At 39.2% G+C, this 505,082-nt stretch overlaps 4 protein-coding genes, 1 long non-coding RNA gene and 2 pseudogenes across 20 annotated transcripts in view; 4 read left to right on the top strand and 3 right to left on the bottom strand.

The window, feature by feature from the left end:
- Window positions 1-6,037: 6,037 nt before the first annotated feature.
- Window positions 6,038-16,756, top strand: KCNV2 (potassium voltage-gated channel modifier subfamily V member 2). Its single transcript, XM_017642859.3, is given in 3 exon segments — window positions 6,038-7,506; window positions 16,040-16,265; window positions 16,268-16,756. Coding segments are annotated over 3 exon segments (1,797 nt in total). The 5' UTR covers window positions 6,038-6,066; the 3' UTR covers window positions 16,399-16,756.
- Window positions 16,757-66,370: 49,614 nt separating this feature from the next.
- Window positions 66,371-113,807, bottom strand: PUM3 (pumilio RNA binding family member 3). Of its 3 annotated transcripts, none has more exons than XM_017651870.3 (18): window positions 113,674-113,806; window positions 109,628-109,719; window positions 108,327-108,545; window positions 105,462-105,597; window positions 104,783-104,858; window positions 102,691-102,784; window positions 102,366-102,432; window positions 101,033-101,207; window positions 99,953-100,056; window positions 98,925-99,003; window positions 90,774-90,872; window positions 90,167-90,220; window positions 88,404-88,484; window positions 75,169-75,311; window positions 74,278-74,500; window positions 72,530-72,614; window positions 70,184-70,274; window positions 66,371-66,658 (listed from the first exon to the last, which is right to left on the bottom strand). In XM_017651870.3, exons 2-18 carry the CDS (start codon window positions 109,710-109,712, stop codon window positions 66,526-66,528), a joined length of 1,944 nt encoding a protein of 647 aa, XP_017507359.3. In that variant the 5' UTR covers window positions 109,713-109,719; window positions 113,674-113,806; the 3' UTR covers window positions 66,371-66,525. The 3 variants fall into 3 exon arrangements, with proteins under 3 accessions (XP_017507359.3, XP_017507360.3, XP_073084697.1); XM_017651871.3 differs by lacking the exon at window positions 113,674-113,806 and adding an exon at window positions 113,397-113,637; XM_073228596.1 differs by lacking the exon at window positions 88,404-88,484 and having other exon boundaries at window positions 113,674-113,807.
- Window positions 113,808-118,325: 4,518 nt separating this feature from the next.
- On the top strand, window positions 118,326-151,306 carry LOC140845039 (uncharacterized). The gene is made up of 4 exons (XR_012123664.1): window positions 118,326-118,504; window positions 120,490-120,539; window positions 125,909-125,983; window positions 151,135-151,306. It is a non-coding gene; the product is annotated as an uncharacterized lncRNA (long non-coding RNA).
- A 14,433-nt stretch (window positions 151,307-165,739) lies between these two features.
- Window positions 165,740-447,002, bottom strand: LOC108396514 (histone-arginine methyltransferase CARM1-like). 7 transcript variants are annotated; one of them, XM_073228592.1, is made up of 13 exons: window positions 446,494-446,986; window positions 332,259-332,384; window positions 280,390-280,496; window positions 279,436-279,540; window positions 255,095-255,205; window positions 208,140-208,317; window positions 203,303-203,393; window positions 190,083-190,164; window positions 188,766-188,851; window positions 186,238-186,327; window positions 184,149-184,286; window positions 171,744-171,833; window positions 165,740-166,373 (listed from the first exon to the last, which is right to left on the bottom strand). In XM_073228592.1, the coding sequence occupies exons 1-13, from the start codon at window positions 446,885-446,887 to the stop codon at window positions 166,364-166,366; spliced, it is 1,608 nt and encodes a 535-aa protein (XP_073084693.1). In that variant the 5' UTR covers window positions 446,888-446,986; the 3' UTR covers window positions 165,740-166,363. The 7 variants fall into 7 exon arrangements, with proteins under 7 accessions (XP_073084693.1, XP_073084694.1, XP_073084690.1 ...); XM_073228593.1 differs by lacking the exon at window positions 165,740-166,373 and having other exon boundaries at window positions 171,740-171,833; window positions 446,494-446,988; XM_073228589.1 differs by lacking the exons at window positions 165,740-166,373; window positions 171,744-171,833 and adding an exon at window positions 173,404-174,975 and having other exon boundaries at window positions 446,494-446,992.
- LOC108396224 (small ribosomal subunit protein uS2-like) lies at window positions 321,633-325,876 on the top strand (annotated as a pseudogene).
- Window positions 447,003-460,452: 13,450 nt separating the features above from the next.
- LOC118972500 (succinate dehydrogenase cytochrome b560 subunit, mitochondrial pseudogene) lies at window positions 460,453-460,928 on the top strand (annotated as a pseudogene).
- Window positions 460,929-476,540: 15,612 nt separating this feature from the next.
- RFX3 (regulatory factor X3) overlaps window positions 476,541-505,082 on the bottom strand; it is a 317,106-nt gene continuing 288,564 nt past the window's right edge. For 5 of the 8 annotated variants that reach the window (XM_073228583.1, XM_073228580.1, XM_073228582.1 and 2 more), the window contains 3 exons: window positions 488,482-488,544; window positions 487,500-487,542; window positions 476,541-483,494 (listed from right to left, as the gene is read on the bottom strand). In XM_073228583.1, the coding sequence (XP_073084684.1) occupies window positions 483,256-483,494; window positions 487,500-487,542; window positions 488,482-488,544 (345 nt within the window). In that variant the 3' untranslated portion in view covers window positions 476,541-483,255. The other 3 variants (XM_073228586.1, XM_073228584.1, XM_073228587.1) reach the window with 3 other exon arrangements.

The following is a 505,082-nucleotide window of genomic DNA, read 5'->3' as shown; positions in this document are numbered from 1 at the left end:
TGTAATCAGGAATCAGGGAAGGAGGTAGCTGGACGAGGGAGAGATGACTACCTTTTGATGGGTAGTATATGTCAGGACTTGGATAGAGGCAGACCAATTGAAGCTAAAGTAGAGGGGAATATTCTCTTTTTATATTAATAAGAAATCCTCTAGCAACCCATTTTACAGATGAGAAAACTGACAGGAATTTTCTCAGCTTTGAAACCAGAATGCAAAATCCAGTCTCTTTCAGTGTCAGTGTTATTTCTATTGTAACATGCTGCCTAGCTCTCTCTGCCACCAAAGCAAAGCAGGTGGGACTCCCCACCGCTGTTCCACAAAGATCACTAGTTTCTTTTCCATTCAAAGTAGGGCTTGGGACTATGTCAGGACAGAGCAATAAATACTTGTTAACTTTTTTATTTTTGAGATAATTATAGATTTACATGCAGTTGTAAGAGCTAACAAAGAGAGATCTTGCATATCCTTTCAATATATATGTATTTTTTAATCTGCTACCTGCTGGACACTCTACTTGGTTCCAGGGCCACAGAGACAAGATTTTTTGTTTACCCTTGAAAACTTCAGAGGCTGTTGGGGAGTACAGAAGTGAATAATTAATACAGAGTTGGTTAAAACAATAATGTAATGCCATTTTCATCTCTCAATTGGCAAAAAACAGTAATAGTAATGACATTCTAGCTAAGCTACTGTGAAGGAGACACTCATATTTTATCAGTAAGACTGTAAAGTGAGGCAAATTGGAAAGCAGATTGGCAAAATGCATCGACTATGTCAACCTTTTGGCTAGCATTGTTTGAGTGTGTGCTATATTCCAGACACTGGGCTAGATCCTGGGGATGAAGTGGGGAACAAAGCAGACACTGTCCACCCTTCTGGAACAAGTCTTGTCTTGTTTACTGTAGGCAGGTAAGTGTTTGTAAGAAGTGCTATGATAGGCAAAGTAAAGCTGTTAGAGAAGGGCATGTGAGAGGGGCTGGATTCAGCCTCAGCTGTGAGGGAAGGCTGTCCTCAAGGACAGGGCGAGAGGAGTTAACATGCCATCCATGAATGATGAGCAGGGGGTGGCCAGAGGAAGAGAAGGCAACTGGGTGGTGGAGAGTGTCCTAAATACAAGGGACAGCAGGAACCGCACGTGTGATGGCTCCGAGCTAGACAGAATGGCCTAAATACATGTGGCGAAACTACCTCAGAAATAACCCAGAATACAAAAACACAAAAACAAAATCCTTTCAAACATAAAGATTTGTATCACATCATTACTTATAACAGCAGGATATTGAAAAATATTTATTTCAACAAAAGAGATTTGGTTCAGTTATAGATAGCACATCCACAATATGGAATATTTTGTAGCCATCGAATAGAATGGCTACAAAGTATTTTATTAATATCAAAAATGCTTATGTGAAAATGTGGAATAAAAAAGGTAGTTTTTATATCCAATATGACCACAGCCATGTAAATGTGTGTGTGTGTATAATTAAATGGAAGGATGCAGGTTAAAATATTAATAGTGAGTGTCTTTGGATGGTAAGATGGTAGGTAGTTTTTATGTTATGCTATTTTATAGCATGCTGATTAGTCCAGAGCAAAACTCAGCTCCACTGTTTACTTTCTGTGCAACCCTGGGCAAATCACTTAACTGCTCTGTGTCTCAGTTTCCTCAGCTGTAAAAGAAGAATAGCACCTACATGAGAGGTTGTTGTAAGCATTAACACAGTACAGTATTTAGGCATTTACTATTATTATTGTATTATTAGTGTTCTACTCTATTTTTTTATTTTTCCACAAAGCACTTACATAGCTTTTACAATGAAAATTTTTCCCATATGCAGTTCCTGCTGTCCCTTGTATTTTGGACTCTCTTTCTCCTAACAGCTGAGACTGAATTCAGCCCCTCTCACATGCGCTTCTCTAACAGATTTACTTTATGGATTACTTTTGAGGTAGTCTGCCACAAGTATTTAGCCCATTCTCTGTTTAAAGTAAGTGCCTCGTATTCTAAGATGGTGGTGTGTGCTGCCCTAAGTGAGAACACTAAGACGGGACAGCTAACCTATGCTGGGGAAACACAGAGAACAGCCAGAAGAGGGTCAGTGAAAGAGGAGGAGGATGTGTGCACTGACTTTTGAAGAATAAGGATTTAGGGAGACGAAAGGCAGAAGGAAATTCAAGACAAAGGAATAATCAGGCAAATACTTAGCATTCTAGTCATTTCAAGGCTGAAGTGCGCTTGAAGATCAGTCCACCTGAGTTTCCACCCATGGAGGTCTCCCTCTGCATTCTCACACCCATTCAGGGAGAAAGCACTCATCACTACCACTATACAAAGCCATCCCACTGTGGGGCAGTTCTCTGTGTTAGAAAATGGTTCCTTGTACAGATGCTCATCTCCCATTGCCTTTGCAATTGTAAAGGCCAAGCAAAACCTAAGAGCAAAATCCAAGCAACAGGCTCACACCAGCAGATGCATGTGGGGTGTAAGAGACAGTTAAGTGTGGTCCGTCATGGCACTGTTCCTCATCTACGGCATGGCTGCAGTGGTTGGGCTTAGGTTTGAGATGTCTCACAAACGTTACTAACTCTATTGTTTTTTATTACAAACCCCAAGAGAGTGTTGAAAGTTTATGTAAGAAGTAGTTTAGGATTGCAGTGAAAAGAGAGGAAATTAAAAATATGAAAATAGTAATTTTACTTCTCATAAGTAATTGATTTGAAGAAAAAAAGTGAATTTATGTAACACGTGAAAACTATTGTTGACAGTATTCAGCACAATACAAAGAAGAGATGGAATTGGAAAACAGTTAAGTATGTACCTAGAGAAACAACATTAATACAGTACGCCAACAGGAGCACACTAAAAATACGTTAAAGCACTTAAAGGACAGGCCTGGTTAGTGACTTTATCCTAACTGGAAGGGTTGAGGCCTTTTGGAAATTAAACAGTATCAGTGAATGTTATACTAACAGGTACAGACCCTGTAGCAACTGTTATCTGTCCCAGCAATTTTGCAGTATAAAAAAACTGAACTACATGATAAAGATAGAGCCACAAATTGGGGACGAAAAGGTGTATTATTCATTTAATGTGTTGAGACATCTACATAGATAAAAACCTGGAAAATGAAGTTGGGTCCCATTTCACTCTTTACATCAAAACCAGTCCCCAGTGGATCAAATCCTTGAGTGTGAGAAATAAATCTGTAAGAAGATGAGGACTTTCCTAATAAAACATAGTACCAAGAAATGTTTTTTAACTGGGACAAATCTCACCAAACTCCGAAAAATAATTATTTGCAGTCCATTATTGCAAAGGGCTTTTGTCATAATACATAAAGCTCTCCTACCAATTAGTAAGAAAAATACCAACAACTCAATGGAAAGAAGAAAAAAACAATTAACCACACAAAAAGCTGTTCAATTACATTCAGCATAAGAGAAATACAAGTTAAAATTAACCCACACATTACTTTTCACCTATAAAATAGGCAGAGCCCAAGAAGTATGATGGGGAATTGTAAATTGGTAAAATATTTATGAGAGAAACTTGGCATTTCAATGAAAATTTCAAATGTGCAGTCTTTGACCTGGCAATTCCACCTCTAACAATTTATCCTTGGCTTATCTTTTTTTTTCTTAAAATCTTTTAGTATGGAGAAATTCAAACACATAGTAGGATAGTATAATGAACCTCTACGTATCCACCACTCAGTTCAACAATTACTGACTCATAGCCCATCCTGTTTCAACACTACTCTCACTCACTTTCTCTCTCATATTATCATAAAGCAAATCCCAAACATCTTATCATTCCATCCACAAACATTTCAGTATGTCTCTAAAAGATATAGAACCTTTCTTTTAACACTACGAGGCAATTATCACAACTAAAAGTATTCATGAGCATCTAAATCTCATCAAATGAGATTTGTAATTGTCTCAAGAATGTTTTAAGTTTTTTTTGTTTGAATCAGGATCCAAATAAGGCCCACATATTTCTATCAGATAAATCATTATTTTATATAACATTAATCATGGCAAGATATCATTTTCAGCCTCCTCCCTAGGAATCTGTCCTGTTTGGTCAGGTTGCTTTGCAACCCCTCATACAGCTTGTTCATGTGTAAAGAAATGTATGTCTAAGGCTCTTCAGCACACCACTGTTTATAAGGGCAAACAGAAAAAACCTGCATTTCCATCACTATTGGACCACCAGGTGGCTGTTTTCAAAATGAGGCAGATATGTATGTTCAGATATGAAAACTCCTCTAGCATATATGTATATAAAAGCATAGTGTACAATGCACTATAATTTGTGTTAATAATAGCTATTCAGATGTTAGATGGAGATAGGTATTTGCCTGGTTATGTTTAGAATCTCTCTGGGAGGATAATCAGAAAGTACTAACAGTGGGTGCCTCCTCTGAAACTTCACCCAATAACTGAAAATTTTGGTTGGGAGAGAGATAAACTTTCTACTGTAATGCAACTTTGTACGTTTTGAATGTTTGTCATAAACATGTACTAGCTATTCAAAATATACTGAATTAAAAAACCCTGCTCAAAACAAATCCCTTTCTTTCTTTCTCTGCTACCCCTGTGTTTTTTACTCATTCCTTTTTGCTTACATATTTATATCACATATAAAACCATGAGCAACTTGAGAATATGAAGGTCTCTATTGAGTTTTCACCTCTAGCATCTAAGAGTCAAAAAATAAAAGTGATGTCTTGGACAGAGCTAAAGGATATCATGCTCAGTGAAATAAGCCAGGCAGAGAAAGACAAGTACCAAATGATTTCCCTCATTTGTGGAGTATAACAACAAAGCAAAACTAAAGGAACAAAACAGCAGCAGCCTCACAGCCTCCAAGAAGGACTAGCAGTTACCAAAGGGGAGGGGGTGGAAAGGGTAGATGGGGAGGGAGGAAGAAGGGAATTAAGGGGCACTACAATTCACAGTCACAATATAGGCAGGTCACGGGGAAGGCAGTACAGCACAGAGAAGACAAGTAGTGACTCTATAGCATCTTACTATGCTGATAGTGACGTCAGTGGAGGGGAAGGGGACTTGGTGATATGGGTGAATGCAGTGACCACATTGTTGTTGTTCATGTGAACCCTTCATGAGATTGTATATCAATGATACTTCAATTTTTAAAAAGTGATGTCTTAAAAAAAAAAAAAAAAAAAAAGTGATGTCTTGCACAGTGATGAAGACCCTTTCTTTGGAAGGAAGTCTGGGTGCCTTTACAAAGAGGGTCTAAGCAAGCCTACCCTCCAGCTGTGGAATTCCATCTGGACATACATCCTTACCCTTTAAGAGAAGGGAGAGACAGGCAGAGACAAAGAGAGATGGAAACTGAGACTGACTTAAATATCAGACTGGACTTCAATGCAGTGCTAGGGAGAATCCACATGAAGAAAATGCTATTATGTGAATGGATGGGAAGGAGATCATTTAAGACTATATACTTGATAAAAGAGCTAGGCTGAGAGGAAAACTAGTCCACTTTAAGCTGTTTCTGTCCCTGTTAATGGTGGGTTTACCTAGGGCAGAGGCAGCAATTTCAGCAGTTAAGACACAGGCATCATATTTTATAGCTAATTCAGTTGATTTCATTCAGCACAGGTACAGTGAACATTTCTTAAGGGCAAGTGTAAGAGTTAGCCAACATCTTATTAGCAATAATCTCCACCACCTTCTGATTGTCTACAGATTTAGGACCACATAATCATTCTCTAGGTCACGTAGTAGAGAGAGAAGGGGAGGAAATGGGCTAAGAGGCTCTAAATCCCTCCTAACACTTGCTTTGTTCCTGTCAGCAAGCTTACAGCGGGCCACAGCCATCTGCAGGTATGCTCAGACCCCACAGGCTGGGCGGGCTGTGCAGGGCCCGAAGAGGGGCTGCTCTGGGGGCACGGCCTGGGCTGCTGGGTCTGCTGGTCCAGGCTGGTCTCCTCCAGACCGTGCAAGGTACTGATCCGCCTCCCAAGGCCACGAGCAGGCCAGGGACCCCACCACAGCTGGGAAGGAAAGGCAAGCGGGCCACTTCGCGCAGCCATGCTGAGGCAGAGCCAGAAGAGGTGGTCTCAGAGCTGCAAGCCCTGGAACACCGCGGAGAGTGAGGACACGCTCCAGGCAGCGAGCAGCCGGCACCGCAGGAGCGTTTGCTCGGTGGGCGCCTGGTCTGCCTCCCAGGCCAGCATCCCGCCGTGGACCGAGGGCAGCTATAATTACTATATCGACGAGGACGAGGATGGCGGGAAGGAGGAGGAGGAGGAGGAGGAGGAGGAGGAGGAGGAGGAGGAGGAGGAGTGGAAGGCCCACCCAGCCGTGGAGGATCAGCTGCCGGAGGAGGCCACCACCGTACGGCCTGAGAGCAGCTCCGACCCACCTGCCACGTCATCCACGCTGAACGTGAACGTGGGCGGCTACAGCTACCGCCTGGACTACTGCGAGCTGGCCTGCCACCCCAAGACGCGCCTGGGCCGCCTGGCCACCTCCGCCAGCCGCAGCCGCCAGCTGGGCCTCTGCGACGACTATGAGGCACAGACAGATGAATACTTCTTCGACCGTGACCCTGCGGTTTTCCAGCTCATCTACAACTTCTACGTGTCAGGGGTGCTGCTGGTGCACAACGAGCTGTGCCCGCGCAACTTCCTGGAGGAGCTGGGCTACTGGGGCGTGCGGCTCAAGTACACGCCGCGCTGCTGCCGCATCTGCTTCGAGGAGCGGCGCGACGAGCTGAGCGAGCAGCTCAAGATTCAACACGAGCTGCGCGCCCAGGCGCAGGTGGAGGAGACCGAGGACCTCTTCCACGACATGCGTTTCTACAGGCCACTGCGGCGCCACCTCTGGAACCTCATGGAGAAGCCCTTCTCCTCCGTGGCCGCCAAGGCCATGGGGGTGGCCTCCAGCCTCTTTGTGCTAATCTCTGTCGTGGCACTGGTGCTCAACACGGTGGAGGAGATGCAGCAGCAGGCTGAGCAGGGCGCGGGGGGCGGCGACCCACGGCGCATCCTGGAGCACGTAGAGATGCTGTGCATCGCCTTCTTCACGCTTGAGTTCCTGCTGCGCCTCGCCTCCATGCCTAACCTGCGGCACTTCATGCGCAGCGCACTCAACCTGGTGGACCTGGTAGCCATCCTGCCGTTCTACCTGCAGCTGCTGCTCGAGTGCCTCATGGGTGAGGACCAGCAGCACAGCAAGGGCTCGCCGCACGAGCACGACCTGGAAGCCGTGGGCCGCGTGGGCAAGGTGGGCCAGGTGCTGCGCCTCATGCGCCTCATGCGCATATTCCGCATCCTCAAGCTGGCGCGCCACTCCACGGGCCTGCGCGCCTTCGGCTTCACGCTGCGCCAGTGCTCCGAACAGGTGGGCTGCCTGCTGCTCTTCATCGCCATGGGCATCTTCGCCTTCTCCGCAGCTGTCTATTCCGTGGAGCATGACATGCCCAGCACCAACTTCACCAGCATCCCCCACTCCTGGTGGTGGGCCGCGGTGAGCAGCACAGCCCCTGGGCCTTCTCACCCTCTTCTCCAGCCTGGCAGACACTGATGATCCTCCCTTTCCTGGGTTATCAGCTGTCTACCTTGCTTTGCTCCCTGCCTTGTTTAATGGCCACTGCTCTCTCCATCCTAGGCTGCCTCCAGCTAACAAAACCGGGGCTGGATGTCAGAAGGTTAGAAAGACATAGTTCAGTAAGTAACTGAATTTGACTTGATCGTAGGAATTTCCAAATCTAGATGTATTCTTCAAACCCTTGACTGGTGTTTAGGATTGGCAGGATTTAATTCACTGTTCAAGTTATGTGGGAGTTTGGTCGTCGTTATTGACCACATATTGAACACATATTGGCCTAAGTGGTTTACCTCATTTCAGCACACAACCCTGTGCAGTGGGGTGATCACTATTTTTTAAAAAAGGACAAACTGACTGTTACCCAGGGGAGGAAGTCAGACTTGGCTGAACAGTGTCAATCCTAACTGCAGTCACACTGGTTCTAGATCAGAGTGTGGAAAGAAGCATCTAAAACTGAAACTTGAGCCAATGTCACTGTAATTCTTTCAGGAGCTGGTATCATTGCCCCACTTTAATGGCTTAGAGGAATTGAGGAGCAGAGGGTTTGAGCATAAACACACAGCTAAAGGTGGCAGAGGGTTGAAATCCATGCCCTCTCCACATCTTTTAAGCTCTGGTTCTGCATGCTTTGCCCAATTTGCACAGTTAATTAGTTACTGTTGTCATTGTTTTCTTTGGTATTTGCCCTTTTTATAATGATCTGTGTTATTTACTCAAATATCTGTATCTCTGGTCTGCTAGACTAAATCCCTAGAAAATCTCTGAATCTCTGACTGGGTCCTTTCAGGCCAATGAATAAGTTGACATATGTGCATAGGAAAAAACAGGGCATATGGCTTCCTTGGGTCTTTTTTCTTAAGCAGCTTATTGTAATGCCTTTAAAGACAGTAAGCAAACATAAGCACTTTTTCCCATGTTAAAGAGATATTTTTAACATTAATATTGGGCATGTTAGAACCCCCAGTCTGATGTGAACTTCTGAGGTGAACCAACCCAAGGTTGCTAACAACACAGTATAGTGGGATGGAGGATTTAGTTTCTAGTCCCAGATCTGCTAATAATTAAATGTGACCCTAAATAATTAACTGTGCAACCTTACCCCCTTACTCCCTGTCCTTAGTTTCTTAGTCTCTAAAAGGGGAGGAATCAGAGGTCAGCAATTCAATGAGTCTTCCTTCCCTGAAAAGTGGAGCAATTGTATGCATAACAGGATTTGTGAGTTTTCTTCAGGGACGATACAATGTTGGGTTCCTCTGAGTAGCTAGCCAAATGCCACTCCTCTGATCACACTCCAGATGTCAAAAGGTCATCCCTATAGTAGATAAACTGTGTACAGTTGGAGCTGATGGAGGATGATTTGTCCCCAGCAAATGACATTTACTTTGGAGGTAAGTAGAGCATGAAAGGAAAAGCACAAATCCTCATGCTGGTGATGTAATACCAAGCTTTTTATACTAAAATTATTTTATTCAAAATCAGTGTTTTCCATAAATTTTACAGCAAAATGGAATCACCATTCAATTTTACAAACCTTACCGATTATTGCTTTACCCATATGAGTTTTCTTCTGTGGCCATTATCTCTATCAGGCACTATTTTCACAGGCCAAAATTTGCACATTTCAACCTTTACCATTTACCAACATTAACTTTTATCAGTGGCCTTCATCCATTTTATTCTATGAGATTTATACTAGTAAATATCACAGTGAATTAAAGACTGATAACTTGTATTTGTTTCTAACCTAATCTATGAAAACGACAGGAACAATTCCCTTTGAACATCTGAGAACTGCTCTATTCCCTAGGGCCGATACATTTTTAACACATTTCTTCTCTATATTTCTAATGACATTGCATATTATATACTAAGGGTCTATTTTCTCAATAGAACAAAGAGAAAAGAAGACTGTCAAAATAATGCAGACAGAATGCTATTTCCTTATGTAGATCTAAGTATAAAGATACAAAACATTTGTTATCCACAAAAAAACCCAGTTTTTCATTCATTGAGCAAGAATTTTTTGAGTACCTGCAGTGTGCCAAGTAGCACTGTAAATCCTGGGGATACCAAGTGATAGAGAAGAAAAAACAGCGACGTTCTTTCCCTCATGGAGCTTATTTTCTAATGGAAAAGATAAAAATTTCAGATACTGGTATGTCTTGCACAGGATAATAGGATAGAGAATAACCTTGGTGGCTGCATCTGCCTTACATGGGATGGTCAGAGAAGCCTACTTGGATGATATTAAGCTAAAATCTGAACAATGAGAAGAAACGCATGGCTTAACAGACATGAGAACCTGAGCAGAATCTTAAAGGAAACTCTGATCCGTTGATCTCCCAAGCATTTTACTGATCATACTTCTCATAATTTAAAAAAATTTGAGTATACATCCATGATAAATGTGTAGTTATTCATAAATTATAAGTCATTTACTGCATAATAATAATGTACCACACACTCCCCCAAAACTCAATGGCTGAAAATGTCAAGGATTTATTTGGCTCATGAGTTTGCAAGTCAGCAATTTAGGCTGCTTTCAACTAGAAGGTTCTTCCCATTTGGGCTGGTGGCAGTTACTCGCCAGTCTGATGGTCAGCTGGCTTACAGCTGAGGAAGGGGGAGACTAGGCCTCATGTTCTTCATCCTCCAGCAGGCATATATTCATGACTGTGGCAAAGGGCAAGAGATAAAGAAAGCAAGCCCAGTCATGCAAGCACTGTCCAAGCTTCTCTCCATGTCCTTTGCTCAACCCATGGGCCAAAACAAGTCACAAGGCCAAACTCAGAGTCAACAAGCAGAGCAGGTTAGCCCACTGGAGGAAAGCACTGCAAAGCTCTATGGCAAAGAGTTTGGAGACAGGAAAATATGAAGAATTAGGCCCACTAATACTATCATTTCATGGCAGTAAGATATTACTGCTCAAATATATTACACATGTCAGAAAACATACACTCACACTGAAAATTTAAAGGTGAGGTAACGAAAAACAGGACTGATATTTCCCTGCATCACTCTAGTCCTTTGTTCCTTGTGGTGTATTCACCAATGTTAGAGGCAGATTCTCTAAGCCACTCTTCCATGTGTTTTCAGTTCTTTCAGACAACCCCCAAAATCTGACTTGCTTTTAATAATCTTCCTCTGTCTATGCCAAGATCCTATAACCTTTCTCTATAATTCAACTCAGGATTTTAAGAGGACTACAGTAATTTTCATTATTGTGAATTCTCCTACAGCTGCAACACAAATCCCTCATGGGAACTCATGTCTACAAAGTTCATGCATTAGGATGTAAAAGAGACACATCCTACACATATGTCAAATGGAGGCTACTTGTAAGCACTCATGTAATAGGAACCATATGTAAAATGCTAGCTTGTAGTACACCCACAACAAATTGAAGCTAACGTATCTGTCTAGTTGATAGTCTTTATCACATGGAAGTATAACCTTTGCTTCCAGAGTCATCTTGGTGAAAATAAGACAAAAACAATTCCTTCTCTCCTAGAGAAGAGAGAGCGACTGTAAGACATAAAATGGCCAACTGTTGTACCTTGGGACAGCTTTTGAGTGTTCAGATAAACAGCTCCACGCCTGGAGTCATGCAGCCATGCTGGGGCTCTCCTGGTTGCCTGGGTGTGGGAAATGCATGGCACAGCCCGGAGAACAATGAGCTCTGTGACAAGGATGTAAACATCGGCCGACATGTCACTTTGTTTTTAAGTAGGAAAGGGCAATTGGACTGTACAACAGACCATTTCCTTCTGAGATTTCCAGAGCAACTTTAAGCTGTGGAAACCAAACAAAGCTATGTTGTGAACTCATTCCTTCAAAACCTAATAAAAACTCTCCAAATAAAAAATTTATCTCTACCTGAGGCATCAGATAATTGTGCCCCCAGAGATCTTGCTCCTGTCTTTGTTTTCTTAAAGTATGTTATCATTTTCTTGCAAATAGATGGCACTTAGAAGATCACTGAGATTTATTTTTATTTTTCATTGATTGATTTCTTGCTTCGGGAAGACCCATTTGGAAGGTAAATCAGTCAAAGTACAGTCAGGAAAACAAGAAAAAAAAAGTAGATATTTTAAACAGAAGGAACTTGATACAGGGATATGGACACATAGGTTTTAGAAGGCAGGAAGAGCAAAAAGGGGAAGCTGAGATAACCCAAAGATTGGTTACTGGAGGAAATTACTGTTAGCCCTTAAATTGGAGAAGGGCCCTTGAACTGAATCAGAAAAGGTAGAATTACTGGGACCTAGGAGTACCGAGGAGTCACCGTATAGCTCTCACAGGGCCCCTAAGATGACACCATGAGGCTGGTGTCTGGTGTGCTGAAAGATGCCTACGCCATAGCTCTCTGCTGTTATTAGAGGGTGATGACAGAAGCCAGAAGCAGGGACAGAGACCCCGATCACCTGATCCCACCTTTCAATGTCCCAACAGTGTCTCTCATTGGCTGAACATAACCAGAAGACAACGGGCAAGGGAATCTGGGAAAGGTGGCTTGCAGACTCCCAGCAGGAGAATTACAGATAAGAGTACAGAAGGGTGTGAGAGACAATGGATAAATGCCTGGCACAGAAGGCATTAAAGCTGTCCTAGCTCCTTCAGAAACAGCATAGCAGTTGTAAGTGGAACAAAGGAGGTGAGGCACTTCTATGACCTTTGATCTTGTGGACTCTTGATTTGGGGGTGACCCTTTTCTCTCTTTAAACTGTACTCCTGTTGGCCAGTGTGCCTTGAGTGGGACAAGATAGAACTGTGGAGGGCAGGGAGAAGTACCAGGTGAGCCGAGGATGCAGAGGACATTGTCATTATTGTGTAGTATTAGACCCCGAATTTGCCTTAGCTTGTGTACGTCTCCTCCTTATTGTACAGTTTACAAATGTGCCAGAGCTTTAATATACAGGGGGCACTGGTTGTTCTCCTTGAGGTGGTCACCCAGGGCCTCAGCCTAATAGTGCTTCCACTGATCAAAACATTCTCTGAATTCCACTGAGGAATTATCTTCAGAGCCTGTGACATTGCTTCTTTGTTTGGTGCTGAACCTTTACCTTTTTGAGGGTAAGTTAAATATTTTTAAATAGTCAAGACCCTTGAGTTTAAGACTGGCGCCTAGAGTTAACCCTTAAGGCAAATGAGACCACTTGTTTCACGGTCGTGCCACTGAATCTTCCGTGCAGAGTATAATCCAAAAAGGAATTCCTAAAATATTCATAGCAAAAACAGCATGGGCAGGCTAAGAATATCCTTTGAAGCTAAATCCTTTAAATGACAACATGCATTGAGGTATGTACTCATTTTGGCCAGAAAACATTGGTTTTTGCTAATTAGTCAAACTCTTTGGGGGCACAGAAGGGGTGTTAATTTTTTTCAAAAGATCAGTTTTATTCCCTGGGATAATTCCTAAAGGCACAGATCATTGGGTACCAAGATTTAATCTATGCCTAGCTCATTCTGAAGGAAAACAAACATTACTTGTTGAAGGGGAAATTCAAGTATAGTCATTCTAAAGTTTCAGAAAAAAGTGGATGTTTGTCCTCCTCGTTATGTTGAGGCAGGCCAGGATTTGCTGATTAGTGTGTGAGCTGCTGGGGGAAGGTTACATTCTGGCTTTTGAGACCCAAAGGCTAGAGAAAATAAGTAAGTTTTCAACAGAAGGGTAAGTTTCCAGTTTACAGAGTGGCTGAGCCAGCCATTAAGATGGATTGCAGATATTTTGGTCACATTTCCAAACTCAACTCCTGCTAATGAGAGAACACATTCTGTGAGGTCATGTGGGTCAGTCTGGGGCCTTTCATTTTTAATGCTCATCCAGGGAGAAATGGTTTGGCCTGTACACCACAGAGAAAAAACTCTCCAAAGCCAGGGAATCCTGAGTTCCTCTCATAGCAAGAACCAGATGACTGGTTGAGGCAAATCGTCCACAAAACAGACAATGCATAAATTAGCTCTGCATTTGGAACAAATTATTTGGGGCCAGTGATAGAGAGCCTCCTAGCAGAAGAGACTTTCCTCTAATAATAGAGATCCAAGATATACAAGAATATTTAGACCGTATTATGCACATCAAATATTTAATCTTCCTTAAGCCAAGTCTCTTTGCTTTTGACTTTCCACTAAAAGTTCAGAAAAAAGAAAAAGAAAAAATGAAATAGGGCTGGGAATGCAGCGAAGCCACTGTGGGGATTGATGAGAAGTTTAAAATTGACAATCTCAATGATTTGCCTTCCTCTGTACCCTCCTCACACTAGCCCCTCCCCCCACCCTGCACCCTTCAGGGGCTGGTTTACCCCAAAGTCTTTGCTTTAACCTTTCCCAGATACTTCCTGTTCTAAAACTACTCCTTCCTGTCACTCAGCCCTCATCCAGACTCCTTTCAGGCCTCCTCCAGGGAAGGTAAACTGACTAAACATTTACACCCGGGGTATGAGGTTAGCGGCGTATGAAAGCTATTGCCCAGGTCCACACACCCGGACAGAGAGATCTCACTCGGTCTCTGTTTCTGTGGGGGTGGCCAGGGATAAGAAACACATACACACAAACACAAGCATACCTTAAAACTAACACACAGTCTCACTTTATCACTACCTCTCCTCACCGTGAGGCCCAGAAGAGAGAAAAGGCAGTTCTCCATGGAGCCAGAGTGTGCCCCACCTGTCTCACTCCCAGCACATTTGGCAGGAGCCAGGGAGCAGCCTGTTTGCACAGCCCTCGGTCTAAGAAGCATGAGAACTAATGTTACTGCCCACAACCTGTGCCAGGCGCTGCAATCCCCTTAACAACTCTATGAAGTAGGCACTGTTATGCTCCCCAAATTTCAAAAGTAGAAACAGAGGCAGAGTGAATTTAGGGACTTGCCCAATTCCCACAGCTGGTAAGTGGGTTCAGAGCCATGGGGCCTCAGCCTAGTCTACCCCATCCTGCCTCTCTTAGACGCTTACTTTCTTTCATCCACTGTGGGAAGGGGCGGTCCATCCCTCAGCTGGTCATTCACCAGAGGTGGAACCCTGAGAGGTGGGGTGCCACCGGTCCCAAAGAGGAAGGGCAGGCTTCTCTTACAGAAAGGGTGTTCTGCTCGCCATGTTCCTGTCTGTTGGGCTGGATGTAGCTGCAGTTCTTATGAGCTCTCCCAGATTTGCCCAGCTGATGCCTTTCTTCATTTCATTCTTATCAATCATGCTCATTCTAAGGTCAAACTAACCCTTAGCTCATAAAAAAAACAATAAATTTACATTTCTAAGCTAAGGCCATTTTGGTAGGGGTCACCAGGGTGGCGTTATATGTTTTACTACATTTGCCATTTGCCAGAAAATTGCGGAAATGCAAATTGATAAAGCAAACAGTGCCCCCTGGAGGTGTGCAATGTACAATTTTTCAACTGTAAGCAATAGCCCTGCCTATGAGGCTTCTAGTAATTTAGCCAATAATCTGGGGACCAAAGGGAGTCTTAGTACATGAGGCATAAACAACAGGCCCCCAGAGATTTTCCTGGGTTTTCTCCAGCTATGCTGACTGATAACTAGTCCCATGGGTATCTGCATTTTAAAACAGAAGCTTGTTAACCTAAATAAATCTCTAATTAGTGGAATTTAAAGCAGTGTGACAAGAGTGATGGGAAGAATTTCATGCAGGATGAACATATTTTTGGTGGGTGACGTCTTACAAAAAAGTCTCTTTATAAAGTAATGAGAGTACGTTTCTCCAGACATTTGTAATCAAAACACCTTCACGTAAAATATCTCATTTGAACTACACAATAACTCTGAGAAGTAGTATAAGTGTCTCCATTTTAAAGATGAGAGGACAAGGGAGGTGGTTGCTTTATGCCTTTTGTGTGCATAATACTGTGTTAAGTGATTTATATTCATTCTTATTTAGACTTCATGAGACTCCTGAGTTAGGTATTAATCCTGTTTTAGATGAAGGAACCAAGGTTTAGAGATTCTGAATGTGCCCGAGGACAGTCCGCTGGTCAGTCAGGACTGGAACTCAGGTCTCACTGGTTCTGAGCCTGAGCTCTTCCCGGTATGTACATCATGTAAGCTATCCCAGGAACCCTGGCCCTAAAGCTGGCCCCAGCTGAGGGGAGGCAGAGACCAGTATTTATTGAGTTCATTGTGTACCGGGAACTTTACACATTACTTCATATGCTCTTCACAGCAACGGTCTCTCTCCTCCATACTGTATGTAAGAAAACTTATAAGCCATAGTGAGGATTTAAACCCACATCCTTCAGCTCCAAAGCTTGTGTTCCTTCCATGACATGGGTCCTGCTAGGCAAACATTCTGATAGCTCCCACAGCTGGCTCCGTGGGGACCTGTTACACAACCCACGTGGTGCACCTTTGGGGCAGCCGAGGACACTTCCCTGCCTGGTTCTCTCCCTTCCTTCTCCTCCCTCAGCACTAATGGTCCCATCCTGCTCTCCTTCCTTACACAGGTGAGCATCTCCACTGTGGGCTACGGAGACATGTACCCAGAGACCCACCTGGGGAGGATTTTTGCCTTCCTCTGCATTGCTTTTGGGATTATCCTCAATGGGATGCCGATTTCCATCCTCTACAACAAGTTCTCTGACTACTACAACAAGCTCAAGGCCTATGAGTACACCGCCATACGCAGGGAGAGGGGAAAGGTGAACTTTGTGCAGAGAGCCAGGAAGAAGATGGCTGTTTGGCTAGAAGCAACCCACAACCCACCCCAAGACAAGAGAATGAATATTTCATAGGACCTGTGGTTGGTAAATCCCATGAACTTCAATGTTTTGTCCTTTCCCTGCCAATCTTAGGATTACACTGATATTGAAAACTCTGTGAGAGGAGCACATCTTAGATTTCTCTAGTAGCATCTCCTGGCCTTCAATAAATATTTTTGGACTTCAGTTGACTTGAGGAGAATATCCTTACATAAGAAAAAAATCCCTGATTTTCTGAGAGAAGGAATGTTGCAGCAGGAACTACAGAAGCTTTGTAGTTAGACCAACCTCAGTCAGAAGCCCAGACTGGCTGGCCATATAATTTAGAGAAGTTGCTTTAACTCTCTGAGCCTCCGTTTCTTCTGTAAAGCACAGGTAACAAGACCTACCTTGCAATGTGAGTGTGGGGATTGGAGATATTTTTAAGTGCCCAATAAATGGTAGCCTTTAAAATGGTCTGAGTAGGTGATGCCAAGTAGCATCTCTAGACTGGTGGCTCTTGACACATTGAGATTTTGTCACCTCCTCGCTTCCTACTCCTACCCTAGGACATTTGGCAAAGTCTAGTCACCATTAAGAGGGAGAATGAGAGGGCCTTCTGGGATGTGGTAGGGAGAGGCCTGGATGCTGCACAGGATAGCCCCATAAAAAGAATTATCTGACCCAAAACGTCAATAACTCCAAAGCTGAGAAACCTAAACCATCCTAAGTTAGACCTAATGTGGCAGCGTCAGACTAGACCTGTGAAACAGTGTGCTGACCCCACCTACTCCACAGGAGCCCCTACATGTCCTCCCCTCTCGCATCTCCTTCCCTCGCCATTACAGGAATAAACAAAAATAAAAACAGTTGTCCTTTTTGACAACTGTCTAGGCCTGGAACAGAACAAAAGGGATTAAACTGACATGCCCTTTGCTTTGGGCTCCATCTGTGGGCCAGAAATCCAGTTCCCACAAGAACTGTCTTAGCACACGACTGGACCTACACTTGTCAAAATAACTGCAGTTGTTTTGTGTGTTCTTACAATGACAGGCACTGTGGGTTGTTATTTTATATGTAACTAGATTTAATCCTTTATACATCCTTAGACATGGTTTTATATTCCTTTATTTAGGAAGAAACAGAGGCGCAGAGAGGTTAAGTAATTCGGCCCAGTTGGCACAATCAGTAAACGGTAGGACTGGGCTTCAAGCCCAGGAGTGTCTGATCCCTTAGGTTCTTGTTCAGAGTCTAAATTTGTGCTTCTCAAACTGCATCAGCATCGCACAGAGGGCTTCTGACACATAGGCTGCTGGCCCCACCCCACAGTGTCTGAGTCAGTAGGCTGTGGGGGAGACAAGAAGATTTGCCTTTCTACTAAGTACCAGGCTCCTGATGCTGTTGGTCCAGGTAGCACATTTTGAGAACCACAGGTCTAAATCAATTCACAAAAGACCCCAAATAGCCAAAACAATCTTGAGTACCTTGTCAGGTTCAAAGTGAGTGATCACCATAGAACCTACTTCAAGGGCTGTTAAAGGATTAAATGAAACAGAGTTGGTTCTGTGCCTGGTGCACACAAGGCTTGTGAAATGTTCGATTTAACTCCCTTCTGTCAGTCTCATTCTTTGGGAGACAGAGCACAACTGTCTGAGCTGAGGTGGCCAGGGAGATTGGGAAAGGGGGCCGCTGACACTTACCAGGTCCCTCCCAGAGACCCGGGGGGAGTTTGTCTTCCTCACCATCGCCCAGCAGCCCCCACCCCTCTCAAAGGGAGTCTTCAGCTGAGCAGGTCTGAGTCATCCTCTCTGGGCCTTGAGCAGAAGGAGGGGAGAGGGGCACTGGTTCTTCCTATTCCCTGTGCCCTTAACAGCTCCAGCAGATGCACTTCCTCAGCAAACCTCTTCCCTGGAGACCTCAGAAGTGGGAAGGGGGTACCATACACTCTAATTTCAAATACTACAAACTTACAGTAATCAAAACAGTATGATACTGGCATGAAAATGGATCAATAGAATAGAGAACCAGAAATAAACCCACACCTATATAGTCAACTAATATATAACAGAAGAGGCAAGAATATACAATGGGGAGAAGACAGTCTCTTCAAAAATGGCGTTGGGAAAACTGGACAGCTATATGCAAAAGACGAAAGTAGATCATTGTTTTATACCATACACAAAAATAAACTCAAAATGGATGAAGGATCTAAATATAAGCCATGAGACCATAAAACTTCTGGAAGAAAACAGGTATACACTCTTCAACATTAGCATTAGTAATTTTTTTCTGATTATGTCTCCTTGGGCAAAGAAAACAAAAGTAAAAATAAACAAGTGGGACTTCATCAAACTTAAATGCTCCTGCACAGCAAAGAAAGCCATCAACAAAATGAAAATGTAACCTACTGAATGGGAGAAGATACATCCAACAAAAGGCTTGTATCCAAAATATATGACTCAACTCCAAAAAAACAAATGATCTGATTAAAAAATAGATAGAGGACCTGAATATACATTTGTCCAAAGACTCACAGATGGCCAGCATACATATGGGAAGACGCTCAACATCAGGGATATGCAAATGAAAACCACAATGAGATATCACCTCATACCAGTCAGAGTGGCTAATATCAACAAGACAAGAAACAAGTGTTAGCAAGGATGTGAAAAAAAGGGAACCCTTGGACAGTGCTGGTGGAAATGTAAATTGGTGCAGCCATTAGGGAAAGCAGTATGGAGGTTTCTCAAAAAACTAAAAACAGAATTGCCATGTGACCCAGTAATTCTACTTCTGGGAATTTACTCAAAGAAAAATAACTAACTTGAAAAGATACATGCACTCCTATGTTTATCACAGGATTACTCACAACAATGGCCAAAATATGGAGGCAACCTAAGTGTCCACCCACAGATGAATGGATAGAGATGGCACATATATAAAATGAAACATTACTCAGCCACAAAAATAATGAAATCTTGCCACTTGTGACAACATCAATGGACCTAGATAGATGGTATTATGCTAAGTTAAGTCAGAGAAAGAGAAATACCATGTGATTTCACTTACATGTGGAATCTTAAAGAAGAAACCAAAACTGATATAGACTCATTAATGCAGAGAACAGACTGGTGGTTGCCATAGGGGAAGGGGATGGGGAGATGTGTGAAAAAGATGAAGGGGGAAAAAATTAGAATGTTAGATATCTCGATATGGGTGGCTATATGAGTGAATACACATAGAAATTCATCAAGCTGTACACTAAAATTTGTGCATTTTATATGTACCTCAGTAAAAAAAATCACTCTGCCCCTCCCACAAGGAGCTATGAATCTGAAACAGGGTGCAGCTGGGAAAACCAGATCTACATCTCCCTCCCTCTTACTCCTAATGTATCCTGAAATGACCTGGCATCTGAAGGGTGGACAGAAACCACACTATTGTAAAGTTGCTAAGTAAAATATAAGATGAACAGGTAAATTAGAATTTAACATAAATAACACAATTTTTAGCTAGAAGTATGTCCCAAATATTGCATGATACATGCTTCTAACTAAAAAATCATCTTTTGGTTTTCTGCAATTCAAATTTAAGTGAGCATCCTGTATTTTCATTTACTAAATCTGGCACCTCTATGCTATTGCTTTTGAGAGACAAAGGTTCGTCATATGGATGGAAATTACTCCCAAGTCCTAAAACCCCACAAAATAACAGGATCCTCAGCCAAAGGAGACTTCTCTCCTTTCTTGCCAAAGAAGAGGGGGAGAGATTTTGAATCAAGCTCCTTGCCAAAAACAATCATGAAAACAAGAGTTACAACATGCAGGAGGTCTGGAGCACAGCTTATGTAACCAAGTGCACACTCAGTCCAGCAGCAGCCCCTTCCAGTCTGCCTCCACACTTCCCACTTCCAAGGTCTCCAGGGAAGGGGTTTGCTGAGGACGCGCAGCTGCTGGAGCAGTTAAGAGCTATAGGAAAGGCTAGTGCCCCTCTCCCCTCCCTCTGCTCAAGGCCCAGAGAGGATGACTCGAGACCCCTTTCCCAATCTCCCTGGCCACATCAGCTCAGACAGTTGGGCTCTGTCTCCCAAAGAATGAGACTGACAGAAGGGAGTTAAATAGAACATTTGACAGGCACAGAACCAACTCTGTTTCATTTAATCCTTTAACAGCCCTTGAAGTAGGTTTCAAGGTGCTCACTTACAGAGGCTTAGCCACATTGAACTTCATACGATTTTGGATCTAGACTTGAAACATGGCTCTGCCATTTACCATGAGATTGAATGATGTGAAATTGCCATTTTCATAGAAAATGGTTGAATATTGGCAATTTCATATGTCATAACCCAATAGTTGTGTGACCAATTTCTCTGAGCCTCAGTTTCAGCATCGTTAAAATGTAAATAATAGTGTCTCCCTTAGGGTTGTGCTGGTGACAGCACACTGGTACTTGGTAAGAACTAAATAAGTGTGGAATGCAATTGTCATCATCATTAATACACAGCTGATCCTTGAATGATGCAGGGGTTAGAGTCTTAGACCCCCTCAAACACTCAAAAATCCACACGTAACTTTTGACTCCCCAAACAATTAACTATTAATAGCTTACTGTTGATCAGAAGCCTTCCTGATAATATAAACAGTCAACACATATTTTGTATATGTATCATATAATGTATTTTATAATAAGCTAGAGAAAGAAAAATGCTTTTTCAAATTGTCACAAATCTCCAAAAAAATTTTCCAACATATTTACTGAAAAAATCCATTCATAATGGACCCATGTACTTCAAGCCCACATTGTTCAAGGGTCAACTGTATTTTGCTGGCTGCACAGGAAAACCTTAAAAGCCCAGTCACCTGTCATTGCAGAGAGGGTCCTGTGGGTGAAGACAGTGTTTGAATCCTGTTGCCAGGCCCTACCCTCCCCATCCCCGGCCAGGCACAAAGATCTGGGCCCATCTGCCCACTGGGATGTTGCATACTGATGGGCATGTTGTGCCCTAATACCATACAGCTGTGTGTGACCGTTGAGCACTTGAAATTGCAGCTAGTGTGATTCAGGAACTAAACTTTTCATTTTATTTCATTTTAATTAATCTCATTTAAAATTTAAATGGCCCATTTGGTCACAGGCTACCTATTGGGCAATGCACTTGTAGGCCTTTCTTCTGCCCTCAAGGGGGCATCTGCTCTGAGATGGGGTGGGGATGGGGTGTTTGACTTTTGGTCAGGGAATGGGACTGACAAAGAAGAAAACATGACAGTCGCCCAGTTCCGGCCCAGAAGCTGGCCAGGTTTCCAGAACAACACAGAGCACTGGAAGCAGAAGCTGTGGATCTGACTGCTGAGCTGGAATGGCCTCCTTTGTTAGAGAGGAAAGAAGGTAAAATCTTCCAAAGCAAGCACTACCCACAAAGAGCACAAAAAGGGTCATCTCCTTGTGCAAGTGGATCCCAACCTTCACCCTGAGGGACTTCTGGGCTCCCTTCCTTGTGCCATTCCAAGGAGTAGGTTCTCACCTACAGACAACAGCAAAATGTTTCCAAAGATTCCAGGTCCAGAAAGTAGGTTTTAATTTTGCTGAGTTTCAAATTCCCTTCTCCCAGGTGCTGACCCCCCAAATCAGGATGAATGTGATTCCCTCTACCTCAGCACTCCCTATTCCCTCCCTGTTCAACTCTGCTGACACATCTTCAAAACTCATGCGAATGCCCCTATGTGTATTCATTTACATGTCTGTTTTTGTATACCAGGCCCTCTCCGTTTGCCCTAGAGCCATGATTCACCCTTCTCTGCCCTGCATGTCCAAGGGTTCTGTGTCCCATCTCTATACCACCCCACTCCCTTGTCCTCTGGAAGAATAACAACAGATGAGAGAACATTCTAGGCTTTTACTCCCCACCCTCTTCCTGTGTGCTGGCTGTCTAGGCAGCAACAGAGTTCATACCCCCATGGCTCAGGTGAGCAGCCCTCTTACTTGGCTGCAGCTCTCACAGGTTCTCGTAACACCTCCCGTCTCATTGTCCCTTGAGCCTATGAGTGGTATAATGGCATCTTGTCGCTAATCATTGAGGATCTCACCACCCCTTCTTAGTTTCCTTAATCCTGCCTACAGCTCTATAGATAGAATATTAAAATCTCTTTGAATAAACCCATTGAGTGTGCCTTCTCTTTCCCATTAGGATCCTGAGTAATACATCATGTCTACCTTAAGAAAAATGTATTGCTCGTGTTCCCCAAATCACCACCAAAAAGATGAGCATGCTTCTCTGAGGATTCATGCCTCCCCATCAGAGCACCCCAGACTGAGAAAACAGCCCTTAGATTTTCAGACCAGGAGCAGAGCTAGTTCTCAGTTTTTGGAGGGCAGTGATGATTGGCACCCTCAAGTGTCAATAAATGACTGCTCCTTCCTGTAGAAGGCTGGCTCTGTTCTCCTTAGGAGCAGTTTCCAGTGACTCAGTCTGTTGAGTTCCTCCCCCCAGCTGCTTCCCATATACATTAATGGATTTTCACAACTACATGATGAAACAGGAACAAAAGTTTTGGTGCCCTCTGAGGACACCAAGAAATCATCTTGGCCAGGCTTCTACCATCACTCAGGTAAGGTTTTATTATCCTTGTAAATGATGATATAACTGAAACCCAGAGAAGTTAAGAAAAATGCCCAGAGATGGCAAACATCTGTTTCCCATGCTGACACCCAGCCCCCTTCCTATGCCCAGAGCAGACATCCTTAATCAATCACATTACTCTTTCTCTTTGGAGAGAAAGAAGGCTTCTCATCACAGTTCTCTAGCAGCCAACACAAATCTGTCAGAGTTGACACTCAAGACCTGTTTGCCATCCTGGCATGTGCTCAGACTTTAAAATTAAGTGGGTCTAAAAAGTCAGTTTCTATGGCCTCTTAGGGTACTGTTCTTTTTGAAGGATTTCCCTGTAAACCCAGAAAACCTGTGCAGACTATCCTTAAGCTACCCTCAATATTATCAAGTCTTTGCAAGTGAACCTCCCTAATTAACACTTTCTAAATTATAATACGGAGATTATTAACACCTACTTGGGAGGGTGAGCTGATACATGAACGCAAAGTACCTCGCACAGGATCTCTTGAGTGATGTTCAGTTCGTGTTGGTCTTACATTCACTCTCCAGAGCACCTCAGAGCCACTGTCACTGGACGTCCACAGATACTGTAGCTCTCTTGGAATATGTGCATGGGAGAGTGGATTTGTCCACTATATTCAAGTTATATGTGGCCAAGTGGCTTCTTTCGACAAACAAATGTGAGCAAAAGAGACATGTACTGGGCAGAAGCCTTTAGTCGCTTCTTCTCTATACTAGTCCTCCTTGTTTTCTGTCTTGAAAACTGTGGAAACAGATGTCAAAGTGGAGCATCTATCCACCATGGTGATGTGTCAGTAATAAGCAGAACCCTAGGCTGACTTCCACTGGATATACTGAGATTTTGGAGATGTTTCTTTCTATAGCCATAACCTAATCCATCTTGGTGAGTAGTTCTTTTTGTATCACGGTTCCAGGGGAGCTGAAACTTCTCCATCTCACAACAGAGAATTGACTTGAAATATTCATGTCTTAAATGTTCATGTAACCAGAAGTAATTTTCTCATTCGTCTACACAGTGCTAGATAATAAGGCTACTTTAAATGTATCATGCACCCATTATGTTCCAAGCATTGTTCTGGGCACTCCTATGAGCTAATGTGCACACTTAGCACAATGTCTGACATACAGTAAATACCTAAATTCATGATAATTACCATCTTTGCTGTTGTCATTAGTATCCATTATTTCAGTCTTCGGGACAACCCAATGAGGCAGGGACTGTTACCTCTATTTGACAGAAGAGGAAATTAGGGCATACAGCAGTTAACTAGTATGACAAGATTTCAGAGGTAGAAAATATGCAGCCAGGATTTGATTTCAAGTATGCCTGAAGCCAAAGTCCTGGTTCTGCGCACACCGCCCCACATGCTGCCCAGCAAGGACTGCCAGACTCCGTTGGGTGCACTTTCTGGACACCTCTGCTTCCTCTTCGTGGGGTGAGAGCTCCGCCATCGGAAACTCCCCTCTGGTTCTTCCACTTGCAGCTGTTGCAGACTAATTCATTGAGGGAGCAAAACTGGCCTCCCCTAGGCCAACTCATCCATGGAATTGAAAACCTGACATTCAGGAAGATGACTGTTTTTCTACCAACTTCAAAATTCACTGTCAAGAGGGACTTCTCCCTCCCTCTTCTTTCCAACTTCTTCAAAATCTCTAGGCTGTCGTTTATTTCTATTTTAGAAGTAGCACAGGGCAAGGGGCCAGCCACAAGTTTGCCCTGTCCCGCCCACCCCTCTAGAGCTGCAGAGGCCAAGCAGGGAGGATGAGGGCGAACCCAGCTCACAGAGACCCACCAACCAACCTCCACTCATGTCTTCCTCCAGGCCATTTATTTCATTAAAGTGCAGGATGCTCCAGGGAACCCCGGGAAAGGGGACAATTTCATTTTTCCCATACCTTGGAAATTAAAATTCTTTCCAAAAAATAATTTGCTTTGTTCTTTGAGAAAGCCAAGGACAGGAGAAAAGGGGTCAAGGAGTGAGAGGTAAGAAAATGAGAGGCAGAGACCAAGGGAGGGAGGGAAAGAAAACAGCTACCAAGAAGAGGGGAAGAGAGGAACATTAAGATAGGAAGGCAGGAGAGAGAAAGAAGAGTGGGAACAGAATATAATAGCAATGAAATTGGCTCATGCCTTCATGAGATCAGCAATCCATCTGAATTTCCATCTTCTCAAAATTTAAATTGGTACTATATTGTCAATCACCCATATCTGGGGTATTTTATGACACTTCTTCCCTAGACTCTCACCCATACCCTAAGGAGAACCACTAAACTCAATGGCTCCCATGGTCTAGTTCATAACTGTGGTCCATCTTGAAAGGACACAGAGGAGTGGAGAGGAAGAACTTTCTAGTCCAACTGACCTGGGTTCAAAATGCAACCCTAGCCCATTTTTTTTTTCATTCAACAAATATTTACTGATAACCATACATGTGCCAACACTGTTCTAGGTCTGGGGTTACAGTGAACAAAATTCCCTGCCCTCATAAAGCTTCCATCAGAGGCAGTTAAAAAAAAAAGGGAAATAAGTAGTATCTTGGTTGTAAGTACAGTGAAGACAATCCATTGGAAGTAACCATACTGAGGGGAGGGGCACTTTTAAAGAAGACAACCATGGTGAAGGATGGTATCAGAGCAAAGTCTTGAGGAACTGAGGAGTTAACCCTGCAGGTACCTGGGAAAAGAGCAAATGCCCTGGGGTGAGCACACACTAGTGAGGTCATATGAAACAATGAAAAAGCAGAAGGATCAATGGATTGTAGGTCCAGGTGCAATAAAAGAATTTTTGACGTTTAGACACTAGAGTGAACTGGGAAAACAGATGGTGATGAACAAAAAGTGGGCCATTTGAAACTGACTTTAGGGAGTGGGGGCAGGTCCCTGAATGACATGTGCTAGAGTAAAAGCATGGAGCAAATGTCTGAACTAAGGTAGGAGATACAACAATGAGAGGAGAGGAGGTGAAGGGCTCAGACACACGGTACTGGAAGTTTCCTCTCTGCAGATATTAACGTCACCCAGAACTAGAGAGGAGTGGTGTTGGAGAGGGTGATGGCAGGCCAGGCCCTAGTCCTCAAGGAATTAGAGGGAGAGCCTGAAGGTCAGTAAAGGATTGTGAGAAGGGCCGGCTGGGATCTGAAGACTTGCAATTCAGATTTGGTTTGGAGGAGTTTGGGAGGAGGGAGGCAGAATGATCTGGAAGCAGCAATAAGAAGCAAAGAGGGCACATATGTAATTCCAGGTTCAACAGGTAAGGGCTGTTGAATAGGAAACTACCACCCCTTGAGAGGATGCAGGGAAACAGGGCCCTCAGGGGAGAACCAGCTGGCAGTGAGGGGCATTATCGTTTCACTGGGGAAATACAGCTGGTATTTAGTGTGCAGATGGACCAGAAAGGCTATGTGTTCTACATGGCACAGAACAGTCCCACAAAATGAAGAGCTGTGCATCCAGAAGTGCCTCCACTGCAAAACATGTAATACTGTCAGGGAGAGAAAGCACTCAACAGTCAAATGAAAGGTTCAGGGCATAGGAGGAATGACAGACTCTACTTCCAAGGGCCACAGTGGAAGGGTTGTAGCATTTGGGGAGGGTAGGAGTTGGGGTCAGAAAAAGTGGTGTCAGAATGAAAGTTTGGTGCAGAGGGGGTCCTAAGCTTCGTATGGTGACTCTCATAAGCGTGTATGAGGAGGCAGTGAGAGGGTCCTGCTGATCTAAGGGCAGGTGGTGGTGGTAAAGCTATGAATACTATGAATACAGAAGGTGGAAGGGACATGCAGTCCTGGGTCCACCTTGCACCCCTAACAAGGGCATGTCACTTGACTCCTGCCTATGCCTTCTGTCTTTGGGCAAGTTAATCTTGCTGAGCCAGTTTTATAATCCACAAAGTGTCCCAATAATACCTATCTCACAGAGTTGTTGCATGACTTAAAATTAGACAACATCCAGAAAACATCTAGAAGACAGAGTCCAGCATGTGATAGGCGCCCATCGCTATCAGGGCTACAGCCTGTGCCTCAGGTTACACATATCTGAGTTCAAATGCTGACTCTGTCTCTAATTGTACACCTAGGGCTAGCCATTTAACCACTCTGAACCTCACTTTCTTGTATGTAAGATTGGGGAAATAAGAACAGGTACATTGGGCTCTTGCAAGGGATAAATGGAAGGATGATGTAATGAGTTAATAAGTTTTGCTTTTGTCTCCTTGCTGGAAGAGACTCAGAAGCGTAAGAAAGTAAGTTTCTCCTCCCTACCCCTCAGTTTCCTAAATGAATTACAGGCCGCCAGGCACTGGGCTCCCTCGTCCCAGAAAGAATTAGGAATTTCTTGAAGAAGTTTTCAGAGCTGCTACTCAGGACTTTGTTTGGGGAGGTCAGAGCACATCAAGGGGTAGGTGGGGATCACATGGACCTGAAAGGCAACAGAAACTAGAGTTTGGGGTATGAGTGGCCCAAACCCAGCAGGAGAGAGGGGAATTTCCTGAAATGGAATTTCAGGGTCCAGCAAGGTAAGTGCAGAGGTCCAGACGGCATCCTAAGATAGACTCTTCACTTCTCTCTTTCCCTCTGCCACGTTGGCGGTGCTCCCGCAGCCTGGAAGTCAAGGGCACCACGCTGTGTGTCCAGCAAGCATGTTGCAGTTCTTCCCATTTTGTTCTTGGCTCAGAGTACAGCGGTTCACCTGCTTCAGACGCAGTCGGATTGCTTGGAGTCAAGGTCATCCTTCACACAGGCTACTCTGGAGGCTGCTTCACCCTCTCGGCATGGTGCTGCTGCCTGGCCAGACAGTGTGCATCTGGCCAGACAGGTCACCTTGCGTTCGGTGTGTCCTGCTTCAGTTTACCCTCAGTCCAGCCTCCAAATTTCAAACACTCGCTATCCACTCATTCCTTGGTGATGTAGGGCCAATCATTCAGGTAAAACTCACTGAGGGTTAGTTTTTTCCTCTTGTAAAGTGTAATAATTCCTGTGGCATAGCATGGTTGTGACTCATATGGATAACGGGCATGGCAATTAGTAGGTGCTAAATGAATGGCAGAGGTGGTAGTGGTACACCTAGTACTACTGGTATTAATACTAGTGCAACCCAGGTAACAGATTAACTCCTGGCTGGCTCAGATGTGATTGGTCCCACAGTCCTGAGAATGGCCTTCTGCTCCCAGCTTTGCCAGAGGTTGCCTTGGGACACTGGGTTAATGTTCCAACTCTCTGCCTTTGTTTATCTGTCTGTCAAATGGGGTAGTCCCAGACACTTTAGAAAATGCTCTTGCAACTGGACAGATCCTCAGAGAATATCTGGTCCAATCCTCTCTCCTCTGCACCCCATTTTACAGAGGCAAAATTTGAAGCCATGAATTACCTAATTCATGCAATGAATACAGATAAATCCATGCAAAAAAAAAAGTTTTAAAAAATGGGATACTGTATGAGAAGTTCTGTGAAAAATGTGAAGTATTTGTATGGACAAATTGTGGTAGCCAGCCTGCAGGATGGCCTCCAATGGCCCCACACCCTTGTGTAGTGCCTTCCCACATTGTACCAGGACTGATCTGTGTGATAAGATAGGGTGTGACGTATGTATAATCTCCCTCCTGAGATTAGGTAACAAAAGACTGCAGCTTCTGTCCTGGGCTCTCTCTGAAATACCTGCTCTAGAGGAAGGCAGCTGCCATGTTGTGAGCACACTCAGGAAGTCACAGAAAGGCCCCTATAGTGAGGTATCCAAGTCAATAGCTAGAAAAGAGCTGAGTCCTACTAACCACTGCCTGCAGGGGTGAGCAGATCCACCAGCCCAAGAGGACTGCAAGCCCAGGGGACAACCAGACAGCAACCTCATGAGAGACCTGAAGCCAGAACCACCTGGTAGAATCTTGCCTGGTTTTCCACCCCGCAGAAACTATGAGCTCATACATATGTGCAGTCTCAAGCTGTTATGTTTTGGGTAATTTTTTATGCAGCAATAGATTTCTAATACATAAACACAGACCATCATCATTCTCCGCAGAGCATCTAACATGTGCCGGCCCTGTGCACCCCAAAGAATAGGTAGCAAAGACTCAAGACAGAAAGCCCAGCTAGGAAGTAGGACAGCCCTAGGCTGAGGCCTTGCTTGGAATGGTCCCATGGAAGGAGGAAGGAGACACTGATGGGGAGGACACAGAACCATCTGAGAGCCTGTCAAGGCCAAGCCACAGTTTCCTCCTGAAAGGGAGATCACGAGGCCCGTGTGGGCCCGCCTGGATGTGTGTGGAAGAGAGCGGCATGTATGAACATCACAACGGGGCAGAGATGTCTTCCACACGGCCCTTAGAAGGAAGCAAATTCTAAAAGGTCTACCAACAACAGGCAGGAAAAACACACCTCCTGTGGTGTAGGGCCTTTAGCTGCTCCAGGAAAAGTCTGGCTGCTTCTGTGAACTCAGTTTGAGTCCTGACTACATCACGCATGGTGACATCAAGCTAGTTACGTGCCCATCCACAAAATCTGTTCTGCTCACTCAAAAGGACGTGGTAAAGGTTAGAGGAGAAAACGCTCTGCAAAGTATAAAACATGGAGTATGATGATGAGAATAAAGTGAGGTCTTGTATTTAAAGCTTGTGAAATAGTGCCTGGCTCACAGTGTAAGGTTAACAAAAGGTTGAATTTTTTCTTTTTTTTTAACCAGAGTTGATAGACTCACCTCTGGTAAAAAGAGAAAAAAGTAAAACGATGGCAGGAGTGTTACCTGCCTTCTGGTGGGGGCCCAGTCATTGCATTCCTCCCAGGAATTCCCCCCCAATGCCCTGAAACACCCTCACGCCCCTCTACCCCATTCTCATCTGGTGGGCACTCGTGGCCTCTCTGCAGCTCTGCTGACAAACAGGCAGGATTTGGATCACAAAGTGGGGAGCAACAGGTGGGGAAGGTTTGACAACTTCCTCTGCCCGGGATCCTAGGAGCTGTGACCCCCTGAAGGCTTGAGATGGAGAGATACGGAATGGGAAGACTGAAAGGACAGGAAAAGAAACACAAAGTTTCCTTTTCTCCTTCTGCCTACACCCTGAGCACAGATTTCAACCTCCAATTCTGGGATTAATGGGACAAGGCAGCACACATCTGCACACAGGCATGCTTCTCATATAAGCGCCCAAGCTGAGGTGTGGTACAGGTTGAATTGTGTTCCCCCAGAAGCATTTGAAGTCCTCACTCCCTGCATCTGTGAGTGTGATATGGGATCTTTGCAGAAGATCACATTAAGGTGAGGTCATTAGGGTGGGCCCTACTCCAAAAGGATGGTGTCCATTTAAAAGGGAGAAGTTTGGACACAGATACACAGAGCAAACGCCATGCAAAGATGATGGCAAGGCTGCAGTGAAGCTTCTACAAGCCAAGGAATGCTGACTGCCAATAAGCCACCTGAAACTAGAGGAAGTGCATGGAACAGAGCCCTCCCTGAGCCTTCAGAAGCAATCAACTATTCTTGATCTCTGACTTCCAGCTGGAGAGCCGGGAACCATAAATTGTTGTTTAAGCCACCCAGTTTATGGTACATTGTTAGAGCAGCCCAGAGAACTAATACAAGGTCGGGCGTCATCAGCACAAAACCACACGGGGTCAGACAGAGCTGATTTGAACCTCTGCACGTACCAGCAGCATGACCTTGGGCCATTTATTTTCCCTGCTGAGCGTCAGGTTCTTTATCTGTAAAAGTGGAAAATTCCATATTGTTGGCTATTAAAGTAACAAATGCAAACCATCCAGGGACAGACAGTTACCTCAAATTCCTTCACTTCTCTAAACCACTGCACCACCCCTCACGAGGGAAACAGAAGGACCAGCTTCCCGCAGGGCTGAGGATACCAGATGCTATGAAGGCAAAAGGCCTTAAGACCTGGTGTATTAGATTTTTGTGGCCCTGATGGTCCTGTGGATCAACTGTCTCCTAGCTCATTCAGATTGCTGGCCAAGTGCAGTGCCTTTCCGTTGGAGGACTAAGGTTCCTGACTTCTTCCTGGCTGTTGGCCAGAGATCACTCTCAGCTCCTCAAAATCTGTGATCTGTTTTTACTGACCCTACATCTGATACGAAATGTGTGGGCTTTTCTGTATCAAGAAATTCTCCAGTTCTCTGCAGACACCAAGTGGGTGTCCTATGAATTAATTCAATTCTGAACTAACTGCCCAGAGTTAGTGTAGACTCGGCAGTTAAGGGCTCAGTCCCACAAGATGCATCTTACAAGTCCAGGACACTTATAATTGACTGATTGGCTATAAATGCTTCTGGTTGACTGGCTATAAAGTCAAGGGGTTTCTACGATGCCTTCCTCAGGTTTGAGAAGTTGCTCTAACAGCTCATGGCACTCAAGGAAACACCTATGTTTACCAGTTTATTAGAAAGGATACCAATAAACAGCCAGATAAAGAGGTGTTTAAGGCAAGGTCCTATCCAGGAGCTTCTGTGCTTACGGAGTTGGGGTCCACTCCCTTCTCAGCATGTGGATGTGTTCACCAACCATGATGCGCTCTCATTGCATAGGAACGGCTCGTCAAATCACTGGCCAGTGGTGATCGACTCAACCTCCAGCCCTTCTATGGGCCTGGAGGGTGGGGGTGAGGGTAGAGCTGAGAGTTCCAACTCTTTAACCACCTGGTCCGTTCGTGGGGCTACAGCCCTCATCCTGATGTGCCAGGAGTCACCTCATTAGTATAAACCCAGGTGTGTTTGAGAGGGACTTATGATTAACAGAAGACACTCTTCTCACCCCTATCAGGAAAGTATAAGGGTTTAGGAGCTCTGTGCTAGGAACCAGAGATGCAAACCAAGTATACATATTTTTTATTATATCAAAAGGCCACTCACAGATACTTCCACACCTCCTCCCTTTCAGCAATAGAAAACTACCCTACCATCAAATCCTTCTCATGCTTTGAATTTTTCTGTTTTCTGCTACTAGCTGGAGAAACCTGCTTTTAAAGAGCTCATCGGATTAGATTAAGCCCAACTGCATAATCTCCCATGTCACATAACATAACTGATCACAGAAGTAACACCAGGGTTTGAAGGTCATAGGCACCATTTTTGCGTTCTGCCTACCACACCAGATTCTGATCTTGGCTCTGCCATTGAGTGGATGAATAACTTTGGACAAGTCCCTTTTGGACCACAAATTTCCTTTAATGTTCTATAACTCTCCTCATAATCAAATCACATTATCTTAACTTATATAGGACATGTGTCCTGCTTGAGGGTTACAAAGAAGTTTAAAAGAAACCTTTGCTCTGAGAGAAGTTTTGCAACCTAAATGCATTGTTGTTCACCCTATAATGTGAATTAGAGACATCTGGGATATCTGAAAATACTCATGCTGGGGCCCAATCAAGGATTCTGATTCCCAGAAACTCTGATTGCTGGAAGGGATAGAGGAGAAAATGCCCTTCCCTGTTATAGGAGCATAAACAGAGATAAGAGTCTTCTGTTCACACTTAGAAAAGTCTTTCAAGGATGGAATGGATAGGGCTGAGGTCAAGTGTGCTTTTTAGCACAAGACATCTCTATACTTTTGTATGTTTGCTTCTCAGGGTGTCCCTAGGTGTGAGTTGGGGATCCAGGTTAGTAGATGCATTTCTAAGGGGCCCAAAGAGTGTGTTCTGGACACACAGTTCTCTGGAGTACGCCTGCCTCATTTCAAAGCTCAAGTCTAGGCTGTCTTCAAGAAAAATGAATGGAATGTATTTTTTTTGCCTAATCATCTCCATGTATGTGTGTGTGCGTGTATGTGTGTGTGTAGCAATGATATAAAATTTCTCTCATTTGATAACAATTGTACAGTGAACAGTTGACTATATTCTCCACCCAGTTGTTGATGTACAGAATTTTGCACTGCAGATTTTAAGTCCATACGACTTAAATATATTAGGAAAACCTGTGAAAATTTTTGTAGTGCTCAGAAAGATTGAGTGTCCTTTCAAAAGAATGCTAGGTATTTAGACAAACTTTGCAGGGTTATCTGATTCTGCAGAGATCTGCACCTTTCATAGTCTGACTATTTTGCAATTCTGTAGAGAGAGAAGTTAACTTCTGCAGGTGTAACAGAATGCACATAATTCTTGTTAATATAAATACAAAAACTTTTAGATGAAGATGCAATGAATTAATACCTTATGGGTATTGCAGTTTTGTATTTTTTGGCTAATTTTTATAACATTCTATGAAGGATAAAGAAGTCAGGTCCCCCCCTTCCTTTTCTTCAAAGAAAGAAATACATTTATTTATATATCCCCCTTCAAAGAAAGGGAAGAGTCAGCCTAGGGATATAGGGCCAGGTAAATAGTCTTAAGTGGGAAAATGCTAATTAATTTGAATTAATTAATTCCTCTTCTCTTTCACCCCACAAGTGGCACCTGGGGTTACAGGAAGTTCATATGGCATCATGGCATGGAAAATGGGGTACGGTGGACATCTGGCCCCTGATTGTCTCTCTGCTGGTACCCTTCACTGAGAAGCTCATCCATCTGTACTTTGTTCTTCATCAACTAACCTAAGGAATCCACCATTCAGGTGCCCTTGTCCTTGAAAGATGCTGCTTCTGGTGGATACAGGCTGCTCTGTGCCTTCCTCCTGCCCACCACAAGAATTTTGGCTGCTCTCTGGCCCTCACAGCCACAATGGAGATCAGCTCTGGGCTACGCTCTCAGGCCCTTCTTGCCCCAACATGCTGCTGTGTCCATTCTGCTATGCCCAATGCCCTCATACCTGGGCTCCTGTGAGACACTTAAAGTCTCCCTCAAATAAACCATTAGCAACAGAGACACAAAATTCCTCTGTCCTCAGAGCTTATCAGTTACCTGAGGGTTTACATTTTCCTCAAACTGCCCACTAGGATGTGTCTTCCTTGTCCTCTAGGAGAAAGGTTGCCCTCTTCTGCAAAAACTCTCAGCAGTGGCTCAGCCTTACCCGCTCATTCAATCCTCTCAAGAATCATCCCCAGATGAGAATTTCTTTCAGCCTCTGCTTGGCAGAACCCCTGGTCTTGCACCATCATGCATTTCCCCACTGACACACACTGAATATTCTGAGCCCTCTGGACCTGGCGTCAGCTTCCTCATTTTTATTAGAAAAAGTATAGAGAGAAATAGAAAGAATAATAAAATGAAAATCTGCATACCTTCTGCCAAGATTCAACACCAATTAACATTTCCTATATTTTAGGATGCTCTCTGTATTTTTTTTACCGTTTAAAAATTTAGGTTTACAGAAAATTTGGCAGAAAGTATAAGAGGTTCTCTATACAGCCCTCTTCCCACACCTACTCCCACCCAGTCCCTCCTATTAATAACTTACATTGGTGTGACACATTTATTACAACTGATGAACTGATACTGATACATTATTAACTCAAGTCCATCCTTCACATTAGATTTCATCCTTTGTGTTGTACATTCTATGGGACTTGACAAAAGTATGATGTCCTGTGTCTGACATTACAGTATCATACAGAAGAGATTCAAGGCCCTAAAATTCCTGTGTTCCACTTACTTGTCTCTATGCAATCCCCTATCCATCAAACTCTTGGCAAACACTCACCTTTTTACTTTCTTATTTTGCCTTTATAAAACATCATATAGTTGGAACATACAGTATGTAACCTTTTCAGACTGGCTTCTTTCATTTCAATGTCCCTGTCTTTTCATGGCTTGATAGCTCATTTCTCTTTGTTGATGAATAATACACTATATATGGATAGGCCTCATTCATTCACCTACTGAAGGACATTTTGGTTGCTCCAGCATTTGACAATTATGAGTAAGTTGCTATAAACATTTGTGTATAGGTTTTCATGTGGCCATAAGTTTTTAACTAGTTTAGGTAAACACTTAGGAGTGTGATTGCTGAATGCTAAGACTGTTTAGCTTTTTAAGAAACTGCTAAGCTTTTGCAAAGTGGTTGTATCATTTTGCATTCCCACCAGCACTGAATGAGTTCCTATTGTTTCACAGACTCGCCAGCATTTCGTGTTGTCAGTGTTTTGGATTTCAGCTATTCAATAGGTATGTAGTGGCATCTTGTTCTAATTTGCTTTTCCCTAATGACATGTATGATGTGGGCTTCTTTTGTGTGCTTATTTGCCATCTGTATGTCGTATTTGGCAAGGTGTCTGTTCAAATCTTTTGCTCACTTTTTAATTCAGTTGCTTTCTTACTGTTGAGCTTTAAGAGTTAGTTCTTTGAATATTATAGAGATAAGTCCTTCATCAGATACAAGTTTTGCAAATATTTTCTCCCAGTTTGTAAGACAAAACCACACTGATAGAGGATAGAAGGCTTCGGGGTCAGAGACAGGACGTTAACCCTCATGGCACAGCAAGCTGCACCAGCTCCTCATTCATGCTGGTTTCTCTTGCCCTCCGTTCCCATGGGGGTAACACAGAGCAGCCTGCATAGGTACTGCATACATAGGGGGTTTGTATCACGTTAAGGAACCTGGGTTTAGGAAGCCCAAATCTTTTATAATAGGATGCAAGGAAATCTGCTGACTTTTACCCCAGAGGGAGACATTATTTATATTATATATTATAAAAACATTTTTTCTTTGACTTAAAGACACTCTTCCAAGTCTGTCTGTTAATCAGACACTGAAGATTGGAACAAAAGCTGTTAGTGTCTTTGTTCACAAGATATGCAGAAATCCAAGAGACCCATAAAGAACTGTCTGTCTCCCCAGTCACAACACACCTCTAAATATTTCAGTACGCACACTCTAAAAATAAAGAAATTCTCATGTATAATTACTCTATCATAAATAAGAAATTTGACAATGATTTCATATCACACAATTCTAATTCATTAATATCCAGCCATACATATTAAAATTTCTCTAATTATCCCAATAACCTGTTTCATGGTTTAATAAAACAACCCAAAACAGCATCCTATCAAGATTAACTATTGTATTTGGTTCTGTTGTCTCTATAGTCTCTTTTTCTCTATCACAGCCCCTTCTCCTTTATTGTTTCTCATGAGAAAATGAGATATCCCATATTCTGAATTTGTCTGATAGCTATCGTTTAACCTGTTCCTCTTTCTCATGTATTTATGATAAATTAGAAAGTGAGTCTAGAGACTAGATTCAGATTAAACCATTTTGGCAAATACACTTTTACAGGTGATGTTTATTTTAAATACAATGAGAGATGAAGTATCAGGAGGCACATAATGTCAGGCTGTCTTGCTACTAGTGATATTAAGTTTGATTATTTGAGCAAGATGACAAGTGCATGATCTTTTCTTCAAAGGTACCATCTTCTCCTTGAAATTTGGAAGAAACATGAGATAATCCTTCTGGCATCAAGCAAAGGGCTTATTCCCCAACGGGCTCTGACATCCTCTGATGATTTTTCCCTGAGTTAATTATTACAGAGGTATGGCTTTGCTACTAATCACGAAAATGACACTTTTAAAATTAAAAGAAAGGGAGAATGAAAATGAAAAAAAGCAAAAAAGGAAGATGGAACAAATCTTGCTTCCTGTAAAAATGTAAGTCTCTTAAAAACTGATAGCTGTGCCTTTCAAGAACTCATTTGGAACACTGAATCAAGAATATTACTCTGTTCTTAAAGGTCTGTACCATCCACCTGGCCCTGGGGCAGTGTGTCTTGGCTTCATCCCAGCAGTGGAAAGACTATAGAACAAGGAGGAACTTTGAGAAGGAAAAATACATCAGAGAATATTTCAAATATTAACCAGCTATGTGTAAAGAGCAACCTTCCAAATGGTAGAGGCAGAAAATCATCAATGGATACTAACATTAGTGGGCAAAGGTTTGAGGAGAAACATAATATTTACATAGTCTCCACATTCATTTCCCCAAATTACTTATTAATTTAAAAAGGACAAGAAGCTTTGAAGTTGAGAAAGCAGGCCCTCCTTACCCAAGTGATCAAAGTTACCATTACCAATAACAGGGCAAACTGAAGGCAGGTGGCTCCTGATACACCTGGGGCACACCACTACTGCCATGGTAGTCCTGCTCAAAACGCCGCGGATTCAATCAGGAAAACCCAAGTTGAGGGATGTGCTGGAATAACTCTTCTGTGCTCTTCAAAAATGTTAAGGTCAAGATTGGCAAAGAAATGCTGAAGAACTATTCCAGATTAAAGGAGACTGAACAGGTGTAACAACTAAGTGCAGTATGTGATTCTGAACTAGACCCCAGGCCAGAAACAAAGAAGTTATACTGTTCTACATTACTGGCACAATTGACAAAATTCGAATGTGGACTGTGGGTTACAAAGGAGTATTATATCCATGTTAAATTTCCTGATTTTGACAATTGTACTCTAATTATGTGGGAAAATGTCTTTGTCTAAGGAAAGATACACAGAAGCATTTAGGGATAAAGGGACCTATGTCCAACTTACTTACAAATAGTTTCAAAATACACATGTACATAAATTTAGGGAAAGCATGAGAACATGGGACAAATATAAACTGGTTAACTCTGGGTGAAGAGTATACAAATGATTCTTGCAACTTTCCAGTCAGTTTCAAATTACATTCCCTGACCCACCAAAATGAAACTACTCTTGTTTCTTTCATTTTCCTTACTCTCTGCTCTAAAATTCAGGAAAATGAGAACTGGTTCTAGAGATAGGTCACATGGTTATAACCTTCACATTGCATCAGAATTTGTTGGGTTACCTTAGGCTAGATCCTTTCTCTAGGCCTCTGATGTTTTATCTGCCTAAACGTAAAGTAGGCCTCTAAGACCGAATTCCAGGACAAGCTGTCAAATGGAAAGGCTTGGCTTTTTTAATTTACCTACTGGGACTTTACTGCTCACACTTCCAGATGTGGCCTTCCTCTCCAAGTCTCCCTCCGTTTCTTCAGCTGCCTGAGGCTCTCAGAGTAGATTAGGTCAGTTGCTCCTGAGTTTCTCAAGATGCTTGTTTCCACGGTATTAAGAGGGCCAGCTTTGCACCCTCACTGGCCTGATATGCCAGAATGCCTGGGACTTGGGGGTCAAAGAGAGGTAGGAGGTAGTGGTTGGTTGCTAGAGGGAGCAACTGACTTCAAAGCAGCTCTGGGTGGGGTAAGGGGAACTGCTGCTCCCATCTCAGAGCGTCTAGGTGGATTTCATTCGGGGGCATTTCTTGACAGAACCAGGCTGAGGGTGTCTCTAATTTCCTCCTTATTTATACTCAGCCTCCTAAAGTTTAACACCACTAACCATGGCTATAATACTGTTGAGCTAGAGAAAAAAAAAGAACAAGCCTTTAATCACTCTCTCCTCTTTCCCATTCTGAGTTTTTACTACTAGAAAAAAAAAAGTTGTAAACATATGGAGTCTGAAAATTTAGCACAAATAGTTAAAAATTTATTTGAATAGGAATGGAAACACCCAAACCACAGCAATATGTCACATAGTCTTCTGGTCCTGTGCACGTACCACCCTGAGGACACTCAGGGATAAAGTTCAAATCATTAAATGTTCACATGATAGGCCACTTTTTGATGATTCAAGGGAGCAGGAAAAAAAGGCCTCAAAGTTTCTTTTATATGTTTGGGGTAGTGATAATTTGGACAAAAGAAACCATACACTTAACTTCACAGAATAGAAAAGAAAGGGCTACAGCCTAGACGGTGATACTGACCTACTGGAATCCCATCTGTGAAGGCAGGCTTTTGGGTTAAGAGAGCAGACTGAAACTGAATCACAAATATTCCCTCTCCAAGTAAACTTAATAAATAGGCAAAAAAGTGGGCTAACCCAAACCAAAAATCAATGCATAACAAACAAATCAACAGCAAACAGGATAACGCAATAAACTTTATAAATCGGGAGCCAAGAACCTAAAGACAAAATGCCATCATGTGGAAGAGTTCAGAAAGGCCCAACTTTTAACCTAACCCCTGCTATTCCAAAAGCTGTTACAATTCCCTGAGAATTTCCATTTGGAATCATCCTATTATAAAAGATCTGGAGAGAAGCAAAGGAGTGGTGTGTTAGTTTCCTACTACTGATGATAAATTACCACAAATTTAGTGGCTGAAAAAAACACAAGTGTATTATCCTGCAGTGCTCAAGATTGGGAGTCTAAAATAGGTTTCACTGGGCTAAAATAAAAGCAAGGGATTCCCAGTACTGAGACTCTTCTGGACACTGTACAGGAGGCTCCATTTCCTCAGCTTACATAGATGAGTAACTGCTCATAAATTACTCATCTATTCACTTATATAAGAGCCCCAAAATGAGATGACATGAAAAAGATTATAAGCATCAAGAATAAGACAAAAAATACATTAGGAACCAAACCAACTACAGAACTAATAAACCAAGTAGGAGTATCAAGGTCCTGAACAGACAACACTGAAAATCAGGGGAAAGACATGAGCCAATCACAGTGAGTACTTATTAAAAAAAGAAGGATATTAAATCAATTCTAGAGAAGCTAATGATATCAATACAGACAAAGGTGACCGAACAGTAATTGGGTTCATTTCCTGAAATGGAAAAACCAATACATGGAATAGATGTATAAAAAAGGTAACATAATAAATAAAACTGAATCTTCACATCAGTGGGGCACACTGTAATTACAGAAATTCTAGATATAGCAAGCTTAAACTATCGAACATCAAAAACAAAGAATGCAAGCATGAAGGCAGAAAAACAAATCACTTACAGAGGTTGAAATTCAACTTGGTTCCAGGCATCTCTGCAGTACAAATTTAATAAAGGAAGACAGGGAAGCAGTTTTTACAAATTTTTTGGGAAAAGAAAGCATGACCAAATGCCAGAATATTGTTTAAGTATAAAGGCAATAAACAAAGACCTTAACATATGAAGTAACTCAGGGAATAGAGTAAGTGCATCCAGGTAATTAAAAATGAACTCAGGAGTGAAGATGCAATAACAAAACGACTAAAGAATGGAGCTAATACCAAACAGCCATAGGGATGATCACAGACAGAATGTGAATGTTATATAGCTAGTCACCAAATACATACATACATTCATACAAACATATATACATAAACCAACAAACAGAAATAAGCAGTTTGGACAAGGGGAGATGGAAGGAAGTAGGGGTATTCAAATCTTACGTTTCCTAACAGGGAAGCAATCGACACTGCTCAAAGTGGACACATAAACCTAGACACCTCTGAATTCTTAATATTTCTCATAGGTTTTAAAACTAAAATGACTTCTCATATATATTTGCTCTTGTAGTTAATAAAATTCTTTTTTAATTGTTCTTATTCTGCTGATAGTTTAGATAAACTTAATTGTTTTCATGTAAAAACAACAGGTATAACCATGACATTGTTTCTTAATAAGTGTTGGTACCACTTTATCTGCCTTGTCCTCAAATGGTGTATGTTGACAGGAAAGTATTAAAGTAATAACAGTGATGGGTATTTCTGGGTGATTATTCATTTATCTTTGTACTTCTCTGAATTATTAAGCATATGTCATTTTTACTAAAACATCAGAATTGTTTTCTTTTAAAGAGAAGAAAAGCCTGGAAATAAAAGGGCGAAATGATTAAACTTAGAAGCCTGGAAAAGGCCAAATGGTTTATCTGGGTGGTAGCACGGTGGATACTTTATGCTTTAAATTTTAACATACATTTTTATTTTTTTAAAAATGAGAGATCAGGGGGATCACGGGAAGATGGCGGCATGAGTAGTTCAGAGGAAATCTCCTCCCCAAAACATATATATTAGTGAAAATACAATAAATACAACTATTCCTAAAAGAGACACCAGTGGATGCAGTACAACAGCCAGGATACATCTACATCTGTGAGAACTCAGCATCACATGAAGAGGGTAAGATACAAGCTGCAGCCATGCAGGACCCAAACGCTCCCCCACCCCAAAACCCGGCAGGAAGAAAGGAGTCAGAACTTGGAGGGAGGGAAAGCCCAGGACTGCTAAACAACCAGCTCTAGAAATCCACACCCGGAACACAGACACAAGGTGCACAGGATGCTGGATATTAAAGAAACGGAAAAGCAAAACCTGTGGGCAGGTACCTGCAACCGGCGCCCCTGAGACAAAAGAAAAGCAAGTGTTTCTGCAAGTCTTAAAGAGATAGGGACCCCATAGCTGGAAGAAGTTGTCCCGGCAGCTGGGAATACCGGGGAAACTTAGGCACCCTAAACGGAGGCAGTGCAGCTCTGAAGCCCCTGGACTAGGCAGCCTGCCAGTTGTTCCTCCAACTGGCGCGGACCCTGACACACGGGCCCAGTAGCAGGAGAGTGGGAGCATGTGCCAGGGGCAGAAGCGCTAGAAGGAACTGAGAGCAGATCCATGCGCGGCAGCACTAGCCCACAGCAGCGCAACCGAACAGCCCGGGTGTGGCTCACGCACACCGGAGGCAGTGAAGCCAGAGCCCGGTAGAAGCCTGCATGGAAAAGCCCTGCAGGCACCAGCAGCGGAGGCAGAGGGAGCAGGCGCGCTCCCAGAAGCCGACCAGAATCCCAGCCCAATGCACAGCTGCCCAGGCCAGACCCAAAGGCTGCTGCTGCCACACAGCCGCCCAGCAGGGTCGCCGCTAGCACGGAGGAGTGCACCTGGCATGCCTGCCACTCCCTGCAGGGGTCCTCCGCACTGCTCTGACGGACACCCCACCCACAGCAGCTTAGGAGATTAACCCGGTGGCTGCTCCAGAAGTGCAGGTAGCTGTCACAGGCAGCGGAGAAGCGTTAGGCATCCAGCAAGCAGGAAAAGCCTTTCTTCTCCCAGCTGACACACCTGCAACCTGCCTACAGTCACTGCAATCACCATGAAAAGGCAAAAAAATCTGGTCCAGACCAAGATAGTTACACCTGAGAAAGGATCAGCAGAGGCAGACCTAACCAGTCACCCTGAAAAAGAATTCAAAATAAAAATCATAAACATGCTGACAGAGCTGCAGAGAAATATGCAAGAGCTAAGGGATCAAGTCCAGAGGGAGATTACAGAAGTCCGGAGGGAGACCACAGATGTCTGGAGGGAGATTACAGAAGTGAAACAAACTCTGGAAGGGTTTATAAGCAGAAAGGATAAGATGCAAGAGGCCATTGATGGAACAGAAACCAGAGAACAGGAACGCACAGAAGCTGATGGAGAGAGAGATAAAAGGATCTCCAGGAATGAAACAATATTAAGAGAACTGTATGACCAATCCAGAAGGAACAATATCTGCATTATAGGGGTACACCAGAGGAAGAAGAGAGAGAAAAAGGGATAGAAAGTGTCTCTGAAGAAATAACTGCTGAACTTCCCCAAACTGGGGGAGGAAACAGTTGCTCAGACTACGGAGGCACACAGAACTCCTGGGAGACAGGATCCAAAGAGGTCAACACCAAGACACATAATAATTAAAAGGGCAATGATCAAGGACAGGGACAGAGCATTAAAGGCAGCCAGAGAGAGTAAAAAGGTCACCTACAAAAGAAAACCCATCAGGCTATCATCAGACTTCTCAACAGAAACCTTACAGGCCAGAAGAGAATGGCATGATATATTTAATGCAAAGAAACAGAAGGGCCTTGAACCAAGGATACTGTATCCAGCATGATTATCATTTAAATATGAAGGAGGAATTAAACAATTCCAAGACAAGCAAAAGTTGAGGGTATTTTATTCCCACAAACCACCTCTACAGGGCATCTTAGAGGGACTGCTCTAGATGAGAGCACTCCTAAAAAGAGCACAGAATAAAACACCCAACATATGAAGAATGGAGGAGGAGGAAAAAGAAGGGAAAGAAATAATCATCAGACTGTGTTTATAACAGCTCAATAAGCGAGTGAGGTCAGACAATAAGGTAGTAAACAAGCTAACCTTGAACCTTTGGTTACCACAAATCTAAAGCCTGCAATGGCAATAAGTACATATCTTTCAATAATCACCCTAAATGTAAATGGACTGAATGCACCAATCAAAAGACACAGAGTAATAGAATGGATAAAAAATCAAGACCCATCTATATGCTGCTTACAAGACACTCACCTCAAACCCAAAGACATGCACAGACTCAAAGTCAAGGGATGGAAAATGATATTTTATGCAAACAACAGAGAGAAAAAAGCAGGTGTTGCAATACTAGTATCAGACAAAATACGCTTCAAAATAAAGTAACAAGAGATAAAGAAGGACATTACATAATGACAAAGGGCTCAGTCCAACAAGAGGATATAACCATTATAAACATATATGCACCCAATACAGGAGCACCAATATACGTGAAACAAATACTAACAAAATTAAAGGAGGAAATAGAATGCAATGCGTTCATTTTGGGAGACTTTAACACACCACTCACTCCAAAGGACAGATCCACTGGACAGAAAATAAGTAAGGACACACAGGCACTGAACAACACGCTAGAACAGATGGACCTAATAGACATCTATAGAACTCTACATCCAAAAGCAATAGGATACACATTCTTCTCAAGTGCACATGGAACATTCTCCACAATAGACCACATACTAGGCCACAAAAAGAACCTCAGTAAATTCCAAAAGACTGAAATCCTACCAACCAACTTTTCAGACCACAGAGGTATAAAACTAGAAATAAACTGTACAAAGAAAGCAAAACGGCTCACAAACACATGGAGGTTTAACAACATGCTCCTAAATAATCAATGGATCAATGACCAAATTAAAATGGAGATCCAGCAATATATGGAAACAAATGACAACAATAACACAAAGCCCCAACTTCTGTGGGACGCAACAAAAGCAGTCTTAAGAGGAAAGTATACAGCAATCCAGGCATATTTAAAGAAGGAAGAACAATCCCAAATGAATAGTCTAATGTCACAATTATCAGAATAGGAAAAAGAAGAACAAATGACGCCTAAGGTCAGCAGATGGAGGGACATAATACAGATCAGAGAAGAAATAAATAAAATTGAGAAGAATAAAACAATAGCAAAAATCAATGAAACCAAGAGCTGGTTCTTCGAGAAAATAAGCAAAATAGATAAGGCTCTAGCCAGACTTATTAAGAGAAAAAGAGGGTCAACACACATCAACAGAATTAGAAACAAGAAAGGAAAAGTCACAACGGACCCCACAGAAATACAAAGAATTATTAGAGAATACTATGAAAACCTATATGCTAACAAGCTGGAAAACCTAGAAGAAATGGACAACTTCTTGGAAAAATATAACCTTCCAAGACTGACCCAGAAAGAAAACAGAAAATCTAAACAGACCAATTACCAGCAACGAAATTGAATCGGTAACCAAAAAACTACCCAACAACAAAACCCCCAGGCCAGAGGGATTTACCTCAGAATTTTATCAAACATACAGAGAAGACATAACACCCATTCTCCTTAAAGTTTTCCAAAAAATAGAAGAGGAGGGAATACTCCCAAACTCATTCTATGAGGCCAACATCACTCTAATACCAAACCAGGCAAAGACACCACAAAAAAAGAAAACTACAGACCAATATATTCCTGATGAACATAGATGCAAAAATACTCAACAAAATATTAGCAAACTGAATTCAAAAATACATCAAGAGGATCATACACCATGACCAAGTGGGATTCATACCAGGGATGCAAGGATGGTACAACATTTGAAAATCCATCAACATTATCCCCCACATCAACAAAAAGAAGGACAAAAACTACATGATCATCTCCATAGATGCTGAAAAAGCATTCAACAAAATTCAACATCCATTCATGATAAAAACTCTCAACAAAATGGGCACAGAGGGCAAGTGCCTCAACATAATAAAGGCCATATATGATAAACCCACAGCTAACATCATACTGAACAGTGAAAGGCTGAAAGCTTTTCCTCTGAGATTGGGAACAAGACAGGGATGCCCGCTCTCCCCACTGTTATTCAACGTGGTACTGGAGGTCCTAGCCACGGCAATCAGACAAAACAAAGAAATACAAGGAATCCAGATTGGTAAAGAAGTCAAACTGTCACTATTTGCAGATGACATGACATTGTACATAAAAAACCCTAAAGACCCCACTGCAAAACTACTAGAACTAATACCGGAATTCAGCAAAGTTGCAGGATACAAAATCAACACACAGAAATCTGTAGCTTTTCTATACGCTAACAATGAACTAATAGAAAGAGAAATCAGGAAAACAATTCCATTCACAATAGCATCAAAAAGAATAAAATACCTAGGAATAAACCTAACCAAGAAAGTGAAAGACCTATACCCTGAAAACTACAAGACACTCTTAAGAGAAATTAAAGAGGTCACTAACAAATGGAAACTCATCCCATGCTCCTGGCTAGGAAGAATTAATACCGTGAAAATGGCCATCCTGCCCAAAGCAATATACAGATTCGATGCAATCCCTAACAAATTACCAACAGCATTCTTCAATAAACTGGAACAAATAGTTCAAAAATTCATATGGAACCATCAAAGACCCGAATAGCCAACGCAATCCTGAGAAGAATAAAGTAGGGGGGATCTTGCTCCCCAACTTCAAGTTCTACTACAAAGCCACAGTAATCAAGACAATTTGGTACTGGCACAAGAACAGAGCCACAGACCAGTGGAACAGAATAGAAACTCCAGACATTAACCCAAACATGTATGGCCAATTAATATTTGATAAAGGAGCCATGGACAAACAATGGGGAAATGACAGTCTCTTCAACAGATGGTGCTGGCAAAACTGGACAGCTACATGTAAGAGAATGAAACTGGATCAATGTCTAATCCCATACACAAAAGTCAACTCCAAATGGATTAAAGACCTGAATGTAAGTCATGAAACCATAAAACTCTTAGAAAAAAACATAGGCAAAAATCTCATGGACATAAACATGAATGACTTCATGAACATATCTCCCCGGGCAAGGGAAACAAAGGCAAAAATGAACAAGTGGGACTACATCAAGCTAAAAAGCTTCTGTACAGCAAAGGACATCATCATTAGAACAAGAAGATATCCTACAGTATGGGAGAACATATTCATAAATGACAGATCCGATAAAGGATTGACATTCAAAATATATAAAGAGCTCACATACCTCAACAAAGAAAAAGCAAATTAATCCAATTAAAAAATGGGCAGAGGAGCTGAACAGACAGTTCTCTAAAGAAGAAATACAGATGGCCAACAGACACATGAAAAGATGCTTCACATCGCTAATCATCAGAGAAATGCAAATTAAAACCACAATGAGATATCACCTCACACCAGTAAGGATCGCCATCATCAAAAAGACAAATAAAAACAAATGTTGGCGAGGTTGTGGAGAAAGAGGAACCCTCCTACACTGCTGGTGGGAATGTAAACTAGTTCAACCATTGTGGAAAGCAGTATGGAGGTTCCTCAGAATGCTCAAAATAGAAATACCACTTGACCCAGGAATTCCACTTCTAGGAATTTACCCTAAGAATGGAGCACTCCAGTTTGAAAAAGACAGATGCACCCCCATGTTTATCGCTGCACTGTTTACAATAGCCAAGATATGGAAGCAACCTAAATGTCCATCAGTAGATGAATGGATAAAGAAGATGTGGTACATATACACAATGGAATATTATGCAGCCATAAGAAAAAAACAGATCCTACCATTTGCAACAACATGGATGGAGCTCGAGGGTATTATGCTCAGTGAAATAAGCCAGGTGGAGAAAGACAAGTACCAAATGATCTCACTCATATGTGGAGTATAAGAACAAAGGAAAACTGAAGGAACAAAACAGCAGCATAATCACAGAACCCAAGAATGGACTAATAGTTACCAAAGGTAAAGGGACTGGGGAAGATGGGTGGGAAGGGAGGGATAAGGGCGGGGAAAAGAAAGAGGGCCTTACGATTAGCATGTATAGTGCGTGGGGGACACAGGGAGGGCTGTGCAACACAGAGAAGACAAGCAGTGATTTTACAGCATCTTACTACGCAGATGGACAGTGACTGTGAAGGGGTATGTGGGGGGGACTTGGTGAAGGGGGGAACCTAGTAAACATAATGTTCTTTCTGTAATTGTAGATTAATCATACCAAAATAAAAATAATTTTAAAAAAATAAGAGATCAGGTTGAGGTTAATGAAAAGATTTGGGGCCCAGTTTAGACACTGTTCCTGGCATTTTCCAAAGGAAAAGGTCTTGACCTTTAGACTCACTTTCAAACAGGGGTACCCTTTTGGCATCTGTAGGACACCATTAGCTGTTCAGTGTCATGCACCTCACCACCTTTGCCTTGATTTTAGGCTCACAAAACAACTTTCTGATCACATATTGGCTTTTTTTTTGTGTTTTTACTGGAAAGAGAACAAGAGACCCATAGATGCTAATGCCCACGGGCAGAGACCGTTGGTATGGTGTACTGCTGTATTCACAACACCTGGTGCATAGCAGCCACTTGATGAATATTAAGTGGCTGAGCAAGCTTTGATCTGCTTGACAGCTATACATTGATGATACAAATCAGGAAGCTGACATTCTGGTTTACGCACTGGGCTCTGTAAGCCTGGTTACAAGTCAGAGAGATCAACCACCCTCTGGTGATGACAGAATTATGATTCAGAGTTTACAAAGCTGACAATCCATGAACTTGCATGACATCATCAAAATCATGCCTCCCTAGGGCCCAAAGTTGGCCATAAGCTGGCTTCCTTCTACAGCTTTTCCACCTTGCCTCACTTCTCAAACTGTTAGGGCACCAAATGTTGTGTCGACATTTTTGAACTTTTTTTATTTGATTGAGTAATTTATTTTGGTAACTTTTTTGCTACAACTTATTTTTGCTAATGTAGGAGACTCTTAGGATGAAAAGATAATTTGTACCACTCTTTCCTTCTTCTAAAGTAGGAACACCAAATATTTGTTTCTTCTTGATTATTGCTCTTTGTTTTTGTTAGTTTTGATTCTTTTGACTCAGTGGGTTATGACTTTGGTATTTCAGGATCAAAACCAAGAATTATCAGAAGACTCAACTATATAGTTTTTTACTTGGAAGTTGAGGGGGTAGGATTATGCCGAGACCCAGAGGAGGAACATGCTTTGAGTTAAAGAGGTGGAAAAGACTTAGTCTGGTGGGCAACATTCTCTCTCTTCCCTGGGAAGAGAGTAAGAATCCTGTGTCTCCAGAAGTCACGACCTGCACTCAGAGTCCCTGGTGGGGGGCATCTGGGGACACTACAGCACGTGGGCTGTATGCACGGTAGCTCAGATGCAGCATTCCGGACTAGAGTGGAGGGCTGCTGAGAGCGAGCTTCCACGGAGAGGAGTGCCCATCCGAGGGTGGAGCACCACTGGCAAGGATGGTGACCACCACGCACCGAGGACCCTGCTCCTCCCATAGCCCGGCACAAGGTGGTCAAGGATTCCCGTGTCCTCGTGCATTGGAGGCCACACAGCACTAATAATAACTGACGTTAGACTTATCTACTCTGATGACAGGCTTAATCTGGCTAGGAAAAATTTTTTCTTACAGTGTTGTTCAAATTTATTTCCACTATGTGGGAAGTATCTATGCCTGTGAACAAGAGCCAGAAGGGTGTGCTAATTTGGTATGCTTATAGATGGTTTTCCTCTCTCCAGATTTGCTTTAATGTTCTGGTACTTTTTAAATGGTGGTGGTCTATCTAGCAAAATTATATATGTTGGTGAAGATCTGATGACAGATCCGCAGCCAATGAGTTCAGAGGCGCTGAAGTGCCTTCAATTGGAGGGGGGGTGATGGGGGTATGCACACACTCATTCCATGCCATATAATTTTTGATAATCACTTGTTTTCCTAAAGTTATTCACAAAATAATACTCACACATAATCAATGACTTTCAAATTACTTTGCTTTAACTTGTAAATCCCTTGTAAACCCTATTTCCACCAGTCTTTACTTCAAATTGGTAAGGAATTATGACATAGGCCAGGCCCTAATCTGGCACCTCTCCCTTCCTTGAGACTTAATGAGTTACCAGTGAATTCTAAACAAACTTTTTAGACAGCCCACTAAAAAGGGCAGCAATTAATTTTATCAGTTGTAAATTACCAACAAGAAAACAAGCCGGCACTTTTCCTCTCTCCTCAGCACCAGAAATGGAGAGAAAAGTTTGTTTAAAAGTGATAGCAAGCAGCTAATTGCAGTGCTTATCAGTGGAAACTGTTCCATTTAGGCTTGTCTGAAGTAAAAACAATTCCACCAGCCCTAAAGCTCCTTTGCTCTGTTTAGTTGAGTGCCTTCCCTAGTAGCCACATCAACTAAAGAGCAAACAGACATTAGAGTTGGCAAATTGATAAGTCTTGTTTCTCCTTCCATGGTGATGCTGAGTCAGCAAACTAAGATGGTGATAGTGAGTGAATGGTTATGTTGATTCCACAAACCTGATTTCATTTCACGATAAATCTTGGTAATGTTACTTGTCACCTGTGTTATACTCAATTCACACTTCCACGTACATCATTTCATTTCATTCTGAACATAACTGTGAGATATGGGCAGGGCAAACATTACTATTTTTACCTATTGGATAAGAAAAGCAAAGCACAGGGGTTAAGGAGGCTTGTCCAAGGTCACAGAGTCAGCAAGTAGCCAATGTGAACCAGAAGCCAAGAATGACTCCCTTCTGAATGCTCTAGCCCTTACGCCCTATTGCTTCTTATCTGGCAACTGACAGAATTGTTTGCACAGGTCTCGCTTTCATGGCCTTTTCCCCAAGGACAGCTGGAATAAGGATTTGGGAAGTGAAGACGTAGCTGTACAGATGATGTCCAGGGGCAGGATTTGAGCCCTGAAGGATATGACAAGGCCATGCAAATAATGGGTCCCAGACCAGGGCTGTGGGTGTATCACCATTACCAGGGGACAGGAAGAAAGCATTTGCCAACTTATGATTTCTAATCTGAGAAAGTTTCTTAAACTGAAAGATGAAAGCAATAAATAAAAATGACTAGGTTAAAAGGGCATTAATTCTCACGGGGAAACCACAGAGAAGGGGTTTGGTGGTAGTGTTTATGACCTGGGAGGTCTTTATACTGATGCACAGAAAAGTAGGGCTGATCATGGAATTTTAGCCAAGAAGAGACCTATAGTCCTAGAAGTTCAAGAACAATTTGTGGGTTGAGGATAGCACCTAAAGTATGACGAACGGAAAGTGGAACTATCCCAAAGAAATCCCTAGTAGAAGGAAAATGAAGTCAGTCACATTAAACGTTGGGAGGGGATAGTGTTAGTTGTAAATCCAGAGACCTGAAATAGACAGTGAAGAGCGTCTGGGTGAAGCAAAATTAGAGAAAACCCAAAATTCTGCCAGTGGGAGTATGCTTCTCATGAAAAAGCCTACAGCAAACAGTATTAAGAGGGGCACAAATCTCAAGATTGGAGAACAGATTAGAAAAGAACTCCAGTTTCTTCACATAAGGCAGGTCTCTAGACCCATAAGAAATAGCAGATCTGTTGGAAGGAAAATAGATGTTGGCACAATTACAAATTGAAAATGACAAAGATTAGACAAAATTCCAACTCTAATCATTTCTGATTTCTCCCATGGCACATACCCAAAATAATCTGTGGAAGTGAAGAAAGACTGGACACAGGCAACCTTCAAGTTTCCAACTGGGAAAAGGGACAGATCCACAAACAACAAACCACTGGCAAGCAATAAAAACCCTAGCGCAGAGCATTTAGCAGGTGGTTTGCTATTCAGAATGCAAAGGAGTGATACTCAGGAGGCAGCATGGGTCCTTACAAGCAAGCCATGGCAAGGTGACTTCATTTCTCATGGCGACTGGATTGATGGAGAAAGGGATGCAAGCATGTAGAAGACTTGCCATCAGCAAAGTCTCTGACATTCTCTCATGATATCAAAGTGGAAATATGGGCTGAATGCTAGTAAAAAGAGTTTTATTTGTAGCTTGTTGGACTCACCCAGTGTTGACTGATGTACACATGTCCACTTGGGCAACAGAGGAAAATTCTCTAGCTGACTTCTGAGCTTGATCCTTGGTTGAATCTTGATCAAAATCTTGATTAATAACTTGAGTAAAGAAGCAGTAGTGTGAAGCTAGCTTTTAAGAGCTGATGGTTGAATTTACAGAAAATTTGTGAGCAGACTGACATCATGTTGTTAGCTTGTAACTGGTCATGGTACGGTATTTAGACTAAGCATTTAGCATTTAGAAATCAGACCTTTTCTTTTCCTCTCCACAAGAACAAGCTGTTCAACATTTATTACCATGCCACTGATTAGAAAACAGGTATATCAGAACTCTTTTGACTAAAGATAAAGTTGGTGTAAGCAAACAAAAACTCCCAGCAATTTCAAATAACTGAAAAGTCCAGGTTAGAGGTGGCTTCAGGCAGAGTTGGAAACTGGACTCAAATGATGTCACAGACTCAGTCTCTCCTACTCCATTCTTCTCAATTCTGCTTCCCTCTGTCTTGGCTTCATTCCATAGTAATTCAATGCTCTTCTTATCAGCAATGCAACCCCAATGGGAAGAGAGCCCCCTTTCCCAATAAACAAAAGATCCAATCTTTTTGGTGAGGGAAACAGACTGTTCTGATTGTTCAGTCTGGGTGATGTTCCCACCTCTGGGTATACAGACTGAGAATGCAGAAGTGGCTGGCCAAAGAAATATGACTCAGTTACCAGGAGACAGGGAGATGGATGCTGAACATCCATCCAAGGAACATGTGTCCAGCAGGTGCATTTACTCGCTCTGTGAAAATGTAGAGGAATTGTAATTTGGCTAAAAATGGGTAATTGCAGGATGACTGAAATAATAGGTATAGAATGTTAAATCAGGAGATGTAAGACCTATGCTTTAATTGCTTAACCATTCTTGGAGTATTGTATTCAGTTCTTGGCACTGTGCTTTACAAGGGACATTAATTATCCATGAGAAGGGTAACAAATTTGTCCTAAAACCGTATATGCAGAACAATGTATGAAATGATTGAAGAAACCAGAGAATGTCTGCTTTCAAACAAAGATTTAGCACACAGAATCTTTGTCTTCAAATATTGAAAGACCTTTTCTAACAGTGTCCTCCATGAGACTCCAGAGGGTACAGTCATAGGACCAGATGTCAGATTTGGCTCAACCTAAACTACTAGCCATGAAAGCTGCCCAACAATTGAATGGGTTGACTCTAAAACCAGGGAATTCTTTGACACCCAGAAATGTTCAACCAGAGTTGGCTTAGGATGTTGCATAGTGAAACAGTACTTTACATGAAAATTAGTCTCTAAAGTCAGTAAGGCAAAAGCCCCATATAGCCAAAATCATCTGGAAAATTACCTATAAAGTATGGTAATATAGATAATTGGTTTGTGCATGTCAAATAAATATATAAATATGTATTTAATAATGCACGATATGATAAAGAATGTAATCTTTTAAACACTGGCATCACAAAACCCTGTGAGAAGTGTATGGGGACCAAGTAAAGCAACCACTGATTCAAGTCTCCCATTTCACATTCACTTTGGGGCACACTCTGATGGAGTGTAATAGTGGGGGCATTGTTGACAGCACCTCACTCATCTCTCCCTCTACTCTACACGCAAACTTAAGTGAGTCATCCTGTTGTATGTGAAAAATTGGACTGGCCTTTGCCCCTGGTTCCTGGGAGACTCTAAATCTTTGGAATTTCCCACATATTCAGAATGTCTTTGTTATTCATGAGGCTCTCGGATCTCACCTGGGTTTCTGCTAAGACATGACAGGACTGAGGATGGGGCCTCAAAGATTATGTGATTAGAGAGAGTTTGGACTTTGGGCTAATCCTTTAGGGAGGGAAAGGGGACTGGAGATTAATTTACATCACATGGCCCATGATTCTATCATGCCCACATAATAAAACCCCAGTAAAAGCTCCAGACATCCAGCTCAGTGAGACTTCCTGACTGGTGAGCACTGGGAGGTACTGAGATGGTGGGGTGCACTGACTGCACTGGGAGCAAGCAAGCAAGCTTTGTGTCCCCGCTGCCACCCCACCCCCCACATACACCTTGCCCTGTGCATCCCTTCATTTGGTTAGTCCTAATTTTTATCCTTTGTAATAAACCATAGTTGGAAACACAGTGCTTTTCTGAATTTTGTTAATCAGTCTAGTGAATTATTGAAACTGAGGGGGTTGTGAGCACCTCTGAATTTGTAGCCAGTGGCGGTCAGAAATACAGGTGGCCTGGGGACTCCAAAAGTTTGGCTGGCATCTGAAGGAAGGGCAATCTTGTTGGGCACCATGCCCTTAAACCCATGGGGTCTGATACTGAGTGATTAACATCATAATTATACAGCACACCAGCCCATATCAAAGCAATCCTAACTTAGAGACATGGGATGTGATTGCACAGTCATGTGACTTAAACATTTTTTAGAGACCAAACAAAATTAACACTTTCACTGTGGTCCATAGAAAAGTCATTAGGTAATTGTCTTTACTATCTGCCTTTATAAAATTTATGTTTAAGATGCAACCTGAGAGTCTTTAGCTCATGTGATTTCACTTTACCAACCCATGTTATCATAAAGCAGCTAAGGTCCAGTGATGGAACATTTTGTCCACTGTGAGGTCAGGCCAGTCAGGGAGAGAAGGCCACCCCTCTTTCCAAATCCGGTTTGACCCAGAGACACTAACACCGTGATAACAGGGTGAGCACGTGCACAGCTCATGGCTTACCAATTGGCAAGACTTCTTGCTTTTTTCTTTCAGGGAAATATGAATCAAAAATACCTACTGCCAGCTTTATGGACATTTAGGGAGAGGAGAAATCCACTTGTGAGCTCTTTCAGGGCCACAAGGACAATGTCTTATTTTCCCAGTCCCTCCAGCCAGACGCTAACAACAGCAGTATTCATCCTCAACACATCTATTCAAATCCTAAGATGCCCTCAGAGATGTTGCCCTACTCCCTTGGCAGTGAAGGGCATGGAATGAATTCCCAGAGCATAACTGGGATCAAGGAGACAAGTTACAGGGGTTCCTTCTCACTGAGTATAAGGGCTTTCTGAGTGCGGAAAGCTTCTCAGGAGATTGAGAATGACTCCGTTACCAGCACAGCTTAAGCTTGAGGGCCACAGCCACATCTCAGGCACAAGTGCACAAGGAGATACGCACACCCAGTAAGGGGCGAGGACGCCAGATGACATCTAAGTCCCTGCAGCCTCTGGTTTTAAGGTTCTAGTCCAGCTATAGGTTCAAGGTAAAACCAGGGAAAATAGTCCCACGTAAGGAAACTTTTCAGCTGTGTCACAGATATTGCTCAACAATAAATCCCAGTAGAGTACTGCCTGCATGTTATTTAGGGCAGTTAAGGGAGATTTTTGGAACTACTTCAATGCCATTTAAATTCATTACCTAATGCTAATTAAAATAATCTGTTTGCTGTCACCAAGGAAAATCTTGTTAGGGATTCTGATGAATTGCAGCAAGCTCTGTCACTGAGGTGGGAGCAGATGCGTGCTTACAGCACCACGTGTCCTGAGTCACTGACAACTCAGGGCGAGAATTAACCTGGCAGTGTACCCGGCCTTCAGGCAGACTGAGGGCCAGTCAGACATGAAGAGCATTCAGCTGGAGAGCAGAAGACCTGCCTCTGCCCCTGTTTGTCATCTTGGGGCAGTTGCTTCACCTCTCTGAGTTGGTTTAGATTAGTGGTTTTCAACCTAGGATGCACATTAGAATTGCCAAGGGAACTTCGAACAGTCCTCACACCAATTAAATCAGAATCCATGAAGATGGACCCACGCATCAGAATTTTAAAGTTGCTCGGTGATTCCAGTGTCTAGATGAGCTTGATTACTACTGCATTTCATTTGTGGTTTCTAAGGCTCCCTCCAGCCCTGTCCCCATGCCCCTCCCCATTTCTAGACCAGCTGAGTAGAGGGAAATCACTGGCTTAGTTCATCTCTCTCTTGCAGACACTGGTTACTGAGTCTGACTCAACTGAATTCCACATAAATATCAGGTAACCACTGTTAAATCATGCTCCATATCTTATTTTCATATATGCCAGGCACATATTAGGGGCTCAGTACTCATTTGATGAATGAAAGGTGCAGAGGCCAAAATCTCAATTTGCGATTCACCCTTTCTGCTTAGCTTTGAAAAGCTTTTTCATCATTTTGCTGCTCTTTATCATTTAGCAGAACAGGAAGAATTAATTCCTTAAGTTAAATAATGTACTAGACTTGTCTTTAATAACAGAACAGCCACAAACAATTGTGGCTTAAACAAGAGTTTCTTTCTCTAACACGTAACACCTTAGCTTTCAAAACATAGCACCATCATCATCACCTGGGAACTTGTTAAAAATAAAGACTTTTGCGCTCCAAACCATGCCTGAGTCAGAAACTTTGTTGAGGGAAGAGGGCATGGATGTTTTAATAAGCCCTCCAGGTGACTTGAGAACTCTGTCTTTATAAAAGAATTTGAGAGCTGGCCAACCAAGGCTAATATAGCAATTCCATGGGGTCATCAGGGACCCAGACTCCCTTCTGCTTACTTCATGACTAGGTAAAGTCTTACGCACATGACCCAGTATGGCTGCTGGAATTCCAGCCATAACACCTAAGTTCAAAGGAGTATGAGAAAAGACCAGATAATGGCAGTCACTTTCCTTTAATGTGATTTCTGAATACACTTCCTCTCACAACTCACTGGCAAGAAGACTTTTTATGAAGAAGTCTTTTAGTTGCGTACGGGCCACCAGTGAAAACTGAGGTTCTGTTTCTGAGGTTTTGAGACAGGAAACTAGTTGTTTCTGCCTTAACTAATCACTCAGTTAATAGTAATAAATAGTAATAAGTAAAACTAACTTATGGGTGCTTTCTGTGTATTCAGGCACTAAGTTAAAATACATATTGATGGTTATCTTAACCACAATTCTATGGGGAATTGTTAATCTTCTTGTAGATGCAAAAACATGGGGTTGGTTACTGGTTAATGTCACATAACTAGGAAGAATTTCAACCAAGGCAGTTTTATCTACAGTGTGCATTCTTAGCTTCAAAGCTATGCTACTTTGATGATAAAAGTGGTGGAGGTGAAAGAGGAGTAATAACTAGTGTTTTGTATCTACTCCTCATTAGCAGAAATAATAAAACATTGGTTTAATAAACTGGTTAACATTTAATCAAGTTGAGCTTGTAAGCAATCCCAGCTCCCTCCAAAATGTCTGGTTCATTCTTTCTAAGACTGCTTTTTCAGTTCATTAGGACAGATCTACAGTGGAGTTTGCATTAAGAAGCCAGGCCTTATTCAAGGGAGGATCCAGGGTTTGTGGGGCCGGAAGTTTACACAATTTTAGATCTCCCCTTAAGAAAAAAATATTTAAATTATGAATACAAAACTAGGCTGCAGGCTTTGGAATGCCCAGCAAGCCAGGGGCCCTGATGCTTAAGCCTCGCTGGCTTTACAGGAAATCTGCTTCCAGCCTAATGCTCCCCTCTGGTGCTGCTTGCTCACTGCTTGACACACTGAGGACACAGGGCAGGTGATGACACTTAGGCCATCACTGACTATTTCATCTAGAAGGGACACTGGAGATGACATTGACCAGTTGTTTTCGTGTTTTTCAGCAGAGCCCTCTTAACAAAAGGAACCTTACTCTGAATCTGACCACATATCACATACGTAGGTAGGGCTCCTCTGGTTGGACGAAGAGCCCCACCTGCTCTGACCCTACTTCCCACCACATTCTAGTTCCCAAGTCATCTCAGGTCTTCAAGGATCCCATCTAAAATCCACCTGATCTATTCCCAAGCACCTCTTCTTCTGAAGGACAGAACTCAGGCCTAGAAAGGTCAATAGCTCAGTCTCAGGGTACTACAACTCCATCTGTCCACAGTTTCACTCTACCTTAAAAATCCTTTGAATCCTAGGCCAGTCCTCAGAACCCTTTTGCCAAGCTGCCTCTCACTTCACCCCAAATGCAGAATTTGTTGAACTACAGAATCAAAGCACACCTCTGTATCACCTACTTCTGCGGTGAGTAAGAACATCCCTCTCCCACCGCAGCCCTGGTGGAGGAGGGCAGGGTACTTCTGCTTAAGTTACTGGTGGTTATTTCCCTTAACTGCTGGGACTCTGCCTGCTTGGCGCACTCCGCACCTCTGGCCAAGCTGCCTTAAGAAACTTGACACTTGTAACATGAAGTAGCTCATTTTCATTGAAGTATTACTGGACCTTCTGCCCATTTAAGTCTTGCCATAAACTTCTCATTGTGTTGCCTGCTTTTTCTTTCACAGCTTTTCTTGGTTCAAACAATTCTCAAGTAAGTTACATATGGTAGTATTACTCAACTTATATCTACTCAGAAGACCTAAGGGGAATTCTTCCATTAGGTCCTTCCTTCCCTCAATTACCAAAAATCTCCTTTAAAAATTTCAAACTGGTGAGAAATCTTAGGGGATTTATATTTTACTATTGTTTTAAAAGAAATTAAACAAAATGCATCTAACATAAGAGCTTTACACAGAATAGTCGTATCATGACCAGTTAACAAAACATTAAGTGGAAATACCAGTATCCCCCACATTTTGATGTTTTAAGCCCCTTCACTTTTACAAAAGACCTATGTTAGTATCTCTTTCACTAACTGAAAGAAATCAAAGATTTTTACTTTTATGAAGGTGAAAAGCAAAAATAGCCTTCTGAGTTTGTTTTGCTGCAAACCCTGATAAAGACAGGATGAACCCTGAGCAGTGGGTCACTCCATGAAGCTCCTTCCCTGGGAACTACATTCAGCATCAAGCAGCCGTAGCTTTGCACTGTGTCTATCTTTATGTAGATTTATTCTGAGCATCCTTTGGCAAGATGTGTCCTAAGGTATCAGAAAAGCTTGAGAGGTTATTTTTAACTGCTCTTTGGGTCTTCATTTCCTCTTGAAGGCTCCCATGTCACGTAGAACTTATATTAAATAATTTGTATGCTTTTCTGTTATTAATCTGAAAAGTCCCTTTTGTTACAGGAACTCCGGCTTAGAAATGTAGCTTACAAGAATTTAGAAGGGGAGAGGGAAACTTTTTTCTTCCTCTAATACATATACATTATTGTGTGTATATTCAATGAAAGACTGATAGAATAAGATTATAAAATTAGATCGACACGGGTTAATGTTCTGCACTGCAATAGAACTGTAATCTGTGAGTTGTCTCTACTTTGGACAGAAATTGTTTGCAACTTATTTATATTCTACATATTATGATAAACCTTTCCCAAGTCCAGGCCTTAACTAATAGATGACATGTCACATAAAGTTACATCCCCCTAGAAAAGTCAGTCTTCTGGTTTTGTAGACAGAGCTCTACCATGTCTTTGCAGCAAATCGTTTTGCCTTATTTATAGGCTTTGAATATTTTTCCTTAATGGTGTTTTGTTTTTATCTGTATACTGCAACCCTGTGATTTGAAACCAAACAAGGCAAATATCTACCTGGGGAATCTACAAACACCTGCAAAGTTTTGCAAGGCACCTTTCACAAACACCACCTCATCTGATTCTAATCCTAAACCTCTGAGATTTTTCAGGTATTATCTCTACTTTTACAGGTAAGAAAACAAAGGTTCATAAAAACTGAGACTTACCTGCATTCCTGGTCGAAACTGGGGCCAAGCCTCAAAGCCAGATCTGAAAATAACCCCCATATGCTTTTCATGGTGGTAATGCACTCACAACCCTTCACATTTGTAGGGAATCTTTGTTTTAAAAGGGCCTTGTAAATTAAGGAAACACAAGGCAGGTGACTCATTTTCTAGAGAACCAAACTGCAGAACAAGATCACCTGCCCAGCAAATGGCAAAACCCACACAGGGTCCAAATTGCCCAGTCACACCCAAGGCCCTTTCCTTTGCAGAACAATCACCTGAGTTAGCCCATGTTGTCCCCTGGTGCTGACCCACACTCTCATCTCTGGATGCCAGGACTACTACCCAAATTGAACCCTCTTCCCCCAGCTTTTCTGCTCTAGCTAGGTTAACTGGCCCAGGTAAGTGATCTCAAATGATGGCTTGCTCCTTCCTCAAGGAAACAAACTCCTTTTCCAACCTGTCTAAGCTGTCAGCCTACCTGAGTGAGCTGGGAGACTTGGAAGGCGGGTGTTAATTACTGGCAGCAGCTAAGGTGCTGTTCCTACCAGGGTTACTAGCATTTTTAAAAGAGCCTATTTAGGCTCAAGTGCTTTCACCTCTGCTTCCTAACCTGTGCTCAGCAGGGATTACTAAGGGCAGGCAAACCTGTTACTGCAGCACAAGCTACAAAAGGAATGATGGCTCACACCCTGGACTACTTTTCAAATGTATGCAGCTGATGGTTTAAATTGTAAAATACTTATCTGAAAGGGTAATAATTGATGAAAGTTTCTGTGGATAAAATAAGAGTTCCTGTGGCCAGGATACTCACCTGGCCCTGGTTGGCTAGCTCACTACACACAGGTGGGCAATACGTTGCTATTGACTATATAAGGAGCTCCGCCCAGTGCTCTGGGCAACGTGGTGGCAGGGCTGCAAGGCTGCAGGAGAGCAGAGCAGAAGCTCGAGTAGTGGCAGCACCGAGGACAGAGGCCCAGAGGATGCCTGTGCGGACAGAGGGACCCAGAGGCAAAGACTGGCTTGCTACATGCAGACTTGCTCTGAGAGGATGGGATTTTAATGTGTGACCTGCCAAGGTGGAAATAAAGTTGGGTATAACCCTTTCACCCCAAGAACGTTCTTCTGTCATTTCTTTGGCCACACTGAATCCATAGCAAACTTGCCCAGGGCTGAAACCAATTGGCAAGACAGTTTCTATGCAATTTTTTTAGCCAATATATACTCAAAAAGTACAAGTGTAATTTTGCATTTTGGGGAAAGGATTGCCCAAATGTCTTGATAAAAATCTCAAAGATGGAGCTTTGATTTCCAAGATATGACCTTCACAGTTGTAACAGCTGCCCTTCCAGCAAACCCCAAATCCCACGGTTCTATGTGCTTCTATGGAAGCCTGCCCCTAAGTGTGAGACCCTATCTGTGTGTTGAGTCCAGTTCTACATCTTCACATACATAAACTTATTTAAGCCTCACCATGACCCAAAGTGTGCATTATGTTCTTTTTACAAAAGAGGAAACAGAGGCAGACAGCTCACATAACTTGCCTAAGGATGGCCAGCTAACAGATCCAGGCTGCAAACCATGTGGTTCTGGGCCAGTGACTTTAGCCACCATTCTATAATGGCTCGAATTTTACCTGATTTTCATTTTCCAAAGGTGTGTGATTTGTGTGCAAACATACAGGCGAAAACACCTTATCTAGACCCTGCTCACCTCTAGGAGTCCAGAGAGAAACATTTTGAAAGGGGTAAAAGGTCAACTACAGAAAAGCAAAGCAAGCTTATGCAGAAAGAGAGGAAAACACAGAATCCTTAATTTTACCTACCACAACGTGCCTTGACTCTAAGCCCCAAAGTTGTTTCATGTATCACTGAGAAAAAAAGCTGCCTGTTAAAAATGACCATGCATGATTGTGACTCAAAGATATACTCTTCCAGATTTGTTAAAATTGGGGGTGGGGGTAGGGAAGGAGTATTTTCAGAATTGTTGAAATACAGTGATATGCAGGCTGGCATCCTAGGGGAGGGGAGAACGTCTTTCATGATTTCTCTTACAGAAGCCCCAGACTCTACTAAATGCACTGGTTTTGACCCCATGCCAGATTCTGACTTGATGCTATAGATGAATACCCATCAACTAATCATTGTGGCCGAGGGAATAGTGTTGTGATTGGTCACATGCACCTGGTGGAGGCAGACCATGATGGGTTCATCCCACCAAAATACAACTTCGAAATGTGGGAGGAGGGCAACCCTCAAAGAGGTGCCAGCCAAACAGAAATGCATGTCCCCCAGGTTATCATTCCAAGCAGACACAGTGGATTCCAAGAGATTTGTGTTTAGAACTAAGGTACTAAGCAATATAGATGGGATACATAGTTGATTTGGCAAGAAAAATAAAATCCAAGACTTGTCCTTTCCCCCAAAAGAACGTTCTTGCTATTACACAGGTCTTTAAGAACTGTTTATGCTTTCACTGCTTACTTATTCAATGTAATAGCAGCAAGTCAACCTTTACTGGAAGTGTATCAATAAGAATTTGAGTTTTAAGTGTAAGAGGATTTCTATCTAAAAGGAGGTCTGTTTTCATGTATCTGGAGGTCATTTAAAATATCTAAATGATTCATAGTGCTTAATTATAGTCATCAAGAGTACAAAAAGCTGGATGATTCTCATAACCTTATTGGATTCCTATCACCTTCCACTCAAGTAGTCCTCATACATTAGGCACAACTAAGAGCTTATTATTTCCCCCTACGATAAAATTAATTCCCCTAAGACAAGAGAGTAATGGACCAAAATTTCTCATTACCATGTTTCTGTGGCTCTCTCTGTCCACTTAAATTCAGCAATGGGCATAAGTCCATGTTTAAAAACTGGATAAAACATTTTAATGAAAGATCCCAGACACTATTCCTTTTAAGGGATGGTAATATCTTTGAAGGCAGTTTTGGGTACAAACAGGTATATGGCAATCAGTTTCTATCTGCATACTTTGGAATGCAGAGCAGCCATTTAGCTATTATTCATAAAAGACATGCAGTACAAAGAACACACTGCATCTCCTGGTTGAACTGTTCACTTAAAAACTTTAAGAATTCATGTAGGAAAAAGGTTAGGGAATTTGAAACACTTTAGTGGTGGTGATTTTAAATTTAGATAAGGAAATATGGTTTATCAGCTTGTTAGGGCAGCCATAACAAATACCACAGATGGGGTGGCTTAAACAATGGAAATTTCTCTCTTCACAGTTCAGAGGCTAGGAGTTCAGGATGAAGGTGAGCAGGCTTGGTTTCATTCGGAGGTCTCTTACTGGGCTTGCAGATGGCTGTCTTCTCTGTCCTCACATAGTCTTCTATTTATGGGTATGGGTCCTACTCTAAGGACAAAGTCATACTGGATAGGGCTCACCCATACGACTTAGTTTTACCTTAGCTACCTCTTATAAGGCTGTCTCCAAACACAGCACATTCGGGAACACTACGTTAGGATTGCAACACACAAACGTGAGGGGTCATAATTCAGCCTGTAACAGATGGAGATGATTATAAACTCAGTTTCTTTAGGTTCAGCAAGAGCAAGAGCAGAAGTGAGAAAAAAGCTTAAATGGCTGATTTTTGTTTTAGCTGATTAGTTTGGGTATACAAGTATTTAATGGTTAGGAGCTAAGTATTCACTGCTGCTGTGTTTGAGAACTTGTGCTCTCTTAGCCATTATTCAAAAAATACATACACCATCTCTGTAAGACTTACTCTTAAAGGTGATTAATCTGCTATAATTAAGAGGTAACCTTTTCAAAATATCATGGAAAATAGTAACAGAAGTGCCATCTCTTATTTTAAAGAGTCAAGCCATTGAATCTGGGCATGCAGAAAGCCATTTCCTCCAAGGGCTCTTTCCATTAAGTGAATGCACATTACTCCAGGCTTAAAGAGAAATGGGGTTCTCCTTCCTTCCTTCGAGGCATCATCTGATCGCTGGTAAAATAATGGATTGATGCAATCTGAAAACTGCAAAAAGCTGAATTTTAAAATTAAAGACATTCTCAAATCACAAAACTCTTCCATGGAAAACAAATTCTTCATTCAGTCAGATGGGTTATTTCAGTTTGGTTAAAACCATGGGTAGATTTCTGCTAAGAATAAAAATGACATTAACTCGTAAGAACAAACTAAATGAGACAGAAGTCATTGGTGCATGAGTGATAGCAACATCTGGGAGAACAGGAAGCAGCAGGAAAGGCGGCAGGGCTGAGGAAACTGATCACCAAGTGAGTGCAGAGGGACAAGGTCATTCTTACCGTGATGTACTGAAAATACCAGCAATTAGAGATGTTAGGTAAGGGGGAAAGTAGGTGAAGCCTGGGATGGAAAATAGGGGCACTGGCCAAAACTGGTTTGCTACCACTCAACACCTTGGCAGAAGGCTGAATAGTTTATTCTGTAGACTCATGTTGGTTCAGTTTCTCAGGTGGGTCCAAGTACAAGAAAGTATGAGGAAGAGACCCGGTACTGAAAGCAGATGGGCTCATGAAAATCTACATACCAAGTGCTGAGCAACCAGAATATTGGCTGCCAGGTGGATTTCTCTCCACAGACACTGAATGGCTCCAGACAAAAGGCCTACAGATCCTGACATCTAGAGATTCCAGTACCAAATGGCAGTATGTACACCTGTGTAATGAACTGTCAATAGCAGATCAGGATGGGCCTGCCCTTCCTGATTAGATTTGAGTGTCTTACACACATAGGGAGAGCCAAAGATCTCTTCAGGAAAGCCTCAAGAGAAGAGACCAAATAAATAAAAAAAGCACAACAGAAGAGAGACAAAGCAAAATAAAACAAAACAAACATAAAAGACAACATCCCCAGATTTAAGAGAGATTTTTACCCAAGAAACAAAAAGACACTTCAGTGGAGGGCTGGCAGAAAAGCAGAGGAAATATCTTATCCCTTTCTTGGAAAAACAAAAAGCTGAAGAACTTAAAAAGAAAATTAGAGGACCAAAACAGCATCCAAAATCTTAAGTCATTCCAAAAAAAAAAAAGAGTAGATAAAACAGAAGTGGAAAAAAAATGAGAGAAATAATATAAATACAACTCCCAGAACAGGTTTTCACTTTTCTGACTAAAACAGCTCAACAAGTTCCCAGCATACAAGTCACATGACTGTGAAAGGTAACAGGATTAAAAAGTTGTGACCTTTCAGAGAAGCTCTGTCCTCCTCCGAAAAAGGCCACATACTCAAGATTGAGAATAGGATGGCATTGAACTTCCATAACAACTATGTAAGCCTAAAAAAATCCTGACCAATGCCTTCAAGATTATAATGCAAATTTAATTTCAAATTAGAATTCTATATCCAGCTAAACTAGTTACCTGGGTATGAAAGGGTATGAAGAAAGACATTCTGACAAAAATTTAACCTCATCTGCATTTCTTCTCAGGAAGCTACTAGAGATTGTGCCCCATTCCAAAGAGGTTGTTAAGCAAGAAAAAGTAGGGGAATCCTAGAAATAGCTCTCCATAGGAGAGTGCGGGGAAGGCTGAAGATGATGATGGTGATTATACAGTGGTTCCTCAGGATGTCCACAAAGCCAGCTGGCTCCAAAGAGACGTCTCCAAGAGAAAGTGGACATGCTAGCTGACTCGATGTGTTGGACAATGTGGAAATTAGTATTCAGATAGGTTTGCACACTTTTTTTTTTGGCTGCAAGTTTCGGAAGTTCCAATTCAAAATGGCTTAAATGATAAATGGGAGTTTATTCTCTCACACAGCCAGAAGTCCAGAAGTAGGGAAGCTCCAGGAGTTGATTTATGCAGCAGCTCAACTTTCCACCTTTTCTCAGTCGTCCTTGGCATGCTTCTGGTCTCCCCTCATGGCTTCAAGATATTGCAACAGCCCTTAATTATCTGATCTGCACATATCAAAGTTAATGGGCAGGAGAGGGACCCTCTTTGTGGGTGAATGATCTAAGAAACCTTTCCAAGGAATGCCACTTTTTCTTCTAAGGTTCATCAACCAGGCTCCTTCTTAAATTCATCACTGACTTAAGGAATGGACCCCGAGGATTAGTTCACACCAGTGCTCTTCTGCACAAGACACACAGGGAATGTTTGCATGGCCCAGTGGAGTAACAACAAAAGCTGTTAAAATCTCTGGACTTCTATGACTCACTCAATGCACACTGGATAGGAAATTCTCAATCAGACAATCAGGATACTAGGGCCAGGGGGAAAGGAGCGGACACCAGAATAACATGGGAGCCTTACCAAGCAGGAGAATGGTACCTGTTAGAGAAGAGCTAAAGCAATTCTGATTAAAAGTTTGGAAAAATTAGTAATAGGAATGTAGAAAAGTAAACAAATGAAAATAAATGAGGCAATTATCAGTTCCAGCAAAAATAAAATGGTATAGGAAATGTAATGACTGTTTACTACCTAATTCAGTATTTAACAGCTTAGGTCAGTGTAATCACGTAAACCCTGAGCACTGATTTGTGAAAAATGATGCAATACTATTGGCAAGAGAGAGAACAGAAGAAGGGGAACAGTGGTGGCTGAAAAGTCTTAATCTGTATTTTTCCAGAATAGGATGTCAAAAGAAAATGCCTACAACTGACAGATCAAAAACACCTCCCCCACCCCAAACTATGTATTTCAAAACAGCAGAGCTTAAGAGAACTGGAATTAGTTACCTCTGGGGAGGGCAATGCAGGGGTAAGGAGGAGGGGTCAGAGGAAGAAGTGTTGTTTTTGTTATACTCTTAACTTTTAAAATTATGTCCATTATTTTATTTTTTTAGTCTCATAGAGGGAACAGATAGCAGGGTTCTCCCCGCCCCTTGCTTTTCTGAATGGAAAGCACAAACCCACAATGTATTAGTCAAACAAAATTGAGTTCTGATGTTGCCTTTTCCCCATTCACCTCCTCACCCCATCCCCAGCTCCCCCAACTATCCCACTTTCTCCCTTAGACCTGGCTATTCATGATGAGTGGCAAGTATAGACTCTTTTGCCGTTTGGGCAAGGGTCAATGCTCTCGGCAGGAGAGGGTGGCAGGTGGAATCCTGGTAGCTTGTACACTGGGAGTAGTCTTCGTACCCTACAGTCTGGTCAGGAAAGGCAAAGCAATTCTCCAGCAGGTGTAGTTGCTGTGACAGACCACAGTGGGTGTCCTGTTACAGCAGGCCACTTGCAGAAAGCACCAAGGCCTGCTCTCAAAGGCATTCACAGATTCACAGACAGGGCTGCTGAGCCTGACTGCTCTACCAGTCTGCCAAGCTTTTCTGTTGCTAAAGGCCAAGCACAGTTTTAAAATTCAAATATCCTATCTGCACTTCAATTGAAAATTTTGCATTGCTTACAAATTTGCATCTCCTTCCTTCTAACTCAAAGTCTGTAGGCTTCAACTTTAGGGACAGTCATAGGGGAGGAAGTCTCATCACAGACCTCATCATTTACCTGGAAGGCCCAGAACCAAAGTCAGGGAGATTTCCCTAGCAACCTTGACTATAATGTGATCCCAATTCACCTAGCACAACTGCTCCTAGAGCCTTAACTTGCTCGAGTGGCTTTAAAACAAAATCTAACTCGGTCTCCAAGGCAGCTGGGAATGTGGCCGCCCTTGGTACAGAGTATCCTTCCTCCCTGTACCCATCAAGGCCCTAAGACTCCCTGAAGGTCAGTTTAAAACTATTAATTTCCATCTGACTGCTCCCACCAGAGACTCTGTGGCTCTTCTTTTCCACAAACTGCTGTCTTCAAGGTCCTCTGAAGTGCCACCTCCTTGTGAAGCCTTCTCCAACTACTGCTCACAACAATGTGTTCTCCTCTGAAACAACTCATCAAACTACTTCCTACATATTAGGTTGGTCCCACTGTGTATGACTGCTAAACCTCTTACTACTCAGTATGATAAGAGGAGATGGTTAGATAAAAAAAAGACTATTTTTAGAAACTACTTTATAAATAGATTCAATGTAAAGAAGAAACATATACAGAGTACCCAAATTACCAGCAAGGTGGACCCCAGCCCTTCTCTTCTGCACTGGAGAAACAAAATGGGAAAAATGATTTCATCTTGTTCTTAACTGTTTCCACCTATGAAGTCAGTTTTTCAAGTAGTGCTTCTATTCCTTTGCTGGTGCTTTTGTTTTTTTCCAAGGTGGGAATCAGGCCTTTCAGTCCAGTTTTGACTTTGTTTGCAACTTGTTGATTGGAACTCTGGAGAAGGCTGAAGAGAGAAGACAAAAATTACTAGATAAAATAGTAAATTTCATAAAAATTCCTAGATCATCTGCAAATACTATCTGTACCCACAGTATTAAAACTTCACTGACTTCTGCGACATCTTGTAACTATAAAATATAACTATACATATATATGTAACCATAAAAACATTCATTGGATTGTGATACTCTATATCCTAAAATCACATAAATAAAAACTGTTTTGTAATCTTGCTGATAGAGTCACTGAAGCAAATAGAAAAGCAACTCTGTTCCATACAAATTCAGTCCTTCCTTCACTTTGATTATCTTAGGAATAATACCCTACCTTAAAATTATTTACCACGCCTATTCTACCTTTTCCTCACTTAGATCATCTCAAGAGCAGGGACCTCATGCTTTATTCCTTTATTCCATGGCACCAATGTACAGAGCAGATGGCCAAGAAGTGCTCACTGCGTGACGGAATGACCCTGACTGAATGGGCACACACAGGAAAGTTAGGGGGCAGGGGTGGGGTGGTGAAAGGTGTGCAGTTAATGGCCATCTCACTGAACTCTGAAGCTAAACTTTAACTTGGAGCTAATCTGCCTAGATTTGAAACCTGCCTCCACCACTCAGTCACTGAACAACCTAGGGCTTAGGCTACTTAAATTTTCTGAGACTCAGTTTTCTGATCTGTAGAATGGGTCAACAACAGAAACCACTTTCTACCTCACAGGGTTGCTTTTTGAGGGGAAAATGGTCTTGTACCTTAAGCACCTAGTCAGAGTCTGATACTTAATAAGCAATTAATAAACGTGAGCCATTAAATAATATACGGTCAGCTCTGCTATCTGACATCTTGCTAGCATGCTCTACCCTCACAAGTGAACGGGACCCCTGGAGGCTAGTAACAAGGCCCCTTTCTCTTTCAACAGGGGCTGGGACACAGGCACTTAACCATAGAATACCAGGCTGAATTTCTTGGTCTCCCCTAACTTTTTCAGGGGCTGACCTCTAACCTCTAACATTTAGAGGCTGACCTCTGAAACACATACTAGAAAGGGACTACTTGGCATTTTCTAGAGTCCCTGGTCCCAGTAGCTTCTATCATGTCAATAAAGGCAGGTAAGTTAGCAGCACGAAGGAGCATTCTGCCATTTGTGGGCAAAAAGCCACCTGCAAAGCTGAAAAAGTTGCAGAGTAACTTTCAACAGATTTGTGACTCCTGAGCAGGTTTTTCAATTTTATACACCTTGGCTAAGCACACAGTCACATAACACATAATAGTGATAAAAGTATTTATTGAATACATGTATTGGACATAATTATAAGCATTTTATATGCATCACATCTTCAGTTTTCCTAACAACCCAGGATTATTATTAATGTAACTTTACAACCAAGAAAATTAAGTCTCGGAAAAGCTAAACAATTTTCCCAAGGCTACAGAGTGAGCTGGAACTGTAACCTGGCAGTTTATCTAGAGCCCATCTTTTAAATGCTAGAGAATTCTGCTCCCTTGAATTATTTTTCAGATGGCATAAAGTCTGATTTTTTTTCACCCCAAGTGCTTTTTCACTTACTGTAAAAAAAGATTAAAAAATAAACTGCACAAATTTTGAGTAAAATATGAACAGAAAATTTTACCAAACAGGTCAAGCACATGACAGTATTCTAAAATCAAACAAAAACAATTATTGTATTAATCAATTACTAGGTTATCTATATGGTTCAACCTCCCTTTAGAACATCAAATATTTTCTGTACTTCTGTTCCAATTCTAAGTGGTATCCAGTAATAAACTTATAATATCCTTCTTATGTTTGGAATCCACCCAAGGGGAGCTCTGATTGATAAGCAATCTTTACAAATTAATTTCACGGCATCATTGACATTTTCAGTTAATTGAGTGTAATGAAAGAATGCATCAGTAGGTGTTAAGACTGCAAATGCCTGGTAAAAAAATTCATATCAAAAAAGTTCATGTTTCAGTTAATGGATTCTGGCTGTTTAACATCAACTGGAAAATTAACTAATTTTAATAAGAAATGAACAAAATGATCTTTATCACCCATGTGCTTAGAGATGCTGAATCACCTAATAAAATGAATGCTCATATGGGATGTGTATATTTGTGAGTATATGTGTACAAATCACTTATTGAATAAACACAACATTTGCAAACAATACAGATTAAATTGCACTGCATATTGTATGCAAAATACTGTGGGAAATTCAAACAAAGAATGGTATCTGCTTTTCAAATTAGTAATAGCAGGGGAAAAAAAAGCAATAGTAATTGCTTCAAAACATACAAATCTATTTTTAAATGAATGCTGTTAATAGAAGGGTTTCATCTGGGGAAAGAATGCATGGAAATTTCTGTGACCAATAAATTATAAACTAAACATAACTATGCCCAGAGAACAATATACAAGTCAAGCATTTGCATCAATTCACAAATCATCTGTTTTCTGTCATTTTAATTAGAAATAAATGATTAGCATGTAGACTTCAATAGTAACTGCTTCTAGAATCCTTTTAGAACAGTTGAAACTAAAGAAAGAAAATTACATGAAAAGTTGGTCATGATTCAAAAAGCAGTGTTTCATAGGGACAAGAATAATTCATCAAAAAAGAATATAATTACATTTGGTCAAAACCATAAATTGGTGAAACAATCAAATGATACAAACACCGTATGGTCTCTCTTATATGTGGAATCTAAAAAAAACCCAAAAACAAAAAACCGAGCTCAAAGAACAGACTGGTGACTGCCAAAGGTGGGGTAGGCTGGGAGTATGTGTGTGTGTTGAGAAATGGGTGAAAGGCGTTCAAAAGGTAAAAATTAATGAAATTTTAAAAAGCAAGGAAAAAAACCAAAACAAAAAATATGCTCTCCTTCAGACACCTATTTGTCAGGGTGGCATAAATGTGTTGTTACAGACTTATGGGAATGAAAACCAGGTTAGTTGTTATATTAGCTGAACTACTGACTTATTTCGTAATGTAAATTTTTGGTCAAACAAACACTATATGCCAATAGGTGAACAAGTTGCTATCAACTTTTTTTGACCTTTGTAATTAACAATGGTGAAAATAATGCTACAGAAAACATGACATAAGTCCTACCAATTATATAATTTACAAAGATTGGATGTGAGGGGCTCTATAATCTGGAGGGGAAAAAAGAAGAGGCAGTGAAAGGGATCTCTATAAATTAGTCAGACACAGATGGCTTTCTTGAAAGAAAAACATTTTTGGTCAAAACCATAAATGTGGTGAAACAATCACAAGATACCTTATGAAAGTCTTAATTTTATGGTCCTTGACATCCAAAAGAGGGCAGATGAAAAAAAATTCAAAAGACTGAAAGAGTGACATTTGCTTTCTATGTGGTTTACTTGTCTAGACCATGAGTAACCAGAGGACACCAAGACTATCAGAAACAAATACTACAACTGAGCAATAAGGGTGAAGGAGTGTCTTTTGAATGTAGGTACTCAGGAGGACCATGGGCAGAGAAGGGCATACATTACACATACCTTGAAAGAACAATGGCACCTCGGTTTACACTAGCCCAGGACTTCAGGTTCTTCATACCAACATGGTCTACAAGTGTTTTTGCAAAACAACCTGTAAAATATACTGAAATTTAGTGAACATAATACACTAATATTTAAACTCCCAATCTCTTTACTGCCTTTACATCTGCCAATAAAAACCTAAGATTTCTCACCCCATCTCAACACTAGAAACTCCAGCTCAGGTTTATGCTTTTATAAATGCAGCTATTTCTTTCAACTCCTAATCCTAAGCTATGTTTAGCAGTAATTACTCATAAGAAAAATGAATTCTTATAAAATGCTCACTTGGTCATATCTGCATTTCTTCATACTATTTAATGATTTAATTCTGACCTGAAAAGTATTCAGGAAGTAAATGTTTGACAGTAGCACCTCATGTTTGGTAGAAATCAACTTTTCCCTCATGGAAAATGCTCATTCAGAAGGCTCCATGAATACAACTAGTGGTCAAATGATGGATCTGGCTGACGCCTGGCAATTTCTCTCTACAAAGCCAGACATTCACATATCAAAAGCACCACTCATTTTTTTGTTATTAAATTATGTTTGATTCTCAAGGTTTTAGTATATGATTCCCTGTGCCATCTAAATGTACTGATTCTTGGACAAACGAGAAATTCTGAAGGCCAGAATTTAGTGCAGATGGAGGTAGGGATAACCTATCTTGAAGGCAAACACCTGGGTAGAAATCATGTATAATTCATTCAAAGATACCCAAATATAAGGACCCTTTAAAAGCTAAGAGGCCTATGGCTATTTAGCTTTTCATGGCATATGCTAAGAAGGGACAGAGATCAGCTCATCAGGCAGATGGTGTTTTCCAAAGGTGACCACAACATTTCCTGTCCTGGGCACTCTTGTAGAATATGTTCCCTATTCCTGAGATGGAACAATGTCTTCCTTAGAATTTGGGTGGGTCCTTGTGATTAGCTTAACCAAGGGAGTATGGTAAAAGTGATGTTAACTTCTGAGGCTCAATCATCAAAGTACCAAGTACCTGCTTTGTTCTCTTAAAATCCAACCACATGCTGTGAGGAAGACCAAGCAGCCTTGGGAGCTGCTGGGGCTGTTGGCCTCAGCTGCTGCCAGTCATTGTGGAAGTGGATACTCCAACCCAGAGCTGAGAGCCCTGGATGACTGAGTAGAAACAAGCTCCACCAACCCTGATCAAATGATTATTGTCTTGAAAACTACTAATTTTTGAGATATCTTATTACACCTTATTACATAGCAACAGATAACCAAAACAGTTAGCCACATTCACTTGGTGCTACCTGAGTATGATAAACATATCAGGTCCAAACAAGCATGTTTTAGGGATGTGCGTGCAGTTTAATTAAGAGAAAAATCACTAGAAAATTCTTTAGACTTTAGAAGCCAGACATCTTTTCTGATGTATAAAAGCTCAACTATGCACCAACTTTTTAATGATGAAAAAGATGACTCAGTATTTTTTCTTAGAAGATTACCACAAGGAGAACTTTTTTTTTATAAAAAATGTATAGTGAAACATAGCTCCAAGTCTCTATTATTCGAGTGAGAAGTGACAGCACTATCGCTATACTGATTGCCTCACTAGCCATTAGAACTGTACCTTGCTTAAAGGCGTGAATTCACACACTTTTTTTCAGACACAGTAATAGAAAAGCCAAACAAGTTTAACTCAGTGGGGGAAAAAAATCTCTTTATTGGCTAAAATACCAGATGGGGTTTGAATTTGAGCGGAGACAGGACTAAAGAGGGGAATGGCATGCAACTCTTCAATTAGATCAAAGATGCTATCCTCCTATTGAAAGCCAAATTTCTACAGAACAGCTGTTAAGGCTTAGGAAAACCAGAAAGAGACAAGGCTCACTCGTTGGTCACATACATTTCAATGCCAAATAGAAACCAGTTCAAAATCCTCTAATGAGGATAATTTTCTTTTGCTTAGCCTTTCTTCAAAACTAGAGATAAATATCATGCTTTTGAATGGGGTAATGAAACTCAAAAATCCCCCCCTCCATCCTCATGGAACGGAATGGCATTTTAGGGCATTGGCCAAGCCCGGTTACAAGTCTCAAGTAGCAGAGGAGGGAGGGGACAGAGTGAGAATAGGAAAGAGAAAAGTTAAAGGATTCAAGGACACAAATCTCTAGCATTTATACCAAAGCATTATTTGTAACCACTAAATCATTTCGTATTCATAGACATCATTTTCCAACAGTTTCATTTGAACATAAATGGTCAGTATAAAGCTCAGGGAGGCCAGGAATTACTGAAATACCACATAAGTACAAAAAAAGGCCCAGTCTCACAGCCTACCTTGCCCATTTCCTTCCACCACTTTATCTTGCTCGATCAGCCACTTCAGAACCAGATGCCCTGCTGGATGTTCAGCAACGTGAAGCTACAAGGGGTCAAAGAGATGTTAAAAAAATTGTTTTCACTCATGCCTTGGCCTATAATCCATTCTGTAGTACCACATACAGATAAGGACTCAGCCAAGTTGTTAAGATCCACAAGGCTTAAGAGACCTTTACCTAGGATGATCATTATACGTGGGGGGACCAGATTTCTCTGCCAAACCCTACACTGAAATGAAAATAGTTATTCAAGACAGCAGTTCAGACTCAGCTTCATGAGTTCCAATTTGAATAGCACCACCACAATGCTTGTCTGAGGAGCATGCTAACCACTTTTCAGATTCCAATATGTAGTTCTGAGGTACAAATAAATCCAGGGGACAGAGCACTACAGCAGAAACATTAATACCTAATGCTGAATAATGTTTAAATATATGACTACATAAAGGGTATAATCTGATGTGCAAGCCAAGAAGTCTTTCCACTCCATTTTAGTCTTTTTCAAGAGGCTTATCTGTTGTTACAATAGCACCTAAGATCTCTCCTTATCAGGCATGGGAGACAATGGGCTCAATCTTCTTACAGAGAAAACATCCCTTACACATCACCTTCCCAATTTAATATGATCTGCTCTATGCGAGCAGGGCCAGGGCTGCTCTCAGATCCACAGCCCATTTCTCTTTTCTTACCTCATACATCATTAAACAGAAGGCTCCTTATACACACCTATTCCTCAGGAGCTTACAACCTAGTGTGGGACAAAGGCCCCACATGCTCTGGCTTCTGCCTTCCTCTTCCCTCACTCATTTCCAACCCCTTAAGCCTGTTTTCACACAAACTGAGCCCTTTCTTTCCTTCAGACTGCTGCATATGCTATTCCCTCTACTTAGAATCTTTCTACTGTTCTTCATCGAGCTACTAATCCTATGGGTCTCAGCATAGCTCTCACTGCCTCCAGACGCCTTCCTGGGGAAGGCTGGCTTCCATTCTTATATCATCTCATAGAACCCATAGTTTTCTTTCATAGAGTTTATCTCAATAATAAATAAATGTCTGTATATGTGTATATAAATATTGTCTCTACCAGAATGATAAGCTTTTTTGGAGGTGGAGTGGGGAACACAGTATTGACCACTGCGTAATATTAGGTACATGAATCAATGAACTGAAGAAGATGCAAGGTAGAGTAACTTGAGGCCCAACTAATGGAGCCAGGAGCTATCAGAAAGAGCAATGGCTTTTTAATGATAGGGAATTTGGGAAGACTTCATTGAGAAGGATTCTGGGGAACTTGAAGGGTCAGTATGGCTTTCTACAGGGAGAGTACAGGAAACAGGGAGGCATGGGAGTACTCTAGACTGAGGGAAGAAGCATGTACAAGTGTAGAGAGGTTCAAAATCCACAGCAAATTCAGCGTAGAACTAGGCATAGAATATACTGGAAAGGCAGTCTAGGGCCATTCATGGACAACAGAGAGGCACATTAAGAGGACTGTTTTTTACTCTAGGTAACATGCAGTCATAGCAAGTTTTTGAGAAAGACAGCGATTTAATGGCATTCTATTTTGAATTCAGTTTTCAAATGCATTGCTGGTATTAGGGGAGTTGAAGTAATTAGCATTAAGTTTCTCTTCATAGCAATGTTCTCAGCAACTGGAGTTTTTGCATGCACTGCAACTTTCCCACCTATCTTGTAAGAGCACATTACCTCTCCATCCTTGCCACCAGGATGCAGCTCTCCTGCTGCCAAGCTGGCGATGGCATTCATGGCAGGCTGAACGTCTCCAGTGGCAGCTCCCAGAATGTCACTCACTAACACACAGGTGGACTTATCCAGCACTACTTCTTGGGCATGTCCTTGCAGGTAGCTTAACAAAGCTGGAGAGATGGACTCTAAGAGCTCTCGTCGGCGAATCTCTGTATCTTTCTTACTGTTGAACATGTTAAATGGGGTATTAAGGTAAGATAAATGGCAAAGGAAATATGGTGAGCTTATTATCACAAAAACCCCTAAGGGCTTGTAGCAGTCTGTGTCATAGTGTATTGTAACTGTCTGTCTTTCGATTGTATATATAGGCAATCATCATTGAGAAGGTGGGGTATCACTCTTTTACTTTCGTGCCCCCAGCTTCTGAATAGTGCCTGGCACAAAACAAGCACTTAAAAAATGAAGCTGGCCTATGTATTGCAAAAAAAACCCTGAACCAATCTAAAAAACAAACAAGAAAATACCTTATAAGACAACATACATTTAGACTCCTTTACGGACTCTACTCTCTCTCTGTAGAGTACTTAACTATGCGATACCAGGAGCTTTATAAACAGAGCAAGGCCCAAACCACCATCTGAGTGCCTACCATATGCCAGGTGCTCAGAGGCATTGTTCTGGCAAGATGCTTCTATTTCCTTTTCAAGATAAAAACTGTAAGAGTCTGCCAATTACAGGTTTAAAAACGGGACTCACCTTTTGAGCCTGAGATAGAGAGGAAGCATGAGAAAGAGTGTGCATATGTGAGCAGTTTTTGAAAAGCACAGCTACTCAAATTTAATAAACAGAGTGGAGGGAATAAAGGAATCAAGGCATTCTACTTGTTCTCACCTGTGTGCGTTTCCATCTCCTTTTTGCAGAACTTCAATTATTTCTCGGACTGTATGTGCAGGATCTCTGGGGCTCAGTAAATACAACAGGACCTTCCTCCCATATTTGTCATTTACTATGTTAGGCAGGGAACTAATAATTTCCTGTAAAATTACAGAAACAAAAAAATGAATCTAAATGCTTAAAATGAAGTATGCCTGGAATCTGGATAGTAAAGGATACGTATCTAACTATTTTTCCTAACATACCTAATGGAAAACGTGGAGCTAATGCTGAAATCACCTTCTTAGAGAACAAAGAGATTTACACATAGAACATAGAACTGATTTTCTACTGGCAATGGCATTAGTGAACAATCCATTTATACAACTAACTGGTCAAGCTCAAGGACTCAAAAAATAATTTAAAGGAATTATCTGCTTTTATTATAACCAATATTTCTTAGTCCACTGTTCATAGGAACATCACTTGCTGGGGTCACTGAGCTGATACAGTTAATTTGCAGCTGCACTTAAATATATCATCAGCACCAATGAAGAACATTCTTATTAGAATTTCCCCTCTGAGATGTATGTAAAGGGAGATAAAGAAACTTTGTTCAGTAGAACAAGTGAATAAAGGCTTTTAAAGCTAGGTTGCTTATTCATGGCAAATGAAGGCTGTTTAAGTATCACATTGACAACAAAAAGGGGGAAGGGAAAGAAATGTAGAAAGACCCTACAAAGCAGTTACAAATAATCACTCTCTGACATCTCCCACCAACTTATGGAGAACAGTGAACTCCTTTTCTAGTTGTCTGAATTTAAGTAACAAAGGCAATATCATCCCCACCCCAACTAAGCTCCTGTGTAAATGGGCTGATCTTTTTAGACAGAAAAGTCACTGTTTAAAAATTTCTTTATTCTTAATAGGGAATATGCAACAGAAAATCTTCTGTTTTTTTACCCCACAAATATTCCTATTTCTTGTAATAAGCCAAGGAGATATTCAAAGACACACATGTTTATGCAGCAGAGATTCTGCAGAACTGGCTGGACCCATGGAAAATTCAGCCCATCTCCTCAGGTTTACAGATGAGTATCCCTCAAGGGGAGAGGTGACTTGCCAGAGGACACACAGCAGCGGTTACAGGGCTCTGACTAGTGATGGTCCCCTGACTCCACCCTGCATCTCCTTGAAAAAAAAACATACACCCTCTCTTAAGTGAAGGAATTCTCCATGAGATGATATTCTCAGATCTGCTAGTCTCTTAAGTCACTACTTACTACAATGAGATTAGTAATTTTTATGCAAGGGACCAAACTAGGAATTCAATCAGTCATCAACAAAGAGATCATGCTACAAGGAAATTCATGACCTCTACAACTCCAGATCCCGAACACCACATTTCTCTTTCTAAAATCCCAAGCTTCCCTCATTTTCTACATAAAAATATACTGTGTGCTTTCCATAATTACTAATAGCAGCTGACACTTGTTAAGTGCTTACTAGGAACCAGACCCTAAGCTGACAGCAGTAGGTCCATCATCTTAAAAAATTCTTCACACCACCTAATGTAGTACCTACAGTTACTTTCATTTTACAGGTAAGAAGCCCAAGGTTTAGACAAATAAAGTGACTCACAGTAGATAAAGTCACTCATCCAGGAAATGGCAGAGCCAAGACATGATCAAGGTTTCCATGATTCTAAACCCCCATTGTGCTCTCCTGTTTTTGAGGAAGTTAAGGTCATGTATAGTTTTTCCCATATAAGATAAAGGTTTTCAGAGAATAGGTGCAATAAATAGATCTAACCACCTCAAAATGAATTACAAACTTCGACCATCCAGGGAAAATGAACTTAAAATTTCAGTAACAAAGGGTAAGACAAAGAAAAATATACCTACCTTCTCTTGCAGGAGATAGCTCTTTTGTGATTTCAAGATAAACATGCCCCAAAATGGATTCAATATATGCATTTTTGGTAATGAAGCATTTATTGACACAAATAGAGGCTACATTTGGTGTGGCTTTTCCTATTTAAGGTTTAACTAACTCATAAAAGAAGACAGATGCTTTAACTTGTTGAAGGAAGGGAGTGAGAATGTTACATACCATTGGCCAATTTCTGCAATCATTAAAAAAAACTCACAACTCTGCTGTCTGTCTTCTGGGTTATAATACCTTTAAAACACTTGCATTTTTGGAAAAAACCAAAAAATTGGGGTGTATGCAATAAAGAACTTTAAATGGCTGGTATTCATTTTTAGTTTTTATTTCTGGTGTAAGGAGTAAAAGGGTGAAGGATGTAAGGAGGAAAAGCATGAGGTCACAATACTTAACTTTCTCTGTAGACTGTTCACTTTAGGACTAGCACAACATATATGGCCTGGACAGAAATGGCTTCACCTTAACATGAGAACCTAGGACTTACCAGTTACACATAAAATCCATGCACAAATAGTATTCAAGGACAAGTCCTAAATTCATTGAGCTTTTACAGCTTTTTAGTTTTTAACTTAAGGAATTTAAAATCTAAAAGTATTCACTTAAAAATGTGATAGATAGCATTGATTCTCACCACCTAACTCTTGTTCCAGTGTTCCTATCACCAAAAACATTTCACCTTAAGAAAAAATACAAGGCACCAGAAGGAGCGCTGCTGTATTACAGAGTACTAATTTCTTTCTCTTAAACCTGGGCTACAGGGAAAGAGGAGAGAAATTTCTAGATGATCACTTGGAGAAAGAATACTAATGAGTACAATAACATGCAGAAATAGGTACGAGGCAGTTTTGCTACAGGTGGTTTTGTGCTGAATTTGAGCTTTGGATTCAAGCTGTACAGCCTGTGGCAAGTCCTCAAACTTCTCTATATATCAACTCCCTTCTCTGTCAAAGGAAATGATCACCTGCCTACTTCTAAGCCACTTTCAGGAGAAAATCAGAAAATTCATACTGCAAGCTGAAAACTGCTAGACAGTAATTATTTTCATATTTACAACACACCTCTCAACATACAGCATCTTAACTAGGGAGATTAAATAAAGGTAGTGGAATGCTGAGTTTGGCATCCTCAAAAGAGATAGAACCCCAATGACGAAGGTTCATTTTTAAATGTTTCTGACCTAACTTTCCCTCTTACAAGAATTAAATAGAGAAAATCACAAGGCCAATTTGTTGTAACTTCTTCTTTTCATGCTTTATTCTTAACAGAAGTAAAGTGCCAGAAGAAAAGAAGAACAAAAGACCTCCCCCTTCTGAGGACATGTACGTCCAGCTCCGACAACCTCATTGTGCTGGACCCTTGTCAGATTCTCTGGCGTTCATGTTTTGCCAAGCACCTTTTAAAAAGGAGAGGTAAAGGTCAAAATAAAGGGCATGTAATGAAGGTAGGATCAGCTCATATGTGCATTTTCCGTAGAAGAAAGAAATGCAAAAAGCATCATGCATTACTGAGAACTGAGCCTATGGCACACACACTTCTGTTGTAGGTTGTGTGTGGGAACAAAAAGAAATGCAGACTGGCCTTAACCTTAAAGGGCTAAAATCCAGAGCAAGGGGCAAGAGAAACTTAATACAAAGTTAAAAATAAAAGATGTAAATAATGGATAATGACATAAGTGTAGAAGGAAGATTACTAGATGGTTGACTCTAGTCTCCTGAGTGATTTTATCCAAAAGTACTTTTTTGCTGCATTCAAAATATTGGGAGATGTAGTTTAAAAAGAAAATACAATGCATTTATATTATATAAAAAAATAAATACAATTTTGGTTTTGTAAGATACAGACTTGTAGACTGGCTGCACAATGATGTGATGTACTTAAAACTAATGAACTACACATTAAAATGGTTAAGACGGTAAATTTTATATGTACATTGCCACATTTAAAAAGGAAAAAAAAAAAAGGAAAATCTATCATCATGAAGCTCACATTCCTAGAAGCTGGAAGCTACCACCGTAGCCAGGGCCTTACTCTCTCCTTTCCCCACAGCCCACCTCCCACTCATTCACCTGCCTGGTCAGTGGAGGTTTCTGGGATTCTGAGCTCTGAGTCAGATCATGATTAACTGCTAAATGAACGGTGGCAAAGACAAACTACAGGAGTTGGGAGGATGGGGAGATCAGGTCTGGCTGGGAAATCAAAGAACACTATCTGGAGAATGAACCTGAGCTTGGTCTTAAAAGAGAAAAGCAGGAGTGTTTATAAGGCTATGACTGCAACCAAACACTGCAGGAAATATCCAGTTACTCTGAACAGTATGCTTAGCAACACTAAGCTTTCTTGGCTATTTTTAAAAGTACTGCATAATGTCACAGGTTTTGTAGTGGCTGGGTAGGAAATACAATGTGTATTACCATATGTGCAGAGTATCTGGCAACCCAGCAATCCTGCTAAGTAAATGCCTTAGAGAAACAAGAAGCCAGTAAGAACATTCATAGTATTACTGGGAATAGCAAAAAAAAAAAAAAAAAAAGAATGATCAGTTTTTAAAACTGTAAATGATCTAAATGTCCAGCAACAGAAAAATGGAAAAATAAATTGCAGTATACTCATAGTAGAAAATTATTTGGCACTGAAAAAAAAGAGTTAGAAAGGGGTGGGCAAGCCATAACCTGGGGTCAAATCCATCCTGAAGCCTGTTTCTCTGTATCTTATAAGACTGGTGTTTAGATTTTTAAAGGCCTGTTGAAAACCAAAACTAAAACCAAAGAAGAATAGGTGACAAAGGGAGCCAAGATGGCGGCATGAGTAGAGCAGCGGAAATCTCCTCCCAAACCATATATATTTTTGAAAATACAACAAATACAACTATTCCTAAAAGAGAGACCAGAAGACACAGGACAACAGCCAGACTACACCTACACCTGCAAGAACCCAGTGCCTTGTGAACGGGGTAAGATACAAGCTGTGGCCCAGCAGGACCCCAGTGCCTCTCACCCCAGCTCCCGGCGGAAGGAGAGGAGTTGGAGCCAGGAGGGAGAGGGAGCCCAGGACTGCTGAACACCCAGCCCTAGCCAACCGCACCAAGAGTGCAGACACAAAGTGTGTGGTATGCTGGATACTAGGGAAACAGGACAGTAAGACTGGTGAGTGCGTCCCCGCAGCCGGTGCCCCTGGGACAAAAGAAAAGCGAGTGCCCTTTGAAAATCTTAAAGGGACAGGGACCCCACAGCTGGAAGGAAGAGCCCCGGAACAATCAGTCCAGTAACTGGGACTCCCGGAGAACTCCAGACGCTCCAACCGCCTGGGAGGCAGCGCAGCTTGGAAGCCCCTCATGGTGATAAACAGCCACCCGCCTGTTCCCCCTCCAGTGAGACTCCACCATAGCGGCAGCGGCCACACCTACAGCAACCAGGCAGAGCTTATTCCACAGTGGCTGGGCAAGAATCAGACACCCTGTCTGCGTGCAGCTGCCCAGGACAAGCTGCTAGAGGTCGCTGTTCTCCCAGGAGAGGAAGGCCACAAACTAGCAAGAAGGAACGTTCTCCCAGCCGACACACGCACCAGCTCCCCACAACTGCCTCTATCGCCATGAAAAGGCAGAGGAATTTGATCCAGACCAAAATCTCAGAGTCAACCCCTGAGAAGGAGATAGACCTAACCAATCTTCCTGAAAAAGGATTCAAAATAAAGGTCATAACCATGCTGATGGATCTTCAGAGAAATATGCAAGAGCTAAGGGATAAAGTCCAGAAGGAGACTACAGAAATGAAACAATCTCTGGAAGAACTTAAGAGCACATTGGATGAGGTGCAAGAGGCCATTAATGGAATAGAAATTAAAGAACAGGAACACAGAGGAGCTGACACAGAGAGAGATAAAAGGATCTCCAGGAATGAAACAATATTAAGAGAACTGTGTGACCAATCCAAAAGGAACAATATCCGTATTATAGGAGTACCAGAAGAAGAAGAGAGAGAAAAAGGGATAGAAAGTGTATTTGAAGAAATAATTGCTGAAAACTTCCCTAAACTGGGGGAGGAAATAATCGCTCAGACCACAGAAGTACACAGAACTCCCAACAGAAGGGACCCAAGGAGGACAACACCAAGACACATAATAATTAAAATGGCAAAGATCAAGGACAAGGACAGTTTTAAAGGCAGCTAGAGAGAGGAAAAAGGTCACCTACAAAGGAAAAACCATCAGACTTCTCAACAGAAACCTTACAGGCCAGAAGAGAACGGCATGATATATTTAATGCAATGAAACAGAAGGGCCTTGAACCAAGAATACTGTATCCAGCATGATTCTCATTTAAATATGAAGGATGGATTAAAAAATTTCCAGACAAGCAAAAGTTGAGGGAACTTGCCTCCCACAAACCACCTCTACAAGGTATTTTAGAGGGACTGCTCTAGATGGGAGCACTCCTAAGACTAAACAGATGTCGCCAGAGAAAATAAAATCACAGCAAAGAAAGCAGACCAACCAAATACTAACTAAAGGCAAAAAATAAAATCAACTACTTACAAAAGCAGTTAAAGGAAACACAAAAGAGCAAAGAATAAAACAACCAACACACAAAGAATGGGGGAGGAAGAATAAGAAGGGCAAGAAATAAAGAATCACCAGACAGTTTATAATAGCACAATAAGCAAACTAAGTTAGACAGTAAGATACTAAAGAACCTAACCTTGAACCTTTGGTAACCACAATTCTAAAGCATGCAATGGCCATAAATACATATCTTTCAATAATCACCCTAAATGTAAATGGACTGAATGCACCAATCAAAAGACACAGAGTAATAGAATGGATAAAAAATCAAGACCCATCTATATGCTGCTTACAAGACACTCACCTCAAACCCAAAGACATGCACAGACTCAAAGTCAAGGGATGGAAAATGATATTTTATGCAAACAACAGAGAGAAAAAAGCAGGTGTTGCAATACTAGTATCAGACAAAATACGCCTCAAAATAAAGTAACAAGAGATAAAGAAGGACATTACATAATGACAAAGGGCTCAGTCCAACAAGAGGATATAACCATTATAAACATATATGCACCCAATACAGGAGCACCAATATACATGAAACATACTAACAGAATTAAAGGAGGAAATAGAATGTAATGCATTCATTTTGGGAGACTTTAACACACGACTCACCCCAAAGGACAGATCCACTGGACAGAAAATAAGTAAGGACACGGAGGCACTGAAAAACACGCTAGAACAGATGGACCTAACAGACATCTATAGAACTCTACATCCAAAAGCAACAGGATACACATTCTTCTCAAGTGCACATGGAACATTCTCCACAATAGACCACATACTAGGCCACAAAAAGAGCCTCAGTAAATTCAAAAAGATTGAAATTCTACCAACCAACTTCTCAGACCACAGAGGTATAAAACTAGAACTAAATTGTACAAAGAAAGCAAAAAGGCAGACAAACACATAGAGCCTTAACAACATGCTCCTAAATAATCAATGGATCAATGACCAAATAAAAACAGAGATCATGCAATATATGGAAACAAATGACAACAACAACACAAAGCCCCATGTTCTGTGGGACGCAGCAAAAGCAGTCTTAGATGAAAGTATATAGCAATCCAGGCATACTTAAAGAAGGAAGAACAATACCAAATGAATAGTCTAGTGTCACAATTATTGAAATTGGAAAAAGAAGAACAAATGAGGCCTAAAGTCAGCAGAAGGAGGGACATAATAAAGATCAGAGAAGAAATAAATAAAATTGAGAAGAATAAAACAATAGAAAAAATCAATGAAACCACGAGCTGGTTCTTTGAGAAAATAAACAAAATAGATAAACCTCTAGCCAAACTTATTAAGAGAAAAAGAGAATCGACACACATCAACAGAATCAGAAATGAGAAAAGAAAAAATCATGACGGACCCCACAGAAATACAAAGAATTATTAGGCAAAGAAATTGAAGCGGTAATCATAAAACTACCCAAGAACAAAACACCCGGGCCAGATGGATTTACCTCGGACTTTTATCAGACATACATAGAAGACATAATACCCATTCTCCTTAAAGTTTTCCAAAAAATAGAAGAGGAGGGAATACTCCCAAACTCATTCTATGAAACCAACATCACCCTAATACCAACACCAGGCAAAGACCCCACCAAAAAAGAAAACTACAGACCAATATCCCTGATGAACATAGATGCAAAAATACTCAACAAAATATTAGCAAACCGAATTCAAAAATATATCAAAAGGATCATACACCATGACCAAGTGGGATTCATCCCAGGGATGCAAGGATGGTACAGTATTTGAAAATCCATCAACATCATCCACCACATCAACAAAAAGGACAAAAACCACATGATCATCTCCATAGATGCTGAAAAAGCATTCAACAAAATTCAACATCCATTCATGATAAAAACTCTCAACAAAATGGGCACAGAGGGCAAGTGCCTCAACATAATAAAGGCCATATATGATAAACCCACAGCTAACGTCATACTGAACAGTGAAAGGCTGAAAGCTTTTCCTCTGAGATTGGGAACAAGACAGGGATGCCCACTCTCCCCCTGTTACTCAACGTGGTACTGGAGGTCCTAGCCACGGCAATCGGACAAAACAAAGAAATACAAGGAATCCAGATTGGTAATGAAGAAGTCAAACTGTCACTATTTGCAGATGACATGATATTGTACATAAAAAACCCTAAAGACTCCACTGCAAAACTACCAGAACTGACATCGGAATTCAGCAAAGTTGCAGGATACAAAATTAACACACAGAAATCAGTGGCTTTCCTATACACTAACAATGAACTAATAGAAAGAGAAAACAGGAAGACAAGCATCAAGAAACAGCATCAAAAAGAATAAAATACCTAGGAATAAACCTAACCAAGGAAGTGAAAGACCTATACCCTGAAAACTACAAGACACTCTTAAGAGAAATTAAAGAGGTCACTAACAAATGGAAACTTATCCCATGCTCCTGGTTAGGAAGAATTAATATCGTGAAAATGGCCATCCTGCCCAAAGCAATATGCAGACTCGATGCAATCCCTATCAAATTACCAACAGCATTCTTCAATGAACTGGAAGAAATAGTTCAAAAATTCATATGGAACCATCAAAGACCCCGAATAGTCAATGCAATCCTGAAAAGGAAGAATAAAGTGGGGGGGTTCTTGCTCACCAACTTCAAGCTCTACTACAAAGCCACAGTAATCAAGACAATTTGGTACTGGCAGAAGAACAGAGCCACAGACCAGTGGAACAGAATAGAGACTCCACACATTAACCCAAACATGTATGGCCAATTAATATTTGATAAAGGAGCCATGGACATACAATGGGGAAATGACAGTCTCTTCAACAGATGGTGCTGGCAAAACTGGACAGCTACATGTAAGAGAATGAAACTGGATCAATGTCTAACCCCATACACAAAAGTCAACTCCAAATGGATCAAAGACCTGAATGTAAGTCATGAAACCATAAAACTCTTAGGAAAAAACATAGGCAAAAATCTCATGGACATAAACATGAGTGACTTCATGAACATATCTCCCCAGGCAAGGGAAACAAAGGCAAAAATGAACAAGTGGAACTATATCAAGCTAAAAAGCTTCTGTACAGCAAAGGACATCCTTAAATAGAACAAAAAGGTATCCTACAGTATGGGAGAACATATTCATAAATGACAGATCTGATAAAGGATTGACATCCAAAATATATAAAGAGCTCACATGCCTCAACAAACAAAAAGCAAATTAATCCAATTAAAAATGGGCAGAGGAGCTGAACAGACAGTTCTCTAAAGAAGAAATACAGATGGCCACCAGACACATGAAAAGATGCTCCACATCGCTAATCATCAGAGAAATGCAAATTAAAACCACAATGAGATATCACCTCACACCAGTAAGGATGGCTACCATCCAAAAGACAAACAAAAAACAAATGTTGGTGAGGTTATGGAGAAAGGGGAACCCTCCTACACTGCTGGAGAGAATGTAAATTAGTTCAACCACTATGGAAAGCAGTATGAAAGTTCCTCCAGAAGCTCAAAATAGAAATACCATTTGACCCAGGAATTCCACTTTTAGGAATTTACTCTAAGAATGCAGCAGCCCAATTTGAAAAAGACAGATGCACCCCCATGTTTATCACAGCACTATTTACAATAGCTAAGAAATGGAAGCAACCTAAGTGTCCACCAGTAGATGAATGGATAAAGATGTGGTACATATAAATAATGGAATATTATTCAGCCATAAGAAGAAAACAAATCCTACCATTTGCAACAACATGGATGGAGCTAGACAGTATTATGCTCAGTAATATAAGCCAGGCGGAGAAAGACAAGTACCAAATGATTTCACTCATATGTGCAGTATTAGAAGAAAGAATAACTGAAGGAACAAAACAGCAGCAGACTCACAGAACCCAAGAATGGATTAACAGTTACCAAAGGGAAAGGGACTAGAGAGTATGGGTGGGAAGGGAGTGATAAGGGTAGGGAAAAAGAAAGGGGGCATTACGATTAGCATGTATTATGTGGGGCGGGGGCATGGGGAGGGCTGTGCAACACAGAGAAGACAAGTAGTGATTCTACAACATCTTACTACACTGATGGACAGTGACTGTCATGGGGTTTGTGGGTGGGACTTGGTGAATGGGGTCCCTAGTAAACATAATGGTCTTCATGTAATTGTAGATTAATGATAACAAACAAAAGAATACGTGACAGAAATTATACATGGCCCACAAAGCCTAAAATAATCACAATCTGGCCCTCTATAAGAAAGGCTTGTGACCCTGATTCATGAATCTCATAAACATAATGCCAAAAGAAAAAAGCAAGTTGCTGGGATAACCTCCAAAAAACATCATTTACACAGAACTTGTAAACATGTAAAACAGTCCTATATACATCTACTCATAGAGAAAGGATAAGGAAATGCATGATAATAACAAGTATAAAATTCTTAACACTAGGTAAGGGGGTAGGCAGTCAGGGACAGGCGTACAAAGGCCTTGAACTGTATGTGTCATGTTTTACTTGTTTGTCAGATGTTGGGAGGCTGATGTTCATTGTATGATTCTTTATACCTTTCTGTATATTTTAATGAAAACATATATATGAAAGAACACATCAGCATTTATTCACTCTCCAACAGCAACTGGTCAGTGTACTTACTTCCTTTTCAGTTAAACACTGCTGTCAAAGCAGCTGCACCATACTAACAATCCAGGATCAAATGGACCGAATTTTATAAGCATGTTTATTTTGAAAAGTAAGGTAGAAAACAGTCTGTATCCATTTTGAAAGGGGATGGCTCAGCTGACCTGGCTGCAATTTCAACCTGACATTTCAGGAAGTCTGGTTATCCTGAGCAGAATGCTTAGCAACACTAAGCTTTCTTGGGTATTTTTTAAAAGCAGTGCATATTGCAACAGGTTTTGCAGTGGACAGGTGGGAAAAATTCAAGAGCAATTAACATTCCAGAATTTTATCACTAGCAATATAGTTTAATGATACACAGAACCTGCTGAGCATTTGTCAGTTAGAGGCAAGAGATCAACAAATCAGGTCATTCTCAGGGAAAGTTGCCCTAAGTATGAGAAAGTCATTAGGAATGTGGGTTAAATAATTGTGGGAATCAAAGTGATAAGCACAAAGAATTAAAGTTGTTTCAATAGCAACTTTAGGTGGGATAGATGTTTGGAAAAAATTAATCTAGCTAACACTTGTGGCACATCTTAAGGAAGTTTGGTTTCTCTTGAAATTTGCTTGGAACAGTTATGCAAATTTTAGTTGTCATGAAAATATTAAACAAAAGCAAACTTTCAATAGCCCAGCCTGTTTCCATTCTCATGAAACAACTTTATTCACTAGTCAATCTATGGCCTCATATCTGTCACCAGAATGAAAAATGATCACTGACTGGAGTCAAAAGGGTAATAAAATCACAAGGGACATGTCAAAATATTCAGTTTGTGACATGAAAGTCCTGGCAATTTGTTTCTTCCCACAATCCTATCCCAAAGAAAGTCATCACAATCTTTAAACAGTCAGGGGAAAGTTAGAAAATGACAGCAAGGGCATGAGAAATTCCTACCCTGGGACCTAGAGCTGGCAACTAAGAAAACAAATCTCCTTCCCCTCCACTAGCTAACACACTTTTTCTACTATATGCGGCTCCACCGGTCCCCACAGGTTACAGAAAGGCCAGAGCACCACCATGTGCCAGGAGGTAGTCTCTTTGCAGACATTCATATCCTTCTCCTCGCAGTTGATGTGAAAGTAGCTTTTGTCACCAAGAGTCCTCCAAGGTACCCATCCATGTGCACCAAACAGGAAGGTTTGTGTACTTTTCAGATGAATAACCAATATCTATACAGATTATGTGGCTTTTTAAATATTTCCAAGTTTGATAACTGCTACCAGCATTGAAATTTCTCATCCCTAACCCCTGCAGTTCTCTATCATCCCCAACAGAACTTGCACACTCAGAGGGAAGAGCAAAGAGCATCACAGATTCTGAAGTCAGAAAAAGGAACACTCACTGCAGAATAAAGGAAATTATTTTAGAATGCATTTTTACTTTGAAGCAGTTTTTCCAAGAGGATGGCACAGTTTTCCTGAAGGCAAATCTGGACGTAAATAAACTGCATTCAGTTACTATCACTTTATGGTCATACCAGGCTAAAAGGAAATGCTAAAATGTAAAAAGCTAGTATTTTAATTTTAATAATTATCTTTAATCTCACTGTACAAAATCTTTCAAGAAAGCTCTAAGAAGTATCACAATTGAGTGAGTTTTGTCGGTTTTTCTTCTCCAGCTCAATCCACATCAGATGTATTGATAAGTAGGATAACTGTACAGAGGTAGCTGCTCCAAAGGGAAGAAGAGAAAGGTCACAGATATCTTCTTCTCGATATGAGTTCCTGAATCACTGAAGAATTGATTAGGTAAAGCAATTTCTGATCAGATCTAAACACTGCAATGATAATTTTTCATTTAGTATGTCATATGGTCTAAAAAGCCATGTTATCCTCCAGTCTTTTGCATATTTGAAATATATTAATTATTAACATCAAGTTACAAAATTATGGTTCATACAGGTTAATGCATACCCCCAAAATAGACTTCATTGAGGCAATAAATAACAAAATACTGGTAGAAAGCACATTTTGAAATCTTTATGCATGCATGTGAAAAATCAGATTTACACACCCACAAATGATCTATCAATTTAACTTAAATTCAAGGCCATCAGAATTACTTACTGATATGATTATCTGCTTCACAAGCTTAGTATCATCAATACAATCAAATGCTGCCAGTAAAACCAAATGGGAGTATTGGCCCTGTAAGAATTGGAAGCCAGGAAAGGTTAAAAAAATAAATAGCTTCCTCCCTTTTATTCCACCCATGAGTCACTTTATAAAGGTTACCAATCTGAGAACTGTCCAACATAATATAAATAGGATGGATAAAAGCTATTCAGAGGAACTTCCTCTCTTATCAGGACCTAGTTACTTATTCTAAATTGATTGAAAAAAAAAAAAAAAGGAACAGAAAAATGTATTCTTCAATATCCAATAGTCAAGACTCATTTTTTTTAGCTAACCAGGATACAACACTTCTTAAACACAGGTATCCTGTTAATGAATAGCTACTGGAAAGTCACTCAAAAATGAAAAAGGATATAAAACATGTAAGACTATAGAGTTCAATCATGAAGAAGAAAACATATAAACTCAAAATATAATTATATATACATACACACAAAAAAATATACATGATACATGCACAAAGAAAATACTGGAAGGAAGAACTCTGTAATGTAATAGTCATCTCTGCATTTAAGTATCACAAATGATTTTCCATGTTCCTTTGTACATTGTCCAATTTCTTTAAAGTAATCCTATATAATTAGAATGGAAATACTAAAGAAAAGTAAATTAAATGAACTAATAAGATAACATTGAATTGTTAATCTCTTGTTACCATCACAATGCCTTACTGGAATTAGATTCTCAAAAAAAAAAAAAAATTACAGTTGAAATGACTAAACTATAAAATTAATCTAGTTTTATTACTTAAGAATGTCTTACTATTAATACCTTTTATAACTTTTTACTAATGTTCTATTTCTATTCATTTTTAATTTAAAATATTCAAATTAAAATGTTATATAGAAGATTTACTTAATGATGAATAATGAATCATAAAATATTCTCATACTCTGGAAACAATTCAGTAGAGAATCTTCTTTCATTTTGTTACAAAAAAGTTAGCTGCCTTCCAAGTGGTTATATACTCATTTCCTAGTCTACAACCCTAAAAAAGACAAGTATGTATACAATCATATAGCACTAATTTATCTGTGTTTGAATTAGCATTTACAATATTAAGTATTCACCAGATGCTAGTAGTTCTCATTGGATTTTTTCACAGGAAAAAGTTATTGATACCACTAATTTTAGTTCACCAGTAAATAAACTATAAAACAGTATGTAAAATAACTAAAAAATTTTTAAATGCTTATTACTATTTATATTCTAAAAATACTATGGAAAGCTATTTAATACTTAAATACATAGAAATATTATTTTTTGAGGCAATTAATCCCTCAGAAAAAACTTTTTGTATCCTCTAATTTCAGCTATTACACCATCTCCAAAGGGTTATAGAGAACTATACAGCTTGACAACTACAATTTTCTTCGACCACATTAAAATTTATTCTTGGCAGTTATTTCCATGTTTAGTAAATGATTGGCCAAATTCATTAAGGAAGCTAGTTAAACAACAGGTTTTCAAAAATATCTAATGGAAATGGAAAATTGTCACAATACAACATTAAATGAAAATAGAAATTTCACTTTACGTAAATTTAGACATATAAAAAAAGACATGCATTTGCATAGATAAGGACTGGATAATTTTCTTGGTAATTCTCTACATTTTAAAAATTTTCTATCATAGCCATGATTACAATTAGTATTAAAAATAATTAAAAGAATAGGTAATTTTATTATACTTACATTAGCCACGTTTTCAACGTAACTCTTCATTGTTTTCACAATCACTTTCCTGTCCTTAAAAATGAAATTTGTCTCAATTAACTTTGGGTTAAAAAGGTCTTTCATAGTCAAAAATTTTACATCATATTAAATTTTCAGTGGAGTGGCATACTTTTCATTAGTAGAAAGAGTTATGCAGCCAGAACAAAAAAAATTGCAGTATACTATATAGAGAAGTCCTTCTGGAGCTATTATAATTTAGGCTTGTATATGACAATCCATTGAGACATAAATACAGAACCATAAAATTACTAGCTGCAAGGCAATCTTAGTGAAACTAACTCCTTTTACATTGATAACTAACAGATCCCTCTTCCATTGTATGACCTGACTTCAAAAGCTTAAGAGTCTAGCATAGAGATGGCATTCAATACACATTTACTGAATAGAAATTAAATATCTATTAATTTTTAAAGTGCCAAATACAACTGTCTTTTAAATGCAACTCTCACAATTCCTGAGTCCCTGTGGCACAACTCTGTAAAAAAAAAGTTTATGCACCACTGGCAAAGATCAAAGGTGAGGGAAAGTCTAAAGGAAGGAGGTGGGGCCTGGCTGACAGACTTACCTTGGGTGTGCCATGCCACAGGCAGTGCATGGCCACTCGAGCGCCATCATGTGTGTGTGCCAGGTAGACCACCGCTTCCCGGATAGCTTCAATCATTTCCTGGGGGACAAATGTCATCAGGATTTTATTCTTACTGTCTTAAAAGTGTCTACTGGGAAGCAGTAGTGCACAGACAGTGAAAGAAAGTACAGGTAGCAAACAACTTACATTTTAATTTTGTAGAAGGGCACACAGAAACACAACCTTTTTCTAGAAACATTCTTTTCCATCAAGAGCAGCAAATACTACTGGCAGGCAATTTCTATTAACCTTAGTTTAACTAACGTCTATTCAAAAAAAGCATGTAATGTCTAGTATATTCTAGATTTTTCAAGAGAAAGAAGTCTAGGAGGTATCTGTTTTTAAGAGAAAAGCCAGATAAAATAAATGAAATGCTCTTCCATAAAAGAGACATGTACATAAGCCAAGAATGAAAACACGAATTTTGGCTGAAAGTTTCTCTTTTTTAGTTTATCACTGGGTCACTTCAACAAATCACATTAATAATTCATCATAAAAACGTTAACAGTACTTCCCTAAGAAAAATCAATCTCTATATTAGATGAGGCCCTCACTTATTAATGACCCTCTAGTAAAAACCCAACCATTAATTTCTAACAACATAGTTTAGCTTATTTTTAATCTTTCTTTTTCATTGTCAATTTATATAATTTCTTAATTATATTTTGGAAGTCTACCATATAAATGCAAACAGCTACAGGGCCCTGTGTAGTCCACTCCAAATTGAAAAATTCACATTAAATAAATAAGTATAAAGTCTCCTGCCAAGGGAAAGGCAGGTACCTATTTTCATCATTAAGGAATAAGCAATTTCAACTTTAACTATCTTACTTTCCTTTTCCCAAGCTCATTAACACAGCTTTCCACTTACATACCTATACTTACAAATCTCTTCAAAGCTATCCAGGTAGAGAGTTAAACATACATTCCAATTACACTTTCAGTATTCCCAAAGTTTTTTTTTTTTAAGTCTCTCTTTTGAAAATGCCCCAGGGCCAGAAAAGATTTGTCTCATTACTTTATATTCACACTCTAAGTTCCCAGTGCTTTTTTTTTGCTATTACTAAAACACATTCAACACTAAAACAATAAAAGATTTTCCACCACTGAATATATTTAGTTGATCATTTTCTCAGTACTGAAAATACAGTCCTGCCTCAGTACAGCTAGAATTGTTCGATGCTGCACTCTGCAGGAGAGAAATACCCAAAAGAGAAGCAGCAGCTGCTATGGGCACTGAACTGCAAGCTTATGTGGGCAGCTTCTTAAAAATTATATGTCAATTTTGAGAGTCAAAATTTCTATGTATATTTAATGTGGCATATTAAGAGGAATTCTCATTATTTTGGTTGTTTTTTTGCTATCATTAATGTACAATTACATGAACAACATTATGGTCACTAGATTCCCCCTATTATTAAGACCCCACCAGATACCCCTTTACAGTCACTGTCCATCAGCATAGTAAGATGCTATAAAATCACTACTTGTCTTCTCTGTTATACTGCCTTCCCTGTGTCCCCCCCTACACTATACATCCTAATCATAATGACCCTTTTTGCCCCTTATCCCTCCCTTCCCACCCATCCTCCTCAGTCCCTTTCCCTTTGGTAACTGTTAGTCCATTCTTGGGTTCTGTGAGTCTGCTGCTGTTTTGTTCCTTCAGTCTTTGCTTTGTTCTTATACTCCACAGAGTGAAATCATTTGATATATCTCTTTCTCTGCCTGACTTACCTCACTGAGCATAATACCCTCTAGCTCCATCCAGTTTGTCGCAAATGGTAGGATTTGTTTTCTTCTTATGGCTGAATACTCCATTATGTATATGTACCACATCTTCTTTACCCATTCATCTACTGATGGACATTTAGGTTGTTTCCATTTCTGGGCTATTGTAAATTGTGCTGCAATACACATAGGGGTGTATATGTCTTTTTCAAACTGGGCTCCTGCATTCTTAGAGTAAATTCTTAGGACTGGAATTCCTGGGTCAAATGGAATTTCTGTTTTTAGTTTTTTGAGGAACCTCCATACTGCTTTCCACAATGGTTGAACTAGTTTACATTCCCACCAGCAGTGTAGGAGGGTTCCCCTTTTTCCACATCCTCGCAGCATTTGTTGTTGTTTGTCTTTTGGATGTTGGCTATCCAAACTGGTGTGAGGTGATATCTCATTGTGGTTTTAATTTGCATTTCTGATGATTAGCGATGTAGAGCATCTTTTCATGTGCCTGTTGGCCTTCTGAATTTCTTCTTTGGAGAACTGTCTGTTCAGCTCCTCTGCCCATTTTTTAATTGGCTTATTTGCTTTTTGTTTGTTGAGGTATGTGAGCTCTTTATATAATTTGGATGTCAACCTTTTGTCAGATCTGTCATTTATGAATATATTCTCCCATACAGAAGGATGTCTTTTTGTTCTACTGATGGTGTCCTTTGCTGTACAGAAGCTTTTTAGTTTGATACAGTCTCAGTTGTTCATTTTTGTTTTGTTTCCCTTGCCGGAGAGATAAGTTCATTAAGAAGTTGCTCATGTTTATGTACAAAAGATTTTGGCCTATGTTGTCTTCTAAGAGTTTTATGGTTTTATGACCTACATTTAGATCTTTGATCCATTTTGAACTTACTTTTGTATATGGGGTTAGACAATATCCAGTTTCATTCTCTTACATGTAGTTGTTCAGTTTTGCCAACACCAGCTGTTGAAGACACTTCATTTCCCCATTGTATATCCATGGCTTTTTTATCATATATTAATTGACCATATATGCACAGGTTTATATCTGGGCTCTCTAGTCTGTTCCATTGGTCTGTGGGTCTGTTCTTGTGCCAGTACCAAATTGTCTTGATTACTGTGGCTTTGTAGTAGAGCTTGAAGTTGGGGAGCATAACTCCTCCAGCTTTATTCTTCCTTCTCATGATTGCTTTGGCTATTCAGAGTCTTTTGTGGTTCCATATGAATTTTAGAACTATTTGCTCTAGTTCTTTTAAGAATGCTCTTGGTATTCTGACAGGGATTGCACTGAATCTGTAGATTGCTTTAGGCAGGATGGCCATTTTGACAATATTAATTCTTCCTATCCATGAGCATGGGATGTATTTCCATTTACTGGTTTCTTCATTAATTTCTCTCATGAGTGTCTTGTAGTTTTCAGAGTATAAATCTTTCACTTCCTTGGTTAGGTTTATTCCTAGGTATTTTATTCTTTTTGATACAATTGTGAATACAATTGTTTTCCTGATTTCTCTTTCTGCTAGTTCATCGTTAGTGTATAGGAATGCAACAGATTTCTGTGTACTAATTTTGTATCCCACAACTTTGCTGAATTCGAATATTAGATCTGGTAGTTTTGAAGAGGATTCCTTAGGGTTTTTTATGTACAATATTACATAATCTGCAAACAGGGACAGTTTGACTCTTTCCTTGCCAACCTGAATGCCTTTTATTTATTTGTGTTGTCTGATTGCCATGGCTAGGACCTCCAGTACTATGTTGAATAAAAGCGGGGAGAGTAGGCATCCTTGTCTTGTTCCCAATCTTACAGGAAAAGCTTTCAGCTTCTCACTGTTAAGTATAATGTTGGCTGTGGGTTTGTCATATATGGCCTTTGTTATGTTGAGATACTTGCCCTCTATACCCATTTTGTTGAAAGTTTTATCATGAATGGATGTTGAATTTTGTTGAATGCTTTTTCAGCATCAATGGAGATGATTATTTGGTTTTTGTCCCTCTCTTTGTTGATGTAGTAGATGATGCTGAAGGATTTTTGAATGTTGTACCATCCTTGCATCCCTGGGATGAATCCCACTTGATCATGATGGATGATCTTTTTGATGTATTTTTGAATTCGGTTTGCTAATATTTTGTTGAGTATTTCTGCATTTATGTTCATCAGGGATACTGGTCTGTTATTTTCTTTTTTTGTGGTGTCTTTACCTGGTTTTGGTATCAGAGTGATGTTGGTCTCATAGAATGAGTTTGGGAGTATTCCCTCCTCTTTTACTTTTTGGAAAACTTTAAGAAGGATGGGAATTAGGTCTTCACTAAATGTTTGATAAAACTCAGCAGTGAAACCATCTGGTCCAGAAGTTTTGTTCTTAGGTACTCTTTTGATTACCAATTCAATTTCTTTGCTGATAATTGGTCTATTCAGATTTTCTGTTTCTTCCTGGGTCAGCCTTGGAAGGTTGTATTTTTCTAGAAAGTTGTCCATTTCTTCTAGGTTATCCAGTTTGTTAACATACAATTTTTCATAGTATTCTCTCATAGCTTTTTGTATTTCTGTGGTATCCGTAATGATTTTTCCTTTCTCATTTCTGATTCTGTTTATGTGTGTAGACTCTCTTTTTTTCTTGATAAGTTTGGCTAGGGGTTTATCTATTTTGTTTATTTTCTTAAAGAACCACTTCCTGCTTTCATTGATTCTATTCTTTTATTCTTCTCAATTTTATTTACTTCTTTTATTTTTATTATGTCCCTCCTTCTACTGACTTTGGGCCTCATTTGTTCTTCCTTTTCTAGTTTCATTAATTGTGAGTTTGGACTGTTCATTTGGGATTGTTCTTGTTTCCTGAGATAGGCCTGTATTGCAATATATTTCCTCTTAGCATGGCCTTCACTGCATCCCACAGATTTTTGTGGTGTTGAATTGTTGTCATTTGTCTCCACGTATTGCTTGACCTCTGTTTTTACTTGGTCATTGATCCATTGATTATTTAGAAGCATGTTATTAAGCCTCCATGTGTTTGTGGGCTTTTTCACTTTCTTTGTGTAATTTATTTCTAGTTTAATCCCTTTGTTATCTGAGAAGCTCACTGGTACAATTTCAATCTTTTTTAATTTACTGAGGTTCTTTTTGTGGCCTAGTATATGATCTATTCTTGAAAACATTCCATGTACACTTGAGAAGAATGTGTATCCTACTGCTTTTGGATGGAGTGTTCTATAGATGTCCATTAGGTCCATCTGTTCTAATATGTTGTTCAGTGCCTCTTTCTCCTTACTTGTTTTCTGTCTGGTTGATCTCTCCTTCTACGATCTCCTAAAATGAATGCATTGCATTTTATTTTCCCCTTTAATTCTGTTAGTATTTGTTTCACATATGTAGGTGATCCTGTGTTGGGTGCATAGATATTTATAATAGTTATATCCTTTTGTTGGACTGATCCTTTTGTCATTATGTAATGTCCTTCTTTGTCTCTTGTTGCTTTGTTTTGAAGTCTATTTTGTCTGATATGGGTACTACAGCTCCTGCTTTTTTTTCTGTATTAGTTGCATGAAATATCTTTTTCCATCCCTTAACTTTCAGTCTGTGTAAATCTCTGGGTTTGAAGTGAGTCTCTTGTAGGCAGCATATAGATGGATCTTGTTTTTTTATCCATTCAGTGACTCTATGTCTTTTGATTGGTGCATTCAGACCATTTACATTTAGGGTGATTATTGATAGGTATGTACTTATTGCCATTGCAGGCTTTAGATTCATGATAACCAAAGGTTCTAGGGTAATTCCCTTACTATCTAACAGTCTAACTTAACTCACTTTGTATGCTATTACAAACACAATCTAAAGGTCTTCTTTCTCCTTTTTCTTCCTCTTCCATTCTTTGTATGTTATGAATCATATTCTGTACTCTTTGTCTATCCCTTGGGTGACATCTATTTAGCCTTAGGGATACTTCCACCTATAGGAGTCCCTCCAAAATACACTGTAGAGGTGGTTTGTGGGGGTAAATTCTCTCAACTTTTGCTTATCTGAAAATTGTTTAATCCCTCCTCCAAATTTAAATGATAACCTTGCCAGGTAGAATACTCTTGGTTCAAGTCCCTCCTGTTTCATTGCATTAAATATATCTTGCCACTCCCTTCTGGCCTGTAAGGTATCTGTTGAGAAATCTGATGATAGCCTGATTGGTTTTCCTTTGTATGTGATCTTTTTTCTCTCTCTCTCTAGCTGCTTTTAATAATCTGTCCTTATCCTTGATCTTTGCCATTTTAATTATTATATGTCTTGATGTTGTCTTTCTTGGGTCCCTTTTGTTGGGAGATCCATGTACCTCCATGGCTTGAGAGACTATATCCTTCCCCAAATTGAGGTCAGCAATCACCTCCTCAATGACGCTATCTATCCCTTTTTCTCTCTTCTTCTTTTGGTACCCCTATAAAGTGAATATTGTTCTGTTTGGACTGGTCACACAGTTCTCTCAGTATTCTTTCATTCTTATAGATTCTTTTTTCTTTCTGTGCCTTAGCTTCTTTATATTCCTCTTCTCTAATTTCTATTCCATTTACCGTCTCATCTACTACATCTAATCTGCTTTTAAATCCCTCCATTGTATGTTTCATTTCATATATGGAATTTCTTAATGATTGAATCTCTGTCTTAAATTTGTTCCTGAGTTCTTGAATATTTTTCTATACCTCCATAAGCATGTTTATGATTTTTACTTTAAACTCTCTTTTAGGAAGACTGCTGAGTTCATTTTCATTTGGCCCTTTGTCTGCAGTTTGTGAGATTTTGGTCTGAACCAGGTTCTTTTGATGTTTCATATTTCTATGTGGTGCCCTCCAGTGCCCAGAAGCTCTAGTATCTGCAGTTGCTCAGCCCCTAGAGTGAGGTTGGGGTCATAGGGGAGCGGAGCTGGTGCCTGGGGGGAGGAAAGATCTGTTTCCTGATTCCTGTCTATGGGGTCTGTCTCCGGTGTCAGAGCCAGTGGGCCAAGCACACAGGTATAAGCCTCTGTGCTTTGCATCTCTAGCTGTTGTAGGCGGGGCCTCCCTCTGGCTGGCCTGATGCCAGCACAGTGACTGCAGGTTTATGAGCAGGTGTTGGCAGGCTAGGAGGAAGGCGCAGCAGGCTGCGTGTCACAGTGGGGGGCCTCAGAGCTGAGCAGCCAGCCAGGGGAATGGAGCACCTGAAGCTCCTCAAAGTTCCCAACCTGCAGGCAGAGTGCACTCAGATAACCTTGTCTAGCTCTCCCTTCTCCTGTGCAGCAAACTCCATGCAAAACCTGCCCCTTCAGCAGCCCTCTCGCTCCTAGAAAGCCTCTCAGACTGCCTCCCTTTCCCTTGTCCCAGAGCAACCGGGTGTGGATCCTGTCCTCCACAATGGCCTGTATCTCAGTCTCTCAAGCACTCTGCCTGTCCCAGCTCCCCAACCTCCAGAGCACCACACAATGTAGGTTCCTACTCACAAAGGAGATCTCCAGGGCTAGGTCTTCAGCAGTTCCAGGCCTCCACCCCCTCCTTGCTCCATTTCTCTTCCTCCTTCCAGTGAGCTGGGGTGGAGGAAGGGCTTGGGTCCTGCCAGATCAAGGCTTTGATACGTTGACCTGTTTCGTGAGGTCTGCTCTGTAAGGTCTGTATGCAGTCTGGTTCAGCCCTCTTTCCTGTTGCTGTTTCAGGGTTAGTTGTATTAATTAACTATATTTTCGTACTATTTGTGGTTTTGGGAGGATTCTCTGTCTCACCTCTCATGCCACCATCTTGAATCTGCTCTATTCTATTTATTTTTAATATTTAGAATGACGACAAATGGACAATGAGTTCACTGTATGATGAGGCAAGCAAAGTTCTGGGGACTAAATGAGAAATTCTCATTAGTATTCCCATCATTTAGTTGAATGGCAGTGCTATTTACCTTCACTCTCTGTTCCTTACCCTTCTATGATTAAGGTTCAGTTTTTCATGGTCCATTTAGTCTTATATAAGTGTCCTCCCCTAACCTTTTAATATCAACATAATTCTTTTTCTGCACTGGCTCAAGTGAATTTCAAACTACCTGAAACTGAATATCCCTCCATTTGTTCAGTTAATTTTCAGTATGGTTAGCTAGAGGATAATCTCTAGATTATCATTAAAATATAAAAATTCAATGGAATTGATAAAACTATGGTCAATTGGTCAATTCTATTGTCTTCTGACAAAGCTCTAAAGAGAATTAGCAGTCTCATTCAAAGGAAGTTTAGTGCATTATTTTCTCTAAAAAAGGAAGTAACTTTCAAATTTCCAAAAGATAATGTACATCAAAGCAGTGTTTCACATTTAACATGGGTCTTTCTCTAAATTTTGGTTTAAAAACTAAAACCAAGAACTTACGGATCTTAGCTTTGGGGGTGCATATGTGAAATAGTCCAAGAATACTTTATGTACCAATGAGTGCTTAATCACAGCTTCCCTGAAAACAGAAAAAAAGAATACATCAGATCTTGCACTACAGAAGCACAGATATTTCTAATCTCAGCTGTTCTGAAATAGTCAAAGCAAGTGAAATGGTTTCAGCAAATGTAGTTTTTCGTAAGACAATATTAAAATGAAAAAAAATATTCTAGTGCCATCTACAACCAAAACTAGAGTACAAATTTCTAGTATGTAGTCAGCAAAGAGAAATCATCGGTCAAAATACATTAAACTCTCTTAAACAAGGTAAGGGCATCTATACTCCTCACTCAACAAGGGATACATGATTAGAAATCCGTAAGTAGACCTATTTTTTTAAAGCTTGTTTTCTTTCTGTAAAGCACCCTTCACAATGCATCTGTTTCATAAAATAAGTTTAGCAAAATTAAACCTGAACAGATCAAAACAGTATCAGCAACTCCAACAATACCTAGTCGATATAAGCCTCCAAGTGTGACACTTGATGAATTCAGGTGTACAGTGGTGCCTGACGACCAGAATCAAAAACTGCAAGCTCACCTGGAGCACCTAAGTAGATGGCAAAAACATGCTGTCTTTATGGGCAGAGCACTGTCCAGAGTGCTTTAGAAATAGTAACCCATTTAATCTTCACAGATTAAAGGTATGTATTTTTATTATCCTAACTTTATAGGTATGGAAACTGAGGCATAGAGAGGGTAAGTTGCCCAAAGTCACACTGTTGGTGTGGTGGGGGATTAAGATTTCAGCCTGGCCCAGCGCCTGTGCCTTACCCACTCCATCATGGTACAAAGGCCAAGAAGGCCACATGCCCAGGTTTCTACACTCTTACACTCCAATTTTAGTAACACTCCAATTTAAAAAACAGACTATATTTGGAAAACTATCCACCTTTCCTATGCAAGAAGATACAAAACTTTGTTCCTTCAAATGCCGTTTGTTAAGAAAAAAAAAAAAAACTTACTTACTTTTGGGCCATTGGAGTTAGAATCTGTTTCATTTCATCCATAATAAGCTCTAGTTTTTCTGGCTGTACTTCTAATACTTTGTCCAGAGTCGGGTGATCTGCTGACTGCAACAACAAAAAAATCAAACCCCTCTAAATCTAATCAAGTTTCTTCAACTTCAAAATGGAGAAACTCAATTACATTTTAAATAAAAAGCATAAATTTCGAATTTCCCACATCTATATAATGAAAGCCCTGTTGTATATACAGCCATAAGAAATCCCGGATTATCTGATTCTCAGTCTGTACACCCACCAACGTACTTAAAAAGCCAGGCTAAACGACCAACCACCTCACCCAGCCAACGCCTAATAGTAAGATCAAGCAATCAGTTCATGAATTCTTGCCACCATGTGTTCTGTAATTATCTGGATATTCCTCAAGCGACTATTACACAAAAGAAATAGAGCACTGAGTTCAACCCCAAAACTAGACCTGACTAGTGGAGGCAACCCAGGAATTAATTCATATCCCTGGAGATACATGGGTGAATTTATATCCCCCAGTCTGAAATAGATTCTTTAACTATTCTAGTCTCATTATCAGCATTTTTCAGCTTCTATCCCCATACTAAATACAAGGTTGGGCCTCTCCTCTTCCTCTCTGGTTACAACCTGGAGAAGGGTAATCCATACACATGAAGAAACACAGGAGAAGGCAGCAACAGGGAGGCTGACAGACATTAGCCAGAGCTGGTTGGGGGGTGGTCACAAAGCTTCGCTAACTATTAAGAGTCTTCTACCTTGTCTATCAGATTGCGGGACAGAAGTACTGAACAGTACACAGAGCATGTGGGAGGGAGTAACAACAGTCGTTTAATTTAATGGGAATTTAAAGATAGCACTCTGGGAGAAAGAGAAATCTAAGTATAATCACTTGCTCACTACACCAGAGACAAGATTATCCAAAAGAATAAAGGGTACAAGATGGTGCCTTAAAGGACCAGCCAAAGTAAAAATACATTCTGAAAACAGAGCACTGGAAGGAAAGGAACAGCACATGGGAAAAGCAAATGCTGGAAAAAACGTCATGGAATGTCACCTTGTAAAGCTGAAATGTGTTCCCATAGAGTTCCTCTGCCAGCATGTTCCTCTGTTCCAAAATGGCTTTGTCATTGTATGCGTACTCCACGATGGCTGATGCTTCTGAGTGCCGGAGCATCTTCCGCACGTGGCCTTTAAAACTTCTCATTATCTCTGCAATCTGTGGTTTACTCCTGAAGTCAGTGCGATCATGGGGAAAAATAAATGATAGAGGGACAAAGCCAGGTGGCAACCAAACTTAACTTAATTCTCCTGAAATCAACTCATCTAAGTGTGGGGAGGTCCACCAAAGGGAAACGCTTGGAGAAGGGAAATCACGCTGCCTTGTATTCTTACCTTAAGCACTCTACATTACTAGGTAAGCCTGGCTTTGCTTACTAGCTGAAAGACCCTGAGCTAGTCACTGAATCTTTCCATGCCTCAGCTTCTTCAGTCCTAAGACAGAGTAAGGCTGATTACGAGGAGAGAGCATTAGATGAGTGAGGATGCACAGAGAGCTGTGACTGGCACATGGTGCCCAATACATGTCAGGTCCCCTTACTCAACTGCTCAGCTTGGAAAATGTAGGGGAGGAGAAAAGGAGAAGGTAAAAGTCAAAGATACAGGGAAAAATGAATAAAACATATTCCAAGATTCTCTTTTGAAAGAGGACAATCACAAATATTTATATTACATCCTAAAAAAACTGAGCAACTGATAATTACAGCCAAAAATACACTTTTTGGAGTTTTGTCAACAGAAACTTTTTGTTGTTGGTTAGAATATTTTGGCACATGATTATACTAAAAAGAGAAATCAGGACAAGTATCAATCCACCAGTTTAGGAAGTTCTCCCATCTTGACACTTCCTAACTTCCTAACCCTGTCTAGTCCACTCACCTGCCCCTCCCAATCCTTTACCTTCTAAATACTGGTAACTAATTACACATTAATCATTCCACTTTTCTACTTCCATGGCTTCAAGATCTCCACCTAAGAATGGTGAAGGCGGTACCATTGTTTTACATTAATTTCAATAATTGTTTTAAGAACACACCACGTGGAAACATTATAGGTATCTGCTTAGGGCTGTTATTAAGATTCCAGACTTATAACTGACACTTGTACTCAACCAGTATCTGCACCTTTGAAAAACTAATGAAAATGTATTTTATAAATAAAACAACTAGGACTCTCTTGTTCCCTCCTGGCGTGAGCTGGGAGCTCTCTCCTCTCACTTTATTTCTAAAAAAAAAGCCTGTACCTTGCTCTCCTAAAAAAACATAATTAATTAATTAATTAATTAATTAATAAACAAACAAACAAATAAATAAATAAATAAAACAACTCACCCGTACATGAGAAATTTCTTGACAATATTTCTGGAATATTTAGCTTTACTTAATTCAACCAAATCATCTGAAAAACAAAATACATTACAATGATGTGATAACCTCACCGCAGTCCTCCAGAAACAAAGGAAACAACTACATAAATACATAATACTGGGAACACAAATAACTCTCTATCTCAGGCAAAGAATAAATAAAAACAAAAAAGGTCCTGTAGGATATACTGCTTTCTCTCAACAGGATTATTTTCCAGAACAGTACTTCAAGAGAAAACCAGTGACTTATTACAAATGACTACAATTAGTCTTCAATATATAAGAAATACCTTGAAGTTCTTCAAAAGCCTGTTTTCTCTGTTCTTCATTACCATACTGAATATAACACTGGATCACACGAGTTGAATCATGTGCAAATGCAATCTGTAGGAAAGACAGTTTGGGCCTTTAAACTAATTTTTTATTATATTATCTATGTTTTACTGCTACCTCTTTTAGAATTCCTTATTTAAGAAAAGGTAGGGTTCTTCATGAATAAAATCAAGCCTAGGTTACTTGGGAGTAGAAGTACTTGTTTTAATTGCACCAAACGACATTCTGAAACAGGGATGGATTTAAGCATTTTGAGTGATTCCTATCATTATAAGTAAGACCAAACCAAATCAAATCAAGTCTGTCCAATAATTACATTACTATATTTCTGTCTCTGAAAGCTACTTTTCCTAAAGAAGAATTTTCCAATTCAAACATTCTATTATTTTATGATTTTTTAATATAAATGATCTAAGAATGTTTGGCTTTGGCACCCAAAGGTATAAATGTAGGACAGATCTGTAAGTCTTGAAACAGAAGTAAATATATCTATACACACATTGGCAGTTATCAGCTACTCCCTTCATTTCTCACACTTTTATTATACACCCGAACATATATCCAGTTATATTTCTAGAAAAGTTGTGTTTCAAATCTAATTCTCCAACTCATCCCCACTCACAACTACTGGATGGATGATTAGAGCCTCACTGTAGGACACACTGATCAATTTTCTGTAGCAATAACCACAAATAATCAGTCATGCAGTATTATTTTTTTACTATGCTACAGTACCAGTCTACTTTCACAGCTTTCTATTTGTTGCTCAGTCTCTCTTTGAAGTTTTTTAATTCTAACAAATCAGAAGATGAAGGTACACCTCCCTCAAAGTCATGGATTTTGGAAGAATTCCCTTAAGTGAGCTCTGTATAGACATTTTTGATAAAACTTAAAAAAAATTTTTTAACAAGACTGTTCTCATGCATGCATTGACTACCTACTATAAAACCAATATCCATGCTTTAAATTTTTTCTCATTTAGATCTCAAAGAAACCTGAAGAGTGGGCTGTTATTTCCACTTTACAAATGAGAAAAGTAAGTTTATGAGAAACTAAGGAACTTGCTGTCCCTGTGACTCTGGGGATGAAACTTAACTTCTCAGAGACCCAGACGCATCAAATGGCCGACAGGAATTGATGACATTAACTTAAAGGACATAAGCACATAGCACAATTGCTAGCACACAGTATACAATCAATAAATAGGTTATTCTTGTCCAAAGACACACGTATTTTAAGCAGCAAAGATTTGAACACCAGACTAATTCCCAAGCCTACAACATGCAATAATAACCTAAGGGTAGATGGGAAAGGATCTTGAGTGTAAAATATTTAGATTGAGGATAACAGACTACTGCTAAAGCTGAGGAGTGGTTCTACCCTAAGAAGATCTTGTTCTATTCGTAAGAAAGCAGCAGCTGCAAACTTCCTATTTCAAGACATTCCCTCAAATGGCAACACAGCATCTGGTTAGACCCATGTGCAAGGTTTGGGCAAGGTTGGCCCTCTGTGATCCCCAAGGCTACTGGGTCTGTTGTATTAAAAGTGAACAATCACTGTTTATTGAAATACACAAGAGTCAACAGAAATTTATTATACAACAGGATTCAATAGTAATAATGAAAATGAGTTTAGAACTCCCAAATCTATGATATTTAAAGACCTTTGCATGATGTTTGTAAAGAGAAGCAATCATCTGTTTATATAACTTATACAACAAAAAAGCCAGCAATTTAGAACATACAGAAGTATATGGAGTTCAGAGCAAGACATTCTAACAAATTCTACTGAACTAATAAATTCCTTAAGATAACTTTTAAGTAAATGATTTAAAAAAGACACAGCCAAATTTGATAGTCTTTTTATAATTTCCCCAGCAGTAAATCCCTATTAAATTTTTTATGCAGTCAGTAGTATAAAAGGTTTTAGAAATTCATGGCCAAATCCATTTAAAACAACAATTTCACCTGTTATGATGGTCAACTACCCTGTACTGAGAGTGAGTCAGTTCCAATTGTTAAAAGTGTACTGTAAGTATGCTCTACTTACAGTTTTAATTTTTCCTTGGATCAACTTCTGTAAATCACTCATCAACTTCACTCTTTTTTCTTTGTCACAGTCTTTTCTATACATGAAAAGAAAAGAGGGAGCAAACATAGTTGAAGTAAAGATACTGTTTAACCACAAGAAACTAGAAACCATACCAGTGTATGCTCACCCAGTTTAGCATGATTTTCTCTTCAAAAGCAGCAAACCTCTGACATTAAAATTACTATTCCAGGGCAGCCAGAGAAAAGTAATTTTCTCAAAAGCAGAAACTCATCTTACAAGGTGTAATTTTATGCATCAATCTAAATCTTAACAGCCAGAACTTCAAAAGTAAGGAAAATAATAAAAGAAGTCCAAGATACCAAATACTTAAGTATCAAAACCTAGCCAATAAAAAAAAAACTGTCTTTCCATTTTCTCAGAAATCTCTCACAGAATGTCAAATCCATTTTAGCTGTCATATACTTTCATAAATACACCTGACACCATCCTAATTCCACACGTTTCTACAGTGGGAAGACATCCAAATACTAATGCCTCAGCTGGAATGTTCAGAGCACTCTCTAAATAATCCAAGGGCCAGGTCATTTACTTTAGGACAACTCACTATTTACACAGCACACTGCTACTCTTCCACCAACTCAAAGACACTAATAAAGATGCTGCTAGGTAGCATTACCTTCTTAAGATCTCCCAAATCTGCTTTGCCCGAACAACAATGTCATAGTTGGTTTTATCACTGAGTTGTCGGCTCTGCTTTAGTTCTTTCTTCCTCTTTTTGAAGTCGTCCCATTTGGGTTTCTTGGCTGCTGAGTCTAGTCATTAGAGAAATTATTTTCAATTACATTATCATTCTGAGTGCCATATACAAGTACAAATTAGGTACATAGGGCAATCACTAGTCAGGATCAATACTCATTGTGGAAACTAGAAGGGGGAACTCATCATTCCCTAGAAACTTATATTTTATTGTACTTTCTGAGCAGTTTATACATTTTAAATTTGGTTGAAACCAACCATTTTCATTCACTGAACAGCTGTATATTGATTCTTAACAGGATACTTATTAAGAAGAAAAAAGAAAAGTAAAAGGATTGCAAAAGCAACTGAAAAATGTTAAAGCTTTTTTTTCAGTTGTAAATAAAAATTCTAATTTAGAACATTACAATCATTTACCACTGGACTTTGGATATAATCAGTTCTTAATGAAAACAAAAATTAGTCCCCCAAAAACCAGGAAAAATAAAAGTATTAAAAAATTCACTATTCTGAGTTCTGCTAATATAAGTCATTTAATTATCAAAACCCTACCAGGCAGGTACTATTATTCTTTCTCCTTTCACCCTGGAGACACAATGGCACCAAGTAGTTAAGTTCAGTGTGTGAAGTCACACAACTGCTAAGTGGTAGAGCCAGGATTCAAACAGACAGAGGCCTCTCAAACAATCCTCTGCATCCTCTCGACAATGCATAGTCATGACTGGACATCAAAATTTCTAACTGCTTTACAGAATAATGCTCTAAAAGTCAAGGGTTTTTCTATTAGTGTTCTTTTGTTCTCAAAATCTAAGTACCTTACCAAATTGAATCAAAGAAGACCAATGAGGCCAAAGAATAACTTAATAAAATGGGTATTATTTACATGAGTACCCTGCAAAGAGCTCTTTGGAGAATTATGTTTTATTAAATATCTCCCTTTTTCTGATTAGAAATATACTCAGTATAAAGAACTTAGAAAATGCAAAAACCCAAAATCTTCCAATGATTCCCAAACCTAGATATAACTGTTAGCATTTATTTCCTTCTTGACATTTTTCTATAAATGTTTTATATTAATCTTTAAAAATTCAGAATTTTACTGCCTCACTTAAACATTGTACTTTAACCATTCTTCCATGAAACTAAATTATTTCTCAAGAATATAATTTTTAATGGCTACATAATTTACGACAGTGTATTTATTCCTTTTACTGTTTACTTATTTATTTCCTGCCTGGTAATTGAGTATTATAGTAAACAGAGGTCACATTTACAATTAACATTAGGGCATCATGCACTATACAACAGAGGACAATAGCTGACCCACAGCTCACTTAATTCTACAAACATTTGGGCATCTTTGACATATGCCATGCTAGGTTGCAGTAGATATACTTTGGTGATGGCTAGTATCTAATCCCCCTCAGTTGCTAGTATAAAAATATGAGAATAAAACTAGAGTTCCATTATCAGATGTCAGGAATGTATCTCCTATAGGAAAGGGAACCAGGGCTACAGCATGACAGGATCTTAATGTGAAAATGTGTGTGTCTAAAATTCATGTGCTAAGAACTGCAGTAGGAAAAAGGTTTAAGACCTATTAGAGAGGTTAGGAAAGAGAAGTTGAAAGAGAAAATACAGAGGGTAAGGACGGTATAGAGAAGAATGGAAAGAAAAAGGGATAAAACACTGGCACTGGAACATCAAAGGATCTTGCAGGCCTAATAAGAAATTATGACATTTCCTTTCCTTCCTCTCTCCTCTCCTCATCTTAAAGGCTGCTGTCCCTCTAGTGAGAGGCCCTAGGCTAGGTGACTGGACTGAGAGGGCCCCATGGCAGTGGACTCAGCTGGCAGCAAGGAACAGTATTAGCATATGTCATGTTGGAGAAAAAAAGAATTGAAAGACACTGGAAAATGATGTGCACTGATGCTGCTGAGAATGTGCATGTGGGTTAACCTGGCACGTGCCTGTTTGAGACTGCAGGATAGTGCACAAGAGGGCACACTGTACAATGACAGCAAAGTTTTGGTTGCAAACAGCCTCTCCAGTATCATGATGAAGAGATTAGCAGTTTGTTTCAATTGACAAACAGGATCCCTGCCTTCACTTCAAATCAGTTGGCAACTTGTCCTGAGCCGACTCACGTCAAACCTGCCATGTGTACAACACCCCTTATCAGGAATTGCCAACCAGATCTGTGCCACCTGACAGGTTAACTATATTAGGCAGGCCTAAGCTCTGGGAAGGGTCTTCACGTCTTATTTTCACCAAGGCATCCTTAGCCCATGGCAGGTATTTAGTTGAACACACTGATTCCTTAAGGACAGCTTCTATGTTGACTAGTTTGGGCCTATAGCCTTACTGGTTGTTAATTCTTTTTCTTCCCCATCTCCTGGCAAAGTGCATAAAAAACATATATTTATTTGTTGAATAAATGAATAAATAGATTTAAAAACTTTAGCCTACAGAAAGGGATGTTGTAGAGGTTCCAATATGACGCCATTACAGCTTAGCACAGCTAGGGTAATTCAGCAAGGGCCTAGAAAATAAGGAACTCTAAGTATCAGAGGACATTTGACCAGGGAAGATGCTTTCTGTTGTTTTCTTAATCCCACCTATACCACCTGCCTCCCCACCCCCTACCAGTAAATGCCACTGCTAAGGAAGAGAATGGGAGGTCTCCAACAGACTTCTAGGATCCCTGTGCACGACAGCTCAGGCGTTAAGAGTTTAGGCAGGGAAGGGCTTCCACAAAAACTAGCCTGAAGGTATCAGCACTTACCATCACTTTTACTGTCTAGCTGGAATTTTCTCTTCCTCTTGAATTTGTTTGCCTGCTGGAGTTTGTTCTTTGGTATTTTATCCCCTTGCTGCTTATTCTTGAACTGCTTTACACCTTTTTTCCCAGGTTTTGTGATACTTTTCTCAAAGTTCTTAGAGGTGATTTTAGGTCCACTTTCCTTAACAACTTTTCTTGGGAATGTCTTTGAAGAATGAGAATCTAGTAACAATAATAAATATAAGTTCAGTGATCCTGGGCCTATATCTCTTTTATTCACTGGGTCATATCTGTTGTAGAAAATCACATTCTTTAGTGAAACATACTTTGTCTTACTCTCAAATATGGATCAGAGTAGGACTTTTAAAAAAAAATCAAAATAAAACTTTAGAACTTTCTGATTATAAAACTGTAATACAGGTTCATTACAGAAAACCTAAAAAGTAGAAAAACACACAATAAATCTACCCATAAATCTAGGGATAACCACTATTGTCAGTTAGGTGTATTTCTGTTTTAAGTATATAGTAGAGATGAGATATTATTTATATGCATCTTTATATTCTACATTAATGACTCCTTGTCACTGAAATTTTTACATATAATTTTAAAAAGTTCAGTAACATATAAGTCTAAGAATAAAATGAATGCTTTACATTTAGAAACTGTATCATATAGACAAATTAAGGATGTTAACAAATTTCCAGTTTTGAAAAAGTGTATTCAAAGGCTATAATAAAATCATTTAATAAAAATCTTTGGTTAAAAAGCTTGCAAATTAAGTACCTAACAAATGAGATGAAAACTGTTATACTTATGCCCTAAGCCTGCTACCAGAAAAAAACTGCTGCTTAGCAAAAAAACCATTTACACAGTCCCTGACTTTTCTATTTTGCAACACTGACACCTGATGGAATAATAAGGACATCAGAATTAGAAATCCTGATGACACTTTTCGTTTGGTTTACCAGTAGCACGTATTAATCAACCACAACTTATCAAACCTTAAAATAAAATGTTGGGGTGTGACTAAAATGAGGCAACACCACAACGAGCTGAGATAAGAGCCTTTCATGAGGATAGCTTCCCCCAACTATACTGGCAATTTCTTTAACGTCTTGGTGTCACATGGAACACGCAAACTCTTATCTAATAACTCCTACCTTTTCCTGCTATTTTAATCCTAATCCTACCAAATACAGACTGGAATCTGCTACATGACCTCTCATTCCACCAACCTCTCCCTCCAATTAGAAGAGCTAAAACAACCGCATGGAAAGCATGTTTTGGTATAACTATCTTACCATTGTTTTTATGAAATCTGTTTTTCTCTTGTGGTGTCTTTGTACCCTTTCCTGTGAATTTCTTTTTCCCTTTAACTTCCATCATAGCAACTCTGGAAGACAAAAACAAACCCCAAGAAGGATCACTGCATTGCTCTTGGCAGTTAAGAGTCATTAGGCAGTCAGGGACATACTTAGTCCCTGAGCTGCACAGAGACAGGACAAATCACCTGGGCACAATAGGCGCACCCCACTCAAATCCAGGACATGTACAATCACTGTTTCTAACACTTCAAAATTGAACATAAACAAGGTATAAGCACAAAAACTAAGAAAACACACACACTTTGAAGTGTGCAATGTATCTGAAAAGCAGCCCTCCAGCAGCAGGTACCAGCTAGAAGTAGATCACATCACACAGGACACAGGGGTCAGTGTGTGTGTTTCTTGTACCGTGGGAAGCCCTTGTTATGAGAAACTGACAATATATCATCTGATTTCTTGGTTTCTATCCTAAAACGCCAGGAACAAATACTTGGTTGCACTTAACCGTATATTCAAATATAATAAAAAGAAGATAAGAGATTATATAAAAGTTCCTGTTATACACCCAATGTAGCTAAAACAGAAACTAACTTAAAATGTTTGTTATTATCTTAGAGGCAAACAGTAGTTCTCAGTGACCTCCAAAATAAGATTATGTTGACATATTTATTATTTTATTTAAGGGAAATCTGCTTAATAGGCCATTTCTGGGTACAGAGATCCCCATGGTGGACAGTGGACACTATAGACAAGGCCTCACCTACCCAAGGGTACTGAAAAGAGCAGTATATATCAGGAGCAAAAGTCACTTGGCTATTTCCTTACCTTTCAAAATTGTATAATTAACTCATTTCTAAATGTCTAAAGTTGACCCTCTCAAGTAGAGGTTAGGGATCCTTAGATAATACCAGGTATTTCTAAACAAGAATTTCCCATTGATGAATAACTAATTTCTCAAGATACCAGCAGATATAAGAGGAAAAAAGCCTTAAGAGATGAAATGTACATACTTTGGAAATGGTTAAATCAACATAATTAACCCAGTTTCTTTAAGGATAGCCTTTTCAGATCCTTTTAATTTGCTAATTTGAACCACTAGTCACCAAGCACAGGATAAAGTGTGCAGGATTTTTTACCTTGAGTTGTTCCACTTATTGGAATGCCAAAAGGGTCCAGCAGGGTTCCAAAGAACTCTCTGGAAAATGCAACTCTAGTCTAGGCCTCACTATTGATTCGGAAAAATGGATGGCCCCTGAATTACTCAGCTTCCTAAACCATTTATGACTCGAGTCATTTTTTAACTTGGCTATAGCCATCATAACCACATCTGTATCTCTTCACTCTTTGGTGCGTACAGCTGTTTGAATTCCATTAATCTGCATATTTTCTCTGTATATTCATTTTAACTTTTATCAAAACTAACAAATAACATTAGTAGAACAGTATTAACTTTGGATTTCACCAGTTTTTCTCCCCATGTCCATTTTCTGTTCCAGGACACATTGCATTCAGTCACCAAGTCTCTAGATCCCACCATCTGTGACAATTTCTGCCTGTGTTTGTTCCTCATGACAAGTGTCTACACTCTCGCAGAGTACTGGTTACACTTTGAATATCCCTCATCTGGGTTTTGTCTGACAGTTCTCTTGATTAGACTGGTATTAGGGATGTTTTTGAACAAAACCATGGAGGTGAGGTGCCCTCATCATCACATCATAGTAGGAGGACCATGAAATCAACATGATTGGTAATATTAACCTTTATCACTTGGTTAAGGTAGTATTTGCCAGGTTTTTCCACTGTCAAGTGACTCTTTCTCCCTAATCACACTCTACTTAACAGAAACAAGTAGTTGTGAGTGGGTGAGTGGGGATGGGTTGGAGAATCAGATTTGAAATAGAACTTTTCTAGGAATAAACTGGATATATGTTCAAGAGTATAATGAAGCGTGAGAAATGAGGGATTAGCTGATAATTGCCAATGTGTGTATAGATACATTTACTTCTGTAGCAAGACTTTCAGATGTGTCCTACATTTATACCTTTGGGTGCCAAACGCAAATATTCTTAGATCACTTATATTAAAAATCATAAAATAATAGAATTTTTGAATTGGCTGTCTGATACAGCTTCCACTGTCTCACCAATTTCATGCCATTTCCCTGCACTAACACCTTTAAATGTTTCCCTCTGTCAACAGGAAAAATTTCAAACCTACACTGGCATTCACAGCTATTCAGAATTTGGTACATACATACCTCCCCTCAAAAATACCACAGTAAAGCCAAACTTCCTATTTCTTTTTTTCAGGATCCAAACTTTAAGGCCATTCTATCAACATAAATCATATATTATTCAAATCCAGATAAAATGACAGTTTCTTCTCATTTCTTCTCTATTCCCCTCCCCTCTTTCCCAAATGATTCTCCTTCTTATTCCTGTGGCACATTTTGATGGCCTTCTTGTAACTTTGCAGGGACTTGAGATGTACTGAGTATGGACACACTATATGCCAAATTGAAAAAAAAAATCAAGTGTGATGTAAGAGAACAGAGAAGCAAACAGAAAATTAAAACAGAACATAATTGTTATAACTGAAGTACATATAAAGTATTAAGAGGGCCACAGAACTCAAGAGGGCCCAAGTAGGCTTTGTGAAGGGAAACAGCAGAGATTTCCTAAGGACAAGGTCATGTGACTGATCCTTCTGTATTCATCTCGGCAGGCTTAGCTTTGCACTATGAAAGTGGTAAACATTCAATACCCATCCTCTACATGTTGGCATTCCTCAGATCTTCCTTTCTCCACACTTCTCCCTAGGTGATCTCATCTAATCCCATGGTTTTCTATGCTGAGGACTCCCAAGCTGTTTCTCCATCAGGACTTCCTGGGCTCTGGACCTCTGTATCTAACTGCCTGACACCTCCATTTTATGTGTCTTACAGGTACGCTACACTTAGTAGGTACAACATAGAATTCTTTAACTCTATGCCCAGTGCAAAACACCCACAAATGATAACATCCTCATCTATCTTCTCCCATCTTAGCCAATGGCACTTCATCCACTTCACTGCTCAAGAAGAAACATAAGATTCACCCTTAACATTTCCCTCTCTTGTCTGCTACATTCAATGCTACAGTAAATTATCCGGAATCCCCTTTAAAAATACCTCTAACCCTCCAATTCCGTCACCACCACCACCCTAATCCAAACCATCAATACTCTCCCATTATATATGCAATCATAACCCCAATTATATACATTTTCTCGATAACTGGGGCCTACTGTGTTCCTTCCTTCCTCGTAAGCCTCGTGTTTTCTACAAATGGGAACGTTTTTCCCACGGTGTCGCTATCAGATCTAAACCATTCACTATGGCCTTTAAAACCGTACACAAACCTCGACACAACCTACCCTCTAATTTTTATCTTGTATTGCCGTACTCTTTATCTTACCTCACTACAAGAGGTCCCTTTTCTAAGACTTCCACGGCAGGGAACTGGCCCAAACTACTGCCTTTACTTAGTTTTCCCTGGACTTCCGGATTTCAGAGTCCACCTCTCATCATGCTTTGGGTCTCGGCTTTAGAGATCATTTCCTCAAACGCCCCTACTGTCCATCTCAGGACCCAGCTGGTTTCCTCCCCAGCGCTGATACCTACAAGTATACGCTCAAGTCATGAACTCGGCAACTAGCAATGATCAGGCCGAGTGGATGTGTCATACCACAGAAAGGCTCAACTCACCTAGAATGGGCCAGGATTTAAGAGGGTGAAGCTAGTTAGGTTAACCCAGCACTGTGGGAGCAAAACAGTAGGAAGACGAGTTCTAAACCTGCCCTGGGCACGAGGCTCCCCTCAGTCCCTAAACCAGCAGAACAGAAGCGGCCACAGATTAGCCAACGGGTGACAGCCGTGAGTGAACACCTCTACCCTCTCTGCGGCTCCAGAAGACGCTTCCCGTCCAGCGCCGGGCAGGAGGCGAACCCCTCCCAAGAGCGGTGTATAAGTGTGTGGCACTCACCGCGCACGTGGGGCCTAGACCCGCTCAGGCCGCCACTCCGCTGCCGCCGCCGCCGCCGCTTCCGCTTCCTCGACTTGCCCCGCCCGCGAGATCGCTTTTTCTTCTTCCGCGACTGAACTGGAGCTGAGAGTGCGGATTAGGATGGAAATTGAGCCTTTCTATTGGCCCGTTTCTGTGTACCTCATCTCAGGGCGCTAGGGCTGAGCGCCACTAGAGTTTTGGCCCTGTAAAGGATCCGTCGGATGCGGACGTATTCGCGGCTCCTGAAAATGATGTCATTAACCCTGTAGCTTCCCGGCCTGGGAAAAGTCTCTGGCCTCTGGATAGGGCTGGCCAGTTGTTGAAAGCGAGACTGGCTGCTCAGTCGAACCTCTACCCGAACTAGGGCTGAACTAGCAGCCGTATTTAGAGTGCGTTCATTGCATCCTCTCTGGCGGGCTAGCGTGGAGGACGAGATACCGCGGGAGTCGGCGTAACTCTAATCGCAATGTTTTCGCTTGCTAGCTGCGTGGCTTTGGGCAAATTACTAAAACAGTGAGCCTTGGCAACCTGATCAATGAAGTAGAGATAGCTAAATCATGTATAGAAGGCGCGGCGCACAGTGAATAGTCGTGATAAAGCGCTCAGTAAATCTTTGTCATTTTTAACGTCTGCCCATTCCTCCAGACTGCGGTTATCCCATTTTCCACTTCAGAAAATGAGACGGTAGTTAGGATGTTATCCCCATTTTACTGCTGAAGACACATCACAAACGTGGTGGTGACACTTGTCATTGGATTTAGGGCTCATTGGGATAATCCAGGATTGTCTGATCTGGAGGTCTTTACTGAGTTACATCTGCAAAGATATTTTTCCTAAAGCCACTTTCACAGGTCCTGGGAGTTGGAACACTGAAAGTTTTTGAGGGTCATCTGGAAAGTTGAGGAACTGGCACTTGATCCCAGGTGTGTGAAGCTTCAGATTTTACTGTCTTCCGGATCAAAACTGTTTCCTGCCCCTCAAGACATTAGGGTTTGTACTGGTCATTCACAGGCATCTATCCCACCACTCAGCACCTTGATGTTGACAAGTACTTACTGTCTACCCTAAGTATTATGTTTGAATTTCAGTTCATCTAAGTCTTATAAGAACAGGTCCCCCCCTCCCCTTATTTTATGGAAAAAGGGGAAACATACAGTAATGCTGATCTGGTGAGCCTGACTCCAAACTCAGCATGGCTGCTTCTGGACTGCTTCCCCCAATTGGTCAATTCAGAAAATGCTCAATAGAAAAGGACACAATAAGAATTTGCAGAGGTCCATCAATAGTGCCTATTAGGCAAATAATGTTATGTGCTAGCCAGAAAACACACAAACTAAAAAGTTCACAAATACATACTACCACACAATACCTGGAAGAGATACATTTGTTTTTTCAAGGTCATGTATAGCAGCATCCCATGTCCTCTCAGACATATCCATGTGACAGTCTAAAACATATACGTCAAAACCCTACTATTCATTTGCCTTTTCACCTGGAAGAAAAAGAAAAGTTACACATACCGAAGCCCTAGATTATTATTAATAATGCTTTTTATCAAGTCTTTTGTGCTGTCAAAAAGTGAACTGACTCAAGTGTTCATTTGTGTGGAGTGAGTTGAAAGTATTTTGTGGTTTTGCAGAATGCAACAGCTTATCATGGTGTCCTCTGGCAGCTGCATCTGGGGAGGTTTCTCCCTGTGCACTAGGTGAAACTTCAACCTGGAGAGGGTGAGGGTTCTTGACTCTGAAATTGAGATAGAATTCTTGAGCAGGATGGACAAGTGTAGGTAAGGAAGGAATTCATTAAAGTGAGAGTAGTAGCAGATAGCAGCTGCTTTGCAAGCAGCAGGAAGCAAGAAAGAACAAGGAAGCAAGAAAGAAAAGGAAGCTCATTGAACTCCTGCTCAGCATAGAGCAAATCCCTTGCCAACTCCTAAAGCGAGGGTCACCTGGTGTACAATGTCCACTTGGATCTGCATGCATGAGAACTAAGGCCCTGCCACCCCAAGATTTGGGGGAGCTGCAGAGCACTGAATAGAGTGAGATTATGTTCTGAGAACTTCCACTTCCTTACTGTTCTGAAATGACACAGGGAAAAAAGGACTGTGTTAAGACAAGAAAGTTGAATGAAATAGAGTGACAAAGACATTTACCACCAGAGGCGGTGAGTTCTTGTCTTTATCATGGAGAAGAGTTCAGAGACAAGTACAATCAGCTTATGAAACAAAGTTTATTTGATATAAGACACTATGCACTTAGAAGGGAGTGTGGGAAACCTCAGAGAGGAGACACACTTAAGGGTTTTATGGTTTGGGGTTTTATAGGGCCTTTTGTTAGGTTCCAGCATAACTCATGATGTATACAGGTGATTCATAATTCCTGTGAAGTTTTGTCATAAGAATAGGGTTATTTAGGTGACTGTGTTGGTCCAGATCCTGGCATTTTTTGTCCACATAGATTTATTTATACTCTGGAGGTCTGTCTCCTGCCCTGGTTACAGAGTTGCTTGATAAAGGGGCTGGAAGAAGAGGAAGAACAACATAGATTAAGGTAAAGAATAAGCTGAGCCTTTTTCACAGACTATGTAGATTTTGCAGTGACATGACCCTTGTCCTATGTCCCTTCCCTACCTCAATTTAATTTTGTAGTTAACCAAGTTAAGCCCATTAATTCTTTGAATTCTAATGATCTAAATGTTGACCATTATGTGTATTCCTAGAAGCATAAAATGCTCTTTCAAAATGATATAGCATACAATTTAATGCGTGCAACTAGACTTGTGCACATCCAAGGGGTTTATAGCAATGTAACTAAGAGGATTGGCATTTGAATCAAATGAGAGAGTCCAACTCTGTATGACTATGGACATGATAGTTAATTTATAGGGGCCTCAGTTCCTACATATGTAAAATAAGAATAACATTACTCATCTTTGAGAGTTGCTGTATGATTCAAAAATCATAATAACTAAATGTTGAGGGCTACATAGCTTCAGAGAGGAGAGAGACACACAGAGAGAGAGAACCATGCTGTATCCATTAGAAATATATTTAGCCTCAAGTAAGGGAAAGTTCAGCTAATAGTGGCTTAGCAATGATTTTTATCACACAACAAAAATTCTGAAGGTAGCTGTTTTAGTTCAATGATTCAACAATGTCATTAAAGACCCAAGCCCTTTCACAGTTTCTGTACTCCACCATCCTGTGTTTTTCATTTTTACACTTGTTGCTTTCATTTTTATTCTCCTTCATCTCTTCTGACCACATTCACCCATTCACCCACTTTCCTCTTCCCCCATCTCCCCCTGCCACCTGCCGACCTCTGGCAACCATCACTCTGTTCTCTGTTTCTATGAGTTTGGGTTTTTTAAGAGTCCACAAACAAGTGAGATTATGAAGTACTTGTCTTTCTCTGTCTATCTTATGTCACTATTGCTTTCTGATTCCAAGATGTATTTCTGTTTCAGGATTTGTATCAGAGTTCAGGGCTATGAGAATGGGGAAAGTGATGAAATCTACATTTTTTCCCCCTAATTGGGCTCTGTCCTTTTATCCCAGAAGACAGAGACCGAGCAGCATTACCCTTCTGTTTTAGTGCCCAGAACTGAGTCACATGGCTACCCTCAGGATTGGAAGACCATCAGACATAACCAGGCATTTGGATTTCATTCTTTCTTCAGTACTCTAGCAAAACAAAAGGTCACTTGGTAAATATGCTTCCATCCAGCAGTAGAGATTTAATCTGTAACTTAAACTAATCTGGTTTAAAACAAAGTAATTATAGTAAACTAAAGCTTAAAATAATTGTAGTAATCTAAATTGGTGGACCTCAATCTTGGGCCCACATCAGAATCACCTTTGGAGTTTAAATCAGTAATCCTAATTAGTCTGAAGTGAGACCTGGGCATTGAGAATTGGAAAGTTCCCCAGCTCATGCTAACATGCCGCCTAAATTAAGAGCAACTTGTTTAAGCAATGCAGTTCAAGATGTTGATTTTCTAGTTAACTCAGGATTAAACCCTGTAACCTTCTGCTCTCTCCTTTTGCTGTCATCAGAATTAAGAATTAAATGTGTAATACACTTGTGTCTGTAAGTAGAATGTCTTGGATATAACTGTCTTTCTTGTTGCTTGAGGTCTTTTGTTGGATTTCATATCATTAGATAGTGAAAATGGTGTAATTGCAAACTACAGACTTTCAAATGTATTCTGGAAAATGTTTCTTTAAAAAATTTCTCATGATTTTGTGCAATTTTTCTTTTTCATAAAAATAAAGTGTGTTAGGTGTCAGCTCCCACACCACTCCCCTCCCCTAAAATCATTTCTTTAGAGTTCTAATTAGTAGATTTTTAACTAATTGTATTGTTTCTGTTTCCCAAATGCATAAGCAGGGATAAAGGGCATGTTATTGATATAAAGCATAAGCGAGATTTTGGCAAAGATTGGATTTTATTTTCAGGACGTATTAGAATCACAAATCCATGGAAACGGAGCAGTTGCCAGCACATTTTCCTTTAGTAAAAAGAATTGCTTCTGAGTAGGGTGTATTATGTTTCTCAATACCATAAATTTTGCTAAAAAGTACGCTAATATATCTAAATATTAATTGTGCATTCATAATGTTCTGGTTGCTATCTTGTAAACACAAAATTTGACCTTGTCCTAATTTATTTTCTTTGGTGACATGAATCTATTTTCTATAGGAGCAGCAGAAAAATCATATGACCAAAATGAAAATTTATCTGATTATAGTATAAAGTACCACCTTTAATGAAAGATCCTGTCAGGACATGATGGAGAAATAAAAATAAAGGTTAATTAATATCACCTAAGCCCACAAATTATCATTTACACATAGAGCACTTACAGTGCACTATGGTTTTGTAAAACAAAGCTCCTCGAGCAGTGTGTACCAGGTCTGGGTTCTAGCTAGAATGAGAAAAATTAACAGTACCTTCAACAGGCCAACAGCAATGCTCTATCAGGTTGGCTAGGTCTGTATGGCACAGTATGTTGTTATATGACTCCTGAATCACATGTTCTCCTTTGATGTGAAGTGTGTCCCCTGTTCAGAGGCTATGTTATGCAGGATTTTGTGCCTATAGGTCAGGAAATTCATAAAATTCTGGAAAGTACTGCTGGCAGAGGCAGGAAAGGCAAGCCCATACTTGGAATAGGACTCTATTGCTATGAAAAGAAACTGCTGGCCATTCCAGAATAAAAGGAGCCCAATGTCACTCACTTACCGCCAGAAGGCCCATTGGTCTCTTTGGGAAATAGTGCTGTATGAGAGCCTCAGCACTGCTCTGTTGCTGGCAGGTTCTACATTCAGAGAAAACAATAGTTAATCTGACCTTGGTCAGTGGGAATTTATGCTGTTGGGTCCCTGTGTTAGCTTCCATTCCCAACATCGTGGCCACTCTGTTCTTGTACCCATGTTGCCAGTGCTAGAGTGCTCAACACTGAAAGCTGACAGATGTCAACTAGCCAAGTCATCTGAGTCATTTTGGCTATTGGGTTGTTCAGTGTTCATGGTGGATGCCTTTTGATAGGTAATAACTTGTGAAAATATTCACACTTTGTGTCTACTCGCATATGTCCATCCACATACCTTTACCTTGATCCTTTTGTTGCCCATTGTCCTTTTCCTTCCAGGCCCCTGACCAGCTAGTTGGGTCAATGGCCAATGAGAAGGAATCTCGGTATGTTCTCACTGTGGGCCACTTTTCCTTTCATATGAAGTGCATTACCAGGTGCACTGCTTGCCTGTGGGAGATGTTCCCTCTCTACTGTCTTTCAGCCTGAATGAGGCTGTAATGCTGCTGTCTAGTTTCAGTTTGCACCTACAAACAGAGTCAACTAACCTGTTAACTGTGCTTGGGCTTCTTCCTCCTCCTTCAGCTGTTTGTATGACCCCTACTATATGGCCACAGGTAAGACTTTAGGGAGGGGGGCTTGTGCAGTCATGTGGCTGACATGGAGGTCTGGGTTCCCTGTTCACACAGCTAGCTCATGCCCTCTGGTTTTGCTTGGGCTCAATCCCTGGTATATCATTTCCATCTTACAGATTGTTGCTGGGCCCATTTGGCTTTATGAACTGAAAGAACCCAGTCCATAGTGGGTAGCTCTGGGTGGACAGTCATCTGTACTCTATAGTCAAGCATTCTATCAGGATCCAGAACATGCCAGGAGCTCTTTTTCTGAGATGTGTACAATTCTCCATTACAGATAGCACAGCCTTGCTCCAAAATCCAAAAGCCCTATGTTGTTCTCGTCCGACCTGAATTACTGTGAAATCTACACTGCATCTTTTCTCACTATTGATACCTTAGACACCACAGAGTCTGTCAGATGTTTTGGTCTAAGTGGCAAGAATGCTCTCATTACAGCCTGGACCTGCTGTACAGCTCTTTCCTGATCCAGGCCCTACTTAGAGCTGGCAGCCTTCCTTGCTGGGTCTGAACCAGAGTAGGACTCCTAGATGTGGAACATGTGGCTTCCAGACCCTGAAGAGGCCCTCCTGGCATTGTATTTCCTCCTTTGTAATAGGAAATGCAAGAGGCAGTAATGTGCCTTCACTTTGGAGGTAATGTCCTGACATGCCCTTGACCCTAAAAATGTCCACTTCTTTTAGTCCTGGCTTTTAGGATTCCTGAAAGTTTTACTGAAGTGTCTTGTCCCTCAATCTTACCGAGTTTGTCTTCCGCCTGCTGGAACACATGTTTCTTACCAAGGTCTCTAGCATACTAGCCATGTCGTTATTTTATTGATGTAATGGATCAATGTGATGTTCTGCAGGTTGTCCTGATGGTCCAGATCTCTTTGGACTATATGAAGACAGAAGGCAGGTAAGCTAATATAACCTTTGTGCAAAAGTTTAAATGAGTATTGTTTGTTTCAAAGAATGCAAACTCCTTCTGACCCTATTTTCCATCTATTTTTCTCTCTCTTATTTTACCATCTGCTCAGGTATTTCACCTTTGCACTTCAGGCTTCAGAAAGTCACATTGAAATGTATTCTCATGACCTAAGGTCTCAGCCAGGGTGTTAAATCCAATGTTCCAAGGAAGTGGCCCCAAGTCAATGTTTACTCACTTGTTCACTTTTACCTCTCAGCACTTTGGTCAAGCACCCCCATAATCCAGTCCCTGGATCCTCTTCTGCCCTTAACAATGTATGCTGGGCAATTCTTGCAGGTCCTTTGGGGTATAATCTCTTTCCTCCCTCATCAGGCCCAGCATATCTCTAGCTGGGTTATGTTGGGATTTAACCCCAGTTATTGGCCTGCCAGCCAGGAGAGGTAGTTGGAGCAGCTCCAGAGGGCAGAAGGAGGGGGTGGGAAGCAGGCTGTCTTGCAGGGAGAGACCTCTGCAGCGTCCCTCTCCACAAGGGAAGTCTGGATCTTACGAAGTGGTAGGGGGCAACTCTGCAAGCTCTGCATGTTCAGGGAAGTCAGTGGAGCCAAAATCTTTGGGGGCACTGACCCATGTTCCCATCCCATGTTTCAGGGTCTCAAGTTTTCCCAGCCAGGTCTCCATGTAACAGACCACCTTGGCTGAACACTGAAAAGATTCTGGAGATTCATGATTCTTTGAAATCTTGTGCTTGTTCTTCACATGGCCTCTTCTGTAGGAGACAGAAGCCTCTTTGTAAGTGACCAAGGAGGGCCCTGGCGCTCCCACTGGCTTAGTGCTTCCAGTTTCTCATTATCACTCCAGCTCCACGATCTTTATATACATCATATCTCCCCATAGCTTGCAAATGCCTGAGACATTGCACTGGCAAGGGCATTCCTCACTACCAGATGTCCCCCTGGTCATCAGTGGTGGTTTCTTTAGTAGATGAACCACCATCTTGTGCCAAGGACTAGCTGTGCCTCCCATAGCTGCATGCCAGTCCTTGGGGAATCTGAAAACCCCTTCTTATCCTGAGCTTTTGGGAGCTACTTTTGGTACTAGTTGTGTTATTTCAAGTTTCCTGGGGAGCAAAATCAAAGACAGAGTTAGAAATGTAAGAGAGTTATTCAGGGAATAGCCTGTGAAAAATAAAGGAAATAGGGAAACGGATAAGTGGAAGACCCTCCGGCTGCAATGTGGGAATAAAGGATGGTGCAGGAAGAGACCCGGAGGACGACCTGAGAAGGTTCTGGCCAGGCTGGTGGGGAGCTCAAAGCAAAGATCAACCATTAGAGGAGTCCCAGGGGGCAAGAATGGTATGGCCCATACACCCTGGCTGTGATCTGTCCCTGGCTGAGAGCAGCCCTGGGAGGCTGTGGTCTTGGTTTGAATGCTGTGGTGGTTCCTGACAGTGTGAGAGCTGAAGGCTTTCAGCCAACCACACGTCTGCCTCTCACAACTGTTCTCTCGCAGGCAGGTCTGAGCAGAGCACTCTGCCTGCCATTGTCACACAACCTGTTTAGTGGCAAGAACAGAACAAACACCAGAACCATCCCTAGGATGTGAGAAGGCTAATCCTCTGCCCTTTCATTTTTCTGATCAAGACTAATTCTGCCATCTATTCTTCAATGTCTTATCTAGTATTTAGCAACTCCAAGTAGTTGCTCCTCAAGAAATCCCCTTGGACAACAAATTATACAAACTATTGGATCAAAATACATCTTCACATGGAAAGTAGAAGTTAGGATTTGGGAAGTTACAGGATCCAGTGCTTGTTCTAACACACCTTTGTTGAAATTTAGTATGTGTAAAGCAGAGTGCTCTTGGTGCCCATCTGCAAGACCAAGACACTAAAGCAACAATCTAGAATCTAAAATTTTGTGGCTGAGCATTTCACACATATTAATATGGGTATTTTTATAACATCATTATATCACTTCAGAAGAATCAGCTGTTATGAAAGCAGGACTACTGTCTTGTTTGCTGTAATATCTCCATGACCTAGAGGATTGCCTGGCACATGTTTGTTTGTCCACAGTATTTGCTAAGTGAGTGTCACTGCTGAACTGTAACTCCATAAGTGTAGGGACTACAGCCATTTTATTCACTGGCACATGTTAAGAACTTAATAAACTCAGCAACTATATTTATTAAGTGGCCACTCTGTCCCAGGCACTTGCTGGGCACTTGGAGTATATTAGTCAACAGAACTAAGACCACCTGCCAGTAAACATCAAACAATGAATAACTGCATTGCAGACTAGTTTGAAGTACAACAGTGAAAAGAATAGAGCCAGGTAAAGAGAGCACCACGTTGAGCAGACAGGTTAGAACATCAAATAGGGTGGTCAGAGCAGGTCTCATTGAGGAGAGATTTGAATAAAGACTTGTGAGGTTTGGAAGTTTGCCAAACAAATATTTGGGAGAGGAGCCTTTCAGGCAGAGGAAAGTGAAGGCCTCAAGGTCAGAGTTACCATCACACACCAGGGTCTGAGGAACAGGGATGCAGCCAGTGTGGCTGGAGTCAGCTAAGGGAAAAGAGTGACAGGAAACATGGTCAGGAGGGTGGAGTGGTTGGCAAAGAGTGGAAGGATATTTTAGGCATTTTAAAGACTTTGGGTTTTACTTTCAGTGAAAAGAAGAGCCATCTCAGGGTTCTGAGCAGGTGAGAAAGACAATGTGACTTATATCAAAACAATAATTGTGGAATTAATGAATATGTGAAATAGAGATACTATTTATATATAAACAGATCATACTGTTCTGTTGTCCAAGAACTAGTTCTAGAAAACTCAATGCAATGATATTTTTTTCTGATTTTTCCTTATATTGATATTCTTTATCTGTAGGAAGCTGTTAGTCCTATGTAACTTAATTTCAGCAGCGGCAGGAGTTGTTGCCACTTAATCATAATTAACACTTAGATACCACTTGGTAGTTTTTTAAACATTTCTAATACTTATAATGTCACTCAAATTATCATTACAGGTATATGTGGTAGGTATTGTATCACAAATAGTAAACCAGGGCTCAGAGAAAGATGTATCTTGCCCACAGTCACATAGTTAATAAATGGCAGAGTTGGAATTTTGCCTCTTATCATCAGGTGTTTGTAGGGCTGCATTCTAGGTCCTAAATACAGAAAGTGGTTTAACTACCCTAGGAAGGGCTTAGAGTCCAGATGTGAGACCAGGATAGGAATAAACAAAAATATAGTAAATATCAGAATAAAGAAGTAGAGGCAAAGTGCCAAAGTCATGGTGTGTTGAGCAAAAAGGTCCACAAAGGGGACAATGGTTGGAACGGTAGATAACCTTAGATATACTAAATGGGGGAGTCTGGCATTCAGGTGGTAGGAATAGTGCCAGCAAATGCTTGGGAGTCAAGATGAGCATTGTGTCCCCTGGGAATGGGTGACTAGATTAAATGTCTGGATCCTCCAGTCTGAGTGGGAGCTGTAGGAAACAGGATTATAGTGGGTAGAAAAAGGCCATATTAGAGAATCTCAGGCCATAGATGAAGGACATTTTATCCACTGGAAGCAGCAAGTGATTTCTGAGTGGAGATGATGATGTTTCAAAAAAAAAAGGTTTTTTAAATCTCTTTAAACTTTTAAAGGAAGTTCAGTATAACAAGACTGTGCCTAAATGGTTTTGTGGGGGTGACCATGAGAGGCAGTATTTTAGAGTGAGTTCCTCCAGCGGACAACACAAAAATAAAGACTCAAGTTGAAAATAATTGATTTTGGGGGCAATGTTAGGAAATACCAGTTTGGGACTAGGGGAGAGAGACAGGCACCAGAAGGCCATCAACAGAGTGTTCACTGGCAAGCTATTGCCCACTTTGGGTACTGGAGACTAATCTTGCTGAGATGCTTTGGGAGCCAGGAAGAACATATCCCTCGGTGGTATCCCACCCCAGGGGCACAGGAGCTGGGGTGTTTATGTGTGAATTCCCACCAGTCATTGGTTGAGAACTACTTCTGGGCATGGAGGTTGTCTTTCCCCAGTGCTTCCAGCCTGCCACATGGACATTAGTGGCATCTGGTGGCCTTGGATGAAGATGTATCAGCTGGCAAGGGGGGCTGGACAGTGTGCAGTGAAGAGGTAGGCGGAGGAGACACAGATAGGCTACTGGCAGGATCTGCTACAGGCAGGAACAACAGTGGATTATTTCAGTCCCCGAGCAGAGAGTCACATGGGTCTAGACCAATGTGCTGACAACAGGGAGTGAAAGAAAGAACAGATTTTAAGAGCTTTTATAAAGGAACAATTGTTATCTTGGTCTTACAGGCCCTTATTTTATAAGGTGACAAGTGACTGACTATTTAATGACTTTGAAGTTAACCTCTGAAAAAAGGTGGTTTGGCCTCACATGGCTTCTTTTTAATACATTAGGGAAAATAAGTATTCATAAGACTAATCTTTTAAAATACCTATAAATTGCACATATTAGGAAAGGACATGGGCAAGGGACACAAAAAAGCTTATAAACACACTCAAGGGAGAAGGTTTAATATACATCCAAATTCCAGATTTGCTCAGTTTAGCCACTCTCTCTTTCTTATTGGAACAAAACAGAAAAAATGAAGAAACAATGCATGTCACATTCACTATGATTAATCGTGATAAAAAAAAATAGGGTGAGTACAACCTAAGAGTTTGTTCAAATATTTCAAGTGTTTTTGAGAAAACACGGAAGTCTGGAAACTAGAAAATAGAAGCATTGAGGAAGAATTTACTGAGGCATGAATTCTCACAGCTGTAACTCAAAGAATGAGAGGTATTTCTCTCTTTCTTCAGCCCCCTCTGCTCCTTGGCAAGACAGACAGACTTAAAAAAATAAAGCCAAATTCCTGGAAAGCTGGAGTTGAAATGCCCACAAAGGAACCAGCTACAGGTGTGAGGGGGACAAAATGGGGTGAGGGCAAGTGGGTGGCTATGGGGTCAGGAAGAGTGGGACTCCTGGAATGTGGGGAATACAAGGTGGGACAGAGGGCCCTGCCTCTGCAGGTTGAGCTTGTGGAATGGGCATTTCCTTGGCAACCATATTGAACTGAAGATGAAAGTCCCCCAGTCCTCAATTATAAGGGCTGCTCAAGTCCTGTAGGGTTTTATGATCCCTGAATGAGGGAGCAATTCCCACAAACCCAAGTGAAAATATTCACTACCTTTGGTGGGTACAAGCAGAGGTAGGTCAATCTGATTTAGAAAGAAAAAATAGGAGGGGTGGGGCCAAGATGGCGGTGTGAGTAGAGCAGTGGAAATCTCCTCCCAAAACCACATATATCATGAAAATATAACAAAGACAACTCTTCCTAGAATAAAGACCAGAGGACCCATGACAACATCCAGACTACATCCACACCTGCGAGAACCCAGCACCTCGTGAAGGGGGTAAGATACAAGCCCCGGCCTGGCGGGACCCGAGCGCCCCTCCCCCCAGCTCCTGGCAGGAGGAGAGAGGTCTGAGTGGGAGGGAGAGGGAGCCCAGGACTGCTGAACACCCAGCCCCAGCCAAATGGACCAGAGCGCAGACACAGTGCATGTGTGGGGCCCTGGATACTAGGGAAACAGAGCAGCAAGAACAGTGAGCGGGTACTGGAGGCTGGTGCCAGACCACAAAAGAAAAGCGAGTGACCATTTTTTTTGTTGTTGTTGTTGTTGTTGTTTTGTTGTGGTGAGTGCTTTTGGAAGTCTTAAAGGGACAGGGACCCCAATACTAGGGAAACAGGGCAGCAAGACCGGCGAGCGGGTATCGGAGGCTGGCGCCAGAGAACAAAAGAAAAGCGAGTGGCCATTTTTTTGTTGTTGTTGTTTTGTTGTGGTGAGTGCTTTTTGGAATTCCTAAAGGGACAGGGACCCCAATACTAGGGAAACAGGGCAGCAAGACCGGCGAGCGGGTATCGGAGGCCGGCACTGGAGAACAAAAGAAAAGCAAGCGGCCATTTTTGTTGTTGTTGTTGCTGTTGTTGTTTTGTTTCGGCGAGCGCTTTTTGGAAGTCTTAAAGGGATAGGGACCCCAATACTAGGGAAACAGGGCAGCAAGACCAGCGACCGGGTGCCTGAGGCTGGTGCCGGAGAATAAAGAAAAATGAGCTGCCATTTTTATTTGTTTGTTTGTTTTTGTTTTTTTGTGGTCATTGTTTTGTTCTGGAGGGTGCTTTTTGGAAGTCTTAAAGGGGCAGGGCGGGACACTTGGTCCAGAGGTAGGGAACCCAGGGATCTCTGGGCACTGTACTCCCCTGGGCTGCAGGGAACATGGAGGCCCCTTACGGAGATAAATAGCCTCATGGCCACTCCCCCTCCAACGTGACTCTACCACTTTGGAGCAGCAGCCCGAGCCAGGCCATGCCCACAGCAACAGCGGAGATAAACTCCATAGCAGCTGGGCAGGAAGCAGAAGCCCTGTCTGCGTGCAGCTACCCAGCACAAGCCACTAGAGGTCGCTATTCTCCCAGGAGAGGAAGGCCACAAACTAACAAGAAGGGAAGTTCTTCCAGCTGTCACTCGTTCCAGATCTGCAAACTATTCCTGTTACCATGAAAAGACAAAATTACAGGCAAACCAAGATCACAGAGACACCAGAGAAGGAGACAGACTTAACCAGTATTCCTGACAAATAATTCAAAATAAAAATCATAAACATGCTGACAGAGATGCAGAGAAATATGCAAGATAAATGGGATGAAGTCTGGAGGAAGATCACAGATGCCTGACAGGAGATTACAGAAATGAAACTCTGGAAGGATTTATAAGCAGAATGGATACAATGTAAGAGACCATTGATGGAATTGCAACCAGAGAACAGGAGCGCATGGAAGCTGACATAGAGAGAGATAAAAGGATCTCCAGGAATGAAACAATATTAAGAGAACTGTGTGACCAATCCAAAAGGAACAATATCCATATTATAGGGGTACCAGAAGAAGAAGAAAGAGGAAAAGGGATAGAAAGTCTCTTTGAAGAAATAATTGCTGAAAACTTCCCCAAACTGGGGGAGGAAATAATCGAACAGACCACAGAAATATACAGAACCCCCAACAGAAAGGATCCAAGGAGGACAACACCAAGACACATAATAATTAAAATGGCAAGGATCAAGGATAAGGAAAGAGTTTTAAAGGCAGCTAGAGAGAAAAAGGTCACCTATAAAGGAAAACCCATCAGGCTAACATCAGACTTCTTGACAGAAACCCTACAGGCCAGAAGAGAATGGCATGATATATTTAATGCAATGAAACAGAAGGCCTTGAACCAAGGATACTGTATCCAGCACGACTATCATTTAAATATGATGGCAGGATTAAACAATTCCCAGACATAAAACATATGAAGAATGGAGGAGGAGGAATAAGAAGAGAGAGAAGAAAAGAATCTCCAGACAGTGTATATAACAGCTCAATAAGTGAGCTAAGTTAGGCAGTAAGATACTAAAGAAGCTAACCTTGAACCTTTGGTAACCACGAATCTAAAGCCTGCAATGGCAATAAGTACATATCTCTCAATAGTCACCCTAAATGTAAATGGACTTAATGCACCAATCAAAAGAAACAGAGTAATAGAATGGATAAAAAAGCAAGACCCATCTATATGCTGCTTAAAAGAAACTCACCTCAAACCCAAAGAAAAGCACAGACTGAAAGTCAAAGGATGGAAAAACCTATTTCAGGCAAACAACAGTGAGAAGAAAGCAGGGGTTACAGTACTAATATCAGACAAAATAGACTTCAAAACAGAGAAAATAACAAGAGATAAAGAAGGACACTACATAATGATAAAGGGCTCAGTCCAACAAGAGGATATAACCATTCTAAATATATATGCAACGAACACAGGAGCACCAACATATGTGAAACAAATACTAACAGAACTAAAGGCGGAAATAGACTGCAATGCATTCATTTTAGGAGACTTCAACACACCACTCACCCCAAAGGATAGGTCCACCGGGCAGAAAATAAGTGAGGACACGGAAGCACTGAACAACACAATAGAGCAGATGGACCTAATAGACATCTATAGAACTCTACATCCAAAAGCAACAGGATATACATTCTTCTCAAGTGCACATGGAAAATTCTCCAGAATAGACCACATACTAGCCCACAAAAAGAGCCTCAGCAAAATCCAAAATATTGAAATTCTACCAACCAATTTTTCAGACCCCAAAGGTATAAAACTAGAAATAAATTCTAAAAAGAAAACAAAAAGGCAGACAAACACATGGAGGCTTAACAACATGCTCCTAAATAATCAATGGATCAATGAACGAATTAAAATAGAGATCAAGGAATATATAGAAACAAATGACAATAACACAAAGCCCCAACTTTGTGGGACGTAGTGAAAGCGGTCTTAAGAGGAAAGTATATAGCGATCCAGGCACACTTGAAGAAGCAAGAACAATCCCAAATGAATAGTCTAACATCACAATTATCGAAATTGGAAAAAGAAGAATAAATGAGGCCTAAAGTCAGCAGAAGGAGGGACATAATAAAGATCAGAGAAGAAATAAACAAAATTGAGAAGAATAAAACAATAGCAAAACTCAATGAAACCAAGAGCTGGTTCTTTGAGAAAATAAACAAAATAGATAAGCCTCTAGCCAAACTTATTAAGAGAAAAAGAGAATCAACACAAACAGCAGAATCAGAAATGAGAATGGAAAAATCACGACAGACTCCGCAGAAATACAAAGAATTATTAAAGACTACTATGAAAACCTATATGCCAACAAGCTGGAAAACCTAGAAGAAATGGACAACTTCTTAGAAAAATACAACTTTCCAAGACTGACCAAGGAAGAAACACAAAAGTTAAACAAACCAATTACGAGCAAAGAAATTGAAGCGGTAATAAAAAAACTACCCAAGAACAAAACCACCAGGCTAGACAGATTTACCTTGGAATTTTATCAGACACACAGAGAAGACATAATACCCATTCTCCTTAAAGTTTTCCAAAAAATAGAAGAGGAAGGAATACTCCCAAACTCATTCTATAAAGCCAACATCACCCTAATACCAAAACCAGGCAAAGACCCCACCAAAAAAGAAAATTACAGACCAATATCCCTGATGAATGTAGATGCAAAAATACTTAATAAAACATTAGCAAACCGAATTCAAAAGTATATCAAAAGGATCACACACCATGACCAAGTGGGATTCATCCCAGGGATGCAAGGATGGTACAACATTAGAAAATCCATCAACATCATCCACCACATCAACAAAAAGAAAGACAAAAACCACATGATCATCTCCATAGGTGCTGAAAAAGCATTTGACAAAATTCAACATCCATTCATGATAAAAACTCTCAGCAAAATGGGCATAGAGGGCAAGTACCTCAACACAATAAAGGCCATATATCATAAACCCACAGCCAACATTATACTGAACAGCGAGAAGCTGAAAGCTTTTCCTCTGAGATTGGGAACTAGACAGGGATGACCACTCTCCCCACTGCTATTTAACATAGTACTGGAGGTCCTAGCCACAGCAATCAGACAAAACAAAGAAATACGAGGAATCCAGATTGGTAAAGAAGTTAAACTGTCACTATTTGCAGACGACATGATATTGTACATAAAAAACCCTAAAGACTCCACCCCAAAACTACTAGAACTGATATCAGAATACAGCAAAGTTGCAGGATACAAAATTAATACACAGAAATCTGTAGCTTTCCTATACACTAACAATGAACCAACAGAAAGAGAAATCAGGAAAACAATTCCATTCACAATTGCATCAAAAAGAATAAAATACCTAGGAATAAATCTAACCAAAGAAGCGGATGACCTATACTCTGAAAACTACAAGTCACTCTTAAGAGAAATTAAAGGGGACACTAACAAATGGAAACACATCCCGTGCTCATGGCTAGGAAGAATTAATATCATCAAAATGGCCATCCTGCCCAAAGCAATATACAGATTCGATGCAATTCCTAACAAATTACCAACAGCATTCTTCAATGAACTGGAACAAATAGTTCAAAAATTCATGTGGAACCGTCAAAGACCCAAATAGCCAACGCAATCCTGAGAAGAAAGAATAAAGTGGGGGGGGATCTTGCTCCCCAACTTCAAGCTCTACTACAAAGCCACAGTAATCAAGACAATTTGGTACTGGCACAAGAACAGAGCCACAGACCAGTGGAACAGAATAGAGACTCCAGACATTAACCCAAACATGTATGGCCAATTAATATTTGTTAAAGGAGCCATGAACATGCAATGGGGAAATGACAGTCTCTTCAACAGATGGTGCTGGCAAAACTGGACAGCTACATGTAGGAGAATGAAACTAGACCACTGTCTAACCCCATATACAAAAGTAAACTCAAAATGGTTCAAAGACCTGAATGTAAGTCATGAAACCTTTAAACTCATGGAAAAAAACATAGGCAAAAACCTCTTAGACATAAACATGAGTGACCTCTTCTTGAACATATCTCCCCAGGCAAGGAAAATGACAGCAAAAATGAACAAGTGGGACTATATTAAGCTGAAAAGCTTCTGTACAGCAAAAGACACCATCAACAGAACAAAAAGGAACCCTACCATATGGGAGAACGTATTTGTAAATGACAGATCCAATAAAGGCTTGATGTCCAAAATATATAAAGAGCTCACATGCCTCAACAAACAAAAATCAAATAATCCAATTAAAAAATGGGCAGAGGAACTGAACAGACAGTTCTCCAAAAAAGAAATACAGATGGCCAACAGACACATGAAAAGATGCTCCACATCGCTAATTATCAGAGAAATGCAAATTAAAACTACAATGAGGTATCACCTCACACCAGTAAGGATGGCTGCCATCCAAAAGACAAACAACAACAAATGTTGGCAAGGCGGTGGAGAAAGGGGAACCCTCCTACACTGCTGGTGGGAATGTAAATTAGATCAACCATTGTGGAAAGCAGTATGGAGGTTCATCAAAATGCTCAAAACAGACTTACCATTTGACCCAGGAATTCCACTCCTAGGAATTTACCCTAAGAACGCAGCAATCAAGTTTGAGAAAGACAGATGCACCCCTATGTTTATCACAGCACTATTTACAATAGCCAAGAATTGGAAGCAACCTAAATGTCCATCGGTAGATGAATGGATAAAGAAGATGTGGTACATATACACAATGGAATACTACTCAGCCATAAGAAGAGGGCAAATCCTACCATTTGCAGCAACGTGGATGGAGCTGGAGGGTATTATGCTCAGTGAAATAAGCCAAGTGGAGAAAGAGAAATACCAAATGATTTCACTCATCTGTGGAGTATAAGAACAAAGGAAAAACTGAAGGAACAAAACAGCAGTAGAATCACAGAACCCAAGAATGGACTAACAGGTACCAAAGGGAAAGGGACTGGAGAGGATGGGTGGGTAGGGAGGGATAAGGGGGGGTGGGGGAGAAGAAGGGGGATATTAAGATTAGGGTGCATAGGGGGGGTGGGAGAAAGGGGAGGGCTGTACAACACAGAGAAGACAAGTGGTGATTCTACAACATTTTGCTATGCTGATGGACAGTGACTGTAAAGGAGTTTATAGTGGGGACCTGGAATAGGGGAGAGCCTAGTAAACATAATATTCTTCATGTAAGTGTAGATTAAAAATAACAAAAAAAAAAGCAGTTCCTGTGTGGTGACCTCCAATGAGTTCTACACAATGGTAATAAGGGGCATATCAAAGTGTGGTCAAAGGGTCTGTTTGTGTTTATACAGAGGATCAAAGCCTAATTTGGCTACTCAGAAAATGAACTAAGATACGATATGAAGAAGAACTTCCAACATCAGCACTCTCTGGAAGAGTCATACCAGAAGATGATCATCAAAATCCTCAACAAAGATCCAGGCGATGCTGCAGTTGGAGCTGCATCCATCCCACCAGTTTGTGGACTTGCCATTGGAATGAAGAAGGAGATACCTATGCTGACCTGTGCTTTCAGTAAAACAACAAATTTGACTGGATCTATACTGTTGGAACTCAACCAAGAATTAGGAGAAGTGCAAGTTGTAGCGCTCCAAAATCTTACAACTACAGACTATCTACTGTTAAAAGAACATATGGGATGTGAACAGTTCCCAGGAATGGGCTGTTTTAATTTGTCTGATTTCTCAGACTGTTCAAGTACAGTTGGACAATATCCATCATATCATAGACAAATTTTCACAAATGCCTAGGGTGCCTAACTGGTTTTCTTGGCTTCACTGGAGATGGCTGGTAATTATAGATCTGCTTTGGTTATGTAACTGTATTCCTATTATGTTAATGTGTGTGTGCAATTTAATCAGTAGTTTAAAACCTATACATGCTTAAGTTACTCTACCTGAAGATATGTCAAAAGAAATAATCAATCCTCCTATGTTTTCTTCCATCTGCTACCTCTATAGCTTTTCTTCTTCCTTCCTAATTAAAACCCTTAAATAGAATTCGTGCCTCATATCGAATTTACCGAGTATCATAATTCCTCCAAGTGGTAAAGATACCTCAGGACAATGCTGGGCATAGAAGCCACAGGGCATAAATCTGCAAAGAAGTAAAAAGCTAACCTTTTCAAATAATATGGCTTCTCTCTCACTTACCAACTTTACATCTCCCTGTATGGCCCTGGAAGATGACTGGTTAGCCAGAGACGGGTAAGATTCCTCAAGGGAGGAGCAACCTAAGACAGGTACAGTCACAGGGGGGCCATCAGGTGAGAAATTGGGGATCAACAGAGGTGCGGCTTAGAACCTCACCCCCCCTGTTTAGAGAGAAATCTTCTGCATCTGTGGATGTTTTATTGCCCTTGTCTAGCTTGGATTAACACATAGTCTACAGGCACACACCTGATCATCTACATTTGCTCTCGTACAACACTAAACTATGTTTTCTACCTTTATCTTGCATCTACCTACCACTTCAGCATTTTATTAAAAATAATAATAATAATAAAGGGAGAAATGTGGGATCCACATATAAATCAAGTATAAAAATCAAAGGAATATTCATATTTGACCTGATTGTTTATCGTTCATAATGCATGATCAAAACCGAAAGTTTCTGTGATGGCTGCCCTTGTACTGTTCACCATGTAAGAACTTATTCACTATGTAAGAATTCGTTCACCATGTAAGAACTTGTTCGTTATGCTTCAGAAGATTGGAGACTGACGAGAACTAGGCTTGAGATGGATTAATGATTGTGCATTGAGCGGTGACCCCCCTATGCAGAATTTTATTGTTGGTAACAACCATTTGATCAATAAATATGAGAGATGCCCTCTTAAAAAAAAAAAGAAAGAAAAAAATACTGATTCTTGCAGCACACGCCTGACTTCACGGAAGAAAGAATTAAGACATAACCTTTACTTTTCTTTTCCTGTTTGCTTTGTTTAAATTATGTGCTTGGAAGCCCTATTTTGCAATTCACATAGGAGGGCAATGAGTGGTATTCTGCCAGGTTGATGGGTGGACGCATTCTCTGCATGGCTTTTCCCAGACCTTGTCCATCTGCACAGGCTCTTTCAGGCTGACATTCTTGGTGACATGACCAGACCTGATCCCCTCACTGCTTCTTCCAAATTCTCTTTCTGCCCTCAGAATTTGATAGGTGAACAAGAACAAGAGTGGGCACGTGTGTCCAAGAGGATGGAAATCTTTGAAAGCTGCATACTTGAATAAAGCAAAGGTGGGAGAGAAAGCAAAGCAAGGAGAACAAGAACAAACTTAGAGCGAAGCAGCAGGGGTGGATGGAGACAGCGGGGAAGGGGCGGGAGGAAAAGGGCAGAAGAGAAAAGCAGAGGGAGAGGAGGGAAGCAGAGGAGGGGATGGCTGGGCCTCTGAGCCTTTTGCCCCAGCACATACTGTACGCCCCTGCCTCTTCACTGCTCTCCCCTCTGTCAGTCAGAAACTCCCCCAGGTGCCTTTGGGCCGGCTTAGTTAAACTTTCATAGACAGAGGTGAACTAGCGCAGTGTCTCCTGGTAATATTTAAGGTACTTAGTGGCATGAACATATTTAAAGTCACATTAAGAATAATACACAAATTTGGGAAATATTGTTTATTCTCATTCTAACACTTCATTTTAATAAAGTCTTCATATTCATTTTGATGGAAGTGTCCTTGTCATCAGTAGAGGCACTTCGGGTTTCAGGAAGGACTCAAGTTAAAGTTTACAACTCAGGACTGTATAATTTTTGCCTCTTTTTTTTTAACCATTTCCCAGGCACCCTTTATAAGAATGCAAAATCTGCACTGGTTGAATTCGTCTATGGCTCATTTACTCCAAGCACTACTTCATTTTTCAACATAAAATAATTGAGTGCGAGCCCTATCAAGGGGAGTATTTGTAAGGACTAGATTCAAAGGTGATTTGCTTTTATTTTTCTTTGAAGCCACATTCAGGCAAATGTGATACATTTTTTTTCTAAAAGAGAGAATGTTATGGCTCAAGACTAAGGGCTAACTAGTTTTAGCTTAAGATATTTCAGAGATTCCTGAGACCTATGCAGTCAGATGAGACTTGGGACAAACTCCAACCAAATTATGCAGAGAACACCTCCCAGGAGATATTTTGGCTCCCACTACATTTTAGGCTATTCTAGCCAAGTCAGCTTCTCTAAGAACTATGCCCCCAGAGAATGCCTTCCTCATCTGTCCACAGCAGCGCTCCTCAGCTGAGACTGTTCTGTCATCTGGGATCACTTGGCAATGCCTGGAGACATCTGGGTTGTTACTATTGGAAGTAGATTAGAGTTCTTCAGATAAAGGGAATACGATATGTGTGTATATGTCTTTATATATGTACGTATGTATACACACATACATATATGGCAAGAGATTGATTTTGAGGAATTGGCTTACATGATTATGCAGGCTGGCAAGTCTAAAATTTGCAGATCGAGTCAAAAGCCCATCGGGCTGCTGACCTAGGGAAGAGCTGACATGGAGTTCAAGTCCAAAGGCTGTCTGCTGGCAGAATCTCCTCTTGCTTTGGGGATGTCAGGCTTTTGTTCTGCCAGGTTTACAACTGATTGGATAAGGCCTACCCACATGGGCCATCTGCTTTACTCAGAGTCCACCGATTTAAATATTAATTGCACCCAAAACCACCCTTACAGAAACATCCAAAATAATGTTTGACAACATAGCTGGACACTGTGCCCCAGCCATCCTGGGGAGGGGATATTACTGGCATCTAGTGGGTAGAAGCTAAGGATGCTGTTACAGTCCTACAATGCACAGGACAGACCCCTCCACCCCCCTGCCCCCAACAAAGAACAATTCAGCTCCAAATGTCAATAGCACTGTGGTTGAGAACCACTGTACCACAGCTGCAGTCACAGCCTTAGTAATGTGACCACAGGAGGTGATGGGTTTTCCAGTGTGTGGGGAGCCATTAGGTTCACCTGGCAAGAAACTGATTGGTGAAAACATCTTAACGAGGATCATTCTTCCCATTTTGACTTGCTGGGAAAGACTATTATTCCACAGAGACCTACTTTTGACAAGCCTCTGGGATTTCTGAGCACACATAAATTTAATTTCTTCATGCAGATACTTTAGTCTATCTTTCAGCTACAGAAATGTCCTGGGGAAAAGAAAAGAGGGTTCCTGGCAGCATCTCTGATCTGGGTAAAATGTGAGCTCAGATGTTCCTGGAGTAAAACCAGCAGTGGGCAGTGTAGCCACTAAAGCAAGACAAAAACACCCAAACTAATAGCTTTGGGGAGAACATGAAGCAAATGGGCCACTGGCACAGTGGCTGCATTTGTTCGTTCATTCTTGTCCTCTTTCATTTATTCACCCAACAGATAACTTTGAAGGGCCTAGAATTTGCTAGGCTCTGAGTGAGTAAGGTGGCCTAATCTCACTTCTCAAGTTTTGCCATCTAATGGAGAAGATAGACAATGAAAGGCAATTAGAAATACGTTATCAATGAGGAGAAGTTTTTACATATGGATCTACAACCCCATTTAGAGACGACTGTTGCTGTAATGTACTCTCATGGGAAGGAGTACTGGATACAGGGCCAGAAATGCATTAAAAAAACAGTTCTTAGACTTCCTGCCTGGCCAACTCATTGTCCTATTGGGTCTCCTATAAAACAGAGACAAAGACACTGCCATCTGGATTGTCTCATGGATGTGTTGTGAGGAGCAAATGCAGTCGCGTGTGACAGCACTTCGTAGATCACCAAGTACTGCACTCGTGTTCCTCAGCCCTGGTTCTATGCTGCATTTGAGTCCCTGGGTAGCTTTTTAAAACTGCTGATAGATGATCCCCTACTGCAAACTACTGGGGCCAGAATTCCTCAGCAGAGAAGTCTAAGTATTGCTATTTTTAATAAGCTCCCAAGGAGAAAGTAAGTCACATCCTTTATAGTAAAGTAAGTACCATCCTTTATAATCCTTGTCAATATGTATACCATTACTTTCCCAAAGTGATCAGAGTCAAAACTTTACAATTAGTGATCCTTGTGTCCCAAGTTTGGTTCATATTTGACATGAAAAGTAGGTTTGGGGATTTAGGCCACTCTGCTTTGGGCAGGTCTAGCTTTAGTGCTACAAGCAGCAGAGAAATCTATAGGTCAGAATTTCAAAGCCTTCCAATAACCTCACAGACCAGGAGAGTAGGGTTGGGGGTCATGGACAGATCTCATTATAGCCAGTGAAAGAAGGTCCATCCACCTGGTAGGGTGAGATTTCCTGATGGCAGGAAATGTAAGTCTTTCGTCCAATAGACACTGGATTTTCTGCTGTGTGACTGGCCTTATTTTAGACACTGGGGATACTATAATAAACTGAAGAGACAAAAATCACCATGGTCATGGAGCTCATGTTCTAGCAGGAGAAGGAAGACACTAAAAAGTTAATAAATAAAATATGTAAATGTTAGATGAAAAGTACTATGGAGAAAAAGAAAATAAAGAAGGGGTATGAGTCTCTGCCCCTGTCGAAGAAGTGAAGAAGTGAGCCAAGTTTGTACCTGGCAGATCAGTGTCTTGGGCAGAGGGTACAGCAGGTGCAAATGTCCTGAGGCAGAGGCGTGTCTGGTCTGGGGAACAGTGAGGAGGCATGAGTGCATTGCTGGTGAGGGTGAATGTAGTAGGAGATGAGATCAGAGAGATATCTGCAGGTCCGACTACAGAGTTTTGTAGGAATTGTGAGGATTTACTTTTACTTTGAGTGAGAAGGCTTTTGAGCAGAGGAGTGGTATGCTTTTGGCTTCTGTCTGTGTAAGTTCATTCAGTCTGCCAGGTAGAGAATGAACTCAGAGGGACAGAGGTGGAAGAAGGGAGACCAAGGAGGTGGCTTTTGCGATAATCTGAGGAAAGCCTGGTGCCTTAGACAGGGGAGGTAGCAGTGGAAGTTGGGAGAAATGGTCGGGAAGGTGGGGAGAAGAAGCAGAAGCAAGATAAGGCAGAACACACCTGATGACTCAGGGACAAGTTGACAGGAGCACGGGGGCAGGTCCAGGATCAGTGTGCCAGAAACCCAGAGGCCACTAACATCAGCGTCACCCAAAGCCCCTGGACAGACGAGATAGACTTACCTGCAGCCCTCCCAGTTTTTGTGCACCTTGCATTTGAAATGCTCCAGACACCAATGCGAATGAAAATGCTTTTTGAGGAGAGACCTTCACCGTCGCTGATTTGTGAGTATTCCGTTGAAACACTGCCACTGCCCATCACTGTCCCCTGCTGAGCATTTCTAAAGAGGAGGCATAAAATGTGATTCTGTAGAATCTTACTTGAGCATTATCCAGCACTGAATCTGTAAGCCTGGGAATTGCAAAGGAAAGAATAGAGCTATTCACTGACCATTCTAAACTCCAATATGTTTTGTGGTTGACTGGTTCCCAAATGCAGAACAAGTCAAATATTAGTGTGCGGCTGAGGAGGAACATCTACCTCCAGATGGCACTATTTCCCTTGAAATGCCTGACACTACCCAAATCCACAGAACGAATTTCTCCTGGCAGTCCTAGCAAATGAGAGGAAAGTGGTGATTGTTATTCATTTGTCTTAAAGTCGAGTGCCCGGAGCCCCAGAGGGAAGGGGTGAATGTGATCCTGTCTGTTTACAAGTGATTCTGCAGGCTTCCCTGGCATGGAATGACTTGAAGATTTTGTTCTTCTCAAACTCTCAACAGAGTTGAATACAGGGGTTCTAGCCCATTGGACTTTCTGCTGAAGCTTCTCACCTCCTTCTCAGTATCATGTTTTTAAATGCATAAGCATAAAATAGAATGCATAGGATTACAAAGAAAGCCAATTATAAACTAATGTATCCATCTTAATATTTAAGAAAATGTGAGACATAGTAATATATATGTGCTTTTTTATTAATGCAGTAAATAGTAAGATCCAGAGGCAGGCTTCCTACCCCTTGTAATTTTGAAATAGTCATGAGCAAAAGTGATATTTCAAAATATCTGCAACAACTGAATGTGATATTTGTGGCCTGTAATCATATTTGATGAAACTCTTTAATTTTAGTTACAGAGTTTAGCTAAAAATAAAGATAATATTTTTTCTCTTTCCTTCCTGCTTTCCTCCCTTCCTCCCTTTTTTTCACCAGCTCAAGGACCTTTTGAATTCTGCCCAAGGACCTTTTGGAGACTGGAGAAACTTAGGTTAAGAATCCTTATTTCAGTGACTCTTTTTTTTAATTTTTTTTATTTTGGTATCATTAATCTATAATTACATGAGGATCATTATATTTACTAGACTCTCCCTATAACCAAGTCCCCCCACGTACCCCATTACAGTCACAGTCCACCAGCATAGTAAGATGCTGTAGAATCATTACTTGTCTTCTCTGTGTTACACAGCCCTCCCCGTGCCTCCCACACACACATTATACATGCTAATAGTTATGCACCCTTCCCTCCCCGCCTTGTCCCTCCTTCCCACCCATCCTCCCCAGTCCCTTTCCCTTTGGTAACTGTTAGTCCATTCTTGGGTTCTGTGAGTCTGCTGCTGTTTTACTCCTTCAGTTTTTATTCTTTGTTCTTATACTCCACAGATGAGTGAAATCATTTGGTACTTGTCTTTCTCTGCCTGGCTTATTTCACTGAGCATAAAACCCTCTAGCTCCATCCATGTTGTTGCGAATGGTAGGATCTGTTTTTTTCTTATGGCTGCATAATATTCCATTGTGTATATGTACCACATCTTCTTTATCCATTCATCTACTGATGGACACTTAGGTTGCTTCCACTTTTTGGCTATTGTAAATAGTGCTGTGATAAACATAGGGGTGCATCTCTCTTTTTCAAACTGGGCTGCTGCATTCTTAGGGTAAATTCCTAAGAGTGGAATTCCTGGGTCAAATGGTATTTCTCTTTTGACTTTTTTGAGGAACCTCCATACTGCTTTCCACAATGGTTGAACTAATTTACATTCCCACCAGCAGTGTAGGAGGGTTCCCCTTTCTCCACATCCTTACCAACATTTGTTATTGTTTGTCTTTTAGATGGTGGTGATCCTTACTGGTGTGAGGTGATATCTCATTGTGGTTTTAATTTGCATTTCTCTGATGACTAGCGATGTGGAGCATCTTTTCATGTGTCTGTTGGCCATCTGAATTTCTTCCTTGGAGAAGTGTCTGTTCAGATCCTGTGCCCATTTTTTAATTGGATTATTTGCATTTCGTTTGTTGAGGTGTGTGAGCTCTTTATATATTTTGGATGTCAACCTTTTATCGGATCTGTCATTTATGAATATATTCTCCCATACTGTAGGATGCCTTTTTGTTCTATGATGGTGTCCTTTGCTGCACAGAAGCTTTTCAGCTTGATATCGTCCCACTTGTTCATTTTTGCTTTTGTTTCCCTTGCCCTGGGAGATATGTTCATGAAGAAGTTGCTCATGTTTATGTCCAAGAGATTTTTGCCCATGTTTTTTTCTAAGAGTTTTATGGTTTCATGAGTTACATTCAGGTCTTTAATCCATTTTGAATTTACTTTTGTATATGGGGTTAGACAATGATCCAGTTTCATTCTCTTACATGTAGCTGTCCAGTTTTGCCAACACCAGCTGTTGAAGAGGCTGTCATTTCCCCATTGTATGTCCATGGCTCCTTTATTGTATATTAATTAACAATATATGATTGGGTTAATATCTGGACTCTCTATTCTGTTCTGGTCTGTGGATCTGTTCTTGTGCCAGTACCAAACTGTCTTAATTACTGTGGCTTTGCAGTAGACCTTAAAGTTGGGAAACAAGATCCCGCCGGCTTTATTCTTTCTTCTCAGGATTGCTTTGGCTATTCGGGGTCTTTTCTGGTTCCATATGAATTTTAAAAGTATTTGTTCCAGTTCATTGAAGAATTTTGATAGAGATTGCATTGAATCTGTAGATTGCTTTAAGCAGGATGGCCATTTTGACAATATTAATTCTTCCTGGCCAAGAGTGTCTTGTAGTTTTCAGGGTATAGGTCTTTCACTTCCTTGGTTAGGTTTATTCCTAGGTATTTTATTCTTTTTGATGCAACTGTGAATGGAATTGTTTTCCTGATTTCTCTTTCTGCTAGTTCATCATTAGTGCATAGGAATGCCACAGATTTCTGTGGGTTAATTTTGTATCCTGCACCTTTGCTGAATTCAGATACTTGTTCTAGTAGTTTTGGAGTGGAGTCTTCAGGGTTTTTTTATGTACAACATCATGTTATCTGCAAATAATGACAGTTTGACTTCTTCTTTACCAATCTGGATGCCTTGTATTTTTTTGTTTTGTCTGATTGCTGTAGCTAGGACCTCCAGTACTATGTTGAATAACAGTGGGGAGAGTGGGCATCCCTGTCTTGTTCCCAATCTTAGAGGAAAAGCTTTCAGTTTCTCTCTGTTAAGTACGATGTTGGTTGTAGGTTTGTCATATATGACCTTTATTATGTTGAGGTACTTGCCCTCTATACCCATTTTGTTGAGAGTTTTTATCATGAATGGATGTTGAATTTTGTCCAATGCTTTTTCAGCATATATGGAGATGATCATGTGGTTTTGTCCTTCTTTTTGATGATGTGGTGGATGGTGTTGATGAATTTTCGAATGTTGTACCATCCTTGTATCCCTGGGATGAATCCCACTTGATCATGGTGTATGATCCTCTTGATGTATTTTTGAATTCGGTTTGCTAATATTTTGTTGAGTATTTTTACATCATTCTTCATCAGGGATATTGGTCTGTAGTTTTCTTTTTTGGTGGGGTCTTTGCCTGGTTTTGGTATTAGGGTGATGCTGGCTTCATAGAATGAGTTTGTAAGTATATCCTCCTCTTCTATTTTTTGGAAAACTTTATGGAGAATGAGTATTATGTCTTCTCTATATGTCTGATAAAATTCAGAGGTGAATCCATCTGGCCCAGGGGTTTTGTTCTTGGGTAGTTTTTTGATTACCAATTCAATTTCGTTGCTGGTAATTGGTCTGTTTAGATTTTCTTCAATGCCTCTTTAAATGAGTCTATCACACATTTTGCCAAATGAAGGAGTAAAAGCTAAAGCTGGCCAGGCTCAAGTTAAGAAAGAAACAATAGGTTTATTACAGTGATCTAACGCTCCCTTTTCCTTCCTGCCTACCCTCGCCACCCGGTTCTTCCTCTCCTCATCCTCAAGATTTTGTCATACTTCTGAAGTACTAAGATTTCCTACCACCTTCTCTTCCCAGTTTATCCTCTCCTCCAGATAAACCACTTCCTTGAACTGCTTTGCTCCTCCCTTTATTTCTTTCTCCGAAGAAAAGATTAGTCTCACTCTGTCCCAGAAATACCACTCAGTCTCTTGTCCTTTGCTTTTCCTTCCCTTTCTTCTCCCCACAGAGGTAGAGGGAAAGAAGGAGAATGCAGTGATTGATGAAAGCTGGCCAAGCCCATCACTAGAGCAACCGAAAAAAAATGGCAGCTTTTGAATCTCTACATTATTTTACCTAAAATATCTCCTCTCCACCTCATTGCTCTGTCCCTTAGCCTGCTTTATTTTCTTCATAGCTCTCATCCCTATCTGGAATTATTTATTTGTATATTTACTTTATTACTGTTTCCTACTCTGAAACACAAGCCACAGGAGGGCAGCCGTTTGTCTTTTCCAGGTCAGTCTCCTTAGTGCCGAGAATGGGACTGGGTAATATTTGTCAAAGCAATGAACCAGTTTGGAAAGGTGCAGGAATGCAAATACTTCTTGCATTTCAAATTTTCAGTCTTATTTTCACCCACTGTAGTTACTGACTCTAAAAATACAGACACCATGTGCGAGTTTCACAGGGTGGTTTTAGTGGAGTGGACTGGTGGTCTGTAAAGAAGGTGGCTTCTTACGAGTTAGAGGAAGAAGATAATGAGCTCTGATAATTATAAATACTACACATGCATAAATACCTGAATTTTATGTAATGGAAATGTGCTTTTGCCCTTTTACGTAGGCTTGAGAACATGTAATGAAAACAAATGTTTTCTTCTTTCTTTGAATTATGAAAAAGAAACCGTCTATTTCATGCTTTCTGTAAAATGCTTGCTGTGGGTCATAAGCAAATTTCTATCAAGTATGAAACCGAGTATATATATCATAAGGAAAGGCTGGAATAAATGATATATGTACGATCGTTTAATAGTATTAAAATTGGTACTTTAATTAATAACTTAGTTCTTTGTAAATTGTCTTCATCACGCACAAGGTGCGTAATGATATTTGGTCATTTCACCTCTGGGCCTCCTGGCCCAGGCAAATCCAGGTGTAGGTTGCTGAGATATTGAACTGCTATTGATGGGCCTTTTGTAACCTCATGGGTAACAGGAGTAACAGAACGCTTATGGTGGGAAATCCACATGGTTTTAGTTTTCTAAGGGAGAAAAGAAATTCTGCCATTCGCAGAGCGGCGGATGGCTGAGTCTCAGTCCAGGATGAGTCGGCCAGCCTGGAGAAGCTGTGAGACGCTGATGCCAGTAGGTGGCGCCAGCGAGCAGTCACCAAGGACAAAGGTCAGCACCGTTTCCTTTCCGGATTGCGCTAGCTGACCTGGGTCCTCCGAAAGACGTTGGAGGAGGACCTTGCTGGTGGTGTATTTTCTGACAAATGGAGAGATGCGAGTTAAGCACAAATTAGGTGAATTTGGAGCGTTTAAAAATAATGGGCCATTTTCATATCTTAGTAAGATACGCTATCCTAGCCCTCTTTCTGGGACCAGCCAATATCTAGATTCAAAATGTCATATGAACTTGTTTCTGTCACATGTGTAAATAAGACCTAGAGGGTTGATCTGGGTGATTTTAGGCTGCATTGAATGAGGTATAATGTCTAGAGTAAAAGAGATGGTGGGTTCACCCTCCTCTGGGCTAGACAGACTGTCTGTAAAGTTGTACTCAGTTTAGAATATCACATTTTAAAAATGGATAAGGACAAACTGGGACACTATAAGTAGAATGGCAAGGATTCTGAGGACTTGGGGTATGTACAGAAAACACACATACAAGATGGGCAGATGATTAAACTGAGGAGGAGTAATGGCAGAGGGCAGGATAAAGTAAGCTGCTCAAATCTTGAGGCTGACAAGCAGACTGTGCAGTCTGGACAGTATGTGCAGTTGTTGGTCTAGGACGAAAAAATGAAAGGGAAAGAACTGGAATTAGGTTCAACAAACAGATGAACATTCAAACAGTCACAGATGTTCAAAAGATGAAGAGATGTCATTAAGAGGAGTGAGTTCAAGAATAAATGGGCACTATCAATATTTTTCACAAATTTGGAGAAGACTTAAGTATTAGATGAGTAGTAGATGAGGTCAGGGTTCACCACGTACTGATGGTCCGTTATGGAATCTTTACAAAGTCCCTAAGATGAGGTTCTACACAACATGGTTCATAATCTTAATTTATTCCATTTAAAGGACTATCACTTACTCTGATACATCTTACTTTTTACTTTGTAAAGGTGAAATGCCATTTTTTATGAACAAATGGTAATGATAGACAGTGGTAGTTTTTAAAATATATCTCACCTGGCAAAGTTTGGCAACCCTGTATTGAAATCTCTCATTTGTCTTGAAACATAATAAAAATTGAAATAAAAAAATCAAAGGGCTACTTAGCTTAGTGATCTTTAAGGTTCTTTCCAATCCTGAGATGCTATGATTCTAGAAACTATTCAGCATTGTTAGGGAATGAGATTCACTTAGGCTTGATTTATGTTTGTGAGTCTAGAATGGTATTAGTGCTTATCAGGCCCTCCCTTGCCTGGCCACATCTTTTATACTCATCACTTCTAGCTTTTCTTCACACTTTTACCAAGTAAGTGTACCATCTCTAAACACTATCATATAGATTTTGCATGTACAATTGGTCCTTAAATGATGTGGGGGAATGCTTGGCAGTCAAAAGTCTGCATATAGCTTTTGACTCCCCCAAACCTTAGTAGCCTACTGTGGACTGAAAGAATGCCTTACTGATAACAGTTAGCACATCTTGTATGCTGTATGCATTATATACTGTGTCTTACAATATTATATTCAGGCAGATATCTGAAGCTGGAGAAAAATTGGCAGATTGATAAATAGCCTCTTCATACTTCAAACATTGTACATGATGCTTTTTGTACATGATGCTGTGTTTACGATAAAGCTGAAAAAAAGAAAATGTTTTTTCAAATTGCTACAAATCTTCAAAAAATGTTCCAACATAGTTATTGTAAAAAAAAATCCATGTTATCAATGGGCCCATGCAGTTCAAACCCATGTTGTTCAAGGGTGAACTGTATTTGGACTTAATGAAAATGGAAACATAGAAAATGTGTCCTTTTTTTTATTTGTCATCTTTTGCTCAACCTGAAAAAAAATGATTGATCCAGGTTGTTATATGTAGCTTTTATTTTGTGGCTGAATATAGCACAATTTATCAATTTTACTTTGATGGACACTTTTTCCAGTTTTTTTCCATTTTGAATAATGCCTCTCTGAATATTCTTATTCATGCTCCATCATGCAGAATAAAGAAGGATTGATATAAGTTGAATATTATATATGAAATACAACTTTAGTGAAGATCAAATATCCTTTCCACACACAATCACTGACCCAATCATTATTGCCCAGGAGGGATGCATGATGAAAATACTTACAATGTATTAACAAAACCAAGAAACAAACATCCAAAAGCATCATGTACAATGTTTGAAGTATGAAGAGGCTATTTATCAACCCGCCAATTTTTCTCCAGATTCAGATATCTGCCTGAATTGGGTGTCTTGTTTTTTTTTCTTTTAAACTTCATTTGAAAAATAAACCACACATAAAAAATATGCATGAAGCATTGATATAAAGTGAGCACCTGAGTAAGTACCATTCATATCAAGAAATACAGCATTTCACACCCTAAAAATCCCCACAAGTCCTTCCTGATCACATTCCTCTCTCTGCCTCCTGTGTGCTCATGGCTTCCTTGTTTTTCTTCATTTTACCAGTAAGTTTACATACTTCAACACTATATGTTAGTTTTTTCCATTTTTGACCTTTATAAAAATGAAATTACACAGCATTGTTATGGACTGAATGTGTGTCCCCCAAAATGCACATGCTGAAGCCCCACCCCCCGTGTTGTGGTATTAGCTGAGGCCTCCTTTGGGAGGTGATTAGGATCAGATGAGGCCATAAGGGTGGAGCCCTCATGAACGGGATTAGTGCCCTTCTAAGAGTCGCAGAGAGCTTGTTTCCTCTCTGTTCTCTGCCATGTGAGGACACAGTAAGAAGTAGCCCACCGAAGGATCTCTCCAGAACCTGACTGTGACAGCACCCTGATCTTGGACTTCTAGTCTCCAGAACTATAATAAATTTCTGATGTTTATAAGCACCCACTCTATGGTAATTTGTGACAGCAGTCCAAATGGACTAAGACAGACTCATTTTGGGTCTACCTTCTTTTGCCCATAACTAAAATAAAAATTTACTCATGTTGTTGTTTATAGCTGTTGTTCACTGACTTTTGTTGCTATGTGGAATGCCATTGCATAAAAATTCCACAATTTTTCAATTTTACTTAATGATCATTTTTTCTAGTCTTTTGCTATTATGAATAATGTTGCTTCAGATACTATTCTACATGTCTACTGATGTGCCTATGTGGACATTTTCTGGGGTATATATCCAGGAGGAGGACTGCTCGGTCAAGAGGGCACAAAGCAAAAGCTTTACTAGATAGTGCCAAATAATTTTCCACAGTGGAAATAAAAATTTATATTTCCGCTAACAATCTGTGTGCAATCTCATTACTTCACTTTTTACCAACATTTGACATTGTTAGACTTAATAAATGTAGTCAATCTAGAGACTGCAGTGATATCTCATTGCTGCTTTGATATGTATTCCCTTCTGTATTAATGAAGGTGAGTACATTTTATCTGGGTTCCCTCACTTGTTAAGCATCTGTCTTTTGCCCATGTTTTCTACTGAGCTATTTTATTATACATAGGCACTCTTCATATATTCTGCATAAAAGCCCTTTATCAGTTACATGTGTTACATATATCTTATCCCACTTTATGGTTTGCATTTTCATTCTTTAATGGTATTCTTTGATGAACAAAAGTTTTAATTTTAATATAGTCCAGTTTATTTTTATGTTAATTCAATAGTGCTGTGTTAATATGTTCATATTCTGAGATTATGAAGATATTCTAATACATTGTCTTCTAAAAGAATTATCATTTTCCTTTTCACAGTTAGATCTTTAATCCCCTGGAGCTGATTTCTCTGTATGATGTGAAACAGGAACCAAGGCCCTCCCTCTTCCCTCCCTCATTCACTTAAGGCATTGCACTGTTTCGGCGCCATTTATTACAGAAGACATTCTCCCCTGTGACTTTGCAGGGTTCTATAGTCATAAATGAAGTGATCATTTAGGTATGAATCTGTGTCTGGGTGCTCTATTTTGTACCATTTCTACTTCTCTCCTTGCACCAGCACCCCCCTACCCTGCTGTCTAGAGTACTGTAATTCACCTTGACATGGGATAGAGCAAATTCTCCCATCTTGTTCTTCTTCAGGAGTGTCCTAGTGACTCTCTGCCCTTGGCTTTTACACTGAATCTTCAGTGATGAAAACTTAGATCTATTTAGTTTTATATCTCTCTCCTCCCTCTTCCCATTAACTATTTTTCCCTAAGAAATCTTTTCATCCAAATCTCTTTTATAACAACATATTTACTTATGTAGTTCTTGTTACTTTCTTTTAGACTCAGAAAATGTGTATTATGAAAGAATTACCCTAGCTTGTGTTTTTTCATAGAAGATAATTTTTCAATGTATTTAACAGGTTGGAAAAGAGACTAGAGATTAACGCTCCTTTATGTCTCAACATCTCATTTACAAATTTTTTTTACAAATGACCTCAATGGATCATTCAAACTAACTTTACATTTCATGTATTTAAAAACCAGAGGATATAAAACATCAGAGTGCCATCATGCCTCACCCTAATCACACCTATGCCACCTATGGGTGTTCCCACCACCACCTTCACTCCTCCTCCCAGCCCTCCCTCCCTTCCTTGGAAATGTTTGGCCTCATCTTTCTAGGCACCCAGCACACTCATGCTCTTTCTTCTGTTTTCTGTCATGCTCTTGTTTCAGATATTACACTGATATTTGTAATATCCTAACTCTCCCATTGTATCTAAAAAATAATCAGACATCCAACAGAATTTTACAAGCTCTATAATATTTTTATGCTGCCTTTATATAAGAATATTAACTTAACTCAGCATTAGGAAAAAAGGGGTAAAATTTGCAGAAGAAAGGGTCTGTGCCATTCTGTGTGGACCTGTAAGAATATTTCACTGCAGCATACAACTTGACCGTCCCCAAAGAGATCTTGATAGATGAACAGCGGATAAGACAGGAATTCCTTAGACTTAAGTGATAAGACTCTCTAATTCTAAATTACGTTAATGAACTTCATTCTGTAAACATTCCTAGCAACAGGGAGGTGGGAGTGGGAGGACCTACAAAGGGAAGAGATTTGGTTGATGATGTATTGATGATGTCAAGAGGGACATGGAAGGCTAGCAACCATGAACTTCAGAGCTATAGCTTTTTGGTTAGAAATATAGTCCTTTCCAAATTCCTCAGACCTATGGAGTGCGTTCTAGTCAAGGACATATCTCTAAGGGTCCTTATTGATTTGAGCCTTTTCTTTCTAGTCCCTTCCCAACAAGGATTTAAGTAAAGTGACAAAAATTCATGGGAGGAAATCTAGGCACAAGCCTGGGATGTCTGAGAGTAAGCAAGGTTCTTCCAGGTATCACTGGAACCACATTACATATGCCCACTCCTGAGGGCCACTGCCTCCCCTCTTCTGTTTAGGTGACCCATGTGTTGGGCCACTGATGTTGGTCTGGTAAACCTTTCACCGGTTTCTTCACCTAAGTCTGGACGTCACTAAGAGTCATTAAGGGGAGGTCGAATTACATTTGTAAAAATGAAGAAGGTGTATCTTTTACAGATGTTTTTTCCATCTTAACTATTAAAGCCCACATCTGCTCATTTTTCTGTATTACTTGGACAAGACCTCCACATGCATCATCAACCACCTGCTCCAAAGTTGCCACAGAACAAAGGATTTGAAAAACTTAACTAAAATATAAACTGCTTGATGATGAATGAAGAGTTTCATAGTATTTCAGGAAGTGGATGTCAGGCTCACCCAAATGCCTGCAACCTAAGAAATTTCTGGCAAGTGTGCTAGTGAATAGAGTCAGCTAAACTCAAAGACTTTATTAAAAGTCTTTAGTTTTAAAGTGTATTTGACTATTAGGAATCAGAGACCTGATCTGAGTGGCTTAAGACAGATGAAGGGTATATTTTTTGATATTAAAAAAAAGATCTAGAGGAGGCAACACAAGGCCGGCACAGCAACTCACTGTCCCCAGAGTGCAGGCATCTTTCTGACCTATACCTCACCACCCTGGGGCATGGCTACTTCATCACCCAGGATGGTGCCAGAAGGAACCATTCCTTCTGTAATTTAGCAAAACCTGAGCAAAGTGAACAGGTTACAGTGAGCAACAGAATGGGAAGGAGAGGCTTTGCCTTGGAGGGCAAGAAGACAGAAGAGGTAAAGGAAATTTCTCCTGACAGAGCAGAGACTGAAGTCAAAGGACGTCACAAATCTTTGCCCACATCTCTGTATTATCCCTGGACTATTATTAGGCCAAAACGATCCTGGTTTGTGTTAAAACTGCTCTCCAGAGCAAGCCATGAGTGTGCCTACTCACTGCCCTCCTCCACAAAGCCTGCCCTCATCTCCAGGTGCCCAGCACACTCATGCTCTTGCTTCTAAATTCTGCTTTTTATCAAGCCCCCATGTCAGGAGTTACGTGAAAATCTGACTCAAAAAGGCCATTACCTGCTCAATGACATTTCAATTTAAACAGTCATCAAAGACACCCCAGACTGATCACTGTGATTGCTTAATGTCCTCTCCAATTTGAGATTGAAGCAGTATTTCATTGCTTTGTCTTGTATTTATTTTCTTACTGGTAAGCTTAGGTTTTTTTTTTCATGTTTACTGGCCTTTTTTATTTCTATTCAGAATTTTTGCTCATATCCTTTGCATGTTTAAAAATAAGAGTGTAAAGAGGTTTTGATTTCAATTTACACAGGTTCCTTATACATTAAAGTCACCAGCCCATTGTCTGTATTTGTCACAAATTGATCTAATTCAGTGCTTCACTTCAGCTGAATATGCCCTATTATTTATTCCATCTGTTACATTCTATATTTAAAAATACTATAGTTTCCCCTGGCTCTTTTCTAATTTCTTGTTCATGTATCTAATATCTTTATCAGAGGCATTTTCTATATTCATTTTAAATTCTTGCTCCAGCAATCCTGCTTTGGATAGAAGCTGGAGGGCTCTGTGTGAGTCCAGATGAATTTGCGGAGAGAAGAATGAGCCCCACGGTGGAGCCCTGGGCACCGTGAAACCACAGTCGATCTCTGCCACTTGCTACTGTCTTAGGAGGCAACTACCTCCGCTGATCAGGAATGAATCATTAAAAACTTAGGGAGAAGTGGCCCTTGGAGGAGGGAGTCCCCTCCCTAGGTTATAAGCAATAGGTCTGGGGTCAGAGGAGGAGGAGAGGTAGACACTCCAGGCCTGCTCAGTCCCGTGCCTCCTTTCATTCAATGTCCCACCGCTGCCAGGCCTTGGTGCCTGCGTCCATGTGGTGCTGGCAGAGGGGATGTGAAGGGTCAGTGATTGCTCCACATAACCTGGAGGAGAGGCAAGTGCAGAATTTAATAGGCTTTCCTCCAGCTTCTCTTTCCGCTATTGCCTCAGTCCTTCCTTCTGGCTGCAGCCATCTGCCTGTCCTACCACAAAACAAGCCAATTCCCAGTCTCCTCAGGGGCAGCTCACATTGTTTATCACTTGTTTCTAGAATCCATGTTTCCTCTTGGTTCTGGAGTTTCTCCAGGGTTGATATTTGGAGGAGGGAGCCAGCAGCCTGGGGTCTGATGTGACGGATTACCCCAAACTTGATGCCGTAAAACAACAGAAATGCATTCTCTTACAGCTCTAGAGGCCAGAAGTCCAGAATCAAGCTGATGACAGGATGGGCTCCTTCTGGAGGCTCAGGGACAGCCGGTTCCATGCCTCTCTCCTAGTCTCTGGTGACTTGCACCCACTTGGGGCTCCGTGGCTGCAGGTGCATCACTCCGCTCTGTCTGCATCTTCACATGACCTTTCCCCCGTGACTGTGTCTTTGTCCTCTGCTCTTTTTATAAGGACACTTGTCATTGGATTTAGGGCCCATTTGGATAACCCAGGAAGATTTCATCAAGACCCTTAAAAATATCTTCAAAGACCCTTTTTCCAAATGAAGTCACATCCACAGTTCCAGAACCACCACTCAATACTTTATAGCCAGCTTGGCAGGAACTAAAAACTCAGGGGCAGCTGGTTCACCTCTATGTTTTCATGAACTCACCAAGCAGGGCATCTGTGCTACTCTGATATCACCTGCTCTTATGAAATATATTCTTGAGCTCAGACATAAAATTCCTCCGGTATCCACCAAGAGTTCACTCTGTCTCTTCAGGTCATTAGAATTTTCACTAAGGAGCCGTTTCTTGGTCTGACTTGGAGGAGAGGCCTGAATGTATCCTAGACCCTTTGACATTCCCTCTCCTCTGTCAAACTTCATAGAGACTTAATAGACATGCCTGGTGGAGCCAAACTAAAAAATCTATAAGCCATTAACCATAGCTGTATTAAACCAATAAGAATCAATCCCTGCACTTGCCTTCAAAGCATGCTAGGCTACAGAAGTGACCCGAAAAGTGAGTCTGCAGCTGGGCTTGTAATCAGAGGGGGCTGGTCAGGAACAGTTAGCTCCTCGCACTTACAAATCATCCGCTCCCCAGGAGAAGGCTCTCTGGCTTACTCTTAGGAAGATGGTTCAGCAGGAATTGAGAAGGCCATTCCTTAACATGGAGAAGGAATGAAGGCCCGGGAAGAATTTAACAGGGAATTAGTAATGGCCAAGCTCCTGAAATAATTGGGCTTTGAGAAGCCCGAGTTTTGCTTTACTAAATGACTCCAGGTTGCACTGTGCCTATTGATCTTCCCGAGCTTCGCAGCCTGTAAATGATGAGCCTTTTACTGCACTCCATGACTGAAGGGCACACAGCTGAGAGAACAACTCATTTTTTTCGATTTATACAAAAGATGCTGTGGCCCAAGCCCTCTAGGTACCCATCTCAATACATAAATATGCCAATTAAGCAAAATGGAAACCCTGCAGATTAAAAGTGCCTCGGAAAAGAAGAAGGCTTTTTCCAAAGCCAGGAAGTTTATTCACAAAGGAAATGCCAAATCAACAAAAGTGGGTTTGTGCCAAACCATTAAGTCAAAGAAATCAAGAATTCTGGGACCCAAAAGTGAAGGAAAAACATTTTTTTTCTCCCAAAGCAAACCAATAAAAATAACTAAGCTGTGACTGCAGGATTCTAAACAACTGAATTTTTATTTATTGCATTTATCTGGCAGGGGTTGGTGGTGGCAGGGGGAGGAGAGAGTCCTAGGGCTGAAACAACATCAAGAGTGTCTTAGGGACACATCAGTTGTCACAATGGTGGATGTGGGCAAACCAGCGTCTGATATGCTATAGCCCTGCTACTCAGAGTATGGTCCTTTATACTGGTGCCTAGCAGTGTAGGGCATTAGCACCACTGGGGGCTTGTTAAAATGTTACACAATATTGATTTCAGGTGCACATCAGCCAAATCTCGATTAAAAAAAAAAAACAGAGACTCTCAGGCCCTACCCCAGATTAATTTAGGCAGAATGTTCATTTCAGCAAGACCCTCAGGGGATTCTTATGCACATTTAAGTGTAGGAAGCCTTTATCTATAGTAAATAGACAATCTCTTACCTTCTACCTTTGTAAAGCTTAAGCTATTTCTCCCTAACAAAGAGCACTCAAAAATTGGGGATCTGGATCCAGGTAATGGGCAGAGGGGAATGGCTAAATGGGTTTTCATCCAGCCTCAGTTTAAGCAGGAGCCTCAGGAGAAGCTCCTGAGTGGATTTAAATTCTCAGACTCACGTTTATGTAGCTCCAAATCCTTGATGATCAGCTTCCAGCCAAAAACTGGTATTCCTGGGTCTTCTCTGACATCTTTTTCAGATCTCATGCAATTGGAGGGCCCTCAGAAAAGGTGTGGCATTTCAGTCATGTACAATACCAAGTGAAAGGATTTTTACGTGATGCCCTTGGTAAGGATGTGTTTTTTTTTTCTGAGAATATTGTACAATCCTCCCAATTTTTCTTACCACTATTATCAAAAAGAAAGGTATAAAGGTGCCACAGATGCAATCATGTCAACTTGATCAAAATCATCTAATTAAACTGTAAGCATCTCCACTCACTCGCTCTCCTTTACTCCCTCAGCCACTGATCCAGGGAGCATTTATCAATCATCTGCTTGACATAACCCACTGCCCTTGCATTCCTGCCCCTCTCCTCTATTTTCTTCTCTGGCCAAAGTTTATAATCATCAAAAATTGCCTTTATTTCCTTGAGATCTTGCTCTGTATCTCTGCCATCTGTCTCTATTCCCACTTCTCTATAGAAATGAGTCTTGTGTCTCTTTGTAACTCTCCATATCTCTTTGCCAAATGTAAGACAGAGACCCCTGAACATTCACCAGGAAATAGGAACACACTCTCTTTCTATGGTGCCCATGATATTGTTTTCTTGCCCCCATTTAGCTGCTTCTATTTCCCCTAATCATGTATCTTCTGCAGGTAGAAATAATAATCACATATTTTTTCAATTACAATGAACAAATTATAGATACTACTTTTGAGTAGACGTGGTATGGGGCAGGCACTGTACTGGACATTTCATTGACACTCTCATTTACACTCACCACATACCATCAAGTACTCATTTTCTTTTTAAAGAAAGAAACCTGAGGCTTAAGGAGTTAATTAACTTACCTAAGGTTACAGAGATGGTTAGCAGGGAGCCAATTACATCCAACATATGGCCAGCAGGAATCTGTTGTCCTCTAGAGGAATCCAGAATGGTGGGAGCTGGAATTACTAACCAAACCCTTAGGACAGCAGGATCCTAAATGGCTGGAGTGCTTAGCGGAGAGGACTGGAGGGAGGTGGCGCCGCAGGTGGGGCCACGAGGGGTCATCGCCGCAACTGCTAAACTAATGGCATAAAGCTGGGAAGGAGAGCTGCCTCATGGCCACTTACACTGAGATAAGGAACAGTCAGTAGCATTAACTGGGAGGAAATGCGAGTATAAAGACGTTTAAGTCTTACTGGTTTTATCTATGCCCTGTGACTCCATTTTACCAACTTTCAAGTAGGTATTATCACAATTTGTTTCAGTCCAATGGACAACACTGTGGCTTTTTCTGAGTCTGATGTTGTCAACAGACAAAATGGTAGAATCACACTGGTTTAAGTGTCCACGCCGTGATATCTGGGAGATGTGGATTCCAAGCTGGGCTCTACCACATGCTTGCTGTGGGGCCTTGTGCAAGTTACATCTCTCTCTGAACCTCCGTTTCTTCTCTGAAAATGGAGATAATAATGATACTTAGCTCATTCAATTGAGTCAATGTCTAAAGAGATCATGAACACAGAGCACTTACTACTTAGAAAGTCTCCCTGGCATGTGGTAGACAGAAGGCTGGGGATGGAGGGAATCAAGACAGAGTCTCTGCTCTTAAAGGATTATAATGGGGAAGACGAGGGGGGAATAGACCTTGAACTGGGTGATTTACCAATTTAGCCATATTTGTCCCATGGGATTCTCATGGGGAAGCATTTGTTGGGCAAATGTGTGAGGTGACAGAGTCGGTATCACACAGAATAGCATGATAGAAAAAAAGAAAAGGATGGAAATTGCGAGGAAGCAGATTCCAACTCATTATAAATAATAACTTTCTAAGAATAAACACTGTCAAACAATTCTTGATAATGAAGGAGTCTCTCAACACTGGGCTTGTACAAGCCCAAAGCAGATGCCTCCAGCAGGAAGTGCTGTTAAGAGGCCTTCTGAGGAATGAATGACTGAATTTATGCTGCTCTGCTCCTACCCGTGTGTGGGACCTTTATCCCTGAGCGACTCTCAAAGTTAGGGAATCCTCCTTCTCCTCTTTTCTTTCATCCACTCCCACGGACCCCTCTGCCAATTCTTTGTCTGAGGTCCCTCTTCTGAGCTCCAGTCATGGGTATTCCATTGCTGACTGGACTTGCATGGCTCCAATTCCCCCGGTCCCAAGCAGAACCTATGATCCTCCCCAGCTCCACCCCTAATGTGTGAGAGGACTCAAGGCATTTCACAGGCATGTCACTTTCAAAGGCCTTCCCGCTGGGTTACAAGGGAAAAGTGAGAGAAAACGCTGTCAGTAGAGGGAGGTATCAGATAAGAAAAGAATCTCATAGGCCCTGTCAAACTGATTTTCAATCCATTTTTTCCCTTAACTCACAGAAAGATTTTCAAATGTATTTTTTGAGCTCTGAAAAAATTAATGTTTTTTTGAAACTTCTGACAAGGTGTTTTCCGTCCTTGAGCCAGTTCTTCCTGTTAATGTGCCTTATGCAAGTGAAGCAATATTTGCATTTGGGTTTTAATAGACAATACTCACAATCACATACATTTAGGTCTGCTTTCTCCCTGCCACCCAGTGCATACAGAGGGCACCCTCCAATGCCCGACTGGGTGTGCTGAGCCCAAGCAAGACATAACCAGAGAGGCAAATGTGGAAAAGAAGACAAGACATACCCTAGGCTAGAGCCTCAGGTTTTGCCAGATGCTCGCTTGGGTTGTGTGTGTGCCTCCGTCCACCGTCACAGGGAGTTCCTTAGAGAGGCACAGCAATCAGGCCCAGAGGGTGTGTGTGGTCAGCCCATTTTGGCTCCGTGTTGTCCCCATCCTTATATTTCTTTGTTATGCTACCCAGTTAGAGTTTATACTCTTGTCATCATATACAATTTGTCCTTGGAAATGGAATACTTTTGGAAAAAGGCAGGGTGGATGGATGAATGAATGGATGGATGGATGGATAGATAGACACTCTTTAACAGCCACCTGGGAAAAGAAAAGAGCTATTGATAAATCCTCACTATTTGCATTGATTTCAGTTACAATTTCCCTCTGTTCTCCATTTCTCTTTGCACAGTAATTCTAATTCTCTTCTTTGGCCTCTTGTGCCTCATTCTTGACCTCTCCTCATCTCTGGGCCCAGATAGGGTTTGGGGAACTGTAAGCTTAGCACTAGTAGAAATTTCCAGAAAACAAAATAAAAGAAAAACTCCTCAAATGTGTCCAGAAACACCAGGCCAGTGTTAATCTTACTGGTGACTTTCCTGCTCTTGTTCCATTGTCTTGTCCATCCCTGGTCTTCATTCTGGATGGCCGGAGTCTGGGTTTTCTCCACAAATTTAGATAGCTTTTTACTTGAGGCATTTGGGTACAACTGTATTAAGATACAGAAAAATTCTGGAGGGAGGAGAGTGTTGAGAACTGTCAGAGAAAAATTTCAAGGCCCAGCTTCTGGTAGGGAGGGTCATGTGCTGGGAACTTCCCAGAGTCCAGGAATAAAGTACGAATGCCTATGCCCACCATCAGACTCAGCACATTTCAGTCGTGCCATTAACACTCACACATTCCCATACGCTTACTCTTAGGGGAAGAATCAGTCTTTTCAACAGTTCAGCTCTCATTTTCTGATTAGGACAATGGCTGCACACAGGAGGCACTCACGTGAAACAAAGCCTACTGATCAGGTTGATGGTGAAGCCTCATCACGTCCCAAGAATGAGTTTTCATTCAGTAAACATGCATTGAGTACCAACTGTATGCAAAGGAACCTCATGGGCAAATGGAGTGAAAGTAGGGAATATAAACAAAATAATGTGTTCAAGCCATTTCAGAAGACTCTTTGGGGAAAGCACCATAAAGAAAATATTTATTCAAAATTGGCAAATCAAAACCACCAGATGTGGCAAATCATGACTTTACTTGGCATTCACTGCCGTAACATTAATCAAGCTGAATTCTTTCACAATTTAATTGGATATATTTTGCACTTCAGTCTCTGAGACAAAAGATAACTATTACCAAGTCTCCAGGAAATATAATTAGTATCACCAATTAAGTCCATTACTGAGTCATCAACAGCTAGGAAAATGTTTATTCCCAAACCAGTGGAAGGGGGAGCAGATTCTTTCAGGGAAAGAAGGAATGAAATAGTAGACAGGGGACATCAATGGAGATGAACTTCAGGCAACTCTCTCCACGAACGTAGCCATGAGTGAGGCTAGACAGAGAAGGCGAAAATACACTGCTTATTTTCGTTTGGCTTATCTGCAGTTGTGCTACTTCAATACAACACTGTGCAGTGCATAGGTAACAGGTGAAAGAACAAACAGCCTACCCTGGTCAGACAGGTGTTCAGCAGTCTTCAGTCTTGAACACTTCATTAGGGGCCTTCAGTTTGGCTTGACCCTCCTCCCATGGCATGTCTATCTTGAATTGGCAATGTTTTCATTTCTGCCTCTCTGGGTTTGGCACTGGTAAGGTTTATTCTTTTGTGCTTAGCGCTGTGGGCTGCTTTTGATATTTCCTTTTGTAAGAACCTGTCTGTTTCCTTCCTGTTTCTGTGCTTAGGCAGTAAAGTAATTCAGTTTTGTTCTCTCCTTGGAGCCACCATCACTCCCTAACATGTGACCGTGTACATAAAAGAGCTTTATAAACAGTAAAGCAATGTACCGGTGCTAATGGATGTGATTATAAGTAGCTCTTCTAAGTATCTCACATCGATTTCCAATCACAATTCCTATTCTCAGGTCAAATATGAAATACAGTTGCCCTCCTTGCTTCTGTGATGACTGAGCCACCCAGGCACAATGCTGTTATGACAGCTGGGAATCATTTGAAAATGAGCTTTACTTCACTTGGCATGTCAGATGGTAATTTTAAAAACTGGGTCCTATTTTTTTACAGTAGAATCAGTTCACATTCAAAAGGCACATGACCCCTGCTAGGAAGGGGGCTCAGACATGCAGCTGGTGGTAGGACATCAAACCAGGAGCATGGGGACCTGGTGATGCAATAAATCCTGGTGGAGGCATTGCAAGGACAGTCAGCCAAGAGGGATGGGTTTACAGTACAAGGCCAGTTTTGACAGGGGACAGGTGGTGATCTTGGCAGCTGACTGACTTCAAAGAGAGTCAGCCAAGGACTCCTGTGGGTGTGCTGGCAGGAGGGCAGGGCCTTCCCAGAAGTGCCGGGAGGGATGGGGTGATGGTGAACAAACACATCAGTGATGGCAAGGTTCCATGACAGTCCCTGGGAACTTGTGTAAGAGCACTTAGGCACACATGTCACATTCCCTATTTTTGTTCCCGGCATCTTCCACAGCTTACAGGTCCCTTCATCAGACACTCCCAGACATGTGAGAACTCAATTTACGTACCATGCCTGCTACCAACAGCTGTTAGGTCAATCTGTAAAAATTTACCTTTCTTAATGTTGCCAAATTCCTGGCTTTGTAGATGCAGGATATGATCCGTGTGTAATAGCACTTGCACCAAAGACAGAGAGAGAGAACAATGCCTATGTACTTGGATAGACCAGAAGCTTCTACCGTTACTTTACTTTGGGGATGGGAACCGCAAGGCTGCGGGCCGGGGGCCAGATGGAGACCTCACAGTGTGTCCTTTTTACTTTTTGCATTTTGAACCGTGGGAATGTATTCATAATTTGAAAATTAAATTTAAGTAATTCCTAGCTTTTTGCCACCTTGCTTAGCATTGCTGATGAGATGAGGTCTCTGACTTTCTTACCATCACAACTCCTCTTAAGTGGTCATGCTTTTTGGGGACACAGCACTGCTGTTAACTGGCATCAAGTACATAGGACTTCCCTGGTTTTGTGAAGAAAAAATTAGTTTTTTTCTTTCTTTGTCATCCTTATCTCTCCTAGGTATGTGGTTTATTCTTCCTTTAAATGGAGATTCTGATGGGCAGAAATTTGTTCTCAGGGTAGTCTGGCAGGCGGTTGTACATTTCCAGACATGGGGCTAAGATTCAGGGAAAGACTCCAGCCCACATGGGGTCTACAAGGGCAAGGAGGGGGCCCAGGTCTATGCAGTGCTGGAGGAAACGAAGTGTTGTCAAGTTGTCAAGACAGAGATTTGGGTGCATGGTCCCAGCTCTTACCCCATTTTTCTGCTGTTCTTCATATCAGAGCTCCTGGGAAGAGCTGTCTAGACATTCTCCACTTTGTCCTTATCTCCTTCACTCTCCACCCCCGCAGTGGCTCTTATCAAGGTCTGTTACTTATTCCAGTAGCCACGTCTCTGTTTCCAGCTTGTCTGACTTCACAGCCCCATTTGACACAAACGGTGCTTCCCTTCTCTGTGACACAACCTCTTCTGTTCCGTGTCTCTCCACTCTCTCACCTTTCTGGGCAAACTGCTCGGTCTCCTGATCACCCTTTCTACTCTCCCCAGCTTTTCAGTGTTGTAATTCTCTACTTTTGGTTCTCTTCTCTACAGTCTCTTCCGAGGGACCTCACCCAGGCCTGTGCTTGAATGACCATCTATGAGCTCCATGGCCCTCCAACCCAGCTCCAGATTTGGCCCCTCCTCCGTTCCAGATGCACACGCCCACCTGTCTGTTCGAGAACTCCATTTGGACATCAAGTTGTCACCTGAAGCCCAGTGAACTCAAAGTAAAACTTGATTTTCCCTTCCACACCTGCCTCTCCCCTCATCTCTTCCATCTTAGTAAGCAGCACTGAGTTACTCAGACCAAGAACCTGGCAGTTGGTCTTGATCCTCCTTTCTGTCTCCTACTACCAACCAATCTCCCCGGAAGTACTGTTGTCACTGTCTCCAGAATAGACCCTGAATCTGGGCATGTCTCAGCATCTCCATCACCGAAAGCTGAGCCCTGATACCCCATCTCTCAGTGCTTCTGTTGTGTCAGATTTTCTTGTTTCCATTCTTGCCCACACAGTGTGCTTATCAAAAGCAACCAGAGTGAACCAGCCCAAGGGATAAATTCAAACATGTCACCCCTGTTTCAAACCTTCAAATTGTTATGTCTGCCTAAGTTATTTTCTCTACATCTTTATGAGGCTCCCTCCTCATAAGCTCAAAACTCAGCATATCAGTGAGGTTTCTCTGAGCACTGTTAGATAAATAGGAACCTCCAAAGCACTCTACATCCCACTTCCCAGTGTTGTATTCTTCACTCCACACATTGTAATATTTTATATATTTGCTATTATGTTTACTGTGTGTATCCCTAATAATTCTGCAATAACAGATAGCAAAGGTCAGTGAGTTACAACAAGGTTTGTTGTTTTTACTCAAACTACATGTATAACATAGGTTGACAGGGGAGTTCTGGATACTTGGTGACTCAAATATTCAGAGACTCAGGCTGAAGGCAACTTCAGAGGGTAATGACACTGTCATCTCAACAGGACTTTCAAAATTACTGAGAAAGGAGGAAAAGCAGGCACAGACAATCTCGCACCATCTCTAAATGCTTCCACATGGAGGTGACACACATCACTTCTGCTCACCTTGTACAGGCCACAGCAAGTCACAAGGCCATGCCCAACTTCTAGGGCCTAGGAACTGTGGTCCTCTTATGCACCTGGAAGGAGAAGAAAACTGGAAATATTGGTAGGTGGTGCTTGCGTCCACACACATGCAAACCGAGTGCATGAGTTTAAAGCTTACAGCGTTAACCCCTCCATTTTTGGAAGAACATGGCCCTAGAGTTTTTGTTTTGATAAATACATTCTTTCACTCTAATTTCTAGTATTTCCTAATACCCGAGAAACTGCCAGCAGCGTCCGGTGCTTCTGAGCTATAACTGCTTTCATTGTGTTCCCAAAAGTACTTGTTCCTTCCTAAGTTACAGATAGGTGGGCTTTTCATAAATTACTTCACATTTTACATTATTATAACAATGATGAATTCTTTTTTTAATGAAGATATTATACTGTAATATTAATGTATTTTTGTTTCATCCTTAGATCATCATCCTTTAGTTTGTCCTTTACATAAGGTTTTTGATTTGGGGCAAGGAAGGGGGAATAAATGAAGGAATAAATGAATGAGGTGACTTCTTTAACAAGGCAATAGGTTTATTAGGCCATGAACAGAAAGTAGATTTTTCTAAATTCCTTTAATATAAGGGATCCAGCCAAGAGTTCCTTCTGTAAAGTAGAAAAGATGCTACTCCACAGTGGACAGCTAGGTCTGGAGGCTACTGGACAAATGTAGAGAATAAGATTATGAAGTAGAGGAAGGAATAAATTGGCACCCCTTTTTTCCCCCCAAGGAATTATGGGTTGCACAGGGGGGAGCCCTGGTAGGTGGGAGTGCTCAGGCACATGGCCCTCCCCTTGAAATGCAAGCACAGCAGCTTTAGAAGGGATAGGAACACAGAGCTGGGAAGAGAAACATAAGAACCCATGGTTCCTATGATACTGCAATATAATAATAATAGCTACATTTAATGACCCAGGCACTGTGTTAATTGCCTCATATATATATATATATGATTTCTTTCAACCTATTGTTGAAATAGTCTATAGTTATTACTCACGAGAACCTATTGTTATTACTTCATTTTAGAAGATAAAGAAACTGAAGCTTACACAAGGCATGTGAGTGGCCCAAGTCTATATATCTAGTAAGTCATGGAACCAGGATTAGAACCTATATATCCCTAACCAAAGAGCCCACACCTTCAACTGCTATACTATAATGTCACTTTCAGTAGCAGCTGATCTAGATTATAGTTGACTAGCCTGCCTAAAGTCTCTTCTTCCTTGAAATTCCCTGCTATACTTCCATTAGAACGATCCCCTGACTGTATCACTTCTCCACATAAACAATGTGGACTGGCTCCTCAATACCTGTCTACAGGATAAAGTCCAAAGTCAGTCCTGCATACATTTAGGGGAGGAGCCGTTGAAAATGCACTGAGAAATTACCCTCCAGTTTCTTCTCCCATCCCATTAAACTCATCCATTCAATAAGCTTTTGCATAATAGCATGTCTTAAAATGGTATCTATCTTCTCCATAGATATTTAGTTTGAACAATGTACTACACCTCAGCTCTGTGGCCAGGGTGTGTGATAACTGCAGTCACACAGGGTCCTGTGCTCAGAAGTGTTTGGGTGTTTAATGCTCTGTGGTCACCATCTTGAAATCCTTAATACTTTTATCTTTGAATTTGTGTTTTGTGAAATATGATGAGGCTATTGAGGATGCACCAGGGGCTTGATGTCTTGACTCACAGGTGGTCCTGTGTCCCATTGCCTCTCTGGGATGAGTTCTTAGCCACCCACCAAATCCTAACTTCTGCCTGGCCTCCCAGTCCCTACTCCTGCCTCTTTAATGACTGGAGCAACCAGGTGTGGGTGGCCCAAGTTCTACTGTTACACTCTGCCCCCAGCAGGGACCTGGGCAAGGCACAGGCAGGACAGTTAGGCAAGCATCCCGATGCTTCTTGGGGTGGCTCAAGGCATTGTCAGTCCCTGCTCAGGGCTGGTAGATCATGGTGCATTCAGTGGCCACTTCATGGGGCCCTCTAGTCTGCTCCCAACCCTGGGCAGTTACAATCTCTTGGGGATCACCTATCCACCATGGGTTAGCACAGTAGGCCCATGAAAAGGGAGACTGACTTACCCACCCAGACTGCATCTTCTGTTTGCACAGTGTGATGCAAATTATGTAGCCTGCTCTGTCTAATGGCTCTCTGTGATGTGTTTCTTTAAATAGAGAGGAAATGTCAAGTCATAATAAAATTATGACATTAATGTTACCTCTAAGGGTACTGAGTGCAAGAAACTAACAATTTAATAAGTTTGGGCTTTTACACTGACCTATGTTAATGTATGATTTCATGCTATTTTGCATGGCAAGGCAAGTTTCTCAGAATTCATTTGATTGCTAGATCAACGTGAAAAAGCATTATCTGCCTGCCTTGAGCATGGCCAATTGTTGACCTCTCCAATTAAGTAGACTCGAGAATGAAAATTCAATTACAGTGAACAAACACTTCTTGAACACTTCCTATGTGCGAGGTCCTATGCCAGGCCCTGTGGGGAACAGGCAGATTTGTGAGATCTGTTCTTATCTTTGGAGGGCTTGCAAGCAAGCAGGAGGAGGTAGAGATACATGCATGGATGGCTATGGTGTGGCACACTCTTACCTTATCAAAGCAGAGGAAGTGGAATCTGTCCTGAAACTGGTCTGTTTGTAGGCAGCACCTCACAGTAGGCAAAGCTGGTACCCGTCTTATGTCCACTTTCCTACTTTAAGAATGGGACTCTACGTTTTTTCCAGTGTCTATCCTTTGGAAAAGATGAGTCTATCTTCAGCTCAGTGATAAATCTTGATTGGTTTAGTTCCTTCATGGTAATCCTGTATCTCCTGTGTGTGACTGGTTTGGAAGTGGGCATGTGACTCAGTTCTGGCCAATAAAACATGAAGGTCAATCTCCCGGTTGCTTTTAGAAAGACTGTCTTTCAGTAGAGAGGGCTTTGGGGTTAAGAGCACAGACTCTGGGGTGAACTGCTTGGTTTATAATCCCAGCTCCACCATCTACTTACTAGCTGTGCTTTAGGAAAGTTATTTAATGTTTCTGCCTCCATTTCCTCATCTGCTAAATGGGGTTAATAACAAATACTTAGCAGGATATGGTAAGGATAAAAATTACTGTTTATAAAGCGCTCTGTGTTTGGTACATAATACAGGCTATATATGTGTTAACTCTCATTGTCATTATTTTAAGAGGGATGACAGAGGTGACAGCCACTTTTTATGACTCCAGACATCGGTGTGTCCGGAGTGACTCCTGTAACTTCCCCGGCGGCCTTGTCGCATGAGGGAGGGAGGCAGAGCAAAAGGAGGGAAGACCCTCGTCCTCCATGAAATCACTGAGCCGCTGAGTCATCACTCCTTGAGGCCATTCTACTGCAGGATTTCTGTTACATGAGAAAGTTCTTATTGGTAGGGAAAATTCAGTCAGGCTGCTCAAGGCGACTTCGGGGGATGTCCTGGACCTCCTCAGCCTGTGCTGCTTCCAAGGCTCACATGTGTCCTGGTTGCACCTGATTGCACATCCCAAGGTGTGCGCTTTCTCAGAGCCGCTCCTGACATTGGTTCCTGTGAACTTGCTGTGGCCCGGCAGGGTTCTGGCCTTATCTTAGGATGGGATAGCTTCAGGAAAGACTGCTGTTTCCAAGGTTTCCCTAAATTCAGAATCTAGTCTTGATATTCACAGAGAACATGCTTTGAGGTCACTTTCAAATCTGCAGACATTATGGTAATGTAATTTCTCCACAAAACACAATAAATAACCCCTTTTGATTCTTAGTAATGCTATTGATATAGGACTGGAGTAAGTAGTAAAGTTACCAAATTCTTCCACTAAAATAAACTTTACATTACATTATTACATCTTTAGCAATATTTACTAAGAACTTATGTGAATTTCCAAAAATAAGGTGAAGAGGATAAAAACAGTTTTTAAGGAATATATCAGGAGAGTTACTGATTACATGGAGTGCCTCCTTTGTGTGACAAAAGACACTCACTCCCCCTCACCCAACTTGTAGCATATATCTATCTGTGTCAAATTTATGCCTCAGCAAAATTACAAATGCATAAATATTACAGCTCTTTGGGATTGTTCAAACATGCAGAAATAATATCATTTTTTTTGATCCTTAAAAGTCATTGGTTTCATCTTGTGTCCAGTTCTGTACACTGATATGGCTTCCTCGAGTGCTGGCTGAAAAGGACTATGAGGCCCCTTCCGGGTTTGGCCAGGAAGTGTGCTGGGATTGGTTGTAAATGACTTCCCTGGGCGTGGGAGGAGGCAGCGGTGGCAGCCTTACATTGTTTCTGCGACCCAGGGTTTGCATACCATGTTTGAAAGGCAGTTAGAACATGTTCAGGCCTGACATGTTGCAATTCCTCTTCCAATTCCATGTTTCCAATTACTTTTAGCTTCAGGATAAATTTATTTCATCAATTGATTGAACACCTTGGTGCCGTAGGCATACTGTTAAGCATTGTGAGCAATTAAAAAAATGAGTCAGACTTGGATTTAATCCACAAAGAACTTAGTTAATAGAAGAGAAAGATATATGTGTGTTTAGGGTATGAAGTGATAAGATGATGCAAGAAAGGATTAGAGAAAGGGAAGGGAGATGCGTCAAAGGTGGGAAAGGATACTCATAGTTACTGTGCCAAGCATGCCAGTGAGGGCGTACTGGCACGGAGCCTTGCAGAGATGTGAGTGAGCAGGACTGTGGGGCTGGGTGCATCTGAGTGGCCAGAATGAGTGAAAGCATCAGCATGGAAAGCTGAAAGCTGTGGGTGGCTGACTGACTGATGAGCATATGTAGCTGCTGTTGATTCCAGTACCCCACAGAGTAAGCAGGTTGCCTATTGGGCTTCATTAGATTGTTGTGCAGGTGTGACATCCATTTTCATAGGGGTTGTTTTGGCCAGGGGAAAACCTGCTCTGTGGAAAGATCATCTTTCATCACCATTTGACATGTGACATATAACAAATACCTTATAGTAAACGAGAGGCCTCACTGGTATCTGACACTGTATAGTTTTATTGCAAACCTAGAAGAACTGTCAAAGTTTCCATCTTTATTTTTTTAACTACATACAGAGCCATCAAACATTGCCAATGAAGAACATTCCTGACATCATATTATTCCATTACATGAATAGGGCAAAAATTCTTTAACATATTGCTGACCAAGAAACTAGCTGTTGATCTGTTGAAAATATGTGTGAAAACAGCTTAAAATTGCAAATAGAAGATCACTCCTAACATGCTCTTAGGTCATGTCATACATACACAGACATACAAACATGAGGTAGGATTTTGTTAAATTTCTTTTTAAAGTACTTCAAAAACGAAGGCAATGCTGTCAGTTTTACTAAAATAATAATAACGAAAAACCAAAAAATTTAAAAAATGTATTTCAGTAACAAGCAGAAAGCTGTAAAAAGCCAGCCTAAGAAGAACCAAGAAATATACTCGTCAATAAAATTAGGATGCACATTCTAGTGTTAGAAAAAAGTGAAATTTAAATAAACCTAAACATCCTTGTAAAATTCAGAATGCTTCTTTGAAATACGAAATATGAACTTGGATGTCGAGGGACTTCTCAGGCCTTCATTTTACTTACTGATTGGCTTGAGACTATCTTCTAAGCAAACCTAAAACAGAGAAAGTGATTCTATGACACAGAGTAAATAAGTTCTTCTTGGACCCAAAGCCACAAGCAAGCTAGTTTTGTGTTCACTTTCTCCCCCTTCCTCCCCGTCCCCTCCCCCTTCTCTCCTCCCACCCCGTGCCTTTCGCTGGAGTTTGTATGGGCAGCCTTAGATCTATATTTACCCACTATATTTAGTAAGTTTGATTATGCATAGCCTAATTTCAGATTTGAGATGATGATCCAGATTTTTGTTCACTGAAAGAACTTGTTCTTTTTTTATCTGTGGTTGATAGCCTCAACTTACTTCTTTCTCTTCTTTCTATTCATAGGCTTCTTTTGCCTCAGGCCTTGGTCCTTGCTGTTCTCCTGGAGGAGCTCTTCGGACACAGCTGCCCAGGCCAGTCCTTTCCTGACTTGGAAGTCTCCACTCAGCTGCCACCTCTCCGGGGAGGCCTCCCAGACCACCCAATGTAAACAACACCCACCTCTAATCCCTGGCATGGCCACTCTCTAGTTTACCACTCTATTTTCTGTCTGCCTGCTATGCAGTTTTTCTTTGTAAGTTTTTATGTAATTGAAAATATTTTTTACATACAGTAAAACTCACACTTTTTAGTGTAGTTCTGTGAGTTCTGACAAATGCATCCTGCCACATACTACCACCACAACAATCAAGATACAGAAATGTTCCATCACCCTAAGAAATGTTTCCATATGCCTTTAGGGCTAGCCTTCCTCAACCCCAGCTCTGGTCTGTTTTCTGTACTTAAGAGTATTGCCTTTTCCAGAATGTTATATAAATGGAATCCAGTAGTATGTGGCCTTTTGAGTCTGGCTTCTTTCACTCAGCAAAATGTATTCAAGACTCATCTGTATTATTAACATGTTATCAGTACTTTATTCCTTTTTATTACTGAAAATTATTCCATTGTATGGATAGACTACAGTTTATTCATTCTCCATTTGAAAGACATTCTACTTGCTTCCAGATTCTGGTAATTACAAATAAAGCTGCAGTGAACATTCAAATACAGTTTTCTTTTCACTTGTATAAATACCTAGGAGTGGGAATGCTGGGTCACATGGTAAGTGAGTTTTTAACTACCTAAGAAACTGTGAAACTGTTTTGTAACATTGTTGTACCATTTTGTATTCCTACCAGCAATGAATGAGTGTTCCAGTAGCTCCATATCTTCACCACCACTTGGTACTGTCAGAATTTTTATTTTAACCATTCTGTTAGGTGCATAGTGTATGTCATTATGGTTTAATTTGCATTTCCATAGTGACTAATGATGCTAACCATCTTTTCATGCGCTTACTTGCTATTACATTTTCGTTGATGACATATCTGTTCAAATCTTTGCCCTTTACAAAAAAATCATTGTTTTCTTATTGTTGGACTTTTTGGGGGGTATTATATTATACATTCTTTTTTATATTCTGGGTACTAGTTTTTTTCAGATACCTGATTACCAAATATTTTCACTCTGTAACTAGCTTTTTCGTTTTCTTAATGTGTCTTTCAGAAATCATATGTTTTTAAATTTGATAAAGTACAACATAATTTTTCTCTTTTCATGAATTGTTTCTGGTGTCATAACTAAGACATTTTTCTCAAACCCAAGGTGACAAAAAATTTTTTTTCTATATTCTAAAAGTTTCATATTTTTGGGTTTCACACTTCAATCTATTATCCTTTTTGAATTAATTTTATAGATGTTGCAAGATATGGAAGGAAGTTCATTATTTTTATTGCATACTGATATCCAATCACTTCAGCACCACTTTTGAAAGACTACCACTCCTCCATTTAATTGCCTCTGCAACTTTGTTGAAAATCAGTCGACCATACATACATGCCTGGGTCTATTTCTGACCTCCATTCTATTCCATTCATCTGTATTCATTCCTTTCATCAGTACCACACTGCCGTGACTACTGTAGCTTTATAATGAGTCTCAATTACTACTGTTTATCTTTTTCAGAAAATCTACCACTATCTGAAATTATCTTTTTAATTTGTTTACTTCTTTGATGTCTGTCAGGAGACATCAAGCCCTGAAACTTTCTAGAATCCTGAGGCCTTGGAATTTGCACCTATTTCATTCTCTGTTGCCCTCCAGCCCTGAGAAGAGTGCCTGGCATACAGTAATTGCTCAATACATTGGATGAAAGGAAAACAGGAAGGAAAGCAATATTTAAATTGAGGAAATCCAGGCAACTTTGTATTTGGAGAGAAGAAGGATCAGATTGTTGCGTGAGAAGCTATGCACAGAATGGAGGCTTGGAGTGCGGGGTTAACATGGAGGATTAAATGCTTTTTGGGCTGTGGCATTTTGACGGCAAGCTCAGTTCTTTCAGGGCCCATCAGGGGCTCCACGGGGCCCCATTCATTCATTCACTCATCAAACATTTATCCAGCACACACTGTGTAACACTGTTACAAATGGCACTAAGCAAGATCTTGTGCTAAAGGCATGAGGGGTTGCAGACAAATAAAGCAGTAACTGAGACAGTCATCCAGGTGTGCTAAGTGACATCGGCACAGGGATCTTGGAGTGCTGTGGGAGGGGCATCTAATTCAGCCCTGGGCTTGGAAGTCTTCTCAGAAGTGGGCATGCGTGATGATGTTCTCAAGTTTTCAGAGAAAACTTTGAACTTCCACTTCCCTTTAAGAGAAAATTTGCAACAATGTTTCATAGGACTTTGCTGAACAGCTCTGGCTGTTTCTGGGTTCTGGGGACTGATAGTGGTGGTTGTATGGATTAACTCTGCTCTATAGAGGCGTCCCAATCAGTGCTCTCTTGGCACCTTCAAACTGTCCTTCACTCACTTAATGCAGGTATGATGACATAATTATTTGTGCAGTTTGCTATCTGATGCCTACTTCCCTCCCGTTATAATGTAAGCTTCATGGAGGGAGGGACTGCGTCTGCCCAGGTCCCTGCTGCATCTCCACAGCCCAGGACCGTGATGGCCCAGTGGATCCTGGGACAGACTGTGTGGGACTCAAATGATACAGATCTAGTCTCACAGTTCTTAGAAAATTTGCTGGGTTACTGGAGGCCTTTCCTTGGCTGATGAAGTAGTTCTGTCCCTTTGCTCACTTTTAGAAACAGCTGTTATTTAATTACTTTTACTTTTAAATTACTTAAAAATATGACTAGTCAAAATAAAGGCTCCCCAACCATACCCAAGGACAAAAGGACCTCTCACATTCATATTATGAGATGTTCACATTTTTAGTAATTAATCTGTCGACGTTGAAAGGTGTTTAGCATGTCACTGATGTTCAGATGGTGTCAAGAACCAGCCAAAAACCAAAAATGAATCTTTTGCATTAATCTTTTGCATTTGTGTGTCAGTAGGCCCTATTTTACCATAAAATGGGTAGAATAAAAAGCAAATGGAGAAAGTTATTTATTTTGATGCTAAATTACTAATGAATTCCTCTGGATAATGCCATTTATTTTAGGTTCTTCCACATAACAACACACACACACACACACACACACACACTCTTGTGCCTCTTGGTTGCTGGTAAAAGCAAATTGGAATTCAGTGCAGAGGGTGGGAAAAGGGTATTACCACTGCTGAAGATTTAACTGGGTATCTACTATACCCTAAGTACTTCTCAAAGATTCTGTCATTCAGTCCACATCTCCACTGAGGATACTGAGTCACAGATATTAGGAAAAGGATGGTGAAGAAATATACTCAAGATCTGGAATTCCCAGGGGAGACATAGTTTTAATTACCCTCATCTGCTTAAATACGTCAGCCAGACTTGCTGCTGAGTGAGAGAAAAAGGGGCCAGGGAAGGCATCTGCCCTTGCTGAAGACTCCATCTGTTTTGACAGGACTGTGGCCATCTTGCATATCACTAGACCTTTGACAAGCTATCCCTTTGATCTATGGCCACTGGGTTTATGCCCCCAGGCAAAGCAGGGGCTGGACAAGGCCAACACCCTCTCTGGGTGGTTTTCTTGCTAAAACCCTGTTTATGTCAGATGAAGTGGGAGTGGGACTCTGGAGCAACTAGTTCACATAGTTTTTACACTAAAAGGTGGTTTTCCCAAAAAATTTAGTTTCTTTTTCAAAAGCCAAATGATTCTGTATGAAATGAACTATAAATCATCATTTATTTACTTATTGATAGAGTTGGAGAGCAGAAGACAGGAAGAAAAGGAAGAAAAAAGGATACTAGCATTTACTGAGTACTAATTATGTCAACTATTAAATACTTGGATATGTTAATGGAAATCATTGCAATCTCTCATTGAAGTAAGTATTGTTTATCCAGTTTTACACATAGAAAACTGAGGCCTGGCCAGGTTAAATGGCACTAGGGAATAGTCAGCCTGTTCTTTCTGAGGCCCAAACTTGTGCCCTTTGCTTTACCTGGCAGGATTGTCCAGAGGAATGGAAGCAAGGACTCCTTTCTTGTCTCAGAACTAAAGATAACATCCATATTCTTAAATGGCAATAAATTTTAAATATCTGTACCATGTGCAACAACTGGCAAACAACACACACAATTGTATCCTTGCCTCTGTTTTTCCTTCCATGCTTCAAGGTCAAAATTTCATTTCCCATCTCTGCCAAATAATTCTTGGTTTGTTTTCCTGAATTTCCATTTCTCTTCAAGTTTCCAATACTATAGAGACATGATACTTTGAATAAAAGACTTGGGGAGACATGATAACATGAGAGAAAAGACTCTTTAATAAGGAAGTCAAGAGGGACAGTGTCCAGTAGTTTTTGCTCATGTGTTTGCCTTCATGTGTGGATTTTTAACTGGCTCATACGGAATGGATATAAAGATGGGGAGTTTTTCTAGAAATGTTTGTTGTGTCCATCTCACTGTGGCAGGTTTTTTGTTTCAAACAAAATCTGCATAGCTTCTAAAGAGATATATCTTGACTTAGATGATCTCAAAAAATGTAGTTTGAATGGACTCATGATTTAGATGTATTGGATTAACTCCTACATAAAATAACCCCTTAGTGAAGGAAAGTCAAAGAAGATCATCTTTAAATTCCATTTTGCAGATGAGAAAACTGAATGCCAGAGGAAGACGACTTTGCCTGAGGTGGCCCAGCCCATTACAGCTCAGCTGGAAGGAGAATTCACTTTGTAGGACACTTCAGTACTCTTTGTTTCAGGATCAGCTTGTTACATATTGAATTCTGTTTAATGGGACATAGAACGTTCAACTCTATCAGGATCCACATCTCCTTAGAGAGGAAGAGTAGGTGCTTTTTCTCCTCTTAGGAAAGGTGGAATTATTTTGAAACCTCTTTACCTGGTCATACGATCAATTAAGATTTCATATACATAGGTGTAAATGAATGAGAGCATTTCTTACCTAAAGAAAGGATTCTTCAAATCAAGGATGTTCCCAGACCTGAAGCCTGTCTGGTCAACCAGGGCCATGATCTGAATGCCATAGCTCTGTCTGGAGAGCAGAACAAAACCCAAAGCAAGGCTGGTCAGCTCTTCACATACATTCAGGGAATCTTCTACACATGCTACTTCATGAAGGTTTTCAGAGTACATGCTTGGCATCTTACTTATGTATGGGTGTGTTTATTTGGATGCTATTAATATTAGTAAGGCAATTGGTGGCTTTATGTGATAGAAGAGCTTGATAGCTATAATTTTTTTATCTAAAAATTACAAAGATAATGGTACGTTTGATTTTACCAATTTCAATGACAGAAGTGACTTTAAGTAACAAAGACACTTCATGGGTCATCACTGATAAACCAAAACAATCTTAATTATGGGAGGACTAGCTAAGTTAAAATGTCAAATTGACATAAGACACCTACACCTAACAAATGTGATTGCTTTTAAGAGGCCCCAGATGAAGGCTGATGCAATTACAGCGAGAACTGCCTGATAAGGAAAAGTAATATGACGTGTCCTTGATGACTAATTGGAAGGGGCTTTGTTTGTGGGATTTTTATTATCCATTCCCAAGAATACATGTATTTCTCCTGATTATATGCGTATTACATACTCATTGTATAAAAGCTGAAAAATAAGGAAAAATAGAAAGTAAAATAATAATCCATGTCACTAGACAAAGATTATTTCAGCTAACATTATAGAATATTCACCTATTTTTCCCTCCATGTATTTATAAATTTTTAGCTAAATGTAAGTTTTCAGCAAAATGATGCTTAAACATTCTTTCATATCTCTTTATTTTAAACATTAGCATGCATTTATCCTATAATTCCTGACAATGTTTTTTTCAATAAAATCATATGGGTAGAGCACAATTTATTTACTAATTCTCCACTGTTAAATATTTATGTTTCTATAATAACCTATTATTAATTACAGTAACAAAAATCTAGTTTTGTGACAGAAATTCTGCTGCAAAGGACATTCTTGTAATACATCTTAATATCCTATTGATGATTATTTCCTTGGAATAAATTCTTGGAGGCAGACTCATCAGGCTAAAGCACATAAATATTTTTAAGATTCCCAACACCTACCGCTAAAAGGTCTCTCAGAAACTGTACCAGAGTACTTCCTCACCTACAAGGTATGAAAATGTTAATTTCATTGTACTGTTTCCAGTCCTCAATATTGAAATACTATTAATTTTCTTGATTACTAGGCTTCTTTTTCAAATGCCAAAAATTGGTGAGTGATGTAAGTTCTTCTCTTCTCGCTCCCACCCTGTCATACCAATAGTGCCTTGGGTAGACTTAACTGTAATGTCAGATCCTGTGAAACCAGTTACTCAAGTTCTAGATGTTTTTGGGGCCAAGCAAAACAAGCGGCAAACACAGCCAAATGTTAAAAAAAAAAAAAAATCAGTGGTGCCCTTGGATCCTATTTCAACTGCTCTAATTGATTCAGAACTTTTGTTTTAAAATGTGTCTCCCAAGGTACCCACAGCCACTAGTTCCCTGCGTTGTGACCCGTGACGGGAGACTTGAGGAGAACTAGGCACTGAGACGATGAGCTCCACAGGAGAGCAACCTTGCCCGCGTCACAGAGGCGGAGAGGTCAGCCTGTAAGTCAGTCAGGGTGGGCCACACCCATACCTACACATTTTACCAAATGAAGGATACCTTCTTACCAGTTAGAAGTGTAATACAGAACTTAAAGCAGAAATTAGGTGTGAGCAAATGTGTGTATGTATGACTGCATGTATGGCTCAGACTTGTCACAGCCGAGAACTGAATGGCCTCTGCTGTGTTTGGGAAGAACAATCTGCAAGCTCCTGCTGTAGGTTCTCTTTCAGTATTCTAGATACTGTGACATTGTCACTTTACACTCACTTTTCACAACCCACTCCCCTTCCTTACCCACCATTGAAGTTCTAATCCTCCTTAATGGAAGGAAAAAGTGCTATACATCATGGCTCAGTTTGGTCAGTGAAAAGCTGAGATTTGTCCTCAAAGCCCTTTTGTGTGGCGGGAAGGGGAAGACTTAAGAGCAGGGGAGGTAGGTGGGTTCACTGATTTGATAGTGATTCATCTAACTAAGGGAGGACGTGTCCTTACCTAAAATTTCAGGAAAATAATGCACTTTTTATCCCAGTAACAGTGTCATACTAGTGCCAATAGAATAAGGCCAGCTCCAAACTCAATAATTAGTGTGCAATGTTTATAAAGCAACCGATAATGGGCAATCTTCCAAGCCTATGTCTACAGGACCCTAAGTAACTATTAAATCTTTTGAACCAGTTATATGCCATGTGTATTTTAAAATAATAAAACAATTTTAGTTCTTTGCCAGACTTAGTCATTTTAAATCTTATAAAGACAGAGCAGGTGACGTAAGTGGAGACTTACCTTAGTTCAAGGATTGAATATAAAATTATCACTTTGTATACAAACATTTATTTTGTAATATTAGAGTATTATAGATATTGCAAACTTGGGAACAATATATGCAGGACATGTCTTTCTGGAGAATGTGGTGATTTCATCTTACAGAAAATAGAAGGTGCAGAGTGGGACAGACTAAATGCTGACCACCAAGGAGGGGCGGGATGGAGAAGCAGAAGTGGCAGGAAGCTTGGGAGAAAAATAGCCCAAGTCACTGAGGATTTAGACAAAGGAAGGAATGAGAATTTCAGCAGTCATGGACTCTAGACCAGTGCTCTTCAAAGGGGTTTGAATGTGCCCCAGGGAAGATGTGGGATGATACACTGGGGTGTGAAAGAAAATACTCGACTGTGATTTTTAATGTTTTCAGTTATTTGTTACAGTGGCTTAAACTGTGTCCTGCAGAAATATACGTTTAAGTCCTAAGTCCTGGTGCCTCTGAGTATGGTCTTATTTGGAAATAGGGTCTTTGCATATGTAATGACATTTAAGTGCGGTCATACTGGATGAGGGTGGGCCCCAAATCCAATGACTGGTGTCCTTGTAAGAAAAGAAGTGGACACAGAGATGACACCAGGAAGAAAGCCAAGTAAAGACAGCTGCAGAGACCGGTACGATTCAGCGACAGGGAGCACCGGGGAGTGCCAGGCACCGCCGGAAGCTGAGAAACACAGGAGCTGCTTCCCAGGAGCCTTCAGGGGACGTGGCCCTGCTGGCACCTTGACTTCAGACTTCCAGCCTCTGAAATTATGAGAGAATACTTTTTTGTGGTTTTAAGCCACCTAGTTAGTGGCAATTTGTTACAGAAGCTCTAGGAAAATGACACAGTTATTTACCAAATACCTATTGGACATAAGTGAATTCACTAGGTAAATGCTGGATTCTAATCATCAGCTCAGAGTTCAGGTATCTGTTATGTTCACCTAGTTCCTCAGATTTCGCTAGGGTGGGATGGCCCAGAGAGACTGATTACATCTTAAATAATGTCGTGCATTACTGAGTAAATGCCAGTGATGGACTCATGGGTCAGAGCTGAAAGAATCTGAGTGAAACTGTAGAACAAAGAAATGTCTCTTCAGGCCGCACCAGCACATATTGTACCTTCACTGCCCTAATCATGCACAGCAGCATCCCCTACAACTTCCCTGGATGCAGCCCAGCTGTCCAAATACGTAGCCAGGAAGAGGTGAAGCCCAAGGCAGAGCTGTTTAATGATGATTATTAGGAATGGTGCTTTACTTCTTTGGTCATATTTCTTCTCATTTTATAAACCCTAAAGCTCATCAGACTCTCTGCAAACCAAACTCTCTGACAAATGTGCATACAGCAGTCTTTCATTGGGATCCAAACATTGTACTTATGTTTCAAAACATTTTGGCCCAGGATAAGGGAATGAACTAGAACCAACAATCAGCCTACATTTATGTTTTAAATTTATTCTTTTTATTTCCATTTTTGTGTGTCTTATGAAGTACACACTATGTGAATTGCTATGTGTGTATGTACACACAGACATGTCTATGCATGTATGTATATGTGGATATATATAGTATGTAGTATATAGATATATGTACATATATATATGCAGTACATAGAGATATACATACATACCTACATATATCTCTGTATAGATCTATCCATCTAGAGCACTTGGTTTTGTGCTTCCTATTGTTATTATTATAGGACATTCAATTAAAGGGTAAACATTAGTATACTTGGGCATTATTATGCATATTAGTATATTATATATTAAATATAAGTACATTATATATTATGTTTATTAGTATATTTGGGCACAAACGTGTTTTTACTTATAGGTACACATAATCAAAAAACTTTGGAGACCACTGCTGTGAACTTTAGGGATATAAATTTCATAAAAAAGATAAGTTCTATTTTATTGGCTAGAGCAGTAAAATGAATGACAGCTCGAGAATGATGGGAGGCTGTCAAAAATAAAATGCTAACAATTCAATCATAAACAGTCCTGGTGGGGAAGAAAAGGGCAGTCATTGTCACACCTGTGTGGTTGCATAGGGAGTTGTCCCAAGAGGCCAGAGTTTGAAAGAATATTTGACAATAAAAGGGAGGAGATCCTATCCAAGGGAGAACAAAGAGGTAGCACCTTATTGAAAAGGTGTGAAAACACTGACATTCAGGAAGTGCTTTGATTTATGGAAAATACCAAGGAAAACAGTATTTTAAAACAAAAAGTCTGAAGAGATACAGTGAGAGTAAGAAAGGGAATCAGGGAAGAGGTAAAGGGACTATGATCTACTGTGGACCTACTATGTGGTAATTACTAAACTATGTTCCTTTCTTTAATATTTGCGAAGGCCTAGAGAGACAATTACTGTAAATTCTACTTGACAGACAATGATGTGAGGAAACTGGGGTGCTAGAGAGATTCATTAGATCGCCCTAGATCACTCAAGTACCAACTGCTCTGCAGAAGGGACTGGACAGAACGAGGATCCAGCAGATTCCAAAATCTGGTCTCCTTCATTACCCAGGGTGCTGGGCTATTAAGATAAAGAACTTCTTCCCTTCTTCCCCCTGCCAAGTATTGCATGCCCATGATATCTGAGTGTTTTTTTAAAAATTTTGCCAGAATAAGTTCTGAATAATACAGGGATCACCAGCTTATGACTTCTTCATTCAACTGGTCATTCTATAACACTGCTGAATCTCTGAAATGCATTAAGTGAGGAGGGACAACATAGAATAATGCTCAGCCTCTCTTTTTGGGAAGCTCACATATAGGCAAATAATAGCACTATAACATCAGTGCTATAATAAAGGAATTGAGGGCTATAGGACTCCTGGGAGTCAGGAGGCAGGTATATAAGGTAAAGGGTTTGCTTCCTTATCTATTAGGGGAATGAAGAAGAGTAGAAAAACATGACTGATAAGAATTATCAGTAATGAAGAGTAAGATGATTTAAATCCACTTACTAATTATACCCTGAGATACCTTAAAATATAAATATTTGAAGGCAAAAGATGTTATCCTGTATTTCACAAGGCATAAAAGGCAAGCCCAAAACTCCAGGCAGATGTTAGCTACTGCTCCTTAGCTCTTTTCTTTTTTTGAACTGCTCATTAAACAGATGGTTCACAAGGACTTAAGAATAAAGCAGTAACTTCCAGATGAACATGGCATAAGTCAGCACTTGCCATTTTTCCTCCCAGAAGCCATACCAAAACAAGGAGACTAGAAACATACTGTAGATTACAGACCTCATTGTAAAATTAGGAGAAAGATAGAATCTGCCATCTCCAACTTACATGTAAGGGCTGTGGAAGCACATAGAATTGGTTGTAAGTTACACAGGAAAAAGTGTAGAAGTGCAAAGAGGGGCAAGAGAGCCCAGAGGGAGCATGTTTCAGAAAGTGCTCACAAAGGTACACTATCTGAAGATGAGGAGCGTTTTCTGAAATACAAAAGCTTTATTCCTTGTTTGCATCATCTTGTACAGGAATTGGTGTGAGCAAGGCTATGGGACAGAAGCATGCCTGGAACTGGAACATGGTGGAACTACCAAAAGAAGCCATATTTGCAGGAAGCAGTATGACTCTGAGGCAGCCAGAAGGAGGGAGTGTGTGAGCTGAGAGAAACAGCATGAAAACTATCACACTTCTTCCTGCCACAGGAACTTCTTTTTTTATCTGTCCAGTAAAGTCCCACTAATCAGATGAAGAACAACTATAACACCAATACAAAGATAGTATTTTTAAAAAGTAGAAAAATAGTTGGCAAATTCACTATAAAATAAAACCATGCATCAGACAAATGGTGCCCCAGCACAAAGAATGTGAGCAAATATTTTGTTATAAGTTTTTAAAACCATGTTGAAGCCCTCACCTATATGAAGGAAGCAATAACCTTCATGAAGGAAGACCAAGATGCAGAAATCCAGTAAATCAAGGAAGAGAAAGATATCAACATGCTAATACGGAAATGTCCTTCAGTTGTATTGTTAAGTCTGAGTAAGATGTAGAAAACAGATATGGACTGTTATCATTAGGTACAAAAGGGGGGGGAATACTTATATTCCTACAAATTCAGAGTTTTCTAACAGTATATTCAAAAGTAACAGTGGCTATATGATGGACCAGGAGGAAGGGTATGAATGGGTTCTGGCACTGGAAAGAAGGCTTTTTACCATAAGCCATTTCATACATTTTTTGGATTAAGGTATTATTGATATAAACTCTTATGATATAAACTCTTATGAAATGAGCAACATTGTGGTTACTACATTCACCTATATTATCAAGTCCCCCCCCACCCCATTGTAGTCACTGTCCATCAGTGTAGTAAGATGTCACAGAGTCTCTACTTGTCTTCTCTGTTCTACAGTCTTCCCTGTGAAACCCCCTCCGATGCCATGTATACTAATCATAATACCCCTCAATCCCCTTCTCCCTCCCACCCAACCTCCCCCACCCCTCCCCTTTAGTAACCGCTAGTCCCTTCTTGGAGTCGGTGAGTCCGCTGCTGTTTTGTTCCTTCAGTTTTGCTTTGTTGTTATACTCCACAAATGAGGGAAATCATTTAGTACTTGTCTTTCTCTGCCAGGCTTATTTCACTGAGCATAATACCCTCTAGCTTCATCCGTGTTGTTGCAAATGGTAGGATTTGTTTTTTTCTTAAGGCTGAATAATTCTCCATTGTGTATATGTACCACATCTTCTTTATCCATTCATCTATTCATGGGCACTTAGGTTGTTTCCAAATCTTGGCTATTGTAAATAGTGCTTTGAGAAACATAGGGTGGCATATGTCTTTTTGAATCTGGGATCTTGCTTTCTTTGGGTAAATTCCTAGGAGTGTAATTCCTGGGTCAAATGGTATTTTTATGTTTAGATTTTTAGGAACCTCCATATTGCTTTCCACAATGGTTGAACTAATTTACATTCCCATCAACAGTGTAGGAGGGCTCCCCTTTCTCTGTATCCTCACCAGATAGTTTTTTGATTACCAGTTCAATTTAATTGCTGGTAATTGTTCTGTTCATATTTACTGTTTCTTCCTGGGTCAGTTGTGGAAGGTTGTATTTTTCTGGAAAGTTGTCCATTTATTCAAGATTATCCAATTGTTTAGTATATAATTTTTCATAGTATTCTCTAATAAGTATTTGTATTTCTGTGGTGTCCATAGTGATTTTTCCTTTCTCATTTCTGAGTCTCTTTATATGTGTACACTCTCTTTTTTTCTTGATAAGTCTGGCTAGGGGTTTATCTATTTTGTTTATTTTCTTGAAGAACCAGCTCCTCCTGGTTTCACAGATTCTTTCTATTGTTTTCTTCTCAATTTTATTTATTTCTGCTCTGATCTTTATTATGTCCCTCCTTCTACTGACTTTGGGCCTCATTAGTTCTTCTCTGACTAGTTTTATTAATTGTGAGTTTAGACTGTTCATTTGGGATTGTTCTTCTTTCCTGAGGTAGGCCTGTATTGCAATATACTTTCCTCTTAGCATGACCTTGGCTGTGCCCCACAGATTTTGCAGTGTTGAGTTGTTGTTTTCATTTGTCTCCATATATTGCTTGATACCTATTTTTATTTGATCATCAGCCCATTGATTATTTAGGAGCATATTATTAAGCCTCTATGTGTCTGTGGGCTTTTTTGTTTTCTTTGCATAACTTATTTGTAGTTTCATACCTTTGTGGTCTCAGAAGTTGGTTGCTACAATTTCAATTCTGGTACAATTTCTGAATTTACTGAGGCTTTTTTTGTGGCTAGTATGTGACCTATTCTGGAAAATGTTCTATGTGCACTTGAGAAGAATATGTATCCTGCTGCTTTTGGATGGAGTGTTCTGTAGATGTCTGTTAGGGTACATCTGTTCTAGTGTGTTGTTCAGTGCCTCTGTCACCTTACTTATTTTCTGTGTGGTTGATCTGTCCTTTGAGGTGATTGGTGAGTTGAAGTCTCCTAAAATGAGTGCATTGCATTCTATTTCCCCCTTTAATTCTGTTAGTCTTTGTTTCACATATGTAGGTGCTCCTATACTGGGTGCATAGATATTTATAATGGTTATATCCTCTTGTTGGACTGACCCCTCTATCATTATATAATGTCCTTGTCTCTTGTTACTTTCTTTGTTTTGAAGTTACTTTCTTTATTTTATCTGATAGAAGTACTGCAACTTCTGCTTTTTTCTCCCTATGATTTGCATGAAATATCTTTTTCCATCCCTTCACTCTTAGTCTGTACATACATGTGTTTGGGTTTGAAGTGAGTCTCTTGTAGGCAGCATATAGATGAGTCTTGTTTTTTTATCCGTTCTGTAACTCTATGTCTTTTGATTGGTGCATTCAGTCCATTTACATAGGATGATTATTTATAGATATGTTCTTATTGCCATTGCAGGCTTTAGATTAGTGGTTACCAAAGACTCAAGGGCAGCTTCTTTACTATCTTACAGTCTAACTGAACTTGCTTATTATGCTATTTCAAACACAATCTAAAGGTTCTTTTTTTCTTCCCTTATTTTTCTTCCTCCTCCACTCTATATATTAGGTGCTATATTCTACACTCTTTGTGTATCCCTTGAGTGACATTGTGGGTAGTTGATTTACTTTGCATTTGCTTAGTAATTAATTGGAATACTTCCTTTACTGTGGTTTTGTTTTCTCTGGTGACAGCTATTCAGCCTTTGGAGCGCTTCCATCTATATAAATCCCTCCAACATACACTGTAGAGATAGTTTGTAGGAGGTAAATTCCCTCAATTTATGTTTTTCTGGAAATTATTTAATCCCTGCTATAAATTTAAATGATAATCTTTCCAGGTAGAGTATTCTTGGTTTGAGTTCCTTCTGTTTCATTGCATTAAATATATCATGCTACTTCCTTCTGGCCTGTAAGGTTTCTGCTGAATAGCCTGATGTGTTTTCCTTTGTATGTGGTCTTTTTTCTCCTTCTGGCTGGTTTTAATACTCTGTCCTTGTCCTTGATCTTTGTCATTTAAATTATTATATATCTTGATATTGTCCTCCTTGGGCCCCTTGTGTTGGGAGATCTGTGCACTTCCATTGCCTGAGAGACTATTTCCTTCCCCAGATTGGGGAAGTTCTCAGCAATTATTTCCTCAAAGAGACTTTGTATCCCCTTTCTCCCTCTTATTTTTCTGGGACCCCTATAATGTGAATATTGTTTCATTTGGATTGGTCACATAGTTCTCTTAATATTCTTTCATTCCTAGAGATCCTTTTTTCTCTTTGTGCCTCTACTTCTTTGTAGTCCTGTTCTCTAATTTCTATTTTATTTGTTGTCTCTACATCTTCTAATCTGCTTTTAAATCCCTCCATTGTATGTTTCATTTCTGATACTCTATTTTTCAAAGTTTCTATCTTTTCTTGAAGTCATCCCTGCGGTCTTGACTATTTTTCTGTAGCTCCATGAGCATGTTTATGATTTTTATTTTGAAATCTTATCAGGAACATAGGTGATTTCAGTTTCACTTAGCCCTCTTTCTGGTGTTTGAGATTTTTGGTTTGTATGAGGTTCTTTTGCTGTTTCATATTCCTAGTGATTACTATGGAATAATAACTTCTGTAGGCAGTGCCCTCTAGTGCCCAGAAGCTCTACTCTCTGGAGCTGCCCAGCCACTGGAATGATGTTAGGGGTCACAGGCATGTGGCACTGGTGTCTGCCAGGAGGGAAGAGCTCTTTCCTGCTTCCTGGCCACAGTGCCTGCCTCCACTGCCAGGGTGAGTGGGCCAAGCATGCAGGGAGGAGCCTCTATGTTGCACCCTTGTAGCTGCTGTAGGCAGTGCTGCCCTATGGCTGGCCTGGCATGATGGCTCAGCCAGCAGGTTTGTATAATGGTGCCAGCCTGGAGGAAGGAGTGGCAGGCCGCGTATCAGGGTGAGGGGCTTTGGCACTGCATTTCCATCCAGAGGAATGGAGTGCATGAAGCACCTGAAAGTTCCCAATCTGATGGGCAGAGTGCACCCAGGTAATTTTGTCCACCTGTCCTTTCTCCTAAGCAGCAAACTCTGTATAGTCTCTGCCCCTTTAGTACCCCTCTTGCTATTGGGAAGTCTTTCAAAGTGCCCACCTTTCTTTTGTCCTGGTGTGGCCAATTGTGGGAGCCTGTTCTCCACAAGCAGCTAGAATCTCACTCTCTCTGAGTAATACACCTGTCTTTGCTTTCCAACCCCTCTAATCTCTAGAGCACCATGTAATATAGGTTGATGTAGTCATAATGTTGCAGTCTTTCCAGTCGCCCTTTCAGGTTTATTTGTATTTACTATACTTTTATATTATATATGGTTTTGGTAGAAGGTTTCTGCCTCACTTTTCATGCTGCCATCTTGTTTAATCCTCTTTTCATATATTTTCATTGTGAATTGTGTGACCGTATTTTCTTTTTTTTTTAATGGTGCCATTTTTAAAATTTTGTTATCATTAATCTACAATTACATGAAGAACATTATGTTTACTAGGCTCTCTCCTACCCCAAGTACCCCCCACAAACCCCATTACAGTCAACTGTCCATCAGCATAGTAAGATGTTATAGAATCACTACTTTGTGTGACTGTATTTTCTATTAAAAATCTAAATAACCCTTTAAGAAAATACAAAGTTATGATAACCAGAGATATATCATAGTTTCACAAAAGAATAATGAGTGATGTCCAATTAGCTTCTCTTCCCTTTTAGGCAGGGTTAATATATTGGTCCCTGAAGGTGAAACCAAAGAGTGAACTTATCTGGATATCATGTTCAACACAGGTTGTATCGCATTTCCTCCAGACTTGGATGGAGGAATCTGGGCTAGATATGAGTACAGGTGGGTGTCTGTGCATTACTTTCTATCAATCAGGGATTTTGAAAAAGACATTTGGTATATCCATGCCCTCAGCTATTGTGCATCTACTGAAAGAATAAAGTAGATCTATCTGTACAGACTCAGGACTCATTGTTAAGTGGAAACTTAAATTGCAAACTGCTGGTGTCATCTTCTTATAAAACAATGAGAAGAACAAAAAACCCACAAAGAAGTTATTTGCTGTTACATGCACAGAAAATCACCTGAAAGTATATGGTCCATGGGGTCATATCTGGGGAGTGGGGAGAGGGGTGGAAGTGTAGGTGGACTCTAGACACTGGGAGTCTTGAGCATGTTAAGGGTTTTGTAATTAAAGAAATCAAGACTGTAAAAATGGAAAGGCTGATTTGTGAGGTGGTGAGCTCTTTGTCACTGGAATGTTCAAGCACGTGCCCAAGAGGGGTGGGAGGTGGGGAGGAAAGAGAGTTGAACGAGATGATCTCTGAGTAACCTTACTATCCTGAGAGTCCTTGAACCTCTCCACTACTCTTTTTTCCTCTAATTCACCCAGAAGAAGCTCCAACAAGGTAAGAGAAAAAAAAACATTTTAAAAATGAGATAAATCAAAGTAATCACCTCAGAGACCTCATGAAATCTGTCACCAGCGGGAAGAGGCCAAGCCTGTGCAATACACCATACTCCACCCCTGCAGTGCTTTTCCCCAAAGTACAGATCAATTTTACTGTACCAAACTCAGAGGTGTGTGGCTCCACAGATGTAAGGAAGGCCAGGAATCTGATGTGGGACTTAAAGTATTTGGAAATTGAAGCCTTTGGCAAATGCTCCCACGAGCTGCTGGCTCTCCTCCCTCCCTCTGTGGTCAGACACAGAGCACTGCCGTTGAGCTGCGTAAGGCTCCTTATCCTCATCATGCCCAGTGCTGGGGTGTCATCTGCCCTGTGGGCTTTGTAGCCGAGGGCCCCTGAGCATACTCAGCCAAGCCTTTGTGAAACCTACCTCCACCTCTGGGTGCTGGAGTCTCAGGGGGCTTTCAGATTCCTCCTGCGCCCACCCGTCAGTGCTCAAGAGGCAGACGTGGGATCCTGTCTGTACTTTCCTGCTTACCGTTTATTGGCCACAAACAGCACTTTTCCCGAGAGGGTTTCTCCTTCCTTGGCAAAGAGGGGAGTCTGAAGGAGGCACCGCACCTGGTACCAGTGAGTCAGAGGCTCAGTTGGGGCTGTTGACAGCCAAACTGTTACCCTGTGGGTAAGAAAGAGTTCAAAGCCAGTTACTTTCCAGGCCCATATTAATGGATGGGCTGGGGACTTAGGTTGATAGGTGGTTTTCAATGTTTTTGACTCACGGAACCCATTTAAGATAAGGATAGCTCAATTTAAGCAACTGCCATGTGCTGGGCACTGTACTAGTAAGAATTTTATATACATTATCCCATTAAATCTACACAATAGCCCATTGCAATAAATAATCCCAGAGAGGTTAAAGTACTTGTCCAACGTCACACAGAGGAAAATTGGAGAGCCAGGCTTCAAACCCATGGACTTGGCCAATCTATCATTCTGTATTTCTTAATCAAAGTTCATTAAAAGCCTAAAAAGTAACAGTTAAATTGGGAACTGATTTGTTTGAAAAATCTGGTGAGGTGAGAAGTCTGAGTCTGGCCTCCTATTGTCTCAAGCCAATCTGTTCACGGGTCCTGATGGGGCTTCTAGAAGCAAAAGTACTGGAGCAGATGGCCTCTACCGGCCCTCCAGTTCAGACATACTACATCTGCTTGTGTGTGTGTGTGTGTGTGTGTGTGTGTGTGTGCATGAGTGTTTAAACTGAGCTTCTTCATTCCATGTGAAGAAATGAGAACATCTTGGTGTTCTCTGAACACCGAGGTCACCTTTCCTGGGGTCAGGCCATGGTTGTTGGCTTGTACAGTGTAAGGTGTACACCAAGCATAGGGTCAATTCCTAGAGGGCCATTGTGATTTGAAGATTTGGGGGGAAATTTTTACAAAATTTAACTGCCAAGTAATATACACCACTTTCACATCAAAATATACTCAGCTATATTATGGAGTAGAAGCAAAATTTTTAGAGCTTTTTTAAAAAAAACATTAAACTTCAAAGAGATTTCCCCCTTGAAGGAGGCCACTTCATACTTATCTCCCTTACCCTCACAGGGACCAATTCATTTACTTGGGATATTACTGGGGGAACAGCTGAGAAATAAACACGGATTCCTTGAGCAAAAATGCTCACATGGCGAGGGAATGGGTTACACTCATTCTCGCTCTGATGGTCAGTCCAGATAAGGCTTCCAGGAGTCCCTCTCCTATGAGGCCTCCAAGGCCTCTGAGCTTTATCACAGACCCAAGGCACTTCTTTCTCAGCAGCTGCAGTGAGGGACCGGGATGTGCTTACAGGAGTGGAGGGGAGAGTGCTGTAAGCTCTCCTTGTGCCTGGTCATGTGACCCAGATCCAGATCAAATCTCTTTGCTTTTCAGAACACAAGAGAAAGCCTGGGAAGAGAGTAGGGAAGCCAGGAGGGGGGCAGAGATTCGGAGGTTGTGGGAGTGGTGCAGCCCTTATGAGTGCTCTGCAAACTTTAAAGCCCTTACAAGACGGTCAACTTGCAGTTGGTCTTTCCCTTTTCCCTGCAACTTCCAAGCCTTTCCGGTAGGAAAAAAAGGAGTATACAGATAGAGAAGTCACCTAATGCTGCAATTGGCATGAGGAGCACATGCCTGCCTGATCATTAAAGATTCTAGACTGTGAAACTGAAGGTGTGAACCAAAAGGAGGAATTATTATTAATTAGTATTATTCGGGTTGTCACCCAGACACAAGAAGCTCTATAACGAGGTGTGACGGCAGCCAAAGCAGGGGTTTGGGGCACTAGAATCTGTTCTGGAAAAGAACAAGAGGGTTGATAAAGCACAGATCCTCTCTCACACACAAATCCCAATCCAATTGGCTTAAAGCACTTTACAGTGCTTTAGCCAGAGTTGATATGGCACTATGGAAAACTTTCTTTTTTATCTTACCCTAAAATCTAAAAGTTACATTAACATCAGTACTTATTTTTTTGAAACCCAGAGAAACAAGTATTATTGTTGGAATTAATTTTTAAAAACCTTAACATTATGATTACAGTTAGTAGAGGGTGACATGGGACAGAGTAGGTGGAGAAGGGGTGGTACATACAGAGATCCAACAAAGGCCACGTCAAACCAGAAGGCCAGGCCATGGATGAGGCCAGACTGCAGCATCTGAAACACAAAGGGGATTTCTACTCTGCAAGGAAATAGAAAAAGAAGAAACCCTTGTAATTATTTTTTGTTGTTGTCAGACGTACTCGATATGTTTGTGAGATCAGTGGGAACAATTACAGGGTATTGTCTTTTTCCCTTATGCACCTTTGCATTGGCAGCAAGATTCTAGCAGTATGTGAGTAATGCTTCCATGACTAAACTCTGCAAGGACCACACCCACTAGGCGGCGGTGACCCAGAGCAAGTGACTCAGGCAAGTGCAGAGACCTGTCTGGAGCTGGGCTGGCCCCTGATGGCTCGGGATACAGTGACAACCATCCTTTAAGTCAAAGCATGGGCTGTGCTGCTCCCTTATGCAGGGAAGGGCTGGTCAGGCTTCTAAACAAGGAAGTGGGTCACAAGGTGGAACTGCAAGCTCAGGTCACTGTCATAGTTCATTTATTTTTCAGAGAGGCATTTCTTCTTTCCACTTGGCTACAGCAAAAGTCATGCAGAAGTGGCCATGGTATTTGCCAAATGCAGGGTAAGTGGGAATAGAAAATATATTGGATAAGATACAACAAAATTTAGATGCTAACTTGGAAAGTCACTTAAATTCTGTGAGCCTCAGTTTCCTCATTTGTTGAAGGGTGACAAAATCTCCACTTCCCTCACAAGGTACTTGTGTGTGTCCAGCAGGAAAAAGAAAGTAGATGCGAGTGCTCTGCGAACTTCAAAGCTTTTCACAATTAAAAATAATATTACTGGTCCATCACTGGAGCTACATCATTCCAAAGAGACTAATTTTAGCAATTGCTCTAGAGATTTTCCGTAGAAGAGGTTGTATATAATATGCATTTATGTTGCCCCCGAAGTCCTAAGTTCTTTCACCCTACCAGGGTCAGAGTATTTCTAGAATTTTCCATTGTACTGCTCCATCACATGTATTGGTATTGCATTGTAATGATTTCCTCCCATTTTCTGCATTCTCCTAAATGGACTATGAACTCCTCAGGGGTAGACTTTGAAAAATTACTTTTTATACCTGTGCAAGCACCAGCACAGTACCTGACACATAGCAGAAGCTCAATGAACATTTGCTGAATCAATGCACAGATGAATGGATGAGAGTGGCATCTCTGGAAAGCCAACATAGACATAATTTTTAGAAAGTCTCCTGGGATTCAGGAGATAGCCCAGAGCAGCAAATAAAGCCAACAAAGTCCATTTTGTCTAGACCTATGGGAGTTAGAGTTGTTTCCAAATGCCAGTTCTCTTGCTCCAAGCATACATAAGGATGGCATTTGCCTGTTCACTTGAGCTCAGGCACAGACACAGACACATGATTTACTCTGACCAATTAAATGTGAACACAAGTGGGCCATGTTATTTCCAGGCAGAAACTTTTATCGCCAGTACATACTTTGCCATGTTCCTTCTTTGTCCTCAGTGGCCAGCCCTGTTTCTCACAGAGGCTGCAGCACAGCAGGCCCACTGGGGTGGCTGATGCTGCCTAATGCAGGCTGGTGCCCGCGGGGTGAACAGGATGGAGGAGGAAGACATGTGTTAAAGCTGCTGAGGTTTCTGTTGCTGCCGCCTGTTCTAGCCTACATACTGACTGATACGGAACCCTTCATCCATTGTGATCTCAACATGCACACTGGCTTGAATTAGCCAGCCACACCTTCAAAAGTCTGACCCTTGTTCTGCACTAGCTCAGGCAAAATTCTAACCATGCTGGATCTTATATTTCTTAACAAACAAGCAAAAAATAGTGATCTTCTTAGGGAGATTAAGGCAAAATACCAGTGAAAGGCTGTCCAAAGGGGATTCATATCACCATCTGAGGAATGAGTCCTCTAGAGCATCAAGAGGAGGGAAAGGGGACAAGAACTAACATTTATGGGGTACTGTCTTTGAAAATGAGCCAGTGCCTGTACAGTTCTTAGCATAGTGCCAAATATGTAGTAAGCACTCAACAAGATGCAGCTCTTGTCATTATTATGGGCACTGACCTGGGTGGGTAGTTAAAAAGTCCAGACTCTGCAGCCTTCTGAATGATTCAAATCCTAGCCAACACACTCATTAATTCTGTGACCTTATGCAATTTATTGGCCCACACCTCCTCACACCTGTCATCAGTAAATGGAGATAACAATAGTACACTGCATAGGATTGTTGTAAGGATCGAATGCATCATTACATTAAAGGGCTCAGAACACCAACTGGCTTTAGAAATGGCAGCTATTACTATTTAATGTTTTTCACATTCACCTCTTAAAACAATCCTATGAAGAAGGCATCATTATCTTCATTATCATCTTCATTTTGCAATAAGTAGTATTGATGTGCCATTCTGGTGTGTCACTCAGACCTAAAATCTCTCCCCTGTGTGAACAATAATGCTCTGCACTGAAGTCCTGGGGATGGGAGAGGTGGAGAAGAGATTTTAAAAACAAGAACAATGTTAGTTTGCACAAACCTATGGAGATCTGCCTCTTCTGTATCTATGAAGTTTACTGTGTATTTGACTGTCCGAGCCATCAAAATCCTAATGTCAAATGTGTCCTTGGGAAAAAAAAAAAGAGATGTTATCTTTTTGTCAGGATAACTGAATTCAAGCAAGGTTGTAGTTTAACTTTTCTCCTGAAATTGTGAGCCAACAAGAGTTAGGTTTAGAAGGCATGGGTTTAATGGGGATAACCATAATAATACTTGCTAGAAGTTATTTAGTGCTTACTATTTGCCAAACACTGTTAGTGTTTTACCAAGTGCTAACTGGTTTACTAAGTTGTATCATTTAATCCTTACAACATCTCTGGAGCAGAGATTTTGCATTTTTTTGACCATCTAGAATTTACCTCTTTTCTACATTCCAAGAACTTCAATAGGAACTTAGTCCACCCTTAGCTCCAGGTATGGCACGTGACACCAGCGTGACCCCAGGTGTATTACTTTTCTTCTGATGACTGTGACTGTTTCACAGATGAGCACATGACCCAAGGTAGGACAATCAGTTGTAGCTAAACTAATTCTGGCCTTTCACCCAAGTTATTAGGAAAAGGCTGGCTCTCCTTCAGGACATAGAGTTGTAAGGATCTGAGGCTGGAGCTTCTGTAGCCATCTTGCTACCAGAAGGGGAGGTCCTGTCTAGAAAACAGAGTTAAATCAGAGGAAATGGAGATAAACTATGAGGATAGGAAAGTCAGATTCTGGTGACATTGTCTGAACTCCTGATTGGACATTGTCTGGATCCTGCAGCCAGCTCTATATACAAGTTTTGCAATTTTGAGGGTCGGTAATTAAGCCAGTTTGGGTTGGATTTCCTTCTACTCATAATTGAAAGATAATGCAAACTTAAAATTGTCCAAGGTTACACAGCCAGCTGAGGTTGCAACTGAAATCCAAATACGTTTGACAGCAAAGCTCCTGCTCTAAGCTGTTTATTATATAAAGCTTCCTCTTCGATTATTCCTTGGGCCACTATAATCAATGGGAGGATACGAATTATTGAACAAGTATGAGGGCTGAGTATGTCCATGGGGTGAGTCAGGGCAGTGGGAGAAGTAGAAGGCAGATAATTTCCCTGCTTTTGACAGTGTCATTCTTTGAGAATTTTCTTAATTGATTGGGATATCAGAGCTGAAAGGCTTGAAAACATACTGCTCCAAGGAGCTCTTTCTTCTCTTCTGTGATGGCTTAGCACTGAGCCTAGCAGCACAGGGCCTCCCAGGTGCCTAAGTGAATGAATCAATAGATACACAGATGGGGAGAAAGCCTGTAATGAGTGCATACTTACTACTATTGGCTGTCTGAAGTATTCGTCCACTGCAGCACCCCGGAGACTGGACAGGTTGACCCCGTAGAAGCACTGCTGGTACCTGAAATACAGAGCACAAAGAATCACCATGCATCTTGTCCCTCACCTGAGTCCCCAAGCCACCTGCAGCTGTGACATGTCATGAGGCTGCCTTACAGGTCCTCTAAGTTAGCCCTGGAGCAAGCGTGAGAATATGGGAAGGGAAAGTGGCCCACAGCAAGGGACAGAGGAGGAAATCTTCTCTAGAGAATCTGTAGACTTATATTTGACTGGGGGTGGGAGAGAAAAGGGGGGTGTAGTTTAAGGTAAGGGAAATTACCTGTGGGGCGATTATTGAGGGATATTTGAAGGTAGGAAGGACTCTGGGCTCTCACCCTTGACCTCATGCCCCAAGGTGGCTGCCTGCTCTGTGACATGCTGTCCAAGTCCTGGAAACCAATTCTTTGGCCCTGTCATTACTCCACTCCAGATCATGACTTTAGATCTCCAAAGCCTCTTGACATCCCCATTGTTTTAGGAAACAGATGTCCCTTTTCTGTTCTTCTGGCATCTTCATGACGGCGTTTGCTGAGACGGCCGCAGGAACAGTCACAGTGAGTGAGGGCTGTGTCTGGTGGAGAACTGGAGCTGGTTTGTCACCATTCAGTGTGACAAGACTTTCTTTCCAATTCTGTGGTCAATGACAGCTGGACCCCAGAAACTGACGAATGCTCTATAATCATGCTTCCTTGCTTCTGTGAGCCGATGTAAAGCAGTTACCAGCAGACCACTAGTTGTGTGTCACCTTTATGAATCTGCTGCCAACTCGGAACATGCCTGGAGCACAGCAGATACTCTATGTCAGTCCAGCTAGTCTCCTGACTCTGAGAGGATTTCTAGGGTATGGATTAAAGGGTGGCTTTTTTCAAGCTCTGCTGCTAACTGGAAGTGTACCTTGGGCAAGTCACGTCAACTCTGGAACTTTGTTTCCCTATCTGTAAAATGGAAATAATTATAAGCCTACTTTGTAGGGCTGTAGTGACAGTTAAATGAGTTAACCTAAGTAAGGCACTTTGAGCAGTGCCTCGTGCTCTGTTCTTACTATACAAGTGTTAGTTATGATTCTCTGAACTTCATCTTCTCAGATCAGCCCTGGGGTCTAGAGCAGGGGTTCCCAGCCTGGCCTTGCTGTGGGATTACTTGGGGCAGACTGGTAAAAATTCAAATTCCCAGGCCCAGCTGCAGAAAGGCTTGGGGACTGCATGAATAGAGATCAAAAAGTCTTTCCTAGTGAAGGTGTGTGTGGGTGTGTATGTGTTGTGCAGCCTCTGAATCTGATGGGAATTCAGTTCCTCAGACCCCATGCTCCCCACTCCACACCTGCAAACCCAGAGGAGACAAGAGCAGCAACACAGATGAACATGAGCGCACGTGGGTGCACTGGATTCTGATGGCGGGTCAGCCAAAGTGAGGCCCTAATTCAGAGAGCAATGCCTCCAGTGCCCTCAGGGGAGGTCGGGACGCCGGGGAAACTGCTGTCTGAAGGAATCTTCCAGGGCTTGCACCGCCTCTCACCTCTGAGCCTTTGCCGGCTTGCCCTGATACCTAGAAGGCCCACTCCCTCTTTTGCCCTGTTAATTTCTACATCTTTAAGACTCAGGTCAAATATTCCCATTTAAAACTGTAAAACCCTTTGTTATAATTAAATATTTAAGTTTTACCCACTTGAAAACAGAGTATTTTCTTAGTCATCAGTATATATTCGGAACTGGCTTGGTATATTGCTAGGACTAAATATCTCCCCCCACCTCCCCCCAGCCCACCAATGAAGAAATGGAAGAACATTTCCCCAAGTTTCTCTGGCTTCATTAGTAGATTTCTAACTTTCCTCTTCCACCAGGCACCATGGCCAGGATGGCCCAAAAGTGAAACCAGATAGTGCCACATATCATTTTATGAATATACACATTGAAAACAAGACTCCTATAATCCTAAAATGTATTTGGAAAGAGAATGCAAGTTTAAACCATGTTTTCAGTATTTAGAAGGAGAGGGGAAGTATTCTCTGGGAAATAAGCCATTGTCACAGAAGGTTTTATTAGAGGGAAGGAGGATGGGGAGGGGCAGAGAGGGAGAGGAGGAGAAGGGAAGGGACGCCAGGGGAGGGGACAGAGACAGAGGGACCGACAGAGGATTTCCCAGGGAGTCCAGCAGGACTCGACCTTGTCCTTCTTTACAGCGCCCTGGGAAGCTTCTGGAAAGTGCTGATGCTCAGTCTGCACCCCTCCAGCTGTGATCTGTTCGACCTGGGGATGTAGCCCCACTGCCTGCTTGTTTCCAAAGCTCAGCAGGTGATTCTACTGTAAACCAGGGTTGAGCAGTAGGAAGTCAGCTGTTAAAGAATTGTCATCAAGTAGATGAGAGAGAAACCCCAGGGGAAAAACAGCCGTCCAGCTGGCAGCGACTGAGGTTGACAACTACCCCTATGCATACAACCTCAGCTCTCAGAGAGGCCAAGTCTGTGCCCTTTGCTTTGTGTGTTCAGTGCCAACTAAAACCCAGCAGCCACGATCAATGTCGTGCAGCTGGGCACCATTCCTGGAGCAGATGGAAAGCTGCAGGTATAGAGCCCACTGCCTGGGTTTAAAAATTTTTGTGGTGGACCTAATTCTTAGAAATCTCAAATCTCCTTCTCAAATACATCATAAAATAATTAACACAGATGGGAGCTGGCATCTCTCTGGGTCTCCTAAGATATGCTGTGGGGGAATGGACCAGGAAATGAATCTGTTGGCTTGCAAGCTGGAGATGATTTCCATTGTTTTCATCACATGTGGGTTTTATTTTCTGAGTTACCTTATGGCCCCTTTATGAGTGCATAAAGTGGAGTATATGGATGTCTTTCCTCCTGACTTTAAATTTCCAGTTGTACTCCCCTTTCTCCTCCCTTCCCTCTCTTCTATAATATATGCAACATCTGTAAAGTCCTGCAAAACCAGCCCCAAAGGAAAATAAGCTTAGTTTCAGCTCTGCCTAAACACACCAGGGTGCAGAGGCCCCCTCCCCACCCTGCGCAGGTCCCTCTCGCTCTTGCTGTCTCCTCTCTGGTTCACCTTGCTCGTTTGTCCTTCCTCCTCCTTCCCACATCCCCTCTCCCACCAGTGTCCTCTGTCTGTCTCAGAAGGACGGCGGTACAGCCTTCGATCCCTTACGGAAGTTAGCACTGGTCTCTGGCAGCCAGCAGAGGGGAGCTCCTCATGTGCAAGGACTCCTTTCTCTTGCTAGTATGACCACACTCTCTCATAGCATGAGCCAGATCTTTTATCTTAATAAAAATACTTGCACCTTCATTCTGTCCTATCCTAACAAACTCATCACCATTAAGAAGTTTCCTTCCTTTGAAGAACCAGAAAAAGAAAGAAAGGGAAAAAAAAGAAGGAAGGAAGGAAGGAAGGAATGTAGGGAGGGAGGGAGGGAGGGAGAGAGGTGGAGTAGGAGGTAAGAGGGAGGGAAAACCCTATTCTGCTGTTCAACAATCATGCAACATTTATATGTCTTAATGGGCTATGCTCTAACAGAATTAACAACCAAGGGTCTGCCAACCTGATGAGAGACACATAGAACCCTAAGAACTAGAAAGCAAAAGCAAGGGTCCAGAAATGTCACCTAAGCCAGTACTGAGGATGCTGCATAAGGGGGTGGTTAGAATGACCTGGTGGGAGTTCTTGGTAGAAGGATGTGTGTCTAGAAACAAACTGTGCCTTTATTTTATGTCTTATACATCCCTTATATATAGCAGGATCTGAGGCTTGGTTGTTTTTGACAATTTTCTGCATCAGCGGAATGCAGATATACTATTGTGTAAAGTGATATCTATAAAGATGCTCAGTTCATTATGTCTCTGTTTTTTTTGGTTTAAACCCCAGAAAATTAATGTGGTCTATATTTTACATGTGATATGTTTATATACCTCTTGTATTTGTGAAAATATTTTTTTAGTATAAAGAAGAGGGGGAAATGGGTGCACAGTCCTTAAGAGAAACCAAGCTTGAAACCGTGCCTTTCTCCTAGGAAGTAGGGGGAAGCCTGCAATCCTGTGAAGGAACCCTGAGAGTGCCCCTAGATGTGCCCGCGTAAGTCCAGACATTACTGTCTGCACAAGAATTGGACCTATGGAAGTCTGCATCATAAGAAAGAATGGATCAGTTGGATACAGCACACAGTCACCCTTCTTGGTAATAGCACCAGATTTTCTTCTTGGAGGCACCACTGCCCCACTCATTTCTTGTGGTTTGGATGGTCTTGACTCTGTCCTTGGCTCTAAAGGTTGGCATATGGTTTAGGCTTAGCCAGTCAGAATATCTGACCACCCATTCCCTTGGGAATGGACCCAGGGGTGAGCATCTGAACAATGAGAGTCAAGTCTAAGACTCTGTTCAAACTGTTGCAGGGGAGAAGTGGACATGAAGCTGAGTCCATGCACCTTGATTCACTGGAGACCACGTGGCAGCCATGAGGGAAAAGCCTATCCAGAAATACAACCAAGCTGAGGGGCAGAGAGAGCCCAGGACCCTGGAGAGTATCTGCACCCTGGAATCCACCTGTGCCTGAGAACTTGAGTCTACTTTTGGGCTTTTCAGATACATTAGCCCAAAGTACTCATTTTATGGAACCATATTTTTCATTGGTGTTCTGATCACTTAAAACCAAAGTGTCTTAACTGAAAAAAAAACAGTTAACAAGAGTTTGTTTGGATATGTGCTATGAACAAAATTCAGAGATAACAGTTTTGCTTAATTCAGTGAAGTCCTAATTCTGGGAGGACTGAAGTAAACTGCTTTAGCCTAGCATGTATAGCGACATTCCAGGGGAAGGACAGCTCTGAAGCCAGAAGATCCAGAAATAAACACTGCATCCCGGACTACACAGATCTGGATGTATATGGGCCCAGGAGCAGAAATTACGGAAGAGCTATGAGCTTGACATTGGTTAAAAGGATGACTATAGAAATTTGGGATTATTCTGTTAGCAAAAGGCAGTCTGTAAACATTGGACAGGTGCAGTTACAAACGCTTTTGTTGAGATTTGGCATATGAGGACATGGAGCTCTGTTTGGGATATACACTTCTGTGGCTCTTCCAGCTTCCCTCTCTCCTGCTGCTTAGCTGTAGTCCTGAATGCTCTCCGTGATTTTCAAAACAGATTCCTTTTAAAGTGCAAAGTGGACAACTTCTAAAAGATACATTAACAGTTATTAATGCCCCTATTCTCACCACAAATTTTAGTTTATCCTAAGCCTGTACCTTGCCTGTTGAACTATGATAAATGGATGGAAACAGGAGTTCACACTTTTACAGATCAAATTCCTTAACAAAAGTGCTTTTGCCCCTAGGAAGAGTATCAATATAGCATATTGGAGTCATTTTCTCTATTCCTCCTAACCTCTCTGATTTCCTAAGCCTGGCTTGGACCTCCACATTCCATTTGAATTCTTTCTTCTATCTGGAACATCTGTATTGTATCTGTAACACTGGAACTGAAATAAAGACCACATGGTTAAAGGAAAAGAAGATGTGGGTGGGTGTGGGTCCAGGGACAGAATATTATGGAAGAGCTATGAATCCGACACAGGTTCCAAAACAGATGGATATAGACACTGAGGCTTATTGTAAAGTAAAAGTCAGGTAAGTTCAGGAGTTCAGATAAAAACAGAGAAGCAGAGGGCACATCAAGAATAAATACTATGTAGCTGATAGGAGATTATAGTCCAAGGAATCACTGAAATATAAATGAAAAAGGACAGGAGCACATGAAAACCCAAACCTGATCACATTGATCATGGTGGCATTCCTGGCAAAGTCCTTTCTCCGTGGTGCTTTGTGATGACAAACTGATTTTCCACAAAAGTCTGCTGATTTCACACAGCGATTTGAAATGTTCTTACTTGATCCACATGGTACTACTTCAATGAAACAGTGACTATCAGGGCCAAATACATTTTTGGGAAAGACCAAGGGCTAAAAACTCTAGCTCTGCCAAAAGAACTTTTAGTAGAAATTTCAGTTTGGGGGCAGAATTAGCCTGGAAACAAACCATCCATTACCTTCACAGTAGAATTCAGCAGTTTATCCCTTCATTTGAATGGATTTCCTTAAAAATAGTGTGTTTCTCAGCAACACCACTGTAACTCAGAGTGGAAAGGTGCCAGAAGGGAGCTCCCATTAGCTGTGGCAGAATTCTGCTTACATGCATCTTCCCTCTTTCTTTGCAATCACAGACTTCTCATTACTGTGACAAGCAACTGACTACAGGCCTCTACCACTGGCATTCCTGATATTACTCAACTGGTGCTACCCTTGTCAAGTATGATGGGTGCGTACCAACCACTCACAATTCTCTGTCAAATCATCGACATGAGCATTCATAGGGCTCAGCGATCTAGCAAGGTTCCAGAAGCTAACAGTCTGCTAGAAGTCACCTTGAACCTTGGTTAACCTGATGGCCTGCAGTCAGTGAGGAGGAGATTCAAGAACCTTGGCAGCACAGTTATTGAGAAAGGGGTCAGAGGACCCGAGAACCTGATTACATTCTCAGGAAAAGCTCAGGAAACCCTCCTTACACCAAGGTGATGGGGGCAGACCAGTGAGCCAGCAGGGGCTATCCTTAGTAGACGGAGGTGCTGCCAATCACTTGTGCTCCCAATGAGTTCAATTTGGATGCAATTTCAAATTTTCAGAAGCAAAAAGCAGTAATTAACTGTCATAGGCAACAATAGCATAATTACAGTGCTGGGAAGCAAGGCCAGAGTGCCAGGCAGGGTATCTTGACCCACAGAGATTTGTGGTCATTGTTTTAGACAGCCTAATGTTACTAGAAAGGTAAAATCAATGTACAGTCAACTAGGAGAGTGTTTAATTGTATGACAAAAAAAAAAAAGCTAGCTGGTGAGCAGGATGGTATCAGCTGTCACAGTGGAAAGATTAGGCCCCTCATCCAGTTCCAGGTCCAATTTCCAATCTGGTTTATGGATTCAGATACCACTGGTCCGTGATTGAAGTGGAGGCCGAGTCCTTAAGAAAGGACTCTGCAGTGCCACCATAAGCACATAGAGTAAATATTCCTCAATCCTTCTCCAGAAGGACCTATGTTTCTATGACAAAGCAACTGTGCTGGAGAAAGAGAAATACCTAGATTTTTTTGAGGAATGTTAGCTAAGAAGCCTGAGCTGATATTGATACCACAGGATTTAGAATGCTTCTGGTTAGTAAGGACTATAGAGGACAGGTAGTAAATGAAGTTTTGGACCAAACCCAATGCACAGGGAATCCATTGGGTTCATGTGTCTACCCTGTGGTTATTTCCCCAGTCCCTGAATGTACAGTTGGGATAGACATATTTAGCCTCTGGCAGAACCCTCACAGTGGCCTATGAAGAAAGGGCTATTACAGTACTAAAGTACAAGTAGAGGGTCCAGCCCTGATAAAATACTCTCCCATCTCCACATAGGCAATATTATTATCTTTATGAGTAAGGAAATTGTGTCTCAGATTAAATTAACTTGGCTAGATATGATGGTTAGTAATTAATAGAACAAGAATTAAGCACAGCTTAGTGTGGTTTACAGTTGATTCTCGAGCTTTTAACTACTGCCTATCTTGCCTATGCTTTTTTGTTCCATGACTATAATAAAGGAAATAAGGCAAACCAGTTCCATCTCAAATTTCTTGAGAATATTTGGCTGCTCTTCTTAATTGATCCTATGGATATATTTTTCTTGATAAGAGACTTCATTTAAAATTATATTTAAAGGCCTTGTTTTAAAACCACTAAACCAATCACTTCAAATAATACCAGTACTATACATCATATAAGGAAGTTATACAGCTGGAAAGGTTGATTCTTCATGACTAAGCCTTACTCTCAGAAGATACTTTTCAGAATCTTAATTAATAAAGGCCAAGAAATCCTAATTAGGTAAGAAAATGAAACTTTTCAGTTTTGTTGGTGACTGCTACATTAGAATATAGTACTCTTGTTTACTAAGAGAGAGCCTCATAATTGGTTATGTAGAAATGAAAAAGTTCAATGCTTATCACATACTTAAGGGAATTTTAGAGTTAAATGCAAATTTTAAAAAATGTTAAGTGGGAAAAGTGAAAACACAAAAGTAAAAGTAAGTTAATACTAGATTTGGGGTAGGGAAGCCCTTTTCCAAATAAAGAAAAAGAAAGAAACTATAAAATATTGGTAGATCTAACTACACAAAAAAGCTTAATTTCTTTGGTCATGAAAACCCTCACCAAGAAGATTACAAGCAAAGTGAAAATTTTGAAGAAAATGCAACAAAGTCTTAATATCTTACGTATGTAAAAGAATTCTTATAAATCAATGCATTAATCTTCTAGTTAGTGGAGATGTACTAAACTACTATTAGCTAGGTTAGATGATGGGGATGCAGCAGTGAACAGAACAGCCACACTTCGGGAACTGGTAGTCTCATGAGTGTAGACAGACAATAAATAAATAAAAATATATATTAAGGCAGATGATAATATGTGCTATAGGGGAAAATGAAATGAGAAGCGGGATAAGGCCTTCCAGGAGGGAAGAGATCACAATGTTTCATTGGTAGAAGGTCTCCCTGGGAAGATCACTTGTGAGCTAAGACCTAAAGGACGTGAGAGCAAGCGCCAGGGCCACCTGTGCTTCAGGCAGAGGTAATGGCAAGGAGGTGGCAGCAAGCCTGGTATGTTCGAGGGGAAGGAGACCGGCCAGTGAGGCCAGAGGGGAGAGAGTAAAGAGAGAAGTAGCAGGAGATGGCATTGGAGTGGTAGTAGGGTGGAACCAAATCATCTTACTAGGGGTTTACCATCCATTAGGAGAACTTTGCTTTTCACTATGCAGAAAGTGGGAAGCCAATGGAAGTTTTGAGCAGAAGAATGTAATCTGAATTATGTGTTATTAAGATCATTTTGGTTGTTGCTTGAAAAGAGGGAGTAATTTAGGAGGCTACTGCAACATGATGATAGAAACAGGTTTTTTTTGTTTTGTTTTTTTGTTTTGTTTTGTTTCGTAGGGATGAGCAGCTAGTGGTGATGAAGATCAGCAGCTTGCCTTTGGAAAATGTTAAATTTAAGATGCCCAATAGACAGATAAATAGAGTTGTCAAAAGCCAGTTGGACATTCAAAATCTGTGATTCCACAGAGAAGTCTGGGCTGGAGTTCTAGTGACGGGAGTTGTCAGCATAAAAAAGACAGTATTTACAGCCAGGATACTACATGTGGTCAGTAAGGAAAGGACACAAAGGGGAAGAAGACATCTAAGAGCAGCTAACCTGGAGTCAATCCAACATGGAAACTCTGGGTCATGATGAAGAAGCAGCACACGAGACTGAGAAGTTGGAGTCAGCAGTAATCAGAAAATGAGATTTCTGCTGCAGGAGCAAAGTTGAGAGTCATCGGTGGGAAATGTTGATAGGAAAGTCAGGTAAGGACTGATTACTTTCATCCTATGATCTTATTTATTTAGCTTGTGAGTTGTTCCTCAGTCTTTCAGCCCATTCTTTCAGCATATACCCACACTCATCTTTCTGCATCCTCCTCCCTCCTCTCGGCCAGCATTTCTACTTCTCTGCCTGTTCTAATGGAAATCATGCAACAAGCACTTACCACCTGTTCCCAAAATCAAGGCAACAAAAGGCCCACATGCTAGTGGTCTAATGCTAGAAACCTCATATAAAGAAAGGGAAGAGAATTAGAAGAGAGTGAAGCCTGTGAATTTTGATAGCTATGTATTTTTTAAATGTTTTTTGGTGTTTGTTGACTAAAAATAAAACGGTTTCAATGCACCAGCTATCAAAGAAATACAGATTAAAAATAAACTGGCCACCCATTTTTTTGCAAATCAAATTGGCATTTAAGAAAATATATTCCGTATGGACAAGACACAGCAGACATTCTCATATACCACTGGTGGAAGTGTTAATTGGTGAAACTTTTCTACAGGGCAATTTGGCAATATATAAGAATAATTTTTTCAAAGTTCCTTCTTCACACTTCTTGGTCCAGTAATTCTGCTTCTAGCAATTTATTGTAAGGAAATAATCAGAATGCACACCAAGATTTCTATAAAAGGATGTTCACTTTAGTGTTGTTTCTTACAGAATTTAGGATAAAAGATTCTATAAAATCCTACGTTTCTGTAGAACACAGAAAAAAATACCTTAGTGTTGTTTCTTATAGAATTTATAGGACTAAAACAATCCTATAATTAAAATAATTTAATATCAGACATTGGATCTTGAGTCAATAAATTATGAGGTAACCACAAAAGAAACATCCAGCAGCAAAAGAACATTTAAAGGATATGAAAACATGTCAACAAGATAATGTCCAAAAAAAGGCTATACAATAGTATTTATGGTATTATTCTAGCTTTATAAAGAAAAGGAATAGAAAAATTGGAGATATAAAAACTAAAATATTAATTGTAGTTATTTTCATATATGCTTGAGATTTTTTAAATGAGTAAAATGGCATGTGGCAGGCACTGTTCTGGGTGCTTGGAATACATGTGTGAAAACTGATGCTAGGGCCCTTGCAGTGCTTACATTCTATCAGGATACAGACAATAAACAATACATAAGTGCTGGAGGAAAAACACAAAACAGAAAAATGGGATTGGGAGTGGTATGGCTGTCATTTTAAATAGGGTGGCCAGGGTAGGTTTTATTGAGAAGGTGGCATTTGGCAAAGACTTTATGGAGGTGGAGGAATTAGCCATATGAATACTTAGGGAAAAGTATTCTTGATAGGATGATCAGTGAATGCAGAGGCCCTGAGGTGGAAACATGCCTGGTGTGTCTGAAGATCAGCGTGGAAGCCTGTGTGGCTGGAGCTGAATGAACTGGGTGTCAGGAAATGAGGAGCCCCACTGGGTAGAACCTACCAAAAGGCTCTGGGAATGCTGGAAATAAGCTAAGGAGCTACTGCAATAATCAAGAGGAGAGATGGTAGTGTTGGGATCAAGGAAAAACTGAATATAATGAGAATTGGTCATATTCTGGATACATTTTGAAAGCAGAACCAACAAAATTTCTTGATGGCTTAAATATGGGGGACAAAGGCAGAGGCCTTCAAGTTTTGGCATCTGAATGATTGGGCGGATAAAGTTGTCATCAACTGAGGTGGAAATGCTGTAAGTAGATAAGATTTTGGATGGAAGTGGGGAGGACCAGGGGTTGAGTTTTGGATGGTAAGTCTCCGCAAGGGGAGACATCCAGGAAGCAGCTGGCTAAAAAATATGGAGTTGACAGGACATGTCTGAACTGGAGAGATACACGTGGGAGTCATTAGCATACAGATGGTATTTGAAGCTAGGAGAATGGATGAGCTCATTAAGGGTTAACTGTGGACAGAGAAGAGGTTTAAGACCGTCTTTGGGGCATTCCAACATCCGGTAATTGAGATAATTCCTGGTTGTTAAACCAGGAAGGGCCTCATTGACAAAGTGACCAGAGAAGCAGAATAAAAATAAAAAAAACCTGTGAGGCAAGTAAGTGTTTCATATGCTGCTCAAATGTTGTCAGTAAGTTAAACAAGTTGAGACGAGAGGACTGATCACTGTATTTACCAACATGGAGGCCAGCACACTGGTGACCTTGATAAGAGTGATCATGGAGGAATGTCTTAAGAGATAAATTGAAGTGGGTAGCTGGAAACCATGAGTACTCACAACCATTTTGAGGAATTTTGCCACAAAGGGCTTACAGAGATGGGTGGTGGGAGACCAGGGAAGTGAGGTTTAAGAAAGGCAGTTGCTTTTTTTTTTTTTTTTGACATGGAACAATAGCAGCATGTTTGTATGCTAATGGTGAGCTTAGCCAATCCAGTGTGACCATTAATATTCTCGAGATAATAAGATGGCACAGAGGGCAGAATTGGGAGGTCACAAAAGGACTGCCTGACAACAACCCTCCCCACTGTTCCACTAGTCTAGTCTACTCTGTTAACTGAAAATTCCTAATTCATCATCGTCTTCATTGACTCAGGGGGTCACATTTAAAAATGTAAACATTTAGGGTCATCCTGACTTCACAGACAATGATCATAATAAAGGTCTCCTCCACCTCCTTACCTTGCACATACCAAAAGGCCATCCACCCCATTGGCAATTGTGTGGCTTAGAATGTCAGAATTACAGATTAAGCAGAAACCACAAAATGCAAATATGTGGTAGGAAAGCCTATTTTGCAAGAAAAAATTAGGGTGAAAAAAAATCTTAGCTCTGACCCTGCTCCTTAAAGAACTTTGTAACCCAGGAAACCAAACCTCCTCCTATTTGCTGCCTCTTCACCAAGGGACAGTATTACAAAGAGAAAAACCCAGAAATCAACTTTGCATATTCTCTGTACTAGAAGGTTCTGCATACCTTAGCCAGAACTCAAAGTTTACATTTTAGCATCCATCCTCATCCATCTGCCAACACGAGCCTGTGCTCCCTCTTACATGCCTAACATTCCCACTCAGAGGATATCTGTTCTGTTTCTCACTCCAATGGGACCAATATCATCAGTCACCTCCCCTCCTTCTCCTTATAGAAACCAGTTCTCAGAAAAGAATGCCAGAAAGAATGGTGGTTTAGAACTGGCAGGGGTTTTGTATTAGTTCTCATTTTTTAAATGAAGAAATGGAATCCCATAGGGTGAAGTTGGTTGCCCAAAAGCCAACAGTCAATTAGTGTGAAAACTAAAAAAAAACAGTCATTCAACTCATTTACATCCAGGTGTATTGACTGACATGTTCTGACAAAGGCACATTCTCCGAGAAGCCACAGCTCCGAGCCAAAGGGGTGGGTGGTGAAAAGCGGAGAGGAGGCACGGCTGGCAGGGGAGGGTGCTGCCATTTCAGTAGCAGGGTAGTCTTTTGGGTGTTTGACGTGCAGCGCAGCTCCCTGATTTGTCTACTCCAGTGGTTCTCAGTGGGGAATGATTTTGCATCACCCCCCGACCCCACTTGCCATGGGCCCTGGTAGTATCTGGAGACATTCTAAGCTGTCACAGCCTAGCAGGAAGGTGCCACTGGCATCTAGTAGGTCAAGCCAGGGCTGCTGCTGAACATGCTACAGTGCCCAGGAACCTCCCCTCTCCCCAGTTATGTGACCCCAAATGTCATTTAGAAACTGTAGTTTAAGAAAAGGAAGGGAAGTGAGAAGACATTACCAAAAGTTGGCTCTGGAGTAGTGTTCCATGTAGAGCTGTTCATCAGAAAAGGGGGCCAAGTGGATGTCGCTGAATGTCGGGAACATCATTCCTAATGAGCAAAAGACAACAGACCCAGAAGGTGACTTGTGCGGCCTTCTAGCTGAAAGGCACACTCACCTGTCACATGACCAATTCCATTTTTTTGTTGTATTTCAGTTATTACACAGTAAGTTGAAATGTAATTTTGCCTCAAAGTGAGGATAAGAAAATTAAGCAGAAGATTGGAGGGGATGTAAAAAAGAACACCAAAACAAGTTAGAAGCACTGTCATGACAGAAGTTTGTCAAAGCTTAGGTGGGGCACTTCACCCAGCACATCTGTCTTCTTGGTTATTGGCCTTTTCCTTTCTACCATGTCCTGTGCTTGGAATTCTGTGCACTACTTTACTTTTTTTTTTTTTTTATCTTACCTACTGTAAGAACAACTTGGTTTTGAAAACAACCAACATTTCATCATTCTATCACATTATTATTTTCATTCTCAGACTTTGTCCACGTATAATCATACTGACTATATTTTTAAGTGTTGTTAGAATCTATGTTTATATGGAGGCTCACGTCCTCCATGCTGGGGCACGCACACTTGCGTTTTGTTCCTGACATCAACAGTCACCAGGAGGAAGGCAGATTCTTTAGTGGCCAAAGGAACACCTACACTGGCATGCTTGAGGTCAGTTCAGGCCTTTCTGCGCAGGTAGACATGGTTATTATTATTAGTCTTGTCATTTTAGGGACATTCTTTTTCATACTTATTTATTAAGCTGCACATGAATGAAAATGAACTATTAAGCCTACCTCAGCAGTGAGTATTGCCTAAGAAACTGGAGATGCTATCATCATCATCATCATAATAACTAAAATCTCTTGATTACATTATCTCTGTCATGAACTTTTCTATGTGTTAATTCACTTAATCTTTGCAACAGTATATAGTGGGTTCTATTATCATACCTATTTTACAAATAAGAAAACTAAGGAAAAGTGAAATTTAAGTGACTCAGTCACAATCACAGAGTTAATAAGTGGAAGGGCAAAATCCAGGATTAGAATCTCATCTGATGGTCAAAGGCCCCATACTTTCATTATATTCTCCTTAATGTCTGTTGAAATAGAAGAGATTATTTTCTTTGGGGTATGTTCAGAGATGGACAAAGATAAAGCACAATTGTAACATAATTTGCATCTCCATCTAAATCTCATGCAGTGGTGTCAAAGCAATAATTGCTTAGTGGTTTTTCGATTTCAAGATAGAAGGATATTAAACAACCTTAGAAAATTTGTATGTTTTGCTGGTTGTGTAAACTAGGGAAGCTTCACAGAAGGATGCTCTGAGCCTCAAGCCTAATAGGAATTCCAAAGACATCAGATAAAATGGGCAGGAAGAAATCATCAAAGGTAAAATATAAGAAAAATTCTAAGTGTTGAAGAAAATGAGTCTTCTGATTAAACATTTTCACTCACTGTCCAACAGAAGAATTTTAAATGGTTCACACTAAGAAGACGAGGAATAAAACAAGATACTAAAAGCATCCAGAGGGGAAAACTGTGTCACTGTAAAGGATCTGGAATCAGAATGTCACTGGACTTCTCAATAGCTGTACTGGAAACCAGAAACAAAAAAAAGACATCTTAAAACTATTGAGTAAAAATTGTGTTCAAGCAAAATAACAGCAGACTCATACACACTGCAAAGGGAATAGTGGTCAACAAGGGGGAGGGGGTGGGGTTGAGGGGTAGGGGATAAACGGGCACAGTGATTCACAATTGCAATATAAGTGGGTCATGGGGACAGTAGTACAGCACGAAGAATAGAGTTACTGATTCTGTAACATCTTACTACATTGATAGCCAGTGACCGCACTAGAAGGGGTGTTGAACCACTGTGTTGTATAACTGAAATCAACATAATAGTGTATATCAATGATACTTCAATAAAAAAATTGTGTTCAAGTTAAAATCCTCTATCCTGCAAAATAACAATACAAAGTTTCAATAAAAATAACTTCTCAAGCACCCTTTCTCCAGAAGCTGTGAGATAATATATTTTGCTGAAATGATGGTATAAACCAAAAAGAAGGAAGACAAAAATGATGATGGAAAGTCGAAGTATGGCAGCCATGCAGTAGGACTGGAGAGCAGCTAGCTCAGGTGTGGTAGGGGAGAACAGAGGATCACGGAGGGGGGGCAGGCTTCCACAGAATAAATATTGATAGGATCTGTCAGATGGAAACAATTAGTAATGAGCATATAGAAAATTAAGCTAATGAAAAATAAGCAATTAACTCCAGGAAAAACAAAATATTTCATGGGAAAATACATAATCATATGCACCCACTCTACCACTGATTCAGCACTGAACAATATTTACATTGCCTCAGTAATGTAAACATCTATTATTGATTTAACCAAATACTGAACTAGGTCCATATTCCCTTGTATGAAATTGTGAAATCCAAAAAGCTCTGCAGAGCAATAGATTTTTGTAAGTTTACAGCAACATCATTTGATGGAAAAACCTGACCTGAACTGATATGAATTTATTTATATTCTTTATTTATCCTACTTGGTATCCATATTCATATATTTCGTTGCAAAAATATAATGTGTTTCATTATGGAGTGCTGCCTCAGATCCCCCTGGAGCATTAAATAATACATGGTACATGACTGTTATTACCTTTCCAAAGTTCTCCAGATTCTGAATTCTGAAAGGTACGTGGCTCCAGGGGTTTGGATAAGGCACCAAGGATCTGTTTACCTATTTGAGGAGATGGAGATAGGGAAGGGAAGGAGCTGCTCTGTGGAAGAGCTAACTTCTCAACTAGAGAGTGACAAGAATAGCAATATGATAATTTTACATAGAAATATGTAGGTAAATAATAGAAGAAAACACGAATGCAGTTGAAAGAACAGCCTTCGGGGAGCAGTCTTAGGATAGGAAGAGGTGTGGCAGAGGGTTACTGTTTTTCATTAGATGCCCTTTTATTATTATTGATTTTGTGAACTATTTCTTCCTTTGATGGAAAATACAAATAATTAGAAAAAAATCAAACATTCTATCCTCAAGAACACACAGACTAGAAAGCCTATCAAATCAGTATTCATTTTCACTTGCATGGTTAAATATACATAGCCCAATAAAAAAATTTCATATCCAATGAAAATATCTGAAGAAAAAGGATGTATAGATATTAAATCTAAATATTCAGCTTAAAGCCACTCAATAGATGAGTGTGAATTAACTGCATTTAAAATCTCATCATACAAGGTACCTAACCATTTGAAAAATATCCAAGAAAAGAATATAAAAATTCTTTCTGGCAGGCATTGAGGAAGAAATCTAAGCAGCATTGTTCCTTTACTTTCATCTCCACAGTTAACTTTGTTACGTGAACACAAGGGTTTCAAGATCATCTTGGGCTGTTTTACAACAGGGATGCTAATGAAATTCTTGACATTAGGTATACTTTGCTTGTTTATTTCTGTATGTGCTATTTTTTTTAAGTACCTATTTCTGAATCCCTAAATTTGAGAGCATGTATTAAATTATAGAGGGGCCTCAAGCGTTGCTTCCATGCATTTACTGCATAACGTGGTGAGTATGAGTGGAATTGTTCACTATCTTGTCTTCTTTGGACATCAAGGTGGGGTCCACAACATTGGTAATTTAAGTAAATAAAATTGGGGTAAAATGCTGCAGTTCTTATAAGAGATGCAACTTTTAAAACTGGCCAGTTACCTTCTATGCCTTAATTGAAAAAATGTACTGCTGGAATGTACCCACTCTCTTGTGAAGTGTGGGAAGTTAGTGTTGTGCAGCAGTCACGAGTATGGGCTTTCAGGTTAGACGGACCTGGGTTCAAATCCCTGCTCTGTCACTTATCAGAAATGTGTCCTTGACAAGTTGCTTTCCCCTATTGTGTCTGTTTTCTCTTTATTAGGGAAATTAAACTATTAGTGGGGTCCTAAGAGTGCCTCCCACCAAGCCAGGTCTCAATCTTGGTACTATTGACATTTTGGACGGGATAACTCTGCTGGAGGGTGGGCGGGGGTCTGCTGTCCTGTACTTTGTAGGAAGTTCACCAGCAGTCCTGGTATACCCCACTAGATGTCAGTAGCACCCCTCACCTCCCCAGTTCTGACAACCCAAAATGTCTGGAAATTGCCAAAGGTTCCCTGTGGAAGGAGTATAAAACCACTGAGAACCTCAGCACTAATCTTTCATATAAATTAAAAACCTCCATCCTTCAGACTTTGTAAGGTTTTCATAAATTAATCTATGCAAATTACTTGGCACATGCAGACACTTGGTAAGCATGAAAAGAACACTGGATTTTATATTATTATCTCAATTATATTAGTAATCATACGGAAACAGATGCACACTGTAGGAAAAGTGTCTGTCAGAAAGAACAAGTAGATCCCAGACAGTTCCTCACATCATGGAAGGCCAGCATTTGAAAGGGATTTGGAGAATATATTTAATAATGCAGATGAGGAAACCAGTGCCTAAAGGTTAAGTGTTAGGTCAAGTTTGTTAAGGAAAAAAGTGACAGAAATGGGACAGAAACACAGAACTTTGAGGGGCCTCTCTGTACCATACTGGATACTATGCAGCACGCTAGCACCTACGGTTTCGTGGATGGAGACTAGCTCGTTCCTTATGGAAAAATAAGATGAGAAAATCAAAGAACCGATCTCTTCTCTTTTCTGTCCAGAATCAAGTATGTGGGAGAAGATGGCACATTTTTACAGAAAAGTTAGCCTATTTTCCGAACCAGGAATTGGTCAACTTACCATTTGCTTTCAACCATTTTTTGGAATGAAGGTAGCTCTCTAACATTCTTTCATTAAACAGCATGTATCCCATTGGTTCAGAAATGATCACGTCTACAGTCTCCGGAAGTGAGATATCTTCAATTTTCCCTGGCAAAACAATGATCTTCTCTGAAAGGTGATTATTTTTCACTAGCATCTGAAAAAGATAAAATAGGGTACCAGCACTGTTATATAGAATCTTATAAAAAACAGGTATTATAGACTAAGGGTTGACCATGTGACAGGGATGAGCGGGAATTTTTTAAATAAAAAAATAAACTTATTTTTCGTATTGTGCAAATATTTCATGTTTACCATAAATTAGAAGATACAGATATAGAGCAAATAACAACTATAACTGTATCACACAAATAACTATTAATAGTTTGATGTGTACCATTCCAGACTCTTTCCACAAATACATATATATATGTGTGCATGTGTGATCTCTGTATGTGTGTGTGTTTATATATATACATATATATATGTATGTGTATAAATATATATATGCATGTACTTTTAGGGGATTACTTATTTCCCATTGTTCTACTTATAATGAACATGCCAAAAAGTTCTGTAAAATAATCTTGTACAAATTAATGATCCTGATCATTATTAAATTACCTCATTCTTTTGATTCAAAAAATAAATAATACCATGTTCATTAACTTTTTCTTAGAAATACACTTCATGGTTTTGTACTCATTTTTTTTATGTCTTCTGTATTCTCAATTTAATAGTTTTGAATTCTCTTAAAAGAGGGACCTTAAAGAGAAATACATTTGCTGTATTTCTACTATATTTCTTTGTAAAGCCAAATATGCCAAGTGATTGCATTATTACACTTATATTTTTCTACTGCCTGAAAAAATATTTCCTAATAAACATTTTATATGTGCCAGCATTAATATACAAAGCACATTCCTTTTCAAGTTGTGATTCCCTGAGACTCTTAGATCTTTGCCCACTGTATTTATATATAGTCAGAGACCTTCCATTTGTATTTTTTTAACTTGGTTCCTTTCCCCATCCTAAATGCAGTATAATATGCATTTGTTATGATTCAATTGCATCTTCTCAATTTCTGATCACTTCTTCACATGACTAGGGCATCTTTCACTTCAAATCCAATCTTCTAAGGTGTTGTTCACCATCATGTGTCTTATAAGCTTATTAAAAGTCTCTTTTACTTAAATCTTTAAAAAAATTAAGTAATCTCTGACCTATGGAAAAACAATGAAGACACGATGTGAACATGTCATCCACCGTCAACACTTCTGCATCCACAAGGGCTCTTGGAATTCCATTGTGTCATTATTCCACACTTGACAGTAAAGTTCATGGGGTTCTGTGGAGACAAAGCTTGAAGGTTAAAGCTTTTGCTGTCTTGCTTTTCTCTGTACATCTTCTTCTTGGGCGAGTCCATTCATCTGCATGGCTCTGATCTGCTTCACTGTAGATGACTGTCCACATGACATCGGTAGGCTTGCTCTCTCCCCGGAGCTCCCAGCTATCACCTGGTTGTTTCCAACAGCATGCTTTGTCATATCCTCAGTAGGAACAAGGAAAGAGCTAACCTCAGCTTCTTCTTAAAAACTAACCATTCCTCTAAATTTGCTAACATCTTTATATAATCTTGTATCTCCTTGATTCTGTTTTCATCACGAATACTGTAATCCTCAATATCCTGGAGGCATAATTGCTGTCCACAGCCAGTTAGTTATTAGTTTTCATATTTCTACCTTTTAGATATGTTTCATTTCCACCTTTTCCTTTCTGCCTGCATCAACTTGTCCAGTTCCTAACAGCCTCAAATCTGGAATTTAGAAACAGTACTTATATAGAGAAAAAAATAATAGTACTGTCAACTTCATAGTCATACTTGAGGATAAAATAAGCATATTAAGGGCTGTCTAAGCATTAAAACTATCACTATTATCATATCATTTTTATTATGGGCTACTGTTCACTAGGAAAGAGAAATGCAGATGAGCAAAAACACAAAAATAAAAATAAGTTGTATTCCCACCATCCAGATGTAGGCAGGGTATATTTCCTGGCAGACATTTGAGTGTATCTGGGTCACAATCTTTTTTTTGTGTGTAATATATTTGAGACCAGTTTTCTAAATGTTTTTTACACCATGGCACACATAAAAGAGTAACAGTAACTAAGGCATATTATGGTGACTACAAGGCTGCTTGTAGTTGGAGGTATTTGAAGGGGCCTCAGGCCACACTAGACTCTGACCAGTTCCCACTGAAGGCTCAGTACCTGGCATACTTGTTGGGCAGCTCTGTTTTAGACATTTTTCTACGACATAATTTTTGTCAGGTATATAGTATTTCATAGATGTATCCTGATTAATTTAACCAGCCCTGTGTTATTAGACACTCAGGTTATATCAAATTTTTCATTAGTTTAATAGTATATTGACAAATAATAATGCATTTAAATTTGGGGGCATACTTCCTATTACTTCCTCCAAAATTAAAAGGTAGGGAACTTTGAAGAGTTTCTTGTATATGCTGCTCTGCTGCCTGCCAGAAAGGTGACCCCATTTCTAAATTTCAAGCTCTTTCTAAATTCTGCTAATGGGGTGTGAGGAGGTTGTCCACACAGCCTCAGTGTAAAAAACTGTGTCATCAATTTGGACCAGGATGCTGGAAGGCAGCTTTACTGTCTCAGTTTTCCTGGAGGGACAAATATGATAGGATATCCAAGTAAGTGGGTTATATACTTTATGTGGAGGATTTATAGAGAATAATCCTAGACTCCTGAACCTTCAGGGAGAACAGAGATACGATAAGGCTTGAAAGAGATAATTATATGAGCTCTCAGAGGACAATTTCAGGTTCATAGGAAATAATTTTGGGTCTTATTATTCTAATTGGTAAGGAAGGACATGCTGCCTATGCTGAAGTGAGCAAATAAGCCTGCCTGTGGGTCACTGTTCTCTTGTGACTTCATTTTTTTTTTATTACCAGATTCAAAGAACATTAAATAAGGAATCTAAAGGTATGGATTCTAATCCCACCTTTGCCACCAAAGGCTATATGACCTTAGGGAAGCTACTTAAACCCTCTAAATTTTAGTCACTCTCCTTGCAAAATTGGAGTTTAAAACTGGAGTTGCTGTAAAGCTCTTTTTAGTTCTAAAATTTTATGATAAGAAAGCAAAATTTCCCCAAAGTATGTTCCAGGAGTCCATGAACATAAGGATCTCATGATCAAATTATTTTGGAACTTCTTTATTATACATACCCTCTTAGCAATTCTGAGAGTTCATTAGCATATTAATGGCTTTGAGGAATTCTGCAGGAAGGAAAACTGGCTTGGTTAAATTAAAGATATCCAAACTTATTTGAATACTGTACAGTTTTTTTCTACTGAATATTTGTTTATCTCCTGCATATCAATCTTTGGAAAACAATGAAAATAGTTATTTGATAATCCTAGGTTTGAATACAGGACATCAACCCAACCAATACATAGCTCTAAGACACAAGAACAGCTAATTCCAGATGTAAGACACACTCTATTCTTTGAGTCAGTCTTGCTGCATTCCTTCATCTTCGGTTTACATCAGTCTCAGTACAGAGATAATTTTATGCTAGCCTGTCATTTCATACACCATTCTTCCAAAACTGAAGCTCAGTAGAACTTTCCTTTCCAGGAACAGAAGAACTTCAATTATGTCCCTCCCAGGGCTGGAAGAGGCCCCTACCACAGAGGAAGGCTCCATCATCACCATATTCATTGCTGCACAGCTTTTCTCTGTGTGACCTGGTCTTTCTCTAAGAGTTCAGGACAAGGGATATTCCAAATAAAGTCTCTTTCACTAGATACCCTCAAGGTTCAAGTAGACCCACATAACATCTTTGTTTGGGTCTTGCTTTCTCGTTACTACACTGGGTTTCAAAAGCCTGTGTCAAGAGTCCTGACCCTTGTACCAGCTGCTTAAAATAAACACATGTACACACATTGCACACACACACTTCATGCAGCAAAATTCATCCTTTTAGTATCATAGTAACTTCCAAGCTAGATCAGGGCAGTAATTTCACCTAGAATGCTGCCATTCTTGTCTCATTTGGGAAGTTTTTCATTGAGTTACGTGTGTTAAATATGTGTTTATTTATGCCTGTTCAAGTTTGGAAGATTAATTAGTTTTAGAAGCTATACTACACAATATAGCAGTTAATTATATTCTGTCTCAAAGAAGTGGAAAGAGCAAGAGTTTTTGGAGGTGAAAGACTTGGGTGCTAGTCTTGGATCCTTTGCTTACTAGCTTTAAGACAGTGGTTAAGACACGTACTTGTTTGAAAGCCCATTTCTCTATAAAATGATAGTAATTGTACAAGTGAAAGAGAATATTGATGAAATAGAACAAACATTTAAAGACAAGATGATAAAGCAAATAGAATTGAGATGAAAAGGGAGAGTTGAGGCCCAAGGAAACAAATCAAAAAGCAAAACAACAAAATTACAGGATAACACTTAACAAACATTCAGGAAGACAATATATTACACTCAAATTATATATGACCATTTTGGAAAACCATTTATTTTTTGTATAAATGGCATTATTCAGTAAAGCTGAAGATGTACTTTTTCTATAACTTAGAAGTATCACCATGAGAAATATGCATTCTAGAGAAAATTTTGAATATGTACAAGAAAGCCTGTACTAAAAGTTTTATAATACTGATAGTTATAAAATAAAATTTTAACATAAACCAGAAGTAACTATTGACAGAGAAATGAATGAATAAAGGGTGGTATATCCATTCTACGAATAATATTCAAATGGGAGAAAGAAAGAACTAGAGGTATATGTGTTAATATAATTTCATTAGCAGAATTTTTTTTTTGAGAGGGCATCTCTCATATTTATTGATCAAATGGTTGTTAACAACAATAAAATTCTGTATAGGGGACTCAATGCACAATCATTAATCAACCCCAAGCCTGATTCTAAACAGTCTCCAATCTTCTGAAGCATAACGAACAAGTTCTTACATGGTGAACATAAGCAGAATTTTAATGGAGAAAACAACAGGTTGTTGAAGAATATATAGTATGATCCCTTTTTTTAAAGAGGTAAAATGGATTAAAAAGTAAACTATATATGTAATTAGGATACACTAAATTATTATTTCAAACTTTTACTGTAAACATAAAACTCAAGATGTTGGTAACTTTCAGGGTGAAGAGAGGGCATAGAATCTGGGAGAGGCATATGGGAATTTTAATACATAGTTACATTATTATAGTTTTTAAATTGGGTTGTGGGGATACATGTGTTTATTTGGTTACTGCTCTCTATACCTTACATTTACACTCATGTCTATTTTTGTATGCATGAAATATTCTATGATAAAAAATATAAAATTATGCTATTAACAGAAAAATGAGATAATCATAATGAATGCAGATTAAGAGACAAACTGATTTCTGCAATTAGAAAAAGTTAATAAACATGAAAGGTGAAAACAAAAAAGCACAAAGGTAATTAATGTCTCAGAAACATGGAAAAATGGAATAGAAAAAAATCACTCAAAGGTATATTAAAAGAAAATTTCCCTGAAGTAAAAACCAATTTATTAATGGAAAAAATACATAGGAGTCATAGGAAAATTTTATACAATAACAGTAACATGAAATTACATTCTTCTCAAGATTTTGGATTTGAAAAAAGAAGAAATGAATGAATTCCTTAGGCATGCAGGCAGAGAAAAATAAATCACCTTAAAAGGGAAAGAAAATCAAGCTGGCATTAGACTCCTTTATAGTCACATTCATTTTAAGAAGGCAATAGGACAATGCCCACAAAATGAAGAAGAAAAAAATGTGAGCAAAGGAAGATTAAATCAAGAGAAGGCACTATTCACATTTTCAACGTGAAATAACTCAGGGTATATAGCACACGTAAGCATTCTTAAAAAAAAAAAAGAAAAAACCTTTGCCAAAAAAATTAATCCATGTAATTAAGAGATGAATTAAATAAGGAATTCAGTAATAAAGAAGCTACAGTAAAAAGACTAATCATTAGAAATGAGTCCACTTAATTATAGAAAAAAATGAAAAATAAAATTTTAGTTATATTTTATTAATGAGAATTGCATTACACCTTGAGAACATCAGGACAGTATATAAGTAGCAAAAGTAAAGGAAGAGGTAAGAATGTGAGAGTACTGATGGCTTCATTTCTTCCCTAGGAAGTAGTAAATTTTTCTTATGAAGTTAAAAAAAAAATTCTACTTTCTTAATCTTTCCATAACTTTAAAGGAAACATTTAGGAAGTAATTTCTCCTTGGGTGAAGAAGTACTTATTTAAAGTTAAGCTATTTCTCTTCTTTTATCTTTGTTTCTTTTCCTTCTGTTAAAATTTTAAAAAATGAATAACATTTGACTTAATACATTTTATTTAAAATACGACAGGTCATATCTCATTTTCCTAAAAGTACTTATCACTATATTATTCTCTTTGTATATTCACATAGAAAAATGTCTGGAATGCTGTTCACCTTAATATTAATGATGATTATTATGGGCGGCTTAAAATTTGTCTTCTTTGTTAAATGTTTTAATTGCCTAATTTCTTTATAATAAGGTACTATTTTAAAAAAACAGTGAGATGACCTTTTTTTTAAAGAAAAATATTAGTAAAAGCAGGGATCTAAGCAAATACATCAGCCTCCTCTCTTCCAAGATTCCACAGAAATACAGGAAATGATATATACATTGGAAAGAAACCTTAACATGCATGTACATTAAACAGAGCTAGCAAGGGAGGAGAGAGTCTAAGGGAATCCTACAGAAAGCAGATTGGTTTGGCTGATGGAGAAAATACAGCACATTATTCTGAGCCCCTCAAGATCAGAGCTAAGGAAGGTTTCCTGTAAGGGAATTTGGGAGGCAATTCCAGTTGAGCCAGCACATGCCAAGAGTAGACCCGGCCTGTGTGACTACCGTGGATCAGTAGGCCCTGTTCCCTACACCTTGAGTGCATGGGCTCTGTGAAGTTCTATCTCTAGATTCTATCCCACTGACGTCCTTAGCAGTTTTTTGTGATATGTCTTAGTAGAGATCCTAGTGTGGATTGAAGGCCTCAAAGAGAAACAGAGATAAGTTTGGAATAACTCTGGATTCCAATTTGAAACTCTGAGAGGAGAGAACTATGAGGCTGCATCACCCGAAGTTCCATTCCCGAGAATGAAAGTCTTCTTTTGGCAGCAGGGCAAGTCCCTGGGCCACTAGGGAGCTACACATGTACACATCCCAGGACACTGTCAACACTTCAGTAAAATAAAGGCTTTGGTTTGCTCTCCCTCTTAAAGGAGATACCTGTTGGAAACACAGATCACACTATCTATCTATACTAAGCAACCAAGTTCTTATGTATCAACTGAGAAGAGTAAACAAGGACCCCCTGACATTGGAGGAAAATAAACAGCATAAAAGAGAAAGTTGGAGATTAACAAGTAGAACAAATGACTCCAAGGGAAAAGAAAATAACTATTTTTTAAATTGCTGACCTTAGAGAGTGGGAGTAGTTTTATAGCCATAAAACAAAAATAAGCTGCTATAAAATTAAGAATATGGTTACTGGAAAATAATTCCATTGGTGAATTGCCTGAATATAAATTAGGAGTAGTGAAGAAATCTGAAAAGAGATAAAAACTTTATTTGTTATAGACAGAACATTCTTCTTGGACTAGCAAGAGTTCAGATAAAGGATTACATTTTCTTTTCTATGGGTCCAGTTGAAACTACTTGGTTCCATATACAAGGATATTTATATGATCATTATATTTAATATGCTTTTTGGGGGGTTTAAGTTTTCAGAAGCAACCTACCAACAAAGCATTAAAGACTTAGTGAAGTATTCTAAATCTTGACAACCTAGAAGTAGTATAATCACACAAAATTGGGAGTTTCACTAGAAGAGGAAAGTTATTTCTCTATTATATTGGGAGTAACAGTACATCCAAAGTAGATAATTCGGGAAGCAGAAATATGGGTATTATGGTATCAAGTTATCATGGTAATCACCTAAAGAACTAAAAAAAACAGAATTTCAGAGTAGTTTAGCTGGGAACACTGGTAAATTTGACTGAGCATGAGTGGGATAGGTGGGAGATGGGCTATTTTTATTTTAAATACCTTCTCATATTGTTTTAGTTCCCTTCTCATTTATATGTATGACTTTAGTTGAATAGAAAAAAAAATCAGTGAGCCCCAAACATCAGGAAATGTGATCAGTCCTCTTATTCTCTCCTTTCAAACCACATTCCTTAATGGGCAGTTCTGAACATCTGCTTAAATACTTAAAAAAGCAGTATTAATCTAATTGTTAAAAAATTCAATGGCTTTAGTTTACTTAAACACAATACTTAAGCTAAAGTTCTTTGCTGACTTCCTGTTCTGATTCTATCATTTTATAAATCAGGAAACTGAGTCCTAGGGAAGTCAGTGTCCAACTCAAGGGCATGTCACAAGGCAGTGACAGACGTGGAGGGACATGATTTAACAATGTGTTTAAACAAGTTTAGTTCATTACAATTATTGGAGACGGTATTGTTCTGTCTTGGCTCCTTTCTGAGTAGGGTCTGAAGAGGAAGCACCAGGGGCTGGTGCCTCTCTCCTCTTTTCCTTTCCCTTCCTTAGTGCACAGCTGCCTCCTGCCTGTGACCAAGGTGAATGCTGAGATAGCACAGGACATGTCTTGGGCCACTAGCATTTAATTACCAGCATGCAGGAAACAGGACCCTCTGAAATCTGCTGCCAAGAAAAATGTGAATGGGCCCCTGGAGGAACCAGCCAGAGATGTGAATGCAAAAAACCTTTTTAAACAAAACCTAGTTGGCAGGGCAATGAGGACAACACACAGAATGAGGAGCAGAATGACGGATGAGGGAGACAGACACAGAGGAAGGGGAAAAATGGCAGAGAGGGCCTTTTTTCCTTGTCTTCTTCCTGTGATGACTTAAAGGCAGAGTCTGAGGAGTCCAGAAGCTTCTCTGCCCTGAGTTAAGTTTATGTCCCTATACCACCGCAGTATCTCCCAAGGTGACAGAACAAGTTACATTAAGTTTTTATGAGGGAAATGTTGTCAATCCTGTAGTTTGGCCACCAGCAAAAATACCACACTGGCAACTTTAATACACTTAGTGGTTTCCCTCTGATGACATTCCAAAATGCCGAACAGCTGGGGAAGAACATCAAGAAAGCAGACAAGCTGTGCAATGGAAAGGATGCTTTGACCACATTTTAAAGCAAGCACTCAGAAGTAGGTAATGTCTATAGAGGCAATTCAGAGAGTTGTGTGACGAGGGGTTGCATCGTTGCACATCCTATCAGCCAGCTTATTTACCCTCCATTGGAAGGTAAATTTTCCTGTGTATACTCAAAGTATCTGACAGCAGGTACCATGCCTACTTTGCTCATCTGGCCGGATATCTGGCACATTAAAGACATCCAAAAAGCCTTTGCTAATTACTTCACCAAAGGTGATATGGTTGCCCTTGGAATTCCCTTTTTCATTTTAGCTTGGTCAATTCTACCAGCTCACTGGGACAGTTCAAAGACAAAAGATCATTCCTTGCCTTTTCCAATTTCAATGCGGGTCCTCTGGTAATAGGTACATAGCAAGTATGGGGGTAAAATGATTTGGGGGAATATTCTTTATTTCTTTTTAAATGTTGACATATCGGGCAATGGGAAGATAGTAATTTAGGTATATCAGGTAATGTTTTTTTAATTATGAGACTTTAAAATGGGCAAAAAGATGACTGAGTATCCTATCTAGCATAGCCTTCTAGGTTATCTTTGCTTTCAGTGTATCAGAGTTTTTTACAAGTAAGTAAGTGTTTCGTAAGTAAAACTGATAATAATGGAAGTAATTCTTGTCCTTAGAAATAGGAAGGAGCTGTGTTTGGTGGAATGCAATTGATTATTGTCCTGTGGACCCTGTACTGCATCTCTGAATTCTCCTTTGAACAGGTTTAATATCTTACTGCTTTACCCGTGAATAAGTTAAGTGAAATATTTGACACATGTTCATTTATATTTGAGTCATGTCTTACCTTTTTAAAACAATTTTCTTAGCATTTTTTAATTGTTTTTTGAGGATAATTTTTTTATTTAGGTATCATTGATACACAATCTTATGAAGGTTTCACATGAGCAACACTATGATTTCAACATTCCCCTAAATTATCAAGTCCCCCCCCACACCCCATTGCAATCACTGTCCATCAGCATAGTAAGATTGTATAGAGTCACTACTTGTCTTCTCCATGCTGTACTATCTTCCCTGTGACCCATCTATATTATGTGTGCTAATCATAATGCCCCTTAATCTCCTTCTACCTCCCTCCCCACACACCCTGCCCATCTCCTTCCCCTTTGGTAACTGCTAGTCCATTCTTGGGTTCTGTGAGTCTGCTACTGTTTTGTCCTTCAGTTTTGCTTTGTTGTTATACTCCACAGATGAGTGAGATCATTTGGTACTTGTCTTTCTCTGTCTGGTTTATTTCACTGAGCATAATACCCTCTAGCTCCATCCATGTTGTTGCAAATGGTAGGATTTGCTTTCTTCTTATGGCTGAAATAATATTCCATTGTGTATATGTACCACATCTTCTTTATCCATTCATCTACTGATGGACACTTAGATTGCTTCCATATCTTGGCCATTGTAAATAGTGCTGCGATAAACATAGGGGTGCATATGTCTCTTTGAATCTGGGATCTTACTGTCTTCAGGTAAGTTCCTAGAAATGGAATGCCTGGGTCAAATGGTATTTCTATTTTTAGCTTTTTGAGGAACCTCCATATTGCTTTCCACAATGGTTGAACTAATTTACATTCCCACCAGCAGTGTAGGAATGTGTTGCCTTCTCCAGATCCTTGCCAGCATTTGTTGTTGCTCGACGTTTGGATGTTGGCCATCCTAACTGTTGTGAGGTGATATCTCATTGTGGTTTTAATATGAATTTCCCTGATAATTAGTGAGGTGGACCATATTTCCATGTGCCTATTGGCCATCTGAGTTTCTTCTTTGGAGAAGTGTCTGTTCAGATCCTGCACCCATTTTTTTTTTTTTGGTTTCATTAATCTACAATTACATGAAGAACATTATGTTTACTAGGCTCCCCCCTTCACCAAGTCCCCTCCACATACCCCTTCACAGTCACTGTCCATCAGTGTAGTAAGATGCTGTAAAATCACTACTTGTCTGCACCCATTTTTTAATCGGGTTATTTTCTTTTTGGGTGTTGAGGCATGTGAGCTCTTTATATATTTTGGATATGATCCCCTTATCGGATATATCATTTATGAATATATTCTCCCATACTGTAGGAGATCTTTTTGTTCTGCTGATGGTGTCTTTTGATGTACAGAAGCCTTTCAGTTTGATGTAGTCCCATTTGTTCATTTGTTTCCCTCACCCGAGGAGATTTGTCCAGGAAAAAGTTGCTCATGTTTATAGTCAAGAAATTTCTTCTCAGCGTTTTACGGTTTTATGACTTACATTCTGGTCTTTGATCTATTTGCAGTTTATTTTTGTGCATGGAGTTAGACAGTAATCCAGTTTCATTCTCTTACATGTAGCTGCCCAGTTTTGCCAACACCAGCTGCTGAAGAGGCTGTCATTTCCCCACTGTATATCCATGGCTCCTTTATCTTATATTAATGGCCATATATGCATGGTTTTATATCTGAGCCCTCTATTCAGTTCCATTGATCTATGGGTCTGTTCTTGTGCCAGTATCAAATTTTTTTGATTACTGTGGTTTCATAGTAGAGCTTGAAAATAGGGAGCATAATCCCGCCAGCTATATTATTCCTTTTTAGGATTGCTTTGGCCTTTTGGGGTCTTCTGTGGTTCCCTATGAATTTTAGAAATATTTGTTTTGTTCTAGTTCGTTGAAGAATGCTGTTGGTATTTTGACAGGGATTGCATTGAATCTGTAGATTACTTTATGCAAGGTGGCCATTTTGACAACATTAATTCTTCCTATCCATGAGCACAGGATATATTCCCATTTATTGGTGTCTTCTTTAATTTCTCTTATGAATGTCTTATAGTTTTCAGGGTATACGTCTTCCACCACTTTGGTTAGGTTTATTCTTAGGTACTTTATTCTTTTTGATGCTATTGTGAATGGAATTGTTTTCCTGATTGTGCTTTCTGCTAGTTCATCATTAGTGTATAGGAATGCAACAGATTTCTGTGTATTAATTTTGTATCCTGCAACTTTGCTGAATTCAATTATTAGTTCTAGTAGTTTTTGAGTTAATTCTTTAGGGTTTTTTATGTACAATATCATGTCATCTGCAAACAGTGACAGTTTAACTTACCAATCTGGATGCCTTCTATTTCTTTGTGTTGTCTGATTGCTGTGGCTAGGACCTCCAGTACTGTGTTGAATAGAAGTGGGTAGAGTGGGCATACTTGTCTTATTCCTGATCTTAGAGGAAAAGCTTTCAGTTTTTTTGCTATTAAGTATGATGTTGGCTCTGGGTTTGTTGTATATCTTCTTTATTATGTTGAGGTACTTGCCCTCTATACCCATTTTGTTGAGAGGTTTTATCGTGAATGGATGTTGAATTTTGCAAAATGCTGTTTCAGCTTCTACTGAGATGATCATGTGATTTTTGACCTTTTTGTTTATGTGGTGTATTTTGTTGAGGGATTTTCAAGTATTATACCATCCTTGCATCCCTGGGATAAATCCCACTTGATCATGATGCATGTTATGATCTTTTTGATGTATGTTTGAATTCAGTTTGCTAATATTTTGTTGAGTATTTTTGTATCTATGTTCATCAGGGATATTGGTCTGTTATTTTCTCTTTGTGTGGTGTCTTTTCCTGGTTTTGGTATTAGAGTGATGCTGGATTCATAGAATGAATTTGGAAGTATCCCCTCCTCTTCTACTTTTTGGAAAACTTTAAGGAGGATGGGTATTAGGCCTTCTCTAAATGTTCGATAAAATTCAGCAGTGAAGCCATCTAATCCAGAGGTTTTGTTTTTAGGTAGTTTTTTGATTACCACTTCAATTTTGTTGCTGGTCATTGGTCTGTTCAGAATTTCTGTTTCTTCTTGGGTCAGCCATGGAAGGTTGTATTTTTTCTAGAAAGTTGTCCATTTCTTCTAGGTTATCGAGTTTGTTAGCATGTATTTTTCATAGTATTCTCTTCTTCTTTGTATTTCTGTGGTGTCCATAGTGATTATTCCTTTCTCATTTCTGAATCTGTTTATGTGTATGTGTATATTCCCTTTTCTTCTTGGTAAGTCTGGCTCAGGGTTTATCTATTTTGTTATTTTCTTGAAGAACCACTTCCTGGTTTCATTGATTCTATTGTTTCGTTCTTCTCAATTTTATTTATTTCTGCTCTTATCTTTGTTATGTCCCTCCTTCTAATGACTTTGGGCCTTATTTGTTCTTCTTTTTCTAGTTTCATTAATTGTGAGTTTAGACTGTTCATTTGGGATTGCTCTTTTTTCTTGAGGTAAGCCAGTATTGCAATATACTTTCCTCTTAGAACTGCCTTCACTGCATATCACAGGTTTTGAGGTGTTGAGTTTTTGTTTCCATTTATCTCCGTATATTGCTTGATCTCTGTTTTAATTTGGTCATTGATCCATTGATTATATGGGAGTATGTTGTTAAGCCTCCATGTGTTTGTAGGCTTTTTTGTTTTCTTTGAATAATTTATTTCTAGTTTCATACCTTTGTGGTCTGAGAAGTTGGTTGGCCCAATTTCAATACTCTTGAAATTACTGAAGCTTTTTTTGTGTTCTAATATGTGATCTATTTTGGAAAATGTTCCATGTGCCCTTGAGAAGAATGTGTATCCTGCTACTTTTGGGTGGAATGTTCTGCAGTTGTCTGTAAGGTCCGTCTGTTCTAATGTGTTGTTCAGTACCTCTGTCCCCTTACTTACTTATTTTCTGTTTGGTTGATCTGTCCTTCAGAGTGAGTGGTGTACTTAAGTCTCCTAAAATGAATGCATTGCATTCTAATTTCCCCTTTAATTCTGTTAGTCTTTGTTTCACATATTTAGGTGCTCCCATATTGGGTACATAGATAATTATAATAGTTATACTTTCTTTTGGACTTACCCCTTTATCATTATGTAATGTCCTTCTTTGTCTCTTGTTACTTTCTTTGTTTTGAAACCTTTTTTTTTTTCTGATACAAGTACTGCAGCTCCTACTTTTTTCTCCCTATTATTTACATGAAATATCTTTTTCCATCCCTTCACTCTTATTCTGTGCATATCTTTGGGTTTGATGTGAGTCTTTTGTAGACAGCATATAGATGGGTCTTATTTTTTTATCTGCTCTTTAACTCTATGTGTATTGATTAGTACATTCAGTCCATTTACATTTAAGGTGATTATTGATAGATATGTTCTTATTGCCATTGCAGGCTTTAGATTAGTGGTTACCAAAGACTTGTGGGCAGCTTCTTTACTATCTAACAGCTTAACTGAACTTGCTTATAATGCTGTAAAAAGAAACCAAAGGTTCTTTTATTTCTCCCTTTTCTTTCTCCACTCTGTATATAAGGTGTCATATTCTGTACTCTTTGTGTATCCCTTGACTGACTCTGTGGATAGTTGATTTAATTTTGTATTTGCTTAGTAATTAATTGGACTACTTCCTTTACTGTGGTTTTATTTTCTCAGGTGACAGTTAGTTAGCCTTATGAGCATTTCCATTTATAGCATTCCCTTTAAAGTACACTGTAGAGATTGTTTGTAGGAGGTAAATTCCCTCAACTTTTGTTCATCTGGAAATTGTTTAATCCCTGCTTCAAATTTAAATGATAATATTGCCTGGTAGTGTATTCTTGGTTTGAGGCCCTTCTGTTTCATTGCATTAAATATATCATGCCACTCTCTTCTGGCCTGTAAGAGTTCTGCTGAGAAGTCTGATGATAGCCTGATGGGCTTTCCTTTGTATGTGATCTTTTTTCTGTCTCTGGCTGTTTTTAATACTCTGTCCTTGTCCTTGATCTTTGCCATTTTAATTATTATATGTCTTGGTCTTGTCTTCCTTGGGTCCCTTGTGTTGGGAGATCTGTGCACTTTCATGACCTGAGAGACTATTTCCTTCCCCCGATTGGGATAGTTTTCAGGAATTATTTCCTTGAAGAGACTTTCTGTCCCTTTTCCTCTCTCTTCTTCTTCAGTTACCCCTAAAATGTGAATGTTCTTCTGTTTGGATTGGTTGCACTGTTCTCTTATTACTCTTTCTTTCCTAGAGATTCTTTTTTCTCTTTGTGCCTCTGCTTCTTTGTAGTCCTGTTCTCTAATTTCTATTTTATTTACCGTCTCTTCTACTTCATGTAATCTGCTTTTAAAGCCCTCCATTGTATGTTTCATTTCTGATACTCTATTTTTCAAAGTTTCTATCTCTGTCTTGAAGTCCTCCCTGAGGTCTTGAATATTTTTCTGTAGCTCCATGAGCATGTTTATGATTTTTATTTTGAAATCTTTATCAGGAAGATTGGTGATTTCAGTTTCACTTAGCCCTCTTTCTCATTTTTGAGGGATTTTGGTTTGTACGAGGTTCTTTTGCTGTTTCATATTCCTAGTGATTATTATGGAATAATAACTTTCTGTAGGTGGCACCCTCTAGTGTCCAGAAGCTCTACTCTCTGGCGCTGCCCAGTCACTGGAGTGATGGCAGGGGTCACAGGCATCTGCTGGGTGGAAAGAGCTCTTTCCTGCTTCATGGCTGCAGTGCCTGCCTCTACTCCCAGGGAGGAGCCTTTGTGCTATGCACCTGTTGCTACTATAGGCTGGTCTGCCCTCCAGCTGGCCTGGCACAATGGCAGGGGCAGCATCCGTGTAGACCAGAGCCTGCTGATCAGAAGGAGCAGCAGGTTGTTTATCACAGTGTGTGGCCTCAGTGCTGCGTTGCCAGCCATGAGGATGGAGCATCTGAAGCTCCTGGAGGTTCCCAACCTGCTGTGCTGAGTGTGCCATGATGATTTTATCCACCTGTTCTTTCTCCTGAGCAGCAAGCTCTGTGTAATCCCTGCCCCTTTAGCACCTCTGTCGCTATTGGGAAGTCTTTCAAAGTGCCTGCCTTTCTTTTGTCCCAGAGTGGCCGGTTATGGGTACCTGTTCTCCACAAGCTGCTGGAATCTCAGTCTCTCCAAGTATTTCACCTGTCTTTGTTTTCCAATCCCATTAATCTCCAGAGCACCATGTAATGTGGATTCATGCTCCTGGAGCAGATATGCAAGGGTAGGTGTTTAGCAGTCCTGGGCATCTATTCCCTCACTTCTCTTTTTCTCTTCCTTCTGCCTGTTAGTTGGGGTTGGGGGAGGGCTTAGGTACAGCCAGATCTTGGCTTTGCTACTTTACCCTTTTCTGTGTCTTTTTTCCCCAGATGTAGGTAGTCTGTTGCAGTCTTTGGTTTGCTCTTTCAAGATTAGTTGTATTTGCTGTATTTTCATCTTTTATGTGGTTTTGGTAGGAGGTTTCTGCCTCAGTTCTCATGCTGCCATCTTTTTTTCCCTTAGCACTTTAACGTACCATTTTTCACTTTAGTTCTGGGACTTAGTTTATTCTTTCACCTCTTCACAACTTTTTTTCCCCCTCCTCTTTTCTTCTCTTATGTATGTGATTAATATAGTGGAAAAGTTAAGAATTGTTTCTGAGACAACAGACCTGAGTTCAACTCTCTGCTTCTCCATTTTCTAGTAACCTTAGTCAAATTAATCAGTCTTGAGCCTCAGTTTCCATGTATGTAGAATAGGAATAATATTATCACCGACTTCATGGTTTACTCTAAAATTTAAGAAGACAGTCCCTATAAAGCAATTGTACATTGCTTGGAAAAAAGCAAGTATACAATAGATACTAACTATTACTCCCCCCCTTTTTTTTCCTGTGGTGGGTAAGCTAGGCTATTAGTGATCAGATTCCTGTTGGAATGGAAGTGTGGATGTAGATAGGTCACCAGGCAGCAATTCTCCTTGACCATAGGTTTTCCTTTCTTCTCTTTCCCCAGAAAGGCCCAAATAATTTATATTTCATGTGGCAAGTGCTAGTTGCCTATGAATTTGCATTCATTATTGATTTTTATCTTACTAATGTAATGCCTGTATTACTGGAGTCAACTATGTACCAACTGAAATACTTTATTTACCACCCTCTCTTGCAGCTACGTGTGGCTACAAGGTCCTGGCTTATGAGACAGAAATATACATTGTTGGGATGGAGTTCCAGGAAGGTCCCTTAAAAGGGGGTAAAAAGCTAGGGAAAGACATTTGTGAGACATCCCTTTATCCATGATTGCCTAGACATGGAATTGTTAGTTGAAGCTCCAGCAGCCATCTGGGACATTGAGGTGAGTTTCAGTTTGTCAGCCATATACCAGGATAGTGTAGCAGAAAGATGCAATAAGCCTGGGACACTACAAATTTTATGGAGCTGCCACCTTGTCTTAGGTTCCTTCCATCAGACTTATTTTACGTGAGATCAAAAAGCTCATGTATATTTAAGTTGGAGTTAAGTTGGGTTTTCTGTTACGTGCAGATGAACCAACAGATAAATATTAGATGTCTTATTCAACCATGAAAGCAATAACAGAACCACATGGTTTGAGAACTCAGATCACTTTCTATCCTTTTGCTGTCTACAGCTGGGTTACTTGTAGGATCCCAGGGAACTTACAGTAGTAGAAGACTTGGGTGGAAGAGTAAAGAGTCTCTTCTTCTACCTACACCTCCCTTTATACAAATGAGTAAATATTCCCATTGAGGAATCTGTTTCCACCCATGAGTAATATTTGGGGTGTTAGAGGGCTGTGAGTCTGTGGCAAAAATATGGGCTTTAGATGAATGCAAAATTAGTATATAAACAGAACTTAAATAAACACATAAAACTAAATTAGTGTATAAATAAAAACTTAATTTTTCATTTGCTTCCTTGGGGCAGATTTATCAACAGTTGGTAGTTACATGATTATATAACTAACTACATTTAGATCATATGATTATATATTATATGATTATGTTTTGGTGGCTTTGCTTTTGGTTAAACAATGGTAATATTAGACATTTACCTCTCACAAAGTGTGTTCCATTTATTATCTTATATCTACTCCACAACTCTGTGAGAGAGGCATTATTGTTGTTTTCATTTCATAGATAAAAGATTAAAACTCAAATTGATTAAATAGTTCAATCAAGATCACTCTGTTTCTTTATAGAAATTGGTCACTCAGAAAACTCTTGACTGAACTGAGGCTTTTAATAGCAAAAATTACTTTAAAATTTACACCAAAAGACTACTCAAAGTTAGAGCTATCAACATATAAAAATGACTGACAAATTATATGCTTCACTTTGCTGATTTAGAAGTTATAAAAATAATACAAGTATACTAGTTACAGGCCAAAACAAAGTGAGGAGATTTGTTGAAAAAATTTAGCGTGTATGAAACAATTTCGAAAGAGCAACATTCGGTGAATTTAAATATGAAGGAATTGAGGTTATTTGGACTTTATTTTCCACAAAATGTTATGTTAGCATAAAAATTGTCTCAGGTTTTACCAAACCTCGTATGTTTCATCTTCTCAAATGTGAAATTCAACTAATTAGCCCAAATTTGGCTTTGAGAGCAACCAACGACTTGAGAATATCTAAAGGTCTGATCTTTAGCCAACTCTGTAGAGCTCTGATGAGACAGCAGACAAGAAAATAGAATTTCTTTTCCATTTAAGATATGTCACAAAATTATAGCCAAGGCATTCTGAATTTTCTTTTCTCCCTCCAAGTTCTTAAGAAGAGTAGCTAGTCTAAGAAAGCTTCTCATGAAAAAAAAAAATCACATTCTGAAAAGTCAAGCAAGCAGGAAGTGAATGTAATTAGGGACTTATAGAACAAACACACTGGGGGCTCTGATAAGAAACTAGGTCTGAATAAAAATACATTTACTTTATGATTGAAAATCATAGACTCTTAGGCTGTGGCTCTTGATGTATATTCTTCCTCCTTCTCCATGCCTCCTCCCTTGTTACGGGGACTGTTCAGTAGGGCTGGAGGTTTCAGAACTCCATATTCCCTCTTGCTTTAGAGAAATAGCCAGTCATAATTTGGGCAGAGTGACCCAGATGACTCTACCCTTACAAAGCATCTTTCTTCCAAGATGATCCCAGACCACATACTGCCTCATTTATGCTTGTCAAAGAAAATTTCACCCCAGCCTGTTAGTGCCCTAACTAACCTACTATCCCCTCAAAGTGTTTCAGCAGTGCTTTCAGCAAGTGACCTACCTACATACCTCTAGAAGATCCTTCATCTGTTTCTGTTAGTTATCAGTGACCTCAGACTTCCTGTTAAGTAGCCCTGAGTTGAAGGAGAGGCCCAAGGATGCTTTTCCTCTTAGTATTTACTTCGCTATTTCTGCTGTACTCCAAGACTTCACAAAGACACTGTGACATAATAAGAAGTATATTTGTCCTGTCTGTTAGGTATCTGCTCCCCAGTTCCTGACGCAGACCTCCTAAAACCCTTATAATTTCCTGAGCGATAAGGGTAACAGGAATATCTTACACAGAACACCTAAATCTCTTGGAGTTTCCTGGGTAATAAAAGCATCTTTTGTTTGAATGAGATGTCTGTGGGTAGGCTCCTGGATAGTTTCAGCATGGCGGCAGGTCACCTCTGTTAGGATTCCCAGACCTAATTCCAACTTGGTGGGAGGGGGTCCCCACATATAACGTCAAGCAATCCTCAGACACCAGGGTGTCCAAGAATTCAACTCAATTCTGACATTATCTACCCAGAGATAACATCAGATTTCACAGGTTAAGGGTTCAGTCCTACAAGATAACCCCTTATTCCCCACTTTAGATGCCAGTCACAAGCCCCAAGGTGTTCCCTGTGTCCCTGACTGGCTGGTTATAGATTAGAGATCCCTGAAACAACCTCTTCCTTAGATTTGACTAATTTACTACAGTAGCTCACAGATTTCAGGGAAAGACTTAAGTTTATCAGTTTATTAAGAGATATGATAGAGGATATGAATCAGCAGCTGATGAAGAGATACAATGGGCAAGGTCCCAAACAAAGGAGCTTCTGTCCTTGTGGAACTTGGGGTCTGGCTCAGAGGTCTGGGTCACATGGAGGTGTTCTGATTTCTGAAGCATGAAAGCTTTCCAAAAAAGGATAGTTAAAAGGTGTTCTCTTGGGGTTTTATAGAGGTTTATTACATAATCATGTTTGACTAAGTCAATGGCCACTGGCTGATTTAATCTCCAGCCCCTCTCCACTCCCCAGAGCTCTGGGGGTGGGAGTGCGACTGGAAATCCCAACCCTGTAGTCAGATGATTGGTCCTCCTGGAAAGTCAGCCCCCACCCTTGGGTAGGGTCCAAAATTCATCTTCATTAATAACAAGACGTCTATTTCACCTTTATGGCTCTGAAGCATTTCAGGAACTGTGGGTTAAAACCAAGTATATCTGAAAAATGTATTTTGGTCATCTGCATGACTAAATATATATTTCTTGTAAATCAATATCATGGCACACCAGGAAGATTAAGTTATGATTAGAAGCCTGAAACTTTCAGCCCCACCCTCTGGAGAGAGGAGACTGGAGACTGATTTAGTAATCAATCAAGCTTATATGATGACACTTCCATAAAAATCCCTGAACTAGGAGTTCTGAGAGCTTCCTAGCTGATGAACACATCCATGTGCTGGGAGAGTAGTGCACTCCAGCTCCATGATGATGCCCGGTCGGTGTCCACAGAGAACTGGAAAGTTGGCTGGTGTAGGAGAAAACCCTACATACATTAGGTGTCAGAAATGTTGTGCATGGAAAAATGGTTTTCTTTTTACACACTTTGACAATGACAAACTAATAAATGAATAGAGTTACATGTGAATACACTTTGCTGAGCCATTCAGATAATTTCTCAATATTAAGAAATTGACCTCCTTACATATCCCTCATTTCATATAATTCACTTATAAAACAGGCTCAAGGTCTTATCCAAGCCTTGAGTTCAGTATGAGACAATGTTTTTAGGAGACACATGTTATTTCGGTTCCCCACCCCAATTCCAATCCATGTCCATGGGGAGCTTCCCATACAACACCAAGCAATTCCTGGACACCACCAGGGTGTCTGAAATCATTCAACTTATTAAAATCAATCTACCCAAAGATAGCAACAGGTTCTACAGGTTAAGAGTTCAGTCCTAGAAGACTGTTCCCTACTACACCACCTCCAACTTCAAATGCCAGTTACAGGCTCAGGTTGTTACGTGAGCTTCTGCCCAACCAGCTACAACCTCATTCCGGTGTACAATTCATTTGCAGCTCAGAGCACTCTGAGGAACATTTCACTTACTAGGTCACTCATTTGTTATAAAAGAATACAACTTAGGAACAGCCAGATGGATGAGATGCATAAGCACAAGATTATGGAAAAAGGGCATAAAGTTTCCATGCCCTCTCCAGGTGCTTCACTCTCTCCAATCTCAACATATTCACCAACCTGGAGGCTCTCTGAAACCCGCACTTCCTAGTTTTTATGAAGGCTTCGTCACATAGGCAAGATTGATTAAATCACTGGCCATTGGCAACTGAACTCAATCTCCATTCCCTGTCTCCCCGCTGGGGGTCAGACTGAAAGCCCCACTGGGGTGGGACTGAAAGTTCCAACCCTTCAATTTCATGGTTTACTCCACTGGCAACCAGCCCCATTTGTAGGTGCTTTCCAGAAGTCACTTTATTAACACAACACAAGAAAATCTTAAGGCTCTCATCACTGGAAATTCCAAGGGTTTAAGATGAGATAGGTGCCAGAAACAGAGATAAAGACAAAGAATGTATTTCTTATTATACACCACAATGTCACACAGATATTGTGAGTTCCAAAAGAGCAGTTAAAGTGTAGGTTGTCAGAAACTTAGAGTGGTTGTAACCATAGAGCCTGGAGACAAAAGACTCAGGGTCTATAGGTTTATAAAATATAATGGAGACCTCAAAGATCACAGCCATAGTTTAACTACCTCATTTACAAAAAAGGAAACTGAGACCCAGAAAAGTGATGTGACATGTTGATTTCAAGAAACCAGTGAGCAACCCAGTCTAGGCTAAATGCTTAGCTCACCATCCCCTGTGCAAATATTGCCTTATTCCAGCACTTGGAATCCCATACGGCAATGACCTCCACAACTGGTGGGGTAAGAGGAAGATCTCATATCAGTCAAGATGCAGACTGTGATTCACGTATATGCTGAAAGACAACTGCACATAGTTTTCGTGTCCTTGCTCTATGCAGAATAATTCGACCACCTTTTCCATCATTAGCTGCTGTTTAGACCAGCTGAGGAATTCTCATGCTGATTTATTAGTCTCCACTGGGCTGTGTTCCACATAATTTTCAAGTGAAGGAGAGAAAACATTTCCATCAGCTAGGAAGCATTGTGAAGCACAGAGGTTAAAACAACATATCCCCTGAATAATACATTTAAAAAGTCACCCAAAGCATGCTATTCAATCTGGCACCTAGATTTAAAGGTTGCCAGATGGCCCACCCAGGCCTCTGAGGAAGAAATACCACACTGCACTTCCTTTCTTTTTCCTGCCTTGCACTGATATTATCACAACTGAGTGCAGAACCACAGAACTGCAGCATTCAACTATGTCAGCAAAGGAAGGTAAGATGCTCAGGCTGAATGCTCTCTCTAAACTTGGAAACAAAACAGCATGTGTGTACATAATACCCAATTCTCTAATCATTTCAAAGCAAGCAGGAAACCTCAGGAAAAGACCAAGAAAGAGGAGGGGTTTCAAATTCCTTGCAGACCAAACTTTTGTTACCCAGCTATGTGAATGGCATGATAAAATATAATCTACCAACTCTGCTATCTCACCAATGCAGAGGGGTGTTCAGTTCCAACCCAAGTACCGGTATCACTCTAAATCATCCCTGCCTTAGGTTTGGTTTAATCACTTCAGTTCAGAGATTATATACAAGGCACAGAGTGCTCTGCTTTGTATGTACTATATATGATGCAATACCATTATAAATATGACCAAGCAGAGTTCCCACCCACAACAGGTTAATAAAGAAGACAGATGTATACACAGCCAACAATAATAGCTAATGCTGAGACAGGGCTTCCTGTGTCATGCACTGTCTGAAGTGCTTAACATATGTTAATTCAATTAATCCCACAAATCCCTATAATCCCTATATTATTATTCCAATAATGTAGAAATGAAAATGAGGCGATTTGTCAAGAGTCACTGTAATGAGCTGAATGCGTCCCACCAAAATCTGTATATGGAAGCTCTAATCCCCAGTACCTCAGAATACAACCTTATTTGGAGACAGGGTCATTGTAGATGCATTCAGACTGAAGTCATAACCGGCCTGGGCCCCAGTCCAGTATGACCTAAAAAGGAGGAAACCAGGGCACAGGCATGTCCACAGAGAGAACACTGTGTGGTGAGGGCACTGCCTGTAGTGGCACAGCAGCAGCTGAGGAACACGGAAGAGTCCAGGTGCTCTGAGAGGCCTCAGACAGATTCTCTGTGACAGCCCTCAGAGGGCCTGTGACAACCTGATCTTCAGGCTTTTATCCTCCAGAACAGGGAGAGTGAGACAGTAAATTTGGATATAAGCCACCAGTTTGTGGTACTTCATTATGGCAGGCCTGGCAAGCTAATACAGTCAGCAAACCAGTAAACAGTGAGGTCAGAACTCAAACCCAAGCAGCCTGGCATCAGAGTCTACATTCTTAACCATTTCACTAAACTGCTTATACACTTAAGGCATTGAGCAAAATACCAAACACTTCCCTACATAGAAGGCAGAGTGAGAGACACCCAAAAGGACATAAAAGCTAAGTGAGCTCAAAGAAAGACTTTTACCAAACTAACTCAAAACAAGCATTATGAATAAGCATTTGCTGATACCTTACAACTGTGGCGACACAAAGTAGAGGGTGGGTCTCTATTCTCATGGAGCCTAATAATCTAGTTGGATTGATGAAGAAATACTGAGAAAGTTCTCAAATCCCTCCCCCTCTTGGCAGATGTGGTGCGAAGCCAAGAAAGCCAGGGAAACAGGGTTTCTACTGAGGCTTCAGAAATACAGAGGAATCACAAGGTGCTTGGGTGCTTGGGGTTGAAACTGTGTAACAGTGTATCCCCCCTACTGCGACTCAGTGGTATGGAATAGCTTGTTAATCATAGTCATGGAAGCCCATTAGTTTATAATACGGTATCCGGGTAACCTTTACAGAAATAGATTAAAATGTAACTAGCATCCTGAATACACCTATAGCGACCTAATATCTCCTACCACAACAGTTTCTGGGTGCTGACTCCCCCCTTAGCTTTGTGGGGAATGTATAAAAGGCATGACCCTGTTGTACTCGGGCTCAGCCGTTTGGAGATCACTCTCCTGAGCCCACTGGTGTAAAATAAAACTCCATCTTCCAAGACCTCCAAGTGTCGCTTGGTTCTTCCATCAGCAATCCAGTCCAGGTTTTCCGGTTTTCTGTAACAGGATATCCGAACAGCTAAATTAAAATGTAGTAAGTTAGGGAGACTTTATGTAAAAAACAGGTAAGTTAGCAAAATCTGGAGCAGCAAGCAGGAGCCACCAGGTTATGTCTGGAGAGTGGGGAGGTATAGGTTTTTGAGCAGAAAAAGAAATGTGGATAATATCACAGAATCTTGAACTAGAGATGGCAAGGCAAGGAGGAGAGAGCCCAGATTTGGAATGAATCACGTAAGGTTGGGTTAATGCCCATTCCATCTCAGTCCATATGCTACGGACTTCTAGAGAGCAGCCATGGGCGAGAGCCTGCTGTGCTGGTGTTGGCCCAGGCTGCCTTCTTGCTGCCATTGTGATGGGCATTCATGTCCTCTCTGGTTGTCTGACTCCTCAGATCTAAACTTCAGCTCCTGATGACTATCTCCAGCCTGCCAAGATTTTCACCCCTGCTTCATTTCAGGGGCTTCTTGGCTATGTCTTGAGGTTTTTGTGGGGGATAGTTCTCTCTGACTTCATGCATCTGACAGCTAGGGATCTGTGTCAGTCAAGTATGTGCTGGATTAGGCAGTTAAATAGTGGCACAAGGCCAGGGTATCACTCAGGATAATGGGAAGGAGGTGGGTTGCTATGGGCTAATTGTGTCCCTCCAAAAATTCACATGTTGCAGTCCTAACCCCCAGTACCTCAGAATGTACTATATTTATAGGGTCTTTATAAAGAGGTAACTAAGTTAAAATGAGGTCATTAGGGTGGGCCCTAATCCAATATGCCCTGATTATAAGAAGAGGATATTAGGACCCAGACACATATAGAGAAAACCATGTGAAGACACAGGAGAAGACAGCTGGCTACAAGCCAAGGAGAAACCAATCCTGCTGACACCTTGATCTTGACTTTCTAGCTTGCACAACTGTGAAAAAATACATTTCTACTGTTGAAACCATCAGGCTGTGGTACTTTGATATGGCAGCCCTAGGAAATTAATACAGAGATGACAAAGGAAGAGGAGAGGGAGGTGTCTGTCAGTGAATTCTAATTATCTCTGAGGTAGCTCTGAATCCTGGAATGGAGTCAAGAGCAAGAGATTGGGGAGATGGGTGAAACAGATGAAGGGGTGTCGGGAAAATGGAAGCTCCCAGGGCCAGGATGCTCACTGGACCCAAACCTAACCTACTTGCCTACTGCACACGTGACTTACACACGTATTGGCCATAAGCCATTATTAAGTGTGTTGCTATATAGAGAGACCTTTGCCGAGTACTCTGCATGGAGGAAGAGGTGAAGGGGAATTACAAATTGCAGACTTGCTGGATTTGCTGATACCTAGCACTAGAAGTGATTCTAGCACTTGACCTGCTGCTATGAGAATAAAGCTTGGCATAAGACTTTTTATCCACAATGTTCCATTGTTATTATTCAGTCTCACCAAATCCAGAGTGAACTTGCCCGGAGCTGGGGGGGAGGTGGACGTGACGCCCGAGGCAGTGATAGAGGACCTCCACAAGATTGGGAGATCCTTGGAGAAACACAGTGTCCGCATAGTGGTGGGAGCCATGGGTTGGCTATTTCTCACAGTGTTAGAAAAGGACATAGATGAGGAAGTACCCCTGCGAGAAGCATGAGAAGACACAACATGGGAATGTAAGCCGCAAGGTGCTGTGGAGAAGGTAAAAGACTTGCTGAAGAATGAGAAGGCATCGCTGCAAGGCACTGAGAAAAAATTAAAGGCCATGAGAAAGGACATATTCCTGTGAGAAGCACGAGGAGAGGCAGCACAAGAACACGAGCTGCGAGGTGCTGTGGGGGAGGTAAAGGATGTAGCAGTGGAGGTGCCCTGAGGAGCAGTGAGGAGTTGCCATCAGCCCCAGAACTGGTAGAGGATATGTCAGAGGAAAACAAGGTGGTGGAGGTGATGCCAGAGGCACCAAGCCCTCCTCTACTGAAATCCCGCCCAGTTGTAGTTATGAAAATAAAGATGCAGCAACCGCAGGTTCCTCCAGGAGAGGTGCAGCCCCCTCCCCAGGTCATGGAGCGCTCCATGCTCCACCCCTATGCACAGGCAGAGCTGGTAGATTTGGGCTCCCAGTTTTGGCAGAAATCCTCAGAATCCATATCAGCTTGGCTTCTATACCTTTGGGATGTAGAAGTGGATGGTACCTGTCCTCCTGTCTGGATCAGAGATGGGAAAGCTGGCTTCTCTGATAATCCAGTCTGCCTTGTGGTGGCAACTACAAAATGCACACCAGATGCCTGAGAATTATTCACTTCTTGAATAGCTCATGGCCACACTTTGCCCTGTATGGCCCAATCAGGGTGACTTACCATCGTTCCCTGCTAGATAGCAGATGTATGCCGAACTCCAATAGGTATTACGGGAGTTGGGCATGAAAAAAGCCACTTATAATCCAGTAAATCATGGCCCAGATGAGGAGTTATTTACCAGGGGGATAAGAGATATGATGCTGCAAATGGCTCCTGCAACCTCTTTGAGCCCTGAGTGAGCATTCTTGTTCCTCACTTAGGGCAGCCCATAAATGCAGTTACCCACATAGTGGCAGATTTGGGGGAAGCTGAAGTGATATGAGCACAGAAGGGAGTGAGGTTCGCTACTGAGAGGAATGGCTTTAAGGGGCCTGTGAAGATAATGACGACTCTGATGTGGGTTGATTTGATAAATGCATGGGGCAGATAAAGAGAAACTGGATTGGGAAGCTGAATAAAATCTTACTGGAACTGTGGCACAAGTGGTTTTGGCCATTGGCTAAGGAAAGGAATGAGAAATGGAAGCCAGAGATAAAGCCACAAGTCTGGCCTGCGCATCTGCAAGACTTCCTGCTGGAGAGTAAGCCAGCCTCACCTGAACCTGCACAGGAAGCCAACTGGACGATATGGTTTGACTGAGGGGAGGGTCAAGGCACACACCTTGAGTGATCCAGTGGAGACTGGAGGCCACACATTGAAATATCAATTCACTGGTCCCCAATGAATGTACAGTGTGCCCTGGCTCTGGTAGACACAGAAGTGAATGCTTATCTGTGGCAACCCTGAGTGGTTTCCTGGGACACCTGCTGTTATAGATGGATGTGAAGGTAAGACTGTCAGAGTGAAACAAGCCCAAATCCTGTTGGGAGTAGGTGTCTACCCCCAAAACAGTATATTGTGTATATCTCTCCCATCCCTGAATATATTTTGGGGATAAATATCCTGTAAGGCCTATCATTGCAGACCACTGCAGTTGAGTTCAGATTGAGGAGAAGTGTGGTGAAGGCAGTTCTGAGGGGACATGCTAAGCACCCACCCATAGCTAAGCACCACCTCAGGGGGTGACTAATACCAAGCAATATAAACTGCCCACAGGGAAAAAAGAAATTGGAGAAATGCTGCAGGCACTGCAGAGCATGGGTATTATAAAGCCCACCCATAGCCCTTTCAATTCCCCAGGGTGACCAGTAAAGAAGCCAAATGGCTTCTGAAGTATGACCATGGATTATAGAGAACTGAATAAAGTCATACACCTCTGCATGCTGCCATCCCCTCTATTGCAGCCCTTATGGACACCCTCAGTCATGAATTAGGGACATATCATTATGTGTGGATCTTGCTAATGCCTTCTTTTCCATTGATATGGCACAGGGAAAATTAGGAACAGTTTGCTTTCACATGGGAAGGATGGCAATGGACTTTTATTGTCCTTCTATAGGGGTACCTCTACAGTCCCACCATCTGTCATGGATTTGTAGCCCAGGACTTGGTAGAATGGGAGAAACTGCCAATGGTGCAGCTGTACCATTATATTGATGATTGTAAGACTGGAGGGAGTGGAGAAAGGGATGGGTCTCACTGGAGGAACCTGACTCGAGCCAAGTAAGGAAGAGAACAGCGAATGTCACTCAAATGATTCAATGGAAGGTCTCTAGCTGCTGGTCCCGCCTAGAACACGCATTGCAGTACTCTCTCCCCAGCAACCCAGCATCACCAATCATGGGTGATCACGACACCCACACTGGCCAATTAGTTCTGTTCACAATACCCTCAGGGCTCTCCCAGCCCCCTCGATAAGCCTGTCGCCCCTCCTGCTGGGCGTGACTTCCCTGGCCCATGCGCAGACCAGTGAATCTCGCTGGGGATTGCGCTAATAAATTTTTTTTTTTGGCTCCTTTGTTGCCGCTTGCCTGGTCTAGTTTCGTTTACCTTACAATGATGTCATGCTTACTTCTGATTCTTACATACCTAAAACGGCTGCAACATCTACAGGAGAAAGGATGAGCCATGAACAGCACCGAAGTTCAGGGACCTGGTTTGTCAGTCAAATTCTTGGGGGTTGTCTGGTCAGGTAAGACCAAAGTGATTCCAGAAGCAGTCACAGAAAAAGTCCAGGCTTTTCCAACCCCTACTATTGTGGCATTGTTATAGGAGATTTTTGGGTCTTTTACACTACGGGTATGTTTATCCTGCACTTGGCACAAATTCTGAAGCCCTCATACCATTTGGTACGAAAGAGCATCATGTGGGACTGGGATGAGACAACTGCATTTGCTTTTATCACTGCAAAACAGGCAGTGAAGGCTGTGCAGGTCTTGAGTGTGATTATCCATAAGGCCCTGTGAGTTGGATGTCCATGAGACCAAAGATGGATATGGCTGGGGTCTCTGGCAAGCACCTGAATGAACTTGCCAACCTATTGGATTCTGGTCACAGCTCTGGAAAGGAGCAGAAGTATGGTATACCTTAATAGAGAAACAATTGGCTGCTACGTACCATGCCTTGCTGGCTATGGAGCCCATTACTGGAGCAGCCCGATACAGGCTAAAACCACCTATCCTATTGTGGGGTGGGTATAAGATTGGACCCAAAACCACAGAAGAGTGTGGCATAGATGCTTATACTGGCCAAGTGGGGTGCATACCTACAACAGCATAGTGTCCTCCCTACCACCCCCTTGAGTGAAGAAATCCAATGCTTACTGGGGCCAGTGACATATACCAATGAAAGGCAGGAGGACTTTGCTTTAGAGCCATTAGTAGCAGAGAGTCCTTATCAGGAGGGAAGAACCCTTATATCTGAAGAGGCATGGTACACAGATGGCTCCAGCCATGGGCAGCCCCCAAAATGGAGGGACATAGCTATCCATCCTAAGACTGAGACAATATGGATGGAAGATGGTGAGGGGAAGAGCAGACAATGGGAAGAGTTGCAGGCAGTGTGTCTTGCAATCAGCCAGGAGCATCCCCAGTTGTTGTCTGCACTGACAACTGGGCCATCTACTGGGGTTTGACTCCGTGACTACTGACATGGTACCATGCCAAATGAATGGTTGGTCACTGACACCTTTGGGGGCAAGAGTTGTGGCCAGACTTATGGGCCTCTGGTCAGACTAAAACAGTTACAGTATATCAGGTGACAGGCCATTAGCCACTGGTATCCCCAGGAAATGAAGCAGATGAATTGGCACAGGTATGAAGGCTAGAAGGAAAGTCTGCCTCTGAAGTGGGCCAATGGTACATCAATGTTTGTTGTATGTGGGGCAGAAGACAATGTAGGCTATGCCTCATCAGTGGGGCCTGACTTTAACCTTTGAAGAAGTCAGCAGAGCCTGGCAGGAGTGTTTTGTGTGCTCTAAAAGGGATTTACACTGAGTCCCACAGCAACCTGGGATGAGAGCTAAGGAGCTGATACCCCACATAAGATGGAAAACAGACTATCCTGGACCTCTGCCTAAATCAGAAGGGTATTGATATGCCATGAATTGTGTGGACACAGCTACTGGACTTCTGGTTGCTTTTCCTGCATGCTGCACAGACCAGCAAATGACCAAAAGAGGCCTGGAGCGTCTCTTTGTGGCCTATGGCCGGCCACATGTAGTTGAGAGTGATCAAGGTACCCACTTTACTGGATAAGCAGTACAAGAATGGGTGCAATCATTAGGGATAAAGTGGAAGTTTCATTGTACCATATAATCCTACCAGGGCAGGCATGGTGTTACAATGGTTTAGTAAAGTCTGGCCTAATGTCAGATACCAACAGTCTACAGAGATGGTCAGTCTGCTTATGGACCGTGCTGTGGTATTTGAATGAAAAGTCTGAGAAAGGGGCATTCAGCCCCATAGAAATGCTAATACACATCGCTGCCTCCCCTATACTACTGCAAATACAAACTGACGAGGAATTTTTGAAGCCGGGGTTTAGCCATCAGAATAGTATCTTGCTGCCAGCACTGACCACAATAAACCCCACAGACTCTGCACAGTGGATGTGGCCTTGGACTTTTCAACACATGGACCAGCAATGACTGGTTGTCCTGGCACCATGGGGACATGGTCTGGAAGCTGGCCTCCTGTGCATTCCTGAAGTAATGGGAGAGTGGCCCCCATGGATCATGGTAGTGTACCTTAAACAGCCAGAAGGTGACAGCATCTTACTGGGGAACTTTGTTTTGTATTTATGGCCAGTGCATGCACCTCCAGTAGCACTATAGATAGACCCCTCAGTAACCCCCACAGAGAGAGGGGTAAATGTATGGTATACTAGGCCTGGACAGGATTCCCTTCCTACCACAGTCCTATCACAGGACCACTCCTTTGCATGCATCCTACCTGATGGACAAGATTTGCCTGTGTTGGTGTCATTGAAACATGTGTGTTATTGCCCTTAAGGTCTTTGTGGATGGGTGCATACACTAGCAAAAACTGCCAACATTTTTGCTTGCTGATTGTGCACAGAGCTTCTTACCAGTTACACTACTGGTCTCCCATGGAAAATGCAAGTCATGAACTCATCTGAGTAGAACTGGTTTGCATATGGCTAGAATGACCACTTGGTGGCAATTGATTTCCTCAGGCTTAAGGATTACTATTATTATCATATTTTTTGTTGTTATCTGTATATTGTTATGGCCTCTGTCACTGTTGTGGAATCTGGTTACAATGTTCCATCTTTCTCACACAGGGACCATCCAGAAGACTGAGGGCATGTAGATTGTGAGGGGCAAATCCTGGTGGGATGAAGTGTAGGGAAAACAGAAGTTCCCATGGCCAGGAAGCTCAACCCTAATCTACTTGCCCACTGTGCATGTGCCTTGCCCCTGTGCTGGCAGTGACCCATGACTGCCTGCACTGTTGTATAGACTTCCACTCAGTGCTCTGTATGGAGGTGGAGGTGGAGGTGGATTGTGAACTGGGGACTTGCTGGATATAGACGTGATTCTCACATTCAACCTGCCACAGCCAGAATAAAGCTTGGATAAGACTTTTTAATCTCAATGTTCTGTTGTTATTTGGTCTCACAAAATCTAGAGTGAACTTCCCTGGAGCTGGAAACCTCTGGCACTAGAAGGGAATAAACAGGTACCAAAAAAAAGAAAGGACTGGGCCTTTCTGGATGTCAGCTGTGGGACAAAGGCCCCAGCCAATTAAGGCTTTGGGAAGAGGGAGGCTCACAAAGAAGTAGATCCCATATCACTGTCCCCCATTCGTTATAAAGAGTGAATGAGATTCACCACCAGGAAGTTTGTCTTGCCAATGAGTTTCAGCCCCAGGCACATTTGCTATGGATTCAATGTGACCAAAGAAAATTACAGCAAAACATTCTTGGGGTGAAAGGGTTATATCCAACTTTATTTCCACGGTGGCAGGGCAGTCACTAAAATCCTGTTCACTCAGAGCGAGTCTGCATGCAGTAAGCTGGTCTCTGCCTCTGGGTCCCTCTGCCTGCACAGCTGTCCTCTTGGCCTCTCTGTTCACACAGTCATCCCGCACAGCCATCCTTTGGGCCTCTGTCCTCGGCACTGCCACCACTCCAGCCTCTACTCTCCTGCAGCCTTGCAGCCATGCCACCATGTCTAGCCCAGAGCACTGGGTGGAGCTCTTTATACAGAGTCAATAGCAACATATTACCCACACGTGTGTAGTGAGCTAGCCAACCAGGGCCAGGTGAGAATCCTGGCCACAGGAACTTTCATTTTATCCACAATGTCACAATAAGCTTAAGTATGATTGTAGACCTCCTGCACCCCTCTTCTCAGAAGCTATCATCCAGCACAGCTAGAGTTCAAACTCTAATATGCAATGGTGATTTAGAGGGTGAAATTCATTAACACAAAAGCAACCCAGTTGATCAATCAGCAAGAGAAAGTGACAATTATGTCTTCTTCCCTGTTTTGACTGGAAAAGCAGGAGACATTGGGTACTGCAAGCAGGAGCATTGTTCACAACAAACATGGAAGCAGTGCTGTATCTGTATGTGTGTACCTGTGTGTGCATGCATGAGTGTGTGTGTTACAGAAGACTATGGGAATGGTGCCTTGGGACACAGCAGTGAGATTTCAAAAAATCCTCTTTAGTATTGGCCTTATTTACCTTCAACAGAGTTGTTTTGGAAGTACTTTGGTTGCACTCACACATGCATAGTATGGGCTTCCAAGGATTTATGAAGATTTCTTTGTGACTTCATTATAAAGGCACTTCCCTCCCAAGAGATCCATTCATCAAGGTATCATGGCAGTGTGCTTCCTGCCTTTGGCCTTGCCATGAAAGCACTTTCAAACAAACTGTGCACAGCTGCAATGCAGAGCGTGTGGCCTCGAGCACATGAATTAAATTAAACATTCAGTAAGTATGAGAAACAGGCTGTCAAGGCATCAGGAGGAAAAGTGAAAAATTCAATTTGTCCTGATCCTTCCTTGACATAATCTGCATATTTGGAGCTATGGGATCTGGCTGACGTGAAGCATTTCTTTGAAAGGGGCTGTGTCTTATTCTTCTATTATATCCCCTAGCACCAACATGTACTAGCACTCAGAAAAAATATATTGCAGAACTCTTTGCATTATCACTGTATAGTTGTCTTGCAGGTACAACCTCATTCTGAAGTCACAAGTACCACTTCCAGCTTTAAGACTAAACAGTTTTCTCACGGACTTAATTTGCTGGTAACTACTTGCCTACTTACTGTAACTTTATTTTCACCTAGTAAATGTGTTGAACAATATTTGCCTGCCACAAGTATTGATTTACCCTAATAAATAATGAGGCTTTTCATTCAACTTGAAAGGAATAATAACAGCAATTAGCATTTAGACAATGCTTTTCAGTTTACAAAAGGCTTTCACATGTTTGTCTTATTTAGAATGAGGCAGGTATGAGTTCAAACCCTTGGATGATTCCACCTAAGCAGGACTCACTCCTGGGAAATCTTCACTCCCCTGCTCCAATCTTGTGATGCTGGTGAGGCTACCAGTGACAGCCAGCTGCCCCCACCCCAGACACAGAGGTAGAGACACATGACCCAGCTCAGGCAGTCAGAGGGCTCCCATTCCTCTGATAAAAATCACCTGATCGGAAGAGTAGGCAGTCAGATTGATCACAATCCTTCCCTAGGGTTTTATTCAAGGGAGACCTGGAGAAGGTTACTTGTTTTCTGAGTTATGGGGCTGAAGGATGTAGTTCAGGGGCTGCCAGTGGACTTCCCCTACTCATTTAGATGGACTCTCTATAGTAGGAGAATGAATCCAACACAGAAGGAAGCAGAGCAAAGGTGGGTTAGGAGGTTGTGGGAGGGAGAGAGAGGGTGACAGAGAACCTCATTTGAATCATTACCTATTGCTCCTCTGAGATGCATGTTTATGTGAGCCAATAAATTCTCTCTTCTCTTAAGTCAATGTGAGTTATCCTTCTGTGTTTTGCAATCAAAGGCCTGACGAATAGGTTTTACAAAATTTGACTGGTTTTTGAAGATGAAGAAACCAAACTGTCTTCATAAAGTCCACAAATATTTTCTTTCCTTCCCTTGGGTAAAATCATACTTTTTTGCCCCATTCATACCAGGCTTGGTCATGTAACTTGCTTAGTCAATAAAAAAAGCCATAGTCACAGACATGTATTGAGCAAAAAAATAAACCTTTTGTTATTGTCAGTCTGAGAAGTTGGAGTCTTTTATAACTGTAGCAGAACTCTGCTGAAAACCTTGCCTATCCTGATAGATACACCTACATTAAGTGCTACCCCTCAAAATCAGCCTAGGCTGTTTGATTCCAAATTCAACAGTTCTTTTATACACTATGCCAGGCTGCATCTAGCAAACCCAAACTGTGTTCCAGACTATCTCTGAAAAATAAAAAACATATAATCAAAGAACACAACAAAATACCATGTCTGTCTCGTGGCAAACCCTAGGTAGTGTCAGGATGACAAATATAAACAATGACAATAAAACAGCTAATAATAATGTCCATTAAGGGCATCATACATTAGTAAGTTATTAGAGACAAACAGTTTAAGTAAGATATCCTCATGCGACTATGGGATGGCATCAATATGGACAATTTTATACGTTTTTCAAAAGGTCTTTAAGAGATAGTAAGCAGACTGTTCACAGCACTTTGTAATAATATGGAGATATCTTTAAAAATCTTTACAGCAAGGAGCCTTTACTGGCAATTTCATGTTGTATAATTGTTTATTTAGATCAACTCATTTTTGCATTTCTTCCATTTATATTTACATATTTTTGTAAGTTTTCACCCAACAGCAACAGCCCTCATAACTATTAAAATAAAGTTAACATAGAACCACACTTTCACTAAATTTTAAATCAATATTTTAAGTCACATAAGTCTACAGGTTTTTGTGTTGCCATTAGTGAAATATATGTATTTTTAAATATTGTTATTTTATATCCTATCTCATCTTTTCTCCCCTTTTTACACTTTATGTCTGGTTCTCATATTATTGCATGGACCAAGACTTTCAGTACAAAAGTGAACAGAAGGTCACTTTTGCTTTTAAAAAGCATATTGATTGAAAGATTATTGGATAGTTTGCATACAATGAAGCACACTCATTTTAAGTATATAGTTTAAAGTGTTTTAATACATATGTATACCCATGTAACAAGCACCACAGTCAAGATAGAGAAAACATAGAAGGCCCCTAAATTTTCTTCTTGCCTCTTTACAATCAATCCTAATCCCTCTTTATTCCTCACGGCCACTCACTTCAAGCAACCAGTAATCTGCTTTTTGTCACTGTGGATTAGTTTTGTCGGTTTTAGGATTATATATGAATAAATTAATATGCTCTTTTGTATCTGGCTTTTTCTTCTCAGCATAATGTTTTTAAGATTCATCCATACTGTTACATGTAGAAGTAGCTCATTCATTTTTATGGCTTAATAGTATTCCATTGTTGGGATATCTCCATTTGCTTCATTGTTCTGTCTATTGATAGACATTTGGGTCACCTCCAGGCTTTCATGTAAACGGGTATTTTCTTTTCTCATAGGTGAATGCCAAAGACTGGGACAGCTGCACCATTGGGGGATGTGTGTTTAAGAGAAACTGCCTGATGGTTTTTAAAAGTTCTTGCATCATTCTCTTTACATTTCCACCAACAATGGACATGGGTCCCACTGACTTAACTGAGTCATTTAAATTTTAGCTATTTTTTGGTGTACAGAAGAATCTCATTTTCACTTTCAAGTATGTTTTTAATGTACATAATACGTGAGTACGGTAGTACCTACATAGTTTGTATCAATATGTAGATCATATGTACATCAATGTGTGTATATTGATTTGACAGCTGAAAACGTGTACCCATCAGAACTTTGTGGGTACATGTATACGGTGATGACCACGCTCCTGCTCAAGTGCTGACCTCTTCAACACCTAGGAAGCTGCAATTTTAACTACTATAGTTCAAAGGTTTTGAGGTTTAAAATGTTATATTTTTTAAAAAAGAGTTTAGGGAGGACAGAGAACGATTCCCTGCCTTCAGTTCTAAGCTTGGTACGTGTTTGCAGAGGCTGCTTGTACCCTTGTGTACAGGGAGACTGTGCAACATGCTTCTGCTCCAGGTCTGCACCCCCTGGAGTGCCAGCTTTGGTTTCAGCTGCGATTGAAGTCCATTTACACAGAGGGTGACCCTAAAGAAAAACATGTTTCCCCTTCCAGCATTGCCCCAGGAGGTGGCAGGGCCCCAGCAGTTTCTTAGGCACTTTACTTGCCATTCACACTCAAGTTTAGGGACACTCATTTGTTATTTCACTGCTTGTTGGCAGAAAAGCAGCAGCACAAATACCAAGAAACCTCAGTGGTAAGTCTGCTTCGAGCAGGTCGGATGCCCAGTAATATGCGCAGTATGATAGTTTAATCAGAGAATCGTGCGGTATTATTGCTTCTGCCTGAGCAGAGCAGACTTTTTTCTTTTCGAGAAAGCTCTCTTCAGATAACTATTAGGTTGTTGAATGAGGAACTGCACAAAAGGGATGCTGGCTCCTTGTGGTCTTTCAGATCATTAAAAAGTTACCCAGGTGGCAAAAGCAGTTATCATTTCCTCAGCTACAGTAGATAAAAGAACAAGATTGGACACCAATCTGAGGCGACATGACAGCCAAACCATCAGCCCTGAGCGAACAAGGATTCATCAATTCTGCAGAAACAAGCAGTCAAAGTGATTACTTAGCATTGTGTGGAGAAGCCAACCTGTTGATTGGACTGAATTTTTTGCTTTTCAGGCACTGGTCTGGTTTGGAGGAGCCTCATACAGCCAAACACTGATCTTGTTTTTTTATCTTTCTTGTGGGATTTCCTACAGTGTGAGACTCTTGAGCACCTGAAACAAACTGGTAAAAGTAAAGTTGGGGTGGGGTGCGGATTGTGAGTGTGAAGCAAATTCACCACTAGGGCTGAAGGGATTTCTAAGACACCATGACATTGTTAGCAATGTTTAGTAATCAGCCATCTGACTGCTTTTTAGCTTCATTCCCTGGGAAAGCTCAAGTGATTTCTTATTTAGGTGAATTTAAATTTTAGTCTGTCCCACTTTCCCTGCTCTGCTGTCCAAGAATATGTGTGGCCTGATCACAATTCCCCTAAAATGTGTAGCTGCCATGGCAGAAAAATGCTTTAGGTCGAGAAGCACTTTCTGGAAACATGCTGCTTCTCTCCTGTAATGCCCAAGATCAAACTGGCTCTTAAACAGGGGTGGACAACAGCTACGCACAATGGGTGCTACTGGGGTAAAGAGAGGAACAAGAAGGTGAGTGGCTGTGAGTTGAGACTATGGCTTAAGGAAAGTAGCTCTTGGAAGCTGCAGGTGAGCTAAGTAGTTGCTTGAATTATGGTTTCAATATTGAGATTATATACCTGTCAGTGTTGGAAATGAGGACAACTTACCAGCTCAGAGGAAAGACAACAGTGTATTTGAGCAAACCCCTAAACTTGCCTAGGCCCCCTCTGCAAATGAGGAAATTGGACATCAACTTCCAAAAGCTTTTTTTGGCCTCCAGACCCTTCTTCAAATAAAAGTTGATTCAGAAATCAGGAAGTAACACAGATAAATATTGTTCTCCTAACCATTAGGAAAATGCAGATCAAAATCACAATGAAATGTACCTCACGCCTGTTCAGATGGCTGTTTCCAAAAAAACAGCAAAAAGATCACAAGTGTTGGAGAGGATGTGGAGAAATTAGAACCCTTACATTGTTGGTGGGAACATAGAATGATGCAGCCACTGTGGAAAACAGTATGGTGTTCCCAGAAATATTAAAACTAGAACTTCTATATGATCTCTCAACCCCATTTCTGAGTATATATCCAAACAAAGTGCACTCAGGATGTCAAAGAATTATCTACACCCCATGTCCATTACAGCATTACTCACAACAGCCAAGATATAGAAACAGCGCAAATATCCATTGAAAGACAAATGCATAAAGAAAATGTGGTTCATATTTACAATGGAATATTATGCAGACTTTAAAAAGGGGAAGGAAATCCTGCTATATGCAACAACATGGATGAACATTGAGGGATTATGTTAAGTGAAGTAAGTCAGACAGAGAAAGACAAACACTGTATGATCTTACTTATATGTGGTACCTAAAAAACTGAAACTAAAACAAAAATCCCATCAAATTTATAGAAAGAAAGATCATATTTATGGTTACCAAGGGCAAGGGTTAGGGAAAGGAGGAATTAAAGGAAGCTGGTCAAAAGGTAGAAACTTCCAGTTTATAAGATACATGAGTACTGGGGATGTACTGTTCAACAGGACAAGAGCTGACACCACTGCAGGACACAGAGGAAAGTTGTTAAGGGAGTAGAGGCTAAGAGTTTTCATCACAAGGAGAAATTTTTTTTTCTTTTCTTTTTACTCTGTATGAAGATGATGGATATTAACTAAACCTACTGTGGCAATTATTTCACACTATATGTAAATCGAACACTTTAAACTTATACAGTGATGTACGTCAATTATTTCTCAATAAAACTGGGAAAAAGGAAATTGAGGTTAAGAATAAAAATAAACCTCAAAAGCAAAAAAAAAAAAAAATAGAAGAAAACCAAGTCTCAAGAACATGCAGAATACATTTGGTGTTAAGCTTTTAGTCTTTCTGGCTATTCACTCACTAAGTTGGATGTAATAAAATGTACCCATCATAAAAAGGAGGGCATTGTTCTAACCCCAAAGAGGGGTTGGGTCAGGTAGGCTCATATCTGTTATTCAAGCCCCCTTCTTTCTCTGACTCAGTCCCTGACGGGTCTCCATGGTACATTTTGCAAAAACACCGGGAGAAGGCCTTTTCAAGGACTGTTTCATCTCTGACGTTATATAATCCCAGTGGTTCTCAAAGTGTGGTCTCCTAATCAGAATCATCAGTATCAACCAGCTTATTAGAAATGCTAATTCTCGGTCCACATCACTGTACCTGATGAATCAGAAGCTGTATGCGGGGGAGGCCCAGCAAACTGTGCTCTAGAAGCCCTGCAGGGGATCCTGGTGCATCCTTGTTTGAGAGCCAGTGTTATTCCCTGATGCCGATGTGACTGTTCTCGCTCAATGGTCACCCATACTGAGGTCATCTGAGGTGAATTAGTAGATTTGGGTCAGCAAGGGAAGCGCCTACTGGGGAAAGGACTTGAGAACACAGCTCTGAATTTCTCTTGAGAATTGGATAGCAGAGAGCTGCCCTGTCCAGTTGAAAGAAGCTTTGAGTACAGTTGGGAATGACAAAGAGCCTCTTAAAAAGGAGCATTAAAGGAAATTTTAAAATGCAATTTAAACACACACTCTCGAAAAATCTGCTCTATTGGGAAGCCCCATGCTTCCCCATATTTGCCTGATGATCCACCTTCCATGATATCTTTTTAGTTGGTTTGTGTGGAGACATGGATGACATGAGGCCCCATAATGATATTGATGATAACCATGATGACGATACAGAAATAGCTAGAGAATGTCAGGCACTGTGCTAATTTTTATATCAGTTTTGTTACTTAATCCTCACAATATCTTCAAGAGGAACTATTATCATCTACAATTTATGGGTGAAGAAAATGAGGTAGAGAAAGGTCAAGTAACTTATTAAGTAGGCAGAATAATGCCCCCCTGTCCTGACCCCAAAAAATCTACATCTTATTCCATGAAAACTTGTAAATGTTAACCTCACATGGCAAAGGGTCTTTGCAGATGTGATTAAACTAAGGATCTTGATATGGGGAGATTATCTTTGATTATCCTGGTGGGCCCAATATAATCATAAAGACTCCTTATATGAGGCAGGGCGGTAAGAGTCAGAGAAAGAGAAGTTGGTGAAAACAGAAGTCAGAGGGATGCAGCCACTAGCCAAGTAATATGGGCAGCATTCAAAGGCCAGAGAAGACAAAGAATGGATTCTCCCCTAGGACCTCCAGAACACACACAGTTCTATGATGCTTTGATTTTAGCCCCATAAGATCCATTTCAGATTTCTGACCTTTGAACCATAAGGCTAAAAATTTGTATTGCTTTATGTCAATAAGTTTATGTTAGTTTATTACAGCAGTAATAGGGTACTAATACACTTGTCACAAGGGTACGTGGCTTTTAGGCAGTGGATCAAGGATACAAGCCTACACTGTCTGAATCCAGAACCTGCATCATCAATTATACTCCTGGCAGAGATGTTTATGCCTTACCCTGTGGGGAAGAGAGTATTGAGTGAGATGAAGACTGTAGATATTCTCTCCCAGGGTGCCTTCTGGTCTGTCAATCACCAATCCAGCTTTAAGATGGTTTCTTATTTCCTGGTGGGGTTTGTGGTAAATGGGGTGGCACTCCACTGGGGCTACTTTAAACTGTTCCTCTGTTAAGTGTGCTATGAGATGGCTATGCTGCTGGAGGAAGCTTTGCTTTTTACATGGTGGGTGTGTCTGCTTGCGTAAGTGCTTCACAATAGGTTCTTCAAAAAGAAAAGGATTTTTTTTCCCCTGATTCCTGCATGAAACATCTACAGGGGTAGGGGCTCCAGCTATTAGTCAAACATATTCACATCTTCACAAGCGAACCACTAGCCTCCACTTTCCTGGATTGGAAAGAGGAAGTGACAGTGAGGATTTGTTTCTCACAAGCCATGATATCCCTTCTTCATGACCTAACTTCTCCAGAGTTCTTCCTTATCTGTAATTTAAGAATGATATTATCTGCTTCAAGCACTTCACAGACTTTCTGAAGAACTATGAGTTTATAGATGTGGAAATGCATCCTAAATTCTAAAATTTTAGTGATGCAAAATGCTTATTATTGTTTCCTTAACAGATTCTTTTTTGTCACCTTTTAACTTCATTATCAGTGCAAAAATAAAAACTGTTTATAGGCTAGATGGAATTTTGTGACTCAGGCATTTGGTGTCTGTGGGAGAGTGAGAAGGAAATAGAAGTTAGCTATGGAAGGAACTAAGGAAATTGGAGAAAAACTCTAGTTCAAAAAGTTGAAATCCAGAAAAACTAAGAAAACTTGAAAGCACTTTATTCTCTATCAGCTTTCTGACTGTGGCCCAAAGTTAGGATCCTGATCTAGTAGTACGTGCTGTGACATACCACGTAGAACCTTCCTTCAGGACAACGCACTCACTGGGGTATTGGCAGGTGATGGCTCTCAGCTGAGTCTTGTTCTGAACTTAGTCCAAGAAAGCACCCTTCCCAAAGTCACACCCCTTCCTGAGGGAGTGTACATAAAAAAATGTGGAATGTAAAAGCCTGTGCCTCAAGGTAGATCAATTCTGATGGGTTGCTCCAGAAGAGGAGCTCCATGTGGGATTGCTGAACCATTTATTCCAACTATTTGCAGCTTGTTTCCTCCCCTGGCCATTCCAGTCCTGCTCTCTTCATTTCCCCAAAGGTCAGGTTCCTGAGAGCCTTTGCAGTAAACTTCCTGCATCCAAATCTCTGTATTGGAGTCTGTTTCCTAGGGAACCACCTCTATGACAGATCTTGCTAAAAAATAAGGTAATGATAAACAATGCCCACAGCAAGCAGACTGGGGAGAGCTGTCTCACCTAATGTCAAGCCAGTCCAATCTTGCCATGGCTGCCAATACCTGGTGGGGAACACAGCCATCAGCCTGGTCATCACATGCTAGAATGTGAGGTCTGGCCCCCCATCTCCTCCCCATCAGTGCTGTCCACTAGAACTTCCTGCAATGATGGACTTGTTCTGTATCTGCACTGTCCAATACAATAGCCATTAGCCACCTGTGGCTACTGAGCACCTGAATGCAACTAGTGTGATAAGGAATTTAATTTTTTAAACTAATTTATATTTAAGTATAAATAGCCACATCTGTCTAATGGCTACCATATTGGTTAGAGCAGTTCTAGATTATGAATCATCACAATGTTTCCAATTCCACCTATATTTACTTCCACCACCCCATGACCTGGAAATACTTGGCCTAACCCCTTAAAAGTCACCCTAATGAGCTATAGACAGGAACTGTGTACTTGTAAAGTCTTTATTAAGTGGCCCAAAAATGATTAAGAACATTGTTAAATCTAAGTGCCAGAGCTTTGTTGTAAGTTTAAGTTATTATAACATATAAACCTATTCATGACTGCTTATTCTCATAGTCTTTAAATTTATCATTTCAATGGAGAGGCATGACATGTATTTGTGTACTATTTTAAATTAATGTCCCTGCTTGACTGTATGTGTTATACATTTGAGTAATACCTTTTTCCTTTGCATTTGGTCTGTATGATCTGGGGGCTTTAGCTTTATGTTTTGAATACAAGAAAGGACAAAGAGTAAGATGAAGCTGCCATTCTGAGGAGGGAAGGCTTAAAGTTCGGGGACTCATGAGAGGCCTTGAGTTGTGCTGTTACTTGGACACGGATGATCTCTTAGTACAGACCCAGAAATGTCAGAATGGGGCCCAGGGTAAAAGCACATGGCTGCACCTGGGCAAGTTCATGACCATCCTACAAAAATGACTCAACATGCATGCCCTCCAGACAAGGAGTCATTCTTCATTCTCATCATCTTGCCATCTGAGGGCGGGCCCTTACAAAATCAGCTTGAGCCCCTGAATGCAACTGACACCGACTTGAGTAGTTTGGAAATATTCTGTTTACTTAAAGCCCAGAAGACTGGTGTGAGAAGAATCCAGGCACAGCTAATGGTTAAATTTGTACATTTTTCTTTCTTGTTGCAATTTTATCTTTTCCAAGCAATTTAATGAAGACTCCAGAGGAAAGAATTAAATGTCTCCTGGTTCAATTACCAAATAATGAAAAAGGTCAAAAGGAACACCATGCACTGTATGCTGAGCTGCTCTAAAAGCCTTTTCTTAGAGTGAACATCTTTTATGGTTGTTCACACTTGCATTTTGCCACCCCCAAATTGTGCAGAAGAGTTTCAGTAAAGAAGCAGAAACAAAGAGCCAGTACAGTTCATCCTCTGAAGGGTAAAAGGGCTTGGCCCACAGGGAGCATCTCATGACACCCACAGAAGAAGCCAGGGGAATGGCGGGGGCCACAGTTTTCATCAGGAGGGACCAGGCTGACACTAATTCCATCTTTGAGAAGATTCTAATCATTGTTAGCCCCGAATGCATTTTCAACCAGCTTGTCTTTGTGGCCACAAGCAGGAAAGGCCTCAGGGGTGAAAGAAACTTGCCAGCAAAGATTTCAGGGACTCCTTGCAGTCCCCACTGCTTTTGGAAAACTACTCTTGCTCCCAATCCTCCCTAACTGTGCACAGAAAAGCAAGATGACAGAAACACAAAAATCCCCTGTGGAAGCTAAAACCAAAGATAAAATAAAATTATGGTGCTTCAAAATTCATTGGAACGTTGGCTTTAATGCTTTAAAAATCAAGTCTCCTTGGAAATACCATGCAAGAAAAGAGGTAGTTAAGTGTAGACTTTTTGTGCCTAAAAACCCTTCGTGACAGTTTCTGTGCTCATGCCCAACACCTTTTCATCAGTAACATTGAATGACTTAGTGGACAAGTCATTGCAAGGCTCCTTCTATACCTTTGAATTAAGTTATTTTTGGTTATATAAGAGAACAACTTTATTCTTAGGAAATACACACTGGAATGTTTAAGGATAAAAGGCTATGATATATATGAATCACCCACAGAAAAAAATGTGTGTGTATGTCTATGTCTACGTCTATTTCTATCTCTGAGAGCTACATGTATGTAAATATATGTGTGTATGTCTTTGTGCATAAACATATTCATGTGTGTGTATAGTTAAGAGAGAACCAAGTGTGAGCAACAAAGGAAATAGGGTAAAATGAACAACAGGTGAATCTCAGTAACGAGAATCTGGGTAAGTTTCGACTGTTTTTATTTTTACAACTTATCTCTAAGTTTGAAATTGTACCCAAGTTTTTAGTTTAATAGTTTAAAAAGTTTAAATAATTTTAGAAATTTAAACATTTTGAGTTCTTTCCCTTTTTTCCTCTCTATTGGCTTTTTGCTAGAGACCCTTATAATTATATAGCAGTCACACTCTGGGTAAAAGTGCTTGTTAGAGCAGCTCCCACTCGGTAAGAAAGCAGCAATCTTGCTGATGTGTTTAATCAGGATGAGACACCAATCACCAGATGGTTCTAGAACAGTTCCTTCCATGGTGTGCTAGTGATTATTGAGGTTATGCTGGGGTTGGAGACAGGATTATGGCTAGGAAACACAAGAATAATTTCTCCTTCTCTTCCCTTAAAATGCTATAACCAAAGGTATTTGATTTTTAAGGTTTTAAAAATAACTAATGTGTCTCAAAACACCTTAAAATAAATGAGAAAACAATATGAGAGAATGGAAATCCCTAAATTATTTATGCCACTCATGTTTTTGGAGGGGGGTGTCTGATATAAGAGACAACAGGGTCAATCTCTTATTTGAATAAGAACTCTTCAAATACAGGAATAGACCTTGCTCATTACTGTTTCTCTTATATTCCCCAACAAACAGAATTGTAGGATGAAAATATAATTAAATGAATGAGTAGCACTTGAAACAAAGTTCTACACTCAACTCCTTATCCTTGAAAATGCATTTTAAGATTAAAATCTAAGCAGAGGCATTTTATATCTGGGGTTCTCTCTATGTAAGTTTATATTCTTGTCTCTTTTCTTATTTAGAATTCCCTATTTAAAGTTTACTAGGATCCTACAGAAAGAGAAAAGTGATCCACAAACTGGAAGAAGATATTTTCCACATATATAACAGAATAGGATTAACATCCAGATTATAGAAATCATTCCTACAAATCAATTAGTTAGAGAAACAAATCAAAAGAAAAATTATCCAAAACCTTGAATAGGCATTCCACAGAAGAGAAAGCACTTATGACCAAAGCACTTTGCAAAGATAGTCAAAGTAGTCAGTAAATAGAAAATACAAATTAAAACTACAAACATTAGTCAAACACCAGTTTGGCAAAAATTCCAAAACTTGACACTATCAAGTGTTGACAAAGTTATGCAACAATGGTACTCTCATTTACTGCTGGATGGAGTAAAAATTGGAACATCCACTTTGAGAAATAATTTGGCACCATAAAGCAGAGTTGAAGGTATGTATGCACTGACCCAACAATTCCGTGGGATACATACTGAGAAACTCTAGCAATTATGCATTGGGGAATGTGTGTAAGAATATTCATAACAGTACTTTTATCATAGAAGCCATCCAAAGTTTGCCAACAGCACAGTGAACTAACTGCTTGTTCATACAACAGATCCCTATTCAGAATTGAAGATGAATAAATAACACCTGTATGCATCAACAAAAGGATCCTCAGGAACATAATGTCGGGTGAAAAAAGGAAATTATAGAAGAATATGTATATATTTACATTTACGGGAAGTTCATAAAGGATTTTTTCTAGGTGTGGGAGTGTGGTAAAACTATAAGGGAATAACCAGGGAATGATAAACCAAAATTTGAGATAATGGCTAACTTTGCTTAGGGTGGAAAGGAGAAGTGTTCAGGATAAGACAAATAGAACTTTAATGGAAATGTTAAGGGCCTATTTCTTAAAAGAGGTAGTGGGCACACATTCATTGTATTATTGTTCTTTAAACTGTGCACATTTAAAAATATTATGTTGCATATACCCAATATTTAATAAAAATGACTTTTAAGAATCGGTGAAGCAGCAAATGAACAACAATATTTTATCCAAGACTTGTTGGAAGAAAAAAAGAGAATGCAATAACATGCCACTCATCAGGCACTGGCAGTCTTTCCTTCCAAGCATACCATGTTTATCTACTTCTCTCTGGTCCTCTTTGCTCACTCAATCCAAAACCAACAATTACTCAGAGCTACCAGTTGGCCCATGCTGGAGGGACATTTCATGATATTCATCAGAAGTAGTATCCAAGTTTTCTTCTGTTACCCCATCCTTCACTAAAATTCAGTCCCCTGCAGGTGTGAACAACAAGCATACTCCCCTGTTCACATGTGTGCATCCATACAACCATCTCCGCAGCCTGGCTAGGTTATTACTACATCCAAATATTTCTGAAGGCAACTACTACCTGACTCTTGACTTTGACTTATTTTCTAATATTTGTACACATTTCATAATCATATTAGAGCTCTGTAGTTAAGACAAAGCATCTCTCTATCCTCCTAACAGAAGCTAAAATCTAAAAAACCTCTTTGAAACACAGACATTTGTGTGTATTACAACTACAAGCATGTGGTAACAGCCCCTTAAACCAAGAGTAAAATTTCAAGTGCTTGGTGCAGACAGAGGTAGTGCAGCACTTGGAAAAAATAAACCTAGTTCCAAGGAAGTCTGACTGCTCACCTTGGTAGGTCATTAAAGATAAGAAAACACTTATCTCCCCTCATGCCCACCTGCTACTTAGTAGATGGGGAGGCAGAAAGTTTTGTTATATTTTCAGTATCATGAAATTTTAAAAAAGCTGCTTTCATATCAATTACTATAGTGAAGTCAGGTTCTCAGAAGCCCCAGTGGGAAAAATCTAGTGAAAAAAAAATTCTTCTAAATAACCTACCTGGTAGAGTCCATCACTCTGTTGCCTGAAGTTTACGGAAGACCTTGTTAGTAGTTATAAAAATACAATCACTCACCTCAGCATATCGTGCTACTGAACTGGCTTCAACTGCATAGACTCTCCTAGCTCCAGCTTGTACAGCAAAAAATGACAGAATTCCTGATCCACAACCAACATCTAGAACAACCTGGAAAGAAAAGAAAAAGGGGATGGAAAAAACAGGTACTTGGCTGTTGCCAGCATGCCAACTTTGAGCATTGAGCTCAGACTTAATTAAAGTACTAGCTTTGATATTTATGAGTGATGTTACCTTGGCCAAGCTATGAATCTCTGCAAGACTACTTTTTCTCATATGTTAAATAGGGTTAATAATACCCACTTTTTAAGGGTTGCTGTAGGAGTTAAGTAATATGAAGTGCATACAAAGCACTTGGCACATAATCAATATCTTTCAAATTGTTGCTATGATTGTTACAGTTTCCTTGTAACATGGATTGCTTTTGGGATGTTTAGGGCCAAGAAAAGTAGAGTGTCATGAAGAGATTGCTTACCAAATCTGCCAGCATTAAATGAAAATGAAAATTCTCAAATAATTTTTAGAATGACATTTATATTCAGAAATAATTAAACATAAAGTCTTTAAAATTCCAAAAGAGAAGTATATGCTTTTCCTTCAGGTCCCCTCCACAAAGCTAGAACAGTTTATCCAGAAGGTTGGAAGGTATTAAGACAGTAGATGGACGAAATTTACAGAAACTTCTTTTCTCTGTGTTCAGATCTGGGACTTAAATCAAGGAAACCACCACTCATTGGCACAAAGGGGCCAACACTTGGGCTGACATGCTGAGAGGCAAGAGGCGGATGGTATGTATTTGGTTCCATTCCCCAAACACTGCTGAAGCCAAGGCCTGAATCTCAGGCTAATCATTGAAATTTCAGGTTACTATAATTTGTTTCATTAATGACTATTATTCTTAGCATCTTTTAGCATTGGCTTTGAGCAAAGCATTTGGTTTAGCTCTAAATCTTCATGATAAACATGAGTAGATAGCATTATTATGTTCTCTTTCTAGATGACAAAACTGAAAATCAGAAACACTGAACAACTAGCCCAAATTCACCTAGCAGTAAATAAGGCGGCTAAGAGTTGAAACTGGACATTTCTCTCTTTCAAGCTCACATTCCATAAGACCATACATTGCTTACTTAAAGTCAACCTTACCAATCTGGCATTTTAGCACAGCAATACCTATCAGCAATTTTTGACAAAGAAACATGTATTACTTACTGTAGGAAAATTTAGAAAAGTTTTTTTTCACTTTGATAGCAGGAAAAATCTTCCCCAAAATAGTAAATATCAAGAGGTTGTACATGCACGTGTGTGTTTTTTAATTGCAAATCACACTGTGCTGACACAGATACTGAGCTATTATTCTAAGAGAACATGCTGTTAGTAATGGGTTCACAGTGCTCACTTATATTAATTCTAGAACCATGACTGTATATCCATGTGGTTTCCCAGGGCTTGGGTAATTAGGAGCATTACCAATTTAAAATGTCACCCAGTCTCTGGAAATTGCTGTCTGGCTGCCTATATTTTTATTCAGTTCTCCTCATCCTCCCTAGGAAATATACATCTTCACCTGGCCCTTGTCCACTGCAAGAATACCCAAGACTGCTGTTTAGGGAGTGGAGGCCATTAAGTTGGAGAGTACAACCCATGGCCCAAAAAGAAAGATGCACCATGTCCCAAAGAAACTTTCCAGAACTTTCTTCAATTAAAAATATAACACCTTAGATTCCATGTTTTGTCCAAAATGTGGATGCAACATTAGGAGACTATAGAAACTGCATCTGCTTGCTCTGGTGATAGGTGCCCTAGAAATGCATGAATGGAGCTCTTTGTTTCTTTTATTAGGGTGTCCTGAAGCACATCTTAGAGCAGTGCTTTTTAGTCTCTTTGATCCTTCAGACTAAAAACTAAAAATGTTTTATTGCTAGGAGAGAGACAGAGTAAGAAGGGAACAGGGAGAAGGGGAAAATGGGAGGGAGCCTATATGGTCCAACTTTGCCAAATTAGTCTATTTGGTAGGATGAAGCTTTGACAGACCCAGACCGAATCTAGAAAAGAAAAATTACAAACTGAGGCAATTTTCCAAATACCTGATTTCGATACTAAATTTCAAGATAAAATAACCATATTCTTTTGGCTATTTCAAAACAGAGAAAAGGCCTTGAGAAAGAACCTAATCTTGTGGTAGCATTATCCAAATAATGCCAACTGCTTCCCACTTGTATGCACATTCATAAAGTTAACGAGTAAATTTTCAGGCTGGGGCAGGAAAGGGTGGTGAGGGAGAGGAACATTTTGTCTTGTCTATGTAAGGCATGCAATGTTGGGAAAACAAAGCTGTGGAGGGCTGGGAATAAATTCTCTGGTGAAAAATGAATGGTCAAAGCAAATATTTAGGCTCACATGGAAATATATTACCTCAGCCCTTTGCAGGTGGGGTTGCCAGGACTGGGAGAAGAGGACATCAATACACTTTCTCACATGGCACCTCAGGAAGTCTTGACGCTATCTCTAATCAAATTTTCTTTTCCTCACGAAGATTATATTGAGCCCATTTCTTATTCTACTATTGGTAGGCCATTACAGAACTGGGTATGTTTGAGGACCTTAGCAGACGTTAAGTTATAGATTTTGTCCCCAGTGAAAAATATCTCCCTTTGGGCAGAGGCAAAGAAAGTAGGAAAATCCCCTTGATCTGTATAGCTGCTTCCAGTTTCCAAAAAACATTCCCCCAACACTACTCGATCCTCAGGCATCCCTGGGATGAAGAGTATATGGTTTTGTCTCTATTTTAGTGATAAGGAAACAAGCTTAGAGAGACGTTTTCCAGCCGAAGGTGACATGGCTGAATGATGGAGCTGAGACGAGAATCCAGCACCCACCTCCCCACATCACTGTGGCCCTCTTTTCATGCAGCGAGTGATGTGATGAAAGTGCAGACTTTGAAGAGGCATAGATCTCATCATATACCCCCTGGGTTCCCTGCGGCTGGAGGGGGGCCTGGTTTCTCCGCGAGCCGTCTCTGGGCCGAGCGATCCACCAATGGCCAACTTTTCTGGCCTCCTTCGGTGATTCTCCTTCTTCCTCCCTCACACCCTAGGCTCAGCAGCTCTGTCCCTCTCCCTGATTCTAGCTGCTTCACGGCGGAGGCAGTGCAGAGCCTACCGATGGTTCGTGCTCTCTCAGCATCAACGTTTCAGGAAGCAGCTGTCCTGTCAGGACTACATTTTCCCATCCCCTTGCATCTCCACAGGACCATGTGACTATGTCTGGGCAATGGAATGAATGATGAGTGTCCCTTCTGTGCCAAGGGGGGTAAGGGTGCAGAGGAACTGCCCCACTCTCCTCCCCTTACACAGTGCCACTGGAAACCACCGGACGGGGTTGAAAAGAGCCTGAATCCCTGGGTCACCACTTAGGGAAGACCACTTGGAACACACTGCACATGGCAGGAGCAACAAGCAAATCTCTTATGTCAAAGCACTGATTTAGGGATTGTTATTTGTTTCAGTAGTTGGGATACACTGACCAAAACACTTCCCTTGGTTGAAAGCCCTCCTCTTGTCTTTCTACTGGGGAAACTCAAGACCCAGCTCATGCACGACATCTCAGGGGTGCTTTCCCTGACGTCCCCAGTTGATGCTGGAGTCTCTGGCCCCTTGCACATAGCTCTCTAATGAGGCTTGCTTTAGGGAGTTACAAGTATTTCTTGACATGCTTGTCTTCCTTGCTTAGCCCATCAGCTCCCCAAAGACAAGAATCCCATCATTTATCTCTCAGCACCTACCACAGTAATTTAATAATTAATAAATATTTATTGACTAAATGACCGAATGGGATTACTCAATATGACACTCTCCTAATTCTAACCTCACTTTGAAATATCTCTGGAAAAGGCTTATGACTTTTGCCAGCCATGTGGACCCCTGGGTGCCCTTGCATGCGGTCCTAAGAAACAAAGAGGATGACCTCAGGGTGACCTTGCCTTACTCAAGACATATCCTGTTTCATCCAACCTTGTCTTCTGCTTTCTGCCCAATTTCTCCTTTCTTGGCATCCAAGTCACCTCACAAACCTGAGAGTTTTTACTCTGTCTTCACAATCTCTGACTATGACCTACCTAAACATGTCCCTTGGGCCACTCTTCTGACTATCTGAAGCTGCCTCTGCCCTCACACAGGCCTTCTAGGAAGGTTCCATGCTTTCTGCCACAGGGCCTTAGTACATGCTGCTCCTTTACCTGGGTTACCCCCACTGCACACTCTATGACTTCAGTCTATGGTCATTTAAAAAAAATCTACTCAATGTCCATTGTGCTAGATCTTTTCTTTTTGCTTCTCTAGATGTATTCTCCACACTTCTCCATCCTTTTCTTTGTCAGGAGACCTGTATGGGCTGCACCAACGGGCTTCCTAGACATGGGACTCTACTTAGGATCAGTCAAGAGAAAAGACAACAGGAGGTCAAATGATTAATAAATCCTGGCTTCCTCCTTCCTGAGCCTCCATGGACTGGTTGTGTCCCCTCTATCAAAAGTCACATTTCTTACTGGGCTTCCATCTCTTACAGCCATGACCATTCTCTCAGGTTTCCGGGAACCAACCATGCCCATTGCTTCTTTAAGTCTAGGATGGTGACAGGTCCCCACTCTTGCTAATTCCAGGGTGCATCACCATTCTCTGTTGGTTCCCTTAACCCTGCCCAATTCTATGAAAGTAGTCCCATTACTTACCTCTCCTAAAACACCCGGTTGGGTGTACCATCTCTCAAGCAGGGACCCTGATGATACACAAAATCATCTTTCAGATCCCAAATAGTTCCCCCTACTCTTTGCTCCCCTCTCAACCTAAGTAAAATCCTCCTGCTGAATGCTTTCTTAGTAACACTTCTTCATAACACTCAGTACAGTTATAATTTTTCATTCAATAAGTGATTTGATTAATATCTGCTTCCACCTCTAGATTGTGAGTTTCATTAGGGGAGAGATTGCTATCTGTTTCTTGCTCATTATTGAATCTCTGATACAGCACGGGTTCTTGGCACATAGTAGAGACAAGTGAAACAGCCTCAATAAATAAAAGCATGTCTCACTACCACAAAGAGGGAAAAGAGTCATGATCCAGAAAATATGGTGCACTCCCCGAGAAAGGACCTTCTACCAGTGTAACATCTATTCCTATCTAATGATCTTAACCATCCATCAAAGGGTGACTTCTTTTTGACACTGATATATTACATTACTATCTAGTTAGCTCTTGTTCACAATGTTCCTCTAGAGGGTGAATACATGCTCAGCAGCCCCAGGATACCTAGGCAGGAACTACAGGACTAATTTGAGGCTTCTACAGGGCTATATCCAAAAATGATACGAAATTCCTGCCAGGACAAATAGGGGGAAAAATCCACAATCAGTTGGTATAACAGTGGCCAAAAGGTCTGTGAATTTATTTGTTAATAAAGTAAGTTTGAAAAATATTAAAAAGACTGGGTTATCATTTTGCACAGATGATTTTAATTTAATGCTCTTGTGGTTTCTTGGGAAAAGAAATCTTTCAAAATGTTTGTACATGGAGGGTGGAGCCAAGATGACAGCGTGAGTAGAGCAGCAGAAATCTCCTCCCAAAACCACATATATCTATGAAAATATAACAAAGACAACTCTTCCTATATTTTGCTTGTCTGGGAATTGTTTAATCCTGCCATCATATTTAAATGATAGTCGTGCTGGATACAGTATCCTTGGGCATCAAGGAGCACCAGAGGACACAGGACAACATCCAGACCACATCCACACCTGTGAGAACCCAGCACCTCACAAAGGTGAGGTGCCCCGGACCGGCGGGACCTGACTGCCCCTCCCCCCAGCTCCCAGTGGGAGGAGAGGAGTCAGCAGGGAGGGAGAGGGAGCCCAGGACTGCTGAACACCCAGCCCCAGCCATCCAGAGCAGAGCGCATACACAGTGCGTGTGTGGGGTCCTGGATGCTAGGGAAACAGGGCGGCAGGACTGGTGAGAGGGTGCCTGAGGCCAATGCCGGAGAACAAAAAAACAGGAGCAGCCATTTTTTTTTCCTCCTCTTTTTTTTTTTGGCTAGTGCTTTTTGGAAGTCTTAAAGGGACAGGGACCCCAATACTAGGGAAACAGGACAGCAAGACTGGTGAGCGGGTGCCTGAGACCAGCGCCTGAGGACAAAGAAAATTGTGCATTTTTCTTTTTTTTTTTCTTTTTTTAAAAAAATTATTTATTTACTTTTTTGTTGTTGTTGTTGCTGTTGTTGTTTTGATTTGGAGACTGCTTTTTGGAAGTCTTAAAGGGGCAGGACAGGACACATAGCCCAGAGGCAGGGAATCTGGGGATCTCTGGGCACTCTAACCCCCTGGGCAGCAGGGAGCACGAAGGCCCCTTACGGAGATAAATAGCCTCCCAGCCGCTCCCCTTCCAACGGGGCTCCACCATTTTGGAGCAGCAGCCGGAGCCAGGCCATGGCCAGAGCAACAGCGGAGATAAACTCCATAGCAGTGGGGCAGGAAGCAGAAGCCCTGTCTGTGTGCCCCTGTCAGCACACAGCTTCCTAGCACAAGCCACTAGAGGTCGCTGTTCTCCCAGGAGATGAAGGCCACAAACCAACAAGAAGGAAAGCTCTTCCAGCCGTCACTTGTACCAGCTCTGCAAACTATCTCTATCACCATGAAAAGGCAAAACTACAGGCAGAAAAAGATCACAGAGTCAACACCTGAGAAGGAGACAGACCTAACCAGTCTTCCTGAAAAAGAATTCAAAATAAAAATCATGAACATGCTGATGGAGATGCAGAGAAAAATGCAAGAGCAGTGGGATGAGATGCAGAGAAAAATGCAAGAGCAGTGGGATGAAGTCCGGAAGGAGATCACAGAGGTCAGGAAGGAGATCACAGAAGTGAAACAATCCCTGGAAGGATTTATAAGCAGAATGGATAAGATGCAAGAGGCCATTGATGGAATTGCAACCAGAGAACAGGAGCGCATGGAAGCTGACATAGAGAGAGATAAAAGGATCTCCAGGAATGAAACAATACTAAGAGAACTATGTGACCAATCCAAAAGGAACAATATCTGTATTATAGGGGTACCAGAAGAAGAAGAGAGAGGAAAAGGGATAGAAAGTGTCTTTAAAGAAATAATTGCTGAAAACTTCCCCAAACTGGGGGAGGAAATAATCGAACAGACCACGGAAATACACAGAACCCCCAACAGAAAGGATCCAAGGAGGACAACACCAAGACACATAATAATTAAAATGGCAAAGATTAAGGAAAAAGAAAGAGTTTTAAAGGCAGCTAGAGAGAAAAAGGTCACCTATAAAGGAAACCCCATCAGGCTAACATTAGACTTCTTGACAGAAACCCAACAGGCCAGAAGAGAATGGCATGATATATTTAATGCAATGAAACAGAAGGGCCTTGAACCAAGGATACTGTATCCAGCACGATTATCATTTAAATATGATGGTGGGATTAAACAATTCCCAGACAAGCAAAAGCTGAGGGAATTTGCTTCCCATAAACCACCTCTACAGGGCATCTTACAGGGACTGCTCTAGATGGGAGCACTCCTAGAAAGAGCACAGAACCAAACACCCAACATATGAAGAATGGAGGAGGAGGAATAAGAAGGGAGAGAAGAAAAGAATCTCCAGACAGTGTATATAACAGCTCAATAAGCGAGCTAAGTTAGGCAGTAAGATACTAAAGAGGCTAACCTTGAACCTTTGGTAATCACGAATTTAAAACCTGCAATGGCAATAAGTACATATCTTTCAATAGTCACCCTAAATGTAAATGGACTGAATGTACCAATCAAAAGACACAGAGTAAAGGAATGGATAAAAAAGCAAGACCCATCTATATGCTGCTTACAAAAAACTCACCTCAAACCCAAAGACATGTACAGACTAAAAGTCAAGGGATGGAAAAACATATTTCAGGCAAACAACAGTGAGAAGAAACCAGGGGTTGCAGTACTAATATCAGACAAAATAGACTTCAAAACAAAGAAAGTAATAAGAGATAAAGAAGGACACTGCATAACGATAAAGGGCTCAGTCCAACAAGAGGATATAACCATTCTAAATATATATGCACCCAACACAGGAACACCAGCATATGTGAAACAAATACTAACAGAACTAAAGAGCGAAATAGACTACAATGCATTCATTTTAGGAGACTTCAACACACCACTCACCCCAAAGGACAGATACACTGGGCAGAAAATAAGTAAGGACACAGAGGCACGGAACAACACACTAGAACAGATGGACCTAATAGACATCTATAGAACTCTACATCCAAAAGCAACAGAATATACATTCTTCTCAAGTGCACATGGAACATTCTCCAGAATAGACCACATACTAGCTCACAAAAAGAGCCTCAGTAAATTCCAAAATACTGAAATTCTACCAACCAATTTTTCAGACCACAAAGGTATAAAACTAGAAATAAATTCTACAAAGAAAACAAAAAGGCTCACAAACACATGGAGGCTGAACAACATGCTTCTAAATAATAAATGGATCAACAAACAAATCAAAATAGAGATCAAGGAATATACAGAAACAAATGACAGCAACAACACAAAGCCCCAACTTTTGTGGGATGCAGTGAAAGCAGTCTTAAGAGGAAAGTATATAGCGATCCAGGCACACTTGAAGAAGGAAGAACAATCCCAAATGAATAGTCTAACATCACAATTATCGAAACAGGAAAAAGAAGAACAAATGAGGCCTAAAGTCAGCAGAAGGAGGGACATAATAAAGATCAGAGAAGAAACAAACAAAATTGAGAATAATAAAACAATAGCAAAAATCAACGAAACCAAGAGCTGGTTCTTTGAGAAAATAAACAAAATAGATAAGCCTCTAGCCAAACTTATTAAGAGAAAAAGAGAATCAAAACAAATCAACAGAATCAGAAATGAGAATGGAAAAATCACGACAGACTCCTCAGAAATACAAAGAATTATTAAAGACTACTATGAAAACCTATATGCCAACAAGCTGGAAAACCTAGAAGAAATGGACAACTTCCTAGAAAAATACAACCTCCCAAGACTGACTAAGGAGGAAACACAAAAGTTAAACAAACCAATTATGAGCAAATAAATTGAAACAGTAATCAAAAAACTACCCAAGAACAAAACCCCGGGGCCGGACGGATTTACCTCGGAATTTTATCAGACACACAGAGAAGACATAATACCCATTCTCCTTAAAGTTTTCCAAAAAATAGAAGAGGAGGGAATACTCCCAAACTCATTCTATGAAGAAGTTTTCCAAAAATTAGAAGAGGAGGGAATACTCCCAAACTCATTCTATGAAGCCAATACCTAATACCCTAATCCACCCTAATACCACCTAATCACCCTAATACCAAAACCAGGCAAAGACCCCACCAAAAAAGAAAATTACAGACCAATATCCCTGATGAATGTAGATGCAAAAATACTCAGTAAAATATTAGCAAACATAATTCAACAGCATATCAAAAGAATCATACACTATGACCAAATGGGATTCATCCCAGGGATGCAAGGATGGTACAACATTCGAAAATCCATCAACATCATCCACCACATCAACAAAAAGAAAGACAAAAACCACATGATCATCTCCATAGATGCTGAAAAAGCATTTGACAAAATTCAACATCCATTCATGATAAAAACTCTCAGCAAAATGGGAATAGAGGGCAAGTACCTCAACATAATAAAGGTCATATATGATAAACCCACAGCCAACATTATACTGAACAGCGAGAAGCTGAAAGCTTTTCCTTTGAGATCGGAAACTAGACAGGGATGCCCACTCTCCCCACTGCTATTTAACATAGTACTAGAGGTCCTAGCCACGGCAATCAGATAAAACAAAGAAATACAAGGAATCCAGATTGGTAAAGAAGTTAAACTGTCACTATTTGCAGATGATATGATATTGTACATAAAAAACCCTAAAGACTCCACCCCAAAACTACTAGAACTGATATTGGAATACAGCAAAATTGCAGGATACAAAATTAACACACGTAAATCTGTAGCTTTCCTATACACTAACAATGAACCAATACAAAGAGAAATCAGGAAAACAATTCCATTCACAATTGCATCAAAAAGAATAAAATACCTAGGAATAAACCTAACCAAAGAAGTGAAAGACCTATACCCTGAAAACTACAAGTCACTCTTAAGAGAAATTAAAGAGGACACTAACAAATGGAAACCCATCCCATGCTCATGGCTAGGAAAAATTAATATCTTCAAAATGGCCATCCTGCCCAAAGCAATATACAGATTCGATGCAATCCCTATCAAATTACCAGCAACATTCTTCAATGAACTGGAACACACCCAACTCTTTCAATATCTAGACTGTTGATTGACAGCTTGACTGATCAGCTCCTAAGCAGTAACAGAATAGAGAATTGCATGACCTTTTGCAATCCATCCCATCTCTTACTCTGGCTTTTGTCAAAGAAGAGAAATTCCAAGTCATCTCAAGGGCTGCAGAAGACATCCCTGTGTGGCCTTTGCAGCTTAGACTTAAATCTTGTTCAGGTAATTAGCACTTTCATTAGAGCAGAAGAATTCTTCAATCAAAGCTCCTCATAAGACAGAGCTCTACATCTGCTGTGCAGTGAAACTTGCTTTCAGTTGAAGGGTTGTCTCTATTTAAATGAGCATATGTCTTGTGGCCCCGGGGCAAGTTCACTATGGATTCAATGTGATCAAAGAAAATGACAGTAAAACGTTCTTGGTGTCAAAGCATTATACCCAACTTTATTTCCATGGTAGCAGGTCAATCACTAGAATCCCTTTCACTCAGAGCGAGTCTGCATACAGCAAGTCAGTCTCTGCCTCTGGGCCCCTCTGCCTGCACAACTGTCCTCTGGGCCCCTCTGCCTGCACAGCTGTCCTCTGGGCCTCTGTCCTCGGCACTGCCACCACTTCAGCCTCTGCTCTGTTCTCCTGCAGCTTTGCAGCCATGCCACCGTGTCTCCCAGAGCACTGGGCGGAGCTCCTTGTAGAGTCAATAGCAATGCATTGCCCACACATGGGCAGTGAGCTAGTCAGCCAGGGTCAGGTGAGAATCCTGGCCACAGACTCTTGTTTTATCCACAGCATACTTGTTCCCTTCGGTCTTCTGGTAGAGGACAGATAAACCCATCACCAATCTTTTAACCATTCTTTCTCCAGTTCTCCAACTATTTTCCTCTATTATCATGTGAAATATAAGGTATGCTGGTCACTAAGCTTATCTTCCCATGACAAATCCCCTTCAACTGCTGCCAATAGACTGAGTTCATTTATCTCTAAACCCTTAGGCACTCAATCATTTATCAGACATCTATGAAGTGCCTCCTATTGCCCATTTTGCCAACATTGCTAGGTGCTAGGAATGCAAGGATAAATAAAAATAAAGTATAACTGTTTGGTAGGGAGTAAGAAAGAATTATAGTAATGTGTTGGAGTGGCAATAGCAGAATTATGTAATGGGCACAGTAAGAGTATGAAGGAGGAACAGTCTACCAAGAGCCTGGACAGACTTCACTGAGGTGACCCGACTAGTGAAAATCAAAGGTGAGTCAGTGTTGAGCCATGTGAATGGAGGTAGTGGTAGGACCTGCAAGATGAGAGAGCAATACAAATAAAGGCACCAAATAATGATGGAGCCAGTCACACATGCTGCATATGTTAGAGGTAGAAGTGGGGCATGGTTGAGACATTAACATGGCAAGAGCAAAGCTAGAGAAACTGGCTGATGCTTGATGAGAGATGGTCTTCTATATCTATACAAGATTAACAGCTTGGACTTGATCCTTAAGCAAAGAAAGGTCATAAAAAAGGTTTCAAGAGAATAATTATTTCATAGCTGCATTTTAGCAGCATTATAATGGTAGCATGGACTAGAGGGGACAAGATCAGAGTCAGCAAAGCAGACATGGTGGTCTCTAACCAGTATCAGTCTCTTCTTCCTTCCTATCAGAACCTCAATTTTACTTAGTATTTATATCCTCCATGTGGTTAACCATCTCTAGACCCCAGGAAGGGATTCTGCTTGGTCTCAGGCAATAATAGGAGGTTCCATTCCTCTTGCCACTGATGGTATTTTTAGGCTGGGGTGTGTGATACATTGTTCCTAATGAAACCTGAGGGGAAGTCTGCTGGGGGACTACTGGGAAATATTTCCTCTCTTCTAAGAGAGACACAGAAAAGATGCCTCTTCTTTTCTGGACATAGTTAAATTTGGACATGATGCTCAAAGTAATTGGATTAAAACACATCAGAGTTGGTGAAATATCTGTACTCTGAAAACTGTAAGACACTCATAAGAGAAATTAAAGAAGGTACCAATAAATGGAAATCTATCCCATGCTCATGGATAGGAAGAATCAATATTGTCAAAATGGCCATCCTGTCTAAAGCAATCTACAGATTTAATGCAATCCCTATCAAAATACCAACAGCATTTTTCAATGAACTAGAACAAATAGTTCTAAAATCCATATGGAACCACCTAAAATCCATGTGGAACCACCAAATAGATAAAGCAATCCTGAGAAGGAAGAACAAAGCAGGAAGGATTACATTCCCTGACTTCAAGCTCTATTACAAAGCTACAGTAATCAAAACAGTTTGGTAGTTGTACAAGAACAGACCCATAGATCAATGGAACAGAATAGAGAGCCCAGATATAAACCCACACATATATGGTCAAATAATATATGATAAAGGAGACATGAATATACAATGGGGAAAAGGCAGCCTCTTAACAACTGGTATTGGGAAAACTCGACAGCTACATGTAAGAGAACGAAACTGGATTATTGTCTAACTCCATACTCAAAAGTAAACTCGAAATGGATCAATGTCTTGAATGTAAGACATGGAACCATAAAACTTTTAGAGGAAAATAGTCAAAAATCTCTTGAACATAAGTATGAGCAATTGTTTTCTTGGACATATCTCCTTGGGCAAGGGAAACAAAATAAAAAAATGAACAAGTGGGACTATATTAAATGAAAAACCTTCTGTATAGCAAAGGACACCATTAGCAAAACAAAAAGATATCCTACAGTATGGGAGAATATATTCATAAGTGACTCATCTAATAAGGAGTTAACATCCAAAATACATCAAGAACTCATATGCCTCAACACCCAAAAACAAATAACCTGATTAAAAACTGGGAGGAGGACCCGAACAGATATTTCTCCAAAGAAGAAATACAAATGGCCAACAGGCACATGACAAAATGCTCCATTTTACTAATCATCAGGGAAATGCAAATCAAAACCACAGAAATATCACCTCATACCAGTTAGGATGGCCACTATCCAAAAGACAAGAAAACACCAATGTTGGTGAGGATGTGGAGAAATGGGAACCCTCCTACACTATTGGTGGGAAAGTAAATTGGTGTAACCATTGTGGGAAAGCACTATAGAGATTCCTCAAAAAACTAAAATCTTAAATACCATTTGATCCAGTAATTCTACTTCTAGGGATTTATCCAAAGAAAACAAAGTTCCTGATTAGAAAAGATATATGCACCCGTATGTCTAATGCCACATTATTTACAATAACTAAGATATGGAAGCAACCTAAGTGTACATCAATAGATGAATGGATAAAAAAGATGTGGTACATATACACAATGGAATATTTTTCAGCCACAAAAAGAAAAGAAATCCTGACATGTGCAACAACATGGATGGATCTAGAGGGTATTATGTTAAGTGAAATAAGTCAGGTGTAGAAAGGCAAGTATTCATTTATTTGTGGAGTATAAAAACAAAGCAAAACAGAAGGAACAAAACAGCAGTAGACTCATAGACACTGAGAAATGACTAGTAGTTACCAAGTAGGAGTGGTTGGGGTGGGAGGGTAAGGAAGGTGAGGGGGATAAAGGAGCACAATAATTCACAATCACAATATAAGTTGGTCATGGAGACAGTAGTACAGCATGGAGAATATAGTCAATGATTCTGTAACATCTTCCTATGTTGATAGATAGTAACTACACTAGAGGGAGTGAGGATTTAATAATATGTATAAGTATTGAAACACTGTGTTGTATATTTGAAACCAATATAAGATTGTATATCAATGATACTTCAATACAAAATAATAAATAAATACTAAATAAATAAAAGCACTATAAAATTAAAAAAAAAACACTTCAGTGTTACACTACCTCCAACTGTTTTAGCAAATTTGAGTAGGGATTTTCTCCTACTTCAGTAGGTAAGTAAGTAGACTATGACTATGTCAATACCTCAGATTTAGGAAATTAAGCAAAAAAAGAATTTAGGAACAAGCTCTAAGTTCATGGGAATCCAATTCCTGGTTCAGTGTTGGAAAAGACCAGGTTCTAGAACAGTACTTTGAACTGCTTATTAATTGTTTTGTCAATGTATTTACACTATCCTCTTTATCTAATTACATTCTTATCCTGGAAGGCAGATATTAAAACAAAGTCATCTACTTTAGAAGTTACTGTTGCATAGAATCTTCTACATAAACCTTAGCAAAGTCAGTAGTTACTCCAAATTAGCTGTCTCAGGAGGGAATGTTTTTCACCCCTAGGAACTTTCTAAAATGCCTTGCATTCAGTGGGTAGGCAAGTTGCCAGGTGGAAGTTGATAGCAAGATAAACAATAAAACCATATCAGTGAAATACTAATCCTTCAAAACCACTTTTTTCCCCCTAGTTTCCTAGTTCCCTCCCAAGCACAGCTGATGCACTGAGAATATCACCTTAGCAATCTGTCCCTTCTTTAATGATTCTGCAGAAGTAGCATCTGGTATGATTGTCATTAATGTCATTTACCAAATATTTCTAGTTCTTATGAGCACATGGTAAAATAGCATTCCCTTGCTCTTTTGAAATTAGGAGTGACCACATGACTTGCTTTGGCCCATGTAATGTGGTCAGAAGTAATACGGGTCAATTTCAGGTGGAAGATGTAAGAATGAGGGGTGAGATTTGCCACTCTCTCCTTCTCTCTGGAGAGGAACTGGTCATGTTTCACATGGATGCAGCTCTTTCAGCCTGGGTCTTGGAGGGAGGATAGGACAAGGTACAGCCCTTAGCTAACCCATAATGGACTAAATGAATCAGGTATAAAGCTCTGTGGGCTTGAACGTTTTGAGGTTTGGGGGTTCATTGTTCCAGCAGCATAAGCTCATTTATGCTAACAAGCCTGGGGAAGCCAATATCCTTGAAGTGCTGATTTCTGATTCTGATTTCCCAGTTATATCTGCAGCATTTTGATGCTGTGCTGAGACTCTGTGTATGGTAGCTCACTAAATTCTTAAAGCCACCATTTGTTAAGTGTTCTTATCCCAATTTAAAATTAACCTCCGAAAGATTAAAATCACATGTCATCATCCTGAAAGGTATGGAGATGGGCTCTGAGCACAGATATCTTGATTAGAAATCCATCTACTGCATGAAATCCCCCAGCTTCCTCTTTCCCAACGGTCCTAAAAACAGTCTGTGACCATCGCTTATTCAGTCTTCTCGGCTCTCCTTCAAAACTGTACTTTGCTTTCATACCAAATGAAAGCATTTTCCTTTACTGCCTGGCATCTTTCTCCAGCACTGTTTTAGGGGTAGATTCTATTCAAGGTCAGGAGAATCCTGGCACAGACATGCCATCTGCTTCACACTCACATTCAGGAAACCTATGTAGAAACTCCCGTAGGGCTTAGGGGCCAAAGAGATAATCCCATGAGTGAGATCTTGTGATGTCCTAATGTGAACTTTGGCCTTTGTACTGGGTTGAGTAGTGAACCTCCCCAAAGTCATGTCTACCCAGAACCTGTGAATGTGACCTTATTTGAAAATAGGGGTTTACAGATAAGTCAAGTTAACATCACAATGGGTTAGGGTGGGCCCTAAATCCTATATGACTCATGTCATTAAAGGGAAAGAGAAGTTTACAGAGAAACAGACACATGGGGAGAATGCCTTGTGACAACAGAGGCAGAGATGGGAGAGATGAATCTACAAGTCAAGGAACACCAAGGACTGCCAGCAACCACAAGATGCTAGGAAAGGCAAGGAAGGATCCCTGAGGCCATTCAGAGGTAACATGACCACACTGACACCTTGATTTTGGACTTCTGGCCTCCAAAACTGTGACAATAATAAATTTGTTGTTGTAAGCCACCTGATTTGTGGCTTAATTAATTAATTTAATTAAATAATTAATTAATTACCATAGCCCAAGGAAATAAAACACCATCCAAACACCAAGCCATAAGAAAAAATCTTACATGTATATGTGCGTGTATGTGTGTATGTATGTTACATAGGTATATATGCATAATTATACATATAATATGCATATATATTAGTGTTATATATATATATAATATACTTTTATACACACATACAATATATATATATCAATCAGCTTATTTTTTTCACTATTACATCCTGCCCCATACACATTCCAAAAATCACATAGACAAATAAAATACCAGTTTGAGTATCAACCTAGAACATAGAAAGAATGGCTTTCTGGTGCCCCCCCCAAATCAGCCTGCATTATTGGCTCTGGATACAGACAGACTTGAGTTTGCATTTGGCTTTACCACTTAGTAGCTATGACCCTTAAGCAAGTTAGTTACATTTATGTACCTCTGGTCCCTTTATCTATACCATGAGAGTAATACTGTATATTGTGTTTGTTAATTGTATGGTATAGTGGGCATCTGCCATTCTTTTGTGCCTCTCAGTGCCTGAACCCTCTTCCTGTGTTTGGAGAGTGCCCCACTCCTGAGGCAGCACCAGCCTCCCAGGAGAGATGAAGATATCTGGGGCTCTCTTCCAGCACCTTGGCAGCTGAAGCACAGACATGACAGAGGCTCTGCCAAGAAGATGTGCTCTGTGTGCAGGGTTCAGAGTGTGAAGACGCAAGGATGGCACAGACTCCATTCAGTGAGGTCACAGCGACCTCCAGATTCCAGCACACCAGAGGGAGTTTCTAAGGCATCACTCAAGAGCAGCTCTGGTTAAAGGCTGTGCATATTTTAGTGTTCATGGCTGGCTGCACTGCTGTCTCCAGTATCAACTTTGCAGCATGATTTTGGAAATGATTTTTGATCATGAATCCTCCAAGCCTAGTTCTCTGATGATCCTGTTCCTTTCAGGAAATTTTCTTAAATTAGTAGAGTTGGTTTCTGATGCTGGCAGCTAGGAACCCTGACTTCTACAGCCAAAGATTAAACGAGAGAGGTTATTCAGAGAACCCAGTAGGAAGAATGAATTACTTCCTTTTTTCCTGCTTCCCTGCACAGCTCTGAACGAGGATTTCATTGTCATCAGGTTGATGATGATGCTAAGGAGAAGTGGAGTATTTGAAGAACAGATAAAGAAAATGTTGTATACACACGCATACGTATATACACATATCCACAGTGGAATGTTATTTTGCCTTTAAAAAAGAGATCCTGCCATATGCAACAACGTGGATGAACCTAGAGGACATTATGCTGAGTGAAATAAGCCATACACAGAAGGACAAATACTACATGACTTCACTTACATGAAGTATCTAAAATAGTCAAACTCAGAGCAGGCTAGAATGGTGGTTACCAGGGGTTGGAGAGACACGGAACAGGCAAGTATTAGTTACAGGGCATGAAGTTTTAGTTATGCAAGATGAATAATTCAGTTCTTAATTCCTAAAAATCCACTGCACAGCATAGTGCCTGTAGTTAACAATACTGTATTGCATACTTAAAAATTTACTAAGAAGGTAGACCTATGTTAACTGTTCTTATCCCAAAATAAGAAGAAGAAGAAAGAAAGAAAAGACAGGAGGAAACTTTTATGCATAGGGCAGATTCTGGTGACAGTTTCATGGATGTATACTTATCTCTAAACTTATCCATACTTATCTCCAAACTTATCCAGCTGTACACATGAAATACGTACAGCTTTTTGTATGTGATTCTTACCTCATTAAAGAGGTTCAAAAAAGGAAGCAAGTGCTGCTTCATCACATGCAAACAGGACTATCTGGCAGGCCTGGGATGCAGCTTTTATTCTCACTGATGATTAAGGTCAGGAATCATTAGTGTGCCAGGGTAACCAGCGATGTGCAGCATCTTGTAGTGAGAGGAGAATTTCAGAGCAGGCTTAGAGATAAACTCAAGAACCTTTCACTAAACTGTTGATAAGCCCACACTAAAGAAAACTCACAGTGGGAGAGCATGAACCTCACATTCTGCAAATCTGAATATCCGCTGACATTCTGAACAGGTTGCTTTGCATCTTTATTATTGTTATTTAATTTTCTTTTAAAGCTTCAAATCTCTGGATCCCTTCTGCCTAAGCCAACCTCACATTTGGATGTACTAAGCAGATGTTGCAACTGGGATTCTCTCCTCTGTGAGACTTCTGATTTAAACAATAATAATAAGCTCTCTGCTCCTGCTTATTCTCACAAATTTCCAGCAACTGGTGCCCTGACAAATGAAGTGTCAAAACATTTCCAAATTAAAACCCTACAGCTCACATAGCCCCACACCCTCAGCAGGATGGACTTTCCCTGCTCAGACCCAACTCACACTTGAAGAAACTAAAAATAGCCAGATGGCAATTAACAGAAACTCTGAGGAGGGGAACAGGGTGGGTTCCAGCAGGGTCAGTCTCCTGGATGGATTCCAAATGGAGATCTCAGCCAGAAGTGCTCTGGCCAAGAAAGGATTTTCATTAAAACTGTATGGAGGAAGCAGAATGAAAAAGCAATATTTGAAAGATCTAAAATTATAGCAGAACTGGGAACTACAGCACCATCCCCAATAATAATACTTGCTGCTAAGTACTGAGTTCCTATTATGGGCCATGTACTGAGCACTTCATATGCATTGTATCATCTTGACCTTGCAAGGACTCTAAGAAATAGTTTACTACTCATTGGTAAGGATATTAAATTCCAGAGACTACAGATCTCAAGACAAACAGGATAAACGTCTATGGCAGGTGCATGGTAAGTGGCCAGGCTGAAATTTGAACTCAGCTCGCCAGCTCTAGGACTCAGGCCCATAACCGTTGTACAATGTTGCCTCATACACGCATGGAGATGCTTAATAAACAAATGTTCTCTCTTCATCCTTAAGCCCAGAGACACAAAACTCTCCCTTGGCAATTTCAGCCAACCTTCCCATGGGCAAGAGCTCTCAGGGGTTATGTGTGTGAGTTCAAAGACAAACTGGGTTCAAACACTGACCTTTTCATTTAGTAGTTGGATAAAATCGGGAACATTAACAACATTCCTTAGTTCTCTCACCTCTAATTGGCAATGTTCAGCTCTCATAAAGCTGTAATAAAAATCAAAAGAAACTGCTATAGATTGAGTAGGTGGTGGGCACACACACCTCCCTCCACCCAAATTCATATGTTGAAACCCTAATTCCCAATGTGATGGTATTTGAAGATGGGGCCTTTGGGATGTAATGCGATCACAAGAATGAAGCCCTCAAGCCAGGGATTAGTGCACTCAGAAGAAGAGACAGGGAAGAGCTTGCTTCCTATTTCTTTTGGCCGTATGAAGATGCAGCAAGAAGGCTTCTGTCTGTAAGCTGGGAAATGAATCCTCACTAGACACCAGCTCTACTGACACCCTGACCTGGGACCTCCCAGCCTCTGGAATTGTGATAAATGTTCTTCAAGCCACCCAGTCTATGATATTTTTGTTATAGCAGCCTGGACTAAGATATAAACAGTATATGGAAAGCTCTTGGCATGGTGCTTGCATATGAAAAAGCCTTAATAAATAATAGCCATTGACATCAGTCATTCTAAACCCATACTCTTTTAGGTCATCAGTTTCAATAAGAAAGAATACAAGGGTTTAGTGAAAAGGTAGCAACCTGTGTAGGTCACAGGAGTTATTTGCGAATGGTCTTCAGTATGATGAAGCAAACAGAAAAGGATTTTAAAAGATTTTGGATTAGTGGTGGATTTCATAGATGTGGAATTAGGGTGTGCAACCATCCTACTTTGGGACCGAGCACTCCTGGACATTAAAAACTAGGATAGTTTTCTCTTTCCATTTTTAGAAGGGAGGGTATATTTACTCCCAGGAGAGGTCAGGACTGAAAGAAAAGTGTTCATCTCCTCTTCCACTTTCTCCCTCACAGTAAGAGTGACCCATCTGACCAGTGACACTGGGAAATAGGACAGAACATGCACAGCCCTAGCTCTGCAAAGGGGCCAGCCTGCCCACCACCTACTCAAACATGCACTCTTGAGCCCCCAGGTGGAAAATTGCTGGGCGGGCTCTGTACTTATCTGGAGAGGCCAGTTGTTCAGCATACAAATGGGTAGAGAAGTTTAGTTTGGGAGAAAAAGGAATAGGAAGTCTTCTTTGGTCACAGGTCCAAGCCCTGTTCTCCAAACAGCATTACCAAAAATAAAGTTGATATTGTGATTTCTACTTGACATCTGTGTCTATTTCTAAATTGCATCAGAACTCAGAGCGAGAAAGGGATATAATTAATTATCAACCATGTGATTAATTATCACCTTCATAAACCCCAACAGATGGAAGCCTCTTTTATTTCATTGGCAGATAATCCCATTTCAGGCTGGCAGGAAAAGAGTATTTTATAAAATCAAATGTGGTTAGAGATGTAAGTGACCTTAAAGATGATCCAGTTCAATATCTTCATTTTTACTGATGAAAAGATGCACAAATGAAATAGTCAAGTGACATAATCCATATGGAATTCTGTGAGAGTCATATAATTATTCATATGATTAATAATTTGGACAATGGTCTTTAGAAATTGTAACCAGAATAAAAAACAAATTATAGGTAGTACAGGAGAAAGATTATACATAATAGAAAACAGATTATAGATTAAAACTAAGCAACTTCAGAGTGAAGGAAGTTTCCCTAAATAAAAGTATTACCTCCAGGAAACATCCTTAAATCATGAAGTAGCAATCAATAATTCAGAGATAATTTTTTTTTATTGGAAAGAAATCTGCCAAGGTTAATAAAACTGCTTACCCAAAATCTTGATTACCAGATAAGGTATCAAAAGAAACAAGCTTTTACCCTCTATCCTCATCCTGCCCACCTACCATACATAGTCAGGTGCTCCTCATTAGAAATGTTTATTTCATGCCTGTTAACCAGGCCCACCTCACTGGCACAGTAAGGGTCCTGGGCACTTCAAGGCACACGGAAAGACAAATGAGACCCTTTGGCCAAGCATGGTCATTTTCGGTCTTATCTCTGTCTCTTGCTGTCACCCTCACCCACCACAGTACCTAGATCTGACTTTCAGAACATGCCCAGTCCTGAGTAAGTCAGAGAAAGCCCACTTCTCCTGTCTCTCCCACTGAATCTAGCTGTGAAACCTAGACAGAAAGTATGGAACAATTACTTGGAGACTGAAAAGTATAAAGTAGCAAGTAGGCTGGGGAAGGAGACTAGAATTCAAAATAGTGCTGAACCATATCCCCAACTCCCATCCATGGCCTGAACTCAACAACCTGGAAATGGGTGCCAGAGCACAGACAAGAGCACTGTCTCCAGCATCAGGGAAGGAAACAACTGATGCACAGAGTACATGCAGAAATGCTGTTTTCCCCTTATTTATCCTTTTCCTCTCCCCTCTCTTTCACTTCTTTCCCTCCCATCTCTCCTCCTTTCTTTTCCTTTCTTTCCTCCCTTCTGTGCTCCAGCCCCCAGCAGTCTTGTGGTAGAGGCAGCATCAGCCTACAGGAGCAGAGCCATGAGAGAGGGGAACCTACCTCTGTGCTCAGTAGTGCTGTCATTCTCCCTGGGACCACCCTTATACTGTTTTTCCTTTCTTTGTCCTCTCTCTCTGCTTGGCCAAAATGTAGTGAAAATCATGGAAGTACACAGCAGAGTGAGCTACTTGGCTAGAGCCTGAAAAGTGGTTCCACGGGATCAGAAGGTATCAAGGAGGTCATGGAGAGGAAGGAGGTTGGCTAAGCAACCCCATAAAGTTTTTTTTTTTTAATTTCTGGGCTTAGCCTCAATCTGTGCATGCATGATTCAGATTTTAATTAGCCTACCAATACTTTGAGAACTCCACCCAGATGCCAGACTGACCACTAGGTGATACACGTGGGCAGATCCAAATAGTACTGCTGACGCTTTGAAACCTGGGCTAATATAGGAACCAGAGCCCTCAGAATACCAAGCGGAGGCATGGAACTCACAGCCTGAAACTAACCAGGTAGCATGAATACTGAAACAAAAGGGCCAACATTTTCCACCAGATTTAAAGAAGACTGAGAGTCTCACAACATATTATTTGAAATAGACCCAATACAATCCAAAATTTCTTGGCATAATGAAGAATCAGGAAAATCTCAGTTCCCTGGGAAATGTTAATCAACTGAAGCAAACACAACAATGATGTAGACGTTAGAAGTGTCTGACAAAAACTTTCAAGCAGCTGTTTTTTAAAAAGCTTCAACTACCAACCATGAGCACTGTTGAAACCAGTGGAAAATGGAAAGTCTCAGTGAGGAAATAGATGACACATGGAAATTTGGAATTGAAAAACACAGTAATGGAAACAAAATATTCTCTAATGAGCTCAATAGCAGAATGGAGATAATAAAGGAAAGAAAGCTATAGGCAAATCAACCTCTAGCTGGGTACCCAGTTATCATTACTTTTCATGTATTTTTCTCTCTGGGTTTAATTAACTATTGCTACGTGACAAACCACATCAAAATTCAGTGGCTTAAACTGGGAACAATCTATTATTTCTCCAAATTCTGTGGGAGCACTGGGCAATTTCTCTACTGATCTTGCCTGGACTCATTTGTTTCTGCATTCTGCTGGAGGGTGGTTGGGCTGGAAGGTCCAACATGGCCTCACTTATAGATCTGGCAGTGGGTGCTGGCTGTTGCCTGGAGGGCCTCAGGTCTGCTCCATGTGACCTCTCAACCTCCAGCAAGCTAGACTGGGCTGCTTCACAGCACAGCAGTCTCAGGGTTCCAAGAAGCTGTAAAGTCCATTCATGCCTAGGCTCTGAAACTCACACAATGTCACCTCTGTCACATTCTCTTGGTTGAAGCATATCACAAGGACAGCACAGAGATAAAAGTATTAAAAAAATTAGACTATCTCTTGATGAAAGAAGCAGCTACACAAATTTGCAAACGGATGTGGCTAGAGGGAGGCATAAGCCATTAGGATCACCTTTTCAGTGTTTTATCACATCCTTCCTGGAGAATTCATGCTGCAAATCTCAAAGGCCATGAATGTACAATTACTATGGCAGTAGAACAGATTGTGAGTCTTAGAAGAGTTTAGTGTTTCACCTAAGATCACACAGCTAATCAGGAGAAAAATGTGAAGTTAGATCTTAGGACTGCTGGATTCACTGACCAGCACTCTTGTCTCTGAGATGAGCTATACAGTATTTTGAACACTTTGGCCGTTTTACTGGTAGGAAAATAATGGACAACACTTGTATAATGTGTTAGCAATCACTCATCATTCATATTCATTTTGTGAAGGAAATAAATGCAGGTGCTTGTAGAGTCTATGAAAAAAAAGTGACTCAACAGGAACTATTCATTATCTCTCAATAAAGCTCCTAACCTATTTTATGAACCAAAACATACTGCATTCAGGCTCTTGAGTTCCTTGCACTCAAAGTTTAATTTCTTTATTAAAGTAAAATTCACATAACCTCAAATTAACCATTAATCATTTTAAGCATAAAATTCAGTGTCATTTGGTATATTCACTATGTTGTACAACTGTTACGTCAATCAGGTTCTAAGGCTCCATCACTCTGAAAGGAAACCCTGCGCCCATTTAGACTCCCCCTCCCTCAGCCCTTAGCACCCACTAGTCTACTCCTTTCTATGGATTTGCCTGTTCTGGATGTTCCATATAAGTAGAATAATACAAATAAGCTTTTGTAACTGGCATTTTTCTCTTAGCGTATTTTCATGGTTCATCCACATTGGAGCATATATCAGCAATCCATTCCTTTATATGGATAATAAATATGAAAGATATTCATAATATGCCATTGTATGGATGTACCACATTTTGTTTATCTCTTCACCAGTTGATGGGCATTTGGATTCTTTCCACTTTTTGGCTACTGGGACTACTGCTGCTATGAACATTCATGTTTAAGTAATTGTTTGAATACCGGCTTTCAAATCTTCTGAATACTTAGAACTGCTGAGTCATATGCTACTTCTAGAAAAGCTTAATTTTGATTCTAGTTTTTGACAAGGCTTCTTAAAAGTTTGAGATTTATAACCCGCTGCCAGCATTACCTTATCTCTAAAGTCAGTGTGGTTCTGGAGAATGGCTCTGTGGTACGTGGCTGTCCTCACAAAGTCTTGCATCATATTCTGCTGCTGGGAAATGCAGCCATAAAACTGTAGGGAAAGAGAAAGAGAGGAGCATAAACAACCCACCTTCATGAACATCTGGTTCTTACAGCTGCCTCAGTCAAATAGGCTTGGCCTGACACTCTGAGAAGCTGAGGCTCTGAGAGATGCAGTGACGTGTCCACACTGGCTCTGATCTGTAAGGCCTAGAACTCTGAAGTCTACCCAGACTTACGACTGCTGCTCCATGTAATAGATTCAGTCCTAGATATTGACCAGAGAGGTGCCCAGGGTCCCTCCTTTAAGCAGAGGCTGTGAAAGAACATGAATCAAAAATAATAGAGATAAGAAACAGAGAGAAAGGGACCAGGACCAAAGGGCATGTCCCTGATGAGTCTATCAATCTTGAGAGAAAAAGAGAATTTGGATAGAAATCCTGGGTGAGGGAGGGCTGGGGCAGAAAGCGGTACTGATGGTAATCCCAATGAGGCAAGCCAGGTGGGTAACATGATGCTATTATAAATCCATGAACACTGCCTGTCAGCCATATATATCATCATTGTAATTGCCATTATTAGGTAGTTTTCTATGTTTCCGGCACCATGCTAGGTGCTTTACATATATCCTCTAATCAAATTAAATTATCACAACAGTCGGATGAATTGTATTCCCCAGATGAGGAAACTGAGGCTCAGAAAGATATGTTAACTGGCCAAGACCTGACATCTTGGTAAGTGACAGAGTGAGACCTCCAATCACAGGAACCACACTTCCAGGGGACAACTGCAATATGACATCAATTGTCTCCTCTCCACCCACCACCTGCCCGGGTGTATTCACACATCAGGTGTGTGTCCCTTGAAGAAACTCAGTTCCACCTGGAGCAACTTCCCTGACCTGGAAGTACTGTGCAGCAGATGCCTCTTCTGTCCGCTGGCTGAACACCGAGGACTCCTTCTTCTCATTCTGACATCTTTTCAAGGTGTTTGAAAATGCACTTAATTCTGCAAAGAGAAGGAAAAAGAAGACCTGTTTGAAAACCTAGGAAACCACCATTGCACTCTACAAAATTCCTACTGAGAAAATATTAGAAAACTAAAAAAGAATGGTAGGTTCCTCCCTGAAAACATGTACCATAAGCAATGGCAAGGTGGAAATGGGAGCTCCTCTGTGTTGTGACACCCTTATTTATACTTGTCAGATGTATTTGTATTCACAAATGTCAAGTGAGAGAGCACAAGGGAACACAGAGGCCAGACTCCCTGAATTCTCCTAGTACTGTGTTCACAAAGCTTACAGGTTTATTCTCGGTATGTGCTCTGGAGAGGGTGATTGTTGATAATGAAAAAAAATATATGTGGATACAGAATATATATATATATATCAGAATATATATATGTATGTATACATATGTATACACATATAATGAATATATTTATGTACATACACATACATAATCACATTCTATTATAACAACAGGGTTTTTTTTTTGAATTTAGTATCCTTGAGGCATATAGAGAAAAGGTAAAATAACTGGGCATATGTAAATACAAGTGAATGCTTTCATTATTTAAGGAAAATAATACAGAGGTAAAGGCTCAAAAATCCCAGGAGTGATATTATTAATAGATAACGCAGCATGCACAGCTGTCAGGTTCTGTGATTTCTGTTTTAGAAATGTCTCTCAAATCCTGCCCAGAGGTCCTCACTGCCTGTGACCTCTTCCCTTTGCACTGTGACAGGTCTCTCCCTTATAGCCCATGTTGCATCCCTAATGCCCACATACTTTCAGTTCAACTTGAGCTCCAGCCCTTCACATTCTGCCTGCCGCTGCACGTACACTGTCTCTTCTTGCTCACGCATGACCTGTACTATGCTCTCTGCACTCTTGTTACACTGAAGCACTTACAAATTCCCAAGTCAACCTGGTCCTGTCCTGTCTTCTTGATTTGAACCCTGTGTCTCTCCTCTTTAGATTACTATTTGGCATCAAACTCCTATTCATCTGCCAAGATTCAGCTCAACCAATGTTTCCCCATTGCTATGTTCTGGAACACCCATTAGCAGAATTGGTTGCTGTAGCAACAGTGGGCCTCAACACTTAGCTATAGGTCAGAATCACTTGTGAAGATTTTTAAAAATGTAGAAGCTGGACCCTCATCCTACAGCTCGTAATTCAATGTTTTAGTGGTAAGGGACAAGGCAACTCCAGAGTTAGTTTTCATGTACAGCCAGACATCAGAAATTTTGCTTTTAATCTCAGTCTCTGAGCTTACCATTGTATTATGTATTTAACTGAATTTATCAATTCAATTTTTAAAAATGTCTGTCTAGCTATATCAAATTCTTTTAGGGCATGGTCTAGGGGTTCAAGCCCTATTTATCCCTAGTTGTCAGATCATAGTGCTAACATAGTAGCCACTCAAAAAATACACCTAAAATGTAAATTCACTAAATTTGGGGAATTGAATAATGAACTTGGTGAAATTATTTTCAACTGGTGAGGCAGCCCTATGAAACTCCGAGGTTATCTCATGTGGGGGCAGATAGGAAAAGGTCTTGTTGGAGAATAAATTTGTGAACACAACTTACACAGCCCCTCTGGATGGATAAAGGGAGAAATTTTTGGTGGAAATAAAAATCAAGATTAGATTGACAATGTATCCTGAAAAATCAGAGTTTTGCTAGCTTATAAATGCTTATTTCAATTTACAAATGCTCATCTAGCTAGTTCCCATGTAGATCTCTCTTTTGTGAAAACAGAATCATTCTTTGGCTAAAAATTTATTGCCTTTATAAAATTTTCTGTCAACTCTTTATCTTTTGCAATAATATCCTTACAAATGAAAGGATACAAACAATGATTTTAAGATAATTATGAAATCAAACACACAAAAAATATAAAAATTTTACAAAATGAAAAAAATCAAAAAGAAAAAAATAATAGCCCCATTGCACAAGCTATTAATTATTGTTAACATTTTGGTGTACATTCTTTGGGGTGTCTATATGTGCACTCACGCATGTGAGTGCATATAAAAATTCCTCTTTATAAAATTGCATCACATTTTCCCTTAGGATACTATCTTTTCACTTAGGATACTATGAATAACTTCATAACTGTTAAGTAGTCTCCCCCACCCGACTGTTAGTGGATATATGTTTTTGACTTTAGAGGATATGCCATAATTTAACCCATCTGCTATGGCTGGATTTCCAAGACCATTACAGGTCTACTGTAAATGAATGGTAGAGCCCAGCATCTGTATTTTTAACCATGTCCCTGTTGATTCTGATGAAAAACGTTTTTTGAGAATGCCAACTAAGAGAATATGGCAACATCTCTAATAGAATTCTATATTACAGTAAGCGAGACACCATTCCTTCACAACATCCCCCACACATGAACTCAACAGATTAACCAGTATTTCTATTCTCTCATGACATATTACTTTTGACTGTTTCCTTTGCAATTAAAAATATATTTTGTATATAATTTAATCACATATTTAGGAATACAGTAAAAAAAGCAAGGAAGGAAAAATTATTCCCAGAAATAATCACTACTAATATTTTGGGATAGAATCTCCCTGTAATTTCTCTTTGTATGTCTTTATTTATTTATTTTTTTAAATTTATTTTGTTGTCATTAATCTACAATTACATGAAAAATATTATGTTTACTAGGGTCCCCCCTTCACCAAATCCCCCCCACAAACCCCATTACTGTACTGTCCATCAGCGTAGTAAGATGTTGTAGAATCACTACTTGTCTTCTCTGTGTTGCACAGCCCTCCCCATGCCCCCCCACCACATTATACATGCTAATCATAATGTCCCCTTTCTTTTTCCCCACCCTTATCCCTCCCTTCCCTCCCTTTCTCCCCAGTCCCTTTCCCTTTGGTAACTGTTAGTCCATTCTTAGGTTTTATGATTCTGCTGCTGTTTTGTTCCTTCAGTCTTACTTTGTTCCTATAGTGTTTGAGTTTGAGGTGAGTCTCTTGTAAGCAGCATAGAGATGGGTCTTGCTTTTTTATCCATTCTATTATTCTGTGTCTTTTGATTGGTGCATTCAGTCCATTTACATTTAGGGTGATTATTGAAAGATATGTACTTATTGCCATTGCAGGCTTTAGATTCATGGTTGTCAAAGGTTCAAGGTTAGTTTCTTTAGTATCTTACTGTCTAACTTAACTCATTTATTGAGCTATTTTAGACACTGTCTAGTCATTATTTTTCTCCCTTCTTATTCCTCCTCCTCCGTTCTTTATATGTTGGTTGTTTTATTCTGTGCTCTTTTGTGCTTCCTTTAACTACTTTTGTGGGTAGTTGATTTTATTTTTTGCCTTTAGTTAGTATTTGGTTGGTCTGCTTTCTTTGCTGTGATTTTATTTTCTCTGGTGACATCTATTTACTTTTAGAAGTGCTCCCATCTAGAGCAGTCCCTCTAAAATACCCTGTAGAGGTGGTTTGTGGGAGGCAAATTCCCTCAACTTTTGCTTGTCTGGGAATTGTTTAATCCCTCCTTAATATTTAAATGATAGTCATGCTGGATACAGTATTTTTGGTTCAAGGCCCTTCTCTTTCATTGCATTAAGTATATCATGCCATTCTCTTCTGGCCTGTAAGGTTTCTGTTGAGAAGTCTGATGATAGCCTGATGGGTTTTCCTTTGTAGGTGAACTTTTTCTTCTCTCTAGCTGCCTTTAAAAGTCTGTCCTTGTTCTTGATCTTTGCCATTTTAATTATTATGTGTCTTGGTGTTGTCCTCCTTGGATCCTTTCTGTTGGGAGTTCTGTACACTTCCATGGTCTGATTGATTATTTCCTCCCCCAGTTTGGGGAAGTTTTCAGCAATTATTTCTTCAAATACTCTTTCTATTCCTTTTTCTCTCTCTTCTTCTTCTGGTACCCCTATAATGCGGATATTGTTCCTTTTGGATTGGTCACACAGTTCTCTTAATATTGTTTCATTCCTGAAGATCCTTTTATCTCTCTCTGTGTCAGCTTCTATTCATTTCTGTTCTCTAGTTTCTATTCCATCAATGGCCTCTTGCATCTTATCCATTCTGTTTATAAATCCTTCCAGAGATTGTTTCATTTCTATAATCTCCCTCCGGATGTCTGTAATCTCCCTCTGGACTTCATCCCTTAGCTCTTGCATATTTCTCTGCATCTCCATCAGCATGGTTATGAGCTTTATTTTTAATTCTTTTTCAGGAAGATTGGTTAGGTCTATCTCCTTCTCAGGGTTTACCTCTGTGATCTTGGTCTGTATCAATTTCTTCTGCCTTTTCATGGTGATAGATATATTTGTGGGGAGCTGGCGCATGTGTTGGGTAAGAGAAAGTCCCTTCTTGCCAGTTTATGGCCTTCCTCTCCTGGTAGAACAGTGGCCTGTAGCAGCTTGTGCTGGGCAGCTGCACGCAGATGGGGCTTCTGATCTTGCCCAGCCGCTATGGAGTTTATTTTGCTCTGTAGTTGCTGTGGGCATGGCCGGCCTCAGACTGCTGTTCCAATATGGTGGAGCTGCGTCGGAGGGGGAACAGGCGGGAGGCTGTTTATTGCGGTGAGGGGCCTCCAAGCTGTGCTGCAGGGGTTTGGGCACCCAGAGCTCCCTGAGGTTCGCAGCTGCTGGGCTAAGTGTCCCAGGGCACTTCTGTCCAGCTGTGGGGTCCCTGTCCCTTTAAGACTTTCAAAAAGCACTGGCTTTCCTTTGTCCCGGGTGCCCCAGCTGCGGGGACCCTCTCACAGGTCTTACTGTCCTGTTGCCCTAGTATCCAGCACCCCACGCATGCACTGTGTCTGCGCTCTGGTCTGGATGGCTGGGGCTGGGTGTTCAGCAGTCCTGGGCTCCCTCTCCCTCCCTGCTCTGACTCCTCTCCTCCTGCCAGGAGCTGGGGTGAGGGGCGCTTGGGTCCTGCCGGGCTGGGGTTTGTATCTTACCCCCTTCACGAGGCGCTGGGTTCTCGCAGGTGTGGATGTGGTCTGGATGTTGTCCTGTGTCTTCTGGTCTCTCTTTTGGGATTAGTTGTATTTGTTGTATTTTCAAAAATATATTTGGTTTTGGGAGGAGATTTCTGCTGCTCTACTCACGCCGCCATCTTGGTTCTGTGTCCTCTGTCTTTATCTATCTTTATATTATTCACAAAAAAGTATTTTACTCTACTGTTTCACAAACTGCTTTTTCACTGAACAATACATTGTTAGCTTTTTCTGTGTCAATACTTTTCACATGGAATTGCTCAGCTACACATAAAGCCTATTAATTATAGTGTCATTTTGCTCTTGTTTCTCCATTTATTCTCAGAGGCAACATTAGAAACTTACTAGATCTTAATTTCAGCAAGGCTTTTGACTATGTCCCTTCAAATTCTGGACCTAATTATTTTCATATCAAATTCTCCAGGGCTCAAAAATACCAAGACTGTTAAACTATGATCTTCTATATTTGTAGTCCACTACCTTTAAAAGATATTGGACAATATTTTAAAACCTTAAATGGATTAAAACTCTCAACCAGCTGGGTATATATAAAAGGAACACACCTCAGCATACTAAAGACCATATGTGACTAGCCTGCAACTAACATCATATGCAACAATAAAAAGCTGAAAGTTTTTCCTCTAACACCAGGAACAAGACAAGGTTGCCCACTCTCACTGCTCCTATTAAACAGTATTAGAAGTCCTAGCCCAAAGTAATTAGGCAATATAAAGAAACAAAACACATCCAAATTGTAAAGGAAGAAGTAAAACTATCTATTTAGATGACATGTGTACAAAGAATATCCTCAAGACTCCACCAAAAAACTGTTTGAACTAATCAATTAATTTGGTAGAGTTACAGGATACAAAATCAATTACAAAATTCAGCTGTGTTTCTCAATACCAGCAATGAGTTATCAGAAAGAGATATTAAGAAAATACCATTATATCAAAACAAATAAAGCACTTAGGAATAAATTAAGCCAAAAGTTGAAATATCTTTACAGTGAAAACTGTAAAACACTGATGAAAAAAATTGAAGACAACACAAATAAATGGAAATGTATCCCATGTTCATGATCTGAAAGAATTAATATTGTTAAAACTTCTCTACTACTGCAAATAGTCTATAGATTCAATGAAATTGCTATCAAAACTCCAATGGCATTTCTCACAGAAAAAGAAAAAACAATCCTAAAATTTGTATGGAATGACAAGAATATATAATGGGGATAAGATAGTCACCTCAATAAATGATGATGGGAAAACTGGACCTCATTAATGCTACATGCAAAAGAACGAAACTGGATCACTGTCTTATATCATACACAAAAATAAACTCAAAATGGATAAAAGACCTAAATGTAGCACCTGAAACCATAAAATTCCTAGAAGATAAGATAGGCAAGAAGCTCTTGAGCATTGGAATTAATAACTTTTTTTCTGGATATGTCTCCTTGAGCAAAGGAAACAAAAGCAAAAATAAACAAGTGGGATTACACCAAACTAAAAAACTTCTCCACGGCAAAGGACACCATCAATAAAATGAAAAGGCCTGCTATGAAAAAACCTACTGAATGGGGAGATTTGTTTGCAAATGGAGTTGTATCTGATAAGGGGTTAATATCCAAAATTTACAAAGATTTCAAAGAAGGCAACACTACATCATCATCACCATCATCATCATCATCATCATCATCATCATCATCATCAATTAAAACATGGGTAGAGGACCTGAATAGACATGTTTCCAAAGGAAACATACAGATTGCCAATAGGTACATGAAAAGATGCTCAACATCACTAATCATTAGGGAAAAGCAAATCAAAACCATATGAGATTATCACTCCACCAGTCAGAATAGTTAGTATTAACAGAATAAGAAATCACAAGTGTTGGTGAGGATGTGGAGAGCAGGAAAAACTTGAATACTGTCAGTAAGAATGTAAATTGGTGCAGCTATTATGGAAAACAGTATGGAGGTTTCTAAAAAACCTCAAAATAGAAATACCATACAACCCAGTAATTCCACTTCTAGAAATTTACCTGAAGAAAACTAAATTATTAATTCCAAAAGACATATGCACTCCTATATTTATGGCAGCATTATTTACAATAGCCAAGATAGGGAAGCAACCTAAGTATCCATCCATAGATGAATGGATAAAGAATATGTGGTAAGTATATACAATGAAACATTACTCAAAGATAAAAAAGAAATCTTGTCATCTGTGACAACACGGATGGACTTAAAGGGCATTATGCTAAGCAAAATGGCAGACAAACACAAATACCATATTTCACTTATATGTGGAGTCTGAAAAACAAAACAAATGAACAAAGTAATAAACAAAACAGAAAGAGACTTCTAAACACAGAGAACAGACACATGGTTGCCATAGGGGATGGGGCAGAGGGGATGGCCAAAATAGGTGAAGGAGATAAAAAGATAAAACATAAAGTTATAAAACAAGTTAATTACAGGAAGTACAGCATAGGGAATATAGTAAATAATATTGTAATATCTTTGCATGACAATGGATGGTAACTATACTGATTATGGTGAGCATTTAACAATGTATATAATTGTTGAATTATGCTGTATACATGAAAGAAGCATAACACTGCATAGCAACTATATTTCAGTAAAAAAGTAAAAAAGCTTCTACATAGAACAGGAAACCAAAAAATGGAAAGACAACCTACTGTATGGGGGAAAATATTTGCATATCATATATCTGATCTGGAATGAATCTCCAACATATACTAGAACTCATACAATTCAACAGTTGGGCAGAGGAACTTAATACACATTTATTCAAAAAAGACATACAGATGGCCAACAGACACATGAAAAGATGCTCCACATCACTAATGATCAGGGAAATGCAAATCAAAACCACAGGGAGACATTACCTCACACCAGTCAGAATGGCTATCATCAAAAAGACAAGAAATAACAAGTGCTTGTGAGGATGGAAGAAAAGGGAACCTTGGTAAGGCTGTTGGTGCTGTCACTATGCAAAACAATATGTAAGCTCCTCAAAATATTAAAAATAAAAGTACCATCTGATCCAGCAATCCCACCTTCAGGTACATATCTAAAAGAAATGATATCACTATCTCAAAGAGAGATCTGCATATCCATGTTCACTGTAGCATTATTCACAATAGTCAAGACATGGAAACAACCCAAGTGTTTCTCAGTGCATGAATGGATAAAGAAAATGTGATTATATTTATATGTATACCTACATCTAGATCTACCTATCTAATAATATTTCTTTTCGAATGGAATATTATTCAGCCACAAGAAAAAAGGAAATCCTGCCATTTATGACAGCATGGATGGACACGGAGGGCATTATACTAAGTGAAATAAGCCAGACAGAGGAAGACAAATGCAGTATGATATTATTTATATGGGGGATCTTTTTCAAAAAGTCAAACTCATAAAAAGTGAGAATATAAAAATGGCTGCCAGGAGCTAGGGCATAGGGAAAATAGGGAGAAGTTGGTAAAATGGCAATTGTTCAGCTATAAGATGAATAAGGTCTGAAGATTTAATGTGTAACATGGTGACTATAGTAGATAACACTGCATTGTATAACTGGAATTTGCTAAAAAATAATTTAAATGTTCTATACAATAAAATAAAATTCTCATACTAAAAAGAGAAGGTTATTAGATACTATTTAGCCAGCTCTAGTCTCTTGGCACCTCTCCAACACTCTCTGAGCTCTCAGTGGTTGCTAGCAGTGGTTTGTGTCACCCATCTGTGAGTTCTTTGAGTCCTGGGCATTTCAGCTGTTCGGGCTTTCAAAGTCTACAGTAAATTCATTTGTTCAACAAATAGTCTTTTGAATATTCTCCACAGTTGCAAATCTCCATCCTTTGGGGGTAATTTGAGTTTCTAACACAGCCAAAAATAAGGGCTGCCTAGTTGAGTGAATAGGATGTGTGGCAAGTTGAAAAGTATCATATTTGGTTAAAAAACAAGATTTTGACTATAAAGTCACATACCTAGTCTTCTCATGTAACTTAACAATCATCTCCAAAAAATGTAAAAGGGATGCTCCAACAAACTTTTGTGTTACATCAGCATTTATGCAATACATGCCTTTCAAAATAAACATTAATTTGGGGATATTACCTCTTCTGTGATTGCACTTTTAAAAATCCCTATCTTATTACATTATAGAGACTATAGTCACAACACTATAATCCTGTCACAGGGACTATATTTGACAAATCGAAAATCAGGGCCTCTTGTTTGACAAGTTTGAGATGTATTTATGGGAGTAGGAAATGAGGAGCATCCCGGCAAGTCCAGGGACCAGCACCCATTAACTCCGGCCTGTGGTGATTTCTGTCACAGTGGAGGCTAGGAAAATGTTTTCTTCACAAGTCACCCTTACCTTTTTTTAACTGGTAGAATAAATGTTTATAAAGATAGAAAACGTCTGTGTTTCCGCATGATGCATAAAAATGCCAAAAACAAAAACAAAAACAAAACAAAACCACCATCTTCTAAAAAGGCAAATTTAATTGCTGACTTCCTGCCTCCCCTTAGTTTCTGGAAGGAAGGATTCTGAGACCCTCTTCAACACTGTCTCGGTATGTTCAGGCCGCTCCAATGAAGTACCACAGACTGGACAACTCAGAAATAATAGAAATGTCTTCTCATAGTTTGGAGGCTGGAAATCTGAGCTGGCGATCAGCATGGTTAGGTTCTGGTGAGAGCTGTCTTCCCGGGAACAAGCTGCTGACTTCTGGCTGTGTCCTCACGTGGTGGAAGGGGCAAGAGAACTCTCTGGAGTCTCTGACAGAAGGACACTAATCTCATTCATGAAGGCTCCTCTCTCATAACCTAATCACTTACCAAAGGCTCTACCTCCAAATACCAACACATGGGGGATAAGGTTTCAACACATGGATTTGTGCAGAGGGGACAGTGACCTTCAGCACTGTCTATGGCAATGCTCACTGGAGAATCCAAAATGAGATGCAGCAAGAACAACTCACCTTCTTCTCTTCCCAAATGGAGGGTGTGGGAGGGACATCGGTAAGAGGAGTAAAGGAATCCTTAAATTCAGCAGGTAATTTTGCCTTTGGAGAACATTTTGGCAAAGAGTGCATTTCTTTTTTTTTTTGTTTGTTTGATTGAGGAGTCTTTTGATTCACAGGTGCCATATGTTTGAAAGATGCCATTCATTCTGTAGAGCCAGGCTGGCTCCCAGAGGAGAGGAAAGAAGGGCCAGCTGTTTAGGACCCCATCAAGTCTAACTGGAAGCTCACATTTGCATATTGGCTTCTTCAGCTGCTCCCAGTAGGAAAGGTATGAGGATATGGGTCAGAAACACTGCTCTGAAATAAAGAGCTCCTTGTCGGGTATTTCCCCAGAAGCTCGAGGCAGAGGGCAGAGTATACAAGGAGGGGAAACACTCAATACTAGTGAAAGCCAAGTCCCTCTGACACAGCATTGATCATGAGTAAAACGGGGTCCTTTCAAAGACACATTTATCCACAGTCTCTGAAGAGGATGGCCTGGTGGGACTGTCACTGTAACCATTCTGGCTGTAAACCATCCTGTTTTGGCATTTTTCACCACAAATACCTAGATGTAATTTTCTCTATCATGTAGATTTTAACCAAGGACATGGCAGGTCCATGCTATAGCCAAGGTTCTAATTATTTTCCTTTGATTCTCAGGGTTGATTTAGGTTTCTTCTTGACAAACTACTGCTTTTCAATTTTAGTATGCAGTTGGTCTCATGGATCGATGAAGTCAACTCAGACACATCATTTCTTTTCGGTGACTTCTAAAAGACCAGATTGAAGTGACCTGTTTTTGTTTGCTGGCTTCTCTTAAATAGCTGCTATTTACAAGCAATACTGCCTGTGGTGCTTTTCATACAGAGTTTATTTATCAAGATACTAGCATCTTTCTTTGCCAGGAAAGGGTAATACCTGTCTGTGTCAGCTGTTCTGGCCACATGTCCCAAAATCATATCAGAAAATACACAACTGACAGTATGATCATCACAGTGCAGATTTTTTAAAGAAATAATACATCAAACTCTAGACACTGTTGCAGAACTGCTTCTGGGCTAACTTGAATAATTTACAGACAGCCAATTTAATTCTCTAGTCCATCACATCGAGTTTGCCAAACTAACCTCTTTTCCCTGGGCACCTAAGGAAGCAAAAGCTATTTATTTTCCTGTAGTCAGTATATTAAGAAGAGAACAATGCTGATGACTTGCCCCCGTTCAATTCCCCTTCCTCTAGTTTCATGGCCTGGGTGCTTTCCCCCTTGGGATGTCTGTGGCTTAGGAGAGACTACACTGATTCCCCACATTTCCTATCTGGTCAGGACTGCATCTCGGGCATGATTCAAGCAGGATGCTGCCAACAGCTGCTGGTCATCTCTCTGGTTACATCCCAAACACGTATACTGGCAGGGGACTCTGCTGCTAAGGAAAATTAAACATAAAAACAGCCCTTTTTATACCTCATACAAGCAGGTTTACTTAGTAAAGTAGCAAAAGGATTTAGCAATCAAATAGATTCTCTGAGCACTAAACAGATAGCATTCTTATAAGACATGGTATGCTTCTACTGCATATATGAGAAAACTAGAAAAATGGACAGATTTACCAAACTTCAAGTTAATTTCTCCCTTTCAGTGTTTTTGTCTCATCTTTAAAAAGAACTTGTCAGGATTCCTTGAAAGCAATTGCCAAATCAACCTCCCTTAAAACAAAGGTACTAATGCACTCCAAGAAACTGAATGTATTATTTGGTTTTGCTTTTCTCTCAAAGCCTTACAATTAGCAACCAAACTTATAATTCATAATTCATGTAACACTTATTGAACACTATTTTTGTCCAACCAAAACAGCAGTATGAAGTACTGGGGAGTATTTTATGTACATGTCACATTTTTAAATGTCAGGAATCTTATACCAAAACAATTGGGTCATAAACCTTGTGAAATTTCAGCAGCAATCTTCATGCATATCTTAACCAACTAAACATATATTGAATTGACCTACAGTTACTTAAATGTTAGTAAATGAGTGAGTTTTACCATTTATGAAGGCAAGGATAGATAGTTTGGTTGTTTGGGTATTTAGCTGTTGTTGCATGGTAGTCCCTAGTTCCTGCAGGATCCTGGTCCACTTACACTGACACTTCACCCATCCACAATGAAAGCTCCAAGTCTATGAACTGTATAGTCTCCAATAAGCTGAAGGGTTAGGGGGTCAGCCTTAGACAGAGGGATAACTGACTGAGCCACAGGAAGAACAGGATTCTCAGGAAAGGCTATCAGTGAAAACTCTTGTTGGCAAGTGGTGGAAATTCAACTAAGTTTAACTGAAATAGAAACCTTGTGGCTCATGAAACTGAAAAATCCAGGATTAACACTGCATTTTCAAGAATGGCTATGCCCAGTAGATCAAATAATATTTGTTTGTTTTTTATTTTTCAATTTTATTCTTTTATTTTTGTGTCATTCTTTGAATGTGTAATTTGTGCACCAATGTCACTCTGTTCCCCAGGCTCTTATTTCTTTTATCCAGAGACAAGCCCTGTTATGGTTTCTTGACAATGTAAGTATTTTACATAATGCATTATCTGTGAATAATATATTCACATATATATCCAGTATACGTAAACACATATACAATATATTTTATACAAATGAGAGTGAGTATACTAAACATACTTCCTCACATTGTTAGTATAATTTAGTTTGTATTTTGGACACTGTTTTTATTTCAGTATACATAAAGCATCCACATTCTTTGATAGGTTATATATATATTTTATTATACAGTTGTACCAACATTTATTTAACCAGACCATGACAGACGTTAAATTATTTCCATTATTTTGCTTTTACAAACAACACTGTGCTCAGTATGCTCCAGAAGGAGTTGTTTTCTACCTAGAAGGGTTATTTCTGTAGGATAAATGCCTAGGACTGCTAGGTTGAGAACTTCATGCATTTTTTTCTTTTCACTTATTTTTTAATTGAAATATAGTTGATTCATAATATTAGATTGGTTTCAGGTATACAACATACTGATTAGACAATTATATGCTCACCACAATAGATGTAGTTGCTGTCTGTCAATATACAAAAATATTACAATATTATTGACTACATTTCCTATGCTGAATTTTTATCCTTATGATTGATTTATTTTCTAATTGGATATTTGTGCCCCCTTAACCCCTTCACCTATGTCACTCATTTCCTCACCTTTCTCCCCCATGGCAACCAAAAGTCTGTCCTCTGTGTTTATGACTCTGTTTCTGTTTTGTTTGTTCATTTGGTTTGTTTATTTTAGATTCCACATAGAAATGAAATCATATGGTTGACATGATATTATTAAAACTGACTTTCTCTCTCTATCTTGAACTCTCTCTCTTGCTTGCTTTCTTTATCTTATTCTATTTCTGTTTTAGCTTCACGCTCAGGTGGACAAGATGACTCCTCACAGGACAAGATGACCATTAGCATCTCCAGAACTACATTGCTACCACTAATACAACCCAACTTAAAATCTTTAAAAACTGCAACAGCAGCCTATACCTTCAGTACATAATGTTTGGGGCACTTCATTTTGCCAAGTGAATGCTAACTTAGTGTAATGGGTAGAGATAAAAATCTCTCTGGGCTTTCCCTTTATGTCTTATCTGTAAAAAAAAATGAGACAAAATACCCATAAACTCAGTTGGGGAATTCAGTACCTCTTCTAAGGCAAAGGAAAGAAAGTACTTTGTACCTGGCAGACTTGAGATTTCAAGTCACATAAAAAGACTAGTTCAGAGGACAAGCAGCATCTTTTGGTTTTGCAATACAATTTTTAAGATTTAGCTCTCTTCTCACTCAAACAAGGATTTAGCAATAATACATTATTGTGCTACCTTACAAGATATTAATCTTGTCTTCATTTTTTAGAAAGCAAAAATGCACCTATGACATGAATCTATAATTGGCTAAAAGCATCAGTATGCGTGTGTCTTCTTAGCTCAATCTCTTTGCATTTCTCTTGTTTTCATTTTCACATTTATAAAGCTGGTCCACTGGGTGCAAAATGACAGCACAAGCTAAACTCAGCCCACAGACATTTTTAAATTTGGCTATCATGTGTCTTAAAAATCAGAAAAATCTCATGGAAATGTGAATTTATGGCTCTAACTGTGTACAGCATGGAATCCCTGGGTCTGAATTCCTCTGTGGCAACAATCAGTATGAGGGAAGTAGCTGCTACCACATTTTGAATGAATACAGGATTTTCAGTTCACCACAGTTGCCACCCAGTTCCCTATTTGTTGGCAACTGTGCATTTCCATGATCTGCCTGGTCCCTGTAGACATTTGCGTCTGTGCCTTTATATCCCCAAAGGATCATTAAAATGTTAGTGTACAGCAAGTCTGCAACCTAAAATATCAACTACTTCCTTTCTATTTCTAAGCGCCATGAAATCATAAAAGCTAAGGAAAATGAGAGTCAAACACACTCTATCATGTTAACACACTTAATCAATTGCTGGTTCCATTTTAAGTTTATAGGAGAAGTTGTTGAGTTTCTTGGCAATGACTTTATTTGGCTATTTTGTGTAGACATTCATTAGAGCAGGTTCGAATTCTAAGTTTAGAGCTATTATGTAAATTCTGGTTAACTGATCACTATCTTCCCAAACAGTTTTCATATGAATATGATGCTGCTGACTGACAGTGTGACTTCAGCTGGGAAGGTGAGTTTTTATTAGATCATCTATCTCCCCTAGCTTTCTCCTGTAATTAAATATGACCTAGGGGACTCAAGAGTGTGATGTCTACATTTGAAAAGAAGTTCCACTCAGGAAGTATGCCCATATACTGCATTATCATCATCCCATAGCAAGCTGACCTAAGTATCTATTTCTATGATTAGCAACCAATAGATTTAGCAATAGCTGAATAAATGTTTCCTGGTTGACATCCATCTGACTGTTCTCATGTGGGATGATGAAAAACATGGAGAAGTCAGGAGAATTAAATCCAGGAATATTGGTTATCATTCAATGTTTTCATACCCACAACTAGAAGTTCTTTTTATATGTGTGGCTTATCTGAAGCTTGAACTGTAACCCAGCTCTAGAGTGAGTGTTGAGTTTAGAATCCTTAATACTCTGGTATGAAGGATGTTCAAAATCTTATTAGGAATGCTCTTGAAAACTTTTCTTCACATCTAAATGCCAAGAGAAGCTTAGATGACACATTCTGCCCCCTGCCACTATTCTGCTCTTTATGGATTTTAGGAATCCCTTAAATCAACAGTGCTTCCTCTTTAGCTTAGGTGCCAGGATTCTCAGAGGCAGAATCATGGGTTGGCAATAATATGCCTGTGTGAGTCCTATAATATGCAGATTTGTGTTTTAATTTCCTCTTGGCCTCAGTCTTCTCTGCTTTCTACATATCCCCAATGTAGAAATTTATCTATTTATATTTTATTATATAAATGTGTGAGAAAGCTCAACTTCTCAGTAGAAAAAACTGGGACATGGATGTATGGAAGGATGATGGATAAAAAGATTGATCTATTGATTCCATCATGACTATACAAGACTGGTTATATCACTGTAATTTTTCTGCCTTACTTTCTACACAATAACCCACCCTGCTCTGAACAGCAAATACACGGACTTTGGAAGCAACAGCGTTCCTCCCATATGCTGAAAGCAGATGGGAGCTGCACTGTCTTCACAGTAGCAGCTGCCCAGGAACCAAAATGAAGAGGAGGAGGTTGGGGGAAAGAGCATGACAGGAGAGAAACACAAAAGAGCAATCAGGAGTGAAGTGGAGAGATACTTCCTGCTACCAGTCTCAGCCATGGTTAAAAAGCAAGCACACATTTATGAACTGCTCTATTTGATAATATTTTCACATTCACATAATCACTTAATTCAATCCCTGCTGCATAGAGGTATTATGATCCACATTGCACAGATGAAAGGGAAATACGGACACAGTTTTCTCAGAGTCAAATTAGAAGGCCAATCAATGTTCATTTCAGTACCAGTATCTGCAACCTATAAAGTGGGAAATTCTAAAACATAGGAAATCCCTGAGGCACATGTTCCACCTTGGAAGAAGCTATGTATGTACTAACTGAGAATGGCTCAGAAGAGAAAAGTAAACACAAAAATTTAGATGTAATATATCAGTGTAACATAAATGACAGAAAAGAGTTTAGCTAGGGCCAGAGAGAAGGGCTAGACAAGGAAACATTTCTTGATTCCAAGTGCTACAGAATCATGACAGTAAAGAGTTCTCTGTGTAAAACTGCAGAATTAGTTTCTTTGGTGATGTTTCATTGAAGACTAGTTATTTATTATTCTAGGTTGGCAAATTTTGCCAAAAATCTATTTTAAATGTTCTAGCTGATCTCTCACTATCCTTATAAACCAGGTGATTATCAATTATACAGTGTATGATTTATCACAGTAAAGCAACAAAAACATCAAGTTTAGAATGATGTCAGCATCATAACTGAGTAAAACATCCTTCATTCCTGTCACTGCTCCCTAACAACAATTTTGTGTCCACTCACAGACAAAGATGCCTTTGTGGGAACTGTGGGATCCAGCGCCATATACAAAGAGACCCAGGAGTCATATCCCCTACCCATGCACTGGGTAACAGGTATACAGATCTCAGTCCCAGCTGTGACCCAGCAACTTGCTCCAGCCCCTACTAGCTGTGGTCTGGAAGCCCCCAGTAAACATTATCTTGGACAATTACACATGGATGAGAGAGCCTTTATTAAAGTCTAGGTTTCCAAAGGATAAGTGTCGACATAGCACTAAGCAAAAAAAAAAAAAAATTATGAATTTGGACACATTTAAGTAGGTAAGAGGAACGGTTTGACTTTACACACATTACCCTTCTCTCAAGGCAGCACAGCTTAGGGCCGAAAAGATCTCACAAATTCTACCATGGAGAAAATGACAGTGTGTGAATAAATGCCCAGCTTCCTAAGCTTTGTGAGTTGCTGAGAAAGAGGCTTATTCCTCCTTCACCCTATCCAGAGCCCTAAATCATAAGGGGTGGGGGAAGAGACTGGGAGAACAGCAGATAGGACTCTCAGAGGTCATTAGAGAGACAAGAATCCTACTAACTGTGTCATGGAGTCCATCAAAAACCTCACCAATGAGCTGCTGGGGACATCTTGCCTATGGATCTCTCCATCAGGCCCACAGGCATTCACAACACTCTGTGAGCCTCCCCCCTGTGGCCAGCTCTTTGTAAGCTCCTGATGGCAGCAGTGACAGCAAGCTTTAGCAGACAGCTAGCAAGAAAGCTGGCCCAAATTTGCAGGCTAAGGGAGACCACAACTTAAGCTTTAGAAACACCTTTGAGAAAACAAAGGAAGACTCAGTACTTGGCCGGGGGAATTGCAGGATCAGCAGAAGGCATTCAAGCTTAAGAATTCTGCCACAAGAAGGAGCTAGAAACATGGTGCAGTTCTGTCCATAGGTCTGAGACAGCCTCTGTATTCTTAGCAGGGCTGGCTGGAAGTATTTCTTGCCCAGGAGTAGGTACTAGAAGAAGTGGTGCTATTTCAATGGGAAGACAACAAAGCAAATTTCAAGAAACATGAAAAATCAAGGAAATGTAAAATCAACAAAAGATCACAATAATCTGCTAGAAATCAATCATAAAGACATGGAGATTTGTGATTATCCAGTAAACAATTCAAAATAGCTGTTTTAAGGAAACTTGATGAGGTATAAGAAAACACAGAAAGACAATTTGACTAAATCAGGAAAATAATGCAGAAAAAAAATGAGAAGTTTAACAGAGATAGAAATCATAAAAAGAACCATACAGAAATTCTGGGGCAGAAAAAAATACAGTGAATGAAATGAAAAAGAAAACTGCTATAGAGAACATCAAGAACAGCATAGATCAAGCAGAAGAAGGAATATATGAGTTAGAAGGCAGGAACTTTGAAATTATGCAGAGAAGAATAAAGGAAAAAGAGTGAACAAAGCATATGTAATCCATGCAATACCATAAAAGAAACAATGTGATAATTATTGGAGTTCCAAAAGGTAAACAGAGCGAAAATGGGACAGAAAGCTTATCTAAAGGAATAATGGTTGAGAATGACCCAAATCTGCAGAGGGATTTGGGTACCCAAGTTTATGAAGTTCACTGTCAAAATCAAAAGACTGTCAAAAATCAAAGACAGAAAGAATTTTAAAAGCAGAAAGACAAAAAAAAGCTTTAACTTACAAGGGAACTCCAATTAGAGAATCAATAGATTTCTCAGCAGAAATCTTATAAGCCAGGAGAGAGTGGGATTATATACTCAAAGTGCTGGAAACAAAAACAGAAACAACTACCAACCAAGAATACCCTATCTGGCAATGTTATCCTTCAGAAATGAAGGAGAAATAGGCTTTCTCAGACAAATAAAAGCTGAGGAAGTTCATCACTACTAGATCTGTCTTACAAAAAATTCTGAAAGTTCTTTAAAATGAAATGAAAGGATGTTAATTAGTAATATGAAAATACACAGCATACTGGCAAAGGTAAGTATATAATCAAATTGTGAATACTGTCATACTATAATATAGTGATGTGCTAATCAGTTAACTCTGAGGGTTAAAGGACAGGGGCATTAAAATAACTATAGCTATAATAATTTGCTAATGAATACACAATATAAAAAGAGGTAAATGAGACATCAAAACCAAAATGGGGTGGATGGAGTAAAAGGACATAGTTTATGTATAATTGAAGTTAAGTTGTTAACAGTGTAAAGTAGACAGTTATATTTATAAGATGTTTTATGTAAGCCTCATGATAACCACAAAAAAAAGTCTAGAGTAGATTCACAAAAGATAAACCAAAGAGTATCGAAGTATACCACTATGGAAAATCATCAATTCATAAGAGAAGAGGAAGAAAGGAAGACGGGAATTACAAAGCAGCCAGAAAATGATTGATTAGATGGCAATAATAAGACCTTACTTATGAATAATTACTCTATCACAATTACTCAATGTAAATCTATTAAATTCCCTAGTCAAAAGGCATAGAATGACTGGATAGACTTAAAAAATAAAACAACTATGTGTTTACAGGAAACTCACTTCAGCTTTAAGGACACATGAGGTCAAATAAAGAGAAAAAGATATTCCATGTAAGAGGAAACCAAAGGAGAGCACAAGTAGCTATACTTCTATCAGAAAAAATAGGCTGTAAGCAAAACACTGTAAAAAAAGGGAAGATCATTTTATAATGATAAAGGGGTCAATTTATCAAGAGGACATAACAATCATAAATAAATATGCATCCAACACTGGAGCACCTGAAAACACTAGGCAAATACTAGCAGATCTGAAGGGAGAAATAGATAACAACACAGTAACAGTAGAGGACTTCAATATCCCACTATCAACACTGGATAGAATACTCAGACAATCAAGAAGGAAATGTAGGATGTGAAGTATACTTTAGACCAAATGGACATAATAGAAATCTACAGAGCATGCCATGAAACAGCAGCAGAATACACATGCTCCTCGAATGCACATGGAACATTCTCCAGGACAGATCACATAATAGTTCCAAAACAAATACTAGGAAATTTAAGAAGATTGAAATCATATCACTATTTTTTCTGGTCACAGCAGATGAAACTAGAAACCAATAACAGGAAACTAAAAATTTTACAAATACGTGGAAATTGAACAACAAACTTCTGAACAACAAATTGGTCAAAGAAGAAATAAAAAATAAATTGAGAAAAAATTAAAACAGAGATACAATATACCAAAACCTATGGGATGCAGCAAATATAGCTGTAAGAGAGAAGCATGTAACAATAAACAACTACATAAAGAAAAACGATGTATCTCAAATAAACAACCAAACTTTACACTTTAAGGAACTAGAAAAGGAAGAACAAAATAAGCCCACATTTAGCAGAAGGAAGGAAATAACAAAGATCCAAGCAGATATAAATGAAGTAGAAACAGAAAAGTAATTGAATACATCAATGACACTGAATTTTTTTAAAGATAAATAAAATTGAAAAAATGTTAGCTAGATTATCTAAAAGAGGCAGAAGACTAAGATAGTATATTCAGAAATGAAAGAGAGACATTACAACTGATATCACAGAAAGACAAAGGGTCATAATGGACTATTTTGAACCATTAAACAGTAACAAATTGGATATCCTAGGAAATATGGAAAAACTCCTAGAAATATACAAATTACCAAAACTAAATCATGAAGAGTTAGAAAATCTGAACAGACCTGAAATGAGTTAGAAGATTGAATCAGTAATTTAAGAAACCTCCCAAGAAAGAAAATTCCAGGACCAGAAGGTTTCCCCGGTGAATTCTACAAAAAGGTTAAATAACTAATGTCAATCTCTTCTCAAACTCTTCCAAAATATTGAAGAAGAGGGAATACTCCATTTCCAAAATCACTTTACAAAGCCACCATTATCCTGATAAAAAGCCAGATAAGGACACTACAGGAAAAGGCCATTATCCTTAATGAATATATATATAGGTGAAAAATTCTCAATACAACACTACTAAACTGAATTTAACAGTATAAATGTGGTATACCACATTAATATTTGAAAGACAAAAGTCATATGATCATTGTAAAAATGTAGAACAAGCTTTTAATACAATATCCTTTCATGATAAACACCCCCAACAAATTGGGTGTACAAGGAACATATACCAATATAATAAAGGCTGTACATATGACAAGCCCACAAACAATGCCATATCTAATGGTCAAAGGTTGAGAGCTTTTCCTCTAAGATCAGGAACAAGACAAGGGAGGCCACTCTCACCACTCCTGTGCAATGTAGTACTAGAAGTTCTTGCCAGAGCAATTAGAAAAAAAGGAGAAAGAAAGACTGAGAGAGAAAGAAAAGCCATTCAAATCAGAAAGAAATAGAACTGTCTTTGCAGATGAAGTGATTTTATATAGAGAAAATCCTAAAGACTCCATCAAGATACCATTAGAACTAGACAACAAATTCATTAAAAGCGCAGGATACATAATCGACATACAGAAATTACTTGCATTTTTATATATAAAGAATGAAATATGTGAAAAAGAATTACAAAAAACAAACACATTTACAATAGCATCAGAAACAATAAAATATTTAGGAGTAAATTCAATCAAGGAGGTGAAAGATCTGTTCACTGAAAACTCTAAGACTTTAATGAAAATCAAATAAATGGAAATATATTCCATGTTCATGGTTCAGAAAAATTTTGTAAAAATACCCATACTGGCCCAAATTATCTATACATTCAATAGAATTGCAATCAAAATTCCAATAGCATTTTTCACAGAAAAAGAACAAAGAATCCTAAAATTTACATGGAAACACAAAAGACCCCCACAGAGCCTAAACAATCCTGAGAACAAAGAACAAAGCTGAAGGCACTGAATTTCCTAATTTCAAATATACTTCAAAGCTATAGTAACCAAGAGTATGTTACTGGCATAAAAGCAGACACATAGATAAGTGGAATAGAATTAACAGCCCATAAATAAACCCTTACATATATGGTGAACTAACATATGACAGGGGAGCCAATAATACTCAGAAGACAAGGGATAATCTCTTCAATAAATGTTTTTGGGAAAACTGGATAACCACATGAAAAAGAATGTAAATGGACCCATATTTTATGCCACTTACAAAAAATAACTCAGAATCAACTACAAGACTTAAACATAAGAACTGAAACCATAAAACTCCTAGAAATAAACATAAAAGAGCTAGCTCCTTGATGTTGGCATTGGCAATGACTTTTTGGATATGACAGCAAAGGCAACAAAAGCAAAAATAAGCAAGTGGGAGAACATCAAAAAGTCTGCACAGAAAAAGAAATAAGAAAACAAAAAGGTAACCTACAGAGTGGGAGAAAATACTTGCAAATTATATATCTAATAAGGGATTAATAACTAAACCATATAAGGAACTCATACAATTCAGTACCAAAGACCCAAACAATCCAATTAAAAAATGAGCAGAGGACACGAATAGACATTTTTCCAAAGAAGACATGCAAATGGTCAGCAGGTACATTCCAAGATGCTCAACATTACTAATCATCAGGGAAATGCAAATCAAAAGAATGAGATGTCAACTTACACCTGTTAGAATGGCTATCATCAAGAAGACAAAAGGTAAGTGTGGGTAAGAATGTGGAGGAAAAAAGAAACCCTTGTTCCTTTTTGGTGGGAATGTAAATTGGTGCAGCCACTATGGAAAACATTTGGAAATTCCTCAAAATACCAAACACAGAACTACCATATGATCCAACAATCCCACTTCAAAGGAAAAGGAATCACTATCTCAGAGTTATCCATACCCCCCGGTTCATTCCAGCATTATTCACAACAGCCAATATATATTTGTTACAGAAACAACCAAACTGTCTACAAATGAATGGATTAAGAAGATGTGGTATAGATTCAGTAGAACATTATTCAGCCACAAGAAAGAAGGAAATCCTACTATTTTTCATAACATGGATTTACTTTTAGGGCAATAAACTAAGTGAAATAAATCATCCAGAGAAAGGCAAATGCTGTATGATATCATTTATATGTGAAATCTAAAAACACTGACCTCATAAAAACATGGAGCAGAATGGTGGTTATCAGGGGTTAAGGGGTGGGGGAAATGGAGAGATGCAGGTAAAAGCTACACACTTCCACTTATAAGATGAATAAGTGCTGGGGATCTAACAAACAGTATGGTAATTATAGTTTATAATACAGTATTATATACTTGAAATTGCTTAGAGAATAGACCTTGACTGTTCCCAAAAAACACTTGGTAATTATTTGAGGTGTTGGAGGTGTTAACTAAGCCTACTGAGGCAATCACTTCACAAAATATATCAAATCAACATATTATATACCTTAAACTTATATACTGTTATATCAATTATAACTCAGCAAAGCTGGAAAAAAAACAAAAACAGAAAACAATACAAACAAAAAGTACATTTATAAAATACTGAATTTTAAATTGTTTCCTGTCTTGTCTACATACAGATACAAACACATGTAACACACACACAAACACACAGAGGACTTTAATCCCGAGAGGTATAGCGTAGGAGTACAGATGCAGATGCCAAGAATTCAGACTCAAACCAGCCTGTCTGGCATTCAAATCCATCTCTTCTATTCACTAGTCATATGACCTTGGACAGGTTACTTAAAGGTGTGCCTCCATTTTGTTTTTTGTAAATGAGAATGATAATAATACCTGTCTCTTAAGGTGGTGGTTGTGGTATATGTGTGGGGGAGTGGGGGTGGGGGGATGCATATATATATTTTTTTCTTATGTGTGTGTGTGTGTGTATATATATATATATATTTACATATGTGTCATATAGTAGGTACTCAGTGTTAGCTCAGGTTGGAAATTATTTTATTTTACTAAAGGAAAAATGCATAAACACAAGTGTGAATTTTATCCAAGTGGCCTCTAGGGTTCCTCTCTACTGGGGATCTGTTTCTTTCAGAATTACTCAAGGGCAGGATGGCCTTTTCTGAGTTTTTTCTCTAAAGGTCTAGCATTGAAATTCTCACCAGCACTGTGGAAGGCAGCCAAGAAAGCCAGCTTATCTTGGAAGGTGGCATGCCTCGGAACAGTCTGAGCCAAGGGGACAAGAGTGCTGGCAGCGAGTCAGCTTCTTACTAAAACGCATTTATTGATCACCTGCTGTGTGCTAGGTAGAGGATGTAGAGGGGTGTAGAGGGGATTACAAGCCAAATTAGAAATTAAGTTCCCACCCTCAAGGAATATGTTCCTACACACACACACACACTTATACCAACATGTAAGACTCCTATAAAGCAAGGCATTGTTACACAAAATAATGTAGAATAATTTGTATTCAAAGATCTAGGGAGACAGAGTACTGTGTATTCGTTCCATCAGGGAAGGGCTGCTAAGAGGAGTTGACAGGTGAGTCTAAGGGATAAGAAGGAAGTTAGGCAGAGAGGAAGGAGGATAAAGGCCTAAAGCAAAGCTCCCAGCAGGGAGATTTTTGAGTTGCTCTGCAGGCAAGGAACTGGCCTGGTTTTCCAGGGTAGACAGGCCAAGATAGGGAGTTAAAAGAGAAATGAACGCTAAACAAGGCCATTTGGTGATGCAACGTTCAATGCAAGGCTAGATATGTTGTCTCATGTAGCAGGCAGCCTGTGCGGATTTTTGAGAAAGTTCTGATGAAAGTTTGAGGATGCTGAGCTTTGGTCCTGCCATGGACATTGTAACTGACTTTTTGATCAATTCCATCAAAATTCATTGGGTTGCAACCTGCATGGGGGAAGGAAGCCTATCTCTGGCCTGTTTACCATTGTCCGGGACTGGGACCAGCACATTGAGAAGCCAATTGCTACTGCAATGAATAAGTAAAAATCTCCTACTAAGTAATTAAATGAGATAATGTAAGTAAAGTGCTTAGAAGATGCCTAGCACAAAAGCAGCTCTACAAAATTCTGCAATTCTCGCCTCTTCTTCCCCCTCTTCCTCCTCCTCTTTATCCTCTTACTTCCTCATGAGCAAGGCAGTCGCATACAGAGTGTGCATCATAGCCTCAATGAATCCTGTCCATTGGGCTATGGTAGGTGAGTGTCATCCTGCAGGTTGTGCACTGCACAAAACATTCACAAAGACTATGAAGAGAATAGAGTTGTTTGGAATGGTTTTGCATAGCAGCTCTGCACAGGCAAGCTTTCCATGTCATACCTACCTGAGAAGTTCCTTTAATACTTCAAAATTCTAGAATATCCTCAAAAATCTTTCTCACTGCCATAGCAAAAGGCAGATCAAAGAGTGGACTGAGCAGAAAGAAACCATAACAGAGCAAAAATGAGAGAAGCAATTCCCAAGGCAGCTGGCAGCTGCAGCTAGCATTTTTAAGTGTGGTGGAAGAAAAAGAGTTCCTAAAGGGTTTGCAAAAAGGAAGTCTTAGAAGATAACTATTTTAAAAGCTTGAACTTGAATAACTGCAGTTGAAGACACAGAAAAGCTCTGCTATTGGTATAAAATACCTGATTCAAGAGGGAGAAGTCAACTTGGCATTGAAGAGCATAGCAGGACCCGACATGGGACACAAAGAACTCATGGGTAATGTGGATTCAGGAACTTCAGGAAAGACACTGAAAAGGATCTGACTGTTGCTAAGGGATTTACCAATGTTTTCTGTAAGATCAGCTATTAATATGTGACTATTACTACTTGTTATTATAGTCTCAGAAGTGTATCTGTGATTTATACATTACATAAAAGAGAGCAATTTAGAAAACTGTATGCTGTTAAAACCATATGGATGCTCTAGTCATTCACAATGAACTGTCTTGTTACGTTTTTTTAAAAAAATTTTATTGACATGTAATTGACATATTAGCTCATTATATTCATTTCAGGGGTACAACATTGTGATCCGACATTTATATACATTATGAAACTCTCACCGTAATAAGTGTGGCTACCATTCGTCCCTTAAAATAGTGTTAGCATATTTTGGGGTATATTCCCTCTGCTGTACTCTGCCACCACATGGCTTATTTCTTTTATAACTGGAAGTTTGCACGTGTTAATCACCTATTTCACCCTTATGCCCACTGGCAACCCCCAGTTTGTTCTCTGTATTTATGAGTCTGTTTCTGGGTTTTCATTTGTTTATTTTGTTTTTTAGATTATACTTCTGTGAAATCTTATGGTACTTGTTTTTTCTGTCTGACTTATTTCACTTAGAATAATACCTCCTAGGTTCATCTATGTTTGGTAAGATTTCACTCCTTTTGAGGGCTGATTAATGATAAAATTTCATTCTTTTATGGCTGAGTAATATTCCACTGCTAACAGATATTGTCTGTATCTATTCATCTATGTTTTGTCATTATGGGCTGAGTTAAAGACATTCCATAACTAAAGACAGAAACATAACCGAGGTGGTCCTTACCTGATAAGCCTATTTAGGATTCTAGTTGGTGGTCAGATAGGGCAGAAGAAATGATTTTACAAAGATGTAAGGGCAAGGTTGGTTTTTAAGTGGAAGTTAAAAGAATGCAAACACATAAAAGCATCAATTACCATATAGTGTAGCTCACCTTGTTTGTAAATGACTTACCAACAAATTGTGCACATTTTATTAGAATGACTTTCATTTAACAGGAATTTACCAATGACGGGGTTGATATCTTCTATAAGCTCAACTAGACTATATTACAAAGGATGGAAAGTGGAAGCTGCCTCCTTGGCTGCTGACAGACTGTGAGCAGAGGGAAGAGCAGAGGTGCTGGCAAGGGTGATGGGGGGCTGGGCTTCAAATGCCACAGAATGTTGTGACTAGCAGGGGTGCATGGATCGGTGTCACTGTGGCAGTCCCAGGTGGGTCCACTCATTCTTTGAGCAAACACCCTGGGCATTTCAAAACCCCAGAAGCAGCACCGAAAACATCAAGATGACAAACTGTTCCTTCTGTGCCTCCCTTAGCGCTATGATCATTCTTTGTGTGTGACAGTTACTAGGGCACACGGCCACCTCCCTGCTAGATTTCTAGCTCCAGGAGAGTGCAGCTGTGTCTGGCTTATTTCTGGATCCCCTGCAGTGACTAGCCCAGCACTGGGCCCATCATAGATACCTGATGTGCTTGCTAGGTACATTACATCCATTATCTTATTTACTCAACCAGCAGTCTGTTATAGTATGTACTGGAATTATCCCGATTTTACAGTGAGGAAACTGAACCTTAAAAAGATGAAGTAACATAGCTGGTGTTGGCAAAACTGGACAGCTCATATAAGAGAATGAAACTGGATTATTGTCTAACCCCATATACAAAAGTAAACTCAAAATGGATCAAAGACCTGAACATAAATCATGAAAACATAAAACTCTTAGAAAAAAACAGAGGCAAAAATTTCTTGGACATAAACATGAGCAACTTCTTCATGAACATATCTCCCTGGGCAAGGGAAACAAAAGCAAAAATGAACAAGTGGGACTGCTTCAAACTAAAAAGCTTCTGTACAGCAAAGGACACCATCAGTAGAACAAAAAGACATCCTACCGTATGGGAGAATATATTCACGAATGACATATCTGATAAGGGGTTGACATCCAAATTATATAAAGAGCTCACACACCTCAATAAACAAAAAGCAAATAAGCCAATTAAAAAACGGGCAGAGGATCTAAACAGACACTTCTCCAAAGAAGAAATTCAGATGGCCAACAGGCAGATGAAAAGATGCTCCACATCGCTAACCATCAGAGAAATGCAAATTAAAACCACAATGAAATATCACCTCACACCAGTTAGGATGGCCAACATCCAAAAGACAAACAACAATTGTTGGCAAGGATGTGGAGAAAGGGGAACCCTCCTACACTGCTGGTAGGAATGTAAACTAGTTCAATCATTGTGGAAAGCAGTATGGAGGTTCCTCAAAAAAGTGAAAAGAGAAATACCATTTGACCCAGGAATTCCACTCTTAGGAATTTACCCTAAGAATGCAGCAGCTCAGTTTGAAAAAGACATATGCACCCCTATGTTTATCACAACACTATTTACAATAGCCAAGAAATGCAAACAGCCTAAGTGTCCATCAGTAGATGAATGGATAAAAAAGATGTGGCACATACACACAATGGAATATTATCCAGCCATAAGAAGAAAACAAATCCTACCATTTGCAACAACATGGATGGAGCTAGAGGCTATTATACTCAGTGAAATAAGCCAGGTGGAGAAAGACAAGTATCAAATGATTCCACTCATCTGTGGAGCATAAGAACAAAGCAAAAACTGAAGGAACAAACAGCAGCAAACTCACAGAACCCAAGAAAGGACTAAGAGTTACCAAAGGGAAAGGGATTAGGAAAGATGGGTGGGAAAGGAGGGATAAAGGGGAAAAAGGGGCATTATGATTAGCATGTATAATGTAAGGGGGGGACATGGGGAAGGCAGTATAGCACAGAGAAGACAAGTAATGATTCTATAGCATCTTACTATGATGATGGACAGTAACTGTTATGGGGTATGGGGTGGGGACTTGATAATAGGGGGAGTCTAGTAACCATAATGTTGTTCATGTAATTGTACATTAATGATAGCCAAAAAAAAAGATTAAGTAACTACTGTTAAATTACAGTTGGTTGATGACAATACCAGAATTTGCAACAGAAGGAGTCATGCTTTTACCTACCATATTACCCTGCCTCTAGATCAGAGGCTGTCAAACTATGGTCCAGAGCTGAATTCAGCCTTCATCCTATTTCTGTATAGCTAACAAGCTAAGAATAGTTTTCACATGTTAAAAAAGTTCAAGCAATAATAATATTTTGTGACAAATAAAAATTATGAGATTCAAATTTTAGTGTCCATAAATTTTTACAGGAGTACAGCCACACTCATTCTTTTATATACTGTGTATGGCCGCCTCCATGCTAATGGCAAGGTGAGTCTTTGTCACAAAGGCCCATGAAACCTAAAATATTTACTAGCAGGCTCTTTATGGAAAAAGTTTATCTACCCATTTCTAGATACGTAGCTGAGAAGCAGACATGTTTCTCTGTCCAGCTGTGCATACATATTGGCACACAAGGTCAAATGAATCATGGAATAATGAGTATCAGGTCAGCTCAGAAATACCTCTACACAAAGGCCATGCCTACCACCTGGTCACACCTGGAATCAGTGAGGCAGGCAAAAGGCTCTTGGCTTAGGCCCATTTGCTGGCAGAGGAGGCATTGCTGATGGTAGTTCTGAAAGTCAATGAGGATGCTAAATGAACTATTGATGGATTTGGCCAACTTGCAAGTAATAAGGCTCTTACGGATGAGTGAGCTCTGCAGATGATATGAAAATCACATTTAGCCTTAAGTCAGTAACCTCATCTCCTGCTGAGCTCTCTGTAGAGATGCCAACAAGTTGCAGAACTGACAGATTTGAGTGTCAGCACCCTCTGCTAGGGATGCTAATTGAGCAATGACATAGCCAGGAGGCAGAACAGCAGGATGAAAGAGGGTCAAGCAGATGCCTGCACAAGCCTGTACCTGGAGGATGAGAAGGGCCTGGGTGAGCCTTCTCTCTGTACAGCCAGGAGAAGTCAGTGGGAGCAGCCAGAGGGAGCCCTAAGGGCAAGAAAGCATCCCTGGGGTGGGTTACCACTTGCCCCTATGTTTAATGGGCCCCCTGCCAGATGCTCAAGGCAAAGGACACCCACGCCCAAGTAGGGGCTGGGATAAAGGGGTCCCCATACCAGCTTTTACTAGATAATCCATATAGGATGTTAGTAACTGTGATCTGGTACTTTATAGTCACTATTCTGTGTGATAGCTTTCCTGAAAATGTGCAGGAACAAGAAGGGGGAGATGGCAGAAATCACGTTCTTGGAAAAAAAAGCCACATAAATAAAGCACAGGCTCTGGGGCCAGAATCCCCAGGCTTCAGTTTCATCACTGACACTACTAGTCCCTGCATGATCCTTATCAGGTCACTTAATCTTTTCAGGTTCTTGGTAAAGCATTTTGCAAAATGGACTACAGAGTTAATACATGGGTTACGTATTCTGTATGAGTTAGAATTAGGTTTGTCTGCATATAATAAAAAAACAAAATAATCGTGGTATCAATGAGAGGGTGATTTATTTTTCCCTTATGTAAAACAAATCCAGAAGTAGGCAGTTAAAGGCTGGTGTAGCAGTTCCACAGTCAGACAGACATAGGCACCATGTACCCTTCTTTGATGTATTTAGATCATACTTACCATTCTCACAGTGCCTCATCATCACAAAGTAATTTCTGTAGCTCCAGCAATCATGTCTACACTCCAGGCAGCAAGAAACTAGAAGAGTCAAGGGAGAAATGGCATACTTCCTGTATGACTCAGGCCCTGTTAAGATTTCCCAGGAACCCTTTTCAACAATTTCAGCTGCCATCTTTATTTGCAAGGCTGGCTGAGAGTGCACATTTTAGCTACACTCATTGCTACCCTAATTATATAGTACTTTTGATAGTGTGATAGAAGGGAAGAATAGAATGAGGCAGCAATTAGCAGTCTTGGCCATAAATGCTTACCTCAAGGGCTGCAGAAGGTCATGTAAATAGAATCCATACACCCTGGCTTCCCATGCAAGGCCCTTCATGACTGGCCCCATTCTGCCCTATGAGCCAAATCTCCTATCACTGCCCCTTACCCTGCACTTTCTTCTCACTGCAGTGAATTGCTGACATGTCCCTCGCATGGCCCGCTTTCTTGCCTTGGATCTCAGCTTTGTCACTTGTCTTTGCCTAACCCAGGAATCCTCTCCTGGAAGCTTCCCTGGAGCTCTGAGTTCAGCTAAGTGTCTCTTTGTTGTGCTCCCACAGTGCCCCATGGACACGCCACCACCATTCTCTTCATTTTCTTGAAATAATCAGTCCATGCCTTTATCTTTCTCTCTACACCTGCACTGCATAATACAAGGGCCACTAGCCACATATGGCCATAGAGTACTTGACATGTGGTTAGTCAAATTCAGATGTGCTATTAAATGTAAAATCAAACCTACAAGATTTCAAAAATACAGTACAAAAGAAAAAACGTAAAATATCTCATTAATAATTTTCATGCTGATTTCATGTTTAAATTATAACATTTTAGGTTTACTGGGGTAATCTATATTATCAAAATTAATTTCACCTATTTCTTTTGGCTCTAAAAAATGTGTTTACTAGAACACTTAAAATTACATATGAGGAAAGAGTTTTGGAGAAGGGTGTTGCTGATGGTGGCACAATAAGATGTGTCCTTAGCATAATTAAACTGTATCACTTAAAAATGGTTCAGTGGTAAATTTTATGTTAGGGTATTTTTAATTAAAAAATAGAAAAATATATACATCTTTTAAATTACGTATGTGGCTTGATTATGTGGCTCACTTTGTATTTTCACTGGTGAGCATCCCAAGCTCCTACAAGGAAGCAACTCTGTCTCATTGATTTTTTGTGTCTTGAGCCTATGCAATGTCTGTTGGCCAAGTGCTGAGTGGAGAAACTCAACAATAGGATGAAACCTTTGATTACAATATGGCAAAGTCAGCTGACAGGGGAAAATGACAGCAGTAAGGGACAAGGGCCTGGCAGAACCAAAACATGCTTAATTTGAGGCTCTGGTAAAGTCTGGGAAGTACCAAGTGGCCCCGGTAAGGTAGTGGCTGGTGCACAGCCCCAAAGGCCTTGGTTCAAATCCTAGTACTGTTATTAACCAGCAAACGACCTTGACATGTGACATACACTTTGAGCTGCCTCAGTTTATCTGTAAACCAGGGATGATTATAGCATGAACCTCATGTTGCAAGGAGAAATAAAGGAGATTCTGTTGGTACAGTCCCTGAAGCATAATGATCAATAAATGCTAGCTTTTTCTTTTATTAGTTTTTATGAGCCTGTCATGAAGGAAAATCAATTTTTTTAAAGTTGCCCAAAGCCAACCCGCATTAAGTCATTTCCCTGCTGAATATTAAAACAATTTTTAATCTGAGATGACAAAAATAATTTGAGCTGGCAGATGGCATAGTGTTGTCACCCACTTTGTTGCTTGGAATTGAATGGATTATATATAAATACACCAAACTCTTTTCTTGTCTGGAAAAGCACCCAACTCCAAGGTCTGCTGTGTGTTCTGTGGTGCTGAAGTGGCCCAGCTCACTGGTGTGATGGCACAGCAGAGCAGGGGGTGGGCCAGCCGCATTGACTGAATCAGATGGGACAGGCAGGTTTGGCTTCCTCATACAGTCTCCAAATCCCAGAGACTGAGAACAGCATTTGCTTCTTGTTTATGCTACATGTCCAACATAAGTCTCTTTAGGCTCTTTACTTCACATTATTCTCACTAAGGATCCAGGCTAGAAAATGCCCAGGATTGTGGCTGAAGGAAAACAGGAACACGGTGTTTCCCACACTAGCTTATAACACCTTCGGACAGAACTGACACATCTTTCTCACATTCACTGGACAAAGAAGTCAGACATCCATGCCTAACTTCAAGGGCGTGGGGGAGTGGATCCTATCATATGGTAGAAGAAGGAAAGCAGAATGAATATCCTTGACAGGTCTGATGACTACCGAGAAGATGATCTTGCAAAGGCAGAGATATGATGCCACCCAGTGTCCCCAAATCAAATATTGGGATTCTAATAAAAATCCCCATCAGTTTCACATAAACAGAAAGCAATGGAATGCAAATTGAAATGATGTACTACCTTCAGATCTGAATTAGTAAAACCTACAACATCCAATTTTTCAATGTTTCAGTGAAACGATATACTCAAACACTGCCTGAGACATCATAAATCAGAATGTGTTTTAGAAAACAATTTAGCAATATGTATCAGATCAAGAAATGAAAGTTCATATTCTTTGGCACATTTATTCAACATCTGTGGATTGATCTGAAGGAAACCATCCAAAGGCTATAGGCCCAAAAACATTTATTTATTTGTAGTATAAAAAAATGCTATTACTAATTATAATAGCAAAAAGATTACTTATAATTTAAAAAGTAGAAACAATTTAAATGTCTCACAATAGAGGTCTGATTAGGTAAGCCATAGAAATTCATTTGTGGAATATTATTTATATATTACCAATGATGCTTATAAAGTCTAACAAACATGGAAATATGCTTATGATATAGTATTAAATGAAAATAGTTGGATACAAAATAATATGTAAATAATAATCATAACCATTTAGAAATGGATACAAAAGATGCTAAAAAATAATTAAGCCAAAATGCTAACAGCAGTTGTATTAATACTAATGTCACATCAGATATAATAATGAAAAATAAACTTTAAAATGGAATCTGACCAATCTAAAATTATCTCCTGTTGAGAGGGGTTCTGTGAAGTGGCTGTTTGGGCAGAATTTACATTTAGACAGGATAACAATGCAAGCTCATAGTAGTGCTCAAAAATATTGTGTAAAAAAGGAAAAAAGGATGAATGAAAAAAGGAAGAGAAACAGCAATAAATGAATGATGAAGTAAGAACATGAAAATGGAGGTATCATCTCTCTTAAGACCTCTGACTAGGTAACATTAACCACTAATGAGAGAAATCGTTTTCAGACCTAAAAAGAACAGCCTCCCAGGATCAGTTCTGTGTGGGCAATAAGGTTCTAAGAGCCACAGGAACTCATTTGTTCCTTAATGTCACCACCATGCTGGAGTCTCCCCTGCTTTTATTTCCTTCTCCCCTTCAACCAACCCCTAAGAGTGGTCCAGAATAGGGTCTGGGTTAGAATGTCTGTATATTAGATCAGGTATTTCCCTTCAACCACAGAGAAAATAAAACAATGTTGATCTTACTGTCACTCTGTGATCTGCCGTTATTTTAATGATCTGCTCTAAACTCATTTCATTTAATGAAATTCCCAAGAAAGCCTAAAGCCTAAATCTAGGTTTCCCTATGGAAGAAAGACCTTATTTAATCTAAATAGGCAAGACTGCCATTTTGGTGGTAAAGGATGTGCACTGTACCACCCTGGGGCTACACTATTTACTAAAAGTGTCATAGACTTATTTATTTATTTCAATTCTATAGCAAATGGCAGTAAACTGTCTTTTTTTCTAACAAAGTCAGGGTACCATGATAACTTTCTGGCAAATGAAAGAACAATTGTCTTAAGGAAGGGTTTGTTTGTTTGTTTGTTTGTTTGTTTGTTTGCTTGGGGACAAAGAAAGTGTGTTGTCTGATGGCTTTGAAGCATGCTCAGTGAGCACATACATGAGTGCTTGCTGTTCCCTCCACAGTCTACTCTAGAAAGGGGTGGCACACTCCAATGCGTCATGGGTCAGACAGGTTTTGTAAACAGGTGTAGTGGGCCATGCATTTCTAGAAAGTATTGGGGACAGTTAAGAAACTGGAGTGGAAACTACAGACTTAGACTAAATGCCTCCAAGCTTAATTTTAAAACAAAACCACCCTGTAAGTTAAATATAATTCATCTTCTGGTAAATCCATCCCTCTGATCATCATTTTGTAACTCTGGTTCTTGGTCAAATAAGTGATTTTTTGAAAAGGATCGAATGCTGCTTATTTGTTGAACCTCAGTTTTCCTATTCATTTCCAGCAGTCTTAGACATCTTGTGTTATAGAAATCTTAGAAGGTTTCTAAGTTAGTGGCTCTCAACCAGGGGTGACTTTGCTCCACTCAAGGAACATCTGGCAATATCTCAAGACATTTGGTTGTTACAACTTGGAGGGCAGAGGGGTTGTGTGTGTGCTGTAGGCAATAGTGGGTAGAGGCCACAGATGCTGCTAGGCACCCTACATTACACAGGACAGCCCCCTACCATAAAGAATTATCCATCCCAAACTGTCAATAGCACTGCTGTTGAAAAACTGGTCTAAGTAGTTGTGTGAGAATTAAAGATGGAAAAAAAGCAAAGGGACCTTTAGCTTGATGCGAAGAGAATCCTTAAAACATGAGCAGTATCTATAGATGTGTATTGTAGACATAAAAAAGGGTTACCCCATTTCTGGACTCAGCACAATGAAATGGGTGCCTGAGATGTTAATGAAGAACTATAAGCATTCCTAGGCAAACGGCGGTCCTAGCTCCTTGTTCTGGGGACTCCTGGAAGCACCACTTTGTCCCCTCCTCCATCTCCTTGTCCACACATTTGTGTGATAGGCAATGGCATGTACGGGCTGCAGGAACCATTACTGTATCTGTGAGTTGCTGGGAATATATTTCATTATCATTTGAACTATTGGATAAGATGCTTTGTCATCTTAAATTCTTTCATCAGAGAAACCTTTACCCATATTATTACTCTTGTAGCTGAATATGGATGTTATACTCTATAACACTAATTATTTATAAAAAGGCTATGCTTCAGGTAAACTGTAAAATTTGCATACTGGGCTGAACATATATCTCCTGCAAGTTACTTCAGTAGAGAAATGACTTCTGAATTTCAAACTACCAGAAGAAGATTTTAACTCCATTCTGATGTAAGATTGCCATTAATCACATCCCAGTAATCTGGTAGTCCTTTAAATGGGTAAACAAATATGTTGTCTTTGTAAATTCTTTACAGAGTTCCCTTCCCTGAGATGGGTTTCACATAGCATACTGACTCTCCCTGTATGGTCCATGACTCCCTGAGGATACATTAAAACATCTTAAAATACATGAACCAAATTAGTTTTGGGTCATCACTACTTTACTTGGGAACCATAGGAAATCTTGCCACACAAAGAGAAGGTTGGGAAGGTTGGGGGAGAAAGTTGCTTTGTAACAAAGTGCTCAAAAAAAATAGAAAATAAATGAAAGGAAATATTATATCCCTGGCATCCAGCACAGTTCCAGAGTGGCTGAGGGTTTTAAGCACCAAATAATATTTTAAACTGAATGGTAGGTGGTATTAATAATGCCTCCTATTTAAAAAATTTTAATTTAACAGTATATCTAGAAATTCTTATCATCAAGTATGCAGAGGTTTTTTGTTTGTTTTTTAATGGCTACATGGTATTCCAAATCATTAAGAGCCTAATGAAGGACATTTTAGTTGTGTTCAGTAATTTGCTATCATAAATAATGAGCTAATGTTAATATTTTCATAAACTTTATTTCTTCCCCTTGTATTTGTAGGTAAAATTACCAGGAGATCAAAAGAAGGATCCATTTTAATTTTAAATCTATTGCCAAACTGCCTTTTCTAGAGGCTGTTACAATTTACACCCCACAGGGTGTATCGCAGTGCCTATTTCCCCACAAGACCTATATAGTGCATTAACAACTTTTTATGAATAAAAAATTTTAAATATTAATTTAAATATTTAAACATTTTCTTTTGTATTAATCTAGTATATGACATAAGTTCCTTTGACACTCCCAAGAGAACTAAAGCATTTGAACGCACTTTAAAGAATGGGAGGAGGGATGAAGAGGGAGAATGCAAATAGTAATGATAAGCACAAACTGTCCTATAGTAAATAACCTTGTTATGCTTTTCCAGGAGCTATTAGTCAAATACAGTAAAACAAAAATTATAAATATTCTCAAGTTCTATTACTCAGTCACCTGAATTTTCTGCCATTGCTACTGTAATTGTAAGAGGGCATTTCAATGCAGCTCCAAAGCTCTTGATAAATACACCTTGGATGACCAGCAGGTAGATTATAATCTTGTAGGTAAACAGCATTTGTTTCCTGGAGAAGTGTTCGTAGCTCTTTATACCTCAAATTATATTTTTGTGGACTTTTCCATCTATGACTTACTTTTTTACTTTCATTATGAAGATTTTCAAATGTACCTAAAGTACATACATTAATAATGATTTCTATCAGCAAGTTCAAAACTTTCTAAGATTTTTTCAGTTTTAATTCATTTCTACTGCCTTGTATTTTTTTGTTTCCTTGGCTGGACATTTTAAAGCAAATCCCAGACATAATGTCATTTCATCCATAAATATTTTAGTAGTATACAGATATTTGGTGCACATGTTCAGCAGGAAACAGGAACCCGAGAATATGGTTACCATAATAAATACTGTGAGCAGGAAGGCATGGAGTGGCCAGGCTCCAGCTGGGTTTAAGTGAAGTATGAGTTTCCTCATAAAAGAAAAAATTTGAAAAACAGCTCCTTGAAACTCAGGAGTCTTTACTTTTTACTCTCTTGTCACCTGAAATAGAATTTCACATATACTCAACAGTATAGCAACTTTCACATAGCAAAAGGGCATAAACATCTATAACACAGATAAATCTAGTTATAGTTGGTAACTTCAACTCTCTACTCTCAGTAATTGACAGATAAGTAGACCAAGATTTATTAAAGATCAATCAACTTGACCTAACCAATACTTAGAGAATAGTCTACCCAATAATAATGGAACACATATTCTTTCCAAGTATACATGGAGTATTCACCCAGATGGACCATATTGTAGGACATAAAAAAAATTGACAAATTTGAAACTATTGATATCATACAAAACATATTCTCAGACCACAAAAAAATTCAACTAGAATACAGGAAGACACCTGGAAAATCTGTGAATGTTTAGAAATTAAACAATATACTTCCAAATAACCCATGGATCAAAAAAGAAATTCATAGGCCAAAGAATAAATGATAGTACAGATTCTTACGAACATAACATACCAAAATTTAATGGATGCAGCTAGAACAGTATGTACAAAAAGTGTATAGCATTAAATGTACATATAAGAAGAAAAGAAAGACTCAAATTAATGATCTAAGCATCTATCTTAAGAATTTAGAGAGGGAAGAGTAACCAGAGAATTAATTAGAAGGAATAAAATAATAAATTCAAAGGCAAAAATAAGGGAATATGGACAAGAAAGGGAAAATGAATGAACCCAAAAGTTCTTTCATTGAAAGGATCAGTAAAGTTGATATAACTCTCAGTAGACTAATCAAGAAAAATAAAGACCTATTACCAATATAAGAAAGGACATCATTAATCAGATTGATGTAAAGGAATATTATGAACAACTTAGTGGCAACTAATTGGCAAGCTGGATGAAATGGACAAATTCCAGGAACGACATACACAATTAAAACTCAGTAAAAAGTAGATGCATTCCATGGATCTGTATGTATTAAATAAAACTGACTTTCTAGTTAAAAGTTTCCTTACAAAAAAATTTAAAGCCCTTCTGGCTTCAGTTGTTAATTCTAAAAAACATATGGAGGAGAAATGATGCCAAATTCCATACAAAGAGTTCAGAAAATCAGATTAGGGGATATAACCCTAGTCTTTTAAGACCAGTATTACTGATACCTAAATCAAACAAAGACATTAAGAAAACTACAAAGCAATATCTAAGGAACACAGCTACAAAATTTATTTTTAAAATTCTAGCAAATCTAATTTAGCAATATATAAAAAGGGTCATATATCATGACAATGAGGTTGAACTCAAAAATTCAAGTTTTTTAAACATTAAAAACCAACATATAAAGAGGCTAAAAATAAAAATGATACAATAATCTTCATAGATTCAGAAATAGCATCTCACAAAACACAATTCAATATAGAAACTATTAGTAAAGTAGGAATAGAATGGACTTTCCTCAACCTGATAAAAGACATCTATAAAAAACCTAGAGTTAATTAATGGTGAAAACTGAATGCTTTCCCTGGGATCATAAACAAGGTAAGATATGAACTCTAATTTCTTCTATGCAACACTGTACTGAGGTACTAGCTGGTGCAATAAGCAAGAAAAAGAAATAAAAAGCATCCAGAGAGGAAAGGAAGAAGTAAAATTATCTCTAACCACAGATGATCATTTATGTGTGAAGTCCTAGAAATCTACAAAAGAAACTTACAAGAACTAAGTGACTTAGCAAGATTGCAGGATATATAGGGCTAGCATACCAAAAAATCAACTGCCTTTCTAATTCAATGGATAACAAACATTTACTAAATTTGGGCTGTTTGATGAGCAACATTTTTTTTTGCATGACATCAAAAGGCCTTCATACGAATTTCTTATAGTTACATATAACAAGGAAAGCACAGCAGCTTTATAGTGGAGCTACGGAAAATATCTTGCCCTTGACCTGGTGATCAAAATTCATATGACTAACAAGGGACAGACCTACGAGAGTGCTCACTGATGTGATATCTCGAGAAGGACACAATATCAGTTAGGCAGTTTTCTGACTGGGGATCCATAACCAGAATCATCTCATGAGGAAACATTACAAAAACCCAAACTGGGGAATACTCTATAATAGCTGGTCCCTGTTCTCCAACTATCTTGATGCCATGAAAGAAAGAAAAAGGACAAAGAACTGTTTTAAATTAAAGGATTCTATAAGAAATCTCAAAGGAAAATGAACTGAGATTAAGGGGTTTAGAAGTTAGGAAAGATTGTTGAAACCACTGCTGTCAAGGGATTAATTTGCAAGAGACTTGCAAAACAACCCAGCAAGTTCATCACAGCATCCTGCATCAAGCACCTGGAAACTTCCCATATAGAAACTGCAGAACCACTAAGGGCTAAAAGCGATACATGCGGTGAGGTCCTTTCTCTTCCAAGGTGCTCAAGGTGGAAAGTGAAACCACAAGTTCTGAAAAACTAGCCTCTTAGGAATCTCAGTAGAAACAAGACAGGCAGTTTTTACTTGTGAAATGTAGGCAGGGTACTCCTTTCTAGTCAGGGTGAGAAAGGAGGATCTTCTTTAGTATGAAGTGTTCAAGGAGAAAGGGGGGATTTCAATGAGAAAAAAAAACTCAACTTTAGATGCTGGATGTGACTGCAGGCCAAGAAGAGAGAAAGGAGGCCAGAAGCTGCCTGACTCAAAGGTGGCCCAGTCCCCAAGAGAGGGGGCACAAATAGATCCCAAAGGAAATCTGAGTTAGGAGCAAGAAGCACAAATCAGGGATGCTCCATTTGTGTCATGGGGACCACTTTGTTTATAACTAGAAATTCAGCTAAGAGCCAAAAGATGCAGCTTAATGGTCATAGAGCAAGCTGTGAAGTAACCTATCAATGTGTGTCTATATACCGGAAGATGTACGTGGATGAATGCATTTTGTTTAGAACTGTAAGGATATCTATCCATTGTGACCATGGCTACTGGGGGGGGGGGGTGGCGAAGGGGGGACAGGGGTGAGGATACAGAGAAGCTTTCACAGTCGACTTTCTTTATATATTACTTGAATCTTTCACCTAGAGAATATAGTCATTTACTTATGAGATATAAAAAGAAAAGGGAAGAAAGAAAGAAAGAAAGAGAGAGAGAGAGAGAGAGAGAGAAAGAGAGAAAGAGAGAAAGAGAGAAAGAAAGAAAGAGAAAGAAAGAAAGAAAGAAAGAAAGAAAGAAAGAAAGAAAGAAAGAAAGAAAGAAAGAAAGAAAGAAAGAAAGAAAGAAAGAAAGAAAGAAAGAAAGAAAAGAAATGGGAGGAATGAAAGACTCAAGCAGATCACAAAAAAAGGTGCTAACTCTGCGGCATCTTACTGCACTGATGGGCAGTGACTGCAGTGGGGTATGTGGGGGGACTCGATAATAAGGGTGAATGTAATAACCACATTGTTTTTCTTGTGAAACCTTCATAAGGGTGTATATCAATGATACTTTAATAAAAAAATAAATAAAATAAAAAGGTGCTTAAAACGGAAAAAAATAATTAAAAAATAAATTAATTAATTAATTAAAGGATTCTAAAGAGACATGACATCTAAATGCAATGCCTGATTCTGACCAGATGCAGTACCAAAGAGGAAGAAAACTTATTACAGACATGATTAGGACGATTTTTGAAACTGACTATGGACTGTAGATTAAATATAAACATCGTATAGATGCTAAATTCCTGAATTTAGTAACTGCATCCTGCGGTTACAGAGGAGGTTCAATCTTGTTTATAGACTATGCTGAGTGAAGTACTAAAGAGTAAAGGAGTATGACACATGCAAATTACAATGGTTCAGAAATAAAATGGGAGTGTGCTTGTATATATGTAAATACATACAAAGAGAGAGAGCAAACATGACTACTGTACATTAATAAATTACTTTAAAGGATATTCAGAAGTTTTCTGTAATGTTTATACAAATTCTCTATAAATTGGAAAATTTTTCAAAATAAAAAAAGATGGAGAAACTTTTGCATGATTCATAAATTCCCAGAAAAAGGTCCACTAGGATCTTTATTTATTTTTCTCAGTTAGTGAAATGTTAATAAAAGTTGGCTTTCCCATGTTTGTATTTCCATCCTAATTAAAGATATGAGTTTTTCAGATTAAACGCCAACCAGTGAAGAGGGAAGGGGCAGTTTGGAAGCTGTTGAAAGAACACGGGCCTTGCATTTTCTTTTTCTCACTTGGGTAATTTCCTTCATATCTATGAGTCTTAGTACGTTTGCTCAAAAATGGTAATAAACAATAATAATATAGCAACTTCACAGGGCTTCTGTGAGAATTACAATGAGAAAAATCATAAATATGTACCTTTACAAAATCCAGTGCTGGGCCTCTGCTTCAAGCCCTCAAATGTTTTCAATCTCCCTCAGAATAAAACCAAGATCCTAACCATGGCCTCCAATATCTTACCTGACCTGGCTGCTAGTTCTCTGCTCTTGCCGGTGTCCTTCTTGCAAACCGATGGTCTTCCTTGGTTTTATTTAGTAATGATTTTCAAAATCAATGAATGTTCCTGAGGAGTTAGTTGCCTGTCTAATTTTCCCGGCCCTGGAAACTGAACAAGCCAAGCTGCTGATTCCTCTTTCGGGATCTGTCAGGGCAGGTTGTCATGCAAAAAACTGGAGTCCACAGCTATAGGAAGGTAGTGGCAAGTGAGGAAGCAGGCTAGGACTCCAAGGGTCCCAGATGGCCCAGATCCCAGGTGGCTGTGGGGTCTTGATTGTCACTTGTCAGCCTTGATGTGGACACAAAGCTGTCTGCTCATGCAGTGCCCTTCTTGCCACTGCATGGAGGCTCTCTCTCCCTAGTGCCACTGTTAAAATACTCCTGCCTCAGGGTCTTTACAGTCTGTTGCCATCTAGGCCACCCTTAGCCCAGACACATTGTTCATCCCGTCTCCATTGCCATTCTTTGTTCAGACATCATCTTATCAGTGAGGCTTTCCCCCCAAATTACCTACAAACAGCATACACACTTAATCCCCTGTCATTCTCTGCCTCTTCCCCTAATTTATTTTCTTTATAGCACTTACCATAGATATGCTCTCACTATAAGTGCGCATTTATTTATTGTTTGTGTCCTTCCCTTAAAATATCAGCTATATAATTGTAAGAACTTCTATTTATTCAGCATTGATCTTCAGCACATAAATAAGCACTTGGCATGTAAAATATATGAATGAATGAATGAATGAACAGGAAGTAATAAACCTTGCACATTTCTAGGACATACATAGTCAGTGCTTCATAGATACTACCTTAAGTCCATTTAATTAAAATACTTTTCTCTATTGACATCTGACATTATTAAATATCCCCAATGCTTCTAAAAGACATGAATTTAAATGTATTGGATTTCACAGTGGTCTTTCAGATTACTGGAGAATATACTGACTTGGGCCTACACAGGCCATGGAGATGATGGAGTCACAATTCTGAAGAAGGAAAGGAGGAAGGGAAGAAACATTCCTCATGTAGACATATTTAGATATTTGGTCATTTCTTTCCTAGTGGTACTACCTAATTATCAATACAGGTCAACTCCCCAGTGAAGTTAGATTTTCTTTCTCACCCAAGTTACAGATAATTGGCAGCTGTTCACTCATTTCTAAATATAAAATAGCAGCCCCCCATATCAAATGCCATACCCTCTTACTCCAGAAAAGCAGAGCACATCTCAAAAATTCAGCAATTGTGTCTGATGGGCACTGACATGAGCAGACAGCTTTGTGTCCACATCCAGGCTGACAAGTGACAATCAAGACCCCACAGCCACCTGGGATCTGGGCCATCTGGGACCCTTGGAGTCCTAGCCTGCTTCCTCACTTGCCACTACCTTCCTATAGCTGTGGACTCCAGTTTTTTGCATGACAACCTGCCCTGACAGATCCCAAAAGAGGAATCAGCAGCTTGGCTTGTTCAGTTTCCAGGGCTGGGAAAATTAGACAGGCACCTAACTCCTCAGGAACATTCATTGATTTTGAAAATCATTATTAAATAAAACCAAGCAAGACCATCAGTTTGCAAACATCTGCATCTGAGATCCCTCTGGTGTTGGGATTCCCTCTTAGCAGAGATCAGGAGATACAGGAACTATGTCCAGAAGAGGAACATGTTATGAGACATCCTTGGAAAAATTCTCAAGTGAAGTCTGAAACTCCTGCCATCAATTGTTTTTCCTTCTTACAGAACAAGAGACTAATAGATTATAGCCAATGTCACAAAACAAGATCTTTGTACCCATTCCCAAAATTCAGGGTACACACTAGCTGGGTGAAAAATTCATGTTCAGAGTTAATCCCAGCTATGGGTTCCTTATTTAGAAATTTTCATTTTTATTTTTTTATCAGTATACACAGATTAAAGAGAACCTAAGTCATTTGTATTTTAAATTAGGCAAAAGCAAGTGAATCCAGATTTCATTATTGAACCCACATCTGTCTCAGGCAATGTAATGAAAAGGTCAGTTCACTTTCTCTCCTTATCAGATAAGTCAGCTATTATTTTCAGAGGCCGTGGTGTACGATCGGGGCTTTTGACTCCTGTCACTGACCCCCCACCCACATGAGCCACGCTGGTCTGGGCCTCGTGACTATTCAGGCTACTTAAGATTCTCTCCTTCAGGTAGAGGGCTGGAAGCAGTGTGGATAGTACCTGGAAACTATTTGGCCATTGGATGTGATAGGGAGTAAAATGCATCCCTGTTTTTCTGGATTTTTGTCTATTGGAATTCAAAATTTCCATTTCACTGCAACTTAAAGAGTCAAAGGGAAGTGTTTGTTCAGAAAATGAAGGCAACCCAAATTTTGAGAGCCTCCAAAACATAAAGTTCCCAAGCCTGCTGAGACCTTTGGTACCAACTTTGAACAGTACTCTAGGCTTGAGACATGCATGTCATGGAAATACATATTTTACATAGGGTTTAAAGTATGGTTTCCTTGAGTATTAAGTATGCAAAGCATAAAGACATTAGAAGAAAGGCTTTTTTTTTTTTCCATTTGGTTTTCTTGGCCACACAACTGCTCCTTATTCTTTATTTCTTAAAACTGAATGTGTGTCATTAGGGAGGCTGTGTGGTACATGGGAAGAATTCTTGGCTTTGCAGTCAGGGAGTTCAGGATTGGAGTCCTTGGTCAGTTATTATTCATCATATTATCTTGAGAAAGTGGGTTCTGAATTTGTTTCCTCACCAGTAAGATGACCCAGTTAAATCCTCCCTTCAGTAGGTGTGAATATCAGATAAATGGTTATCTAATAGGTTAAATGTTTATATTAATTTACTTAGGTTAAACGTTTACAGTGTAAGTGAAAATGACATTTTGCTCTTAGCCTAGTTATGTCCCATTTTTCCATTTCTTCAAGTCTTGCATTCCTGAGAGTCATAAACTACAAAAAACATTCTAAAATAGTCACATCCTAAGATTTTCCACATCGTGATTTTCATTAGCAAAGATAAGAATGTCTTGTCTTTGCTAAAACTGATAACCTTTCCACACTACCCAGAAAAAAGTCCATGCAGCATTGTTCTGGGTTCCCACCATAACTGAAAGGGAAACTTCCACAGTGTCCGGAGCCCCTGATGTCCTGCAAATAAAGGAGGATATCCTCAAATTTCTGGCAATAGGAACCCATTTATGTGGCACCAACCTTGACTTCCAAATGGAACAAATACATCTACAAGAGGAAAAGTTTTGACATCTAATTATAAAAGAAGAAAATTTGAGAGAAGCTTCTGCTGGAGCTCATGCCATTATTATCATCAGAACCCAGCTGATGTCAGTGTCAGGCCCTCCAGGTACGCTAGGCAGCAAGTCTGCGGCTGCTATTGGGCCACGCTTACTGCAGGCCATTTCACTCTTGGATCTTCACTAACCAGATCCATGTGGCCTTCCAGGAGCCATGACTTCTGGTGGTTCCTGGCCCCAAGGCTGACTACCAGCCTCTCACAAAGGCCTCTTATGTTAAGTTGACTACCACTGCTCTGTGTAGCACAGCCTCCCCTCTGCACTGTGTGGTTACTGCTATCCCATCCAACACCCAGGGAGCTCACTCACTGTACTGGCCTGGGATGTTCTGCATATGTGTGGGACTGCCTCCTGGGAATACCCATGGAAGGTCACGTCTGATCCCTACTTCTACTGAGATCCTGAAGAGATTGTAAAGGAAGAGCCAGACGCTGCTGGAAATGTGACCATGTGAGAACGTCAGGGGGAATGCACTGCTCCTGCTCCTGAGTTTACTGCTCCTCAACCCCAGGTCACAGATAGGCCGGTCTGAAGGAGCAGATGCCCTTGTGCCCATTTAGCAGTTTCCTACTGAAGATGGGGATGCTCAGCCCATCACTGAGGACTGGAATGCAGCTCCCACTGCTCAGGTCACCGAAAGGGTAGGAACATCCACTGAGTTAGGCTGTTATTCCATAGTCTCTTAAACAGAAAATGGAAATAAGGTTGACAGAAAATAAAGTCTCTAAAACTGTGGCCAAAAATAATAAACTGATGCAAACATAATCTAATCAGAGCTGTAGGCTATCATACTTGACCTACAAATATAGCTTTCTCTCTTTAGCTGGGATCCAGCTATTGTGAAAGCAGGACTCCATCATATATATTTTATTACTGGAGACTAAAGTCCACTTGGAACTCCAAAAATATTTATTAAGATTTTTTGTTTGACCTTTTAACACAGAGGCCCCATCAAGATATTCACACAGACTTACCCACCAGAGCTTCTGAGCTGCAACACCTGAGAAGGGCACTTTACAGGACCTCAGGTCCAGGCCTGGCTTCCTTAGATTCTGGGTGAGTTTAACTGCTAACAGTGATTTTGCACTTAATGAGTCTATTTCTAAATTATTTCCAGCTTATTGCTCTCTGGATAACTGGTTTTATTTCTGCTTCAAGCCTACTTAAATTATTTCTGTCTAATGAATGTCTGGTTCCCTCTAACAAGTGAAAAGTACTGAGAAGTTGACATCTATCTTCATTTGGTGTTGTCTGCCTACAATTTTGAGGATATTGTGAATGACTGAGGCACCTCCTTCTCTATAACCAGGTCCACAGTGTACCAAGGCTAGGAGCCTGCCTCAGCTGAACTGTTAAGAGAGTTGCCCTGTGGAAAGTCCTGCACTACTGATATTATTTTTTTTTACCTGTAAAAGAAATTCTAAATAGCCTGCTTTCCTGCAAAGGTTGTCCACGTATGTGTTTGTGTGATTTCACTTGGCCTCTGAATGAAGTTCCCTGTACTGTAATTCTCTGGGAGTTTATACATGAGAAAACCTCCTGGGGTTGAATAGCAGAAATGTTTCGGGAAACAGCCTCCATGGGTCTCTTGCTGGGACTCACTTATGATTTATCAGATATACTAAGAATGCAATGCCTTGGCTACCCTTTGCCTGGGCTATCACTCAGGGCTGTGTATGCAGCAAGCAACCTTGAGGTATGAAGTACTATCTTTTTCTGGAACAAATAGCTGGTTTGCTTACTGCTTGCTATGAAATAGTGGGTTCTCTGAGCTTAGTGTTCCTCTTCTGTAATGCATTCCACCACACGTGCAGGCACCCATCTGACTCCCCGCATCTGCCTATGGGAATTGGTATTCAGAAAACAAACCATATTCTGACACCTGGCTACGGCTCTTTCGATAAGTGATTACATCTTTTATCTCTGAGGCATGAGTCTTGTGCCTTCTGTCAGCATTTATAAAACAGTGGCAAAGTAACTTGTTATCTTACAAATACATAAAATCTCATCCATAGTTCTTGGCACATACAACTGGCTTTTAATATGGTCTGTAGTTGTAACCTTCTGTGTGTGTATCCAGTATCTGGGGGGTACCCTTTAAGATCACAGGAAGATAGAATTGCTATTTTTTTCTCCATTGAATTTTTGATAGAATTTACCTGTGAAGTCACTGGGGCTTGAAGTTTTATTAATGGAATAAAATTTATTTAATAGTTACAGTACTCTTGAGATTGACCTGTGTCAATTTGACATTTTATATTCTTTCATGGAATTGTTCCATTTCATCTAAGATGTCAGTTTTACTGGCAAATTTATTCATAATGTGCATGTTATCCTTTTAATTCATAATATCTATAATGATTTCTCCTATTTCTTTCCTGATATTGGTCATCTTTTTTTTTTGATCAGCCTAGCTAGAGATTTATCAATCTTATTAGTCTTTTCAACAAGTCAGTTTTTGGTTGCATTATTCTCTCAATTGTTTACCTACTTTCTGTTTTGTTGATTTCTACTCTTTACAGTATTCTTTCTTCTGCATTTTTGGGGTTCCCCTTTTGTTTTAGCTTCTTACAGTGGAACTTTAGTCAATTTTATCTATTTTATTCTTTTGTGAAAAAGTTTCTTAAATTCATTAATCCTTCAGTAAGTATGGCTTTACTTTTGTAACCAAACTTTGTTTTGATATGTTGCATCTTCACTATCATTTAGTTCAAAATACATTCTAATTTCTCTTCTGATTACCTCTTTCATCCTGAGATACTGAGAATTATTTTAACTTCCATGTATTTGGGAATTTTGCAGATATCTTTCTGTTACTGAAGCTGGATATTCTAAATGTTGTGCTATTGATTGTCTAGTCTAGATTTTGTCGCCTTCCTTTAAGGAGTACTGAGGTTTGTTCAGTCAGGCAGAGTAGCTAATTGTATGTCAACTTGATTCTTCTAAAGACTTGCGGTTGGTTTTGCCTTGGTTGGCACAGAGAAGTCTTAACTCTAGATCTAGTTTAGATGCTACTAAGGTGTGACTATTTTGTAGTTTCTTCTTTATGCTTCAAGCATTCACAATAGTGGTTATTGTACTTCCTGTGGAAATCTACCCTGCACATGTTCTGCTTAGGATTTATTCAGCTAGAAACTTAGGGAGAGCCCTATACAGATTTATTTTTTTAGCTCTGCCTTCTAATAAAAAGCTTTCTCTGGATTAACCTGCCTTAGAAATTCTACCAGTTTTAGCCTTTCTGAATGCAAATTTATGTATCTTCAACTCAGCAAGAACCAATTCTATACAAACTACCCCATTCCAAGTAATTCACCAAATCTATAGAATATGATAATCTTAATACATCCAGAAAAACATTTGACAACATGCAATGCTCAATCATGATAAAAATTTCCAGCAAGCTATCTACCTACCATTTCAGCATTTTATTAAAAATAAAATAAAATAAAATAAAATAAGGGAGAAATGTGGGATCCACATATAAATCAAGTATAAAAATCAAATGAATAATCATATCTGACTTGATTGTTTATAGTTCATGATGTGTGATCAAAACCGAAAGTTTCTGTGATATGACTGCCCTTGCACTGTTCCCCATCTAAGAACTTATTCACTACGTAAGAACTTGTTCACCATGTAAGAACTTGTTCGTTATGCTTCAGAAGATTGGAAAATGTTGAGAATTATGCTTGGGGTTGATTAATGATTGTGCATTGAGTCCCCTATACAGAATTTTATTGTTGTTAACAACCATTTGATCAATAAATATGAGAGATGCCCTCTCAAAAAAAAAAAATTTTCCAGCAAGCTGAGGATAGATGGGAACTTCCCCAATCTGATAAAGGGCAGCCACAAAAAACATACAACAAACATTATACTTAATGGTGGCATACTGGACTTTTGCCCTACAGTCGGGAAAATGTTATGGACCACTGCTCTCCCAGGTCTGTGCAGTACTATACTGGAGATGATGATAATTTCAAAAAGTCAAGGAAAGGTATAAAAAGCATAAATATCAGTAAAGAATGAAAGCTGACTCTATGTGCATTTGACAGAGTTTTTTGAAACAGGAAATTCTAAGAAATCCAAAACATAACTACTAAAACTAGTAGTGAATAAAATAGGTTGTAGTATACAATATTGACATTAAAAATTAATTTATTATATACCAGCAGCAAACAGTTGTGAGTTTTCAAAATTTTATTTTTGATAGATTCAAAAGCATAATACATCTAGGGATAAATTTGTCAAAAGTTGTATACAACATCTATCTGAAAACTACAACACATTTCCCTTCTGGGGAAAAATTAAAGACCTAAATACACATGGATGGGCCTAGAGAGTATTATGCTAAGTGAAATAAGCCAGGCAGAGAAAGATAAATACCACATGATTTTACTTATGTGGAATCTAAAAACAAAACAAAATGAACAAATCAGCAGTAGACTCGCAGACACTGAGAAGTGACTGGTGGTTACCATGGAGGAGGGGTTGGGTGGGTGAGGTGGGGCTGGGGGATAAAGAGGCACACAGATCTCAATCATAATATAAATTGGTCACAGGGATGGAAATGCAGCATACAGAACACAGTCAATGATTCTGCAACATCTTCCCCTATTGACAGACAGTAACTACTAGTTGGGTTAAAGATTTAATAATGTGGATATCTGTTGAACCACACTGTGTTGTAGATTTGAAACTGATAACATTGAATATCACTATACTTCAATTAAAGAAAAGACCTAAATAAATGGAAAGAAATACCATATTCCCAGACTGGAAGTAGTGGTGTGCTGGTAAACATTTAACAACTGATTCTCCTCACAAAACAAAAAAAGGCCCTTGTTTATAGTTTGCCAGTCTCTGTGGTGTAAATTATCCCATTCTAGCCAGTTTCAGGCTATAAAACTTCTGATAATTTAATAATGGCCTGTTGTCATTTAGTGTAAGCTGTCTTCAGCTTACCAATGGCTGACTTATTATTGTAAAAATGACCATTCTCATCAAACTGATCAATGTCAGTAATAATCAAGCACTTTGTAAAAGTTGACAACATAATATATATGAAAAGGCAGAGGAGCAGGAATATCTGGAACAATCTTGACAAAGAAGAACAAAGTTGGAGGACTTAAACTATCTGACTTTAAGTGTTACTTGGGTAATCCAGGCAATGTGATACTGGTGTAAGGATAATCAATCGAACAGAATAGAAAGCTCTGAAATAGACTATGTCTGTATACAGTTATTTGACTTGCAGGGGTCTTTTCAACAGTGCTAGAATAAATGGATATCCATATTGTCCAAAAATAATCCTTCTCCCCATACTATACACCATATGTAAATAATTAAGATAGATTGTATATATAAAATATAAACACTAGAGCTATAAAACTTCTAGAAAGAAATATAGAAGAAATCATTCACTATTTGAGGGTAGGCAAAGGTTAAGAAACAGAATGCAATAAGCACAAAGAAAAAATGTTAAATTGGACTTAATCAAATTTTAAAACTTCTGCTCAACATAAGGCATCATTCTGCAAATGAATAAGCAAGCTACCCTTGGAGATAACATCCATAAATTCCATATCTGATACATGCCTGTACCTGGACATATAAAGGACAATTCCATAGATAAAACAACCAATTACTTGGGCAAATGATTTGAATTCATAAGCACACGAAAAAGTACTTAACATCGTTAAGCATCAGGAAAATATAAATTAAAGTCACCATGAGCTACAACTACATACCCACCAGAATGGAAAATATTTAAAAGACTGAAAGATCAAATGTTTGCAAAGATGTGGAAGAACCAGTGGAATTCTCATTCACTACTGGTGGAATGTAAAATAGTACAAACACTTCAAAAAAAATTCCGGCTATTTCTTATAAAACTAATCATGCACTTACTCTATAACCTAGCAATTTTCCTCCTAGGTATTGATCCAAGAGAAATGAAAAAATATTTATGTATACAAAAAGATTGGTAGAAGAATATTTATAGAAGTCTTATTCACAGCCCAAACCTGAAGACTGTGTCAATTCCATCAAAATAGAATGGATAAGCATATTACGACTATTACTTAGCAATCAAGAAACAAACTACTAATATTTGCAACAACATACTGAGTGACCTTATTAAAGAGAATATATACTGACTAATTCCATTTTTTAAGAGATTCTAGAGAAGACAGTTAACTTATAGCTGAGAAAAAAAGCAGAACAGTGATTACCCCTAGAAGGACGGGAACAAAGAATGACTGGGAGAGGGCATGAGGTCACTTTCAGGAATGATGCTATTCTTCAGATTTGTGCATCTCAATGTATGCAAATTTAATCTTATTAGAAAAAAATGAGAAATATAAATTTTGAATTCTAGTTAAGGATATGAAAGTTGGAGCACATGGTGGTAAAATGTGCTGGTTATTGAAATTATGTTGAAATGAATCATAAAAATAAGATGGACTGGTAGATGAATTGAGGGGTGGATAGAGAGATAGATACATGATAAAACAAGTTCCTTAATCTGGCTGATTCCAGAGTCAGCCTAGAAATAAGAAACCAGTTTAACTTCTTTATCCTAAGTAGTTATCAATAATGAAACAGCTTTGGATATTTTAGCTAACCAGGGGAGAAATATATACCATTGCTAATACTTTACATTGCTTGGATTAACACTGTATGTAAAAAGGAACAATTTATATCTAAATTAAAAAAATGACATTCGGCTGTCTAAGGTAGACCCAAGGCATTGTTAGCCTTAATTGTCTTTATCAGACCAGATGTCTTCCAGAGCACCTTTCAGCCCTGTTTTAAAATAGTTCTATTTAGTTTACTTTCCTGCTGCTTGAAATTTGTTGCCCAGTGTCTAAAAATGTTCAATACATGATTCAAAGGCAAAACAGGCTCAAGTCATTCTGACTGACTCTCATGCTGAAAATCCCATTTCTGCAAAGGGCCATATCTTCCAGGAGAATCAACAACAGTGGAGAAGATCTGGTTAATCCTTGGTGGCCTCTCCTGCCGCCTTAGATGAAGGAAGGCCGAAAGGGGAGCTAAGAATGAAAATATTCTCATAGTCTAGGAAAAGGCTGGCCGGTCTCAAGCTGCGGTGTCAGGAAGGCGCCAGAGGCAGCTGCAAACCGTACTATCATTCAATGAAAACTCTGAACAGGAAACATGCTACCAAAAGCCAACCAGTAACAGCAAAAAGCCAGCCTCTCCGGGGCTTCATCTGTGGAAAAGACAGAGTCAGCACAGGCACAAGACTTACCGGCATGAGACTCAAATTTCAGCAAGGCACTGTGGTATCCCAGAGTAATCAAGATGGACTCCTTCCCCACACGGCAACATTCAGTATCTTTGTTGAGTAAACATTTAAAGACACAGACGCCATCATCTATGAAGGGGTAAAAAACCAAGGATTAGGGAAATCTATTTTGAACATCGTTAAAAGGTTCATCAATGCTATTCCTACATTTCTCTTATGTTCTCGAGGTTCCCCATTTCCTTAATGTAATGCCTCATCAAACAAGGGAATATGAGGATCAGAGATAAAAGGGGTGAATCTAACCATGGCCAAATTCCAGTTCTTTGAAGGTGGGGGCTTTAAAACACAGGGCTCAGAATTGACTCTTGTTGGCTCTTGCCTTTACATACAGGGCCTCATTCCCTGTAACGATTTCCCAAATCACTGTTTATCTCTTGTTGCCATCCTAGGAGAGTCCAGATGATGTCCCTCCGGATGGCTCTGGAGCACCTACAATGTGCCTGACATATCAAGAAAAGTCCCCATTGTGAGTATTACCACTGCCAATAGACCCCGATGAAGACAAGGCAGAGAGGTCAGGTCCGAGTACACGCGGCTAATAAGGGCATTACCGGAATTCAAACCCAGGATGGAATTTGACTCCAAAGTTAACGTTGCTCCTGTGACATTGTGCTCAGGCAAGTATGATAAAGAGGGGGCTTTGTTTCAGCAAGCAGGGCCCTTGTTAAGTAAGTGGCTAGGGTCTCATTAGATTTATACATATATACCTAATTGGGAATAACTCACTAATCCTCCTTTTACAAGTTAGACAGGCCTTTATCACTAGGGAGCAAGAGTATGGTGGAGAAAGCACTGAACTCGGGGTTTTGCTTTATCATGATAGTGACTAACCCAGGAGCTTGACTCGCTTAGTCATACTTCTGCATTACATAAAACAAAAATATTCATGCGTATTTCACAGGCTTTTTGCAGATATTGAATAATGAAGGTAAAATAATTTCTAAAATCCTATTAAAAACAGTAGGGACTATTATTTCTCTCATTATAAAGTAATCTTAGTTCCTCCTCTTAATATCTTCCATTCTCCCTTACAAAATACATTAAGTATATTAATTTAAAAACATAATTGTATATAAAATTCTGCTATACATGAGTATATGCACATACATATTACACACACACACACACACAGAGTTAAGATGACCAAGTATTTTCAAATATTTTTATCCATTATATCAAATAGATGAGTACCACTTGATAGAAGCAATCAGAAATATTTTTCACAAAACATCCTAGCTGGTTAAATGGTGCAGATGTTTTGTAAACATTTTCTTGGCATAAAAAATGATTACAGGTTTAGTTATTACAGCCCACTCAGTGTCTCAAAGGCATCCGGGTCTCCTTGCAGGGAGGTAGTCATGAATGTAGATGCAGAAGAAGGGAATTAGGGGCTCTTTTAGATAATATGTTTTCTTGAAATCACAAGAAGTATTTTATTTTTCAGTAACTCAGGATTTTTAGATTTAGCAATTGTTTCTCTTATGGTTTTGAAGTAAGATAAGATGGCATGAAGATGGGAGGAGGATTCTAAGGCTTCTACACTCCCTTATATATACATGACAGTTACAGCCTGTGCTCTTTGGAGGCAGGGGCATTTTTACTTTATTTTCTGAATCATTATCTTTTTTTACTTTGAGTCAAAACCTAGCACAGGTTAATAAATATTGTACTTAATAAATATTCTTTGAAACAGGGAAAGCATTTCCCCATGTACTGATTGCATACCATCCCAGAGTAGATAAAAAGCTTCAAAATGTATTTGATTCAATTCTCCTTGACCAAAGAAAGAGCTTCACTGTTGTTTGCTTTTGTTGTGATTTGATTAGGATTTAAATTGAGTTGTTGTTTTTTCCTACTTTTATAAATTATAAATGCCTACCCACATATCTATCCTCTTTTCTTCATCCTCTCTCTATCCTCTATTTAAATAAGGGTGGAGAGGGCTTTTTTATATGTGCCATAAAATCCAGAAAGTACTGGTAACTACTTAAAAATTTCAACTTGACCTATGGCAAAAATTTTTAAATCCTTTGAATAAGATTGAAAAGCAATGATAAACTAGGAAAATATTGTCAACATGCCAACATGCACAACAAAAACTTGCATCCCCAATGTACAACCAACTCTAAAAAATAGTAAGAAAAAAGCAACCCTATGAAAAGTGAGTAAGAGGAATCAGTAGGCAATTGGCAACTAGAAAAATGCCAATAGCAAGAAAAAAAAAGTATGAAAAATAATGAATCTTTGTAATAATCAGATAAGTGTATACAAAAGAATGAGATCTAACTTTTTATCTTCCATCAAATATTTTAAAAGGATATATTGACAGTATCAAATACTGGAAAGGGTATAAGAAAACAGTGAAGGACAGTTGTTAGGAATGTAAAAATTCTGTATTTCTAGACTGTATCTGCCCACATAGTTTAAAATTTAAAATCTACGTATTCTTTGCTAGGCATTCTGCTTATAATGACTTCTTCCAGGATGTACTTTATCAAGTGTAGATGAATGTATATTTAAGAACATTCATCCTAGAGTTGTTTACTATAGCTAAAAAATGCAAAGAAGCTAATAGTCCATCCCTTACCTGGTTGGTTAAATGAAACACAGTACCTCCATGTTCAGATTGCTAAACAGCATGTATAATATTATTGTAACACTTTAATGTTGCATTTATCTTCATAGAAAGCTATTTTAAAAGATACACACCAAAACATCATCAGTGGTTTCCTCTGGATAAAGACATAAAAATGGGGTCATTTTTATGATCCTATGTCAGGTACATGGTTTGCAATATTTTCTCCCAGTCCTTAATTTGTCTTTTCATCCTAACAGGATCTTTCACAGAGCAGAAGTTTTTAATTTTGATGTGGTCCAATTTATCAGCTTTTCCTTTAATGGAGCCTCTTTTACTGGCAAATCTAAGACTTCACCTGAGTCCCTTGACCTTGCTCATTCTACGATTTGATTCCATCTTAACTGGATAACTGTGACAGTCTCTCCTCTGCTATCTGCTCCTGCAATTGAAAATGAGTTCACACTACCCTAAACTGCCAGATTATAACTGATGAAGCACATAAGCAATCATTGGAATCCTTTGCTCAAATCTTCAAAAATTCTTCTACTGAATATTTTTAAAGCACAGAACCTCTTATTTGGAGTTGTAACCTCCCTTCCCCACCAGGTACCTTTCCTACTTCTGCCCAAGCAACTTCCTGCCCCCTAAACATATCTCATACTTTAGTCAAACTAACTAGCAACTGCTCTTCAAAAAGAGTTTCTTACTATGGTGGAAGTAAAGATGTGAATTAAAAGAACAGCTCCCCTCTATTACTGAAAATATTACCTAATTTATCAATGTCCGTTTCAGATGCTACCACCTCCATGACCCCTTGTCTGACTGACTCCAACTGGCACGTTTTCTCCCTTGCTTCACTAACCCATGGGCACTTTGCACCTCTCCTACAACACTTAGCTAATTTCTGCATTTGTACCCCAGTCTTATTTATTTTGCAAGATGTAAGACCATCCACAAGCAGCAACTGTGTCCTCTTTGCTTTTGATTCCCCTGGAGGACCTGGTACACAGCAGGGACCATGAATTGTTAACTTGACCGGAACCACTGTCAGCATCACTCAAGTTCAGACATGTGGCCTATTTGCCACATCCACTGTGAAAAACAAAGTAAAAGGACAAACTCCACTCATCTTTCCAGCCTCTGAATCAACTTAAATTTTTTCTTAGCCAGATCATTGTTTCCGCACATGACCATGGCAGAAAGAACAAAAACACTGAAACCAACTCCATAATGAAATTTTAAACACCTCTGTGACCAGTATTTTCAAATCAGAAGGAAGTAACTTTTCAATCTGCCTTTAATGAAACAGCGTGCCACTTCCCTAACAGCTTCTGCAGAAACCTACTGCTCTCTCATTCTTATTTGCTGTGCTTGTCTGAGTAATCCTTCAGTTCCCCCTGCCATTCCTCAAGGCAAGAAAGTGGCTAGGTGCCAGAGAGCTGTGGTTGCTAGGGATTCTAAGAAAAGGAGTGACAGATCTTGTTCTTTTTTTAATCTCAACTCTTTCCTATCAGATACATATCTACTGTTTCCAGCACAGTGCTCAGCACATGGAATATAACTGACACATGTTTACTGAATTGAACAACTGAATCAGTACAGTCACAGAAGTCAATTCCTAAACCACATAAAAACAAAGAAAATGAAACCTCAGAGCATTACAGATACCAAAGTGTCAAGCACTTTATATTTTTCATTGACACTTATTTTTTCAGTTCTGGCAAATGGTTATCATCGTTTGGTTGGTAAGATTTTTTTTTCGATTATGATATGAGGTCAAGAAAAAAGTTCATTTCCTGTTTTCTCCATAAGAATGTCAAATTTTTTCCTAAAGAAGTTGCTTCTCTTACATTTAAATTTAATTTCATTTTGAGTTTCTCTTTAGGGTAACAAAATATTGTAGAGTCCACGTTCTGTCTGGGGAGAGTTTTCTCAGATCACCAGCTTTCTCCTCGTGGTGTCTAGAGACTATAAACTATCCTCATGTAGTCACTCAGCTGGGCATCATTGCTCCAATGTGGATTCACCAGCTATAACAACAAAAAAAGTGGGAGCTTCCCATGAAAGGGTATAAAATAACAACTTGGCTGTCAAAAGCTATTCTACAGATTCATTTTTGTTTTCACTCTGCAGCAGATGTTGTGGAACCAGATGTCGGCAAGCCTTGGTTTGGGGATTCATTCATACATGCACACATAGCTAACATTTATGAGCATCTGCTTTAAACCAGTCACTGTTGATTGGCACTAGGGGAAGATGCAAAGATAAACAAACTGTAGCCACAGCCTTAGGGGAGCTTGCAGTGCAGGAAGAGGTTTGTTCAAATTCTATGGCTATGGTACCTCCGAGAAATAAGCAACTAATTTTGCCTGGGAGATTCCTCTTAAGGACATTAGAGTGGACCTGAGCCTTAGAAGAAAAGAGCTTGCCAAGGAAAGAGGGAAGAAGAGAGAAAGGTTATTCCAGCAGGGAGAATGGATTATGGAAAAGGCTAGTGAGTGAACATGTCATGGATGAACATGGCAGATCTGGAAGCAAGGAGTTCCATGTGGTTTGCAGGTAGAGTAATGAGTGTTAATATATCAATCTGTACAGGGAGATTGGAGCAGGATTTAAAAAATTCTAATTTGCTACAATTAATGTTGCTATTTCGATTGACAACAATTGCTCACAGTAACAAAAGGAGATATGGGGCAACTGAGTAGCTAGCTACCTTTCCTTGAGCACTTTGCATCCTCCTTTACCTCATCTGTTTCTCACTGCTATGTCATAACATGGGGTTCTCTATGCCCATTCTTTAAACAGGATACCTGAGGCGCAGAGTTCTTAGGGAATTTGCTTATGCTCACCTCAGATTGGATTGCTTCAACATCTATTCTCATTGCTCTGCATTATGTAGCTCACATGACAAATAAAAAGAGAAAAAAGACAGATAGAGGGATTTCAAAATTTCTCAATACATGAGCTCTAAGATCCTGTTTTCAAAGCAATTGGATGTAAGTATTCCCTTCTCTTACTACTCAATCTTAGCTATTCTTGAAAGCCTACTTCAAAAACTTCACCTGGCATAAATTAATTGGCTATGTATGTGTGGGTTTATTTCTGGGCTATTGGTTTTGTTCCATATGCTAGTACCATACTGTTTTGATTTCTATAACTTTTTACATAGCATGAAATCAAGAAGTATGAAGACTCAGACTTTGTTTTGGCTGAGACTCAGGATTGCTTTGGCTACTCAGGGTCTTTTGTGGCTCCATATAAATTGTAGGATTGTTTTTCTACCTCTCTAAAAATGCCATTAGAATCTTATAGGGATTGCACTGAATCTATATATGGTTTTGCGTAGTATGGATGTTTTAGCAATATTAATTCTTCCAAAACATCATCACAGAATATCTTTCCACTTGTTTATATCTTGTTCAATTTTTTTCATCAATGTCTTTTAGTTTTCGGTGCAGAAATCTTTCACTTCTTTGGTTAAATTTATTTCTAAGTATTTTTTTTGATGCCATTGCAAACAGGATAATTTTATTTATTTATATCTCAGATAATTTGTTGTTAATACATGTCTTTTAAATAAAAAAACAAGTACATAAAAAAGTAGACACAATAGTAAAGGACAAGAAAGGTGAAGACAGCATGGGTGGATCTGAAATAGAATCAAAAAAAAGTTCTGGAAATTTAAAAAAAAGGAAAAGAAAAATAACAGAACAGTTTTAAAAACAAAATACAGATTAGATACAACTGAAGCAAGATTGAACAGAAAATTCATCTTGGATAATCTTACAGATTGCCTCAGAGAAAGACACAGGCACAGAAAACGTGAGATAAGTGAAGAGTCTGAGGCCATACAACAAGATCTAATATACATCTACTAAGAGTTATACAATAAGAGAATATAGACATTAGAGGAGAAATAATACTTGAAAGTATATTGGATGACGATATACTAAAACAGAAAATGTGGTTCATCATATACTAGATGATGAGTTACTATCAAGATAAATACTAAGCATGTGTTACTATCAAGATAAAGGAAAATAAATTCTGTATTTAAATATATTGTGATGAAACTTCAGTATACCAAATCAAAGAGAAAACCAGGAAAGCAGCCAAAGAGTAAAAAACAAACCAACTACACTGGAATGAAAATCATACTGACAATTGTCAAAATAAGGAAGTTGTACCTATTATAAACAATTTTTTAAAGTACTGTTCTTATTTAGAAAGCTGACCCTCTGGCAATAATATATAAAATGTATTAATTCCTTATGAAAACAAAAGGCTCAAAGCTAAAGTTCTGGTTTCATACTTAGCTCTTTTTATGAAATTTTTGACTTGAAAGACACTAGAGGTCATCTTATCCAGCTTGCTCATTTAAGAAGCAAGGACTTGAAGCCCAGGCTGTAAAGTGATCACTCCAAGACCACATGGTAATAGTTAATAGCAGATCTGGGACTAGAACTTTGACATCTTCCATTAACCTCCTTGCAAGTGGAAATCTGCAGAGTTGAAATTTTCTTTTGCTGGTTACATTTGCCTTAAAACACTTATTCAATAAACCTTATGTTTTTTTTAAACATACACATATTCACACCTACACACCCTCTTGCACACACTGAAAATGATTACTATAGACTAAAGAGCAGACCAAATGATAGTCAGGACTTCTGAAATTCTTGGCAAATCAGAAACATCTCCTGTGTAGTTTGGATAGCCTACAGCAGAGGCACTCCGTAATGACTCCATGATGACTGGTCTTTTCTATGCAATGTCAGAGATTCTCTCTCCTGCTTGTGCCATAATAGCATTTTTATTGCTCATCACTACGGAACTTTAGTTGGCTACATTGTGCTATTATTTCTGCCTTGAGAAATATGAGAATACGCTATCACCTTCATTATTACCTTTAGGTGATAAGTAATTTATTTGCAGGTCAAGATTCTGGATGTTAGCATAGATTATATACACACTGAAACAGAAATATATTTGGAAAAATTAAGCCCAAGTTATCTCTACTAAGTAAATAAGAAATCTTTTACTGTTAGTTATGCCTAGAATTGTAGAGCTGAAAAAATCTAAAATTCCTCTAAATTGTTGCTGCTCAGTGTGACCCATGGACCAGCAGCCTTAGCATCCAAAGCTTATTAGAAATGCAGACTCTCCACGGGGAAGGTAGCACAGCACGGAGAATACTGTTAATGATTCTGTAACATCTTACTACATTGATTGATAGTGACCGCACTAGAGGGGGTGAGGATTTAATAATATGGGTAACTGTTGAAGCACTGTGTTGTATATTGGAAGCCAACATAAGACTCTATATCAATGATACTTCAATTTAAAAAAATGTAGATTCTCAGGCCTACCCCAGATTCTGAATCAAAATACGTATTTTATCAAGATCGCAGGATGACTCATTTGAATAAGAAAGTTTGAGAAGGACTACTCTAACCTTTCCAAAAGGGAAGGTTGTCCATCCTTTTTTTTGTGTGCCACACTACATATTTCCTTATTCCTTTCTGTTCATTCATTACTTTATGGCACTTGTTATGGCCTATATTCTCAGTACATTTGATTTTTGAAAAATCAGATTCCTAGACATGAACACTAGATCTCAAAATATCAGTATCACCATTAGACATTAGACATTTGACTATATCTTCATCCATTCAAAGGTAATTCTAACACTACTAAGTTTAATTCAGTGATTTCTTTAATTACCCTTGAAAGAAATAGGTAATTTAGCATTTTTCCTGTTTTTTGTTCATAAAGGTAAAACAAGAAATCTAACCAGTTACCAAGTGAAGTCAGCTCTATGAAAGTCAGCTTTCATAGCAATCAATGATTAGGAGACATTTCCATTTTCCTTAATGTATTAATTTTTTTAAGTGCAAAAGCAGTTAATGTTCTATCTTTTTTAAGTGGTTACTAAATAGATAAGCCATCTAGAATTTTTAAATGTAGAATATTGTCACTATTCTTTTATAATTGGGAGAACTAGAAAATGTTTATCCAGTGTTTTACAATGATCTTGCTCTTTTTCTTGGAATTTTCCAATAATCCTAGCTTAAAGAAAGGGTAGCAAGATGACTGAGAGACCTCACTGGCACTCAAATGATAATTTTGCCCCACACCTTCACTTTATAAAGGAATTTGTAATTCATTTAATAGACTTGGTTTGATACAGCACTTGTATTTTTCTGCAGTCACAGAAGGATTCTGTGTTTCAATCAGCCTGTTTTAACAGAACACAATGCAAATTTTCAAATAATTTGAATGACCTTTTAACTTTAGAAAACACAAGTAAGTGGAGACAAATGGTTTGGTTCAACAATTGTATTAAGACAACTGAATAAACATTAGAGGAATAAAAATATTTGCCTCTTTTTCTATTACCAGAATAAACATATTTGCCTCTTTGCCTCTTATTTCTTCCCCCAAAATTATTAGCAAATTAAGGATTTGTAAAAAAAAAAAAAAAAAAAAAAGCATAAAAGCAATAGAAGAAAATATAGGTGAACTGCTATCTCTTGAGCTGCAGAATATTTGCATACATTTTCCAGGCATGATCATAATGATGAAGGAAAATACCAAATATATTTGGCAGTCTATTCTTTAAAAGCACAAAAAATAAGACAGATTACAAACTGGAAATATTCTGTAATAATTAAAGGGTATTTTTTAAGGAACCACAAGGAGATAAGTAACATTTTTGTCTATCAAATTTGTGAAGATATTTTAAAAAATTTTTAGTGAATGTAGGTTAACATACAGAGAGTAACATTCTTGTGTGCTAAGAGAGTAAATGAGTATTTTGGAAGGGCAATTTGGTAACATACATCAAAAGCTTCAAAAATAATTAGGCCCTCTGACCCAGTAATTTCAGTTTAGTCAGTTTATCCTTAGAATATTATAAAGATTGTATAGAAAGATTCAATTATAATTCTATCCACCATAAGGCTGCTTGTACTTTTGAAACATTGGAAAAATTTAAATTTCAAGCAATAGGGAATTAATTAAGTAGATAATGGTAATCCACATAAAAGAACACCATGAAATTGCCCAAAATAATGTTAACATGAGTAGTTGTTCCTCATGTATTCTAAATTTTTAAGATAATAAATGTTTTGTATAATTCCAATTTTATAAGGATAAAAATTATACACTTAAAAAAGTGTCTGATAGTATCAACACTGTAGCCTTCGGGGTGCTTTTCCCTGGTAATAGAATTATGGGTTATCTTCTTACTTATCTCCATTTATTTGATTTTTCAGTAATTAGTATACATAGGATTTCTAATAAGAAAACAATAAAAGAAAGAGAGAAACATAGCCTATATCTCATATGCTTTGAAATGGTAGTAATTGCTTAGTATCATTCTGAATTGGAAGGCAATAGAAAATGAATTGTATCTATGTATATTTCAGTGCACTGAAATTGCACTCAAGGGAATTATTAGAATGCATTTGAAACTGAACTTGGTAAGTGCACCATAAAGAATAAAGCATCAAAACTGGGTGTGCTTGCCTTCCCACACAGGTTTCCAAAGAAATGAGTGTAATTTATGAGTAGCATGGTATTTATGCATATCTTCCTAACTCACTATTATTTTAAAATGTCATGCTATATTTTGAGTATTGAGCTTTTCTTACTTAACCATCTGCCTTTTTTTTCCCTTGACTTGATCTTTATCTGTTTAATTTGGGGGTAAATCTGTATTTACACAGAAATGTGTATAGATGAGAGACTCAGAGGGTCCAGGCCCTCACAGACTAAGGCCACCCTCTAAAATACTATAGGCCATAAATTTCTCTCTCCTTCTTTCTCTTTTCTAATCTAAAGTTTCCATCACAGTGACATTTGGTTAGGACCACTCTTCAGATTGAAGATCTGCTATACTTGAAATACTTTGCCTAAAATATATGCACATATACATATTTTTATATTCATAAAATACACAATATATATCTGTGGGTTTAAAGTAGTAGTTATCAATAAAGAGAAAATAGTTAATGGTAATTTGGAATATGTTTACCAACCAAGTATCAAATCACAAAATTTTTAAAACTTAGGTCTCCTTAATACATTAGACATTATTGTTTGTGTAAAGAGATTAAAGTATGCCCTAATTTCACTATATTGGCAGTTCTTTGGAAAATATTTCTCATGGCAATGAGCCTTTAAAGCACCTTGGTGAGGGAGCTTGAATTGAGAAATAATTGTACTCCATCATGAACCCAAAAATAGAGCCCAGTTTATTATATTTTCCCTTATGTATATTCTGGTATTTTAATTACTTTCTCAAGCTGGTCTCTAGTTCTTCTATAATGTTACACAAAAACTTTTAGTAGGAATGTTCAAGGGCATAAATCCAATTCTGAAAAGCAAACACTGATGGATACTATACTGTCCCAGGTTCTGCCAAGTAAGAGGGTAACAAAGAAGAGTGGAGAGAGGTTCTGCCCTCAAGGTGCTCTTAGTCTCAACATGTAGAGAGCATTGCAATATAACATGGTGTCATGGTGATAACCATGATGATGAGCTGGGTTTCACCAGGGAATTTTGTTTTTGAGATGTAATTCACGTACCATAAAATTCACCATTTTAGGATATACAATTCAGTGGCATTTTTAATTCATGAGGTCGTGCAGCCATTATCACTATATAATTCCAGAGCATTTTTGTCAGCCTAGGAGGAAGTTCCATGCCCATTAGCAGTTACTCCCCATTCCTCCTTCCCTCTACCCCTGCCAACCACTAATTTACTTTTTATCTCTCTCTGTTTGCCTGGTCTGGACATTTCAAATAAATAGAATCATGTAACATGTGGTCTTTGTGTCTGGCTTTTTTACTTAGCATATGTTCAAGGCTCATCCATGGCCTAGCATAGTCTAATAGTTCATTCCTCTTTATGGCTGAATAATAAATAGTCCAACATACGGCTATACCACAATTTGTTTATGCCTTCATGAGCTTATCCATTGATCAGTTGGGTTGATTCCATTTTTCTGGATATCATGAATAATGCTGCTATGAACATTCTTACATAAGATTTTGTTTGAACATATACTTTCAATTCTCTTGGGTATATACCTAGTTGTTGAACTGCTAGGTCATATGACAATATATGTTTAACTTTTTGAAGAACTCTCAAACTGTTTCCCACCACCGGTGCACCATGTTACATTCCCAGCAGCAATGTATGAGGCTTCCAATTTCTCCATATTCTCTCCAACACTAGTTTTATCTACTGTTGTGATTATTATTACATTATCATTATAGTGTCTGTTAAGTTTTACAGTATATCATTTCTCTCTATACTCTCCACTCTTTATAAGGAAGAAGCAATTACTAGCCTCTTATTTCCAATAAGATCACTTCTCCCCCATCCCTTACACCACCTCTCCAGAAAGATAATGACACTACCTCAGAGCTCCAGTTACTAAGAGAACTGCTTCCAAGAGAACAGCAAAAGTCACAGAATTCTAAAAGGATAAATGAAAAATTATCTGTAACTTCTGCCGTTTCCTTGTACTTGTCCTTTGAGTCCAGACACAGGTACTGGTTATGGATTAAAAGCTACTTACTCTCAGTACACACTCCCTGGTTCCTGATGCTCATCCAGTTCCCCTCGTTTTGCTGAGAGAATCAGCGTTCTGAGGAATTAACTCCATTAATACTTTCCCATAAATCAAAATGTTTCTTTTAACCTATTTCTTTTTAAATTTTTACATCATGCTCTTTTTAACTTGTTCCTTAATAATCAGATACCACTTTTGAAGCACATGGACTTATTGTTTTAGGGTTTCTTTTCTAATTATGAGCAAGATGGGTCATAAGAAGAAATTGATCCTACTGTCTAAACAGTGCTGCCATGAAGCGTTTCAGAGGAACTATTAATTGGCTTATACTCAAATAATTACATACAACCCACTACTTAAGTCACTTTTGTTTACATTTCACAAATAATTAATCTTGGAAGACACACCAGGAGGCTATCCTGCTCAAATTCAGTCTTCTGGATGTTTTAGTGAGTTATGACGGTGGTAGATATTTGCTTGCACCTGTTTTAAAATTTTTTTCCAGACTAAAATTTATGTGGTCATGCTATATGGAGTAGAACTTTTGGTCTTAGTCTGCACATATTGACTGTGCTAGCACAAATGGAAATTTTTTTCTTATGATAATATTGATCCTGCTCTTGGGTCTCTACTCTCAACCCATGCCCTGCAGTTCACTTTGAAGCAAAATGTGCGCATGAGTGCCTGGGTAAGCAATGGAATGGTAAAGGCATAGAGACTAGTTCTATTTAAGCATGCAACCTTTTCCCCATCACTATTTTTATAGGAGAATATCAACTGTATGCCCAGCTCAGCTGACAAAGCATATGACTCTTCGCTCAACTAGTTACATCAAATGGCTGCACAAAGGAGCTTATTCAGAAACGTAATTTTGAACACTTTACTACCCGATATCTATCAAAATATGGGCTAGCAGTAATAATATTTATAAAAGATTATCTTGCAGGGTTGACATTATAATGTCTGACTGTATTAAGCCAAATCATCAGAAAGATGTGTATGACTCATCCACCTTCCCTCATTTCCTCTCCTCTTCCCTCACCGTTTGCCCCATATATTTTATGGAAACTGTAAATTGATGATTTTTCCATCTTCACATTGATGGCTTAGAACTAAACTTGCAGCACATCTTTAACAAGTATATAGCACTAGCAACATATGTTTCCTGTTCTTGCCTTATTACCAATTACTGGTGCTATTTTTCATATCCTTACCCTTATTTTCTCTTTCTTTCCTACATGTAATTTAGTTTTCTTACTATGTATTTTTCAAATCTTTGTAAGTCTCCTTAATATTCAAACCTTTGTAAGTCTCCTTAATTTAATTTGGATTAAAATGTGGAACAGATAAATAGCTGATCTCCTGCCTCTAAAATCGCTTCCCTAACATCCTTCCCATGGATGCTGAGTGAATTTTCTAACACATACTTTTTTATCATGTCATTGCTTTCCTTAAACTGTTCAAAAGATCTCCATAATTTATGGTACAGAATCCAAATTCATTTTCATAGGATTTCTAAGATCTCTTTCTCCAAATTCTTTTTTCTAAGTTTGGGGGCAATATGGCCTAGGAGTTAAGAATTCAAAGCCTGGCTTCACCTATTACCATATATTAGTACCTGGACAAACTGTTTAACCCCTGTAACCTCATAGTTTCCTTGTCTATGAAAAAGTTAAAAGAGTAACTCCATAGATTGCAGAGAAGTTAAAAATAGCTATTATATATAAAATATTGAGAAAGTTTCTGAGACTTACTAAGTGGTTAAAGCATATTAGCTAATGCTATTAATTTTTACTTGTTTCCCATTAATTGTGATCTGTTCATCACAAACTATGTGGAATTACTTATGTTCCCCTCTACATTAAATAATTCCTGCAGCATTATAGGTTATGCCCCCAGCCTTTGCCCATCTATTCTGGCAAGTGAACACCTCTCTTGCCAGACCCAGCCAAGTATCTGACCTTTGCAAATGACTGGTTGGTAGATAGATAGACAGACCATTGTTCCTAATTCCTCCACTTCAACCTTCCTGGACTGGGGAGCTAAACTAAACAAGTCTGTCTATCAACACTATTCTTTGTAGAGTCCTGTATATATCACTTAGCACTCACTGCATCTCAAATATGTATTTATCTATTGGCCTCTATTACTGGATAGTGAAATCTTGAAGGCCGCAAACCATAACCCAATTACAATTCCACCTCTAGCAGCCTGCACTGTGACTAGCACTCTCAAACCTTTGTAAGTCTTGGAAAGCAAAGATAAGTAGAATTATATCAATAAATATTTGATAAGCTATGAATAAATGACCAACCAAATGAATGAATGATGATACTATGATAGTTTTACCTATTGTAAACAAAAGAAAGCATTTTTTAAAAAAAGAAATAATAAAAGGGATTAATGATTAATGGTTTGAGGGGACACAAAGCAATTATGCTTTAGGAAATGGTACAAAAATATACTGAGATTTATGAAGATCAAATGGATTAATTTTCTGCAACAAAATGTGCAGCAACAACGCACATTTCGTTTAAAGGCAATGCTGTTCTAGATGGAGAAATGCCCCCTATTGGACAAGTGCCTGGTCCTAGGCAAACTGAATTTGCATCTGTAAAGACTGTACACATTATATGAACTCTGCACATATTAATAATGTTAGTTCCTTGAGAGATACTTAAAACTGCATGTTCAAAAAGGTTAGGAAATGTTCATATAGGGAAATTGTATGGTTAGTTATATAAAATGAATTCTTCACAGAAGATTTATATTATTGTAGCCCTCAGTGTGGTATGGTCACCTTGGATTTCCCCTGGGGCATATATATCTCTTTGCCTCATCTGTCTCAAGGCCAATGATCAGCATCTTCAAGGGAATTATTAGGAACTACAAATGTTATCTGTGACCTGGGACCCACCAATATCATGTTCCATCCAGGAATATATGACTATGACCTCTTGAGAACCACAGTGTAACCAATGTATTGTCATAAAATTTCTCCTTCAACAGGTCCATTGTAAAACATGCCAATAAAACAAAGCCTTACCGAGGAGAAAAAAAGATGGTGGCATGAGAAGTGAGGCAGAAACCTCCTCCCCAAACCACATGTAATATGAAAATATAGCAAATACAACTAATTCTAAAATGCTGACCAGAAAGAAGGTTGCCAACAGCTGGCCTCCATCTGGAAAATAGCAGACCCAATGGAAAGGGGTAAAGTAACAAAGCAATGATATGACAGGACCTGAGCCCTACCCCAACCCCATCTCTCCAGTGGAGGAAGACAAATAGAGCAGGGCAAGAGTAGAAACCCAGAACTGCTAAATACCTAGCCCTGAAGATCTACTCTAGGAGCACGAATCCACATTGCCTGGTGCTCTGGAGATTAGAGGGGTTAGAAAACAAAGAGAAGTGGAATTATCAGAGAGACTGAGATATCAGCCACTTCTGGAGAACAGGTTCCCACAACAGGCTGCTCTGGGACAAAAGAAAGGTGGCTGCTTTGAAAGACTTTGCAACAATGAGTGGGCTGCTAAAGGAGCAAGGACTACACAGAGCTCTCTGCTCAGAAGGAACAGGTGGACAAAATTGTCTTGACACACTCAGCCCAGCAGATTGGGAACTTTCATGAGCTTCAGGCAATCCATCCCCATGGCTGGCAATGCAGCCCCAAGGTCCCCCAACAAAATACACAGCCTGTTGCTCCTTTCTCCCAGCTGGTACCTGTGCACAAGTGTGTTGCCCCTGCCATTACAACAGGCCAGCCAGAGGGCAGCCACACCTACAGGAGCTACAGGGGCTTAACATGGAGGCTGCTCACTGTGTGCTGGGCTCAATGGCCCTGAGATTGGAGGCAGACACCGCAGCCAGGAAGCAGGAAAGGGCTCTTTCATGCTGGCAGGCACCTGCACTGCTAGGCCCAAACCCCATCAATGCTCCAGCGGCTGGGCAGCTCCAAAGAGTAGAGCTTCTGGGCACTAGAGGGCGCTGCTTACACAAACCTATTATCTGCATTATCCAATAGGAAAATGAACAGGCAGAAGAACCTTGTTCAGTCCCAAATCCCTCAAACACAAGAAAGAGGATAAGTGAAACTGAAATCATCAATATTCCTGAAAAAGATTTCAAAATAAAAATCAGAAACATGCTAATGGAGATACAGAAAAATATTCAAGATCTAAGGGACAAATTCTTTGAAAAAGACAGTATCTGAACTGAAGCATACAATAAAGGGATTTAAAAGCAGATTAGATAAGGTAGAGGAGATGGTAAACCAAATAGAAATGGAATAGGAATTAGAGAACAGGAATAAAAAGAAGCTGAGGCACAAAGAGATAAAAGGATATCTAGGAAGGAAAGAATATTAAGAGAACTGTGTGACCAATCCAAACAGAATAATATTCACATTATAGGGGTACAAGAAGAAGAGAGATAAAAATGGACAGAAAGTGTCTTTGAAGAAATAATTTCTGGGAACTTCCCCAATCTGTGGAAGGAGACAGTCAGGGCATGGAGGTGCACAGATCTCCAAAACAAGGGGCCCAAAGAAGACAACACCAAGACATATAATGATTAAAATGGAAAAGATCAAGGACAAGGACAAAGTATTAAAAGAAGCCAGAGAGAGAAAAAAGATCACATACAAAGGAAAGCCCATCAGTCTATCATCTGACTTCTCAGCAGAAACCTTACAGGCCTGAAGGGAGTGGCATGATATATTTAATTCAATGACACAGAAGGGCCTCCAAACAAGAAAAATCCACCCAGCAAGATTATCATTTAAATTTGAAGCAAGAATTAAACAATTTTCAGATAAGCAAAAGTTGAGGGAATTGACCTCCCACAAACTATCTCTACAGTGTATTTTAAAGGGACTGCTGTGTATGGAAGTGCTCCTAAGGCTAAATAGCTGTCACCACAGAAAATAAAACCACAGTAAAGGAAGTAGTCCAATTAATTACTAGGCAAATGTAAAATTAAATCAGCTACCCACAAAGTCAGTCAAGGGATACACAAAGAGCACAAAATATGACACCTAATATATAAAGAACGAAGGAAGAAGAAAAAGAAGGGAGGGAAAAAAAAGAACCTTTAGATTGTGTTTGGAATACTGTACTAAGTAAGTTAAGTTCGACTGTTGATAGTAAAGAAGCTGCTCTTGAATCTTTGGTAACCATGAATCCAAAGCCTGCAATGGCAATAAGTACATATCTATTGATAATCACACTAAATGTAAATGGATTTAATGTACCAATCAAAAGACATAGAATTATAGAAGAGATAAAAAGCAAGATCCACCTATATGCTGCCTACAAGAGTCTCACTTCAAACCCAAAGACATATACAGACTAAAAAGTGTAGGGCTGGAAAAAGATATTTCATGCAAACAATAGGGAGAAGAAAAACACGAGTTGCAGTACTTGTATCAGACAAAATAGACTTCAAAACAAAGAAACTAACATGAGACAAAGAAGGATATTACATAATGATAAAGCAGTCAGTCCAACAAGAAGTATAACCATTATAAGTATCTGTGCACCGAACATAGGAGCACTCAAATACATACAACAAATACTAACGGAATTAAAGGGGGAAATAAAGGGCAATGTATTCATGTTAGGAGACTTCAACACACCAATCACTTTAAAGGACAGATCAACCAGACAGAAAATAAGTAATGAGATAGAGGCACTGAGCAACACATTAGAAAAGATGAATCTAACAGACATCTACAGAACACTCTACCCAAAGGCAACAGAATACAGATTCTTCTTAAGTGAAAATGGAACATTTTCCAAAATAGACTACTTACTAGGCCAGAAAAAGAGCATCAGTATATTCAAAAAGATTGAAATTGTACCAACCAACTTTTTAGATCACAACAGTATGAAACTAGAAATAAAATGTGCAAAGAAAATAAAAAGACCCACAAATACATGGGGGCTTAAAAACATGCTCCTAAATAATCAATGGATCAATGACCAAATAAAAGCAAAGATCAAGCAATATATGGAGACAAATGAAAACAACAGCTCAACATCCCAACTTCTGTGGGACACAGCAAAGGCAGTTCTAAAAGGAAAGTATATAGCAATAAAGACCTATCTCAAGAAAGAAGAACAATCCCAAATGAAGTCTAAATACACAATTAATGAAACTAGAAAAAGGAGAACAAATGAAGCCCAAAGTCAGTAGAAAGAGGGACAAAATAAAGATCAGAGAAGAAATAAGTAAAATTTAGAAGAATAACACAATAGAAAGAATTGATGAAATCAAGAGCTGGTTCTTTGAGAAAATAAATAAAATAGGTAAACTCCTAACCAGACTCATCAAGAAAAAAGAAGTGTCTACTCACATAAACAAAATCAGAAATGAAAAAGGAAAAATCACTATGAACACCACTGAAATACAAAGAATTATTACAGAATACTATTAAAATATAATATTAGCAAACTGGATAACCTAGAAGAAATGGACAACTTTATAGAAAAATACAACCTTCCATGGCTGATCCAGGAAGAAACAGAAAATCTGAACAGACCAATTACCAGCAAGGAAACTGAACTGGTAATCAAAAAACTACCCAAGAACAAAACAGCTGAATCAGATGACTTCACCACTGAATTTTACCAATGATGTAGTGAAGACCTAATAACCATCCTCTTTAAAGTTTTCCAAAAAGTAGAAGAGGAGGGAATACTTCCAAACTCATTCTATGAGGCCAGCATGACTCTAATACCAAAACCAGGCAAAGACACCACAAAAAAAGAAAATTACAGCCCAATATCCCTGATGATCATAGATGCAAAAATACTCAACAAAATATTAACAAAATGACTTAAAAAATACATCAAGAGGATCATACATCATGATCAAGTGGGATTTATCTCAGGGATGCAAGGATTGTACAATATTCAAAAATCCATCAACATCATCCACCACATAAACAAAAGAAGGACAAAAACCACATGATCATCTCCAAAGATGCTGAAAAAGCATTTAACAAAATTCAACATTCATTCATGATAAAAACTCTCAACAAATTGGTATAGAGGGCATGTACTTCAACTTAATAAAGGCCGTGTATGACAAACACAGAGCCAACACAATGCTTAACAGTGAAGAGCTGAAAGCTTTACCTTTTTTTTTTAGCTTTACCTTTAAGATTGGGAACAAGACAAAGATATCTACTCTCCCTACTTTTATTCAACATAATACTGGAGGTCCTAGCCAGTGCAATCAGACAAAAAAAAAAAGAAATAAAAGGCATCTAGATTGGTAAGGAAGGTATTAAACTGTCACTGTCTGCAGATGACATGATATTGTACATAAAAACCCTAAAATATCCACCCCAAAACTGCTAGAACTAATAACTGTATTCAGCAAAGTTGCAGGATTCAAAACTAACACACAAAAATCTATTGCATTCCTATATACTAACGACGAATTCTCCAAAAGAGAAATCAGAAAAACAATTCCACTTGCAATTACATCAAAAAGAATAAAATACCTAAGAGTAAACCTAACCAAGGAAGTGAAAGACCTATACCCTGAAAACTACAAGACACTCATGAGAGAAATTAAAGAAGACAACAATAAATGGGAATATATCCTGTGCTCATGGATAGGAAGAATTAATATTGTCAAAATGGCCATCCTGCATAACACAATCTATAGATTCAGTGCAATCCCTATCAAAATAACATTAGCATTCTTCAATGAACTAGAACAAATAGGTCTAAAACTCCTATGGAACCACAGAAGACCATGAATAGCCAAAGAAATACTGAGAAGGAAGAATAAAGCTGGGGGTATTATGCTTCCCAACTGCAAGGTCTACTACAAAACCACCATAATCAAGACAGTTTGGTACTGGCACAAGAACAGACCTACAGATCAATGGATCAGAACAGAGAGTCCAGATATAAACACAAGCATATATGGCCAATCAATATATGATAAAGGAGCCATGGATATACAATGGGGAAATGACAGCTTCTTTGACAACTGGTATTGCCAAAACTGGACAGCTACATGTAAGAGAATAAAACTGGATTACTGTTTAACTCCATACACAAAAGAAAACTCAAAATGGATCAAAGACCTGAATGTAAGTTATAAAACCACAAACTCTTAGAAGAAAACAGGTAAAAATCTCTTGAATATCAACATGAGCAACTTTTCTCTGAACACATCTCCTTGGGCAAGGGAAAACAAATGCAAAAATGAACAAATGGCACTATATCAAACTAGGAAGCTTCTGTACAGTAAAGGACTCAATCAGTAGAACAAAAAGGCATCCTACAGTATGGGAGAATATATTCATAAATGACACATCCAATAAGGGATTAACATCCAAAATATATAAAGAACTCATATGCCTTAACACCCAAAAAGCAAATAACCCAATTAAAAAATGGGCAGAGGATCTGAACAGACACTTTTCTAAAGAAGAAATTCAGATGGCCAACAGGAACATGAAAAGATGCTCCACATCACTAATTATCAGGGAAATGCAAATTCAAACCACAATGAGACATCACCTCACACCAGTTAGGAGTTAGGATGGCCAACATCCAAGACAAGAAACAGCAAATGCTGGTGAGGATGTGGAGAATGGGAACCCTCTTACTGCTTGTGGGAATGCAAATTTGTTCAACCATTGTGGAAAGCAATTTGGAGGTTCCTCAAAAAACTCAAAATAGAAATACCATTTGACCCAGGAATTCCACTCCTAGGAATTTACCTGAAGAAAACAAGACCCCAGATTCAAAAAGACATATGAGCCCCTGTGTTTATTGCGGCACTACTTACAATAGCAAAGATATGGAAGCAACCTAAGTGTCCATCAGTAGATGAATGGATAAAGAAGAGGTGGTACACATACACAATGGAATATATTCAGCCATAAGAAGAAAACAAATCCTACCATTTGCAACAACATGGATGGAGCTAGAGGGTATTATGCTTAGTGAAATAAGGCTGGCAGAGAAAGACAAGTACCAAATGATTTCAGTCATTTGTGGAGTATAACAACAAAGCAAAAACTGAAGGAATAAAACAGCAGCAGACTCACAGAACCCAAAAATGGACTAACAGTTACCAAAGGGAAAGAGGGTGGGAAGAGAGGGCAGGAAGGGAGGGAGAAGGGGATTAATGGGTATTATGACTATCATACATGATGCAGGGGGTGCACGGAGAAGGCAGCATAGCACAGAGAAGAGAAGTAATGACTGTACAGCACCTTTCTATGCTGATGGATAGTGACTGCAATGGGGTATGTAGGGGGGACTTGATAATATGGGTGAATGTAGTAACCACAATGTTGCTTATGTGAAACTTCAAAAGATTGGATATCAATGATACCTTAATAATAAATTTTAGAAAGTGAATAAATAAATCCTTACCTATTCAACTGGATAATCAGAAGTCCCCCAAAAATAGATACTGGAAGAAAGAATGAAAATGAAAAGAGAGAGAGACAACAATGAGACAGAAAGCAGGAGAGAGCAAGGGAAACTGAATCCGAAGGCCATATTCACTTTTGGCTGTACCAAATTAAGTGCCTGAGTTATTAGATTTTAAAGAAATTGGTTACTAAAAGAAAAAGAGAGTCTAAATCATTTAAAAGATTATCACAATATGAAATAAATTTAACAGTAATTTCATTATATGCTTAATTATATTTCTTTGGTTTTTCTGGATTAAGGTATGAAAGTTTGCTGACAAATACAATTATTTATCATGGCCAAAATGTTTTTAAAAAGCACTATTTCATTATCAAGGGGATGTTCCCAAAATATCTCTTTTCATCTTACATCTTGTCTTTTAAGTAAATTCAAAATATACAAAAGAAATGTGGAGAAATCCTAAGTGTACAGCTTAGGGAATTTTCATAAATGTAACATGTACCCAGAACCAATATAAAAAAATGGTACATTCCAGCACTCCCACAGTTCCACTCACACACTCTCCACTGTGATCCTGACTGTTGTCACCATAGATTAGTACTGCCTGCTTAAAACTTCACATAAATGGAATCACACTGTAAATCTCTGATTTTTCTTAAGTGAGTTAGTGAGATCCTTCATATTGTATTTAACAATACTTAGTTCCTTCATGTTGTATGTAACAATACTTAGTTTCCATCTTACTGCTTATGAAAAGTTCACAATTAAGTTATCCATTCTACTTTTGATGGATATTTGGGTTGTTACCAGTTTGGGGCTATTATAAGTAGCCCCAGCTGCTGTGAACATTTGTATATGTCTTTGATACACATCTGTAAGCATGTTTGTAATATACCTACGAGGTAGAATTTCTGTAAATAACTGAGAGGTAGCATTGCTGGGTTATAGGTTATGAGTATGTTTAAGTTTAGCAGCTACTAACGAACAGTTTTCCAAAGTGGTTGTAACAATGTATACCCCCATCATGAGTTTATGAGAGGTTGATTTCCTTCAAATGCTTATCAACACTTGATTTCATCAGATTTTAAAATTTTATCTATTCTGGTATGTGCATAATAATGATTTATTATGTTTGGTCTTATTTTCTATTACCCTAAAAACTAGTTAGACTGAGGGCTTTTTCTCCTGTTTATTAGCCATTAGGATATTCTCCTTTGTGAAAATCCTATTTAAGCTTTGTCCATTTTGTCTGTTGATACATCTGCCTTTTTCATATTGATCTGTAAGAGTTCTTTACATATTCCAAATAAGATACCTTTACTGGAAAGAATATCTCTAAAACCTTCTGTGCCACAAGCTGCCAGTCCCCTACCAATACGCCCAGGGATTACCTGCAGCATAGTATATGCTTCTCATTCATACCAATATCATAATTGTGAGTTTCTGTGTTTCTTCATCTGAAAGCTTCTGGCTAAGAAATGGGCATAGCCCATGCTCAGAGTAGGCTAGCAGTGCCAGGGAATTAATGAACTTAGGAGCATTCTCCCCAAAAGTGAAGACTCACCAACACTTTCATAGAAAAAAATCAACATTTGCCAGCAGAAGTGTAGGTTGCCCTACTTGGAACAGATGGACTTAAATGTGGGCCAAGCAAAAACAGCTCTAAACCACACAGCGCTCACTAGCAAGGCTTTTCGTTGTCCCTACTGTAAAACTCCATCACAGACTATTAGCACAATCAGTCATTCAATGTATATATGCAAATAGCAACCAGCCAGCCAGAGCACTGTTTCCCATTAGCGTCCACTCTGTCATCAGACAACTTGATGCCATCTAAAGACTCAGCAGGGCTGATTCAGCAGTCCTGAAATCTAAGCATTAAATCGAAAGTTCTGATTTGTTTCTTAATGTTCAGTGATGTGTTCCAATAACCACCTGCTGGACATTGCAAGCATATTCACCAGAATTCATTGAGAACAGTGCTTGAAGACAGAGCACTGTCATTTGGTAATGACTTTTAACAATGATTTGAAGGAACAGAATAACAGTTTTCTTAAGATTGATTTTTATAGCATAGTTAATAATGTAGACAAAGGATATTGAATTCAAGATGAGAAACAGAATTAGAGAAATAGCCTGTGGGAAATAAAGTGAATTAGGAGGCATAATTATTAGTTTGTGAATTTGCCTTTTCCTTATTTGTATCCCCAGAAAATAGCACAGGCCTGGCATACAATAGAGCAAAAAAGTTTTGGATGAGTGAATAAATGAATGAAAAAATAAACAATGCAACATGTTAAATATGTTAGTTATGTGATATCTAAAAATGTGTCCCATTAAATCATTATTTTATGAAAGTGAAGAATTCTTCTAAGAACTGAACCTTTTTCAAGTTTTAATCTCTTCTAATAAAATCTTTCTGAAAAAAAGTTACCACTAGGTAAAGTATTGATGATAGTAGACAAAGTTTAAAATTTAACATGAATAAATAAATGGCCTTTTTATACAAAACAAGCAGCACAGGTTAACATTGTACAAGGACATAATCTTGCATTATCCAATGCGATAACATGATATCCTTTACAACTATTCATTGAACATATATTTATTGACTGTGCCCTGTATTCCAGGTATTGGGCTAAGTACCTGGAATGAAGTGGTTGTGGTTGGAGAGATAATCTCAGATATAAATAGAGAATAACATATCATGGTGGAAATACATTATGAAAATAGAAAAAACAGAAGTACAGTGAGAAATTATAACAGCAGACCTGATAGGGTACAATGATAGAACATAAGCAACTCAAATCAGCACCTATTTATTGACCACCCACTATGTGCAATACATTGTTACCAGCTCTAAATGTAAGACAAAGATGGAATAGAAAAAAATGTTGCCCTTGGGAGGGCTATAATAGTGAACTATACAGAGAGATGATACATTCAAGAGGTATCATAGAGTTATAGCAGATCACATGTTGACTGTGCTTAGTAAACATTTAAGATCATGGGATCTCATGGCAAACTTCCTGGGTTCAAGTCTCAGCTCTGCCTCTTTCTAAGTGCTACTTGGTACATTATTTAAGCTGAGAATAACAATAGTAACAAGAATTGAATGAAATAATATACACAAAGTCCCTGCACAAGTTCTGATATACTTTTGGTATATGCTAAATGGTAAGCATTTAGCAAATGTTAGCTACTGTTATGATTGTCCTCATTATAAGTGCTTTCCCACAGATGAAAAACTGGAGTGAGAGTGCAATTTCCATGGCCAAAAAGCTCATTTGGCTACAACAGATTATTGAGACCCAGGTCATGTATTTGAACCCTCAATAAACTAATGGCCTCTCATTTGTTTTCACTGCCATAGGCTTTAATTCTTGCTAACTACAATATACATGCATATAACTGTTCACAAAGTTATATGAAATTAAGAGTAAATAAAATATGAAAAACATGTTTCCATACTGCAGGAACAAGGAACAAGTTTCTGTACTAGGAACAAGCCCTGCCAAGCATGAGACATGTACCAGACATACTATATCACTATGAGGAGCATGACAACATTCACTATGAGGAGAAGGTCCACGAAGTAAGCATCATTCCTTCCACCATTACTAGAAAACTTCTACTTAGGTGTCCAGATTTAGAGAAGTATTGAGTAAATTAGACAGCACTATTGAAGAATAGTAAAAATAGTTCAATGGACAGAAAATAGCACCTGTATACAGTGGCAATATTGTCCCATCAACAACAGAGTCTTTAAAAAGATGGAATTTACTCCTGATGATGGCTGATTAAGCTACTAGGAAACTGGCCCTCTTACAGAAAATAACTATAATTCTGAACAAAATATTAAAAACATCTATCAGAAGCAGGCAAAAACCAGAGAGGAGTTGACACTTGGAAGAAAGGAATGGCTCTGTCAATTACCTTTTTTTTCAAAGCTAAGCCTGATAGTAGACCCCAAACTGTGCCATGTGGGGTGGGCAGAATTTGAAAGTAAACAAAAAGTAGTCTTTCCGGCTTGAACAAAAAGAGGACACAATCTACAGTAACCATAGCTGCCAGACAGTGAGGAGATAATCCCTGAAAGAAGATAGTTGTGGAAGAGGAGCCAATTCTGTGGATACACTCTTAAAATACCTGCTGACAGCTAAAACACACATATATGTAGGACAAGCACCAACAGTTTAGTTGAAATTTAGGCTTCAGCTAAACTGAAATTTAGGCTTCTGATCAAGAATGAAAAGTTTGAGACCAACCAAGTTACTTCTCTGGTTAAAGACAAAAACATCATATTTGGAAGAATATTTTAAATATCAAAGGCTGCACAATATAACATTCACAATGTTACATTCCGATTACACTCCAAAATTATTTGCATTATAAAAAAACAGGAAAAAGTAACCCACTTTCAGAGAGAAGACATTTAGGAGAATATGTCCCAAAGATGATCCAGGTGAGAAAATCAGCAGATAACTATCCTAAATCAGATCTTTATATATGTTCAAAGACATAAAGGAAAAATAATACTAATGGATTTAAAAATAGGAAAAATTTGGAGAAATATAAACTGTCAAAAGAAGCAAGGGGAATTCTAAAAAGGAAAAATAAAATATCTGAAATTAAAAATTTACTGAATGAGAATAGAATGAAATGACAGAAAAACAGTCATTAAGCTTGTAAATGAATCAAAATGATCAGATATGGAGAAAAATATTTTGTAAATTATGAAAAAACACTCAAGGAACTGTGGGAAAATATGAAAAGATCCAGCATACATATAATTTGAGTCTCAGTAGGAGAAGAGAGAGAGAATACAGCAGAGAATATATTTAAAGAAATAATAGCTGTTTCCCAAATTTGTCAACAGACATGAGGTTTTAGATACAAGAAGCTCAGCAAACTATAACAAAGCTAAATACAACAAAAATCATGCCCTCTAAAAGCAAATACAGAAATAAAATCTTGAAAGTAGCCAGAATTAAATGACATATAACATCCAAGGAACAGCAATTTAAATTATCAGTGATTTCCATCTGTAACAACGATTAGAGAAAGAATATCTTCAAAACACTGAAAGAAAAAACACAGCCACTAACCCAAAATTCTATACCCAGAAAAATATTCTTCAGAAATAAAAGCACAATTAAGATATTTTCAGATAATGGTAAACTAAAAAAAGTTGTTGTTAGCAGACTTACTCTATTAAAAATGCTAATGGAGTCATAAAGGCTGAGGGAAATTATACCAGATGGAAACTTGCATCTTCAGCAAGGAATGAAAAAGTCAGAAACAGTAGTATGTATTTTAATAAAAAAGATTATTTCTCCCTTAATTACTTTAAAATATGCATGATTGTTTAAAATAAAATTTACAACATTGTATTCTGAGGTTTATAACATATAGAGGTATAATACATATGATAAATATAAGTAATAGGAAAATAAATAGAATTGTATGGTCATACATTTTCTACATTTTATATAAGTATTACAAAATAAATCTAAGTAGACTGGAAAGTTAAAATGTATAATTACTAAAACAACCCCTAAGCTGAAAAGAGGTATAGATAAGAAATCAATAGAGAAGGATCACAGGAAGGTGGCAGCATGAGTAGTTCAGAGAAAATCTCCTCCCCAAAACATATATATTTATGAAAATACAATAAATACAACTATTCCTCAAAGACACACCAGTGGATGCAGTACAACAGCCAGGATACATTTACATCTGTGAGAACTCAACATCACACGCAAGGGGTAAAATACAAGTCGCGGCCAGGCAGGATCCAAAGGCTCCCCATCCCCAGAACCCGGCAGGAAGAAAGGAGTTGGAATGGGGAGGGAGTGAAAGCCCAGGACTGCTAAAAAACAGCTCTAGAAATCCACACCCGGAGCACAGACACAAGGTGCGTGGGGTGCTGGATATTAGAGAAATGGAAAAGCAAAACCTGTGGGCAGGTCCCCGCAACCGGTGCCCCCGAGACAAAAGAAAAGCGAGTGCTTTCTGCAAGTCTTAAAGAGACAGGGACCCCATCGCTGGGCGAAGTCGTCCCAGCACACTTAGCCAGCAGCTGGGAATCCTGGGGAACCTTAGGCGTCCTAAACCCCGGGGAGGCAGCACAGCTCTGAAGCCCCTCATGGCACTAAGCAGCCTGCCAGTCGTTCCTCCAACTGGCAAGGACCCTGACACACGGCCCAGTAGCAGAAGAGTGGCAGCACGTGCCGGATGCAGCAGCGCCAGAAGGGACTGGGAGCAGGTTGCATGCACCAATGGCACCAGAGGGGACCAGGAGAGGCTTGTGCAAGCCCGCATAGGTGGCAACCAAACAGCCCAGGTGCGGCTTGCACGCACCAGCAGCAGTGGAGCCAGTGGAGCCTGGTAGAAGCCCACGTGGAGGAGCCTGGCACACACCTGCAGCAGAGCCAGAGGGAGCAGGCGCACTCCCAGCAGCCGACCAGAATCCCAGCCCAACGCACAGCCACCTAGGCCAGATCCAAAGGCCGCTGCTGGCACACAGCTGTCCAGCAGGAGTGCCGCTATCACGGAGGAGCGCACCTGGTGTGCCTGCCACTCCCCGCAGGGCTCTGCGCTGCTCTGACAGAGACCCTGCCCACAGCAGCTTAGGGGACTAACCCGGTGGTTGCTCCAGGAGTGTGGGTAACCGACACAGGCAGCGGAGAAGGGCAAGGCATTCAGCAAGCAGGAAAGGACATTCTTCTCTCAGCTGACACACCTGCAACCTGCCTACAGCCACCGCTATCACCATGAAAAGGCAAAAAAATTTAGTCCAGTCCAAGATAGTTCAGACAACACCTGAAAGAGGATCTTCAGAGACAGACCTAACCAGTCTCCCTGAAAAAGAATTCAAAATAAAAATCATAAACATGCTGACAGAGCTGCAGAGAAATATGCAAGAGCTAAGGGATGAAGTCTGGAGGGAGATTATAGACGTCCAGAGGGAGATTACAGAAGTGAAACAAACTCTGGAAGGATTTATGAGCAGAATGGATAAGATGCAAGAGACCATTGATGGAATAGAAACCAGAGAACAGGAATGCATAGAAGCTGATGCAGAGAGAGATGAAAGGATCTCCAGGAATGAAACAATACTGCGAGAACTGTGTGACCAATCCAAAAGGAACAATATCCACATTATAGGGGTACCAGAAGAAGAAGAGACAGAAAAGGGATAGAAAGTGTCTTTTAAGAAATAATTGCTGAGAACTTCCCCAAACTGGGGAAGGAAATAGTTGCTCAGTCTATGGAGGCACACAGAACTCCCGAGAGATGGAATCCAAAGAGGTCAACACCAAGACACATAATAATTAAAATGGCAAAGATCAAGGACAGGGACAGAGTACTAAAGGCAGCCAGAGAGAGTAAAAAGGTCACCTACAAAGGAAAACCCATCAGGCTACCATCAGACTTCTCAACAGAAACCTTACAGGCCAGAAGAGAATGGCATGATATATTTAATGCAATGAAACAGAAGGGCCTTGAACCAAGGATACTGTATCCAGTATGATTATCATTTAAATATGAAGGAGGGATTAAACAATTCCCACACAAGCAAAAGTTGAGGGAATTTGCCTCCCACAAACCACCTCTACAGGGTATCTTAGAGGGACTGCTCTAGATGGGAGCACTCCTAAAAAGAGCACAGAACAAAACACCCAACATATGAAGAATGGAGTAGGAGGAAAAAGAAGGGAAAAAAATAATCATCAGACTGTGTTTATAACAGCTCAATAAGTGAGTGAGGTCAGACAGTAAGGTAGTAAACAAGCTAACCTTGAACTTTTGGTAACCACAAATCTAATGCCTGCAATGGCAATAAGTACATATCTTTCAATAATCACCCTAAATGTAAATGGACTGAATGCACCAATCAAAAGACACAGAGTAACAGAATGGATAAAAAAAGCAAGACCCATCTATATGGTGCTTACAAGAGACCCACCTCAAATCCGAAGACATGCACAGATTAAAAGTCAAGGGTTGGAGAAAGATCTTTCATGCAAACAACAGTGAGAAAAAAGCAGGTGTTGCAATACTAGTATCAGATTAAATAGACCTCAAAATAAAGAAAGTAACAAGAGATAAAGAAGAACATTACATAATGATAAAGGGCTCAGTCCAAGAAGAGGATATAACCATTACAAACATATATGCACCCAATACAGGAGCACCAATATATGTGAAACAAATACTAACAGAATTAAAGGAGGAAATAGAATTTTGGGAGACTTTAACACACCACTCACCACAAAGGACATATCCACCAGACAGAAAATAAGTAAGGACATAGAGGCACTGAACAACACGCTAGAACAGATGGACCTAATAGACATCTATAGAACTCTACATCCAAAAGCAACAGGATATACATTCTTCTAAAGTGCATATGGAACATTCTCCACAATAGACCACATACTAGGCCACAAAAAGAACCTCAGTAAATTCAAAAAGATTGAAACCCTACCAGTCAACTTTTCAGACCACAAAAGTATAAAACTACAAATAAATTGTACAAAGAAAGCAAAAAGGCTCACAAACACATGGAGGCCTAACAACATGCTCCTAAATAATCAATGGATCAATGACCAAATTAAAATGGAGATCCAGCAATATATGGAAACAAATGACAACAATAACACAAAGCCCCAACTTCTGTGGGGCGCAGCGAAAGCAGTCGTAAGAGGAAAGTATATAGCAATCCAGGCATATTTAAAGAAGGAAGAACAATCCCAAATGAATAGTCTAATGTCACAATTATCAGAATTGGAAAAAGAAGAACAAATGAGGCCTAAGGTCAGTAGACGGAGGGACATAATACAGATCAGAAAAGAAATAAATCAAATTGAGAAGAATAAAACAATAGAAAAAATCAATGAAACCAAGAGCTGGTTCTTCGAGAAAATAAGCAAAATAGATAAGGCTCTAGCCAGACTTATTAAGAGAAAAAGAGGGTCAACACACATCAACAGAATTAGAAACAAGAAAGGAAAAGTCACAACGGACCCCACAGAAATACAAAGAATTATTAGAGAATACTATGAAAACCTATATGCTAACAAGCTGGAAAACCTAGAAGAAATGGACAAGTTCTTAGAAAAATACAACCTTCCAAGACTGACCCAGAAAGAAACAGAAAATCTAAACAGACCAATTACCAGCAACGAAATTGAATAGGTAATCAAAAAACTACCCAAGAACAAAACCCCCAGGCCAGATGGATTTACCTCAGAATTTTATCAAACGTACAGAGAAGACATAACACCCATTCTCCTTAAAGTTTTCCAAAAAATGAAGAGGAGGGAATACTCCCAAATTCATTCTATGAAGCCAACATCACCCTAATACCAAAACCAGGCAAAGACCCCACCAAAAAAGAAAACTACAGACCAATATCCCTGATGAACGTAGATGCAAAAATACTCAACAAAATATTAGCAAACCGAATTCAAAAATACATCAAGAGGATCATACACCATGACCAAGTGGGATTCATCCCAGGGATGCAAGGATGGTACAACATTCGAAAATCCATCAACATCATCCACCACATCAATAAAAAGAAGGACAAAAACCACATGATCATCTCCATAGATGCTGAAAAAGTATTCGACAAAATTCAACATCCATTCATGATAAAAACTCTCAACAAAATGGGCATAGAGGGCAAGTACCTCAACATAATAAAGGCTACATATGATAAACCCCAGCTAACATCATACTGAATAGCGAGAGGCTGAAAGCTTTTCCTCTGTGATCGGGAACAAGACAGGATGCCCACTCTCCCCACTGTTATTCAACGTGATACTGGAGATTCTAGCCACAGCAATCAGACAAAACAAAGAAATACAAGGAATCCAGGTTGGTAAAGAAGAAGTCAAATTGTCACTATTTGCAGATGACATGATATTGTACGTAAAAAACCCTGAAGACTTCACTGCAAAACTACTAGAACTAATATCGGAATTCAGCAACGTTTCAGGATACAAAATTAACACATAGAAATCTGTAGCTTTCCTATATACTAATAATGAAGTAATAGAAAGAGAAATCGGAAAAACAATTCCATTCACAATAGCAACAAAAAGAATAAAATACCTAGGAATAAACCTAACCAAGGAAGTGAAAGACTTATACCCTGAAAACTACAAGACACTCTTACAAGAAATTAAAGAGGACACTAACAAATGGAAACTCATCCCATACTCCTGGCTAGAAAGAATCAATATCGTCAAAATGGCCATCCTGCCCAAAGCAATATACAGATTCGATGCAATCGCTATCAAATTACCAACACATTCTTCAATGAACAGGAACAAATAGTTCAAAAATTCATATGGAACCATCAAAGACCCCAAATAGCCAAAGCAATCCTGAGAAGGAAGAATAAAGTGGGGGGGGATCTCACTCCCCAACTTCAAGCTCTACTACAAAGCCACAGTAATCAAGACAATTTGGTACTGGCACAAGAACAGACCCACAGACCAGTGGAACAGAATAGAGACTCCAGACATTAACCCAAACATACATGGCCAATTAGTATACAATAAAGGAGCCATGGACATACAATGGGGAAACGACAGTCTCTTCAATAGATGGTGCTGGCAAAACTGGACAGCTACATGTAAGAGAATGAAACTGGATCACTGTCTAACCCCATACACAAATGTAAATTCGAAATGGATCAAAGACCTGAATGTAACTCATGAAACCATAAAACTCTTAGAAAAAAACATAGGCAAAAATCTCATGGACATAAACATGAGTGACTTCTTCATGAACATATCTCCCTGGGCAAGGGAAACAAAGGCAAAAATGAACAAGTGGGACTATATCAAGCTAAAAAGCTTCTGTACAGCAAAGGACACCATGAATAGAACAAAATGGTACCCTACAGTATGGGAGAACATATTCATAAATGACAGATCCGATAAAGGATTGACATCCAAAATATGTAAAGAGCTCACACACCTCAACAAACAAAAAGCAAATAATCGAATTAAAAAATGGGCAGAGGAGCTGAATAGACAGTTCCTAAAGAAGAAATACAGATGGACAACAGGCATATGAAAAGATGATCCACATCGCTAATCATCAGAGAAATGCAAATTAAAACCACAATGAGATATCACCTCACACCATTAAGGATTGCCATCATCAAAAAGACAAACAACAACAAATGTTGGTGAGGTTGTGGAGAAAGGGGAACCCTCCTACACTGCTGATGGGAATGTAAATTAGTTCAACCATTGTGGAACGCAGTATGGAGGTTCCTCAAAATGCTCGAAATAGAAATACCATTTGACCCAGGAATTCCACTTCTAGGAATTTACCCTAAGAATGCAGCACTCCAGTTTGAAAAAGACAGATGCACCTCTATGTTTATCGCTGCACTATTTACAATAGCCAATATATGGAAGCAACCTAAATGTCCATCAGTAGATGAATGGATAAAGAAGATGTGGTACGTATTCACAATGGAATATTACTCAGCCATAAGAAAAAAAACAGATCCCACCATTCACGACAACATGGATGGAGTTAGAGGGTATTATGCTCAGTGAAATAAGCCAGGTGGAGAAAGACAAGTACCAAATGATTTCACTCATCTGTGGAGCATAAGAACAAAAGAAAAACTGAAGGAACAAAACAGCAGCAGAATCACAGAACCCAAGAATGGACTAACAGTTACCAAAGGGAAAGGGACTGGGGAGGATGGGTGGGAAGGGAGGGATAAGGGTGGGGAAAAAGAAAGAGGGCATTACGATCAGCATGTATAGTGTGTGGGGGGGCGTGGGGAGGGCTGTACAACACAGAGAAGACAAGCAGTGATTTTACAGCTTCTTACTATGCAGATGGACAGTGTTTGTGAAGGGGTATGTGGGGGGGACTTGGTGAAGGGGGGAGCCTAGTAAACACAATGTTCTTCATGTAATTGTAGATTAATGATATCAAAAAAAAAAAAAGAAGTCAATAGAGATATTTAAGTGGATTTTTAAAAACATTCAAATAATCCAAAGAAGGCAAATAAGGAGGAAGAGAGGAACACACTACAGAGGGGACAAACAAATAATAAAATGACACACTTAAATCCAAACATATCAACAAATACATTAAATGTTAACAGACTAAATAATCTACTTAAAAGACAGAAGTTACCAGAACTGATCAAAAACCAAAACCCATATATATATAGATACATTTCTGGCTACTTTCAAGATATTACATATAAATTGTGTGTGTGTGTGTGTGTGTGTATATATATATATATATATAATCAGTAAGCATAAGGTTGAAATAGGTGTACTGATATCAGGTCAAATATTTTTTAAGAAAAAAACGTTACCAGAGACAGAGTCATTTCATAATATAATAGGGTCATTTTATCAGGAAGACAAATAATCATAGAAGTGTGTGTGCCTAGTAACAGAGTCTAAAAATACATGAAGCAATAATTGACAGAAACAGTGGACCAGAAATTTAGTAAGAGCACAGATGATTTGAACACTATCATCCATCTTGACATAACTGATATTTATAGGATATTCACTCCCAAACTGCTGAATACATATTCTTTTCAAATATACAAAGTAATCACCAAGATCAACCATACTGTTGTCCATAAATGAACTATCAAAAATCCTAAAGAGCATGAACTCATATTGAGTATGTTTTCTAATCCCATAGAATTAAAATAGAAATCAGCAACAACATCTATTGTTTAAAGCCCCAAATTCAGTATTTAGATGAAACAGATAAATATCTTTTGAAAAGGACAACTTACCAAATCTGACATAAGAGGTGACAAAAAATTTGAAGCCCAATTTATAATAAAGAGCTTTTATGTGACATCAAAAACCTGACCACAAGGAACACTTCATCCTTACATGCTCAAAATGGTCTTCATGGTGAATTTGATGCCAAACATTAAAAAAAAACAAACACCAATCTCATAAGACTCTTTCAGAATACAGAGGGAAAAGGAACATTCCTAAGTCATTTTTTAGGCCAACATACCTGTCATACTTATTCAGAATAACTTCTGATAAAGAAGCCACAAAAATAGTAAAGTACATGCCAATTTCCTTCATGATCACAGACACAAAATTTCTTAACCAAATGAAAGTAAACTGAATCAGGAGTATATAAAAAGGACAATATATCATGGCCAAGTAAGGCTTCCCAGGTTTTGTAAGGCTGGTTTAGCATTCAAAAAGCCAGTCACTGTAATTCACCACATTAACACTAACATCTCAATTAATAAAGAAGAACATCTGACATAATTCAATAATCATTGATTATAAAAACTCTCAATTAACTAGGAATAAAAAAGAATGTTCTGTCCGATAAAGGGCACCTACAGAAAATCTTCGAACAGCATACTTAATGGTTTAAAAATGTGAGTGGCAAAATATCCTCAAAACATGCAATTGTCAATATGTTGGTACCCAGGACTTACAAAATATTCCCATAACTCAATCATAGAAAGACAACTTCACCCAAAATAGGCCAAAGTCTTGAAATGGTAGTTCACAAAAGAAAATGTGAATTACAAATGCCTGAAAAAGTGCTCAAACCATAGTCATCAGGAAAATTAAAACTACAAGAAAATAAAATAGAACACACCAAAATGGCTAAAATTAAGAAGGCTGACAACACTAGCAGTGAGCATATGAAGCATCTGGAACTCTCACACATCATTGGTGGGAGTGCAAAATGGTATAATCACTTTGAACAGGCTGTTTCTTACAAAACTCAACATACACCCACTCTAAGATCCAACATTTCCAATCCTAGGTATTTTCACATGAGAAGTGAAAATATCTGTTCATAAAAACACATTTTATATACAAGAATATTTACAGCAGAGCCCACATGTCATCAATAAAAATATATAAACAATGGAATATTAATATATATTAATACAATGGAAAACATACTTGCAATAAAAAGGGAAGAAATAATGATACTAGAAACAGCATGAATGAATCTCAAACATATGATGAATAAAATAAGCTTTACATACAGGAATATACTGTACAATTCCACATAGAAGACTGGCAAAATGAACTCAAGGAGGAAGATATCAGAATAATGGTTGCCTCTGGGGGGATAGGGAGTTGAAAGACTAAGAAACTTCCTGGGGTGAGGGTAATTAATGTTCTCTATCAGTATAGGGTTTGGGTTGCATGGGTGAAAGCATTTGTCAAAACTCATCATATGATACACAAAAGATTTATATATTTCACTTCATGTGAATTTTGCCAAAAAAGGAAAACACAGTAAACAAGTATCAAACTTTATGGTCCATGTATTATTACGCATCCTGAAGTATTTAGAGTGAAGTTGCTGATGTCTACAACTGATTTGGAAATATGCCAAAAACAAAAAAGTGGATTTATTTGTGAATGCATAGAGGAATGGATTAACAAATAGATATGTGAAAAAGCAACTATAGGAAAACATTAATGACAGAATCTAGGTTTTGGATATATAATATAAAATAATATAAAATTTTTACACTAAAATACCTGGGAAAAAGGGAAGCTTTGGTGACAATATGTCAAAGTGATACTATCTTTAAAAACTGAGGATCTATGACCATCATAACTATTTTTTAAAAACCAAAGCATATTTTTTAAAAAATCATCAAATACAACCATGTGTATTTTGAAATAACGTGTATATACTGATATTTTTATTAAAACTGCACCAGAGGATGCAATCTGTATCTACAGATAGAATGTAATTTTGAAAGGTGTATTTTGAAACCAGTTAAGAACTGGTTTTGAATAATTATCTTTAAAAGAGATAATCATTTACATCTACCCAAACTTTTAAAATATCTGTATGTGTCAAATTTTAATCATCTGAGAAAGTACTGGCTTTCTATTTTGCATTGTTTTGAATAAAGCAATCCTTTTTTATTCTACTATTTTCTACAGAGGCAAGCAAAGATACTAAATTTCAACAGTAACAGTTCTGTTAAAGTAGAATGTCTAAGTAGAAATTCTAAATACTACTAATTCTACCAAGGAGTGACACAGATTATGAACAACTTGAAATTATATTATGTAGGGATATTAGAATTCCACGTGGTCTCTTAAGAGGGAATCTACAGCTCTTTAGAACTGGTGGCATAAAATAGGATAAGTATATGGCAACTCACTAATTCAATGCAGTTCATAAAAACCAATCAGGGCACTCCTTCCCACCTATTCTAATGCAGTCACAGAATGCTTCTTAACACAATGCCAAGCAAGCATTACTAACTAATCAGAGTTGACAGAGAAGAAAAACAGTGGTCTTGGCTCTTGCCAATATGTCTTTAGGTCATGAATATAGTAGTCACATTACTGTTAGCTACAAACATGATTTGATAGTTACATAACTGAACACTGCTGACTGTGGAGTATTGTCTTTGGGAGAATACTTTTCAAATTGTGAGGCTGAAAAATTATCTGATGGTAGAGGCAAAATAATGCTTATCCTTTTAGCAAAACAAATTTGTACAGCATTAAAAGTAATATTCACAAAAAAAGTCAACATTTGAAGACAGTGGTAAGTATCCTACTTTACTTAATAACTTTTATCTCATTCCCAAAGCTTTTGCATGTTCTAAAGAACTCTGGAGTATAAGAAATTTAAATTGTTTGCTCATTTTCTTGTGGGTGATTTTGAATGAGGATCCTATGGTTAAAGATAGTGGAATCAAGTTCTTTTAATTCAATTTGCCTCCATATAAACTCACAGGATAGAGTAACTGTGATAAAAGGCCAAGAAGTGATCTTTGACTCAATTTAAAATAGACCAGAAAGAATCACTAGAGAAATAGTGACATCATTTAAGCTCCTGCATCTTGTTATGCCTTAAGCAGGTACATTCTTGAAATTTTGTTACATTAGTCTATTTTAATTACTGCAATTTAAGATGTGATTTTGACACCTACAGCAAAAAAAGTCCCTAGAAATAGACTGTTATTTTATAAGTAAATAAATATACATGTACACACATATATATATTACTTGATAAAATGAAATAGAATGAACGAACAATGGTGGAAGAGCAAAAATAATGTATAACATGTATGGAGAATTACATGCACCATAAATTGTGCTAGTTGCTTTATATGTGGCACTTATTTAATACTCACAACAACTCATAGAGAAAGATACTACTATTACCTCCCTTCCACAGATCAGGTGGTGACCCAAAATTGGAAATTAACTTACTCAAGGTCACAAAGTTAGTAAATGTGGGCACTAGGAGTTGAAGCCAAGCTGTTCAGCTTCAGAGCCTACCCTCTTAACAGGCTATTCCACCTCTGCTCAAAGGTGGGATGAGTACATAGACATATATCCCACAGGTCTTTCTTACACACTTGCTAGAAATGGGCTGTTCCATTTGCCTCAAACCTTCCTATTTGGTTAATTGGTCACACAGAGAACACAATCAGGTAATAACCTATACTTTCCAGAATATAAATATGTATCAATTATTTATGGAAGTCAGAGATACCTATGGAAATTCCTCCTCTGAATTTCCATGAGAAGAACATGGAGTGATGTGGCTGACAACACCCTCAACATACCAAAGAGTTGTACCAGAGTAAGCTTTATACAGCTACAACTTAGCATTGTACGACTACAGTTGAGAATTTCAGAACAAATTGCAATCAAACAGCTATTCTACTAGAGATCAAAACAATGCTCCCAGTCATATATAGCCTAGTTTTATCCAAGATCAAGTCTAGTCTGTCTAGAGCAAGGGATTAATGCAATTGTTTTAGAGACTTACCTGCATGAATATTCCTTTACATGACTTTTGCAAACTTCGGACAGCAGCTGGTTGTGTTATAGTCTCTCTCAGAGGACTAGAATGCCCATGTTCTGTGTCCCCAGCCCCCACAAAATTGGAAAACTTGCATGTTTTGATATTAAAAACTGACAAATCTAAACAAGATCCTTGTCTAAAGAAAAAGACCTTCACAGAGATGGGCCAACAGATTGATAGAGGACCAATGGCTAGAACCAACCTAGTGCTGAGGAAACAGCTGGGGGTCTGTTCTTGTTCAAGATGGAGACAAAGAATGGCTGTCCCATGCTTCTTTCAGAGACAGCATGATTGTGAGTTTTTGTATGTGTGTGGAAAATGTTCAAAACAGGCAGTATCAATTTTAAGCAATATGAAAGCCTCCTGGTGAACCCTCTAAAATAAATTAGTTGCCAAATTAATCCCAGGCAACACTTGAATTGATCCTTTATACAGTAGCTAGATATAAACCAACTAAACATCATAGAACATCTGTTAAGAATGATTCTGGTTGAGAAGTAGTTAATTGTGGACCATAGTTTGTTCTGACAATAACTAGATGTCTAGCAGGAACAGTTGTTCAGTCTTAACCTGTGGTAATAAAGTGTATGTGACTCTAAACGGAGTTCAACCCAAAAATTGTTTGACATTTTCAAGATCATTAAGAATTGGCCAAATTTTACCCAGCTTTACAACATGAGGAATTATTGTTTTTTGTATTAGTTGATCATTTCTTGCTTATCCTGATTTTTTTAGAGGTATTAAGTTTTAAGCTCTATGTAAAAATCTGTAGACAAGGATTTTATTGAGATTCAGAAAGTTAGATAGTTCTTGTTCACAGGGTTAAAGACAGAGGAAAGAACAATAAAAAGTCTGGAAAAAATTATATAGTTCCTGAAAGATTTCTCCATAAGGTTATAAGAATACATTAGTGGTCTATTTTATACTAGCTGTAACTAAATCCATTTTCTTCCTAGGATAATAACAATAGCCAACATATATCAACTCTTACAATTTTATGGGCAATGTTCTATATACTTGACAGTTGTTCTCTCATTTAATCCTCACAGCAACCCTATAAGTTAGGTACTTTTATAACCTAAATTTATAGATGATGAAACTGAGGCACAGAAATATGAATTAATTTTCCCAAAATCACACACAAAAGTGTGGCTAAACAAACTTCAAACCCAGATAAATCTAACTTCAGAGTCATGATCTAACCACTGAGCAATGCTATGTTTTTTTGGCTCATGAAACAAAAATGTATTTGTCAAGGAAGCTTATAACACATTTGGATGAGATGTCCAACAAACTAATGGATCTATAATTTGGGGATGGAGAAGATGGTTATATGTGATTTAAATAAATCTTTAAATAAAAAAGAACAGATGATATCAAAAGTACAGGCAAAATACTGAGATCAAAAAGGAAAAAATAGATATTGGACTTCATCAAAACTAAAAACACAGGTACAAAGGTAGTCATACATGTCACATTTTCAACTAGTCATTTTAGATGACTAGTGATGTTATTCTACTTCTCCAGATAAGAAGAAACAACAGTCCTGAAACTATGTAAAAACATCTGATGAGGGCATAAAAAAAGGGAGATGAAGGTTATCTAAAAAGGGTTCCATGCAAGAGGCAAGCACAATCACTGGACTTGCTCTCTGAATCCCAGGTTCTCCAACCAGCTGAGGCCAGTTCAAATCACACAATGCTCTGACTCTGTGTCCCCACTCTCTTTAGCTCACTTTAATTTGTTTTTCATGGAAAAAATCTGTGACTCAAAATTTTCTGAGGTTATATTTGGAGTGTTATTAGTAGCTCTATACAAGGGATGAATCATTAGCTACAATTGTCATGGGAATGGTAATATTTGACAAAATATGTGACACTTGTACCATGTGCTATTTATAAGATCTTGTCCATGAGTCAAAAGAGCTCAGAACACCCAAATGATTAGGCATGGATTTTTAGCCATGTCAACCACATCAGACCAACTGCACAGATGAGCAAACTGATTGGAATAGAAATTAATGATAGGAAGAAACAAAGCATGATTTGTATCATGTATGAACAGATTCCACTCTTAGCTGTGCCCAAGGTGAGTAACTGTTGGCAAGGCAATTATCTGTAAATTAGTTATCTCTTTGGAAGAAACCACACAGATATTCAGACAATATTATTCCATGAAAATCAAATAGTTCAGAAAACTTTACCCAGTGGCAATCTTTCAAATACAAATATATGAGTCATCGCTGAAATTGAATGGCCATGACATCTCACTAAAATTGGAGACCCACACTGCAAAGTTTCTTCTCATTTCCAAATAATATTTACTAAAGTCATTCTAGTCTCCCATCACCCCAATTTGGAATTGGAAACGTGAACATGGAAATTTATATATTCTTACAGATAAGCAAACCAATGGCTACCTTAATTCTTCTTTATTATATGTCACATGACAAAAATTTCCTTGACGTATTTTCCATCTCAGAAATATGTGAATGGGCTTGCTATAGGTTTTACATGCTAAATAAGTCTTCAATACTATGGAACTCTGAAGTGAGATCTTTGTTAAAAAATAGATTAAGATTACTACCTTAAAGAACTGTCAGTCGTGCACCCTGGTGTTATGATGTTATGACGCATGTAATTGCCTTAAAAATTCTTCATTCAAAACCTAGTAGTGTTCAAAAAATACACCAAGTCCTTTAAGTTAAATACAGTCACCAAATTTTCTCAACACTTATCAGAAAAACCTTAACGGAAATGGTATAACTCTCCTTGCCTATGATACTATGCTGAACATTTTTATAAATATGACCATGCTTATAGCATATTGGAAATTCAAAGAGAAGATTAACACATCAGTAAAGATTATTAGAAAAATATTTGAAGAAGAAAAAAATCACCTTTCCAAAGCACTGTCTTACAGTTAAAAATAGACAAAGACATTTTCATTAGCAACTAAAGCCTCTCAGCAATTGTAGGAAAAGGAAAAGGAAACAATAACTTTATTGTCGGCTTGATTAAAAGAAATGGGGCACAAAATACAAAAATAGGTGCACAGAATAAGCTTGAAATTTCACTGCATTGGGCTTCACTATCATGGTTTATTATCTGATCACTCATTTATTATTTTTAACTCTACTCAAACCTCTATCATTCTCCTGCAAGTCATATGACATTCTTATTCACAATAGGTCACAATTTTACCTTGATAATTGTTTCTAGAACTTTCTGACACTGCAATAACATTGAGTATACTCAGCATATCACAAACCAAAAATGGGAATTGTTCGGTGATAAGACAAATATGAAGTTTATGACAGAGCTACTCTATCATAGACAAGTTACATAGTACTAAGTGAAGAGTGAATGAATAGAGCATTCTGTATTTATTCAGCCACAGAATTTTTGGGTAATCTTGGACTAATACCTCTACCTTCAACATTAAAATGCTAGGGGTGTCAGCAATTTTGCATTCACTTTCGGTTGTTATTTGATAAAACAATTATATGAGTTGTAAAATAAAAATCTTAATTTGTGAAGCCAGAGAGATCCAAATCGGTAGAATCCTCTCTATATCAGATTGAATCATGAAATAAGAGGAACTCAGTGAGTGTGTACAATACACGAAGTCAGAGATACGAAACAAAATAAATCAGACATAGGTCAGAGCAGGCACTTCAGCATTTGCCATGAAAAGTACCTTCTTTAAAATATCCTAGAAGCTGTCTACAAGCATGAAAAACTTATTCTGCTGTAACAAAATAATTACTACTCTCTCTGTTAGGATAAATAAAGAGAAAAATTGCCCTGGGCCTATGAAATTATTCTGGAAACCAAAAAAAGCATGGTAAACAATGGTAATGCTCTCAAATAAGTCACCTTCATAAAGCAGATACACTGCAAGAAATACGATTTAATGGTATCCTTCAAGTTCTTGATAGGAGAAGAAAATGCTTTTATAAATAAAACAAAGTGTTACCAGAGAGTACAGGCTAACATAAAGGAATCTTTTATTAAAATTACAAACATGGTGCCTGACTTAAAAGCTATAATGGATTTAATCTTTAATTAGTTTGATATTTATTTTGCTTTATAATAGGAGGTAAGGATCTAATTTATTATTCCGGCAAAATTTACTATATGTTTCTTCCCATTGATAATTATGGCAATGTTTATCTTAACATACTAAGTTCTTCTAAATACTAAATTCTGCTTCTGGGGAAGTCTACAATACCAGAAAGCTATTGTCCAATTTTGCACGAGTAAAACACAATTTTAATTTGGGGATTTTTACACATAGTTTCATATCAGATAGAATCTCCCCTAAATTTTTTTTTTCAAAACATTTTTTCCAACTAAAATGAAAAATTTTTCATTTTTCCATATAAATTTTGGAATAATTTTGTTAAGTTAAATTAAACTTTCAGCAAGTTCAGTTGAGATTTTTATTGAAATTGGAGTAAATGTATTTATTAATTCTGAAACTCAAACGCACACCTAAGTTGAAAAAGAATCAGGAAGGAAATTTATGCATTTTCCTTAAATGAAATAAAAATATTAATGATGGTTATCTTCACATGATGGAATTATGAGTCATTCTAAATTTCTTCTTCCTAACTTTCTGTGCTTTCAAACTTTCTACAATAGACAATTATCACTGTTATAATCAAGTATTGCTCACACATAACAGTGTAGTAAACCATAGATCTGACATTGCATATAACTGAATCACAGAAATACAGGGCTTATTTATAATTATCGCAGATGTACCCAGATGCTTCCAGTACCCAGGTAAAAATGCTAGAGTTCATAATAATTAATCATAGGATTATGGGGAGGGGAAAATATTATATTAATTTCCTTATACTCCATAGGACTCAAATGTTATATTTTCTTTATTTTTATTAATTACATAAAAAAGATTTAAAGGTATACTTAGCTAATATTCCAAATATTTGAATATGAAATAATAATAATTAACTCTACTACTTACTGACTACATACCATGTACCAGTTAACACTTAGATAACCGGAATTATTATCCCCACATTATAACTGAGAAAAATGACAGCAAACCACAAAAATGAGCAGATTTGGGATTTCAATGAAATGCCTGTCTGATTCCACAGTGTATTATCCTAATCTCCATATACATTCTCTCCCACAAAAACATCCTACAATATCCCATTATAATATCTATGGTTTGCAAAATGGGATACTTAGGTCTGTTTCTGAGATATCAGTTATCTTCCATTAATCAATCTGTTGATTATAATTTGGAGTAAATTTTAACATCAGCATAAATAATGAATTTTTCCAGTGTGGAACACTGTATGCTTCTTCATTTATCCAAGCTTTTCATGGCTTTCAGTAAACTTTTAAGGTTTCTTCATATAGATCTCCAGATATTTTTTAAGGTCATTCCTAGGGATTTTATATTTAGGACAACTTTCTAAACAGAATTTATTCCATTATAGGTTTTATTATACATTTGCTCATCTGTGGTAATATTAATTACTTTTGTATATTTGTTTTAAATCTGGTCACATAACTCTCAATAATTCTAATTTTTCAATTGGTTATTCTTAGTTTTTCTAGATAGACACTTAAATCATCTATAGATTTTATTTCTTCCTTTTTTTTCTTTTTTTTGACATTGTCACTGAATTGGTTAGAATTCTCCAGACTAATAATTGTTATAGCAGGTGTCATTGTCCTGGTGCTGACTCTAAAAGCAAAGCCCACATTAATTTTCAGCCAGTCTGTGGTTATGATCTTACTGACTGGTAAAGGTCGGATGTCCTGACACCCCAGGAAACCCCAGCTCCACACTAAGAAAGGTCAATGCCTTACACAGCAGGAGCCTTCAAAGGACTCTGGTGCAGCTCTAAGGCTCCTGGCCGTCCTGTCTGGTGGTATTGTGTTGTGCTTACCAGTGTTTAAACTTCTCCTATATATCACCATTAAGAAATAGGATGTTGGGAGTGAGAGGGCCTGTGACCAGGACGTTCTGTGGCCTCGGGGAGTGATTAAGGGGAGGCACGAGCACCCCCTATTCTTCGCCATGAGTTTCCTTATCGACTCCGGCATTATGATTACCTCCCAGGCGGAGCCAAGATGGCGGCGTGAGTAGAGCAGTGGAAATCTCCTCCCAAAAACACATAGAGCTATGAAAATATAACAAAGAAAAATCTTCCTAAAATAGAGACCACAGGACACAGGACAACATCCAGACCACATCCACACCTGCAAGAACCCAGCGCCTTGTGAAGGGGAGTGCTTTTTGGAAATCTTAAAGGGGCAGGACAGGTCACTTAGACCAGAAGCAGGGAATCTGGGGATCTCTGGGCACTCTAACCCCCTGGGCAGCAGGGAGCACAGAGGCCCCTTACGGAGATAAATAGTCTCCTGGCTGCTCCCCCTCCAACGGGGCTCCACCATTTTGGAGGAACAGCCCCAGCCAGGCCAAGCCCACAGCAACAGCGGAGATAAACCCCAAAGCAACTGGGCAGGAAGCAGAAGCCCTGTCTGCGCGCAGCTGCCCAGCACAAGCCACTAGAGGTCGCTATTCTCCCAGGAAAAGGCTACAAACCAACAAGAAGGGAAGCTCTTCCAGCGGTCACTTGTACCAGCTCTGCAAACTATCTCTATCACCATGAAAAGGCAAAACTACAGGCAGACAAAGATCACAGAGACAACACCTGAGAAGGAGACAGACCTAACTAGTCTTCCTGAAAAAGAATTCAAAATAAAAATCATGAACATGCTGACAGAGATGCAGAGAAAAATGCAAGAGCAATGGGATGAGATGCAGAGAAAAATGCAAGAGCAGTGGGATGAAGTCCGGAAGGAGATCACAGATGTCAGGAAAGAGATCACAGAAGTGAAACAATCCCTGGAAGGATTTATAAGCAGAATGGATAAGATGCAAGAGGCCATTGAAGGAATAGAAGCCAGAGAACAGGAACGTATAGAAGCTGACATAGAGAGAGATAAAAGGATCTCCAGGAATGAAACAACACTAAGAGAAATATGTGACCAATACAAAAGGAAAAACATTCGTATTATAGGGATACCAGAAGAGGAAGAAAGAGGAAAAGGGATAGAAAGTGTCTTTGAAGAAATAATTGCTGAAAACTTCCCCAAACTGGGGGAGGAAATAATCGAACAGACCATGGAATTATACAGAACCCCCAACAGAAAGGATCCAAGGAGGACAACACCAAGACACATAATAATTAAAATGGCAAGGATCAAGGACAAGGAAAGAGTTTTAAAGGCAGCTAGAGAGAAAAAGGTCACCTATAAAGGAAAACCAATCAGGCTAACATCAGACTTCTCAACAGAAACCCTACAGGCCAGAAGAGAATGGCATGATATACTTAATGCAATGAAACAGAAGGGCCTTGAACCAAGGATACTGTATCCAGCACGACTATCATTTAAATATGATGGTGGGATCAAACAATTCCCAGACAAGCAAAAGCTGAGGGAATTTGCTTCCCACAAACCACCTCTACAGGGCATCCTACAGGGACTGCTCTAGATGGGAGCACCCCTAAAAAGAGCACAGAACAAAACACACAACATATGAAGAATGGAGGAGGAGGAATAAGAAGGGAGAGAAGAAAAGACTCTCCAGACAGTGTATATAACAGCTCAATAAGCGAGCTAAGTTAGGCAGTAAGATACTAAAGAAGCTAACCTTGAACCTTTGGTAACCACGAATCTAAAGCCTGCAATGGCAATAAGTACATATCTTTCAATAGTCACCCTAAATGTAAATGGACTTAATGCACCAATCAAAAGACATAGAGTAATAGAATGGATAAAAAAGCAAGACCCATCTATATGCTGCTTACAAGAAACTCACCTTAAACCCAAAGATAAGCATAGACTAAAAGTCAAGGGATGGAAAAACATATTTCAGGCAAACAACAGTGAGAAGAAAGCAGGGGTTGCAGTACTAATATCAGACAAAATAGACTTCAAAACAAAGAAAGTAACAAGAGATAAAGAAGGCCACTACATAATGATAAAGGGCTTAGTCCAACAAGAAGATATAACCATTCTAAATATATATGCACCCAATACAGGAGCACCAGCATATGTGAAGCAAATACTAACAGAACTAAAGAGGGAAATAGACTGCAAAGCATTCATTGTAGGAGACTTCAACACACCACTCACCCCAAAGGATAGATCCACCGGGCAGAAAATAAGTAAAGACACACAGGCACTGAACAACACACTAGAACAGATGGACCTAATAGACATCTATAGAACTTTACATCCAAAAGCAACAGGATATACATTCTTCTCAAGTGCACATGGAACATTCTCCAGAATAGACCACATACTAGCTCACAAAAAGAGCCTCAGTAAATTCCACAATATTGAAATTCTACCAACCAATTTTTCAGACCACAAAGGTATGAAAGTAGAAATAAATTCTACAAAGAAAACAAAAAGGCTCACAAACACATGGAGGCTTAACAACATGCTACTAAATAATCAATGGATCAATGAACAAATCAAAATAGAGATCAAGGAATATATAGAAACAAATGACAACAACAACACTAAGCCCCAACTTCTGTGGGATGCAGCGAAAGCAGTCTTAAGAGGAAAGTATATAGCAATCCAGGCACACTTGAAGAAGGAAGAACAATCCCAAATGAATAGTCTAACATCACAACTATTAAAACTGGAAAAAGAAGAACAAATGAGGCCTAAAGTCAGCAGAAGGAGGGACATAATAAAGATCAGAGAAGAAATAAACAAAATTGAGAAGAATAAAACAATAGCAAAAATCAACGAAACCAAGAGCTGGTTCTTTGAGAAAATAAACAAAATAGATAAGCCTCTAGCCCAACTTATTAAGAGAAAAAGAGAGTCAACACAAATCAACATAATCAGAAATGAGAATGGAAAAATCACGACAGACTCCACAGAAATACAAAGAATTATTAAAGACTACTATGAAAACCTATATGCCAACAAGCTGGAAAACCTAGAAGAAATGGACAACTTCCTAGAAAAATACAACCTCCCAAGACTGACCAAGGAAGAAACACAAAAGTTAAACAAACCAATTACAAGCAAAGAAATTGAAACAGTAATCAAAAAACTACCCAAGAACAAAACCCCGGGGCCGGACGGATTTACCTCGGAATTTTATCAGACACACAGAGAAGACATAATACCCATTCTCCTTAAAGTGTTCCACAAAATAGAAGAAGAGGGAATACTCCCAAACTCATTCTATGAAGCCAACATCACCCTAATACCAAAACCAGGAAAAGACCCCACCAAAAAAGAAAATTACAGACCAATATCCCTGATGAATGTAGATGCAAAAATACTCAATAAAATATTAGCAAACAGAATTCAACAGTATATCAAAAGGATCATACACCATGACCAAGTGGGGTTCATCCCAGGGATGCAAGGATGGTACAACATTCGAAAATCCATCAACATCATCCACCACATCAACAAAAAGAAAGACAAAAACCACATGATCATCTCCATAGATGCTGAAAAAGCATTTGACAAAATTCAACATCCATTCATGATAAAAACTCTCAGCAAAATGGGAATAGAGGGCAAGTACCTCAACATAATAAAGGCCATATATGATAAACCCACAGCCAGCATTATACTGAACAGCGAGAAGCTGAAAGCATTTCCACTGAGATCGGGAACCAGACAGGGATGCCCACTCTCCCCACTGTTATTCAACATAGTACTGGAGGTCCTAGCCACGGCAATCAGACAAAACAAAGAAATACAAGGAATCCAGATTGGTAAAGAAGAAGTTAAACTTTCACTATTTGCAGATGATATGATACTGTACATAAAAAACCCTAAAGACTCCACTCGAAAACTACTAGAACTGATATCGGAATACAGCAAAGTTGCAGGATACAAAATCAACACACAGAAATCTGTAGCTTTCCTATACACTAACAACGAATCAATAGAAAGAGAAATCAGGAAAACAATTCCATTCACCATTGCATCAAAAAGAATAAAATACCTAGGAATAAACCTAACCAAGGAAGTGAAAGACTTATACTCTGAAAACTACAAGTCACTCTTAAGAGAAATTAAAGGGGACACTAATAAATGGAAACTCATCCCATGCTCATGGCTAGGAAGAATTAATATCGTCAAAATGGCCATCCTGCCGAAAGCAATATACAAATTTGATGCAATCCCTCTCAAATTACCAGCAACATTCTTCAATGAATTGGAACAAATAATTCAAAAATTCATATGGAAACACCAAAGACCCCGAATAGCCAAAGCAATCCTGAAAAAGAAGAATAAAGTAGGGGGGATCTCACTCCCCAACTTCAAGCTCTACTACAAAGCCATAGTAATCAAGACAATTTGGTACTGGCACAAGAACAGAGCCACAGACCAGTGGAACAGATTAGAGACCCCAGAAATTAACCCAAACATATATGGTCAATTAATATTTGATAAAGGAGCCATGGACATACAATGGCAAAATGACAGTCTCTTCAACAGATGGTGCTGGCAAAACTGGACAGCTACACGTAGGAGAATGAAACTGGACCATTGTCTAACCCCATATACAAAGGTAAACTCAAAATGGATCAAAGACCTGAATGTAAGTCACGAAACCATTAAACTCTTGGAAAAAAACATAGGCAAAAACCTCTTAGACATAAACATGAGTGATCTCTTCTTGAACATATCTCCCCGGGCAAGGAAAACAACAGCAAAAATGAGCAAGTGGGACTACATTAAGCTGAAAAGCTTCTGTACAGCGAAAGACACCATCAATAGAACAAAAAGGAACCCTACAGTATGGGAGAATATATTTGAAAATGACAGATCTGATAAAGGCTTGACGTCCAGAATATATAACGAGCTCACACGCCTCAACAAACAAAAAACAAATAACCCAATTAAAAAATGGGCAGAGGAACTGAACAGACAGTTCTCCAAAAAAGAAATACAGATGGCCAAGAGACACATGAAAAGATGCTCCACATCGCTAATTATCAGAGAAATGCAAATTAAAACTACAATGAGGTATCACCTCACACCAGTAAGGATAGCTGCCATCCAAAAGACAAACAACAACAAATGTTGGCGAGGCTGTGGAGAAAGGGGAACCCTCCTACACTGCTGGTGGGAATGTAAATTAGTTCAACCATTGTGGAAAGCAGTATGGAGGTGCATCAAAATGCTCAAAACAGACCTACCATTTGACCCAGGAATTCCACTCCTAGGAATTTACCCTAAGAACGCAGCAATCAAGTTTGAGAAAGACAGATGCACTCCTATGTTTATCGCAGCACTATTTACAATAGCCAAGAATTGGAAGCAACCTAAATGTCCATCTGTAGATGAATGGATAAAGAAGATGTGGTACATATACACAATGGAATACTACTCAGCCATAAGAAGTGGAAAAATCCAACCATTTGCAGCAACATGGATGGAGCTGGAGAGTATTATGCTCAGTGAAATAAGCCAAGCGGAGAAAGAGAAATACCAAATGATTTCACTCATCTGAGGAGTATAGGAACAAAGAAAAACTAACGGAACAAAACAGCAGCAGAATTACAGAACCCAAAAATGGACTAACAGGTACCAAAGGGAAAGGAACTGGGGAGGATGGGTGGGCAGGGAGGGATAAGGGGGGGGAAGAAGAAGGGGGGTATTAAGATTAGCATGCATGGGGGGAGGGAGAAAGGGGAGGGTGGGCTGCACAACACAGAGAGGACAAGTAGTGACTCTACCACATTTTGCTAAGCTGAGGGACAGTAACCGTAATGTGGTTGTTAGGGGGGACCTGATATAGGGGAGAGCATAGTAAACATAGTATTCTTCAGGTAAGTGTAGATTAAAAATTTAAAAAAAAAAAAAAAAAAGAAAGAAAGAAAGAAAAGGGGGATTACTCCTTAACAGGATAAAACTATTGGTAAATCAAAGATCAACGCATGCTTTAAATATCCTTAATGTTGATCACTTAAAGGGTGTCAGATGATCAGCTATGGAGGTACTCTTTTCTGATAATATTCCTTTCTCTTAATTAAAAAAAAAAAAAAAAAAAAAAAGCAGTTACTGTGTGCTGACCTCTAATGAGTTCTGCACAGTGGTATAGAGGGCATGTCAAAGTGTGGGCAAAGGGTCTGTTTGTTTCTACGCAGAAGATCAAGGCCTAGCTTGGATACCCAGAAAATGAACTAAGATACGATATGAGGAGGAGCTTCCGGCATCAGCACTCTCTGGAGGACTTGTGCCGGGGGATGATCATCAAAAAGCCTCCACAGGGATCCGGACGATGCTGCGGTTGTGGCTGCATCCAGCCCACTGTCTCCTGGACTTGCCATAAGAAGGAGGAGGGAGATGTCTAGGCTGGCATGTGCATACAGTGAGACAACGAATTTGACTGGATCTGTACTGTTGGAACTCAACCAGGAGTTGGGAGGGGTGCAAGTTGTAGCACCCCAAAATCTCATGACTATAGACTATCTATGGTTAAAAGAACATATGGGATGTGAACAGATCCCAGAAATGGGCTGCTTTAATTTGTCTGATGGTTCAAGTACAGTTGGAAAATATCCATCATATCATAGATAAATTTTCACAAATGCCTAGGATGCCTAAATGGTTTTCTTGGCTTCACTGGAGATGGCTGGTAATTATAGATTTGCTTTGTTTATGTCACCGTATTCCTATTATGTTAATATGTGTGTGCAAATTAGTTAGTAGTTTAAAACCTATACATACTTAAGGTACTATACAAGAAGATATGTCAAAGAAATAATCAATCCTCCCAAGTTTCCTTCATATGCTACATCTATAGCTTTTCTTCTTCCTTCCTAATTACAAACCTTAAATAGAATTCGTGCCTCATATAGAATTTACCGAGTATCATAATTCCTCCAGGTGGTAAAGATACCTCGAGACAAGTGCTGGGCATAGAAGCCACAGGGCATAAATCTGCAAAGAAGTAAAAAGCTAACCTTTGCAAACAATATGGCTTCTCTCTCACTTACCAACTTTACATTTCCCTGTATGGCCCCGGAAGATGACTGGTTAGCCAGAGACGGGTAAGATTCCTCAAGGGAGGAACAACCTAAGACAGGCACAGTCGCAGGGGGGCCATCAGGTGAAAATTTGGGGATCAACAGAGGTGAGGCTCAGAACCTCACCCCCCCTGCTTTGAGAGAAATCTTCTGCATCCGTGGATGTCTTGCTGCCCTTGTCTAGCCTGGATTAATACTTAGTCCATAGGCACACACCTGATCATCTGATCATCTACATTTGCCTTCTTACAGCACTAAACTATGTTTTCTACCTTTATCTTGCATCTACCTACCACTTCAGCATTTTATTAAAAATAAAAATAATAATAATAATAGGAGAAATGTGGGATCAACATATAAATCAAGTACAAAAATCAAATGAATATTCATATTTGACCTGATGGTTTATAGGTCATATTGCATGATCAAAACCGAAAGTTTCTGTGATGAATGCCCTTGTACTGTTCACCATGTAAGAATTTATTCACTCTGTAAGAATTCGTTCACCATGTAAGAACTTGTTCGTTATGCTTCAGAAGATTGGAGACTGACGAGAATTAGGCTTGAGATGGATTAATGATTGTACATTGAGCATTGACCCCCCTATACTGAATTTTATTGTTGTTAACAACCATTTGATCAATAAATATGAGAGATGCCCTCTCAAAAATAAAAAAAAAAAAAAAAAAAAAAAAAAAAGAAATAGGATGTTGGGTGAACATCTGTAACCTTAAAAATACTAAGGATCCTCTTTTTTCCTTAGTTTCATAGCAGAAAATTATGTTGGATATCTCTTAATGCAAAAACATAGATTTATTTAGAACCATATCTTTTTAGCATAGAATATTGCTAATTATGATCAATGAAAAACCAGACCACCAATTTTACATACATTATAAGATACATGTGTTAAAAACAAAAAACAAAAACTTAGAATAAAGACACTTAGAAAAGTATTAGTGATGATTGTCATGTGGGATAGTGTTGGTTTTTCTGCTTCCACCTTCTTTCAGTTTCCTTTTTTCTTTACATAGTGAGTTTGTAATAATTCTATCCTGAGGGAAAAAAACTTTTTGTATTGAAAAATTAATTCAGTGCTCTCAAGGAGACAATTTGCACATACATGAAATTAAACTAAAATAATGACCAAGCAACATGTAAAAAAAGTGCAAGAAATTGAAATAAAAGGAAGTTCAAATACGGCATTTATATGACAGCAAGAAGGTATCAGGCAAAGTACACTGTTAGAGGAAATTATTCACTTCTGATTTACATCCTTACCTACTTCTGATAAGAATTTCAGACTGTTTATAAGATTCCATCAGGTCAAAGGAGGGAAAACTCATGACAAACCTCCTTGGAGAATACAGGTGAACTTGGTGGACATCAGCCACAATGCTTTAATGATGTGCTAATTTACTGTGTCCCCATGAATACTGGCAACTCAGAACTGCAGAGAGCTTAAGTCAAGACAATATTAAATACTGACAATATTCTGAAAGGAGTAATTGTGTTGGGCCATCAAAACAAACCAGCATTGATATGCAGTTAAAGACCTGAACTAAAACACCGGGGCATCAATCAACCAGGGCTCCTGTTCTTTGTCAAGATGTTCTGCTTTGATGAAACCACAAGAACTCAGAGAACAGTGAATTTCCATAAATAACCTCATTTTAGTGTATTTTACTTCAAGTGACATCACTTGAAGTCACCTAACTGCTTTACACCCTTGTTAGAAGGTTGAGCAACAATGTCTAACGAATCCTTTTCTCTCACTGTTGGTCTGCAAGCAGGCACTGAAAGGACTGAATACTTCAGGCTTCCCAGCTCATTTCAGGTATAACAAAGGATAGGAACTAGATGGAACATTCTCTACTGCACAATCACAAAACACAGTTGAGATAGGAGTAGACATGCATGGTAGTTAAGGTGCTATGGACCAGTCTACGCTTTACTTTGACACCCATCAGAAGGGATGCATTCACAGTAAGACATGAAAATGCCATCTCCAAACTAAAAGCTCTTACACCATAACAGTCAGACTTCAGCTGATGTCCCTGACATTTCATCTGACCCAAGTGTGTATTAATCTAATAAAAGCCATGTGCTCTCATTGCAACTTAAATTAGTACAAAAATCCGGGATATTATACTAGAAAAGTGTGCATGTGACTGAAGAATGTATTGCCATACAGCTTTACAATTCTACAAACAACCACCAAGTAAAAGTTAACTAAGAAACTTCACTAAGCAACTGAAATTGGCTTCTGAGCCTTTGGGTTATTTCACCTCTCTAAGCCTGATTCCTTGAACTATAACAATGTGATAATAACGATGATGGTAGTGATGATACTAATAATAACTTCTTCACGAGGTTATTGTGAGGCTCAAATAAAATACCGAAGTGTGGATTTGTAATCCCTGCATAAACATGTGGGCGTAAAGATGCACTAGGCTCTATTCCTCTCCTTGGGCATTTCATTTCTCTCTTTAATACAGAGATCACTCTGAACAAACTGCATACTGCAATTCCTGCCAGTATATTTCAAAACAGGCAGAGAGTGAGCCTAAAACCAGAAATCCTGCAAAACCATTTTAAATTACTAGCAAATGGCCAAGGGGCCTACCCAGGCAAATAGAGGAGACGATAGCAGAACCCAGAGGTGCTGCTCCTTGACAAGCAGCTTGAACCTGCAGCCAGGGTACTATATGCTTAAAATGAATGGAGGTCCTATAAGTACCACAGTTTCTAAAGTCTTAATAGGGAAATGGGAAGCAAATGTCAGAACTGGCAGAAGAATTGTCAGAATCAACAGCCTGCACAATGCTTCCAAAGTCTTGCACTGGAAGCACAGCCACATAGCGTATTTGATTAATCAAAGGATTCTTGGAAAAGTATACTTATATTCCATGTACCTGTACCTAACTAGCTAAAAACATTTCTCATATGAATTGACCCTTTTTCTCACCATCCCATTGTAAAAATTTTAGTTACTCTATACAAACTAGTACATCTACCCAGTGGAAGGCTGGCCCACTGATTGTCGCAGTTAAAGACCTGAACTAAAACACCAGGGCATCGATCAACCAGGGCTCCTGTTCTTTGTCAAGATGTCATGAAACCACTAGAACTCTGAGTGCAGAGAATGGTGAATTTCCATAAATTACCTCATTTTAGTATCACACCTCTTTAAAATTTCAGATAAAAACCCTACATTCTCCTAGATTTTCTGTGTGGTTCATCTGTTAGTAGCCATAAGCAATCCATTAGACTATCAAACCATTCTCATTCACACCAGGGCAGTAAACTGATTAATACATTTGAAACTTCACATAATGTTAAAGCTAAAAAGTCCTTAGAAATTCTGGTCTGAACCCCTCGTTACTCAATTGAGAATAAAACAGTGGCACAGAGAACCCCAAGCAGTTGCCCAAAGTTGCACAGCAGATTAATTTCTAAATGAATAACTGAAATAGAAATGGGCATGTGGTGCTTTTTTCAGTACTAGTGGTTTTCAAATAGTTTTTAAAGGAGAATTTTTTCATTATATTTAAATGAAACATTACACAGAACCTTAATATACATATATATATAATAGAGTGCCTACTAAAGGCTAGGGGAGGGACTAGCTGGCCCAGCCTCTCCTTATCCCTCCTCCCCTTTGTCTTACCTCCTCCACCTTATCCCCAACTGGCCTGCATGACAACTCTGCACCACCCTGAGACTGAATGGAGCAGAGGCTGAATCTCTGCATATGTCGTCACAGGACTTCTGTTTCTGCTGAAATACCAGGGTTGCCTCTCTGTGCTTTCACCATTGGCTATAGCCCCTGTAAATACCAAGTGTACTCCTGGGGCCAGAGGCTCCTAGACTTGTATTCCCTGTTCCTCTTCCTTTCCTCCTGCTCCCACATGCACAGAACTTATTTATTTCTGGTGTCTTCTCTCTTTTTAGGCCATAGCCATGGACAACTCTATTAACTGCTCTGGATGTCTGAGCAAATCTATTTTATTTTAAAATGTATCAAAGCAAAGAAAAACAGATTTTCTGGTTCAGAATGTCACTAGTGTTTTATAGTTGGCCCCTTCTTAACTTGGCAGTATGTTGGAAAGAAAAAAATTGGGTATGTTTCTTTCCTGGAGTTTTCATCATTCTAATACTGATGTGGGCGGACTCCTTCTCCAAGGGCTTGAGAAGCCAAGGCTTCTCCAATAGCCATAATCAAACCAATGTGAATTATTACATCAAGCTTTGGGAATGCTGTGGGACTGAAAAACCAGTTGGAAGCCTTCTTACAGAGAGCCATAGATAGAAAAAGAATATCCTCACTTCCTAAACTGCCTTTATTTTCACAAATGCTACAAGCTCAAAGCAAATATTTTCTCCACCCTGTAATGTACACATAATAAAATACCACTCCCTTCATTGCCCCTCTTCACTCAGTGTTTCTCAACCAGGACACTATTAACATTTGTAAAACAATTTCACTGTGTGAGGCTGTCCTGTACTCGAAGGACATTTACCATTACCGACCTCACTAAGGCCAAGAATGCCACTCCCCAATCATTGTGACAACCAAAAATACCCCTACTATTCTGCACACCTCTCAGTCAGACTACTTCTGATTGAGAACAAATCCTTATTCATTGCCCCCTCCATTTTTCCCGTCCTGCCTTTCCCCAGGCTAAGTCAAGTGTCCCTTCTCATGTCCCAATAACATTTTTCCATTTCTTAAGTACTTTGCCTAGCAGAGCATATAACAGCATCATCCACTTATGCATACGTTGCTACTGCTCTCCACCCCCATTTATGAGTATCTTGATGGCAGGGATCATACCTGAATCTTAGTATCTTATTAAATGCTCAATAAATGTTTGTTGAACAAACAGGTGAAACAAATGACATATGCCAAGAATTTGCCTTGTGCAAAGGAAAAAAATGTTATGTTTTGAAACATGCAAACTTTTGGAACTTCTATGTTCTGAACTCCCTGAAACTACTCCCAATTTGTAATTTTGGAGAACTACATGGAGACATTTTTATTCTCTGGAGGAATTTGTGTTACTAGCATCTGCCTATTTTCAATCCTCTCTGCTACCATTATTAATAGAAAAGAAATCTGATAACACCACAGATCACAAATCCATTCGAACTAATTAGCTAAACTATCCTTGCAATATTTGCATCACCAAACTGGTTACTAAGTGGGGGAATAAAAATCCATATTTTGCCTTAAGGGAATTTCAGATGCTGACATCAGATAGATTGGTAAAGTAAAGGGCCTCACTGAGTGTGTGAATGATAAGAGATGCAGCTAAAAAAATTAGGACACAGAAAAGCATCTCTGTGTCCCTATGCTTTTCTGTGTCCTTATTTTTTAGATACATCTCTTATCACTCATACTCACTGAGACCCTTTGCATCTCTTATCATTCACACACCCAATGTGTCCCTTATTGAATGAGGTTTCCATATGCCTCAATTTATTTAGCCTTCGCTAATCTCTTAGCAAGTGAAATTATTATCATCCCCATTTTACAGATCAAGAATATATGGTTCCCAGAGGTTGTTATCTCCCCAGAGTCACAAGACTCATTAAGTAGGAGAACCAGGATTCAAGCTCATCCAAACTTGAATTCACCTGCCTCTACGCTCTGAATCACCACACTCAACCGTCACCCATACATATAGGATTCGACTGTTCCCACAAAATTAAAGGCTCCCAAACATTAACTAATAAATTGTGCCACTGCTTCAAAGTCACATGTTACAGTAAGTCTACATATGTCACTGCTCCTAGAGGATGGCTGTTTTCTCAAGAGGAAAAAGTAGATGAGGAAGGAAAACAGTTTTTGATATCTTTGATCTGTTAGGTTATGTGTGTCACAGTGAAGTCTTATTTAATTCCCATAAGAAATATACCTGTGTTTTCAGATAACAAAATTGAGATTCCGAGGTTGCCACCTGCCGAATTTCATCTTTCTCTGAGGCCACATTACTAAGGAAGACTCACACTGGAATTCACTGCAAATAAATCCTACTATTCCAAAGTGCCACCTGTATAATTTTTTTAAATAAAGAAAATACTGGGAAAAGACTGGGTTTTCTGAAGTGTGGAGAAAAATCGGCTAAGGCAGTACATACAAGATACCAAAACATCAAGTAAAATTGCCTGTTCTTTTAGGATGATTGCTTAGGCTGCCAATAAAACCAACTGATAAAAACTTTTTCAAAGAGGGAGGGAAATCTCCATTAAATTTATTTCTGTGTGTTTTTTATAGAATTAAAAAAAACCTAGCAAGGGATTTGTTAACTGATATTCTTCATCTTCAAACAAATTCTGGCCTACCAGCCCATGCTCAAGAACAATTTCCTGACTGAAAATTACATTAAATTTATAGATAGAACTGTAGTTCTCATCTGATTATATTTTGTGCTTTATAAAAGTCTTTTCTAATCAGTAAAGATGAGTTACAATGTGTTTTGTATCAGTAATTATAAAACAGCCATGGTATTTAGTACATTTCATTATATTTTCAAGCATCAGATTCTCAGATCATTAAATTAGACATGCTATCACTGGGGAGTTTGGCAATTTTTTCTAATTAACAATAACAAACGGGGGCAAAGGGGAATGTTGTTTCATAGTTCAAATGTATTCAGAAACTAATATCTTCCAAGAGACACTATAGTTAGTCATATGGAAAACACACCCCCCACACCCCTCCACACACACCCCCAACACACAAACCCAAAGGCTTCACTTTCACAAAATAGCACAAAGCAAGCACTCAATAAAATAGGAGTTCTAAATCTTTCTTTTCTCCCTATTTGTGCTTTGGATGCTATTTTAACACAATTGGAATCAAAATGATCATTGAAGGAAATGTTACAAGTCACCAATGAAAATCAATAAGGCCTCTTAAATAACAATTCTAGCAAAGCAAATTATGCATAATTCTTACCTTTGTAACTCAATGATGCTTGAAGTGAACTCCCTCTTTATCTTTTATGCAGGTATGTCTTAGTAGTAGTTAGTAATTTGAAAAAGAGGGCTTTTATCAGCAAGATGTCTGCTACTGCACGTCCACCTCAACTTAAGGGGTCAAGAGGTGTTGGATAAATGTATTTAGGTGCTTGAAGCATGCTGTTTCTTAGCTTGAAGAAAAATGCTACCTACAGGGTCTGTCTCTTAAACAGGGGTGAGAAATAGTAAGAAAAAAATAAGCCTTTATACAAAGAGGTTAACTGTATCAAAGTCTTCATAAGACTCAAAATTACAGTTTCAAAAGATAAAATAGAGAAACAATCCCTTAGCTGCCCTTCTCTTTCTACTTTCCAATATAAAAATGTCTTTTCCAGACATATTAACAAAATAAATACGGGCAAGTTTATATTCCAGGTCTTTACACTAAGTCATGGAAATCATGACTTCCCTACCTACTGCCCCATTGGAGGTTTTCCCAGCACCTGATATTTCTCCTTCAGAGAATAAGATTACTCTGGTCTGTGTAATCATGTGATTAACATCAGTTTCTCCCATGAACAATCAACTCTAAGATGGTGAGAACTGGTTTTGCTTTTGTTCATCTCTAGTCTTTCTGCCTGTACTCAGTACATAGGTGCACAGAATGAATGTAGGCAGGAATAAATGGAATGCTGTTGTAGCCTCTGAGAAGACAAGTCTTTCAAAAGGGTTTTCTGAATTTGAAGAATAGAAGCTGTTAACGAATAAAAGAGGGCCAGAAGGAAAGAGGATGTTAGAGAACGAAGTGTTGGAACAGGGTGGAGCATGCACCTCATTCGTCCATTAAGCTGACAATCACTAAGTACCACCCTCTTAAGGATCAAGTAACGTGGATGTCACAATGAGGACAGTTCTGGAAGGAACTACAATTAATTAAACATGCAATAAAATTTAAGGGCAACATACAGAGGGAGGAAGATGGACGAACACATCAACTTAATATGACTACAGTTAGAAATGGTTTCAGTGAGCAAAGAGATCTCTAGCTAAGTCTAGGAGGAGGTGCATGCCTTCTTCAGGTCGGTGGGAAAGAAACAGATAAAATCTTATGTCCAAAGTTATAGCCACATGAGAGAACACAGTATTCAAGGTGCCACAGAAGTCTAGGAAATACAGGAGTGCACAGTACAGTTGGGGGTTAGTGGGAGAGGTGGTAGCTAAGCAGTGGCCAGATCCTGGAGGAACCTGTATGCCATGCGCAATAGTTCTGACTTTTCCCTGTGGTCAATGAGGGAACTTTGAATGGTTATATATGTAGGAAAAATATGATATAAAATGGCACAGGTTCTTCCACACCTAAAATGTTTCTTCTTTAACTTCACAAATCATTCTTCCCCTTCCCAGATGCAGTCTCTGCATTTGGCCTCTCACAGTTTCTTTCACTTTGTTGTCTTCAGGAATTGCCTCTACTGAGATGACCCTCCAGACACTGTCTTTAAACCCATTTCTTTTCCAGAGTTTTGCCCTCACATTTCTTACTTCCAACTAGACATCTCTTACTTCCAACTAGACATCTCTTACATCCATCTAGGCATTGTATCTTTGTTTTATCCTGCCCCCTCATGACTTCCCAGCATCTATTAATATATTTTATCCAGGATTGAAGTGTCACACTTTGTGAGTATTGGAAATATCTTGCTGATAGCAATGTAAAAATTGTATTAGAGCAGGAGTTGAGGTGGGCACTAGAAAGACTACTGCAGCCCTCATCTATCTCCCTTAGCCCTATTGGGCTCTTTACAAGTGAACTAGATTCTGGGGAAGGTTCTCAGGTTTTGGGTAAGGCCAACACATACAGGTGTGTAGATTGTACATTGCACATAGATTCCCAGCAAGAAGATTAGTAGGGGCTGGAATCCAGGCCACACTCTAGTTAACCATTCCTTTTGTAAATGTGCAGAGAGAGGTACATTTATCTAACTCAATAATGGCCCTGTATGCAGAAGTCTAACAGACAAAGAAAGTTGAAGATAACCCTGGAATCGAACAACAGATATATAGGATGAAAAAGAAGAAAGATCACTTTGCCCAGTAATAAATACACTGAAGCCTTAAAGTCATCTTATCTTTCGCAATTGGAGCAGAGGTCCCCAGGCTGATTGCCTGCTCCACATCCACACCTTGAAGTGAAGCCTACTAACCAATAAATCCTGCCTTCTTACAAAGAGCCTATTTCCAGACTGCTCATGGAAGAGTAAAACGTGTTAGGGAAATAGACATAAATGTAATGCCAGTAGAAACTCATGCCAGTATATAGAATAATCAATACACAATTTTACAGGAAACTCCTGCCAAACCTATATACTAGTCAATCTAGCCTTTTCTTAAAAACAAACAATAAAATAAACAAGCATTATAAGATATAAACACCTAAGGAAAACCAGTGGCACAAAAGAGAATAACCAGATATAATAATCAGGAAAACTGACACCAGAAGAAACAGAAATAATTCAGTAAACAGAAGAGGACAATATTAAGTTTGATATCCACAAAGAAATTTCAAAAGATACTAAATCAAATGTTAGCAATGGTTGAATTTAGTTGAAGAGTATTAGGTATTTCATTAGACCCACCCTCTAATATTTCTCTATGTTCAAAAAAAAATTTTTTAAGCTAACAGGCAGAAGGATATTGCATCTATAAAATAGGACAATGACAAACTATTATAATCAAGAAATAAAATACAAGAAAGAATTCCAAAATGGAATGGGTTATTAGAATAAATAGGTCTAAAATCCAAAAAGATTAAAGTCCATCAAATGATGAGGGAAATAAATTTTAAAAGAAAAAGAATTCAGAGTCATTATTATAAAGTTTCAGAACACCAGTATAGAGAAAAAAATTAAATTACTACAAAGAAAACAGTAGATTATCTGTAGAATACTAGATCAAATTAAGAACAGACTTCTTAACACAACACTAAATACAGAAGATTATGTGGAAATGCATATAAATGTCTGAGGGAAAATCATCTTGAAGCTAGAATGGTATAGCTCATAGATATAAATTAATTTGATGGTAACATAAAAGCAGTTTGATTCATGCAAGACTCAGAGAATTTACTTTCTATGCACCCAACATAGCATACAATGACAGCCAAGAATGACTTAAAAATAAAAATAGAAAGCAAGTTCAAAAAGAATTAAAGACAAGCAATGGGTCCTTCACATTGGGACATTCTTCCTTCACTAGCATGAGTTTAGAAATACAGTATTAATTTCTTTCCCTATAAGTCCTAATCAGTACTTGGTACTGCTTTAAGTACAATTTAGATCATCATAATATTATGCTATTTTATTGAATATAGAAAAAAGCAAAGGAAATTTAGGGATATGTAACAAGGTGTAAGTTGTCAAAACATTAATAATAAGAAAAAATATGTGCTTAAAAAAATCAGTAAGATCAGAGTAGAAATGGTCTAAGTTTCTCATCTTCCACAATGAGAGCCAATAGTATGAACATCAACTGGATTAACAAAGAAAAGTATATCTGAAATCATAAACTGTTGAACATGGCTACCTGTCAGGCATTGGACAGGGAAAATGTGAAGGTAGATTTCAAGACAGTAGAGCTTTGAACATAGTCCACTTTTAAAATTCCTATTTAAAAGGCACATATCATAAAATGAGCCTACATAAGGTGGCAATAAATATTCCTTTTAAAATATTTTCCCTTTTCATAGTTTTCATCCCAAGAAGCCTCAATACAGTAGCAGGTGTATTTTATATAAATGACCAAAATGTAACAATATAAGAATGCCTCACATCTTGATCTCCATCTGTTTCCCTGTTAGCAAATTAAACAGCCTTGCAGCAGATACTCATTTCACAAATTATTTTTCAGATGGCCTCTGTGTGTGGCATATTCATCTGAGCCTTACATCTCTTAAAGTTACCGTGACCTCTTTAAGCTCCACTCTTGGGACATCAGTGTTTTTCCAACAAAGACTCTGTCTTTATATTCTGCCAGCTGACTATAAAATTCACTTGACTACAGTGAAATCTGGCTTTTGTAAGGAGTTCAGGAGTTAACTGTTATTTAAAAAAAATCTGTGGGAGGAAAAATCTGTCACGTTAATGATATGATTTATTGCAATTATAGAAAACTACCCTGATTGTTCAAATTGCGGTCTGTGGGCCTCAGCCAGATTAAATGCCAGACTGCAACTAGCAGAGGGGAGGTAATCAAATAATTGCCTTTGCTAAATAACACTGTTCTTAATTCACATAGCAAACTTTTAAAAGTAAAAACTGGCATGACACAATTGAGAGAAACAAACAACAGGATTTTAAAAATTAAATTATGCCACAAAAATGGACCTAATGTTAGCTGACCAAAACTGATTTTTAAGGCAATTTTTCCAGAAATGTTTGAAGTTTACTGTGTTATACAGAGTCAAAGATTTCATATAATCCAAGATCTAGTTGTTAGAAAACAACATTGCCATTTGTGAATGTTTGTGCCCCCTCAAAAATGCATATATTGAAATCCTTATCCACAACATGATGGTATTAGGAGGTGGGGCCTTTGGAAGGTACTTAGTTCATAAGGGTGGAAATCTATGGAATGGGATTAGTGGCTTGTAAAAAAGAACCCAGAGATCTCTCTCCCTCCATTTCACCATGTGAGTATAAGACATCCATGTGCAACCCAGAAGAGGGCCCTCACCAGAACCCAACCAGGCTGGCACCATGATCTCAACTCCCAACCTCCAGAACCATGAGAAATAAGTTTTTGTTGTTTATATGCTACCCAGTCTATGGAATTTTGTTATAGCACCCCAAACTAAGTCACTCATCATTCAAGACATTTGAGAGCAAAAGAAAATTTACAAAAATCAAGAGAGAGAGAAGTGTTAGCTTGGAAAGAAAAAGAGGAAGAAGTAAAATAGAGTTAGTGTATATGTTTGATTAGATATTATCCACTCAGAAGATAGTCTGCTTTAACTACATATTTAAGAGCAAAGGATGAAGCAGCATTTTCGAAACTCTGTCAACTATCACAATTAATTTGTTTTAGTTAAAATGAAAGAATCAGTCACCAAATTAGAGATGAGGGAAAAAGATAGCAGAGTAGGAAAGCAAGGCATAAACCTCCTCCCCCCACACACACACCAAGGAAGAAACTATAACTAAACCTGAAGACTGCAGAACAGACCACCTACACTTGATGAAGAAAAGACCACACAGAAAGGGGTAAAGTGGAAGAGCCATGATCAAGCAGGACTCAAGCCTCTCATCCACCGCAGCCCATAGGAGGGAGGAAGAGGAATGGAGCAGGGATGGGATAGGAGCTCAGAAATTCTGCACACCTGGCCCTGGGTATTTGCTCTGGGAGCATGAGTCCACATTGCTTTGAGTTCTGGTGATTAGCAGAGCTAGACACCAGGGACAGGTGGACCACCCTTAAGAGCCTGACATTCCAGCTGCTTGTGGAGGATAGGCATGCTCTGCCAGTCCCACTGAGACCCAAAAAAGAGGTAGCAGTTTGAAAGACATGCCAGCATTAGGAGGGGTGCCAGAAGGGTGACGGGATAGACAGAGCTCTCTGTGCAGGAGAAACTGCAAGTGGACATACCTTCCCAACCCTACCTTGGCCTAACAGGTCAGGCACTCCCAGGAGCCCCAGAAGCTCCATCTTCCCTCAATAGCAGCTCAAACCCAAAGCACTTCTCTGTGTACAGCTAACATAACACCTCCCATAGCCCAGCAGCATCAGACTTTGGCCCTGGCAGGCAGACAGAGGCTCTCTCAGCTTTCTCAGCCCTATTTCAAACTGGGGAAGCACCTGCAGAGGCCAGCTCCAAGAGCTCCTTCCTCCCCACAAGTGGCCAAGCCCAGTGCTGCACACCCTGTCCTGCCACAGAGCTACAATAGCCTTGCACACCCAGTTAGCCCTGCAGCCCCACCATCACTGCAGGGCAGGCAGAGGGTGGCCCAGCCCACAATACAAGCAGAAGCCACTGCTCTGATCACAAAGGGCCAGCAGAAGCAAAATACTGGCCAAAGTGGACTGAGACCATTGATAGCAACAGACAGAAAGGCGACCCCCCATTGCCCACCAAAAGTAACAGGGGCTCTACTGCAAAGCTAAACCAGGAACTGGAGAGTAAAGAGTCTTGAACTTCCAGGCACCACAGGATGCCTTCTTCATAAAGACATTAGTCTAGGCTAGGAAGCATAGCATATCCATCAAACAAAAAGGAAGAAACACAGAACCTGACAAAATAAGACAGATAAATATGTTCTGAAGAAAGCTACAGAATAAGACACCAGAAAGAGGGCTAAGGGAAATGGAGATGATCAATCTTCTTGATAAATATTTCAAAGAAAAAGTCATAGATATGCTAAAAGATCTGCAGAAAAGCATTGAAGAATCTCAGGGAGGACTTCAACAAAGAGATACAAAAGCTGAAAAAGAGCCACTCAGAACTAAAAAATACAGTAATTAAATGAAACATACAATGGAGGGAATGAATAATGGATTGCTACAAGTAGAGGAGACAATCAATGAGACAGAAATTAGAGAACAGGAAAACAGTGAAGCTGAGGATCAAAGAGGAAAATGTGTTTCTAGGAATGAAACAATAGTAAGAGACTGTGTGAACAATCCAAATGAAACAATAGTTGCATAATAGGGGTAACAGAAGAAGAAGAGACAAAGGGATAGAACGTCTCTTCGAGGAAATAATTATTGAAAATTTCCACAATCTGGGGAAGAAAATAGACTCTCAGGTCATGGAAGTACTAAAAGCCCCTAACAAAAGGAGCCCCAGAAAGACAACACCATGACATACAATAATTAAGATGACAAAGATTAAGTATAAGGAAAGAGTATTGAGGACAACCAGAGAGAGAAAAAAGATGACTTATAAAGAAAACCCCATCAGGCCATCATCAGATTTCTCAGGAGAAACTTTCAAGGCCAGAAGGGACTAGCATGAAATATTTTTATTGAAACAGAAGGACTTCAATCAAGAATCCTCTACCTAGGAAGATTATCATTCAAATTTAAAGCAGGGATTAAACAATTTCCAGAAAAACAAAGGTTCAAAGAATTTGTAACAGCTAAACTAGTATTACAGGATATTTTAAAGAGACAGATGTAGATGGAAACATTCCTAAGGCTAAATAGTTTTCTCTGAAAAGGAACCCATAGTAAAGATAGTAGACCAATTACTTAACAAGTAAGTCTGAAATTAAAACAAAACAAATGTAGTAAAACAATCTATAAAAAATTCAATCAAGGGAAACACAAAAAAGTCCAGATATGACATCTAATACATAAAGCATGGAAGAGGAAGAAGAATTAAAAAGAAGAAATTTTAGACAGTGTTTGAAATAGAGCAATCATCAATTTAATACACAACTGTTATAGAGTCAGGAAACTATCCTTGAACCTTATGGTAACCACAAACCTAAAGCCTATAATAGATACACAAAATATAAAAAATGAGAAATCCAATCACAACACTAAAGAAAACCATCAAATACCAAGAGAAGAGTATAAGAGAGGAGAAAGGAAAAGAGAAGAGCTATAAAACAATGAGAAAACAATTACTAAAATGGCAGTAAGTATATACCTATCAATAATTACCTTAAATGGAAGTGGGCCAAATGCACTGATCAGAAGACACAGGGTGGCAGAATGGATAGAAAAACAAGACCTATCTATATGCTACCAACAAGAGAATCATTTTAGACCCAAAGACATAAACAGACAAAAAGTGAAGGGATTGAAGAAGATATTTCATACAAATAATAGGGAGAAAAAAAGCAGAAGCAGCAGTACTTATATCATACTAAACAGATTTCAAAACAAAGAAAGTAACAAGAGACAAAGAGGAACATTACATAATGATAAAGGGATCAGTCCAATCAATGATATCACCATTATAAATATCTATGCACACAACAGGGGAGCACCTTAACATGTAAAACAAATGCTGATGGAATTAAAGGGGAAAATAGATTGTAACATACTCAGTTTAGGAGACTTTAACACACCATTCACATCAACAGATCAACCAGACATAAAACAAATAAGGAAAGAGAGGCACTGAACAACACATTAGATCAGATGGACTTAACAGATATCTACAGAATATTCCACCCAAAAGCAAAAGGATACACATTTTTCATAACTACACATGGAATGTTCTCCATAGATCACATACTATGCTTGAAAAAGAGCTTCAATAAATTCACAAAGATTGAAATTGTATCACCAGCTTCTCAGAATACAATGGTAGGAAACTAGAAATAAATTACACTAAGAAAACAAAAAACCTAGAAACATATAGTGGCTAAACAACATGTTCCTAAATAATCAATGGCTCAATAATCAAATTAAAACAGAAATCAAGCAATACATGGAGACCAATGAAAACAAACATTCAACTGCCCATAATTTGTGGGATGGTGCAAAGGCAGTTCTAAGAGGGAGGTATACAGCAATATAGGCCTGCCTCAAGTAACAGGAACAATCCCAAATAAAAAGTCTAAACTCAGAACTAAAGAAACTAGAAAGAGAAGAACAAATGAAACACAAAATTAGTAGAAGGAGGGACATAATAAAGATCAGAGCAGAAATTAGTAAAACACAGAAAAATGAAACAATAGAAAGTAAAAATCAATGAAACAAAAGCTGGCTTTTTGAGAAAATAAACAAAATAGATAAACCCAAAGTGAGACTTATCAAGAAAAAAAGGAGAATACACAAAATCAGAAATGAAGAAGGAATAAACACAACAGGCACCACAGAAACACAAAGAATTATTAGAGAATGCTATGAAAAATTTATATGAATAAACTGGACTAACTAAAAGAAATGGACAACTTCCTAGACAAATACAACCTTCAATAACTGACCCAGAAAGAAACAGCAAATTTGAAGAGAACAATTGCCAATAATGAAATTGAATTGGTCATCAGAAACTCCCAAGAAACAAATGTCCAGGACCAGGTAGCTTCACAGCCAAATTCTATCAAACATTTAAAGAAAAGCTAATACCCATCCTTCTTAAAGTAATCAAAAAAGTAGAAGAGGAGGAAATACTTCCAAATTCATTTTACAAGACAAGCATCACTCTAAAACCAGATAAAGACACCATACAAAAAAAAAAGAAAATTACAGACCAAGATCCTGATAAACAAGATGCAAAAATCTTCAATAAAATATGAGCAAACTTAATTCAAAAATACATCACAAATATCATCCATCATGACCAAGTGGGATTTATTTCAAGGGTACAAGGATGGTACAATATTCATAAATATGTCAATATTATACATCACATTAACAAAAAGATGGAAAGAAACCACATGATCATCTCAATAGATCCTAAAAAGCATTTGAAAAACTTTAACATCCATTCATGATAAAATTTCTTAACAAAATGGGTATAGAAGGTATGTACCTCAACATAATAAAGGCCATATATGACAAATCCAACACTGACATCACACTTAACAGTGAAAAGCTGAAAGTTTTTCCTCTAAGATTGGGAACAAAACAAGGATGTTTTATTTTCAACACTTATATTCAACATAGTACTGGAGGTCCTAGCCATGGCAATCAGACAAAGAAATAAAAGGCATCCAGACTGGTAAGGAAGAAATTAAACTGCCACTATTTGCAGATGACATTATTTTACATAGAAAACCCTAAAGACTCCACCAAAGCACTATAAAACTAACAAATAACCAAATTCAGCGAAGTTGCAGGATACAAAATTAATATAAAGAAATCTGTTCCATTCCTACATACTAACAATGAGCCAGCAGAAACAGAAATCCAGAAAATAACTCCATTTAAAACTGCATCAAAAAGAATAAAATACCTATGAATAACCCTAACCCAGAAGGTGAAGGACCTTTACTCTGAAAACTATAAGACACTCATGGAGAAATTAAAGAAGACACCAAAAATAGGAATTCATCCTATACTCATGGATAAGGAAGAATTACTAATGGAGAAATGGCCACCCATCCCAAAGCAATTTACAGATTTAATGCAATCCCTATCAAAGCTCCAGCAGCATTTTTCAATGAACTAGGACAAATAGTTCTAAAATTCATATGGAACTACAAGAGACCATGAATACAAAAGCCATCCTGAGAAAGAACAAAGCTGGGGGAATTACGCTCCCTGACTTTAAACTCTACTACAAAGCTACAGTAATTAAAACAGTATGGTACTGGCACAAGAACAGACCAATAGATCAATGGAACAGAATAGAGAGCCCAGATATAAATGCAAGCATATATGGTCAATTAATATATGATAAAGGAGTCATGGATATACAATGGGGAAATGACAGCCTCTTCAACAATTGGTGTTGGCAAAACCAGACTGATACATGTAAGAGAATGAAACTGGATTATTGTCTAACTCCATACACAAAAGTAAACTCAAAATAGACCAAAGACCTGAATGTAAGGCATCAAACCATAAAACCCATAGAAGAAAACATAACCAAACATCTCTTGAATATAAACATGAATAACTTTTTTCTGAACACATCTTCTCAGGCAAGGAAAACAAAAGTAAAAATGAACAAATGGTACTACATTAAACTAAAAAACTTCCGTTCAGCAAAGGATACCATCAGTAGAACAAAAAGGCATCCTACAGTATGGGAGAATATATTCATAAATGACATATCTGACAGGGGATTATCATCCAAAATATATAAAGAATCACATGCCTCAACACCCAAAAGCTAATAACTTGATTAAAAATGGGTGCAGCATCTGAACAGACAATTCTCCCAAGAAGAAACTCAGATGGCCAACAGGAACATGAAAAGATGCTCCATATCACTAATTATCAGGGAAATGCAAATTAAAACCACAATGAGATATCACCTCACACCAGTCAGGAAGGCCTACAACCAAAACACAAGGAACAACAAATGCTGGCGAGGATGAGGAGAAAGGAGAACACTCCTATACTACTGGAAGAAATGTAAATTAGTTCAACCATTATGGAATGCAATATGGATGTTCCTCAAAAAACTAAAAATAGAAATATCATTCGACCCAGAAATTCCACTCCTAGGAATTTACCTGAAGGAAACAAGATCCCAGATTTAAAAAGACATATGTACCCCTATGTTTATCATAGCACTATTTACAGTAGCCAAGGTATGGAAGCAACCTAAGTGCCCATCAGTAGATGAATGGATAAAGAAGATGTGGTACATATACACAATGGAATATTATTCAGCCATAAGAAGAATACAGATCCTACCATTTGTAACAACATGGATGGAGCTAGAGGGTATTATGTTTGGTGAAATAAGCCAGGCAGAGAAAGACAAGTATCAAATGATTTACCTCATTCGTGGGGTGTAATAACAAAGGAAAACTGAAGGAACAAAACATCTGTAGACTCACAGCCTCCAAAAAAGGACTAGTGGTTACCAAAGGGAAGGGATGGTGGAGGGTGGGTATGGAGGGAGGAAGAAGGGGATTGAAGGGCATTATGATTGGCACACATGGTGTGGGTGGGTCACAGGGAAGACAGTGCAGCACAGAGAAGACAAGTAATGACTCTGTGGCACCTTACTACGCTGATGGACAGTGACTGCAATGGGGTGTGGGGGGGATGTGATAATATGGGTGAATGTAGTAACCACAATGTTGATTATGTGACACCTTCATAAGAGTGTATATCAATGATACCTTAATAAAAAAATTAAAATATTAAAATCTCTTAAACATAAGTATAAGCAGTTTTTTCCTGGACACATCTCCTCAGGCAAGGGAAACAAAATAAGAGAATTAACAATTGGGACTGTATCAAACTAAAAAGGGCACCATTAGCACAACAAAAAGGCATCCTACAGTATGGGAGAATATATTCATAAGTGACTCATCTGATAAGGGGTTGACATCCAAAATACATAAAGAACTTATATGCCTCAACACCCAAAAAACAAATAACCTGATAAAAATTTGACAAAGGACCTGAACAGACATTTTTCCAAAAAAGAAATACAGATGGCCAACAGGCACATGAAAAAATGCTCCACATTGCTAATGATCAGAGAAATGCAAACCAAAACCACAATGAGATATCACCTCACAGCAGTCAGAAGAGCCAGTATACAAAAGACAAGAAACAAGTGTTGGCAAGGATGTGGGGAAATGGGAACTCTCCTAAACTGTTGGTGGGAGTGTAAACTGGTGCAACTACTGTGGAAGACAGTATGGATGTTCCCTAAAAAACTAAAAACAGAAATACCATTTGACCTAGTAATTCCACCTCTGGAAAACGAAATCCCTGACTCAAAAAGATATATGATACCCTCTTTTTATCAACACATTATTTACAGTAGCCAAGATATGGGAGTATGGGAGTGACCCAGTTGTCCATCAACAGATGAAGGGATAAAGAAGATGTGGTACATACACACAATGGAATATTACTCAGCCATAAGAAGAAAAGAAATCCTACCATTTGCAACAACATGGATACATCTAGAGGGTATTATGCTAAGTGAAATAAGCTAGGTAGAGAAAGACAAACACCCTATGATTTCACTTATTGGTGGGATATAAAAACAAAGCAAAACAGAAGGAACAAAACAGCAGTAGACTAATAGTCAGTGAGAAGTGACTGGTGGTTACCATGGGGGAGTGGCTGAGGTAGGTGGGTGAGAAGTGTGGGGGGATAAAGGGGTACAAAACTTCTCAAGCATAATATAAATCAGTCACCTATATTGTCAGTGATAAATGTGTATGAACAAAGAGTCTTTGGGGGCTATATAACTATGGACATATTTTTTTCTACCTGTGAGAAAATCTTGCAAAAGATAATAAGAACAGCTAATACAGATGCTTGCTATGTGTATCATTTTCCAAAGACTCAGGAAGATTGCTTTTTATGTAACCTGTTATCATCCAAGCAGGTCCATACTCAAGCATTCTGAACAATAAAGGGTATACATTAATTGCAGCTCACAGTGAGGGCCCCAGCATCATAAGACTTAACTGTATCTTCCCAAGCAGCATGAAATTGAGCTTTGTCCTATAGTTTAGAGATGGGCTGACTTTCTACCTTGCCTGTGCTGAATTTACAATCTACTAAGGAAGCAGAATACACAGAGAGAGATATCACAAATAACCCACTATGACTCAGCAGAGGCACAAAGATGCCACTGACACAAGGAAAATATGAAACTATACACACACACACACACACACACACACACATAATTTAGATACATTAACAAACAAATCAGGTTGAGTACATGAGGAAGTATGATGGGTAGACTGACCTGACTGGAGGTAAACTAACACAGAAAAAGATGTTATTGGTGAGACATCAGCAAAAACTTGAGACAGAAAATATCAAAGGAAGGACTGGAAATGTGGAGGTCCTAATCTAACTGCTCCTGATGTAACTTGGCCATATCAGAGGTGTTTACCTACAGAAGCACCTGACTTGTCACATCTGCTCAGGGAAACAAGAATTGAGGTAAGCAGTGAAGCTGAGGCCAAAATTTGGCATAAGAACAATGAATGGCTGAAAGGAACCAAAACCAGAATCAAAGATTTTAAGAATAATAAATAAATAAATAAGTGACAAAAATCAGAAACTGAAAGAGACCAGTTACAGAACAGTGGCTAGGAAAGATGGAGTACAGAAAATGCCCAATTAATTTATACAGTCTTGCCAGATGTGCATTTTTAAAGGCCTGGACTTTTTATTCTCCCAGATAAGTGTTTGACTTTGCATCTGTTTGGTTTATCTTTGTGTTGTTCTTCCTAAACTCAACATTCATTAGAGGAGTGAACTCTGACACCATGAAAGAAATCCTGGTTGTCTTCAGAAAATCTTGGGTGAAAATCTGAGGTTGGCAACTCTTCTCAGAAATGTATCCTGTTAAAGAAAAAGCTTGGTGATTATTTCATTTTTCTTTAATATAGCAATATTTATTTGTCTCCAGAAAGATTTGTTTCTGTTCTTCTGTGTATTGGCTTATTAGTTACAGCTTCCCTTTCATTTCTGTAATACTCTCAGATAATTTACAAATAAATACTGTCAGTTTTTTTAAAACTGCTACCACTAGGGAGTAACCAAGAATAAATATTGAGATTTCTTATACATAGAAGGAAAAAGCACAAAATCTTCTCATTAATGTAATTTAATGTGTCTAGTTTATGCCAGTAATGAGGTTGATAATAGGAGAGGTATGTGTTTATTTATAGGAATATATTGATAAATAAGCCATAATTTCTGAGTTTAGGATAAAGAAAGCCATAGAACATTACTCTAACCCTAATTTTATATACATAATGGTTAATTTTATGTGTCAACTTGACTGGATCATGGTTTATCTTTATAGCTAAACATTATCTCTGTGTGTATCCAGATGAAATTAGCATTTGAATTGGTGGAATTGGTATTACCTAAACCATGAGGACCTAAATAAAACAAAAAGTCAGAGGAAGAATTCAAGACATCCTGCCTGGTTGCTAGAACAGGGCATTGATTTTGCCTGCCCTCAATGTTCCTAGTTGTCAGGCTTTCAGACTCAGACTGAATTACATTGCTGGCTTTCCTGGGTTCCCAGCTTGGAGATGATAGATCATGGGACTTCTCAGCCTCCATAATTGCATGACCCATTTTCTTATACTAAACTTTTCATATAGTCATATATGAATATATATCTCCACCCATCCAATTGGTTCTGTTTCTTTAGAGAATACTAAAGCTGAAGTTATAAAGCAACCAGGCAAACTGAATTCAAAATGCCTTCTGAGGAGAAATCAGAGATACAAATCGTCCTACTCTTGGCTGACTAAAGAAAGAGGTGACAAACTAAAAAGCAGGGGAAAATAATCAATAGAAAGATTAATTTTTTTACCATACAAAACTATTATAACAGTATTGACTATATTCCCTGTGCTGTACTTTTCATCCTTGTGACTTACTTATTTTTTACTTGGGAGTTTGTACTTCTTCATCCCCTTCAATTTTGCCCATCTCCTTACCTGATTCCTTATAGAAACCACCAGTTTGTTCTCTGTAGTTATAAGTCTATTTCTATTTTATTTGTTCATCTGTTTTGTTTTTTAGATTCCACATATAAGTGAAATCATATGGCATTTGTCCATCTCTGACTTATTTCACTTAGCATAATACCCTCTAGGTTCATCCATGTTGTTGTGAATGGCAAGAATTATTTTTTATGGCTGAGTAATATTATACATATATACATGCATAAATATATAGTCATATTCTTCTTTATCCATTTATCTATTGATGGGCACTTAGGTGGCTTCCATATCTTGGCTATTGTAAATAATGCTCTTATAAACATAGGGGTATATATGTTTTTTGAATTAGTGTTTTTGTTTTCTTCAGGTAAATACCCAGAAATGGAATTACAGGGTTGTATGGTATTTCTATTTTTAATTTTTTGAGGAACATCAAAATTGTTTTCATAGTGGCTGTGCCAAATCCTGTTATTTCTTATCTTTTTGATATGAGTCATTCTGGCTGGTGTGAGGTGATATTTCACTGTGGTTTTGATTTGCATGTTCCTGATTAGTGATGTTGAATGTCCTTTCATTTGTCTATTGGCCGTCTGTATGACTTCTTTGGAAAAACATCTACTCGGATCTTCTGCCTGTTTTAATCAATTTTTTTTTTTCTGGTGTTGAGTTGTGTGAGTTCTTTGTATATTTTATATATCAGCCCTTTATTGAATATATCATTTGCAATTTCCCTTACTGTGCAGAAGCTTTTTAGTTTGATGTAATACTGTTAGTTTTGCTTTTTTTCCCCTTCCTGGGGAGACATAACAAGAAAAAAAATACTTGGTAGGGCTAATGCCCAAGAATTTGCTGCCAAGAATTTATATTTTCTTTTAGAAGTTTCACATCTTGCATTTGGGTCTTTAATCCATTTTTAGTTTAGTTTTATGTATAAGAAAGTAGTACAGTTTCATTCTTTTCCACGTAGCTGTCCAGTTTTCCCAACACCATTTACTGAAGAGACTGTCTTCTCCCCATTGTTTCTTCCCTGCTTTGTCATAGATTAACCATGTAGGCATGGGTTTATTTGGAGGCTCTTTAATGCGTTCCATGGACCTGTGTGTCTATATTTTGTACCAGTACCATGTTTTTTGATTGCCTTGTAGTTTTCTTTGAAACCTGGAACAACATACCTCCAGCTTCATTCTTCTTTCTCAAAATTGCTTTGGTTATTTGGGATCTTTTGCAGTTCCATACAAACTTTAGGATTATTTGCTCTAGTTCTGGAAAAATGAATTGGTAGTTTAATAGGGATTGCATTGAATCTATACATGGCTTTGGGTAGTACGGGCATTTTAACAATATTAATTCTTCCAATCCATTAGCACGGCATATCTTTCCATTTATTTGTATCATCTTCAGTTTCTTTCATCATTGACTTATAGTTTTCAGAGTACAGCTCTTTTACCTCCTTGGTTATATTTATTCCTGGATATTACATTCATTTTGACATAATTATAAATGGAGTTTTCTTAATTTCCCTTTAGGCTAGTTCATTATTAGTATATAGAAACACAAAGTATTTGTGTAAATTGATTTTGTATCCTGCAACTTTGATGAATTCATTTATTAATTCAAATAGATATTTTGCTGAAGTCTTTAGGGCTTTATATATATAGTATCATATCTACAAACAGTGAAAATTTTACTTCCTCCTTACCAATTTGGATGCCTTTCATTTCTTTTTCTTGTCTGATTGATGTGGCTAAGACCTCCAGTACTATGTTAAATAAAAATGAACACCCTTGTCCTGTTCCTGATTTGAGAAGAAAAGTTTTCAGCCTTTTACCATCCAGTATGTCATTAGGTGGGGCTTTGTCATATATGGCCTTTATTATGTTGAGGTATATAGCCTCTACACCCACTTTGTTGGGAGTTTTTAACTTGAATGGATGTTGAATTTTTTCAAATGCTTTTTCTGTATCTATTGAAATGATCACATGATTTTTATTCATCCTTTTGCTAATGTGCTGTATCACATTGATGGATTTATGAATACTGAACCATCCTTGGATCCCAGTAATAAATCCCACTTGGTCATGGTGAATAATCCTTTTAATGTATTTTTTAATTCAATTTATTAGTATTTTGTTGAGTATTTCTGCATCTATATTCATGAGTGATATTGGACTGTAATTTTTCTTGCAGTGTCTTTGGTTTTGGTATCAGGTGATGCTGGCCTTTTAGAATGAATTTGGAAGGATTTCTTCCTCTTCAATTATTTGGAATAGTTTGAGAAGGATAGGTATTAACTCAGGATCTTAAACAGACAAAGAACTATAATGAAAATAGAAACTACAAGTTTTGTAAAGTCAAATGCCTAATCACCAAAAATGTAGCTAGGTGACAAAAAGAACAGGATGAGGAAAGAAACCTAAAAGAAAGATATATAATGATAAATAATTACTAACATTTGGCCTGAAGATCAAAGACATAATAGGAATGATGGGAAACAATAGATACAATAGACACAAGGACAGACACAACCTGGAGAGCACATCTCCATTTAAATTCACAGTTCTTGAATATAGTCATTGATTCTGAAACATCTTACTATGTTGACAGAGAGTAACTGCACTACAGGTGGTGAGGATTAAATAATATGGGTAACTGTTGAACCACTGTGTTTTATATTTGAAACCAATGTAAGATTGTATATCAATGATACTTTAATAAAAAAAATTTACAGTCCCTATTCTACCCTACCTACACAGGATTTCAGGGCCAATGTTATACATCATCCATTGTTTAAGAAACTGAACAATCCAGATTTTCATGCCCAATATCTCTGTTTTTAAATGGTGGCTATTAATCGAATTATAATGTTTAAACATTTTTTAAAGGAAAGGCCAAGATATTGGGATTAGACAGTAAGATATTAAAGATAGAGATTTCATAGATGAGGCAATTCTGATAGATAACAAATTATAGAATGTAGTGAATGTACTGTGTGGCCAAATTAAAATTAAAGTTTGAGGTCAGGAAAGTTACCCAAAGCCAATAAAATTACCAAAGATCGTGAGAGGATGTGAACAGGGGAGGAAAACTGTAAACTGATACCATAGTCCTTAAGGAAGAGGTTGAATATCCATAGAGGCTTCCCTAGCAGTGGTTGCTAATGGTGAGCATAGCAAGTCTTGCAGATTTTTTTAATTGAAGTACCATTGATATACAATCTTATGTTGGTTTCAAATATACAACACAGTGGTTCAACAGTTACCATGTTATTAAGTCATAACCCTTTCTAGTGTGATTATTATCAACGTAGAAAGATGTTACAGAATCACTGACAATATTCTCTGTGCTCTACTATTATCCCCGTGACCAACTTAAATAATGCTTGAGAATTCCTGTGCCTCTGTACACTCCTGTCTTCCCACCCACCCACCATAACCTCCCCCATGGTAACCACCAGTCATTTCTCAGTGTCTGTGTGACTACTGATACATTGTTCGTTCTGTTTTGCTTTGTTTTTATATTCCACAAATAAGTGAAATCATATGGTATTTGTCTTTCTCCACCTGGGTTATTTCACTTAGCAGAATGTCCTCTAGATCCATCCATGTTGTTGCAAGGGGCAGGATTTCTTTTCTTTCTATGGCTGAGCAATATTCCATTATGTATATGTACCACAGCTTATCTATCCATTCATTTACTGATAGACACTTAGGTTGCTTATGTATCTTCGCTATTGTAAATAATGTGGCGATAAACATAGGGGTGCTTATATCTTTTTGAGTCAGAGATTTTGTTTTCTATGCATGAATTCATAGCAGTGAAATTACTGGATCAATTGGTATTTCTATTTTAGTTTTCTGAGGTACATCCATACTGCTTTCCACAGCGGTTGCACCAATTACGTTCTCACCAGCAAGTGTAGGAAGGTTCCACTTTCTCTGCATCCTCACCAGCATTTATTATTACTTGCCTTTTCAATGCTGGCCATCCTAACTGGTGTGAGATGATATTTCTTTGTCATTTTGATTTGCATTTCCCTGATGACTAGCAATGTGGAGCATCTTTTCATCTGCCTGTTGGCCATCTGTATTTCCTCTTTGGAGATGTGTCTGTACAGATACTATGCCCATTTTTTAATCAGTTTATTTGTTTTTTGGGTGTTGAAGCATTTGTGTTCTTCAAATATTTTGGATATTAACCCTTCATCAGATGAGTCACTTACAAATATATTCTCCCATACTGTAGAATGCCTTTTTTTTGTTGTGTTGATGGTGTCCTTTGCTGTACACAGCTTTTCAGTTTGATATAGTCCCACTTGCTCATTTTTGATTTGCATGCTTTCTCTAAGATGTGTTCAGGAAAAAATTACTCATGCTTATATTTAAGAGATATTTTTTTCTTTCATTTCTTTTTATTAAGGTATCATTGATATACAGTCTTATAAAGATTTCAGATAAGCAACATTGTAGTCACTACATTCACCCATATTATTGAATCCCTTCCCCACCCCACGACAGTCACTGTCCATCAGCATAGCAAGATGCCAAAGAGTCAGTACTTCTCTTTTCTGTGTTATGCTATCTTCCCCGTGACCCCCCCTATACCATGTGTGCCAGTCATAATGCCCCTCAGTCTCATTCTCCCTCCTTCTGCAATCACCCTCCCAATGCCTTTCCCTTTGGTAACTGCTAGTCCCTTCTTGGAGTCTGTGAGTCTGCTGCTGTTTTATTCCTTCAGTTTTGCTTTGTAGTTATACTACACAAATGAGTGAAATCATTTGGTACTTGTCTTTATCCACCAGGCTTATTTCACTGAGCATAATAAAGTCCAGTTCCATCCATGTTGCTGCAAATGGTAAGATTTGTTTTCTTCTTATGCCAGAATAATATTCCATATATACCCTATCATCTTTATCCATTCATCTACTGATGGACACTTAGGTTGTTTTGATATCTTGGCTATTGTAAATAGAACTGCAATAAACATAGGGGTGCATGTGTCTTTTTAAATCTGGGGTCTTGTTTTCTTCAGGTAAATTCCTAGGAGTGGAATTCCTGGGTCAAATGGTATTTTTATTTTTAGCTTTTTGAGGAACCTCCATATTGCTTTCCACAATGGTTGAACTAATTTACATTCCTACCAACAGTGTATGAGGTTCCACTTTCTCTGCATCCTCACCAGCATTTTTGTTCCTTGTCTTTTCAATGTTGACCATCCTATCTGGTGTGACGTGATATCTCACTGTGGTTTGAATTTGCATTTCCCTTATAACCAGCTATGTGGAGCATCTTTTCATGTTCCTGTTGGCCATCTGATTTTCTTCTTTGGAGAAGTGTTCACATCCTCCACACATGTTTTAATTGGGTAATTTGCTTTATGGGTGTTGAGGCATGTTAGTTCTTTATATAGTTTGGATGTTAACCCCTTGTCAGATATGTTGTTTATGAATATACTCTCCCATACTGTAGGATGCCTTTTTGTTCTGCTGATAGTGTCCTTTGCTGTACAGAAGCTTTTTAGTAGTTTCATTTGTTCATTTTTACATTTGTTTCCCTTGCTCAAGGAGATATGTTAAGAAAAAAGTTGTTCATGTTTAAATTGAAGAGATGTTAGCCTATGTTTTCTTCTAAGAGTTTTATTGTTTCATGACCTATATTCAGGCCTTTAATCCATTTCAAGTTTACTTTTGTGTATGGAGTTAGACAATAATGCAGTTTCATTCTCTTCTACTTAGCTGTTCAGTTTCTCCAATACCAGTTGTTGAAGAGGCTGTCTTTTCCCAAATTCATATCCATGGCTCCTTTATGTTATATTAATTTACCATATATGCTTGGGTTTATATCTGGGCTCTCTATTCTGTTCCATTGATCTATGGGTCTTTTCTTATTCCAGTACCAAATTGTCTTGATTACTGTGGTTTTATAGTAGAGCTTGAAATCTGGGAGCATAATCCCCCAGCTTTATTCTTCCTTCCCTGGATTGCTTTGGCAATTCAGGGTGTTTTGTGGTTTCATATGAATTTTAGAAATATTCTAGTTTGTTGAAGAGTGCTGTTTGTATTTTGATAAGGATTGCATTGAATCTGTAGATTGCTTTAGGTAGGATGACCATTTGACAATATTAAGTCTTCCTATCTTCCTTTTATTGGTGTCTTCTTTAATCTCTCTCATGAGTGTCTTGTACTTTTCAGGGTATAGGTCTTCTACCTCCTTGGTTTGGTTTATTTCTAGGTATTTTATTCTTTTTGATGTAATTTTGAATGGAATTGTTTTGCTGACTTCTCTTTCTGTTAGTTCATCATTAGTATATAGGAATGCAAGAGATTTCTGTGAATCAATTTTGTATCTTGCAACTTTGCTGAATTCATTTATTAGTTCTAGTAGTTTGGGCTGGATTCTTTAGTTTTTTATATACAATATCATGACATCTGCAAACAGTGACCATTTACCTTCTTCCTTACCAATTTGGATGCCTTCTATTTCCTTGTGTACTGGTTAGGTCCTCCAGTAGTATGTTGAATAGAAGTGGGGAGAGTGGGCATCCTTGTCATGTTCCTGATCTTAAAGGAAAATCTTTAACCTTTTCACTGTTAAGTATGATGTTGGCTGTGGGTTTGTCATATATGGCCTTTATTATATTGAGGTGCTTGCCCTCTATACCCATTTTGTTGAGAGTTTATATCATGAATGGATGTTGAATTTTGTCATATGCTTTTTCTGCATCTATTGAGATGATCCGTTGATTTTTATCCTTCTTATTTAATGTGGTGTATGATGTTGTTGATGGATTTTCAAGTGTTCTACCATCCTTGCATCCTTGGAATAAATCCTGCTTGACCGTTATGGATGATCTCTTTGATGTGTTTTTGAATATTGCTTGCTAATATTTTGCTGAGTATTTTTGCATCTCTGTTCATCAGCGATATTGGTCTGTAATTTTTTTTATTGTGGTGTTTTTTCCAGTTTTGTTACTAGAGTGTTGTTGGCTTCATAGAATGCATTTGGAAGTATTCCCTCCTCTTCTACTTTTTGGAAAACTTTCAGGAGAATGGGTATTAGGTCTTCACTGAATGTCTGATAAAATTCAGTGGTGAAGCCATCTGGTCCGGGATTTTGTTCTTGGGTAGTTTTTTGATTACCAATTCAATTTCATTGCTGGTAATTGGTCTGCTCAGATATTCTGTTTCTTTCTGGGTCAGTCTTGCAAGGTTCTATTTTTCTAGAAAGTTGTCCATTTCTTATAGGTTGTGCAATTTGTTAGCATATAATTTTTTATAGTATTCTCTCATAATTCTTTGTATTTCTGTGGTGTGTGTAGTGATTTTTCCTTTCTCATTCCTGATTCTGTTTATGTATGCTCTTTTTTTCCTGTTATGCTCTTTTTTTCCTGGTAAGTCTGACGACTGGGGGTTTCTCTGTCTAGTTTATTTTCTCAAAGAACCAGTTCCTGGTTTCATGGATTCTTTCTATTGTTTTATTCTTCTTGATTTTATTTATTTCTGCTTTGATCTTTATTACATCCCTCCTTCTACTGACTTTGGGCCTCATTTGTTCTTCTTTTTCTAGTTTCATTAATTTTGAGTTTAGGCTGTTCATTTCAGATTGTTCTTCTCTCCTCAGGTAAGCCTGTATTGCAATATACTTCCCTCTTAGCATGGCCTTTGCTGTGTCCCACAGATTTTTGTGGTGTTATCATTTTCATTCATCTCCATATACTGCTTGATCTATGATTTTATTTGGTCATTGATCTATTGATTATTTAGTAGCATGCCATTAAGCCTCCATGTGTTTGTGGGCTTTTTTGTTATTCTTTGCATAATTTATTTCTAGTTTCATACTTTTGTGGTCTGAGAAACTGCTTTGTACAATTTCAATCCTTCTGAATTTACTGTGGCTCTTTTTGTGGCTTACTATATGCTCTATTCTCAAAAATGTTCCATGTGCACTTGAGAAGAATGTGTATACTGTTTCTTTTGGGTGAAGTGTTCTGTAGATTTCTGTTAAGTCCATCTGATCTAATGTATTGCTCAGTGCCTGTTTTCTTGTTTTCTGTCTGGTTGATCTATTGATGTGAGTGGTGTGTTAAAGTCTTCTAAAATGAATGTGTTGCAATCTGTTTTCCCCTTTAATTTTGTCCATATTTGTTTTACATATTTAGGTGCTGCTTTATTGGGTACATAGATATTTATAATGCTTATATCCTCTTGTACAACTGACCCTTTTATTATTATCTAGTATCTTTGTCTCTTGTTATTTTGTTTTGAAGTCTATTTTGCCTGATAAAAGTAATGCCACTCCTGCTTTTTTCTCCCGATTATTTGCATGAAATATCTTCTTCCATCCTTTCTCTTGTCTTTGAATTTTATCTCTTGTAGGCATATAGATGGGCCTTGTTTTTTATTTATCCTGCCATTCTATGTCTTTTGATTGGTGCATTCAGTTCTTTCACATTTAAGGTAATTTTTGATAGATATATAGTTATTTTAATCCTATTGTTTTCTGATTGTTTTTGCACTGCATTCCTTTCTTCCTCTCTTATACTATTCTTTTGTTATTTGATTTTTTTTAGTGTTGTGATTCGATTTCTGTTCATTTATATATTGTGTGCATATTGTTGTATTTTGTTTTGTAGTTACCAAAGGTTCAAGGATAACTTCCTTACTATATAACAATCTAAAATTGCTTATCATTATTGCAAACACAATCTAAAGAAATTTTTTTCTTCTTCTTTCTCCTCCATACTTTATATATTGGATGTCATAACCTGCACTTTTTGTATATCCCTTGACTGATTTTGTGAAGAGTTGATTTTGCTTCTTTTCTTTTAATTTTGTACTTGATTGGTAATTAATTGTTGTGCTACCTTTTCTGTTGGTTTATTTTCACTGGTGAAAGCTATTTTCCCTTTGGAACATTTCCATCTACAGCATTCCCTTTACCATATTCTGTTGGGCTGGCTCAGTGGTAGTGAAATCCTTAAACTTTTATCTGGAAATTGTTTAATCTCTGCTTCAAATTTAAATGATAATCTTGTCAGGTAGAGGATTCTTGGTTGTACATTGCTCTGTTTCATTACAATAAATATATCATGCCACTCCCTTCTGGCCTCTAAAATTTCTGCTAAGAAGTCTGATGATAGCCTTATGGGGTTTCCTTTTTAAGTAGTCTATTTTCTCTCTCTGGTTGTTTTCCAGCTCTATTTATCCTTGGTCTTTGCCATTTTAATTATATTTGTTTGTGTTTCCTAACTGGGGTTTCTTTTGTTAGGAGCTCTCTGCACTTCCATCACCTGCAGGTCTATTTCATTCCCTAGGTTGGGGAACTAGTTTCAACAATTATTTCCTCAAAGAGGTTTTCTGTATTTACATCTCCCTCTTCTTTTTCTCATACCCCTATTAGGTGAATATTGTTCCATTTGGATTGATCACTCAGCTGGCTTATTCTTTCATTCCTAGATCTCCTTTTTTCTCTCTGTTCCTCAGCTTTGTGCGTTTCTGTTCCCTAATTTCCACTTCATTCAGTTACATCTACCTGCAATAATCTACTCTTAAATCCCTCAACTGTGTGTTTCATTTCAGATACTGTATTCTTCAGCTCTGTTTGGCTCTTTTTCAGGTCTTCTATCTCTTTGTTGAACTCCTCCCTGAGATCTTGAATATTTTACTGTAGATCCATGAGCACGTTTTATGAATTTTACTTTGAAATATTAATCAAGAGGACTGGTGGTCTTGGTTTCATTTAGCCCTCCTTCTGGTGTCTTATCCTCTGGTTCTGTTTGGAACATACTCCTTTGCCTCCTCTTTTCGTCAGTGTTTGTGTGTTGCTTTCTTTGTCTTAGATGGCTGTGCTATACTTCCTAGCCTATGGAGTAATAGCTTTATGAAAGAGGTGTCCTATGGTGTCCAGAAGCTCAAGACTCTACTCTCCAATGTGGAAGCCCCAGCTGTTGGCATGTAGTGTGCTGGGCTGCCTTTCTGTCTATCTTCTGAGGTGGCCTTAGTCTTGTCTGGCAATTTGCTTCAGCCACACCTTTGTGATCAGAGCAGAATTCTCTGTTGGAATTGCTGTGGGCAGGGTTGCCCTCTGCTTTTCCTGTAAGAAATGTGGGACTTCAGGGTTAATGGAGTGGGTAGGTGTATGTGTGGCTCTTCCCAGGTCCGATGCACAGCACTGGCATTGGACACCAGCTGGGAGGAAGGAACCTCTGGGGCTGGCTCCTGTTGGCACCTCTCCAGTTGGCCTGAAACAGGGTTGAGAAAGCTGGGATAGTCTTCCTCTGTCTTCCAGATAGCAAAGTCTGATGCTGCTTTTGCACCAAGTGGGTTGGCTTGTAGTATATGCAGGGAGGAGCCTCTGGGCTGCACTGCCAGCAAGGGGGATAGAGTGTCTGGGGTTCCCATGAGTTCCCAACCTCTTGGGACAAGAGAGGGCTGGGGAGGTATCATCCACCTGCCCTTTTCCCTGAGAAGAGAGCTCCATCCAGCCTTCACCCCCTGTAACCCTCCTACTGCTGACAAGTCTTTCAAACTACCACCTCTGCTTTTGTTTCAGGGGACCGGTTGAGCATGTCTGTTCTGGAAACTCATCCTCACTGAGTGTTCCACCTGTCCTTGGTATCCAGCCCTACTAATTACCTGAACCCAATGTAATGTGGGCTCATACTCCCACAGCCAATCTCCAGAGCCAGGGGCTCAGTGAGCCTGGGCTCCTGCCCCTCCCTGCTCCATTCCTCTTTCTCCCACCTGTAGGCTGGGGTTTGGGGAGGGCTTGGGTTCTGCAAGATTGTAGCTCTGCCACTTTACCCTTTTCTGTGTGGTCTTCTCTTCTTCCCCAGTTGGAGGAAGTCTGTTCTGCAGTCTTCAAGTCATTCCCAGGTTTAGTTGCATTTGCTGTATTTTCTTCTTTTATGACTTCTTCAGAGATGGTTTCCACCTTGCCTTCCTACTCCGAAGTCTTTTCTCCACTAAGTTCTTACAGACTTTTAACTGACCTCACGGTGAAATATGTGCCATGATGTAAAGTGGTATTATTGTGTTGGGGGACTTTGATTCAGGTTCCAAATGGATCACAGGTATACTATGTACAGCTCTATGAGAACCACTATTCTTACTCTTCCAAATATGTCTTTTTAATGGCCTAATATAAAGTCTGCCAGATATTAAAATCAAGTGACTGATATAGATTAAATTATGAGATTTACCCATTTCTAATCATCTGGCACTACAACTGTGACTCTTCACTTTCTCTGAAGATAACCAAGTCAGTTTAAAATTCTTCCCATTCTCCAAGTAACTGAAATATCCAAGCTGGGAGACACAGTCATTTAGAGGAGCTAATTCAGGTATTCCAAAAAATTTTATGCTATAAGCCACTCTGGCAGTCTGATGAAGCTTATTGTTCCTTTCCCAGAATATTTTGTAATGCATACAATACAATGCATAAGATTATTAAGAAAACAAATATTGAAATACAAATTCCATAAAGTAATAATGTATTTGTTTTCTTTATTAAGAAATTGAATAACAAGATGTTGCTGTGGCTCTAATAACTACTCTCATTTTAAAGCAGTGATGTGCATAAATGATCTTTTGAGGCTGATACAACTATTATAATACAAAATGAAAATATCTGATTTTATTAGTGATAAATTTTAATCCTAATATTACTTACTGTGCTTTGTAGTCTACAGTCAAAATAGAAGGAAATATTAAATTTAAGTTAGAGGTCAGCAAATACAAAGATGTGTTGTTTTTCCCATTGAAGTTCATGGACTCACGGAATTCTCTCCATGGTTTGCTTGGGAGTCTACAGATGCCAAGTTAAGAACTTCTGAAAGTTCAACTTTTTCCATCCTTCCACCTAAATTTAATTCTGGTCCCCTTATTAAAGAATATGGAGCCACAAAATAGGGACTGCTTTTTTTTATTTCAACTTACATTGTATCATCCACCCCAACATGGTGAACCATGTAAGCAAAATATTTAAAAATCCTTTTAGTTTTACTTATGTTTCAACTAGTCTCAAACCATGCTATATTGTAAATTTTCTGAGTAATTTTTTACAGTTCTATATCATGCTATTATTTATCCCTGGTAATATATCTTTGCTTTATACTTTTTACTAATGGTGAATTAAAATCTGTTCTAGAGTTCCTCATGTAGTCATACAGTCTTTTAAAGATGTCATCCCTTTGTTTCTTATTGGAATTATACACATCTTCCATGAGAATTTCAATTTTGATAATATCCCAATCATGGTAAACAATCTTCACATTTTTAATCTTGGACAATAGTTATATACACTTCCTAAAATCTAGAGTCCTTATCTTCAAATGCCCATGGTACTCCCTATTATAGTAGAGCAATATTTATCCATAATTCCCATTACTTTCACATTTCTGACATCAAATTTGATTGGTTTGAAGAACATGTGAAAGGTTTGACTGGATGATGAATGCCAATATTAAATCTACTGTAGTTTCATGTACAAAATGAAGAGAAACAACATCCAAAATCAATTGAGAGGTAAGTTTCTTAAATGTGGCTTAAGTATGGACACATAAAACTGGTACCTTGAAAATAGAAGAGGTTTTATCTTATATAGGGATAAAGGACGTGAACAGAGATTGTTTTCATTTGTTCATTAAACCTGTAAGGCTATAAAAGAGGTAGAATGAAAAAGCTTCCATGATCCTATTTATACATGTACATTAGAAGAAACTTGTAGGTGTTACTGTACATCCTCAATGCATTGTTTCAGCAGTACTAACTTAATGCCGATGTACTTGAGGTAAAGTTTTACATTGTTAAGCTATCACTGTTCCATTGAAAACTGAACTCTTTACTCAGGAGTTTTGGATTTGACATTGCATTTGACTGTTTATATAGTAATTGGCATATGCCAGGGCAATGATGGGTTGAATCTACCCCAAATTGAAGCATAATGAGTAAATTTTCCTTATACACTTATCACCTATTTCTATTCAGGAAAATCACCAGATTCATTTAGCTAAACTGGTTCCAAAAAATAGAAGTACACCAACTTCGACTGACTTCAAAATGCTTTTTATTTCTGCATACATTGAATACTTCCTATAATTAAAGACAAATGATCTGCATTGAAGGTAAACTTGACAAATCTTGAAATTAAAAAGGCAAATATGTGAAGGTAAGTGAAGACTGGAAGCTTACTTACATTAAATTTGGAAAATCTTTTATACCCTTTCTGTAAATACTTCAAAAAAATATGAATCAGATAGCCACATTTGGAATACTTCCAGTTATTAACCAATATTTCTGGATAGTTAGAACCTGGTCCTAAGCCCAAAATAGGCTTGATTCTGGAAAATAAATTTTTCACAACTATCCTGATGCAAGGAAAGCTTTTTTAAAAAATAGACACCCCCTAAAGTCTTTTGTTTGCATGATCACATACTGATGCTCAGATGCTCCAATATCTGATATGGACACAGTAATCTTGATAATCAAAGTCATTTCTTTCCACATTTAGAAACCTACACTCTAACAACCACATCCAAAAGATCTTAAGGTACTGTGGGTATGAATGAACATTCCTTCTGTTTCACACCTGAATGCTGCACATCTTATTTTGGATTGTATACTGTATTTGTGTATTTATGCTTTGACTCACAGGAATTTCTCATGTTATAGAATTGATCTGCATTGAACACAAACTGTAAATAAAAAGAAATGGCTGACAGGCGGAGAAAGACAAATACCATATGATTTCACTTATTTGTGGAATATAAAAACAAAGCAAAACAGAAGGAACAAAACAGCAGTAGACTCAGACACTGAGGAGTGACTTGTGTTTACAAAGGGGGAGGGGTTGGGGCAGGTTGAGGCAGGTTTGGTGGGGGAGTGGGAGGGATATAAAGGGCTCAATAATTCACAATCACAATATAAATTGGTCACTGGGAAGGTAATAAAGCATGGAAAAAATAAGTCATGACTCTGTAACATCTTTCTACATTGATAGACAGTAACCACAGTAGAAAGAATGAGGATTTAATAATATGGGTAACTGTTGAACTACTGTGTTGAATATTTGAAACCAACAGAAGATTGTATATCAATGACACTTCAATAAGAGAAAAAAAAAGAAGAAATGTCTGAAAGAGAAAAAAAGAGAAAAAAGAGGTGTCAGCCATCTGTCATCAATTATCCATTTCTATCTCATTCCCACCACCCTTTCTGGTAACCAATATCAACCTCTTGTTTATCCTTTCTTTCCTTCTCATTAGTATATATTTCAGATGCACATATTTTCTTATTTTACTTTCTTTCTTATACCAAAGGAGTGAATTATAGATACACTTTTCCACTTGCCTTTTTGGCTTATCCTGGAAATGACTCCACAATAGAGATATTCATTTATGTGTTTTACACCTTCACAAATCTCCATTGCATGTGTTCAACACAGTTTACTTAATCAATCTCCAATGTTTCAGCATTTAGGTTGTTTCCAATATTGCAATTTACAAGTTATACTGCAATGAAAGAACTTCACATATGTGTTTTCATATTGCTACCTTCAGGGTAAATTCCTAAACAGGGAATTGCTGCATCCAATGGCAAATACATACATAGTTCGTTCTGTTTTGTTTTTATTAGTGCCAAACAGCTATCCATAAGGATTGTATCAATTCACATTTCCACTGCCAATGTACAAGAGGGCCTATTTTCTCACAGCTTCAAAAACAGAATATGTTGTACTTTTTAATTTTGTCACTCTGATAGGAAATGAAATCTCAGAATATTTTTATTTTTCATTTTTTTATTAAAGCAAGGCTGAACAAATTTTCATATGGTGAAGGGCCATTTTGTATCTTTTATGGTGAATTGTTCATATGTCCTGCACATTTTAGTGCAGGAGATTTTAGTCTTTTTTCCCTCATTTTTAAAACATTTCCTTTAATCTTAGATCTTAATAATTTTGATATATGTTACAAATATTGTCTCTCAGTTTTTCTGTTATGTTTCAAATTTCAAACTTGTGTTTTACTCTAGTAAATTTCATTAATCATTTTATTTGTTGCATCAATACTTTAAGTCCTAGTTAAAAAGGCTTTTCCTTCACACAGGTAAAATAAGAATCATGTCTGTTTTCTTCTGGTACTTAGATGATTTACTATTTATATTTAGATTTCTGATCTATCTGGATTTTATTCTTATGTATGATGAGTGTTATGGGTCTAATTTTGTTTTTCCAAATGGCTAACCAGTTGTTACAGAATCATTTACTAAAATGTTCATCTTTGTTCTGATGACTTGAGATGACATCTTTTTAATATATTATAGTTCCAGATATTCTTGGGTCTATTTCTGTTTCATTGATCTTTCTCTTCATGTTTTAATTATAAAGTCTCTATGGTATGTTTTAATGATGGTAGGACTACTTTCCCTGAATAGCTTTTCTTTTTTAGTGTTTTCCAGGCTATTTATTGTTCCACATAAACTCTCACCCAATTCCACTTAAACAAAAATCTTGTTGGTATTTTATTGCAATTGTGTTAAATTTATAAATTAACTTAAGGACATCATTACATGAGTCATCCTTTCCAAAAACAAGGGAGTCATAATTTATTTACATACTTTTGTGTCTTTCAAGAGTGTTTTAAAGATTATTTGGTTTTTGCAAATACAGTATTCAACTGATTTTAAGTATTTAGTCTCCTTTGTTGCTATTTAAATGTGGTTTCTCTACTATTATGTCCACAACTAGTTATTGTTTCTGTATTTGAAGACTAGCAATTTGTTTCCTTATGTTAATTTTATACTCTGCTATTTTAATGAGTTCTTTTTGTTATTTGAGAAAGTTTTGCCATTGTTTCTCTAGGGTTTTGCAGGTACATGATCATATTATTTGCAAATAAAAATAGTTTTACTTTTTTTCCAATTCTTATCCCTCTAATTTCCTTGGCTACTAATTCCAGGACAAGGTTAGGAGGATACAGTAGGTTTATTTTCCTTGTTCTTAATTTTAGTGGAAGTGTTGCTGTTTTCCCATTAAGTATGATGTTATATATTTTTTAAGAATGAGTTATATATTTTTTATTACATTGGATTTTGTCCAAAGATTTTTTAGCATCTCTGGAGATAGTCATATGATCATTTTCCTCTCCATAGATCTGTTAATATGATGTATTATTTTACTGGATTTCCTAATCATGAACCAAGCTTGAACTCCTGGAATAAATGTCACCTAATCCATTTTTTATTGTAGTTTTGGATTCTATTTGCTGATGTTTATTAAGTACTTTTGCATCAATATTCATAAATGATACTGGTAATAATTTTCTAATTATACTGTCATTAGCTTACATTTAAAAATGAATTTCAATACTGTGGAATAAATTATATAGCACTGGGTTTATCTGGTCTTTGAAGGTTTGGTAGAATTCCCCTGTAAAACACCAGGGGCTGATGCTTTGTTATGGAGGAGTTCCCTTCTAACCTTCTCTATTTATTTGATGGAAACTGGTCTGTTTAACCTTTTATTTGTAATAGCCAATTTCTTTAGGAAATTCTCCACTGCATACAGAATTTCAAATTTATTTGCACAGATGTTGGCAAAGCAATCTCTAATGAATTTTTAAAAATTCTGTTTTAATGACTAGTCACTCATTGCTAATTCTTATTTTGAATAGTTTCTCATTAGGCTAGTTAGTGATGTGTACATTTTGCTAATTTTTTCCAAAAACTATGATTTGGATGTAATTGTGTCTATTTTTATTATTTCCTTCCTTTTCCTTTCTTTTTGTTTGTTTATTCATTACATTTTACAGATTTTTGAGTTGGAATTTGTTAAATTTCCTTTCATTTTCACTTAGAAGGTCTTTAAGACTATGAATTTTCTTCTAATTACTACTTTAACAACCATTACATATTATTCTATCCTCATTCCCATTTTTTATTTATTGTTAGATATACAACTAATTATATTAAAATCTCATCATCAGTCCTTTGCTGGAGATCATTCACTCATGTCTTAGTGGGATTCTAGTAGATTCTCAGGAAGCTCCTGGGTACAAATTCTTGAGCTGTTACAAATTTAAAAAATACAAAACTGCACTATTGCTGATACACTTTAATATATTTTGTTTTTGAATATCTAAAGCCAGCCTAGTACTCTTGCCTTTTTACTCTGTAAAAAGTTACCATATATCTTTTACTCTGTAAAAACTGTTACCATGTAACTCTGAGGACTTTCTATACCTTTATAAAATCTAGTAGTTTTATTCAGATAGATCTCAGAGTTAGTTGTTATGGGCCAATATTCCCTGGTTCCTAATAGACCCTTTTAGTATGTAGTTTCTGACTTTTTATTTATAGGAAATAAGGTTTTTCTTAAAATTATGGTTTTAAATATTGATGCTGTTCCATTGTTTTGTATATCTTTTCTCAGGGACTCCAATTATATCTAATTGGATCATTGTTGCCTAAATTTCATTTCAAGCACTTTCCCTTTCATTTCTTTTTTAATCTCATATTTTATTCTCTTGGTATGTTCCTAATTTTCTTCAATGTTCTTATTAAGTTTTCATTTGAATCTCTTATTCCTTAGGGAATTTTTTAAATTAGTCTTCATTTCTTGTATGATTTAGACTATTTCTATGTTTTTCCTGAATTTAATCAACCCTTATTTTATTCTTACTTTATTTTGCATCCCTTTTTGTTATTGGCTTTTAAGTTCCTGTTTCAAAGTGGTTTGTTTTTCAAATCCCCAAATGCTTATTTGAGAATATTTCATTCCATTTCATTTAGTGGGTGGAATTTTCATCAGCTGCATTAATTTGATTCTCATTTCCTGGTACATTTTTATGGTAGTTACATATAAATGAAGACTGTGCCTCTGAATTTCTGTGCACAAGAATTTTGTAGTAGCTAAAGAGAAGCTTAGTTCAAGACTGCATTCTTCTGTCAGAGTAGGGAAATGTGGTAGACCTACTAGATGGCTTTTTTTGTTTAAAAAGCTGTAGAGGATAGGCTGTTTGTTCTTTGCTTTTTCTTCTGCTTTGTAGGATCACAACTGTGCTTTCTTTTAGTTCTCTTCAAAATGCAGTTTTCAAAGGGTGCCTCACCAGTTTAAACTTCTCTTCTGAAGTGTTACCTATCCAAAATTGCCTCTTGCGTTTGCAATTTTAAGTTTCTTCCCTATTGTCAGTTTCCTGATCTACAAGATTACTTTTTTTTCTGTATTTTCACTTTTATGGTGGACGTTCCCTTTATGGTGAGAGTTTTAGATCAGTATCAGGCCCAGTGCTAATTCTCAATTCTATGCAGTTTTTCAGGGGCTGCCTTTTGTAAATCACAAGGGCTTATAGCAGGAGAATGAGAGATAAGTCACTGGAATTCCATGTTTATTTTTGTAGTTGCAGGTATTTTGAAGTTTGGCAGTACTTATCTTTTACACTGAGAGCATGAATTTTAGTTCTTATCATTGTTATTTTTGTTTGGGGGAGGATAGTTTTGAGACATTAAGATGTACAATCACTATTACCTCAACAAATTAAAGTATAATGGTTAATAATATTGTGCCACCACATAAAGCACTTCTAATGACTGTCAGCTATGAAAGCCCTAGTTTTCTACTTTTGTCACAATACCAAAATGCCAAAATATGTATACTAATTCTCTTGTGAACTGTTGGTCTACACTGTCAGTCTGAAATAACATAGGAAGACTAGGACCTCAGAATCATGGAAGACTTATATGTATTTGAGTACATGTCCAGAGATAAATTTCCCCCACCACCAGGAGAAGACAGTAGTTAGTTAAAGAGAAAAATATGAGACAAAAAGGAATAGCAAAATGTTAGGAAACAGTTACATGATAAGTAAGTATCAGTAAGAGACTTTTGCTCAGGAGGATATGATATATTTGCTAATTACTCTCTGGAGCTATTGTAAAAAAGACAGATATAGGTTAATGGTTCTTTCTGGTCTGCATTACTCTACCTCTCATGCTTTAGTTTCTTTGTGTTGTGTGTCCCTTTCACTTGTTATGTTAATATTGTATTATTGCTATCTGTAGTAGAAATTTAATTCTATGAGTTTATGAGCTGGTGGTCTCCACAAGGATGATCAGTCAAGAAGTGTAAGGGCAAGAATGTACCTTTTCATAAGTTTTGAGACTCTGGGCCCACTGACTGCTGATAACTCTATGTGCTTATTAGGAGAAATTATCAAAAGTAAGATCCTATAAAATAACTATTTTTGGTCATGGGTAAGGCAGTATAATAGTGTAGGTACAGAAAAGTACTTAATAAATAACTATAAATAAATGAGTAACTATTCTAGGAAAAAAGATGGTGATGTATGAGGGCAAAGCAAAAACCACCTCCCAAAATCAATAGAACATGAAAATACAGCAAATACAACTAGGTCTGAAATCAACCTGAAGACTGCACAGCTGACCACCTCCATCTGGGGAAGGAGAGAAAACCCTACACAAAAGAGTACAGCAGCAAAGCTGTGATCCAGTGGGACCCAAGCCCTCCCCCAACCCAAGCCCACAGGTGGGAGGAAGAGGAATGGAGTCGGGAGGGAGCAGAAGCCCAGGACCTCTGTACAGCCAGCCCTGAGGATATGCTCTGGGAACATGAGCCCACATTGCACAGTGCCCTGGTGATTGGTGGGCTGGACAACAGAGATGGGCAGAACACTCAGGGAGGCTGAAACCCCAGCTTTATGTGGAGAACAGGCATGCTCTATTAGCCCCCTGAGAAAAAAAGCAGGGGGGGGCAATTTGAAGGACTTCCCAGCAGTGAGAGGGGTGCCAGACAGGCAAGAATTGCATCGTGCTCTCTTGGAGAAGGGTTGGGTGAATGGTGCTTCCCCAGTCAACCCTCAGCTGGGCAGGTTGGGAGCCCTGGGGAGCTTTGTATGCTGTCCTCCTCACTGGAAGGATTGACCGGAGGCTCCTCACAGTAGCACACAGGAAAATGAGATTTTGCTCCTGGGTGGGTGGCGGGAGAGCACCCAGCCTACTCAACCCTATTTGGGGCCAGCCAGGGGGCTGCATGGGGGGGCCAACCCAGGGAGCTCTTTCCTCCTGGTGGGTGCTGATTCTGTTTGCTGTTGGCCCCCACCATTGCAGCAGTCTGGGTGGAGGGTGGCTCTGCCCACAAAAGCTCCAGCCCAGCAGCCCTGCACATGCACACACAGCCTAACCCTGGGAGCTCTTTCCTCGCAGGAGGCGCCAGTCACATTCGCCTGGGCCCCCACCATTGTGGCAGGCTGGAGGGAGGGCAGCTCCACCGACAGCAGCTCCACTGACAGTAGCTCCAGAGATTATTCTCCCCATTCCTGTGGTCAGCTGATGGCCCACACAGACCTCCTGAAATCAGAATACTAAGGGAAAGGCACACAGGTGCTACACACTCTGCATGCCAACAGCTGGGGCTACCTCATGGGAAATTGAGCTACTAGGGACTACAGGATGCCTCCGACACAAATCTATTATCCCATAAGAAACACCAAAAAAATATGAAGAGAAAGAGGAATTTGGTCCAAACAAAAATTCAAAAAAAAAACCACCAGAAAAAGGACTTAGTGAAATTGAAATTACCAATCTTGTCAATAAAGATATCAAAATAAAAGTCATAAACATGTTCACAGATTTAGAGAAAAGTATTCAATATCTCAGAGAGGACTTCAACAAAGACATATAAATCCACAAAAAAATTGCCACTCAGAGCTAAAAAATATATTATCTGAAATGAAACATACACTGGAGGGATTGAAAAGTATATTAGAAAAGGTACAGGAGAGATAAATGAAGTAGAGATTAGAGGACAGGAAAACAAAGAAGCTGAGGAACAGAGAGAAAAAAGGATCTCTAGAAATGAAAGAATAATAAGAGCTGTGTGACCAATCCAAATGGAACAACATTTGCATTATAGGGGTACCAGAAGAAAAAAGAAGGACAATGGGATAGAAAGTCTATATGAAGAAATAATTTTTGAAAACTTCCCCAAACTTTGCCATGAAATAGACACTTGGGTGATGGAAGCACAAAGATAACCCAACAAAAGGAGCCTTAGGAAGATAACACCAAGACATATAATAATTAAAATGGCAAAGATCAAGGACAAGGAGAGTACTGAAAGCAGCCAGAGAGAGAAAAAAGATCACATATAAAGGAAATCCCATCAGGCTATCATTGGATTTCTCAGCAGAAACCTTACAGGCCAGAAGGGAGTGGCATGATGTATTTAATGCAATCAAACAGAAGGGCTCCAACCAAGAATACTCTATCCTGCAAGATTATCATTTAATTTGAAGGAGGAATAAAACACTTTCGAGATAAGCAGAAATGGAGGGAATTCACCAACACTAAATCATCTCTATAGGATCTTTTAAGGGGACTGCTATAGATGGAAATGCTTCTAAGGCTAAATAGCTGTCACCAGAGAAAATAAACCCACAGTAGAAGCAGTAACCAATTAATTACTAAGAAAATACAAAGTTAAAACAACTACTCAAAAAGTAAGCAAAGGGATACACAAAGAGTGCAGAATATGACACCCAATATATAAAGTATGGAGGAGGAAGAAGAAGAGGAGGGATAAAAAGTACTTTAAGATTGCATTTGAAATAAAATAATCAGATATTTAAGATAGACTGTTTGTTAGATAGTAAGGAAGCTATGCTTCAACCTTTGGTAACCACAAATCTAAAACCTACAATGGTAACAAGTACATATCATTCTATAATCATCCTAAATGTAAATGGAGTGAACACACCAATCAAGAGACAGTGAGTGGCAGAATGAATAAAAAAAAGACAAGACCCATCTATATGCTGCCTACAAGAGACTCATTTCAAACCCAAAGACATACACAGACTGAAAGTGAAAGGATGGTAAAAGATATTTCATGCAAATAATAGGGAGAAAAAAGCAGGAGTTACAGTACTTAGACAAAATAGATTTCAAAATAAAGGAAGTAACAAAGGACAAAGAAGGACATTATATAATGATACAGGGATCAGTCCAACAACAGGGTATACCCATTATAAATATCTATGCACCCAAAATAGGACCACCTACATATGTGAAACAAAGACTGACACAGAGGCATTGAACAACACATTAGAACAGATGGACATAACAAATATAAACAGAAGCTTCCACCCAAAAGCAGCAGGATACACACTCTTCTCAAGTGCACACGGAACATTTTCCAAAGTAGATCACATACTAGACCACAAAAAGAGCCTCAGTAAATTAAAAAATATTAAAATTGTACCGACCAACTTCCCAAATCACAATGGTATGAAAATAGAAATAAATTGTGCAAAGAAAAAAAAAGCCCACAGCACATGGAGGCTTAAAAATATGCTCATAAATAATCAATAAATCAACGACCAAACTAAAACAGAAATCAAGCAATATATGGAGACAAATGAAAACATAAGCCCAATGCCCCAATTTCTGTGGGACTCAGGGAAGGCCATGCTAAGAAGAAAGTATATAGCAATTCAGGCCTGTTTAAAGAAGGAACAACAATCCCAAATGAACTGTCTAAATTCACAATTAATGAAATCAGAAAAAGAACAAATGAGGCCCAGAGTTAGTAGAAGGAGGGGCATAATGAAGATCAGAGAAGAACTAAATAAAATTGGGAAGAATAAAACAAAACAAAGAATTAATGAAACCAAGAGCTGGTTCTTTGAGAAAATAAACAAAACAGATAAACCCCTAGCCAGACTTATCAAGAAAAAAAGAGAGTCTACATGCATAAACAGAATCAGAAATGAGAAAGGAAAAATCACCATGGACACCATCAAAATACAAAGAATTATTAGAGAATACTAAGAAAAATTATATGCTAACAAATTGGATAACCTAGAAGAAATGGACAACTTTACAGAAAAATACAACTTTCCAAGACTGACCCTGGAAGAAACAGAATATCTGAACAGGTCAATTACCAGCAATGGCATTGAATTGGTAATCAAAAACTACCCAACAAAAAAACTTCTGGTCCAGATGTCTTCATAGCTGAATTTTACCGAACATTTAGAGAAGACCTAATGCCCATCCTCCTTAAAGTATTCCAAAAAGTAGAAGAGGAGGAAATACTTCCAAACACATTCTATGAAGCCAGCAACACTTTAATAACAAAACTGTAAAAGACACCACACAAAAAGAAAATTACAGACCAATATCCCTGATGAACATAGATGCAAAAATCCTCAGCAAAATACTAGCAAACTGAATCCAAAATTATATCAAAAAGATCACCCATCATGATCAAGTAAGATTTATTCCAGTGATGAAAGGATGGTACAATATTTGAAAATCCATCCGTATCATCCACTACATCAACAAAAAGATTGACAAAAATCACATGATTATTTCCATAAATGCTGATAAAGCTTTGACAAAATTCAACATCCATTCATGATAAAAACTCTCAACAAAACAGGTACAGAGTCAAGTACCTCAACATAATAAAGGCCATATAAAACAAACCAAACAGCAATTAGGTAAGGTTTGAATCATACTTAAGAGTGAAAAGTTAAAAGCTTTTCCTCTACGATCGGAAACAAAACAAGACACCCACTTTTATTCAACATAGTACTGGAGGTCCTAGCCATAAAACCAGAAAACACCAAGAAATAAAGGCATTTAGATTGGTAAGGAAAAAGTTAAATTGTCACTGTTTGCAGATGATATGATATTGTACATAAAAAACCCTAAAGAATCCAATCCAAAACTACTAGAGCTAATACCGGAATTCAGCAAAGTTGCAGGATACAAAATTAATACACAAAAATCTGTCGCATTACTGTACACTAATGATGAACTAGCAGAAAGAGAAATCAGGAAAACAATTCCATTCACAATTGCATCAAAAAGAATAAAATACCTAGGAATAAACCTAACCAAGGAAATGAAGGACCTATACCCTGATAACCACAGACACTCTTGAGAGAAATTCAAGAAGGCACCAGTAAATGGAAATACATCTCATGGTAGGAAGAAATCACATTGTCAAAATGGCCATCCAAATCAATCTACAGATTGAATGAAATCCCTATCAAAATACCAACAGCATCTTCAATGAACTAGAACAAATAGTTCTAAAATTCATACGGAACCACAAAAGACCCGAAATAGCCAAACTAATCCTTAGAAGGAAGAATTAAGCAGGAGAGATTACACTCCCCAACTTCTAGCTCTACTACAAAGCCAGTTATCAAGACAATTTGGTACTGGGACAAGAACAGAGCCACAGATCAATGGAATAGAACAGAATCCAGATATAAACCCACACATATATGGCCAATTAGTATATGATAAAGGTGCCATGGACATGTAATGGAGAAAGGAAACAAGTAAGAAATGATTTCACTCATCTGTGGAGTATCACAACAAAGCAAAAACTGAAGGAACAAACCAGCAGTAGACTCACAGAACCCAAGAATGGACTAGCAGTTACCCAAAGGAAAGGGGGTAGGGAGGGTGGGTGTGAAGGGAGTGATAAGGGGATTAAGCAGTATTATGATTAGCAAACATAATGTGGGGGTTACGAGGAGGGCAGTATAGCAGAGAAGACAAGTAGTAACTCCATAGCATCTTACTATGTAGTTGGACAAGGGACTGTTATGGGGTATGCAGTGGGGACTTGATAATAGGGTGTATGTAGTAACCACAATGTTGCTCATGTGAAAAGTGAGCATAAGATTGTATATCAATGATGCCTTGATAAAAAAAAAAAGAAAACAAAAAATCCCACAAGCACATGGAGGATTTACAACATGCTCCTCAATAACCAATGGATCAATGAACAAATTAAAACAGAAATAAAGCAATATATAGAGAGAAATTAAAACAACTCAGCAACACAAAAACTGTGGGATGCAGTGAAAGCAGTTCTAAGAAGAAAGTATACTATAATACAGGCTTACCTCAAGAAACAAGAACAATCCCAAATGAACAGTCTAAACTCAAAATTAATGAAACTAGAAAAAGAAGAACTAATGAGATCAAAAGTCAGGAGAAGGAGGGACATAATAAAGATCAAAGCAGAAATAAATGAAATTGAGAAGAATAAAACAATAGGAAGAATCAATGAAATCAGGAGCTGGGTTTTTGAGAAAATAAACAAAATAGATCAACCCCTAGCCAGACCTATCAAGAAAAAAAGAGTGTACCTGTATAAACAAAATCAGAAATGAAGAAGGAATAATCACAACAGAAACTACAGAAATGCAAATAATTATTAGAGAATACTATGAAGAATAATATGCCAACCAATTGGACAATCTAGAAGAAATGTGACAACTTTCTAGAAAAATACAACCTTCCAAAGGTGACCCAGGAAGAAACAGAAAACCTAAACAGAACAATTACCAGCAATGAAATTGAACTGGTAATCAAAAAACTCCCTAAAATCAAAATGCCTGGGCCAGATGGCCTCAGGGCTGAAAATTATCAAACATTTAAAGAAGAGCTAAAAACCATCCTCCTTAAACCATTTCAAAAAGCAGAAGAGAAGAAAATACTTCCAAAGTCATTCTTTGAGGTCAGCATCACTCTAAGCCCAAAACAAGACAAAGACACCACAAAAAAAGAAAATTACAGAGCAATATTCCTGGTGAACATAGATGCAAAAAATTTTCAACAAAATATTAGCAAACCAAATTCAAAAATACATCACAAAGATCATCCATCATGACCAAGTGGTATTTATTTCAGATATGCAATGATGGTACAACATTAAAAAATCTATCAATATCATACAACACATCAACAAAAAGGACAAAAATAACATGATCATCTCAGCAGATGCCAAAAAAGCATTTGCCAAAATTCAACATCCTTTCATGATAAACTACTCTCAATTAAATGGGTATAGAGGACAAGTACCTCAACATAATAAAGGCCATGTATGATAAACCCACAGCCAACATTACACTTACTAGGAAAATGCTGAAAGCTTTTCCTCTAAGATAGGGAACAAGACAAGGATGCCTACTCTTACCACTTTTACTCAATGTGGTACTAGAGGTCCTTGCCACAGCTATTAGGCAACACCAAGAATTAAAAGGTATCCAGATTGGTAAGGAAGAAGTTAAACTGTCACTGTTGCAGATAACATGATATTGTACATTAAAAATCTTAAAGAATCCACCCCAAAACTACTAGAACTAATAACTGAATTTAGCAAAGTTGCAGGATACAAAATTACAGAGAAATCTCTTGCATTCCTATATACTAACCACAAATTAATAGAAAAAAATCAGGAAAACAACTCCATTTACCATTGCATCAAAAAAGAATGAAATACCTAGGAATAAACCTAACCAAGGAGGTGAAAGAACTTTACTCTGAAAATTACAAGACGCTCATGAAAGAAATTAAAGAAGACACCAATAAATGGAAATATATCCTGTGCTCATGGATAAGAAGAATTAATATTGTCAAAATGGCCATCCTGCCTAAAGCAATCTACATATTCAATGCATCCCTATCAAAATACCAACAGCATTGTTCAACAAACTAAAACAAATAATTCTAAAATTCACATGGAACCATAAAAAACTCCAAATAGCCAAAGCAATCCTGAGAAGGAAGAACAAAGCTCGGGGGATTATACTCTCTAACTGCAAGCTCTACTACAAAGCCACAGTAATCAAAACAATTTGGTACTGGCATAAGAACAGATCCATAGATCAGTGGAACAGAATAGAGATCCCAGATAAAAACCCACACACATATGGCCAGTTAATATATGATAAAGGAGCCATTAATATACAATGAGTAAATACAGCCTCTTCAACAACTGGTGTTGGCAAAACTGGACAGCTACATGTAATAGAATGAAACTGAATTATTGTCTAACCCCATACACAAAAGTAAACTTGAAATGTATCAAATACCTGAATGTAAGTTATGAAACCATAAAACTCTTAGAAGAAAACATAGGCAAACATCTCTTGAATATAAACATGACCAACTTTTCATGAACATATCTCCTTCGGCAAGGGAAACAAAAGCAAAAATGAACAAGTGCAACAACATCAAACTAAAAGGCCTCTGGACAGCAAAGGACACTATCAGCAGAACAAAAAGGCATCCTACAGTATGGGCAATATATTCATAAATGACATATCTGATAAGAGGTTAACATCCAAAATATATAAAGAGGTCACACACCTCAACACCCAAAAAACAAATAACCTGATTAAAAAATGGGGAGAGAATCTGAACAGACACTTCTCCAAAGAAGAAATTATGATGACCAACAGGCACATGAAAAGATGCTGCACATCGCTAATCATCAGGGAAATGCAAATTCAAACCACAATGAGATACCACCTCACACCAGTTAGGATGGCTAAAGCCCAAAAGACAAGGAACTACAAATGCTGGTGAGGATGCAGAGAAAGGGGCACCCTCCTACACTGTTGGTGGGAAAGTAAATTAGTTCAACTATTGTGGAAAACAATAAGGAGGTTTCTCAAAAAATTAAAAATAGAAATACCATTTGACCCAGGAATTCTACTCTTAGGAATTTACCCAAAGAAAAAAGATCACAGATTCTAAAAGACATATGCACCCCTATGTTTATTGCAGTACTATTTATAATAGCAAAGACATGGAATCAACCTAAGCGTCCATCAGTAGATGAATGGATAAAGAAGAGGTGGTACATATACACAATGGAATATTATTCAGCCATAAGAAGAAAACAAATCCTACCATTTGCAACAACATGGATGGAGCTAGAGGGTATTATGCTCAGTGAAATAAGCCAGGTGGAGAAAGACAAGTACCAAATGGCTTCACTCATTTGTGGAGTATAAAAGCAAAGCAAAACTGAAGGAATAAAATGGCAGCAGACTCACCAACTCAGAGAAGGGAATAGGGGTTACCAAAGGAGAGGGTTTGGGAGGGGCAGGGTGGGAGGGAGAAGGTGATTATGAGGCACTACAATTTGCATTCACAATATAGGTAGCTTATGGGGAAGGTAGTATAGCATGGAGAAGACAAGTAATGACTCTATAGCATCGTACTACACTGACGGACAGTGACTGCAGTAGGGGGGTGAGGACTTAATAATATGGTTGAATGTTGAAACCGCAATGTTGTTCATGCAAAATCATAAGATTGTATATCAATGATATTTTAATAAAAATAAATGAATAACTATCAGAAATAATGAAAATGGCCACAATACTTGATCATCTTGCTGCCTGAAAAAGACAGAATATGTTGCTTTGGAAAAGGTATATTTAAAGGCAACTATTCTGCTTCAAGGGGTATGCAGTCCCTCTATCTTGGGATGTAAACCCCATGGAGAAAAGTATCCTCTCTATCTTTCTAAGGAACTTGATTTGTTAGAAATTTATGAAAGGTGGGTGTTATCTACATATTGCAAATATGTTTGGCCCCATGTGAACTGAGCTACCGAAAATTATAATAACACTTTTAAGAAAGAATCAGGCAAAGAAGAGTGGGTAAACCTGGAGATGATTTCCAGAAACCTAAATGAGGCTTTGTTGAAGTACACATTGCAAATTAGCTAACTGCTCCTCCCCACTTGCTGTATTATTAGTCTTAAGTTCAGCACACATTCTGATTAGGAAGAATTTGCTCCAAAAGAAACAAAATCAATAAATGCAAAGAGAAACCTGATTATTTACAAGGAAAGTTACAGAGAAATTAGCTCATGATAATAATGGCTGAGTAAAGCTGATATGGATCCTAGGGCCATATTTTCTAAGGAAAATTATTTTCTGCCCTGAAAGCTGCCTAACTATACCCACAAGAACCAGGCCCTGCTGTACAGAAATACAAAAATTATTAGGACACATGTCCTGAAAGCTAAAAATAGAGGCCACATCTTAATATTGGGGAATGTAAAATAGTACTACTGAAATGTTTCAACACCAGATAATGCATTACCATTCTAAATGGAATATCAAGGAAACAAAGGCTTTATGAAAAGAATAACCTGTCTTGTAAATGAAAAATGAGAGTCACAACTATTCCTGGGAGTCAAACAAGAAAAATCATGTTAAGTTAGCTAAAAGTATGCATTTTAATTATTCTCTAAGGAGACTGTGGGAGAAAAACCTGAACTTGACATTGAGGGACTGAACTCCAGCCCAGCTACTTTATGCATTAATTAGATGAGCCTATAGATTTATCCCACCTCTCTGAACCACAGTGTTTTCTATATTCTATTATATTATAGATTAGAAAATTATTATTTATTGCCTATAGTTGGCATGTTCATTGCTCTTCTGATCTGATATTCCTAAAATCCTGAGGAAACAGAATGCAAACCCTGAAGGATTTGTCATCTGTAGAAATAGAATAAAAAAATCTTACTTCTCTGAGCAAGAACAAAATATGAAATCAGAAATGAGTGTCCAGGTAAAGAAAAAAATAAGCTTATCCAAAGGAAATTTATGAAGTAATTATACAGCCTTCTGTTCTTCAGGCACAGAGAAGCATTCTGAGGGCAGAAACCCTAGCCCTGGTCGCAGGGCTCGCATCTCAGCAGCCCCATTCCTTTCCTCTGAATGTGTTAGGCCAGTTCCTTAACTATGCCTTGGTCTTTTTCCAAGTGCAGCAGGGCATCTCACATTAACTTGCAGTATTCACAAATACCTTGGGATCTGCAGTGTCATCAGCTGGACTTGGTTACACTTAATGCAGTGCAAACAATTCAAATTCACTTTCCTCTTCCCTGCTCTGATTTTTGGATCTTCATTAGTTTTTGATTCTCTGAGACAGAAGATCTAAGGCATAGGTATTCTCTCAAGCCTGCCCAAAATTGATTTCCATATTTTCAAAAATAGAAATTCTAAACCCTTTACTATGTAAGCATCAAACTTTGTGAAACATATCTAAGATAATGACTTAAAATCATAGTACAGAAAAGAGCAATATCCATAGAATATACCAGTTGGTTATCCCTAAGATGCAGAAAATCCACAATAAGGATTCCAGCTTCCTGTCTTTCTCCCTCCCTTTCTTATTTCCTTCTTTCCTTTTCTCTTTCTCTTTTCCCATCTGGTACTAATTTCCTTGTTTCACTCTATAAACCTCGTAATTTCTAGTATTCGAAATACCAGCTCACTCTGTCTCCCCTGTGAGTGACTTGAAAGAATGTTTTAGTGTCTGAACCTAAACAAGTCAAAATGTATCTTCAATATATCTCTACACCACAAAGAAGATAAGCTAGCTAAGCCCCAGAAAAAGAACTGAAGTCACGATGAAGTAAACCTGACTACAAATTAAATAGAAGCCACCACAGTGGGATTTGTCTCAGTCATAAAGAGGGGCCTCTTCCATCCAGATATCAAAAGTAGAGCCAAAGATCTGGAAGCCAAAAACACGATGGAGCCAATTTCTGTCCCATTGATCTTTACAGCTCTTCTGAGAAATTTTGTTTACTTTTAGACACAATGCTTTAGTTCTGTAATTTAACTACAAACTCCCTGAAAGTTTCAGGACAAGATTGTATCTGATAATCAATTAGAAAGAAAGATTTTTTTTATATGGTATTTAGCAATTTGTGTTAGAAGCACAAATAAATTTTCCTCAAACAGGCCTAAAGGAAGTAAAGCACAAAGCCCCTGCTGCTTTCTGAACAGCACTCTAATGTACACTCCGTAAACATGGGACTGTGCTTTGGTCATTCCTCGAGGCGGCAGCCTCTGAGGGGACCCTCGAGGATCCCTGACTCCTTGTATTCATGCTGTTATGAAATCCTGTCCCCTCAAGTGTGGACTGGCCGAGTGCGTAACCAGCAGGCTGTGACAAAGGTCTGGGTGCCACTGCCATGGTAAGATGGACACCTTCTCCTTGCTGGCAGACTCTTCCGTCTATTGCTGGCTTTGACGACAGAGGCCCACATACCATGAAGCTGGAGGTGGACTCCAGCCAACGGGCAGCAACCCTCGATGAGCTGAATTATGCCAACAGCCACATAAGAGGGCTTACTTAGAAGAGGATCCCTCCCCAATCAAAACTTTAGAGAAGGCCTCAGGACTACAGAGAACCTTGACTGCAGCTCAGGAGAGCCCCTGAACAGAACACCCAGCTGAGCCAGACCCAGATTCCTGACTGCAGAAAAGGTAAGAAAATCAATGTATGTTATTTTAAGCCACTAAGTTGGTGGTTATTTGCTATTCAGCTACAGATAACTAGTACACTGCTATTTTCCCAGTGCTTTAAACAGTGTCTGGCTCATAGTAGATGTGCAATAAATTTGAACTGCATGAATAAACAAATGGGATTAATTCCTGCCGCTGATATGGGGAGGGTTACTAAAGAACGTAAGCTATTCGTCACAGTGTTGCTATGTACAATGAGGTGAACTCAATTTTCTACAATAAACATGCTAATAATACAACTTTCTAAAATAAACATATAGTAAATAAATGCAATTTCCCATAACAAACATGTTAAGCAAGCTTTTCAGTAGTCTCAAGGCTGACATATTTCCCAGGAGATAATAGTAAGCTTTCCATAGCTAAAAACAATATATTACTAGACTGTCTTACTGTTCTTAGCAGAGACTGACCAGTTTTGTGACAAGACTCAGAATACACACAGCTCTCAGACACACAGTCCTTTCCTCCGTCCTGCCTAGCGCTCTTCACTCTTTACGCCTTTATGGCTCCTAATTGGAACACATGCCTCAGCCTTCCCACTCACATTCTCAAAAGCAACTGGGTCAACCTATTCCCTTCCTCTCAAGGTTTCTCCTTAAATATGCTTATGATTCATGACCTGTGATTCCAACTTCCATTTTATCCAAGGGTAAATCATAAAATTCTGTATTTCTCATTACGTATTGTGGTAATTGCTATGAAAGCAAAGGGCTAAGATAAACAGTGGCGGATGCTGTAGGAATCCAGGGTGCTTGGCACCATAAGAAGTCCTTTCTGAAAACGTGACCTTCCAACTTTGAACTAAAAGATGAGAAGGACAAAATACCCAAAGGCCCGGGATGGGGATATGAAACATGGAACAGCATTTCAAGAAGCAGCAGCATACAAAAGGGCCCTGAGAAAAGGTTCCTCAGTAGATAGGCTGATATTACAGAGCTCCACCATATTGTAAATGTGAAAGAAAAATATATATAAGGCATCTGTCAGAAACACAAAATACATTTTGTTTTCAAACAGTCTTGAGGGAAGTCCAGCATAGATGAATATCCTGTTGCTTTCCAAAAGGTCCTATAACGTAAGCTCCATAAAAAGGCAGCTTTGCATTACAACTGCTTATAATATCTTTGCTTCATTTTTATTTTATTATTTTGATTCCATTTACAATGAAAAGTAATAGAACTATTTTGTGTTTTTTTCACATTTTATTATTCTCTTTATCTTTTTCCATAACTTTATGAGGTAAAAACTTCCTAAGCTTCTGGGAGAGAAAACTAAGATTCAGGCAGGTTGAGTAAACCTACCCAAGGTTGTGAATGGGAGAATCTGATCTGGTTAATCCAAACACCTCAACAACCTCCTCACCACCCTAATAATAAAACAGAGGTTAAAATGGTGAGAAGCAATTAACAAAAGAAAGTCACACACTTTATTTAGATAGCTGCCCTGGAGTTTAGAAAACCTCAGTTCTGTCTAAAATATGCCAAGAGTGATACTATCAGTCACTTTATTCTCTCAGGCTTCTAAGTTCATCAAAGGATCCACCTGCCTCCAAGAACAAGCAGTGTTTTCTCGTTCTGTCAGTTTCGGTTTGTGGCTGGAAGTCCAACTCTACCACAAGCTAAAGACAGGATAATAAGCACAAAATGGTACAGAAAAGGGGTAGGAGTCAGGTTTTGAGGACAATATACCTGGGAAAAAATGGACCAGTAAAATGTGGTCAATATTCCCTACCCCCCAGGTTACTGTAACGTTAGAGTTAATGTGTCTAGTACCCACCAAGGAGTAGCTTAGCTAAATGGAGGCAAATATAATAACAGGAAAACGATTTGAGATACTCAGAGATCTCTGAGACCTGAAAAAAAGACCTTATTCAAGAATGTAAGGTCATTCCTCTGAGCAAATGATTCAAGGATTCAACTCCTATTAAAATGCTAAAGTAGTGGGAAAACCTAATCCTTTCAGCTTTTCTCACCACATCTTCAGGGTGGAAACTGAGCTACCCAGAGGGAAGCAAGGGGTGTGGGGAAAGCTCCCAGGCTCTAAGAGGTTGTTTATAAAGGAGGGAAATCCTAGGAGTAGGACACAAATGACACGATGCGCTCACTCCACAATGCAGTTCCAAACCTACAGGGGTAAGAGTGGTCATCACATGACCAAAGAAGGAAGAAAGAGGAAAGAAGGTTTTTCATCGTCAGGATGGTTCTAATCTAGTACACGTTTTTAAGTCTCATCTTTAAAAGCAATGTGTATTTCAAATATCCTGTGGCAAGTTGCAACACAAAGCACAAATATGATGTCAGTGATACAGAAATTTCTTGCCGCAATACCTCTTTGGAGTACTGACTCTTAAAATTAAGGGGCAACTGTGCTCTCTACAGTTTGCTAGAAGATCTCCCTGCCTCTTTTCTCTTCCCAGTGACAGTGATTATAAGTATTAATCAGTGGATTGCCTGTCTTTGAACTGGTTTCTTCATCAGTACTGAATACAGACCACCACTTGGCACGACTATTGAAAATAAGAGAAGAAAGGGATCTTAAAGTGTTTTTATTTGGCCAGAAAATCAGGTCTTTTCATGCATTTTTCACTTATGGCATTTTTAGACCCAAATACATGAGGGCCTTGAACAGTTTTTTTCCATTTGTCATTCATTCGAGGTATCTTTACTGTCTGACAAAGAAAGGAAGTGCTTTCTCTTCACTGATACACATCATTCCAGAATGCTGGAACACAAAACCAGGTCTAGCTGAAAGTCTCACTTTAGTTGCACTAATTATCTTTCTTGGAAAGCTATAATGAAATCATGAAAGTATTGCTCTTGGTAAAACAAAAATAAAAGAAGTTACTTGGCAGGATTCTATCTCACATTTTTTAACAAGTCTTCAGTGCACCAGTAATATCTAAATAGTTGCTGGGATTAAATGGTAGCATATCAGATTTGACTGTGAATAGAGGAGAATATACACTGTTTGGGAGATGAATTACTGTGCCAAAGATAGCTGTATAATTTTCAGATAGTGTGGATGGAGAAGTGTTAGAGTTTGTGATTACTGGGGGGTGGGCAGGGAGGGAATTCTGCATTTTCCCTCCTTCAAGCATTCATGTAAGAGAGTTCTGCTACCATGCAGGACACTCATCATTATCGGAACTGGGTACAAGAGTTGGGGTTGCTGGCATTTCCTGCCAAGGGCCCAGGGTGATTAGCACCCTGCAAGGTCTCCCATAGTGAAGAATTTTCCCCACACAAATGCTATTTCTGCTTCATGTAGATACACTGTGTCCCAATGGCAGTTCTAACCTCTCTCCACACCTCTACTCTCTCCCCTCAGCATTCTCTGATTGATGCCTTTGGGAGGACAGGAGCCTGCCCAATGCAGCCCCCTCCCTAATTGCTTCCTAGTCTGTCTGCCTGCAGAGAAGGTGTTTTCTGGACTGCTCAATGAGTGGAAGGCCTGCAAGGATTTTTGTTTTGGGGTGGGGGTCAAGTTTATTCAGAAGGGAACAATTAGGAAATCCATTGTGGTATGCATCAAAAACCACCTTCTCTGATCAGATGTTTCAGTAATTGTGATGAAGCAGGCTATTATTATAGTTTCTCCAAAACTCCATTAGTGAGAGTGTGTGTGTATGTTAATATGTGTGTTATATGCCACAGGACCTGATTGGTCTAACTGGCAGTCTTAAAACATTATCTCCCAATTTTCTGAAACTCCTCCAATAAAGAGGTGGGGTCTACATCCTCTACTCTTGAACCTGGGTAGTCTTGTAACTGCTTTGAACAATAGAATATGACATAAGTCAGTGTATTTTCACAGGTGGGTCATAGAAAGTAATGCAGCTTCTGCTTCATCTGTTGGGAAACTCCTATTTGAAACCATGAGTGTCTATGGAAGAAGCCCATGACGTGAGGAAACCACGAAGGAGGAAGCTAAGTTACGTGGAGGGACCACATGTAGGCCCCCCATTGACAGTTCTAGTCTTGGAGCCATTTCCATTATATTAGTCAGAGTTCCCCAGAGAAATAGAACCCATAGAATGTATTTATACACAGAAAGTGATTTATGTTAAGGAATGGTCTATTATGGAGGCTGGTTTTCAAGTCCAAAATCTGCAGGGTGGGCTGGCAGGGTGAAGGTCTAAGGAAGAGCCTGTGCAGCAGTCCAAAGACCTGATGGCAGAATATTTTCTTGCTTAAGGAAGATAAGTCTTTGTGCTGTTAAGGCCTTCAACTGATTGGACAAGGCCCACCCACATTCTGGAGGGCAATCTGCTTTATTCAAAGTCACCAATTTAAATATTGATGTCATCCAAAAATACCCCCTCATAAACATCCGAAATAATGTTTGACCAAATATCTGGGCATATGGCCCACCCAAACTGATACAAAAAATTAACTATTAACACCAGCCCAGATGCAAGTCCAGGTGCATGAAGCCTTCTTGGATTCCCCAGATCAAGCTGGCCACCAAGTGAGTGCCAACAAGCAACCTCAGTCAGTGCCACAAGGAACCAAGGGATCATCCAGCTAAGCCCTGCCTGGTCCTGACCCACAGAACCCAGGAGTATTATAAAATAGTTATTTTAAGTCACCAAGTTTAGAGGTAGCTTGTTATGCTCCAATAATAACTGGAACCCTGACTTTAACTCACATTACTCCCCATGTCTCTTGACAATCAGCAGTAACATGACTGCCTCAAACATACCCACTCCTCTGCGCCTCAGGGCCTTTCCACCTGCCATTCTTTCTGCCTATGGTACTTTTCCTCCAGCTTTCCTTAGCTGGCTCCTTTCATCTTTCCTGCCTCAGATCAAATACTGCTTCCTCAGAGGGGCCTTCCCTGACCATTCTCTAAATTGGCCTCCCTCCCTCTCCATGTCTCTATTTTTTTCACTGTGCTCATTTTCTTTAAAACACTTACCTCAGTCTGAGATTATCTTGCTGGGTCTTTGGCTTTGTCTTCACCCAATTAAAATATTAGCTCTATAAGGATAGGTCTTTATCCAGCTCATTTACTGCTCACACAGGGATTAGTGCAGAACACGTATTCAAGAAACATCTCTTAGATGAAAAGTAATGAATGGCTACATCACATGTAGGCGACCAACTTCAGGATCCTGCCCAGAGGCCTCAACTTACTCTGTTACCACAGAATTTAATGAAGAAAGATTAATACTCCATATGATTCAAAGAATGTTTTGCTCTGACTTTCCTGCCTTCTTTTCCCCCTCTAATGAGATGAGCAACCACTAGGGAACAGAACACCTTGCATTCTTTTACAATACCTCAGAGACAAAACCACTGCATTTTTATACTTGATTATCTTTGTGCCTTATCAAATATTTTTCTAACTCTCCCAGATTAATTAAATGACAGCTCTAAACTGAGAAATGGAAGAAATGTTCTCTTTTCCCTCTGGGAGATCTAGTCTACCCTTAGCTTTTGTGAGATACAGTGTCAGCTCTTAATTTCTTCCTCCTCCAGCGTGGGGCTTACAGAGAGGTTGGAGAAAGGGGTGCAGAAGAAGTAGGCCCATCCCCCACTTTTTTTTTGTTCCCCCTCCATTGTCAAGTTCTTTCACACATTTGAGGTATGAAAATTATTTTTTTCACCATCACCTGAACTCAAGTCCTAATTTGCAGGCCCTTCCAACCTGCAGCCATCCTCCAAGCCCAGCAGACATCCACTCCCACCCTACATACTTATTAATTCTCTTGCATTCTGATTCTCCCTTGTATTAACCAAGTCGATTCTCCCTTGTATTAACCAAGTCTTTTATTTTCATATTTTGTATTTTGATGTTTTGACATTTGGGTCCTTGCTGATAGATCCTGGAGAGACTGTCCCTCCCAGGCCAGCCAATTCCTGGAAATAGTAAACAACTCACCTGCAAGCTCGCTTTTCCAAATATAAGCCGACCAATCCAGAGCCTCCCCCCACTGCCCCACCCCACTTTTACTGGACTCTCACACTCTACTATTCTCCAGCCAGGATCAGCTAGGGGTGGGCACCAATCACCAGAGCCTACTGAGATGATTCAAACCAGCCCATCTCAGCCTGTTTGCTCCACAGACAGCACAGAGAGCCTCTTGCCCACAGATTTTGCCCCTCTCCCGCTTTCTCATGAGAGACCCCAGAACCTCTCCACATGGCCTCTCCACCACAGTGTGGTTTGCCTCCTTCTCTTAACTGTGGGTAACAAACTCATTTTTCAATGGCAATCATCTCCAGATAGGTGATTACTATACTTCAAATTTTCTATTAATTCCTTGTATTTTAAAACATCCCTCTAGACTGTAAGTAAAATCATTAAGTGGCAACTCAGATTCTGTACTCTGAGCACTTAGTATTTTAAGTTCTATTTTAGTAAGATTTTAAAAATTCTTGATTGAAATCACTGATGCACTCAAGAAACATTGATGCTTTGTGTATATACTAGGTATTGTGGAAAGCTCTGGAGAAAGGAGGATGAATTAAGCATGATCTCAGGCAGGCTCTTGGTAGGAAAGGGACTCAAACAACATTTAAGAAAAGAAGGAAAGAGTGAACGTCTTCCCTGAGTTCACAAGGTGGAGCACATTACTTCTGGATCCCCTTGCGTGTTCCCTTCATAAAATCAGTGTCAATTTTGGAAGGCTTGTTGGAGGGCTAGGAGAAACTTGTTTCTCTTGTTCTGTTCCATTCTTGACATAGTGAGCTATTAGATTAGGAATCTAAAAAATTATTCAGATTTTCCAAGTTATTATCTACCCCATTTAATTAAGTTTCCTTTGCAACATCTTCCCCAAAATAAGAGCATCGCTATCCCTCAGAGCAGTCTGAAGAAATTGTTTCAGGAACAGAAAACAAATGTAGTATTAATAATAGTGAACACTTATGGAGCTCTTCACATATGCTGGTCATTGCACCAAGCATGGGGTATGCATTTATTTAATAACATAGCATGTATAGTATCATCTTCATGTCAAAGATGAGGAAACTGAAGCTCTCATGGGGTGAACAATTTGCTAAATTCAGCACAGGTAATAAAAGTTATTACCAGGATTTAAATCCAGGCATAGTTACTCCATAGTCTATTTGTTTAACAACTAATTTTAGATCTGAACTAAGAAACTGTATTATTTTCTAAAATACATTGTTTAGACCCATCCAAAAAAAATCCATTGAAGAATTTGGGTCCAACTTCATCCCAGGAGAAATCCTATCCATTCAAAACTCTTCTACTAAATATTTGAGTACTGGATATTTGAGTACAGTAGAATATTTCTCCTAATATATTGTCCATTAGAATTTGTTTTCAAGATTGCTCTCTGCCTGGCTACCATCCACAGGGGTATAGCTGGTCATATAGTAGAGCAAATTACTTAAAAATCAAAGAAACAAAAAAACTCTAGAATGTCTTTCTCCAAAAGCTCCATAAAAGAGGAACAAACTTTAATAACTGCATTTATTTAATAAATGCATTTTAGGACACAAGCTGTTACAAAAGTTCTCTTCTTCCTTGTTAATGAATCTTTCCCAAGAAATTTCATCAAAATATGGTGACGTTGACTGCCTGTCTTAACTTTAATTATTCTTTCCATTTCCATTTGTTTGGTCTAATACATACCACAGAAGTCACCTCTAGACTCTAATCTCTAGTTACTGCACTGAAGAAATGCATTAAATACGTATCAGTGAATATCTTACCTCTCTGTAAGATAATTATGTCTTTACAGGCCAGGCATCGGGTAACTCACTGGGGACTCCACTATTTCAAACACGATGAACCTAGGATATTTCTTCCCTTAACACACATTTGTGGGAAAGAAATTCATAGAACACCAAGTAATGTATAAATCTCAAATCTGCTCTTTTGTTTCTCCAAGTGTATGGCTACAGAATAAATAAACTTACCATGAGAGTCAAACTGAACTCTGTTCTGGCACCTTGAGTTTCAAAATTCCCAGGAGAAACACTGAAAGCTACTCCCTTTTCCCTCCGGCATCCAAAAGAGACATCGATGCATTGCTGAGTAAGGCTTTTGAACCCTTGCCAAGCTGTGCCTCCTAAGACGCTAGTCAAATGTGTTTACTTGTTTAAAGATCCAAACCTCCCCATCCCAGCCTAAAGGGAGAAGACACTTCCAAAGGCTTTCCTTTATTCCACAACAAGCATTTATTGGGTTCCTACTGTATGCCTGGAGATTACAGTAAACTTGGATTCAACTTCTCACTGAACATAAGGACAGTATTTGCAAGTTATCTGAAATTCCCACTGAAACCAAATCACAACACAAAGCAAACCTAAACCCTACTCTGAACCGTAGAAGTTACTGTTGGTAGGAACCCCAGGAGTCTTTGAAGCCCAGCCACAGTCTCGGGCATCTGTTTCCTACACTTAGTAGAACGGGGTATTTAATAGAAGCTGCAGGGAGGAGGTGTGACCTCCTTATTCATACGCAAAGTTTGGAGTGCAAATATGCGCATATTCAAGGACCAGGTTCTGTCGGTGTCCTGGAATTCTCCAAAACGTCCGGGATCCCACAAGGATTACGAGCATTCCTTTAACACACCCACAGCTGGAAGAACCCAGGAGATTGCACCCACGTCGTTAGTAAAGGTCTCTTCTTGAATCAAACAGCAGTGCCCACACAGGTCACCACAGCCTCTAGGACGGTGCACACCTGCTCCGTCCTTCCTACGCCTCAGAACTGTGCCCCCCTGGAAGGCTTCACCCGCGGCTGTTAGGTGGGAAGGAAAGGAGAAACACGCACGCCTGGAAAAAGGGGGACACAGGTTCCTGTCCTGTTCTCCTGAAGAGGTCCCTGGCGAGGAACTCATGAGCCTGTCTTCTCCGGGCCTCACTTTTGATATCTCTAAGTTATGCCCAAGACTCAGGGCCTGGTTTGCACGCAGCTTCAAAGTTCTCTGAGAGCAATAAAGACACAGTTGGCTCAATCTGGGCCTTTTCGTGACGAGAGAGGTAGCCCCGCAGGTGCCCTCGGCGAGCTGTTCGGGATGCACACCTGCTCTGGGCTACCGAGAGTGCGCGCTCCGCACCTGTACACACGCACCCCGAGGTCGCACACTGGCACCTCTTCCCACGCGCACCGGGCCTCCGCAAGTACTTTCCCCACAGCCGCACCCGCACACGCGCGCACACGGGCAACAACTTCCGAGCGGGACTCGCGTGCGTGGGCCGCGCCCTGTACTTCACCGTCAGTCACTGTCGCGTCTGCCTCCTCCCCAGCCGGGTGCACCTCCAGCCGCAGAGACTTCGCGGTGGAGGGGGAGAGCGGCCCAGCCCCGAAGAGCTGCTCCTCGGTCACGAAGAGCAATTGCACGCGGTATTGCAGGTGCGCTGGGACTCGGGCCGGAGCGGGGGCCGCAGCCATGGTGCCGGCGCCTCTGTCCCGGAACCCTAGCCGCGCCTCCTCCGCGCAGCACTGCGCCCAAACTGCAAGAGAAAGGGGAGGGACTTGGAAGCGCTAGCTACCTTCTTCACCTCCGCTGCAAGTTCGTCTTCCACTCCTGAGACGCCCGCCTGCTGCTGCGGCACTTGGCCGGCTCGCACCGACTCCTCCACCCCCGCCCACGGACGCGCGGGACAGGAGCGCGCGGTGGGCTCGCAGAGGGGCGCAGCCACCCCGCGGGGAGGCAGCTCTGAGCGCAAGTTTGGAGAGCGCGCGAGGCACCTGGAGGCAGTTGGGGTTTGGAAGCAGAAGGGTGACACCTGCTGTTCGATGGGTCCGCTCTGCGGGCGTAGGCTTCGATTTGGAAACGTCTGGGCCTGGGCTCTCTGCTTGGTGGGCACTCGCTCTCTGGGGATTCTGGGGCTGCTGACTCCCACGTTGTGAACTACTCTTCGAAGTACTGAACCTTTTCTTCATTGACAAGATCCGGACAGCTGCAGCGAGGCAGTGAGGAAGCCCGGAGACGGCGGCACACCTGGATGAGCTCGAAAAACCGCTTTCGTCTCCCTCTCTCGTCTTTTAATTCGGAATTGAAAAGTTACTTGCTTTTCGCAATTGTGAAACACTTCCCCAGTCGCGGGTGGGGAGGGCAAGGGACTCTTGTTTCCAAGTTGACACCTGACGGCAACAGCCACACAGCGCAGCCAGCTGGTTCAGTGTCAAAGGAAGCAAAAGGGCAGTCTCTTGACCTCAGTAGAATCCCCAAGAAATTCTCAAGGAACCTGGTGTTCTGCTACCTAAAACAAGAACACACGAAAACACAATGGTACTTTCCCCCCATTTAATGCAGGGGGTAGAAAGCCAATTTAGGCTAACTTGAGCAAAAAATCAAAATATTTGGAATCACTACAAAACTGGGAAGTCTAAGCTTTGGTCATGACTAGATGTAAGGACTCAATTAAGGTTGACCAGATGGACTTGCCTGCATCTTACCGGGGCTTTAGTATTAGGGAATCATTGATCTACAGATCTTTTAGTGAAGACAAGACCCCTACTCCACTAACTCCAAATCAGTTTGGATCTTTTGATTTGTGTGATAAAACTGGTTTGCTCTGATAGCTCTACCCAATTTGTGACTTGGACCAGGGAGACTGGAAGCCTAATGGAGTTGGTGTGACCTGGGGGATGAACTGATAACCAAAGGGGGGGAGGTAGCTAGGATGACAAAGCAAGTAGCCATCATAACATCCAATATAGAGTGCTTGTGCTGGCAGGGTCCTAAGCGTATTACATACATTAATTCATTTTCTCCTCCCCACCACTCTGTGAGAGAGGGACTGCTGTTACCCTCCTTTTATACTGACGGAAAGAGGAAACAAAGGCGCACAGATTAACTGACTTGCCCAAAGTCCCAGAAGTGGCACTAAGTCCTTTACAACAGTTCAGACATAAAAGTAAGTTCACAAATAGCCCCCTTACTACCACTTCTCCAGGTTAGAAGTTAGTAGACTTAGGGTTCCAAATGGATACAGGTCAAGACTTTTAAGAGTCCCCAGAATTGTGAGCACAGAAATATTTTTAAAGTTCCCACTTCCTTTCCTCTCATCCTCCCACCCTCACACAGACAGATAAGAATTCCTTAGACTTCCTCTCTCCCCAATGTTTCTTCCAGTATTTTTATTCACACTTCAGCAGGGTTTTACCCTTTCATTACTTATGTATTGACTATAAGGTAGATTCACTCACATCATTTGAACCACCACTGAATTGACTTTCTCTCTTTAGTTCATCCCCAACTTTCATTTTCTAACAGCCATCACTCTCTTCTTCTTCTTAAGGTCTGTCACCAGCACTTTGTTTTTAGGGCCACCAAAATTTTTTAAATCGATTCAGGAGAGTTACTGAAAAGACAAAGGAGCCCCAGCCTGCAATGGAATGTTGACTGAAAACGGCTGAGCAGACTTCTCTTCTGAGTTCCTGTGTCTGCTCTGCAGCCTCAGCATGTGCAGGAGGAGGCTGTGTTTTGTCAGCTATTTGCAGAGATTGAATGGAGGTCAAGGATCAAACCGGAGAAACCAAAGCCATGCTCCACATTATTCCCCTTGCATATCCTCTAGAAAGAGTAAGTCCTCTCAGAAGTGAAGGGAGGATCTGTGGTCCATGATTTCCCTGAGACCACCCATGTCCATCTACTGACTGACTCTTTCATCAGTTGAGCATCAAAGCATTGCCTTATTTTTATGCAGATGACCAGTGTCAAGAGCTTTGAGAGATTATTTCTATGGTCTTCTTTTCCCAAAATGCATAAGGGAAAGGATCTCAGGACAACCTCCTTTGCTGGGACCTATAGCAGCAAGTTTAGCTCAGCTTCAGAATTCAAGGGACATCACCAGCCTGGTGCTGAGCTGAGAGAGAGAAAGGAGATTCAGAACTGGGTACTTACCTGTGTGAGCATGTACCCCTTTGTCTATCTCTTGCCTTCCACAAGGAGCAGCCCAATCTGTTAATGGAATGCAATTCAATAGCCTGAAGTCCAGACTAGGCTCTTCAACTTCTGAAGAGCTCTTCCTTGTACCTGGGAGCAGATCCCACCTCCTGGTCCAAAGAGACTCAGAGACATTGCTTAACAGAGACTCAGATCAGAGTGTCTCCTGCTCTCTTCCCCTGATTTCAAACTAAAGTATTCTCAGCAACATGGTAGCCACATTACTTATCATGATGTTCCACAAAAACAACTGACTCAGCCAGATAACAAATTTCTACACATTATGAAGCTTTTGATGCCACAATTAAAACAGAATGTAATAATCTGCATGTGATCTAATCCCTTAAACAGTTAGGAGTCAAAACTCATTATCTGTAGATTCCATTTGTGAATTCACCTACTTGCTAAAATTTATTTGTAACCCTCAATTCAGGATTAGTGGTGCTTTCACAATTATTTGCAGATATGTGCATGCTGGTGAAAAGTTTAAGATGCCCAATGCACACATTTCCAGGTGAGACTGAAAAGGCAATGCTCTGCCTTTTTGTTTCAGCTTTCACATGGTAAACAACTGTTCTTCCTGAAATCTATGTGGTGCCACACTTGGTGTGCAATTTGCTGGTGATTTTGCTGTTTAAAGTGGCCCCCAAGCACAGTGCTGTCTTGTGTTCCAAAGTACAAGAAAGCTATGATACATCTGACAGAGAAAATACCCAAATAAATGGGTTAGAGAAGCTTTGTTCAGGCATGAGTTATGGTGGTGTTGGGCTATGAGCTCCATGTTAATGAATCAATAATACACATTTTAAAAAGGTATCTTTAAACAGAAACACACTAAAACAAGGTTGTGTATTGATTGGTTGACAAAAACATAACCAGGGACTCACAGGAACATGACACTGTATTTCCTTTAGGAGTAGGGTTTGCTAATTCAGAGTTAGTGGCAACTTTAATGCATAACTACCATGAATAACAAGAATCGACTATGTTTTTCAACACTAATGCATTTTTGATGATGCTTGGCAAAATGAGCTCTCTAATTGCCAGATAATATCTTTACAAAATACCATTTCAAAGCATAGGCCCAGACTTTGAGTATATGATTTGGCAATGGGCCCACTTCCTATTCCTGCACACATGATAGGAAGCAGTTTGAGAGAGGGGACAGAGGGAGGAGTTGGGGTGGCCGGGGAGCACACTGGATACAGTTAATTGAGTTACCTAGACTCTAGCTACCACAGGAACTGATTACCAGAGAAACTAAAATGCCCTGCATAACAAGGAAAGGACTGACTTCACTGTGAAAGATGGGGAACATTATGGCAAAAGATAGCAACATTTAGCTTCCTCCTTAGAAAAGAAAATGTATAGAAACAGAGAAGGAGGAAGAGAGAGAGAGAGAGAAAGAAGGAACCAAAAATCACTCTGCACCAGTGGTCTTCATGCTGAAGTATGTGAAGATCCAGTGTAAAGGATTTGAAGGGAATGAATTTCCAGATTTTCTACTTGACAAGTACTTTTTCCTAAAATTGATCTTCCTGAGAAACAGGCATAATGGAGATCCACATTCCCCTTTTCCATTGCTCACTTTATTAAGGAAAGGCACACCTCTCTCTCATCCTAATTTTACTATGATTAATTGGCAGGGTGTATAAAAACATCCAGGGCACCAAACGAAGGTACAATTCAAAAAATTGCTCTAGGTATACAGAAAATTAGGACTGAAATTATTTCCAAAGTCAGGTGATATCCAGTTCTTTGTTTTTAATGAAATTGAAAGAGAATTCATTGAGTTGTCAACTGAGAGATCATTAAACAATTTTGATGAGAGATTACTATGTGACTTTGGGCAACTCCCAGCAATTACAGGGTCACAGAATAAAGGGCCCTGATGCTTGAACTTCCTTAACTTCATGGGCTACCTTATCTGCAATTAGTTGAAAAGTATAATAATAATTAAATCAAGAGTTTAAGAGACTTAGGGTCATAGATTTAAGTTGCATTTAAATTCACATACATTTTAATTACAGAAACAATGATTATGGTTAGCAAAAATTTTTTTAAGTGTACAACATTACCACTAGGATAAAATTCTATGGAAGAAGTATAATAGAAATAAAATTTGAAGAAGAAAATACATATCATTTCTGACAATAAAAGAAGAGCTTGTTCATGTATTTTTAGTAGATGACAGTAAATATCAAATAACCTTATTCTTTAGAATAAATGGATCCACTTAAAAAGTGATAAAACTTTTTTTAGATGTCAATATTGATAATGTGCTGGAAGTAATATTCTTGTGAATATTTAAACTTGAAACATTTTAGATGTCAACTTTAAAATGTGTGTAAGCTATGAATATACAAAATTCATTTATGGGTACCCAAGTCAAAAGAAAAAAAAGAATTGACTAACACTGCTTTAGACAATCAGAATAAAAAGGCATGCTAGCATCTGCTGCTGGGGGGATCTTGAACTGCAGCTCTGTTTTGTCTACCCTACTCTCCCCTGGGGAATCCAGGGTGCGAGAGACCACCTGGGACCTTCCTCCGTAGAGCATGACTCCAACCTGAATAACTTGGGTAAAGAAAGAGGTACTCTTGGGGTAAGCGGAAAGGATCCTCGGTAAAACAACTTCCTCACAGCCAGGTTTCCTGAGCAGGTACATGGGGGTGACCAGAGAGAAGCTGAAGGTCCCGCAGAGGGACATGGTCCTGAGGCGAGGGAAGTTTAAGACCTGGGAACATCCTGAGAGGGGTTTCCCTTAGCTCACAAGGAATGTGTCACTTGGCATGCAGTTTTTCCCATTTCAGGCTATAATTTCCCTCAATTACTCCACTTCAGTGGGTCAGTTTGTTAGCTCTGCCTCTGCGCCTGGATATAGCGGTAAGATGGCACCTGGGGTAAGAGAAAGCAATGTTGCCCGCCTCACATTTGGGCCTCTGCTGGCCCCATGGGAAGGGAGCAGCATTTTACCTAGAAGACTGTGTGTCCAGGGATACAAGTCATTACTAGCAAGAAGTAAAACGGGCCCTACAGAGTCGGAAGTACAAGGAAGGAGCGAGCCTCACCAAGGAGCCAGCTAGGAGGCTCCAGAGGAAGCACATGAGGGGTCTGATCCCTGTTGCACTCCTTATCACTTGAGCAACCCAGGCTGATTACTCAGATGCTCAGAATTTTATCACTTGAGCAACCCAGGCAAATTACTCAGAATTTATGGAAGCTTTTAACAGTAAATCCATGATGACACTATAAACTTACTGTGAAAATTAAATGACACTGTGGAGCCAACACTGGATATGTGGTGACTGCCATTAGTATTACTGCTCATGGAAGGAAACAAGGAAAAGGAGAAAGACAAAAGCTTAAACAACCCATTCTTCCTCAGCTGAAGGCAGCCACTGGAATTATTTTAGAAGAGTTATTTCTAATAATTTTTTCCTATTAGCCACTAATCTTGTCATTAAGTCAGTTTTTTTTAATTGAAAGAGAAAATAGAGTGTGATTAGCTACAGGTATGAGAGATGTATACAGACTTGACTCCATTTTCCCCTGATAAGAGGAACAAGACTTATTATAGAAGCATGTGAGTTTCAGCTTTTACATATTTTTGTTTTTGTTGTTCTGTCATTTATTTATGGCTTGTGATTTATATTGTACTCATGCCCAGAGGCACATTGGCATGTTTTGTAAACTACCAAATAAACAGCAACTATATTTCCAGATCCGTTTGCATGGAGGTGAAAGCAAACACAGAAAACAGACTGGGGAACACAAGCTGGAAAACTGAGAAGAGGGTTGGAGGGGAATTTGAGAGGGGGGAAACATGACTTTCATGAATGCTAATGCATACTAAATCCAGGGTCAGACCCCCTGAAAGTACGAGGAAGGTACTTTGCTGATCATCAGCTTAGAGTTCTTCCCACAGAGGTGATGTGTTTATGGGAGATCTATGCATGATTTCTCACAAGGTTCTTGATGTCCAAGCAGCACTTACAAGACAGACGTACTAAGCTTATTGACCCACCTCTTATTCTCTAAGCAACTCACTGTAAACCAGAACACACTTGGTTATCTGATTTATTAAAGATCATTGTAGAAAGAATAAATGGATGATATAAAAAATTGCATCAGTATATAGTATTTCACTAATTCACCCATACCCTTTTCAATTTCCCTATACATAAAAGTTACTTCACCAGTTAATCTTAATACTCCTTCTGATTTGAATACTCTATATATGTAGAAGAATACCTGGTATTTATTCATTGTTCTATATTCACTCTCATTTGTAAGTATCATGTGGGTTCAGATTTACCTTTAGGCCAGCATTAGCACTAGTTCATATCCTGAAGGAAAATGTTAGCCAAACTTCATCATGCCTAAGAATCACCTGGAGAGATGGTTAAAAAGCAGCTTGCAGGGCCCAGCGTCCAGGCCTGGTGCAGTGCAGAACAAATAACTCTATTTCTACCAAAACCTTGGGGGTGCTGGTCTGCCACCTCTGGACCACACTTTAGCTGTTCTCACCATGGGAGAGTTGTGCCCAAAGTCAGACTGCGTGATAAAATGTGTGGTGGCTAACCCGGGAAGCTGACAGACTGCACACAGATAATGGAGGATGACCATGCCACTCAGTCACAAGTGTGGGATTTTGCCAGGAGCTGGTTTTCCCACAGACATTTGGAACTATTTCCACATCATTCCATAGTCATCAACTAACCAATCAGAGCTTCTGTTATCTGTATTGAATTGCTAAATGTGCATCCCAGGTATAGTACAAAGAGCACTTTAACCAGTTCCACATTTTGAAGTCCTCATCTGCAAAGTAAGGATAGTAACTACTATACCAAAAACTCGGGGTGAAGTTTAAATGATAAATGCATAGGAGAGCAAGCACATTGTCCAGGGAAATTCCCTTGAACTTCCATTCTCTTAGGGCACCTCATTCTTTCCCTTTAGAGCACTTACCATAGATTATAACTACAGGTGTTAGTATGTGGTGATTCAGTCAACAGCTCTCTCCCCCACACTCTTGTAAACCTCAGGAGCATCTGCTATGCTCACTGTTGAATTGATAACACTTAACCCAGTTCCTGGTTCTTAGCAGACTTTCAGAAAATATTTATTGAATGAATGACAATGTTTGGCCATGGTAAGAACTCAATAAATGTCAATTAAAAAATGGATGTATACAAATAGTAGGTACAATCAGAATCAGAAATTTAGAGAAGGAAGGTATGCTTAGTAATGAGGAACCCAAGTATGTCACTAGGCTGGCTACAAAGCTAATGCAGCATTTGCAGGGGATGCCTCAGATCTCTAGCTTCAACTGTAAAGACTTGCAACTCTTTTCCTGAAGCACTGGGTCCTTAACTACAAGAAAAAAAAAGGCTGAGCCACTGATCTCTTGGGTCTTCCTTTTTGGTTTCAGAATCCACTTTATCTCTGACTTCTTCAAACACATTGCCTGTTATTTTTTAGTCTTTAATGGAAAATTTAAATCAGTGATAAGCAAAGACTCTTAGAATTTACAAGCACAATGCCTATTTGCAGCTCAATAGCTCCTATAGGTCTGCCAAATTTGTCAAATTCATAATGATGGTCTGGAGGAAAAATTGTGCAATTAGATTCAAGAACACTGACACACACAGAGCATGTAAATTTTTACCTTTCAAGGATCAAAATTAATTTTTGGTATGAGGACATTATTAGTGTGACAGTTTTACTGTACAAGTTAAAAATAGGAATTGCATAATAGGACAAAGACACTATATCATTGAGCTTCAAGGCACTTTGCAATGTTTTCTTGGAAGAAGAAGAAATAAACAGCTCAGCTCCAGAGGCAGAAGTTGCACAAGGAGATAACATATACAAACTAATTGCAGCCAATAAAAATAAATCTTGAAACAACTTTTATAAATGTGTAAATGCAAAGTAGGCTATTTTAGACCACTTTCCTAAGCTTTGCAATCAGAACTAAGCCTGCAGTGCTTGCACTGTTTGTCAAAAACAGCATTAGTTTGAAAAGCTTTCAAAATACATTCATATCTTCTGTAGTTTTGCAATAAGGGTCTACTCTCCTTCTTCCACCACTAATTTTTATACTTGGAAAACCATGTCAGTATTAAGTAAAGGATTCCTAGTACATGATGAAGAGATAATATTTTGTATATTTATTATATAGTTTTCAGTGTATTATGGTGTAAAGAGACGGCATTCCAAGTCAGCAGATGTGCGCCTCCATCACATCCTCACTGCTACATCTTCTCCACCTCTCTGTGCCTCACGTGTCCCCGCCTAATAAGAGGGGCCTAATAATAGAGCTAACCTCACAAAGTAATGGCCAGTATTATCTTCTTAATTTTTATTTGGGCTAATATAATATTCATTTCCATTCCCAAAACAGGCATAGTTCTATAACATAAGGTATGGCAATAAGGGAAAACATGAATAAGTGCTTAGTAATATGAAGAACCGTACAAAGAATTTTATGAGTTATTTTCCATACCTTCCCAAATAAGGAAGAAAAATAGATGCTGGCCACTGATAGAAACAGCCCGAAATGGTCACTTGTAAGCCGAGTCTCCCACAGGCTTCCTGAGTCCCCGCTTCCTTAGGTCTTTCAGAGCGGGCAACACTTGGTACTTTGCTTTGACCTTCAGTGGTACCTGCCAATTACCTTCCCCAGGTGGCTGCTAAGAGGGGCTGCACTCTAGAAGAGCTGCATGCAATTGCTCTTTAAAAATGGAAACCACTTTAACTTGTGTAGGCTTAACACAAGCGGGGGCAGAGAACTACCTCAACCTTAGAACACTCAGAGACTTACTCCTACTTTGTATCTTAAAACATTCTATACTTTTTTCTTCAAATAATAGTTTCTCAGAAAATTAGAAATGAATTGGTCGAGTAGGACATTTGTTGGTAAACCAACTCAATACAAATGGATTACTACTACTTTGCTAGTTTATACATATTACTGCAACTGAAAGAAATAATTAGCCTTGAGGATAATTTTCAGAAATCATTTAGTCCACAGGCTATAGACCACCAAATCACCCAAAAAAGGAAATACAAATTTTTTTATATATAAGATGTTCAAGCTCAATTTGGAAAATGTGAGAGAAAAATCTGAAGAAAATCTTTTTTCACTTTGTAGGATCATAAAGGATTAAAAATTTGTTTTTTTTAATTTTTGGAATTCAAAATTGGTTAAGGAACAGAAAAAGCAGCACCCTGCTCATTGAAGATGGCTATGTAAATTGGTAAATCTCTGTGGAGGCTAGTGTCTACCCAATTTCAAAATACTCATCTCATTACTCAGCAAGTCCACTTCTGAAAATGAACTGCAGAGTCAAAGATTATGAGGCCAGATTTTTAAGATCAAAATCTGAGCAAAAATCACAAATTTACCCTGAAAGCCCTTCAATCCACCTTAAAGTACAACACACCCTGAAGAGTTATAATGCAATCTATTCATGAGAGTAGAGAAACGCATGTAAAATATCATTTTACAGTACCTCTAGAAGCAAAGGATGAGGACACCATCACTCAATATCTGAAATAAAAAGACAAAGCTGAATTTACTGATGCTTATAGTAAAAGGGAGTTATGCTCAGGCACGTTGTCTCTGCATGGAGCAGACTGCTGAGCTACAGTAAAATGGGTCACTTTTGTTTACTGTAAAGCACAGAGGTCAGGTGTGGTGGCTTTTCAGCGGTACAGGTAGATTGACATCTTCTCTACACGTGTGGCGACTCGCATGAGACGGTCGACTGGCTGGCTGCTAAGGCATATTCACTGGAGTGAGCCCCATCCCTAAGTGGCTGGCTTTCAGAAGGACAGGACTGACAGTGATTGGTGGCTTATAAAAGGGCATTCATGTTGTTGATCCATTGGTTTACAAGAAATTCTGTTGGCTCCTTGTTATCATGGCTACAGAACAATCCATCTTCTCTGAAATGTGGGAATTTTTTTTTTCACTAGTTGAACTCACTCAAATGTCCTTTGATGCAACCCCATTTCCTAATCACACAAGAGCAAGAGATAAGTAGATAAGGATATTCACTGTCTAAAGAGATTGCAAACAGCTTAAATAAGGTGATTAAATAATTTGGTACCTTCATAGTATGGAATGCAATTATAAACTGTTTTTCTAAAGAAGGAAACTAGATGTATTGATATGGAACAAACTCCGTAATGTGGTGCTGAGTGAAAAAAGCAAGGTTCAGAACAGGTTTGTGTCTACACAAAGAACGCTCTGGAAAGATAAAAAATAAACTGATATAAAGCATTTACCTCGAGAGAGGAAGTGCAAGGCTTGGGTGGGAAGAGAGGAGACCCTTCAATTAGAAAGTCAGCAATCAAAAACCAGATATCTTGGACTCCAAATTCCATTCTCTTTCTACCCTGCCCACCAAACTCCTCTCTTCTATGGGATTTTTCTGGTCAGTGCACCTGTCGACTTTGCCTTAGAGCACCCCGAACATACTCCATATAAGATGGTCTTTAAAAACTGATTGTGTAACACTATCAACCCAAATCCCTCTCTTCTTATTCATCCCCATTTGCTTTGTTGAGGTTTGACAAACCTTGGGGGGAACATCCTCCTTGGAGATCATCCTGAGGCAGCATTGTCCTGCCCAGAGATCTTGCTGTCTTCCACTCTCCCAGAACACACCCTGCTCCATACTTGCAAGGGGGTCTCCCTTACCCCTTGGAAGGCTCCTGGTATTTAATTTTTCATAAACCAGAAGCCTGTGTTCTCCACATTCCCTATTTAGTCAGTGCAGAGTTGACATATTCTCATGTACGTCTTTCAACTGCATCCTAAATTACTGCCTCCAGGGCCCCTGAAGGACTTATAGCAATCTTCCCAGCCTCTTGCATGCACTCGAGGGGCTCAGAACTGTGCACAGCCAGCCAGGTGTTGCCTCTAGAGAACCCCATAGCAATTACTACAGTGAGAACTCATTGATGCAAAATAAAGTGGAGCAGGAACCAAGTCCTGTCAGAAAGACGGAAATTTCTGCTCCAGTCAGTATGTGGTGAGGGTTGGCCTGGGGAGTGCAAAAGGGATACATGCCTCTGGCAGAGCACAGTGTCAACACGGCGAGAGGCCCATCATCAGGTGGCTGAAGGCACCACAAGAACAGAATATCCACACAGCTGTATGTGTTTTGTCTGGGGTGGGGACAGGGTAGATTAAGTAGGTGGATTTATACATTTTTAACTCTCAATTACACAGCTACTCCATGGGCACCGTAAAAAGGTAGAAACTACATATAAATAAAATGAAATAAATGGAAGTTGTAATCCGTGCATCAGGGATTGACAATTACTCACATTTTGATACATATGCTCTAGATATTTTTCACATCTACAGATGTTCAAAATTGTTTTTAATCTGCATTGTAATTCGATGATATATTATGAATTTCAAATACTGTTTCATAACTTTCTTCTTAATCATAGCAAAGCATTCTTCATTGTATGGCGTCTGACCCATGGGTTTCAACCCCAGACAAATTCATCATGAATTCAGTGAGACCGAAAAAATGACAGTGAAATGTTCTTGGGGTGAAAGGGTTTAGATCCAACTTTATTCCTACGGTGGCAGGTCAATCACTAGAATCCCATCCACTCAGAGCAAGTCTGCACGCAGCAAGCCGGTCTCTGCCTCTGGGCCTCTCCACCGGCACAGCTGTCTTAGTCTCTGTCCCTGGCACTGCCACCACTCCAGTGGTGGCCTTGCAGCCATGCAGCTGCCCAGAGCACTGGGTAGGGCTCTTTATATGGAATCAATAACCATGTATTGCCCACACGGGTATAGTGAGCAAGCTGACCAGGGCCAGGTGAGAATCCAGGCCACAGGAACCTTCACTTTCTTCACATATGGACTTCAGCTGATGTTGGACATTTGCTTTACCATCTAGCTACATCATCTACATTTAGCTGTCTCACTGCGCCCATTTTCTGTTGTTGGGTGCCCAGGGATGGAGGAGTTTTGTTGTTTATAATGTAAGGAGGAGTCTGTCTCACTAGTCTCTGCTTCTGTAAGTGGAATCTGATTACTTTTGAAAGAGATTCCTTTTGTCTTGGAAATACCAACATTGGCCCATTGATGACCCCAAATTAAAATAGCCACCAATATCTTTGTTTTGAATGAGAACTTACCTTCAGTTCTGAATACAGGTGCTGTGGACTTGAGAGAAGCAGCATCTAGTTAAGCATTATATACTCTGTGACAGCTTTTGCTCTATGGCTCTAGTAAGAGGCAAAGTTTTCCTACCAAATACAATTTTAGCCTGAATGGTGGGTATATTAGCCTGCTCAGGCTGCCATTACAAAATACCACTGACTGGGGGGACTTAAACAACAGAAATGTATTTCCTCACAGTTCTAGAGGCTAGAAGTTCAAGTTCAATGTTCCATCTGATTTGGCTTTTGGTGAGGACTCTATTCCTTGCTTGCAGATGGCCACCTTCTGGCTATGTTCTCTCATGACTCTTCTTCAGTGCATGCACATAGAGAAAATGAGTGAGCTTTCTGGTGTCTTTTCTTTTTTTTTATCTTATTATTTTTATTTTGGTATCATTGATATACAATTACATGAGCAACATTGTGGTTACTAGATTCTCCCCATTATCAAGTCCCCACCACATACTCCATTACAGTAACGGTCCATCAGCATAGTAAGATGTTATAGAATCACTACTTGTCTTCTCTGTGCTATACTGCCTTCCCTGTGTCCCCCTGCTATATTATGTATGCTAATCAGAATGCCCTGTATTCCCTTTCTCCCTCCCTTCCCACCCCCCCAACCCCAGGCCCTTTTCCTTTGATAACTGTTAGTCCATTCTTGGGTTCTGTGATTCTGCTGCTGTTTTGTTCCTTCAGTTTTTCCTTTGTTCTTATACTCCACAGGTGAGTGAAATCATTCGGTATTTCTCTTTCTCTGCCTGGCTTATTTCACTGAGCATAATACCCTCTCATTCTGCATTCTTGCAGTCATTTTCAAAAAATCATTGACACTTACAGCCCAGTGGAGGAAGCAGGCAATAAACAAACAGGAAAATATCTGTCAGGATATAAGAAGTGCTACGGGATAACTCAGGACGAAGGCGATGGGGACGGCCAGGAGCTGGGCAGGCGGGCAGAGAAGGCTTCTCTGATGTCATGTGAGCAAAGGCTGAAGGTGTGTGGTGGTGAGCCACACAGTGCCAGGGAAATAGGTTCTACTACCAGTCTTAATGTCTGTTAAGTTTAGCACTTATAATTGAAAAGATATTAAAAATAAACATCTAAGTGTTTACTACATATAAGCAAAGTATAAATTATAAGAAAACATTGATATATCCACTACCCAGCTCAGGATTTTAAAAAATTTTACCAGTAACTGTGAGACTGTTCATGCCAATATTTAATTTTTAAATTATTTTTAAGAGGAATTTTGTAGAAGAATGCTAAAGAAAAAGAGATAGTCAAGCTATGTTCTTAAATGAAAAAGGCAGATTTAAAAACAGCCTTCATGACTCTGTCCAGGCCAGAACCCAAGATGGCTGCACTCTGGCTAAGATATCTCGGCCATCGTTTCCTGCCTGCCCTCCTTAGTTCTCAGCTCTGTATGAGAAATGCCGCTTCTCCGAGAACCACAGCCAAACGACAGATGGAGCGATTCTGGAATAACAACACAGTTCAAGCCATGCTTGTCTGGTCTCTTCCTGCAATGATGTCTGCTTGCCATGGAGGCTCTGGTGTTGCCTTGAGTGCAAAGGTCTTCCTGGCTCATCAGCTCTGCTGCTCCCTGAGAACTAGGAGATTCATTCAGAAGTCATGAAATCCTGTGTCGGGGGCCAGCACTGAGCCACACAGTTAAGCTTGTTCCCATTTTCCTTCTTATTTATCACACTGGGAATGAGACCTGACACTTGATGTGGGACCCAGAAAAAGAGCTAAGGATTCTCCAGCTATACTAGTCTGGTTGTCTTGGTCCTTACTGTGTCATACTCCGTAGGGCTGGCAGCCATGTGAAGAAGTTTTCAACATTTTCTTCTGTCATATTATGACATGGACCTACCCCATTTTTCACTCTTATCTCCAGCAAGGGCAAAGTTATCCTGATGTATGTAGTATCAAGAGAGTAACTTGTAGAAAAATAATAGCAGGAAAGGGGCCAGTTTTGTCCCTGTTTCTAAAGATGGTGTTGGGGTTTGGTACATGTTACCCTAAAATAAAGCAACTTAGCATACTGGCTATTTTAATATGAAGGGATTTGAAAAATGGCAGGTGCAGGAAGGACTTTCTGACCTTCTCCTGAAGTAGGTCATAAAACCCTGATGTTAGAGGTGTCAGCCCTGTGACGGGAAGAAAAGAGCATCTTCATCTCCAAACAGGAAGGCACACACAGAGGAACCTGAACGAATGGTCTTGCTGAGTTTTCCCCAATTTACTACACTTACCTCATACCCTTTGTCCTACCATGTCTTTCCATGACTTCATTCTCCATCAAACCTAGCATGAAAACACTCAGATTTATTATATCACACTAAAAAGCTTCTGTAGAGTGAAGGAAACTAACACAAAATGAAAAGACAACCTACTGTATGGAAGAATATATTTGTGAATGGTATACCAGATAGGGAGTTAATATCCAAAATACATAATGAACTCATACAACTCAATACAACTCAATACTAAGAAAAAACAAATAGTCCAATTAAAAAACGGGCAGAGGATATGAATAAGCATTTTTCCAAAGAAAACATACAGATGGCCAACAGACACATGAAAAGATGCTCAACATCACTAATAATCAAGGAAATATAAGGTAAACCATAATAAGATACCACTGTACACCAGTCAGAATGGCTAGTATCAACAAAACAACAAATAAGTATTGGCAAGGATGTGCACAAGGAGATCCTTGTGTGCTGTTGGTGGGAATGTAAAATAGGGTAGCCACTATGGAAAACAGTATGGCAATCCTCAACAAATTAAAAAGAGAGATACCATAAAACCTAGTAATTCCACTTCTGAATATTTACCTGAAGAAAAAAGACCCCACAAATTCAAAAACATGTATGTACCCCTATGTTTGCTCCAGCACTATTTGCAGTAGCCAAGATATGGAAGCAACTTAAGGGTCCAATGATAGATGAATGGTTAAAGAATGCAATGGAATATTAATCAGCCATAAAAAAGAATGAAATCTTGCCATCCATGACAACATGGATGGACATAAAGGTTGTTACGCTAAGTGAAATAAGTCAGAGAAAGTAAATACCATATGATTTCCCTAATATGTGGGATATAAAAAAATAAATGAACAAACAAAACAGAAAGAGCCTCATAAACACAGAGAACTGGTGATAGCCATAGGGGAGGACAGTGGGAGGAATGAGTGTAATTTGATGCAAGAGGAAAATCAACAAGTTAAAGAAAACAACACTCAAGTGTTTCATCCCCTCAGGTCTTCATTTCCTTATGAAGGCTCCTGTGTCACTTAAAACTTATATTAAATAAATCTGTATGTTTTTCTCCTGTTAATCTGTCATTTTCACAGGGCTCCCAGCTGAGAATTAGAAAGGTAGAAGAAAAAGGTATTTTTTTCCCTTTACCATGGAGTGGCTGCAAAACCTCCCTCTTGCAGCCTACTCTGGGCCTACAAGCTCTTATTCTCTCTCCACCTTGGACTTCGCAGTTGGCGCTTCTTTCTGAGGCAGTGGAAACAGTGTTAGCTTTGTGACCTCTGCCTGGGGCTGGGCTCAGGGCCTTAGGTGCCACTGCCAATGGGTTACTGGCTTAAAGGACAACTCTGTTCTTGGTCAGAGCCCACAGAGCACCCTCCCAGTGCATGTGAAGGGAGGACTGAGGATGGAGGCAAGAGGGAGAAGAAGGCGGGGGGTTGGCAGTTAGTACATGCTTTGGGGAGAAGGCATGTAGCCTATGATGCAAGAGGCTCCAGAAGGTTACCACTGAACACATAAATGCTTATTCCTTTTCCTTGAATTTCCAGAAAAATAAACCTCTTAATATCATGTTTTCTAATCCAAATTCATGAGACATCTTTTTCTGAAACTGAATTAAAAAACCTATCTTTGTCTTGAAAAGGAAAAAAAAACAAAAAACAGCTGATAGAATTCAGGACATGCTACCCCAAAATACAGCACCTTGGCATATGAAATACCTTAAACCGAAGGAATTAAAAAAAACAACAACAGCATAGAAGGAAATCACTCTGACTCCCCCTTGGTCCATGAAACAGGCCATAAAACTCCCACGTGAAATGAACCCTCCCTGTGCCAGGAGGAGGGAAGACATTCCTATTACCAGAGATAAGGAATTTGAAGCCAAGAAATCTGTGCAAACAAATCTTGTTAAACTGACCCTTATGTTCCTAGTTACTTCTTCACCATTTACTACCTCTAGCCCAAACACCCTTGTCTTGTCAATTCTTTACAGATTTATTGTTTCTTTGTCTAAAAGGTATAAAAGCCTCCTTCTCTGGTCACTTCTCTGGGTCTTCATTCTCCTGCGAAGGCTCCCTTGCACATGTAAACATTCAATAAAATGTGTACACTTTTCTACTGTTAATCAGTCTTTATCAGTTTAATTTTCAGACCCAGTCAGAGACGCTAAGAGTGTGGTGGAAAATTCCTCTACACAGCCTTTACAATATATTCCCATTTGTGTAATGGTAACAGATATGTAATAGTAACACATTAGCCAACATGTACTGAGAACTAATTATGTGTACAGCACTTAACATACATGTTAATGTAGAAATGCACTTTAATTTTTTTCAATGGTTCTCCATCAATGGTGGTATTCTGAGCGATGTTTTGCTTCATCTTTGGATTGTCCTTTATTTTCCAAATTTCCACAGTGAACATATATTTGTATAAAATACTCTTTGAAAGTGTTTAAAAGCATTACATTTACCTACTAAAGCAAATTTAATACCATTTATGTCAGGCAGAGAAAAATAACCCCAGATAGAAGGTCTGAGATATGAGATATGGCAAATTATGTGGGTAAATCTAAAACAAACATTGGCTGTCAAAACAACAATAAATGTGTGTGCACAGAAATGTTCTAGAACTAAGATACTGGGCTACAGTTTTCTTTGCATAAGGATGGGTTATCAGAGCTAATGCCTTACGTAAGTTTGGTGCATTGGTCACACAGTATAGAGGGACCGCAGGAGTGAAGACAAACATTACAGTTTGCTTTAAGGGCTTCTTTCAAACCATTAAAATTGATAGAGAAAAAACAGTTTCTTACCACATCTGAGGAGGTATCTCCACAAAATAAAAAGTCAGGATTTATATTTTAAGAGAAAGACACAGCACAACATTGAGAATGGATTATCTCTTAGCAACTCAGGCTAAAAAAAAAACCATGGTAATAACTTAAAAGTAAGCAAGCTTTTAGCAATTAGGCCATTTCATCTTAACAAATCTAACTAGCCAATCTCTATAGCTCACAAAACAATTCATATCTTCTCCAGGCAAAAGTACTTTATAGTATGGAACATGACTAATAAAAGCTCTGTGAAATTGTTTCTGTTTCCTTATAATTTAATGTGATCTCTTATTTATGGGGGGCTTACATTTCTAATTTTTTATGTTTTCTGTGTTCACACTAGATATTAATGAATCTATACATCTTGGATCCATCTCCATCATTTACCAGTAACTAAATGATGATGAATTAAGCTCAGAAAAACTTTGTTTTGTTTAATTTTCCCACATGCTAAATATCCAGGACACCTGAGGAAAAGAAACATGTACTAGGATAAGACAAACCTGTGGGTTCTACAGATTTAAAGATCCTTGGAAAGCTCTTTATTTTAAGGTTTATTGAGTGAAGGAGTGAATAATGGATATGCAAATGAATTGATGGTTATGCAAACAATTAGGCAAATTACTTGATCACGTTCTTTCCTCTGGTTTTGCTTCCTCTATTCTGTCAGTCAGTTCTGAGCACCTGCAGAGGTATTTTGCGTGGGACTATTTTCCAAGTGGACCTTAGTATCCAGGGGAGCACCAGCCTTGGTTCTGACTGACAGTAAGCGCTGCTGACTGCTGACACCTACACACTTGAAATGCGGGCTGCCTCCGTCACAGACTGAGCCTCCCATTCAGTCCCGCACCTGCACAGCTGGCCTCTGGCCTTGAATCCCCATCTCAGCAATGACAGCTCTTGATAGGTTTTCCATCTGGTTTCCTAAACCAGTGTTGCTCACTCAGCTATGGGCTGGTCACGCCTTTATGAGGTACAGAAGTGAAGCTTGTGAAAGGGGAAGAGTAGAACACTTAGAGGGTAAAGTGGGCAAGGCTGTATTTTAATAAAGAGGTAAAGAGAAAATTCTGTTAACAGGGGTGTTTTCACGCTGCTGAATCTGGGGAGGTCTCTCCCTGTGCACTAGGTGAAACCTCAACCCAGAAAGCAGAGGGCTCTTGACTCTGAACAAGAAAGAATTCTCGAGCAGTTGGACAAGTGTAAGTAAGGAAGCAATTCATTCGAGCAAGAGTAGCAGGGAATGGCAGCAGCCATGCAGGCAGCAGAGAGCAAGGAAGACCAAAGGGAGGAAAAGGAAGCCCTGAACCCCTGCTCGGCATAGGGCAGATCCCTTGCCAGCTCCTAAAGCCAGGGTCACCTGGCATCCAGTGTCTGCTTGGATCTGCACGGTACCCCTACCACCCCAGGACTTGGGGGAGCCGCAGAGCACTGGATGAAGTGAGATTATGTTCTGAGAACTTCCCAAAGGCAATGAAAGGATATTTTCAGGCAGGCTACTAAGAAGCATGATTGTACAGCTGCAGCTGTCCAGGTCACCCAGGCAATGGGAACTTGCAAGCCCAAATCAGAGCTCTCAGTAGCCCGTCCCTACTTGTCTTAAGTAGGACAGAAAGAGTGAAGACTTGGGCTTAAGTCTAGAAAATAGAATGAAATAGTAAAGTAACAAACACACTTACCACTGGAAAAGCACAGAGAAAACATACAGTAAGTTGAGCAGAGAGAAATATCTATTTAAGGCAAAAAGTACACACTAGAAGAAAGGGAAGTGTGGGCAACCTCAGAGAGGAGGCACACTCAAGGGGGCTCAGGATTCTGTCTTTTAAGGCTTTCAGGAATGCAGCAAAGGGGGATGCAGGGGGCATAGGCTTGACATGTGGTCTCAGATGTCTCTGTCTGGTGTTGAGGGCAGTGATTTCACATTTGTATGCCACCTTACAAAGCATACTGGCATACATCATCCATAGTCAGTCCTCTAGATATTCTGTAAGATAAACTTAACACAAGGAATTTATTGATCCTGTTCTTCTCCAGATTGTGGTTTCCCTCAAGCACTGGGAGCACAGCAGTTAGGACTGCTTGCGCTGCCTGAGGATAGGTTGTTGCCTGATTACTAAAGACTATATTAGAAATCTTACCTCTTAACTCCCTGGTTTTTCAAATGGAATCTTAGCCTTCAGATGGAGTCACTCCTGTTCTTACGATACTGTTACTGTTTATATCTCAGCACTTTTCATCATAGGCAGGAAAAGCTAATCATGCTGCTTGGCCTGTGTCCCTGTCCTGCCTCAGGGGAACATATCTGAAAAAACTCTAACCAGTGATACCACTATCACTCCAAAGACTTGTATGTGAAGAAACATTGCATACAATGAGTCAGACGTCAGAGAATCATAGACCCTTCAGGAACAGGGGGCTCTCAAAGGTGCAATAGTTCAAAGCCCTCCCTGTGGGCGAGACAGCCGGGAAGACCAGGTGTGTCCGTTACCGTGACGTGCGAATGGCAGGTGGCGGGCAGTGACTTTGCGTTGGTGTGCTACCTCACAAAGCCTGCTGGCATACAGCATTTTATTTATTCCACCACTCTAGCCCTGTAAATTGGATATTCATTATATTGCTTGTTTTATGTAAGAAAACTGCCTCTCAGAACTGGGATTTTTGTTCTTTCTGTGACACATACAGTCCAGGAATCAGCTTGATGGTTCTCTACCTTTGACCCATTGGATAATAAATATTTATAGAGCTGTGCTGAACCAACTTTTTCATGAAGCTGACTATATTTTACAGATGGAAAATCATTTTGAGATCACTGAGACAAATCACAACTTTGTAAAAAAAAACAAAGGAAGGAAATATAGAAATAAATAAACATTGCTTGAGTGATATAATAATCATTATGAATTATGGCTTTTTTAACAAAATAGAATTAAAATACACTAATATATCAATTATAACACAACTGAGAAGGTAATAAATGGAGTTAAGTTGTTCTAAGGCAATGGATTATCCAAGAGGAAGGTAAATGTATTGATACTTTTAGATCTTGATCATATATATATGTATAATTTGTAATAATAACATATATTATATGCAATGTTAAGTACTATAATATGTATTATTTCTCCCAAGTTAACCAATAAGAGAACAGAAAAAGAGTGTATGGCTTCTTAACCAAAAACAGAAGGGAAAATAGAATAATAGAAATCACTCAGCCCAACAGAAAAGACAGAGGAGGAAAACACAGGACAGGCAGAGGAAATAAAGGCTGCAAATAAGATGGCGGGTGAAACCTAATTATGTTGGCAACCGTGTCTACTGTAAATAACTGTTCTGGCTAGTAGCCATGATTTGTCTGAAAAACTTAACTTTAGTCCACTTACAAGAAACACATCTAGAACATTAAAATACATAAAAGTTGAAATTAAAATTTTGAAAAAGGATGAGCAAAAAAAATACTGGTGCATCTATATTAATATAAGACAAGATCAGTGTCCAGGCAAAGAGAAGCACAAGGAACATACCAGAAACTTCATGAAGTTAGACACTCCATCCCCCAGGAAGGTAAGCTGATTTCAAGGTGCTGCAATGCTAACAATATTGCCTAAATAAATAAAGTCACAGAATCATAAGGGGAAACAGACAAACCCACAATCTTCTTGAGATTAAAACCCACTTGAGTATAGAACAGGCAGATTAAATATATCACTATGAATATTGAAAATATGAACAATATAATTATAAACCTGAGCAAATAGATATAGATAAAATCTGCACACAATACTGAATGATACACATTCTTCCACGGCACATACATTATTTAAGGAAACTGACTACATATTAGGTCATAAAGTAAACTTACACAAATTTCAAAAGATTAAAATCATAAAGAATTTATTGTCTGGCAGCAATCTAATTAAGTGAGAAATCAATCACAACAAGATAACTAGGAAATACTCATGTTTAGAAAGTAAGACACAGACTTTCAAGGTGCCCACAGGTTAACTCTGTCCAAGTGGCTTCACTGATGATGTCCACCAACATTCAAGGAATAAATAATAAAACAAGATCGGGGGAATGGTAGAGAAGCATTATCAAAAGAAAGCACATCTGAGAAATGTCCATAAGAAAGATGTAAGTTAATGTATAAGTCCTTGTTACTGCACCTGGTAAGTGCTCCAAGAGAGGCACTTACTCGCTTTATTAGCAGTCAAAAAGCAGACTGGAATCCCAGAAAAATATCATTCCCCCCAGCACGCTCATAGCAATGGCTGAGCAAGTCTCCCGCTCACCCCTGACACACACCTGTCCAAGGGAACACGGGCAGGAGCTGCAGACCCTCACACAGGATGCCTTCAGGTCTCCCACAATGCTCTCTGGGTCCCTGGCTAAGCTCATGTGTTATTTCATTTAATCTTCACACTACCTTTATGTTATGGGTCCTATTCTTATCCTGATTTTATAGGTGATGAAGCTGAACTTGAGAAAAGTGATTTTCCTGGACACACAGTTAGCGATGGCATGGGGGGAGGGGGCAGGGATCTGGGGGTGGATAAGGAAGCAAGGCAAACTGACAGCGAATTCACGCCCTTCATCTCTCTTCTGTAACCACACTATGAATGGGGACCACGGAGCCTCCCAAGGGGTCAGTCAGGGATGTTTGCTTTCCCACCATACTCCCCTTCCTTGGCACAGATAAAGCAGTGCTGACAGTTTCAAAGGCATGTTGTGCCAAGGATTGACCTTTGGTGGCTATTTACAGAATGCTGACATTACGATACTTGTACCATCATGTGACGTCAGAAGGTCAGCATTTACCCGTAACAGGTATTCAAACTGCTACTTGACAAGTATTTATTATCTCCAGCAAATGGGGCTAATAATAGAAATTATCACACAGAGCTGTTGGATAATTCAATGAGTTAATATTTAAGTCTTTTATGTCACCCACCAAAAAGCAAGCAGAAGGCATGTCCACAGAACAGCTTTATCCTTCCATCATGCCCACCCAAGCCCTGTTACTTCTTCCACCCAGACCCGGCTGCGTTCCACTCTGATGAGCAACCACGAACCGGTAGGAAGAACACCCACATTTCAGGAGGGAGTGTTACAGTAGCTCAGTTTCCTTCAATTACCAAGCACACACCTCAGCCCAGGGCTCCTGGCTTCACCCTCAGGAGGTGCGCCGCTCTCATCTCCCTTCTGGAAATCATTTCCCATCTAGGCACATTATTCCCTCTCCTCGCAAAGCTGTCCCAGGTTGCTCAGAGATTTTGTTCTGTGAATGAGCCCAGTATGTAACACCAAGTCTGAGGAATCATGAGCTATGCATTACGCACATTTCCTCTTTTTGTCTGTGCTTGGTGGAGTGTGCTGTGGAGTTTTTAAATGGATCTTGGTCTTCTTAAACCTTTGTATTCAAATCCATTCTTCAGTTGATAGAAAAAAATAATGAAAGTCAAATTTTAAGAACAGCTTTGTTGTAAATGTTGTAAACCTGAATCTAAGCAATTACTCCCAGCAAGCACAGAGCAGCAGCCCCTCATCAGCTCACTGGGACAGCAGGCTTGTGGTGGCGAGATCCCTGCCAGCACTTTTTGCCGGTCCTTCAGTCCTGAGCAAGATGAGGGAGGACCAGTGTCCTTAGCACACACTTGTTTTGATGCTGCAGACAAAATAATTTAATGCATTCAAGCTTCCTAATAAATATGACACCCAGATGCAAAGAAAATGGAAACTGAAATGTGCTGAATTTTAGAGAGAAGGTGTGCCGTTCACATTTACATAGGTCATTGTTCTGACTCAGGAATTTTAGTGTAGTGGGTTAAATTTCACAGTCCATAAATTCAACTGTTACCCAAGTACTTTTCAAATCTCGATTTCCACCTTGCATTTGCTGGTTAGGAGGAAACTTAACAGCTTTTACCTTTGTAAAGTAGAACTGGACTGGGAGGAAGAACTTCTTTTACTTTAAATACTTCTATATAATTTTACTCTATTATTTTATGAAAAACGGCTCAGTCTCCCTAACTCCTAATAATGATCCTCTTTAGACCAGATGCAGATGAACTCTGTTACTCCATGGAAAAACAGCTGATTGACGGTGATGCTTCAGAATACTGTGGGTTCTCCCAGCAGAACATGGCATGCAGAAGTCACCTTGTAAAACCAGAGGTCAGGGCTCATGCATCTACAGACTATTATCAAGAAATTGGGGCGCTAGAAAGATACAGAAATGTTCTAGTGGCAGAAAATAGGGTTTGGTAAAACCTGGAAGTAGAGTGGTGGGAGTAAAGAGGAAGGCAGACATAGACAGCAGACATCCCTACTGGCATAATAATTTAGGATCAGCAAAGACAGGGACAGCTAAGGGAGAGGGGTGGACAAGCCCTGGCTGTTTCCTCTCTGGCTCTCTTCATTTGTATGACATTGCTTAGCAAAAGCATTGCTATGCAAGAGCATGACTGTTGCTGTTTTTTTTCACTGATCCTAAGCTCTGTGGCATTTTGGATTCTGCAGATCATTCAGGGTGGCCATATGGCACCCTAAATTTAATTGCTTGGCATTGGGCATACTGCAGTGCTAGCACACCTATCAAGCAAGCAAACCATCCTATTTCTACAACACAGTGTAATTTCCTGCCCATAATATATGCTGTTTCTTAGAGTTTCCCCTAGACACATTTTGTGGTCTTGGTTTGCTGCCCAGTGTCACGCTGAGACCTCTGTATTGTAAAGGTCACAGGGTGACTCCTCTACTGCACAGAGCCTACTGATGCTAATAACCTGAACAGCCATTTGGGCAAAGTGGATAAACACTGGACACTCTAGACCCATTGAGAAACATTTCTACTGAATAGGGACAGCTTGTAAATTTGGGAGATTTTCCAAAATTCCATGTTACATATTGTCTCCTTTACTCTTATCAGACGCTCAGATATGTTTTTAAAAAGAATATTTGTAGTATTTATTTGTTAAATCAACTTCAACAAATACATCCTTTAGTAAGAAGATACAGGAAATCACGTAGGCAGCATACATTTGTGGTATTTGAAGCATGAACACTTCATGGCTACTTCTGGTTCAAGATGTTAAGTAATGTGTGAAAAATAAAGCTCGACCAGCAAAGCGTTTAGGACATCTTTCAATATAAGTGCCTAAGTTAAATGCTTCTGAGCTTTAGAAAACTGTTGGACAGATTTGGGATTTTGAGGTGAGTCTGTATGCAGATTAGTTTTAGCTTTTTTATCAGCTCAGTAAATTATCTCAAAGCAAATATACAGATAACGACTACACAGAGCAAGAAACGGAATGTTGCTAGCACCGAAAAGCCTTGAGCTCTTCCCTAATTGTACAGGTTTTCGTTTTCTCCACAGGTAAACAATGTATTATAGGATGCTTCTTCCTGTTTTTGAACTTCATGAATAATGTAACATGTATTCTTTCATGGCTTTTTTTCCATGTAATGTTTTAGATTTATCATGTTCTTGCTTGTACTTGGTTTAATTCACTTACATATGGTATTTCATTCTATGAATAGCCCATAATTTATCCAGTCTCCATTTGAAGTAAATGGGGTGTTTTCAGCTTTGGTGCTCAAGTTTTAGATCAGAAGGATTTTTCAAAATTTCTTTTTTTCATAATAAAAAAAACAGTTCCCTTATTTAATATACACAATGAAGTGTTCTAAGAATATGTAGGTATGCTTAATGGGCTACAATTAAAATGACTGAGAGGTAATGGTGGGTTAACATAACTACTAAGTGTTGTATTTGTAATTCCTATTCTAGGTTTAACTTCAGGATGATCACTTGGGGGAACAAAATAGTTTATTTCCCCAAAGTGCGTCCACAATTAATTTGAGCAGGGGTCCAAGTAATCAAATATCATTTTGCCAAGTAATCATTTTGCCAGATTGTTTCACATTTTTTGAAGTGTTGATTTCTCTGTAAAATGCAGATAGTCCTGGTTCAAATATAAGGTGCTTTTACAACTTTTTTTCTTTCAGTTAATTGGTCTCCAGTAATTTGATTCAGAGCTGTTGAAGGAATTACATACATTGGTTCAAGCTTCCACAGTAGAGTTCAGCAACAAGTTTCAAAAACATTGTCACTGCTTTGGCCTCCAAGTTTGGCTTCTAGAAATGTGTGCAGAGAATACACGTGTACAGGATAAATACAATAAATGCATGGATAAAATGTTCAAGAGGAGTCATTAGGAAGTCATTGTTACAGCAGAAACAATCTTAATAGTATAATCATTAGGTATAACCCTAATAAAATGTTCTAATTCATATAATATTGTTGTTTAATTATATAGCAAGCTGCATGCACACAGTGGGACTTCTCTAACCATCAAGAGGGAGAAGCCTCTGGGGTTCCACGTGGGAAGATGCTGAACTCGCCTCCACCACAGACACACCCAATCTAAAGCTACACAGGCAAAATTTTCCTCTGAAAAGAACCAAAAGCTGGCTGAGCAACTCCTACAGGGAAAATGATAAACAAGCCGCTGACGGTCGGACATAGCCTCGCTGCAAACCTCACACCTGGATCCGCAACCCCGGATCGGGCGGGAACGCACAACCCAGCGTTTCTCCCTGACGAGTAAAGGGCCTGTGTCCCAACTTCTAAGACCTGCACCTGGAAGAGGAGACCCCCAAACATCGGAGACATGGAAAACCACCGTCCTGAGAACCCCAAGGCCACAGCCCAACTGGGGAGCGGCTTTCCGAGGGCACACACGCCGGCGCGCACCTGCCCCAGCCGCAGCACAGACGCGCCGTCGCTGCCGGACTTCGGGGAGGCGGCCCACGTGCCTCCGCGGGGCCCCAGCCCCGACCGCAACCGGCGCGAAGCCCGCGGGCGAGGCCGGCGGCTCACCTGGTTCCCGGGGGCGGGGCTCCGGGCGGGGGGCCTTCGCTCCGCTCTGCTTCCCGGGCCTTTGCCGCTGCCGCCCGGGGGCTGCCCCTTGCCCGCCTAGCCGGGGGAGCCTGCAGCCCTCGGTGCCCTGGGGCTGCTGCAGCCCCTTCCGGGCAGGCCACCGCGCTCAGGCCGCGGCGTAGGGGGCGGGCTGGAGCACACCCGGGCTGTCTGAAGAAGACCTATTAGCAGGAGCTTCAGCTTGAGGAGCACACTTCCAGGGGCCCGTGGAGAGGCTGTCCGGGCACAGAGGCAGACGAAGGCAGGCTTTGCGCCCTCCTTTGCCTCGCCCCAGCTTGCAGGGGCTGCCCGGAAGGGCGCTCACGCCCTTGTCTGCTACCCCCGTTTTTGCAGTTGCTGCCAGGGACGCCTCTCTATGTATGGCCTGGCTTTAGTGGCCAGCTCTTGCTCAGTAGTCCCACAGGAGAAAGCTCTTAAATAGCTGCCACCTCCATGGCACAAGAAGAACGGACCCAGGAGCTCAGTCTTTTTGTGAAAGAAGCCCATTAGTTTACTATTATAGCTGCAGCCTGAGAAGCTGGAATCAAATTTAAGACTGAGGGGTTAAAGGCTGGGATAATTCCAAATCATGAAGTTCAGAATTATAAAAGGGAATTTAAACGTTTGGATTTATAAGGACATTAAATATTCGTCCAAATATTTATTGTTAAAAGTGGTTAGTTCTATATATATACGTTTTAAATACCTTGAGTTTTGAGAGTTCTTTGTCGCTTTTGGATACAAATCCTTTATCAGATACATGATTTGCAAATATTTTCTCCCAGTCTGTGGTGCCGAGAACTGTGAAGGATCTGACATTTTATCCTGCCGGCCATCTAACAAGTGAGACTACCAGGCTTTCAAAGATGCTAGAAAGCGACAGGACGCTCCTGGGTTAGAGAAAAAGGACTTTGGAGCTTCACATTCACATCTCTTTCATTTACTCTCTTGACCCCTAAGACTCAGAGGGATGTGGAAAGGTCTGGGTAGGTACTGCACGTAAGGTTTGTGTCATAGCTGAAAAACCCCAAGCTTAGGAAATCCTAGTCATTTAAAGACGGCTGCTATTGAACCCCCAACGTTTGCCCTAAAATAGACATTGTTTTTATTGGTCGGGAAACAAAACAGGGGAACTTCGTCTCTGTCTTCCAAGGTTTTCTACTACATGCTCCTTCGAAAAAATAGTCCAGGACAAAAGTGGGTCGAAAAAATAGTCCAGGACAAAAGTGGTTAATGAATTTGCTCAAAACACATGCCAAAAAAATGAGAGACCCAGGGAAAATTGTCTCCCAATATATGACTTGTCTTTTCATTCTCTTAGCAGCATCTTTTGAAGAGCAGAACATTTTTTATTTAGTCTAATTTATCAATTTGATTTTTTAAGGATAATCTTTGGAATTGTATGTAGCTAAGATATATCTGCCCAACCCATGATCTCAGATTTTTCCTGTTTTCTTTTAAAAGGTTTGTAGTTTTAGGTTTATGATATTTTTCAGTTTTTTATGTGGTATGAGGTAAAGATCAAAGTTTTTTTGTTTTCCACACACGGATATCTAATTATTCCAGCACCAGTTTTTGAAAAATTACCCATTTCCCACTGAATTGCCTTGGAACATTTGTCAAAAATCAGTGGTCCATAAATGTGCGAATCCATTTCTGCACTTTTTTGTTCCACTTATCTATCTTGATGCCAGTACACACACGATTGAATTCAGGTATTGGTAGTTCTCCAACTTGGTTCATTTTTTTCACAGCTGCTTTAGCAATCCTAGATCCTTTGTATTTCCATATGAATTGAAGTTAGCTGGTCATTTTTTACTAAAAGCTTGCTGGGATTCTCACTGGGATTGCATTGAGTCTATAGATGAAATTGGGGAGAATTAGTATCTTAGCAATATTAAGTCTTCTGCCTCATGAACACAGTATCTATTTGTCTTTAATTTCTTCTAGCAATGTTTTATACTTTTCAGTGTACAGGTCTTGCACATCTTTTATCAGTATTTAATAATTGTTTCTATTTTCTTCCTTTCCCTATCCTTTTGCTTTCTACCTTTTTGAACTCTTATACACAGTATAGAGATGTCTTTTAAAAATCCTGTTTTGACAATCTTTTCCTTTTAATTGTAGTATACAGTGCAATTACTAATATATACAGTTTAATTACTAATATATTTGTGTTCAGACAACTCAGACACAACTTCTCATGTCCCCAGGCATGCATGGGATACTTGCAGTCTTGGACCTAGCAGTAAGCTGATGCAAAACAAGTCTCATCAGCACTGCTTTGTCAAAGGCCCCTCAGCCTCAATACTCTGCTTGCCACCATGTCCCGGTAACAATAAGCAGACCCCTCCTCCTGGTACAGAGGTTGCTTCAGAGAGAAGCAGAGCAGATTCAGACTAGGGTACACTCCTGCTCCTTTTTTCCCTAATTTCAAAGTACATGTTCTTAGCAGTATGGCAGCCACAATACTTACGGTGTTCTTCACACAAAAATATCTGTGCCTCAGCCAAATGGCAAGTGACAAATTTTAGCACAGATTACTTTCAGACTATAATGAAGGAAAAACATTTGGTAGATTGAATTGAATCAGTTCATGAAAACCAGCAACATTTCTCAGTCTGCATGCAAATCTTGAAATGTCCAAGTTCCAAGAGAATAATATAAACCCATGCTGTGAAGAATATTGTAACCAAGAAGTAAACACACCAATTACAGAGTATATTTGAAGGACCTCAGAATTCTAAGAGAAGTACAAAAATAAGATTAGAAGCTAGGGACTCTAGTTGCACAAAAAGTTTCAGGCATTTCACAAGTGGCCATGGCTGGAACATAAAAATGCCCATCTTGGTCAGATTCATTTTCTTTCTAGCATAGCGTTGTCTCTAATATTGGCTATAACTGCCTACCTTCCTTGCACTTATTTATCATATAACATTACTTGCTACATTTCTGTTACTGGATTAAATGTACACATAAGAATTATTTATGTGCTTCTGTGGGCTAAGATGGCAATTATTTTTACTGTAGAAGTAACTCTGTACTATGGGGTGAATTTTCCTGGGTGTAACTACATAATTCAAAGAAGAAAAATAAAATGAATTTTAGTTTTGCAATCTAAGCAGGGAACTTGGGTGCCAAATATCAATGTGAAGTGACATAAAACAAACACATTATGAACATCCAGAATTTTGGATTTACAATGGAAATGTTGACAGCTTCTGCAATTAAATAGCACTCAATCACTAATTTTCTTTGAGGGTAAGATTTGTACCCTGCTGGGCTTATAATTTTGTTTTCTCTTTTTTGTGCTGCTCATGTATAAATATTGTCGATTTTATTTGACACAAAAAAGAAAAACATTTTTATTTCTAAGCTAACGAATGAGTGTCAAGAGACAAAAAAAAATCAAGCCATTTCAAATGTATTTGTAACAAGGAAACAAATTTATTGATTTTAAAAGACAAGACACCATTTTGTTTTGAAAAACACAAGAAAGCTAGCCTGAGTTCAAGTCTGAAATATTCAGAAAAATCCTACTAATATCTTTAGTATGTTCCAGTCATTTGTTTAAACAACACACTAAAAGTTAATATATATTTTTATAATTATAAAAGTTCCCCAGTTATTGTACAGTACACAATACAAATCGCCCACAAACTATTATTTAGCTCCTGCCAATTTTGAGAGGACATGATATACTAAAAGATTTAGCATTTCTCACAAAAATCACATCAGGAAATACGTATTTACAAAATCAAATACATTATACAAAAAACCATCACATGTTATTCGGTAAAGATGTTTTTAAATAATTAAAAAGTTTATTCAACTGTAGTCCAAAAACTGGAAAAGAACATTACATTATCTCACACATACAATCTCTACAAAAGTTGCTTACCTCATTTACATAATATATTCAGTCGATTGTAAAATAAATGTTCAAATATCTCCTAGTGTTTCTATGTTTCTGTGCTTGTGGGACTGAATAATGTAATCTGCCACTTACTAAGTGAAATTTAAATGATGGCACTTAAAAAAAAATACAGTATTTTAAAAAAACACAATGAAAGAAGTTTTACCTAGAAGGTACGAAAGCCCTGAGTGATAGTAGAATTACTGATTGGTAAGCACTACAATTAACCTAATTAAAAGTTTACCACTCCAGGCACAAATTTCCAAGTTTTCTCAAGGCACTCACTTAAAGTTTCTGTAACCGATGCACTGCTCACCACCATAGGTCCCAATCAATGATGGAGATGAGTAGAGAAAAAAATTTGCTTTGGTACAAAAGATGCTTTTTAAACGAATGAATTCAATACCTCCTTTACTGGATCGTTTAAAATTGTGTTTAGCAGGTTGAAACAAGGCAATCATTTGTTCAAACTATTAATTCCTTAAAGGAAAAATTTACTTGGTTATCAACAGTCAATGGGAGATTTTGTTTCTTTCCTCCCCGGAATCATAATTCTTTGAACAAACATTTGTTGTCCTCATTATTGGGCTACATAATACAATTCTTACCAAAGATTTCATTACTCAGGGCTTCCAATCCCAACATCATAATTTATTTTAAAAACAAAGAGGGGAAAAAAAAGAATTAAGTATAAGAACCAAATAAAAGAGACAAAACACAGTTTGTAAAAGAAGACATATTACTGGTTACTTCAAACAAAAGAAAAAAAAACCCTAGGCAGTCACTTTGTAAGTGGCTTTTACTATTTAAGTAAAATTGGTAAACTAAACTCAGGTCTACTGGCACATAAAATCACTAGCAGCAATGATCAGAGCATGCAAACTGAGAAGCATTTACAGTAAATCATCGTGAAGAATTCAAAAGAAGAGAGTTAAATTAAAACCCTTTGAGTATTGCATGTTAACACATGAGTAATTTGCATGGTTTGACTTCCTAAACTGCCTAAAAAAAGCAATGTTTACGGCAAACTCACACTATGCTATGGATGTCCTTCCACCAGACATAGGAATAGGTTACACTCTTACTTGCGCCGGCTGGGGCAGTGCCAGCACGCCTGCAGAGGACACTGCTCTTGTGTTCCTTCATGCAGGGGACAAAGGGAGTCAAGTGCACGCAGACAGCGTCCCTTGAACAAAATCAGCAATAGTGTAAGCACACTGGCATTTACAGATCCCAAAAGCAGTAGTCCTGGCATCTCGACAGATGAGCTTAAAATCAAGTGCTTTGCTCTCCATTCTATCTATACATAATTTTTCGACAAAGTGTTAAAGTTTTGGAGCATAGATAAAATTATGCCCTGTATGAAATTCCCAAATGGTATTTTATGAGAGATGGAACTCTAAATTGCTTACCTGCCCCCACAGAGTTCAGCTTTTCTTTATCAGCTCGAACTCATTTCTTCCTAAGGCTTCACTTACAACTGTCCAGCTAAATAAATGAGATCTTTTGTTTTGTTTTGGAAAAAAAAAAAAAAAGAAATGCAACCCTTTCTTTATCATACCTTTTAAAGGCAATCTAGGTACTTTCAGTGTGCAGAGATCAGTTCTGACATAGGTCTACAGGCCCATGTATTTGTCTTCCTTTTCTAGAGTCATGATGTGATGCTAGAAAAGTTGATTTTTTTTTCTGTAAACAGTACACTTACTTAGATGGCAGTGAATATTTGGGAATAAATATATCAAGCCCTCTTGAAGAAAATTAAGAGTTGTATATAAAACGCAAGTGTTCAGCGTGGAAACACTTTCTCTTCCTACCCCCCCTTAAAAAAAAAACAGCATAATTAGACATTTGGATATAGAGTATATTTTACCGGTCTAAGTCTAAATAAATGATCTGAAAGGCTTTTGTCCCCCATTGTATATCTTACAATGCTCAAAGGGTTAATACAAGGCATTACATCAAAGGGGTTTTCTAATACTAGAACTAAGCACTGAATTAATGCTTCTATTCCAGTTTTTAAAAAAATCACCAAACTTGCAGAAATACTAGAATTCCATTCATTGATTTGTTCTAACCATATACATGGAGGTTGATCTGATCTAGTGACAAGCCCAATTTTCAACAGCACTGCACGTCAGCACTCCTCTCCCCTGGCTTCTGGTGTTTCATACAAAACACAAGTTCTGATTTCAGTTCTTTGATGGTTGTTAGTTTTTCGCCAAGAATTTGGGGGAAAGGAGGTTATAACAAAAGTCAATTTGTTGTATATAACCATTGCCTCAAATTGTACAGGAAGGTGACTTGCCAAAGTTTTTGACTTTCTACTTGTGTCCACACAGGGAGGACCAACATCACAGTGACACACATTTTTTTTCTTTTACACTGATGTTTCAAGCACAGCATTATTTTAGACATTTCAAATATATCATCTAAAATTTTTAAAATTTGAAAATGCATCACACTTAGCACTTCCAGAGAGTGCATTCATATAAAAAGGTTCGTGATTATGATAATGGAACTGTATTCATTCCTGAATGACTTTGACAGCATTCTACAAGAACGTGTTCATTTTTACTTGTCTACTATAAATCAAAGGCAGTCAATGTTGCACACTACTAATTTTAGGTATGCAGTGTTAAAAACCATTTTCTAAAATTTACTTTTGTTTTTAAAGTACACCATCTAAAGAGAGGTGCATGAACCGTGCTATACAGTACAAGAAAAAGCACAAAAAAGAAAGCAGATTTCTGAAAAGGCAGTAAGACTTATACAGTCTGTCCAAACATAGTTTGGATGACAATCGTGAAAAAATAACCAGCTTCTTGGTAACCAAAGAAAATTTTAAAAATTGGGCCCCGTGTTCCAAGGAGATAATTCATCCATTTCACCCTATTGTTCATTGGCTTCAAAAATTCAAATATTTTGTGTATAATTCTCAAACTATTTGTGAAGATGAAACTATACCCATGATACTCAACCCTATTATAGAAATATCTTTCTTGAAACTTAAAAACAGCCAACATACATTCTTTACATTTTTCCTCACTGAAAGTTTTATGTAACACTTTGTGTGTATAAATATTTTTCATAACAAGTGATTACAATGTCAAGAAATACGAAGTCCTTCGCATGTGTACTTGACACTTGTTAATAAATCTACTCTGAGAATATTGATGTCTATATTATTTAGAAAGTCAGTTTGAATGAATGAAAACAATGGAAATAAAATGTTCAATAGATATGACTGCTCCAATTTTCCCAAATGTATAAAATATGATGTTTTTATTTTCTAATGTATTTCACAACTCAAATCCAAAATTGCTCAAGATGTTTGTGTGTGACTGTATAAGTGTGTGTGTCTTACTGTGGATTACAAATAAGTGGAAGTAGCAGATTGTAGATGCTATTTCGTCTACTGGTCAGAACTACGTACCCTAGTCACAAAGAATTAATCTTCCTAACTGTGTTCATAAAGGTGATTGGGATATTTTTAGTGAGTGAAGTTGAAAAGGAGTATTTATTAATTCTTAATCTGTCTTAATGTAGAACAAACCATGAACAATTGGAAGAAATGTTGAATCCTGGAGGGTCCCCAGTCCCTAACTTTCATCAATCTAAATTTGCCCATTATTAGCAGATTCCTCTAAGGACACAAATATACCAACATTAAATTAAACAATGATAATATACACATTTAAAATCACTCAATCAACAAGATGAAACCTGTAAATACGTTAGGTCCAATACAGATACAGTATAGTTCAGCGGATGGTGGACTGGGGTAGGAAAGGGAAAAAAATTCAGAAAGGAGAGTCGAATGAAGAGTGGTGTTTTTTTTTCATTTTTAAAAATCTAATTGTATCTGTAAACATTTCCTAATGTGCAATGATGTAGATATAGGGTCTTTGCAGCTTAAGGTGTTTTGTTTGCCTTTGTGTGTGTGTGATGGTGCAAATTCATTGCCTTTTTGGGAGAAAAAAACAAGATGATCATATAAATGAATTTTAGATGAAGTGGATGCTGAGATGCTAGTGAAGACTTTCAAATACATGAGTGAGTCATATAATACAAAATTGGAAGCAGTTTAAAAAATTACACTGAAAACCATTTAAAGTTACTTCAGAAGCTTTGTTGATCTCCGTTATTTGAGTAGTCTAAGGCAATCGAGCAACAGCAGCTGGGAACATACTGCACATTACCCGATAAGCCATTTGGTATTTTTAACTTTACAGAGTGGCTCACTTTCTTCCACCCCCGCCCTCCCCCCACCCCAATAAAACTGGAAAGATAAATATCTTGAGTTTAATATAGGCCTCATTAATAATCTGTAAATAATTTTGTGCTTTCCCTTTTTTTTTGGCTTTAAGTATTCATTTATTTTTGCTGATTAGCTTTTTTACAGCTATTTAAATGAATGGATGTGCCTGTTTGTTTGTTAATAATTTGAATGCTTAAAAGAACCTTGGCTTTTCACATAAATTAATATGGGGATGAGTGTATCCTCTCTAGGATCTCACCTTCTGACTTTGTAGCTGACTTCTGCCCACAGGCACATGCGTGTGCATGTGGACACACATATGCCGAGACACACAAACACTTAGACTGAAAAGATGCACTTCAATAAGTACCTGCTTATTTTGTTAACTTTCTTAAAGTATAACTAGATAAAAATGATCTAAAACATATATTATTTTAGGTAACAAGTTGGTAATTAAAACTAGCCTGCTATTCCCACCCTTAAGCAATCTGGTTTGTAATCAAGTAATACTCAGTTCTAAGAACAAAAATTACGTTCATGGTCACTCAAAGAAGAGAATTGATTTTTGTCTGTTTGTTTTGCTTTGTTTGCCCTAAATTTCCTTTGAAGAACATGTAACCTGTCCTTACTTCAGGAATCTGAAAATGACAGGCACACCTTGTCAAATGGATTGAAGAGGAATTCACATGAACAGAATAAGCCTTACTAAACCTTAGCTTCAGTTCTGTTTTAAGGCACCATGTAATAGCCGAGGTACGGTGATCCCTGATGTACATTCTTCAATGGCACTGGTCCACCCAGCCACCTATCCAAATCCTACAGAACTGGGGATAAGCAACAGTGTGGTGTGCCAGTTACACTGCCTTCAGGTTCTGTTTAAAATTTAAATCCACATACTTTAGAAACCAGGAAATATTTTTGAAGGAAATAATGATATGCAGGTTGCTACATTCCTTGCATTCTATAAATTTTCTTTTATAATAGCAGCATATTGAACTACTATTAGGAAAAAGACCTGGAATAAAAGAAAGTCATCCAAATGGAATGGTTTCCTGTATGTCCAGTTCAGCATAAGTAGCATGTACACTTAAAAAAAAAAAGTCAAGTCATTTTTTTCAGCTTCAGTATCTAACTATAACAGCCCCACTCAACAGCAGAATGCATCTGTGCAGTGGTCCCAAATACAGAATCAGTAGTCTTTAAACAGAGGAATTGGTATGCAAATAAGAGTTAAAATTCAATGTTTAACGGAAGTTTGCATTAACATGGTTTAATAATTATGTACACAAATTATGTACATATTAGCATAATCTCTTGCAATTCTGTCATTTACTCTGAACTGATAAATGCACAGCGCAATATTTTTTTCAGAGAAAAATAGATGACCTTCCCAACCTCTAGCACTATAATAAAAATGCTCTGTATTCTCTTTCCATACCAAAATGTTATCAAAATAGTGTCTTGTGGTACTGCCCAATGAAAAGCACCTTTCAAAAGCAAATTTGATGCATCTGCTGCCAAATGGGCATGCCTCCAGTGTAAATCAAAGAAATTCATTTCTTTTGATATTTCACAGAAGTGCATCTAATTAAAAACTTACACATGAAATCATACACCAAGACTAACAATCAACAATAGAATATTTTAAGCTACGAAAAATGTAAATTACTATTTAATTATAAGAAAACAAAAACATTGACATAAGTGTTGTAAAAATCCTTCTTGACACCTGAAACTAAGGGAAAAAAAAAACTCTTCTTATTAAGAGGCAAATAGTTATTTTATGTTAAAAAAAAAAAAAGACCTGGTAAAATACATACACCCATTCCATTTCACAACTCCAAAAAGGTAATGTTCAGCACAGATAGAATTTGACAACAGTCGACCTTCAGGCTTATTAAATTTTCAACTTAAGCCCAGTATCAACAGGGTTAATGTTAGCTGGAAAAATATGCTTTAATATTCGTTAGACTGCAGTGTAGGTATTTCCCGTAGCGCTGCACTGTCTGATAGTCTGAGTACTCGTGACGATGTGCTCACTGTGAATTGGATTCAGGAGGCTTGGCTGCACGCCACTCTCAAGAACAGGCTGCATACAGCCCACTGGAAATGCCTGGTTCAGCTCAGTTTTCTCTCTTTTGGCTTGAGGTTCTGAAGAGTCATCTAGTTCTTCATCCATTTCACTTTCCACTTCACTGCCTTCATCTACACAAACAAGTAATACCAAGAAGACAAATTGGATTTGCTGATCACCGGATTACAAGAGGACAAATTGGAAGCAATCAACACGTGCTTTCAAAATACCATAACACAGTACTGGTACTACAGCTACTTTTAGCACTTCTCAGGGAACCAGGCCTGTAGGTTTTCCTTTCAACAGATTTTACCTGTATCAGTGCTCTATTAATGCATCTGTAATTCTTTCAACCATAACAAAGGTAATTTACCTTTGGCTAATTTGTTATTGATACCTTTAATAATTCTTAAGAAGACCCTAGGAATTTCCAGAAGTTTTTATATTAAATAGTGGCATAATTTGTGTCATCATAAAGTAATCATTTTGGTATACTAGTTTTTAGGGAATGTACTGAGCTGAAAAGTGCCAACCAAAAAAAACAAGAAAGAAAGATAGAAGAAAAGAAAATTCAAGTCTCCATCAAAAATAAACATTTTATCTGTGCTGATGCTAATGTGGGTGAGACCTAAGTTGATTCGCAAAATAGTGACAGCATATATAAGCAGGGTCTGCTGTACAGATTTTTTGGTGCACATGAATGTTGAATATCACAGTATTAAATATGCCCTTAATTTTTGTTACAAAAAATTATGAAGACTGAGGCAGTAGTATCAGATCAAAAATGTACAATGAATTTCCATTCCTGGCAACACCCATATTCACCATTAATAACTGGTATTCATTTCTGGAAATTAAATGTATTAACTGGTCACTGTTAACTCCACACTTTAATACATTTTATATTAACTAAGACATCATTATAATGGAATACCACTTAATTTTTTCCAGTATGCACTGTTAAAATTCAAAAGTAAAGAGAAAATGCTTACACATAGCACTACTACTATGTAAGATTCTCCTCAGAAGAATGCAGAGAATACTTCTTCATGAGTGATAATTTTTAAACTATAGGGAATATATTTCTGCCTTAAAAATCATTTGCTTCACCTTAAATAGGCTTTGTTTACCAAAAAAACCCCACTTATAATTATATCAAATGCTTTATCTGTAACTAAACTATTATGATGTACACTTATTAATTTTGGACTTATCACAGTGACTTGTATGGACAGACCCAGATCTCCGTGAGAGTCTCCACCACATGCAGAGTGAGTGTGCAACAAGGACCTGTTCAGCCAGAGCAGGCTGGACCCCTCCTAGTGGGTACTGAGTCTAGTTTTACCATTTGGGGCACATCTATAGCAGAAGTCCCTGCTGAGACAGCTCTCCATATAAATGGGCCCCTTGGCTTTTCTTCTCTCATTATCAGTTGGGGCAAAGATGGTTCAGAGAAAAGAGATAAAGAGCAACCAGGCATCCATATATAGTCGCGCAGGTTGGGCAGGGCATGGCTACTGGGAGCAGCGTGTCCTGAGAAATGGCATGTGAGAGAAAAAAGGTTGAGAATAGATGTATTGACTAGAAAAGATGTCTAAAGCATTATTAAGTGATAAACACAGAACTGCTCTTCGACAAGGCAAAAATCATTTTGGCTCATCGCTTTACTTGGTTACTGTTGGGCCATTGGGAAATGGTCTTGACTGATAGTCAGAACAGGCACAGGCAGAGGGTTGGTGGGCTTTGGGGTAAGGAGTACACATTTCATAGACGTTTGTTAGTGTGACACATTCTGGCTTTGTTCATGTGTTTTTTTGGGGGGGGAATTTAAAAAACAGTTTTATTGAGATATAATTGACATACAATAAACTTGCACATATTTAATGGACATTTGTACATATGACACATGTACCTGTGAAACCATCACCACAACGTCGGAGTAATAAACATATCCATTACCTCCAAAAGTTTCCCTGTTTCCTTTTGTGTATGGGTGTGTATGTTAAGAACATTTAACATGGGATCCACCCCCTTAACTTTTTAAATGCATAACAGTATTGCTGACTATAGGAGATGTTTTATGTGTTTTTTAATATATGAAAAACAACATGTCTGGCAGGATCCTCACACTAAATTCTTGATGATGGTTGTCTCTTAGGGTTGGGACTATGACATTGTGTAATTTCTAAATCTCAATGTTATTTGAAATTTTTATCCAGAGCTAATATTATTTTAATTATCAGAATAAAAATTAAAATTCTCATTTTGTGGGAAAAGCTCACAAAAACTCTTGGAGATTTCCCATTCAAGCCTTGGGCCCTGAATATGACAGTTAACTGCATCTTAAGAAGCATCAGGTCTGCAGATCAAGGGAACCAGCAGGGCCACACAACAATGTGAGGAAACGTCACACTGCTTCTTGGCTTCCTCTTCTCCAACTTTTCTGTGCCTGAGATATAGGCTCACAGTAATAAAAAAGGCAGCACTGAAAGGGAAAAAAACCATTTCAAGGAGGTAGGCGAGTGGCGAGAGAACAGAGAAAGTCCCTTCATCTCCCCTGTGGTGGATGGAGATGGCAATGGGGTAATAGACTGAACACACATCTTTTAGGCCACTTTTCTTTAAGTCCACTCTCAGGTGATGGGTTTCCTTTCTCCAGTTCTAAGGGCAAAGTAATGTAATTCCTTCCACAGACACTTTATGCTCCTATAAAGACTCAAACACATTTCCTAGGAACCTGCTCGAGGTTATGTAAATTTGGTGCACAAAAATTAAAATTAGGAGCCACTGGAAGACAGGCTGCTTAACCAAGTAGCAACACTCCTGCTGCATCTCTGGGACATGTGGATGAAATACCTAAATTTGGGTCATGAAGCTTTGGGGTCGCTGCCATCAGCAAGGTTGCCTTATTTTGGAAATGGGTTTCAAACATTACCTTTCTTGCTCTGAAATTATAAATTAGTATCATCACTGATATCGTTTTCTGATTGTTATTTGGTTAATCCTATACAGTATATATTTGCAGCAACAACATTTCTGGCCTATCATTTTCTGCTTTTCCTGCTTTGCTATTATGCATATTTCTAAAATAAAAATTAATGCATGAGACTGACAGGAATTCAATGTAGGAGTGATACTGATTCACACATGATATTCCCTGGCACATTCATGTTTTCCACCACACAGGAGTCACAGAAGCTGACCACTGAGTACCCTAGTACAGGATGCTCCAGAGAACAATGCTGCACCTCATGCACAGATTCCCCAAGTCCTTCTTTTGCCTCAGTTTCCCCCTTGGCTCTGGATCTGTCTTAGAAGGGCTAATTATATAGTTCTCTCCAGTCTATGTATTTTATCCTTGACTCCCAAGTCCAATTCTTTACAACCTTAAGATATCTTTACTTTTTTTGTTGTTTTGTAGAGAGGCCTATATTTTCTGCAGTACTTGCTTATTAGAAATTTCACATTTTTTTCCCCTTAAACTGAACTGGTAGTTTTATCAGGATTGTTTTTGTTTGGGTGTGCTCTATACCAACATTATTCCCCCCAAGCCTTGTTATTTTAAGGTATGGTTTTGTAGATTATGACTTTCTTCAGGAATGTAGATCTTGTCATATTAGAGGGGCAATGCTAGTATTAAGACTGAAGAAGTATATATGTTATCCTTTTCATATATCCCAGTACTGATCTGTTTTTACAGTAAACTGCATTACTTTCTCTGAGTTCTTCTTCCACTGGAATATGTCAATTGGTGAGGTGGCCAGGCTGAGGAATCTTTTTTCTTGCTGGATGGGCCCTGAATAAAAATATTTTGTCTGATTTGATCACTTTTCTCCAAGACACTGGCAACTGCCAGAAATAATTTCTTGCTGCTTATAATGAACTGCAGGCAAAAGTCAACAAGAGTTTGTAACTGCATTCAACTTCAATTCTTGTATTTAATACACCTCACATAAAGAAGGCATAGAAATGGAGCAATGATGAAGGATTCCAAAAAACATTACTGTCATATTCATCTAGGGCTCTATGCCATTGCCACAAAGGAAGAGCGCTCTGGACATACACCACAATTTCCTCTGTGAAAATTTCTCAGTCAAAAAGAATCCTTAAAAAGGTACATTATTTTCAATTCTTACCTTTATCCAGATTTCCAGGAGACACAGCATTCAAATCACCAAACTGCAAAACAACAGTCATTTGTTCAACAGTTACTACTAGCAGAATAAAATAATATTCTATCAGTCTGTGGTAAAAACACCACAGTATGACTTACAACTGTAAACTAGTGACCATTTTGATCTCTAACTATATGGGTCACATAATTTTCCAATCAAACTTGTCGAATTTGACCAGTTTAAACTGTGTCACAATTTAGCTGTCTTGGCCTCTTTGCAAAAAGGTAATTTTCTCTGCCTTCCACACTCTATTTTATGCTTATTTGAACTTAGTGGTGAAGAAATTGGGGCCTGGCTGGCATGGTTGAAGATGGCTATGGTAGAATAGATTTGGAAATGTGCCAATGAAGCAGGATGCATCAGCTCTAACCCCACGCATTTTACATGAATCCACCGGGCATCTATGTTAGAGAAATACCATCTAGCTTCTTGATTGAACTTTGTTTTTAAAGCTTTTAGTAGTAGATATGGAAAACATAATAGGAGCCCTCCCAAAATTGAGAGTATTTATTTTTTCAAAATATTTGAGACTTCTCTTCTTGTAATTTGATGTTCTTATTTACTAAGATAATAGGATCCCGCTTTAAAAAAGAAAGGGATCTGATTGTTACTAACGCAATAAAAAAGAGCTTAAAACAATATGAAACAATAACCTTCAGCTTAGACCTCATTTTCTACCTTGATTCAAGAGCCTAATAATACTTTTACAGTGAGAAAATACATTTTGAGAATCTCAGGACAAACAAAGTTAGATACATTAAATAAAAATTGAATAGCAGGGGTAAAAAAGCTAATTGGAAAAGGTGAAGTGGAACCTCAAAGCATCCACTTTTTAAATGGTAAACATTACTTCTTTTAAAGCCAAAGATTCAGATTAAGGTCATTTTTAGAAATTCAGATTTCTCAATAGGCTTAGAAAGGGTGAGACAGAAATTCTACTTACATTTAGAAGTTTGCTTATAAAGAGTTCCATGATAGGAGTATATTTTTCATCTACAAGGTATGTCTATAAAGTAATAAAACTGATCTTATTTTGCAAAAATACACACTTTTTTTTTTTAAACCTAAACATGTATTGTTTTCCATAGTAGCTACCTTGGAAGCTTATACATTTATTCCAAGGTCCAAGGTTCTGGAATTCCTCTTTGACAATCAACTTCAAGGTTAGTTTATGTATCACTCAAGAAAGCCCATCTTGTTATTTTATATCCAATTGTCACTCCAAACACCACTCCAAATTGTATTCATTGCAGCGGGACCTGGAATGATATCTGACTACTCGCCAAGATCAAATCCATCTACACTACGATTCAGCATATTCAAAATAATATATCATTTACTCTATTATTTCTTATCAGTTAAGAGGCAGTTTAAAAAGAGGCATTCCACAACATTTAAGCCAAAATCAAATTCATCTACTCCATGATTCAGCATATTCAAAACAGTATGTCATTTACTCTATTATTTCTTAGTAGGTCAGAGACAGTTTAAAAAGAGGCATTCCACAACATGTAAGCCCTGGCAGCATTAGTGGAACAGATCCATAGCCTTCCTAGGTGACTGCTTGAAGGGCACAATGGCCTCCTGGATGTATAACTTCTAGTATGTTTGTTTCAAAGACTGTCAATTACATTATAGTTACATCCCATTGGGCAGCAAATTTAAAATCATAATGAACTGTTGTCTTGAAGTTTTTCCTGATCACATGGGTCAGAACCTTATAATAGTCTAAGTAAAAATCACAGCCTAAATTATGTAAGATTTGTGGAATTAAAGAATATAAGCAACAAAAAAACCAAGAGGACTCTATCTATTTTTGGTATTATTTAAATATTTTAGAATCATAAACAAAAAATGCCCAAAGCTGAAGGACCATTTATAAGTTATTTCTAGTTGACATAACACAATGAGATTTTTATTTCTTTTAAATGAACACTTAACAATACTTAAGGTCCAGTTCTGGAAACAAGATGGAAGTGATGAGTCTAAACTTACCTCTATACCTATAAAATGTGAATATTCCATTTGTTTTTGAAAAATCTAGAAAAAGTGTTTGAGGCTAAGTTGCTATTGCCATTAGTGATCAGTAATATAACACAAACTGGCTAAAACCAAACTCTGGATATATTTGAAAATTATTTTCAAAAGAAATACTGCTTTTAGTTGCTACTTAACTGAAAATCTAACAACTTTCTTAATATTAAGATTTACCTTTGAAAGTTTCAGCTTAATCTGAATGAACACATCTGCTTATTCAGGATGTTGAAAATAAATAACAAAATCTCAGTGACTGCTACTATCACTGGTAAATAAACATTTGTATACTAAATGCTGTGTGTTTGTGGCTATGCAGTATGCTGGACACTGTACAAAAACATCTCAGAGACACTGCCAATGCCTCTTGTGGTACCTGGGATCAAACACAAAGTTCTACATACAGAGCAAACAGGAGTAGATTTAAAATAAAAATCTTATGAATAAGATTTTCATGTCCTATATAGCCAAAGATAAAGGTTTTTATGTGCATTCTATATGTGAGTGAAGAATATACATGTGACTCAGGACAAACCACTTTTAACTTAGACTGGTAAGATTAGGAAATCAGTTCACTCATTATTCAGTAAATATTTACTGAGAGCTTACTATGTGCTACTAGGCACTGTGCCCTCTAGTTACAGTCAGATTAATTTGGAAATATTCCCTTTCTGGAGGTATCAGAAGTTGCTTATATTATGAAGGATAGATAGTTTAGCCAAAAATTTAGGCAAGCTCAGAAAGCTTCAAGAAGACTTTAGAAGCAGAGTGTTAACTAGAATGGGAAATCACTTGCAAGGGGTTTTGGATCAAGCAGCAGGTCAAAGAACAGTGGCAGGAAAGGTTGACAGCAGGCATATTGAAGATGGTATCACAGACAGGGGACAGATGACAAGCACCTGGATGACGCCAGCACAAACCAGAAACAGAAGAGATAAACAATATGGACAAAAAAAAAATGGAGGTTTGCAAGTAAGTGCAGAGATTATTGTAAAGTCATAGCTCCACACGTGGGGAAACTCTGTTGCTCTCTACCTGTGGTCCTGGGCGCTGGAGGGCACTGCACTTCTCCTTGCGGCTCATCAGGGACTTTCATGGTTCAGTACACGGCAGCCTTTCTCTCAGATATTATGACCTCAAGTGTCACCTTCTCAACATTGCTTCACCAGAGGTTTTCTTCCTGACAGCCCATAGTGTCTCTTTCCCTGTCATTCTCAGTCATTTCCCTCACAGCACCTGCCACAACATTCAATGCTTACTTTGTTTCTGCACCTAAATCTGTCTTCCCAACCCTAATGCCAGTGTCCTTAGGGTAAAGAATATCTTTGTCCTCTTTATAAATGCATCCCAGAATCTAGTATAGAGTACAGCACCTGATAAATATTAATGGCTGAATAAATACCAAATGAGTTTGCTTCATTTCAGCCTCACAAAAACCTTAAGAATTTGGCAAGATAGAGAACTTAGATTTAATCTTACAGCTATTGAAAACAATGAATTGATTTGTCTAACATTATATAAGAAATATAGTGGTATTAGACTTGAGACAAGATATTCTGATCCTTAGTTTAGGAATTTGAGGGTCAGAGAGGAAGACTAAGCAGGAATGGGGGAAAGAAGGAAGGAAGGAAGGAAGGAAAGAAGGAAGGAAGGAGGGAGACAGAAAGTATGCATTTCCCATGCATGGAAGAAGGAATGTGAATTAAGAGATTTAAATAGATTGGAACATAGAGAAAGCATATCTGTTGTTTTCAGGAAGACCTCCAATCCTAGAAACCATTTCTTCTCCAGGTCCTGACAAGAGGTCATAATAATGAGCATCCTCCTGGATAACTGCATACTAAAGAATATGTGGTCAGGACAGCCAGGGTGGGGTGGGGGGTCTGTTAGACCATAAATTAGTGATGAGATGAGCAATGGCCATGATGTGTAAATGGGCAGCTGGGCAGCACAGCCAGGACAACTACCAGCAGGATCCTTGAGAGAGACCCTGGTGTGCCCCTGACCTGTGGCCAAGCAGCTGAGGAGTAGTTCATTACAGGACAGCAAAGCCCAGCATCTGTCCTCAAGCACAGCTACCCTGAGAAGAGCCGGGCTCAGCACAGGAGAGCAGCCCACAGATGCACCGAAGAGACCACTGCACATTAGATCCAACAGCAGTGAATTTTCAGTGAGGGAGGCAGACCTGTACTGTAATACCTGGAAATTGAAGCAACGCAGAGGAAGTCAGGAAGCCCAGACAGCAAACAGGCAAGGATCCGTGCGGGGACCACAAAGCAGAGCCCGAGAATAGAAGTAGGGAATAGAAGGAAAGAATTCAGGGACTGGGATGAAGACCTCACCCCTGGGGACACTTGCCCTGCTGGAAGAGTTTACGCCATCCTGGGGAGAAAGGACTGGTGAGTAATCATAACCACCTTGCCTGGGCAGCCAGGTAAACGTTCCCCATAGAAACTGCATCTTACTAGAAATGCTTTGTTAGTATATCCAGGTTTACAGATTTACAGGTAGACAGATACAATCACACCCACATACCCACACATGCACACATTCTTTTTGTTTATTGAGCTATTGGTTGTCCAAGTCTAAAATCACTATGTTAACTAAGCTACCACCCACACAAAAAAAAGCATAACTGATTTAGTTGGTGGCATCAAAATATGAAAGCATATAGTCTAGAACAGGGGTTGGCAAACCTCTTTTCCATAAAGGGTCAAAAAATAAACATTTTTAGGCTTTATATCTGTTGCAATTACTCAGCTCTGCCACTGTAGCACAAAAATAGCCATAGATAATAGGTAAATGAATGGAGAGGACTGTGTTCCAGTAAAACCTTATTTATAAAAACATGGCTAGAAGATGAGCTTGTAAACCCTAGATCTGCTCCAGTTCACAAACAGTGAAGGCAATGAAGGTGTGAAAACTTTGGCTAAAGGAAGGATATGGAACCAGAGGCTCTAAGAGCTAACACAGTTCAGGTATGTGGGTACGACTGATGCAGATGATAATTTTACACATGCATAATTTTACTGATGCATATATAATTTTACACATAATTCTTTCTCCCATTTCACAAGTACTTTTAAGGTATTTCATTCATTCCTGTTATATAAATTTAGCTATGACTGTCTAGTTAGACTTAATTATGTTTATGTTTCTTCCCTAATATTACAATTTTCTTTTCTAATTGACTTATTTCCCCATTCTATTTTGTTGACAGTGTTTTACAAAGCATTGAATTAGTTTGCCTCTGATTACCACTTTGGCTACATCCCAAAGAATGCTATTGACTTCTCTGTAATTCCATGAATCATTTGATTCAACATTCAAAAACTCTATAGGCTATTTTTCCACTTACAATATGATATAGTATTATTAAAGCCTTCATGTGCCTTTATGTTATCTGTTTTATTAATTTCAACTTCTAAGTTCATCTTTGTGTTGTCAAAAAAAATGATAGTCTAATTGTACACATTACTACTTGGAATGTCAGTGCAGAATCAGTATTAAAAAATCTAATCCAGAGTAGAAGGCAATCAAATACAGTCCCTTTCGAGGGACTATATACATAACTTCAGATATTTATATACTTATAGAAAGGGAAAGGAAATGCAACCAACAAAAATCAGGTACCTACTATGTGCCTGTCTGCCTGCTTGCCTTTCTACCCCATCTATCTATCTATACCTACGTACGCCTAACTATCTACCTAATTTAATCCCTGCATCAACTTTATGAAGAAATGAATGGTCTCTATGCTGATTCGGTTGATGAGAAAACTAAGACCCAGGCAAGGATATATATATATATATTAGATTGTCCCACATGCCCCAGGTTGTAAAGTTATTAAATGGAAAGTATGGAATTTAAATTCAGGTGTGGAGCAGAGTATAGGAGGAACAACATAGGATCACCTGGATTTGAATCACAACATACTATTATCAGTTATGTGATTCCAGATGTCACTTTTTGATCTTCAGATTTCCTTTATATGAAGTATATAGGGTCTATTGTCTTTAAAACTCATGTTTCAAATACAACTAATAAAGTCCTAGAGTTCCAGTCAATCATAAAGCCGTAAGATGGTGATTTCAAAATGAAATACCTCTAGCTGAGTGGAACTACAAACTAAATCTAGGTCTAAAGTTGAAGTCAGTTTATGTACCGACCAAGCCATTTGTGACTGAAATACCATGAAAAGGGCTGGCCTGAACACGGAATGTATGTATGTTTTGTGTGTCTGGAGGAATGGGGTGCTCACAGAACTAGAAATAGCTGATGAGCTCAGATGAACATCAACATGTAAACCCTGACCTCAGTAACCAACTTCTCTCTGCAATTCTGAAAAGCCAATGAAGGAATAAGGCCATTTAAGGCCTCCCTATAGAAGCAGGAATATTGCTCACAGGCATATTTGGAACTTCCTGACCCAATTCTAATCTTTCAACATTCTATACTTAGCTTGAACTTTGTAATTTCTCAATTTTATGAATCTTACACAGCTGATTTCAGTTCAATGATTTCAGTTCTATTAACCAAAGTTAGTAGACCTGATTACAAAAGGATTAGGTGGTAGCAACTATTTTGGATATGTTTCATTGTGGAGAGAAATATTATGAAATTTCAATCGTAAGGGATTTCATTATTATATTTCTTAAATATCTTCCAAATGAGAACCAAATTAATCAAAACACTTTTTTTGCTAAGGCATGGTTTTGATATGGAGTTTCAAAACAGAAAAAAAAACGGGAAAAATAGTTGCTGACGTTAAAGTGATTTCCAATTTTATAAAATTTGCAAGGAATGCTAACGTTCCATTTGGTAAAATCTTGTGTTCCCTGCTTATTTTTTTTTCCTGTAAGTACACTTATTATGTATTCCCAAATAGTTTTATTGAAGACTGCTAACACAGCGAAGATTTTTGCCAGTTTGCATCATACCAAGGCAAATTCTGTCCTACAATCACTGTTGGTCCTGCGCCCTTGAGCTACCCAGCTATCCTGGCAACATGTGCTGCTGGCCACTCTATACACAGGTGGCATATTTTCATCAGGATTCTATTCAGGCTTTTTTTTTTTGTCCTCCTGGGAACACAACACATGTACCTTTATACTGTTTCACAATCTTTAAGAAGCTTTCATGAGTAAGCACGCAGAGAGTGAAATGAAGGAAGAACATAGGCTTATTTCCTTTTGAGGAGAAAAGTAGTTTCAAAACCAGTAATATTTAATACTACCATTGGGCCAAACCAAAAGGGACTTCTGTTCTGAGCCCCATAGTATGGAGAGCCCTGCTCTGACTTTCCGTCACTGTGACCCTCCCTGCAGTGTAAGGAGTCCACTGAGACAAGTGGGAAGCACCCTCCTGAAGCCTGTGTTCCCTCCCACCACTCAGCCCCTAGACCATATTCCTGTTATCTGAGACCCCAGAATTCCCCCCCTAATGGCCCTGAGTTTCCTTCCAGGCCTGTGAAGCCCTCTTCTCCAAATCTACTCTTCAGAAGAAAGAAGGGGTAGCCAATGAGTGGCAGCAATTTACAAAGGGTAGGCACAACCTGGACATTGGACTGAGGTGTTCATTAGCATGAGCATAAGGCTATTCCTAGGGTAGGGTGGGAGTGATCTGTAAGAGGAGAGAAGTGGTCTGGGGGTCAGAGACTGAGCTATGCTATCATTTTCTGCTGTGGAACTAGGAAGAGCCTGACAGTTATATCTTCGAACCCAGCCCTCCAAGTTGTTATGAAGACATACTTATCAACCAAGGTGAACAGAACAGATTTCATTCACAGTCTAATTCATAACTGTTAAAATATTTAGACATAGGGTACCCTAGGGCCTGCAAATGTTAGGGCTGAGTCTGGCAGTATATCCTGTAGGTAAATAAAACTATGGGTTGAAAAGAAAGAGCTCTTAAGACAGGTTCCCCTTGAAGTTACCTCATTGTCTAACAGGAAACCATGGCATTAGATTTATGTCAGAAGCGTACTTCTTAACATTGTACCACCTGCCTTACTTTGGAAATTTTTAACTGGAGAGACGGTGGAGGAGGGGGTATGGAAACATGTTCTTTGCTCCAAGAAAACCTTCACAGATGATGTGAATGAGGTGTGAGGTGGTTGCATTATCACACCTGGCCCATACACTTGCAGAAAATCTCTCATATTATAAAAGTGTATGTTAGTATAGTAATGGTGAGAATTAGAAAACAAATCCTATGAATTGAGGAACTTGCCCATCTCAAACAAGGGCTGTTATCGGGAGGACCACCATCTCCAGCTGCTCTGTGAGCAAAAATACCAGAAGCATACAACGGTAAGGCCAGAGCCACTAGGCCTGGGCACAGGATAATGGAGTGTGGCAAAGACGCCAGCAGGGGGAGCTGTAATGCTTAATCTATGCCAGAGAATCTTTTACACCTGGCTTGCTCTGAGGTGGGGGCTGCCAGGCCCTTTCTTTTCTAATAAGCACATAACCAGTGGTTGGACTTTGCTGAAGAAGACAGTGTGCTGAGATTTCTTTCCTGTTGTTTCCAGTGACCACTTCAGTTCCTGAAATATATAAAGAAATCTTGAACTTTTCTTTTCTTCTCTTTTCCCAATTCCAAACTCTTTAGGAAAACTAATCTCTCGTTGTAAGAAAGCACATAAGAAAACTGACCTTCATACAGAGGTTCTCTGAAATATTCTGGGGAGAAGGGGTATTTCTTAGTATAGGAACTTTATTTTATTTTTGATAAAGATACCCAGTATGTCAATATGAAATCTAATGATAAATCTTATAAACTGGTCATCTGTCTTTCCTTCATTCTTTTGTACTTCCTTCCTTGAATGAGCATTTTTTGAGCACCTATTGTGAAATTGTGTTTAGACCAAAGTTATAAGCAAAACATTCCCTGAAGAAGAAAAGAGGAAAAGTTTTAGCCTAGAGCAAGCTGGGAAGGAAAGCAAATATAGGAAGCTAATGAGCAGGGATCCCAGAGGGAAAGTTTGTGGCCCTGGGCTACTGAGTCAATAGGTGAGGAAGGAGCAGAATTGCATGTCAGGGAAGAGAAGGGAAAATGGGAGAGCTTCTACAGGGCAGTTCTTAGAAACATGGCAGGTAAAGTGTAGGAGAAGGGCCACCTGTGTCTCTCCTCTGGAGGTCACTTTCATAATTTATTTTCAAGTTGTCAGAATTGTGCTAATATAGAGGAGTGGATTTACAGTTAAAAAAGGAAACTACAAATTCCAAAGTAATGATTTCGATTTTAGGTCTGGTCTGGTGTGGGCATGGAGGAGCCGAAGGCTGTGATGTGTTATTGTTTTCGGGCAGATTTAGCTTCCTTACTGCCACTTGCTGAGACTAATATTCCATTTAGTTTGCATATTCTGAAAGTCTACTAACAAAAAGTAGACAGGGAAAGGATGGTAGGACTATCAAGATGCATCCTGTAATGCAAAGGAAGGAAGCTCTAGAACAAAATAATGAAAGCTTACATGCTAGGCATCTGGTTTGTGTATGACTGTGTGTGTGTGTCTGGGGGAGTCAGTTGTACAGTACAGAAAAAAATAAAGTAGTTTCTATTCTGAATCTGTCTACAAACAATTTATATGGTGAAAAACTGAAGTGCAGATTGAGCCCATTTGGCTAGTGACGAAAGTCCAACTTTCTACAGTTAGCTCTACCATTTGCTAGGTCTGACTCTGGGCAACTTTCAACCAGTTTTCCTCATTTGTGAAATGGGGACACAGACATATCTTTTTGCAAGGTTTTAGTGAATATTAAATAAGAGTATAAAAAATGTAGCACAGTGACTATCACAAGGCCATTCCTCAATTAGATAAATATTAAATATAACAATAATCTTTATTATAAATAACAAGCAATACAATTTCTGACAAGTATTCATTACATTTCCTAAACTACTACTGTTCCAAGATGGGGTTTTTTCCTGCAAATGATTTTAACTTGTGATATGATCACTCCTCATAAGATATTCTGTAACAAGTCTGTTATTCCACAGATACATTTTCAGTGTATCCCCTAGTTGCACTAGAGTAATGCTCACTGGAATTTACTTTTTATTAGTTTGATTTTACCTTAAGCATCCATGCTTATTTACCATGATCATTCTTCTATCAGATGGAACTTCTTCACTCAACTTTTATCCTAAAAGCTTGCCTATTTATTATTGCTGTTCTCCAGCTTTTAGGTTTTAAGGACTTTTTCCTTTCTACTTTGAAGACTCCAAGACATTTTTCTTTTGATGGTAAATTCTTAAGGGTCCTTCAATTTTTTTCCCCTAAAAATATTATTAAAATATTACCTTTTTTATTTCACTATTCACAATGAATAATTAAAGCATCTTTTGGTTCATATTTTTTTATTTCAAAAAGCTATATAGGTGAGTTAGCTAAAATATTGAGTAAGTATAATTCAATTATGATAAAGAGAACTATGATAAACATATTTGATTAAATATTAAATGTCTGTCACAAAATTATTTTATGAAGCAATAAAAATTCATGGATTTCATGAATATTTTAATGGCCTATGTATATTATGAAGAAATAAAGTATATATATATCCTAAACTTCTAGATTCCAAAGAGCCATAAACTTCAAATAAAAGAATATTTTTCTGCTCAGTCTCTCATCAGAGTTGCACAGAAAGCCTGAAGATTATTTTTACTCAACAGATGTGTGAACAGATGCAACTTGTTTATTTTATTTTATTGTTACTTTTAAAACTCACCACTGCCAGAAAGTCTATGGGCATATTTACAATATTTAAATAAAAATTAAAAATTTTATATAAATTTTAGAAGTAACTTTTTTTTAACATCTAGGCAAAAAAAGAATGACACTCTAGAATTGTACATACTTTAAATAGTTAACTAGTCAGTATTAATATAGCAGCAGATGGACATTTAGAAGAAGGCCAGTTGGAGCTGTGATGCTGTTTCATTTGGGGGCTCCATTATATGGCAGTCTTCATTTCAACAATTGGTATGACAGTATTACAGGGAATGTAAAAATAGTATGTTGGTATACTGTGTTTATATGTAAAACATTGGTCTCTCCTGCCTCTTCAAGTAATGTTAATAATGTTAATCTTAAAACTCATTCGTTGAATTCACAACAATGAAAAGATACATTAATTGTTCTTAAGAAAAACCTCTTCCCTTGCTTCTGGATCTAGTTAGCTGGCTGATACAAGTCCAAATAAAGTACCCATAAAGGCTAAACAAACATCCAGGAAAATCTGTGAGTTTTCCAGGTTTCCCCTTACTGATTTCTGAACAGTTCTTGCTCCAGTATCACCCATCCTGCAGCAGGTGATACGCCTGGTAGATTAACAGCAAGGACTGGGGTGCTAGACTACTTGGTTTCAGAACTTAGTAGCTGTATGACCTTGGGCAACTTACTTGATGGCTCTGTATCCCATTTCATCATCTGTAAAATAGGTATAATAACAACATCCACTCATAAGGTTGTTTGGAGTTATGGAATTAATACATATAAAGCACTTAGAACAGTGCCTGGCACATAAGTGCTATGTGGGTGTAACCTTCATTTGCAATGTTTGGTTTTTTATTTTAACCCAATTCTCTCTTGTCTCTGAAGTTGATGGTGTGTATCTGGTCTCTCTGATACTTGAACCTCAGATTCTCATTAAAACTTCCCTTTGGCTATTCTCCCTTCCATTTTAGGCAAGAACTGTGTACATTTCCCTGGGCCTGCAGTGATTTCCACTCCTTACCTCCAAATTCTCACTAACTTCACAGTTAACTACTTTAGATCTCACTTTAAACATACTTTTATCAGGGGGAAGCATTCCTTGGCCCTCCCAGGCTGATGCCCATGGTTTAAGTATTCCTATATCCCTTTTATTTCCATTTTGGCACTTTCTAGAATGTATAGCTCTGCAGTTATGTGAATATTTAGTAAGTATGTAGCCCCTACTAAAATGTAAGCTCCTTAAATGCAGGGTCAAAATTAATTTTATTATTGTATCCTAATTGTTACAGGGTTTGACCTAGACTAGGTGTACAAGAAATATTTGTTAAATAAGTGGATAAATTTGTTTCAGAGATAAACCTAAGTTTCAACTTAAGTGAACATGATTGCCCAAGATTCTATCACTGTAAATGATGGAACTACAATATAATTAATTTCTCCCGACTCAAAGTTCTCTATAATTTTCAGGCATTAAATTTTCAATTATACAATCACATAAAGAACCATGGAATTAGAATTGTGCTGTTTCTAGAATGAAAAGTAAATATGCAAATCAGAGAAAACAGAAGTCTCTAAGGTAGTTTGGGACAACAGGACCTCCCTGAGTAAGTGATATTTAAGACATGCAATAATTAAAATGGGCAAGGATGGTTGGGCAGAGGGTGCCAGGTAGAAAGAACCATTTACATAGTGGCCCAGTGATGAAAAAAACTTGATGAATAAGAAGAGACCACTGTGACTGAAGCAGGAGTAGAAAGAGGGAGGTTGAGGTTGGTCAGAGAGGCAGGGCTAGATCATGAAAGACCTCTTGTACCAAGGAAGGAATTCTGTTTCTTAAACAAAGGAGAAAAAACACTGAGGGGCTTAAAGCAAACACAACCAACTCTACCCTTTCATAAGATGGCACTGACTATACTCTGGGGTGTTTGGGAAAAGGTAGATTTATTGGTTGGTTGGACATGGGTTCAAGATAGCAAGATGATCTCCAGGTGTTTAGCATGATCAACAGGAAGACTGTGGTCCATTTACTCAGAGCCATTAATAGACAGCTCAAGAGTTTAGTCTCATTAAGTACATAATAAACTCTCAATAAAGAATGATGTATAATTACTGTTTTTGTGGTTGTTGTTGGTACCGATGATTGAAAATCACTTGCTATGGTTGATTTGGATTTCAATGGATTAAGGCCTGATGTGTTGCTCCCTCTGTGTACACAGGCACCTCTGTACTTTGTATTTGGAGAGGGAATTTATTTGAGGGGCTAAGAATGCAACTGAGCCTCAACAGTAAAAGCCATTTTTACCTCTAATCTCATCTCTAGGGTGGGCTTAGGATAACACGTAAGGGACACGCAAGAAAAGTCTCCCTTTTTCTTTTCCCAAGAATTAAGAAATCTTAGATATAATAACATGACCATGGCCAACAGGCCTATAACAATCAACAGGTATATGAGATATCCATATTGTATGGGAAGATCAAACCTATGAAATTAGCCTTAACTGGCCGGATGAATAATGGACAGAAATAAGTAAGGAGGCAGAGGCATTGAACAACATATTAGAACAGATGGGCTTAACGGACATCTACAGAACACTCTCTCCAAAAGTAACAGGATACACATTCTTCTCAAGTGCACATGGAACATTTTCAAGAATAGATCATATACTAGGCCACAGAAAGAGCCTCAGTAAATTCAAAAAGAGTGAAATTGTACCAACCAGATTCTCAGATCACAAAGGTATGAAACTAGAAATAAATTACACAAAGAAAATGACAAAGGCAACAAACACATGGAGGCTTAATAACATGCTACTAAATAATCAATGGATCAATAACCAAATAAATCAGAGATCAAGCAATATATGGAGATGAGTGACAACAATAATTCAACACTGCAAAATCTGTGGGATGCAGCAAAGGCCGTGCTAAGAGGGAAGTACACTGCAATACAGGCCTACCTCAGGAAACAAGAACAATCCCAAATGAACAGTCTAAACTCGCAATTAATGAAACTAGAAAAGATAGAACAAATGAGGCCCAAAGTCAGTAGAAGGAGGGACATAATAAAGATTAGAGTAGAAATAAATAAAAACAAGAAGAATAAAACAATACAAAGAATCAATGAATGCAGGAGCTGGTTCCTTGAGAAAATAAACAAAATAGATAAACACCCAGCCAAACTTATCAAGAAAAAAAGAGAGTCTACACAAATAAAATGAATCAGAAATGAGAAAGGAAAAAACACTATAGGTACCACAGAAATACAAAGAATCATGAGAGAATACTATGAAAAATTATATGCTAACAAACTGGATAACCTAGAATAAATGAACAACTTTCTAGAAAAATACAACCTACCAAAGCTGACTCAGGAAGAAACAGAAAATCTGAATAGACCAATTACCAGCAAGGAAATTGAACTGGAAATCAAAAACCTACATAAGAACAAAAATCATGAACCAGATTCACTGCTGAATTTTATCAGATATTTCATGAAGACCTAACATCCATCCTCCCAAACTCATACTACGAAGCCAACATCACTCTAATACCAAAACCAGCCAAAGACACCACAAAAAAAGAAAATGCAGACCAATATACCTGATGAACATAGATGCAAAAATACTCAACAAAATATTAGCAAACCAAATTCAAAAATACATCAAAAAGATCATCCATCATTATTATTTGATATTCATCCCAGGGATGCAGGGATGGTACAACATTTGAAAATCGATCAACATCATCCACCACATCAACAAAAAGGACAAAAATCACATGATCATCTCCATACATGCTGAAAAAGCATTCAACAAAATTCAACATCCATTCATGATTAACACTCTCAACAAAATGGTTATAGAGGTAAAGTACCTCAACATAATAAAGGCCATTTATGACAAACCCAGAGCCAACATCATACATAACAGCGAGAAGCTGAGAGCTTTCCTTTAAGAATGGGAACAAGGCAAAGATGCCCACTTTCCCCACTTTTATTCAATGTATTTCTGGAGGTCCTACCCACAGCAGTCAGACAACACAAAGAAATAAAAGGCATTCAGATTTGCAAGGAAGAAGTTAAACTGTCCCTGTTCGCAGATGACATGATATTGTACATAAAAAACCCTAAAGAATCTACTTCAAAACTACTAGATCTAATATCTGAATTCAGCAAAATTCGGGATACAAAATTAATACATAGATATCTGTTGCATTCCTATACACTAACAATGAACTAGCAGAAAGAGAAATCAAGAAAACAATACCATTCACAATTGCATCAAAAAGAATAAAATATCTAGCAATAAACCTAACCAAGGAAGTGCAAGACCTATACCCTGAAAACTATAAGACACTCATGAGAGAAATTAAAGAACATACCAATAAATGGAAAGATATCCCATGCTCATGGATAGGAAGAATTAATAGTCAAAATGGTTATCCTGCCTAAAGCAATCTACAGATTCAATGCAATCCCTATCAAAATGCCATCAACATTCTTCAATGAGCTGGAACAAATAGATCTAAAATTCATATGGAATCACAAAAGACCCTGAATAGCCAAAGCAACCCTGAGAAGGAAGAATAAAGCAGAGGGATTATGTTCCCCAACTTCAAGCTCTACTACAAAGCCACAGTAATCAAGACAATTTGGTACTGTCACAAGAAAAGACCCATAGACCAATGGAACAAACTAGAGAGCCCAGATATAAACCCAAGCATATATGGTCAATTAATATATGATAAAGGAGCTATGGATACACAATGGGGAAATGACAGCCTCTTCAACAGTTGGTGTTGGCAAAACTGGACAGCTACATGTAAGAGAATGAAACTGGATTACTGTTCAACTCCATACACACAAAAAAAACTCAAAAGGGATTAAAGACCTGAATGTAAGTTATAAAACCATAAACTCTTAGAAGAAAACAGGCAAAAATCTCTTGAATATAAACATGAGCAACTTTTTCCTGAACACATCTCCTCAGGCAAGGGAAAGAAAATAAAAAATGAACAAATGGGACTACATCATGCTAAAAAGCTTCTGTACAACAAAGGACACCATCAGTAGAACAAAAAGGCATCCTACAGTATGGGAGAATATATTTGTAAATGACATATCTGACAAGGGGTTAATATCCAAAATATATAAAGAATTCACATTCCTCAAAACCCAAAGAGCAAGTACCCTATTAAAAAATGGGTGGAGGACATGAACAGACACTTCTCCAAAGAAGAAATTCAGATGGCCAACAGGCACATGAAAAGATGCTCCACATCACTAATTATCAGGGAAATGTAAATTAAAACCACAAAGAGAAGAGAACCAAGATGGCAGCGTGAGTAGAGCAGTGGAAATCTCCTCCCAAAACCACACATATTTTTGAAAATACAACAAATACAACTAATCCTAAAAGAGAGACCAGAAGATACAGGACAACAGCCAGACCACATCACACCCATGAGAACCCAGTGCCTCGTGAAGGGGGCTCTGCCATATTGGAGAAGAAGCCTGAGTCAGGCCACGCCCACAGCAACTGCAGCGCCAAACTCCATAGCGGCAAGACCAGAAGCCCCGTCTGCATGCAGCTGCCCAGCACAAGCCGCTAGAGGCCGCTGTTCCCAAGGAGAGGAAGGCCACAAACTGGCAAGAAGGGACTTTCTCTTACCCAACACAGGCGCCAGCTCCCCACAAACATATCTATTGCCATGAAAAGGCAGAAGAAATTGATACAGACCAAGATCACAGAGGCAAACCCTGAGGAGATAGACCTAACCAGTCTTCCTGAAAAAGAATTAAAAATAAAGCTCATAACCATGATGATGGAGATGCAGAGAAATATGCAAGAGCTATGGGATGATGTCCGGAAGGAGATTACAGAAATGAAACAATCTCTGGAAGGATTTATAACCAGAATGGATAAGATGCAAGAGGCCATTGATGGAATAGAAACCAGAGAACAGGAACGCATAGAAGCTGACAGAGAGAGATAAAAGGATCTTCAGGAATGAAACAATATTAAGAGAACTGTGTGACCAATCCAAAAGGAACAGTATCTGCATTATAGGGGTACCAGAAGAAGAGAGAGAGAGAGAGAGAAAGGGATAGAAAGAGTATTTGAAGAAATAATTGCTGAAAACTTCCCCAAACTGGGGGAGGAAATAATCAATCAGACCATGGAAGTGTACAGAACTCCCAACAGAAAGGATCCGAGGAGGACAACACCAAGACACATAATAATTAAAATGGCAAAGATCAAGAACAAGGACAGACTTTTAAAGGCAGCTAGAGAGAAGAAAAAGTTCACCTACAAAGGAAAACCCATCAGGCTATCATCAGACTTCTCAACAGAAACCTTACAGGCTAGAAGAGAATGGCATGATATACTTAATGCAATGAAAGAGAAGGGCCTTGAACCAAAAATACTGTATCCAGCATGACTATCATTTAAATATGAAGGAGGGATTAAACAATTCCCAGACAAGCAAAAGTTGAGGGAATTTGCCTCCCACAAACCACCTCTACAGGGTATTTTAGAGGGACTGCTCTAGATGGGAGCACTTCTAAAACTAAATAGATGTCATCAGAGAGAATAAAATCACAGCAAAGAAAGCAGACCAACCAAATACTAACTAAAGGCAAAAAATAAAATCAACTACCCACAAAAGCAGTTAAAGGAAGCACAAAAGAGCACAGAATTAAACAACCAACATATAAAGAACAGAGGAGGAGGAATAAGAAGGGAGAAAAATAAAGAATGACCAGACAGTATTTAAAATCGCTCAATAAG

Source organism: Manis javanica, chromosome 2 (genome assembly GCF_040802235.1).
Source record: "Manis javanica isolate MJ-LG chromosome 2, MJ_LKY, whole genome shotgun sequence".
NCBI classification, from domain to species: Eukaryota; Metazoa; Chordata; class Mammalia; order Pholidota; family Manidae; genus Manis; species Manis javanica.
This window is presented reverse-complemented; position numbering and strand designations above follow the sequence as displayed.

Coding starts and splice junctions, on each gene's coding strand:
- PUM3 (XM_017651870.3), bottom strand. CDS start 109,712: ATGATGGAAGTTAAAGGGAAAAAGAAATTCACAGGAAAGGGTACAAAG. Junction 101,208..102,365: donor AAGAAATTTCTCATGTACGG/GTGAGTTGTTTT, acceptor CACTGACTTCAG/GAGTAAACCACAGATTGCAG. Junction 75,312..88,403: donor TGAAGCAGATAATCATATCA/GTAAGTAATTCT, acceptor GTAATTTTACAG/GAAATTATTAGTTCCCTGCC.
- LOC108396514 (XM_073228589.1), bottom strand. CDS start 446,887: ATGAAGAAAAGGTTCAGTACTTCGAAGAGTAGTTCACAACGTGGGAGT. Junction 280,497..332,258: donor GAAATTTGAGTCTCATGCCG/GTAAGTCTTGTG, acceptor TTCTCTTTGCAG/AATTAAGTGCATTTTCAAAC. Junction 184,287..186,237: donor GTGGCCTTTGTTGGATCTCT/GTATGTACCACC, acceptor TCTTACCCACAG/GGTAACAGTTTGGCTGTCAA.